The sequence below is a fragment of the Eubalaena glacialis genome, chromosome 3 (assembly GCF_028564815.1).
Source record: "Eubalaena glacialis isolate mEubGla1 chromosome 3, mEubGla1.1.hap2.+ XY, whole genome shotgun sequence".
Classification (NCBI taxonomy): Eukaryota; Metazoa; Chordata; class Mammalia; order Artiodactyla; family Balaenidae; genus Eubalaena; species Eubalaena glacialis.
Window position 1 is genome coordinate 139,025,718 of NC_083718.1, and position 442,604 is coordinate 139,468,321.

Sequence of the window (442,604 nt, forward strand, 5' to 3'; positions counted from 1 at the left end):
CTCAAATTATATTCTTCTGTATCTTCTTTAATATCACCAATAAATTTTTTTCTTTACTGTTAGATGGGCACCAGGCTTTAGGGCATCCTCTCTAGAAACAGGCCCTGGCCCTCTGGAGGCAGATAAAGTCTAGCTGGGGGCAACTGGGCAGACGATTTACCTCCATTTTGAGACCTGACTGGCCTCTTCCATCTTGGGTTCAATATGGGACTGAGAGGAAGAACTGAATCACTTTTTAAGATATATCCGGTGGAATTTAAAACCAAAAGTGAGTTTGTATCCACATTATCTATTTTTAAAAATACATGAACAGGTCTATAATGGCTAGAAGTTTTGCTTTATTCCCTTCTGCTCTTGGACTCATATCTCTTTTTCACTTCTCCCTCAATATTGTATTCTATTGTGATTTATTTTATGCATGAAAGTCATTTGTTGATCACCCTTGCACATAGGTCTTTTAAAAATGCGTATTGAGGGCTTCCTTGGTGTCACAGTGGTTAAGAATCTGCCTGCCAATGCAGGGGACTCGGGTTCAAGCCCTGGTCCGGGAAGATCCCACATGCTGTGGAGCAACTAAGCCTGTGTGCCACAACTACTGAGCCTGTGCTCCAGAGCCCGCATGCCACAACTACTGAAGCCCACGCGCCTAGAGCCCATGCTCCGCAACAGGAGAAGCCACCGCAATGAGAAGCCTGCGCACCGCAACAAAGAGTAGCCCCCGCTCACGGCAACTAGTGAAAGCTCACGCGCAGCAACAGAGACTCAATGCAGCCTAAATAAATAAATAAATAAATAAAATTAAAAAAAATTTTTTAATGCATATTGAAATTTTGATAAATAATTATTACATATTAAAAGCAAATTGTATTGGAAATCCATCTTTCAATGAGCTGGTTGTGTTTTTGTTTTTTCAATTAGTTCATGAATCCATGGATTAATATAAACTATTGCTAGAATAGAGAAGACTGTATTCCAATTTCATTCCTATTTTTTGATTTTATGGATATAAGAGCTGAGAAAGCTGTTCATAAAATATAGATGGGAATGGATGTCACTGAGCATGTCACTGAGCTCTTTGAACTCTTGAGTTGTATATCTGTTACCGAACTCAGGTTCAGCTACTTACCACTCCAAAGCCAATGCTCGAGAGCCAAGTGTTGGTTGGAAAGGAAAGGCTGCTTTATTCAGGAGGCTGACAACCTGGGGATAAGGCAGACTCATGTCCAAAAACCAACTCCAGGGACTTCCCTGGTGGCTCAGTGGTTAAGATTCCACACTCCCAGTGCTGGGGGCCCGGGTTTGATCCCTGACCAGGGAACTAGATCCCACATGCATGCCGCAACTAAGAGTTCACATACCACAGCTAAGGAGTTGGTGAGCTGCAACTAAGGAGCCCACGTGCCACAACTAAGGAGCCTGTGAACCGTAACTAAAGAGCCTGCCTGCCACAACTAAGACACAGAGCAACCTAATTAATTAAAACAAAAACAAAACCAACTCCAAATATTCTGCTTGACCATGAAAGTTTTTAAAGGAAAAATCATTTGAGGAGGGGTTCAGAGTCTTTGTTATCTTCCACTGTGTGCAGACTTTCTTCTGATTGGTTGGTAGTGAGGTAACAGGGTGGCATTCCAGAAATCTTGTACTCAGCCTGAAGTCACCATGCTCCACCTGGGTGGGGGCTTTAGTTTCTGCAGAACTCAAAGATATATTATTATGTGTATCCATCCCTAGAGGAGGAATTGGACTCTTGCTTTATCACTGCACTATTGTTTGCCTTTTCTCTGTTCCTACATTCCTTTGTTTCCTTAAGATCTTTGATTACTGAGACCCGTTCAAGAGCAAGCATTATGGGGACTTCCCTGGTGGTGCAGTAGTTAAGACTCTGAGGGGCTTCCCTGGTGGTGCAGTGGTTAGGAATCCATCTGCCAATGCAGGGGACATGGGTTCGAGCCCTGGTCCAGGAAGATCACACATGCCGCAGAGCAACTAAGCCCGTGCGCCACAACTACTGAAGCCCACACACCTAGAGCCTGTGCTCCACAACAGGAGAGGCCACCGCAATGAGAAGCCCGCGCACTGCAGCGAGGAGTAGCCCCTGCTCACCGCAACTAGAGAAAGCCTGCGCGCAGCAACAAAGACCCAACGCAGCCACAAATAAATAAATAAATAAATAAAATTTTAAAAAGACTCCGAGCTAGCAATGTGGGGGGCCTTGGTTCGACCCCTGGTCAGGGAACTAGATCCCACATGCATGCTGCAGATAAGAGTTCACATCCCACAACTAAGGAGACCGCAAGCCACAACTAAGGATCCCTCCTACCACAACTAAGACCCAGTGCAACCAAATTAATTAATTAATTAATTATTTTTTTTAAAAAGCAAGCTTTATGGCCAGGCTTAGATCACAAAATGTCTTAGGCCAAAATGGGTTCTCTCACATCAAGAAAGCCATCGCTGGTTCTCTTTCTCTGGGGACCCCCGAACCTATCTGTTTACACTGGTAAACTTCTATTCCATAAACTTAATCTTACCAGCTTCTTGTCACTGCCCATCCTCCTGGCTATTTCTGTGTTAGGTACTTCTCTGTGTTCTGTGATGCTTTCATACTTGCACCCATTCCCTTATAATTTTAAGCCTACTGATTTTTCTTCCCCTTATTTGTGAGCTCTTTGAGGCCAGGGTCAGTGTCTTTCCTCTTTGTCCCCAAAGCGTAGGTTGGGGTCTAGCCCACAGGAAGCATTCAATAAGTGCACTTTTGAAGGGTCAAGGGAGGAAGAAAGAAATAACCAAACACAGTTGTTAAGGAGAAATGCAGAAACTGGAAAAAGACGAGTCCAGATACATTGGGAAGAGCAGAGCAGATGACATAAGGCCCCTTCCAGCCTTGAGCTCTGATGTGTCTGGGATGAGAAAACTGAAAAATAATAATAAAAGAGGACTTTTATTGTGATTCATCTCATTCTTCTCACTCCCTCTCTCCTCTGGTCTGCAAAGAGAAGAAAGATATGTTCAGACCCTGAAGGAGGAATAAGGCAATGGTTTTGCAGGTGCCATCATTAACTATTTGCCTATTAAAGCCCAGCAATGCACAATCTTTCCCTGCCTCCTCTTTCTTATTATCTGCCTTTTCATGAAGAAAAAAGGAACAAAAGACTTACTAGAGGAGTATGCAGTTGTTTAATTTGGGTTTCTCTTGTATCCTCTAATAGCCCAGCAAACTGGTGTTCTTATTCCTTGCTGAATTACAAAGGATATATTATCCCTGCTCATTTTACTGCAGGAGAATAATGGTGTGGGGAAGGAAGAGAAAGGGACATTATTTTTCTAGGCCTCTTTCCCAACAAAGAGGAAAAAGCTGTTGCCAAAGGACTATGTGTTTTGCTAGGCATTGAATCCTTCCCTCTGGTAATATCTAAAATCTTCAGGTGAACCCAGAAATTTGAAATCTCTTCTACTAAACTAAAAGTATGAATAAATAAGAAGACAGATACACAAATATTTTATGCAAAATGTTATTTGAAGTGGCAAGAGACAAAAACACTAGAAACCACTTGGGCATTTATTATAGGGGAATATATAAATAAAATATGGTATATCCAAACTATGGATATTATGCATAAAAATAATGTTCAATCTATATGTACTTACCTGGAGGGGTTTGAATGAAATATAGGTGGAAAAAGCAAGTGATTTTTATGAGTTTATAAGTCCCGTTTTAAAAGAGTATGACAAAAATCTCTAAATAGGTGAATATATATTCATATACAGACATACATATGTACAGTGTATGTATGTGTGTATTCATATATATATATATATATATGATATGCATAGATAAGGATGTGAAAAGATAGGTACCAAAATGTTCACATTTGTTATGATGGGAGGTGGGAGACAGGCAGATTAAGTAGAAGGGGATATTGCTGACTCTTTTATACAGTGGTATTGTTTGATTTGTTGCCTCAAGCTGTCATTATTTTTGCACTTCAAAATGAAAACCTAAAATTTCCAAGCACACACACATACACACACTTTAAAGTCCTCAACTGGTGCTTTAAACCTAAAAAACAGTTTAACAAGCAGGATCCCTTTGACTTCTCCTAAAGTCTCCCTGGTTAGCTTGTTATAATAGTACACCTGGACAAGAAAGAAAAAAGAGGCTAAAACCCTCTGGCTGGGCTGCATAAGTCTTTTTTTAAATTGACCAGCCTGCTGAGTGAGGGCACTGAGGACTGTGGAAGCCCAAGCTCTGGAATGGCCCATCAAACCCTGTGTTCTAGGGAAGGAGAAAAGCAGAAAAAGGCAGCCCGATTGCTTCTTGGCTCTTTGCCAAAGAAGTTGCTAGTGGTGGGAGTGGAATTTTTCCATGGCAGAGGAAGAGGAAAAATCAGATCACATTTCCTACAGGGAGAGCCCTATTTATTCAGGAAGATCTTGGGGCCCTTGCTGTTCACAACAGGAGCATGTTCATTGGGTTATGCCTTGATTTTCACCATTAGAAATCTTCTCTTCTTTTCTTTTCTCTTTCCTTCTTTCTCTTCTCTTTTTTGCCTTCAAGTTTGAAGGTGTTTCTCCCTAAAATGCAAATGACCTAGAGAAGTGCCACAAGTGACCATTGTTAGATAAAGTGCAAAAGAAAGAAGGCAAAAGAACTATTGGTTCAGCAAGGAAACTTACATCCTCCCAAAGAACTAGACCTTTCTCTCTGTTACCTCACTAAATGAACTGGATGAGCAGCTTTTGGGGGACTTGAGAGCCCACAAGCAGAGGCTCCTGCCCCTTACTTTTTCTACCACTCTCTCCCAGCCAGGGTACTTGAACAGGAATCATGGACCTTCAGAAATCATTTTTGTAAAATTTCACTTGGGAGCATATTCTACGGTAAACATGGAACCACAGAATCAGTACACTTGGAAGGCACTTAATGGCCATCTACTTGCACCTCTACTGATATACTTACTACTACTACTACTTGACACCATTTTCTGAGGGCTTATTATCAGCTATGTGCTCTTCATTTGATATAATCCCCACAACATCCCTAGGAGGAAGGGGCTTCATTTTCCCAGCTTACAGATGTAGAAACAGGCTAAGGAAATTTCCGAAGTCACACTGCCAATAAATTTTTATGACCAGGCTATCAACCTCCAGATTCTATGCTCTTTGTCCCAGATACACTGCCTCTCTTTATGATGTCACTGAAATGTGATCACAATCTCTGCTTGGACACCTCCAGTAATGGGAGGCTCACTATTTTTAGAGGCAGTCCATTGCTAATTATGGGGACATTCTTTTTTTTTTTTTTTTTAAATGCTGGCTGTCCTCTGTTAACGCTGGTCATGTTTATCTCTTCAAGCGCTGCTCAGAATATATCTAATCTCTACTTCTTCTCTGTTATCTCTTCTTAGTTCTTTCAGCTGTTCCTTCCTGTTTCTCACTATCCTGGTTTTTACACTCTCTTGCTTGTCAGCTTCCCAATTTAATTGTCATGGCCAGAACTGAAAAAAAACAAAAAAACAATCTACCCAGTTGTGAACTCCAGATGGCAGAGGATGTATCTGTCTTGCTCACCAAATAGAGCAAGACTCTCATCTCACACTGGATGCTGTCAAAGTTGGCTAATGCCCTCTAGCTCACTGCTAGCTTTATGGCAGTCGCCCCAGGCCCAACACTGACAACTTACCCGGAGTTCACTGTCCCTCAAATCACTGAGGATTTCTGAAAAAATTCCTGGCATGGACTCCCTTGGCGGTCCAGTCCAGTGGTTAAGACTCCACTCTTCCACTGCAGAGGGCGCAGGTTCGGGGAAGATGATCCCGCATGCTGCGCGGCACGGCAAAAAAAAAAAGTAAAAAAGTACTGACGGGACTTCCCTGGTGGCGCAGTGGTTAAGAATCCGCCTGCCAATTCAGGGGACACGGGTTCGAGCCCTGGCCTGGGAAGATCCCACATGCCGCGGAGCAAGTAAGCCCGTGCGCCACAACTACTGAACCTGTGCTCTAGAGCCCACGTGCCACAACTACTGAGCCCACGTGCCACAACTACTGAAGCCCGTGCGCCTAGAGCCCGTGCTCCACAACAAGAGAAGCCACAGCAATGAGAAGCCCGCACACTGCAACGAAGAGAGTAGACCCCGCTCACCGCAACTAGAGAAAGCCCACGCGCAGCAACGAAGACCCAACACAGCCAATAAATAAATAAATAAATAAAAAAGCACTAGCACATAGCCAGGCAGGTCTTCCCCAAACACTTTTGTGAAATAGGTTTTAATTTTTTGCCTGTAGAGACAATATGCTATCATGAAAAGAACATAATTTTTGGCCACAAACATATCTGAGCTTTACCATTTACTGGCTGCATAATCTTGGTTCCATCAGTTAGCCCTTTGGAACGTCCCTTTTTTTTTTTTTTTTTTTCTATTTTTTGACTGGGCCATGCAGCATGCGGTATCTTAGTTCCCCGACCAGGGATGAACCCGTGCCCCCCGCAGCAGAGGCGCAGAGTCTTAACCACTGGGCACCAGGGAAGTCCCTGGAACCTCCATTTTCAACATCTGTAGAATGAGGATAGTAACACCTTATCCATAGAAATTTTCTGAGGATTAAATGAGATAATGGATGCAAGGTACCTAACACATAAGAAATGCCTGATAGATTGTTAATTTACTCAAAATAAATTTCTATCTTAAGTTCTTACATTACATATGCAACTTAATCACTCAAGGACACGGCATTTAGTCTGAAAAACAGAGACCAAGAAGAATATATGAAACTCCTGGTGCTTCTATGAAGAAAACAAGACCTAAGAACTAAAACACCTGGAAAGATAGAAGATCAAGACTGCTTTGCAGACCAGCTATCAATGAGATACCTCCTGGCATAGGGCCAGGCCCAGAACAAACAACACACAGCTGCAGTCATGAAACACTGATGGCACAGAGAGCCATCGGGTAAGGCAGGTGACATCCAGATACCTCCAGGCTTCCACGGTCTCAGAAAGATAAATCCAAGGCAACAAATCACGAGTAGTCAGGAAAGAATTAGGGTGGGTTTTCTGGGATTTAATCCATTCACTTACTCAATAAATGTTATAGAGCATTTCATATAAGCCGGGTGCTACACTCAGTGCTGTCCACACGGAAATGAGAAAGACATAGTAGCTGCCCGCCAGCAGCTTGAAGTCTGGTATATTCGCAGGACAATGGCGTAAGTGCACCAATGGTATTTGCAAAGTCTGGAAGAGCCACAAAGGACAGCAGAGGACATCACAGAAATGACCCAACTGTTTCTAAAATCTTAACGGTGAGCAATGGGCAAGATGCTATACTTAAAAAGCAGTAAGCTGACGCTCAGAAGACAGGAATTCTAATCCTTTCCTGCTACTCTTTGGCTTTGCACAAATATTTTTACCTCTTTGGGTCTTCGTGTCTCAGTTGAATGATTTACATGTTTCTTAAGGTTCAAGCAGTGACCTAAGCTCTCTGTATGTCTGAATTTCCTCATCTGTAAAATGGGGATAGTAATAATACCTGTCTCATAGGTCTCAATGGCTTCATATTTGTAAAAGCACTCAGAACAATGCCTGATTCATAATAAGCACTGTACACCTATTAAATAAAATAAATATAACTATCTTAATTGTTTGTCACCAGGTCCCTACTTTCAACCTCTGAGTGAAAGGAATTAAAGGACCTTTCAGGAACCCTACAAGCCCCAGCAGTGAATCTCACATCATCAGACCACACTGCCCAACGCCCTCCCGGTTGCAGACATCTACCAACCCTAGGTCCCTGACTTAGCTCCTGATTCTCTGTGACTCTCCCCAACACTGTTCCCATCATTATTCTTGCGATTTCTTTATCCACGTAGATGATTCTTCCGGTGTCCCGGTCTCTTCATCACTGACTTCTCATGTTCTCTATCCTACTTGGGGGGGCTCATGTGTATTGGTCACACTCTAAACACTGTCATTTTGACTTTTGACGAATGCTGTTTATCTTTATGTTTACCTAGGAAGTTCCTACTTATTCCTAATTTGTACAGAGCTATGTATAAAATATTGATTTCTGAATATATCTTCAGTTTTTTCTGATAAAGGGACTAAATGAGTCATAACATAGTGAGTTGGAATAACAGAGCTCATTACAAACGAAGTGAACTAATTTCATTCCTAAATAAACATATTTTAGACGTTTCTTAGTTGAAAGTTGCCAGAGATTAGATGGGTAGTGTCTATTTAACATTAATGAATGGGCGTGGGTGGAGAGAGCCTTTGCATTGTGCAGCTGGAAAAGAATCTATGTATGTCTCAAGAAGGTTATGATTTTTTTATGACAAGAGACAGGAACATTGTTAAAAGTTAAGTAAGGCTCTTCCTTCCCTTCTAGATTCTCCCATCCTTGTGTTTACTGAGTTAGTAAAATATTCCTCACTCCCTCTCCCTTGTCTTCACCAGACCTCCTCACTCTCCATGGCTGCTACTTCTCCTGGGAGTTTCACCATGGAATCCTCTAGCCATCCGGACAGAAGCGGCTCCTCTAACTTCAGCCCTTGCTTTGCTGGAGTCAGGGAATCTGTAATTGGGCTGCTCCCTCAATCTGCTAAGAGCCCTGGGCTCCTGCCCTCGCCCACCCTCACATCCCAGCCTTTCGGACTCCTGGTCTACTGACCTGGCCTCTACCACTGCATGAGGGCTGCAAATTTCTCATTTATACTTGAATTCACTGGGCTGAGAGCTCTTCTCTGAACCTCCGTCTATTTGTTTGGGTCTTCACACCCTACTTAGCCCTTGCTGGAATCCCAACTCTGTCACTAGTTGTAAAACCTGGAACAAGTAACCTAAGCTTTCTGAATCTCCATTTTCTTTTTCTTTTTTTAGTCCAATATATTTTCAAATATTATAATATTTATTTTCAATACTTAAGATTCATGTTTCTCTTTCCCTGTGATCAATAAAATAAATTGAGACAATAAAAAAGGTTTTTCTGTGTGACTTTCAACAGGAATTGAATCTGCCACCTATGCCACAATAAGAGAAGGATGCCGTAGGGAGCTAAACAACTTAAGCACAAAGACCAATAAATAAGACAGAGAGCAAAGAGGGGAGAGAGAGAGAGAAGAGTCAGGGAGAAAGGAAGGAAGGGAGAGAAGGAGGAAGGGAGGAGGGGTAGGAAGGAAGGAATAAAGGAGAGAAGGAAAGAGAGGAAGGAAGGGAGGAAAAGAAACAGTCTCCATTGTCTGCATCTTCTCAGGGCTGTTGTGAGGAAGAAATTAGTTTGACTGATAGATGCAGGTATGGATATAGATCAGGATATAGATAGAGATACAGAGATATTCAAGAAATATTAGTTCCCTTCTCAGCCTGCTTTTCCCTCATCTCAGCTTTGGGTGTTATGTCCGTTGCTTCTGGCCTTCTTGAGTCTCCATGAAAGCATGAATTTCCCATACTGTAAGCAGATAGGTTAGGGGGTCCCTGGAAAAAGAGAACCAGGAATGGCTTTCTTTTTTCTTTTTTTTTTTTTTTAATATTTATTTATTTATTTATTTATTTTGGCTGTGCCGGGTCTTAGTTGCTGCACGTGGGATCTTTGTTGCGGCATGCGGGATCTTCGTTGTGGCATGAATGCAGGAACTAATTCTCCGACCCGGGATCGAACCCAGGCCCCCTGCATTGGGAGCATGGAGTCTTACCCACTGGACCACCAGGGAAGTCCCAGGAATGGCTTTCTTGACATAAGAGAAACCCGTTTTGGCCTAAGCCATTTTGTGATCTATGCCTGGCCACAATGCTTGCCCTTGAACAAGTCTCAGTAATTAATAATCTTAAGGGAAGAGAGGGAATGCAGGAACAAGGGAGGAGCTGTCAAGAAACAATAGTGCAGGCTTGGGGCAGGGTCCTGGATCCTCAAGGGATACACATAATAATATATCTTTGAGTTCTGCAGGAACTAAGGACCCCGCCCAGGTGGAGGACGGAATGATGATGTTGACCCTCCTGACTTCAATCAACTAAAGCATGGAATCTGTCGACTTTTGCCCCAGGTCTATGCTGAATTCTCCTCTGCTCAAGCCCCTTCATGAATATGCTTAAAACTTCTCCAATTTTGCTGTTGGGAGACACCGCTTTGGGAAATATCCACAATGTTCTCCTTACTTGCTGCAAGTAATAACAAATCTTTCCTTCTCTCAATCTTTGGCTGGGTTGTGTTTATTGGCTCAACACCCACCAAGAGGTGAACCCAGTGTTTGGTAACAATACCCTCACAGACAGTCCTGCGTGCCCACCAGTGCCATGCCATCCCCTCTCCCCTATCTTCCTCCCCAGCATGTGCACTGAGGTCCCTGCTTGCACCAGGGCGGAGCCAGCATAGCTCTCAACAGTTGCACCTGTTTGGATCATCTTCCCTTCTTCCTGTCTTCTTTCCTATCCCCAAACTCCTACTTGGTACTCAGAGTTCAGTCGGAGGGCCAGAAGGACCAGTACCACCGGGAGCTTGTCAGGAATGCAGAGTGCGGTACCCCTCTCCCCAGACCTGCTGAATTACTGTATTTTAACAAGATCCCCAGATGACTCATAAATGCACTACAGTTTGAAAAGCACTGCACCAGATTATTCTTTAGGGCTTAACTCAGTCATCACTTCTATCAAAATGTCATTGACCCTCCCATCCAGTTTGTCCACTTACCTCCATGTGGGCGCTGTTACTTACTCATTCCTCCATGCTCCCATCTACCCACCACTCATCCATCCATCCATCCATCCACTCCTCCATCCATCTTGGAATCTGCAAACATTTAATGAGGATTTATCTTAGCAAGACCTCTCCTCATCGATGGAGATAAAAACTAAATCCTACAGGTTCCTTTCTCTCAGAGAGATCACAGTCCTATGGAGAAGATAACTAGTCTATAGGCAATTACCAGATATTGATAAGTGCTATTTATTCAGCAGTCACAAATATATTTGCTGGAATAAGGGTTTGAACCAGAGGCTAAACGGTACAAAAAGGCACACCTCACTCAGCCAATGAGGTCAGGAAGACTAATCAGAGACATTGACATCCAAGCTGAATGTTAGTCCTTTAAGTCTCAGCCTACACATTCCTCCTTCTCCAGGAACCCTAATCTGATGTCCCTCTACTAGGTTAGGGGCTCCTGCTCTATGCTCTATCCCACAGGAATCAGCCTGCCAAAATGCCAAGGAAACACATTCTCGGCCCTGGGAACGACATATGCAAAAGTCTATAGGATAAAAACATCGTGGAGCATGATATATATAGATGATATATATACATCCCCTGCATTGCAATGATCTCTGTTCTTATCTGTCTCCCCTACTCATCTGTGAGCCCCCAAAGGGCAGGACTACGACTTGTTGATCTCTGTATTTCCATCCCCCAGCATAGTGCCTGGCATGTAGTAGGTGTTCAATAAGTAAACAGACAGGACAGCAACAAGAAGATAGGTTTGGAGAGGGGTTTCTTCTGGGTTTAGCTCATTGTCCTTCAAACTGGTATCTTGGATGCCGTTCTAGAGCAGTAGGATAAGGCCACTAGGGAAAACAGTTTTTTTTAATTTAGGAAAAAATTACAGACTATGGCAGGTATATGAGTCCTGTGTAAGCTAAAATTATCATTAAAAAAAATCTCGTTCATTGGAAACAGTCAAAAGGGTGGAGGAAAAAGTTCAGAGGTGGCTGAATAGTAAAGCATGAGAGCATGTTTTTGGTTTCACTGCCTCGCCAGTTTCAGGTCCAAGGGCACATATGTCCTTTTCTGCAGACTCAGGTATGTGACTTAGTTATAGCCCCTGTGTTACATTTCTTCTGCATATAACGCAGAGGTGTGTGCCTCTTTTGCTCATTGCTGAGAAGGGAGCCAGACGTCAGCTGGCTTGTTCTGGTTACAAAAGCTGAAGTTGAGAGAGCCTTAACTCTCACCCCGTTTTTCAAATTCTACTGGGATTATGAGCTTTAGAGTCAAACAGACATTAAAAGTCTTCTAGTCCACCAGTCTCCAACTTTCAGTCCTTGGCTCCATTAGAGTTATTGCAAGAGGTCTGAGAATCTATACTGGCACCTCGTACTGCGTTCTGCCTGAATTATAGTTACACATGTGTACACGTATGTACTATATTTTTCAGATCATAGTATAGTGATTTAGAACACTGACTCTGGAGCCAGACTGTCTGGGTTTGAATCTCAGCTCCACCTTTACAAGCCATGTGCCTTGAGGTAAGACACTTTCTGTGCCTCAGTTTCCCCATCTGTAAAATGGGTATAATAACTATACCTCTCTCACAGGATTACATGAGCTAATATTCATTTAGTGCCTAGCATAGCTTCTGGGACATAACAAGGACTATATAATTGTTGGTTAAACAAAACAAAAAGAAAGCTGGTAGTAGAATTTATTACAACTCTAATAAATAATTATTGTGTGTATATTTAACACTGTCTGTCTCTCCCTAGCTTGTAAGGGCATAGGAAGGCCAAGTTGGCCTCTTTCCTTTTCTTTTTTAAAAAAAATTTTATTGGGGTATATTTGATATACAATGTTGTGTTAGTTTCAGATGTAAAGCAAAGTGAATCGATTATACATGTACATGTATCATGTACATGTATATCATATACATGTACATATATCCACTCTTTTTTAGATTCTTTCCCTATGTAGGCCATTACAGAGTACTGAGTAGAGTTCCCTGTGCTATACAGTAGGTCCTTATTAGTTATCCATTTTATAGTGTGTATATGTCAATCCTGGCCTTTTTCTTAATGATATCTACAATGCTGGCAAAGCAGATGGTAGATAGTGTTTGATAGATACTGTTATGTATGGTAGACTCTTCACTTCTTTCCTCACTCCATCTCCCCTGCTCAAGAACCTACTATGGCTCCCTACTGCTTACTGCACCAAATCTAGTGTCTTTGCCTGAATTTCAAGGCCTAGGAAACCTGGCCACATTTAGTCTCTCTGTCCCACGCATTCTCAGCAAGGGCAATATCGCCCCCAAGGGGGCAAATATTGGTTCTTGGAGGTTGAAAAAAATCTTACTCTTTTTATGTATATAGCATATGAACAGACCTATAGTACATAACAGATATACAAATACCTGTGGTATTAAGATTTCACTGGAGGGGGCAATTAGGAAAAATGTCTACAACAGTTCCTGGGCTATAATGAAGAAGGGTTTAAGAAACATTGATCTAGCCTATTTCTCTCAAGAGGAAGAACACTCAGAGCATAAAGGGCCGAAGAAATCATTTTCTCTTCTTTGGTCCTCAGTTTTCAGGGAACTCAAATGAGGGAGAGCTGCCTGTGACCTCTGAGGCCCTTCTCAGCCCTGACAGTTAAGGACCCCAAGAATCAGGCGCTCACCAAGCCCACATGTATGTACTCGCCCAGAGCCTTTGCCCCTTGCGGAAGTGAATCTCATTCCCACCCACTGGCCTTCGTTTACTCATGTCATTCGCCAACCCCTCCTCCCATCCCCGACAGACTCCCAGAACCTCTGTCTTCTCCCCTTTTTGAGCCCCTACCTCCTTCACATGAAGCCTCTCCGGGTACCACTCCCACCTCCAATCCAGGTAGTGCTGGCCTGGGTGTGTGAGCTAGGATGCGGGTGATGGATGATTCCTCAGAGCCCTAGGAGGTGAGATTTCCAGCTGGCCCCCAGCATGGTGCTTGGCACGAGATCAATGCTTAATAAGTACTTGCTGAGTGAAGAACGCATGAATGAATGAATGATTTGTCTGTATCTCCCTAGCTTGTAAGGGCATAGGAAGGCCATCCCCTTTCACAATGTCCTCCCCATCCCCTTTCACAATGTCCAAAGCAGCAAAAAACTCATTGGACAGGGAGCATGGTCCTCGCTGGGTTTCCCCGGAAACCATGAGACAAGGATCGGAGTGCAAGTGGTCTGTTTGGAAGGTGACTCCTGGAGACACTGGTAGATGAGTGGGGAAGTGAGATAGGAAAGGAACAGACACCAGTAACTGTTGTGATATTAAGCAAGTCACCACTATGGACAACCAGAGCTTCATTCGACTGGAGATCTCTGGGAGTCAGTGTAGTTACCCCACAAGAGAGGAAGGAGCTGGGGTGCTTATCCACCAGATCACATTACACTGTGGTGGAGAGCTGTTCCCAGGAGGCATGAATTCCCTGGAAGTCCCAGCCTGTGGCAGGTGAAGGCACAGTGGTCACCGGCATCTGGAGAATGCCCTCTTCCAAAGAGACCCAGGCACTGGCAGTTGATATTCAGGCCAGAACTATGGAAACAGTTAAACCAAGGGACATGGCGGGTAGGAGAACCTACACCATCTGCTACACGGATGCAGGCAAAGAGTGAGGGAGAAATGACTGCTCAGAACCTTTCCTTCTCCCCTTCCCAGGGTCCTAAACACGATCCATTCCAAACAGATAAGAAGACTCTCTTGCATTTGTAAAACACCTAGCACATTTTTACTGTTCTTTCGCCTTTCTAGCACATCAACCCTAAGGGGATTCCCCTGCCATGTTGCCCAACGTCCATCCCTGGATGGGGTCCCTGGAGTTAAAAATGTCCTGCCTGAGAGGCAGGCAGGGCAGGAGAGCTGGCGGTGTGGGCGCCATTACTCTTGTCTCCATTTGAACTAAAACACCCTTTCATTAGACACAGAGCGAGTGAAAGGATGAGCAGAGGTCGGCGCTCTTGTCTCCACCCTAGGAGGTGGTGTGTTAGGATGCTGTGGAGCTCTACTCCAGCTCCTTCCTCTCTGGTAGGACCCACCAAACCTGGGCTGCTCTGTCCTCAGGCTGCCCTGTGTGCAGCTCTATGAGCAAAGTCAGAGACAAGGAAGCATAAGCTGCGCTTGACGAAGGGCCCTCTGACCTCCGCATCCCACTTGGACTTGGGAAGAAAGAGCCCTGAGCTTTAGATTCGACTCTGCCACTAACTTCCTGTAAAGCTGCAGCCAAGCCATTTAGCCTCTCAACCCTCATTTGCCACGTGTATGAAATGGTTCAATTCTCCTGTTGCCACTGAGAGATAAGGCCTGAGAAAGTGTTTTACAGACTGTAAAGTGCTATAAAGATATAAGATATTATCCTTGTTGTCGTTAATAATGTCTCCTGTCTCTGAACTCCTAGTGTGCTTGTGTCAGGACCACACAATTGCACTCGCATTTTCTCCAATCGTTGCAATTTTTTTTTAATAAATTTATTTATTTATTTATTTATTTATTTATTTTTGGCTGCGTTGGGTCTTCGTTGCTGTGCACAGGCTTTCTCTAGTTGCGGCGCGCAGGCTTCTCATGGCGGTGGCTTCTCTTGTTGCAGAGCACGGGCTCTAGGTGCATGGGCTTCAGTAGTTGTGGCTCAAGGGCTCTAGAGCACAGGCTCAGTAGTTGTGGCGCATGGGCTTCGTTGCTCCGCAGCACGTGGGATCTTCCCGGGCCAGGGCTCGAACCCGTGTCCCCTGCACTGGCAGGCGGATTCTCAACCACTGCACCACCAGGGAAACCCCATCGTTGCGTTTTGAACGACTTGCCATTCCCTGCAGGTACCATGTTCTTTCTTGTCTCCAACGACTCCCTCTACCTCTGCTCACGTTGACTCCTGGTTACCTCCTACTCATCTTTGAGGACTCGGCTGCAGTCATGCTTCTCCCGGCATCATCTCCTGATCCCAGCCCTCTGCAGTCTGAGGAGGAAGTCCCACCTGTGTGTGCCTGTGCCTCCCTGGACACCCCTCTGTGACTTACTGCCTGCTTTGTCTCCCTGAAACTTCTGCAAAGCAGGGAGACTGTATTAGTCTGCTAGGGTGGCTGTAACAAAATACCACACACCGGGTGGCTTAAACAACAGAAGTTAATTTTCTCACCTTTCTGGAGGCCAAGATGAAGGTGTCAGCAGGGTTGGTTTCTTCTTCTTCTTCTTTTTTTTTTTTTAATACTTATTTATTTGGATGTGCCGGGTCTTAGTTGAGGCACGTGGGCTCCTTAGTTGCAGCATGTGGGATCCTTAGTTGTGGCATGCGAACTCTTAGTTGTGGCATGCACGTGGGATCTAGCTCCCTAACCAGGGATCGAACCTGGGCCCCCTGCACTGGGAGCACGAGTCTTAACCACTGCTCCACCAGGGAAGTCCCAGGGTTGGTTTCTTCAGAGGCCTCTCTCCCTGGCTTGCAGTTGGCCATCTTCTTGTGTCTTCATGTGGTCATCTCTCTGTCTGTTGTGTCTGCATCCTAGTCTCTTCTTCGTAGGATGACAGTCATAAGTGTCCCCAAGGGCCCCGTTTTAACATGATCATTTCCTTAAAGATCCTACGTCGGGGGTGGGGGAGGAGGGATAAATTGGGAGACTGGGATTGACATATACACACTACTATACATAAAATAGATAACTAATAAGGACCTACTGTATAGCACAGGGAACTCTACTCAATACTTTGTAATGGCCTCTATGAGAAAAGAATCTAAAAAAGAGTGGATATAGGTATATGTATAACTGATTCACTTTGCTGTACACCTGAAACTAACACAACATTGTAAATCAACTATACTCCAATTAAAAAAAAAAAAAAAGATCCTATGTCCAAACAGTGTTACATTCTAACGTGCTGGGGTTAGGGTTTCAACATACAAATTTGGGAGGGACAAAATCAAGTGTAACAGAGACTTTGCTTTTATATCTCTGAATAGAACTCTGTGCTGACACACTGAAATTGTCCAATAAGTGTTTTTGAGTCAGTGAATGAAGAAATGAACAGATATGTGTTGTACATGTTTTCTCAACCAGAGCATAAAGCTACTTGAGGACAATGAAAGAACACTAGCCTTGGAATCGGGAGACCTGGATTATTCTCCTCTGCTTCATGTCAGTGGAGGAGGAGATCCTTTTAGCAGCAACTTCAAAAGATGCCCCTTTACCTGGACCTAACACGCCTGTTCCACTCCTAAAGCCATTGGAGATTCAGAGCATTTATTCTTCACAATGCCTAGAGCACTTGCCAAATTCCAGGCTCCTACAATTTCAACCCAAGAAAATGCCATCTGTTGCTCAAAAATTGATTGTTGGCCACCTTTTATCTGTTATATTCTCTTCCAGTGAGAAACTGTGTTTCCCTGCAGGGTGAGTGGTTCTTCCATAGCCACTTAGTAATCACTGGGGAATCTATTGTCTTTACTGTTGCAGCTTGATTAGTCATTAGTGTTTATTCAGCCAAAACATTTCAGACACACATGAATTACAGCGTTTTGGCCTTGGAAGGAACCTTAGAAAGCATGGGCCATGAAACTTTAGACCCGAGTATAAACCCTGCTTCCTTGGACAAACTAAGGTTTTCTCATCTGCCAAACATGTGGAGTAATATTTAACAGACTTATTCTGAGTATTGAATAGGATAATGTGTATATAGTGCCTCAGACATAAGAGGACTGAATAACTGTTCATTTTCTTCGTCTCTCCATTTTACAGATGGGCAAATCAAAGCCCAGAGGAGGAAAAAGCCCTTAGCCCTAAGCAAATCAGCAGCTTTTTATTTTTATTTTATTTATTTATTTTGGCCATACTTCGCAGCATGTGGGATCTTAGTTCCCCAGCCAGGGATCGAACCCACGCCCCCTGCATTAGAAGTGCAGAGTCGCAACCACTGGACCGCCAGGGAAGTCCCCCTCAGCAGCCTTTTAAACAAGTCAGAGTTTGAACCCTATTTTCTTAAAAATTTTTAATTTTATTGTGGTAAGAACATTTAACCTGAGATCTAAGTGTACAATACACTATTGCTGACTGTAGGCATGGGGTTGTATAGCACTTATTCTTTAGAACTTATTCATCTTCCTTAAATAAATTTAATATTTGTTGATTAAACTCCTCATTTCCCTCTCTTTCCAGCCCCCGGCAACCACCATTCCATTCTCTGATTCTATGAATTTGACTATTTTAGATACCCCCATATAAGTAGAATCATATAGTATTTGTCTTTCTGCAATCGACTTATTTCACTTAGCATAAGATCCTCATGGTTCATCTGTGTTGTCACATATGGCAGGATTGCCTTCTTTTTAAGTTTGAATAGTATTCCACGGTATGTGTCCCTGGGGTCTTGATTTCAAGTCCAAAATTATTCTTTTGCCTCCATGCTGGATTTGTAAAATCTCTTTACCCACTAAGGAAGTAATTTTTCCTGCGCAACAAGCAGATGTCTGGGTTGACAAGTCACCAAATAAAGAAGAGCAAACATTTGAAAAAGAAATGCACCAGTTTTCTATAAGAGACTGGTGTCCAACACTCAGGGATCTCACAGACAAGCGAAGACAACTTCCCCCAGAATGCTTTGCCACCCAGGCTAGTCTAGCCGGTGATGAAAGTTTAAATTCAGGCCTATGGGTATAACTGTGCAAAATACATTTCCCATCATGAGCTCACTAATGCACCCCTGCTCTCAGCATTACCCTCCAGATATTTCTGAAACTTTAGACAGAGGATGAGCCTCCACTTGAGGTCAACGCCTCTCATTAGATTTCCAGCTTCTATCTAGTCTGGCCTCCTGGTTGACATCAGAATTCTCTTTTTAGAACAGAGATCTGATCTTGTCACTACTCTGCTCAAAAACTCTACATGGTTCCTGATTTCTGCAGGATGAAGTATAGACTTTTAAACACAAAAACAACAAAAGTATGTGTTAAAATGCATGTACACATCTGGCCAGATCATATGTATATCAGTTTTCGAGGGCTGCCAGAGCAGAATGCCATACACTGAGTGACTTAACAGAGATTTATTTCTCATAGTTCTGGAGGCTGGAAGTCCAAGATCAAGGTGTCAGCAGGGTTGGTTTCTCCTGAGGCCTCTCTCGTTGGCCTGCAGATGACTGCCTTCTAGCTGTAATCCCACATGGTCCTTCCTCTGTGTATTCATGCGCCTGTTGTTTCTCTGTGCGTCTAAATTTCCTCTTATTAAAAGGACACAGGGGAGTTCCCTGGTGGCGCAGTGGTTAAGAATCCGCCTGCCAATGCAGGGAACACGGGTTCGAACCCTGCTCTGGGAAGATCCCCCATGCTGCGGAGCAACTAAGCCTGCACGCCACAACTACTGAGCCTGTGTTCCACAACTACTGAAGCCCGTGCCTAGAGCCCGTGCTCCGCAACAAGAGAAGCCACCGCAATGAGAAGCCCGCGCACCGCAATGAAGACTAGCCCCCGCTCACTGCAACTAGAGAAAGCCCGCGTGCAGCAACGAAGACCCAACACAGCCAAAAATAAAATAAATAAAAATTTTAAAAAAGGACACAAAGTCAGATTGGATTAAGGCCCAGTCTAACAGCCTATTTTAACTTAATCATCTCTTTAAAGGCCCTATTTCCAATTCTAGTCTCATTCTGGGGTATTGAGGTTAGAACTTCCCCCAAATATATAAATTTGGGGGGACACAATTCAGCCCATAACAACATATGTGCATTAGATATGTTTTAAAACTGCACATTCTAGAAAGAGTTTGTTTAAAAGGTATTATAAACCAAATTATTTGATTAATTTTTATGTTTCAGATGTAAATTCTCCTGGACGGGAAGACCAAGAATTTGGTATTACTAAAAGTATATCTGGCTTGAGTTGGACTTTGAGAACTGCCATAGTAGAACTCCCGGAATTCTTGAATCTGCTAGGTCTCAATCAATGTTTCCTGGTTCATTCTCAATAATTCTTGAATCTGCTAGGTCTCAATCAATGTTTCCTGGTTCATTCTCAATAACACTTAAAATTCCATCTTATTTAATTTGTATCCTCAGCCCAACACCTAATAAGGATTCAGTCATTATTTTTTTAATTCAGTGAAATTAATCATGCAAAGCCCCATCCTTTTCGTGCCCAGTTTTCGGTCTCACTAAGCATCAGTCTCTTCCCCAAGCATACCTCTCACTCTTGTGTTTTACACATGGTGTTGTCTCACCCTTGACTGCGCCTTTGTCTAGAGAGCCAACACAGCCATGGAGACCTGACACATATGTTGCAGATAAACACTCCCTCCTTTATTCTCTCATTGTATTATGTACCTCTTGCTACTTAGTAGATATCAGAATGTATTTTATTTTATCTATTTTTAAAATAAGTTTATTTATTTATTTATTTATGGCTGCGTTGGGTCTTCATTGAGGTGAGCAGGGGCTACTGTTTGTTGCGGTGCATGGGCTTCTCATTGCGATGGCTTCTCTTGTTGTGGAGCACGGGCTCTAGGCATGCGGGCTCAGTAGTTGTGATGCACGGGCTTAGTTGCTCCGCGGCATGTGGGATCTTCCCGGACCAGAGCTGGAACCCGTGTCCCCTGCATTGGCAGGTGGATTCTTAACCACTGCGCCACCAGGGAAGTCCCAGAATGTATTTTAAAGGTCAGTTTTCCCATCTCCCTCACTATACTTTATACTCCTTCAGGGCAAGAAGAATATTCTATCACACATAGGCACTTAGTAAATGTTAGCTAGATGAGTTGGTCTGCCATTCTGCATGGTGGCATAGGTGGCAGTCATACACCCGCATGGACCCAAAGCATGAGTTTGCCTTAGCCCTGTGTTTTTTCCAGACCCATAAACATCCACAAGCCCAACCTGACCCCAAGACAAAGAGAGGAAAGAAGTCCTTTCATGATGAGGTCCCAGAATCCTCAGTTCTACCCTCAAAGAGTGCCCAAAGCAAAACACAGCTTTGGAAATGACTGCTCCACCTTCCCCAGCCCACCCTCCTTCCTCTAAGCCACTCTGTCATCTGACTTTAGCACTGGGAACTTCTCAGTGCAGTTTCAGGCTATGCTAAAGAACGAACAAGAATTGTCTATCTTTGAGAAATGTACATGACATTTGATAAATGGGGAGAGAGGGGATATTTTGTTATGTATGTAACTGGAAGAGAAAACACAAAATTGCTAATAATTGTCTTTGGGAGGTGATATTATGACAGATTTTTACTTTATTCCCTAGAATAGGTTGCATTGTCTAAATTTTCTACAAAGACCACATTTGACTTTTATAATTGAAAATAAAGATACAATAAAATCCCCTCATAGCATCCTAGTGGGGCCATAAAATTCAATTGTGTAAGATGTGTAGTCTTGGCCCTGTGAGGTTACTGAAACGACCAGGGCAAACCAGGTCAGCCAGCCCGGGGGTTTCGGGGGTCAGCCAGTGCCATCCAAATCTGTCCTTGCCCTGGCTGGGGTTTGGCACTTCCTGCTGGTGGTGGACCACAGTGGTAATTCACAGCCTCTTCCTCTTGGCTGACTGACTCTTATAATGTCAGCCCAATACTGGGGACATCGGGCGCCCTGGCGAAATGGAGCTCTCTGTCTCCCAATACACAGAGGAGAGGATGAGAGAGAGGTCAGAGGAGAGGTGGGGAGACCTCCCTTCAGGAAAGAAGTGGCTGCTTGGCTGCATGGAGCCCTGCTGGCTGACAGCCTCCAGTTATCAGCATCTTCAGCGTCTGCCTCAGGATCAGCTTAGGAGCTGAGGTCATGCTCCTTTTCAGCAACCCCTAGCCAACAGCTAAGCATGGCAGGATACTAGGGCCTGGTAGTTTTTGCCCAATGTGGACATGTTCTGATGGGCAATCTTGTTCCAGAGCTTCCCAGTGGGTCATCCAAGACTCTCTCAGATCATGGTCTCAGGCTTTTCCTACACAGTCCTGCTTCTTCCCCTCTTTTATCTTTTTTTTCCATTTTAACAGTTTTTAATGAAAGTTGTTTACAAGATTACTTCATTCCTGCATCTTCTCAATTGTTTCTTCCTTATATTTGCCCTTTTTCTTTCCTACTTGGTGAGATTTGGCTTCATGTTCAAGGATCTTTTTGCGGTCTTTGTCCAGTTTTAGTCTGGTGATAACCACCTTGCTGGGGTGAATGTCCACATGGACAGTCGTGCCATTAGCCTTCTCCCGCTGCACTCGTTCAGTGTAGATGACATATTTCTTCCTGTAAACCTGGACTACTTTGCCAGTTTGCTGCCCTTTGTAGTGCCCTCCTACAACTTGAACTTCATCATCCTTTCGGATGGGCATGGATCGGACATTGTACTTCTGTCTCAGCTCTTTAGAAAGAGGGGAAGACATAATCTTCCTGCGAATGTGGGAAGGCACATTGAAATGCCTTTTCCGGTTCTTGCTTCGGTCAGAAGTCACAAAGGGATTGAACTTCATTTCGGCCGCTAGCGCTTCAGCGATGGCTGCAAAAGGGAAGAACCCCTCTTTTATCTTATACAGACACTGTCTCCAACAAACCTCTTGCACTCCCAACTCCAGCTTAGTGGACCCTACTGACAGAGTTTTACACACACATACACACACACGTGTAAGGACCCATGAGTCTAACACCTGAGCCCTCCATGACGCACGGAAGGACCTGCTCATTTAGCTAACACATGCTAAGTACCTACTCTGTGCAGGAGCATTGTTCCTGCCCTCAACCAAGCCCTGTCTCATGAGGGACACAGAGAGGAAAATAAATCAGCAAAATACATTGTGATATCTTAGTGTAATACATGCATGCTTCTAATTGTTTAAGTACATGGAAACCTCTAATGAGTTCCCAATGTTCTCATCCTACTGTTTTCTTTGAGTGAACGTTCCTCTTGCAATCTTGTTTATCATTTGGCTTTGCAACGTCTTTTGCTACTGACAAAACAGAGTTAAACTCGAATGCATATCCAATGGGGAAACTCTAATAAATTCTAAATTGGGGACTTGAATTAATGAATCCCTGAATAACAGAGTTGATTATACTGCCCTTTGTATTCCAGTTCCTGGTGTTTTATTGGTTTTGTCTCTGAAATGACTGATGATCAGCAGATCTAATAATGACAGTAATGACTGAAGTCCAAAAATAATAAGACTTAAGCCACAGTCACATTAAAGCCGGTAATAATAATAAGCCTCTACCCATACATTAAAGCCTTAGCTTGCTAATTGTACCTGTAACCTAAGCAAACAACTGCTGAGAGGAGAACCAAGAACACGACAGAGGAGCCAATATTCTGTGGCATCACAAGTTGGACTTTTTCTATTCTAAGAAACTCTGAAAGAATTTGTTGCCGCCCTCAGGGAGTTCACAGAGATGTAGAAGTTGGGTCACATATTAGTTTTCTAGATCACTTATAAAAGGGCCTGATAAACAACAAGGTCCTACTGTATAGCACAGGGAACTATATTCAGTGTCCTGTGATAAACCATAATGGAAAAGAATATGAAAAAGAATGTATATATATGTATAACCGAATCACTTTGCTGTACAGCAGAAATTAACACAACATTGTAAATCAACTATACTTCAATAAAAAAGTTTTTAAAACTTTTAAAAAGGGCCTGAATCGTGTCTTTGACACAGAAGCATCAAAGTACACCAGCCTTCTGGCAAGATATATATATATATATATATATACACACACACACACACACATATATAATATGTATATGTGTATATACATATATATATATACACAGCTACATACATATATACACAGATACATATATACACAGATAACTATATATGTGTATATATATATACACATATATATTTAATCTTGGTCCCTGTTCTCAGGGCTGTGTGGAAGTCCAGCACCTACCCAAGATTTCAGGGGGCTCCTCCTGAGAGGGTGGCTGCAAGTCTCCTTCCATGGCTCACTCAGCCAGCCTGCTACCTGCTTGATTCCTCTTGGCCACCCTGTACACTCTCAAGCCTCCTGAGATTGCTCTCCTCTCTGCCCCTCTGCACCCCTGCACGCCAATATTCTTTCTCCCCTCATTCTCCATAGCGGTACTAACATGGGGCTATTACAAGTTAAAAACTCTTACTGACTGTATAAGAATAATAAAAGCAGGTACAGGGTAGCCCAAACAGGAGTCAACTAAAGAACTCCTCCAAATCAATAATAAAAAGAAAACCCAGTTTTTAAAAATGGAGAAAACACTTGATTTCAAAACAGACGTTTCAGAAGTTATATGAATCACTAGTACACACATAAAGTGGTTTTTACCAGTGTTCGTGAAAATACCATGTAAATTTGTGTGAATACCTCATTATTTATCAGAGAAATGCAAATTAAAACTGTGAGATACAATTTCTTACCCACTAGAATGGCTGCATTTTAAAGGAATGACAAATGTCAAGTGTTAACAGTGACGTGGAGCTCCTAGAACTTGTGTACATTGCTAGTGGGGATTAAGATAGTACAACCATTTTGGTAAACTGTTTGGCAGTTTATTGTAAAGAATATACCCACACTATGACAAGGTATTCCACTTCCAAGCATCTACCCAAGAGAAATGAAAATATATGTACACAAAAATCATATAAGAACGTTCATAGCACCTTTATTCATAATAATGAAACCTGGAAACTAAGCATTTGCCAACAGGAGATAAACAAATTGTGAATTTTTTGTATTTAAAAGCATAGTAATAATAATAAGAAGAATAAGAATAATAAGAAGAAATTATTGATATCCATATTAACATTGATGAATCTCAAAGGTATATTGAGCAAGACACAAACGAGTACATACTGTTTGATTCCATTACAAATTTCGTGTGGAATTAAAAAACAGTCGAAACTAATTTATGGTGATAGAAATCAGAACATGTGTTACTTAGGGTGGGGGTGGGACAGACTGACAGGAAAGGGACATTTCTGGGTAATGGAAAAGATCTCTATCTTAATTAGGGTGGTGGTTAGAAGAGGGTGAACAATGGTCAAAACTCATTGAACTGTACACCTAATATGTGTGCAATTTGTTGTATGTAAACTATACTTTAAAAAAATCCTAATGCCTAGGCCACCCCCTAGTCCAATCAGATCGTAGTCTCTATGGGTAGAATGAGGGTACCAATATATATATATTTTTAATACATTTATTTATTCATTTTTGGCTGTGTTGGGTCTTCGTTTCTGTGCGAGGGCTTTCTCTAGCTGCAGCAAGCGGGGGCCACTCTTCATCGCGGTGCGCAGGCCTTTCACTGTCGCGGCCTCTCTTGTTGCGGAGCACAGGCTCCAGAGGCGCAGGCTCAGTAGCTGTGGCTCACGGGCCCAGTTGCTCCGCAGCATGTGGGATCCTCCCAGACCAGGGCTCGACCCCGTGTCCCCTGAATTAGCAGGCAGACTCTCAACCACTGCACCACCAGGGAAGCCCCGTACCAATATATTTTTTAAAGCTCCTCAGCAGGGGCCTCATCTTCCACAGCTAAAAACTCCGCCATGGGGTTTCCATTAAAAAAAGGAAAAAAAATGAAAGCTTTCTCTTTGTATCTTTTAAAGGAGCCAGCTCAAACCAGAGCCGAGTTAAAAAAATTAGTTTTGTCTCACTTCCTTCGTATTTTTTAATGGATCACCACTGACAATAAAAAAAAAGGAAGGAAGGGAACCAACATTTATTGTGCACCTACCATGTATCATGCACCAGACCTTGAACTTTATACTCATCATCTAATCTTTGGAACAATCCTTTTGGTAATTATTATCTCCATTTTGAAAAATAAATCCTGAGAGTTGAAAAAGACAGGTAATGTGCTCCAAATTTTTAAAAAATGCACAATGGAGAATAAGATCCAAATGTGTTTGACTTGCAAGTTTTCATGTTATGCTCACACAGATACTTTTTAGAAAGTCTGACACAGCAATTTGAAAAAACAACATAAAAAAATCACGCCTTGATTCTTAGTTGCTATAAGGCATGAGCTTTCGAATTGTTTGTTTTGTGGAAATCATACCTTTAAGAGTTGAGGGGCTTCCCTGGTGGCGCAGTGGTTAAGAATCCGCCTGCCAATGCAGAGGACACGGGTTCGAGCCCTGGTCTGGGAAGATCCCACATGCCGCGGAGCAACTAGGTCCGTGAGCCACAACTACTGAGCCTGCGCGTCTGGAGCCTGTGCTCCGCAACAAGAGAGGCCGCGATAATGAGAGGCCCGCGCACCGCGATGAAGAGTGGCCCCCACTTGCCGCAACTAGAGAAAAGCCCTCGCACAGAAACAAAGACCCAACACAGCCAAAAAAATAAATAAATAATTAATTAATAAAAAAAAAAAAAAAAAAAAAGAGTTGAGATTTCTTCCACTACCACACATAAGGAGGGTTGTGATTTGGCAAGCAGTATCTGGCTTTCACCACAGTGAGCCCTAGATTCCGCACCTCAGCTGAGCATTGTGGGGCAGACCATTTTCTCATAGAAACAGCATTATTATTGGAAGTTGTATTCCTGAGCAATATTCTCAGCACCAAATAAGTCAAAGGAAAAAGTAGTGATTAAAAACAAATATATACCTTCATAATTATTTTGAATAATCAAGCTGTACTTCCCAGCCCATGAAATGATCCCAATCTTTCCAAGGGTCTCCAGGGTACTCTTATAACTGTACATACAGCATATATAACATACAAGTCTGGGGTGGATTCACTCATAAAATGAATCCAAGATTAAGAATCTAGCCATAACATGTACAAAAACTAATTGTATGGGACTTCCCTGGTGGCACAGTGGTTAAGAATTTGCCTGCCAATGCAGGGGACACGGGTTTGATCCCTGGTCCGGGAAGATCCCACATGCTGCAGAGCAACTAAGCCCATGAGCCACAACTACTGAGCCTGTGCACCACAACTACTAAAGCCTGCGCGCCTAGAGCCTGTGCTCCGCAGCAAGAGAAACCACCGCAATGAGAAGCACGTGCACCGCAAAGAAGAGTAGCCCCTGCTCACCGCAACTAGAGAAAGCCCGCTTGCAGCAACGAAGATCCAACGCAGCCAAAAATAAATAAATAAAAAATAAATAAATAAGCTAATTGTATTTCTATAAACTATAAACAAACAATTTGAAAATGAATTAATTTTAATTTATAATAGCATCAAGAGAATACAATACTCAGGGATTAATTAAACAACAGAAGTGCAAATCTGTATACTGAAAACTACACAGCATTGCTGAGTGAAGCTCAAGAGGATTTATAAAAATAGGGAGATACACAATGTCCATGGATTGAAAGATTCAATGCTGTTAAGATGGCAATTTCCCCAAATTGATGTACTATAGATTCAACATAATACCTATCAAAATCCCAGTGGGATTTTTTTTTTGGTAGAAACTAACAGCTGTTCCTAAAATTTATACAGAAATGCAAAAAACCTAGAATACCGCAATGATTTTGAAAAAGAAGTGCAAAATCTGAGGACTTTACCTGATTTTAAAACTTACTACCAATCTACAATAATTAAGAAACACTGAGGGACTTCCCTGGTGGTGCAGTGGGTAAGACTCTGGGCTCCTAATGCAGGGGGCCTGGGTTCAATCCATGGTCAGGGAACTAGATCCTGCATGTCACAACAAAGATCCCACGTGCTGCAAATAAGAGTCCACATGCCGCAACTAAAACCCAGCGCAGCCAAAATATATAAATAAATAAATATTTTTTAAAAAAACACTGGACATATATAGATGGATGTAAGAGATTAGAGAGTCCAGTAACAGACCTTGATGATCAATTGGTTTTCAAGGAAGGTGCCAAGTAATTCAATGGGGAGGGAAAGGATAGACCTTTAACAAAAGGTGCTGGGACAGTTGGATAAACACATGCAAAAAGATGAAACTTGACCCTTACCTTACATCATTCATAACAACTTAAAGAAAACATAGGATGAAATCTTTGCAACCTGGGATTAGGCAAAGAGTTCTTATATATAACACAAAGACAAAATCAACACATTGAATTTCATCAAAATTAAAACTTTTGCTCTTTAAAAGACATCATTAAGAAAATGAAAATATTTGCAAAACCTGTATCTGATAAAGGACTTGAATCCAGAATATATAAAGAACTTCTGTAATTCAGCAATAGGAAGACAAACGACCCAATAAGAAATGAGCAAAATATTTTAATAATCACCTCACCAAAGAAGATATATAAATGGCAAATAAGTATATGAAAAGATAACATCATTAGTCACCACAGAAATGCAAATTAATTAAAACCAAGATGAGATACCACTACATACCTACTAGGATGACGAAAACAAAAAAGACTGACCAAGTATTGGTGAAGATATGGAGAAACACATACATTGCTAGTGGGAATGTAAGTTGGGACAACCACTTTGGAAAACTGCCTGGCACTTTTAAAGAAGTTAAACATGCACTAATCATTTGACCTAGCAATTCAACTTCTAGGTATCTACCCCATAAAAATGAAAATGTATGTCCACAAAAACACTTGTATACAAATATTCATAGCAGTAGTATTCATAATAGCCCTCAGACTGGAAACAGTGTTTACCAACCGGCAAATCAGTAAATGAAATGTTGTATATCTATAGAATAGAATATTACACACAATAAAAGCATTATGCTAAATGGAAGGAGGCAGACACAAAAGATTAAATATTGTATGATTCCATTTATATGAAAATTCTAGAAAATGCAAAACTGTAGAGACAGAAAGATCAGTGACTGCCTAGGGCTGGGGGTGTGAGCAGAGATGGTTTGCAAATAGGCGCAAGGGAATTCTTCCTGGTGATGAAAGTGTTCTAAAACTGAATTGTGGTGATGGCTGAATAATGGTATGAACTCACTAAAATTCAACAAAGTTTACACTCAAAATGGGTAAATTTTATGGCATCTAAATTAAACCTCAATAAAACATGTTTTAAACAGAATAAAACAGAAAGCTATTGTGTCTTCAAGGCACCCTTTTTGGCTCACCTCTGAAATACCTGGCGCCTGCATAACCCTGTGGTAAAATTTTCCTTGCGCGTTCCTCTCTACACCCTCAGAAGGCCTCGTAGGAGGCCAGAAGTGGATGGTTTAGCAAGCAGCTCTAACCTTAGTGGGGGTGGGGATCTTCTTTCTCTCGGTAGAAGTTAGGAGAAAACTGACACACAGGAACACATGCAGAAGAGCATGATCAGGATGGTGAAGACCTTAAAATCATATTCTAGTTAGTCACTGTTCTTCTAGCATATACTTTTTGGTCTTTTCTGTGCCAGATAAGTGCTGTGGCTATAAAATAATAAACATTATGGGCAAAGTCCTTGCTCTCATGGGGCTTATATTCTAGTAGTGTGAAACAGACCATAGATAGATGAATGGATACTGAGATAGATAAATAAATGACAGCCAGCTAGATAGAGATATAGATGGGTATAGAGATACAGAGATAGATAATATACAGATACAAAGATAGAAGACAGGTAGATGATAGGCAGATAAAAGAAAGTACAGGCATATCTCGTTTTTTGCACTTTGCAGATACTGCATTTTTTTTTTTTTTTAATTTTTTGGCCCTGCTGCATGAAGGATCTTAGCTGCCCGACCAGGGATGGAATCCGTGCCCACTGCAGTGGAAATGTGGAGTCCTAACCACTGGACCACCAGGGAATTCCCAACACTGCATTTTTTAAAATTGAAGGTTGGGACTTCCCTGATGGCGCAGTGGTTAAGAATCCACTTGCCAATGCAGGGGACACGGGTTCGAGCCCTGGTCTGGGAAGATCCCACATACGGCGGAGCAACTAAGCCCGTGTGCCACAACTACTGAGCCTGCGCTCTAGAGCCCATGAGCCACAACTACTGAGCCCATGCGCTGCACCTACTGAGCCCATGTGCTGCAATTACTGAGCCCATGTGCTGCAACTACTGAGTCCATGTGCTGCAACTACTGAAGCCTGTGCGCCTAGAGCCTGTGCTCCGCAACAAGAGAAGCCACCGCAATGAGAAGCCCGCGCACCGCAATGAAGAGTAGCCTCTGCTTACCACAACAAGAGGAAAGCCAGCGTGCAGCAATGAAGACCCAACGCAGCAATAAATAAATAAATAAATAAATTGAAGGTTTGTGGCAACTCTGTGTCAAGCAAGTCTATCAGCACCATTTTTCCAGTAGAATTTTCTCACTTCAGGTCTCTGTGTCGCATTTCAGTAATTCTTGCAATATTTCAAATTTTGTCATTATTATTATATTTGTTATGGTGATCTGTGATTAGTGATTTTTGATGTTACTATTGTAATTGTTTTGGGGCACCGTGAACTGTGCCTATATAAGATGGTGAACTTAATAAATGTATGTGTTTTGATGGCTCTCCTGACCAGCTGTTCCTTCATTTCTTTTCCTCTCCTTAGGCCTCCCTATGCCCTGGGACACAACAATATTTAAATTAGGCCAATTAATAACCCTAAAGTGGCCTCTAAGTGTTCAAGTAAAAGGAAGAGTCACATTTCTCACTTTAGACCAAAAGCTAGAAATGATTAAGCTTAGTGAGGAAGGCATGTTGAAAGCTGAGAAAGGCTGAAAGCTAGGCCTCTTGCACCAAAGTTAGCCAAGCTGTGAATGCAAAGGAAAGGTTCTTGAAGGAAATTAAAAGTGCTACTCCAATAAACACAGGAATGTAAGAAAGCAGAACAGCCTTACTGATGATACAGAGAAAGTTTTAGCAATTTGAATAGAAGATCAAACCAGCCACAGCATTCCCTTAAGCCAAAGTCTAATCCAGAGCAAAGCCCTAACTCTCTTCAGTTCTATGAAAGTTGAGAGAGGTGAAGAAGCTGCAGAAGAAAAGTTTTAAGCTAGCAGAGGTTGGTTCATGAAGCTGAAGGAAGGAAGCCACCTCCATAATGTAAAAGTGCAAGGGGAAGCAGGAAGTGCTGATGTAGAAGCAGCAGCAAGTTATCCAGAAGATCCAGCTGAGATAATTAACGAAAGTGGCTACACTAAACAATAGATTCTTTTTTTTAATGGGATACTTTGATTACACAAACTATTTATACCACAGGCAGTAAGAGCCACTGATGGTTTTTGAGTGGAGGAATAACAAGATAAGACAGGGTTTTAGCAAAATGAATCTAGCAGCCACAGAGAGAATGGATTGGAGGGGAGAGGGTTTTTTTAAATTATTATTTATTGCTTATTTATTTTATTTTATTATTATTTTTTATTGGAGTATAGTTGCTTTACAATACTGTGTTAGTTTATACTGTACAGCAAAGTGAATCAGCTATACATATACATATATCCCCTCTTTTTTGGATTTCCTTCTCATTTAGTTCACCACAGAGCACTGAGTAGAGTTCCCTGTGCTATACAGTAGGTTCTCATTAGTTATCTATTTTATACATAGTATCAATAATGTATATATGTCAATCCCAATCTCCCAATTCATCCCACACACCCCCATCCCCCTTGGTGTCCATATGTTTGTCCTCTATGTCTGTGTCTCTATTTCTGCTTTGTAAATAAGATCGTCTATACCAATTTTTTCAGATGCCACATATATGTGTTAATATGCAATATTTGTTTTTCTCTTTCTGACTTACTTCACTCTGTATGACAGTCTCTAGGTCCATCCATGTCTCTACAAATGACCCAATTTCATTCCTTTTTATGGCTGAGTAATATTCCATTGTATATATGTGCTACATCTTCTTTATCCTTTCCTCTGTTGATGGACATTTAGGTTGCTCCATGTCCTGGCTATTGTAAATAGAGCTGCAGTGAACATTGTGGTACATGTATCTTTTTGAGTTATGGTTTTCTCCAGGTATAGGCCCAGTAGTGGGATTGCTGGGTCATATGGTAGTTCTATTTTTAGTTTTTAAAGGAATCTCCATACTGTTCTCCATAGCGGTTGTATCAATTTACATTCCCACCAACAATGCATGAGGGTTCCCTTTTCTCCACACCCTCGCCAGCATTTATTGTTTGTAGATTTTTTGATGATGGCCATTCTGACAGGTGTGAGATGATACCTCATTGTAGTTTTGATTTGCATTTCTCTAATAACTAGAAATGTTGAGCATATTTTCATGTGTTTGTTGGCCATCTGTATGTCTTCTTTGGAGAAATGTCTATTTAGGTCTTCCGCCCATTTTTTGATTCGGTTGTTTGTTTTTTTTTGATATTGAACTGCATGGGCTGTTTGTATATTTTGGAGATTAATCCTTTGTCAGCTGCTTCACTGGCAAATATTTTCTCCCATTCCAAGGGTTGTCTTTTCATCTTGTTTATGGTTTTCTTTGCTGTGCAAAAGTTTTTAAGTTTAATTAGGTCCCATTTGTTTATTTCTGTTTTTATTCTCATTACTCTAGGAGGTGAGTCAAAAAAGATCTTGCTGCGATTTATGTCAAAGAGTGTTCTGCCTATGTTTTCCTCTAAGAGTTTTATAGTGTCTGGCCTTACATTGAGGTCTTTAATCCATATGGAGTTTATTTTTGTGTATGGTGTTAGGGAGTGTTCTAATTTCATTCTTTTACGTGCAGCTGTCCAGTTTTCCCAACACCACTTATTGAAGAGGCTACCTTTGATCCACTGTATATTCTGGAGTCCTTTGTCATAGATTAGGTGACCCTCTGTGCATGGGTTCATCTCTGGGCTTTCTACCCTGTTCCATTGATCTATATTTCTGTTTTTGTGCCAGTACCGTACTGTCTTGATTTCTGTAGCTTTGTAGAATAGCCTGAAGTCAGGGAGCTTGATTCCTCTGGCTCAGTTTTTCTTTCTCAGGATTGCTTTTGCTGTCAAGGTCTTTTGTGTTTCCATACAAATTGTAAAATTTTTTGTTCTAGTTCTGTGAAAAATGCCATTGGTAATTTGATAGGGATTGCACTGAATCTGTAGATTGTTTTGGGTAGTACAGTCATTTTCACAATATTGATTCTTCCAATCCAAGAACATGGTATATCTCTCCATCTGTTTGTGTCATCTTTGATTTCTTTCATCAGTATCTTATAGTTTTCTGCGTACAGGTCTTTTGCCTCCTTAGCTAGGTTTATTCCTAGGTATTTTATTCTTTTTGTTGCAGTGGTAAATGGGATTGCTTCTTTAATTTCTCTTTCTGATCTTTCATTGTTAGTGTATAGGAATGCAAGAGATTTCTGTGCATTAATTTTGTATCCTGTGACTTTACTAAATTCATTGATTAGCCCTAGTAGTTTTCTGGTGGCATCTTTAGGATTCTCTATGTATAGTATCCTGTCATCTGCAAACAGTGACAGTTTTATTTCTTCTTTGCCAATTTGGATTCCTTTTATTTCTTTTTCTTCTCTGGTTGCCATGGCTAGGACTTCCAAAACTATGTTAAATAATAGTGCCGAGAGTGGGCATCCTTGTCCTGTTCCTGATTTTAGAGGAAATGCTTTCAGTTTTTCACCATTGAGAATAATGTTTGCTGTGGGTTTGTCATATATGGCCTTTATTATGTTGAGGTAGGTTCCCTCTGTGCCCACTTCCTGGAGCATTTTTATCATAAATGGGTGTTGAATTTTGTCGAAAGATTTTTTTGCATCTATTGAGATGATCATATGGTTTTTATTCTTCAATTTGTTAATATGGTGTATCACATTGATTGATGTGCATACATTGAAGAATTCTTGAATCCCTGGGATAAATCCCACTTGATCATGGTGTATGATCCTTTTAACGTGTTGTTGGATTCGGTTTGCTAGTATTGTGTTGAGGATTTTTGCTTCTGTGTTCATCAGTGATATTGGCCTGTAATTTTCTTTTTTTGTAATATCTTTGTCTGGTTTGGTATCAGGGTGATGGTGGCCTTGTAGAATGAGTTTGGGAGTGTTCTTCCTTCTGTAAATTTTTGGAAGAGCATGAGAAAGATAGGTGTTAGCTCTTCTCTAAATGTTTGATAGAATTCACCTGTGAAGCCATCTGGTCCTGGACTTTTGTTTGTTGGAAGACTTTTAATCACAGTTCGAGCTTCATTACTCGTGATTGGTCTGTTCATATTTTCTATTTCTTCCTGGTTCAATCTTGGAAGTTTGTACTTTTCTAAGAATTTGTCCATTTCTTCTGGGTTGTCCATTTTATTGACATATAGTTGTTTGTAGTAGTCTCTTATGATCCTTTGTATTTCTGTGGTGTCAGTTGTAACTTCTCCTTTTTCATTTCTAATTTTATTGATTTGAGTTCTCTCCCTTTTTTTCTTGATGAGTCTGGATAAAGGTTTATCAGTTTTGTTTATCTTCTCAAAGAACCAGCTTTTACTTTTATTGATCTTTGCTACTGTTTTTTTGTTTGTTTGTTTGTTTCTATTTCATTTATTTCTTCTCTGATCTTTATGATTTCTTTCCTTCTACTAACTTTGGGTTTTGTTTGTTCTCCTTTCTCTAGTTGCTTTAGGTGTAAGGTTAGGTTGTCTATTTGAGATTTTTCTTGTTTTCTGAAGTAAGGTTATATTGCTATAGACTTCCCTCTTAGAACTGCTTTTGCTGCATCCCATAGGTTTTGTGTCATTGTGTTTTCATTGTCATTTGTTTCTAGGTAATTTTTTCTTTCCTCCTTGATATCTTCAGTGATCTCTTGGTTATTTAGTAGCATATTGTTTAGCCTCCATGTATTTTTGTTTTTACAGTTTTTTTCCTGTAATTGATTTCTAATCTCATAGCGTTGTGGTTGGAAAAGGTGGTTGACATGATTTCAATTTTCTTAAATTTACTGAGGCTTGATTTGTGACCCAAGATGTGATCTATCCTGGAGAATGTTCCTTGTGCACTTGAGAAGAAAGTGTATTATGCTACTTTTGGATGGAATGTCCTATAAAGAGCAATTAAGTCTTTTTGGTCTAATGTGTCATTTAAGGCTTGTGTTTCCTTACTAATTTTCTGTCTGGATGATCTATCCGTTGGTGTAAGTGGAGTGTTAAAGTCCCCCACTATTATTGTGTTAATGTTGATTTCCCCTTTTATGGCTGTAAGCATTTGCCTTATGTATTGAGGTTCTCCTATTTGGGTGCATAAATATTTACAATTGTTATATCTTCTTCTTGGATTGATCCCTTGATCATTATGTAGTGTCCTTCCTTGTCTCTTGTAACAGTCTTTATTTTAAAGTCTATTTTGTCCAATATGAGTATTGCTACTCCAGTTCTTTTGATTTCTGTTTGCATGGAATATCTTTTTGCATCCCCTCACTTTCAGTCTGTATGTGTCCCTGGGTCTGAAGTGGGTCTGTTGTAGACAACATATATACAGGTCTTGTTTTTGTATCCATTCAGCCAGTCTGTATCTTTTGGTTGGAGTGTTAAATCCACTTACATTTAAGGTAATTATCGATATGTATGTTCCTATTACCATTTTTCTTAATTGTTTTGGGCTTGTTTTTATAGGTCTTTTTCTTCTCTTGTGTTTCCTGCCTAGAGAAGTTCTGTTTAGAATTTGTTGTAAAGCTGGTCTGATGGTGCTGAATTCTCTTAGCTTTTGCTTGTCTGTAAAGCTTTTGATTTCTCCGTCAAATCTGAATGAGATCCTTGCCGGGTAGAATAATCTTGGTTGTAGGTTTTTCCGTTTCATCACTTTAAATATATCCTGCCACTCCCTTCTGGCCTGCAGAGTTTCTGCTAAAAGATGAGCTGATAACCTTATGGGGATTCCCTTGTATGTTATTTGTTGCTTTTCCCTTGCTGCTTTTAATATTTTTTCTTTGTATTTAATTTTTGTTAGTTTGATTAATATGTGTCTTGGCATGTTTCTCCTTGAGTTTATCCTGTATGGGACTCTCTGTGCTCCCTGGACTTGATTGACTATTTCCGTTCCCATGTTAGGGAAGTTTTTGACTATATTCTCTTCAAATATTTTCTCAGACCCTTTCTCTTTCTCTTCTTCTTCTGGGACCCCTATAATTTGAATGTTGGTGTGTTTAATGTTGTCCCAGAGGTCTCTGAGACTGTCCTTAATTCTTTTCATTCTTTTTTCTTTATTCTACTACATGACAGTTATTTCCACCATTCTATCTTCCAGCTCACTTATCTGTTTTTCTGCCTCAGTTATTCTGCTACTGATTCTTTCTAGTGTATTTTTAATTTTGGTGATCGCATTTTTCATCACTGTTTGTTTGTTCTTTAGTTCTTCTAGGTCTTTGTTAAACATTTCTTGTATTTTTTCCATTCTGTTTCCAAGATTTTGGATCATTTTTACTATCATTACGCTCAATTCTTTTTCAGGTAGCTTGTCTATTTCCTCTTCATTTATTTGGTCTTGTGGGTTTTTATCTTGCTCCTTCATCTGCAACATATTTCTCTGTCTTCTCACTTTGTCTAACTTACTGTGTTTGAGGTCTCCTTTCCACAGGCTTCAGGTTTGCAGTTCCTCTTGCTTCTGGTGTCTGCTCCCAGTGGGCAAGGTTGGTCCAGTGGTTTGTGTAGGCTTCCTGGTGGGAGGGACTGGTGCCTATGTTCTGGTGGGTGGAGCTGGATTTTGTCCCTCCAACGGGCAGGTCCGTGTCAGGTGGTGTGTTTTGGGGTGTCTGTGGGCTTAGTACGACTTTAGGCAGCCTGTTTGCTGATGGGTGGGTTTGTGTTCCTGTCTTGCTTGTTGTTTCCAATAGATTTTTAATGTAGACAAAATAGCCTTCTATTGGGAAAAGATGCTATCCATGATTTTCATAGTTAGCTAGGAGAAGTCAATGCCTCGTTTCAAAGTTTCAAAGACAGGCTGATTCTTTTATTAGGGGCTAATGTAGCTGGTGACTTTAAGTTGAAGTCAGTGCTCATTTACCATTCTGAAAACCCTAGGGTCTTTAAGACTTATGCTAAATCTACTTTTCTTGTGCTCTATCAGTGAAAGAACAAAACCTGGATGACAGCACACTTGTTTACAAAATGGTTTACTGAATATTTTAAGCCCACTGTTGAGACCTACTGCTCAGAAGAAAAGATTCCTTTCAAAATATTACTGTTCACTTACAATGCACCTGATTACCCAAGAGCTCTGATGGAGATGTACAATGAGATTAATGTTTTCATGCCTACTAACACATCCATCCTGCAGCCTATGGATCAAGGAGTAATTCTGACTTTCAAGTTTTATTATTTAAGAAATATGTTTCATAAGGCTATAGCTGCTGTAAATAGTGATTCCTCTGATGAATCTGCGCAAAGTCAATTGAAAACCTTCTGGAAAGGATTCACCATTCTAGATGCTATTAAGAACATTTGTGATTCATGGGAAGAGGTCAAAATACCAACAGTAACAGGAGTTCAGAAGTTGATTCCAACCCTCATGGATGACTTTGAGGAGTTCAAGACTTCAGTGGAGGAAGTAACTGAAAATGTGATGGAAAATGCAAGAGAAACAGAACTGGAAATGGAGCCTGAAGATGTGACTAAATTGCTGTAATCTCAAGATAAAATTTTAGTGGATGAAGAGGTGCTTCTTATGGTTGAGGAAAGAAAGTGATTTCTTCACTCCTGGTGAAGATGATGTGATGGTTGTTGAAATGACAACAAAGGATTTAGAATATTACATAAACTTAGTTGATGAAGCAGTGGCAGGGTTTGACAGAATTGACTCCAGTTTTGTAAGAAGTTCTACTGTGAGTAAAATGCTATCAAACAGCATTTCATGCTACAAAGAAATCTTTTGTGAAAGAAAGAGTCAATCAATTTGGCAAACTTCATTGTTGCCTTATTTTAAGAAATTACCAGAGCCATCCCAACCTTTAGCAACCACCACCCTGTTCAGTCAGCAGCCATCAACATCGAGGTGAGATCCTCCACCAGAAGAAAGATTATGACTCACTGAAGGCTCAGATGATAGTTAGCATTTCTTAACAATAAAGTTTTTAAAAATTAAGGTATGTAGGACTTCCCTGGTGGCACAGTGGTTAAGAATCCACCTGCCAATGCAGGGGACATGGGTTCTATCCCTGGTCCAGGAAGATCCCAAATGCCGCGGAGCAACTAAGCCCATGCACCACAACTACTGAGTCTGTGCACCACAACTACTGAAGCCCACGCACCCTAGAGCCCGCGCACCGCAACTACTGAGCGCAAGTGCCACAACTACTGAAGCCTGTGAGCTCTAGGGTCCACGTGCCACAACTACTGAGCCCACGTGCTGCAACTACTGAAGCCTGCTTGCCTAGGGCCCGTGCTCCACAACAAGAGAAGCCATCGCAATGAGAAGCCCGTGCACTGCAACGAAGAGTAGACCCCGCTCACCACAACTGGAGAAAGCCCGCACGCAGCAACGAAGACCTGACACAGCCAAAAAAAAAGATTAAGGTATGTACATTTTTTTTAGACATAATGCTATTGCACACTTAGTAGATAACATTAAGTGTAAACATAACCTTTATATGCACTGGGAAACCAAAGAATTCGTGTGACTTGCTTTATTGTGATATTCGCTTTTTTTATGTTATTCACTTTATTGAGGTGGTCTGGAACCTAACTTGCAGTGTCTCCAAGGTATGCGTAAAAAGAAAACATGTTAAGTACTCAGAAGAGAGTTAAAAAGGTGACATCAGAGAATGGCTGAATCACAAGAGGGAGTCAGTCATGCAAAGACCAGAGGGAGGAGCATCTTAGGCACCATTTTTTTTTTTTATTGTCCTTTGCCCCTTGTGGTTCTCCATTCCCTCTTTACTCAGCTTAAAATTCAGAGTCAGTAGACATAATCACTCCCTAAACTCCCTTGATCACCTTAATTCTGTCATACTGGTTGGCAAACTCACAACCCTGGTTAAATCCAACTTTCTACCCACACTGGTCTCACTTTAAGCTTGTCACGAGGAACTTAAGAAGGCCCTTACTGTTCCCCAGCTAACATCCTCCATCTCCCTGATCCATTCACTTTCCTGCACTCTACAGTCATACGTTCACTTTCTGCTAATGGACTATTTTACACCTGTGCCTCTCTTTTCCCCCATCTTCACTCTCAGCTGATGACTGTGCTTCTTTCTTGAGAAAACTGAAGAATCAGAAGAGAACTTCCCCTTGCTCCTACCACATCCACATGTCCGTACAGGTGTACATGCTTAGACCCCGTCCTTCCTGCATGCTCCGTGATCCTACGTAAAAGTTTCCACTTATGCATTCTCCCCCTCCCCCAGCGGACTCAAGAACACCAGACCAGCAAATCCTACCTCCATCCTACATCATGAACTTTTCCTCTACTGGATCATTTCCATCAGTATATGAATTTTTTCAAGCACTTTCAAGACAAGCAAACAAAAATCTCGCTTTGACCTGATTTCCCTCATTTGATTCTTACCTTATTTCTCTGTTAGCTTTTGTAGCAAAACAGTTGTCTATACTAGCTGCCTCTAATTCCTCTTCTCCTGTTCTCATCTCCAATCCATCTTTTTTGCCACCACTGATCTGTTTTTTTCAAGGCCAACAAAACCGACAAAAATAAAACCCTACCATAAAGAAAAATGAATGAGGCAGCCCTGAGTAAAAGAAGAGGGTGGGGTAGGCGGGAGAAAATCTTAAATTCTAGCAGCTGGATTGACTCCCTGTATCATAAGAATTCCTTAGGTAAACTGTCTTCTTTCCACTCCTTTTGAAAAATACTTCCTTTCTATACATTTTCTTTATTTTTTCTGGAATCTACTGTTGCCCAGCTTCTGAATATCAGATTAACCTGCTCACCATTTAGGGGAAAGGAGAGTAAAACAAAATCATAGCAGCGAGTGAGAGAGCTTTCATTTACATTTAACTACGAAATCAATGTGGAATCTCAGAAACCTAAAAGACTCTTTTACCCAACCAGGAATGATTTTTTTTTTAAGTTTGAGAAAGAATTAGCCCCCAAACAATATCCCTCTATTCTAAAATGAATGTAGTTGCCATTTGTGATAATTTTGAGCTATCCCTCTTTATAAATGGCCTTGCCAGAAATTTTGTATATTAACCGCAGGCAGGTTAGAAAGTCTGGCTGCAGTACTCTGCTTACTGATGTTATCAAAACGGACAACTGTGACTTACCTCAGTGAGGTGGCCTCAACTCCCTTTGCAGGCAAGGTGGTTCCTATTGGGGACTGCACCGCATGAGGCTGACATTTGACAGCTGTCCTGGTCAGTTGAATAATACAGAAAACATCATGGATTGTGGAGACCAGCGCTTAGCAAAATGCAAGTCACAACCCATTAGTGGGTTATGAAATTAATATCGTGGGTTAACCGATTATTTTAAAATTAATTAATTAATTTTATTTTTGGCTGCATTAGGACTTTGTCGCTGTGTGCAGTCTTTCTCTACTTGCAGCGAGCAGAGGCTACTCCTCGTTGGGGTGCCCGGGCTTCTCATTGCGGTGGCTTCTCTTTTTGCAGAGCGTGGGCTCTAGGCGTGTGGGCTTCAGTAGTTGTGGCTCGCAGGCTCCGTAGTTGTGGTGCACAGGCTTAGTTGTTCCATGGCATGTGGGGTCTTCCCAGACCAGGGATCGAACCCGTGTCTCCTGCATTGGCAGGTGGATTCTTAACCACTGCGCCACCAAGGAAGTCCACCAATTTTTAGAAAATGAAATAGAATAGAAAATATCAGAGTTCAATACACACACTCAGATTATGACATAGTTCACGAGACTTTGGCTTCCATTACGAAGAGGTGCATCCTGGATCATAAAATTAAAATTTTAAAAATTAAAGCCACTAGTCTAGATCCATTCATAATGCAAAAGCCAGAGTGGTTGAATGCGCTAATCAAGATTAGAGGACGTTTGGAAAATTTCCACATCATTTTGAGCATCGTATATCACCAGGCATATATGCCTGACACAGAGGAAATCCAGAGAACTTTAGAGAGAAGCTTTCCTGTATAGAACCAGATGAAGAGCTTGAAATTAGTTTCTAACCTAAATTACCATCATAGAGACTTTATAATTTACAATCCACTTTCACAAATTTCATCTTATTTGAGTCTCTTGTTCAGCCTTTGTAGTAGGCAAGACAGGAAGGTGACAGAATCTGAGACAGGTTTCAATGATCTATTTAGTTTAGTCAGGAGCCCAGCCAGCAGCTGGGAGAAAGGATCTAGCCCCACAGCCCCATGGAGAGAATTGGCAAGGGTGCAAAACCACGTGTGGGTCCCAGCCAAATAAACGGAGGTTCAGGGCAGAACTCCAGTTTCAGGAGGGAGAATGGAAAAGATGAACAGGAACTAGGGCAGAAGCCCAGGTATTAAACAAGGCTCACAGGTGGCCAGGCTCATCCCCAGCACGCTGGATTCTAAGCTCACCCTTGCAGAGTTCCAGATCCCATAACCGGCTTTTGAAGAAGCAGCAGAAGAATATCATGTGGATAAGGGGCAGGGTGGAGAGGCTCTCAAGCACTGATAAAGGCATGAAGAGACCAGTGGGGAATGGCAAGTTAATTAATCTGGCTGGCATGAGTAGTGAGGGCTGCCAGATAAAATACAAGATGCCCCTTTAAATCAGGATTTCAGATAAACAATGAATATTTTAGTATAAGTATGTCTCATGCAATATTGGGGAGACATTTATACCAAAAAATTGTTGTTTATCCAAAACTTACATTAAACTGGGCAGCCGGTATTTTTATTTACTAAATCTGGTACTCCTACATGTGGGTCTTATGGAGGATGCGGCTAGAAGGCTTGGCAGAACAAGACCACGAAGAATCTCGTGTGCCATGCTGGGCAGATAATGGGGAACCATGAAAAATTTTAAGCAGGGGAATAATATAATCGGGTTTGTATTTTAGAATCACCATTATAGTAGCCCTTTGAAGAACAAAATAGTTCAGAAAGACAGGAACTGAGAGACCAGAAAGCTGTTTAAATAGCCCAGACTCGAGGAGAATTGAAAATAACTGCTCACTTCACAATTCTGCCTAACGCTAGTGAGATTCCCAGGTTCATGTGGGCAACAGAGACCAAACTATTCTTTCAAGAGCTGCTCTTTGTTTCAAGGAACAAAAACTTTTGAGGTGGGGCAAGGAATATATATATTTTGTCTTGCCCAAACCCTGTGTCTGTCACATACTTCTTGAGGAAGCTGGAAAGATATGTGTATATATCCATCTCCATGTAGTAAGCTCATGTCTTGTTCACCATCACATCCCCAAAGGTAATCAATAAACACTTGTTGAATGAGTTCCTTAAGGGCAAAGTCTATCTTCACCATCTTTGTTTCCTTAGCATCTGACCCAGGGCTGGGAATAAGTTTCTCAGAAAATAGTTCTTGATTAAAGCGATCTAATTAATTAACAACCAGAAGTGCTTCCTATTAACTACATTTGTCCAACAGTACGTCAAAGGTACAACCTGGCATATTTTTCACAACCTGGCAAAAGAAGCCTGCCTCATCTATGGGACCAGAAAACTTTTCAAAAGCTGCATAACGATGCTGATTAGAGGGAGTTTTAAATGTAATTTTCCTCGTTTGTGTGAAAATGAGTGGGGTTTTTTTTTCTTTTGAGGTGTTTTGTTTGTTTGCTTGTTCGTTTGTTTGGTATTTTCCTAACTGCTTCCACAAGTATTGTCAGTGCCTGGCTATTAATAAATCTAGATCTTAATTAAGTATTCTCAGGTAGATCATCATAAAGTGGTATGAACCAAGTACTTGTCTTCAGTCCTCCAGTATCAGTATAGTTACTGGCATACGTATCTTTTCCAAGGCTGAAGTGTGAACTTGAAGGCAGGACTTTATTCTTATTTATCTTCATAGTCACAGAACTTTTACCAATAGCAGTTTTGTTGAAGGGTCAAGAGTAGGAAGCCAAAAGGGATAGACTAATTCTAAAAACTGCATGGGGTAAATACAAATACAATAACAACATTATTACAGCTACTTGTTATTAAAAATTATGTTCCAAGTACCATGAGGGGTCTTTACATATATTTTATTAAATTTTGATTAAATTTCAGTCCTAAAAACTCCTCTTTGAGGTAGGTGTTATAATCCTCATTTTATGCATAAAGAAACAGAGAATCAGAACTGATGAATAATTTACCCAGGATGACACAGCTAATAGATTTGGCAGAGCTGAGATTAGGACCTGATTCCAAAGTTCATCTCATACACCAAGAATTGTCATTTTGCAAGTGTGTATTCGAGAGATGAAAGAAGAGTTGTTGAGTGTGCCTATAGGAGTTCTCTTTAATCAGCAACTATGTAATACCCCAGAGGACTAAAGTTTGATAAAGAATATAGTGATGTGAGTGCACGGATGTGGAAGACAAGAGATAGAGAGGTATTCCCTATATTTTTGAGCTGTGTTCCTTTTTTCTCTGTTGAGCTTTGTATTTAAGGGAGCACATGACATTACCTATAATTAGGCTTCATCTCCACCTTGCTGGAAGTTGTTATTGTTGCCCTTAAAATTATTATCACACTGTTATTATCTGGGATGAAACATATGAACTTTAGATGTTACGATCAGTAATATCAGCTTGTCTGCCCTATCCAAAGGAATACGTGCAGTTCATACTCAGATATGCAATGGAACCTCATCGATCTGGATGTGTCTGAGTTCACCTGTGACAGTCCAGATCCTTCTCCAAGCTGTAAATATAATTACATATATCAGCTATTCTCCAATCCTTTGAAGTTGCAAATGTGCACTTTTTGTCCAGATGCTGACATCTTTCCAGCAGCCCTCTTCAGCTTGCTCAACTGCCAGCCTCCTCACTTAGTTCACTGGGTTCCAGGAAGAATCCGAGTCTCATAAAGAATGCTGCCTCTGATAATTTAATTCCAGGCTGAGCAGAGTAAAATCAGTTTGAACCTCACCAACCTCTTGGAGTCTATGAAAGCAAAACTCAAAGGGCAAGTGTTGGCATAACTAATTATATGAATTAGATGGAATTTGAAGAGGAACCAAATATGGTAAAAAGAGGGGAGACAGCAGTTGGTTTAAAAAAAAAATTGAGAAAGCAAATTATGTTTTTCTTGGCTCTGTAAATTAGAAGCCAAAAAATGGTCCGCAGAGGTGTAAGAATCAAAAAGCATCTCCAGTGTTCCGCTTTCACCAAAAACATGGAAGAAATTTCCTAGAAATGGTCAGGATAGAATTATGGAAAAAATCCTCTTCAGACCTTCACTGGCTCATTCATTGCCAGGCAGGGTGCTAAACATGGGAGATATAAGATGAACACGGCCATGACCCTCAAAGCTTACCCTATAGTTCAGGGAGGTACATCAACTGTCCTGTACAATGAAGTGTGAAAGGCACCAGGAAATAAACATAAAAGGGACACAGTGGGTGCACAAAGGGGGAGTGGTCATCTCTGTGATTCTAATAAAATTACTTCATAGCAATCATGTAGGGTTGTTCAGTGAGACGGCAAACTCTCGCATGGAAAGGTGAAGGAGAACCTGAATTAACAGATATACTGGAATCAAGGCACAAGGAAGGGGGTTTTGAAGAAGCAATCAGTTCACAACAGTCCTAAGACGTGAATGATCTGGCAAGTGTTCTCCATCTTTAATTTCTAGGATATGAATTTCACAAAGCAGAATTGCTGCTATACGTCGTCGCTAAGTTAACTCCCCCCCTCCTTTCCATCGCCACCCCACTAACAGATGTATCAGGTGAGTAGGGCTCAATTCGAATTAAATGTGTCACCTGGGGCAACTCCTCACTACGCAGGGCCTCAGTTTCTTCGCCTGTAAAGTGAGAAACCCGAACCAACTCTGAAGTCCATTTCTGCTCAGAATTACGAAATAGGACAAGAAACCAGAAAGGAAACTCAAGAGAAACAAAAGTGAAAGTGCCCAAAGGAAATACAGTAGTAAACAAAAGCACAAAATTTTATATCTCACTGAAAAATGTGGCAGAGTTCCCAAATACTTTTTTCAGCAACCCGTGAACACGAGACTTGGGAGAGAATGAAATGCCTATCACGCCCTCTGAATGTGAATGAGATGAGTGTAACAGGAATCCACCTTGCTCCATGCAACTGTCTTCTTAAACAATGACCCTGAACAACCATTTATTAAAATTTTCTTTCTAAATAAGTCAATCCGCGATGAAAGGTCCGTCCCCACGTAACAAACCCCACGGACCACCACACAAGGGTGTGTCCCGCTTTGGGAAGAGAGAGAAAAGGGGGTAGAGAAAGAGAGGAAGGATTCGAACCAATATTAGATTCTACCTAGTGTTGCCACGCGGTTGTCATGCAGCACATCATGGAAGCAAACTATTTTAAAACTTGGGAAATACAGTAGCCTTTAAACTTGATCATTTCCTTCTTCACGGTGTTAGTGAGACTTCTCTGCACGTAACCCAGAACGGTACACCCGCCCGGGAGGGAGAGCGCGAGCTCTGGGGTGGACCGGCAAGTGGAGGCAGCCAGAGGAAGGGATCAAGCTGACAGCTTCGCAGAGTGTTGGCGGCGGGTGTGAGACCGGGACCCGCGACCGCCACGGCTACAGGGCTCGATCTGGACCCTCCGGAGTCACAGGGCTCCCAAGGTGGGAGGATGCTCCCTGCCCACTGCGGCAGCCTCCCTCCTCTGAGCACAGGAGGCAAGGGCGCGCAGTCGCGCGCGCGCGCGCACACATCATTCCCCTGGAGTTGTGTCTTGTCTCTTTTGTTTTTCTCCCTTCCCGGTCATGAGACCCGGAAGTTTTTTTTTTTTTTTTTTTTTTTTTAATCCTGTCTCTCTCTTTTCCAACCCCCACCCCCCCAATCTATCACATGGCAGAGATAGAATAAAAACAGAAAAATGGCGACGGTCACGTTGTGGCGAGCACGTTGTATCCTTGCTGCGTCATTAGATAATCCTCATGCAAATAGCTTGAAGAACAAAGGAAGGGGGGCCCGGGACCCCCGGGGGCGCAGGTGGGTGTGGGGGCGGCGTGCCAGGCGCGGGGGCGGCGGTGCGCGCGCCGAGCCGAGCGCCGGCGGGAGGCGTGCGGCCGCGCGGGGCTCCGTGCGCCGAGTGTCTACGTCCGTGTGCGCGCCCCTGCGGCGCGGTGGAGCGCTGGCCGGGCCGCTCCTGGCCGGGACTCGCGGCACCAGAGCCCGCCACCCGCCCGCCCGGGGGCACGGGAAGCTGGGGGCCGAGGAGAGCCGTTCCGGCGAGGCCGCCCGCGACGCGCGCACACGCACACGCACACGCCGCCGCGGGGCTCGGCCGGCTCGGCGGCCGCGCGGGGGGCGGGCCGAGGGCGGGCCGGGCGGGGGCCGAGGGCGCGCCGCTGTCCGGCGCTGGGCGGCCGCCTGCAGCCGCCGCGGGGGACCGCACGCAGCTCGCCACCTCGGGGTGGGCGGCGGCGGGGCGCCGGGGCGGCGGCACTGGGCGGGCTGGGACCCCGCACTCTCGCACGGACTTGGAGGGTATTGTTGGGCTGGGTCTGTTGTGCTTGGGGTGTGTTTTTTTCCTGCGGGGTGGGGGTGGAGGCGACCTCGCCCATCGGTATTTGCGCGGTTTCCCTCTGGCCCTCGCTGGGGTGTCAGGAGCGACGCAGGTTGGACGAGGGTGCGGGGAGACCCCCGGTGCCCCGCTTCGGCCCCCTGGCGGGCCGGCGGCGCGGAGGGGCGGGGCGGGTATGTGTAAATGTTGCGCACTCGCTTTTCCCCCACCCCCGCCTGCTTCCAGGCAGCTGGCGTGGGTCCCTCGCCGTCCGGCGGCGACTGTAAATAGAGCCTGGATGTTGTTTACATGAAGGATCCGGCGGGAGGAGTCTGCGGGGAGGAGGCGGAGGAGGAGGAGGGAGGGAGGAGAGAGGAAGACCGGAGTCCCGGCGGCGGCGGCGGCGGCGGCAGTCCGGGGTGAGGGTGAGCCCTGCGCGGCGCGGGCACCGGGCGCTACCACGAGGCCGGGACGCTGGACCCTGGGGTAGGAGGGAGAATGGGCGCGGGGCGGGGAGAAGGGGTCTGTCAGAGTGGCATTTTTAGCTTACAACCTGCCACGCAGATTCTCCGGAGCGATAGGGGAGGGGTTTGCGGGGAGGGCGGGGAAGACTCGATTTCTCTGCACGTTCATTCTCCTATCCCCAATCTTTTCCCGCTTCCTCTCGGGGCTCACCTGTTTATTTCCATCAGCCAGAGCTTTCAGTTTTTATTTAGGCATGAGAGGCTGTTTCTTTTTTTAGAAGCGTAATTGGGGAGGGGGGTGCGTGGCTGTAATTTATGCCGGTCCCGGTCGCTTTTCAAGAAGGGGGAGGGGACTTGGCGGAGACCGCCTGCTTCTGGCCGTAGCTAACCCCAGGGTTTCTCCCTGCCTTCCTGCGGCCAAGGAATCTTTTCCCTCACTCAGCTACCCGCAGGCCAGCTGCCACCTTCTTGGAGAAGGACCACACCTGTGTTTATTCCTCGCTTTGGAAGAGAGGTGAGCTGAGAAACCGGGAAATCCTGTGTTCCCCAAAGCTTTTAGCCAACCATCCCATCCCAGAATTGGCCAGAAAGTGCTGCCTTCACCTGCTGATTGCTCTGGGCACGACCATCCCCCCACCCCGGCAAGTTGTGGTCTACAGATGTGTTGGGATTTTCTCTTGCCTCTGGACCTGCACCCCACCACCCGGCAACTAACTGCTGGGTTTAGATTGAGAGAGAAGTGATCCCCTTGGATTTAGTGTGCGTTCTGCATTCCCCAGTGGGTCTTCGAATGGAATTGTCTGGTCTTTCATCACAGCCCCCTTTATTCTTCCGCTAAGAGCTTAGTCCAGAATCTGGCCGAAGCAGCCAGTCTCTGGCTCTCTTTTTCTGGGCTCCACCCTGGCCCCTCTTGGTTCTCCAGAGCCAAACACGCCTCCCAAGCAGAAGGCACACCCTGCCCTAAATCTCTTCCATTCCAAAAGGGAGGGGAAAGCAGTGGAGGAGAAGGGAGCCAGGGGTCTTCCTTCTGTCCTGAGTATCCCCAACAGCATTTCCCTCTTCAAGCTTGCTGGATTTATAATCCCTTTCTTCTTCTTATCAGCTGCTCCCCCCACCCTTTGCCCCTAGTCCTATGATAGATACTTAGGGAGGTGCGGATGGGGGGGTGGATTGTCACCCCTTTTCCTTGGTGCGAGGCATTTTCCTTTTCCTCGGTCTTTTCATTTTTGAGATGCTTAACAAGTAAAATATGTAAATATGTTTGCATGCTTATTTGAACTTGTTTTCTTGTTGGCTAATGAATAGCTGGGACTCAAAAGGGAGGGAGGGGAAAGCTACGAGAGGTGCATATTCCCATATTCCCGCTGGTGTCCCCCACATGAACATCCCCAGAGTTGCTGGAGGAGACCCTTCTGTGAAAGCCAACAGTCTCCCTTCCATGACATCACCACCTAAGCCCTTCCAACTTTAGCTTCAGAACAGGAAGAAGGCTCAAAATAGAACTACCTTAGGAATCCAGCTCCTTTTAGAAGATCAACTTTTAAATCAGCTGCAGGAGGAACACTGAACTTTGACATGGGTAGAGAAAGCTGTAGTGTTTGTAGTAATTGGTTCTTTTGGGGAAGGGTATGGGGATACTTCCCACGTATATTCACGAAATGCTTTTCTCAAGGTAAGTTGGGTACCTAGACCGATGAATGATTAATCGGATGGTTCTAGATTCTTTATTGAATTATTCATGTGTTTCGGTATGTCAGCAGTAACGAGTACTTTTCAGAATAAATTAAAGAGGGGCACCTAGAATGTGCTCTAGAGTCTGCTAGAGATAGAGGAGGTTGTTGGTGGGGAGGGAGCTTTTGAAGGCAAGGAATCTGAGGATGCTGTGACAGCTGTTGTGAGTATGGAAGTTGAGAGGCTTACTATAAACAATGCCTGTAACTTTTACAGGGTGACTAATATCCTGGACAAAGAAGTAATGATGTCAGGATTTTCCACCTTTACCTCGAAAATTAACTCCATATCTTTGAATCATGATGTCTCTATTTTTTTCCCTGAATTCTCTGAGCAGAAAGAGTTGTTCAGTCTTTAGGAAGGGCTGCTTAATAAATGATCATCACTGAAGTATTAACGACAATAAGGATTAGAAGTAAGGCAGAAAATACTTGGCATAATTTGAGTACCTGGTGGGTGCTGTAGAATGACTTAATGGGTGAAGGGTTCCGGTTTGAAAAAAATCCGGATGACAGGACTTTCTCTACCTGCATTAATGCAGTAGCCACTAGCCACGTGTGGCTGTCAAGCACCTGAAATCTGGCTAGGGTGATAAGTTGATTTTTACATTAAAAATTGGTGTTCCATTCAGTTTTTGGAAAACTTCGTTATGTTTGGAAACAAGTTGGGTATGTGCATCTACTTTTTAAGCTGTAACTTTTATGAAATCTAAATACAGATTGAGTATTTCTGATGAAAATTTAGTGTTCGAATTGACATGTGTTATAAGTGAATATGCTCTGGATTTCAAAGACTTAGTACAAAAAAAGAGCAAAATATCTCACTAATTATGTTTATATTGATTACATGTTCCAATGAAAATATTTTGGGTGTATTGTGTTAAGTGAAATTTATTGTTAATGTCACTTTAACCTGTTTATTTTTTAGTTTTTTCAAAATGTGACTACTGGAATATCTAAAATTACATACATAGCTTGCTTTTTACTTTTCTGGGACAGCACTGGCCTGTAGCATCGCTCCTTTTTCTCCCTGGATTAATTTCAAAAGAGGTGACTACATGAAATACAGTTCCTTCATGTTTGTCAACCATTTACTTTCCCCTGCTATTTTCCATTTGGAGATTTGGGGGCCCCAAGAGTTAACTATCGCAGTATATGAGACTAATAGTGACTGCCCTGCAGATTTCTGTGCAGGAGGCGTGCCCTGCTCAGGAAGGTCAATAAAGACGTCCCGGGTACCGGAAGGGCTGATAGGGGTGTCTTGGAAAAATTTAGCGATCCACATATCTGGCCAGAGCTGCTTTTGTAAAAGGTTCCTGGGCATGCCAAAATATATCAGAGAACAGTTCGTGGTACTGTAACAGTAATGACACCTGGTGGCATCTTAGTGATGCCACCCACCTTTGTTTATTTTCTCTTTCTTTGCATTCACTTTCTGCCCTCACTTCGTAGCTCCATTGGTGGTAATTGGGCCCACAAAGTTCCTGACCTTTTTCCTCCAACAAAAAGTATAATGCCGACCTGAATGGAGATGTTGCTATCTTTACCTGAATGGAGATGTTGCTATCTTTGGAGTTTGGTTTTATCTAATGAGATTCAGTAATGGCAGTGGAAGGGACTTGGGCATTTAGTATTCTTTCCTCATTTTGTAGATGACAAACTGTCAAGTACCTTGCCGGTTGACATATAGAGAGAGGAATTAAGCATGTACGTTTGTTGATAAGCTATTTAGAGAATCGCTGGGAAATAAAGAAGTTTGTTAATGAATTAGGCAAGTATTTGTTGAGCTTGCACTCTGTGGAAAGGACTGTGATTAATGTTGTGGAAGGACATGAAGACAGCAGTCTCTGACTTCAGGAACAATACTGTTGATGTGAGGAAATCAGATGTAAACAGTACCAAAGTAAATCACAGTTTAAGATATAGCACTTCATAATGAGTGCAGTACCTCTGTGTTACAAGTAGAAATGTGTTCCTTTTCTATGTGTTACAAGTGAAAATGTGTTCCTTTTCCAGATGTAGGAATAGAAGCTCTGAGAATGGTGGACTCTTCAGAAAAAAGGAGTGTGATTGTGTTTCCGGAGCAGGCCAAGGCTCTAGAAGTAGAGGTCAGTGCACGTCTTTGGTATTGCCCCCTTTAGCTGTCCGTTAAGGGAATTTGAGAAGTAAGACCCAGCATTTCTAAATGGCAGTGCTGCCAGTAATGAGGAAATCATAGATTAGTTGGAGACACCCAGGGTTTTTAGAGACGACTAGCTAGGGGTGGATCATTTTGAAGTCAGGTGGTGTATTTTTGACTGGTTATTCTAAAAGGGTATGATAACAGGTGAGACGGAATAAAACTGACTTGTGAGCAGACTGAAATCCAAAATCTGGGGAAAAATTTAAATCTCGAGCAAAATCCAACAGTGAAATAAGTAGACAGTTGGACTACAAGTGTGTATTCTGAGTACACATGTAAAGGGGAAAGGCCCATAGAATAGAATATTATATTCTATTAAGCGTTAAGTGGGATGGTCCATTTATTTGTAGATTTTTAGTCTCCTGGAGCCTTTTTGGACTAAAATCCCCACCAGTTCGTTCCTCTTTCTGTCTTTGCATTATTGTATAGAAACCTGTGTTAGGTTTTTTCTTCTACATGACCTGCTGAGGTTATGCAGCGTGACTGTTAGAGGCCAGTGCTTGGAATGGGTAAAACAATGTCACCCCCTCTGTAATTACTCCCAGTTAATGCTTCTCTGTGAGAATTGGGGCTGACTTGGCCAAGACAGTCGTCCTTGGCTTTTCCTTGCCATTTTAGCTGATTTATTTCTCCTAAAGAAAGAAAAAAATGTGTAACCCCCTTACTCCTGATTTCCTACTAATCTTGGCACAAGTTAGTTTTCAAACACTATTACCAGCAAAGCTTTGCCATGAAACGTAGGTATGCATTCTCTGTATTTCTGACAAAGCAGTAGTTGACATTTGGCATTTTCTGTTGACAGTACATTTTTATAACATGACGGTTTGGTCAAATTTGCACATTTTATAATGTCACTGAGTTGGATTGTGGTTTTCAAGTTGGGGAAGAAAAAAACATCACACTTTAGTAAAAGACCAGTGGATTTAAATTAACCTATTTAAATTATTTTAGTTTTAAATTATTGTCAGATATTTTGCATGCCAGCAGTTCATTTCATGATACCTCCAGTTACTTAATATATAATCAGGTACTTAAAAGTTCAAAATCACTGTATTTTCACTTTCAGTCTATTGATAAGAGAGATGTGACATGTTTTTTGTGTGTGCATTTGTACTCCACAAGGTTTAAAAGCACATTTTTAGTATACCAGTTTGCCAGTAGTACTTGGTTTTCTAGTTGATAATATTTGGTGCATGCATCACAAAGAAATTGTTCTCAGTTGTATCATTTTCATCATAGAAGAACTGAGTTTAAAATCAGGTTGACCTCTGGAAGAAAGCATTTTACATCATTATTATTTTCTTCCTCTCTTACTGTGCAGTATACTTTCGTACTGTAGCATTAGCACCTGCCATCATTTGTTTTAAAATTAAAATAAGTCAATTTTTGTAAGAAAAATCTACCGAAAAAGAAGTGTTTCTGATAGATTTAGTTTTTTAAATGCGCATTTATAAGAAATAATTTCCATGAAGAAATAAAACATTTTAAGTGTTTACTAGTATTTATAAAATACAGTTCTGAAAACCCACATTTTTTTCTTCCTTGAAACTGCTTTAGAGTTATTCTGAGAAAATATTAATTTAACTCTTCACAGAATAATGGCAGTTTGCTTTTTGTTATTACTTGGCCTCTAGGCTCCCCGCCCTATCCCCCCGTGCCCAGTTTAGGTAGAAAAAGAAATGAGAGAAAAATAAGGAAGTAAAGGAAATACTCATTATTTTTTGTACCAAAAATCTTTAGTTGTCTGATTTTTGGTCATGGCTAACAGTGAATTTCATCTTTGTAGTACATTACAAACATTAAGTTCGTGTTTGTTGACTTCATATTTAGACATTCAGTTGCATTAGTACTCAGTCTTTGCGAAGAACAGTCTAATAACTACTAAGTATATCAGAGTTATATATTTGTCCCCATACTTACCCTCTAGTATCTCAGAGTAAGTATTCATGTTTTCCAAAACTGACAGAACTTGTGGCTGGGAATTGTTCGGTGGTAATCTTTTTATCCTTTTTGATGTATCAGCTATCTAAAATTTCATTCTCAAATAATCACAATATCTTTGTTCATGTAACAGATGTTTATAATTTGGGTGAAAATGTGCGACTATTTCCAGGAACCTTAGGTTAAGGGATCCAATTTTTTTTTTAATCTTCATTGCCCTCTCGTGTTTCAATTCTGTATTACATCAGTTGGCTCAGACCTAGGCGATGACCTCTTTAACTTTTACATATTTTTGCACTTTAGAGAATGTTGTTTTAATTTGTATGTGGGTGGATTGCTTCATTGGATATTCCTTTTCTGAAGATAAGGTCAGTTGCATAGTACATAAAGTTAACAGTTGAGCTAGGCTCACTGTACTCTGCTATTTTCTGACCTATGCTGATCTAAAGAATTGATTGATCTCTCTGACTTATTTGAAGTAGAGAGCTAATATCTAATTTGCATATAATGAGTCTTTGAAGCTGAGCCAATGCCTAATTGAAAACACAATTATTTTTCAAGTATCTGTCAAGTTCCACTCATATTGAAATAACTTGAGAACTTATGACTGACATGGAAAAAAAAAATGAGTGACTCATGGCTTTGATAAGTTGATTATTCTGAAGCCTGAATTCTAGTTTCAGAATTTTTTTGTCCTTTTTATTAAAAGTACATCATCCCCGGGACTTCCCTCGTGGTCCAGTGGTAAAGAATCCGCCTTACAATGCAGGGGACAAGGGTTCGATCCCTGGTTGGGGAACTAAGATCCCACATGCCGCTGGGCAACTAAGCCCGCGCGCACCGCAACTATGGAGCTTGCGCACCTCAACTAGAGCCTGCGTGCTGCAAACTACAGAGCTCATGCACTCTGGAACCCACGCGCCACAACCTGAGAAGAGAAAATCCGCATGCGACAACTAGAGAGAAGCCCGCGCACCACAAGGAGGAGCCTGTGCGCCGCAATGAAAGATCCTGCGTGCCTCAACGAAGATCTGCGTGCCAACTAAGACCCAATGCAGCGAGAGATAAAAATAAATAATAAATCTTTAAAAAAAAAAAGTACATCATCCTTGAAGATGACTTCAGGGTACATCTCAAAAGTACAGATAATTTCAAAGCAAGTAATGTGTACGTGTTGATTTTTTAAAAGGCATTCCAAAGGTTGTTAACGATCCTTCACCCTAACTGTAAAATTGACATAACTATAGTGAAAAACACCTCACAGGTGTGATAAATATGTAATCATCATCAGTGTCATCAATTTGAGTATATTCTTAGCACTCAGAGCAAGAACAATAAAAGTCATTCTTTTTGCTAATATTTCTTAAATCATAAAACTCCCAAAGCTTCTGCTTCATGTTCTGAGATGCTGAGAAAGCTAAAAATTTTAAGCAAAAAGTAGATGTTCTTAGAAACTTTGTTTGCATAAATTGTGTAAACTGAATATCCCCTTGATGGAGTTGAATGGCTAGGTTGGGGTAGAGAAAAAAGCACTAGGTTCAATCGTTTGACATGGATTTGAACTCAGGTTCAATGTAACTTAGTGGTATGATCAGGTAAATCACCTAACCTCTCTTAGGTTTTTATTCTCTTTCTGTAAAATGGGCTACTGATACCTAACGTATTCCAGAATCCTTTTGTGATGAATTAATGAGTAATTCATTGACAACCCCATAGGGGTTCTTGTGAAAACTAAAGCAGAAAGCCATAGAAAATTACTGAATGTTAGGCAGATATGAAGTATTATTGCCATGTTTGATCACGAGCACTTTGAGGATAAATAGGGACCAGGTTTTATTTATCTTCATTTCCTGGACATCTAGAAGAGGTCTTGGAATATAGTAGACCCTAAGTTAATATTTATTGCATGAATGATTGAGGTCAGGGAGATGGAATCAGCAAATCCATGCACCGAAGAGGTAACACTGTGAAACAGAGCTGGAAAGCGTATGTGATGTATTTGTGGTTGCTCATCAATATGTATAAATCATGTGTTCATCTTTTGTCTTAATATAATTCAACCAGGCCTTTTACTATTTCAGCCTCACTAATTGTTGGGCTGTGACCCTACTTTTTCTTCTGCTTCCCCACATCTCGAACCAGAAGGGGATCTTTTAGTCTTCCACTTCCTGGGGAGCCTTCAGAGGGAGTCATGCAGCCACCCGGAAAGGATGCTGCCAGCCGACACAGTGACTGACAGGCTGCCCTGGCTCAGTTATCACAGTGCTGATGCTGTCCATTCTAAAGGTACAGTACTGTGATAACTGAAGGATGGCAGCCATCTTGCCTTCCATCAGAGGAGTTCTGTCGTGCCTGGGAAGGAAGACAGAAGATGAAAGAGGCATGTGAAACAGTGGCAGGGACCCAGAAACCCTCTTACCCTGTTCCTGTATTGTGCTTTCCCTAGAGCACAGGGAATGTTATTCCATCTGTCTTTGCCCTGTTTTGTGACATGAGACTAAAGAGGAGTTGGGTAGTTGTTTGCCTTGTTGTACTGAGCAGACATGTTATTAAGATCTTTTGGGACTTTTAAGAGACTGATTTGGGATAAGTGCGAAGTGTGGATTAGTATCTCTGGAGTGGTATTCAGAGACATTTGTGCCACTTTTATAAACGTAAAAAGTAACCTGATTAAAATAGCTTGATGCTTGTCAATATTAGATGTTCAGAATGAAATTCAACTTAAACGGAGAAAAAAGCCCTACATGTTGAACAGTATTCATATTATTGCACGAATAAAATTAAATCTTTGTGTTTAAGAGTGGATAGAGACATGTCATGTTTCTTTCCGTAACAAAATTTAGAATCTAGTCTAATTCAAAACTTGATGAATTCCCATGTTATTGCTGCTGTCACCTTTACATGAAAGTAAAATGTAAATAATTTTACTTGTATCAAATAATTAAGGACTACTCTGCAGTGACATCTAGAACAAGTTGATTTCAGAGATATGAAGCTATAAAAATACCAGCCCAGCATTGGGTGTGCATAAAAGACCAGGAAATTTAACAGAGCACACATCTTCAGCCTGCATCCTTGAGAGTACTTCTGGGGTTAGGGGTGGGGTTATTATAGAACCCAGGGTTTCCCACATCCTTCCTCCCTCAAGACTCCCGAGGAAGCTATACACATGGAACAGCAGCAAACAAGGGTCAGAATGCATGACCTGATTATGTGTTACATCACAGCGCGTTGCAAAGCTCAGGTAATTTCATGTAGTTCAGCCTCAGTGCCCTAAACAGAGACCTCTTAACCTTTTCCGAGGCTCATGTCTGTACCTGGGAACCTTCCCACCCCATCGATAGGAACTGGTTTAGGAACCCAAAGCCGTGGGCAAAGAGAAAACAGAGCCTGCTGAGGTCAGGACCTGCTACCACAGGGCAAGAAGAGCCAGGGAAGGAAAAATTCCATGTGTGACCCTTTAATGAACAGAGACCTTACTCACTACTCAGCACAGCCCAGTTAAGGCCTTAAGCCCATTTTATTATCAAGTCCTTCACTGGGACAGAGTATGGAAGAAAGGGAACTGGAAGCAAGTAGAGAGGCAAAGTGTCGCCTCCTGTCCAGAGAGCTTTGTTCTCCCCGCTGATCGTGCTCCTTTGTTGGTCTACACAGTCCTCTGACCTCTTCCCTCCCCTTCTCGACCCCAACGGGGCCGTTGCTGGAAGAACCCCTTGAGCCACACCTGGTTGGCCCTGAATTGCTTTCCACATAACATTGACCACGTTATGGCCCAGGACCGTCACATGTCTGCATAACTCAGGATTTCTCCAAACTGCAGGCTGACTGTGGTTTTGATTAGTTACAGGGGGATGGCCCTGCCCAGGTGTGTATTAGATTACCAGTTCTGAAATTCCTTGGAGTTTACTGCTCTCTTAAACAGAAAAGGAATTTCTGACAGAAACCCTGGAAGAACTTCTAAGAAAGGAAAGTTCTGGGTTTGGTGAATTCTCAACTTGATACACTCCTAACTCTTAGTGTTACAGCAGGTAGAAAAAAGTGCTTCAGGGAGTGATGTGTTGTGCAATCATTGGCCTTGGTGAGGATTTCACCACCTACCTTGATCTTCCTGTTTTCCCATTACTAGTTTTATAAAAATTCAGTTTTTATACTTACTGGATCTTGACCCCAAGTCCACACCCGAGCCCATGGGCTATTGCAGAGCTGAGTGTTGGGTGTAGTTTGGAGTCACTCCTGCATTTCTGCAGACAGCCATACTGGGTCCCATTTCTTGTCAACAGGAAAGCCTGGGCTCAGTCTGGGGCCTGCCTAGGCCTGGAGGTCCTTGGCACTTTGGGGCAGTTCATAGATGTAAGGGGTTTCCAGTGGGTTAAGTGAGAAGTGATGCAAGCAAAATCTGATGGGGTTTTTCAACTGCTTTGTTTAAAACACACATACACACGATGTATGTTTGGTTGGTGTATTCATTGTATTCTTCAGTTTAGGTGTGTGAGAATGGGAAGACTGGGATTAAACATAGGAATATCACATGATCCAGCATTTCCACTTCTGGTTATACACCCAAGTGAATGGAGTCAGGTATTTTTGCACCCGTGTTCACAACAGCAGCATTCACGATAGCCAAAAGGTAGAAGCAACCCAGGTGTCCATCGATGAATATGGTTAAAGTGTTTATACATACAACAGAATATTATTCAGCATTATTAAGGGAGAAAATTCTGACACGTGTTACAACATGGATGAACCTTGACGATAGCTAAGTGAAATGAGCCAGGCACAAAGCAGTGTATGAGTTGTCTTATATGAGATTCCTACAGCAGTCAGAGTCATAGAGCCAGAGGAATGGTGGTTGCCCAGCACTGCAGGAAGGGGGAAATGGGAAATTCATGTTTAACAGAGTTACTGGGAAGATGAAAAAATTCTGGAGATGGATGGTGATGGTTGCACAATGTGAATGTACTTAATACTACAGAACTGTACACTTAAAAATGGCTAAAATGGTAAATTTTATGTCTATTTTACCACCACCACAACCAAAAAAAAAAAAAAAAACAAGGTAATAGCACTGTTGCAGGATTGAATTGATTGCTCTCTTCTTTAGACAGTCTTCAGTGTGAAGATAATTGCTGTTTCAAATAAGCAATTAAAATGTAATTCCCATGTCTTTATGCATTTAAAGTTCTCTAATCTGTAGACTGTTAGGCATATGTCCAGGGTTTCTCACATAGCACAGCTTTAAAATTTTGTAAAATATAAAGAAAACTGAGTATAATAATAATGAAAGTACTAAAAGTAGAGTGAAGAAAAGGCCTCAACAGGAAGGCAGATGATGGGGCATCTCGTGCCGGCTTTATGCCTTTCCTGGTGAAATTGGGCAACTCAGTGGACCTTTCCGTGCACTAGTTGCCTCATTTGCCTGCCTCTTTGGAGTAGTGGTAAAGATGAAGTTTTGTGTGTGTGTGTAGTTTGTATCGTATGCATTATATATATGTGTGTATGTGTGTGTATATGTATGTATATGTGTATATATGACCATTTTGATGACCAAAGCAACATTCAAGTGGCATATTATTTCTTTTTCTCAAACTGTAGAAATACAATGTCTGAAAAGATTTTAAAATAATTTTTAATATTTTAAAATAAACTTTTAATAAACATCCTAACTGGACTTGTCACTCAACTATTCCCAGCCTCATTAAAAGGAGTATTCTATAGCTTGCTCTTCATCACGAATGATTTTTTTTCTATTTGTTATTATATGTTTAAATTTGAAAATAAGTAAAAGCATAGAGACTAGAAACAGACAGCAATAACCTTGTCTAAGGGATTGCATGTTTTATTAGCCCTGAGTAGCTTGCTCTTCATCATGAAAGATTTTTTTTTTCTATTTGTTATTATATGTTTAAATTTGAAAATAAGAGAAGTAAAAGCATAGAGACAAAGAGACAGCAATAACCTTCTCTAAGGGATCGCATGTTTTATTAGCCCTGAGTAAAAGGCGTCATTTGTGGATTGTATCTCCTTTATCACAAAGCTCTCACTTGGACTCATGCTCTGGAAATCAGATTTTGGTGGTAGGAATGGCCCCCACCAGATCCCATGCAGTATTCTACCTTGATCATATCACACAGAGTTGGGGCAGAAAGCGAGCTCTGATCCCTGCCGTGCCAGTTTCAAATATTTTGCTATGCCTTGTACGTTCTGAGCTTCCCTGAATAACCAACCAACTATAAATATGCCACGAATTTGTCTGTACCATTATTAAACTGACTTCCAAATCAATTGCTTTCGGAGACAAGAAGATTCTTGTGTTTCTGTGCTTCATGTAGAGGATTTTTTCCCCTAAAAGTGGCTTCCTTAAAACTCTACATTCATATTCACAATTTATCCTCGCCAAACAGTTCATTTTCACCATTACCTGTTAATCTTTTATTACACAAGTTCTTCATTAAGCATGAACAAGAGTAAGGGAAGCACCAAAAGACCACTTTGTTTTTTTCTTCTATATCCAAACCATGATTATGAAGATTCCCATTGGAAGGGAATGCCAGGTACCAGAGGGTGTGCCTGGAATATTCTCAGCTGGAGTTCCTTATATTTAAATTGGTTGAAAGGGTTTTGTGTTGTAATGTGTGCCCCTAATGTAACAGATGTTGAAACAATTCACATAATTGACATGGAGTAAAGTAAGCTGATTATATCTTGCTTTATGCATTTGGACTATTACTATACTTTTATTTTTCATGAGATTATGAGGAGATGGATAGTTCTGTTAGAAAGTGGGAAGACATAGAGGACAGTTCCAATGTAGTGGGAAATTCATTTTCATTTTTTTGCTACTGTCTTTGTAAATGAAATTCCAGACATATTATTCAGACTGCAATTGCTTGATTTTTTTTTTTTTTTTCACTTTGAAAATGAGTATCTTTGGGCCAGGGATATCTTAGGGTCAGTGGGGGTAGCTGCCTAGAGCAATTTGCAGAGAAGACTTTTGAGGCCACATCTGGGTTCCACAGAAAGGAGTGCTATAACCACCTTTCCACGTCTACCTGTGGTCAACTCTCAGTGTCTGTTATTGGCATCAGATTGTGATGCAGGGGTACATTGCTGACCCCTTTCCAGGTACTATAATATTTTTAGTATAGAGCTTTAGAGCCTCTGGGAAGGCAGACATTCTCAAAAGTTATATTGATAGACTAGAATTCTGGGAAGCTATGTCATTGAGAATCTAGACACCCTTTTTTATGGGGAGGGCAGCATGGGCTTCTAATTAAAATGTCTACCAGCATAATGTGTAGAATTATGCCTAGACATAAATCTTCCCGGCTTTATTATCATTCACTGATTTCTGTAAAATTATTCTAATACTATTCTAATACCATAAAATTTGCCACGCTTTAGTAAATGCATTTTGGGCAATCTTGCATAATTTATGTATGTAGAATTTTGTGTACATAATTGGGTCTAGTAGCTAGAAGAGGACTTCCTTCCCCCTCCACCCTTTTTTTTTAAGTTGTCAGGATTATTTGCTTGAGATGAGTTAGTATTTGTTGAGTGCACGTGTACCAAGACTCTTGTTTCATCCTAATTCAAATCTTTGACGAAGAAGCGTTCTCCACATTTCATAACTGAAGAACCTGAGGAAGCTCACAGAGTCTTCAAGACACAGCTAGTAAGTGGTAGAGCAAGGGGAGAAGTCTAGAACAGAAAAAGTATGAGAAATTAAGTTAATGTAAATAATTCTGCTTTGCTTTTTTATTTATTTATTTATTTATTTATTTATTTATTTATGGCTGTGTTGGGTCTTCGTTTCTGTGCGCAGGCTTTCTCTAGTTGCGGCTAGCGGGGGCTACTCTTCATCGCGGTGCGCGGGCTTCTCATTGTTGTGGCTTCTCTTGTTGTGGAGCACAGGCTCTACACGCGCAGGCTCAGTAGTTGTGGCTCAACGGGCTTAGTTGCTCCGCAGCATGTGGGATCTTACCAGACCAGGGCTCGAACCCATGACCTCTGCATTGGCAGGCAGATTCTTAACCACTGCGCCACCAGGGAAGCCTCTGCTTTGCTTTTGAATGTAGATTAGTAGATGAGGCTTTGAAAAGGAATTAGACCCAGCATATGTTACAGTGCTTTGAAACTTACACGGCACCTTCCCCCATCCACCATGGCTGCTTTCTGCCTTCTTGGCTGTACACTATAGTTGCCTTTTAATTTTTTAATTTTTTGTTTTTTTGGCCACACCAAGTGGCTTGTGGCATCTTAGTTCCCTGACCACTGATTGAACCTGGGCCCTCAGCAGTGAAAGTGTGGAGTCCTAACCACTGGATCACCAGGGAATTCCCTATAATTGCCTTTTTAAAATGAAAATCTGATCATGGCACAATTTTGTTTTAAAACCCTCTGATGGCTTCTTTGATCCTCTTGGGATTAAGACTATTGTCCTTAACATGCTCCATGATTGTGAAGATTCCCATTGGAAGGGAATGCCAAGTATGAGAGTGTGTGCCTGGAACATTCTCAGCTGGAGCTCCTTATATTTAAATTGGTTCCCACCCACCTCTCTTGTCCCCATGTCTCGTACCCAGTTGACCGGCCCATCCTTTTCCAGGGAATCAAGCTTCTTTCCACCTCCGGTGCATTTCCTTCTGCCTGAGGCATCCTTACCATTCATTTCTCTTATCCTTCAGTCTCTGATTAAATATTAATTCCTCAGAGAACCCTTTCCTGACAGTCTCAACTGTGTCCAGTCCCATGGCACTCTGTCCTTTTCTTTCAATGTACTTATCACAGCTGAACTACGTAAATGTATGTGTTTGGGGGGTGTGTGTGTTTAATGTCTCGTTAGATTGTGAGTTCCTTGAGGGCAGGAACCATGGCTGTATCCATTGCTATGTTCACAGTGCCTGGCACAGAATCTGCCATGTGGCTCACAGTAGAAATCTAACGTGGTATGAGATGCTGAGTGGAGTCTTTCCTGTTTTCTAAGAACAGGTGAGAAGAGGCCACAGCTAAAAAGGTGTTTAAAATCCCCACTCTCCTGTGCTCAGAGAACTTCAGCTCTGTGGCCAGCATTTTCCTGCAAAGCTTTTTCAAAAGGTGCCATTCAGCAGAACCAACTCTCAGATGACCCTTATCGCTTATACCCATCCTGGTAAAAGAGGGCTGGGAGCGGGAGAGAACCTTCCTCAGAGAGCAGCGTTCCACTTGGAGCTCATCTTTTGTCTGAAACTTGGTGAGCCGCTAGCTATCCCAGAAGGAGCTCCCCACGCCCAGACTCTGCAAAGCTAAGAGAAGGAGTGGGGAGAGGGAGGAAAGGAGAGATGGCGAATTGGGTGGGACCAGGATGTGAGTTTCTTGGACACTATGGTCAATGGAAGTGAATCTATGGAAGATGGCTTCGGACTTAAGCCTTCTGGCTAACGCCTCATGGGAGAGCAGCTGCTACAACCCGTGAGTGGATCCCAGGAGTGAGCCAGGGATGGTATCCCAAAGGACAAGCCTCTGGCCAGCCAGAAAACTCACCCCCACCAAGGTGGGATGGCTCACGTGGGACCCCTCTTTGGAACTGATGAAGAGGGGAGCCCCGTTTGATGTAGAGCTTTTTTGAAAGATGTCATTTCAGCAGAACCAGCTCTCAGACTCACTGTCGGTGGTCATGAAAGGAGCCAACCAAGAAAGTAGTAAGCTCAGGGAGAAGAGGAGAGGCGGGGGTGGGAGAGACCACCTCACTCCTCCACCCCAGCCCCTGGAGCCTCAGGCCTGGCCTCAGCTGGAGAGAAGTACAGAGCTTTGTAATGAAGATGGGATTAAAATCCTCATCAAGGTGAAACGCTTGGCAACTCGACTTGGTTAGAGGTCAATTTGAGGCCCTTACTACTCAAGAGGAAAAGGGAGCACAAAAGTAGAAGCTACTGGACATAAAATAGTTTCATGTTGTACTCTTCACTGAGTTGAAAATCAAAACAGTTAAAATTATTCGTTAAAAGGATGAAAGGACTATAAAACATCCCTTCAGGGGCTTCCCTGGTGACGCAGTGGTTAAGAATCTGCCTGCCAATGCAGGGGACACGGGTTCGAGCCCTGGTCGGGGAAGATCCCACGTGCTGTGGAGCAGCTAAGCCCGTGTGCCACAACTACTGAGCCTGCGCTCTAGAGCCCGCGAGCCACAACTACTGAAGCCTGCGCTCCTAGAGCCCGTGCTCCGCAACAAGAGAAGCCACCGCAAGGAGAAGCCTGCGCACCGCAGCCAAGAGTAGCCCCCGCTCGCCACAACTAGGGAAAGCGCGCGCGCAGCAACGAAGACCCAACGCACCCAAAAATAAATAAATAAAAATAAATAAATTAATTAAAAAAATATGTCCCTTCAGATAGAAGTTTGCATGTCCGTGTGTCTTTCCCTAGTTAAGTTCCCTCACCCGCTGCTTCTAACATGTGAAGGAGTTGAAATGCCAATTCAATCCTAACACTTCCAGCAGCCTGTTACCTCCCACTACTGTCCCCTCTCCCCTGTCCAGAAAGCAGAAGGCAATTTAGTGAGAAAGCAGAAACCAGTAAGGACATTTCCCCGTAACCCAACTCCTAGCACATTTGCCTGAAGGCACCGTGCATGAGGCTAGATGGGAGTTATTCAGTGTTACCTGTATGTAATCATCCAGTGGTTTGAATTCCACATCTTTGACCGTTCTTCTTTGTCACTAATAGACTCATTAAGAATATCTCAATGCAGAACCAGGTGGCTTAAAAAACAAAAACAGAAACTTGTAGATGCGCCTGGCTTTAACCATGTCAGTCCTAAGAACCTGCTGTATATAGCACAGGGAACTCTACTCAATACTCTGTAATGACCTATACGGGAAAAGAACCTTAACAAAAAAAAGAGTGGATATATGTATATGAATAACTGATTCACTTTGCTGTACACCTGAAACTAACACAACATTGTAAATCAACTATACTCCAATAACAATTAAAAACAAAACAAAACAATGTCAGTCCTTACTAGACACCAAATTGTGGATGACTGACAGGGACCTACTTCCTAGTCATTAGCCCCATCAGTATACTATGGAGAATGGGAACCCAAGAGCTCATTTGCTCCAGCATTTTTTACACTGTGGGTTCGAAATCGATTAAATATGTCTTGACCAGCACTTAAAAAAATAAAACAAGATAGAAAATATCAGAGTGCATAGCATGTGGTAAGGTAATATTACTTCATGAAACTTTGCAGTTGCCCCCTTGAGTGTATGTTTGTGAGTGTGTACTGGGACACAAATTTTTTTTTTTTTCACTTTGGGTTTCAGTTCAGTTCATAAGTTATTGATCTAGATCATCTCACTATGTATTGCAAATTTTGGAAACTAAATCCCAGAACAGTGAAGACACGCGTCCACGGTCGGTAGGAAGAGAGTAGGAACTCAGACCTGCATCTCAGTCTCTTGGTTAATGTTTCCCCTTCTTCTCACCAGCCCAGAGAGAATAGCAATAGTAATAGCTAATATTCAGTGAGTAATTACTATGTGCCAGCCACTGCACTAAATACATCATCTTATTTCATAGGAAAAGGGGGTTGTTTGGCTTTGTGTTTTGTTTCAAGTAAATGTTAATGGCTGAACAGTGACTTAGTGCTATAAGCTGTGGCTAGAACAGATACAGAAGCTGTGAGTAAACATTTAAAGTTTTTATAGCAGTTTGACAGAGTAATTTTATGTCTGTTGACTCTAGTAATAAAAACATTGGCTTGCATTTTATGTGTTTAATAAACGCTTTTCTAGCAATTCATTTTCTTTGTATTTTATAAAAGTATCAGTCCATGATGGACTAGAAGTAAGAACAAACTGGTTCTTCTCCACAGATAGTTTGAGAAGCACTGACTTAAACCCAGCAAGGCCAACACCTTTGTCCCTTGAGGCCTCCGTAGTCCTTTTGAAGTGCCAGGTGGTCATAGATACCCCTGGAAGAGGCAGATTGCTGGATGCAAGCCCCCTAACAGCAGAGAAGGGGTTACTGTGTTATCTAGAGCCAATGAGGGACAACTGCCCTTGTCTTGGGAATGACTAGTGGAAAAGGCACTAACGCCAATAAATATTCCAAAGCTTTCATTTACTTCAGAACTTGAGGAAGTGGGACTGATGGGGATGCTTTCCCCCTCTGGGAAAGCAGAAAGAGCTCCTTCTTTGTAAAGTTGCCCCATGAGAAAAAGTTCAACACAGAACAAATTAAATTCTCATTTCCCAAGACTCTCAGTCAGAGGGATGATGCTGCAGAGGTCTTTGGAAAACTAGGGCTCCATTAAAGGGAGCCTGTGGATGTCCTTGACATGCAGGCTCTGTAGAGGGAAGCACACTTCATAAATCCTGCTGGACTGCTTTTTGGCTGAATCCTAAGATTTGTACGAAGAACTGTTTTGAGTGAATCATTGTGTCTTTGTTTGCATCTTCTGGAATTCTGAAGACTGCAGCCAAGGAGTTAGCAAGGCTGAGCACTGGACTGAGCATTTAATCAGTTGAATGCTTCCTTATGTTTTCCTGGTTTGTTCTCATAACAAGTGACCTTCGTCCAACTCCTAGCAACACATGATTGTGGAATGTTCCCTCCTGAGGAATACTGCCTTGTTTTTTCCTTCTGAACACACTGAAAATCTCTGAAAATTCAGATGACTTTGTTTGGACAATGATAATAATGTAAGCTAACTGTACCTGCTGTGTGCCCAGTATTTTACATATGTATTATATTTTCCGTATGTATTTACTTAGTGTTTACATACTAAGTGTCCCAACAGCCCTGGTCAAATGGGGGCACAGGGGAACTAAGGCTTAGAAAAATTAGGTCACTTACCTGATGTAATTTGGTTCAGTCCTCAGCTTCTGCATTTCTATATTTCCTGCAGATTCACATCAACATCCTTGCACAAGTGAGACAATGCCAGAACTCCAAAGTCATGACATTTTCATTGATTCCTTCTACCTGAAAACAGTATCAGGGCCCGCTTCCTTTTGGTTTTGATTTTGAATACACACCACCTATTGAATAATTCAGGAGCGGAATGATGCATATATAATTGTAGGTCCTGCAAACTCAGAAGTCCCCATGGTAATAATAGCTAGCATTGATTGAAGACTTTCTACATAACCTGTCCATGCAGTAATTTTTACCTGCATTCTCTTACTTCATCTCTTCACAGAAACCACCACCTTCTCCTTATCCCTATTTCTGCTTTCTTTTCTTTCTTTTTAAACCTTAACAAAATTTTTATTTTTAAAAAAAATTTTATTTTATATTGGAGTATAGTTAATTAACAATGTTTTTTGTTTTTTTTTAATAACTTTTTTTTTCTTCCCCTGTGCCTCGCTGCTTGCGGGATCTTAATTCCCTGACCAGGGATCGAACCCTGCATTGGAAGCACAGAGTCCTAACCACTGGACTGCCAGGGAAGTCTTTCTGCTTTATTTCTTATAGCACTTTTACATAGTCTGTTCACACTAGCATACTTCAATTTACTTAACTGTATTTATTACTACCTCTCCCCACTAGAATGTAAGCTCCATGAGGGCTGTGCGTCTTTTTAGCTCAATGATAGAAGTCCCCAGCAAGTAGAACCTGGTTTGGTACATAATAGGTGCTCAAATATTTGTTGAATGAATGAATGAACCGTCACTATAGGTAAATATCACTATCATCACAAACTGAGGTTTGTGGTATTAAATAATGTGCTTAAATTGGAAGCAGTTACTCCTTTTTACTTCAAAATCAGTTTTGAAATGTTAGTGATAATAGCTTCCTTTCTCTGCTACATTGCTGGAATGAAAATTTTAACACACAAAAGAAGAGGTTGGTTTGGCACTTTAGATACCCTCCTTAGAGCAGATAAGCAGTGTGTATTTGTTGAATACATATATTGGGCCTCTCATCTGCAGTAGTAACGATAGCAAGTATTAAGGTAAATAAGATATCTTTTTCTTCTATCCTGTTGTGGTGCCCCCAAGTTTTATAACACAGTGGAGGACAAGCTTTATATGAATGACTCGCTAACACAAGATAGCTTCTGTTGAAGCAGTCGTGGGCTTCTCATGAGATAGAATTTCAGAGCTGTGAAGGGCCTGAGAGCTGTCTAGGCCAGCCTCCCCACCTCTCCCCCCAGATGCCAGATTGTGGACTCAGGTCCTCCTTCACGGGACAGCCTATTCCACTGATGTACAGGAGCATTGTTATTGGATGTCTGCGCTGTCAGAAAATTCTTCGTACTGAGCTGAAATGTATCTTCAGGTAACTTCTCCCCATTGGTCTGCGTTCTGCTGTCCAGGGAAGGACAGAATAAATGAAATCATCCTTTCACGGTCAGCCCTTCAGATACAGGTCCATCTGTACTCCTCCTTGGGTTGCTCTTGTCCCAGTTCCTCAGACCTTCCGCCTGGCATCTTTCCAGCCATTTTCCCATCCTGCTGGCTCCTGCTGGCACGCTCTCCAGCTTGTTCACGTACAGTTTGTGTCCTCCAGTGCTCCAAGTGTGCTGTCGGGGTGACATCCATTGTGTTTTGGCAGCTGCACCACCCTGTTGACTCCTTCACACCCACGAAGTCCTTGAGTGTGAACTACTGTCGAACGCAAGGGGGCAGAAAGTATTGCACAGATGGAACCAAGGATTACTGATGATTATGAAAAGTAATGGTGATGTCTGTAGACACTCTGTCCTCCATTTCTTTGGGCACTTCTGCCACACCCAAGACAGTTATGATAAGAACAGCTATTTATTGCATTTGGACTGTGCGTAAGACACTGTCCTAGCCACCTTACATATACTTCCTATTTAACTTTCAAAGCAACCATATTCATAGGTATTATGAAACTCTGTGTTACACTTGAGGAGACAGAGATTAGGAGAGATTAATTAACATGCTTAAGATCACATAGCTTGTCATTAGTAGAGCATGGATAGGAATCTGTTTGACTACAAAGAGGACAGGCTTAGCAATTCAAGGCTCCAAGTCTCATTCTCTCTGAAAAACATGCACAGGAAGATATTTTAAAGGAGTTATGATATCTTCGTCCTGTCCTCTGAAGGAGGAAAGGATCCAAGTTACTGTGTTTCTACTCTCTGCCTGCCGTTCCATATCCGTTTATCTCATTTAGTCCTCAGGACAATTCTATGAGGAGAGCACTGTTGTCATTAACCATTTGACAGGGGAGGAAACCGTGGCTCAGAGAGGATAAAGCTAGGTCACTCACATAGCTCCCTGAGCCCAGAGCCTACATGCCTTCTGCCATACTATGCCACTTCTCAGAGAAGATTTTTAACTCAACCCTAACTGCCTCCCTCCCAGAGGGTCTCTGACTAGACTGCCATCCACCATGACGGTCTCCCCTCTTCTGTGCAGCATTACCAGACTTACTGACTTACCAAATTACCTAAGTGGAAACAAGAGAAAACCCACACGAAATTAGATGAGCGTTCACTCAATGGTAAAGGCTTCCTATATGCATATCTTTGAGCCAAGGATCAGCCTTAGAAGCAAAGTAAGGAGCCAGCTGAAGTTATTAGAGCTCAGCTCAGATGTGGCCCATCATGCTTCCTTCTCCAGTTGTAGGACCCCATACATAAATCTATGGTGAGTGCAATGGCTGCTGTCAAGACCTGATCATTAGTGATGCTCACTTGAGGGCCATGGACCCACCAGTCTTCAGAGTGAATTAACTTACTTGCCAAATCACAGGTCCAGAAATCTAGAGACCACCAGTAAGAATCTTGACAAATCACATTACTAATCTTTGCATTTGCATGGAATGTAAGTGTTCACAAAATGCTTTTTACTTACATTATTCCATTTGTTCCTCCCACCAACCTGGTAACAGAGGCCAGGCAGGGGTTCATTGCTCTGTTTTGCAAATAGGGAATCAGAAACTCCGAGGGACTCAGAGACTGGCTCAGAGCCTCACGGTCTCTAGGGCAGAGCCCGGACACAGTTCATTCAAGCTGTGAATCCTGCCTTCGCACTCTTGCCCCTTCTCCCTTTACTCCTCTCTCACACTGTGCCCCAAACTTCTTGTATGTCTCTGCCCTTGCCATTGGCCCATTAACTAAGAACAGGCACCGGCTCAGAACGAACTTCACTAGACCAAGCAGGGACTGCTCTTTTTCAGGCTTCACATCCCATGCCATCTGGTCACCCTGACTTTCTACAGAACAGATGCGATGGTTTACAGGTTGTCATCAATGTTCGCCATCACTTGGGAAGTCCAGTTGAGTCTGCAGCACTAAGCTGCCATAAATGTTCTTTTTCCCCAGGCAAGTGCCTGTGTATTAATCTTCATGTCACGCTAACCATTTGAAAAACTTACAACTTTACTTGGTTTCTCTAGGGTGGACAGTAAACTGAGAAATTGCCCTGGAAGCCAAGGCTTTCCTGTGGATTGGCTCAGGGAAGATCATCTGACCTAAAACTCACTCTGCGCTTGGCCAATGGGCAGAGGCTGCAATCTCCACACCACCCAGCTCAGAGTTGAAGCCTGCTGACCCCTACCCCGTTCTATCTCTAATCTAGCCTCCCTTCTAAAATGTTGTCATTTCAGATACGTTCTGTGATTAGAATCATATTGTATGTAACCTTTTGGAAATGGCTTTTTTCTACTGAGCATAATTCCCTGGAGATTCATCCAAGTCATGATATAGATTTTTTTTTTTTAACATCTTTATTGGAGTATAGTTGCTTTACAGTGGTGTGTTAGTTTCTGCTTTATAACAAAGTGAATCAGTTATACATATACATATGTTCCCATATCTCTTCACTCTTGCGTCTCCCTCCCTCCCACCCTCCCTATCCCACCCCTCTAGGTGGTCACAAAGCACAGAGCTGATCTCCCCGTGCTATGCGGTTGCTTCCCACTAGCTAGCTATTTTACGTTTGGTAGTGTATATATGTCCATGCCACTCTCTCACTTTGTCACATCTTACCCTTCCCCCTCCCCATATCCTCAAGTCCATTCTCTAGTAGGTCTGTGTCTTTATTCCCGTCTTGCCACTAGGTTCTTCATGACCTTTTTTTTTTTTTCCTTAGATTCCATATATATGTGTTAGCATACTGTATTTGTTTTTCTCTTTCTGACTTACTTCACTCTGTATGACAGACTCTAACTCCATCCACCTCATAAAATAAAATAAATAAATAAATATATTTTAAAAATCTAAGTGAAAATTTTAAAAAATTAATTAAACCTAAACTTAAAAAATTTTTCATTTAATGTATGGACTTTAGATAATAAACCAAAACAAAAATCTGTATCAGGTGCATGATATAGATTTTTGTTTTGGTTTATTATCTAAAGTCCATACATTAAATGAAAAAAATTTTAAGTTTAGGTTTAATTAATTTTTTAAAATTTTCACTTAGATTTTAAAAATTTATTTATTTATTTATTTTATTTTATTTTTGGCTGCGTCGGGTCTTAGTTGCGCCACGCGGGATCTTTCGTTGTGGCGTGCGGGCTCCAGAGCGCTTGGGCTCTGTAGGCTCTGTATTTGTGCTACGTGGGCTCTCTAGTTGTGGCTCGCGTGCTCAGTAGTTGTGGTGCGTGGGCTTAGTTGCCCCGCGGCATGTGGGATCTTAGTTCCCCCACCAGGGATCAAACCCGTGTCCCCTGCATTGGAAGGTGGATTCTTAACCACTGGGCCACCAGGGAAGTGCCTCACTTAGATTTTTGATGGGGGTGTGTGTGCATGTGTTTTTAATTAACTAAAATCTGTAGCCGAAGTTACAGAAGCTAGCTGTGCTACTTCCTAGCCAGGAGCCCTTGTTGATCGCTTGATCTTTTTGAGACTTGGTGTCCTCACTTTTAGAATGAGCATAATAATTAGAACTTTATATTTGACTTTTTAAAGTTTCAAGGAGGAGAAGCATCCATATTCCCCTCACTAATGCAAGCTTATTGTAAAGATGCAGGACAATGTCTTCTTTAGCCACAGGGTAACTCAGTACTTCAAGTATTGGGATAAAGAGCAGGCCTTGTGCATTTTTTATGTGTGACCCCCTGTCATTCATATTATCCAGGAGAAAAGATCTGAATGAGTTGGTTGGCTGATTCCAATATAGAGAACCTGTAATGGGCCCACACCAAACCCCTTGAAGGTGTCCTCTCGAGGCCCTCTTGTCAATGTGCTAGGGGAATCTATTAACGTCTCTGTCTGGCCATCTGTCAGAACCAAGCAAAGATGCCTTGGGAGGTGATGCCCCTTTTGTAGGAGGTATTCAGCCTAAGGCTGATGGCCACATATCAGGTATGGGACACAGCAGAGAGTACAGCTGATCCCTGGCTTTAGTCCTTTGTAGATGAAGGGCAGATATATTTCATTCAGAGTAAAACACAAGAAGTCCCCATTCAGTCAATGTGCTCAGAAGGGTCACTGCATTTGAAAGGTCCTTAAGGCTTAATGGACCCCCAACCAGGACAGCGTTTCACAAGATTTATAAGGAGCAGAATTCAACGGCTAAGAACACCTTTGGCCAACTATAAAGCCCTGTACAAATACTAGTGATTTCACAAAGTCGTCTGATTTAACATGAATTCAGTGTCATCTAAGTAGCATTTTGGTTATGTTCTACTAGAAAGGAAATTTCCGTGTGTGTGTGAGAGAGAGAGAGAGACAGATTTTTTTAAATAAGTGACTCTGGTTTGTCATAGCTATTCAGGTTAAACAGGAAAATGAAAACACACACATACACAGACACACACACTCACACACACATCTGCTTGTGTTTCTGAAAGGAGACAGCAGAGTTCAGTATAGAGCTGGAAACAAAGCCAGCTGGTTCCTCTGAAATGTCAGTGGGCAGGAACATACAGACTCCCATGATAGCTTCCGGATTTCTTCTGATAACAGTTACAAAGTGGCCAGCAGGTAGGAACAAAGGTCAGTCCAGGCACATCCCGGGTCCTGGGCTGTGATACAGTATCTAAAAACAAACATAAATCATTGAAAGCTTAGGAGTTCGGGCTCCTTCCTCAGACTCCACATTTGAGATGCAGAGAGGAACTAAATTACATCTTTGTATATTTAATCTAACAATTTTTTTCCCTTTTCAACTTTCAAAATAAGCCATTTCTTAGATCAGGCTGAGCCTGGGGAAATGAGAGTATCAACCCTCCCCGGGTTGAGCCCATCCCACTTGAAGACTGTAAATAGCTTATTCCACTTGGCAGGGGTCCTCCTCACCCTGGTAATGAGTAATTCCTGCTGGCTGCCACTGACCCCAGGCTGAAGCAAGGCCTTCAGGAGCACAGAAGGAGATCTGTGTGCTCCTTTGCTTCTTGGCTTCTGAACAGCCCAGCCCTGCCTGGAATCACTGGGCACTGACACTTTAGCGATGCCTGAGACCAGATTACAGATCTTCATTTTTCATGATGAATCCTACCGTTTTGATTTTGTGGGTCTTGATAGGAATAGGAGCAGTAAGGTATATCTTTGCATATCCCTCCCCACCTTAGACCCCAAGTCCTGAGTGCCCCTTCACCACCTATGCTCCCTTTTATCCCAGTAATTGCCATATTTTCTTGTGTTTTATGATTTTTCTGTCAGCTTCACTAAAACGTGAGCACCTTCCGGGCAGGGACAGTGTCTTTTTTTCTTCGTCTCTCCTGCCCCTAGCAAAATGCCTAGCACGTAATAGGTGCTCTATAAATGTTTATTGACTGAACCTAGAAGAACCAGAATGCATCCGTAGGAAGGTGAGCAGGATCCATAGGAAGGGGGAGGCCCTGGAATCCAGGTCACACGAGGAACTAGGTGTGTGTGGTGTGTCGGGAGGCTGCAGTGGACAGGATAACGGACGCCCAAAGATGTCCACGTCTTCATCCCCTGAACCTGTGAATATGTTATGTTACGTGGCAAGGGAGAATTACAAATTGCAGGTGGGATTAAGGTTACTAACCTGCTGACCTGAACATCGGGAGATTATTGTAGATTATCCAAGTGCTCAATGTAATCACAGGGTTCTTATAAGAGGGAGGCAGAAGGGTCATGGTCAGAGCAGGGGACATGATGACAGAAGCAGAGATTGGAGTGACGTGGCCACAAGCCAAGGAACGCAGGCAGCCTCTAGAAGATGGACAGGCAAGGAACAGATTCTCCCCTAGAGCCTCTGGAAGAAACGCATCTCTGCCAACACCTTCATCTTAGCCCTGTGAGGCCCATTTCCGACTTCTGACCTCCAGAACTACAGGATAATACATTTATATTGTTTTAAGCCCACTAAGTTTATGATAATTTGTTACAGCAGCAGTTGGAAACTAATACAGAGGCTAATCTTAGTGGAAAGAACCTAACAGAGGGCATGAACCTAGAAAAGGAAATGGCCATGTGGGAATAGCTCAGTTAACATCCAAAGAGGCCTTCCCAGCTGAATCACCATAGATCAAAATTAGTTGACAGTACAATCGGAATTGGTTACTAGCTCAATGTGTGCCACCTCTAGCCACCTAAGTAGTGAGTGTCTCTAATAACTCGGGAGAGGCCCTAGTACAGCTACTGTAAAAGAGTCTGTCAGACCTGGGTTTGAGTTCTTTGCCACCTGTAACTGTATGGTCTTCAGCAAGTTATGTAACCTCTCTAAGCCATAGTCGTCTTATCTGCAAACTGGGCACAAATCTGTCTCTTCATTAGAAGGGTTGATGTGAGGATTACATAAGATAGCACATGTAATGTCCTTAACATAATGCCAGTCACATGGTAAACACTAACTGCTTTCTATTACTACAAATATACATACAATCTTGTTTATAACAACAGTCTTTGAGGTATCACTGTACTCCTCACTGACTAGGTCATGTGTAGAGTCTGTGGTGAGAACAAAAGTTCGAGAAGAACAATCAGGATGGTTAAAAGACCCTAAATCAGGTTCTGTAAAAAGAATGGCCAAATGAATGGGGAGGTTTGACATGAAGCTCTTTGAAATATTTTCAGCACCGGTTACATGATTTGTGGGATCCAATACAAAATGAAAGAGTGGGTTTCCTCATTCAAAAAATTATTGAGAGTTTCAAGATGATGACAACAGAGCATTAAACGAGCACAGGGCCCTGCTGCACAGTTCACACACCCATGAAGTGGCCCTGAGTATCACCACGTAAAAGTGATAGACTCACTCTGTGAGGCGGTGGCGACAGCAGCAAGAAAGTGAACAAGTTCAAGGCCTTGAAAGATGATGACAGTGGGGAACCATGATCAGAATGAAGAAAACAGCACATAGAAAGATGGTGAGAAGGAAGCATAGGAACGGGACAAGAGTCAGAGCAGCAGCAAGAGGAAGGCTGTTGTCCTGCATCTGAGAGCATCCCTTGCAGTACAACTATGCTTTCTGGTCCTTCAGGAGAACCCCAGGCCACCCCACCCGCTCACAGAACTTTGAACAGAATATCAACCAGATTGATACCTTTGATACCTCCCGTCCTGGAGGCTTGACAGCAACATGATAGCTCCCTGCAGTCTGACAGGTCACAGTGACTTCTTCCAAGTAAGAATCCTTCAAAGAAGGAACTAATCCTATCTGGGAGGATGATGCAAATAAAAATAGTGGCAAGTGAATTATTTTCCTGTGGAAGGGTTTGGCATCCTGTTGCTGGCAGAATCTCATCCCCTGGCCATGCTGGGGGAATAGTTCACGGTTGGGGAGGAGATCTGTGGGCATGTGGTCTCTGTGTGGTTTCGGGAAGACATTATTTCGATATAGAATGAGACTGGGAGTGACCTAGTCACCACAGCCTGAATCTGGACACGTGTGTGTTTGTCCGAAATGGGTGGGAGGCGTCCAGCCAGCCCTTCCTTCTGTTCACTGAAGGGACATCCACAAGCCTCACACTCCCCTTTTGCACTCATTCCTGCCCTCCAGCATTGCTGACTTTATAAAGCAGAAGAACGGAAAATGTGACTTTGTAATAGACACACTTTGGTTTTTAATGGGGTTCTGTGGAGGGGAATTCAGCCTTTTTTTTTTTTTTTTCTTTTTTGCTATGTGCTGTCCAGATGCCGCTTGGGCATTCTGTTGTGTTCTTCTCACGCTGTGACATCATGACCACATGTACGAGCCAGCACGGTCACCTGAGGGTTGTCAGTGCTGTGAAGGTCTGTGCATCCAGGAAAAGCTTTCTGTTGGAGTGTCCTGGAATAGCTGTAAATGCTCTCCTCTAGCTCTGCCGTGAAATTATTGGGACGTTTTGTTGATTTCTTTCCCCTCTTCCCCCAAGCCCACCATGTTCTAAAAATGTGTTTCTGATTTTATACAGTCTCTGCTTATGCCCTCCCTTCTTCCCTCCTGTGGTGGTGCTCTCTTTCCTTCTGAGGCACAGCTGCACTTAGCATTCCATCCAGTGGGCTACACTGGTTTCACTCAGGCGGCTTGGAAGGGGTGATGCCTTGGTCAATTAAACTGGAGCAGAATCCAGCTAGATTAGGAGCTAGATTATAATGTGTGTTCTAAGTGCAGGAATTGGAGCTGAAGACAGTGACTGAAATCATCTTCCCAGGTGAGCAGGGCCTGTGTGTCCAGCCTGTTTCTGTGGGCTGTTGCGTGCCCCTTTTTGGGGGAAGGGAAGTGGGAAGCTGGTTGATGGTGGCCTTAATGTTTTATTTGGTAGATTCTGTGATTCTGAAAGTGAGACATCTGAAGAAAAGGCGGCCTTGATGGATGCCGTCATGCGCATGGCTGTGCCTGTCTCTAATGGCTGGAAAAACCTACCTCCAGTCCTCACCACCTGGTAAACCCAGGATTTAAATACCAGGATGATCCAGGATGCCCAGACAGAAACCTCTTAAAGGTTGACACAAGCATGCTCTTAAAACGACCTCTCATCAGAGCACTTAGGATTCGAATAAGTAATGATTAAGAGTCATACAGCAACCTCCAAGTAGCTTATTTGATTCTTGTGAGTGAAGATTGCAGTTCTTTGAATTAAGACTTTCTTTAAAACATATCGTTGAAGGCTAGGAGGATCCTCAGAGAAAGATATGAGAGTGACAGGCATTTCCTTTTTGTGTATAGATTAATTTCTTCTTACTTTCCAACTTCTGAATGCCCTCTAATTACCACTGTTTGGGGATGCTTTTTCCTAAAAAAATAGAGGAGTAAAGGGGCCAAATAGAGGTGCTTCTATTACAAATAAAGTTAGGTTGGATAAGAAGATCAGGCAAAGGTATAAACTCCAGGAACATAAAGAATGAATTCTGGGGTCCAGACAGTCGTGGAGGGCTCAGGCAAATATAGGAGCAATACTGGCTAAAACAGGAAGCAAAGTCTGCTTCCTAAGATTTGTTTAGATCCCAGGGAGGTCTTCACTTTTGCCTACACTCAGATTTACCATGAACATTCCAAAGAGAACAGACATTTGGATTTGCCCTCCTATTATGTGCATGTGGATGGGTGCACATATGTATAATGTGTTCATGAGCGAGGGTCTTGTCAGACCAAGTGGTTAGGTACATTGTCCGTATTTTTGCTTTTTTAGTTTTTGTCTCATTTGTTCAAGATTTTTGAAACTCTTTTTTTTAAATTGAAGTATAGTTGATTTACAATGCTGTGTTAACCTCTGCTGTGCAGCAAAGTGATTCAGTTATACATATATATACATTCTTTTAAAAATTCTTTTCTATTACAGTTTATCACAGGATTTTTTTTAACATCTTTATTGGAGTATAATTGCTTTACAATGTTGTGTTAGTTTCTGCTGTATAACAAAGTGAATCTGCTATACGTATACATATATCCCCATATCTCCTCCCTCTTGCGTCTCCCTCCCACCCTCCCTATCCCACCTCTCTAGGTGGTCACAAAGCACCAAGCTGATCTCCCTGTGCTATGCGGCTGCTTCCCACTAGCTATCTATTTTACATTTGGTAGTATATATATGTCCATGCCACACTCTCACTTAGTCCCAGCTTACCCTTCCCCCTCCCCGTGTCCTCAAGTCCGTTCTCTACGTCTGCGTCTTTATTCCTGTCCTGCCCCTAGGTTCTTCAGAACCTTTTTTTTTTTTTTTTAGATTCCATATATATGTGTTAGCATACGGTATTTGTTTTTCTCTTTCTGACTTACTTCACTCTGTATGACAGACTCTAGGTCCATCCACCTCACTACAAATAATTTCATTCCTTTTTATGGCTGAGTAATATTCCATTGTATATATGTGCCACATCTTCTTTATCCATTCATCTGTCTCTGGACACTTAGGTTGCTTCCGTGTCCTGGCTATTGTAAATAGTGCTGCAATGAACATTGTATCACAGGATATTGAATATAGTTCCCTGTGCTATACCATAGGACCTCATTGTTTATCCATCCTATATGTAATGGTTTGCATCTGCTAACCCCAAACTCCCAATCCATCCCTCCGCCAAGATTTTTGAATCTCTTTATGTTTTCTAGAGCTGCTCCTGTTTCTCCTTTCTCTTTGACATTGAAGTATTTGAAAGTTATCTTTTCCCATCAGAAGCATGCTGACTGTATGCCGGTTAGAACAAGGGGTTATCCCTCTTAGGCAGCATCTTACCATCTTATCTTTTCCCATCAGAAGCATGCTGACTCTATGCCGGTTAGAACAAGGGGTTATCCCTCTTAGGCAGCATCTTACCCACAGTGTTCACCGAGATGGTCTGCCTAACAGCTTTAAATGGGGGGGTGGGGTTGAATAGTCAATGTAATCAAACCACCTATTTTTTCCAAACTAGCTTGAGAGGTTTTTTCCATTTATTTTGACTCCATGGGCCTCTGATATGCTGAGATATGGCACAGCTTTGGGTATGGCATCACCTGTTCTAGAAACCAAGGCAAGAAGGTCTGCTGGGGAACTGGAAGTCAGTCTCCACTTTGGCTGTTTTCCAATGACCGCTTTGCTGGGTTTTCCATTTGCAATTGGCCCCCACTCCCTTCCAGGGCTCTACTCTTTTCATCCTTCTGTTCACATGTATGTGCTTTTTTTCCTGGGACACTGGCAATAATGTTCCACCTGGAGAGAAGCTTGTGTGGTCCACAGTGCTCCAAGAAGGAATTCTCAAGTATTTGTCAGCGAGAGGGAGCAGAGGCTGCTACGAGAGTGATTGTACTTTTAGAGCAATTGTCTACTGCAGCGATAATGGACATTTTGGGGAGAAAAAAAGAAGTGATAGACTTGACCCCCAACAGAGAGAACTAGAACTAAGGGGAAGAAACTGCAGACATAACATACGGGAGAACTTTGTAATCAGCCAACTGAAGAGAGGAGAAACTTTGGCACTTCTGTCCCCAGAGGTGTTCAGGCGGAAGGTGGGCAGCCACTGTCCTGGAGGACGGAGGACTCCTCGTCACTAAAGGTACTCAGAATCTGAAGAAATGAAAAATTATACTAAATGACTGCTAAAATTATTTCTAGTTCTCATACCTGATAATTCTATCAAATATTTTAAGAAAGGGGATTTTAAGAGCCCTCAAGCTTTTCTCGAAAATTTAATGCTGTTTTTGAACAATATAGAACACACATACACACTCACGCACACATACCATTCTTTCCTGCATTCACAGCTTTTCATATATTTTCCCTATTGTAATTATTCCACTTTTTTCTGTTTATGCACTTTCATGATTACATAATATTTCATTGAATGGACATAGTATAATTTATTATTCCCTAGTTATTGGGTGGCTCCATTCTTCCAATGTTCAATTATTATAAAGAGCTATGCTCTAGATATTTTTGCATATGCAACTTCTTTTCCCTCTTGAAATACTTTATTAGAATAATTAGAGCTCATTAGGTTGCAAATTATACAGCTCATTGGAGCAGCCTAAGTAAAAGAGGTTTGTGGATAAGCATATAGAACAATCACAAAGATACAAAGTGCAAGACACACGTAGGAACTGGAAAGGTCTTCAACACACCCCATCTCCCCTCCCTGGGCTCTTGTTTTCTTTAGACTGCCTTTCTTCTTTGCCTGCTCCTAGTTTCCTCTTCCCTTATAACTTTGGGTCACATGAGCCTTTGACTTGCCTTGGAGCCAGAGACCTCAGGTTTTTATCAGAAGAGTCCAGAGCCAACCACTATCTGATCAGAATTTCAGTATCTCTTATACCAGATTCCTGAGTTAAGAGTCTTTTAAGCCAAGCTCCTGAGACTTTGTGACCTGAACTCTCCTCTGATTGGTGGAGGGGGAAGGGATTGGTAGTGGGGACAGGGCTCTGGAGTCTGTCCAGATTCAAACAGAGCTCTACCACTTACTAGCCATGTAACCTTGTGGTAGTTACTTAGCTTTTCTGTGTCGCTGTTTGTTCCTCTGTAAAATGAGGGTACACTGGCACCTACTGCAAGAGGTTATTGCGAGAATGAAATAAAATAATCCTTGTTAATGATTATAAGAAAGGCACTAAGTCCACAATATGTGTTAGTTCTTCTTTTTTTTTAATTTGTTTTGTGGAAAAATATACATAACATAAAATTTACCATTTTAACCATTTTAAAGTGTACAGTTCAATTCAGTGGCATTAAGTACATACACCTTTTTTGTGTGTTTTTTTTTTCTGGCCACACCACACGGCTTGTGGGATCTTAGTTCCCCCACCAGGGATCTAACGGCGGTCACAGCAGTGAAAGCGCGGATCCCTAACCACTGGACCGCCAGGGAATTCCCGAGTACATACACATGTTGTACAACCACTACCACTGTCCATCCCTAGAAGTTATTCATCATTCCAAACTGTAGCTCTTGTTTTTAAATTATCATTGTTATGATTATTCAGATATGACTGCTTGGGTCCACCTTTTGGAAGGGTGTGATGGGAGCGTTCCCCGAAGACAGGAACATAGTGGGTAGGCACCCTCAGTGTCTACTGAAAATATTACACTCTTACAGTTCTTTAAGCCATACAGATCACTTTTACACATTATTTTATGCAATCCTCCCAAGAAAGGACTTCTTAAAGTAGAAAGGGGTTATAATCCTTATGTTACAGGAGACCCACCTGAGGTTTAGGAAATCTGAGTTCCCCAACTTCTCCAGTCTTCTTACTTGTACAGTCAGGACTCAAGGTCAAGTCTTCTCATCCAAGTTCGTGCCTTCTCCATGACATCTCAGAGACGTGATTAGTCAGCCAAGCTTTATACCGTTTGTTTGTAGTTCCTATTACATATGCTATTTCAGCTTATGAGAAGGAAGAGAAGAATTTCAGATTGGAACTTGTGGGTGGGTTTTATCTGGGAGGTACAGGCCTTCAAGAGGTCTGTCGGCTGGTTTAGTTTACCAGTTTTCATCCTAACATATAGGAAAAACAATAATTAACTTTATTGTATAATGTGGTGACTCTGTGAAAGCCAAAGTGTGGAGGGATTGCTTAATGGATCTCTTTTTTTTTTTTTTTTTAATTAATTAATTTATTTATTTATTTTTGGCTGTGTTGGGTCTTCGTTTCTGTGCGAGGGCTTTCTCTAGTTGTGGCAAGCGGGGGCCACTCTTCATTGCGGTGCGCGGGCCTCTCACTGTCGCGGCCTCTCGTTGCGGAGCACAGGCTCCAGACGCGCAGGCTCAGTAGTTGTGGCTCACGGGCCCAGTTGCTCCGCGGCATGTGGGATCCTCCCAGACCAGGGCTCGAACCCGTGTCCCCTGCATCGGCAGGCAGACTCTCAACCACTGCGCCACCAGGGAAGCCCTTAATGGATCTCTTAACTTTTCCTTTGGGGAAGTCCTGAAATACTTGCTGGAAACCAATGGCATTACTAAGTGAGTTTTTTAAAGCGAGATAGTGAAAAAGGCACCGTTAGAATCAAAATGGGTGAGTGTCTGCTGGTGTCTTATGGTTTATACAGAGAAACATACTGTGTGTGATTGGCTTGATTAAATTGAAAAGGTTAAAGTGAAAAACACCTTTGCCAAATACCAAAAGTCTTATAAAAAGTCTTCATTTTATACAAAAACCACAGGAAGGAAGCTTGTGTGGACTCAAGCTACCTCACAGCACCTTTCTAGCAACTAGATTAATGTTTGCTATTAGGCAGTGTTTCCATTAAATTAATGACCACTTCTTTGGGTTAGATACTTGCCTTCCATTTGGCACTTAGGCTCATTTCCTGTCACTTGTTCTAAAACAAAATCACTCAGGATAACTGAGCACCTTAGTGTGATGAGCTTTCATTATGTCTGTTTTGATTATTCTTTTTGTATGAAACTTATGGATTCTCCTGTGCCCTTTCATAGCAAATCACATATCTTCTCTTTGACTTTCAGCCTGATCCCACCCCATCTATGCCACCCTGATCTCACCCTATCTATGCTGCTCTAGTTTGCTTAACTCTACAGTACCAGTTATATTGATTTCCTTGTAACTCTCAAATATGTTGTATTCAGCCAGTCTCTGTGTCTTTACCCATGCCTTTCCTGTACCCATGTGTAATACCTTTCCCCTTTATCCATCCTGAACATTTCAGTCCTTCACTGGCAACAAAATCCAACTTATTCTCTAAGCCTTTCTTTTCATTTTTTATTTTTTATTTATTTATGTTTGGCTGCGTTGGGTCTTCGTTGCCGTGAGCGGGCTTTTTCTCGTTGCGGCGAGAGGGGGCTGCTCTTCGTTGTGGTGCGCGGGCTTCTCATTGCGGTGGCTTCTGTTGTTGTGGAGCACGGGCTCTAGGCACGTGAGCTTCAGTAGTTGTGGCACGCGGGCTCAGTAGTTGTGGCTCACGGGCTCTAGAGCACAGGCTCGGTAGTTGTGGCGCACGGGCTTAGTTGCTCCGTGGCATGTGGGATCTTCCCGGACCAGGGCTCGAACCCGCGTCCCCTGCATTGGCAGGCGGATTCTTAACCACTGCACCACCAGGGAAACCCTCTAAGCCTTTCTTGATCATTTTAACCCATATAGATTTCATCCTGCTGTGAGTTTGTATAGCTTATAAATTACTACCATCATTTATTGAGCACCTATTAAGGGCCAGTCCCATTATCTCTACTCCTCATTACAACTACACAAGGTAATCATTGTCATCCTCGTTTTATAAAAGAGGCAACCGAGGTTTCAGAAAGATTAGGTAATTTTCCCAGAGTCAAACACCCTAAAATGCTAAGCTGAGGATAGAACTGCAGGGATAACTGATTCTAAAGCTCTCCCTCTTTCTACCTATGCTGTCTCCTGACTACATACCACCCAGCTACATGTGTTCTCTAAGTGTTTTATGTGTGCTAGTTTTTTCTCCTCAATTGGCTCTTAAAATCAGGGACTGTATAATTTAAAAATTGTATTCAACTGCTGGTTGCAGAGATCCTTTACTATGGCTTCAATAAGATAGAAGTTGATTTTTCTCTCACTTAAAAGGAGTCCAGAGAAAGCCGGCCAGGACTGATAATGTGGACCCTAAGAGAGCATCATGGTCCAAGCCTCTTTTAGCTCTTCCCTCTGCCATCCCCAGGGTGTGAGCCTTATCCTTGTGTTTACAAGATGGCTTCTGGAAGTCCAGCCATCATTTTTGTGTTCCAGGCAAGGTGGAAGAAAGGATGAAGGGAAAAGAGTAGGCCTCCCAGTTGACTTTTAAAGACCTTTTGTGGAAGCCTCACCTTGCAACTTCTGTTTATATCTCATTGGGCACCACATTTGCAAGGAAATGCAAGGGGAATATTTTTTAGCTGAGTACACTGATTCACTGAACAATGACGGTAGTCTGTTTCCGAGAAAGAAAGATGTTGAACAGACTAGTGGTTTCTGCCACAGAGACCCATGTCACGATCTTCTTTTATATTTGCATAGCACCTAGAAGGTGTTCAATAAACACTGGTGGACAGTCTAATGTAGAGAAATAGAAAGTGGAAAAAGGTAATTTAGAAAGCTGATAAATGAAGAAACTGAAGAGACAGGTAGCCACATGCGATTTCTAAGTATTTTTATAAAAAAAAAAAATACCCACTGTCTTCTCCCTAAACAACCCTGCTGTTATACAAGCTTCCTGTATGGAATGAATGCTTAAAAAATTAACATCAAGATTAAGAAAATGAGGCCAAGTCATTTGAAATTATTTTGACTAGATTCATGGTTGTTTCTTTCAGCCTTTATTCTTTGCATACATTTTATTTCCAACAAAATTGGAATCATAAAATGTTCTGTTTTGCAAAAGGACTCATTACAAACCACCACTTCTGACAAAATGACCAGTACTCAGGAATAGCTGATGAGCACTTAGAGAAAAAGAATAGATTACATTTCCAATAGAAATTAGTGCTATGCATTTCTGCAGCTCTCCTGAGTTTCTTATTTTGACTTGCAAAATAATTTGAACGCTTTAAAGAAGTATCTATGGTAATTACCTGAAGTGTTTCACCAGCCCCCAGATTAACATCCAGAGAGGGTCTTTGTTTGAGATTAAAAGCACATTTTGTAATTTTTAATTTTGTTATATTTTCAAATTTAGAAGAACGAATAATACGTGGAACATCTGTATGCCCTATACACAGCATTACCAATTGTTTACAGTTTGGCCCATTTGCTTTATCATTCTCTCTCTCTCTCCCCACCCCTCCCCCTCTCTTTTTCTATAGTATGTAGGTATGACTTTTTTTCTGAAATTTTGAGAGTAAATTGGCGATATATGTTAGGAGACCCCTAAACACTGCAGAATACTTGCTGAGAAAAAGATATTCTCTTATATAACCACAACAGTGTGATCAAAACAAGAAGTTAACATTGATACAACACTGTTGTCTAATACATGGTCCATAGGCAAATTCCATTAATTGCCCCAGTAATGTCCTTTATAGCTGGTTTATTTTCCCAGGGCAGCATCCAGTCTTAGGTCATGTGTCGCATTTGGTTGTCATGTCTCTTTAATCTGGAACAGTTCCTCAGCCTTTCTTTGATGTTCTCTAACTAGACGTTTTTAAAGAATATGGGATAGTTATTTGATAGAGTGTCCTTCAGCTTGGGTTTGTCTAACTTGCCTCATGATTACATTCAGGTTATACCTTGTTGGCAGGAATTCCACAGAAGTGGTACTCGGTCCTTCTTAGAGCATTATATGAGAAGGCACATGATATTGGTTTGTCTTAATAATACCACTGAAATTGACTTGGATTGCTGGTTAAAGTAGTGTCTGCCAGATTTCTCCACTGTAAAGATACTATTTTTCTTTTGTAATTAATAAATGATGTATAGGAGGTTTTTGGGAACTATGTAAATATTCTGTTCCTTAGCCAATATTCATCTACCAGTTTTAGCTTCCACTGATGATTTGCAAATTCCATCATTCCTTCTATTTTCATTAGTTGTCATTTTACTGTGAGAACAGGTTTCTCTCCTAAGAGAGAGTTTCCGGTGCTGTGTGGCTATATGTTTCTTTTTTTTCCCCTAAGCCATTTCCTTTTTTTTCTTCCATTTTTTATTGAGATATAATTAACATACAGCACTGTGTACATTTAAGGTGTATAGCATGACGATTTTACTTACACACATCATGAAATGATTACCACAATAACTTTAGTGAACCTGCATCATCTCCTATAGATACAAAATTAAAGAAATAGAAAAAAAATTTTTTCCCTTTGTGATGAGGAAAAGGAAAAATTTTTTCCTTTGTGATGAGTCATTTACTCTCTTAATGACTTTCATTTATAATGTACAGCAGTGTTCATTATATTTATCATGCTGTACATGACATCCCTACTACTTATTTATGTTATAACTGGAAGTTTGTACTTTTTGACTACTTTCATCCAATTCCTCCTCCCCCCACCCTCCCACCTCTGGTAACCACAAATCTGATCTCTTCTTCTATGAGTTTTTGGTCTGTTTGTTTTTGAAGTATAATCAATCTATAACACTCTGTAAGTTCCTGGTACACAACATAGTGATTTGATATTTCTATACATTTCAAAATGATCACCATGATAAGTCTAGTTTTCATCTGTCACCATACAACGATATTACATAATTATTGACTATATTCCCCATACTGTACATTTCATACCCATGACTCATTTATTTTATAACTGAAAATTTGTACCTCTTAATCTCCCTCACCTATTTCTCTCCTCCTCCCACCCCTCTGGCAACCACATGTTTGTTCTCTGTATCTAAGAATCTGTTTCTGTTGTGTTATGTTTGTTCATTTGTTTTGTTTTTTAGATTCTGCATGTAAGTGAAATCATACAGTGTCTTTCTCTGTCTGACTTATTTCACTTAGCATAATACCCTCTAGGTCCATCCATGTTGCAAATGGCAAGATTTCATTCTTTTTTATCGTTAAATAATATTCCGTTGCACATGTATGCCACATCTTCTTTATCCATTCATCTATTGATGGGCACTCAGGTTGTTTCCATATCTTAGCTATTGCAAATAATGCTGTAATGAACATAGGGGTGTGCATATAGCTTTTCAAATTAGTGTTTTCATTTTCTTTGCATAAATACCCAGGAGTGGGATTGCTGGATCATATGGTAGTTCTAGTGGCTGTATGTTTCTGAGACTTTGTCTTAGTCTGGTAGGGCTGCTATAACAAGTTACCATAGACTGGGTGGCTTAAACAACAAAAATTTATTTCTCACAGTTCTGAAGGATGAGAAGTCCAAGATCAAGGTGCCAGCCAATTCGGTTACTGATGAGAGCTCATTTTCTGGCTTGGAGACAGCCACCTTCTCGCTGTAGCCTCACATGGTGGAGAGAGTGTACTGATGACTCTCCTTCTTTTTATAAGGCATTAATCCCATCATGGGGTCTCCACCCTCATGATTTCATCTAAAACTAATTACCTTCCAAAGGCCCTAACTCCTAATACCATCACATTGAGGGATTAGGGCTTCAACAAATAAATTTATTCAACAAATAAATTTAGGGGGAACACAAACATTCAGACCATAACAGACTTTATAAAGAAAAAAAATACCCCCCATTGTAAGAAGATGGTGTCTCCCTTGGGCTGGGTAACTGTGATAGTGAGCGTTGCAGCCCATGCATAGTAAAAGTGATTCCTTACTCTGTCCTATGTAACTGGGGTCCCCAACCCCCAGGCCACACAGCAAGCGGTGAGCAGTGGGTGAGCGAGTGAGCGAAGCTTCATCTGCGGCTCCCCATCGCTCGCATTACCGCCTGAACCATCCCCCCGCCCCGTCCATGGAAAAATTGTCTTCCACGAAACAGGTCTCTGGTGCCAAAAAGGTTGGGGGCCGCTGCTCTATAATATAATCCTTTTATTCTATTCTCATTTTTATTATCAAGTGCTTCGGGAATTTGGCCGCTCTCCTCTTGTTTTAGCACAAAAGTCTGTTTCTTATGTGTTGCTATCAGACAAATCTGGATTTAAATTCCATACTTCAGGTTGTGTATGTGACATTGAGTACCTTCTTTGGACTTCAGTCTCTTTGCCTGTAAAATAGGGATGACAAGACCTATTTCAACGTGTTGTTGGGAGTGGGAGGAGTAATGAGATAATGTATGCGAAAGCTTGTAACATGGTATCTGGTATAAGAAAGCAGTTAATAAATACGTTTCCTGTCTTTAATTTAAAATTCCAATTTTTAGTGACCCGGTTTTGCAAGTTTCTTCACTTGCAAGAGGTTATATGCTTGACTTGCATAGAGAAGTTAGATGATCTTCTTAGATGTGAAGTCTGCATCAGAAAGAGAAAGGTTTAGTGGTATCTACCAACTTTTAGATGATTCATGTGGTTATATCAGTTTTATTCCTTCCTTTTTTCCTATCTTCCTCTTTCTTTCCTTTCATTTGACATGTATTTAATGGCATTGGCTATGTGCAGTCACTACTGTAGGCACTAGGGGCAGCAGCAAACATTTCCTGACCTGTCATCAGTTATATTCTAATCAAAGAAGATGGAGGATAAATATAGAAAACCACTTTTTCAATTATGCATGGTAAGTGCTTTGGAAAAAAATAAAGCCAGGAAGGGGAATAAGGATTGTGAGGGGGTTGCTATTTTATTAGATGGTCAGAGAAGAACTCACTGATAAGGGGACATGTGAGCAGAGACATGAAGGAGATGAGAGAGCCAGTCATTAGAGTGACTGAGGCAGAAGCCTTCCAGGCAGAGGAAATCTTTCAAAGAGGAGACATCTAAGGAAGAGAATGACTTACTGAGAGTTGATCCAAGGGAATCATGAAAGAAGCCGAAGCAGTTCTGTGGAGCACAGCAACACGCCAGCTCCCTTCTGTGAGCGTGCATATTGGCAAAGGCAGAACGGCCAGATGGAGGTCAGGGCTTGTGGCAGCTGTAGGGGCTGCAATTCAGCACCGTCTTCAAAAAAGAATGTGCTTTCTTCCCGCAAGCTGCAAGGAGTGGCCTAATAATAATAATAATAATAACAATAATATTTTATCCTGTAGCCACACCTCCTGGTTTAGTTGCTATGATAAAATCACGTCAACTTTCAGTCAGACCATGGTTGGGAAGCACTGTAATGGGCATTTGCTAGTTTTTGACATCTCAACATCCATTTTCCTCTTCTTTTGGTAAACATATTCTAATTTCTCTCTGGTGAACTCCCTCTCCCCTACTTGCAGTCCATGAGCTTTGGGCCGGCTCTAACTCTGGCTTCAGGAATGGAACCTATGACTCCTCTTAAAACTATGAGTGTACCTATTCCCCTGGCCACTGCAACTGGGATTCATCTGCAGTCAGTCAGGACCAACTAGTCTTTTGCCAAAACTGCTGGGAGAAAAGCAAGTGCTCACTTCCAGTTCACCTGAACCTGGGGGAATGTCGCCTGGAGCTGCTGGAGCTATATTGGTGCTATCACTGAAAAGTCTGTCCAGAACTGTGTTACACAGCAAAAGCAGAGCCAGGAGATGAATAGGGAGAAATGGGATCCTGCTGTCATTTTTACCCCACTGGATCAGGACATTCTTAAAGCCAAAACTATCCCAAGAACTTTCAGTTCTGTGATACAACAAATTCCAGTTATACTTAAGCTGGTATAGGCTGTATTTTCTGTTAGTTTCCATTAAAAGAGGTTTCCCTGGTGCAACAGACTTCCTCATTTCATTCAATTCAACCACTGTTAAAAGTCAATTAGGATTCAATAAAAATACAAATAGCCCAATTAAAAATGGGCAACAGATTTGAATAGATGCTACAGACTAAATATTTGTATCCCCTTAAAATTCATTATGTTGAAATCTACTCCTCCATTGTGGTGGTATTAGGAGGTGGGGTCTTTGGGAGGTGATTAGGTCATGAGAGCAGAGCCCTCATGACTGGGATTAGTGCCCTTGTAGAAAAGACCTCAGAGAGCTCCCTTACCCCTTCTGCCATGTAAGAACACATGAAACGACTGCCTTCTCTGAACCAGGAAGCATGCTCTCACCAGACACCGAATCTGCCAGTGCCTTGATCTTGAATTTCCCAGTTTCCTGAATTATGAGAAAGAAACTTCTGTTGTTTATAAACTACACAGTCTGTGGTGTTCTGTTATAGCAGTCTGAATTGACTAAGGCAATAGATATTTCTCCAAAGTAGACATACAAATGGCTAATAAGCTCTTGAAAAGATGCTCAACATCATTAGTCATTAGGGAAATGCAAACCAAAGCCACAATGAGTTACAATTTCGTATCTCCTAGGATGGCTTCAATCAAAAATACAGACAGGGACTTCCCTGGTGGTCCAGTGGTTAAGACTCCGCACTCCCAATGCAGGGGGCCCGGGTTTGATCCCTGATCGGGGAACTAGATCCCACATGCTGCAACTAAAGATCCCACATGCCGCAACTAAAGATCCCACATGCCACAACTAAAGATCGTGCATGACACAACAAAGATCCGGCACGCGGCAATGAAGATCTTGCATGCTGCAGCTAAGACCCAATGCAGCCAAATAAATAAATGTTTTTAAAAAAATACAGACAATAACAAGTTTTGACAAATATATGGAGAAGTTGAAACCTGTGTACATTGCCAGTGGGAGTAAAATGATGCAGCTGCTTTGGAAAACAGTCTGGCAGTTTCTCAAATAATTAAAGTTACCACGTGACCAGCAATTTGGCTCTTCAGTATATACCCCAGAGAAGTGAAAGATATGTCTACAAAAAGCCTTCTATGAAAATGTTCATAGCAGTTGCATTTATAATAGCTTAAAAAATGGAAAACAACTCAAATATCCATCAACAGGAAATGGATAAACACATTGTGACATAATCATACAAATGAATACTACTGAGCAATAAAAGGAATGAGCTAGTGATACATACAAAAACATGAATGAATCTAGAAACACGTTGAATGAAAGAAACCAGACCTAAAATAATATAGTACATGGTATGACTCCATTTATATGAAATCCAAGAACAGGCAAAACTAATCTCTGGTGATAGAAATCAGAAAGTGAGAAGGAAAGGTATTTAATTAGAAAGGAAGTAAAAAAAAAATGCTATCATAAAGGAAAAAAAAGAAGAAAGGAACAAAAGGGTATGGAAACTTTCTGGAACTTCAGGTGCTAATTACATGGGTGTGTACGATTGTAAAACCTATTGAACTGAACCTTAAGATCTGTGCACTTCACTTTTATTTTTATTATTTTTTTTAGATCTGTGCATATATTTATTAACAAAATTTAAACATAACTCAGAAAGCTGCCCAAAACATTATAAAACATTGTAACATTATAAAGCATTATAACATTATTTGTTATAGCAGCCTATGCAGACTAATATGTCCTCTTTCAAATGGTAGAGGACATAATCAGGAAGTAGGAATACAAAGATAAACAGGGCACATTCCCCGCCCTGTGCCAAAATCTCAATCCCTGATTGCAATGTCACTACTTCTCCCAGGAATCTGTCATCACAATCAATCTCTGCTCCACTCTACTTTGGAAACCTATGATGATAGTGGCTCTAACCCAGGGAAATTTCTACTTTTAATGCCTGGCCAATGTGGATTAAGAGAACAGATGATCACTCCTTTAAACCCTTTTACCACTAAGGTAAAATGTGGAATAGCAAATTCAGTGTGGCTAGAGCAAAAGGTATACAAAGAAAAGTAGAGTCATAGAAGCACGTAACACATAAACAAATACAGAGTGTATGTAGTATCAAAGTTTCATGGGACAGTGTGATTAGGGGAAAAAATCTAAAATGGCTCTTTGGAGAAGGGCAATAATGAAAAAAGGTTTGAAAAACACTGATATAGACAGTACTTAAGGCAAGGATAGTGGATGTGATCACCAAGAGAATGAGGGTAGACATCCTGGTTTTCAATGTATAGAGTCAGAGAGTTAATGAGATACCAGCAAAGAAGATCAAGAAGATCAAAATGAATATCATTTTTTAAAATGTAGACTGCTTTTTCATTTCTGATGAAAAAAGCATCCACGAAACTTACGTGATCTGATATGTGTGAAAAGCTCTCCTATCCAAAAACATCTTTCCCCACCAACTTAAGAATGGACTGCATCCCCCCATTATTTTCTCCTTTGATATAGAGCACTGAAGTGCTAAATTAAATGTTATATTAAATTTTCCCCAATGAGTGTTTTAGCACAGGATTAATTTGCAACATTGGTTCTCCTTCTTCTTCTTAGCAAGGCATCTCAACCCACTGTTGACTAAGGTGATCAAGTTACTCAAGGCCTCATCCCTCATCTTAGAATGGAGAACATTTATAAAACATTAATTCCCAACTTCCACTCCTTTTTTACAAAGTTTTGTGGCAAAGTTCAAGACAGCAGGTGATTTCTATCTAAAAATTCAGAAATTAAAAAGATAGTGAAAGCAATAAAATAGTGATTACCATCTTCAAATCACTAAGGTAAAGAGCCACCAACCCTTACAAACTAAGTTTCCACTTTGGGTAACTCATTCGCACTTCTTTATTTCTTTCTTTGCCTCATCCCACCTTCCAGCATTATGCCTCATCACTTACTGCCTACTGATCAGTTTAACTCCAGAAAGACGATGGAAATCCTAAAATGCATAGTCACTTACAAACTTCTGAAATATCTGTTTTGATGGTGTTTTATGGATTAGAAAGAGCCCTATTGCTTCACTTGTATGGACCCTCTGTAACTTAAAAAAAAAAAAGCAATGTGAATTCCTTTGGGGGAGTGGAGAGGAGAGAGTACAAAAGAAAAATGATATTATTTTCCAATACCAAGGAAATTCATTAGGAAACACATTAAAATGCACTTGAGTAGTCATCACACTGAATTGTCTTGGAGAAGGCCCTGCTTTGGAAAAACATAGGGCAAAAACATCTTCAGGGCTGGAGCTTGGCACAGTGAGACAGCAGGATGACAAATGCCTTATTCCCTATGGTGCCTTAATACTTAGAGGACATCTGCTACTATGTGTTTCTCCCTCCCATGAGTCACCTTTATTACAGTCTAACATTATGTTATTGCTATTTTCCATGTCCACCTGTTAGTGATAAGACACAGATGTACTCCTCCAGTGTGTGGGAAACAAATTAATCTCAAGTCAGGAGGCTGAGCTTTTAGCCTCAGCTCTTGTATTAATTACGCAGTCTTAGGCAAATATCTCAAACTCTCTTTGCTTCAGTGTCTTCATATGGAAGATAGGAAGTATAATAGACGTGGTTCTAATGACATGGAAGCTGACTTCCCCCTGCTCTTTAGGGGTTCCTCAGGCCATAGAGCCAATATATAGAGAAGGGCTGATGTATCCTTATTAGCAGTAATTGGCTTGCTGCTACATGGGGATGGCATAGGGAAGGCTCTTTTTAAATTTATTTATTTATTTATTTATTGGCTGTGCCGTGTGGTGTGTGGGATCTTAGTTCCCCGACCAGGGATCGAACCTGTGCCCCCTGCATTGGGGGCACGGAGTCTTAACCACTGGACCACAAGGGAAGTCCCAGGGAGGACTCTTTTTTTGTTTTTAAAGAATTATTTATTATTTATTTATTTATTTAATTTATTTTTGGCTGCGTCAGGTCTTCGTTGAGGCATGCAGGATCTTTAGTTGTGGTGTGCGGGCTCTTCCTTGCTGTGCACAGGCTTCTCTAGTTGTGGTGTGTGGATTTTCTCTTCTCTAGTTGTGGCGCACAGGCTCCAGGGCACGTGGGCTCTGTAGTTTGCAGCACGCAGGCTCTCTAGTTGAGGTGCACGAGCTCAGTAGTTGTGGTGAGCGGGCATAGTTGCCCCGCAGCATGTGGGATCTTAGTTCCCTGACCAGGGATCGAACCCGCTTCCCCTGCATGGTAAGGTGGATTCTTTACCACTGGACCACCAGGGAAGTCCTGGGAAGACTCTTTTTAAAACTCAGGGATGCAGTGCATTCCTGGACATATATCCAGACAAAACTATAATTCAAAAAGATACGTGCACCCCTTTGTTCATAGCAGCACTATTCACAATAGCCAAGACATGGAAACAACCTAAAGGTCTATCAACAGATGAATGGATAAAGAAGATGTGGTACACATATACAATGGAATACTACTCAGCCATAAAAAGGTTGAAATAATGCCATTTGCAGCAACATGGATGCAATTAGAGATTATCATACTAATGGAAGTAAGTCAGAAAGAGAAAGACAAATACCACATGATATCACTTACATGTGGAATCTAAAATATGACAAAAATGAGCTTATCTATGAAACAGAAACAGAATCACGGACATAGAGAACAGACTGGTGGTTGCCAAGGGGGAGGGGTTTGGGGGAGAGATGGGGTAGGAGGTTGGGGTTAGTAGATGTAAGCTTTTATATATGGAATTGATAAGCAACAGGATCCTACTGTATAGCACAGACAACTATATTCAATATCCTATGATAAACCATAATGGAAAAGAATATTTAAAAAAAAGAATGTACCATATATATATAGCTGAATCACTTTGCTGTACTGCAGAAATTAACACAACATTGTAAATCAACTATACTTCAATTTAAAAAACTGACAAAAAAAAAAAAAAGAACTCAGGGATACAGGGGACAACCTCCTAGCATTCTTTGGCCCAGGGGCCAAGTCTGGTCACTGGAAAAGTGCATTCGCCTAATGAAGACAGGACTACCATGCCTCATATCCCATATGTATGAATTTTAGGTCTCTCCAAACATGTTTTAGAAAAGCAGCCAAAAGCATCTTTATTCCTGCAGCCTGGAACAAGGAGATGGGTAAAAAACAAAACAAAAAAATGAACAAAAACATTCAGCCTAAGTGCTGATAGAAAATAACAGGAATAGAAATGGGAGGGGAATTCCTTGGCAGTCCAGTGGTTAGGACTCCGTGCTTTCACTGGCAGTGGCCTGGGTTTGATCCCTGGTTGGGGAACTAAGATCCCACAAGCCCCGCAGCGTGGCCAAAAAATAAAAATAAAAAGAATAGAAATGGGACATAGAAGGTAGCCTTGAGTACCAGCTTAGGCCCTGTGACCTGCTGCAGAAGCAAGGATTATACAAGCTCTGTTTTATGTCACTTAGTCATGTTTCCCTTTCCCCCAGACCACGTGCTTTAAAAGAAAAATAATGGAGGTGGCTAACATTTTAGGTTCAGGTAGACATGTGACCAGCTTCTCATCACTCCAGATCTACTCTCTACTCTTCTTCTTTCTGGTACATTCCCTGGGAGGTTGACCTAAATGCACTGCATCACTTCCTTCTGGTTTCTGGTCCAGTTCATCAACAAGGGAGCACAGAGAGAGGATCAGAGGAAAGAAGGGAAAAGAGTACAGTCAGCGTATTCACGCTCTTTCTATAGTCACTGTACTGCGAGCGGGCTGCATCCTTCCACTAGATGTCCTAGCTCCTGTCAAGCAGCTCTCTTCACACAGCTCTTATTTCCTGGTTCTTATACTGGCTTTCTCTCCTTGCCCCTTCAAGCCTTTGTGTGGTAATGGAACTACTAAGTTATTAATACCAGGGTATTTTATTATGCCTTTTGGGTTCCTTAAATCCTGCCCACACTTTTGTAAAGAGTCCCTTTATTAAACTCTCCTCAAATTACCAAATTTGCACAAATAAATGATTTCTCTTCTGGTGGGGCCCTGACTAATGTAGACAGGTTTTTCACAGGAGCCACAGGTGGTAATTGAAAGATCAAATGACATTTGTTTAAAATGTGTGTGAAATTTCTTTGAAGAATATAAGGACTTTGTAGAAGTTTAAAGGAAGCATACGTAATATATATAGGAAAATGCATAAAATGTATATGTATAGTTTAAAGAATAATTTATAAAATGAACACCTATATAACCAGTACTATGGTCCAGATATAGAATATTGCTGGCTCCCTAGAAACACAAACTCCCCATCCCACCCCCAGTTAAAATCACCTTTATTCTGTGTTTTATGGCAATTATTTCATTGCTTTTCTGCATTTTACCAACTAATGTGTATTTTATCAGCTATGGAAGAACATCCTTTATGTTTTAAAAAATTTTTATTAAAGTATAGTTGATATACAATGTTGTGTTAATTTCTGCTGTATAGCAAAGTGACTCAGTTATACATATATTCTTTTAAATATCCTTTTCTATTATGGTTTATCACAGGATATTGAATATGTTTCCTATGCTATACAGTAGGACCTTGTTGTTTATCCATCCTGATGCAAGCATCCTTTAAATCTAGTTTCATTTTGCCTGTTATAAAACTTATACATATGGAGTCATACTATAGACATTATTTTGTGTCTTGCTTCTTTTGCTCAATATTATGTTAGATTCATCCATGTTGTTGTATACAGCATCCATGTCTTGTACTTTGTTCACTTTCTCTACTGTCTACTGTCCCATAGTAACTATATTCAACCCATAATTTATCTATTCTACTTTTGATAAATGTGAATTGTTTCTAGTTTCAGGCTATTCAGAACAATGCTACTAAGAAAATCTTGTGCTTACCTCTAGGGCACAATGCAGAAGTTTCTCTAGGACAGTGGTTCTTGAACTTTGTGGTTTCAAGACCCCTTTACAGTCTTAAAAATTATTGAGGACCCCATGGAGCTTTTATTTATAAAGTTATATCTATTACTATTTATTGCATTAGAAATTGAAACTGAACATTTTTTATTTTATTAATTTTTTAATTATTTTATTAAAAAATAAACTCATTACATGTTAACATAAATGTGTTTTTTAACATTTATTTATTTATTTATTTATTTATTTATTTTGGCTGCATAGGGTCTTAGTTGCAGCACACGGGATCTTCGTTGCGGCACACAGGCTTCCCTCTGGTTGAGGTGCATGGGCTCAGTAGTTGCAGTGTGTGGGCTTAGTTGCCGCGTGTGGGCTTAGTTGCCCCATGGCAGGTGGGATCTTAGTTCCCCAACCAAGGATCGAACCCGTGTCCCCAGAATTGGAAGGTGGAGTCTTAACCCCTGGACCACCAGGGAAGTACCATAAGTAATGTGTTTTTAATTTAAAAACTAAGTTTTAGGAAGAAAATATGGAATAATTTTTATGACTTTGGAATAGAGAAAGAACTCCTAAATAATACAAAAAGCAAAGCTACAAAAATGGATAAATTAGACAACATTGAAGAACTCTTATTCATGAAATGATACCTAACAGAGTGAAAATTCAAGCCACAGCATAAGAGAAGATATTAGCTACAGATATAACCAACAAAGGACTTGAATCTAAAACATATAAAAACTCATACAAGTCATTATGCAAAAGTCAGGTAACCCAATAGAAAACAGGCAGAAGATTTGAATAGGCACCTCATAAAAGACTGAGTCCACAAAGCCAATATATTTATGACTACTTCCTCCACCTAGCTCCCCTCATTGCAAATGCAGCATAAAATGACAATAAAGTACCAATGTGGTACCAACTGGTAGTGATAATGTGGAGTGGTGGGAAATCTCCTGAGCTGTTGATGAGAATATAAATTAGTACAACTATTTTGGAAAAGGGTGTGGCACTGTCCAGTAAAGATAAAGTTATACATACCATTTTTTTTTTTTTAACTTTGGGATTATTTATTTATTTATTTATTTATTTATGGCTGTGCTGGGTCTTCGTATCTGTGCGAGGGCTTTCTCTAGTTGCGGCAAGCGGGGGCCACTCCTCATCGCGGTGCGCGGGCCCCTCATTATCGTGGCCTCTCTTGTTGCGGAGCACAGGCTCCAGACGCGCAGGCTCAGTAATTGTGGCTCACGGGTCCAGTTGCTCCGCGGCATGTGGGATCCTCACAGACCAGGGCTCGAACCCTGTGCCCTGCGTTGGCAGGCAGATTCCCAACCACTGCGCCACCAGGGAAGCCCTATACATACCTTTTGACAAAGCAGTTTCACTTCTAGGCTTGTATCCTAGAGCAGTGATTCTCAAAGAATGGTCCATGAACATCTCAAGGTCCCTGATATTTTCGGGAGTCTGTGAGGACAAAACTATTTTTATAATAAAACTTATATGTTATTTGCCTTTTTCATTGTGTTAACATCTGCACGGGCAGAGCAAAAGCAATGGTGGGGAAAAACTTCTGGGAGCTTAGCCCAAATCAAGGCAATGGTAGCAAACTGTATTGGTAGTCATTGTATTCTTAAATACCACTTCCCAAAGAAAATGCCAGTTTCACTTAAGAATATCATAAATGGGGGCTTCCGCGGTGGCACAGTGGTTAAGAATCTGCCTGCCAGTGCAGGGGACACGGGTTCGAGCCCTGGTCTGGAAAGATCCCACATGCCGCGGAACAACTAAGCCCGTGCATCACAACTACTGAGCCTGTGTGCCACAACTACTGAGCCTGTGTGCCACAACTACTGAAGCCTGCACGCCTAGAGCCCGTGCTTGACAACAACCGAAGCCACTGCAATGAGAAGCCCACCCACCACAACGAAGGGTAACCCCCGCTCGCAGCAACTAGAGAAAGCCTGCTTGCAGCAACGAAGACCCAACGCAGCCAAAAATAAATAAATAAAAAATAAATGTAAAATTAAAAAAAAAAAACTTCTTTATAGTGAACTGCTTACTCTGAGCACATCTCCCCAGGGTTTCTATCAACTGGAGTCCAGCTGTTTGAAAAAAAAAAAAAAAAGGAATATCATAAATGAAGCAGTAAAAATTAATTTTATTAAATCTCAAGTACATTGTACATTGAATACGTTTTTTCTGATGAGATCAGTGGTGATATTAACAAATGTGAGATTTTTGATATTATATTAGGAAACATGAGCTAACATTTGGAAAATCTGCATAACTCAGTTACTAATATTTTCCAAATGACTGATGTGTGATGTTTAAACACCTTGATTTATGTTAAAAGTTACACTCAAAGTGGGGCTTCCCTGGTGGCACAGTCGCTAAGAATCCACCTGCCAATGCAGGGGACATGGGTTCAAGCCCTGGTCCGGTAACATCCCACATGCCGCGGAGCAACTAAGCCCGTGTGCCACAGCTTCTGAGCCCGCTCGCCACAACTACTGAAGCTCACGTGCCTAGAGCCCATGCTCCGCAAGAAGAGAAGCCACTGCGATGAGAAGCCCACGCACTGCAAGGAAGAGTAGCCCCCGCTCACCGCAACTAGAGAAAGCCCTCACACAGCAGCGAAGTCCCAACACAGCCAAAAATAAAAATAAATAAATAATTAATTAAGAAAAAAGTTACACTCAAAGTAAAAAGAAAGAACAATGGATTTTAATATAACAGAATACATAGTGTGCACTGATATGGTTTCAGATTCTACATTGCAACTAATCTTTAAGAAACTACCAGTGTCATGTCGAATAGAAGAGATGATAGTAGGAATCTTTCCATTTTTCCTTCTTTCAAAGAGAAAGCCTCCAGTATTTCACTAGTATGATGTTTGCTGTAGATTTTCTGTATTAATTGACTTTAATTGACTTTAAAGTTCCCTTGTACTTCAAGTTTGCTGAATTTTAAAATTAAGAATCTATGTTGTTTTTTTTAACCATTTGCTTCTTATAAATAGAGGTGGCCATATGGTTTTTTGCCTTTAATCTAATAATGACAAATTACATCGATTCATTTTCAATGTTAAACCAACTTTGTATTCCTAGGATAAATCCAATTTGGTTTTACATATTATCCTTTTGTATTGCTGGATTCAGTTTGCTAAAGTTTTGTTTCAGATTTTTAAATTAATGTCTGTAAATCAAATTACTCTAAATTATATTTTGTCATATTGTCCATGATAACTTTTAGTATCTTATTATGAAGTTTGGGAGTCTTTTCCTTTTTTATTTTCTGTTTATGTGATATTAGAGTACTTTGTTTCTTAAAAAAATTCACATTAAAGTTTTCTTTGTGGATTTCCTATGAATTATTCAATTTATTTAATGGTTATAAGAATTTTCAAGTTTTTTATATTATTATAGGCTTTGCTAATTTTTCCACTAGGAAATTAGTCCATATAGACTACATTTAGTCATCCTCTTGATCTTTCCAATGTCTGCAACATCTTGAGTAATATGCTCCTTTTCATTCCTGATAGTTGTGTGTGTGTTTCTCTCTCTCCCTCTTTCTCTCTCACCAGACATTTGACACCCTACTTAGTGTTCTCAAAGAACCAACTATTGGCTTTGTTGTTCCTCTCTGCTATGTATTTTTTCTATTTCATGTATTTTTGTTCTTATTTATAATATCTTTTTTACTACTTTCTTTATATTTTACTGTTTTTTTCTCATACCCTGAGGTGGATGACTGGCTTGTTAATTGTTAGCCATTTAAAGTTTTTAATATAACATTTAAGGCTATAATTCAACCCTGTTAGTACTTTTTCGCTGTATCCTACATGTTTTTGATAGGTAAGGTTTCTTTTTTAATCTTGCAATTGAAAAAATTTTTTTAAATTTCCATTATGAGTAATTTGCCAAATATTGTGTCTGTTCTGTTTACCTTTTTATTATTGATGTAGTTTGATCACATTATGATCAGAAAACCTCTTCTGCATTAACTTGGTCCTTTAATAAAATTTATTGAGGCTTGCTTAAATGATCTAGTATGAGTCCATTTTTGAAATGTTCTGTGTGGACTTCAGAGTATTTATTTTGCAGTTGTTGAATGTAATACATATATAAAATCTCAATTAGGTCAGCTTTATTAAGCATCATTGTTTGAATAATCTATCAGTGATTTTTTTTGGTCTTCTTATTCTAACAGATGTATTTTTTTTAGCAGATGTATTTTTAAACTTTCCATATAATTGTGGATTTGTCTATTTCTCCTTATAGTTCTGGTATTCTCTTACATAGTTTGAGGCTATGTTTTTAAATTTATTTATTTATTTTTTTTTTTGTGGCTGTGTTGGGTCTTCGTTGCTGCGCATGGGCTTTCTCTAGTTGTGTTGAGCGGGGGCTACTCTTCGTTGCGGTGCGTGGGCTTCTCATTGCGGTGGCTTCTCTTGTTGCAGAGCATGGGCTCTAGGCGCCTGGGCTTCGGTAGCTGTGGCTCGCGGGATCTAGAGCGCAGGCTCAGTAGTTGTGGCGCCCGGGCTTAGTTGCTCCGTAGCATGTGGGATCTTCCCGGACCAGGGCTCGAACCCATGTCCCCTGTACTGGGAGGCGGATTCTTAACCACTGCGCCACCAGGGAAGCCCGAGGCTATGTTTTTAGGTGCATATAAATTTTATATTTCCCTGATAAATTGAAATTGTATTTTTTTTAAATTTTTTAAAAATTTAGTTTTTATTATTTATGTTTGGCTGCACTGGGTCTTTGTTGCTGTCTCTAGTTGTGGCGAGCGGGGGCTACTCTTCGTTGTGGTGCACGGGCTTCTCATTGCAGTGGCTTCTCGTTGCGGAGCACAGGTTCTAGGCGCGCGGGCTTCAGTAGTTGTGGCATGCGGGCTCAGTAGTTGTGGCTTGCGGGCTCTAGAGCACAGGCTCAGTAGTTGTGGCGCACGGCTTAGTTGCTCTGCAGCATGTGGGACCTTCCCGGACCAGGGCTCGAACCTGTGTCCCCTGCATTGGCAGGCAGATTCTTAACCACTGCACCACCAGGGAAGTCCCTATAGTGTTTTTATCCAGTCTGAAAAACTTTGTCTTTTAACTGATGCATTTAACCTATTGATATTTTATTTAACTAATATTAATAACTAATGTATTTTAAATCCATCACCACATGTGATATTGTTTATTTTTGCCACTTCATTTTTCACTCTCTAGTGGTTTATAGGCTGTATTCTCTGTGTCTGTTCTTTTAGAGGTTAGGTAAAATTTATATATATACATAATCTATCAAGTCAAAAGTTAGTCAATAATGTTATTTTTGTGCTTGATACTACAAAGGCTTTAAACACTAACTTCATGTACTCTCTTCCTAACTTCCATGCTTTTACTTTTGTGTATTTAACTTATTTTTGGATCTGATAAGACATTATTAGTGCTGTGTAATGAACAACAATGCATTGATTAGATTTAATTTTTATTTATTTATTGACCACTTTCTAGGCTCTTCATTTTTTCTTGCATCTCAGAGCTTCCCTCTGAGATCACATTCTTTCTTCCAGAATGACATCCTTCAGGACTCCCTTTTTCAGGGGTCTGGATAGTAGCAAATTCTCTGTGCTTCTATTTTTTTTTTAATGTCTATATTGTGCACTCAGTGTTGAAAGATATTTTCACTAGGAGTAGAATAATAGGTGAACAATTATTTTCTTTCACCTCATGAGGGATATCATTGTACTGTCATCTGGTCTACCTTGCTGTAGAAGTCAGTTGTCAGTCTAACTGTTTTTCCTTTGACAATGATCTTCACCCCACAGCCTACCCCAATATCTTTTTTTTTTTGGTGTTCATTAGTTTTATGATGAATCTAGGGTGAAGTTCACTCATTAGTTAGTTCTTCCCTCCCTCTCTCCCTCCTTTCTTGCTTTCTTGGTTTCTCTTTTCCTATTTAGAATTTGTTAGACTTTTTGAGTGTGTGGATTGATACCATTCATTGGTTCTGCAAAAGTAGAGACCATTATTTCTTCAAATATTATCTCTGTCATATCACGTCTCTCCTCTCTTTCTAGAACTCTAACTAAATGTAGAGTTTAGTTACATTTGAGAGTTCTCACTCTCTCTTCCATGAATCTTAATCTCTCTTTCATATAGTCATTTCTCTGAATCTCTGTGCTGTATTCTGCAAAATCTTGCGACATATACTTCCTGTTCTCTAATTCTCTTTTCATTTATGTCTAATATGCCGTTAAACCACTGGTTTTTGTTTTGTTTTTAATATCAGTAATTGTGATTTTCATTTCTAGAAGTTTTATTTGGTTCTTCTTAAAAACTTCTTGGTCACTTTTTATAATTTCCAGTATCCTGAGAATATTTTCAAGCTTCTTTGTGCCTCGTTGTTTTTTACTGTGTGCTGCTTATTGACCTTGAAAAATTATTTATGTAAATATACTGAGGCACAGGACAAAGGTGACTTTTCAAAATGGATTTGTATTTGTCACTTTCAGTCTCTAAGGGCTTTGCCAGTATGGTACCAATTTAAATTAAGTTTATGGCTTGAACCATTTTGGACCACCAAGTGTTTATAACTGCATAACACCAGCAGTGATTACAAATTTTCAAGGATGAAATTGTTTCCCTATTGAATTGTTCAGTAGTCTCCTGCCTGTGGAGATTTGGGGAAAATGTAGCCTTTGAATTCCCAATATCTACTGGTGGATTTCCTTTTGTACTTTACTCTTTAAGAAGACAGAGGCTCAAATTGGCTGGATTAACAAATACCCTCAGGGCAAAAGTGGCTTCAGTACTCAGTAAATCTTAGATTTTATCCATCTCATTAGTGCTTTGATACTTTTAATATAGTTTTCTTGTTTAATACCTTTAATGTATGATACTTTTAATATTCAATCTAGCATTCTTAATTGTCAGTTTCTGCAGTCAAGTGGCTGGGGTGAGCTACTCGTGGACCGGCTCCTGGACTGGTGTCCACTGAGGTCTCACAGGTGCTCTCTCTGGTTTTCTGCTCTTCTGTGTTGCCCATCTGTAGCTGGTGTATTTCATGGATGGTCATGTTTCTCCACTTGTTCAGGACTTGGTGGTATGCCTCGGCTGACTCAGGCCCACCATCAGTCTCATCAGCACTACAGATTTCTTTGAATCTCCACCACACTCTCTGTTCAGTGTCCTCATCTCCACTTCTGCTGTGGGGCTACTTTGTCCTCCTTATGGCAGAACTACTATCTCTTAACTGAGCCATGTTCTTTGTCCTCTACAAGAGATGTGGGAAGATCTGTGTCCCTTCTTCACCACACAGGGGCTAATGGAAGCTCAGATTGGGCCCTCTTTTGGTTTCTCTTCTACTCTGTTCTCTTTTCTCCTCTCTGCCCACCCCATTGTGCTGCTGGCTCACCTTAAACACTGATTTCCTTCTGGAATCCCAAATGGGAAGTAGAGGAGAATCCCTCTGGCTTTAGCCTTCCCCTTGACCCTTCTAACACACCTTCCCTCTCTGAGACTTATTCCTGGGATCAAGAAAACTTCTCACTGGCTGGCTTTCCAAAATCCAACTCCAACTTCTCCCCACAATCCACTGGAACAGGAAGAAGGCTCAAACATTCCACTTCTTCAACATCGTCTCTTTGCTGTATCCTGGGACAGGAATTCAATGGCCTGGTCATCATAGTTGGACAAAGTTGTTTCCCTATACTATAAGAGAAACTCCATGATCTAGGCTACCAGGTTTAACCCTTGATATGTCAATGGTGGTAAAAGGAATTTGGAGAATACCTTCTCTCTTGCCTCTTTTTTTTGGCTTTCTAAATAACTATTTTGATCAAAAATCTTATTTTTTATGTCAAAAGCTAATTTTTAACCCTTTTAAAAATTAATTCCTGCTTTAACAGTCTTAACCCCACCCTCCACATACCACCCTTAGGCACTGGAGGCTTGAGGCCAACCAAAGGAGAGATCATATTCATGAAAACGCAAAAGAGAAAAGCATATTAATATGTTCCATAAATATCCAAGTTACAGATATATATATGGATATTATTTTTTAATCAAAAGCATTTGTGTTAATTATCTATTGCTGTGTAATAAATTACACCAATCTTTAGTGGCTTAAAACAATGAATACTTAATATTTCACAGTTTCTATAGATCATGAATTTTGGAAGCAGCTTAGCTTGGTGATTCTGGCTCAGGACCTCTCAGGAGGTTACAGACCAGATGAGAGCTGCAGTCATCTGAAGGCTTGACTGAGACAGAGGTCAACTTCCAAGTTCACTTACATAGCTATTAGCAGGAGGCTCCCGCTGCTTGCTGGCTGTTGGCTAGAGGCCTCTGTTTCTCACCACATGGGTCTCTCCTCATGACATGGCAACTGGCTTCCCTCAGAGCAAGTAATCAGAGAGAGAGAGAGCAGGAAGTCATCGTGCCTGTTATGTCTTAGTCTCTGGTCACCACTGCCACTGTTGCTTTATTCTACTCATTGGAAATGAGTCACTAAGTCCAGCTCATACCCAAGGAAAGAGGAATTAGGCTCCACCTCTTAAAGGTAGTGACAAAGAATGTGTGGACATTGTAAACCACCGAAACATTAAAATCATTTATTGCCCACTTCCTATGTTCAGAGTGTAAAAATCAACAACAAAACAGAGATATTTTTCTTACGTAATGGAGCTGAAAGTCTAGTGGGTACGTGAACCTGAAAACAGTCAATTACCATACACTGAGCTGTGGGTCCTAGTTTTCTCCCATGTGACATGGGGGACAATAGGTGCTTGGGGGCACATGAGTCAATACATGTGAAAATGCTTTTGTGTAAGTATAGTTTAGCAAAGTGATCAAGAGCTGAGATTCAAGAGCCAGAAGGTCTACATTCAAATCCCAGCTCTGCCACTTACTGGCCAGTTGACCATGGGCCACTAACTCATCTTCTCTGTGCCTCAGTTTCCTCATCAGTAAGGTGGGAGAGTAACAGTACTCAATTCATAGGATCCTTGTGAGCATTAAATAAGTTAACGTTTGGAAAAGTCTTAAAAGGTGCCTGGAACATAGCAAGATTTAGTTGCCACGGTTGTAAACTGCAGGCTGCTTCAGAAATGAAGGGAATTATTATTCTGATTTCTGAGATAGTTATATATCCTTATGCCTGTCTAACTGAAAATGAAATTAACTTTTTAAAAAAGATTTAATTTGTAATGATATATTTCTACTTTGTTTCTTTTTAAGCATACAATGTGTAGTAAAATGTGAATGTCACTCTTCACCTCCACCCTCACCCACTCATCAATCCCACTTCCTTCCCTAGAGGAAACCACTTTAACAGTTTCATGAACGTTCTTTCAGAATTTTCTATTTAAAAGCTATGTATTTTTAAAATAGTTTAATATAAATGGAATCATACATATCTGGTACTTTACTTGCTTTTTTCTGTTAATAATTTTACTGTTAACAATTTAATAGATCTTTTCATGTTTGTGACTATAGCTTTATATCATTCTTTTTAATGACTATGTTAAATTTTATAGGATAGAATACCATCAATTCTCTAACCATTCTTCTGTTAATGGACATCCGTGTTGTTTCCAACTTTTTACTATTATAAACAGTTGTATAATAAGTATAAACTTTTAAACAGACTTTCTAACCTTCAAAGACTTCATGAATATAAATATTTTTGATTAAGACCTGTTACACTCATTGAACCTGTACAGCTGTGGGTGACCATTGGGTCACCAATGGTCATCCCATAGGGGTGGCTTCCTGGTTTCCGAACCCTGATCACAATTCTTTGGACTGGGAGTTGGCACCAGCCCCAAGTTGTGCTAATCACAATCTCTCCTGTGGGAACTTGGAATTGGGACCAAAAGTGAAGGTGACTCTCTCCAGGCAGCCAGACTTGGGTCACTATGGAGCTATGGGATGGTTATCTTATCCATGAGGGCCAGACGTGCAGCCACAGTTGGCTGGCAGAGACAAAAGAATGAGACAGACCTACAGAGAGGAGATGAGAGACAGAGTCTGGGTATTTTCCCAAGATGGTACCTGGATCTTCTTCCTTTCAGGGACCAAGTTACATTCCTGCCTTGGATTCTGCTAGATACTGGGCTTGCTAGAGCTGGTTTTCCCCTATTTATATTCATAAAAGTGGGTCCCATTGTATCGTCCTTCAAGATTGAGCCCCAGTTACTCTGATATCAGAGGACTTCCTTGACCACCCTAGCCCTAGCCTGAACCTGTAGGCATTGGCCCTTAGGTCCACTCACTTGGAACTTACACCACTTATTTTGGCCAATTTGTTTCAAAATCATGAGTATCTAACATTACTGTGCAAAGAAGAATTCTAGGTAAGGACGATAAAAGTCAATATTTTTCCTTTTTTAAACTTTTAATCATCTTGGATGAATCTTTTTAAGGCAGATGACAAAAATTACCTAGCTTATTAAATTGAGTGCATTACTATTTCATCATTTCTGGATGATTCAATGTAAACACTATAAAGATCAAACATTTTATACACAGGCATAGTTCAGTAAGTCTACATGTTCAACTGACATAATGAGCACCTGCTACTAAAACAGAATAAAAGAAGCCCCCTCTTTGAAAAGGAAAATATGATATCAGATATGAGTCTCTCTTTCAAAATGGAAACTGTTTTAAAGAAAAGCTATAAAGCAAACCACCTAGGCCTAAATATATTTTCAAATTCAGATGCTATACTGTAAAATATTTCAGTCTGTCTGAAATATATCAGACAGATATATCTGTTTATATATCTCTCTTGCTAGAAAGCCCATACTCATTGTTTACCTCTGTGTTAGTATGCACATCAAGGTTGGTGAAATATTTAGTTGTGGGGTGTCCTAAAATGAGTATAGCTGGTGTCCAATCAAGAGAGTTTGTAAATAATATTTACTGTTAAACTTATGATGATCTTATTTTGTTTGTTTTGGTTTAGAGCTAAGCCCCTTGTTTCCACCTACAGAACTTCCAGTGTGATTTTTTTGTTTTATTTTCAATTGAGTAGTTTTAAAAAAAAATAATCATACTCATATGAGAATGTATAAGACGTAAATGTACATTCTGAAGAATAAAATAAAGTGAGCATTCTGTCTGACCTTCCCCAGGTTAAGAAAAGAGCTTTGAGGGACTTCCCTGGTGGCGCAGTGGTTAAGAATCCGCCTTCCAATGCAGGGTACGTGGGTTCGATCCCTGGTCAGGGAACTAGATCCCACATGCATGATGCAACTAAGAGTTTGTATGCCACAACTAAGGAGCCCACTGGCCGCAACCAAGGAGCACATGTGCCGCAACTAAAGAAGCCGGTGAGCCGCAGCTAAGGAGCCCACCTGTCGCAACTAAGACGCAGCACAACCAAAATAAATAAATAAATTTAATTAAATTAAAAAAGGAAAAGAGCTTTGACCTTGTGGAAGAAAACTCCCCTTATGGGCCTCTTCAATTGCTTCTCCCTCCCTACATCACTGGGGTAATACCAAAGTCCTGATTTTTAGGATAATCATCCCCTTGGTTTTCTTTAGTTTCCTTTGTGCATCCCTAAATAAAATAGTATTTAGTTTTGTCTGTTTTGAGCTTAGTATAAATAGAATCATATTGTATGTTTTCTTCTGGGGCTTGCACATTGTGTTTGTGTTATCAGTGTCGATGTGTGTAGCTGTTAGCTCATTGTTTTCATCTCTGTATGGTAGTTCCTTTTATAAATATACAATAATAATTATATATTCCACCCTAGTGGATATTTGGATTGCTTCCAGTTTTTTATCATTATGAACGATGCTGCTATAAACACGCATGTACATGTTTCCTAGTGCTGGAGTTTCTAGACTAGGGTAAATAACTGGGAGCAGAATTGTAGCATCATAGGATTGTACATGTTCAGTCTTATGAGGTAATGCAAAACTCTTTTTCAAAGTGCTTGTACAAATTTATGCTCTTATCTGCAGTGAATAAGAGTTCCCATTGTTCCACAGCATTTCATTTGGAATGGTCAGACTTATTTTTTAATCAATCTGGTGGGTATGGAAAAATATTTCAATGTGATTTTTCTTTTTAATTAATTTATTTTATTTTATTTTTTTTGGCTGCATTCAGCCTTCATTGCTGCGCGTGGGCTTTCTCTAGTTCAGGAGAGCCGGGGCTACTCTTCGTTGCTGTGCATGGGCTTCTCATTGCGGTGGCTTCTCTTGCTGCGGAGCACGGGCTCTAGAGCACAGGCTCAGTAGTTGCGGCACACGGGTTTAATTGCTCTGTGGCATGTGGGATCTTCCCAGACCAGGGCTCGAACCCGTGTCCCCTGCATTGGCAAGCAGATTCTTAACCACTGCGCCACCAGGGAAGTCCCTTCAATGTGCTTTTACTTTGCATTTTCCTCCTTACTTATCAGGTTGCACATCTTTTCATGTGTTTAGTGGCTATTTGAGTTTCCCCTTTCATGAAGTATCTGTTTGATAGTCTTTTGCCCATTCTCCTATTTTGTGTTTGTCTGTTTGTTACTAAATCATAAGGGTACTTCGTATATTTTTTATGCTCTTCTTTTTGTTCCTTTTTTTTATTGAAGTATAGTTGATTTACAATGTTGTGTTAATTTCTGCTGTACAGCAAAGTGATTCAGTTATACGTATATACATTCTTTTTCATAGCCTTTTCCATTATGGTTTACCACAGGATATTGAATATAGTTCCCTGTGCTATACAGTAGGACCTTATTGTTTATTCATTCTGTATGTAATAGGTTGCATCTGCTCGCCCCAAACTCCTACTCCATCCCTCCCCCAACCCCCTCCCCCTTGGGAGCCACAAGTCTGTTCTCTATGTCTGTGAGTCTGTTTCTGTTTCATAGATAAGTTCATTTGTGTTATATTTTAGATTCCACATATGTGATATCATATGGTATTTGTCTTTCTCTTTCTGACTTACTTTGCTTAGTATGATATTATCTAGTTGCATCCATGTTGCTGCAAATGGCATAACTTCAACCTTTTTTTTTTTAATTAATTAATTTATTTATTTATGGCTGTGTTGGGTCTTCGTTTCTGTGCTAGGGCTTTCTCTAGTTGTGGCAAGCGGGGGCCACTCTTCATCGCGGTGCGTGGGCCTCTCACTATTGCAGCCTCTCTTGTTGTGAAGCACAGGCTCCAGACGCGCAGGCTCAGTAATTGTGGCTCACGGGCCCAGTTGCTCCGCGGCATGTGGGATCTTCCCAGACCAGGGCTCGAACCCGTGTCCCCTGCATTGGCAGGCAGATTCTCAACCACCGCGCCACCAGGGAAGCCCAACTTCAACCTTTTTAATGGCTGAGTAGTATTCCATTGTATATGTGTACCACATCTTCTTTATCCATTCATCTGTCGATGGACATTTAGGTTGTTTCCATGTCTTGGCTATCGTAAATAGTGCTGCTAGGAATATAGGGGTGCATGTATCCTTTTGAATTATAGTTTTGTCCAGATATACGCCCAGGAGTGGGATGGCTGTATCATATGGCATCTCCATTTTTAGTTTTTTTGAGGAATCTCCATACTGTTTTCCATAGTGGCTACACTAACTTACATTCCCACCAACAGTGTAGCAGGGTTCCCTTTTCTCCACACCCTCTCCAGCATTTGTTATTTGTAGACTTTTTAATAATGGCCATTCTGACGGGTGTGAGGTGGTACCTCATTGTAGTTTTGATTTTTATGCTACTCTTTTATCACTTAAATGTGTTGCAAATGTTTCTTCTCCCAGTTGATGGTAGGTATTTTATGAAATCTTTTGATGGATAAATGTTCTCAATTTTAATGCAGTCCAATTTACCAATCTTTTCTTTTATGGTTTATATGTTTTATGTCTTAAGAAAACTTTCCCTACCACAGGGTCATGAATATTTTCTCCTATATATTTTTTTAAATGTTTATAGTTTTGCCTTTTACAGATTTTTAATTCACCTAGAAATTGTTTTTTTGTATGGTATGAAGTAAGTGTCCAATTTCATTTTTGTAATGAATACCCAAACATTCCAGCACCATTCACTGAAAGGACTGTCATTTCTCCTTTATTCTGTAGTGCCTCTTTGTCCATATGGATCTAGATCTGGGCTCTCTCTACAAATTCATTGATGTATTCTTCTATCCTTGGACCAATGTCATACTATCTTAATTATTATGACTTTATAAGTTTTAATATCTGGATAGCAAGTCCTCTATCTTATTCTTCTTCGTCAAGAGTGTCTTGGCTATTTTTGGCCTTTTGCACTTCCATATAAATTTTAGAATTAAGTTGTCAAGTTCCACCGAAAAAGTGTCTATTGGGATTTTGATTGGAATTGCAATTGAATCTATAGATCAATTTGGGGAGAATTCACATCCTTAAATGTTAAGTCCTCCAATCCATGAACATAGTATATCTCCATTTACTTACATTCTCTTTAACAACATTCAATAAAGTTTTATAATTTTCTTGCATATATTTTGTTAGATTTATTCCTGGATTTTTAAAATAAATTTGGATGCTACCACAAATGTCATAGATATTATCTTCTTAATTTTCATTTATGAGCTGGTATTTAGAAATCAATGGTTTTATAATTGTATTATTTTCTAAGGCTCCTGTTAAAAATTGCCACAAACTTAGTGGCATAAAACAACAGAATTTTAATATCTTGCATTTCTGTAGTTTAGAAAACAGAAATTGGTCTCACTGGGCTAAAATCAAGGTGTTAGAAAGACTGTGTTCCTTTCTGGAGGCTCTAGGGGAGAATCTATTCCTTGCCCTTTACAGTTTTTTTTTTTTTTTTTTGGCTGCGTTGGGTCTTCGTTGCTGCTCACAGGCATTCTCTAGCTGCAGAGAGTGGGGGCTACTGTTCGTTGTGGTGCGCTGGCTTCTCATTGCGGTGGCTTCTCTTGTTGCGGAGCACCAGCTCTAGGCATGTGGGCTTCAGTAGTTGCGGCATGTGGGCTCAGTAGTTGTGGCTCGTGAGCTGTAGAGCGCAGGCTCAGTAGTTGTGGTGCATGGGCCCAGTCACCCTGCGACATGTGGGATCTTCTGGGACCAGGGATCGAACTCGGGTCCCCCGCACAGGCAGGCAGATTCTTAGCTACTGTGCCACCAGGGAAGTCCCCCTTTCCAGTTTTTAGAGCCGCTTACATGCCTTAGCTTGTGGCCCCCTTTCTGCATCTTCAAAGCCAGCAACAGCAGGTCAAGTTCTTCTTTTTTTTTTTTTAATTAATTAATTAACTTATTTATTTTTGTCTGTTTTGGGTCTCCATTGCTGCGTGAGGGCTTTCTCTAGTTGTGAGCAGGGGCTACTCTTCATTGCGGTGCATGGGCTTCTCATTGCAGTGGCTTCTCTTGTTGCAGACCATGGGCTCTAGGCATGCGGGCTTCAGTAGTTGTGGCACTCAGGCTCAGTAGTTATGGCTTGCGGGCTCTAGAGTGCAGGCTCAGTAGTTGTGGCACATGGGCTTAGTTGCTGTGTGGCATGTGGAATCATCCCGGACCAGGGCATGAACCCGTGTCCCTTGCATTGGCAGGCAGATTCCCAACCACTGCACCACCAGGGAAGTAATGTACTTCTTATAGTACATTACTTTGACTTTTCTGATGCCCTCTTTCACTTTTAAGTACGCTTATGATTGCATTCAAATAATCCAGGATGATCTGCTCATCTCAAATCCCTAATTTAATCATATCTGCAAAGTCACTTTTGCCATGTAAGGCAACATATTCACAAATTTCAGGGATTAATATCTAGACATCTTTGTGGGGGTAGGGGGCATCATTCTGTCTACTATGGTATTATTGATCTTGTATCTTGCAATCTTACTAACATCTCTTATGAATTCTTGTAATTTATCTACAGGTTCTTTTAGATTTTCTACATATACAGTCAAATCATTTGCAGATAATGACACTTTTGTCCTTTCCAATTAGTGTGTGTGTGTGTATTTTTTCCCCCTACCTTTAAGGCCAAGGTACAACAAAAAGAATGGCTGGAAAAATTAAAAAATGGCTAGGACCTCCAGTATAATGTTCAATAGGATGGGTTATATCAGGCAATCCTATATGGTTTCTGCTCTCAGATGGAATACGTTCAGCATTTCACCATTATGCATAATATTTGCTGTAGACTTTTTTCTTCTGAAATTGAGATTATCATATGATTTTCTCCTTTAATGTGTCCACATCATTAATTACATTAATGATTTTCTAATGTTCAATCAACCTCCACTTCTGAGAAAAACCAAACTTAGTCATGCATTTTAGTAGTTATGCTAATGAGGGATATGGGCCTTTTATTTTCCTTTTTTGTATGCATTGTCCTTATTAGGTTATAATACCTAGGTTATAACAGCCTCATAAAATTAGTTACAGAGGGTACCTGCTTTTTCTGTTCTCTCAAATAGTTTGTGTAAGATTAGAACTATTTGTCACTGCAGTGGTTTTAATAAGATTGCTGACATTTTCTAAACCTAAAATGCATTTTGAAGTTTGTACATTCTTCTGAAGTTCTGTGTCAAGTTCATTATCATCTTATTTAATGCATTTAATTATTCAGTCCAGGGAGATTGGAGGCATTTATCTCTCTCTTTTTTTTTTTTTCTGATAGGGAAAATGAAGCTAAACAACTTACAGATAAATCTAAAGATTATATAGCCACTAAATGGCAGACCAGAACTTGCATCAAGACTTCCTGATTTCATATCCATTGTACAGCACCACATTTTCATTGATATTCTCAAGAAGTACTGATAGTTGGCTGTGGTGGTTTTAAATTCTTTTGAAAAAAATTTATGTTGTTTCTGTCTCTTCCTTTGATGTTATTTCTTGCCATCATTTTTTTCCTTTCTTTCTCTTTGCCTCACTATTTATGTTATTTCTAGTATGTTGTGCTCTCAGAGACAAAAATAGATTATTATTTTGTAGCAGTAAATATGCTCTGGGTGTCTGAGGGACATTCCTAGAAGTAACCAGCATGAGTTTTATAACATCCATTTTCGATGCTAAGAAGCTTTGATCATTGTTTCTCTGTGTTACAAAAATTTCAGGTTACTAGACTGTTAATTATCTTTCTATTTATATTTCCTACACTTTGCTACTCAAAGTGTGGTCTGTGAACCAGCAGAATTGGCATCTCCTTGGGGCATATCAGTGGCAAAACAATCTCAGGCCCCATTCCAGAACCAGTGAATCAGAATCTGCATTTTAGCAAGATCCCTGTGTGATTCCTATGGACATTAAAGTTTGAGAAGCATTGGCCTAGATCACCAATTAGATTATAAAAAATCTTTGAGAGCTTCTTATACCTTTTCATATCCGCCGTTTTAAGCACCATGCCTTATACATGGTATGAACCACACACTTATGAAATGAAGGCTATGGTGATGATTTTGTAAAACACATGGCAAATCAGAATGCTCAGTTCTGTTTTTGACTGTGTCAGGAACTCCATATATTGCTTAATTTCAGTAGCCTTCAGTTTCTCATCTGTAAAAAGGAGGAATATAATTGCATTTTCTCTAATGACCCAACCAATTCCAAAATGCTGTACCATAACTGATAAATATCATATAGTTAAACTAATTAATGTTGATAACAATTGAAATTGTTCTGAGATATTTTCTTTGCAAAAAAATTCAACACCAGTTATGTAATGGTATTGAAAGAAATACATAATATATTAAAAAGTATCATTTGCATCCAAAGTTGTTATTGGTAAGATCTGACTTGGAAAAGATGTTTTTTTGTTTGATCAGGTATCTTTTCTCAAGCAGCAAAGCAGGGCAATAATAGGGGCCAACAATTTGTGTTTCTAGAGTTCAGGTTTGATAATCTGGTAAAATGGCAAATCAGAAATTGCTATATGGGAAAAATATAGGAGATGATTTTTTTTTAAGGTTCAACATTTTTATTACTGAAGAATAGAATGGCTTATTAGAATGTTAGGAGATAATGCTTTGATTTCATGAACATTGTGTAGGATTATCAAACCAGAATTAATATATTCTACCTAGCAGTCTAGAATTTCACATTTTTCTAGCAATTTGTATTTGTTCCTACCTTCAAGATATCAGATGTAGAGAAGGGTAGATAAAACAGCAAAGTTACAGAAGAAGATTACCCCATTTCTGAGTGTATCTGGCTGACCTAAAAAATGAGACATTCATAATTTGATCTGCTGTTGTGTCCATCACTGGAAAACCCAGCATTTTCTTGGATAAGAATTTGCACTCAAATTGTATTGCTATAAGGAGATCATAATCATCATTGTGGAAACCATTTTTGACAACCCACAAAAGAATCAAGTTTTACTCATGATTGCCACTTATAGTTTTGATTCCTTTGATCTTCACATCTACTTGTTTGGCAATTCTGGTCCCTAAATTAGACATTTGGTATACTTGGTCAGCCTTGAAACTTCAAAGACAACAAGCTGTCCAGCCATCTGCAAGACTGTCATTGAAGTCCCTTGTGTTCTCACAGATTGCAGCTTGTCTACTCTGAAAGATGAGCAACAAATCTATTCCAAGCCTGAGTAAACCAACTGACCAATCTCAGAGCAACAACGATGGTCACTCATGGGTCTAGCAGTTCCCATTCGAAACACCAAAACACTGTACTTAGAAAAGTAAGGTTAGTGGAAACCTGGTGTCTTCCACACCATCTTGGAGAAGTACTGTTTATTTATTTATTTATTTGGTTGCGCCTGGTCTTAGTTGCGGCTCGCCGGCTCCTTAGGTGTGGCATGTGAACTCTTAGTTGCAGCATGCATGTGGGATCTAGTTCCCTGACCAGGGATGGAACCCAGGGCCCCCTGCATTGGGAGCACAGAGTCTTAACCACTGTGCCACCAGGGAAGTCCCAGAAGCACTGTTTTGTTTGTTTGTTTGTTGGCATATTTTGTGTGATTAAGAAGTGCTCTTAGCTTATGGGAATAAGACAAAAATGCCTCTCACATATGCCTTTGGCATTGTCACATTTAACCTTTTGCATGTATGTATTGAATTTGGAGATTGTTGTTTTGTTTTGTTTTGTTTTGTTTTAGATGGCTGGAGTAAGAGGGCCTGGAGTAAGACTTTGCAGATATTACGGCAGAAGGCATTTTATTTTCATAAAGAAGGAAAAATACATCCATCTCATAATTACAAGCATTGGAGTTGAAACATTGAGACAGTTTCTATTCCTGCCTTCCACCACTAATTGGTAGATGACCTTGGGCAAATCACTTAACCTCTAGATTTCCTCATCTGCAAAATGAAAGCATTGGTTTACAGACAACCATTTAAATCCCTCCTCCAAATATTCATTCATTCTCTAATTTATTCAGGACCTACTATGCGCCACCGGCACTAATTAACACTGTGATTCTTGGAAAGCTCGAGATTGTCTCCAACTCCTTTAAGGATCACTCGCCGTCTCTGCCTTAAAACCAGCTCCTGAATTCTCCCCCAAAGAGATCGAAACACTTTCCCTGTCTGAAAATATCATGGGGAAGTGTCAATTGCCTTCACCCGGCGTCAACCGAGAGCGCGTGCTCCAGCCGGTTAGTGACTTTTTCTTTCTTTGTAAAGGGCAACCTCTGCATTTTAAAGGGCAACCCAGTCACCCGAAAAAATGCAATTGAAAGGGCGCCCGGAGGTCAGGGCGGGACACCCAACCGCTCCTTTTTCGGCCGGGGAAACCTGGGAAACATTTTTTGGGCTCCGTCCGAGTCACGCGGCAATTCCACGGCAGGAATTGCGCAATGCGGCCAGTCGGGCGGGCGTCGGGGGGTGGAAAGAAGTGGGGAAGGCTTCCGCAGTGCCAACTCCCGCCCCCGCTAGGGAACTGCGAGGCACTACGGCGCGGTCAGGCCAGCTGGGCTCCAGGTGGCCCCCAACCCGGGCCAAGAACGCCTCGCTTCGCCGTAGGGGCCGAGGACTGAGAAGCGCGTGGGCGCCGTCCCTCTCTCGCGCTGGGTCCGCCGCCGACGCCCGCGTCCCGGGACTCTGTGAGGAGCCGGAGCGCGAGCTGGAACGGCGCCCCAAGGCGACGCGGGGGGGACGCGGGGGGGACGCGGGGGGGACGCAGCCAAGCCGCATCGATCGCGAATGGGAACTCCGCGCTCGCGCTTTCAGTAAGAGCACCGGGGCTTCCAGCGGCGCCTCGCTCCCGCCCTCGCCGGCCCGGCTGCCCTTTCGGATGGTGACGCAGCCGGCGGGGTACGCAGAAGTCTGCGCGGAAATCTGGAACCTCCCCCGGCCGCTGGCGCCGCCTTCCCGCCCCCGCGCAGCCTTAGCCGCGCCGCGCTCCGCTGAGCCCCGCGCCGGTTGTCCCGCAGGGAGCGAGGACTTGAGCCGCGCTGCAAGGGTTAAACTTCTGAGCGGTCCCTGGGTGCAGGCTCGGTGATGAACGTTTGGTCCCACTCATTACTCACGTCACTATCTTTGTGATGTGCATACTGTTGTTAGCTTCACTTAAAGAGGTGGGGAAACAAGCTCAAAAAAATCAAGTTACTTTCTTGAAGTCGAACAAGGCAGAGCTGCGACTCAAATCCAGGGCTGTCTTGACACAGATATATCCTACTTCTCTTGGATCAGCCGCTTCATGGCTTTCATTCCCGTGAGCCGCGAACAGGTAACAGGTGGGACAGGTAAACAGAACTGGAGCTCCTCTTCCTGGGGTGACGGGAACAGTTTGCTTCTGGTTGGTGCTCACACATTAGCCCAACTGTGCTGTAAAAAAAAAAAAAGAAAAAAAAAAAGTTTTCCCTGTATACCATGAAGTTGAAAAGGTTGGAAAGCGTTTCTCAGCCCTTGTGCCTCTATTTTAAAAGTGTATACTGGGATCCGGGACACCTATCATGTGGGATTGCTGGAGGATTAAATAAAACAGTATTTTACATGTTAATTTTTCCTTCCTTTTGCAGCGCTCCCGGGGACATCGGGGCACTCACCCTCCTCAGCACTGAAGAGGGGACGCAGTCATTCTAGGTCAACCCCTTTTCTGACAGATGAGAGATTTAATCCACGCAACGGAAGATCACTTAACCCCATCGCCATTTAGTGACAGACTCCAAGCTAGGGGGCTCTGTCTCTTGGCCCCTACAAAGGCTCTTTCCATTTCACCCCCTCCCCCCGCTTTTCCTCCAGAAGCTTCAGAACAGCTCTGAGGCCAGAACGTGACTTCCTCCGTGACCGATGGCAGTGAAGTGGGCGGGAACCTCCCGGAAGGCTAGAGGGGGAAGTCGAGTCCTGGGTCTCACAGCCTGCCTGCCCCCCCGGAGAGGGGAACACCCCCTCCCCCCGCCTGGGCCTCTTTGCTGGCCGGGGGACGGGTGGTGGTGCCCCTTGTGGTAACTCGGGGAGTAGCTCCAGACCAGTAAAAAGATAGAAGTCCGTGTGTGTGTGTGTGTGTGTGTGTGTGTGTGTGTGTGTGTATTTCCAGCTGTGGAATGTCCAAGCAAAAGTAGATTAAAGTAAAAAGGAATATGCTAGCTTTAGGATTCTATCCTGGATGGGATAGAGTCCTTCCATGGCAAATCATTTCAATATCAGCACAGAATTTTCAGGGGAGTTTATCTTGAAAAGTGAAACAGGCTAAAGGAAGTTTTCTAACATCATAAAATCTTGGGAATCGTCCACTCTGTTTGCTTGGGTTTCAAAATCACTACTGACTGGAGCAGCTGTTTTTCCCTTCCAAGGGTCCATTTTCTGAAATGAGGCTAAAATATCTGGACAGCCCTTTCCAGTGGGTACCATGGAATGTTGGGAATATGAATGGCCTCCTAGTAGAGTTGGAGCTCCAAAGGGAAGTAGTAGGACCATGAAAGGTCCTTTAAAAACAAAACTCTCCTTTTTAAAAATCATAAAAATAATTAGTACTCATTGTGGAAAAGTTAGATTTTTTTTTTCAGAATCAGAAAGAAGAAAAAGAATTGGAATCCCACACCCAGAAAACTGTTGACAATTTGATGTATAGCATTATATGTAATCAGACTGAACACACTGCTTTTTTCCTTGAACCACCTCTTTTCCTTGAATAAAATATCATGACATGCCACTAAATATTTTCCATACTTGTTTTAAAATATTTAGTATTCCATTGTACATTCATTTAGCCAAAGCCCAATTGAAGGACTTAAAATTGTGCCCAGGATTTTGCTATTGAAACAGCAATGAAGTATGAGCCTTGTAGCTAAATCTTCAAGTACATTCTCAATTATTTACAGAGGTAAATTTCCTACAAGTGGTATTTCTGAGACCGGGGATAAAGATTGCCCTACAGTGACCTTTTCAGATTGACTTTTTCCCCCAGTGTTTTCCTGGACTTTCTATACCATTTGTTCACCAAGAATTTATTGAGCACCCAGTACATGCCAGACATGCCTGGATACAAAGATGAACCCTCCGAAGCACAAAGTGCCATAGTTGTTGTCAGAGAAAGCTTTGGGTAGCCAGATGCCTAGTTTGAAGAGGATCATGAAAGACCAGTAGACTTTCTTGAGACCAACCGATTTTAGGTGAGAGGAGGTAAGTGGGGAGCATTGAAAAGCGATGGGAGGCACAATGAGGTCAAGGGGGAATTTCCTGTACAAAAGCATGGTGGCCTAATAGGCTGGTGGTATGTTTTCATATATTTGGGGAAATTGTGAGTTGTCTTGTGTGTGTATATTAAGAGTCGATCTGGGAAGGAGAGCAGGACAGAAGACAAAGAAATAGCCTCTGTGTCATGCTAAAAAGTTTGGACCTTATTCTCAAAGCAAACAGAAAGGGATTTATGGCACCTCTAAGGTCATGATAAAATTGGATTCCACCACTTAACCCATTGATGGGCACTGTCTTCAATGGGTCCCCCAAATCATTCCTGGGGAGGGAAAACAAAAGATAGAAAAATTTGCAAAGGAAATCTCCCAAAAGAATGTTGAAAACTGCAGAGAATCAACCAAACTCATTGGTAGTTACTACTGTATCCATCACACTTAAGGGCGGGCTGTAGTTAGTAAGTTGGATCATGAGAAAATTTCTCTTCTCTACCTTGAAGAGAGTGACTTTAATACTGGTGCATGCCCAGACATAACTTCAGTTTCCTATCAGAAAAACAAATCCAAGACTTCTAGTAAGTCTAAAAACATGCTGCATAGATGGTGGTTTAAGAAAAACTTTTACTTATAGACAAAAACTCAAGTGCCTGCTGTGACCAGGTAGGTAATGACTTTCAACAATTCAGGAAAGTTCTCAGCTATTATTTCTTTGAATATTTCCTTTCCCTCATTTTTGCTATCTCCTTAGAGAATCTGGTTACATGTGTATTAGACCTTCTTTTGTTTATTTAAGATCCCGCAGCTTGTGGGATCTTAGTTCCCTGACCAGGGATTGAACCAGGGCCCTCGGGCAGTGAAAGCACAGAGTCCTAACCACTGGACCACCAGGGAATTCCCCTAGACCTTCTAATTCTATTGCCCAAGTCTGGCAGTCTCTCTTTCATATTTTGTATCTGCATTTGGATAATTTTTTAGGATCTGATTTCCAGTTTGCTAATTCTTCAGCTTTGTCAAATCTCCCTTTGAACTTGAGTTTTAAATTTCTGTCATTTTTTCATTCCTAGAAGTTTTATTGGACAATTCTATATAGTTTCTTGCTCATTTCTGTTGGCTTTATTTTCTTGAAACAAAGTCAATCTCTCCCCTGACTTCTATACCTCCATCAGCAGGAAGCAAGAGGGATGCCTGTAGTAACCTGTGCTTCAGATAAGGACATTTCTTCCCTAACCCTCACATAAGCATTGTCAAGAGCGAAGAGAGAGGCCTAGCACTCTATATGCTTTTGTGAAGAGCATTCTCCCTCCACAGCAACCATACTCACAGTGGGGTTCCTTACCACTGCCTGCCTTGAAACCATTATAATCTCATTATGCCTCTCTCCCCTGTTAATGTCAGTCGCACAAGAAGCCCAGGACTCTCAAGTCATCCCTCACACCCAGAGCTAATCCCCATGTGGCTCTAAGGACAGTGAGATAGCCTTTACTGTAGTACGCCATATCTCTCCTAGTTTTTTTCTTTTTTCACCACCTGCCAAACTACATATTTTATTAAGTTATTTGTTTGTCTTCTTCTCCTAAAATGTAACCTCCTTGAGAGCCAGGGTATTTATTTTGTTGGCTGCTTTGTCCTTAGAGCTTAGAACATTACATGGAAAATAGAAGGTATTCAAAAAATTTTTGTTGAGTGAATTAATATTAAGCCTTCTTATTTTATATTCTGTGTCTTGACATTCTATAGCTGAGGATTTTGCAGGTCTGATTTGTGTTATCTGCTGCTGCTGCCTTTTACTCTCTGTGCCTCATTTACTTGTGTGTTTTATGGATTTTGACTCTGAACTCGTATTCTTTGGATTTTGTCTGTAGGAATTCTTCAAAATATAGATTGAAGTTACATTCATTCAGAGATCATTTGTGTTTATTCTTATAGTTGCCTGGGGTCACTACTTACCCAGGACCAAATTAGTATCTCTGTTTTTAACTACAAAAGTAGGGTGAACTGGGCTACAAAAATGTGTGTGGGATTATCAGCTTGTGGATGTAAATTATCAAAAGATACACATGTCAAAATATATGTATGTGTATTTATCTTTTGATAATTTATAACCACATTCTCCTTGGTACTTGGCTGTATATATTTTTCCCAAGTGCCAAGGTCCAGACAGGCAAGTTTCCTTGTCCCTTTCTGTGCAGCAGGTTTTATTCTGTTTATCCTTACACTGGAAGTGTAGCCCCCTTTGGGTTTTCCAGCTTTATTAGGTTTCCCCATCTTGGGTGGACTTTAGCTTGAGCTGATTTCTAAAAGTCCAGTCTCCTCAGATCTTCAGATTTCTCAAGAGTAACTTGATTTTTCACATGAAATCAGCAATTTTTAAGTGTTGACAATCAATTCAAATTTATATTTTTAAGTGCTGGACAAAACAATTACCATGGGTCATATTTGAGCTTTAGTCTACCAGTTTACAATCTCTGTCCTAAACAGATTGACCCATGTGTATTGTATATATATGATGCAGGATGCATTTTGTTGGAATACATCTATTAGATACAATAGCCACAGATTTGGAGAGAAAGGTCCAATTTTAGATTTCTGCTGCTTTTTCTCTATAAATATACTTGCCAGATCATGTGTCTAGATTTTTCTGTTCAGGAAATATGATCATTAAATCTACAATATAAGGAAATATAGGGCATAGTCCCTGCCCTCAAGGTTTTACATTCTATGCAAAGTAGAATGTGCAAGATGGATTGAAGTATCATGAGTTTTAAAGAAGGAAGACCATCTAGGAAGTCACTACCTCAGTCTGGGCCTGCATTAAAAGAGCCAGAGTTAGGGCGTGATGGCACTAGAAGGAAAGGGGCAGATACCAGATATTTAAAGGAAGAAGTGATAGGAGTTGATAACTGAATGAATGTGGGCTAAGAATAGGAAAGGAATTATGTTTGTGCTTATGTGATCAGTAAAATTCTAAAATTTCTTTTGGTTTGCTCATTTCTCATAAACCAGACAATGTGAAAGATTTTATAATTTATAAAAGGCTCAACAAATATAATCAGTTTTTATATAATAAGGAGAAAAGGAAAATTCCAACTATTGGGCGAAATATTTTGGCTGATGTATTTATATATATTATCCCCTTCTAGTACCTTCTCAACATTAAAGGACTGCCTTTCTCCTTTAATAAACAAAAATAATGTGCACAGACACATCAAGACTTCAAAACATCTATATGCTTCTCAGGTTGGAAAGCTTCATTGAAATAGACTGTCAGTATTCTCCTAAATCAATGCTATTAGTTCCACTTACGGCATTTCACTGGCATCTGATTGTTTGAAGGGGCTATAGGGAAACTGATGATGTTAAGTAAGATAGATTATGGATCACATTCAACTCTCAGTGGGCCTGGCAGGCATAACTCCCATTATTGCTAATGGGAGTTTTGAGTATAAGCTTTTGTGTACTTAAGAGTTTACCATTAAAAATCTGTCCATCTCTTCATCCTTTCAGTAGGTTGCAAATAGCTTTAACTTTAGGTGTAACTGATTAATTGGTTGGGACAATGGCCTGATTGTAAATGATCAATGCCCAGCAGGTTCCCCCAACTTCTGCCCGTTTTTAGTTCCACCCTAGAATAAAGAAGACAATTTAGAAATTACCAAGCACTTTCACATGCATGGTGTCACACTTGAATCTCTGCAATTCTGTCCTGAAAGTAGGTTAGTGTCTTAGTTCAGGTGGCTATAACTAAGTACCAAAGACTGAGTGGCTTATAAACAATAGAAATTTATTTCTCACAGTTCTGGAGGTGTCTGAGGTCAAGGTGTCAGCATGGTCAGGTTCTGATAAGAACCTTCTTCCTGGTTGCGGACTACCATCTTCTCATTGTCTCCTCCAGTGGTGGAATGAGGACTAGAGAGTTCTTTGGGGTCCTGTTTACAAGGGCACTAAACCCATTCCCAAGGGCTCCACCCTCATGACCTAATTCCCTCCCAAAGGCCCCACCTTCTAATACCATCATATTGAAGGTTAGGATTTCAACGTATGAATTTGGGGGAGACACAAACATTCAGTCCACTGCAGTTGGGCTTACCTACTATTTCAATTTAGAAACTTGACTATCAGGTTGCCTTGAAGTTTCTTGTTCAACATCACAAGGCTTGTGCACGTGAAAACAGGATTAGAACCTAAGTCTCATGGCAACAAGTCCGTTGCTTTTTCCAGGGCTGCAAATTGCTCCTCAGCCATTCAATTTAACAAGTGTTAAATTACATGTGTGGCTTCATCAGGTTCTGAGGGTAGCAAGAGTGCACAATATTGCCACGGCTCCCCAAGGACTTTTAGAGTTTATTTGATCAAGATCTGTGTACATATAAAATGGCTACAGCATGAGAATTGTGTTTTCATGAAGTATTTTAGGAATGTAGTGAAAGGAGAAATCATCATGGCTGTTCACTGGGGAAACTTTCATGGAGGAGGCCTGTGGGTGTTCATAGCTGCTCGGTAGCAAATTAGGTACCAATTTAGGTAACTCATCACGAGGATGAATACCTACTCTGTGTCAGGAACTGTGCTGGGTGCCTCTCTTACCTTCTCTTATTTAAACCTACTCTCCACTTTACTCTCCACTTTACACTCTACTCTCCCTCAACATGCAGGCAGACCTATGGGCTACAACAGAGAGAGGGGGCATCTATTGTGTACATGGTCTCACTTTATAAAAGAAAGTCCTGACCCACAAAAAAATGCCTTGAGATAATTATGAAAAGGCCAAGCCATCAATCAAACATTTTGCCAAACTTAGGAAAACAAAACAAGAGAGAATATAAGTACAGAGGACATTAAAGGATCAGCATCTTTTTTTGTTTTGTTTTGTTTTTGTTTTTATGAGATTATTTTATAAAACTTCCTATGTACAGCACGGTGACTATAGTTAACAATACTGTATTATATATTTGAAAGTTGCTAAGAGAGTAGATCTTAAAAGTTCCCATCACAAGAAAAAAATTGTAACCATGTGTGGTGATGACTAGATGTATTGAGGATCAGCATCGTTTAAACAGACCCAGTCTTTGTGGCCTAATACTTGGGGGACAGTCAGCTTCAGGAGGTCAAGATGCTTTGTTCCCCGAAAGATTGAGGAAGGTGATCCCTAAGGAAGCTCATCTCCCTGGACAAGTTTCTAAAGCTATCAAATATGGTTTACCTGTGTTTTCTAGAACTTTTATTCAATGTATTTTTGTACATACATATTTACAATACATACATACTTTTGTATTCATATTATTTAAAAATTTTTTCCCTAATGCCCTATGTTCCATGACAACAGTTTTGTCAACACTGTAATGGTTGTCCAGCATTGGTGCTGGTTGGTACACCCTTCTCCACAGCTGTCGCCAAGTGTACAACTTGTTGCCAAGGTGCCAAGTTTACAACACAGAGGAGAAAGGCTTCAAGCAATTGCAAGAGAAGGGGTCAGCGTCAAACATTAGGTCACAGGGCTCAAAGGAGGAGGATAAGAAGATGCTGGAAAATTAGGTGGAGAGTTGACAAGAACAGTTCAATTAGGGTATGTTTTTATTGTGGTGAAATTAACATACATAATATGCTATTTTAACCATTTTAAGTGCACAATATAGTGGCATGAATTATTTACACTGTTGTGCTACCACTACCACTATCTATTTCTAAAACTTTTCCATTACCCCAAACAGAAGCTCTGTACCCATCAAGCAAATAACTTCCCATTACTCCTCCCTCCAGCCCCTGAGAAACACTAATCTACTTTCTGTCTCTATGTATTTCCTACAATATTTGTCCTTTTGTGTCTGGCTTATTTCAGGGTTCATCCATGTTGTAATATGTATCAGAACTTCATTCCTTTTACTGGCTGGATATTATTCTATTGTATGTATATACCACATTTTGTTCATTCATCTGTTGATGGACACTTGGATTGTTTCCACCTTATTGGCTATTGTGAATAGTGCTGCAGTGAACATTGGCATACAATACCTCTTTGAGTCCCTCTTTTCAATTCTTTTAAGTGTATACTAGGAGTGGAATTGCTGGTAATTCTGTTTAACTTCTTGCGGAACTGCCAATCTGTTTTCCACAGGGACTGCACCATTTTACATTCCTACCAGCAGTGTATGAGGGTTCCAATTTCTCCACACCCTTGCCAACACTTGTTATTTCTGTTTCTGTTTGTTGTTTGTTTATTTTTTTAATAGTCATCTTCATAGGTATGAAGTAGTTTCTTATTGTGATTCTGTGTTACATTTTCCAATGACTAATGATGTTGAGCATTTTAAAAATTGGGTTGTTTGTCTTTTATTGAGTTGTAGGAGTTCTTATATATTTTGGATATTAAACCCTTACCAGATGTATGACTTGCAAATATTTTCTCCCGTTCTGTGGGTTCTCTTTTCACTTACTTTTTTTTTTTTTGTATTAGCAAAGTTTTACTTCTGGAGGGGATATATGTATACATATAGCTGATTCACTTTGTTTTACAGCAGAAACTAACCCAACATTGTAAAGCAATTATACTTCAATTTAAAAAAAAAAAAAAGGAAAAAAAAGATTTGCTTAGGTTAAAAAAAAAGTTTTACTTCAATATTTTTCCTGCTTATAAATAACTCTGAAAAACTTGATATGCATGAGGCTAACATAGCTGTTATTTAAAGGCAATGTAGGGGCCACTGAAAATGTCTCTCTGACAAGAGACACTGCTCAAAATCTTCCTCATGCTGGGGGTGAAGGCAGGAGGATGGGGTAGAGCTCTGCCATCAATCCCCTGCCCCAGTCCCCCTCCCCATGGTGAATCAGACTCTGCTAAGTTGACAGCTTGGAACTCCTAAGGTTACCTGAATATTTCGGAGTGTTAGGGGAAAATGCCAGGGTTTCAAGATGGCCCATGTGCCAGCCTGATGGGCCCTCAGCCAGCACCTTCTTCCCACTCCAGCCACAAGAAGAGCCAAGCTCCTGGCTGGCTGGGGCCTGCTTGGGCCCTTGGGTGGGAGGTAGCCTTTCACCCCCAGCACCCCTCCCCACTCCCCGCCAGGAATTTTTGGTGTCACCTGTCTCATGTGGTATCAGATGCTGCTGAGGGCTAGTCGTGGCTCTGAGGCAGACAGTGAGGGGTGGCAGGCAAAGGTCCAAGGACCGTGGCTGGGGGCAGTCCCAGCACCTGCAGCTCTGGGCTGCCCCTACTTTTATGTTTATTTCCAGACTGTGGACCCCCGCAGGGAGGGTTGGGTGGGGCATGGTGATGGCAGCCGCATCCCTGTAATAGGAGAAGAGGGCAAGAAGGGAGAGACAAAGAGTCATGAGGACAGGGACAGGGCTGAGTGAGAACCAGCCAGGAACTTGCCCTGAAGTTTGCCAGCTGTGGCCCACCTAAAACAGAGCTCTGCTTCCAAGGGGACCCCTCAGGTCAGCCCAGCTGGGTGACCACCCAGGGCATAGGCAGGCCAGACTGAACCTGGGGCCACAGCATTAAATAACACTGGCAGAGGAGGACTGGTTGAGGACAGGGCATGGTGAGTGTTCAGGGTGTGATGCTGCCAGTGCCCAGCCATCAGAAGGGGAAGCAGCGCTCCTTGAAGTGACCCATGTGGTCCAGGTTGGGCAGGCAGGAGTACCAGAGGCTCCTCCTCCAGGGCGGAATGTGGTCCTGGATCATCTCCTTGTTCACAAAGCCCGAGCTGTAGTCCCAGCCTTCAGGGGCTTTGTCGACCATGTACCAGAGCTTGAAGCAAGTGGAATGTTCGTTTCTCCAGCTCCGGCTGCAGCAAAATGTCCTTCTTGGTCTGATTGGCAAAGAGCAGTTGGCACACGGTGTCATCCAAGTCCCTCATGATGGCATGGATCACCTGTAGCATTCAAGTGATGCTTGTTCCTCCTGTGATCATGTGAACAGACTTCACTTCTTGATGGGGTTGGATTTCTTGTCTGGACAGATGGCAAACTTTCCTTTGCCCTGGTAGACTAGCAGCCAGCTTGGGCCCTGGAACTCAATGATGTCTCCAATCTTCTTGTTTTCCGGGTATGGGGACATCTTTACTTCCAGTGGGAAACTTGGGCTGTCTTTGAAGTAAACCTTGATGACCAGGTCCACTAAAGCCCTTTCATCATGGCTGGAGATGGTGTAGGGCTGAATGGTAAGGTTTTGGTGGATTTGAGCTGAAAAGTAGATGTGATGGCCTATGAGGAGGCCCAAGATGTAATGGGGCCGTAGCAGGTTGAAGTAGAACCACTGGGTGTTATGGCTGATGATCTCCTCATCGATAAGCCACAGTGAGTACTTGATGTCCAGGCTTTCAAAGGTAATGGCTGGGGCCCAGTGCTGGATAGCAGGGCTATAGAGGAACCAGGCTGGGGAGGGCACCATGTGGCCCCGTATGCTCAGCTGGGCCCTGTGGTGGTGGCTGCTGCCCCAGCCAAGAAAGTTGGGCTGCCTCTTTTCACTTTCTTAATAATATCTTTTGATGCACAAAAGTTTTCAATTTTGATGAAACCCAGTTTATCTTTTTTTTTTTTTTTTGGCTCTTTTGGGTCTTTGTTGCTGTCTCTAGTTGCGGCGAGCGGGGGCTACTCTTCATTGCGGTGCGCGGGCTTTTCATTGCAGTGGCTTCTCTTGTTGCGGAGCACGGGCTCTAGGCGCATGGGCTTCATTAGTTGCCGCACGCGGGCTCAGTAGTTGTGGCTCACGGGCTCTAGAGCTCAGGCTCAGTAGTTGTGGCGCAGGGGCTTAGTTGCTCTGTGGCATATGAGAGCTTCCTGGACCAGGGCTCGAACCCGTGTCTGCTGCATTGGCAGGCGGACTCCTAAACACCGTGCCACCAGGGAAGTCCTTATCTATTTTTTTTTTTTAATTGCTCATGCTTTGGTGTCATATCTAAGAAGCCATTGCTAAACCAAATGTCACCAAGATTGACCCCTATGCTTTCTTCCAAGAGTTTTATGGTTCCATTTTGAGCTAATATTTGTATATGACGTGAGATAAGGCTCCAACTTCATTCTTTTGCATGTGGAAATCCAGTTGTGCTAGAACCATTTGTTGAAGAGACTACTCTTTCCCCATTGAATGAAAGTAGCCCTTCTGGAAAATCAATTGGCCATAGATGTATGGGTTTAATTTCTGGACTCTCAATTCTGTTTCATTGGTCTATATGTCTATCCTTATGCCAGTATCACACTGTTTAGATTACTGTAGCTTTGTAGTAAGTTTTGAAATCAGGAGTTGTGAGTCCTCCAACTTTGATCTTCCTTTTTAAGATTATTTTGGCTATTTTGGGCCTCTTGCAATCCCATATGAATTTGAGGATGGGTTCTTTTCATTTCTGAAAAAAAGGTTGTTAGAATATTGATAGAGATTGTGTTGAATCTGTAAATCACTTTGGGTAGTATTGCCATCTTAACAATTTGAAGTCTTCTAATCCATTAACATGGATGTTGTTCCATTTAGTTAGGTTTTCCTCAATTTCTTTCACAGATGTTTTAGAGTTTTCAGTGTACAATATTTCACCTCCTTGGTTAAATTTATTCTTAGGTATTTTATACTTTTTGATGCTATTTGAATACTAGTGGAATTGCTTTCTTTATTTCCTTCTTGAATTGTTCATTGCTGGTGTATTGAAACACAACTGATTTTTGTGTGTTGATTTTGTGACCTGCAACCCTGCTGAATTTTTTTATTAGCTCTAGTAGCTTTCTTGTGGATTCTTTGGAATTGTCTGTATGTAGAATCATGACATCTGTGAATAGAGATATTTTACTTCTTTCTCTCCAGTTTGTTTCCCCTTTATTTATTTTTCTTACCTACTTCCTCTAGCTAGAACTAGTGTTGAATAGCACTATTCAACTAGTGTTAAAAAGCAGTGATGCAAGTAGGCATCCTTGTCTTGTTCCTACTCTTAGGGGGAAAGCTTTCAGTCTTTTACTATTATGACGTTGGCTGTGGGTTTTTCATAAATGACCTTTATCATGTTAGAGAAGTTCCCTTTTATTCCTAGTTTTCTGAATGTTTGTATCATGAAAGGTTGTTGGATGTTGTCAAATGCATTTTCTGTGACAACTGAGATAATTTTTTTTTACACTTGTTCTATTAATGTGGTTTATTACATTGATTAATTTCCTTATGTTGAACCACTCTTGCATTCCTGAGATAAATCCCACCTGATCATGGTGTATAATCCTTTTAATATGCTGTTGGATTTGGTTTGCTACTATTTTGTTCAGGATTTTTGCATCTAGAAAGGATATTGACCTGTAATTTTCTCTTCTTGTGATGTCTTTATTGCCTTTGGTATCAGTGTAATGCTAGCCTTACAGAATGAGTTGGTAAGTGTTCCCTCCATCATGGTTAACTGCATCAACTTTGGAGGCAGATGGTGTCAGTTTTAATCCTGCCTTTGCCACCAAAAAGTTTGTAATAAGTTTTTCATTATTTAACCTCTCTAAACTTCAGTTTCCCATCTATAAAATAGGTGCGTTGGGAGTATTAATTGGGATCATTTATTGTAAAGCCAGTGGTGTGCTGGTAAAGGTTTAAAAATCAGCTCTTAGGGGACTTCCCTGGCAGTCCACTGGTTAAGACTCCACACTCCCAATGCAGGGGGCGCAGGTTCAATCCCTGGTCGGGGAACTAAGATCCCACATGCTGTGCGGTGCGGCCAAAAAAAAAGAATCAGCTCTTAGAGAAGGTGGGAGTGGGAAACCCTGATTTGTAGTGTTTGCCTATTTCCGTGGTGTAAATACTCCTGCCATGGCTGATTTAAAGATACCGTTGTGAAGTCATCTAAGGTGGAGATGAGAAGAAATGCACACAGTATGCTCTCATGAGCCAGTGGGAGCTGACTCCAGTACATCACTTTTTTTAAAAAGTATGAAGTACATAATAAATGGTCAATCATGAAATATTATCACTTCAGTTGCCTTTAACAAAAAGCATAAAATAAAATGAAAATAGAATGATTCCTGAAAAGTCAAGATATAAATCTCCCTTTCTATTGCCTTATGTTCTAAAATAATTTATATTCTAGGTACTTTGAAATGTTATCTTCAGATGGTCTGTCCTCTGTGGGAATCACATTGCATATCCCCTTACTATCTCTAGATCCTGTATCATTGTTTACAGTGAACATAATCACAGGGCAGATGGTCTCTGTCCACAAGTCTGTCTGCCCTGCTGGCAATTGACTGCACCTGGAAAAACTTGTTACTCCTAATTGCTTAACCATGTTAACCTTGAAGGCTGCTGGAAAACTTAGAGGCATCATCCTGCCTTGGCTCCCTGGTAACTAAGGTGTTCTGCCTGATACTGGTCTTGACAGCAGTCACCACCCGCTCATGCTTTCCCTAGAAGGCACACATAGATTGCCCAACCACCTCATCAGGCAAACAATTCTGCCAATGTCATGTCCTCTAGACTTCTGCTCAGACCCAGGCTTAGGAACATTTATAAAGCAAAGACTGTCTTGCCCTGTTCCCTGGGTACCTTGTCCCAATTCTTTTACCAAGTCACTGTTGTCCCATGTTCCTTATCCACCCATCTATCCATCCATCGTCCATCCAACCAAGACTTACAGAGTGCCTAATGGCTGCAAATACAAAGATGGTAATATGGTTTCCATTGTCCATAAACTCACAGCCTGGGATGGGGTAGGGTACAGCGGAGACAGACATGCAAACAAATAGAATATATTGTGATAAGGGAAAGTACAAAAGTATATGCAAAGTACTCTGGGAAACTAAAGGAGGAATTCTGCTTGTCTCTGGAAGTTAAGGAGGTTTTCGCAGAGTGTGTACAGGTAACCATAGTGTAAAGCAGAGGCTTGGGGCCAGATATGGTAGACTTTGTGTGCCTGACTGTGCCATTGAACCTGATCCTTCAGCAACAGGGAGCCTTTCTTTTCTTTCCTCTTTTTTATTGCCCTGCATCTTAGAACTTCAAGGCTATGGTCCCTGTTAATAATAAAAAAATAACCAACTTTTTAAGGGCTTATGATGTGCCAGATATTGTACTAAGTGCTTTAAAATCATCATTTAACTTAATCTTCACAACAGCCTTGGAAAATAGAAATTATTATCATCCCCACTTTACAGATGAGAAAAATGAAATTTAAAACTCTAAGTCACATAACTAGGAATGGGTAGAACTAAAACCCAGCTCTAATTCAGTGCTGAGTCTGTGCTCTTAGAAACACAAGCCAGCTGGACTTGGTATAGTTGAGGGCCTGGGAAGAGTGGTCCCATCTCCCCACACCAGCCTCCCAAAACTTCCTCCCATTTTACAGTGCTCATACGTTAAACCCTCTTACCACCTACCTGGGCCAATAGCAATTATCTGAAAGTACCTTGTTTAGGAGGCAGCGGTAGTTAATGTGGAGAAGGACTTCGAAGGATGTTGACAGCAGTGGGAATTTACTTCCAAGAACTGCGGTTGCTATCGGCTGACATTGAGTTAGTGATTAAATATGCTCTTGTGTGATTCAGCTAATGCCCCTCCCAAATAATGTGTTAACCCAGTGAAAAAAGCACATGTCCAACTAAGCTGAATGTCAGACCTCTGTGTCAACTCCCATTTTACATTCTGTAGAAGGAAAAGCAGTTCCACTTAACACTGCTTACCAGGTATTTTATATATATGTAATTAATTACATTATTAATTATATATAATTAATTACATAGATATAGAATTTAATTTAGTGTTGACATCAACTCCGTGAGATTGTGTGTGTGCAGATAAGTAACCTGAAGCTCAGAAAGGTGAAACCACTTGTTCAAGCTTATGGAATCAACTTCTTTCTACTACTCCAGGACCCTAACTATTGGGGTGGTCTTGTTTAGTTTATAACATAGTGAATAACCGCTCTTCTTTTTAATACAGAAACGTTATTTATTTTTAGAGATGTCTCTAAAGCAGCATTATTATTTTAGAGATGGGGGTAGTGGAAAGAATGGGCACTTTGAAGCTAGGTATTCCTGGGTTAGAATTCTAGTTCCTGCTCTGTAGTGGTGTGACCTTTGGTAAATTCCCTAATCTTACCTCAAAAGATGATTGTGAGAATTGAAGCAGGTGGCTGGTCCCTAGGGGTACTTCAATACACGTTAGTCCTTTTCAGCTGCTGGTTGGTGTAACATGAGTGAGCATCTCCAGACATCTCAAGCAAATTGGTTAAATAATCAATATATTCTTAGAGTTTATTTTAATTAAAGAAAAAAAACCGCCTTTTGGGGGGAAATTTAGGGACGGTAGTGTCAAACGAGGCAAATCATACAGCTCCCACAGGTTGAGACTCAGCAGACCCACCAGTGAGGCCTATTATCCCCATGGGAGTTCTGGGGAGGAATGGGAAAAGCTGCTGTATTGAAGCTGCAAAAAATCTGGTCCGGGAGACAAAACACACAGACAGATAGAAAGAGAAATAACCACAGAAGGCAGCAGAGGGCAAGAGTCCAAGGAGTGATGCAGGCAATCAATACTGCGTGAATTTGGAAGAGAGAGAGAGAGACCGCTTAGAAGGGGCCAAGAAACCCTTCCTGACCTGTCTCCAGCACTCCGTCCTCCTTCTGTCCCTCCATAGTACTTCAGGTTTCTCGTAGAGTCACCAGTGCACTTAGCTCTTTGTAACAAGGTGGAGAACCTTTCACTGTCTCTTAATAGCTGGTGCCAGAATTCCTCTTGGGGATGGAAACATCTAGGTTTGGAAAATTCGGTGTAATGGAATAGGCTGGGGAGTGCTGGAGGCACAAAGCTGAGACCCAAGGACCTGGCTGTTGGAGGAGGGGCAACTTACTGTGTTAAGACAGGGAGAATTTGAGATGCGTGGGGGCAATCTGGGATGGAGTGAGTGAGGAAAAGAGAGGAGGGAGGGCAGAGGGAAAAGGAAGAGAGCAGCCAGCAGCGCAGCAAAGCTGTGATTCCTCCCCACTATTACCTACATCTCCAGCGATTGCTACTAAACCCAGGCAGCTTTGTAGGAGTGCCTTTAATGGGAAAACCAGGAAGAGGCCAAGTTTCGTTTCAACACTGTGCAGAACACATTAGACGTGGGGCGGTGGAATTTACCCAGCTCTTGAAAGGGCTCTATACTTCCACAGGCCAGGTAAAGGCTGGGGGTTCAAACCAAGTTTACCCAGATCTTTGAGAGGCAGACTTCTGAGTTCTCTCTCTAATTCCTTTCTCTTTTCTTCTTTGACTTTTCCTCCCCTCTAGACTCACAGTACCTGACACATAGTAGGCACTCCATAAATATCTGTTGTGCTGAATCAAATAAAAATATGATACCTGGTTTCTGCTGTCATGGTACCTAAAATTGAGTGAGGACAACACAAATGCATTTCACACATAAAAATCTAATCTTAACAATTCTGAGAAGGCTATAGGTACCCATTAAATAGGCCTAACACTTCTCTCTCTGTTTTTCAGTATCCTTCAAGGTTTTGCTCACATTTCATCCTCCAGGAAGCCTACCAGGAGTTTCAGTGATGTGTCCTGTCTCTGAAATCTTATGACATTCCCTACCTGTGTCAGCAAATTTGACACTTGATCACTTATTTTTTGATGGATGTCTTTCCTTTTTCACTACATACTACAGTCCCTGACGGCAGGAAGCGTGGCCGCCCTTGGACAGAGGCGGCCACGCTCAGTGGCCTGAGCGTGAGTACATAGAGTACCTTAATGCACATGGCTGTTCAGTTGATTGTTACTGATCGTATGTGTCCTGCATCATATTCTCAGAAACTTGAGAACTTAGTATGTGCTTGGCAAATATTAGTACTGATTAACTATTTGCTGAATTGAGTTGAATTGTTGGGTAGCATAGACCTCTGAGATTATAAGATTCCTAGATATCATTCTCGTACCAAAGAAGCAGAAAATTAGAAATTAGGAAGGAATCAAATCTAATTCTTGTTAAGCTGTAATTTATCTTCCTATTGCTTTTGGGCATAAATTTAGGCTTTCCACTTCAAATGCAAATCTGATTTCTTGGCCAGTAAATTTTGTATGGCTACTTTGAGGTTAAGAAATAAAGAAGCATAGCATTTTGAGGCTGGCAGGCAGCAGAAGATCATGTGATCTAACCCAGGCGAAATGTGAGTTCAGAGAGGTTAAATAGACTGCCTTATGCTTCTGTAGGCTGTTGTAGAGCTTACTTAGCTTTCAAGTTTCCTGCTTTCTGGTCCAGTGGTCTTTCCAGGGCACTAAGCTTGGTTGTCAGAATAGCATTTCTTCAAAGTGTATTCATTATTAATGCAGTATACTAAGTCCCTGGGGTAGAATAAGCCTCATTATTATAGCTAGTAAGTCAGTCTAAAGCAATCTGATATTCCTGTAAAACTGAATAAATTTTGTAGTAAAGTATCCTTGGGCTCACTGCCTTCTGAGGTGGCCATCATCTCATTTGTCCTATATTAAAAAAAAAAATCCATAAATGAGCCCTTCTGTGTTAACATTCATTGTAACTTAGCTTTATTGATTCTGTTATAGTGCTGTTAATTACAGGAACCACAGAAATCTTCAATTAGGTTAAAGTCATAATAAATAAAGTTAGTAATACTTATTCTGCTCTGTATATTGAGTGTTTTTATGATAAACTGATGTTTATCTTTTCAGACATTACTACATTAACATCTTGTAAAATAATTATATGAGACATTTAAATTTTTTTAGGCAAAAACGTTTGAGTATCTTCTAATAACTAGTGATGTTAACTATCATTATTAATCCTTGTGACAACCCTATGAAGTGGACATTATCGTTATCTTCACTTACAGATGAAGAAATCAAAGCTTATAGAAATTCAGTATCTTGCCCAAGATCCCACAACAGGGGAAGCCAAGATTAAATGAGATGATATATATGTACCTAGCACAGTGCTGAGCGGATAGTGTAGTGAATAAATACAAGTGGAAGAGTCAATGTGAAGTGAAAATAAGTGAAAGAAAAGATGAAGCTGTTGTGAGGATAGTATATAAAGTATGTGTTATAAGTTCCTATATATTATACACATATGACTAAAATTTGATTCTGAGCTTCCTAACAATCGAAGGGAGAAACGTAATCAGTTACATAAGTGATAAGTAACCTTGCTTAAGAGAAGTATATACTCAGCCATAGAAAGGAATGAAATTGTGTCATTTGCAGAGATGTGGATGGACCTAGAGACTGTCATACAGAGTGAAGTAAGTCAGAGAAAAACAAATATCGTATATTAACACACATATATGGAATCTAGAAAAATGGCATAGATGATCTTATTTGCAAAGCAGAAATAGAGACACAGACGTAGAGAACAAACATATGGACACCAAGGGGGGAAAAGGGGATGGGATGAATTGGGAGGTTGGGATTGACATATATACACTACTATGTATAAAACAGATAACTAATGAGAACTTACTGTATAGCACAGGGAACTCTACTCCGTGCTCTGTGGTGACCTAAATGGGAAGGAAATCCAAAAAAGAGGGGTTATATGTATACGTATGGCTGGTTCACTTTGCTGTACAGCAGAAACTGACACAGCAGCGTAAAGCAACTATACTCCAATTTAAAAAAAGAGAAGATAAGTATTTCTGGAGCTCAGACCTAAGGGTCCTTTTTCAAGACAGAGGATTTACTTTAGCAGGGACCTTAGAGGTTGAGACAAAGTCACTATGGGATGCTGTTAGAAGCCTGGAGGAAGTGATGGCCAAGCCTGAGTGAAGCGGAGAAGCCTGAGTTGCCCTGGCAGGAGGCAGAGGAAGGATTAAGAAGTTGGAGGGGCGTACTAGAAGGGCAATGTTATGGAAGACCCACCAGAGCATTATGTTCCATGGGAGGCCTGAAGGACACAACATTCACCTAAACCATTAAGAATGGCTGAGTAATATTTCATTGTATATATATACCACATCTTCTTTATCCATTCATCTGCTGATGGACACTGTTGTACTTGTTTCTTGATGGACCTATACTAATACATGCTCCTCAGCTAGTAACTAGTTAATTAAGTGCCATCCATGCACTGTAATGTGGCTGGAATAGTGAGTTTGTATACACCTTCTTACCTAACCTTCATACTCATTTATTGAGGTAAATGGGCTGGGTAATATTATTCCAATTTTACATGTGAGGAAACTAAGGATTATTTTAGGAACTTGCCTGGGGTACACAGCTAGGAAGTGGCAGAGCTGAGCTGAAGTTCAAACTTAGGTTCACATTTACTCCAAAGTCAAACTTACAACTAGGCCATGGGACAGTTGGGCTGAGGGCAGAGTTATCATCTTATGAGAGTCGAAGTATCTGAGGAAGAAGGATCTCAGGTCTTACAGGAGTGGGCTGAGACAGTTCAAATCAGATCAAGGTTTATCTCAAGCAATAATTTGAGGGCAGAATCAATATTGTATCAAATGTGTGATGCCTCGAGACATCAAAGTTCTATTCTGGACAGTATCCCCTCAGTAATTTTAGTCTGAAAAGGTTTTAAAGTGTGCATTCAAGGACTTCCCTGGTGGTCCAGTGGTTAAGACTCCGCGCTCCTGATGCAGGGGGCCAGGGTTCGATACCTGGTCAGGGAACTAGATCCCACACACCACAACTAAAAAGATCCCGCATCCTGCAACTAAGACACGGGACAGCCAAATAAATAAATGAAGTGCACATTCATAAGCATAAATATGATTCATTTGCTTTCATCTTTTTTCTTTCGTTGAATTATACTTTTAGCAAATATCTATTGATCTTCTACTACATGTCATGCATCGTTCCTTCTAAGTAAAAAATTATATACTTTCCTTTTCCTTCCTGTTACATTTAATCAGACCCTTTTTCTTCCTTTCAGTCTATCCTTATGAGTAAGTATTTTCAGTGGTCTGCTGTATTCATGGTACTAAGCAGTGGAAAAGGATCTCATTCTTGTAAGTGTAATCATTTCCCCACCATAGATGGAGCCTAACTCGTGCATCAGAGATCATATAGAAGAAGATCTGTCCAGTTGCCATCTAAGTTTAGTTTCGAGGTAAAAGATTTAACATTTAATTTTACTTTTCCTTTTTTTGGAGGGTGGGATGAGGGAGAGGGATTGTTAAATGAAGGGCATACATTTATTGAATACTGTATTTTCAACATAAATGACAGTCTTGATTGTAAAAAAAAAAAAAAAGCACTTTAGACACTCAGAGCATCCACTGAAATTTTAGATGGTTTAAATATTGGATATTTAAAATATTTAGCTATATAAAACCTAGAGTAATATAGAATGAACACATGCCATTTCCCTTCACTTTCTATCCGTTAAATCTCTTTTTTTTCTTAGCATGTATCACTACTGACGTTATTTTAATTATTTATTCATTTACTTGTTTTCAGCTATCCTCCCCAACTAGGAACCTTTTCTGTATTATTTCACTGCTGTATTTGCAGGACAGAATAGTGCCTGGTACATAGTGGTACTCACCAAATATTTGTTGTATTCATTTATTTAACCTAAAAAGAGAGGATAATTTCCTAAAGAATCACAGGCAATATCACAATGCGAACAGACAGGAAACAAACCCAAAACCCACAGCAATTCAACATGCTTGACTACAAGAAAATGGAAAACTTTTACAAGCATAGTTTTTTAAAGCGCAAATAGTATGCTGAAAAAATACATATCAAAAGCATGACAGAAAAAATATTGCTATTTTAATTGAAGATCCTATTATTACAAATTGATAGACGATACTATGACCCCAGTAGATAGTGGACGAAGAACAAAAACAGACTGTATTTCCCCTACTCACCCCGGCACACACATTGGTAAATTAAAAGAAACACGAAAAACAGAAACTAGTGAGAAAGCATAGGGAAAATTATTAATCTCTTTAACAATCATGGAAATTCAAAATTAAAGCAACAAGGTATATTTTTAAAACATTAAAGTTATAAACCATTTAAAATGTTAAAAGGTCCATTGTTACAAAACCTAACATTGTGTACATTTTTTAGGGCAGTGTAAATTCATGGAAATTTCTTGGAAAGTGACTTGCCAATATGAATCTATGAATCAAGAACCTAAAACTATGCAGTCCATTTGACTCAATAATTACATTTCTGTGAATCCCTCCTAAGGTATTATCTAAATATTATATATTTAATTATTCTTTAGGTTATTTGCATGGAGAAAGTCATTAGTTATGAAACTTCTGTAGTAGGCATTTATAAGTAAAATGCTTATAAATTAAGTTTAAGGAAACATTTACAAAATTACATGTACACCATGATTATGCTTGTATTAAAAATATCCCTAGTGAAAAAATAACTGCAAGAAAATTAGAGGTGATTTTGCCTCTCTTTTCTAGTTTCCAGAATTTTATGATTTGTACAATGGTATTTTAGTTTAGTTTTGTTCGGTATAACCTTTTAAAGGCAAACCTCAGTGTTTGAATCTAATATATTTTCCCTTTGTAATCTAGGAAACAGCTTTTGCAGAGAAAGACTGGTGAGCAGATGCTCTTTTGATGAAAATTTATGTGTGAAACCTATGTATGTATGATTGCTGGCTGGATGATTTTTTTTTAATAGAATTTCCTAATAAGAGGCTTCTACTTCATTACATTTAGTTTGGTTCAGTTTGGATGAATATTTGTAGCAGATTGTAGGTTTCTTGCTACACATGACATGTTAGAAGGAGATATGTTTATTCCTCCTTTTACACTGTTCTCTCTCTGTCTCTCTCCTGTATATTCCCTATAGAGTAACCTTTAAAAGCTTTTCTATTTTCAAACATAAAATTGAATTCCTCGCCCAATTTAGTTGGTGGCATCCTTGGTCAACTCGTTGACTAATCTAGAGAATTTGGGAATCATGTGCAATTCCTTCCTCTGCCTCAGCACCCAGATCTAAGCAGTCATCACCCACTGTCTATTCTGTCTCCTCAGGTTTTTGACAACTTCTCAGTATCCCTCCCTGGTCCACTGCCTTAGATGTTGGTCTCATCACTTGCAGTTTGAAGCCCTACAATGTTATATGATTAATCTCCTTGCCCTCCAATCCATCTTCCATATTATCCCTTTATTAGTGGTCCTCAAAGGGGATGATTTTTGTCCCCCAAGGCATATTTGGCAATATCTAAAGACATTTTTGGTTGTCATATGTGGACCAGGTGGGCTGGGGAGTTGAGGGGGAAGAGAGTGGAGGAGGAGTGGAGGGTGGCTACTGGCATCTAGTGGTTAGAGGACAGAGATGTTGATGAACATCCTACAGTGCACAGGACAGCAACCCTACCCCCATAACAAAGAATTTTCTGGCCCCAAATATCAGTAGTGCTGAGGTTGAGAAACCCTGCCCTGGAGTGATTCTTCTCAAATAAAAATCTGCTTACATACCTCAGAAACACACTATTTATTTTGGGCAGAAGTTTTTGCATAAGGCCCATCTCTTCTTATTCCCCAGTCACACAGCGTATACTTATTACTGCCTGAATGTGCCACTTTCTCCCTGGTTCCTGTAACTTACCTGCTACTTGTAGCTTCTTCTTTTCTTTTTGATTTCTTCAGGCTGGGTTCATGGTTCTTCTCTTGATCACTTTTAGAAGAGCATGAATCATACTGAATTGCTGCTTATCTATCTCCTCCACTACACCGTGAGCATCCAGAGGTCAGGGAAACCGTGCCCCATAGGGTTAACAGAAACTGGTAACTAACAGAAATTCTTGAGCTTGTCTTCACAGCTTGCTAAAAAACCCCTCTGCTTGTAGCCTGCCTTCACTGAGCAAGCCTTAATTATTTTGTTGCAAATTGCATACCCTCCAAGCTTCCCATAGCCTAAACAATAAGATGTTTGCCCAATTTGTTTTCCAGGAACTTGGGGTCAGCTGAGTTTAGTTTGAGCTCCAGCTGGCTAAGACTGGTTGGGACCACTGACCCTAAAACTGGGTCTGTGCAAGTGTCCCATAAATAACCTTTGGAAGTCAGAGGGCCAACAACTGTACCCTCAGATCATGCCAAGTGCCTCCATTTTTAAACATGCAGGCCATGAAGAAGCATGTAATTCAGATACTCCTGTGCGGGACCTGATCATCTCACCTTTCCCCATGCCTAAGACCACACTGCTTCTTTATTCCTGATATACCCCAAGCTCCTCCCCTTTGGGGAGGCAGATTTGAGATTTATTCTCCCATCTTCTTGCTTGGCTGCCTTGTGAATAAACCCTTTCTCTGCTGCACACCTTGGTGCCTCAGCATTTGGCTTGCTGAGCTTCCGACAAACAAACGTGGTTCAGTAACATCAGGAACTGGGTCTTTTTTTTGGAATCTTCAGGACCCAGTGCAATGCCTGGTATAGTGGAATGGATCTGAACTCAACCAAGGACCTCTGCTCATTCCATTTCATGAGCCCTGCAAAGCAACCAGATTTGTTCTCGGGCTTTTCTTTCTTTTTTCTGTACCCTTTGCCTTACCTGAAATACTGTTCTTTCATGTTTCAGTCTCCACTCATATCACTACCACCTGTTCTTTAAGGCTCAGCTTGATTAAAAAAAAAAAAAATCAAGATAACTTACTAAGCCCACCACTTGTGTCAGGCCTGGTATTATCTTAGTTCACTTTCGGCATAGTCTTTATGAGGAAGGTATTATCCCAATTTAACAGGTGAAGAAAATAATGCAAACAGCCTTGAGTGGCAGGTGAGGCAAGACATTCACTCAAACACCCGCAAGGTAGGCAGCTGGACTGACCTTCCCCACTTGATTCTCTGTTATCTCTGCTGTTTCCTTCCAGAAGACACCCTAGAGATTGTTCAGTCTGCCCCTCAACTCTTTTTTTTTTTTTGCCCCTCAACTCTTATGAGTAAACTGTGAACTGTTTAGGGCAGGGGTCCTCAAACACCCCTCCCCACGCACACACAGCAGGAGGTGAGCCGCGAGTGAGCGAAGCTTCATCTGCGGCTCGCCATCGCTCGCATTACCGCCTGAACCATTCCCCCCTCCCCCGCCAGTGGAAAAATTGTCTTCCACGAAACCGGCCCCTGGTGCCAAAAAGGTTGGGGACCGCTGGTTTAGGGTAACATAGGTGGCTAATGGTGGGAGCCAGACCTAAAACCCAGAATTCCAGATTCGAATGCGCTTTTCACGCACCACGTACCACACCCAGCACTTGCTCCATATGAAGTAAGCTGCCAGTAACTCTCCAAGTCTCCAGGAATCCAGCAGGGTTGGTGGAGTCAGTGCACATGGGGAAGCCTCAGTGAGCAGTGAACCGACCTGCAGAAGTCTGATCATGCATAGCTTAGGCAGATTCTCATCCAAGGATTTCCGGGGAGAAGGCACTGGAGTATTTTAAGCATGGGGGTGAGTGGAACACATTTGAATTTTTAAAAGCTCACTGTGTAGAATTAATTGGAGACTGGATTGAATACAGAGTGACAACTTAAGAGATGTTTGTGGTCCTTCAGATGAGAGATGGTGGCAGCTAGGATCATGTTGTCGGAACACTTAGAGAAACAAATGGACTGGAGGCATATTTAGGAAGTAAAATCACCGTGATTTGGTCGTAGACTGCCTATGAGGTATGAATCTGGCTATAGTGTGACCTTAACTAAGATAATTAAGACTTGACTTGTTTCCTCAAAGGTAAAAGGAAGATAAAACCTACTTTGAGGGATTATTAGTAAAAAATGAAAATCGCTGGGCACACATTAGAGATCAACAAATGTTTTTATTACTATTTATAAGTTTTTAAAAAACTTCTAAGACCTTGAAATACAGAATGGGTTGGACGTGAAGTAACCTGTTAACGTTGGAAGGTTAATTTCTTAAGTTGCTATTACTCTCATGCTTCACAAGCTCACCTCGTGCTCGGTGGCAACAAGGGGCAGAGGACTGTGAGAAATGCATCGCAGTGCACAAAGATGTGGTGAAGGGCACTCCAAATTCGAGACGGGTAAACCTATGGCCAAATCCTGACAATTTCACTTTCTGCGCTCGAAGATTTCTCCTTCTTGTATTGGTGTTTCTAGAATACGTGGTGAAAAGAAGCGAGTGAGGGGCGGGGGAGTGAGCGAAGCCGCATGGGGGCGGGGCGCGAAGGCTAGAGGCGCTGGGTCCTGCGCGGAGGCGGTGTCGCCGCCTCCGCCTTCACCGCGGTCCCGCCCCCCTTTCCGGGGGCAGCCGCGCGTGACGTCACGAGGAGGCGTGACCGGCCGCGGGGTGGTAGGCGGGGCCAGCCGCGGGGTGGTAGGCGGGGCCAGCCGCGGGGCGAGGCGGGAGGCGGGAGGCGGGTAGCGCAGGCCGCGGCGGCCGCGGAGTAGCTAGCAGCCGCAGACTGCAGAGCCCAGCGCCCTAGCCCTGGTAGCCCACCCCGCGCCCCCTCCTCAGCCCCCGGCGCGTGTACGCTGGGGCTCTGGGGGGCTGGCCGCTTAGGGAGCGGGCCGCCCGACCCTGACCCGCGCAGTGACCCGGAGCCCCCCGGCCCAGGCGCACACGGAAGTGGTGAGTGTCACCGAGTGGAGGTAGAGAAGCCTGCGGCGCCCGGAGGCTAGGGGCGCGGAGCCCGGCGCTGGCGGGAGACGCGGCCGCCGCTCTGGGGCCTCGCGCGTCGCGCACCCGGGGCCGCTCCTCGAGCGCGGCTCTGGACCTGGGGGCCGAGCCGGGCCGGGGCAGGGTGGGGGCGAGCGGGGGCGGGCGGGGAAGGCGGGGGATTTCCAGCTGAGCGGAGCCGGCCGGTGCCGGGAGGTCAGGGGCCGGGGGCCCCAGGCCCGAAGGGGAAAGGTTAAGGCTCGCTGCCCCCTCCCCCAGAGCGCACACCAAGTTTTCATAAACAAGCCTGGGACGCGCTGACATCCTGTTTATACCACCCTGAGATACAGGCGCGGGCTTGAGGTTTGACGTCCCTCGCTGTTGCACCGAGAACTTGACCGCCAGCCCTCTGACAGAATTGCCGGGGAGCGGAAGGAGGATTTTTCAGGCCTCAGGACGGATGCTGAGGGTCTTAGCCATTTGACTTCTTTGCCATCTCAGCGAGGGAAAGTTTCTGGGATTTGGGGCCCTGTTTGGGGCAGGGGGGCGTCTGGGGAGTGAGGAGACGCCCCCTTTCCTTTTAGGTTCTGTTGGGACTCTGGCCCCAGGTAGCGGGCGAAAAGTATGAAAGACGCTCACTGGGCGAGATGGCCAAGGAAGAGGAACAGTGAGAGCGAGCCACTCGGGGAATTGCGAGTCCTACTGTAAAGAGACTAGTTAACCGAAACTGGGGCTGGTCTCTGGCTCCATGTGTAATTCCTCAGACCCCATCTGCACGCGGTCGCCAAGCATCACAGGGAGACGTCGCTTTAGCAGGACTAGTAAACACCCCTCTCAAGTCACTCCCCTAGGTTCCAGGGATGTGGGCGCCTTGGATGTGTGTTTACCGAGGAACTTCTCTAGGGGACTAGATAAAGGGTATGATTATTGCCAGGTGTTTGTGCACATTTTTTTTGTTTTTTTGGATTGTATATTCTTTGCGAATTCTTGTGTGTCCATGGGAAAGAGGATCCAGTCCTCCGTGCCACTTCTCTTAATACGTGGCTGTGAGCTGTCTTATGCCCCTGGTTGGATACATGCTGTTGACTTTTTTTTTTTTTTAAGAGTCCAGGGCTGTTTTCTCAGTGGCAGGAGTTTACAGCTGTATAAAATTGTTATTACTTTTTTGGGAGGAGGAAAGCATTAAAAACCTGACATAGTTAACTGATGAGTATAATGCAGAAACAACTAGATATGATCATGGAATGTTTGTTGGCTTTTTTTTTTTTTTTTTAGAAAAAAGATTTGAGTTATGGGCATTTACACAGTGGAAAAAATTTTTAAGATGAACATTTTATATTGATTTTTGTTCCTCGCTTTCCAAAACTCCATTTTGTGTTGTTTCTGGGTTTTGCTTTGGGTGACTGATGTTTTTCTAGACCAGGCAGTCGTTTTTATTGGAGGATCGATGTGTTCTTTTGTACTTTGTGGTGAAGGTTAATGGAGGCTACAAGGGTACCAGACACTTTGGGTACAATATGCATTGTAATATGGAGAAAATGTCTCCTATGTATAGATCCAGATCACATTTAAAGACGCAAGTACATCATACCTGCATGATTGTGGACGTTATGAATAGGAATAGTCACAACCTCTTAACTTTGCATATCATATTAACTAAGCACTTACACCGTATCTTAGTTTCTTTAAATAGCTACAAAAATGTATTTTTTTAATACTAGGATTGCAGTGTGACACTCCATGTTGAATAAAGCCAGTTTGGTTTCCCTATTCCACAGTATACTAATTGCTTATTATTATTGGGAAGTGATGATAGAGGGTGAATAAATTATACATACATAGATAAAATAATTCAAACATTTCCCGAAATATAACTACATTTCAATTTGTTGTAATTTAGTCGTCTTAATATCAATTTGGCTAATGCTCTATATGTACTTGTAATTCTTTCTGATCAATTGGTATCTACCTTTTACAGATGTAAGTTGTTAAGGGGAATTAGCTTGCAAAATGTTTTCAATTCAAGCATTTGCTAAAAAGCTGGTAGAAAGTAAGGAATTTTGAGGGCAAAGTTGCTTTTGCAGGAAAAGAGACTCATTAAATGGCATGAAGAAATTTAAGCTGAGTGCTTTTAAATGGGATAGTGAGGTCTGCTAGTTTAGATTCTGGGTTCACAAACACTAGTGGTTTCAGCTGCAGACCACAGATTCTAATAATGTTTTGAAGTTATCACTCAGTTTCTTCTGAGTAGCTGGAAGTAACACATATATTTGGACAGAAACCCAGCTGAAGCAAGTATTGAGAATGTATCGGTTTATACCCATTTTAATAGAGTGGACACTAAGGTACAACTGCATTAATACGGTTTATTAACAAAGAGCAAGGTCTGTTTTCTGACTCCTCTGTTAAGTGTTTCCTCCCCCCACACACATTATTTTATATATCTTTATTATGTATATACTTATTATGTTCTAATGAGGTCATATGCTTTTAGAAGATTTATCATCTGAGATGTGAGTATTTACAAGGAAGTTTTTCTTGTTCATTTCCACATTTAAAAAAATTGTTTTAAGTGGATAGGGAATTGATTAATTACTGAATCTTGCTGAGCAAGCAGCATCTGATGGTCTGACTTATGGTGGTCCAGTGTTCTGTGGAGCCTTATCATAGAATAAAGATGCCAGAAAGAACCTCGCAGATTCTTTTAGACCAGTGTTCCTCAGCTGGGTATGATTGTGCACCCAAGGAGATATTTGAGGTTTATGGAGACATTTTTGATTGTTAGAACTCTGGGGGTGGGGTGGGGTTGAGAGGAGGCAGTGTTACTGGCATCTAGTGGGTAGAGGCCAAGGATGCTGCTCAACATCCTACAATGCATGGTGCAGCCGCCTACAGCAAAGAATTATTTGGCTCAAAATGTCAGTAGTGCTGGTCTTGAGAAATCCTGTTTTGGAATGCCGGGTGGGTAACAAGAAGATCCTGGCTTCTGTCATGGCAAGCTGCTTCACTTCAGGCCCCTATTTTCTTCATCTGTAAAATGAAAATAAAAATATCTATCTTGGCCGTCTCTCGAAGCTGTTGGGAAAAATTAGCTAAATAATGGATGGAAACTGAAGTGCTATGCAAATTATAACTATTGTGAAGACATTTTTTTTTTTATTGAAGTACAGTTGATCTACAGTGCTGTGCCAATCTCTACTGTGCAGCAGAGTGACTCAGTGATACACATAGAGACATGCTTTTTTATATTCTTTCCCATTATGGATTATCACAGGATATTGAGTATAGTTCCCTGTGCTATACAGTAGGACCTTGTTGTTTATCCATGCTATATATAGTAGTTTACATCTGCTCATTCTAAACTCCCAGTCCTTCCCTCCCCCATCCCCCTCCCCCTTGGCAACCACAAGTCTGTTCTCTGTAAGACATGATTTTTTAAAAATAGATGAATTGTTATATATACTGGTCGTTGAGGAGGAAAGGGGTTGAGGCAGTATGTTGAATGCCAAGATTGGATGGTTTGATGTTACTGAATTCTTTGTTATTCATTTTTTTGGGTAGAGGAATTATGTAATATAGTTATGTTATTATTAGAACATAAATTTTTTAACTGTATTATTTTTTTAAACATAAGGATTATTTTCTCACTTTAATGAGGGAAAACTCGTAAAAAAATTAGAACATAGAGGAAAGTAGAAAGTAGAGGAGAAAAGTCATCCATGGTCTACTCCCTTTTCCATTTAAGGACAATCACGTTCTTAGCAATTTCTTTTCTGTTAGAGTCATTTATATTGGAAGAAGAGTTAACGATGAAAAAAGCGGCAGTAGTGACCAAGGAAGGTGCTGTTTGTTTCTATGCCCTTCATTTTCTCTTTTCTAATAAATATGATGTACGGGCAGTTACATTATAGGAGACATTAGAGGAATTGGTTCACTGTTTTTATACTTTGTGGGCTAACCTCCAAGCCGTGTTCTTGTTTGGCATGTTGTTTCCTCTCTGCTTCTTGCTCTCCCCTGAATTCAGCTAGGTGTGCCACTATTGCTTCCTGTCTCAAAAACCCTATGGTAACATGGGGTTTTAAACAGCTGCCATGTTGAAATGACCGGGTTTCTGGGGCAGGAAACTACTTCCTGTGAGTATTCTTTCCTCTGAAATGCACCAGCTTTTTTGGCAGTTTGAGGCAACAAGAAAGCATAAAACTTTAAGTTCATTTCTGTGGTATATTTACTTCTGAGGTTTTATGATCTGTGATTCTTAACAGCTGGCAGTGGGCACACATTTTTTTCCTTGGTGCTCTGTGAGTAAACTGCCGATCCTGAGGCAAGACCTGCTTTAGAAGCAAAACGAACATTTCTTTAAGTCTACTCTAGGCAGAAGACAGAGCTGGTCTTTGTTCAGATATTTTTAATCTGTGGTAACTGAATTTACTTACCAGTAATATTCACACAGCACTTTGTTCATTCATTTATTCATTCAGTAAATACTTTTTGAGCTCCTGCTATGAGTCTCAGGGAGTGAATAAACAGAACAAAACAGGCAAAAATCCTGCTTTTATAGAATTTACAGTCTAGTGGAAGACCCTTGAGCCTGTTCAGAGTTTCTCAGTTGCAGGTTATACACGGCAGCCACTGTGACTAGAGCAGGGCACTGAGAGGTAGCAGAAGGAGGTAGGGCTGGACGTTCAGGATGGGGCCAGACTGTGAAGACTGCACAAGTCTGTGAGCAGTGTGAGGTCAGGGACTGTGACCTGTGTTGAATGAATGAACAGGGAAGATGGGAAGCCATTCACAGTTTTTGAGCTCAAGAATAACATCATTAGAAAATGAAACAGCTGTGAAGCACTGACAGTTCTATAAAGGGTCAGCTTCATTTGACCATTGTGCAACTCTTCATCCTCCCCAGCACAGAAAATATTCCTTACTTATCCACCACTTATCAACTGTTCAGAAGACTACTAGGAAATAGAAAATGCTTAGAGCCAAAATAGATGTCATGAAGTCTATATATGCTTTCCTTATGGTAGAGTAAAACTTATTTTTGGTTTGCTTTTAATTTATAAAGGATTTGTAGACAATCTACCTAACTGGTTTTCAAGTTAATAGGAGGTTGAATACAAAAAATGCAAGAGATGGGAATTGTTAAGAGGATGAATACAGGAAGGCACATTCTCTGAGGCAGGCAGTGTTAATTTTTATATTGGAAGTGAATGAGGAGAGGTTTATGAAAAACAGAGCCATAACTCAAAAAGTGAAGCACCTTGGGTGGGGCCATTTAGTGGAGGGGCGAATGCCATCGTAAATACCCTAGCGTATTGAAGGTGTCACTTTCACAGTACAGTACAGTACAGTAATTGGTGTTGATAATGACCAGTCCATTAAGAAGAGAAGAGGTCAAGTTGTGGAGCATAATGGAAATGAGGCCAGATAGTTCTGGACTGTAGCAGAAAAGGGCAACCTGAGGGCTTGGGAGGTGTGCAAGTGTTGGGCAGAGGTGGGGGTGGAGTAAGAAGCTGCTGTCAGGATTGCGACAGGACAGGCTTGAAGAAGAGGTTTTCTTCAGCGGGAAAACCCAGTGAGGAGTCTTTGCTTCACAGAAGGAGCTTTCACTCTCCAGGGAAAGTGATTGGCGAGATCTGCAAGAGGAGGCTGCCTCTGCAAAACTTAAAAAGGGGAGCTGTGGCTATCTGCGGAGAAGGGGATAACAGCTGGAACCCACCAGTTGGGGTGGTGCGGGGGACTAAATCAGGTCAACTAAATTATGCCTCTAGATGGTACACAGACTGATTTACTGTATTTTAGTCTTGTTTTTGATAATCTGTGTTTTTGGAAGCTCTGGAGCTGGACTGTTGGTTTGATCCTAGCTGTAAGAACGTGAGCAAGTTATGACTATTTCCTTATCCATAAAATGAAGATAAGATCGTACCTACCTCTAAGATTGTTTTGAGGATTGAGTGACTACACCTAAATACACCTAAAGATTTTGGAATGGTGCCAGGTACATGTTGCGAGCTAAACATTTGTTAACGCGTGCTCTCTCTTTTTTTTTTCCTCCTTCTGATTGGTGAATATGCTTTGTGTTAAAAACAAAGAGCTCAAATTATATTCGGAATGCTTTAAGATGGTAGGGAAGTGTGACCCACTAAATGCAAAACAGAGTAGCTGATACATTCTATATTACAAAGGCTTCAGTTAGAAATGGATAAGTCAAAAACATTTAGGCACCTAAAGAAGGCAGTTTCTCAAATCTAGAAGAGTTTAGTATACAGGCCGCACCAAGGTGGTAGATAAGTTATTTTTAAGAAAAAATGAGAAACAAAGTTGTTTTTAATTTAACTTTAAATGCCATCCAAGGTATATAATTTGGTAGGAATGTACTAGACTTCCCGGGAAAGTCAATATAAAAATACTGTGTTGCTCTCCCTGATTCAGTTTACTTAGCGAGTGGTGAGCTGTTGGCAGAAAGGCACAGGCATACCTGTTTGTAAAATGGTGTCTTCAGAGTTGTGTGGAAATTTAAAATCTTATAAATCAGATAATATGCTATGGAGTTTTGCTGTTTAAGGAATTATAAAAGTGTAAGAGAACTCTTAAATATATGTTGTTTCCCCTGAATGCTGTTTTATTAGTTTCTTTTTCCATGTATGTGCTGCATTTTCCTAAAACAAGATTTACCCCAAATATAAAATTGTACAGAAAGTTGGTCCTTCCTCCTAATCATATTTTGAATATATCTGTAGTTCTTTCTCAGTAATGTTTATGTTGCATTTATTCATATTCTCAAGAACAGTAGTTGTCATGTGGTTGGAAAAGAGCTCTTGATGGTAGTCTCATCGCATGTGCTTTGATACCAAAGACATTAGCTGTCTCTTTTCCTTGTCTTCCTATTTGAGAAGGAAAATAACAGTAGAACTCCCTAATTTTTATTGGGTGGGGGGGGGGTGCAGTAGGTAGGGAAGTCCAGCTCAAATGGTGAACAGGCTGACCTGTAGATATTAAAAGAATAAACTTAGGTCTATTAATTTCAGGTACATTAATTCAGACAAGTTGGAATGTATAAAGTGGAAATAGATAAGAACAATTTGTGATTAATGCAACTCTTGTTTTTAATGGTGTTTTAAAGGGCTTAAGGGTATTAGAACTGACAACAGTTCATTCAGTTAAGCACAATTATATCTGCAGGCTTATTTGCACAGTTAATTAAGCTCAACTGTAGCAAGGCTGTAATTTATAGCAATTTTTTTCTATTAGTAGAATTTAAAATAATCTTTTATGTTATGGTGAGAGAAAAGACAGAAGAAAAATATCAGGGAGAAAACAATCTGCCAAATGTATATTTTCTGAGTGAAAAGTCTTGTTATTAAACTTGTTTAATGGATCACACACAGGGAGGCAGACAGATGTGACTCATACAGTAAAGAAGTGCACTGGATGTTTGGATGTTTTGCCAGGTACACCTGCAAACCCATTTTAGGGCTAATTCACAAAATACAGACTTAAAAAAGGAAGATGCTTAATGCCTAAATTTAATATTCTGAACGATTTTGTTCCGGTAAAGCCATCTGTAAAACTTTAGGCAGGTCTGCTAATCACTGTATATCAGTTACCTAATTGGGAAAATCATTTGATGTTTGGTGTTATCTCCAAAACACCCCATCTTTTTACTTGTTTAGAATGACCTTCACTCAGTTGGTCAGAAGTAGGAAGGGGAGGTCAGAGGAAGCCAGACTGGCCTGAACGTAAATTGTAAGCCTACTTGATGTGGATTTGGGAAGTAGGCCACTTGAGATGCACAAACTGGCTGAGATAAAAATGCTCTCAGGTTTTCATGTTCATTCCATTATGTAACAATTATCTGTAGATTGCATATTATGTGAGAACAAGACGGGCCTGGTTTCTGCCCTCAGAAGCTTCCTTGCTACTGGAAGACATAATAATTCAACAGTTATTCAACTGTTTGTTTTAATTATGCTTAGTACCTGGAGAGATGTCTTAGTTTGGTATAAAGCAGAGGTGGGGGGCAGTAAGAAGAGGGGGTCTTTGTGATACATTTTTTTTTTACGTTGGAATCTGAAGGGTGAAGGAGTTAGCTGGGCTAAGAGAGTGAGGGGCCTGCTAGCGCGGGCTCACAGCGTGCGCAAAGGATCTGAGGTGGAACCAACACTGCAGCTGGAGCAGCGAGGACCGAGAGGGAGGCTGGTGAGGTCAGACTTGAGTCACTGTATGAAAAACAGAAGGATCCCCCCCCCACCACCACCACACCCGGAGCACCTCTGCCCACTCTGCCGCCAAATGCCTTGAAAGCCTTACTTCCTCCCACTCACTCATTCTTCAACCCTTTGCAACCTGACTGCCACCTCCACACACTTGACACTTACTCTTTGAGGTCACCAGTGACTTTTTGCTGTCACACTTAGGCCTTTTTTCTGCGCTTGTTATCTAAAGCATTTGATGCTGCTAAACACCCCCTTCCTGAAAGATGTCCCACACCCCACTGCTGTCTGGCTTCTGAGACACAATACTTCTCTCCTTTCTGTCTGTGTCTTTGCTCTCTTCTCTTTGGTGTCTTCTCTTCCTCTTCTCTCTCGCCTGCCCCCAATACAGACTTTCCTAAAGGTTCTGAGAACGGCAGATCTTATTTATTCCTAGAACTGTGCAGATGACCTGCTTTCACCTGTGCTCCAGTTGTCCCTTTTATTCATATTCCTTCTTCTCCGCTCCCTACCTCCCCAAATACCGGCTGAGCAGCTTTAGGCACTGGCCAAGGCACTGGGGACACAGTGGGGAACAAGAGGCAGGGCCCTGTTCTTAAGGAGCCAACATTCTAAGATGTTAAACATAGCGATAAATAGGTGCCGTTACGTGCGATAAAGAAAATTAAGTACGGTTGTGGGTAGAGAGTGCTTAGGTGGGTGAGAGAGGGGCTACCTCTTAGGAAATGACATTTGGGCTCAGACCTGAAGGATGGATGATGAGCAGGAGCCAGCTCATGCCATGACCTGGAGGAAGAGTACCAGGCAGGGAGCAGCAGGCGCCTAGGCCCCACGGTGGGATGATCTTTCCATTTCATTCTGGGCTCCCTTACCTGCATGTCTTGTTGACACCTCCCATTTAACTGCTCCAGAATTAATATCATCTCTTTTTCTGACCCAGCCAACCCAGTGGATGATTTCTCTGTTCTTCTTAGTACTATCTCTGTTCACCACCCTCAAAACCAGTGGTCAGAAAACTTTTCCTGTAGAGAGGAAGACTAAATATTTTCGGCTTTGAGGATCATGCCACTCTGTGACAACTCCACAGTTTTGCCACTGCAGAACTAAAGCAGACATTGACAACATGTAAACCAACAAGTGTGGCTGTGTTCCAGGAGAACTTTACGTACAGACGTTGACATTCGAGTTTCTACTAGTCACAAAATATTATTTTTTTCCCAACCACTTAAAAATGTAAAAATTTGTACAGCTTCTTGGCTGTACAAAACAGGCAAGAGGCCAGATTTGGCACGTGGGCCCAAGTTTGCTGACCCCTGCCTTAGGTCATCTTGGTTTCTCGCCCTGCTGCGTCCCTCCCGCGCCACCTCCGCCCCCCAATCCAGCAGTCTGCCAGGCCCTCTGAGTGCTTCCTCCCAGTGTGTGGCTTCTTTGTCTTCTCGCCATTCCCTGCCTCTGACCTAGCTTTTCTTTACCTGGGGGATCGCAGTAATCTCCAGCCTAGTCTCCCTGCTTCCAGCCTTTCCCTCCAGTCTGTCCTCCATACAGACGTTGGATAATCTTCCTGCAGCTTGACTCAGGTCACAGAATTTCCCTGACCGCAGCCTTTGGAAGCCCTGCGTTGCCTGCAGAAAACAGTCCAAATTCCACCTCACTGTAGTATTCCAGGCTCCTTGTCATAAGTTTTCAACTTTTCAGCTTATTCTCCCATTTCTCTTCTTCTGTGCCAAAACAGATTGTTCACTATTTTGCATTTGTGCCTCAGACATTCCTCATATTTTTCTGCCTCCTCCTCCTCCTCCACGGACTTTGCCTGTGCCTCATGCTCTCTATCTGTCACAATTCTGTAACTTTCAAGGCCCCTTCAGATGTCCCTGTTCTCTCCGCCCCAACCCCCAACAAGAGGCATGTGTATACTTAGTGCTTCAGTGGTGTGTGGTCCTCTTTTCTAGGGCATTGTGTTCTGCCTTGTGCTTCAGTTCCTTTGTAGAATTCCCTCCACTGTGCAGTCCGAAGGTTCTTGAGGACAGGGACTTATTCATTGTAATATCCCCTTTCACAGAAGATACATGGGTTATTATTGAGTAGATGCTAAATCCTGTGTAGACAATTTGTAGAGGTTCAAAGTGGGAACATTTTTACTAGAAGGAGTTTGGCCAGATTAAATCCTTGATCCTTATATAAAGTAGTACAGTTTTGTGAATGATCACCAAGTATTTTGGAAGACTATGGTGGTATTCTTCATCCTGTCAGTGGCTTAACTAAATAAGTTAAGGCAAATTTTTGATGTTCCCCTTCAGGAATTGATATGTTTCCTTTTATAAAAAAGAAAAAGAGAAAGACTGTTCTGTAAATCATAATGTTTCCTTGCCCGAAAACTCGAGGCCAAGTTATTTGCTTATTTTAGGTTGCTATTCATTTTTCTTACAGTGATCTCCCTGCCTCAGTCTCCCACCAGATCACTTTTCACATGTATTAAGTCCTCCTTTTAATGAATGGTTCTGTTGTGTAAGTCTTGTATATTTATATGAGTAGCCCCAACTTATATTTTGGTGAGAAATAGAAATTTAAATAGTAAATACTAGGCCCTTGGTTTACCCAACCTGAGGTGACACCAAGATGGTAAATATCTTGAAAGAAGCAGGCAAAAAGGCTCTGGGGCAATATGGGAATCATGATGTGGGTTTGGTGGAAAATGAGAAAAGCACTTTCTCAATCTTTTGGTGAACTTGTGCTTGGGGTAGCTCCCAGGTTTGTGGGGTGTGTAGCACATCTTGTCAAATGGGAGGGAGAGGGAGCAAGAGGATGAGACTCAAGATTAGGCAGCTTTTACTACGTCAGTTGTTTACATGCTTTGTATTTGATATTTAATTTAATCTTTTAATAGCCAGAGAGTTGGATCTTAATGGCATCATTTTCCAGATGAGCAAACAAAGCTAATAAATGGCAGAGCTGGAATTCAAATTTGCAGCGCTCTCATTAAAAACAAAACAAAACAAAACAAAAAACTTTCTACTCTTCCACTGTCCCCCAGCTTTACTGAGATCTAATTGGAAAACCCTTCAACTCTTAAAAAAGCCTTCTTTCTATTGTCTTGTTAGTTGTCCCCCCTCCCTTTTATTTCTGACATTGGCATTTAAATGAGAACCCATGGAACGCGTTCCTATCCTGTTTTCCAACCTAATGCTTCTGAAGCAGTTTTAGGCTTTTGGAGAAGTGTCTCCAGCCACCGATGTTGTATTTGGTATTGTTAGGTGCTAGGTAATAAAGAGGATCTGAAAGGAATTTTTTTTTTTTTTTTTGGCAGGGATGAGGGGGTGGGAGGTGAGACGGGTAATTGGGTTAATTTAGCTGTCCTGAAGATAATATAGTATTTTCCTGTGAAATATCTTTGACATTTTAAAATTGAACTTGATTTACTGTTATTTTATATTACCTGGTTATTATGTAACATGTCCCACGATTACCTGTTTGGATCTGAGTATACTAGATGTGTTATGAAAAGCACTCTGGACTTAGAACCAAGAGGAGCCGGTCTTAGGCTTTCCTCTGACACTAGCTCTGTGATTTTGGGCTCATAATTGATCCTCAGTTTTTCTCAACTGTAAAGTGGATTTAATAGAACCTATCACCAAGGTGGTTTTGTGAAGGTTAAATGAGGTAGAACACTGCTTCAGACAGTGCCTGAGATTCAGTAGCATTTAATAAATGTTAGTTACCCACCCCCATCCCAAATATTGAACATTGCCAGAAAGTCTGTAAATGTAATGTTATGTAACATTTATGTGTTTATAAGTGGGGACTTTATAGATACATATTATTCAAGTTATGAACTTCTGATGCAGGAAGCCCACTTATGCAAATAGCTGGGTTCCCACTACTACAAAAGCATCAGTATAAGATAGTGGTTCGGACTCCCAAATCTGGAACCAGCATCTGTGGGTTTGAATCCTGCTTTATTTTACAAGCTGAGTTTATTTTACTAGCAAGTTATTCAACCTCAGTTTTCTCAACTGCAAAATGAGGATAATACCACTACCTTATAGGGTTGTAAGGATTAAATGAGCAAGTGTGTATATTTGTATACCAACATCCTATAAGGGTTGCCACTGTTATTATTTGTTATCCTCCCATCTTCTCATTGTATAGACAGCCAGTAAGTCATCTGGAAAGTCCCTGAGATTACATCTCATATCTTCTCTGATCAGGAGAATCCTCCGTACATCATATACCTGTCTTTTCCCTCTGTCTTCAGTCTCTTCCTGGTTACTGCATTTTAGTTCATGCTACCCTTTTCTCATGTGTAATGCACTTTCATCAGTCCCCTTCTTTGTACATTTCTTGCCTAGACACTTAAAAAAATCTGTTTTTGTTTTATGTGAAACCCCAAACATTTTCTAATAGTGACTGATAATCCCAGCTATATGTTCAGGATACTTTTATTCCAAGGAAGATGAAAGTTGTATAATCTCAAGCAAATGAAAAAAATGTATGTAAAGTATTGTTTATGGAATGCTTATTCTGTGCCAGTCATTCAGATTAATAAACTGAGGCTTAGAATGGTTGAATAACATGTTTAAAGGCACCCAGCTTTTAACTGGGGGAACTTGGATTTGAGTTAGGCCAGGCCTACCTGGCCCTTGGTCTCAAAATCCCTGAGCTTAGTTGCCCTAAAACTACAGGCACCTCCTCGCCACTCCATCTGCACCCCTTATTAACGTACACTTGGCTTTCCCTCAAACTCCAGCTTTCAGATGACAAGATCACTCATGGTTCTCTTTGGCTGCAGTAATATTTTCTGCTCATTTGCTAGGGCAGCTGTATAGTGTTTCAGATACTTTGTGTTAAGTTGGTCTTCTGTGTGTTGGCTTGGAAACCTAACCACATTTATAGTAGTGTGTATTGGGGGAAAATGTGCTCCAGATTTCAAACAACCAACTGGGAATGAATTTTTAAAAAGGCCCAACTGTTTATAAACTCAAGACTACCAGTGTAGTTGTTGGAGTATATTACCTTCGTTGATATACTTTACAGGCTTATGTGTCATGCTTGAACCAGACACATTCTGGAATGGTATACACATTATTGCACTAATTCGCTTAGTTGTCTGTCCTCATCTGTGGCTGACCTTTGTATCACCAACTACTACCATTGTGTTTGCCACATAGTAGGGATCCAGTGAGGAGACCTATTTAGTCCTCTTTAAAAAAATCAATGGTTTTTTATACTTTTCTGTAGCTAGATATATTTCAGTAAGAAAAAAATCAATGGAACGTTAGGCAACATTGAAAGAGGAATATTGCCATGCAGCTACCAATCAGATGAAAATACTGCTTATGCTAGGCCGAATTAAGACATTTACAGGTATTTGGGAGCCAGACACTTATGAGAATATTGCTTTGATTATTGGGAGGCAAGGAAAGCAGTCAAACGAGTTCCTTCTTGGCTTGGAGTCTTGTTTACTTTTCTTAGGTTAGAACTGATAGCTCTAATGGTTTTAAGAGATCATGGAGACAGGTCTGCTATGAAATGCCAGCATATTTAGTTCTAAGTTTATAGACATTATCTAGTAAGTGCTGTTTAAGGGTTTGTAGCTACACAATGACCATAACATCTTATAATAATTTTAAGAGTTTGAAGAAAGCAAAGCCTCCCAGGGACACTTCCTTCCCCAATTTTACAACAGAGAAAACTAAGAGTCAGAGCACTTAGTGACTCACCCAAGACCTCTGTGGGCCACCACTTTAGCATCATGCTCAGTTTGTGATTGAGTCATAAATGATACAGAAGGTAGTCAGATGTAGAACTTAGGTAACTAAATATGTACCCATTTGTTCAAATAGTTCTGAGACGTCTAAGATGTATTTGTGGGTAGGAGATTTGGAAATTGTCTGAGAGAAATTAGGATTATGTAGGGTCCAGTCATTACCTTGGATATTATGAAGGGCAGTATCTCGTGGGAGAAGAGATGGCAAACTGTTGTTTTCGGCCCTTGCCACACTGGAGTTTGCAGAGGTCAGGGACCAAGTCCCTCTTATTTATCCTTCTAGTCCTAGTCAGCTTGTGCCTGCTAGTGAGCAGCTGGTCAGTAATAGAGTAGTATTGATCACATGAGTGCCAGGCACAGACACTAACTGTGAGTTTGTCTTGTGGAAGGCCTATTTGATTGTTTGGCTGGCGTTTCTTTTTTTGTGTTGTTCCTTTTGTCAAGAGAAAAACTACTTGACACAGCACCCCTAATCTAATTAGACCTTAATGGAGGTAACAGTTATATTAAGAACAGCAAAAACAAAGTGTTGAGAGGTCATTACAGATAAAAAGGTGCTCTCTTGTATAACTTTCATTTGAGACTTCAGGCAACTGAGATTCAGCGAGGTGAAGTGATTTTGAGTTAGCCCCAAGCCCTGTACTCGCCCGCTGTGCCCCGTGGCTGCACTGCTCTTGACTGGTTTTGGGGAACTGCACAGCCTGTAATGCCTCCCCTCTGACAGTCTGCTCAAGTCCAGCTGCTCATGGGTGCCTCTGCTGCCACCTGGTTTCACAGAGCCTCCCGGAGGCCTGGTCTTCCGGCCTGCTGCCTCTGGTCACACTCAAGGCCCTGCCCACATACCACATGCCACCTGTCTTTGTCTTGTTCTTGCAGCGGCGCCTGCTCTCAGCACATTCTCACCGTGGGAATGAAGCCTGGGAAGTACTTCGGTCAAGGTATTTATGACTGAAACAGGGTGCCTCAAAGCAGACAATCTGCTAACCCTGACTTGGGCCTCTGAGGAGAGAAAAGTTTTTATTTCTTCTTTTCCTTTTACCTTTTTCTTTAGTCATTAAAAAGCTTCAGGCTGTGAATTAAAACTAATTGTAACTTTTTAATTTTATACAAGAAAGATACATATTTTATGGGATCTCCATTGATCTGTATTATGTTTCCTTTCTGGAGACATTAGGCCCTTGCATTTTTAGTTGCTTCTCTGAAGAGTTATTTTTGAATTAATTTTAGATAATTTATCCAAGCTATGTTCAAAAAGTAGTTTCATATAGAATGCTGTTAGCCATTCTTGCATTTACTTTTAGAGAAGTCAGGATGTCAGCCTAATATTGGCCCTTACGAGGCAGTCATTAGAAATTTGCTATGGCTAATGCTGAATTCTTTAAAAATTTATTTAACATTTTAAAGAAATAACGTATTTGCATTTTATGAAAATGAGAAATAAATAATTCTAAGATGTCACTCATAAACATTTTTGTTAATATTTTAGTGTTTATTGTTTCAGAATTTGTTTCATGCATATATGGAACTATAAGTTAAAAAATTTCCAAGGAGATCATAGAACATAGTGCTGTAATCTGGTTTGTTCACCAAGTGACTTCTCATAATTTTACCCCTATGAGGTAATAACTTTTGGTTAAGGTGACAGCTTTTTATGGTACATGGTGTGGATGAATGAAAGTTTGTTTACCTAACCCTTTAATCTGTTGCATGTATATTATTTGTTTTCCTACTATAAATAATCCTGTTATAGACATCTTTGTGCCTCCATTTTTTTTTTCTTTTTTTGAATTTTCTGATTATTTCCATTAGGAGACTGTAAATGGTATTGTTGTCTGAAAGTTATTCACATTTTAAGATTTTGGGTATTATTTATGCCATGATTTAAAAAGCACACACTGTATTTTAACAGAAATATCATAAATCTGCCCAGTTGGTTTTCTAGGACAGTAAGTTCTGTAGGTTCCTTGACAAATAAATGGTCCTGGGGACTGTGGGATGCCTGAGCAGTGCTTCTAACAGTTAGATCTTCCCCTGAGCACTGTAAACATTCTGGGCTGCCAGATTCTAAGATTTGCTCTGGAGGTATGAGATGGAAGCCACCTTATATAGCTGGAAGATAATCCTGGGGAAGAGACAGGCTTTGTCATTTTTGTGTTTACCAGGTGTGCTGCATTGAACCTTTAAAACCCTTCCAAGTAAAATAGGGTCTTCCCCCCCACCCCCCTTATGATTAAAATGCTGGCTGCTAATCTTTCATTATAAAGAGAGAGCAGTTTCAGAAGATGGATCATTTCCTGATTAGTGGTTGTAAAGATTTCACATGGATGGTATTCCCAGTGTTGTGAAGTTATTTTATTGGTCAGGTCTGCTTCAGTGAAATCAACATGGCTAGCTTATCTTTGCAAAGACTTGTGACAACAAGTTCATAACTACACTCCCTGGGGAGCGCAGTTTACTTTTAAGATTTTGCTTCAGGCATCTCTCTGCAGCCTTATGCTGTGAGTCTTTAAGATTCCAGATATGAAACTGGTTTGACATTAATTCCTAGCATGACAGCTTTTTAGATCTCCTCTTTGCCTAAGTCAGACGAAGTCTGCAGAGCTAGCAGCATTCCTTCTCCCTTTATTTGCTCCTTTCTCCATGTCTCCTGGTTCACAAAAGAGTCATTATACCTAGGCAGTCATAAACATTATTGATTAGATTTGTATTTAATAAAATTAGACCTTGTCAATTATTAGTGAAAACCAAACCAAGGGAACCTATAGTTATGGAGCATTGAGTTGAACAACTTGGAAAGGGCAAAGTTCTTCAAATAAGGCACAGATAAAAGATCTTATCTGTGTATTCTTCTGTTCTTTGACTTAAGTATTAGAATGTTCCTCCAAAGCCTCAGTTTTCAGGGTAATGCTTAGGTGTTCTTTTATGTTATACTTCAGATAATTTAGAAACACTTGTATTTCTAAATTTATTTCTATTTTATGCATTGTATATCTCTCTCTCTGTATAATCTAGTATAGATTTAGATTGATAATTTTTTAAAAATTATTATTGTTTCTTCAGAAATGTAAAAATATTCTGGCCTAACACGATGATGTATTTACCAACTGGAAAGATTGTGTTAAATTTGGAATTGTACTTACTAAATTATGGAACTGTGTACTACTGTTCTAGTACGTGATACTGCAGATAAAATTTCAAAGGAACTATGGAGGGAAAATTCTTATAAAGGGTCGTATTGCTCAGTGAAATTGCTTTTCTTTTGGATGTCCCTATTCTCTTTTGGTGTTTGAGGTGTGGGGGGAGGAGGTTTGCACAGGAAAGGTGTTGGGATTTATTGGCCCAGATAACTGGAGCCTCTAAAGGGTAGGGGAAGAGAATCCGTGAGCTCCAGCGATGTCGAGGCATGATCTCTTTAGGAGTCCTACGTGGTTCTGCTTTTCTTTCATTGGTCTCATTTCTTGCCACAGTGAGGTTTTCTCCAAATGGCTCAAAAGAGAGCAACTGGCCACCCCAAGGTGGTGTTCTTCTGGCTTCCATTTGTCACATCTCTCCAAAGGACTTTTGCTTGGGTCACCCCTTGGTCACGTAGGTGGACAGTGATGAGTCAGACCTGGGTCATCAGCAGGGGTCAGGACAGGACACTGTGATCTGTAGTCCTAGCAGGACCACGTGGGATGAGAGGTTTCTACACAGATAGAGACAGCAAATGTCTAACAACGTCTTGAATTGGCAGTTAAAATTTTTTTCTAATTGTGGTAAAATGCACAACATAAAATTTACCATCTGGATCATTTTTAAGTTACAGTTCAGTAGTGTTAAGTGCATTCACATCATTGTGCAACCTATCTCCAGAACGCTTTTCGTCTTGCAAAACTGAAACTCTCTACCCATTAAACAACACCCCTCCACCCCATCCTCCCCTCCCCCCAGCCCTTCGCAACCACCATTCTACTTTCTGTCTCTATGAATTTGACTACTCTATGTAGCTCATTTAAGTGGAATCATACAGTATTTATCCTTTTGTGATTGACTTATTTCACTTGAGGTAATGTTCTCAAGGTTCATCCACATTGTAGTATATGTCAGAATTTCCTTCCTTTTTAAAACTGAATAATATTCTATTCAGTGTATGTACCACATTTTGTTTATCCGTTCATCGACGGACACTTGGGTTGCTTCCACCTTTTGGCTATTGTGAATAATGCTGCTATGAACATAGACGTACAAATATCTCTTCGAGATGCTGGTTTCAATTGTTTTGTGAACTGGCAGTTTTTTACACAACTCTTAAGTCAAACAGGTGAACTAAGTTCACCTTTTTCCATAAAAAACTGCCCTTTATCTTAACCTCCCTCTCATATCACCTTCACTGGTTACCTAAGCCATATTGTGGGGCTTATTTTGACTCATCTCTCCTGCACTGTTAGTCACCAAGTTTGATAGATTTTTAACTCTTGAATATCCTTTTAGTCCAATAGCTTCCCTGAGTATGGTTTGTCCTCAAGGTGCTCTGTGAGTAAAGAATTTCATGGTCAGATAAGTTTGGGAATCGCTTGATGTTGCTTAGTTTATCCTTTTTTTGGAGAACTAAAATAAGAAACTATTGAATATTACTCAGTCAACTGTTTTCCAGATATATGACCATGGAGCTACCTTTTCACTTAACACATATGAAGTTGAGAAGGAAATACTGTTCTCACTGCTCTTTGCCTTTTCACGCCCACTCCTTACTGCCTTTCTGTAGGTTTCATCTCTGGCTTAGATTGTAGCCCAGTCTCTGAAATCAGGGGGTTTAAATCTTTTTTGTCTTATTGATCCATTTGACAGTCAGTTGAAGCCTCCGTTTCTTGGAATAAAACAACTTACACAATTAAATACGTAAGATTACAAATCATTCACTGATTTTTTAGAGAAGAGCTGTCCTCTTGTTCATTCTCAGTTGTTGCAGCCTGGAAATATTGTATGGTGGGGAGTAGTATGGGCAGTGGAGTTTGGACAGTCTGTGTGGACAGGTTATTTAACTTTCTGTGTCTCAGTTTACTCATCTGTAAAACGAATATAACAATAGTACCTACTTCATAGGGTTTTATGAGAATTAGGTGAGTCCTTATATTCAAAGCACTTAGAACAGTGACTGGTATATATAAGTGCCCAATAAATGTTAGTTGCTATTTCTGTCCTCCCTCCCTCCCTCCGTGGTAGTATCACTTTTTATCATCTTACTGCAAAAGATGATTTACGATTCCTGTGAAGTTCATTATTCAGTGATTTTGCATGCATTTCATAGTTAATCCTCAACGAAGGAAAAAAAATGCATCTGATAATGCTCTCAGTAATTAACTTTTTTGGAGCTCATTAATTTGGAAAATATAGATCATCCTTTTATTAGCGTAGAGCAGGGGTCCCCAGTCCCCAGGCCACGGACCGATATTGGTCCGCAGCCTGTTAGGAACCGGGCCGCGCAGCAGGAGGTGAGCAGCGAGCAAGCGAAGCTTCATCTGCCGCTTCCCATCGCTCGCATTACCCCCTGAACCATCCCCCCCCCCAAGTCCGTAGAAAAATTGTCTTCCACAAAACCGGTCCCTGGTGCCAAAAAGGTTGGGCACCGCTGGTGTAAACAGTTTTAGAGGAAACACTGCAGAAGGAAGTGTGGTTATGAGTGACTGACTGACTTAGAGGATTTTTATTTTTACTGAGACTTAAATATTTTTTCTTTGAGAGTTTCAGCAGGTAAGAGCATGAGTTTCAGTCATAGCCCTGTGACTTTGGACACGTGACCTAATGGCTTGCCATTTACTATGTACCACCATTTACTTATTTGCAGAAATGAGGCTGGTTATACTTAACTAGGGTTAATTTGAATATTAATGAGATAACATATGCAGAAAACTTTCCTGTGGTAGGTGATCTGTAAATGGTTTCACCTCTTCTCTCTTTCCAACGGAGGCAGAAGAGAATTCCTGTGTAATCTGTTGCTCAGCTCTGATGCTTCTCACTCTGTGGTGGCAAATTTGCCTCTTACCAAGGCTTTATTGGTAAGCATTTTTAACTTTTCATTATTATTATTGTTATTGGTGTTGTCGTTGTTGATATTTTGTTTGACATGGGTACTGTATTCACATGCTTCAGAAAGTAAACCAGTATAACTTAGTACAAATTGAAAGGCTTGCTTCTGTTTTTGTCACTGTCAGCTTCCTTCCCTGCCCCCTTAAATAACCTCTTTTATGCATTTCTTGTGTCCAGATACAATTAAACACAAGTATATATTCTTCTGTATTTTTATACAAAATGTAGCATACTCTATATACTATTCTGCACTTTGCTTTTTTCATTTTACAGTATTTCCTCCTCTCTTTCTGTATTAGGACCTGGAATATTTCCTTATTCTTGTGTGTGTGTGTACATGTATGTATGTACGTATTTATTAGAGCGCCAGTGTGTTCTGTACCATGGTTTACTTAACCAGCCTCCATATTCATGGATATATTATTTGTTTCCATGCTATTATCACTGCAAACAGTGCTTCTTTGTATAATCTCATATGTACAAGGTTGGATAAATTCCCAAGGTTGTTGGGTTAAAAGATAAGTGCATTTATAATTTTTTAAAAATAATTTTTATCAAGATTGTAAATTGCTCTCCACTGGGTTCATACCATTTTGCATACATTGGCATGTATTTTTTTGCACTGCAGACAGCTCTCACCCCACCCTGCATACCATTTTTTGAGCTGCTGTCTTGGCAATGTGGAGGGAGTTGTACAAGTGGAGGAGATCCCATCTCATATTTCCTAAGTTGTAGTGGGCTGTTCAAGTCTAGTGTTTTCCAACCTGAGTAGTAGGACACAGAGTTATACTGTGGTGTGAGACTAGGCATTCTGCCCATCCTGATCTACTCTTATTCCTGTCTTGGGATCTGAGGATGGAATGGCTGGTTGTATTGTGTGCCTGATTTACCAAGTAGGTCTGGGGGACAGTCACTTGCTTTGTACATAAAATATTATTGGCTGCTGTCTCCTTTTTTGGAAGTTATTTTTAAGAAGTTATATTCACTGTTTTTTGCAAAAGTTATTCTTATTTATTGAAGATTTAGAATCCAGAGAAAAGAATAAAAGCCACTTGGAATCCCATAACCGTAGTCAGTATTGTGATGAATATCCTCTCAATCTTATGTGCACATGCCCAACATAAATTGTGTTTATACACTGCATGATGTTTTATAACCTTTCCTTTGTTTATTAGTGAATCATGAATATTGTTCCATTTTCCAGTAATTATACATATATATACATATGTATATATATACATAATTACATATATATACGTGTATATATATGTTGTTATTTTTTTCAGTGTACAATTCTGTTAGATGGCTTCACCATGATTCTGTGTTCCTGGATGAATATTTAAGATTATTTTGTTAGTCATTTTAAACAACTTTGTGATGAAGAGCCTTGTAGCTAAATCTTGTATATCATCGTTATTTGCTTAGAATAAGTTGCTAAAAGTAGAAAGAACTTCTGGGTCAAAGGACATTTACAAATTGCTCTGCAGAACTCACGTGCTGTTTATATTTCTAAATGAGAGTACTTGCTTTGTCACATTTAATCAGTTTGTGGATATTATAATTTAAAAAAATTTGCCAGTCTATTAGTAAAAAAATGGTAAATCTCTATTTTACTTCATAGATATTTGTTTATTAGTATATTTAAACTTTTTATTTCATGTTAAGAACTCATGTTTTCTTTGTGGATTGCCTTGTCAAGCCCTTTGTCCATTTTATTTATTTTTTATTTATTTTTATTTTTTTTAAAGGAATTCCTTAATTTTTTTAAATTTTATTTATTTATTTATTTATTTTTGGCTGTGTTGTGTCTTCGTTTCTGTGCGAGGGCTTTCTCTAGTTGTGGCAAGCGGGGGCCACTCTTCATCGCGGTGCGTGGGCCTCTCACTATCGCGGCCTCTCTTGTTGAGGAGCACAGGCTCCAGACGCGCAGGCTCAGTAGTTGTGGTTCACGGGCCCAGTTGCTCCGAGGCACGTGGGATCTTCCCAGACCAGGACTCGAACCCGTGTCCCCTGCATTGGCAGGCAGATTCTCAACCACTGTGCCACCAGGGAAACCCTGTCCATTTTATTATTGGTGTGTTTTTTTCTTTTTTATTTTTTTAAAGCTATATGTTAAGAATATTAACTTTTTGTGGTACATGGTACAAATATTTTTCTTCAGGTTGTTTGCTTATATATTTAGGGTCTTTTGATACAAAAGTTTTATATTTTCATGTATTCAAACCTATCAAACATTTCTTTTTTTTTTTTAATTTATTTATTTTATTTATTTATTTTAGGCTGCGTTGCTTCTTCGCTGCTGCACGCGGGCTTTCTTCAGCTGTGGCGAGTGGGGGCTACTCTTCATTGTGGTGTGCGGGCCTCTCATTGCGGTGGCCTCTCTTGTTGCGGAGCACGGGCTCTAGGCACATGGGCTTCGGTAGTTGTGGCTCGTGGGCTCAGTAGTTGTGGCTCACGGGCTCCAGAGCACAGGCTCAGTAGTTGTGGCACACGGGCTCAGTTGCTCCGTGGCATGTGGGATCCTCCTGGACCAGGGCTCGAACCCATGTCCCCTGCATTGGCAGGCGGATTCTTAACCACTGCGCCACCAGGGAAACCCCAGGGTTTCTACTTCTGATGTCATGTTGGAGAGACCTTTTGACTTCCCTAATTATATAAACATTTATCTCTATTTAGACTTAGTATTAGGTATATTTGATATTTTTAAATGACGGAACACATTTTAGTATGTGGTGTAAGATGAATGCTAGGTTTCTTAATATTTTTTCTAACTGGCTATCCAGTTGTCTCACCACAAAAAAAATTATCATTCTTCCCACTGACTTGAAATCCATGTCTTTAAAAATTGTTCCGTTTTCTTAAACATACTTGAAAATTTATACTAAAACTCTATTAAAAGGACATTAGAGCTCTGGACTGTTTTCAGGCAGTTGGTGCGAGGGTGATATTAAGGAGGTAGCTTAACCCTCTCTTTGACTCGATTTCTTCTGTGAAGTCAGAACTGACCTTCAACCAGAATCGTTAATGAGGATCTGATGAGATAATGGATATAAATCATGAAGTTCTGTATAGAGAATAAGTGTTTATAATACTACTAATTAGGATGGGGCCAGGTATTCCTGAGGCTCTAGAGCCACACTTAAACTAGTAACACAACATAATAAAAGGTTACATTTTGTGTTTGGGGCATATTAGAAAAACCAACAAAAGAGCTTCTCTGGCATTTGAGTAATTTCCCTAATGGGAACAGATAGAACCCAGTCATTGAAATAAAAAAAAATTTTTTTATCTTGATAGGGATTAAATACAGTAGTTAATTTCCTTAATGATTAAACATAGAAAGCAAATGTAATGCTACACTTTTCACATTATGATATTCTTCATTTGGTCTTTTTCTTTTTTTAAAAATTAAGACAGTTACTTTACTTTGAACACGAAAGTGGTATAAGCAACTATATAGGCTCCATGATACGTTCTTCTCCCATTCTGCTCCAACCCCAAGATAAAATATTGGGAGAAAAAATGTATTATATTTGGTTAATTATGTTATCTACTATTACTTGTTCTAAGGCAGGCATGGCATTGACTGATATCTGGCTTATGGTCTAAGAATCATATTCACATAGAGCATGCTAAGTAGTTGCATTTTGGGAAATGAAACTTTCATTTGGGTTACAGTTGAATGTGTGTGCAAATGAAGAGTTACTGAACCACTATTCTTGATTAATTAAAGAAGGTGAATGTGATTTGTCTACATTTTCACAGTTCCTTCCATGTAAACATCAGTTTTGTTGTTCCTTTTACTGAAAAATATTCTGATGAAATAATCTTGCAAAGGAAAGATAATCTAGCTTTGAGTCTACAATAAAAATGCAAAAAGTAAACAGTAGTCAATACTTAATTTTCTGCTCAGTTATGTTTAGGACCTTTACAAGTAGTGTATTAGTCTCTAGAGAGCACCACGGTGCTGCCTGTGCCAAAAATTTCATGTACTCTCCTTGAGCATCAAGATGGTCCACCCTGGTTCTCCAGCGACACAGTGTGAAGCGGTGATAAGTTCCTGCAGGAATTGTTAGCATGTCTTCTTTCCCCATGAAAGTCTGGGTCCACTGTCCTCTTTATCTCTTATACCCAAATATCTGCTTCCCTCTAAGATATATCAAATTTTATTATTCAGATGTTCTTCATAAAACATCTTAATCTTTTCTTCTAGTTTGGTAGTTTATTTGCATATAGTTATTCTGTTCATCCAGGAGTAATTTCTCTCTTTTTGGATTTTGTCTAATTCTGGATCATTCTCATATTTGTTAGCAACCTGTTTCCAGTAAAAGACACCAAGCTGATATAGTGGCTCCAGGCTGACTGGGCTTCAGTTGATTGAGTTTCCACTGGTCCATATACCATATCTCTTCCATCTTCCCTGCCTCACCTGGAGAATTGCCCGCAAATCGTGAGGGATGGGGGTGTGTGTGGAGGGGGCACTGATGAGACACAGCTCTTCATTTGGTCTTTAGATTCAGATATTGCCAATAAACTTATAGAGTCAGGTACATGGATTCATATTGGGGATTTGATAGTCACTGACTTTGAGACCATAGGTAAGTCATTTCATGCCTCTGAGCTTTGGTTTCTTCATCTGTAAAATGAGGCGCCTTTGTAGGAGTTTGAATGTAATATCACAGCTCTGAGGCCTCTTTCCAGCACCAATTTCTTGGAAAGGAGGCCAGTTTTTTTACATTCCAACCAAGGGAAATTTGAAATAACTGTTAACTTACTTTACTTATCTTGTCTCTAAAATACAAGCCAAATGATCTTCATTTTTACCTTTCATGTCTGATTATTAAGAGAGTAATAAGATAAGCCTCAGTGAAGCAGATAAGCCTCAGATAAGTCAAATGAAAGAATTTCCAGTAATGTCATTGTGTTCTGTATTTAAAAATGTTTCAAAGATCAGATCAGAAATAAATGAAAAAGAAATGAAGGAAACAATAGCAAAGATCAGTAAAACTAAAAGCTGGTTCTTTGAGAAGATAAACAAAATTGATAAACCATTAGCCACACTCATCAAGAAAAAAAGGGAGAAGACGCAAATCAATAAAATTAGAAATGAAAAAGGAGAAGTAACAACTGACACTGCAGAAATACAAAGGATCATGAGAGATTACTACAAGCAACTACATGCCAATAAAATGGACAACCTGGAAGAAATGGACAAATTCTTAGAAAAGCACAACCTTCCGAGACTGAACCAGGAAGAAATAGAAAACATAAACAGACCAAACACAAGCACTGAAATTGAGACAGTGATTAAAAATCTTCCAACAAACAGAAGCCCAGGACCAGATGGCTTCACAGGCGAATTCTATCAAACATTTAGAGAAGAGATAACACCTATCCTTCTCAAACTCTTCCAGAATATAGCAGAGAGAGGAACACTCCCAAACTCATTCTGCGAGACCACCATCACCCTGATACCAAAACCAGACAAGGATGTCACAAAGAAAGGAGACTACAGGCCAATATCACTGATGAACATAGATGCAAAAATCCTCGACAAAATACTAGCAAACAGAATCCAACAGCACGTTAAAAGGATCATACACCATGATCAAGTGGGATTTATCCCAGGAATGCCAGCATCCTTCAATATACACAAGTCAATCAATGTGATACACCATGTTAACAAATTGAAGAATAAAAACCATATGATCAACTCAGTGGATGCAGAAAAAGCTTTCAACAAAATTCAACACCCATTTATGATAAAAAACCCTCCAGAAACTAAGCATAGAGGGAACTTTTCTCAACGTAATAAAGGCCATATATGACAAACCCACAGCCAACATTGTCCTCAATGGTGAAAAACTGAAACCATTTCCACTAAGATCAGGAACAAGACAAGGTTGCCCACTCTCACCACTATTATTCAACATAGTTTTGGAAGTGTTAGCCACAGCAATCAGAGAAGAAAAAGAAATAAAAGGAATCCAAATCAGAAAAGAAAAAGTAAAGCTGTCACTGTTTACAGATGATATGATGCTATACATAGAGAATCCTAAAGATGCTACCAGAAAACTACTAGAGCTGATCAATGAATTTGGTAGAGTAGCAGGATACAGAATTAATGCACAGAAATCTCTTGCATTGCTATACACTAATGGTGAAAAATCTGAAAGAGAAATTAAGGAAACACTCCCATTTACCATTGCAACAAAAAGAATAAACCTACCTAAGGAGACAAAAGACCTGTATGCAGAAAATTATAAGACACTGATGAAAGAAATTAAAGATGATACAAACAAATGGAGAGATATACCGTGTTTTTCGATTGGAAGAATCAACATTGTGAAAATGACTATAATACCCAAAGCAATCTATGGATTCAGTGCAATCCCTACCAAATTACCAATGGCATTTTTCACAGAACTAGAGCAAAAAATTTCACAATTTGTATGGAAACACAGAAGACCCAGAATAGCCAAAGCAATCTTGAAAAGACGGAGCTGGAGGAATCAGGCTCCCTGTAGTATAGTCTGACTTCAGACTATACTACAAAGCTACAGCAATCAAGATAGTATGGTACTGGCACAGAAACAGAAATATAGATCAATGGAACAGGATAGAAAGCCCAGAGGTGAACCCATGCACATGTGGTCACCTTATTTTTGATAAAGGAGGCAAGAATATACAGTGGAGAAAAGACAGCCTCTTCAATAAGTGGTGCTGGGAAAACTGGACAGCTACATGTAAAAGAATGAAATTAGAACACTCCCTAACACCATACACAAAAATAAACTCAAAATGGATTAAAGGCCTAAATGTAAGGCCAGACACTATAAAACTCTTAGAGGAAAACATAGGCAGAACATTCTGTGTCATAAATCATAGCAAGATCCTTTTTGACCCACCTTCTAGGGAAAGGGAAATAAAAACAAAAATAAACAAATGGGACCTAATGAAACTTAAAAGCTTTTGCACAGCAAAGGAAACCATAAACAAAACGAAAAGACCACCCTCAGAATGGGAGAAAATATTTGCAAATGAAGCAACTGACAAAGGATTAATCTCCAAAATTTACAAGCAGCTCATGCAGCTCAATATCAAAAAAAGAAACAACCCAATCCAAAAATGGGCAGAAGACCTAAATAGTCATTTCTCCAAAGAAGATATACAGATTGCCAACAAACACATGAAAAGATGCTCAGTGTCACTAATCATTAGAGAAATGCAAATCAAAACTACAGTGAGGTATTACCTCACACCAGCGTGGCCATCATCAAAAGATCTCCAAACAATAAATGCTGGAGAGGGTGTGGAGAAAAGGGAACCCTCTTGCACTGTTGGTGGGAATGTAAATTGATACAGCCAGTATGGAGAACAGTGTGGAGGTTCCTTAAAAAACTAAAAATAGAGCTGTCATATGACCCAGCAATCCCACTACTGGGCATATACCCTGAGAACCATAATTCAAAAAGAGTCATGTACCACAATGTTCACTGTAGCTCTGTTTACAATGGCCAGGACATGGAAGCAACCTAAGTGTCCATCAACAGATGAATGGATAAAGAAGATGTGGCACATATATACAATGGAATATTACTCAGCCATAAAAAGAAACGAAATTGAGTTATTTGTAGTGAGGTGGATGGACCTAGAGTCTGTCATACAGAGTGAAGTAAGTCAGAAAGAGAAAAACAAATACCTTATGCTAACACATATATATGGAATCTAAAAAAAAAAAAAAAAAAGGTTCTGAAGAACCTAGGGGCAGGACGGGGATAAAGACGCAGACCTACTAGAGAATGGACTTGAGGACACAGGGAGGGGGAAGGGTAAGCTGGGACAAAGTGAAAGAGTGGCATGGACATGTATACACTACCAAATGCAAAATCGATAGCTAGTGGGAAGCAGCCACATAGCACAGGGAGATCAGCTCGGTGCTTTGTGACCACCTGGAGGGGTGGGGTAGGGAGGGTGGGAGGGAGGGAGACGCAAGAGGGAGGAGATATGGGGATATATGTATATGTATAGCTGATTCACTTTGTTATAAAGCAGAAACTAACACACCATTGTAAAGCAATTATACTCCAATAAAGATGTTAAAAAATAAAAAATGTTTCCATAGAGTTAAGGAATGATTTTTTTTTTCAAATATGGATACAAGTTACAGTAAATCCTTGACTCTTTTGAACCCTTAGGGATGAATCATTTTGGGATAACCAAGTTTTCCAGATGAGTGAGAATTTATTGTTATAATCACCATATTTTAAAAACTTTAACTACTTTGATGAGAAAGTTTGAAAATGTATTTGCTGTATTCCTTTGCACTGAGTTAACTGAATACAATTTATTTTTCTTTACTAATCAGGTTCAGTTATGAACATAACTTATGCTAAGTTCTGTGCTCGTAGCATGTTTTCAAGTACAAAGCCCTGGGTTTAAATTTAATTTTTATCAATTATTGACTCTGTTGCCTTAGAACAGTAAAATCCCTCTTAACCTCACTTTCCTAATTTTTTAAGAAATTGAGATTGAAAAGCTTGATATAAGATAGATCTTCCCTAAAGTATTATTGTGATAGGGATGTCTTCCAGGGTCTATTGAGTTGTGTATATATACAACACACACAGTGTATTAGTTTCATACTAACTAGCTTTGGACTAGAATTCTTGCTGTGTTTTATAGTTTTTCCGTCACTTTCCCGGTTTTCACTTCTTGAAGCCATCAGGGTGCCTCTAGGACCTCTTCTTATAGGATTTACAGACTTCATTCTTATTTTATACACAACTCTAAGTGAAAAGGCCTGGCAATATGTAATGTTCATGAATATTTGTGTGAAATTTCTGCAGCATTTCTTTTTGTTGAACTCATATTTTATGTGTGTTCCAAAACAATGCAGCTTAGTACCATTAAAACATAAAGAGTATACTTGCATACTGGTCTTTATTTAGAAAGGAATAGTATGGAGCCACCCAGTAGTGAGACACGTAGTCTAAGCTGTTTTTCTTTTAATTCCTGACCCCCTTTTATTGACTTGTGTGGCATGCATACACTAGTGGTATAATACATCTGAGTTTCACAGTACAGATTGAAACCATGTGATTTTCTGTGAGGTGTTTTTGTTATGTTTTTTCTTTTTAATTTTTGAATTTTATTTTATTTTTTTATACAGCAGGTTCTTGTTAGTTATCCATTTTATACATATTAGTGTATATAAGTCAATCCCAATCTCCCAATTCATCACACCACCACCTTGTTTTAAGCCTTGTTTGGAGATTATATCCTTGACCTTGACCTTATAGATTACACATCTACTATGTGCCCAATCATGTGAGTTGGATGGAATTATTCCCAGTTAAAGATGAGGAAACCAAGATTTGGAGAAATTAAGTAACTTTTTCATTTTAAATATGAGTAACTCTTGTCTGACTGCAAAGGTCATGCTTTTACCCATAAACCATGCTATATGTTTGCTCTGAACTAGTGACTCCAAACTTCTGCAAACTGTGAAGCTCTTGTGAACTTGGGGTGAAATTGAGGTGGGGTAGATGTTTGTACTTATTCCCTTCTCCTGTGTAATGAGCAGTAAGCTACCATTTTCTGTGCCCCCCTGCATGGTCACTCTTAGAGGTGTGTGTGGTACTCATATATGTATACATTCATGCAGAGAGCTATTGCTCACAGGATCATCTGACATCCTCCTGCCTCTAGAAAAGAGGGTCCATGGCAGCCAGAGCAGTGAGCTGTGGAACAACGATATCTTTAGGGCAAAATATGTTATCACCTTTCAGATAGTGATCTAAACACATGTGAGCCAACAGAGTCCCTATGAAAAGAATGCTGACTGGATCTTCAGCTTAGTTCAATTAATTTAATTATTAAATAAATATTCAGTTCATTATAACATTAAATAAGAATGCCAGGGGAGGGCAAGTGTCCATGATTCTGTTCTGGAGTGCTAGGAAGGATGTCCTGAGATAGTATAGTCCTGCCATCTACTTCTGCCCCATCACATCCTTGTGTAGACATAAAATATTATGAAGAGAGACTCCATGAGGAAGTGTTAGTTTTTCAGTTTCTTTTGCAACGAACTCTTAATTTTAGCTGAGAAACATGAAAGTATATGGTCTGGGTTGAGAAAGAGTTTACTTACTAGTTTCATTTAGAGCTAATACTGCTTTGGGCTTTATAAATGGTTCTGGTGTTGAGAGAAGTAGAAAAGATAAATAGTTCTGGTGTTGAGGGAAGTAGAGCAATAAAATCAGGCTGGAACATGGCCATTAAGCCCAAACTAATCAGAACATCTGTGTGCCTTCATGTAAGGCTGATTGATGATCTTGGTCCAAGCCTTCACTTAGTTCATGTAATAACATGGAATCAAGGGTTCAAACATGTACAAGTGCTTCTGGATAATTTTTTCTAACTAGGCTTAGTGTATAGGCCGGAGAAGATTATGCTGCTATCCCATTATTAGTGACTGGGCCAATAGTTGAAAAGTGCCTTTCTGTTATTAATGAAAAAACAGACATAAAATCACACAGTGCATCTAAAAATTTTGATTAAAGTTGTTCTTTACTAAAGGGCCATTTCTATGTCTTTGTATAATTGAACTTAATTTTTTAAAAATTTTGAAATAATTATAGATTGGCAGGAAGTTGCAAATTTAGTACAGAGAGAGCCTGTGTTTAGTTGAACTTTAACATAAGTGATGTGCTTTTCTCTTTAATTTTTAAAGGTTTTAGACTTACGGAGAAACTTTCTAAGATGAAAGACACTCAGTGTTGGGTCTCTGAAACTTGTGAACTAGTTTTCTGAATAACTTCAGGCACAATGAGAATAATGGCTGAAATCCAGATGGCTATGGTCACAACTGTGTCTGTGTCAGAAACATGAAGTGGTTCCCTGGAAGCCAGAAGCACCATTAGCAGGAGGAAAATGCTGTGGAGTTCTCTGGTCACTCCAACGTGAGCCTCTTGAGCTTTTAAGCTTCCTGGAAGTGCTTGGGGTTTTGCAAATAGTACTAGTAGTTCTGGAGCTACAGTTGTCAAAGTAACAGGTGATGGCTGGAAGCCAGCTTGGCAGCCAGTCAGCTCCCCAAATAGCCGAGGTTGCTCAACCTTCACAAGGTCCTGCAGACCAAACTGGGTGGGGAGGATCAGCCCCACACAGGTATTTGATTACCCCCCTCCCCCCAACCTTTTTTTAAAAACAGTCATTTGAAGGATTTTCTAGAAAAGGCCTGAGCTGCTTCAGGCACTCAGGATGAGTTAAAAATGCACGGCTTTATGTTCTTATTCATACCTATTTGATTTAACCATATGAAATTGCCATTCTTATAGGTTTAAAAAAAAAAAAGTCAGATGTTGGAGGTTTTATACAGGTAAACCTAATGTTTTGTGCTGTCACACTGAAAATTCTTACGGTTGTGGAATAACATGTTTCCAGGGAACACATTGTCTCTACCTCCTTATTTATGGAGGAAATACAGCATTTACTGTTTGTAAGATTAACTAACTTAATCCTCTTAACAATCATGAGGTAGGTCCTAGTATTTTCCCTGCTTTTAAGATCACTGCTAGTGAGTAGTGGAGCTGGGTTCATACCCAGGCAGTCTAGTCATGAAGCTGTACTGCTTCTCAGCACTTCTATTTGGCTCCACCTCCCCAGACATACTTGTGAAAGTCCTGGGTGTCTGGGCAGCTGATGGGCAAGTACATAGGTGCCTCTTTTTGACTTCATGGGAAAAAAGAACTCAATTTTCCCCTAAAAATGAAATAAGTCTTCTACAGTACAAGAGTTTTTGAGACTTAACAAGGATACTTTTGCAGTCTTTAGGCCTCTGGAGTTGAGGGTAGGGGTAGAGACTTGTTGGCCCTAATAATGAAAGTATAGATGATTATTGTCTTGGGAGAGGAGGGCTAATGTTTGTTTGGTAGAATCCATTCTAGGCTTGAAATCCTGTAGTTCTCTAATAAACCCCTGCCTCTCCTCTGTGTTGCTTAATGTCTTTGATCTTAGACATGGAAGGAAAAGAAGTGACTCAGCTGCAAGGGAGTTTAATTTAGGAATTGCTCATTGGCCTCTTGCTTGCCGTGTCCCGTATTGATATTGGTGGAGCAAGGCTTGGGGCTAGGAGATTAGGCCCCATGGGAGCTGTGTGAAGTGGGGAGGGGAGGGGTGTGTCCTTGGACCACCTGCTTCTGGGGCGGCTGTCCTAGGTGTTGAGACACACACCTATTCTGTTAGATCTGTTCTAGGATGGTCCTACTGGATTCTATCTAGTCACACTCCAGCCTTCCCTGATTTATTTGTACACCAGTTATGATTCTGACGTCTACTGAATAAAATTGTAAAGGCTCATACAGTGGTTTTCCAGGGACTTTCCCTCTTTTTCTCCCTTAGCATTAGAGATGAGCCATTGTGGTTCTAGGCTGTTCTGTCATCAGCGTTTCAGGTATTCTGTCATAGCGGGAAAGGCTGGACAAGCAGCAAGTGGCTGCCAGGGGCCCGATGACTTCCCATTCAGACTGAGTAGGAGGGAGGCACCTGTTGTTGGAGACTTGGTTTAAAATGAACTATGATCAGTCTTCCTTGTTTCATCCTCTGATGAACAGAGGAAGGAAAAGGTTAGAAATCTATTTTGTAAGTATTTTTAAGGTATTTTGCAACACCTTCCAAGTTTGGTGTTTTAGTTTGGTCACAGTGGTTATGAGATTGAAAACTAGTTTAATTTGTTTGGTGGTGTCCTCCCCCAAGATGTCAGCTGCATGTGCATTCTCATTCCCATTTCTAGAGGGCAATCAAGGGAGAAGCTCCCTCAATCCTGTTTTAGAGGGAATAAGGGAGAGGTGTATATCCCCATGGCTAGGATCTGATTGGTCTTCAAGTTGGTTTTCATAAGTTGATCATGACTCTTCCTGCAAACTGCTATGGCCCTGGGGACTCTGGATGGTCCTGCTTGTGTCATTCATTCGTCTACTGAGTGCCTACTATGTTCTAAGAGCTGACTGTGAGAAATAAGAATGAATAAACACAGCCTCAGCCTCTAGTTATAGTGTGGTGGGTGATATTTACACGCAAAAAAGCAAGCTAAGGTTGTAATTAACATGTTTACCGGAATACTATGGGAGCACAGAGAAGAGAGCGACTCTGGAGGACTTCACAGGAAAAGGAGGCATTTGAACTGGACTTTTAGAGAATGAACCAGAATTCTTCAGGTCCAGTTGATGGGAAAGCTCTCAGAAAAACCTCAGGAGGACAGAGCGTTAGGAACAGTCAGGGTTGAGGGGGCACTTTGGGGATCCATGACCCAAGGTCTGTACCCCTCTTGTTTTGTAACTGGAATGCCAAGCTATCCCTTTACTGTTTTTTCTTTATTGTTCTATGAATTCATCTTCATGAGTCACTGCAACTTCTGTTTGCAATGACGCCAGGTACCGCCAATGAGAAAACCTAGTTCTTTACTGCCTGGTTCCCCTGCTTGTGGCTGCCCCCACCCTTTGCTCTCCCCTTGTCAAAACAGCATCATATGTTGTGCCTTTGTGCCATTTATTGAGCAAGGACCAGACTGCAGGGCATTTGAGCAATGCCTCTTCAGAGCCCACTGAAACCCTTCCTCACTGATCTCAATTGGTGACCAGGAACAGAGGCTGCTTTTGGTCCTTTCCCATTTCTCCATATGTTTTCTGGCTTCCTAAGATACTCTGTCCTTCCTGGATTTTGGTCAGTGTTTTTCTTTCCTCCTGTTTAGGATTCCTAATAGTGTCTGAGTCACTTTCTTCCAGTTCCCCAGTTTCAAAGGTGGACCTGAGTTAGGCCCTTCGCTTTGTCTTGTTGGTGTGTTTGTATTACTGGAGAGTATCCATGTTTATATAGTAATTGTACAGTCTGTATTGCCCAAAAATCCTAAAGACCAGATTTGAATGATTCAAAGTTAGTCACTTCAGTATGAAACAATGAGTCTAAAGGCAAACCAAGGATTCTTTGAAAGCAAAAACTTTAACTTGGAGCAGCATGTTTCGTGAAGCAAATAGTTTGGTTTTGTGGTACCAGAAATACACTGTTCTCTTTTTATACTCTCCATCCTACCGGGTTGTCAGAGACCTGAGGATACTTTGAAGTGAATTCTGGCACCATAATTTTGTGGAGAGTCGCTGTGATAGAGCAGCATGAGAAGGAAGGGTGTCTGTCCAGTGTGTCCTTTGAATTTTTATTGAAGAGTGAGCATCAATCAGCATGTTGCCTTAGTGGATCATGAGGGGAGGGTGCAGGTGGGAGGTGGGTGATGGCCTGGGTCATCGTGAAAGCGCATGTGAAAGGCCTTCTGGAATCCTGCTTTTAGGACGTGTTGTGCAAGTCCCTCAGAAGTTTCTTTACTTCCCCTGGAAACGTGCAAGAGAGGGATACATCACTCTTTTAGAAAGATTACTCAGGGGCTGACAAATGTACTTGCCAGTAGTTTTGCTGAGCTGGAGATTGGTCAGATTTGATGTCTGGATGGTGGCCATTGTTATTTAAAACAGCTTCTTGAGTCCAAGAATCTAGGAATTTAGATGTTCAAAGCACAAGGTGAGAGCCCTGTGTTCTCTCTCTTCCCAGACAAGGGAAGTGTTTTTACTGGCTGCGGAACTCTCAGTAAAATTGAACTTCTTTGCACCTGGGTTTACTCATCTGTAAAATGGGGATAATAATGTTACCCACCTTACAGGTAAAAGGCTTGGCATGGTTCCTGTATATATAGCTAACACTGATGTAGTGTTTGCTTATATTTATTTATTTTCCTCATTGATATTCTTTCTTATCTGAGATTTCCCTGAGGTTCTGTACTCATTTAGAAAACAACTCTTTCTATGGCTTTAGGCTCCATTGGCAGTGGCTTAAGAATTCTTACTGGGAGGAAGAAACTTTTGTTAGGGTAGTTTTTTTCTTAATTTCGTTCCCTTGCCCTTGGAGAGTGGTGCAGGGGAGAGGGCAGTGCAGAGTCAGAAATCAGTGGGGAACAGAGATGTGTAGGCAGAGGCACCAGCCAGAGCTACTTACTGCCTGGCACATTGTTGGGCCCTTGGGATTATTCGATGACACAATCAATGATTATTCCATTTTGCCAGTTTAAAAAATGCCATAGTGTTAGTATTAGGAGAAGTTGAACAAAGGCACGTGAGAACTCTTTGTACTGTCCTTGCAGGTCTTCTGTAAATCTAAAATTATTTCAAAGTAAGTTTTTAGAAATCAGGGGAAATAGAGAGTTGTTCAATGGTTATAGAATTTTAGTCTTGCAAGATGAAAATAGTAATGTACATTTAGTTAACAGAACTGTAATGTACACTTAGTAATTGTTAAGAGGGTAAATTTATGTGCTTTTATTACAATAGAAAGAAAAAGAAAAAAGGCAAAAAAGAAAAAGTTAAAAAAAGCACCAGCAACAAAACTGGCACGTAGCACCATGCCTGGCACACAATAGGTACTTAATACATGCTTGTTGGATGCAAGAGTGATAGTATTGATAGTCTCTTGTTTGGATATCCCTGTTTTTTTAACCATTATCCTTTTTTTTTTTTTTTTTTGGTACATTAAGGTTGCTTTCAGTTTTTTGCTTTTATGAACAACTTCTTGATTTAGCCTTATAGCTAAATTTCTGTGTGCATACATTATGTTTTCTTAGGATATATTTCTGGGAGTCACATGGTTCCTATTTTTTAGGTCTTTTATTCCATTACCAGATTGCCTCCAGATAGTTTGTAACAATCTGCCATTCCCCACAGCAGTGCAGAGAACAGATTCTTGATAGGCATAAATGGGAGTTTGGGGTGCCAGGGGAGTAGCCCCTACACAAAAGAGGTGCCCTTTTCACACTAATGTTAAAGTTTGAGGGCCCCCTCTGAATGATGGCCTGAACTCCCAGAGCGTCATTCCCCAGGGCACAAGCAGTCAGTCTTGGGCCAAATAGCTAGTGCCCTACTGCCATGGTTAGGGTGGGCTGGATCGCTTTTACCCTGTGGTTGGGGACAGGGACTCAGATGACTGGCAGCCAAGGTAGACAGCTGACAGCTGCCCCAGGTGTACAGAACCTTACTGTTGACAGATAGGGGAACAGAAAGGGAATACTTTTGCTTAGGCCCTCCTTCCCCTGGGAGCTGCAGTCTGCGGGAGTGGGGGAGAGTGGGGTGGGCAGGTAATACAGACCTAATTAGAAATTGCCTTCCTCCATGAATATTAGAGCTTGACAAAGACTTTGAGGGTATCTGGTACAGTAGATTTTGACTCCTTGGAAGTCAGGAAACCCTATTTCAAATCCAATCCCACATGGAACCTCAATGTACTAAAGAGATTAATTTTATAAATTCAGACTTGTAATATAACTTACAAGTATCACAACGTTGACTTATGATAAAGGCAAGAGAACAGTGAAGCTGATTTCATGAACACTGAGTTTTGAGTTGGGTTCAGAGTGGCAGTCTCCATCATCTGCCAGTTTTACTACCCTGTTTACTTCTGAATTTAGTTTTGGTTGCAGTATGTAAAAATCTGATTCGTGTGGATAAATAATTGCAGGTAGTTTACTACTAACTTATCTTATAGTTTCTGGATACTCTTCAATTAATTAAATTGACCCAGAAGCCTGAAAGAATAGAGGGAACTTTTATCACAAGGTAGAATCACAGTATTTTACAAATGCTTTCATTCTCTATGGCACAGAGCAGGACAGATCCTAGTGCAACCTGTTAGGGATTCATTTGTTATGGCGTAACTGACTATTCCCTTGTGATTAGAGTATGATCCCAGAAGAGGTACCTGAGATTTGCCTGGCAATTAATTGAGCATGCTGCAAGTGTGCTTAGTAGTATACTTGCTTGAGCAATTTTAAGAGGGCAGACAAGTATAGGCCTGAATTTTAAAAATAGAGTTCCAGCTTCCTTCAGAATCAATGACATATTGATAAAATGTTCAAGTATAAGCTCAGAATTGATGAAAAAATATTTATTCTGAGGTCTGCAGAAAGAGAATATGAATTCATTGGTAATCTTCAGTGGGTTAAAATTTGCTATAAAATTTGAATTTGTGGGGGTTTATTATAATTTCAAAAATTGTGCAAATATATCTTAAAAATGAAATCTGAATACATTTTTTTCCTCAGTATATATAGCACGCAGAACCTTTTGGTTCCTTAGAACATAACTTGAAAATCCTTATCTGTTACATATTACAGCGTCACTTATTCTACAAATGATGAAATTGAGTCCTTCCTAGAGAGAGGAGGTGACTCTCCAAAGGTCACTCTGCAAGTTACTGGAAAGCTGAGAAGAGGAATTGCTTGGGTCTCTTTATGCTTCTTTCTCTGTGCTGTTTTCTCTGCTGAACAGTTGGGACTCCCTGAGGGGTCAGAAGCAGGGAGATGTAAGTGGCCGCCTTCTCCAGTTTTGTGTGCATGTGTGTAGGCACATGAAAGCATTCCTGTGCACTGACTCACACCAGATACCATGAGAGGTGGTAGCTTCAGGTAAGAGGGTGAAGTGTATGAAGTTTCGGGTCCACAGACTGAGCTTGCCTTTCCTGGCCGTAGTCCTTTTTCTGACTCTTTCTCACCACCTTTTGCTGCATGAAAATGGAATCTTTTCAGAACTCTACTTTCAGGCATCTCTGCTCTGACAAGTGATAGTAGCTAATCTGATAAACTAGTCTGAGTTAAAGGTGGGAGTGAGCTGACTGGCTCCTCCTCCCTGTTTTGTATTATCATAAGCATCTCATGGAATAGAATGCTTTTTCCCCCAAGTGGCTGTTCCAGGGACATGGGAGGGTGGGCAGATGTTCTTGATAGTCATTGTCTTTCGTGCCCTTAAAATTCCATGATATAGAGACCCAACCTTGAGAAGTAGGACTTCCCCTCCTCTGGGCTGCTACTGATCTATATGTTGCCTTTGTGAGAATGAGAAAACAGTGCCTTGTCTGGGTGGGGCAGTCCTGCGCTGGGGACTGTGGCCTGGCTAGTAGAAGGCAGGCGGGATTTCAGCCATCACTCCCTCACCTCACTTGGGTGCTCTTGGCAGTGCACAACCTGCCCAGCCATACACTCTAATCCTGATCCCGCCTATTATCTTCCAGCCAAATACAGTGACTTTATTGTTTTGCACTGTACAGAGGACATACAGATTTGCTCATTGTGGGTGCTTAATAGATGTTTGGTTGACTGATAAATCAGAGTTGACCAGATACAGAAAATGGTACATTGCAGGGTGATACCTGTCCTCATAGCAGCAATGCCCATCCACACATGAACTTAAGAATTCTATAGTTCACTCATTTATTAATTCACCAGATATTTCTTGAGCACTTACTGTGTAGAAGAAGGCAGGGTTGCAACAAATGTTTATTTAGCATTGATTCTGTGCCAGGCCCTGGGCTGGGTGCACAAGGTACAGTGATGAGAAAGACAGAGGTGGTTCTTTCTCTCATCTCCTGTGAAAGGAGATGGACCCCAAACAAATACACAGACCAATAAGTAACGGTATTCTAGGTTGTGATAAGTACTCTAAGGAAAATAAACAAGGGTGTGGTAAGGTGCATATAGGAGTTGTGAGCAGGGGGAGAGAGCACTAGAGACCGGGCCTGGATGACAAGGATCTTCTTGAAGAGGGTTGTCAGGGAATGTCCTTCTGAGACAAGCACACAATCAGACCCAGAGAATGGTAAGGAGCTGGTGGCAAAGAGCAGTCAAGGCAGCTTGGACAAAGGTGGGAAATACTTTGATTTATTTGAAGACCTCAAAATATGGACGTGGAGCATAATGTGAGACAAGGTTGGAGGCAGCACTGACAGTAACAATAGCAACCACTTCTTTAGTCCGTAGTATGTGCCAGACACTGTGCTGAGTGCCTCCCCATATATTAGCTCTGTTAATGCTGATAACAGTCCTATGAAGTATATATTATTATCCTCATTTTACAGATGAGGAAACTGAGGCACAGAGGGCTAAATAACTTACCCAGGATTTCACAGCTGGTAAATGGTAAGAGCAGGGATTCAAACATGAGCAGTCTGATTCTAGACTGTGCTCGGATTCACGATGTTATAGTGTCAATGGAGGCTGGATCATGTCAGGCCTCAGTTTCTTCATCAGTGAAATGGAACTAATACGTGGATGAAATGAGATAACGTGTATAGAGTGGCCTATCAGGAGGTATTCATTAAGTGGACCTTATATCTAGTGGTGGTGGTGGTGTGGTGATAGTGGTAGTTAGTATTGTGAGAGGATACAGGAGTAAATAAGGGACTAAAGCTCTAGGGAAGGGACATGCATACTGATTACTGTGATGCAAGGAGGAGTGGGGTAAGGGCCCTGAAGAAAGTGCTATGAAGGGGACTTCCCTGGTGGCGCAGTTGTTGAGAGTTCACCTGCTAATGCAGGGGACACGGGTTCGATCCCTGGTCTGGGGAGATCCCACGTGCCGCGGAGCAACTAAGCCCGTGCGCCACAGCTGCTGAGCCTGTGCTGTAGAGCCCGCGAGCCACAACTACTGAGCCCGCGTGCCACAACTACTGAAGCCTGCATGCCTAGAGCCCGTGCTCCACAGCAAGAGAAGCCACCACAGTGAGAAGCCCGTGCACTGCAACGAAGAGTAGCCCCCGTTCGCTGCAACTAGAGAAAGCCTGTGCGCAGCAGCGAAGACCCAACACAGCCAAAAATATATAAATAAATTTATTTAAAAAAAAAAAAGTGCTGTGAAGGCTCTGAAGTGGGGTCAGTCCCTTCCAGCTGGAGAATGAGGAGAGGCTTGGGGGTGGGGGAAGAGGACCTTACTGTAGACCTTGAAAGATGGGCAGGACTGAAATATACAGAGCAGGTAAGAGGGACATTTCCTCTAAGCCACTGGATGAGCAAAGATCTAGTATTTGCTCAGAGGCTGGAAGTCAGGGTCTGGGGGCAGCACACTGGCCATTCCAAGGAGAGAAGCAGGAACCAGGCATAGGCAGAGTGATGATGGATTGGACTCGTTCTAGTCAGCTGAAGCTCTGGGTCTTTAATGCATCAGCGAATGTGGAGGCCTAGTGTCCGAAGCTTGGTTTAAAGATCTAATTTGGGACTACTCCAAATTGGAGTAGTCCAGGAGTCTCAGATTGGCTTCTGGCTGAGTCAGTAAGAGAGGAATTTTTTGTTTTGGCTTTTATTTAGCATGCTGTCTGGCTGTCCACCTAGAGATGGACCTCCTGTGTCCACACAGATAAGTGCCACTCTAGTAGGGAGCTTTATTACCTGACTCTTCCAGACAGGTTGTTTTATAGGTGGTTGCAGACAAATAACTAGCACAGACTTTGGAGCTAGGTAGAGCTGGACTGGAATTCAGGTTCTGTTACCAGCTTTTGACCTTGGGCCTTGTGTTTGGGCCTCAGTTAGCTTCCTGTGAAGTAGAGGTTTATAGCACCTCATATTGTTGTGTAGGGGTCAAATAAGCATTTAGCACTACATGCCTGAAGCACACAGTAAGTGTTCAGATGATCGTAGTGGGAGTTACTAGATTGCGTGGTGTGGAAGGCTCTCAGTACCCACAGGAAGTCTGTTTGAGCCTACTAATTGCCTTCTCCCATATTTCTGAGGTTAGGAAGCCTAAACAGTTGGCAGGACTCATTGGAGCCATGTTGAGATGGATTTTAAAGCCATTCCCACACTCGGGTCGTCATGCCATTATGTGTATTTGCTGTCCTAGTGTTAGACTGTCATTATGGGGCAGGAACAATAGCATCCTTTAAAGCATTTACGATTGTGAGTGGAATGTCAGCAGTTTACATTCCAGTCCAGTAGATGCCATCTTCCTATTGACTGAAAATATTGACTGCTTTTCTGCTATCTAAGAAGGAATAGAGAAGTTTTAGAAGAACTACCACAGTTCCTCAGACTTACTGAACACCTACTTAGGAGCTAAGCATAATTTTAAGGTCAGTACATGAAACACGAAGACAGTAAGACTCCACTTGGCCTCAACAGCAGCACACAGCTGGCTCAGTGCTTTCTGTGGAGCTTTGCAGGTTGATGGTGGGGTGGGCACCTTTGGCACTTAAAGGGCGTGGCCAGGAATACTAAGAATCCTATCATGTTCATAGGGACAATACTATGCAAAAAAGAATTTTTCTGTAGCTTACATGACCTCTATCCAGATATTCTTGAAGGGGAAAAAAACCTGTTTATAACTTTATGAGCCTAGAACCTGATTTCATTTTACATAGGGTACCTTATGCATCATTTTGGTATACCCTGAGTTTTCTAGGAATGCAACTATTATACAAATTGATATACTACACTATATAAATAGTATACTATTTTATTTTGTTTGGTACTTCATCAGCAGCTATTCACCATTTTTAAAAATCATGTTACCAGTGTTGGTGTGCTCGTATTTGTGTCGCCAAGAACACTCCAGTGTCTGTCTGCATTTGTAGTTATTATATTCATGGTTCTTCTACTGCTGCAAGTATTAGACTACTTGATTATATCTGCTAGTGTACTTATGACAGAGCAATTACATATTGAAATACAGATTCTTATAAATTTCTTTAAATCCTCCTTCATGTGTAATTTGGATATTATATTGATTACTTTGAAATTTTGCATGTAAATAGTTTATATATTTTTTGATTTTCATTTCAGGGTAGTAAAGGGAACAATATAAAATATATGTTTAAAAAAGGGGGAGGAGAATGTTGAGCATCATTAGTCTAGTGCATTGGTTTCATATCAATTACACCTGGCAAAGTGCAGAGAAGTTTGTAGGGAGAGTTTAAACTCTGCTCTAAGTCATGGTATGTGTAGCCTTGATTCTTCTTCTTCCTTTTTTTTTCTTTTTTTTCTGTGTTGCGTGGCTTGCAGGACTCAGTTCCCTGACCAGGGATTGAACTCAGACCACGGCAGTGAAAGTCCGGAATCCTAACAACTAGGCCACAAGGGAACTCCTGTGGAGCCTTGATTCTAAACTCATTTTAACAAAGAGTTGTTTTTAGCTGACGGTTTGAAGTTCTAGAAAATGGGTGTATCTGAATGGATGTGAAGTGGTTGTAGTGGTTTAGTCCACAGTACCCTGCACCTGAGAATCTCAGCCCAAGGGACTCTAATTCTTGTCATATTCACCACAGGCAACCAATGGGAGTGGCCCCCTGTGATCTGAACCAAAGCGGTTTCAGAGCAGAGCGTGTCAGAATGTTCTTTTAAAATGTTAAAGTTATCTGTTACTGTTCAAGAGTGAGTTTTGCATTTTCAAGCTTCCGCAATTCTAATTAAACGGTGTTGTGCAATCGCTTATGGTCTCTGTAGTTTATAATCAGCCAGGGTAATGAAGGGGTAATGAGAGTGGAAGTTAGAGAAGCAGAGCTCTTCCCCTAAGGCCTTACACAAATAGGTGTTAAGACCAGCTGAGTAATGATCCTGGAAACATAATAAAATGTTTAATAAAGTGCTAATTATATTAGGTGTCAGTCATTGTAGGCTGGAGTTGATGGAAATAGCTGGTGGAGGAGGAGGTTAGGTTGGGGTGGACCTCAAAGAGAGGAGAGTAGTATATAAAAAAGCTGTTAAGTATTTCTTACCCTGAAATTCCATGCTGCTATTACCCAAGCAGTCACCTTGGCTTGTAGTTTGAATTTACATTCATAGTAATTAATAGATACCTTTAATTTACTACCTTATGTATGATTTCCTCTGTGCCTGGTTCTTGGTAACAGTTAGATGAAAGGGAAGTGGCATTACAGCTGCAGAAACTTGAGCTTAGAAACTCAAGTGCCCAGGGCCACACAGCTCAGAAGTGGCAGGGCCAAGATTTGAGAGATGCCAAAACCACTCCTTAATGCCTTTCCATATCTTCATTCTGGAGATGGTGATCATGATTAAATTGTTTACTCACCATTTTTTCTACCCAGATTATAAAACACATCTCCTTTGGCCCAAGACTTGGAGATTTAAGTTTTTGATATGTAATCTATGATTGTATTTAAATGAGGTATGGTTAGAAGGTTCCAGCCCAGTTAGTAATTTAGCAACTTAAAGCATTTGACAAGCATGGTTAACCAAAAACCTAAATCATACTAAATGTTTGAAGTGGTGAAGGGTAGGGGAGATTTTTATATTGTTACTAGTCTGCTTTAAAAAATGTGTTTGTAAACTGAGAAGCCTAGGTGAGTATATTTTTACTACTGATGTTAGTCTGGCTTTGGAAATTCCCTCATTGTGACTTCTTGTAAGCTTGGCTGGATAAACTGACAGGGGATTCCAGCCCTTATTGTATAATTAAAGGTGAGGATACAAAGTGAATTTGCATGCCCACAGCTATTGTGAAGTTAGTTGTAGCTGCCAATGAAACTGTCAGGTCAATGAAAAAAATCTTGTTTTTAAAACGGGATGGTCTGGCTAGCTGTTCTAAAGTAGCTAACTGGGGAGGACATTTAATAGTTTTTTTTTCTTCTTAAAAATAGTCAAATAAGGAACTCAACAACACCTTTGGATGCTGAGGGAATTTTTGTCACTGAAGGGACTACTGAAATCTCTTTCTCAGGAAGGCTTACCAAATGTCTAAACATTTACGTGTAGAGAGAGGGTTGCAGGTCCCAGGCTGCACCATATTATCTATGCAACTCTGTGATTTGAGGCCAGTTTCTTAGTCTCACTTTGACTCCATTAACTCCAGCCATTGGTAACTAGCAATTTCTGTTCTGAGGGCACATGTCAACAATTGTCTCCTTTAGTTGGGAATGGAAGAGGCAGCACATCTGGGGTCAAGCCCAAAAAATGTAGGCTGTCTCAGTTTCCATCCTAGTGGCCCTTCTCCCCACCCCTGGGATTTCTATCCTGCCCTTCTCTTCCCCTGCCTGTCCAGGCTTCCGAGGTTCCCCTGACCCACTTTGTGAGGGACAAGAAAGAAAGGTGAGGGGAGCAGACTGGATTGGATTTAGCCATAGAACTGTCACTGGGCCTGGTTCTGATTTTGGCTCCATCACTTCTTATTCTTTTTGGAAATAGAAGGATCCACTCATTAGCGCTGTTGGGGATAGGGACAAGTGACAAGTAATAGCTTTTATTATATTCTGGCTTTCTTTAGCTGACACTTTCACAGGTGGAAGTGATAACTCCAGCAATCCACAGTACAAAGGAGATAAATAAGAAAGGGAGAAGGAAGTTTAAGAATCATTTTTCTCATCTGCATTGTTTACAAAAGATTGAACTACTCCCATAAGTAAAATCACAAGAGTTTCCAAGAGATTTTATTTCATTTGCTTGTTTTCTTATCCCCAGATCACACAGTAGTTTGGTGAGAAGAGTGCAGGTTTGCAAGCCCTAGCTTTACCACTTGCTAGCTGGATACCCTTGGGCAAGTCACTTAAATTCTCTGAACCCTTGTTTCTTCATCTGTGAAATGGGTACAGTGGTGTCTGCCTTAAGGACTGTAGTGGATCACTGGGAATCAGCTAAGTTAACTGATGTGAAAGTGCTTTGTAAACTTCAAAGCAGTTTGAAGCCAGAAGTGATATATAAGCCAGAAGGATACATAAGCCAGAAGGATAATTGTTGTTATGGTTTCAGGTATCAGACGTCTAGGTGGCTGTACATGGACAGGTGAGAGGAGTCATATTTTGGGCAACTGACTGGATGTTCTACAATCCAAAGCCCAGAAATCCTCACTGGGTTTTTTCCCCTAGTGCTCCAGTTGTGGGTTTTGGAGTGTGGCCAGAAGCACATGCTACACTTATAAAGGGCTTTGGCACTCTGTAATGTGGGATTACTGGCACCGGAAGACGAAATGATAAAGGAACATCTCATTATAGTCACTCTATATGTATTAGATGTGTGAGTTATGCACATTTATGAGTTACTTTAAAAAATGGAATCATTATAGAAATGAGCATGGGTTCAGCTTATTTTTTTCAGCTTTAGCAGTTTTCAGATTAAAAGTCACTGCATTTAACTGTCTTTAAAGCATAGCATTTATAAAAGGCTTTTAGAACTTAAACCCTGTGTGAAAGCACCTGAATTTGAAACTCTGTCTTTTAATTTTCCTTCCAGTAGGACATTAGAGGCAGTTTTGCATTGGATGTGTCCCCGAGTACTGCTCTGACTTACTCAGTGAATCAGAAGGCAGAAACATAGGCCTACAACCCTGTTGACCTTCAGGGAGCCTCTTGGTCATTTATTCTGCCCATTTGTTTTACAGTGGGGAAAACTGATGTCAGGAGCTAGATTATGGCCAAGGCAGGATTAGAATTCACCCAGTCTATGTCACAGTGATGACAGGGAGATAGACTCCACCAAGATTTGGTCACTGCGTTGGCTAAGAGGGCCCCCTCCTCCACCACCAATTCATTCCATTTAAAATCACAGTTCATTTAGTTTAAGCCACTGTCCTCTGGTTTAGTCCTTTTCAGACTTGGAAATAATTTTCAAGGATTATCCTTAATACCACACCACCTCTTTATGCTTAAAAATTGTGCTTGATTTTATTCAACTAGTTATGATCACAATGAGTTTTACCTTTCTATATGGGGCTACTTTTTATTAATCAGTTTAGTCAAATTTGTCACTCTTCTTAGAACTTACATCTTTTGATTTAATTTACTGTTCATCAGCAAACATTTGAGTTCTTAATCTGTGCCAGGCCTTGTGCTAGGTAGGTGCTGGGAATAGGAAGGCATTCAGTGACGGAAGAACCTTGTATAAGAACTTGACTTTCTCTTGAGAGAATCTAGAGTGCCACTCAGGCCCCATCCCACCCCTATTTGTGTTTTTTTTTTTTTTTTTTTAAACATCTTTATTGGAGCATAATTGATTTACATTGTTGTGTTAGTTTCTGTTGTATATAAAGTGAATATTTGTGTTTTATAGTAGATAATGGACAGCCAAAAGAAGGAAACAATCATTAGGAAAAATAATGATTTTTTGAAAAAAAAAAGGGTCTGTTCTCACCTAGCTAAGGAGACATAATTACCAGTAAATAGCGACACAAACTGGTAAATAAAAGTCAAGGGGATTACTGTATAGTCACGGCTTCAGAACGTTGCTACCACTTGAGATGGTCTTTAGAGAAGCACAGGATTCGAATAACTGGAGAGGATAAGGTAATTGATAATTAATGAATATCTAATAAGAACCTCATTGTATTAGAGGCTTTAAATATATTAGCTCATTTAATCTTTTTGGGAGGGAACTTTTAAAATTGAAAAGTGTATCAAACATGTGGAAGAGTACATAATGTGTGTAGTTAGAGAAAAATACCCATGTAGTCACCATTCAGGTTAAGAACTAGAGCATTACCAGTATTTTAGAAGTCTCCTGGTGCCCCTCCCCACTGCACTTCCCTCAGAGGTAACAACCATCCTGACTCTTGTATTAATCATTCCCTTCTTTCCAATGTAGATGTCCCTAAAGCAATCACAAACCTAGGTATATAAGGAAAGGGCATTGTTGCCATCACTCTTCTCAGGAGAAAGGGCTTCATGGCCCTAGTTTGAATTCAGTACTCCTGGATCTGAACGGAAGCTCTGGGTCAAGTCTGGATTTGGAGTTGAGAGGCTGTAGGACCCTTTTGGTAAAGTCAGTGGAAAAGGTCATGAGAAAGTTATGGGAAATGGGGCTCCTCACAGTTGGGGTTGTGTGGGAGACTGCAGTGGGTCCACCTTCTGGGAGCCTGAAATAGTATAATCAAGGGGAAGTGGCTGGTCTATATTTAATTTTTGCTTCTCAGCTCACTCTGGCTTATGTTTAGCCCTCAGGTGTAGACCAAAGCAGAATGTGAACTTTGTGGGGTGAAATGGTCTTTTACTGATTGAGGCATCAGGATATGGGATGAAGAACAAGAAGGAACTTTATCAGTGTATGATTTTAAAAAGCCAAATTCGGTTAGGAATCTGGCATTCTGCCCCTTGATGCAGTCTGTGGGTATCTTGTTGATGACAGCCCTAAATATCTCTACTAGCTTCTTGAGGGTACCTAGCAGGTAAATTTTTTGAGATCTTGAATGTCTAAATATGCCTTTATTCCTTCTTCATGCTTTATTCATAATTTGGCTGGTTGTAGACTTCTAGGTTAGAAATTGTTTCCCTTCAGAATTTTGAAGGCACTGGCTGATTGTCTCTTTGCTTCATGCAACTGTTAGAAAGCCTCTCAGTTCTGGAAGAAAGGAAGAAAGCCAGCCAGCCTGAAACATTCTCAGTTCTTGATCTTTTGAAGGTGGCTTCTTTTATTCTCTTTTGGAAGCTTTACAGACTTTTATTTCCAGTGGTCCCAGTAATACCCAGAGCAGGTCTCTTTATCTTTTCTGTTTTTGGGCCTTTCCAATCTGGCAACTGGTCGCCTTCAGTTCTGGAAAATCTTTCTTAAATGATTTTGCTGATGATTTTTTTTTTCTCCATCTTCTCTTTCTTTTCTGTAGGTACGTCTTTTACTCCGAAGTGTGACTTTCTGATCTTAATTTTCTTATGTTTTCTCTCTTATTTTCAAACTATTCTTTGCTGAGCAATTTCCCAAACTTTATCCTCAAACCCTTCTATTGAAACTTTTAAAATAAAGGTATAATTTGCATACGGTAAAGTGCACTAATCTTCTTTATTTCACCTAGTTTTTACAATTGCATACACTCATGCAACCACCACCCAAAGCAAAATATAGGACATTTCTGTCAACCTAGAAAGTTCCGTACAGCCCTTCTCTAGTCCTGTTTCATTTCTGTTACCATCTTTTTAATATTCAAGAGCTCCTTCCTCTCTGAAATGTTACTTAAAAAATGTCTTAGTCTTGCTTCATAGATCAAATATATTCCTTTATCTCTCCGAAGACAAAGTTTTTTTTCTGTGTGTCAACTAGCTTTGTTTATGCTGAGTTGTCTCTGTGTTAGAGGCTCTCCTCAGACATTTGTTTACCTTGGCCGTTCATGATTAAACATGAGGGGAAAGCTGAGCATGTGCATGGGGCTTGTGAACTTTGAACTTCACTGAAGGGTGACTTGAATGGGCCATTAATTGGGGAACCCCCAGTGTCAGTATCTTTAGGTTTGTTCTCATTCCTCTGAAAAGAATATTTCAGTCTCTTGCCTGGAGGGTCAAGGGACTGGCTGCCAGCATTTCTGGAGCCATGTGGGTAAGAGGGTGGAGGTTGCAGCATCCAAGCCCTCAGCATTCTGTGTGCGTGTGTGTGCAGACACAGTCGCCCTGTGTGCCATAATGTCTCCATTGCCTGGCATCTCCAGTCCCAGGATCCCATGTTTTATCCTTTCCAGAATATAAGCCTCTAGGCCTGTACTGCCCTAAAATGCAATAGCCACTAGCTGCATGTAGCCATTTAAATTAAATTAATAAACATTAAATAAAATTAAGACACCAATTCCTCATTTGCCCTAGTCACATTTTAAGCTCTCAGTAGCTTCATGTGACTAGTGGCTACAATACCAGGCAGAGCAGATAGAGAATATTTCCATTATTATGGAAAATTTTAATTGGACAGTACTAGTCTCGACTTTTGCTAGGGTGGAGGAGTGGGCAAAGGAATTCTGTTCCTCAGACACCTCTCCCCAGTCCTCCTCTTTTACCCCAGTTTCGGGGTGCTTTCAACTCCTGTAACCTTTGAGCCTTCTGGGGTATACATTTATTTCGTTTTCAGCTTTTGCCACTGTCAGCTTGGGATTCAGTTTTCATGGGTCATCAAAGTCACTTTTCTATACATCTATCTAATTGCCAGTTTCCAAAAGTTAGTTGCAGTTTTCTCTTCGCCTGTTCCTCCCCCCACCCCATTTTGTAGTTTCAGTCTTAAAACAAAAATGTCTTACTATATTTATTATTTTATACACATACACACATACATAATTTAGTGGGGTTTCAAGAGGGAATGAAATTGGACACCTGTGTTCAGTCTGCTGTTTTAACCAGGTATCCAGATTCATTTACTCTGCACAATTCTATGAGATATAAGGTATAAGTGTGGCTATTTTCCTTTTACAATGAAGAGAGGCAGGTGAAATAATTGGCTTAAGGTCACGTAGCCAGTAATTGGGATTTGAACTTGGGTCAGGCTTAAAAATATGATGTCTTTTTCGTTGAATAGTATTACGCTTCACCTTGTACCCAGGAAAAACTCCCCCATCACACATACCTCAAGTTGCAATACTTTAATTATAGTTATGTTTTAAATTTATCAGCCCAGATATTTCTCAGTTATCCTTAAACACACATAAGAGGTCAACCTTGAATAATTGTCTCAGAAAGGTTTTTTCTTCCCAGCTGTTCATTTCTACTTTGTTCCAGGACTTCATGACTTCTGAACTTTGTGTTAGCATTCCCTTCAGCAGTTCTTGAAGGGTTTAGAGTCAAAAACTTTCTGTTGTTTCAGCCTTTTATTCAAACTATCTGTGGTCATTCTCTCATATGAAAATTGTCCCTGTATCTTTCTCTTCAGTTGAACCCCACTTTCTATACAGCAGCAAGTAATCCTGTTTATCTTTGAACCCCTAGTGCCCAGCCCCTTGTCTGGGGTAGGGATTCATAGCTGTTTGTCATGCTTCAGTTGGATATCATTTCTTCTTTGGTCCATTGCATTGCTTCCTAGCTGCTGGTTTCTCTGCCTTATATCTCTGCTTGCCCAAGATGACCAATACAGATTGGTCCTTCTCAAATGCAGTCTTCATTGGCTTCCTCTAACCTTCGCTCTAAACTCCTGGCTCCTCAGCCTGGCCACCCACTGCTGCAGGTACTGCACAACCCTGCATTTTATGGAAGGGTCTCTGCATGCTCTTGAATCTGTGCCCTTTACGCATGCTTTTATTTCTGTGTAAAATGTGCTGTCTTCATTCTCACCTGTTTCTCCCATTTAATATCCACTATTTTTCACAAATCGCAGCCCCAGGATACTCTTCCCTGTGAAACCTTGCCTGATCCACCCTTATATAGAATTAAAGGAGTCTGCTTTCTGCTCCCACAGCACTGCATTTCAGTATTCATCCATCCATCTGTCCATCCGTCCATCCGTCCGTCCATTCATCCATCCATCCATCCATCCATCCATCCATCCATCCACCCACCCACCCACCCACCCAAATGGGATCCTACCATACATGTTATTCTGCAGTTGGCTTTTCAACTCAGTGAGTCCATGGTAATTGATTTTTCCTTTGTTGTCTCTGAATTCTGCCATTCATAGTGTACCATAAATTCCACTTATTTCTATTTTTTCAGCATAATTATGAAAGACACCCCACTTTCACTTTTTAAAGTCTCCCAGTTTGGACAATAAACTATATGGCCACCCACCAATCAAACACATCCAGGTGGAGGCCCATTTTTCTTTATCCAGTGGAGCAACTGAAGAGGAAGAAATACTTGGGTATGAGATTGCATTTGAAACAGTGAATCCTGTTTGTCTCCAGCCACGTAGAGAGGAAAGTCCCAAATTGCACATTGTAAGAGTCACCTTTGATGTACCTTCAAAGTCTAAATGTTTCATTTTCCAGAAGGATTGCTGATTTTTTCTAGAAGTACTTTTATAAGAAGCAGTTTATAATTCAGAAATGCACTTTTGCTTCCCTTTCCTGATGCTAACGTTTAGATTTCAGTTTCAGTCTAATAGAAAATCTAAGAGCTTCTTTGATTCTTTTTCCATCGAGACTTCATTGGGGTCCTGGGCTGTGGTGTGCAGCTTGAAGGCAAAGCGGAGTCAGAATAGCTTCAGGTTGGTTGGTGGGTATATTGAGAAGAGCTTACCTCTTCTGTAATGAGAAATGGAGATGAGAAGAGTTCCCTCTTCACGGTTAAGGTGGAGATTGAGGTCATGCATGCAAAGCGATTAGCACAGCCAGAGGCATGGTAGTAAGTGCTTAGCAAAGAGCAGCTTTTATCTTTGGATGTAGGCTCCTTCAGAAGATGTTTATGAGGGTGGTGGGGGAAGAGTGAATAGGATCTGCTGCACAGCTTTCTCTTTGCAATGTGCAGGTCCTCAGCCGCCTGTCATCGCTGCATTGCAGAGTGGAAAGAAAGAAAATTAATAGAAAAAAGTCATATGGGTTGTAGAGGAGAGATTAGAATGATGTAACAGGTTGATGGGGGTGTCTAGTGTTACCTGCATCTACCTTGGAAGTCTTGGGTTGGCCAAATTTGGATTGGGATTAGAAGGGCTGGGCCTCAGAATCACCTGAAGAATTTAAAAAATATTCTTCTCTGAGTTCCTGATTCAGGAACTCAGAGGTCCAGGGGGTATTGTATGGAATAGTATATTTTTTCAAAGCTCCCAGGTGATTCTGATGTACAGCTGGGTTTGAGAATTACTAGATTAAGTGACTATTACCCAGTAATTCTACAAAACATTTTCTAATAATTTGCTGCTTGTTGTAGGGCAGGTGATGGCATAGTAATACTCATTTTAGGGTCAGAAAACAGAGACAGATTACTGTTAATGTATTAAAATGGAGAGCCTGAAGTTAACTGAGTTAAACTGAAGTAAATTTTATGAGAGTTTTGAATTTAAGCCTGTCATGCATCTGTGATGTTTTTATCCAGGATCCTTGCCTATATTTGGGTTATTGGAAATGAAGAAACAAAACTGAAGTCAGGAACAAGAAAAAAATCCTGTTATAAGTGTAAAATACTCAACACATAATAAACCGAGGTTTGCATTTAAAACATAAAGGAAGATATTTTCTCCCTATATTTGAAAATATCTTCAACTTTTGTCACTGTTATTGACAAGAGAAGAACTTAGGTCCACATCAGTAATATTTGTCTGATTCGGGTCATGGCTTAGATATTTAGCGGAAGGGTTTTGGGTTAGGAGTTGATAGACCTGGGTGGAGTCTCTGCTGTGATATTCCTCTTTGCAAACTTGAGTTACTTAACTAATCTCTTTGGCCTGTGCTTTCTTTATCTGTAAAATGGGGTAATATTATTGGCCTTCTCTGTCCTACATGATGTTGTTGGGGGTATAATGAAGTAGTATATTTGATAGGGATGTAAAGTCACGATGAGCTCACAGAATGACCATATGTTCCTGTTTGACTGGGAGGGCCCTGGTCGACACCTGTGGTTGGGTGTAATTATTAGTAGCACCCTCTTTAACTCTCAGGTGTACCAGTTTGGGTGATAAATTATTTGGTCACCCTGTATTCATAACACCCGTCTATTGTTTACTTTTAATCTGCCGCAGTAGGAAGGTTTTCTGGCCTCATTCTTGCAACCCCAAATCCCTCCAAATCCCAAATAATTTAGCATTTCTTAGATGCTTTCTGGTAATTTTCTTCAGTTTTATGTCAGTCTCATCTCTCTAACTAGATTGATCAGTCGTTAAGAATGTTTTTTTGTTTCTCCACTCCTGAATAATTTTCTAGATTTGTCATGGTTTTAGCATTTTATACACTTTAATTGCCCATTTTGACTGATGTGTCCTAAGGAAGTACATTTTTTTTTTAACATCTTTATTGGAGTATAATTGCTTTACAATGGTGTGTTAGTTTCTGCTTTATAACAAAGTGAATCAGTTATACATAAACATATGTCCCCATATCTCTTCCCTCTTGCATCTCCCTCCCTCCCACCCTCCCCATCCCACCCCTCTAGGTGGTCACAAAGCACCGAGCTGATCTCCCTGTGCTATGCGGCTGCTTCCCACTAGCTATCTGTTTTACGTTTGGTAGTGTATATGGAAGTACATTTTAAGTGCCAAGGAGAAGACAGGAATCATAGAGGGGAAGTGGCTTTGTGGAAAAATACTAAAAAGAAAAGAGAGAAATTCAGTTTTTAGGCTGGTGGCCTGACTTTATTTTTTGGAATATAAATGCCCTATGTTGATATTCGCAAGTGCAGCATAAATCTCTGAGTAATTGGGAGAACTACAGAAGCTTCGGGAGAACTGCAGAAGCTTCAGGAGATCAAATTTCAAATGCTTCATCCCACCTCATGAGAAATTTGTTTTAGAAATAAGGCCAGATTTGTTCCTTTTTATGGCTGAGTATTATTCCATTGTGTATATGTGCCACATCTTCTTTATCCATTCATCTGTTGATGGACACTTAGGTTGCTTCCATGTCCTGGCTATTGTAAAAAGAGCTGCGATGAACATTGTGGTACATGACTCTTTTTGAATTATGGTTTTCTCAGGGTATATGCCCAGTAGTGGGATTGCTGGGTCGTATGGTAGTTCTGTTTTTAGCTTTTTAAGGAACCTCCATACTGTTCTCCATAGTGGCTGTATCAATTTACATTCCCACCAACAGTGCAAGAGGGTTCCCTTTTCTCCACATCCTCCCCAGCATTTATTGTTTGTGGATTTTTTGATGATGGCCATTCTGACCGGTGTGAGATGATATCTGAGTTATTTGTAGTGAGGTGGATGGACCTAGAGACTGTCATACAGAGTGAAGTAAGTCAGAAAGAGATAAACAAATACCGTATGCTAACACATATATATGGAATCTAAAAAAAAAAAAAAAAAAAAAGAAGAACCTAGGGGCAAGATGGGAATAAAGATGCAGACCTACTAGAGAACAGACTTGAGGTTACGGGGAGGGGGAAGGGTAAGCTGGGACAAAGTGAGACAGTGACATGGACATATATATGCTACCAAACGTAGATGTTAAAAAAAAAAAGAAATAAGGCCAGAAAAAAATTCCATTTCTTAAAGAACAGGTGCATTTTCTTTGTTCCTTTTGACAATGAAAGTAATGTATTTGGTCATATTTCCCTTGTCTTTTTGACACCTAGGAGACTCAGAGTTTGTGGCTCATCTGTTTAGAAAGCTGTAGCTTGCAAATAATTTTCCCCTTGTTTCAACTTTTTGTCCTGTGTTATAATTTCCTTGGTCCTGGATTCTTGTTTTATTTTTTAATATATTTCTGTTTTATTAAATATATTCTTAAAAACTGCCTTAGAATCTTGTGGGTTAAGTCAGAGAGTAAATAAGTAACAAATGTAAAGATAACATTATAGTTTTGACATTATTTTCATGGAACTGTTTGGAATTTAAAAGGCAAAAGCTTTTGTGGCAAAGAGATCTATATTACCTAAGAATACTAATGAGTATACATTGATGTACCATCCCACTGAAGAAGTCACCTCCCCAGAAGAATAAGGGCTAAATAAAACAAATTAGCTCACCATGTTGCCTGTTAAAGTTCTTGAACAAAGAATCAGTAAAACTGTTGTGCTGAAGCATTACCATGAAGATAAGGACTGAAACTTCAAAAGTTCGACCTGGATGAGAACATCCGTTTTCTTTTTTATAAATGCTTCTCATGATACTGTCTCTCTTTGTCTCTTCATCATATCTTTTTCTTTCTCTCAGTTTTCTCAACTTCACTGTTCCTGTCTACCTTTTCTTCCTGGCCTTATCCTTTCCTTCCCTTCCAGCCTAAAACCTTTGTATTTCATCACCAGCCAGTTTCCCTTTCATATCATCTTCTCTGCTCTATTAAACACCACTTCACCCCCACCTGATTTCAACCACTTCTGCCCCTGACCCTAACCCTCTCTTGCTAATCACCTCAGACCTTGTGCCAGCTTGCTTGTCAGCAGCTCCTGTGTGAAGCAACCAATGCTAACCAGCTACCCTCAAACCAGGAAAAGAAATACATCATTAAATACCAAGTTGTAATTTGGAAAAAACCCAAAACACATCAGATTTGATTGGAATGCCTTTTATTACATTCTAATAGGTTAATGATAGGAATGAGAAATAAAAACATGGCAGTAGCTAGCATGTTAGACAGCAGTAACAGTAGAAGCTAAGTTCTTGTGTCCTTTGTTCATTCATTCATTCACTCAGCAGCCACTTATTCTGTGTTTGTTATATTGCCACTAATGTTTCAGTGGTCTGGGCTTTTTTTTTTTTTTTTAATTATTTTTTCGGCTGCGTTGGGTCTTCGTTGAGGCATGCGGGATATTTTGTTGTGGCGCAGGCTCCTCTCTGGTTGTGACGTGTAGGCTCCAGAGTGCGTGGGCTCTGTAGTTTGCGGCACGCAGGCTTTCTCGTTGAGGCGCACGAGCTCAGTAGTTGTGGCGTGCGGGCTTAGTTGCCCCGCGGCATGAGGGATCTTAGGTCCCTGACCAGGGATTGAACCTGTGTCCCCTGCATTGGAAGGTGGATTCTTTACCGCTGGACCACCAGGGAAGTCCCCAGTGGTCTCGGCTTTTGATGAATAGAGCTTGGTGAAGCCTGTGACCTTGTCTGGGAATTTAATACTTGCTTGATTTTTTGAGCTGGAGAAAGGCCACCTCTACTGACACAACTTCACCTACGCATAGAAGTTTGTCTTATTCCACTTGGACTGCTATAACAAAATAGCAGAGACTGGCTATCTTACAGAGAACAGAAATTTTTTTATTTCTCACAGTTCTGAAGGCAGGAAGTCCAAGATCAGAGTGCCAACGTGGTTGGGTAAGGGCCTTCTTCTGGGTCACAGACTTCTTGTTGTAACCTCACATTGTAGAAGGGGCTGGAGAGCTCTGTGGGGTCTGTTACAAGAGCACTAATACCTGAGGGCTCCACCCTCTTGGCCTAATCACCTCCCAAAGGCTCCACATCACACTGGGTGTTAGGATTCCAACATGTGAATTTTGGGGAGACACAAAAATTCAGACCTAACAAGGTTATATTTACTAACACAGTGTACACTGAAGGTGTGTGTGTATGTATGCCATGAACATACAATATATTATTTTCTAAAGACTATGAGCGTATGTTTCCATTTTAGCAAGCTTGGAATGAAATGCAGCAATTTGAATGTCTCATTAGGATTATTCAAATGGCATTTTGTGAGTAAAAGGAGTAAAAACATGAAGACTGGAAAAGATAGGAGCCTTAGCCATCTGCTTCTGCTCTGGGGTCTTTGGGACCTTCTCCCAAATGCACTAATTCAAGCAAAACATAATTAATTTAAAAAATCTGCATAGTGAAACTTTTACTAATTGGAAACAAATGGGAAAGAAGACTTGCCTGAAAGCTTGAACAGTGGAATACATAAAAAGGAATAAAGAATACCTGGATCAGTGCTCATGGAACATTCTCCAGGATAGATCGTATCTTGGGTCACAAATCAAGCCTTGGTAAATTTAAGAAAATTGAAATCGTATCAAATATCTTTTCCAACCACAACGCTATGAGACTAGATATCAATTACAGGAAAAAAAATCTGTAAAAAATACAAATACATGGAGGCTAAACAATACACTACTTAATAACCTAGAGATCACTGAAGAAATCAAAGAGGAAATCAAAAAATACATAGAAACAAATGACAGTGAAAACACGACGACCCAAAACCTATGGGATGCAACAAAAGCAGTTCTAAGAGGGAAGTTTACAGCAATACAATCCTACCTCAAGAAACAAGAAACATCTCAAATAAACAACCTAACCTTACACCTAAAGCAATTAGAGAAAGAAGAACAAAAGAACTCCAAAGTTAGCAGAAGGAAAGAAATAATAAAGATTAGATCAGAAATAAATGAAAAAGAAACAAAGGAAATGATAGCAAAGATCAATAAAACTAAAGGTTGGTTCTTTGAGAAGATTAACAAAATTGGTAAACTATTAGCCAGACTCATTAAGAAAAGGAGAAGACTCAAATCAATAGAATTAGAAATGAAATTAATTCAACAACTGACACTGCAGAAATACAAAGGATCATGAGCGATTACTACAAGCAACTATATGCCAATAAAATGGACAACCTGGAAGAAACGGACAAATTCTTAGAAAAGCACAACCTTCCGAGACTGAACCAGGAAGAAGTAGAAAACATAAACAGACCAATCACAAGCACTGAAATTGAGACTGTGATTAAAAATCTTCCAGCAAACAAAAGCTCAGGACCAGATGGCTTCACAGGCGAATTCTATCAAACATTTAGCGAAGAGATAACACCTATCCTTCTCAAACTCTTCCAGAATATAGCAGAGAGAGGAACACTCCCAAACTCATTCTGCGAGACCACCATCACCCTGATACCAAAACCAGACAAGGATGTCACAAAGAAAGGAGACTACAGGCCAATATCACTGATGAACATAGATGCAAAAATCCTCGACAAAATACTAGCAAACAGAATCCAACAGCACGTTAAAAGGATCATACACCATGATCAAGTGGGGTTTATCCCAGGAATGCAAGGATTCTTCAATATACGTAAATCAATCAATGTGATACACCATATTAACAAACTGAAGAATAAAAACCATATGATCATTTCAATAGATGCAGAAAAAACCTTTCGACAAAGTTCAACAGCCATTTATGATAAAAAACCCTTCAGAAAGTAGGCATAGAGGGAGCTTACCTCAACATAATAAAGGCCATATATGACAAACCCACAGCCAACATTGTTCTCAATGGTGAAAAACTGAAACCATTTCCACTAAGATCAGGACAAGACAAGGTTGCCCACTGTCACCACTGTTATTCAACATAGTTTTGGAAGTTTTAGCCACAGCGATGAGAGAAGAAAAAGAAATAAAAGGAATCCAAATTGGAAAAGAAGAAGTAAAGCTGTCACTGTTTGCAGATGACATGATACTATACATAGAGAATCCTAAAGATGCTAGCAGAAAACTACTAGAGCTAATCAATGAATTCGGTAAAGTAGCAGGATACAAAATCAATGCACAGAAATCTCTTGCATTCCTATACACTAATGATGAAAAATCTGAAAGAGAAATTAAGGAAACACTCCCATTTACCATTGCAACAAAAAGAATAAAATACCTAGGAATAAACTTACCTAAGGAGACAAAAGACCTGTATGCAGAAAACTATAAGACACTGATGAAAGAAATTAGAGATGATACAAACAGATGGAGAGATATACCATGTTCTTGGATTGGAAGAATCAACATTGTGAAAATGACTATAATACCCAAGGCAATCTACGGATTCAGTGCAATCCCTATCAAACTACCAATGGCATTTTTCACAGAACTAGAGCAAAAAATTTCACAATTTGTGTGGAAACACAAAAGACCCAGAATAGCCAAAGCAATCTTGAGAAAGAAGAACGGAGCTGGAGGAATCAGGCTCCCTGTAGTATAGTCTGACTTCAGACTATACTACAAAGCTACAGTAATCAAGACAGTATGGTACTGGCACAGAAACAGAAATATAGATCAGTGGAACAGGATAGAAAGCCCAGAGGTGAACCCATGCACATGTGGTCACCGTCACCTTATTTTTGATAAAGGAGGCAAGAATATACAGTGGAGAAAAGACAGCCTCTTCAATAAGTGGTGCTGGGAAAACTGGACAGCTACATGTAAAAGAATGAAATTAGAACACTCCCTAACACCATACACAAAAATAAACTCAAAATGGATTAAAGACCTAAATGTAAGGCCAGACACTATAAAACTCTTAGAGGAAAACATAGAACACTCTGTGACATAAATCATAGCAAGAACCTTTTTGACCCACCTCCTAGAGAAATGGAAATAAAGCCAAAAATAAACAAATGGGACCTAATGAAACTTAAAAGCTTTTACACAGCAAAGGAAACCATAAACAACATGAAAAGACAACCCTCAGAATGGGAGAAAATATTTGGAAATGAAGCAGCTGACAAAGGATTAATCTCCAAAATTTACAAGCAGCTCATGCAGCTCAATATCAAAAAAGCAAACAACCCAATCCATAAGTGGGCAGAAGACCTAAATAGACATTTCTCCAAAGAAGATATACAGATTGCCAACAAACACATGAAAGGATGCTCAACATCACTAATCATTAGAGAAATGCAAATCAAAACTACAGTGAGGTATCACCTCACACCAGTCAGAATGGCCATCATCAAAAAATCTACAAACAATAAATGCCGGAGAGGGTGTGGAGAAAAGGGAACCCTCTTGCCCTGTTGGTGGGAATGTAAATTGATACAGCCACTATGGAGAACAGTATGGAGGTTCCTTAAAAAGCTAAAAACAGAACTACCATACGACCCAGCAATCCCACTACTGGGCATATACCCTGAGAAAACCATAATTCAAAAAGAGTCATGTACCACAACGTTCATCGCAGCTCTTTTTACAATAGCCAGGACATGGAAGCAACCTAAGTGTCCATCAACAGATGAATGGATAAAGAAGATGTGGCACATATATACAATGGAATATTACTCAGCCATAAAAAGAAACGAGATTGAGTTATTTGTAGTGGGGTGGATGGACCTAGAGTCTGTCATACAGAGTTAAGTAAGTCAGAAAGAGAAAAACAAATACCGTATGCTTACACATATATATGGAATCTAAAAAAAAAAAAAAAAAAAAAGGCTATGAAGAACCCTGGGGTAGCACAGGAATAAAGACGCAGATGTAGAGAATGGACTTGAGGACACAGGGAGGGGGAAGGGTAAGCTGGGACGAAGTGAGAGAGTGACATGGACATATATACACTACCAAATGTAAAATAGATAGCTAGTGGGAAGCAGCCACATAGCACAGAGAGATCAGCTCTGTGCTTTGTGACCACTTAAAGGGGTGGGATAGGGAGGGTGGGAGGGAGATGCAAGAGGGAGGAGATACGGGGATATGTGTATATGTATAGCTGATTCACTTTGTTATAAAGCAGAAACTAACACACCATTGTAAAGCAATTATACTCCAATAAAGATGTTTAAAAAAAAAAAAGAATATCTGGATCCTGTGGTAGTTCTGGGCATATACCTTGAGAAAACCATAATTCAAAAAGAGGCATGTACCACAGTGTTCATTGCAGCACTATGTACAATAGCCAGGACATGGAACCAACCTAAATGTCCATCGACAGATGAATGGATAAAGAAGATGTGGCACATATATACAGTGAAATATTATTCAGCCATAAAGAGAAACAAAATTGAGTTATTTGTAGTGAGGTGGATGGACCTAGAGTCTGTCATGCAGAGTGAGGTAAGTCAGAAGGAGAAAAACAAATACTGTATTCTAACACATATATATGGAATCTAAAAAAAAAAAATGGTACTGATGAACCTAGTTGCAGGGCAGGAATAAAGATGTAGACATAGAGAATGGACTTGTGGACACGGGGTGGGAGGGGGAAGCTGGGGCGAAGTGAGAGTAGTATCGACATACGTACACTACCGAATGTAAAATAGTTAGCTAGTGGGAAGCAGCAGCATAGCACAGGGAGATCAGCTTGGTGCTTTGTGATGACCTAGAGGGGTGGGATAGGGAGGATGGGAGGGAGGCTCAAGAGGGAGGGGATATGGGAACATATGTATGCATATGGCTGATTCACTTTGATGTACAACAGAAACTGACACAGTATTGTCAAGCAATTATACTCCAATAAAGATCTATTAAGAAAAAAAAGACATCAATCCTCCCTAAATTGATTTATAGATGCAGTGTATTGCCAATTCAGATTCTAACAGGGGTTCTATGGAACTTGACAGGTAGACTCTAAAATGTACGTGGAAGTGTGAAAGACCAAAAATGATGGTAAAAATGAACACGAGAATGGAGGGCCCACACCACAGCTATCAACACTTGCCATAAAGCAGCCCCAAGTTAGGCAAGGTGATATTGCCAAGGGAGGTGATAAATTGGCTGGACATAAAGTACAAAGTTTAGAATTAGACCCACACATAATAAAAAGTTACGACAGTGCAGAGTAAGAGTAATGGGAGAGGAGGAACTTTGCAATAAATAGTATTGGTTCAGTTGGTTATCCATATCTTTAAAAAGTGAACTAGGTTGTCCATCTCATGTTATACAAAAAAATTTAAATAAATTTAAACTTAAAAGAAAAAAGAATAGCTGGAAATGGTAGCTCAGTAGCAAGAGCTCTATCATGTTAAAATTAATAAGGATACAGCTCAATGTGTATGTTGTTTTGAGAGGATTACCACCATGAGAATAAGGACCAAAAAGCTAGCCTTATATGGCTTTTTATATAGCTTAATATGGTTTTAGGTTTTACGTTTAAGGATGTGATAAAAATTATTTGTGATTACAGTGCATAATATTTTAACCTGAGCAGTACTGACTTGACTTCACTTTACATCACCAATTCTATTTAGAGATAAATGGACATTTTAAAAGTGTCTGAAATGTTCTGTCTGTTAAGGAGATCAGTAGTATCCTTTACTTTGTCATTATTCTTTTCCTTAATAGTTTCGGACAGATGGTACAATGCTAAACACTTTTGAACATGTCTCAAGTTACAAACTGGGAAAAAATCTGATTTAGAAGGATTTAGGCTAACGCGAATAGCAGAGTAAAGGTCTTAATTATATTCCAGTCAGTGGGTAGTTTTGGTGTGAGCTGAGTCTTCTAGCTTTTTTGTAGTCTTTACTCCTTGTAGTCTTTACTCCTGCGTTTCACTAGTATGTTTTATTGCACTCAGAGGTAGCTCCTGTATCTTCTCAGGAGCCCAGTTCCTTAAAATTAGGGGAATCCTGGCATGTCAGGGCTGAGCACACACTTCTAACACATCTTATTTGTAGGCTTTCATTGTACCTAGGAACCTGAGGCTCAGAAAGGTGGAGATTTATTGTGGCAGACTCTGTTGTGGGCCTGGCACACTTTATAAATTCCACTTTGCTGCAGGTCTGAGAAGGGCCCAAAGAGGTTTATTATGCTAGAAAAGTGTTATTCTTTCCTTCAGAACCCATCTTTTTCATTTTCTAATAGTTATTCCTTAAGGACACCAGTAGGAATGTATTGGGTTGGCCAAAAAGTTCGTTTGGGTTTTCCCATAAGATGTTACAGAAAAGCCTGAATGAACTTTCTGGCCAACCCAATATAAGTGCACTTAGATAAACTGTATGCATATATTGCTTTACTTATAGAAGCAACCCCACGCCCAACCCTGTGTCCTGATATTTTCAGTTCAGAATTGACATTAGGCTGTGGAAGCATCTGAACTGGTCCCCTCTCCCATCATCCTTATTAACCTTTAAAACATTTTATACCGTTTTACCAAAACAGGCCAAAGGTATTACTGAAAAGTTGACTGTACATTGGATCCATGAACATTTCTCTCCCTTGTATGCATTTCCTCACTGCTTAGAGTAGAAGTTTATTGGAAAAGAAGTTTTGAGTATGTGCATTTGAGAGAGAAGGGTAAAGGAAAAAGAAAAACAAGTACAAGCATGGAAGGTAGTAGTATTTAGGCCCCCCTCTTCCTTTTCCTTTAAAGCTTCAAAAGGTAGTATGGACTTCCCCATGTATTTGGAGATTTGGGTTCAAGACCTGGCTTTTGTCATTATCTTACTCTGTGGGTCCTTACTCTTTGAGCCAATATTCATTTATTTGTTCCCTATTTATTGAGCATTTATTGTGTCAGACATTGCAGATACAATAGAGAATAAAACTGACACAGCCCTGCCTTCTTGGTGCTTATGTTAAGAAGAAAATGGTGACCGAGAATGGGGTGGTGAGAAATTGTTGGATGTGTGACTTTTTGAAGCTAAGCTGATAAGAATTGGTGACGGTTTGGATATGGGATGTGAGAAAAAGAGAGATGTCAAGACTGACCTTTGAATTTTTTGCTCAAACAATGTGGTGAATAGTGGCGACATTTACTGAGATGTCAAACTCAGGGTAGGAGGGAGGTGGTGTGTGGTGGTGTTGCAGGAATCAAGTGTTGTTTTTTATATTGGCTTTAGACGCTTATTAACTCCCAAGTGGAGGTGTTGAAGAAGTAATTGGGTATTTGCGATGGGAGTTCTGAGCTATGTTTGGAAATTGTTAGCATGTAAGTGCCATTTCAATCATGCAGCTCATTGTGATTGCTTTGGTAGTGAGTGTGGATAGAGGAAAGGTGAAGATCCAGGCCTGAGTCCCAGGGCTCACCAGTGTTTGGAGATTGGGAAGTGGAGGAGGCTCTAGCCTCTGAAAATGAGGATGCTAGAACCTGACCCCCCCCCACACAATTGTTATAGGGGTTGTGTAAGATATTACACTTGAACACACACTGAAAATCATTAAGTGCTAAACTGCATGAATAAATATAGAAGTAGGGGAAGTTATTTAGGGAAATTCACTTTTCCCGCTTGATTTTTCTTCTGAAAATCTGTTTGTATGGGATTGGATGAGGTGTGTCTGAATTTGGTATGTCGCGGAGGTTCCCATTGTGTAGGTTGTATAACTGGCGGGGAGAGGGGATGGGGATGGGGAGGATGTTTGGGAAATTTTACAAGAGGCCTACCACACGATGTATGCTTTAAATATACTTTTATTTCTGTTTTTTTGTTTTAATCAGTCCAAGAAAATATACAGCAGAGGGATCATGAGCTATTACTATTAACAGGGTTCTCATATTAAAATTTAACACTGATATTTGACATACTTTATATGCATGTATACATCTCTATGTATGTGTACTAAGTATGAATTGGGTACAGTTGGATTCTGTTTTTGTGAACAGGTATCTGCTTGAGTTCCCAAATTTTAGTGAGCTGTTTGAACTTGCCATATCTCAATCTCTGCCCCCTCTCTTTTCTATTGTCTTCCCTTAACTGGGAATGAGGCAAGGTTTCCTGAAAAGTGGGCTGTCTTCTGGGAAGACTCTCTGGCCAGCTGCCGGTGTGTCATATAACTTATCCAATCACATGGTGAAAAGAGAAGACTTGCAAAAAGATCAGGGATGAAAACAGGAAAATCAAGTGGGTTGAAGGGGAAAGAAGCGAGAAGGCCGAGGCAACTAAAGGCAGAGGATCATTTGGGACAGAGTTGGGGAAAGGTGCCTCCACTCTGTCCCAGTGACTGCTCCCCTCTCTCTCTTTGGGTTTTCTTTGTGACCAGATGCTATTCTCAGAATTGCAAGGACTTTCCCCAGGTGTTTGGGTTATTGGGTAATAGGGAAATGTAACTTTTCCCAGGCATTACCTTCCAGAACACCTGCTTGAGGTGACATTACAAAAATACCCTGTTCTCCCCCACTCTTTTATGAGTACCTTTTTAGTTGATCTGATTAAACTGAAATTTTAGATTTTATTTCTGTGCTTGTGTCTGTCCAATTTGAGGACATGTGTGTGCGTGTGAGGGGGAGAGAGAGAGAGAATATGAATATACGTGATTGAATGAACGGCTGGATGAATAATGAATGAATACCTTTTCTGAAGAATCTGTTATATTAAACTAGATAGTTTAAAGCCCCAGGAATGAAGGCTTTCTGAGACTGATACTCTTAGGTAAATTTATAGAATTTGAGAAGTGAAAGAGAACATAGAGATCATATGACTCAGACTTTTCCAAATATATATTTCATTAAAAAAGAAGTCCCTAGGTCAAATAATTTTGCAAAAGTTGGAGACTCACTACACTTATTACCAAATTAAAGGCTGAGTTTCTTTAAACTAGTGGTTACCAGTGGGGAGAGAGCAATATAGGGTTAGGGGCTTAAGAGGTATATAAACTATTAGGTATAAAATAAGCTACAAGGATATTTTGAACAACATGGAGAATATAGCCAATATTTTATAATTATATGTGGAATATAACCTTTAAAAATTGTGAAATCACTGTATTGTACACCTGTAATTTACGTGATACTATACAGCAGCTATATGTCAATAAAACATTTTTTTAAAAAGGCTGAGCGTTCTTGTTTAAAATACTGTTTAACTAGTGTTTCCCCAATTTATTTCACTACGGACCTCCTTTTTCCTTCTCCCTGTTTTCTGAGCTATATGTGTATAGAACAATTACCATTGCATAGAAATACAAGGTTCCAGAAAACATGGTTTGGGAATGCTGATTTAATCTAATCCTTGTATTTATTTTGGACTTGCCACTTAACTTCTCTTGGTCTTTGTTTTTTTTTAAAATTTTTATTGGAGTAGAGTTGCTTTACAATGTTGTTAGTTTCTACTGTACAGCAAAGTGAATCGGCTCTATGTATACATATATCCTCTCTTTTTTGGATTTCCTTCCCATTTAGGTCACCACAGAGCATTGAGTAGAGTTCCCTGTGCTATACAGTAGGTTCTCATTAGTTATCTGTTTTATACATAGTATCAGCAGTATATATATGTCAATCCCAATCTCCCAATTCATCCCACCCCACCTTCCCCCTTGGTGTCCATACATTTGTTCTCTACATCTGTGTCTCTATTTCTGCTTTGTAAATAATATTGTCTATACCAGTTTTTTCAGATTCCACATATATGTGTTAATATACGATACTTGTTTTTCTCTTTTTGACTTGGTCTTTGTCCACGTTTATAATGAGTAGGTTGAATGAATTAATCACTAATGTCACTCCTGGCTGTGACATTTTCTGGTTCAGATTCATTAACCTAACCAACATTTTAAAAGTTATATCTGTTTCTGTATTAAAGAATCTTGTTTTTCTTGTTTCTCATTATAACCATAGCCCCTAGTACAGTGCCTGGCACATAGTAGTATCTAAGTGTTGTTGAACAAATATATATATACCTATTAATTTCAGAGCACTGTGCCAACTATGCCTTGAAGCCTCAAGAGAAGACTTGAGAAGAAAAGATCTTGTTCTTGCCCTCTAGGAACTTACAGTCAAGTTGGTGACTTTCCCAAGCGCATGGGATGTGCCAGGGAGAAAACCCAAGTTAGATTTTGATTGTAGGATAATCTGTAGGATGATAATTTATTGGGCATGATTTCTGACCCTGAGTCAGATGTGTGGGCTAGAACACAGGTGGGTTGTGTCATCATAACTTTCATGAGAAAAGGTGTCATTTAGAGTTTATGGTCAAGGTAGCGACCATGTAGTTCTTTGTTTGTTTATTTATTTATTTATGGCTGTGTTGGATCTTGGTTGCTGCGCGTGGGCTTTCTCTAGTTGCGGCGAGCGGGGGCTGCTCTTCTTTGCGGTGCGCGGGCTTCTCATTGTGGTGGCTTCTCTTGTTGCAGAACACGGGCTCTAGGCACACAGGCTTCAGTAGTTGTGGCACGCAGGCTTCAGTAGTTGTGGCTCGCGGGCTCTAGAGCGCAGGTTCAGTAGTTGGGGTGCCGGGTTTAGTTGCTCCACGGCATGTGGGATCTTCCTGGACCAGGGCTTGAACCCGTGTCCCCTGAATTGGCAGGCGGATTCTTAACCACTGTGCCACCAGGAAAGCCCCCGCCATGTAGTTCTTTTATCCCTGGCAAGGACTTTATATTACCATCATCTGGTATTAGTCAAATTTTTTTTTTTAATTCTTACAAACTTTTATTCTTTTCTTTTCACATTTAAAAAATACATTTCTAATATGTTGTTTACTTTAGACCTTCTAGTTTCAGTCAGGTCAATACAGATCATTCATTCATTCATTCATTTAGATATAATTGACATATAACATTATTAATTTTAGGTATACAACATAATTTGATATACGTTTATACTTGGAAATGATTACCACGGTAAATTTAATGTCTACCACCACACATAGTTACCATTTTTTTTCTTACAATGAGAACTTTTAAGATTTACTCTTTCAGTAACTTAAAAATATACACTACAGTATTGATAACTGTAGTCACTGTGCTGTACATTACATCATCAGGACTTATTTATCTTATAACTGGAAGTTTGTACCTTTTCACCCCCTTCATCCGTTTCACCTACCCTTCTACTCCCACCTCTGGCAACCACCAATCTATTCTCAGTATCTGTGAGTTTGGTTTTTGTTTTTGTTTTTTTAAGATTCCACATGTAAGTGAGATCATGCAGTATGTCTTGCTCTGACTTATTCCACTTAGCATAGTGCCTTCAAGGTCCATTCATGTTGTCACAAATGGCAGAGTTTCCTTCTTTTTTGTGGCTGAATAATATTCCATTGTGTATATATTAATTTTCTATATCAATCATTCTTTGATAGACACTTAAGTTGTTTCTGTGTCTTGGCTATTGTAAGTAATGCTGCAATTAAACATAGGGGGTGCAGATATCTTTTCGAGTTAGTGTTTTCATTTCCTTCAGATAAATACCTGAATCATATGGTAGTTCTATTTTAATATTTTGAGGAACCTCCATACTCTATTTCATAGTGGCTGCACCAGTTTACATTCCCACCAACAGTGCACAAGAGTTCTCTTTTCTCCATATCCTCGTCAACACTTGTTATTCTTTGTTTTTTTGATAATAGCTATTCTAACAGATGTGAGGTGATATCTCATTGTGGTTTTGGTTTGCATTTCTCTCATGATTAGTGACGTTGAGTGCTTTTTAATATACCTGTTGGCCATCTGTATGTTTTCTTTGGAAAAACATCTATTCAGATCCTCTGACCATTTTTTAATTGGATTGTTTGTGGAATTTTGTTTTGTTCTGTTTTTGCTGTTGAGTTATGAGTTCCTTATATATTTTGGATATTAACCCCTTATCAGATATATGATTTGAAAATATTTTCTCCCATTCAGTAGGTTGCCTTTTCATTCTGTTGATAGTTTCCTTTGCTGTGCAGAAGCATTTTAGTTTGATGTAATACCCCATGTTTGTTTTTGTTTTGTTGCCTTTGCTTTTGGTGTCAAATTGAAAAAAATCATCACCAAGACTGAAATCAAGACATCAAGGAACTTACTGCCTGTGTTTTCTTCTAGGAGTTTTGTGGTTTCAGGTCTTATGTTTAAGTCTATAATCCATTTTGAGTTGATTTTTGTGTATGGCATAAGATAGTGGCCCAGTTTCATTTTTTTTTTTTTATAGACAGGTTTGTAGGCAGTTTAATATAATTTGCTTCAATACAATTTAATCAATTTAATACAATTTAAACAACAAATATTGTTGCATGAATGAATGAATAATGTTAATATGCAGTATTTCCACTTAGTTGATGACAGTTTTTATAATTGTCTACAGTAGCCTTAGATGTGAAATTATAAATATTTTAGGTGGTAAATGGCAGGATCCAGCTTCATCGTTTTGCATGTGGCTGTTCAGTTTTCCAAACACCATTTACTGAAGCCCATTTTATAAAGAAATCGAGGCATAGAGATTTAGGAACATGGATGAACCTTGAAAAAATTATTATGTTAGGTGCAATAAGCTGGACACAAAAGGCCACATAATGTATGATTCCGTTTATATGAAATGTCCAGAATAGGCAAATAAATTAATGACTGTCAGGGGATGTAGAGGGGAGAATGGAGAGTGACTACTAATGGGCATGAACATGAAAATGTTCTAGAATTAGATAGTGGTAATGGTTGTACAACTTTATGAATATACTAAAAGTTGCTGAATTGTATACTTTAAAAATAAATTTAAAAAATTTAAATGCCTTGCAATATAATTGTAAGTAAGAGAATATTTTAAAACTACCTGTAAATTTGGTTCACAATTTATCATTGATTCTTCTGTAACAGAAATCAACATTTGGTCCGTAATTATTATAAACTTGGGTTTTTTTTCCCACTTGCTGGCCCAATTGAATTGATTTGATGTACAGTATTAGACTTTCTTTATCATTTCACCTAGGCAGCTCCCAACACGTTGCAAAATCTCAGGTGGGGGAAGATACAAAAAAATACGAAGTTAAGTAATTTTGCACAATTCAGTAAGGCCTATAACTACACATTTACTCTTATAAAACAGCTTCTTAAATGCAAACTGGTATATAATATTGACATGGATTAGGTGAGTACTTCTAGAGGGAAGTGGGGATGGTCAGGGGAGGCATCCTGGAAAAGGAAATGTTTAAGCATCTGTTCCTTCCACAAGCATTTATTGAATATCTGCTGTACCCTAGGCACTGTTGTTGGGTGCTGTGTATAGCCAGATAATAGCTACAGTCCCTGCCCTCATGGGGCTCAAAGACAGTGGAGAAGACACAATTCTACAGATGGTCACAGAGCAGGATTATAAGTGCTGCTGTAAAGGTAAACACAGGTTGCTCTGGATGCCTCAACTTGGCAGGTGGGTCAAGTCAGGGAAGCCTGGATGATGGATATGATTTCTGAGCTGGGAACTGAAGAATGAATGGGGGTGGCAAAGGCTTGGAGGACAAGGGTGTACTGGATTCCAGGAACTGCAAATAGTACATTGGAGTTTTGGGTACAAACAGTGATAAGCCATGGGAGGTTAGATCACAAGTAGCTATGAAGGCCATCTTAAGAGAGTAGAAAATAAAGGAGTTTAAGAGAAAGCATAAGATTTTCAGATTTGCAGTTTAGAAATAGGCTGCATTGTGGAGACTGGAATAGAGGCATATGGGAAGGAAAGCAGAAACTTTTCAGGACAATGTTGCCCTAATTGGAGAGAGGAATGATGGGATGATGGAGAGAAGTGGATGGAGACAAAGGAGTTAGAATGATTGGGGCTTATTCACCAGTTGGATGTGTAAGCAATCTGTGACTCTCCACTCCTCCATCATCTCTTCCATCTCAGTCTGACCCCAGCGTACCTTTCTCGGTCTTATTTCCTGCTTCTCTTCATGAATATGCTTAAGTCTGCTTACTGTCCACCAAATAGGCTTGCTGGTTTTCTTCCTGCTGCCTTTGATCACACCTTTATCTTCATCTGGAATGGAGCATGCTTTTTCTCTTTACCTTTCTAAATCTGACTTATGAAGCCTTTGGAATTGTTCTGTGCACCAGTGACCTCTTTCTCCTCTGAAGTCATAGCACTTCATACCTCTATCACTTATTAACCAATAATTACATCTCTTAATTGCTTTGGGTTGTTGGTAACTGTTGAACTGTTTTAAAATTACAGCAGGCAGAGTGGGATATATTGATAGGATGGCTTAAATAGTGGACTAGGAATCATCTCTCCTAAACCCCCGATCCCAGCCCTAACTCCTTGTGTAACTTGGGCGAATTACTTTTCCCCCCTGAATGGAATAACACATAGGTGTGGTAGAATACTTGAAAAGTCTTAAAGAGTGTACAAAATGAAGTAATCACTAACCCCACAGACACCTAAGATAATCACTGTTAAATGGGTAATTTTTCCTGCAATGTCCTCCCCATCTTCCATCTTTTTTCTCTCTCTAGGATTATTTGTGTGTGTCTATGCAACATAGCTAGGCTCATCCTCTGCATGCTGTTTTGTAACCTGCTTTTTTCATTAAGGTATTGTGGGGTTACTGAATCAGAATGTGAGGGGTTTTAAGTCCAAACTGATATATGAGGCCAAATTGTCCTCAAGAAAGGTTGCACCAAAAAACTGAGTAGTGATTATCTCTGGGAAGTAGGGAGAGGAACTTCAGCTTTTCAGTGATATGTTTCTATATTATTGAATGTATATTTTTATTATCCTGAGTCTAAATAACTTTTATAGTTTGAAGATGACAGTAATTTATACTTCTAACTAATCCAGGATTGTATCTATGTTTAAAAACAGCTACACCACCTTTACTGATTAGATAGATAAAAAATAGCATCCTGTTATTTTAATTTGACTGTTAGTGAAATATGACCTTTTCACCATGATCATCTGTCATTTTTTCTTTAGTTGTTTCCATTTCCTTTGCCTCCTGATAACTTGGATTTGAGTCCCAGTTAATAAATACATATGACCTTTTACAAGTCACTTAAGTATCTCTAGGCCTTAGTTTACTTATGATTAAAATAAGAGAAATGGTACTTAAAATTATTGTGAGGATTAATGGAGATCATATATTGAAAGTGCTTTGTAAGCTGTAAAAATATTGACTGTTTATTGATTTTGTATTGATTTTGATTAGTTAACGTTTATGTATAGTTACGCCAACTTTGCTTTTTTGTATTCGTTTGGAGAAAGGCTAAAAAGACAGAGAGAGGTTCCTTCATTAATATTTATTTTAGTACAGTGTGAGATCCATGAAATGTGGCATCTGAGGATCAGTTTTGTGCTGCATTTCTGCTACTTATTAGCTGTGTGTACAGGTGTAATGCACTGGACAAACACAGTTCTTGGCCAAGACAGAAATGTTCAGGTACCACCTGGCTGGACACACATCAGAGAGCTGCATGGGTTGATAAAACGTTCATGTAAACTAACGGAGACTGTTTATTCTTTTATTTTTATTTTTTAAAGTTAATTTTTATTGGAGTATAATTGATTTACAGTGTTGTGTTTCTGCTGTACAGCAAATGAATCAATTATACATATACATATATCCACTCTTTTTTTTAGATTCTTTTCCATATAGGTCGTTACAGAGTATTGAGTAGAGTTCCTGTGCTATACAGTAGGTTTTTATTAGTTATCTATTTTATATACATTAGTGTGTATATGTCAATCCCAGTCTCCCAATTTATCCCTCCTCCCCACTTTCCTCCTTGGTAACCATAAGTTTGTTTTCTACATCTGTGACTCTATTACTGTTTTGTAAATAAGTTCATTTGTACCATTTTTTTAGATTCCACATGTAAACTATATCATATATTTGTCTTTGTCTGACTTATTTCACTCAGTATGACAGTCTCTAGGTCCATCCTTGTCTCTGCAAATGGCATTTTCGTTCTTTTTTTATGGCCATGGAGACTGTTGAAATGAATGTTAGTACAAGGGAACTTGTTCGTGCAAATTTCACTAACCAGATTCCCTCCCCGCCCCCCAGTTCCACCCCTTAGAGTTCTGTGAAATGAAAATTGGTCATAATCATGATTCTAAGGCCTGAGAAGGTCTGATATGCTCTGCTGAATCATCAAAGGCAGAGAAATTTCCATTGAACATGATTTTTGTGAATTCTGCCATATTTAGATCCCTGGAAATGTGTGTGCCTTATATCTATCAATTATCCAGGACATTGACTCTGGATAAGAGGGAAACAAGGCTGTGTAAACAACTCTGCTGAGTAATAGGTGACCTCCTAACCTCCTATTTCTGACTCTGTGTTTCCTTTTATCCAAGGACAAGATGTTACAAAAATAATTCAGAGTGACTCCCAAGGGTAGCCCCATGAACAACTCTGTGAGGCTGCACCGCAGAGGATGATTAATCAGCAGCAGCAGAATATTCGTTCCCCCAGTGCTGTTAGGAAATGTCCCAGCCAGGCTGGCTCTTCAGCCATGAAGACAAAAGCTTTGGGAAAGTTTTTTCTGACTCATTCACAGTGTAATTTGCAGAAGAAAACCTCTAGCTTCTTATTTTATTATTTTTTTTAAAAAGTTGTTCTTTGTGGGAGTTATGTGTGTGTAGTAAGGTGGGGTTAGAGTATGGATCCCCCCCATGAATATTCAAATGAGCTCTTACCAGTGGCAATATTTGGGGCTGTTTGCTCAGTTAACTTTTATTGTCCTGGGATGTTCACACTGAGGGAAAGGGGAGGTGGGGAATCTTAGTGTACAGTGCCTGTTTATCCATCAAGGACTAGTTGATTCATTTAAAATATTTTAAAAGAGGATATTATTTTCTGCAGATGAATTTAAAGTGTCCCCATGCTTTTCCCTGTCATCTCCTTGTGTCTGAGTTCCCCCCATCTCTACATAGCACATATTCACATACTGGGGGACTTTTCTTGTTTCTGAGGAATTCATGTGAGTCTGGGGATTTGAGTTCTTCTCTGGGGTTGTCTCCTCAAAGGAAAGTCCATACTCCTGAGTTGGGCGTTTATGGTCTGCTGTAAACTGGTCTCAGCTTTCTCCTTTTTCTCATTTCTTTCTATTCTACACAAACCTTCTGGTCAGTCTCCAAAGGGTTTTACACTGCCCCTTTCCTTCTTTTGTTATTTCTTCATGTTTCCATTATTTGGAATGTTCCCCTCAGTCGGCTGCTGTTCTCTTCCTATTTGTATCTTCCCCATTCCTAAAGGCCCAGTTCAAATCCCACCTGCTCCATAATGGTCATACTATTATATGCCTAATCTGGGCCAGGCGTTCTACTAGACCTATATATATTTCTTCTCTCAGAGTGTAAAACAATCCTGTAAAAGAATTACTGTTATCTTTATTTGCAAATGAGAAAATAATCACTGAAAGTTAAAAAGTAACCTGATCCCAGCGACTGAGTGTCAGGGCCAGTGTTCTAGCTCAGTTCTTCTTGACCAGAATGGTTAACTCCACCATGCTGGGTTTTCCTGAATTCTTCTGGATTGGGTTAACTACCTCAACCCCCCACTCACACCTTCTCTGAACATACTCTTTGCCTTGGTTGGATGTGTCTTGTGTTTGGCAATCAATCATGTATCAATATTATTACTTTTTCACGTTCTTGGGTTGCTAACTCTTCTTTGATGATACATCTTTTCTTGCATTCTTTTATTCCCACCAAAGTGTGCTTCACAGGCTTTTCATAATGAGCTTTTGTTTGGTTGGTTATTTTACTTAATGAAGATGTCCAGGAGCGAGGGAGTTATTCCTTCTAGTTGTTATTATGTTTATGTTTTTAGTCTAATTTGTCATTAACATCCTACCATAATATTTACCTCCACAGTGCTCTTAGAAAATTATCCTCCCTTTCTCTCTTTCTACATTTTTTTCCTCTTAAAAGGAGAGGCCAAAGAAGCTCCATGGCTGAAGTCTGCACCATTCCCCTCCTTCCCCCAAAAAATTAAACAGGAAAATTGAATGAATGAAGACCAGGCATTGCCACTGAATATTTTGGTGCCACGAGATGGATGCCTGTTGTCTGTTAGACAGGAGCCCTTTGATAAAAGAATTATGGCTGTAGTCATGTTCTGGCCCTGCTTGGGCCCTCGCTTTAAGGATACAAAAAAGTGTCTCATTGAGGTTCTGCCTTCTTATGAGCAGAGTATAAAGTAAGCATTTATCTTGAGAAAGAATAGCTGTATTTGCTCACCTTTTTCAGTTCATTGGTAGAAAAACATAATTAAAGTTGCTGCAGAAGACTCCTAGCCAAATTCATCATAATATACCATCTATTTAAACCTTCAAAACTTGGGAAGCTTTCCCCTCCCTAGAAATATCCATTGATGACCATACGCTGAATTCTTCTCTCCATTTACAATGGTTATTTCCATAAAATACATTGAAAAATTTGCACAGATGTGAAGTAAACAGAAAGGATTTTGAATTGTTTAGTTTCCTGCAAAGCATCACTAGGAGATGTGATTCTAAGGTTAGAAACTGGGGACTATGGGAATAAATCATGGGTAATGGCAGAATTTAAAATCTGAATCTTCCATGCTTTGTGGATATTGTTTCTACATTTTCTTGATCTCTGGTAGCATTATATGGATTTAGGAGGTAAACAGCCCAAGAGCTTTCTGGGAGAAGAACCTGTATTGTGAAATGAAGACTGTGAGTGTGGCAGTGTTCAGTGGATCTCAGTGCAGCTGTTTGTGTTAAAACATCCTAGGCTGCATGGTTTGGGAAAAGAGGGATGATCTTCTCATAGTCAAAGGAATTCCAGATGAAATGCAGTTCACTATTTTATGTTCAGCTGACTATAAACAGTGATTATAAAGTAAATTCTGTTTTGGTAATCTTGTTCAGTCCTTTAAACCAGTGTTTCTCAAACGGTGGTTTATTATTCATTAGTGGACTGTGAAATCGATTTTGTGGGTATTATTTAGCATTTAAAATCTATTATTAAAGAGAAGAAAATAGTATAGAATAGAAAATATCAGAGTGAATTACATGTAGTAAGGATATTTTTCTGTGAAACTCATTTTTTGTCATACACACATGGTGTCATACACACATTTCTTACTGTAGATCATGGTAAAAAAGGTTTGAAAAGCTGTCAGCATGGGTTCCTAGGATGTCAGATAGTGGTGTGTAACCGTTACTGGACTCTTGGCTGATGCCAGAGACAATTGGGGCAGATGGGGAGGAGAGAGAGGAGGCTCCGTGCTGTGGAGGAGCAGTGTTGACCTGGTGATCAAGTCTGCTGTCTTGGTGAAGACCGAGTGGATTACTCACTATGCAAATACGGTTCACGAAGAGCTCTGCCTTAGTGCAGCACTGGAGACTGTTGGTAGGCTATTTGAAGTCTAAACATGAAAACTGATTACAGTTTCTTGGTTGAGGAGAGGTGCAGGAGAACATGTAGGGAAACACTTTCCTTGAGATTTCCTTTTATTTCTCTCCCCAACATCACTTTATATTTTGAGGCAATAGCTGAGCTCCTTTGGGGTATAGACTGGCGTGGACATTGCCATTTGATAGCAATTAACATGCATTGACATTGTCCAGCTTCTGAACCCCCTTCATTTCTGGAGTGATCATCCGTTGTTGCTGTGGAAGCTGAAGGAGGTACAGACACATGACTAGCGGTGAACCAAGTCCAGCCTCTTGGATTCCTCTGTCCCAAGACTTAGCTTCTGGAAGGAGTGGTACAAATACATAGGGGTGGCTTGAGATCATTCGTGGAAGCAGCAGAATCAGGAGTCCAGTTGTGGTGATGGCTGGTGACCAGTGGTGGCCGTGCTAGAACGATGTCCTTATCAGACTGTTCCTGTGTTCTTATATCTTCCCCTTAATTTATTTTCATCCTAAGGTAAACAGAACTGGTTTCTGTTGTTTGCATCCCGGAACCCTAAGTGGTTAAAGAATTACAGGAAACACATTAGATGGATTTCTGCCCCCAAAGAGCTTAGTACATAACAGAGAGAGGGAGTAGGTAAATATGCAGTAGACACACAAATAAATTAGTAAAAGTTAGCAAGGGGTGGAGGGGGATTCAGGGTTGCTTCCTCTATATTCCTTTAAATTATAGTTACCTTGAAGTTTCGCCAGATGGCATATCTGCAAGAGGTTCTATGTCTTTGTATCACGACACTTTGGAAATACAAGTTAATGAGGAATTAGTTTTGTTAGGGTGCAGCATAATATTATTTCAAACATTTGTAAGATAGGGTTTGTTTGCTTTGTTACTTTTTTTTTTTTAATCTAAACATTTTTAAAAGCCTTGAGTATACTCACAGAAAACTGATTAACTAATGAACTGTGAGCTTTTTGAGTGTGAGCCAGTAAAAAGTTACTTTAGAGGAAGAGATTTAGAGAAATCTTGAATCTTCACAACAGCCCTGTAGATACTTTATTAATCCCAGAGAAAACAGAAACGTGTAGAGGTTGAAAAACGCAGCTAAGATCACACAGACATTAGAGCTGGGGTCTGAACCCAGGTTAGGGTGACTCTAGGCCCAGGCTTCTAACTGCTTCTGTTCTGTAAAGAACTGTAGAGGTCATCTAATACTTTCCTTGTTACACAGGATTTGTGTTCAGAGAGCTTTAGAGACTTTTTCAATACCAGGCAGTTTCTCTTATTGCTTACAGACAGAAGCTGGTGCCCACATGTGCGTGTACACACTCTCTCTCCCTCTCCCTCTCTCTCTCTCTCTCTCTTTCTCTCTTTCTCCCTACCCCCCTCTCCTCAGTCCGACCCTGCCTCACCTTTTCACTCTGTCTACTTCTTTACTGCCTGATCCCTCCTGGTCTGCATAGTCCTTCCTGCAGCTCCACCCTCTCGATTTTCCTTCCTCCAGCCCTTTTCCAGGACACCTGCACCCCTCCTTTCTTTTTAGATTGTCTGTATTCCTCAAGGCTGGGAACAGAGTCCACTCTACCTGGTCACTTCACAGCCCTCTCTTCTTGACTCCTGTAGTTCTTAATGCTTGCCAACTATTAATAATAGACTGGAGGGTTTTGGTGGGCTTAGATTTTAAGCGTGGTTCTTCTTTAGATTCCCCCAAAGCCCGCGCCTTGCCTAAGGAAATGTGGCAAACTGAAAGGGCAGTGAAGCTGGAGGCTGAGAAATGTGTCTGAGCCTGGTCTCGCCACTCACTGGCCACTTGACCGTGGGAATGTCTGAAACTGAGTCTTCTCATCTGTGAAAGGAGCTGTGAGACTCGAATGTGGTTATAGATGTGAAAGCTCTTTTTAAGCTATAAAGTACGATATAAATGCAAGGTTTTATTGTGATGGTACAAGTGCTTAATAAGTATTTTAGTGATGAACGATTGGAAAGCACAGAAGGTGAAGACAAGCCATTTTCCCCACCTTTGGAGTGTCCACTTCTGTCACCATATTTTGACCACTGTATTCTGTGCTCTTTAATAACATTATAGATGTATTAGTGGTAAAAGAAATAAAAGGGAGGGAATAGCAAAGCGTATTGATACAGTGTGGCTTTTAGGAAAACACATTTTGACTTAATTTAGTTTGATCAGAAGCAGTCTCTCAGGGAAAGCAGGCTCACTGGGAGCAGTGCAGAGAGCCCTGGATCATCGAGTTGGCATTGATTGTTTGATCATCCCTAGAAGTTTATTGTAAATGGAGCAGCACTTACGGTTCTGGGGTATTCCTGGAATTGCTGCTATAGTTAGAAGTGAGTTATTCTGTGTGGCCGGAGTAGCATATAGAAAAGCCATAATTCTGACTTGCTGACGGGAAAAAATAACAGATTTTGTTTTTATGTCATCTTTTTGGCTGGAATCCATTAGCTTTGCATAGCATCTTGTGATGCCTTCCTCAGAACAGTTATCTGGGCCTCAGTAAAACAGGGGACACCGGGAGCAACAGACACAGTAATTGACAAGTCTCCGGTGGGTGCGAAGCCCCGGGCGATGAGACTCAGAGGAAAGAAAGACGCTTTCGTTCGTGTGTGTGTGTGTGTGTGTGTGTGTGTGTGTGTGTGTGTGTTAGGCCTTTAGGAGGTTCCGTGCCTACGGGGTGGGCCTCTGCCAGGGCCACCAGAACTTCCTCCCCACATATCCACCCCTACCCTCGTGGTGCCAGAGCAGTGTGATAGTTGTGGGAACGCAGGCAGGGCCCGGGGCACTTTCATGATTTGTTGAACGACAGTTCTTTCAGTCTCTGGAGGGAGGGGCCCGGAATGAGACCAGTCTCCTAGGTGGATGCTAGACTACGGAAAGTACTACGAAGCCAGAGAAGACAGTGGTGTTGGTGATGGGGGGCACTTTAAAGCAGTTTTTACGCCCCTGTGGAAAAAGCCTGGTCCTTGGAGTCAGTCGCGTGTTTGACATCTGGCACCCCCACTAATTGGCCTGAAACTTCTGTTTTTTATGAGAATTAAGTGCAAGCGCCTAGCTCCGTGCATGAGATGTTGCAGACGCTCGGTGTTTGCTGGAGCTCCCTTTCCTTGACTGGAACTGTGTTCCATCAAGCTGTAATCAGTTTAACAGAAATTGCGACCAAAATAGGAATGCTTACTGCCTGCTACACTCTGTGTTAGGTACTTTATATGCATTAACTAATTTAACTCTTAACAGCTTTAGGAGATAGAGGCTATTTTTTATCCCCCCACTTACAGCTGAGAACATTGAGGTTTAGAGAGGGTAAGTAAGTTGCCTAAGATTACAATCGCTAGTCAGTGGGGAAGGCAGGATTCAAACCCAGGTCCTTATGACTCCAGCTCAGGCTCTTAACTGCTCTGCTGTGTCATCTGAGACTTATGAAATGGGACTTTGATTTATGACCAGGCTTTTGCTCAGAATCCCTATTTATTCTTTGTTCTTCTAAGCAAGTTGGCCACCCACTTCAGTCCTCTGCCATAAAGCCTACATTATATTGCTTTAGCACTAACATCTTTCACATCTACAGCCTCATTTGAAAAAGGCATGTAGGAGCTTAAGGAAGACTTTTTGAGAGATTTTTTTTGATCCGTTGGGCAAGATGCTTCCTCTCAGGTTCACGGATGGGCTCAGATTTAAATGACTTGCTCAAGGTCCACTTGCTAGTTGTGTATAGAGGCAATAAAATCACACACCCTGCATTACGGTGATATTTCCATCGGGTGATGTTGCTTGCTTTGTTACCTTCATCTTTCATTTAACCATTTAGCTACTTACTGATCACCTAATACAGTAAAGCATGGAACAAAAGTGACAGGAGTCCCTGCCCTCTTGGAGCTTGTATTGTTGCATCAGGTTTCCTCACCATCCTTAAGACTGGTGCCTGCTGAAATGGTTTTTAAGGTTTAAGATCTTCAGTCTTAACATTTCTTAAGGTATTAAGCAGCTGATTTCAGGACATTTTCTAAATTACATGTTTTTCTTTTCAATTTTTCTGGGTTCATACCTTAATTCATCAACATTTTATTTGTGTTTTCTACTTCAGGAATCAAAAGCTTTGATTCCTTTAAGGCATCCATTAAGTAATTCACTGTAGGTGTGATGGTTTCTCTAGTAAAAATCAGATATCCAAAGTATTTTATTTTGAGTCTTGTCATTGATTTAAAATTTTTTTTTAATTTTACTTTCATTTATTCCTTCTTTAATGATAGTCCTTTTTAAAAATTTTTATTTTATATTGGAGTATAGTTGATTAACAATGTTGTGTTAGTTTCAGGTGTATAGCAAAGTGATTCAGTTATACATATATATTTGTCATTGATTTTAACCATCATCCAGTCTATTTTTATCATATACATCTGGCCATGGCCTTTGGCCCAAAGCACTCATATTCTGATCATCATATTTGTGAATATTAATATGATCTATCTTTATGTCTGTCATCTCCACTATTCAAAATTTAATTTTATGTTCTTCCTTTAATAGATACCTGTATTTCAAAAGATATCCTTGAAAATTTAGCAGGCTTTCCATATCTGCAGACACTGATTTCTGGAATTTTGCATCTTAAAAATAGTTGTGCTACCCCGTTTATTGCAGTTAGTCCTGTTCAGACTCACAGAATCTCATTTTGTTTCTGTTACTTTTCCGTCATTCACAAAGTATTAGATATACATATCTCTATAAGACTTTTATAAACTAAAAAATTCAGAATTTACAAAATTTCCCTGATTTTTTTTTTTTTTCTCATGTAAAGTAGCATCTGCAAGATTGAGCCACTAAAGTAATGGCTAAAGCCACTAAAGCCACTTTCTTCACTGGAAGAAAGGCATTTTCTTTCAAATCCTTGAAAATTTATAAGGAGGTTAGGGTAGAAGAATTCACTGCTATCATCAAAAAGCTTTTGATTTCTCACTTTTATCCTTACTATTTTCTGAGCTTCTTTGTATTCATTTGAGTTGGGAATGGAACCCAGTGAATCATGTTATTTTTAAAGGGTGTTGTGTTGAGTGATTCCTACTGGTCAGTTTTTCTAGCATTAAAGATTTTCTTTTTGTATCTTGTAGCAAGAAGCTTGAATTGATTTCTTGGAATTATCCAAAGTATTTATAAGCTGATCTTGCTCTTTTCCTACTTGTTCTAAAAATAAGTAGTTAGAGCATGTTGTTTAGTTTATTCGGAAAGAAATGTTACTTGAATGAAGCCGTTGCACAAATGCTGTAGCACAAAAAACACTTGTCATCCTGAATGAGTCGTCATTTCATATAAAGTGGGTCACCAGTCTTAGGTTTAAATGTTTAGCGTACCTTTTTTTTTTTTTTTAATTTATTTATTTTTGGCTGTGTCAGGTCTTCATTGCTGCACGCGGGCTTTCTCTATTTGGCGGCGAGCGGGGGCTACTCTTTGTTGCGGTGCGCGGGCTTCTCATCCCGGTGGCTTCTCTTGTTGCCGGAGCTCGGGCTCTAGGCACGCGGACTCAGCAGCTGTGGCTCGCGGGCTCTAGAGCGCAGGCTCAGTACTTGTGGTGCACGGGCTTCGTTGCTCCGCGGCATGTGGGATCTTTCTGGTCCAGGGCTCGAACCCGTGTCCCCTGCATTGGCAGGCAGATTCGTAACCACTGCGCCACCAGGGAAGCCCTAGCATGCCTTTTAAGTGCTATATGGGTGTGTTTAATTTTTTATCATTGGAATGTCAATTTTCTGAGAACAGGGATTTTTGTTGTTATTGAATCAGCCTATAAAAACATCATAGTAAATGCATATTGTCAAGAAATTCTGTTGCTGATCTTGATTTCTCAGAGTTTAATCTCTACGCTAAGCATCACAAATTGATACCATTTTATTGTCCTGTCCAGTAATACTGGAAGTCAGTTTGAAAATTATTAGGTACAGTGTGACTTCAATACAGTGTTGCTTGTAATAGAGAATGAATAATGGAAAAACCAAACTCTTCTTGATTACGGGTTTTGATAGAACCCTGGTGATTGTAGTCTGATCCTCAATCCCCATGACTCCTGTGTTCAAGTAACATGTGATCTGATGGTGCATATTAAAATGCTTTTGTGAGTTTAAAAAGATTTATGCAGTAGCCCTTCTTAAAGAGACTGATGGAACTTCAGGTCTCTTCCTGCTCTAAAAGGTTCTGAGTGTGCGTCCCTCTTCTGGTTTGGGGCACTAAAGCATGGAGGCCATCTGGTTGATTTCCTTTCGTCCTTGGCAGCGTGCTGCCGGAAACATGGGGTAGCAAGGCCCCAGGCGTGCTGTTAGCAAGTATGAATGTGCTAGTGCTGTTCTTTACCCACGCCTAAAAAGGCGTGTTGGAGGGATTTCCCCATTTATGCATCTGGAGAGACCGGACTGGCTTCTTCCCTCTACAGGGCCTTTGCATATGCTCATCCTTTACCCAAACTGCTTTCTCCCCACCTCCCATGATAGCCGTTCCATCTCAGCTCAGTGTTACTTCCCTCTTGAGTCCCATGCTGAATCACATTCCTTATTATATGCTCTCTTTTTCCTTCATGGCATTTTAAGTTCTTTATGATTACTTCTTTCTGTGCATCTTTGTTTGATTCTTTTAGTCCTGTGGACTGTAAGCTCCACATGAGCAGTGACCATATTGCTCTTGTTCTTCATTGCGGCTTCCTGGTATAGCTCAGCTTTTGGCACGAAGAACTGCTCGAAAATAATTGTCGAATGAGTCTCCTAAATGTGGGATTTGAACACCTGCTTCTGAGCCAAAGCAGGGTATTAGATGTAGCTAATTTCAGATTGTTGTTTTGCTGCAGGGCAGGGTATCTATTTATGTAATTAAAACAATTGGTTATATTAAATTTTTAAAGCTGAAAGTATAATGATTTGTTCTTTGAATCTTTTAAAAACTGTCATGACAAAATAGCCAAGTCAAAGTCATCACATCAAAATTCATACTTATATCTCCTGCCTGGCCTCCTATCATTAGTTTTGCCTTATCCACTGCAGAAAACCTCCCCAAACCAGCCCTCTCCAGTGTCAGTCACTGGAGTTAGCAAGGGGCATAAAGATGACATCATGCCACACCCACTCTACTGATTTTAGATTGCTTTTGTGTTTTGTGCCATCTCCCACTTCGACTGTAATGTCCTGTGGGAATGCTGGCCTTGCAGCCTTAGAGGTAACTCATCTCCCTTTCCCCAGGCACCCCTCCACTTCTGCCTCGTCATGCATGGGACTGTGCTCTTTCTAAAGCTGGATTCTGATAAAATGTGTGGAATGACCAACAGAAAACTGAGACAATAATCTGTATTGATTTGGCAACCATTTTCAAATCACTAAGAGTGGTTACTCCTTATTTGCAAAACATAGTTTGATTTTACTCTTAAAAAGAGTTTGTGAGAAGCACCAAGGAAAGCTGTTAAAACAATGCAGAGCTGTGTAGGTGGTGGTGGCGGTGGTGTTGGTGTTGGTGGTAAGAATGGGACCAGGTACTTTAATTTTACAGAACCAAGCTGGTATTCTTGTTTAGTATGAATAAGGCTTTGAGGTGAGGTTGGGAAGTTGGGAAGACCTTTATTTGCTGCCTAAGTTTTCAGATAAGAATGACTCAAAAAATATTTGGTGAACTGAAAGCATCATTGGTCAGATTTGTTCCCAGGCCCTCCTCCGTTCACCATACCATCTGCTGTTTCACCATTAAAATGAAGCCATGGGTAGACTGGATTGGGAAGAGGGTAATTCTAAAGGAAGTGGAAATGGGAAATAGAAGTGCACATCTTTGGGCCCCTAAACTATTGTTCACAGCCTCAAGAGAGAGGTTGTTGACGGAAAAGGCACACAGTCCTCATTCACACTGAACAGGGCACTCTACACCAAGAAGCAAAAGTCCCTGGCTTCCTTTCTTAAAGCAGTGAAAATAATATCTTCTTTGATGTTTACACCCTAAGATGTCTCTCTGTCCTCTCAGTGTCCTCATCAATGTCCCCCCCCAATACCCCCCCCCCGCCTTCTTCCTCCCAAATGCTTTTTCCTGCCTGCTTATGGTTTGGGCTGCTTCCTTAATGAAAGTGTCCTCTTATTTTCTGATGCAGTTACCTCTGTAGCTGATTTATTTATTTATCTTTGTCTTTAGCTCAGCTCTGAATGGGTTTTGGAAAGTAGAGAAGAAAATCCAGTCTGCTTTTTGGGGGGCATTGGACAGCTGGATAAATGCAGGTATGTACATTTGCATTATTTAAAAGAAAGACAAAGGAAAATAGCTTCTATAAAGAATAATGAAACTGATCTTAAACTTATAGGACTATCTGTGCTATATCCATTTATTTTTCAATACCGTTATTTTAATTTTTGTTCATTCCAAATGTTGCATGTGCTACTTTGGAGGTTTTTTTTTTAACTACAAAAGTATGGCAAGTACAGTCTAAGTTCCCTTGTAATCTCTCCTAGATATTCACCACTGTTAACAATTTATTGTCTGTTTTTCCATATTGTACAAATGCATAACCAGAAGGATCATAATATACATGTTTTGCTTTTTTCATTTTGCAGTGTGTCATATACATCTTTCAGTGTTGGGTCAAATAGTTTTATGTCACCTTAACAGCTGCATAGTATTCCTTTATGTTGATATTCTTTTTTTTTTTTTTTTTTAATAAATTTATTTTATTTATTTTTGGCTGCGTTGGGTCTTCATTGGTGCACACGGGCTTTCTCTAGTTGTGGCGAGCAGGGGCTACTCTTCGTTGTGGTGCAAGGGCTTCTCATTGAAGGGGTTTCTCTTGTTGCAGAGCATGGGCTCTAGGCACAGAGGCTTCAGTAGTTGTGGCGCACGGGCTCAGTAGTTGTGGCCTGCGGGCTCTAGAGCGCAGGCTCAGTAGTTATGGCGCACGGGCCTTAGCCGCTCCGCAGCATGTGGGATCTTCCCAGACCAGGGCTCAAACCCGTGTCCCCTGCATTGGCAGGTGGATTCTCAACCACTGCGCCACCAGGGAAGCCCTTATGTTGATATTCTTAATTTTGTTTACTGAGTGTTCTCCTGTTGTACGTTGTATTTTTGTTTTCTATTTCAAATGGTGCCACATCTTGTACATATATAATTATGTATATTTGCCTGATTATTTCTGTAGGGTGAAAGTGTATAACACCATCTTTGAATTCTTCCCCTGCCATGTCTATTTAGACTCTTAAGGACAAAGGTTTTTTCTTACGTTATAAAGCAGACTTTAACTACTTTGTTTTCTATCTCTGTTTTTCATTGTTGGGATATAGTTGGAGGCTCAGTGTTGGGTTTTAAAACTTTCTTGCTTGATAGTTGATCTGAACCTTAAGGTAAGTTATGAGCTAATCTTTCAGCCTGGTCTCTGGAAAATTTTGATCTTCAGATTTATTTTGGAGATTAAACAAGTAAAACCAAATGCCTCTTGGTTTGTAGCATTGAGGCATATCTGGTTCGTGTCCTTCCTGTAAATATCTCACCTCACCAGGGCAGCTAACGGACCAAGCACATGAATTTGGTGAAGAGAACTGTGACTGCGGCCCTCCCTCCGTGACTTGTTTTGGGTCATTCTGCAAGCTCTGTGCTAGGCACTGGTGATACAAATATGAATGACACAGTCCCTGTCCTTAAGGAACTCAGCACGTGGGAGTGAGAGAGGGACAGACAGGTGAATAAGAGGGTCGTAATTCAGTGTGGTGAGTGCATTGTGGTGAGTTTGAGAGAGGACATCTAACTCAGGAGGTGGGATGGAGGTTCAGAGGTGGCTTCCTGGAGGAGGTAATGTCCGAGCTGAGTTCTAAAGGCAATTGAAGTTTGCCATGAAAGGGATGAGGTGGGAAGGCACTCCTGGTAGAGGAATCAGCATGAGCAAAGGCAGGAAAATGAGATAAACAGCTTGGGGGGGGGGGGTGGGTAACAAGAAGATGGCAGCTTTGTGAGTTTCAAGCCTGGAGTAAGAGGCCGAGAGTGATATAACATGAGATGAGGCCAGTGTGGCCAGCTGGCCAGGTGATGGAGGGCCTCTGTTAGGAGCTTAGGATTGGTCTCTAGATTAATGGGGAGCCTTTAGAGGATCTGAGATGTGCTAGGGGGACATTACTTTGGGGGCTAAGTGAAGGTTGGCTTGGTAGGCAGGAGGAAAGTAGGAACCTGGGGTCAGGGAAATTGGTTTGAGGCCATTGGTGCTGGGGTGAGGGGGAGAAAGAACATGCAGGACTTTACCTAGTTCCCCTCTCTTTTCTCACCGTGCCCAAAGCTCAGTTGCTGAAGTTGGCTCTTTGATCCTAGTTGCTCTCCCCATTGAGGGGGCTCAGGTGAGTAACTTATTTGCAAGCTTCTCACCAGTGGGTTCTGACCTTTTCAAAGCAAGGCTTCTTGCTCACATTCTGGTGCCACAAAGTGCTGCCCATCGTCCTGCCTCTCCGTGGGGTGAAGGGACCTGGCTCCACTCATTAATTCTCATGACCCATTCATGTGGCTTATGAACATGAATTGGTAGTCCTTTTGTGTGTACTGTCTCAGAGCCAGCCTGGGCTAGGCTCTAGGGGCATGAAAATAGGTAAGGATGGTTAATGCCCTCCCTGAGCTTGCTGTTTACTGGGAGGTAGACATAAAAGTAAAAGACAGTGTAATTTGTGCCAGTAGGTCTATTCAAAAGTTAAATGATTCCGGTAGAGGTAACAGGAATATTAGTAATGTTAACATCAGTGGTTCCAGAATGAGGCACATTTTTCAGCTACAACTTGTGTGCAAATAGAGAAAATAAATTCAGGTCATGTCTAAAATTACTCTGATTTTTGACAATATGGTCTTAACCATAATTCATGAGCGTGCATAATTGATTACTTCCCAAGGTTGCACCTGCTGTGAGCTCTGATACATTTGATTTTCAGGGAGGGAAGGGGCAGGGGGAGGTACTTATCCAATACCATATCTTTCTGCTTGCTTACCTTCAAAACACTCTTTCACCACTTAGTGCTTTTAGCACATAGAATGACCGCATAGTCTCATTTTCCTTCTACTACAGTATCTAAATATAAAAGAGGACTGCAATGCCATGGCTTTCTGTGCTAAAATGAGGAGCTCCAAGAAGACTGACGTGAATCTGGAGGCCCCTGAGCCAGGGGTGGAAGTGCTCTTCTATCTGTCGGATAGGGAGCCCCTCCAGTTGGGCGGCGGAGAGTACACAGCGGAGGAGCTGTGCATCAGGGCGGCGCAGGAATGCTGTGAGTACCGACAGCTGCCCAGGGCCCAGCAGGTCCCGGTGTCTCTGCCCCTGCACCTCCACTGAGTGGAGAGAGGTGTGGGCTCTGGGAGTCATTCGTTCTGCCCTGCCTCTGCCACTGACTTGCATTTGACCTTAGGCCAGTGAATTTAATTCTGAGACTGTCACTTTTCACTTTCTTCACTGCAAAGTGGCTTATTCCTGCTCTGTCAGTAATGAGCTGCGGGGATACCAGGGAATGATGCTCAGTTTTCTGATTTCCCCTATATCTATGAAATTGGAATAATATCAGCACTAAAAGAGTGAAGCACCTGGCACAAAGTTACAAGCTCAGAAGTGCCATCTCTCAATATATTAATTGTTTAAAACTTCTGAAAAGTGTGGTCTATCCTTATGCTGCCATGACCTGCCTTCTTATTGCCTGGCACCCCCCCTCCCTGCCCCCTGCCCCTGCAACGTGACGCTAAGTTGAAGTGAGAAGTGAAGTGTCACTTTGTGGCTTGGTCAGATTGCCAAGTTGTGAAAAGGAAGGACAGTGAGCCTGTGAACAAGACGATCGTTTTTTCTTTTTCTTTCTTTCTTTCTTTTTTTTTTTTTTTAAAGTGAGCCTTGTCTTACTAAAGTTAGCCTATTGCCCTCAGAAGGCAGGAAACCAAACTGACTAACAAAATAAAGCCCTTCATTATCCTTTAAACTTGGAGTCATTGGCAATTTTTGCCTACCTGCTTTTAAATGACAGGTAAAGTTAATTCATAGAAACTGAAGATCTAATCCACTTAGATCGTGGTGGTGGTTATACAACTCTGTAAATATACTAAAATTCATTGAACTGTACACTTAAAATGGGTGAACTTTATGGTATGTAAATTACATCTCAGTAAAGCTGTTTTTAAAAAATCAACTCATTTCATGATGATAAATTAACTAGCCATGATGGCAGATAGTCTGATCCATGCTTTACTTATATCATCTTTAGTCCTCAGAACAACTCTGTGGGGATAGTATGGTTGTTTCAAGAGTCAGCTACCTTGTTTGTAATACAGCTTGTCTAGAAAACCCATTTTCTTCCTGATATGTCTTTCTTCTTAAAATGCTTTAAATACAAGAGTTCCACTAAAAGGGGAGAGGTTGGTGCTATAGGGAAGAATGTAGTAGATCCTTACTGACTAAACATAACACCAGATAAAATTGGCTGAGTTACAGATTATTATGGGGAAAATGCATTAATATTTTAGAGTTACTTTGACTAGATAGCAGAGTATGTAAGGAACCAGCTTTGGACAGCAGCTTTAAAAGTATTTGTAATTAGCAAAACAACTAGATGTAAATTGGTGTTTCTAAGGCATTTTTTCCCCTTTACCTTGAGATTTGGTTTATAGTGTTTATTCTCTTAGCCAAGCTTCTTGCCATCAGCATAGCAAGTATAAACCTTAGTTTGTTAGCAAGGATCATTTGTACAGAATTGTTGGGCTGCAGTTAGTGAGAGATAGAGGAATTGCTGCTAAAGGAGATGAGAGGGGAGAGCCTGTGAATCTGAAGACAGACACAGCCCCTGTATCCTGTTACTCTGGGCTCAGGGTCAATTTGGGGCATCAGTTTTTAAGCCCAGTCTGTAGAGAATGAGTATTACCTTTTGTAACCAACTCAGGGGATTGTTGCAAAAATTAATAAATTTAAAAAATAGATGAATACAGAATACCACAGATTCTTGTAGCTATTATTATTATTATTATAGTACATGATGCTTTGGGGTCTGTATACTTCCTCATTTTTCACCAATATATGGTAAATTTTTGTTCTTTTAGCTCTCATTATTTACCCCCTCAGTACCTCTATCTAGGTTTGAATGCCAGCCCTGGATTTTACTAGTTGAGTAACCCTGAATCAGACTAAATCTCAGAGTTTCTTTACCTGTAACATGGCAAAAATAATACTTAACCACATTAAGTGTTAGGAGAATTAAAAGGTAATAGATGTGTGTTAGCCTGATGCCCGATACTAAGCCCTCAGTAAATGTTAGTATTGTTACTATTTTTCAGTACTTTTATATAAAAGGTATCTTTCATCTTCCTATTTTTAAGTAGTAATATTGTTTGAATCAGACCTGTGGTAGAATTATAGACCTATCCATGATTATAGATAAATTATTCTTCAAATATGTATGTTTCACGTTCAAATATGGATATGTATAAAGAAAAGCTAGATTTCTAGGCTAGTCCACAGAAGCCAATTTATGAACAAAACCTATTGTTTACGTGAAACATAGTCCTGATAATACTGGATCCAAAAGCCATTTGCCATTTTTCCCAAGGGAAAATGCTCTTTGAAATTTAGCTCCATCTTCTCTGTTACATGGAGGAGTGTAACTCTGAAGGGGTAACTCCCGAATATCTTGAGAAGCAGGAGTTGAGGAATTCAGCAGAGGCATGGAGATGCCAAGAAAGCTGTAACTTCTTAACTTAGTGTGTGCATTGGAGAGAGTCCCTGCCTAGGTGGGCAGGGCCAGTGGGGGTCCCAGTCAGTGTCAGTCTCACTTCAGATGTCTGAGTTGGGAAACAAGTGCCAGCTACCTCATGTTCTCCCACGTTTTTTTGCTTTTAAGTTCATTGTATCTTAGTTTGAGGCCTGACCACACATGAAAATATCAGCAATGATTGATTACTTGCGATCGTTCTCCTATCTCCCCGACACTTTTAGATTACAGGTCTGTGTAATTTTAATCATGGGCTCAGAAGTGAGTGGAAAGGTACTTTCCTGGCTTCATCATCTCACTTACCTTTTCGAACATTCTTGTATCAAAGGAGGCGGTTAGTCAGGTAGGGAGGCAAGGGAGCACTGTTGGACCACCTTTTGTAAGCATATATGTTCTTGCTAGTTGGCTACCACTAAAAAATATTTTTGATAACCATACAGAGTACTTAAGAAGTATATTGTTATTAATGGCAATAGATTTTAATCACTGATAGAAATCACTTTGGTTATTTATTCTAACACACATTTCATGTGCTACTGCCAGGAACTTGTTCGCATGTTTAATGTGTAATCACAGTGTGTTAGAACTGTTTAAACATTTTCTGTAGGAGACAGATTAGGGATTTCTCAAACTCTAAGAATGTTTCTCACTGTGATTAACAAGGTGAGCATCAGGTGGTATCTGGGAACCTCTCAGATGGCCTTTTTTTCTTTGAAGCAGGATTTGGTAAGACTCTGTCATAGACACTGTAATGAGAAATATTATTAGACTTTTATTTTTAAATGGTTTTAACCTGGTTTGCCAGGAGCTATAGTATATATTCCTGGGGAGCCATAATTTTTTATTATTTTGTTTAAAACTGCCTGATGGAACATGGTTGGAAGTTGTATTTGGTATTTGGCCCTAAGAGGATGCGAATATGACCTAGATTCTTTTTGGATAAGAGAATTTCTGGTCTTTGCGTATGTTGTGCTTTGGAAACAGATGGCCAGATTTATCTATCTTTAATTTTCTGATGTGTTCTTTACTTTTCCCCAGGTATATCTCCTCTGTGTCACAACCTCTTTGCCCTGTATGATGAGAACACCAAGCTCTGGTATGCTCCGAATCGCACCATCACCGTCGACAACAAGATGTCACTCCGGCTCCACTACCGGATGAGGTATGGGTGCCTGCTGGGCTCCCTCATGCAGGGACGGGCGACGGTTAGCCTGGAGCCCTGAGTCACTTACCAAGAAGTATTGTAGTCATTTTTATAATTTGTAAGTTTTGTATTTGCTTGGTATGAGAAAGGCCTTCTTCAGTATTTGGAAAACAGTTCAAGGTGAGTTTGACCACCTTCTCTGCCACATTTTAGAAAAGAAATCATTATGATGCAGAGGGTATTTTGAATAGAATTAATATCCTGCAGCAGAGTTTTTCATTCAGTGAATCATGGATATGAGTTTAATTTAGTGAGTTATGACCAGGATTTTTTTTTAAAGAGAGAAATAGATGAGGATAGATAATATCGGTATATATACATATCCTAAGAATATTGTTTTTTAGAACTTCAGTTTGAGATATATAATCTGTCTGTATGTACTAGGTCATGATATAATAAAATATGTTTCTTACTAAAAGTTGCAACTAGAGAGCTTGAGAAACACTGCCTGAAGTGGAAACCTAGAAATCCTAGCTTGGTCTTGTTCTAAAGAGGTGAATGTTTTGATCCACTGCCTGAGGATTTTTGTCTAGTGGGGCTGTAATTTTTCTTCTGGTGGGTACTTACTTGCCTTTTCTCCCATATTATAGACTTTGTTAAATGTCACGTAGTCTCCCAAGGTGGCACAGGCAGTCAGTACTTCACTGCTGTAGTCTCTTGAGTTTATAAGTGTGTTTGTTCTGTACCTAGAATTGAAAGTATGTTTGTTAGATACTAGTTAAGCATACTTTCACACGTGTATTTAGCAGAGGAGCTTATAAATAGGGTGAATCCTATCTGAAAAGAATCTTAACGTACATAGATGTGATTAAGTCAGTGGGTTAGCTCAGATGCTAATGGAATGCCGGCTCATGCTGGAAAAGCCCTGGAGATCTCAGAGGCCCTCAGTATCTTAGCTGCTATTTACTCTGGGGAGTCAGTAGAGTTGTTACCATTCCACAATGGCCCGGGTGTTTTTCTCAGCGGAAGCTGAACCAGATCTACGTTCTTTGATAATCATCCTGGGGCTGACTTTCCTCTTCTCTCTGTACTCACCCACAGTCTCACCTTAAGAGGAGAGGTGTGTGTCATGTGAGATTTCACGCCCCAGATTTAGGGAAACGTTCACCCCACCCAGCTGAGCCTTCCGACTATATTTGGATTTGTTTTTCAGAGTGTAATCTAGCTTTCTGTGGCCTGGGGGTTGGCTATGTGACCCAGCATTGAAACATGTATTTGCAGCTCGAAGTCTAGGAAGTGAGGCATGTCATTGAGTTCTAGTTCTTTCCCTCTAGGGTTTTCCACTTGGCTCGGAATCTAGAATGGTAGAATCTGGGACTTGGAAGAGACCTGAGTTTGCCTGATTCAATTCTTCCAATTTTTTAGGGGGAAACTGATGTCCAAAAAAGAGAAGTGAGTTACTCACAGTTACACACATAGTGAATCGTCTTGTTAGCATTAGAACCCTCTTTGAGGCCTTAGTCTTTGCTGGTCCTGTGACTGCCTCATGATTAAAAGCTGTCTTTGCCAGCTCCCTGTTTATGTTAGCTGCCAGGAAGTGCATGGCTGCCTCATTTTTGGCACCTTGACTTTGTACCTGACATTGGGCTTCAACAGGATATTGCTTTGTTACCACAAGCTCTTTGAACTTGGAAAAAAAGATCCCACCCTAAGCTAAAGCATTTGCATTACAACCAACTACATAATTTTGAAACCTCATCATCTCCCCACTGAAGAAGGTGTAATATGAAAATAGATGTTGGTGACTGTTTCAGCGGAATCCCAGCTCTATGTTCTTGTACTTTAATTATAGTTTTATGCCTTTAGGTAATTTTGATAGCTATTGTTTTGTAATGTATCTTAATATAAGACAAGCATATTCTTTATTCCTTTTTAAATAAAAAACATTTTCTTGCTTTTTCATCTAAATGAATTTTACTATCCATTAGTAAAGTTCTATAGAAACCTAAAGAGAATTCGTTGTATATAATAGCTGTACATAAACTTAGAATATGTAATCATCTGTAATATAATTTTCTCAAAAACTTGCAAGGAAGGCATATCTCTTATTGGCAGGTCTGTCTATCCCGCCAATAAGGGGGATAATCTCTCCCTCCCTCCTTCCTTCCTTCCTGCAGTGTTCTTCCACATCATTCTGCAAAGGAATATCAGCAGCTATCATACTACATTTATTTAGATCATTCTTAATTTTTTTCCTTTAGCATGTTGTAATATCAGGAATTGGCCCAAGTTTAATAATTAATTTTGAAAGGAGCGCACAATTTCTGTCTTCAGTGTACTTACTAGTTTTGACTTATTAGCGATTAGGAAGATGTTGATTTTTTTTTTTTCCTTGAAATATTCCCTGTTGTTACATTTATTTATTTATTTTTCTTGAAGTATAGTGGATTTACAATATTAGTTTCATATGTACAACATAGTGATTCAATATTTTTGTAGGTTTTACTCCATTTAAAGTTATTACAATATAATGGCTATATTTCCCTGTGCTATACAATATATCCTTGTTGCTTATGGAAGATGTTGATTTTGGCAGTTAACTGATCTAAAGGTTTTTTCTTTTTATTGTCTTATTAAATAGAGAGCTGTCAGCCTTTGACTATAGGCAATTTCCAGAGATCCAGCCTTGTTTTAGGCTCCCTTCAGCCTTTCTGTAGTGGAGAAGCTGCACATTGCCTTATCTTGTCTGAACATCTTAACCAAAAAGCTTCCAAGGCAAGGCTGGTCTCGCAGGGCTCAGACAGCAACCTCAGAAAATGTCCTCGTTCAGCCCCGAGGGAGTATGCTGGGCCCTTGGCTCTTTATCATAGAGACTCAGCGGGGTGTGGGAGATCCATGGCTCCAACTGGTTCAGGGAAAATCTGTCTTCAGTGTTGCTCTTTCAGACAACTTCCTCCATCCTTGAATCCTTTCCCCCCTCATCCCAGTTAAGCTTCCATACCATACATAGTTCTCATTCTCTCATTACCACCTTCCTCCACTCTCAAACAGAATTTACCTGTCCTGCGTGCCCCTCTGTCAGAGCCTCACTTTGAACCTTTGTATATGGAGTGCCTGGCACACGATTAGCACTCAGAAGCTCTTAGCTACTCTCTTAATTGTCCCATTTAGACCCTCTCACCTGTCTCCTCCCAGGAAGACCCCCTGGAACTTATAGTAGATCACTAGATTATTGTATGAATGAAGAGAACTCTCCATTTTGGATTTCCCTCAGCAGTCAGAGGAGTTGGCCACGGCCTTGTCCATCTTTTTCTGCCCCAGTGTCAGATTTCCTGTATCTGCTCAGCTGGTAGGGCTGGTTCACCTCTTACTTTCTGCCTGCCCAGGGCAGCCGATCCTGGAGGAGTCCTCCCCGCCTTGCTCTGTTCTGCCCTTGAAGAGCAGGCACCTCAGCCTGGGGGCAGCATGAATGCTGGCCTCTTTGTCAGCTGAGAGCCTCAGGCTTCTACTCTCCCATGGGAAGGTACGGGGACAGTCCTGCAGCTGTGGTTTATGCTGCATGTGGACTCTGTGGATGCGTGGCTCTTTCTGTCTGAGAGAGAGATGCCAAAGGCCACAGTCAAATTATCAGTCATTTCCGTGAGTTATGTGGAAGATGGGCTGTATAGAATCACTTGAAAGTTGTAAAATGTTGATTTTTACCTTTAAAGTAACTTCTTATCCATCGTTTCCATTTTAATTGCTACTTCTTGAGTTAGGTCATTCATTTGCTGTTTCTGCATCCAGCAAGCGTGTATTAAGCACCTGTTATATGCCAGGCGCTGGGGATTTAGCGATGAGCAAGGCACTGAGGCCTCTGCCCCCACAAACCTCACGGCATTGCCCAGGCTGCTGCCTTAGGCGCCTGCTTGTCTCTTGGCCTCTCTCATTTTAGTCCATTTTCTGTGGGGCTCTCTTCTAGTGGGATCCTGCCTCACATCAGTTTGTTTCAGTCTTTCCTTTGCCTTCTGTGTATGGTCCAGACTCCATAGCCTGGTATTTATTTATCCTAGTCCCAACTCCCTTCCCCAACCCTTTACCCTTCCCTGCCACATCCCCTGGCAGAGGCAACAACTTCTTCCTCCTTGGTACTCCTTTGGCACCTTATCTGAGACACTCATGTTCAAGAAAAACTTATCTATGAGGCACAATGCCTTGGGCTTATGATGTTATTAGGGGTCCACAGAAGTGTTTTAATTTTATTAAAATCAGGAAAAAAAATAATCCAGCCTGGATTACATTCATCTTTATACCAACATAGTTGTAAAATATAACTTTAATATTTTTTTTTTATGGAGGAAAGGAAAACTGTGTGGGGTCCATGAAAGTCACAGTGTAGCCCTGTTTATGAGATGTGCCCCCTGGATTTAACTGATTGCCTATAGACAGGGAATTCACAGCAGGCGGGGACTGTGCCTGAGAACCCCTTGTGTTCCAGAGCCTGGCCCAGGACCTGGCATGCCCTAGGCTCTGCAAATATAGCTCACTGACATATCTGAGTTTAACGGCAGCTCCTTTTTGGGAGGTTTTATATGTTCCTTCTCCATGCCGTGGTGGTTTTTCATCAGCACGTGGGCATGTCAAGGGAGAGAGGCCCAGGTACCCTCTGAGTCTGTAGCCTAGAGCTGGCCTGGATCAGCTTGGCTCAGTCACTTTCACGCATTCCAGAACTCATTGTGTTTCTCTTACAGGTGGCAGAGGAAAGTAGTAGTGGAGAGAACAGGCTTGTGGTCTTAGGTGACCTAGCTTCTCGGAACCTCAGTTTTCCTTATCTATAAAATGGAAACAATGAAACATACCTTGTACAGTTGCTGTAAGCATTAAATAGCATAATGTATATAAAGCATTTATTAGTTCAGGGCACTGCAGCTGATGCTTGTAGTAGTGTTTGTATATTTCTTCTGTTTTAAAACTTTGTTCATTGTAAGATTAAAAAGTGTCAGTAACAGCCATCTGAGAATTAGGAAACACTGCTACATTAACTGTATGTCTTGACTGTATGATGAAACTAGATTTCAGAAATGTTAAACTGTGAAATAGGTCTTGGATTCAGGGCAGGCTGGCGTTACTAACGGTGGAGGGAGTTGCTGGACTAGCATCTAGTTCTAGACAGCAGTGTTTTGCTATCTAGGAAGATGGAGTGGAAATTCCTTTGTGATTTTAAGGAAGTCACTTTATCTCCCTGAGTCATAGATGAGGTTCTGGCAGTATGCTCTTCACAGAGTGCTTGTAAGAATGAAAAGAAAAGGACCTTATAGACAGTGAAGCATTACACAGATGAAAGGTCTGTCTGTTTACTTCTCAGGGAAGTTTAACCTCTGGCACTGATCGCTCTGGGTAGAACCAGGACACCTCTCCCATGCATGCCAAGGTCCCCTTTCCCACAGTTAACATTCATCTTCCTGCCTTCCAGGTTCTATTTCACCAACTGGCACGGGACCAATGATAACGAGCAGTCAGTATGGCGACATTCTCCAAAGAAGCAGAAGAACAGCTACGAGAAAAAAAAAGTTCCAGATGCAACCCCTCTCCTTGACGCCAGCTCACTGGAGTATCTGTTTGCTCAGGTAAGATGTTGGGCCCAGGAGAGCCTGGAGTTTGTGGGGTGGGTAAGACATGGTAGGGGTCAGATTCCTTGGCGCAGCCGACCATGGTGGCAGCTAAGATGCTTTATGGCCTGTTCCATGGGTAGTTCTCACCAACCCTGGACTTGCCCCAGGTGAGGAGGGGGAAGGCAGTTCAGCATCCAACAGGCTGGTTATCCCACTTGTGGGCTTTTTGGGCTTTACTTCTTCCCCATTCCTTTCTTTTTCCCCCCTCCTACCATTTCAGTTCGTGTCTACAGTGCCTCCTGTGCAGAGAGCAGAGGGGAGCTATAAGTGAGGGAAGGTGTAGTTCAGCAAGGCTAATCACGAAGGTACTTCTCAGCAGTCACAGAGAGGAAGGAGGTGGCCACTCTGAGTCACAGTGGTGGCAGGGTAGAATGATAAGACACTAGAAAAAAGCCAGAAAGAGAAGTTAAAGTCACCTAAATTACATTACCCTGAGATAACTAACATTTTTGTTTATGTGCTTCCTGATTTTATCATGCAAATATGTATTATGCACTGTGTAGTTTTTGAAAATATCTTATTCTGAGTGTCTGTGTACTTTTTGCTAAGGTGCTACAGAAACTGTGGTGAACAAGACAGACATGGTCTCTGCAAGCACCAGACATATAGTCGAGTTGGACGAACAAAACAAGCAGATAAAATGATACATAGATAATACACAAGAAATTGTGAAAAGTGCTATGAAGAAAAAGGCCTTTGTCATAGAGAATATGGGGAGGGAGGTTTGAATGGGGAGACCTAATTTAAATAGTGTGATCAGAGAAGATCCCTCTAAAGAGGTGGCATTTATACTGAACTTTGGAGAATAAAAAAGTGCAATTCTAAGGGAGGAGTGGGGAAAGTATTTCTTCAGAGTAGAGCAAAGCTTTTCAAAAGCAGCACTACTGACATTTTGGGCTGGTTAATTCTTTGTTGTAAGGGATTGTGGAATATTTATCCACACCCCTGGCCTCCTCTCCTTAGATGCCAGTAGCACCAGTGTAGTGGCAGTAGAGTTGGAGAAAAATGGGTGGATCTGCGATTAATTTTGGAGATGGATTTGATGTGATTTGCTTATGAGTTGGATGTGGAAAGTGAGGATATTTGAAGAATCGAAGAGAATTTTGAGATTTATTTTGGGCAGCGTTTGATAGATAATGGAGTGATTCCCTGCATAGGGAAGACTGGGAGCAGCAGGTTGGAGAAGGGGTGGAAATTAGGAGCTCTCTTCTGAAGATACCTGTGAGATACACAAGTGGAGATTTCGGGTAGGAAATCGAGTGTGAGACTGGAATCCAGAGGAAAAGTCAGCCTTTATTTAACTAATCCTTGTTTCTGAACAGTTTTGGTTTTTCTTGATTTTTTTCCCCTGTTACGCTATCACTGTTACAAAACAGCCTCATACATACGTCTAAATATGTGTTCTGTTTATTATTTCCTTAGGATATACTTTTACACGTGTGGGTTATGTGTCACAGTTGTATTCTCTCGTACAGCTTTAGTTGTGATTGCACACTGTCCACGTTCCATAATATACCTGAGGACTGGGCTCAGAGACAGTAGAGAAATGGGACAGGGCACAGCCCTGGGCAGATACTGTGTGGAAAAAATAAGTGAACTGGCCATTTTCAGATTGGTCTTTTTGAATTCAGCCTCCCAGTTTTACGTATATTCATTTCTGAGATTGATTCTTTTACTTTTTTGGGAGAGGAAGTGTAAAAAAAGAGGGCACCATACTTCAAGAGTAAGTATTGTATTAGAACCTGACTTTTCAGAGCTTCAGGAATGAGTTACTTGAGGTAGTTGTACAGTGATGTTGACAGAAAATCACAGCCAGACAAAATAGTTTCAGATTTTTTTCTCCTCTTCACACATTGCTGGTGGAGATGATTGTTGTTGGTCCTTGGTAGTTTGTAGAAGTGGTCAGTGTCCTTTTCTTACTGAGAGAAACAAGAAGTCCTATCTTGGGGAAAAGGGGGAACTGCAGCAGTGAGAACCCTCCGTCCAAAACCCACTAAACTAAAGTTGCTTCAGGGATAGTGAGTGTCTTCCTTATGTAGGAACACCACCCCCATACTTCATGTCTGCCTCTTTTCAAGCTGGAGAAAGGCTAATGAGGTCCCAATCCTAAGAGCTCTGTACACTTCCAGTCGGTGAGTAAAGACTGAGTGTGACTGTAGCACAGTGTTGCAGAGCCGTAGCCCTGCAGTCACATCTGGTCTGACCCTCTACCCCACCACTCACTAGGTCCCCAGCTCCCACAGTGTTCTGTCTTTCTACTTGACTTTGGTTTTGGTAACTACTTGAGGTTATATATTTCTGTTTGTTTGTTCTTCTTTCTTTCCTGAAAACCTCCGTAGAGTCCGCGATGTGGTTTGGTTTACTGCTGTATCCCTAGCACCTAGAATAACATCTGGCCCGTAATTGGTTCTTGTTAATCAATGATTACCAAGTGAGTGAATGAAGTTATTTAACCTTTTGGTGCCTTAGATTTCTCAGCTGTTAGGCAGAGATGATGATGTTAGCATCCCCCTCATAGGGCTGTTGTAAAGATTAAGTGAAATAGTAAATGAGAGGAACCTCGCACAGTGCCTAGCACTCAGGTTAGGGCTTAATAAAGGGGACCTAGCAGCCTTCATTGGCTCGTGGAATGTGGCGTGCCTCAATGAGCGAGGGGGTGTATTTTGGTGATACATTTCACTACCGGAAACTTGAACAGCAGATGTTGAAAAAACTTACGTGTGGTAATGATGCAGTGTAGAATCTGGATTCCTTCTCCTTTCTGTCAATCTACATCAGAAGGGTGTGTGCTGCTCTGTCATTTATACACCGGTTCGTTGTGGAGTTAACAAATAATCAAACCCCAGACAGCTGTCACGTCCCATGCCCTGGTGCAGCCCAAGCCTAGTACATGCTGCTTTTCATCATCACTTACATGGGAAGCCCCACAGAGGGGCTTCATGTGTTCATACTGTTCACCAGCACCCAGCATAGTGCTCAGTGAGTATTTATTAAACGAGTGAATTAACCTGGGGAGACCTTTCCCAAGCCCCTTCATGCCCAGCTGTTGAGAAAGAGCTTTGGTGCCAGAGAAACTCTAAATCTCGTTAGTCTCATTGCGGTACTGCTTATTGGGTAGCACCTCCCTGTATGGGGAACCTTCCTCTCAAGATCAGAAACATGGGTGGACTCTTTGAAACTTAAGTGGTGGTTCCTTTCTTCTCACCTCTGCTCCAAAGGGACAGTATGATTTGGTCAAATGCCTGGCTCCCATTCGAGACGCCAAGACGGAGCAGGATGGGCATGATATTGAGAACGAGTGTCTGGGAATGGCCGTCCTGGCCATCTCCCACTATGCCATGATGAAGAAGATGCAGTTGCCAGAACTTCCCAAGGACATCAGGTAAACCTTCCTGCTGGCTAAAGAATTGATTGTGGGGATGGTGTTATTTTTGTACGTTTTCATACATCTCAGGTTAACTACTGCCAGCTCTTGGCTGACTACTGCTCTCTGCAGAGCGCAGCTCTTTTTTAGAATATTTATGAAAGGTAACACAGTTATAACTGTGTCCTGATTTTGAATGTTGGCTGATGACCTCAGAAATTTGTACTAGGGTGACAGTTCTGAGCTGGGGTGCCAGTCAAATTAGTGGCCTGCATGCCCTCCCCCTTCCTCTCTGCCCATGCTGGGCATTGCCATCTATCACTGAACTTTTTCCTTTTGTGCTGGATCTGTCCTAAAATCCTTCTGAGTATAGCTCTACAGGCAGCTGCTATCGTTCCCAGCCAGAACTCGTTCACTAGAGAGCCGTTAATTCTGATGTGAAGCACGATCAACTGTTACCTTAAGAAAACTGTATTTACTTAAAATTATCATTTGTGATCAAGTCTTTGTGAAGGAATATTGAATCTGCGTAACTCCCACTCATCTATGAAATATGATTTTTATTTTTATTTTTTTTTGGCCGCACTGTGCAGCATGCGGGATCTTAGTTCCCCGACCAGGGATCAAACCTGTGCCCCCTGCAGTGGAAGTGCAGACTCTTAACCACTGGACCACCAGGGAAGTCTGGAAATATAATTTTTAAATCAGTGAGCTATTGTGATTGTCATAAGACAGTCTCATTTTGAAGAGGGAATTATTTATAGCGGTGTTATTTGTGATAGGTGGCATGTATCTTCTCATAAGGTTACTTCTTGTATCTCCTTGCCCTTGACCAGAGTCTGGAGCAGATCACAAGTTGCTCCTCAGAAATGCAGGGACTGATTAGACATATGCTGTTCTGCTACTTTCTCTGTTTTCTGTGGCTTTTGCTCTGGGCACCTCCTCTTTATTTTTTCATGAGGCTAAAGTAAAAAATGATAACTCTCCTCAGATTTTCCTCTCTATTACATTAATCTAAAAAAATTACAATATTTGTTGGGGATAAATTTCAAACTCCACAGTTTTCCATGGTTGTGAAAGCATCTGTGCAGCAGGGATTTCCCTGTGCCAGGTGTTTTTTCAGGCCTGGGAGTAACAGGCTGACGGGTCTCCCCACTTTGACCCCCAGTGGACTTGTTCTCTTTTTCTTTGGTGTTCATACTCTTCATAAAGCTGGCTCCTGTTCTAGCAGTATATCCGTTTGCGGAGATTCTGTTAGTCATAGATACTCTCTCATTAGCACCTGGATGGGTAACTAATCTTTCAGTTTACTTGTTGATCCATTTAATATATCTGAGACATGTGCACATGGCAAACACTAAGTCTTTTGTATTTAATTAGCTTTTATGGGTTTTTTCCCATTTCTTATAAAAATAGTTTTTGATCTTTATAGAAAAACTGTAAAATAGATAGGCAAGTAGAACATACAAAACATCTTCCGTTACTCTTGACACCTTCCAGACGGCTTTCTAACTGATGCTGAATCTTAGTAACAGTGTGTTTATGTGAACACCAGTGTGCACAGGAACAGTGACACTAGCAAACAAAAACACAGATAAGTGCATTTTGCTGCCTGCCTTTGTGACCCAGAAAATCTGATGATTCCTGTAGGAATTCCCATTTCAGTAAAATCTGTGGAGCATGTACTTTTCTCTTTTCTTTCAGTCCCTGTTCACCTCGATCTCCTTACGATTTATCATCCTCAGAGTTTTACTCCATCTAAGACCCTCTGGGAGTAGACCCTTCTTTCTCATTTGGCAACACAGGGAAGGAAGATTTATAGACTTAGGTTTGTTTCTGCACTATTCGGCTAACCTATACATGAAAAAGAGACATTTTTTTTTTTTTTACGTTCTTTCAGCTACAAGCGATATATTCCAGAAACATTGAATAAGTCCATCAGACAGAGGAACCTTCTCACCAGGATGCGGATAAATAATGTTTTCAAGGATTTCCTAAAGGAGTTTAACAACAAGACCATTTGTGACAGCAGTGTGTCCACACACGACCTGAAGGTGAAATACCTGGCTACCTTGGAAACTTTGACAAAACATTATGGTGCTGAAATATTTGAGACTTCCATGCTACTGATTTCATCAGAAAATGAGATGAATCGGTTCCATCCGAATGATAATGGAAACATTCTCTGCTATGAAGTGATGGTGACCGGAAATCTTGGAATCCAGTGGAGGCAGAAACCAAATGTAAGTGCTGATAGGTGGCTGATCAGAACAGAACATCCTGTGTCACATGGTGTGTTCCATGTATTCTGTTGGGATTATCTCTTTGCATGTTCATCACCCCTGTCAGCTGAGTTTATTTCATGGGCTAGAGACCATGTATCATTCATCTTTTATTGTATCCATGTAGCAGTAGATCTAAAATAAATATTTATTGAGTTCTGTAGGGAAACAGGCATATAATAACAACATATACAATATGTAATAATATAGTAATAACAGCAGACATGTACCAAGTGCTCACCATGTACCAAGTACTTTTCTAAGCATTTTACGTGTATTAACTCATTTATTCCTTAAAACAAATCTATGAGAGATACTACCATTTTCCCTATTTTGTAGATGAACACAGAGGCACAGACAAGTTAAGAAGCTTGCCCAAGGTCATAACTAACTAATAGTGATTATGCCAAGAATTGAATTTAGCCCTCTGGTTCCGTGAAATAGAGTAATTTTTCTTGCAATTTGGAGCTTCTTTTTGAAGTGTTTGTTGGATGAGGCAATAGAGCAGAGTGGTTTAAAAGCATGGGTTTTAAATCTAAATAGACGTGGTTCAAATCCTAGCTCCACTGTTTATACTCACATGGCCTTGGGAGGGTTACTTCACATATATCAGCCACATATCATTCATCTATAAAATGGCGATACTTAGTGTATTACCTCATAGTGTTGAGAGAACTGAATGTCATTTAGCACAGAGCTTGGCATATGATAAATGTTCAATACATTATTATAACTGCTATTGTCATCATCATCATTATTATTGTAAATAATAATAATATTGAAGTAAAGGTGAGATTTACTTTCTACTCCTATTTTATTCTCATGCTAAAATAACAATGCCAAACACTTATCAAGTGTTTTCTGTGTAGTGTGGGTACTGTATTAATAAGAACTTACCTACTGCTCAAAGAACCTTGTGAAGATGTAAGATCTCTGATTATGGATGAGGAAGTGGAGGCGCAAAGAGATGACCTAACGAAGTAACTGGCAGAGGCAGGATCTTATCCCAGATCTCTAGTCTCCAAGACTTCTGCTACACAAAATACGTACGCTTGTGCAGACATGTATGACTCCCTAGGTTATCCAAGCATGGGATTCATACCTTCTCTTGAAAATTCCAACTTGAATATGGCTGTAAAGTCAAGACAATCAGTGATAGATTCTAAAAGGAGAAAGCTTATGTTCAAATGGGGGGACCTGATTGTAGATGCGTGTCTAGTGAGCAGTTATTTCCGTTCCTGAGTTTGCTTGCACATTATAGATTATGTAAAGCGTTTAGTCAGTGTGTTCATTAAGATCTGTTCCAGGTGTAGGATCCCAGGCATCCCTGATGGGACCAAATAGGCCCATGGGGACCCAAATAGGCTCATGGGTGCTAACTCTCCCAGTTCCTCTGTCAATCCAGGCACAGTGGCTTTCTCCTGCTCGGCTGCAGGCCTTCTGTTGGTTTGCCAGGAGAAAATGAGAAATACCAATAGAAAATGAGAAAGCTGACTTCACTCTGTCACTTTTATGTATCTTATCAGATTGTTCCTGTTGAAAAGGAAAAAAATAAACTGAAACGGAAAAAACTGGAAAATAAACACAAGAAGGATGAGGAGAAAAACAAAATCCGGGAAGAGTGGAACAATTTTTCTTACTTCCCTGAGATCACTCACATTGTAATCAAGGAGTCTGCGGTCAGCATTAATAAGCAGGACAACAAAAAAATGGTAAGTTTGCTTCAGAAGTGATTCGGCCTGGGTCTGGTGTTGGGAGGGAGACTTTGCTGAGGACAGTTACGCAGCATGTGCTCTTCAGGGTTCCTGTCCCAAAGAGAAAATCTTATGATCGTCTTACTTCAGCCAGAAAGTCCCTATTGCTGACATTGACATTATCAATGTCTGTTTTTAAGTTACACGGGTACATTCTAGTGCCTTTCTTTGGCCTTCAAATGTGTATCTGCTTCAGGATTTGCTGTCTTCCCAAAGATATTTCAGCATCAATATTTAGTTCACAAAAGTTAGTGGATTTGAAGATAAACATCACTGAGTGAGTGTCAGCATTTTCTCCCAAGGGCTCCTGCACAGCCTCTCTGCTGAGTTGGGTGGGTCATCTGGAATGAGGTCGGTGGGAAGCCCCACTTTGCACTTGAGCAGACTGTCCAGCCGGTGGCTCTGGCCACAGTGACAGTCCTCATCATGGTGTCAAGCACACCCAAGTGACTCTCGGACAGAGGAAGGGGTGTTCAACCTCTCTTCCTCTTTTTTTGGTATCACTTGAGGACGTGATCTAGACAGGCAGGCCAGTTTGGCAGGAGAAGTGGGAGTCCTGCCAGAATAAACATGTTTGTGTTGGGGAAGTCACGGCTGACCGCACATGGGGAGGGCAGGTGGGTGAGTCACGGTGCTGCATGCAATGAAGGTAGTCATCTAGGGAAATACCAAGTTTTGCCTAAAAATTGCAAATACTTTGTCAAAATCATAACACTCAGTACTGGGAAGGAATCTGGTGATATGGTTTAGGACAGATGGTCATTCTTTTACATCTAGAGTAACTAGTCTTTTTGATATACCGTTTGGGAAAGCAATTTGGTAAACATGTGTTAAAAGCCTTGAAAGTATCTATATATCCCTCCATACAGGAAATGAGGACCTGTCTTCTAGAAACAATGAGAGATGCAGGCAGTGGTCTATGAATGAGAATGTTTATCCCAGCAGTATTTACAGTGTCAAAATACTGAAACTAACCTGCATATATGATAATAGGAAAACGAGAGAATAAAACACAACTCATCTGAGTAGTAGAATATTATGTAAACAAATTGCCGAATTAAAAAGAAATCCGGAAAAATGCTTCATAAATGGAAGAAAGAAGAATATAAAACTATTGGTAGAATGGAACCAATTTTGTTAAAAAAAATTATGCACATACATACACATGCTCTTAGAAAAATAATCAAATATTAACAACTATTTGTTTATGATGGGATTATGAGTGATTTTAATTTTTAATTCTCCCCATCCTCCCCATTTTTTTAAACAATAAAGATACATTGATTTCGTTAGAAAACTGTAGTAAAAACGTGAAGGAAGTAGAAGAGCCCAGATAGATGTTAGTGGAGAGATGGAAAATGGTGGGAGGGAGAAAATAAAAATAAATGCTATTTATTCAGCATATTATAGATCTTAAGTCATGTTATATGATGTGTCTGCAGTATCTTATTTAGTCCTTACAAAGACCTTAAGATATCAGGATTTTGGCTCCACTTCCAGGGGGGTATCTGAAACTTAGGGAGAGGTGTAGAAGCTTGCACAGGGGCAGCTCCAGCCTGCACTGCTTTGGTTTCCACGGTGTTCTCTTCCCCAGGGACTCTGTAGTGAGGGAGAGGTTGGCCCATTTGTGGTCTGGCTGTCCAACATGGCCAAACCCTGGAGACGCGTGGCAGAGGAGGAGGAACTGCAGCCAGCTGATGCAAGCTTTGTGAGCCTGCCCTATCTGTCCTGGCTGACAGAGTCAAGTCTGGCACCCAGATGGTGCACCTGTCGTCTAAGTCAGGGCTCACCCTGGCCACAGGGGCTGGCAGCTCTGTGCCCAACTACAGTGCTGTGCAGAGAGCAGGGGGAAGGCAAGAAGAAATCGATACCTGATCTCCTCGTTACCTTGTTTTCCTTTACAAATACTAGCCCTGCTGTGTGCCAGGTATTTCCTATCTTAAAGGCTTTACGAATACCAACTCTTTTCATTTTCATATCGACCCTATGAGGTGGGTATATTGTTATCCCCATTTTACAGAGGAGGAAACTGAGGCACAAAGAAGTTAAGTAACTTGTCCAAGGTCATACAGCTATTACATTAAATTATTTGAAATTGCCAATATTTGACGATTTTTGACGAATAAAAATGATGATTATATATGCTTAAATGTAATAGCAAGTAGAGATACGGAGATTTGAACCCAGATAAGCTGGCTCCTGAACCTGTGGGTTAACACTATGCGATGCTTTTTCTTATTTATCTCACTCCTCCATCCCTTCCCAGCCATGGCATTTCCAAGCAGTACTTTGGTTGCTGGTCTTTCAGGAGAGCATGATGCTGCCATGTTATCAGATCATATCTTGATTTATCTCTTCTCTCTGCATCTTCTTGACATCTCCCCTTTCTAGTCAGACTTCCGCTTTCAGAGAACTTAAGTGCTTACGTACTTTCGTTTGTATGTGACTGGGTGAAGGGCTGCCCAAGCCATACCGTCTTGAATTTGCTCTTTGGGGCTCTGCAGGGAGATGCCAGGTCACACCCAAAAGGAAGCACACTTAGCACAGAGCCTCCTTCCTGAATCGCCATCCCTATGGTAGCCCTCCCTGCCCTCTTTTGGCCTCCTTGGCTCACAACCCCAAAGCACCCTTCCTTTGGCATCATAGCTAACTCTCATTATAAGCCCCTTACCTCCATTCTGTCTGGTTGCATATATACACCCCTCCCCCCTTCACTGGTCTTCTTGTCTCTGTCTGCTTTTCTCTGCCACCAGCCTCTTCTTTCTCCAGTGCTAAGGAAAGAGTCGTATACTCAAGTGTCATTTTACCCTTCTCTGAAGGCTCAGGTGTTTGTTAATATTTTTGTGAGACAAAGCTCTCAATCATGGCTTTACAAACCTTCCTTCATCAGATGTTCCTGGTTGACCCAGCAGCTCCTCTCACATGGTCATCTCTGCTCAGGGTTATAAGATCAAGACAAAACCCCACCTGTCTTCACCTCCAAATGTTTTTCTTCCTTCCGTGGAAACTCCCTCCCTCCTCCTCTTCTCTTTTGCCTTTGCCTCTCCCACTTTGAGTAAGACTCTCTGCCTCCTCCAGACCCTCAGAGGTTCCTGGATTTAATCTAGAAACCTCATCATTGTGTCTGGGACCATTGCTGGACTAAAATCCAGGAGTTTCACCTTCTAGACCAACTCTGGATGAGATGAAACACCTGTGCCTCTGTTTCTTTTTCTATAATTAGGAATAATGTGTAGTGCCAGGACCAGGGTGCCATCTGTACACTATGCTCCCCCCACCTCTACTTTTATACCTCTGCCACCTTGATTCAGGCTTCCTCTTCCATCTGGACCGGGTGGCAGCTTCTCCTCAGTCTCCTGCCTGCCACAGCTGCCCGCGTGCCCCCCCCACACTGTTCCTCAATCTGATAAAAGTTTTGAGGAAAGAGATGAAAGAGTGTGGTGAACAGAGTTATATGTAACTGCAAGGGGTGCAGTTACTATCGACAAAAAGAGCTTCCCTTTGGGGTCGTGCATTCTTCATTGTGTTAAATATCTTCTCACTGTGTACCTCCCCAGAGAGTCAGCTGCTTAAGATGGTAGGCACGTGATGTAACCATGGGCATTTCTACTCTCTCGCCAGGAACTGAAGCTCTCTTCCCATGAGGAGGCCTTGTCCTTTGTGTCCCTCGTGGACGGCTACTTCCGGCTCACAGCAGATGCCCATCATTACCTCTGCACCGACGTGGCTCCCCCGTTGATCGTCCACAACATACAGAATGGCTGTCACGGTCCAATCTGGTTGGTTCGAAAACATTTTCAGTTGCCTTTGGTGTGAAAAGAACCCACGTGTTAGTGATGGGGAGCGTGTCCTTCTCAGGCATGGGCGTCATCAGGTGTTGATGCTTAATACTTACTTGGTGCCCTTTTCCATCCCTGCTGTCCTGGTCAGGCCTTCCTGTCATTTCTTACCTTGGTCCTTGCAGCAGCCCCTCACCTCTTCTCCCTTCCTTGGGTGTCCTCATAGTTGAACCCCTCACCTCTCCACAGCTGACCAAGAAGTGCTACACTTCCTAGCCCCTTACTGTGCCAAACGCTCTGGGCAATTCAAGAAAGACAGGGCACAGGTCTCGACAGCAGACGGTGTAGGAAGTAACAGAATCCCAAGTCAGCGTGTCCTCCAGTGCCAGACGGCCCAGTGAAGGTGACCAGGCCTTAGAGCCGGGAGGGGCTTTGCTGGGTATCTCGTCCCACCTGCATCTCAAACACCTCCGGTGATGGGGTACTTAGTGCTTCACTTGGCAGCAAATAGCTTATAGCTCTGACAGTTACAGACATGCGCGCCTTCCTCATAGGGAGTTGAAGTCTGCCTCCCTGTAACTCTGTCTGCTCATCTGAGTTCCGCCTTTTGAAGCAACAGGGATTCAGTTTGCTTCCTCTTGCGTGTGACCATCCTTCAGGCAAAGGAAAACAGCTGCTGTGTTTCTTCTGAGTCTCTCTTCCATACCGAAATATATCTGTGGAAGCATCTCGTCAGCCACCTTTCACATGAAGCGGTTCCCACCTTCTTCCCGATCCCAGTTGCCTTGTGGACAGTCAGTGTGTCAGTGGTGTGGTCCCTGGCCTGAAGAGGCTCACAGACTCACGGGGAGACAGACACACCAAGACTGCAGAGCAAGGGTTGAGCTTTATACTAAAGCATGTCCCTCAAATATGCCAACTGTAGGTAGGCTTCAGGGCCTTGGCACTTGCTTTTCTCCTTGGTCTGGAAAACCCTCCCTCCAGAATCTCAGCAGTCACCGCTTCCTTCAGGTGTCACTCAGGTATCACCTAATTGGTGAAGTCCTCCCCGAGCACCTTATGTAAAACAATGACACCTCTTCCCCTCTGCTCCCCACACTCCCTGAGCCCTTCACTCTGCTCTGTTTGTCTTCAGCGGCATTGATTACCTACCTCCTCACATATTAAGTTTATGTACATGTCCGTTTGTTTCTTTCTGCCTACCCTCACCGCCCAGCGACCAGGGAGTCATTGGTCTCCGCCTTTCTCTAACACATGCTGACCACACAGCCCTCTTTTACCAACACTCAGTGAGTAGAACTCACTGGGTGTAGTAACCTCATATGTGGGTTTATTTAGCAGCTGTTTGCTCATTGCCCTCTGTGTGCTGGACTTGTTAGTCCTGGGGACACGGGAGTGTAGGATAGGCATGCGCTCTCCTCACAGCTTTCTGATCCTCCTTGATTTCTTTATTCAGTGTTGATTACTCAATTATTCACTTCTTTATTGAAAATTGTGAGCCAGGTGTGCTCTGCTTATTGGGGATGCAGCAATAAACAGAACAGCTCCAAGTCCATGCTGTCCTGAGGCTCCTGTTCTAGCTGTGCTGCCTGGGGTGGAGGGAGAGACCCCTAGCGCTGCATCACGGGCAGCTCTGCATCCTCAGCCTTGCGGGGGCTCTTCTGGCTAGAGTGGAAGCGGCATGTGTGGGGAAGTCAGGGACAAGCGGGCTCAGTGCCCGGGATAGCAGGCTGAGCCCCCTTCTCGACTTTGGAGACCTGATCTGTTTTGAGGCTCCTCAGCATCTCCGCCTGCCTCATGTCTCATATCGGAGAGGACGCTAGGACCCAGGACAGGTACTGTGAGCGGCCGTCAGACTTGAGGCAGCCCAAGGAAGTGGACATCCCATGGGGTTTAGAGTGCTTCTGTTTGGGGTGAGCTTTCTCTCTTTGCCTCTCTCCCTGTAGCACAGAATATGCCATCAATAAGTTGCGGCAAGAAGGAAGCGAGGAGGGAATGTACGTGCTGCGGTGGAGCTGCACCGACTTCGACAACATCCTCATGACCGTCACTTGCTTTGAAAAGTCTGAGGTCAGTCAAGACACTGGCTGGGGCCAGCCCATGTGGCCACAGGGTGTCAGTGCAGCCTCTCATCCAGGAGGACCACCCTTGGGGGATGGGGGTAGAAAAGCCTGGGGCTCTGAGAAAAGCCCCAGCAGTTCTGACAGGGACAGCCTGCGCCTCAAAAGGAGCCCCTTCCCAGGCAGCCAGACCCCCTACCCTTTCGTCCTTATGGCCCTTTCTTCCTTCCTGCAAGGGACCCATGGCAGGGGTCCCTGTGCTCTGGAAGGTGGAACATGACCAGAAAACCAGCTCACACAAAACACTCGGTGGTTTAGAGTGGTTTATTTTACACTCGGTGCCAAGACCATCACAGACCCAGAGCTGTGTCTGGGCATTCACTGGTACAAACTAGCACCAATGAGGCCTATTGGCAACCTGGCCTAATACAGTTGTCCCCAGATGGTAGCTGCGGACATTTTAACAGACAAATTATTGACATGTGTTTTGACAAGATGTCTGTTAGTGACTCAGGTGTGGTTGGAAGCTGGGAATGATGTGAGAGAAATCCTGAAGCCAAATTGCTAACTTGACCTCACTAGACCACAGTGCTTTGTTATTCATGTAATTTTTTAAAACACAAGAAATGGACTGTTTTTTTAAATTAATCTATTTATTTATTTATTTATTTTGGCTGCGTTGGGTCTTCGCTGCTGCTTGCGGACCCTCTCCAGTTGTGGTGAGCGGGGGCTGCTCTTCGCTGTGGTGCACGGGCTTCTTGTTGCGGTGGCTTCTCTTGTTGTGGAGCACGGGCTCTAGGCATGTGGGCTTCAGTAGTTTTGGCACGCGGACTCAGTAGTTGTGGCTCACGGGCTCTAGAGCACAGGCTCAGTAGTTGTGGCACACGGGCCTAGTTGCTCTGCGGCATGTGGGATCCTCCCAGACCAGGGATCGAACTTGTGTCACCTGCATTGGCAGGTGGGTTCCTAACCACTGGGCCACCAGGGAAGTCCTGGACTATTTTAAAAGACAGAGTTTTACAGAATTAGTCCAAATAAATACAGTAGTGTTGTGTGGGTTCACCATGAACTGGGAGAATTGGGGCAGGGGAGGGGCTGCAAGATGAGAGTCAGCACGTTAGCATATTGCAGACCTCAGATACCGGAAGGAAAAGTACTAGAGAATCCCTGGGGCTGGACTCAGTCAAGAGTGGAAGAGGAAATGGCAGAAGGAGCCCAGTGCTGCCAAGACTCATGGGTGAAGTCTCTAGGGGCCACTGCTCGCCTGGGGTGCTCCTGTACAGCTCAGCCTCGTGGCTGATACGGGTGCAGTGGCTCAGCACTTGGCAGGCCTGTTGCCTTGACAGGATCCCTTTCTTCTGCATTCCATCAGTCTTTGGAGGAAATTTAATATTTTTATCACAGATGTGAGCATGAGACGGCCCAACCACCTTTTGAGGTGGAATTGACCTGTGCTGTACCGAGAATGTCAGTGATTCAGTAACATAGTCTACCTGGTGTCAGATTACCTGGGGAAAACAGGAACCATAGATAGGATTACTCCTACTATTTATTTTAGCTCACCAGACACTGTGCTAAGCTCTTCTCCTGTATATTCTCATTTAAGCCTTACACTAGCCCCATGAGATGAGGTTGTATTATCCCCATTGAACAGATGAAGAAACTGAGGCATTAAGATTTTAAATATCTTGTCCTAGTTTACAGCATAAGTAGATCTTTCTGGACCTCATTCTTAACCACTAAAATAATTCCCTTTGTACAGAAGTTGTCATGAAGGAAAACTTCTGCTTATACTTCCTCTATGGGGCACCATACAACTCGGAAGCCAGACCAGACAGCTGTCTGCCACCTCCCAGGAGGTTCTTGGAAGAGCTCAGTTTGAGGGAGTTCCTGGATAAATTTTGCTATAGTACTTATTATTTCATGCATAATATGTGCTAACCTTTATAAAAGTGCTTACTAACTTTTTTACACGCGCCCTGCCATATAATCTTAGCAGTTAGTGAGTTCTATGAGGTTGGTGTTTTCATGAAGTTCATCTTAAGTGCCAAAATGAAGTGATTCTCTTGTAGAAATCACTGCTGTTAGGTTGTCTCCTTGGTGTTAACTCCCTTTTATCAGTGCCTTCTCCTGGATCTCCTTTATTAGTTATTATTTCATTTACTTATAATAAGCTTTTTTATTAGTGAATAATTTTAGTTTTACAGAAACATTACAGAGATAGTACAGAGTTTCTGTATGCCCTCTACCCAGCTTCTCCTGTTGTTAACATCATACATACCCATGAGAGATTTGCTTGAGCCCTTTTTAAAACAAATCCTTTCTGATTATTTTCTTGAATGGCAGTTGCTGGGTGTCCAGAAGCAGTTCAAGAACTTTCAGATTGAGGTGCAGAAGGGCCGCTACAGCCTGCATGGCTCGGACCGCAGCTTCCCCAGCCTTGGAGACCTCATGAGCCACCTAAAGAAGCAGATCCTGCGCACGGACAACATCAGCTTTGTGCTGAAGCGCTGCTGCCAGCCCAAGCCCCGAGGTAAGTCTCTTCAAGCCAGAGCCAGGCTGCATCCCCTCGTGATGCTCTGAGACCCAGATCAAACAGAAGATGCTGGGTGCTTTGAAGAAAGTGGTCTTTCCCCCATAGTTTCTAGGTGTTTTTCATTAAGTTTTGTTACAAGTCTGTCTCTGACTCACATCCCACTCCTCAGGTGTCAGCATTTTCTATAGAAAAGACATACACCTTTTCTCAGTATCTCAATTAAGCTGCCGAAAGAGGCATGTTTAGGATTAGTAAGCAGAAATTTACTTCTTTCTTCCTTTTGATAAAATGTCTTAAGTTCCCCTGTCAGTGGTTTATCTGTCTGAGAGATGATCCTGGCACATCTTCTGTGGGCCAAGAACTATGTTAGATGCATAGAGTCAGAAATGCATGAGACTCAGTCCCTGCGCCCCGAGGGTTTCCAGCCTAATACAGAAAATGTTACAGGTAAATGAGACCACTGTAGCGTGTGATGGGTGTTTAAATCAACATACACACACACACACATATTAGACCCTGGGGTTGCAGAGAAGGAGATGGTCAAGATCCCTGAGTCACATAGCGTGGAAGGCTACACAGAGGAGGTGGATATTGAGCCAAGTGTTGGACAGTGAACAGGAGGTTGCCAGTTAGATAAGGGCATTCCCAGCACGCATGTGCAGGGCAAAGCAGCAGGCCAAAGCAGGGGCTGCAGAAAGGTTCTAGAGGACTAATGTGTTCAGTGAAGTCAGAAAGAAGGGAGAGGGGAGACTGAGAGGGCAGAGATTTGGGATCATGGGAGGCCTTGGATGCCATGCCAAGGAGCTGGGACTTTATCGTGCAGGCAGTGGGGAGCCATGGGTGGATCACAGAGTAAATTGGATAGGAGAGGTGAGGAACTTGGCTGCTCTTTTTTTTTTTTTTTAAATTGAAATATAGTTGATTTACGGTGTTGTGTTAGTTTCTGGTGTACAGCAAAGTTATTCTCATATATATATATATACACACACACATACATATATATATTTTCAGATTCTTTTCCATTATAGTTTATTACAAGATATTGAGTATAGTTCCCTGTGATATACAGTAGGACCTTGTTGTTTATCTATTTTGTATGTAGTAGTTTGTATTTGCTAATTCCAAACTTTTAATTTATCCCTCCCTGCACTCCCTTTCCTTTTTGGTAACCATAAGTTTGTTTTCTACGTCTATGAGTCTGTTTCTGTTTTGTAAATAAGTTCATTTGTATCATTTTTTTAGATTCTGTATATAAGTGGTATCATATGATTTTTCTCTTTCTCTGTCTGACTTCACTTAGTATGATAATCTCTAAGTTCATCCACATTGCTGCAAATGGCATTATTTTTTTCTTTGTTTATGGCTGAGTAATATTCCATTGTGTATGTGTGTGTATGTATTGTGTGTGTGTACATATCACATCTTCTTTATCTATTCCCCTGTCAATGGACATTTAGGTTGCTTCCATTTCTTGGCTACTGTAAATAGTGCTGCTATGAACATTCGGGGTGCATGTATCTTTTCAAATTAGAGTTCTCTCCGGATATGTGCCAGGAGTGGGATTGCTGGATCATATGATAACTCTGTTTTTAGATTTTTAAGGAATCTTCATACTGTTTTCCATAGTGGCTGCAACATTTACATTCCCACCAACAGTGTAGGAGGGTTCCCTTTTTTTCACACTTTCTCCAGCATTTATTATTTGTATTATTACTTTTTTTTTTTTTTTTTTTTTTAACTCTCTAGGAGTTAAGCCAGCATTTTATTTATTTATTTATTTTTGGCTGTGTTGGGTCTTCATTTCTGTGCGAGGGCTGTCTCTAGTTGCGGCAAGTGGGGCCACTCTTCATCGCAGTGAGCGGGCCTTTCACCGTCGCAGCCTCTCTTGTTGCGGGGCACAGGCTCCAGTCGCGCAGGCTCAGTAGCTGTGGCTCACTGGTCCAGTTGCTCTGCGGCATGTGGGATCCTCCCAGACCAGGGCGCGAACCCGCGTCCTCTGCATTGGCAGGCACACTCTCAACCACTGCGCCACCAGGGAAGCCCTGTATTATTACTTTTTGATGATAGCCATTCTGACTGGTGTGAGGTGATACCTCATTGTAGTTTGATTTGCATTTCTCTAATAATTAACGATGTTGAGCATCTCTTAATGTGCCTATTGACCACCTGTGTGTCTTCTTTGGAGAAATGTCTATTTCGGTCTTCTGCCTATTTTTTGATTGGGTTTTTTGTTGTTGTTACTGAGTGGTAAGAGCTGTTTATATATATTTTGGAAATCAAGCCCTTGTTGGTTGCATCATTTGCAAATGTCTTCTCCCAGTCTGTAGGTTGTCTTTTCGTTTTGTTTATGGTTTCCTTTGCTGTACAAAAGCTTACAGGTTTGATTAGGTCCTATTTGTTTATTTTCATGTTTATTTCTATTGCCTTGGTTGACTGACCTAAGAAAACATTGGTATGATTTATGTCAGAGAATGTTTTGCCTATGTTCTCTTCTAGGAGTTTTATGGTGTCGTGTCTTATATTTAAGTCTTTAAGCCATTTTGAGTTTATTTTTATGTATGGTGTGAGGGAGTGTTTTAACTTCATTGATTTTTATGTGGCTGTCCAGCTTTCCCAACACCACTTTGCTGAAGAGACTGTCTTTTCCCCATTGTATATTCTTGCCTCCTTTGTCAGAGATTAATTGTCCATAGGTGTCTGGGTTTACATCTGGGTTGTTTATTCTGTTCCATTGATCCATATGTCTGTTTTTGTGCCAGTACTGTGCTGTTTTGATTACTGTAGCTTTGTAGTATTGTCTGAAGTATGAGAGGGTTATGCCTCCACCTTCTTCTTTTTCCTCAGGATTGCTTTGGCAATTCTGGGTCTTTTGTGGTTCCATATAAATTTTAGGATTATTTGTTCTAGTTCTGTGAAAAATGTCATGGGTAATTTGATAGGGATTGCATTAAATCTGTAGATTGTTTTGGGTAGTATGGCCATTTTAGCAATATTAATTCTTCCAATCCAAGAGCATGGGATATCTTTCCATTTTTTTGAATCATCTTCAGTTTCCTTTGTCAATGTTTTATAGTTCTCAGCGTGTAAATCTTTCACCTCCTTGGTCAGGTTTATTCCTAAGTATTTTTTTAATGTGATTTTAAAAGGGATTGTTTTTTAACTTTCCCTTTCTGATATTTCATTGTTAGTGTAAAGAAGTGCAACCAATTTCTGTATGTTTATCTTGTATACTGCTACCTTGCTGAATTTGTTTATCAGTTCTAGTAGTTTTTGTGTGGAGTCTTTCAGGTTTTCTGCATATAATGACAGTTTTACCTCTTACCTTCCAAGTTGGATACCTTTTATTTCTTTTTATTGTCTGATTGCTGTGGTTAGGACTTCCAATACCATGTTGAATAGAAGTGATGAGAGTGGGCATCCTTGTCTTTTTCCAGATTTTAGCAGGAAGGCTTTCAGCTTTTCACCGTTGAGTATTATATTGGCTGTGGGTCTGTCATAAGTAGCTTTTATTATGCTGAGATATGTTCCCTCTGTACCCATTTTGGTAAGAGTTTTTATCATGAATGGAGATTGAATTTTATCAAATGCTTTTTCTGCATCTGTTGAGATGATCATGTGGTTTTTGTCTTTTCTTTTGTTGATGTGGTGTATCACATAGATTGATTTGTGTTTGTTGAACCATTCTTGTCACCCTGGGATGAGTCCAACTTGATCATGGGGTGTGATCCTTTTTATGTGTTGCTGGATTACATTTGCTAATATTTTGTTGAGGATTTTTGCATCTATATTCATCAAAGATAATGGCCTGTAATCTCTTTTTTGGTGGTGTCTTTGTCTGGTTTTGTTATCAGGGTGGTGGTGGCGTCATAGAATGACTTTGGGAGTGTTCCCTCCTCTTCAGTCTTTCGGAAGAGTTTGAGAAGGATCGGCATAAGTTCTTCTTTGTATGTTTGGTAGAATTCCCCAGTGATTAGCTGCTCTTTTTTAAGCCCCACCAACAGTGTCATTGATGTCCTGCAGGTGGATTCATAACCTCTTAGAATGTGAGAACTGGAAGGACACGTAGGGGTCACCTGATCAAGAGTCCCATCTTATAGAAGAGAAAACTGAGGCGTGGAGAAGTGAAGTGGGCCTCATTGAAGGCCAAGGTCAAAGGGGTTTGAGTGCCAGGTCTTCCCCCAGTGTCAGATCCCGTGAATACTGGTGGGGTTTTTTGATGTTTCTCTGCCACAAGGTACTGCCCTCCACATGTCAGATCCTTCCCTTAGAAGAAGTCAGGCCTCAAGGAAAGGGCAGCACAGTTGCTCCTGAGGCCCTAGCAAGTGTGGTCGAAGATACTCTGAGGAGACTGTCTTATTATAACAGAATGCATCTGTGAGTCTTTATGACAGGGGTGGGCAGAAGAAGCAACACCAGCACAAAAAGGGGCCTGGGTTCTTGATGTTTGAATCACTTTTTGGTCTCCCAGTAAGACACTGTCACTGAACTTGGTGAAAGAGGAAAGACTTTGTGTTCTTGTTGCTCAGATAGGGTTTCCTGCCAGCCTTGGGGAGTAACTGCAGCCTTTGTTTTTGTGCTTGAAGATATTCTGCAAAGGTAAAAACACATCTGCCACTTGGCTGTGAGACCTCAGAGTGCACTATAACCTTAGAGCCCAACAGCCCCATTTACTCACATCATCTCTCCTTCCAGATATTAGAGGCGGTTTTCACTTTCCTAGGGATTAGTGGGCTCTGGGTGAAGCTTAGGAAATGGAGAACAGCAGCCACAGGAAGCGGGAAGGTAGCAGCAGTTCGGAGACGGGGATGTGATTTCTGTGCTGGGATTAGCTGGGGAGGTTTCTGGTGTAGATGCCACCCCTGCTGGCCCAGAGCTGGAAACCAGTGGCTGTGGTGGGAGAAGCACAGGAACAGAATTGAACCCTTCTCACGGCTTCTGTTGAGGTTCCTGGAACTCTGCACTGAATGTGTTCAGTGTTTGTCTCTCCACTTGATTATAAACTCTTAAGACAGGATCTGGGTCTCACCACGATGATTCATGGGAAGTGCAGTGCCCAGCACAGAATGGGTGTTCACTAATGTCTGTTGAGTGAATAATTACAGCAGTAGCTACCATATTGGTGGGTACCTGCTAGTCCCAAGCAGTTTATGTGCATATTTGCATTAAAAAAAATCTGCACAATAGCTCTTTGTAGCTATTATAAAAATGAGGAAACTGAGGATCAGAGATGTTCACTGACTTGCTCAAAACCACACAGATGGTAGTATCACTAGTAGTTACAGTAAAAGTAGCAGTAAAAAAAAAAACAAAAAGAAAAAGAAAAAAAAAAGAGTAGCAGTAACTAATAATGATGATCATGATGGCTACTATCATGTGAGTAATTCTTAAATTTGCCAGGCACTGTTTGAGGTTCTTTCATGTTTTAAGTTATTTAATCCTCAGAACAATCCAGAGTATGTTGTTATCCATTATACTTATCCAAGATCACTTAGGTAGTTAGAGGAAGCATGGGGATTTGAACTCATGTCTTCTGACCCCAACTCTTTCCCCTACATAACACTCTGCAAAGTTACAGGTGCAGTCATCAGCCCAAGACTCCGGGGTGAGGGTCAGTTCTCCTGACCCTGGGGATAAGGGTGCTGTGGATGGGAGAGCAAGACTAAGCCCTGTGTGTGCGGCTTTTTCACATAGGCCCTCAGAAGCCCTCTGTCTTCCCTCACCTGCAAATCAGAGAAGTGGTGAAATCATGAAAACTAAAGGGAATGCCATTTTGGGTTCCTCAGTGCCTCGGCCCTTCTGAGCACAGGCTTCTGATGGCCGGACCTCAACCTGGGTTTCACACTTGAAAATGCAACCAAGAAACTCCTCATGGAATAAATAAAAAGGAGGTGGCCACTCAGAGTGGGTGTGACAGTCAAGAAAGTCCACATCTCTTGTGCATTGCCCAGCCCCACTGCCGTTCTCCAGATCTGAGGGTGACCATGTTAAGAAGGAGATAGAGGCCCACAGGACCTACTGACCAGTTGCCACTGATCCTCTCATGTCCTCATTCATGGAGTCAAGCTTGGAGCTTGATTTCTACACCGTCCAGCTCTGACACTGAGGACTGCTGTAGATTATTGCCAAGGCTTCAGGAACCAGCTGGTACAGCAAGGATGACGGTGCTAACAGATGTAACACTGGTCATAGTCACAGTGGCTGCTGGTTATGGGGCAGTCACCTCACACCAGGGACTGAAGTAAGCCCTTCATGTGCGTCATCTCGTTTATCCCTCACAGCAACCCAACAAGGGGCATGACTGTGTCCCCCATTTTTCTAGTGAGGAAACAGATTTCATGGAGGTTTAACAGCTTTCCCCGCTCACACAGTTGACCCTAGTGCCATGTTTCCTGAAGTGGCCATGCAAATAATCAGCCCATAAATGGTCCCTGTTCCCATCCTCCTGATTTCCTCGATGGCTCTATTGCCCAGACCCTTCCCTGGGGGCACCATTCAAGTGACCCTTTCTTGATGTCTTCTCCATCAGGGCAGTCCTGAGTTGCCTGTTTGAACCTGATTTTACCCAGGTAACAGGGTGGAGTCAGGATAACAGAATGAAAGAGAGGAGACTCTGAAAAAGGGAGTACCAGGATATGATAACAAGGGAATCTGTATCGGAACCAGTTTTTGGCTCCCAGATTTGTACTCCCCCCTAGGGCCAGGCATGCTGTCTGTGGAGGTAAGAGACTGGAGCTAGCCCTAAATGCAGCATGAATCCTAAGCCTGACTGTGGGCAAATGGTTTAATGACTCTGAATCTGTTTTTCTGATCTATAAAAGGGGATAAGTATACGATATATCTCATAGGATTGTCATAAGGACAAAGGAGCTAATGCGTATAAAGCTCTTTAGGACAGTGCCTGGCACAGAGAAAGCAGTCAGAAAATATGAGCTGAAAAAAACAAAAGAAAAACCCTGCCTTGCAGGGTAGTGAGGATTTGAGTCACTTGGCTCACTGTAGGGACCTCGTACTCGCAGCTAGTGAATGAACACATAAGAACCTTCAGGGGCTCCTAGAATACTCGCACTACTAGTTCGAATCTGGAAGGTGCTTTCTTCCCTCATGATAACCTTGGAGCTTGCAGTGGCTCCATGGTGGGAAGGCAGCTTCCGTGGATTATAAATTCCCAGTTAGCCACCTGTGCTGACTCTGCTCGGCAGATTTTGTAATGGGTTTGGTTTGCTGTTTGAATCAGTAGAATCTGGGGGATGGTCTGCTCAAAATCTGTACATTCAGCCAGGATTTAGTAAGTGCCTCCTTGTTGTCAGGTGCTGCTGGGAGCCCAGAGAGGCTCAGGCGTGACCTTCTTTTGGGGTCACCCGCCCTGTTCCTCACAAAACCTGTGTTTTTCACCCCCCAGTTTTGGTTCCCGTCACTCCCAAAGTGCTTCCTCCATCCTTAGCTCTCATCCTTCAGCCCACACCCTGATTATTCATTTACACATTTAACAAGTATTTATTGAGTGCCTACTGTGTACCAGGCTGTGGAGGTAGAGCAGGAAATAAGATGGACACAGGGCCTACATTCTTGGAGTTTCCGTTCTCAGTTTTTAACATTTCATTTCCTCCCCTGACCTCTTTTACTGGGACAGATCCTGCTGTGTCAACCCTGGAGTGCCTGTACCTGCCCTTTAAGAGTAGCTGCACAGATTTTGATTGGTTGATTATTTGTTTCGTATTGGCTCTGTTATTAGCCTGTGAGCTCCTGGAGGGTGGGAATCAAGTACTTAGTAAATATTTGTTGAATGACTGAACCAACAAATGCACAAGTATGTATTCAGCAAGCCCATGGCCCAGCAGATGTTGGCCGACTGGGACCTTAGACCTTCGCTGCTCTGCTCAGACTTCTCCTCTCTCTTCCATAGAAATCTCCAATCTGCTGGTGGCCACCAAGAAAGCCCAGGAGTGGCAGCCTGTCTACCCCATGAGCCAGCTGAGTTTTGATCGGATCCTCAAGAAAGATATTATGCAGGTGAGTCACTGCTGCAGATCCAGCCCTGGTCCTGCCTTCCCACAGCAGAAAAGCCTGGGGAATGTGGGGAGGATGAAGTCGGGTTTGGGGAGACCCTGGTGGAAAAAGAACAAGACTTCCCCTTCATAGGTAAAGCTGGTCAGCCAGTTCCCTGCTGTCCATCCCGGCCTTGCTGATGCGCCCTGGAGGCTTTCTCCTTGAAAGAGCTGGGTTAGTCAAGTTTTGTAGGGTTATCTAGGGTAATAGGGACCTTCCATGCCTGGTCTTCTGCAGGTAGAAGTAGTTGGAGAACTTGGTGGGAATGCTGACAGGTCTCCACGGGGGAGTATGGGCTGATGACCCTCATTGTCCCAAAACATGCTGTGTGAAAAAGCACTTCTGAATTTCAGTCCTGGGCTTTCTTTTTTTTTTTTTTTTTTTAATTTTTATTTATTTATTTATTTTATTTATGGCTGTGTTGGGTCTTCGTTTCTGTGCGAGGGCTTTCTCTAGTTGTGGCAAGCGGGGGCCAATCTTCATCGCGGTGCGCGGGTCTCTCACTATCGCGGCCTCTCGTTGCGGAGCACAGGCTCCAGACGCGCAGGCTCAGTAATTGTGGCTCACGGGCCCAGCTGCTCTGCGGCATGTGGGATCTTCCCAGACCAGGGCTCGAACCCGTGTCCCCTGCATTGGCAGGCAGATTCTCAACCACTGCGCCACCATGGAAGCCCCAGTCCTGGGCTTTCTGATGACGTTTCCAGAAGGAGCAAAGCTGGGGGCACACAGAGCACAGTGAGGGAGCAGGAGATGCACCCTGGAGGAGAACTGTCTTGAGAATCAGATCCCTCAGACCAGTGTCCCGGCCTTTGCCTAGAGTCTGCAGCCTTAGGCAGGCCCAGTTTCCCTCGTAGCTGCCCTTGGGCCTTGCTAGGGTGTGAGGCCCAGGGAACCCCCACTTTCCGTTCTGCACCCACCTCCCCAGCCCCTTACACAGAGCCACACGCGGGGCGGGGAGGCTAAGGAGGCGGCATGCCAGCAGCCTGGGAGGGAAGGAAGCCACATAGGCCGCTTACTGCCCGGCAGGGGCTGCGCCACCTTGGAGGTGTTGGAGGGGAAATCGTGGGCTCACTGTCATTGAGGAGCCTGGCGGAGGGTGGCAAGCGTGGGGTTGCCTTGTTCATTTACTTTTTGAAGCCGATCCCTGAAATTGTTGGGGAGGTTTTGAGGGAGTGGAAGTCCACAGCTGCAAGTGCCTCGCTTCACTTACGTAAATGCTTCACTGAGGGCCTGAGGGCCAGATCTTACTGTTCTGTCCCTTGGGTGGTTTTGAGAGCTGTGTCCAGAAATCTCTGGATTTCTGCAGATCAGCAGTACCCCAGCCTCTTTTCTGCCTGGAACTTGACATGTACTTGGGGTCTTCCTTCTGTCCTTGCCCTTGAGTCTCTGGGTAGATTACCACCCTCTGCACCTCCAGCGTTCATTTAGCCAACAGTGATTGAGCAGTTGCCCATGCCAGGCATGACTGCCACCCTCGGCAGGCACACAGTCCGGTGGGCGAGGCAGACTCTCGTCTATCTTAAGCAGATAATTATACCACTGGGAGACAAGCCCTAAGTAGGGAAGTATGGCAGGATGTGGGACTGTCAGATGGTCATCCTACCTAGTCTTGGGGGGACAGCAGTGGCTTCCTGGGGGAAGTGGCATCAAAGCAGAGGATGAACAAGCGCTAGACAAAGGCAGAAGGAGCAGCATGGAGGGAGGCTGAGGTGGTACACGCAGGGGCCTCTGGGTTGCTGTGGAATCCTGACAGCACAGTGCCATCCATGACTTGGCCCTGGAATAAACACCCCTTCTGAGGAAGAGTAATTATTCTGAAAGCATATGGCTTTTGTGGGATGTTCTGGGAACGCAACTTCCCATAATCTTGATGTATCGCTTCATGACACATGCAGCTTTAATGAATAGTCACAGGACCTTGCCAGGATATAGTAGACAGGGCAGATGTATCACCATTCTGCTATGACAGATGACAAATGGTGGTGTTTGTGCAAATTAATATACCCAATTAACGATTGTGTACATTCTTGAGGGAGACAAATCAGCTGAGGGAGTCAGCCAGTGCATTTTCTGCATTTATAGGCGGTCCTAGGATGATAGAATAATAGAACTCCAAATAATAAGTTTTGTGGGGTTAATGTCAATAGCTTGACAATGCCTGAGTTTCATGAATCACATTTTGATTTTCAAATATTAAGAGTATTTAAGCCATAGTTATTAAAGCTTAAGCTGGAAGGGCCTTAGAGACAGATCATTATATGTTCGGGGCCTTGAGCAGATGATCTCTTTTAGTTCTTATGCTGCTCATTTGGTTTTATTATCTCTTTTCATATGTGGGGAAACTGAGGCCTGTCCCTCCAGCCTCTGCCTCTGTCTTCACATCACCTTCCTCTGGGGATTGCTAGGGCATATGCATGTATAAATTGTATCACTGATTTGAAAGCATGCACATGTGCCCCCATGCATCAGGTAGATGGATAGAAAATGAATAGTTTAGGTGTGAGAGGGCGATCAGACAAAACGCACTGGCCCAGTGGATTGGCTTCTACCCACTGTGCTCCAGGAGCTCTTCTACCTAGTTCCTCATTTGATTCTTACACCAACCCTATGAGGCAGGTACATTGTTAACCCATTTACAGAAAGTGGGTGCCGATTGAGTGTGATGAAAGGAGGTCTCTAAGTTAAAAGGCCAGCAAGCAGTAGGGCTCACAAGCCTGTTCTCTTTGTATCCCAGCCTGTGAGTGGAGGAGCCTCCTGGGGGAGGGGGGAGGGAGGTCCTCTCTGAGACTGTTCTGGAGGCCTAGGGGGGGCTGATGTTGGTGGCTTTTGATGGCACTGTTGGAAGTTTTGTGAAAGGTCAGGGTTATGTTTCGGCCCCAGGCTGTTCTTGGAGGTAGATAGCGGGTTGCTGTTCAGAGAATATGAGGATTGTTTCCTGGGGCCCAGGGAGTGCCACAGCTGTGTTTGGCCAAGTAGCTTTTTGTTTCCTCTGGAGGCCTGACAGGACCAGGCACTGGAGAGGCTTGAGCTCCTGGGGCCCCTTTGCCGTTGCCCCATCCCTGCTGATGTGCGTTCCCACTGAGGACTCCGTCCCAGACTCTGGCACCACTGAAGCCCCGGGGGGTGGTCACCCTAACCTCCTGCCTCCTCCTTCAGGGCGAGCACCTTGGGAGAGGCACGCGGACACACATCTACTCTGGGACCCTCACGGATTACAAGGATGACGAAGGAACTTCCGAAGAGAAGAGAATAAAAGTGATCCTCAAAGTCTTAGACCCCAGCCACAGGGACATTTCTCTGGCAAGTGTCTTCCTCATAACCCCGCCCTCTCCCCTCCCTCATTTCTGGAGCCAGTAGAGCACAGTGGGCTAAGAAGAGCCTTTGCCCTGATTTTGGGCCTGTCCCTCCCTGTCCGTCCCACTCTCTCCCGTTTCCTTCCTAGAGGTCCATGTGGCGATGCCGTGGAGCCCCAGACTCTAGCTGAATGGTCTCAAAGTGCCTGATGCAGTCCAGGCTGTCACTTCAGAGTCTGGGAAAGTAAAGCCCAGAGCAGTAAAATGACTTACCTCGGATCCCACAAACTGTTAGGGAGTGATAAAGCCAAGTCTTGACAGACATCTGCCTTGGTTTTCCTTTTATTCTAATATAGTGTCAAACGTTGTTATTTCCCAAAGTTTGAAGGAAGAGGAAGCGGTGGACATGCGTATCGAACGGGGACGTTGTCAGCCAGCCTCTTCCGCCAGCCTGGCTCTGCATCCTATTAGGTTTTCTAAATGAGTCCTATGTCCCAGCTAGATGGCCCTCACAGTTGAGGCTTGGCAGTGCCTCTGGGTAGTTGAGGCCAGGGGAGTAGTTTCAGGGCTTGGGATGAGGACAGTGGTGACCTTTCCTGGGATCCACTGACTTTCCCCTCAGCTGAGCTCCTTTAGGATCAGACCAGTGGAGGCTGGCCCTTGACATTTCTTTGTCCTTTTCTCCCACAGGCCTTCTTTGAGGCAGCCAGCATGATGAGACAGGTCTCCCATAAACACATCGTGTACCTCTACGGCGTTTGTGTACGAGATGTGGAGAGTAAGTGTATTCTCTTTGGAAGGGGAAGTCGGCCCTGGCCAGGGAGCGTGGTTGCTGTGAAGATGAGTGGGAGCTGATACCCTCCTCATGTCGCCCAGGCTTCTTGCTTTCCTTTTTGCAATCAAGGAACTCAAAGTACTGAGCAGGTCGCTTGCTTGAGTTAATAGTGGACATGGAACTAGATCCCATCTGTTTTTCACGAATTTCTTGAGTGTTTACTTCTTGCCAGCTCTGGGCCCCACGTTGTGCTAGACTCGGGAGGTGGGGAGTGAGTGAGCTGAGTTCTTTGCCCAGAGAGTCAGAGTAGAAGGAGCTCCAGGCAGGGCTTGAACCCAGGCCTGTCCGACTCTGAAGCACTCTACCATTGGCACCCCCAGGCGGAGTACCAGCCATTAAAGTGAGCTCTCGCAAGGGGATGAGGGACGGTGCTGTCCCAGATGGACAGAAGGTTGCAGGTGTGGCTGTTTTTGTGTTTGTAGATATCATGGTGGAAGAGTTTGTGGAGGGGGGGCCCCTGGATCTCTTCATGCACCGGAAAAGTGATGTCCTCACCACACCCTGGAAGTTCAAAGTTGCCAAACAGCTGGCCAGCGCCCTGAGTTACTTGGTAAGTATGTTCTGATGTCTGTGGTGGTCCCCGTCAGGAACCAGAATGTGGGGAGGCAGGAAGGAGGTACCAGCCAAGCAGGCTGGAGGGCCCGGGCTCTGCACCTAAACACAGGTGTGCCTGGTGCTTAGTGAAAGCCATCGTCGTGGGCTGTTCTGTGTGCTTACGTATGAATCGTGCTTAGAGGGAAATTTTTATCACTTCAGAGGACTGACTTCCATACTGCGGTGTATGATAAGAGTTGAAATATTACAGTACTTGTTGAATGAGTGAATGAAACTATTAGCATCAATAGTAGCTCACATTTATTGAGTGCTTACCATGGTTCAGCTGTTCAGGTGTTTTTCAGGCTCTGATAATCACTTTAATTCTCACAAAAGCCCTATGAGGCATGCTCCATTGTTATCCCTGGTTCACTGATGAGGGAACTGGAGCAAAGGGACGTTATATGATGTGCCTGAGTCACACAGAATCATCGTCGGGAGAGCTAAGCTGCCCGGGTCTGGCTGGGGCTGGGGAATGTGGATTGTGACCTGTGGGAAACAGGAGAGACCGTGGGAAGGAGGGCAGCTCCATGGGCAACTTTGCTGAGCCCTGCCTTTTCACTCTGCAGGAGGATAAAGATCTGGTCCACGGGAACGTGTGCACTAAAAACCTCCTCCTGGCCCGCGAGGGCACTGACAGCGAGTGCGGCCCCTTCATCAAGCTCAGTGACCCCGGCATCCCCGTCACTGTGCTGTCCAGGCAAGGTGTGTCCTCCCTCCCTCCCGTCTCCTGCCCCACCCATCCCCTTCCCCCCACCCTGATGCAGGGCCAGGCCAGCAGGGAAGGGGGCTGGGCTGGGGTTCTGCCTCCTTTTAGAAAGCACACTTCTGCAAAAGGCGTCTGTGCTCCTGCCCAGCCCTGGGGGCAGGGGAGATGTCAGGCGTGGGAGGGTTGGTCCCTGCCCTCAAGGAGCTGACTGTGCAGTAGGAGAAACACAACTCAGCTGGGGCAGGTCTGGTCTTGCGATGAAGGAGCTGTGTTTAAGGTGCCGTGGCAGCACCTTGTTCAAGGGGAGGTCGAGGGTCTGGGGTGGTCAGAGATGTGTCAGGAGGAGTGGGACCTGGGTCCTACCTGTGTTTGTGTTGAAATCCACTGTAAGCAACTATACTCCAATAAAAATTAAAAACAAAACAAAACAAGAAATCCACTGTAGTTAGTGAGCAGTTTGGGGAGGCACCTTAGCAATTGCTGTGGTCTTGCAGCTTCTCTTTGAATGAGGTCATCATGAGTTGAGGACTCCAAAGGAGAGGGCAGACCTGGGAGCTGAGACACTGTAAGCAGTGCCGCACAGGTCATACTCTACCTGTAGGTCATACGTGGGATACCAGTGCACCCCTGGGCCCTTGCAGGGTGATATGCAGAGCATGGGGGTAAGCCCATGCCCGCTCTGCATCTGTCGGCCTCTTCTCCCCAGCCTTCTCTTTCTTAAGCCTTTGTCCATGTGCCCCCCTGTTCTCCCTCCCCAGGGTGTTGGCTTCCACCCTGGGGTGCTTTGCTGTTTCTGAGGCCAAAGCTTCAAAGACTGACTCACACGACCTTCTTGGGGAGTTTGTGTTAAACAGACACAGCTGCAGGCCCTGACTCAGACAGATGCATTGGAAGGGCCAGGGCTGAGGGACCTGGAAAACCGCCCCTTTAACAAACTCCCTGCAGGACCAGGGCAACCATGGTCCATGTTTGGAAAACACTACTTGAAAGAGTTTCTTTGTTAACTCCCAGTTCTTGCTGCAATGGCAGTGATATACTCCCCAGGTGATTGCAGAAACTGATCTGTAAATGTTTCTTGTCTTTTGCAGAGTGCATAGAACGAATCCCATGGATCGCTCCTGAGTGTGTTGAAGACTCCAAGAACCTGAGTGTGGCCGCTGACAAGTGGAGCTTTGGAACCACACTCTGGGAAATCTGCTACAATGGCGAGATCCCCTTGAAAGACAAGACACTGATTGAGGTGAGTTGCTTTCCAGGGTGTGAGCTGAGTGAGGACCCCTTGGACACTCATGGGTGTCTCAGGAGTTATCAGGAAGCCTCATATTGTGGGAGGAGACGGGCAAGGGTTTGACTCTCCTCCACAAGCTTACTGCCTGTGTGACCTCGCAAATGTTACTTAATTTCCTTGGGCCTTGGTTTCATCATCTGTAAAATGGGAGTAAATAATACCTCCTTTGCACGGTTGTTGTGAAGATTAAGTAAATAATGTGTGTAGAGTCCCAGGTACACAATGTGTGCTCAATAGATCACTATAGCATTGCAAAATTAACACCCAGATATTTATTGAGTTCCTTCTGTGTACCAGGCATTGTCCTAAGTTAAAGCTGGGGGTTCACAATGAAACAGACACAGGCCTTTCCTACCCTTGAGGACCTTAGGGTGTAGTAGGAGAGTTGGGCTAAAACAGCGATAAGGATTCCACACATAATATCTGAAATCATCACCTTAAGAGCCCTGCATGTTGGGTAGGGCAGTGTCATTACCCTTGTTTTACAGGTCAGGAAACAGATGCAGGCGGCCCAAGGCCCGGGTTCCTTAGCTAGAAAGCAAAATTTCGAGGCTGACCCTTTCTCATGTTCACTTGCAGAAAGCTAGTGGAGGCTCTAACTCCAAAGGGATAAAGTAGTGAAAGTTACAGTGAAGGACCACTGATCCCAACTCACTGATTTGATTATTGGGATGTGTCTTGTGTGTTTAGAGAGGCAGGCATCACTTTTAGCTGGGAGGGAATGATCAAAGTCCAAGGGAGGGTGGCATTTCAGTTGTCTACAGGGAGCAGTGAGTGGTTTCATTTGCCTGGAGTGTGGAGAGGAATGACAGGTAAAAAGGTGGGAAGGGTCCTTTGAGGTCGGATTGTGTAGAGACCCTGAATGCCAGGCTTCAGAGTTTTACTGGGGTGATGTGGGACACTGAAGGGTTTGGGTGGGGGAGCCAGGTGCTCGGAGGCCAGACTGGGCGCAGTTCATCTGGATGGTGGTTGGATGGACAGGCTGAGTGAGGAGAGGCCTCTTGCTCTGAGGCTCTCAGTGGCGACAGCCTGAACCAGGAAGTGGCAGTGAGGATCCAGAGTGGAGGGTGCACGTGGAGGAGATACCGAAGAGGCAAAAAGAACCTTTAACCTGTTAGCCTTTTGCCAGGTAAACATGGTGCATGACTTGGGAAAGAGGAGTTAAGCTAAAACCAACAGAGAAACCGTCACATCCATAGATCTGTATTTAGGATTTTCAGCTGGGGCTTTTGGGAGTCATTTTATTTTTAACTTCCTTGGAAACAAAACAGCATACCCTTTGCTGTCAGTCATTATTTATTGAGCACCTTCTGTGTACCCAGGCCTGAGCAGAATACAGAGATGGTTGTAAGGAAAGGTCTGTGCCTTTGATAAAGGAGGGTCTGTCTCTTCTCCCAGGTACCCTTGGGTGAGTTGGGCGACCTTTCCCCCTGGCTCTGCTGGAGCCTGGAAGAGTGAGAGACACTCCAAGGCAGAGGGAGCTCTCAGCTCCTTAATTCCAACCCATCTTCCTCCTCTCCTCTGGGGCCTGCCTCCACCCCACCCTAGGACCCACAGGGACCAGAAGAGAAACTAGTACCCTTGAGAGTCAGCTACAGACCAGAGCCTAAAGTAGCAAATTCACTTAATTTTTTTAAAAGGGCATCAATTATTCATTTCAGAATTTTAAAGTATTAACCCCGTTGATGAGAATTTAGAAAACAGAGAAAACTATTTTTAAAAACGAAATTATTAATCACTATATTCTGGTCACCCCTAACTAATATTTAACACTTTGGCATATTGTCTTCCAGTCTGTTTATATCTCTCTTTTTTAAACAAACTTGGGACCATGCTAGATACAGTTATTTTTTCATTTAATGTTGTATATTTTTTCATTTAATGTTGTGAGTACTTTGCTATACGATTAAATAAGTCTTACAGTTTTTACTAATTTGATGTAAGAGTTCATTGTTTCATTAAACTCTGATTTATTTAACTAATTTTATGTTTGGCATTGAGGTTGTTTTCAAATTTGTAATGCTCTGTCTAATTCTGCAGGGAATATCTTTAAACATAAATCTTTGTTTCTATCTGACTTATTTCTGAGTCGTTCAATAATTGCAATTAATGAGAGTCTGAAGAATCTGAAGATTGCTACACATGTTGCCAAATCATATTCCAGAAGGTTGCATGACTTCGCTGGAATACAGCTTATTTGGGACTGGGTGGGATATACTGCCTGTTTTCCTTGAATTCGGATTATTTTAGTATCCAGGACTAAGATTTCCCACAGCTAGAGAAAGGCAGCATTAGCACCCACGTTTATGACGTCTCCTTTTAAGCAAAGCTGTTGGGAATTAAATTAGGGATTGTTAGGTAACTCCTTCTGACCTGGGGCTAAAAGGTTTGTGGGCGGTTCCTTTGGTTTCTTTCATGTGGTCCTCTTCTTTGCAGAAAGAGAGGTTCTATGAAAGCCGGTGCAGGCCAGTGACCCCGTCTTGTAAGGAGCTAGCTGACCTCATGACCCGCTGCATGAACTACGACCCCAACCAGAGACCCTTCTTCCGAGCCATCATGAGAGACATCAATAAGCTGGAGGAGCAGAGTAAGACTCTGCCTTGAGCTGTTTAACCAGGACCAGCCAATGCCTGGGGGAGGGAGGGATAACAAGGAGCCTGTGAGGGGCAGTCACTCCTTTTTAACATGTTTTCTTTTCTCTTCTGTTAGATCCAGACATCGTATCAGAAAAAAAGCCAGCAACTGAAGTGGATCCCACACATTTTGAAAAGCGGTTCTTAAAGAGGATCCGTGACTTGGGAGAGGCAAGTTATACTCGAGTCCCTGCTGACCACTTCACCTCTATGGATATCTAAAGCTGCTCTCCATTCTCTCTCATTTTGGGTCAAAGTTTATAAGAGAAAGCATCTTACTGTGTTTTCTTTAGGATTGTGTGTTTTTCCATTTGACACACGGTGGCAGCCTGTCCACGCACACAGGACATTGATCAGCTCCCTCGGGAGACTTGGTCTCTAAGGGACAAAGAGAATGAAAAGGGGGGGATCCATCCATGGGGGATGGATATAGATATAGTGGAAATAGAAACGTCCCTACCTCTCACTTTTCTGGGAATACATATCCTGTGAGGCTGCTTAAATGAGGGATGGATTTATTTCACAGAACACCAAAATAGAATTTTAGCTTTTCCTCTGGACCTTGAATGGCAGTTTCCTGACAGTAAATGTGACTAGAGAAGCTACTGGAATTTGCATCTTTATACAGATTTTCTGTAGTTAATAAAGGCTGTGCCACCTTGAGTACCCGCCATGTGCCAAGGCCGAGTGCTGGGCATTCTGCAGGCACAGTGTTCCTGCTTCCTCACAGCATCCCCAAGGGGTTATTACCACTGTATACATTGAGCACCTCTGGAGCCAGCTTCGAAGATTGGGTGACCAGGCTGCAATCACTAGCAGGTGGCTTAGCTGGGATCTAATCCACGTCTTCTAAAGACTCCTTATGCCTTGCTCTTTGTAGCCACATTGTGGTACCTCCTGTAGCATGGACCCAGGGCTGTCAAAGAATGCCAAGGTTGTCCTGCATGTCCAGAAATAACCTCCATTTCCTTTTGGGTTACACTTTCGTGGAAATTGGGATTGATGTGTTGGTTCACCAGTCACTTGATCCTTTTCTTGTCTTAGCTCAGTAATAGAAGAAGGGATGGCATGTAAGCCAAGTGGGGAAGAAGAGCCCAGGTAGGAGCTTGCTACCTGCAAGGTCAGACTGTGCATGCACCCCCGCCTTCGGGGAACAGCACAAGGAGCAAGGCTCATCTTTGAAGTGTGTCCTGCTGGCCCAGGCCGGGGCTTCTCTGATCAAGCATGTGCATCTTTCCCTCCAGGGCCACTTTGGGAAGGTTGAACTCTGCAGGTATGACCCTGAGGGGGACAATACAGGGGAGCAGGTGGCCGTCAAATCCCTGAAGCCTGAGAGCGGAGGGAACCACATAGCTGATCTGAAGAAGGAAATTGAAATCTTAAGAAACCTTTATCATGAGAACATTGTGAAGTATAAAGGCATCTGCACAGAAGACGGTATGTTGTGCAAAGTGGGGTTGGTTTAAAGACTGAGTGACTTTCTGGGGTCATGAAGGCCAGTGCTGAGCAGGCAGTGCCCTGGGCCTCATCTGGGCTGCCTGAGTGCTAACTGATGGCCCCCGGAGCTCGAGGGCTTTGAAGCAGTGTGCACTGTCGGAACCCTCAGCAGCTGCAGAGCTGCCGGGAAAGCTGCCCAGCCTCCCCCCAGGCGGGGGGTGATTCCAGCATTGTCTCTCTTGGCTCTTCCTACACCCACACTGGGGATTGGACTTCCCCTGGTCCTGATATTTGCACACGAGGGCACAGAGACCAGATGAAACTGATGCCCACTCCTCCCCTTTCCCTGTTCTTTTGATCCAACACTAAGCAGGGTACTTCATTTTCTAGTTTTCTAAGTCAAGGTGGCAAGTAGTGTTCACTAATAAGTGTATCTTTTTTACAAGCCAGTGCAGTACTCATGTATTATATTTTAAAATTGGTAGTGAGATGATGTGGCTCATAATTTTGGAAAATCATCATTTGCCTAGTGGTTCGCAGAACACTGTGTTGTCTCAGTGAGCGCTGATGAGCCTAGGGTAGGCACCCTGTTCACTGCCGAGGATCCCAAGACTCTGAAACCTACGAGGTTAAGCAACGTGCCTGCGATTCAGGTCCTCTGTCTCCAGATCCTGTGCCCTTTACTCTCCCACAGTTCCTTCCTTTGGCAACCTTGTACTGATGGTTTGTTTGTTTTTTCGTTTCTTTTTTCTAAACAGGAGGAAATGGTATTAAGCTCATCATGGAATTTCTGCCTTCGGGAAGTCTTAAGGAGTATCTTCCAAAGAATAAGAACAAAATTAACCTCAAACAGCAGTTAAAATATGCCGTTCAGATTTGTAAGGTAAAAAGAAAAAAAAAAAAAGAGCCTGGTAAAAATTTAAAAATCGGGCACTCTGTCCTGGGTAATTAGGCTGCAAGTGGAAAACTTTCGAGTAATTGTACTGAGTTTATTTTGTTCTGCATGATTTGGATTGAAAGTTAGCCTCTGCTAAGAAAGTGAACTGATTTGTTAATATGGTTTCTTTAATGTGTATTTCTTGGAATCAGGTTGGTCTATTTTTGCAAAGAAGTAAAAACAAAAAAAAGTGATATGTGAGTGAAATGACATTTATATATTTTTTTTGTTATGAAGTGGTGATAGATACAAAATCCAATCTGAACTGACCTTCAGCAATGTGCTCTGCCTTTTCTTCTCTCCCTCAGGGGATGGACTATTTGGGTTCTCGGCAATACGTTCACCGTGACTTAGCAGCAAGAAATGTCCTTGTTGAGAGTGAACACCAAGTGAAAATTGGGGACTTTGGTCTAACCAAAGCCATTGAAACTGATAAGGAGTACTACACAGTCAAGGACGATCGGGACAGCCCTGTGTTTTGGTAACTGAATCAAACAGATTTCATCAGTGCTTCATAGGGTTTCCACTGTTCTGATAGGTCCTTTCTAGCTATGTTTATGTCTCTTATTAGTCCAGATTAGAAAAAGACTTAGATCATTTGGAATTGACTGATTTTTGCCTTCAAGAAACATCTTTTAAGCTGTTTTACTGAAAGCAACCCGCAGAAATGCCTGAGCTTCATAGGACATCATCTTCCAAGGAAGAAATCACACAACGCTCAGCATCTCCATCTTGCCTGGAGAAGGCATTCCTCTGACACAGTTCTTAAAACTGTTAGCAGCTGGAGTAATCACATCCATGCAGAGGAAGCCTGGAGGGCAGGTAGGAGGAGGGGGCAGGAAGGTGACAGGAAGGAGGTGACGAGTAGGCATTGGCAGATTCAGGTAGAGCCTGGACATAACAGAGCAAAAATCCATAAGAAGCTTGGCCATCTTCTCATGAATCACCAGAGTATCCTGGTTGGTGGGCCACACCCTGACTTTGACCCCTCTCAGCCTGGAACACTATCCAAGGGGGAAGCTGCTAAAGTCTCCACTCTGCGCTGTCCTGTAGAACTGACTGGCACCACGAGGTACATCCTGTATGGACACGACATGGGTCTCTCCCACCCACGGAGGCCAAACCTCCATTTATTCATTAAAGAAATATGTATCAAGGCCCTGCTTTGTGCCAGGTACTAGAGATACAAGGGTGAACAAGCCAACCAAGTTTAGAATTTAATGGGTGAGGCAGCAAATTTCATGGTACCATAACCATAAAAGGGTTCAGGCTTGGTTTTCTGGAAGTTCTGTTAAAATAAGGCCTTAAAAGATTCCTGGGGGTTTGTTAAGATGGTTAGAAGACGGCATGTATGATGGCAAGAGTGAGACAGAGCAGTGGCTATCCTAGGAACTGGAATCAGCCCCGTGTGGCTGGATCATGAAGGGAGGTCTCGGCGGTTGCTAAGGCAATGCCCTGGACGCTGAGTTATGGAGCTGGGACTCCATCCTAAGAGCTTTGGGTTGCTGTTGGGGGGATTAAGGACAGGGACTTCTGTTTAAAAAGATCACTGTGGGAAGGAGAGGAGCAAGACTGGAGCCAGGGAGTCTAATTTGGCCAGAGCCAGTGATGGTGTGAATAGGACAGTGATTTGGACAGCGATGGTGGGGTTTAGGAGAAGTGAGTAGGTTTGAGAAGTATTTCTGAGACTGCATATGGGGATGCCTCAATTTCTGGCTCAGGCAATTGGGTATCATTCACCAAAACAGCTGACACTGGAAGAGGACTGGGCAGTAATTCACCGCTGACTCAATCTGAGCTTGCAGGCACATGAAGCCCGGGCCTGTCGTCATCACCTCCTCCCCCCATCCCCTCCCCATGGAGAGCCTATGGTCTGTGAAATGAGGAGCACAGACTTGTCTGACTGATGTTTGGGAGCAAATGTGTAATGAGAGCCCATAGGGGTACTGTCCACATATCAGATGTGCACCACAGCAGCATATGTGTGACTGATGCATAATACACACTTAAATGTCTTAGAATATTAAATTCTAAGAAAAACCAGAGCGCTGATTTCTCTGAGTTACTCTAATGCTTTTTGGAATATCCTTCCCAGGAAATGAAGTTTCAAGTTCTGCTTTCTTTCAGGTATGCTCCAGAATGTTTAATTCAGTGTAAGTTTTATATCGCCTCCGATGTCTGGTCTTTTGGAGTAACTCTGCATGAGCTGCTTACTTACTGTGATTCAGATTCCAGTCCCATGGCGGTAAGTCTTACTTGTCCTTCGTTTGAATCTAGCACCCAATTAAAATGTGTCCATCCTTCTGCTTTGTAAGTTTCATTCTTAAATGGAATCCAATCAGTGTGTTATAATGGAAAGGAAAATTGTCTTGGACTTTCATTTTTAAAGCCTTTTTATTGTTTTAATTTCCAATTCTAGAAATTTTACCTTAATCTCTCTGGTGTTTATATAAATATGTACAAAGTAAAATATTTTGTTTGGTTTTATTTTACATAGTTGTTCCTGAAAATGATAGGCCCAACTCATGGCCAGATGACAGTAACAAGACTTGTGAATACATTAAAAGAAGGAAAACGTTTGCCTTGTCCACCTAACTGTCCAGAAGAGGTATTTATGGGCCATTTCACAGTAATAAAACTCAGTTTTTACTGTTTTCACTGCTTGAATTATCCAGCATGGGATTGGAGTGGGGGAGCAGGAATGAGTAGAAAACTCTTTTAAAATAGTTTTCTGAAGCTGAATTTCAGATAAGATATCTGAGAAAATCATCTTTGGGGCAGATGACAGCCACAAGTTTTGTTCAAAACAAGGGATTCCCTTCAGAAGTAGGCTCACCTCGGTGAGCACCCTAAAGGAGCATATGCTGGTGTAGCCTTCCTGTGACAAATACATATAATTGCATTTTTGTGTGTAAGTTTATCCCACTTATCAACAGCATTTGTGACATTCAGTTTTCTGTATTTCTAACTGAACTGAGCCTTTAAGACTACCTCTGTAGACTATTTAAGATGTACTGAATAGTATGTTGAAGCCAAAGAATGAAGCAGCCGGTAAGGAAATTTGGAGTCTAAACTGAGCTATAACTTCACCCTTAAACTGGTTTATAGTAATTAATGACCTGGATTTTTTGCAAGGTCAGTTAAGTCATGAGCTTCTCAAATGTTAAAATGTTATTTATGAACTATAGATGTGTCACATTTTCTGTATTTTAAGTTATTCAAATAGTCTTGTTTTCTAGTATTACTTAAGGGAAGTCATTCACATTTTCAAAATTATGTTCTTGATGTTTCTATAATTTTTAAAAAAAGCTCCTAAACATTTTTACTGTTGTTATTTTTTTCTTTTTACAGGTTTATCAACTTATGAGAAAATGCTGGGAATTCCAACCATCCAATCGGACAACCTTTCAGAACCTTATTGAGGGATTTGAAGCTCTTCTAAAATAAGAAGCATGAATAACATTTAAATTCTACTGTGTATCAAGTCCTCCTACCCCCAGCCAATACCCAAGCCATTTAAAAAAAAAAAATGTGTTCTAACTGGAAAAAGTTTGTATTCTGTCTAAAAAGATACTGGGGTACGTATCCACGTATAAAGCACACTGTGTGGTGCTTAATATGTATAAGTACTTCCTCTTTAAATTTGGCACCAGTAACATAGTGACAAATAATGACAACCAAAATATTAGAAAGCACTTAAGCACTCCTCCTTTTGGAAAGAATATACCACTGTTTCGTCTGGTTAGTTTACTATCACAATTGAGTACCAGAATGGGATTTTTCAAAACAAACAAGAGGAGCTGACCAAAGTCAAGTCTCAAGATGATTGCTTTTTCTTACCTGCCAGTTGATGTGAAATGTTTTTCTGGCACATAAATCAAAGATAAAGATTGATGGACTTGGCCGATACTCTATAATATGCCCTCAAATTTCAATATCTAAACAGTGATAGATGAAACATTCTTGAAATATTAGATACCAGTTAGTATACTGTTGTTGCTATACAAAGATGAGTGAGTGTATCCCTGTCAACAGTAGGACATAAACTTTGAGTTGTTTCTGCAGTGGCTTAGCTCCTGTCCCCTTGGGTGACCAGCGGTACCCATTTTTGAGAAAACTGGTCATACCCAGGGGGGCAGCTGTGGAATAGATACTTTGCTGCATGATGTTGATTCTTGAGAACTAAACCTGTGCCAGTGCTTCCCTAAACAGTATACCTTTAATCAGAATTGATTCCAAGAACCTGGATGCTGTTATGCCTGCTTTTCAGAAATGTCAATGTGTATCCTTTTATAACTCTACCACTTCGGGGCAAGCTGTGCCAGCATTGGTTTTGGATGCTGAATGCATATATACCATGTACATTGCACTGTTCTTAGTGTTTCAGTATTTACCGTCCATCTACAAGAGTCGATCACTATTTTGACCATCATCACCCTATGGCGCAAAACTTGAAAGACCCAGCTAGAAGCACTATGGAGTTCAGGATCCACTAGGCAGTTTTCAGTTTGCTTGGAGGTAGCTGGGTAATCAAAAATGTCAAAGCTCTGATTCAATGTGAACCATAAGATCTTTTTGACCAGGAGTCTGAAAAACTTTTTGTTGATGCTGTCTAGCATTTGTTTGATACCATTACTTTTCACCTTTGAGCCTGAAAAAGAGTTGGGTATTGATTCAATGGCAACAGCCATTCAAATTTGTTCAGTAACCCTATATCAATCACCAAGGTCTGTGTCAAACCTGTGGCCACGCTACATGCACTTTGGTTACTCTTTATACAAATAAATATACTAGAGAGAGACTTCACATGCATGTGCCTTTTAATATTAAGAGTTCATTTTCAAAGCATTTCAAACAATTTGTTTACATAGAAAAATAACAGTATAGGCTGGGGGTGGGGAGAGCATTGGTAATGGTCCTTATTACTAACACCACTTGATTTGTACTTATCTGTTTGTTTGTTGTGTCCCAACAATAATGGGGCACAGGCCAGTACAGATGGCAGACCCACACTTGCTAACCCAAAATACCTTTTAGTTCTTTAAACCTCTTCCTGCTTACATTTTTAAAATTCACCATCTTCCCTTTCTTCTGTTTGTACTGTCAGTCACAGAGGTGTGACAAAGCACTGAAGAAGCTTAATGCAACAGGAAAATGGGAAGAAGTGCAGAGCATGGAGAACCCATTATTCATCTGCTGAGTCAGAATTGAGCAATGCCTATCCTGATCAGTTATTTATAGGTAGTATACTTATTAGAAATTATCTAATAATTTAACTTTCTAGCTGTCATTTGCCAATAGAAGTTAATATAGGCAATACATTAGACCAAGTAAAATTCTTTACAAATCATACAACATGTGTACCAATTTTAAACTTCAGAATTAAAACAGAGATACCTTCTATCATAGTCAATAAGTCCCCTAAATATAAGATATTTAATGATCTTATTTCAAAAAGACTAGGATCACTGAGACCCCTAAACTCCACATCATCAATGTCTCATAACAAAGAACTTAGAAATTTCTAGATAGCAAAAGGGTTTCTCATGCATTTAATACCAAGGTCTTCAGGAAATGGTGATTCAAAAGTTATATGCAATAAACACAATTCTTTCTAAAGTAAATTGGGTTAAATAGCTGATAATTTTTCAGCCTAACACACTGCAAAAGAATAATAGACAAAGCAGAGAGTGAGGTATAGCTTATTATCTCAAAATGGTTATAAATACTGTTACTCCACAACACTCCTTCAGAAAGGGCAGAATTGACTGCTTTACTATATTGTGGAAATAGGGCATCTGATGACCAAAATGTGCCCTGTTATAGTAAATGAATCATCACTATGCTATGAAATTAAGACACAGAAACCTATGTTCCTTGCCACTTACTTACAACAAATCTGTTGTAAAGTTAAAGGTCTTTTTGTAGGTGTGAAGTAAAAGGATTAGGGAATTAATGGTATTAGATCAGGAGTCTGCGAACTTTATTAAGGGCCAGATAGTAAATATTTTAGGCTTTGCAGCCACTCAGCTCTGCCACTGTAGCACAGAAGTTAGCCATACATGATATGTAAGTGAATGAGCATGGTTGTGTTCCAATAAAATTTTATGTATGGGCACTGAAATTTGAATTTCAAGTCATACATTTTTTTCCTCCAAACATTTAAAAATGTAAACATCATTCTTACTTTGCAGGCAGTACAAAAACAGCTGGAGGACTGTTTTTTGACTGCAGGGAGTAGTTTGCCAGCCCCTGAAATTAGATCAGCAAAGCTACTTCAAAGAAAAAAAGAAAACCTTGTGTTTTTCACAAGTGGTATAAATGGTAAATAACATTAAGAGTAAAGCATCTGTAGTAGTGTATACCTTGGATGTCACTGTCACTCTGTGTTTGAGTTTTATACTGTATGACTGGTGTGGGGGTAATAATTAAGTTTGTATGTAGAGCATCTTTATAACTACCAATCACTGCATTGTGTACTTGCATTCTTGTAATTCTAGGAAAAATTCTAAAAATCTGAAATGAGATTACTTCTAGGGAAAGTATCGATAAACTGGAATGCACACTGGCTTATAAGAAATTTATTCTAAGGCCCAGGAAACAAGAATGTTTCCCATTTATTGCTTCAAACTTTTATATGTGGTGTCAAAATTATTCCCAGTCCTAAACAAGGAATATTGGAACATATGTTATTTCTCCAGTGAACTGTAAGTTAATATCATGTTGATTAAGATGCATCTAATTCTAGCGGAATATGTCCTCAATTGATGTCTCTTCTTATTGCTACTTATTTTTTTAATTTGGCAATTCTGCCTGCTGCACAACACAGTTCCTTCTGGGAAATTAGAAACCCGTATTTAAAGGATATGGCTAGTTTGAATGTAGTTAAGGCAGCGATGAACAGCAGAGATACTGCAAAGAACCTTATGAGTTTATAAGGAGAGAACTTAACTCAGTATACTCGCTTCTTTTTTAAGTAGGTTTCCACGTAATATGCTCCTGTGCCCTGAGAATGCTGGTCAACAAATTCCACTGAACCACCTTCTGGGGCAGAGACGAGATATGATGAGCCTCGCTTTTCATTTCTTAAAGATGATACCTATTAGAAAAAGAAACCATAACTAATGCTAAAATCTAAATTAAAATTGGTTTGTTAAAGATATTTATAAGAAAAGCAATTCTACTGTGGTTTGGTGTAAAAACAGAATAGCAGGATAAATAACAAAGTTATCAAAAAAACTGCACAAAAAATTTCTATATCAAAATCACTTGTGGAACTTTTGAAAAATACAAACCAGCTTCTTAATGCCCTCTCTCCCCTACTCCCCACATTTTCACGAAAGAAAAAGTGACACTATAGTTGCTTCTGCTGTTTGTACATAGTTAAACCCCAGTGAATCAGAATACCAGTACTGGATACCAGTATTCCTCTGAGGAAGGAGCATGGCTAAGGAATTGAACTGCATATCAACTTAGATGTTAAGTTCATCTAGTAATAAAAGATGTGGCAAAAGAATAAACCAGTAGGTACAAAAACTAGTAAATGATGTCAACAAAATAGCTAGTGAAACGTTCTAGAGAGCAATATGAACTCAAACTTTAGTCCACAGAATAATCACCTGGAAAAGTTGTTAAAATGCAGATTTCCGGGTTCCATCTCAGATATTCTAATCCAGAAGTGTTCATGATAAGAAGGGCCAAAATGTTCCTCACAAGTAGTCACAGTAATCAATACATTAAATCAGATTATGTAGCACAACCCTATGACCACCTAATTAATTCCTCTCAGTTTTAGCTTTTATAAATACTGTGTGTGACAAACTTACTGAAGAATTATGTAACTAACCTACTATACAAGAATGTAGAAATGACTCATAAGGAAAGCTTCTAGCAATGCAGAAGAGCCTTCTCACATTACAATTAAAATTACAATAGTATTTGAACCAACAATGGCCACAATTTTTAAAACTGGGTTCAACTTCAGAGGGGACAGGTGATGAGTCTCTCTGCCCTTGTAGATAAAGCAGTTCTCAGTCATCCATGTTAAGAAGAGGGATAAGGTAGAGATGACCAAGAAGGCTCCAGAGCTCCCCTCTTTCCATGGATGTGCCAGATGTACAGCTACACATGGAACAGTTTCCTCTAAAAGAGATCCAGAAACTAGCTGGGCAGCTCCTACATAGTAAACAAATGAGAAAATAAATACCCACACCAAAATGGGTAGGAAAGGTCAATATACAGTCTTACCATACAACCCAACCCTGGCACAGCACTGTGCATCAGGAGAGAATTCCCAATTCTTAGCTTCTCCCTGAGGAGTGAAGGGTTTGGATTCCACATCTAGCCCTCCAACTTTTAAGACTCCCAGTGGAGGTATGGGTTCCCAAAATACCTAGCTCTGAAAGCCAGCAGGGCTTGTGTTCATGAGATCCACAAGGCTATAGATAATAAAGAAGCATTCTTAATGGGCACACAGCACTCACTGTGACTGTCCCCTCAGGGCCAGATGCAGAGGGAGCAGGCAGAATTGCCCATCTCCCAGTCCTCCCCTGAAAGAAGTTTATCTGCACATTTTAAAAGCTACTGCCTAAGGCCGGGCTCCTAATCTAGCAGGTGCTAGGAGCAGCGGCAGTCTTCCCCAGAGACTGGGGAAGCTGAAGGACACCTCTCCCACCTTCTCCTTCCAGCTCACTCCAGTCACTAGTATCTCCCTGCAAGGAGCTTGTACATGTCTGTAGCCTGGCTTTTATGTCTGACACCCAAGGAATAGTCCATGGGTCATCTGGCTCTGATAGCCAATGGGGCTTGCATTCATGAATTCCACTGGACTGTAGCAAACAAAAATACAATTCTTAATGGGTGCAGGAGCTCCCTTCCCACCATGCCCTGGTGATTGTACACCTGTGCTCAGCACAAAGGGAACAGGGGGGAAAAAAAAAAAAGCCCATTTCCTTTTCTCCTGGGACTGCAGTACCCTGCCTTTGGATACACAGACAGGTCTTAGCATACCCTCTAAAAAAGCCACTAAAAGCAAAGAAGGAGGCTCAGACAGTCACAAAAGGTTGAGAGACAACTAAGAGCTCAGGCTGGGCTGAACAACGAGGTCCATCTCCTACAAGAGACCATTCAAGACTGGAAGAGGTGGCTGTTTTATATAATGCATAGGCACCAATAAAGGAAGAAATGAAGATATAATGTTCCAAACAAAAGGCCACGATAAATATCCAAAGATCTTGATAAAACAAAGTGACTTACCTGAGAGAGTTCAAAATAATGGTTGTAAAGATGCTCACCCAGGTCGAGAGCAATGAATGAACAAAGAATTTGAATAGAGATAGAAAATATTTAAAACTACCAAATAGAAATCACAAAATTGTTGAATGTAACTGAACTGAAAAGTTCAATAGAGGGATTCAGCATCAGACTAGATCAATCACAGGAAAGGATCAGCAAACTTGAAGACAGGTTAGTGGAATTCATCCCATCAGAGTTGCAAAAAGGAAAAATAATTATAAAAGTTAAGATAGCTTAAGGGACTTATGGGAAACCATCAAATGGACCAATATATGCATTATAGAGGTCCCAGAAGGAAAAGAGAGAAAGGGGCAGAAAGCTTTTTCAAAGAATTAATGGCTGAAAACTTCCCTAATCTGGGGAAACACACATCCAGATCCAGAAAGCCTAGAGAGTAACAAACAAGATGGCTCCGAAGAGACCCACAATGAGACACATAAATTATATTCAACGTGCTAGAAGAAAAAAACTGCCAACCAAGAATACCTGGCTAAGTTGTCCTTCAGAGTTGAAAACGAGTTTTCCAGACAAAAGCTGAAGGAGTTCAACACCACTAGACCAGCCTTACATGAAACGTTAAAGGGAGTTCTTCAAACTGACATGGAAGGAGGCTTAGTTTTCTTTAGTAACAGGAAAACATATGAAAGTATAAAACCACTGGTAAAGATAAATATATACTTAAATTCAGAAAACTCTGACAAAAAAAATAAAAACTATACAAACGTGTCAATGGATACACAATGTAAAAAGGTACAAATTGTGACATCAAATAAGTGTGGGGGGTGGCAGAGCTGTATTCATTTGAAGTTATCAGCTTAAAATAGACTATTTTATATATATATATATATATATATATATATATATATATAAAAGACATTTTATTTAAGCCTCATGGTAACCACAAAACAAAAGCCTATAGTAGGGATGTAAAAGAGAAAAGAAAGCATACACTTATAGAGAAATAGCAAATCACAGAGACAGCAAGGGAGGAAGAAAGGAACAGAGGAATCACAAAACAACCAGAAAACAATTAACAAAATGGCAACAGTAAATCCACAACTACATTACTTTAACCCACACACCTACAGTCAACTAATCTACAACAAAGGAGGCAGGAATCTACAATGGAGAAAAGACAGTCTGTTCAACAAGTGTTGCTGGGAAAACTGGACAGCCACATGTAAACCAATGAGATTAGAACATTCTCTCATACCATATACAAAATAAACTCAAAAATGGATTAAAGACCTAAACATAAGAATGGAAATCATAAAATTCCTAAAAGAGAACATACGCAGAACACTCTGATAAATCATAGCAGTATTTTCGTGAATCAGTTTCCTAAGGCCAAAAAACAAAAACAAAAACAAAAACAAAAAAAAGCAAAAACAAATGGGACCTAATTAAAAGCTTTTGCACAGCAAAAGAAACCATTAACAAAATGAAAAGACAGCCTACAGAATGGGAGGGAAAATTTGTGAATGATGTGACCGACAGGGGGTTAATATCCAAAATACACAAACAGCTCATACAACTCAATAGCAAAAAAACAACCCAATCAAAATAATGGGCAGAAGACCTGAAAAAACATTTTTCTGAAGAAGACATACGGATGGCTAACAGGCACATGAAAAGATGCTCAACATTGCTAATTATTAGAGAAATGCAAAATCAAAACAATGAGATAGGGTTTCCCTGGTGGCACAGTGGTTAAGAATCTGCCTGCCAGTGTAGGGGACACAGGTTCGATCCCTGGCTCGGGAAGATCCCACATGCCACGGAGCAACTAAGCCCGTGCACCACAACTACTGAGCCTGTGCTCTAGAGCCTGCAAGCCACAACTACTGAGCCCGCACACCTAGAGCCTGTGCTCCGCAACAAGAGAAGCCACAATGAGAAGCCTGTGCACCGCAACAAAGAGTAGCCCCCACTCGCTGCAACTCGAGAAAGCCCACGCACAGCAACAAAGACCCAACACAGCCAAAAACGAAAAAAAAAGAGATACCATCTCACACTTGTCAGAATGGTTACCATCAAAAAGTCTACAAATAACATGTCAGAGAGGATGCAGAAAAAAGGGAACCCTCATACACTGTTGGTGAGAATGTAAGTTGGTGCAGCCACCATGGAAAACAGCATGGAGGTTCCTCAAAAAACTAAAAATGAACTACCATACGATCCAGCAATTCTACTCCCTGGGTATATACTGGAGAAAAATGAAAATGCCTATTCAAGAAGTTACATACACCCCAATGTTCATAGCAGCAACAATAAATCATTTGGCCAGAAAAATAAAAAGAGCCAAGACATGGGAGTAACTCAAGTGCCCATCAATAGATGATTAGATTAAAAAGATGTGATTATATATATATACGTATGTATGTATGTATGTACGTACGTACAATGGAATATCACTCAGCCATAAAAAAGAATAAAATACTGCCATTTGCAGCAATGTGGATGGTCCTAGGGAATATTATGGTTAGTGAAATAAGTCAGAGAAAGACAAATACTACTGATATATAATATAAATGGAATCTAAAAAATAATACAGATGAATGTATATGCAAAACAGAAACAGACTAACAGATATAGAAAAACTATGGTTACCAAAGGGTAGAGGGAAGGGAGGAGGGATAAGTTAGGGGTACGGGATTAACAGATACAAACTACTATGTATAAAATAGATAAGCTGGGCTTCCCTGGTGGTGCAGTGGTTAAGAATCCTCCTGCCAATGCAGGGGACACGGGTTCAAGCCCTGGTCCAGGAAGATCCCACATGCTGCAGAGCAACTAAGCCTGTGTGCCACAACTACTAAGCCTGTGCTCCAGAGCCCGCGAGCTACAGCTCCTGAAGCCCAGTGCCTAGAGCCCATGCTCCACAAGAGAAGCCACTGCAGTGAGAAGCCCGTGCACCACAACGAAAAGTAGCCCCCGCTGACCGCAACTAGAAAAAGCCCGTACACAGCAACAAAGACCCAATGCAGCCAAAAATAAATAAAATAAATAATAATAAAATTAAAAAAATAAAGATAAGCAACAAGGATATACTGTAAAGCATAGGGAATTATAGCTGTTATCTTATAATAACCTATAATGGAGTATAATCTGCAAAAATACTGACTCACAATGCTATACACCTGAAACTAACAATATTGTAAATCAACTACAATAAAAATTTTTTTTAAACGTTAAATGTAAATGGATTAAATTCTCTAATCAAAAGACAGAGTGGCTGAATGGATAAAAATCAAAACCAACTATATGTTGACTAAAAGAGTCTCACCTAGCTTAAAGGACACACACAGACTGAAGGTGAAGGGATGCAAAAAGATATTCTTTGCAAATGAAAACCAAAAGAAAGCAAAGGTAGCTGTACTATATCAGACAAAATAAACTTCAAGTTAAAAAATGTAGCAAGAGCTGGGCTCTTTGGTGGGGCTAATGGTGGACTCTGGGAGGGCTCATGCCAAGGAGTAGTTCCTGGAACTTCTGCTGCCAGTGTCCTTGTCCCCATGGTGAGCCACAGCCACTCCCTGCCTCTGTAGGAGACCCTCCAACACTAGCAGGAATTCCTTCTCCCGTTGCCGTACCCCCAGATTGGGAAGCCTGACGTGGGGCTCAGAACCTTCACGCCAGTTGGTGGACTTCCGTGGTATAAGAGTTCTCCAGTCTAAGTAAAAATCTACTTTCATGTGTTGAAGTTTTCTCATTTTTGAAGATAGTCAAAACAATAGACTGCTGTCCCTGAAGGCTTGAACAGAAGAGCTGGAAACTCTTTTAAGAAACTGCTGCAGCTTTATTGAAGCTTCTAACTTCCCAAGAGCAGAAGCAAGAAAAACTACAATCCTGCAGCCTGTGGAACAAAAACCACATTTACAGAAAGATAGACAAGATGAAAAGGCAGAGGGCTATATACCAGATGAAGGAACAAGAAAAAACCCCAGAAAAACAACTAAATGAAGTGGAGATAGGCAACCTTCCAGAAAAAGAATTCAGAATAATGATAGTGAAGATGATCCAGGACCTCAGAATAAGAATGGAGGCAAAGATTGAGAAGATGCAAGAAATGATTAACAAAGACCTAGAAGAATTAAAGAACAAACAAACAGAGATGACCAATACAATAACTGAAATGAAAACTACACTACAAGGAATCAATAGCAGAATAACTGAGGCAGAAGAACAGATAAGTGACCTGGAAGACAGAATGGTGGAATTCACAGCTGCGGAACAGACTAAAGAAAAAAGAATGAAAAGAAATGAAGACAGCCTAAGAGACCTCTGGGACAATATTAAACGCAACAACATTCACATTATAGGGGTCCCAGAAGGAGGAGAGAGAGAAAGGACCAGAGAAAATATTTGAAGAGATTATAGTCGAAAACTTCCCTAACATGGGAAAGGAAATAGCCACCCAAGTCCAGGAAGCGCAGAGAGTCCCATACTGGATAAACCCAAGGAGAAACACGCCGAGACACATAGTAATCAAAGTGGCAAAAATTAAAGACAAAGAAAAATTATTGAAAGCAGCAAGGGAAAAACGACAAATAACATACAAGGGAACTCCCATAAGGTTAACAGCTGGTTTCTCAGCAGAAACTCTACAAGCCAAAAGGGAGTGGCATGATATACTTAAAGTGATGAAAGGGAAGAACCTACAACCAAGATTACTCTACCCAGCAAGGATCTCATTTAGATTTGATGGAGAAATCAAAAGCTTTACAGACAAGCAAAACCTAAGAGAATTCAGCACCACCAAACCAGCTCTACAACAAATGCTAAAGGAACTTCTCTAAGTGGGAAACACAAGAGAAGAAAAGGACCTACAAAAACAAACCCAAAACAATTAAGAAAATTGTCATAGGAACATACATATCAATAATTATCTTAAACGTGAATGGATTAAATGCTCCAACCAAAAGACACAGGCTTGCTGAATGGATACAAAAACAAGACCCATATATATGCTGTCTACAAGAGACCCACTTTAGACCTAGGGACACATCCAGACTGAAAGTGAGGGGATGGAAAAAGATACTCCATGCAAATGGAAATCAAAAGAAAGCTGGAGTAGCTATACTCATATCAGATAAAATAGACTTTAAAATAAAGAATGTTACAAGAGACAAGGAAGGACACTACACAATGATCAAAGGATCCAAGAAGAAGATATAACAATTATAAATATATATGCACCCAACATAGGAGCACCTCAATACATAAGGCAACTGCTAACAGCTATAAAAGAGGAAACTGACAGTAACACAATAATAGTGGGGGACTTTAACACCTCACTTACACCAATGGACAGATCATCCAAAATGAAAATAAATAAGGAAACAGAAGCTTTAAATGACACAATAGACCAGATAGATTTAATTGATATTTATAGGACATTCCATCCAAAAACAGCAGATTACACGTTCTTCTCAAGTGCGCACGGAACATTCTCCAGGATAGATCACATCTTGGGTCACAAATCAAGCCTCAGTAAATTTAAGAAAATTGAAATCATATCAAGCATCTTTTCTGACCACAACGCTATGAGATTAGAAATGAATTACAGGGAAAAAAATGTAAAAAACACAAACACATGGAGGCTAAACAATACGTTACTAAATAACCAAGAGATCACTGAAGAAATCAAAGAGGAAATCAAAAAATACCTAGAGACAAATGACAATGAAAACACGACGACCCAAAACCTATGGGATGCAGCAAAAGCAGTTCTAAGAGGGAAGTTTACAAGCCTACCTAATGAAACAAGAAAAATCTCAAGTAAACAGTCTAACCTTACACCTAAAGAAACTAGAGAAAGAAGAACAAACAAAACCCAAAGTTAGCAGAAGGAAAGAAATCATAAAGATCAGAGCAGAAATAAATGAAATAGAAACAAAGAAAACAATAGCAAAGATCAATAAAACTAAAAGCTGGTTCTTTGAGAAGATAAACAAAATTGATAAGCCATTAGCCAGACTCATCAAGAAAAAGAGGGAGAGGACTCAAATCAATAAAATTAGAAATGAAAAAGGAGAAGTTACAACAGACACTGCAGAAATACAAAGCATCCTAAGAGACTACTACAAGCAACTTTATGCCAATAAAATGGACAACCTGGAAGAAATGGACAAATTCTTAGAAAGGTATAACCTTCCAAGACTGAACCAGGAAGAAACAGAAAATATGAACAGACCAATCACAAGTAATGAAATTGAAACTGTGATTAAAAATCTTCCAACAAACAGAAGTCCAGGACCAGATGGCTTCACAGGTGAATTCTGTGAAACATTTAGAGAAGAGCTAACACCTATCCTTCTCAAACTCTTCCAAAAAATTGCAGAGGAAGGAACACTCCCAAACTCATTCTATGAGGCCACCATCACCCTGATACCAAAACCAGACAAAGACACTACAAAAAAAGAAAATTACAGACCAATATAACTGATGAATATAGATGCAAAAATCCTCAACAAAATACTAGCAAACAGAATCCAACAACACATTAAAAGGATCATACACCACGATCAAGTGGGATTTATCCCAGGGATGCAAGGATTCTTCAATATATGCAAATCAATCAATGTGATACACCATATTAACAAACTGAAGAATAAAAACCATATGATCATCTCAATAGATGCAGAAAAAGCTTTTGACAAAATTCAACACCCATTTATGATAAAAACTCTCCAGAAAGTGGGCATAGAGGGAACCTACCTCAACATAATAAAGGCCATATATGACAAACCCACAGCAAACATCATTCTCAATGGTGAAAAACTGAAAGCATTTCCTCTAAGATCAGGAACGAGACAAGGATGTCCACTCTCGCCACTATTATTCAACATAGTTTTGGAAGTCCTAGCCATGGCAATCAGAGAAGAAAAAGAAATAAAAGGAATACAAATTGGAAAAGAAGAAATAAAACTGTCACTGTTTGCAGATGACATGATACTATACATAGAGAATCCTAAAACTGCCACCAGAAAACTGCTAGAGCTAATTAATGAATTTGGTAAAGTTGCAGGATACAAAATTAATGCACAGAAATCTCTTGCATTCCTATACACTAATGATGAAAAATCTGAAAGAGAAATTATGGAAACAGTCCCATTTACCATTGCAACAAAAAGAATGAAATACCTAGGAATAAACCTACCTAGGGAGACAAAAGACCTGTATGCAGAAAACTATAAGACACTGATGAAAGAAATTAAAGATGATACCAACAGATGGAGAGATATACCATGTTCTTGGATTGGAAGAATCAACATTGTGAAAATGACTATACTACCCAAAGCAATCTACAGATTCAATGCAATCCCTATCAAATTACTAATGGCATTTTTTACGGAGCTAGAACAAATCATCTTAAAATTTGTATGGAGACACAAAAGACCCCGAATAGCCAAAGCATTCTTGAGGGAAAAAAACGGAGCTAGAGGAATCAGACTCCCTGACTTCAGACTATACTACAAAGCTACAGTAATCAGGACAATATGGTACTGGCACAAAAACAGAAACATAGATCAATGGAACAAGATAGAAAGCCCAGAGATAAACCCACGCACCTATGGTCAACTAATCTATGACAAAGGAGGCAAAGATATACAATGGAGAAAAGACAGTCTCTTCAATAAATGGTGCTGGGAAAACTGGACAGCTACATGTAAAAGAACGAAATTAGAGCACTCCCTAACACCATACACAAAAATAAACTCAAAATGGATTTGAGACCTAAATGTAAGACCGGACACTATAAAACTCTTAGAGGAAACATAGGAAGAACACTCTTTGACATAAATCACAGCAAGATCTTTTTTGATCCACCTCCTAGAGTAATGGAAATAAAAACAAAAATAAACAAATGGGACCTAATGAAACTTCAAAGCTTTTGCACAGCAAAGGAAACCATAAACAAGACGAAAAGACAACCCTCAGAATGGGAGAAAATATTTGCAAACGAATCAACGGACAAAGGATTAATCTCCAAAATATATAAACAGCTCACTCAGCTCAATATTAAAGAAACAAACACCCCAATCCAAAAATGGGCAGAAGACCTAAATAGACATTTCTCCAAAGAAGACATACAGACGGCCACGAAGCACATGAAAAGATGCTCAACATCACTAATTAATAGAGAAATGCAAATCAAAACTACAATGAGGTATCACTTCACACCAGTTAGAATGGGCATCATCAGAAAATCTACAAACAACAAATGCTGGAGAGGGTGTGGAGAAAAGGGAACCCTCTTGCACTGTTGGTGGGAATGTAAATTGATACAGCCACTATGGAGAACAATATGGAGGTTCCTTAAAGAACTAAAAATAGAATTACCATATGACCCAGCAATCCCACTACTGGGCATATACCCAGAGAAAACCGTAATTCAAAAAGACACATGCACCCCAATGTTCATTGCAGCACTATTTACAATAGCCAGGTCATGGAAGCAACCTAAATGCCCATCAACAGACGAATGGATAAAGAAGTTGTGGTACATATATACAATGGAATATTACTCAGCCATAAAAAGGAACGAAATTGAGTCATTTGTTGAGACGTGGATGGATCTAGAGACTGTCATACAGAGTGAAGTAAGTCAGAAAGAGAAAAACAAATATTGTATATTAACGCATGTATGTGGAACCTAGAAAAATGGTACAGATGAGCCGGTTTGCAGGGCAGAAGTTGAGACACAGATGTAGAGAACAGACATATGGACACCAAGGGGGGAAAACTGCGGTGGGGTGGGGATGGTGGTGTGCTGAATTGGGCGATTGGGATTGACATGTATACACTGATGTGTATAAAATTGATGACTAATAAGAACCTGCAGTATAAAACAAACAAACAAACAAAACAACTAATACTAAACTTTCATTGGGTTATTTGTATGGAAATATGTGAATATAAATGTTTCAGACATTAAAAAAAAAAAATGTAGCAAGAGACAACGAAGGTCATTATCAAAGATAGGTCAATTCGGTCAGAATGGCCATCATCAAAAAATCTACAAACAATAAATGCTGGAGAGGGTGTGGCGAAAAGGGAACCCTCTTGCACTGTTGGTGGGAATGTAAATTGATACAGCCACTATGGAGAACAATATGGAAGTTCCTTAAAAAACTAAAAATAGAACTACCATACGACCCTGCAATCCCACTACTGGGCATATACCCTGAGAAAACCATAATTCAAAAAGAGTCATGTACCAAAATGTTCATTGCAGCTCTATTTACAATAGCCAGGACATGGAAGCAACCTAAGTGTCCATCAACAGATGAATGGATAAAGAAGATGTGGCACGTATATACAATGGAATATTACTCAGCCATAAAAAGAAACGAAATTGAGTTATTTGTAGTGAAGTGGATGGACCTAGAGTCTGTCATACAGAGTGAAGTAAGTCAGAAAGAGAAAAACAAATACCGTATGCTAACACATATATATGGAATCTAAAAAAAAAAAAAAAAAAAATGGTCATGAAGAACCTAGAGGCAAGATGGGAATAAAGACACAGACCTACTAGAGAATGGACTTGAGGATACGGGGAGGGGGAAGGGTAAGCTGGGACAAAGTGAGAGAGTGGCATGGGCTACCAAACGTATAAAATAGATAGCTAGTGGGAAGCAGCCGCATAGCACAAGAAGACCAGCTCGGTGCTTTGTGACCACCTAGAGGGGTGGGATAGGGAGGGTGGGAGGGAGGGAGACACAAGAGGGAAGAGATATGGGGACATATATATATGTATAACTGATTCACTTTGTTATAAAGCAGAAACTAACACACCATTGTAAAGCAATTATACTCCAATAAAGATGTTTAAAAAAAAAAAGGTCAATTAATCAAAAGGATGTAACAATTGTAAATATAAGCCCAAAACAGAAGCACCTAAGTATATATAAAGCAAATATTGTGAAGGGAGAAAAAAATAGCAATACAATATCAGGGGACTTGAATACACCACTTTCAACAATGAATCATTTGGCCAGAAAAATCAGCAAGGAAACATTGGACTTAAACTACATGTTAGACATGATGAACCTAAAGGACATAACACAACATTCCATCCAACAGCAACTGAATACACATTCTTCTCAGATGCACATGGAATTTTCTTTAGGATAGATCATATGTTAGACCACAAGTCTTAATAAATTTTAAAAAATTGAAACCCTATCTAGCATCTCTTCCAACCATGATTGTATCAAAGTAGAAATCAATTGCAAGACAAAAACTGGAAAGTTCACAAATATGTGGAGAGTAAACAACATGTTCCTAAATAACCAATGGATCAAAGAAGAAATCAAAAAAATACTTTGAGACAAAAGAAAATGGAAACAAAACATAGCAAAACTTATGAAATGCAGCAAAAGTAGTTCTAAAAGGGAAGTTTATAGTGATAAACAACTACATGAAGAAAAAAAATCTTGAACAGCTATCTTTACACCTGGAAGAATTAGAAAGAGAGCAACAAACTAAGCTCAAAGCTAGCAAAAGGAAGGAAGTAACAAAGATAAGAGTGGAAATAAATGAAATAGAGACTAAAAAGACAACAGAAAAGATTAGTGAAACTAAGAGCTGGTTTTTAAAAGAAATAAACTAGACAAACTTTTAACTAGACTTACCAAGAAAAAAAGAGAACTGACATAAAGGTATAAATGAAAAAGGAGATATTACAACTGATACCACAGAAATACGAAAGATCATAAAGACCACTATGAATACTTATATGCCAACAAGTTGGATAACTTAGAAGAAATGGACTAATTCCTAGAAACAACCTACCAAGACTGAATCATGAGGAAACAGAAAATTTGAACAAACTACTAGTAAGGATATTGAACCAGTAATCAAAAACCTCCCAACAAAAAAAGTTCAGAGGGCTTCCCTGGTGGTGCAGTGGTTGAGAGTCTGCCTGCCAATGCAGGGGACACGGGTTCGAGCCCTGGTCTGGGAAGATCCCACATGCCGCAGAGCAGCTGGGCCCGTGAGCCACAGTTACTGAGCCTGCGCGTCTGGAGCCTGTGGTCCGCAACAAGTGAAGCCGCGGCCTGTGCACCGCGATGAAGAGTGGCCCCCGCCTGCCACAACTAGAGAAAGCCCTCACACAGAAATGAGGACCCAACACAGCCATAAATAAATAAATAAAATAAATTAAAAAAAAAAAAAAGTTCAGAGACAGATGCCTTCACTGGTGAATTCCACAAAACATTTAAATACAAATTAATACCAATCCATCTCAATATCTTCCAAAACACAGAAAAGGAAAGAACACTTCCAAATTCATTTTACAAAGCCAGCTTTACCTTGATACCAAAGGCAGACAAAGACATTACAAGAAAAAAAATTACAGGCCCATATTCCTGATGAACACAGATGCAAAAATCCCCACAAAATATTAGCAAACTGAATTCAACAATAGTTTAAAAGGATCATACACCATGATCAAATTGGATTTATTCCAGTAGTACATGGATGGTTCAACACCCACAAATCAATAAACGTGATATACACCACATTAACAAAATAAAGGATAAAAATCATATCATCATCTCAATAGATACAGAGAGAGCATTTGACAAAATTCAACATCCATTCATGATAAAAACTCTCAACAAACTGGGTGTTGAGGGACTGTACCTCAACATAATAAAGGCCATATATGTCAAACCCACAGATGACAACATACTCAATGATGAAATGCTGAAAGCTTTTCCTCTAAGATCAAGAACAAGACAAGCATATCTACTGTCATCACTTTTATTCAACATAGTACTGGAAATCCTAGCCAGAGCAGTGAGGCAAGAAGAAGAAATAAGAGGCATCCAAATTAGAAAGGGAGAAGTAAAATTGTCACTGTTAGCAGATGACATATTATATTTAGAAAACCCTAAAGAATCCACCAAAAAACTGTTAGAAATAATAAACAATTTCAGTAAAGTTGCAGGATACAAAATCAATATACAAAAATCAATTGCTTCTCTATACACTAACAATGAGCTATCCAAAAAAGAAATTAGGAGTACTTAGGAATAAATTTTACCAAGGTTAGAAACTGTACACTGAAAACTGTAGGAAAGATGGCACAAATAAATGAAAAGATATTCTTTGTTCATGGATTAGAGGAATTAATATTATTGAAATGTCCATACTATCCAAAGCAATCTACAGATTCAATGCAATCCCTATGAAAATTCCAATGGCATTTTTCATAGAAATAAATAATCCTAAAAATTGGAACCTGAAAAAACCCTAAGTAGCAAAAGCAATCTTGAGAAAGAAGAACAAAGCTAGAGGCATCATTCGTCCTGATTTCAAACTATATTGCAAAGCTACAGTAATCAAAACAGTATGATACAGTCATAAAAACAGACACACAGATCTTGGAACAGAATAGAGACCCCAGAAATAAAACTCATGCTATATGGTCAATTAATTTATGACAAAGGGGCCAAGAACATACAATGGGGAAAGGATACCTCTTCAAGAAAAGGTGTTTGGAAAATTGGATAGCCACATGAAAAAGAATGAAACAGGACCACTTTTACAAAATACTCAAAAGTCAACTCAAAATGGATTAAAGACTTGAAATGTAAGACCTGAAACCATAAAACTCCTATAAGAAAACATAGCAGGTAATAAGCTGCTTGACATTGGTCTTTGCAATGATTTTTTGGATTTAACAGCAAAAGCAAAGGTGACAAAAGCAAAAATAAACAAGTGTGATTACATCAAACTAAAAAGATTCTGCACAGCAAAAGAAACCATCAACAAAATGAAAATTCAACCTATGGAATAGGAGAATATATTTGCAAACCACATATCTGTTAAGGGATTAATAGCCAAAATATTCTTGGAACATACACAACTCAATAGCCAAAAAAAGCCCCAATTTAAAAGTGGGCAAAAGACCTAAATAGACATTATTCCAAAAACAAATACAGCTGGCCAACAGATACATAAAAAATACTCAGTCTCACTAATCACCAGGGAGATGCAAATCAAAACCACCTCACACCTGTTAGGAAGTCTACTATAAAAAAGACAAGAGATAACAAATGCTGGCAAATATGTGGAGAAAAGGGAACCCTGTGCACTGTTTGTTGGAATGTAAACTTGTACAGCCACTATGGAAAACAGTATGGAGATTAAAAATTGAACTACCGTATGATCCAGCAGTCCCACTTCGGAGCATATTCTGACTTCCTTTGGAAACAGAATCATTAACTTGAAGAGATATTTGTACTCTTAATTTGCATTTCTCTGTGTATATATACATACATGCATGCATGCAATGGAATATTATTTAGCTTTAAAGAAGGAAATCTTGTTATTTGTGACAATATGGATGAAACTGGAGGGCATTATGCTAAATGAAATTTTTTTAAAAACAAAAAAAGAGAAAGTCAACCTCATGGAAACAGTAGAAAAGTGATTGCCAGTGGCTAGAGGGTGGGGGAAATAGTACAAGGCTAGTAGAATAGCACAAACTTTCAGTTATAAGATGAATAAGGTCTGAAAATCTAATTTATAACATGGTGACTGTAGTTGTTAACACTGTGTTGTACAATTAAAACTTGCTGAGAGTGAAACTTACATGTTTTCATGAATAGAGTTAATGGATGCATTAATTTAGTCAGTGAGGAGACCACTTTCACAATGTACATGTATATCAGTATATTGCTGTATACTTTCAATAACTTACAATTTTATTTGTCAGTTATACCTCAGTAAAGCTGGAGAAAATAATGAAATTTAAAAAAACCCAAAAGGATGACAGAAGACTGAAAATCACAAATCCATCTATCTTGGTACTTTATTTCAATGTGGTCTACTATTGTGACAATCCAGTAAAATCCTTCTTCACATAACATTTAAAGGAATGCTTCACAAAGTGAAACAGATTAGCAAAGAATTTGGTTTTAACTCTGTGTCAAAATTTTTCCTGGTAATAAAGTATATAAATATATCTGATGTTTGCTCTGAAATAATGAGAAAGGGCATAGGTGGGAGTGAGGATGAAAGGAGCCTGGCTGTGAGGTGATAAATCGTTAAAACTGGGTTGATGGGTGCAAGAAACTCCACCCAGTTCCAGTTCAAGATGGTGATGCGGGTGGATCCTGAACTCATCTCCACCCACAGACACACCGAATCTATAGCTACATATGGAGCAATTTCCTCTGAAAGAAACCAAAAACCTAGATAAGTGACTCCTACACAGTGAGCAAATGAGAAAAAAAAACACATCAAAATGGGTAGGAGAGGCTGAGATACTATCTCACCATAAACCCCACCCTCAGAGCAGCAACCCACGATTGGGAGGGAATTCACAACCCTGAGCATCTCCCTGAGAAGTGAAAGGTTTGAACCCCAATCTGGCACTTCAACATTTTTTAATTTATTTTTTATTGGAGTATAGTTGATTTACAATACTGTGTTAGTTTCTGGTATACAGCAAAGTGATTCACTTATTACATATAATATATATATGTGTGTATATATATACTCTTTTTCATATTCTTTTCCATTAAGGTTTATTACAGGATATTGAATACAGTCCCCTGTGCTATACACTAGGACCTTGTTGCTTATCCATTCTGTATATAATAGTTTGCATTTGCTACTCCCAAACTCCCAATCCATCCCTCCCCCACCCCTCTTCCCCCTTGGCAACCACAAGTCTATTCTCTATGTCTCTGAGTCTCTGTTTCATAGATCGATTCATTTGTGTCATATATTTTTTTAAAATTTTATTTATTTATTTATTTATGGCTGTGTTGGGTCTTCGTTGCTGTGTGCGGGCTTTCTCTAGCTGCGGTGAGCGGGGGCTACTCTTTGTTGTGGTGCGTGGGCTTCTCACTGCAGTGGCTTCTCTTGTGGAGCACGGGCTCTAGGCACGTGGGCTTCAGTAGTTGTGGCATGTAGGCTCAGTAGTTGTGGCTCACAGGCTGTACAGCACAGGCTCAGTAGTTGTGGCGCACAGGCTTAGTTGCTCTGGGGCATGTGGGATCTTCCCAGACCAGGGCTTGAACCCATGTCCCCCTGCATTGGCAGGCAGATTCTTAACCACTGCACCACCAGGGAAGTCCTGTGTCATATTTTAGATTCCACATATAAGTGATATCATATGGTACATGTCTTTCTCTGTCTAACTTACTTCACTTAGTATGATAATCTCTAGGTCCATTCATTCTTTTTTATAGTTGAGTAGTATTCCATTGTACATATGTACCACATCTTCTTTATCCATTCATCTGTGGATGGACATTTAGGTTGCTTCCATGTCTTGGCTATTGTAAATAGTGCTGCTATGAACATTGGTTGGCACTTCAACTCATAAGACCTATGTCTGAGAGACAAGCCCCCAAAATATCCAGCTTAGAAATCCAATGGGGCTTGTATCCACAAGATCCACAAGGCTATAGCAATCTGAGAAACAGTTCTTAAAGGGCTCCACAGACTCACCCACCCCAGGGCCTAGTGCAGAGGCAGTCAACTGAAGAGCATCCAATGTTTCTGTGAAAGAGACCTATTTCCTTATCTTAAACTTTAACCTGAGGGGCAGACATCTAATTTAACACACATCTAGGGGCCTCCTGAAATAGTCTCCAAAGTGGAGGTTGTCAGGTGCCACCTTCATATTCTCCTCTGCCTCCCTTGAGGTCACCAGTGTCTCTGAGAAAGGGCACATACCTGGTACCCCGGGTTTTGTGGCTGCTGCCCAGGGGATACCCCTTGATTGCCTGGCTCTGGTGGCCAGCAGGGCTTGTGTTCATAGGTTCAATGGGATGGTAGCAAACAAAGAAACAGTTCTTAACTGGCTATCACCACAGGGCTCACTGCAGAGGGAGCAGACGAATGCCCATCTCCTAGTCTTCCCCTGAAATAGGCATATTTGCATATTTTAAAAACTGCTGCCTGAAGGTCTGGCTTCCAATCAGCCTGAATCTAGGTGCTGACTGAGATTCCCCCTTGGGGACACTGACAGGTCTTGGCACACTCTCAACTTCTGGGGCCACTAAGAATAAAGTAGGCTGCTTGGACAATCATAGGTTCAAAAGACAACCAAGAGCTAGGGCAGGATTGAATGATAAAGTTCATCACCTGCAAGAGGTTGCTCCTTCAAGACTGAGAGAGGTGTATATTTTATCTAATGCATAGAAACCAACACAGAGAATCAAGGAAAATAAAGAAACAGAGGAATATGTTCCAAATGAAAGAACAAGATAAAACCCCAGAAAAAGACCTTAATGAAACTGAGGTAAGGGATTTACTGTATAAAAAGTTCAAAATAACGGTTGTAAAGATGCTCGCTAAACTCAGGAGAACAATGGATGAACAAAGTGAGAATTTCAACAGAGATAGAATACATAAAAAAGTACCAAACAGAAACCACAGACCTGAAGAATACAGGAATTAAACTGAAAAATACAATAGAGGAGCTCAACATCTGACTACGTGAAGCAGAAGAAAGGATCAGTGAACTCAAACAGGGCAGTGGAACTCATCCAATCAGAGCAGCAAAAAGAAAAAAGAATTTTAAAAAGTGAAGATAGCTTAAGGGACTTATAGGACACCAACATGGGTCCCAAAAGGAGAAGAGAGAGAAAGAGGCAGAAAAGTTATTTGAAAAAATGATGGTTGAAAATTTCCCTAACCTGGGGAAGGAAATAGACACCCAGATCCAGGAATCCCAGAGAGTTCCAAATAAGACAAAACCAAAGAGACTCACACCAAGACATATGATAATTAAAAAGTCAAATGTTAAAGACAAGAAGAGAATCTTAAAAGCAGCAAGAAAAAAAAAAAAAACTTGTTACATACAAGGGAGCCCCCATAAGACTATCAACAGAAACTTTTCAGACCAGAACAGTGGCATGATATATTCAAAGTGCTGAAAGAAAAAAAACAAAAACCTGCCAACCAAGAATACTCTATCTGGCAAAGTTGTCTTTCAGAACTGAAGGAGGGATGAAGAGTTTTCTAGACAAGCAAAAACTAAAGGATTTCATCACCATGAAACCAGCCTTACAAAAAATGTTAAAGGGACTTCTTTAAGCTGAAATGAAATGGTACCATTTAGTAACAGAAAAACATATGAAAGTATAAATCTCATTGGTAATGGTAAATATATGGTAAATTCAGAGTAATCTAATGTTGTAAAGATAGTGAAGTAGTCATTTACAAAGCTAGCATGAAGGTTAAAAAACAAAAGTTGTAAAAATAACTACAGTGATTTGTAATGGACACATAAGAGAAAGAGATGTAAACTGTGACATCAAAAACAAAACATGAGTGACATCAGCATCGTGCTGGAGTGAGACATTCTCTTTGTCTCTCCCCTTCAATCTATAACCTGTAAAACATACACAACTCAAAAACGGTGCCTCTGCCCAGTACACCAGGATGCTGGAGAACTCCACCCATCTATGCATCTAACGGTGGGTGGATTGGAATACAAAGAGGAGGTGAGACTAGGGGAACCTGCCATCCTGCCTTCCCCCAGCCACAGCAGCTGAGCCTGCAGGCCCAGGGAACCCAGTAGCAGCAGGGGAGGCAGCATACGAGACTCCAACCTCCCAGCCACAGTGCTGTTCACAGCCCCAGGTAACCTGGCGGCAGTGGCAATGGGGGCTGTGTCCTGTCCCTTCAGCCACAGAGGCACCCACAACTCCAGCAGCCAGCCCCCCACCCCTTCCCACAGCGGTGGCACCTGGAAACCCAATAACCCCTGACATGGTAGAGGTGCCTGTGACCCCAGTTCTCCACTCACCTCCCCTGCAGTAGCAGAGCCTGCAACTCAGGTCTGGGACATGGCAGAAATGTCCACCATCCCAGTGCCTCAGGAGGTGACACTAGCAGCAGCAAGGCACCAAGACCCTAGAGGCTCAGCAGTGACAAGGAGGGCACTGGGCGAGCGACACCTCTGACAGACAGATAGAGTGCTGACTCTCACATATAACCAGAAGCAGCTCAGGTAAGAAAATGAAAAACTTGTGCTATAGTGCCACCTACCGGAAAACAAAGGAGAGCCCTCTAATTTCTAAACTGCTGAATCATTAAAATCAAGCAAAAAAAAAAAAAAAAAAGTTTTACCTAAAGAAGAAAGGTGTTCATTACTTCAAATGCTCCAGCAGAGGAACAACTCACCAAGCACCGTGAAAACCCACAGTAACACTGTATTCAAAAAAGAAAATGACAATTCTCTATAAACCAAGCAAAGTCATGGAATACTGTGATCTAACTGATAAAGAATTCAAAATAGCTCTCATGAAGAAATTCAAGAAAGTTCAATGAGCTCAGGAATAAATTAAGGAACAGAAGGAATACTTTACTAAAGAGACAAAATCTAAAAAAGAGCCAAACAAATTCTGGAGCTGAAGAACTCAATAAACGAGATGAAAAATGCATTAGAAAGCATTGGAAATAGAGCAGACCTTACGGAAGAGAGAATCATCAAGCTTGAAGACAGAAATCTAGAAATGATACAGGTAGAAGAAAAAAGAGAATTAAGATCTAGAGAAAAATGAGGAAATCTATGAGGACTATCCAACTCTTTTAGGAAGGGCCACATTAGGATAATGGGTATCCAAGAAGAAGAGAGGGAGAAGGCTGCAGAGAGTTTATTTAAAGAAATAATAGGTGAGCACTTCCCAGACCTGGGGAAGGAACTGGATATACAAGTCATGTAGCTAAGAGAACACCTGATTACCTCAACGCAAAAAAGACCTTCCCTAAGTCACATTATATTAAAACTGTCAAAAGTCAATGACAAATAATTTTAAAGGCAGCCAAGGAAAAAAGGATGGTAACCCACAAAGGAACCCCCATTAGAATACCAGCAGATTTCTTGGCAGAAACTCTACAGGCCAAGAGGAGAGTGGATATTCTCAAAATACTAAAAGATAAAAACTGTCAGCTAAGAATACTCTATCCAGCAAAGTTATCATTCAGATATGGTGAAGTAAAGGCTTTCCCAGATAAACAAAAGCTGAGGGAGTTCATCAACAATGGACCTACCTTACAAGAAATGTTGAAAGGAGCTCTTCTGCCAGAAACAAAAAGGCAAAAGTACACAAAACTTTGAGTAGGGTGATAGAATCAGAAAATTGCAACTCTATATCAGAATGGGTTTTAAAATACTTTATTATAGCATAAAGGTTAAAGGGGGGAAAAGCAGTAAAAAATAACTGTAACTACTTCAATTTGTTAAACTCACAACATAAAGAGGGATAATTTGAGACAACAAAAACATAAAAGGGGAAGAGAAAAAGGACAAAACCTGTATAGGCAAGTGAAGATAAGATGCTATCAGCATGAGATCAGACTGTTTTTCCTATGAGACGATTTATACAAACCTTATGGTAACCACAAAACAAATCTAGAGCAGAGACAAGAAACATAAAAAAGATGAAACTGAGAAAAACATAGAAAACCACTAAACCAAAATAGCAGACAGAAACACACAGACACTTCTCCAAAGAGGACATACAGATGGTCATCAGGCGCATGAAAAGATGTTCAACATCACTAATTACTAGGGAAATGCAAATCAAAACCACAATGAGATATCACCTCACTCCTGTTAGAATGGCTATTATCAAAAAGGCAAGAAATAACAAGTGTTGGCAAGGATAAGGATAACAGGGAACCTTCATACACTGCTGGTGGGAATATAAATTGGTGTAGCCACTATGAACAACACTATGCAGAGTCCTCAAAAAATTAAAAATAGAACTACCTTTTGATCCAGCGATACCACTTCTGGGTATTTATCCAAAGGAAACAAAAAAACTGACTTGAAAAGATATCTGTCTGTGTTCATTGCAGCATCATTTACAATAACCAAGACATGGAAGTAACCTAAATGTTCATCAATGGATGAATGGATAAAGAAAATGTGGAATACACACACACACACACACACACACACCACATAGGAATATTATTCAGCCACAGAAAAGGAAATCTTGCCATTCGTGACAGTGTATGGACCTTGAGGGCATTTTGCTAAGTGAAGTAAGTCAGAGAAAGACAAATACTGTATGCCCTCACTTACCTGTGAAATCTAAAAGCCAAACAAACAAAAAAACAAAACAGAGCAAACCTAACTCATGGATACAGAGGACAGATTGGTGGTTGCCAGAGGTGCAGGGCTGGGGGATTGGCAAGATGGGTGATAGTGGTCAAATGGTACAAACTTCCAGTTACAAAATAAGTAAGACCTGGGAATGTAATGTATAGCACGGCGACTGTAATTAATAATACTCTATTGCATATTTGAAAGTTGCTAAGAGATGAAACCTTAAAAATTCTCATCACGAGAAAAAAATTGTAACTGCAGTGATGGATGTTAACTAGACTTATTGTGGTGATTATTTCACAAAATATACAAATGTCAAATCATCATGTTGTCATGTGAAACTAATACATTATATGTCAATATAGCTCAACAAAAAATAGAAATTCCACCCTAGATAAGGGCTGCCTGCAACAAAATTGCATGCTTACCTACTTAGCTGGAGTCTCTCCCCTCTGAGTCCTCTCTCCCCACTATCATGCCACTTCATTATTCTCTTCAGCTGCCTTCTCCATTGTAGTCCCTTTGTTGGTCTGGTGATCTTACTGCATTTTGGACCACAGCCCCTTCGCTTCAGGTATAATGAACTTTTTTTTCTCATTAGCTTTCTTCCTCTAATAAATGATCAGTCCATTAAGTTAGTTTAATTTTGAAAAACTACCTGTTTTATAACCCAATTCATTTTTCAAAAATAAGAGGGAGAAAAACGACCTTATTCTGAGATCTGGAAATCTCACACTCTCAACGCTCTTCCCTGATTCTTCCTGCTATGTAGTAATCCATGTTTCATGTCTTAGTATAAAGCAAAACAACCACCTGGGTTTTCCTCTCTTTCTATACCATACTAATTCTCAGAATCCAGTTAGGAAATTTATTAGATACTTTCATTCAAAAGATTTCCTAGTTGTGCTATACCATTCACAGAAAGAACCAACTGGGATGCACGAGGTCGGCAAAAAACTTCACCAAGCAGCATGGGAAACTGTAAGTAAGAAAAGGAGGGACTTCCCTGGTGGCACAGTGGTTAAGAATCCACCTGCCAATGCCGGGGACACAGGTTCGAGCCCTGGTCCGGGAAGATCCCACATGCCGCGAAGCAACTAAGCCCGTTCACCACAACTACTGAGCCTGTGCTCTAGAGCCCACGAGCCACAGCTACTGAGCCCTCATGCCACAACTACTGAAGCCTGTGCACTTGGAGCCCGTGCTCCGCAACAAAGAGAAGCCACCGCAATGAGAAGCCCGCACACCGCAGTGAAGAGTAGCCCCCGCTCGCCGCAGCCCGGGAGCAGCAATGAAGACCCAACGCAGCCAAAAATAAATAAATAAAATTAATTAATTAAAAAGAAAAGGAAATGAAAATGAATGTCATTGTAGCCCACATGATACTGGGAGAAAGATAATTCTTCTAATACACTCTATCAAAGATATCTAACTTTTAGTGCAAGGACTGTTGGATTAAATGGGGAATGATAGTTGATTAAGATTTTTGTTGTTGTTGATTAAGATTTTTGAAACAAAGTTCAGTGTTCTGGGAGAAATAAATTGGTATCAAAGAAACATCAAAAAGGAGAAAATAAAACCACAGAAGTGGGAAAGGTATAAAGCAAGCAAGTACTTTTCCTTCTATTTCATATTTGCAGGATATAAATATCTATTCCTTCACAGACTAACTATTGAGGGCACTGGGCTCTGCTATGGGGTTACTTAGATGAATGAAACTTGCACTGTGCCCTCCAAGTTCTCACAGCCCAGGAGGGGAAGTAAGAAAAGCACAAAACAGCATTCTAAAGGACAATGCCACCGTATAAAAGAGAAATAGAGGTGAAATGCTAAAGCTTTTTCAGAGAAGGGAAAATGGGAGTGGAGGATTTGAGAGATATAGGAAAAGGTTTCATGGATGACATGGCACCTGAGTTAAGATTTGGAGGTGAGGGCTTCCCTGGTGGCGCAGTGGTTGAGAATCCGCCTGCCAATGCAGGGGACACGGGTTCGAGCCCTGGTCTGGGAAGATCCCACATGCCGCGGAGCAACTGGGCCCGTGAGCCACAACTACTGCGCCTGCGCGTCTGGAGCCTGTGCTCCGCAACAAGAGAGGCTGCGATAGTGAGAGGCCCGCGCACCGCGATGAAGAGTGGCCCCCGCTTGCCGCAACTAGAGAAAGCCCTCACACAGAAACGAAGACCCAACACAGCCAAAAAAATTAATTAATTAATTAATTAATTAAAAAAAAAAAAGATTTGGAGGTGAGGTCAGATATGGACAGGAGAAGACATGGAATGACCCTTTTAGGAGAAAGTAAATGCCTGACAAAGGCAGATGGCAGGAAATCATGGGCCTGTGATGGGACACCATGGCTGGTCCATGGAAGAGAATAGTGGCAAATGAGGTTGGAAAGGCAAGCTGGCCTCAATCGTGTAGGGGCTGGAATGCCAGGCTAATACCTGATTAATTACAAACAGGGAATGATATGTTTGATCTTGGAATTTGTAGACTAGTAAGCAGCTTCATAAAAATGTGGCAACAAAGGAGATAGGCATTAGAAGGTCTCTCCAGGAGGCCACTGAACTTGTCCATGCTGTTAGATATATGCATGTGGGCAAACACACAGATTATATATATGTGATTCAAAATTTGGGTTAAAATTTATAAGGAATTTACAGATGAGAAAGAACAGAGTGGTATACTTTGAAAATCTGAAAAAAACAATTACAACGGGCACTTAACGCTTTGAAGAGAATAAAGAAAGGAAAGACACTGAGAGAAGCTGTAATACCCTAGTTTTGCATGTCTAGTATTCAGGTAGAAATCAGATCAACCAAATAGCCAAACCATAGTACATCTGGAGAGGTAAGAATTGATAACATGTAATTTGATGATGTCCTACACTGTATCATTGACCTGTGCAGTAGGCAGGGAAGGAATTATTACCTCCATTGAAGAGATGAGAAAACAAAAGCTCAGAAAACTTATGTGACTTGGCTAAAACCACAGGCTATGCAATAGTAGGGCTATGAATCCAACCCAATTTTTCTCACTTTAGTATTCTTGTCATTATTCTAATCTGCCTTATTTTTCTTTTTAATTTTTAAAAATAAATTTATTTATTTCATTTTTGTCTGCGTTGGGTCTTCGGTGCTGCGTGTGGGCTTTTTCTCTGGTTGCAGTGAGTGGGGGCTACTCTTCGTTGCAGTGCGCAGGCTCAGTAGTTGTGGCTTGCGGGCTCTAGAGCGCAGGCTCAGTAGTTATGGCGCACGGGCTTAGCTGCTCCGCGGCATGTGGGATCTTCCCGGACCAGGGCTCAAACGCGTGTCCCCTGCATTGGTAGGCGGATTCTTAACCACTGCACCACCAGGGAAGCCCTGCCTTATTTTTCAAAATCCAAAATTTGCACATATTTACTATGAAACCCATTCTGTAACTATGCACCTGCTATTTTATTTTTGGATTAAAAAAGAAATCCCATTTTCTTCCTTTTATTAAAGCACATCTTTTTATCTTCATGTAAATGTAGACTAACTTTTATTTCCATGTGATGGCCAAAGTTTAATACTTACAATGTATCTTAAGCTCAATTTTTAAGCTCACTTCAATAACTGAATTGAAGGCTTATTTTAAAAGTGCTCATAAGAATTTGAGAAAATGGAATCTTGAATATTCCTCAGGGAGATTCCTTTGGGATATGTTAATGTTGAGTGTGAATTTGATTAGGCTCATCTACTACCAGTGCTAATTAAAGATATTCCTTCACCATTAATGCGCTTCTTAAAGAAATGTCACCACTTGGCATGTAACTTCCTAAATACAAAATCAAATTGGTTTTCAGAAAATTCTGCCTCTATGTAGGACTCCTCAGTGTCACCTTCACCTTTAGCCCCACTTTATCTTTTCTAAGTCTTGTCTCGAGTGGAGTTAGATGGGATGGAAAATCTGAAATGACCAACTGCACTAGTTCATCTAAAATCTGAATCAAACCCCTAATATTCCTTTTTATAGTTTCAAATCTAGCTTTCAGACTTCATACCTAAAGAAATAAGAATTAATTTATCTTTTCTGCATTAAACACAGTTCATTTCTAAAATTTTATTTAAAGAATACAATTCTTCTTTTTTTCCCCAGTTGTTAAAAAAATGTTTTAAAACCAACATGCTTCATTTTGTGACATTAATAATACAACTAACAATAAAATGTCTTTCTTTTATATATATGCATAGATGTTTTCAATTTTCATGTTAATTTTTGCCTCTCAGCTACTTGCCTTTCTTCATATGAGTAATTTTAAGTCTTAACTTTCAATTTAAAGACTGATCCTCCAAAAGGTATTGTACTACATTTTAAAAAAGTAAAATTTGATCATCACCTAACCAGTTTGAGTATATCAAGTTGTACAAATTATATATCTTAGATTTAAGTATGTTTAATAATCATTTTTAAAAAATCAAAACAACATTAAAATCCCTTGAAACATTAAACATGTCAGAATAGCAATTCAAAACTCTCTTCAGATTTATTCATACTGTATACTATTCTTTTGTAGATTTTTTCAAACACTTAAAAGACTGATTTGGCTTCTAAACAAAGATTTTAAAGTAATGATGCTAACTTTAAATACATTTCAACAATTTGCTTTCCTTAATTCTAGTTTTTAGCAAAAATCATTTTTTAATGTACTTCCCAAGTTACTGTCTAGAGCTAATATAATCTGTGGTTCCATAGTTACTGGTTAAAGTAGTTCGGGTTTTAAAAAATATTTCATATAACTAGTGCTTGTCACAAGATTCTGATCTATCACAGACCACACAAAACTCTTTTTGGCAAGTCTCTCTGCATTATTTGCCCATTAGGTGGCAGCATCAGGCGCTATATGAAAGGACTAAGCATTGCCAGGCCTTTTTGTTCATTTTTTTGTTTTTGTTTCCTCTTCCCTCATCATACCATCTCATCATACATTTTGTGGTAGATTCCCTGGAACAGGTAGTCAGCTTCCTGGCAGGAAAGATCCCTGTAACCAAGGGCAACAGAAGAGTACAACATGCAAGTAGACAGTGCCATCCCTAATGCAGGGCATACCAGCTACCCATTAATGGCAAGTGTCAAATGAAAACCCAAAACCACGACTTAAAAAGATATGAAATAGCTAAAATAGTTCTCACATTATTCTTTATGTTATTAGAACTAATGTCTATGTCAAACAAAAGTTACTTAAGGGAAATTTTACCTATTTTACCTACATTACTAATAGGGAGGAATGTCTTGTTTTTCATAGATTATAGTTAGATGTTAGATTTAGGTGTTTAATAAATATTTAATAAACTGGCTCAAAGGCTTCTCCCTTAAGGTGGGCTTCTTCCAACTGTATTACACAGATGTACCTATTTATCTCCAACTCAGAACCTGACTTTTCAAACTCCACTTGTACTTTCAAACTAACAGGATTATCTATGCTATTATCACTGTGAAGAGTGTGCACAACAAAATTTTAAACAGCTACATCTATTTCTGATTTAACTTTTCTCAATAACAGTCCAAACATTTGAGAAATGCAGTTGTTGAGAAAATAAATAACTGCAGCTCAATGGCAATTCTCACTAATTACTATAATCAACCAGAGAAATGGGAGGAGTAGCCCATTTGAAACTGGTTTCTAACTAGAACTAGATCTGGGGACTTCCCTGGCAGTTCAGTGGTTAGGGCTCTGTGCTTCCACTGCAGAGGGCATGGGTTCCATCCCTGGCCAGGGAACTAAGATCCCACAGCTGCGCAGTGCGGCTAACAAAAAAAATTTTAAAAAAAAGAACTAGATCTGGAATAATTGATTTAACTTGCTTGTTTATCACTAGATAATTTTAAGATCTCTAAAACAACGACTGGAAATGCTACCCTCTATTTAGTACAGTTAAGGCTTATGTTTTTAAATTAGAGTTCAATATTTGTTGATATTCATAGGGTTGTGCAACCATCACCACGATCTAATTCCAGAGTATTTTCATCACTCCAGAAGACACCCCCCAACTCCCACTTCTCCTGGCCCCTATAGTAACCAGTATCTGTTTACTTTCTCTAAGGATGTTCCTATTCTGGATATTTCATATAAATGGCATCATATGTGACCTTTTGTATCTGGCTTATTTCATGCAGCATAATGCTTTCAAGGCTCATCCATGTTGTGACAAAGGTCAGTACTCCATTCCTTTTATGGATGAGTAATACTCCACTGTACGGATATACCACACTTTGTTTATTCATTCACCAACTGATGGACATTTGGGTTGTTTCTCTTTTTGGCTGTTATAAATATGCTGTTATGAAGATTCATGTACAGTACTGGTTTATATGTAGACATATATGTCCGTTCTCTAAGGTTTATGCCCTAGGTCATATGGTAACTCTGTGCTTAACATTTTGAGGAACTGCCAAAGTGTTTTCCAAAGCAGCTGCACCATTGCACACTCCCCTCACCCCTAGCAATGCATGAGGGTACTAATTTCTCTCCATCCTCCTCAACACTTGTTATGGTTCACTTTTCTTCATTCTTTCTATTCTTCAGACTGGATAATCTCAACTGACCTATCTTCCAAATCTGTTGGTTATTTCTTCCACCTATTCAAATCTGCTACTCTGCCCTAGTGAATTTTTCATTTCAATTATTATGCTTTTCAAATCCAGAATTTCTATTTGGTCCTTTTTTATAAGTCCTGTTGCCATATTGATATTTTCTATTTGGTGAGACACTGTTCTCACATTCTTTTAGTTCTTTAGATGCGGTTTTCTTCCATTCTTTGAACATATTTACAATAGGTGATTGAAATCTTTGTCTAATAGGTACAATGTTTGGGCTTCCTTAGAAACAGTTCCTATTGGTTGCTTTCCCACTGTTTATGAGCCATACTTTCTTATTTATTTGCATGTCTCATGATTTTTTGTTGAAGACTGATATAATGTGGCAACTCTGGAAATCAGTTTGTACTCCCCCTTCAAAATTTGTTATTGCTGGTTGTTTAGTGACTTTTCTGAAGTAATTATGTAAAGGGTGTATCCTTTGTTGTGAGTGGTAACTGAAGACTACTCCATTAGCTTAGTGGTCACCTAATGATTCACCTAACACCTGGAAGCAATAAGTCTCCGAGACTTTGCCATGTGTGTGTTGGGCCAAGCCTTCAACACTCAGCCAGGCAGCCGACAACTCTGCCTTAGCCTTCACTTCTGCAAGTGACAGCTTAGGGCCTTCTTGGGTTCTTCCCAAGCACGTGCACAATCCTACATGTGTGCATGGCCTTGTAAGATTCCCAGGATACGTCAGAGCTTTTCAAAGGCCCTGTGGATATCTCATACCCCAACGTTTCCTTTAACGCTTTTTGGTTAGCCTATTTTTTGCCCCAAATATTATCGAGCACCTCAGGCAGCCATAAAGTTAAACAATTTCCTCTAAATGTTTTCAACAAACTCCCCTGAGGGCAAGCTCTGAGTCAGGTCAAATGAAAATAGCCTTGCAAGTGGGGTCCTTCCTGGGAACCAGCAGAGAGGTCAAATAATAGTTCTCTGGGAAAGAGGCTTTGTGGAGCTCCAACCCTTTCTTGCCCACGCTGGTGGATACCAGCTTCCTGGTTTTTTACTATGATTATGGGCTGTTGGAAAGAGACAGGAAAACAGGAATTGGATTGGCTAAAAGACCACAAAGCTAGCTGTTTTTACCAATATTCAGACATTTTTCTTGACTAAATACTCCCCTGGTTGCTTCATGCCCTTAGGTAATATCCAGAGTTCTGTAAAAGTTTATTCTGATCATTCCTGCCTGCATTACTGATGCCTTTATGGAGGAGACACTGTTTGAAGGTTCTTATGCCATTTTGGTTGATGTTATCTATGACTTGGATTTTCCATGTAGGCCTATGGCACATTGCAAATTAAATTTAGAGTGTGAGGCAAGAGTCAGGGTTCATGTTTTCCAATATTGATAATCAGTTGTTCTAACAATATTTGTATTTTTTACCTATTGGACTGTTTTGAAATTTGCATCCAAAATCAATTTACCATTTAAGTATGGGTCTATTTTATTCTACTGATCCATTTGCCTATCATTATGCCAACACCACACTGTCTTGATTACTATGACTTTATAATAAATCTTGAAGTCATGTAGAAGAAGTCCTCCAATTTTGTTCTTTTATGTAAAGATTGTTTTGGGTAGAGTAATTCCGCTGCATTTCAATATAAATTTTAAAAATCAGCTTTTCAATTTCTATTTTAGAAAAAGGCTGCTGAGAAATTCGTTGAGATTGCACTGAATCTATAGATCAATTTGAGGAGAAGAACTGACATCATACCAATACTAAGTCTTCCAATTCATGAGCATGGTATAGCACTCCATTCATAGGCATCTTCTTTAATTTCTCTCAGCATTGTTTTATAGTTATCATTGTAGAGTTTTTACAAATCTTCTCTTAATTTATCACTATGTATTTCATGTTTGGTGCTACTATAAATGGAAATTCTTTTTAAACTTTATTTTCCAACTGTTGCTGCTAGTACGTAGAAATACAATTCATTTTTGTATATTGCCCTTCTATCTTGTGACCTAGCAAAGTTTACTTATTATATTTAGTGGTTGCTTTTTAGATTCTTAAGGCTTTTTCATGTAAACAGGTATGTCATAATGCAAAGAGAGACATTTTTACTTTTCCTTTCCTATTTCATACCTTTTTTTAAACCTTGTTTCATTGACTAAAACCTCCAAGTTTATGTTGTTGAATAGAAGTGGTAGAAGTATACATTCTTGCCTGCTCTGACAATCTCTTTGTTTTAATTGGAGGATGTAGTAAATTTTCACTTAACTATCATTATCATTCAATCAAGGTTTACCACTTATCTATTTGTTTTCTATTCATCCTAATTAGTGTTTTTCCTTTCCTGACATTTTTTTTTTTTTGGTTTAATCAAATGTCCTTAGAATTCCATTGTAATTAAACTGTTGACATTTTAGCTATAATTTTTGAATTTTTTAATGATTGCTCTATGGATTACAATATACATTCCATAACTTATCACAGTCTACTCAAGAGTTAATATTTTTCTACTTCAGGTAAAATGTAATTACCCCACAAACAATTTCATTCACCTCATACTGTCCTTTGTACTATTGTTGTCAAATGTGTTATATCTACACACATTACAAGCCGCACCATGCAATGTTACAATTTTGTTTTTAATTAACTTTAATAAATAAATTAAGAAAAGAGAAAATATATAGTCTTTATTTACCCACATAGTTACCAGTTGTTGAATCACAATTATACTCAGTGAGGGGCAACCTAGTGGGTGCAGGACAAGGACGTTGCTAAACATCCTACAACGTAGAGCACAGCCCCACTGAAACAAAGCATTACCCAGCCCCGAATGTCCACAGTGCCAAAGTTGAGAAACTGGCTTGAGATAAGATGCATTATTTTTATCTGATGGCTTTCAAGATAATTTCTTTATAACTTTGGTTTTCAGCATATTAACTGGTGTGCCAACATAATATTTTGTTTTTATTTATCCTGCTTTGCAGGGGAGTTCTCTGACTCTGTTCAATCTGTAAGGTTTTTAAAGCAAACATGGGAAATGTTTTATCGTTATTTTTTCAAATATTTTATGCCCAATTATCTTTCTCCTCTCCTTCTGGGACTCAATTACACTTATTTTAGGCTGCTTTATATTGTCCCGTAGGTCCCTGAGGATCTGTTTATTGGTTTTCAACCTCTTTCTCTCTGTTCTTCAGACTGAATTATTTCTTTTGATTTGTCTTTATATTAATTGAACCTTTTTTCCTGCTTTCTCCAAATTTCTACAAAGCCCATCCAGTGTATTTTTTTTGGTGGATACTGTATTTTTTAGTTCTAGAGTTTCTATTCTTTGTTAAGTTTATATTTCTTCCTGAAATTCCCCATCCGTTCATTTTTACTTTATTTCCTTTAAGTCCTATTTATAATAGTTGTTTATAATAGTTGTTTTAAGTCTTTGTCTACTAATACCAACATCTGGTTCATCTTGGGGTCAGTTTCTATTAATTGCTTATCCCCTTAATTGTGGGTCACATTTTCTTGTTTTTTCAACTTTCTAATTATTTTTGTTTACTGAACATTGTGGATGATATATTCATAGATACTATGGATTGTATAACCTTCCTCTGAAGGCTGTTGATCTTTGCTGAGAAGGAGTCAACTTTTATGAACTCAAACTCCAAACTACCTCCTCTGTGCTGGAAAGGAATTGAATCTCTTCATGGTTCTTTAGCCTTCCATCTGGTGTTTGCCACCAGGTCCCTTGGAGTCTCCCTCACACAAAGTTCAAAAGTCAGTCAAGTGTATTTGGGCTGAGTTTACACAGAGATTTTTCTGAGATTTCCGCCTTACTTTCCAGCCTTGCTAACAGTCCTGAGCTCTGTCCTCTGACTCCATCAGCTGGTAAGACTGCATCTTTCTGCATAGACTGGCAGTGGGGTGGGATGGTGTTAGGCAAAAAGCCACAGAAACATAAATCTCATCCAATGAAGTTTTCCTCTTTCAAGGACTGGCTCCCCTTCAGTTTCTGCCTGCTTTTGGTCATTCTTCAGGGCCTTCAAATGTTTTTGTTTCATATTTGATACAATTTTAATAACCGTTATCTGCAGGAGGGATAATCTGATACAAGTAGCTTCACCAATACTAGAATGCCAATTAGGATTTTTAAATGTGATAGTTTTATTGGAAATAAAGAGTATTATATCTATCTATATTTTGACACAGCCATCTCTCCTAATTCTCATGCACAGTTGCTAGTACAAAGCAAACAACCAAACAGTTTCTATAAGACACTACTTTCATGCCTGAAGAAATTTCTCCATGGTATAATGAAAATAATGTGGACTTTGGAATCAGAGAAATCCTTTACTAACTGCATAAACTTGAAAGATTATTTACCCCTTTATGTTTTTCCACTTGTATCATGGAAGTGGTCATTTAGATATCACAAGATTGTTACAAAGATCAAATGTTTATATTACAAAGCATATAGTAAATGTTGAAAACAAACCTTGGTTTCTTTTCCTTGGACATTTTCCTGCATTCTAACAGTGGAAATAGAAGGAATTCCTAAAGCATGACCAACTTTTACTAGTTATTCAATTGGTAAAATTTAATTAAGTTTAGGTTATAAGGATGAAAGAACACAAGGAGAGAAAACAAATCTCACTTTATGAACAAGCATGAGGAAACAGCAGGGAATGTCCAAGGAGACACTGAATCAAGGGAGGATGCACACCTCCACAATTTCTCTGGTTAAGCAAGTGCAGAGGCAGGAGGAAGGCTGGCAATGCAAAGGCATCTTTATCACAGAATTTCTCCATGAGTAAATGGGAAAGGTCTTTCTATGGATATAAGTATATAGTAAAACACAGTAATCTAACAAGCAAAACTGCTAGTGAGAAAAGCAACACAAATTTCAAAAATGAAAAAGTATAAAAATAACTTTTAAAGCTTAAATCACACATTTAACTGTTTTTAAAAATTTATTGTGCTTCCTCGTGTTTATGAAAGTAAATTTTGTTCTGTGTAAAAAAAAAAAACCAAAAAATTAGAATTGCACAGGACTATATTTTATAAATTTTTAAGATTAAAAATAGATTATGAAAATTTACCATATGTTTACACATTGTTTTACATGATTTTTAATATCTGCATTATATTTCCTGATAAACATATGACATAATTTGTTTATTCAGTCTTATAGATTGTTGGAAATTTAGGTTGTTTCTAATTTTCACAACTATAAATTATTTATAAATGATTTTACACATCTCTGATAATTTCTTTGCCTTTTGTCACTTGTAAATATAATCAGCATATAACTAATGTTCTCATCTAAGTCATTACTTAAAATGTTAACAAATAAGGGAACAAAGATGGAGTTTTATGAAACATAGAAGAAAATGCCTTCCAAATTGCATCAATTCATGATTACTGTTCCTTAAATATAGGTATGTTGCTTTCTAATTGCATCATCTTCCAATTCATATTTCTCCATCTTTTCCACAGGTACATAAGAGACTTCATTATATCCAGCTTTACCATTTCTACAGAATCCATTTGACCTGTGTTTCTAGTATCCTATCATAAAAGCATAATCAGGCATCAATTGTTCTAAGTGAATTTGCATAGGTTTTCTTTTCTAAGTTTATTAGAGACAGGTGAAGCCAACACAGCTGCTCTAAGAAAAGCAAAGTGGAGGTATTGCTCCCCCAGACAGGAAAGAGCTGAGAAGGTGACTGCTCTGAGAAATAAGAAAGAATCAGAATTGTTAATTATAAGACTCTCATGATTACATAATCATATACTACTAACACGATATACACTCTTAGCTTAAGCCACCAAGAATAAGCTGAAGGAGAAAAGGCCAAAGCGAAATGGACATATTTAAGTAATGACAAAGTGTGTCTTTTGAATGTAATACTTTTAATGTTATTGATTGACTGTTTTAAGAGTTAGCATAATAGTGCTAGTTATGATCATGTCTCTACATACACAAGCGGTGGGGAAGAACAGAGGCATTTCCTTGGGTTTCTTAGTCAGGTCTACACTGGTGTAAAGCAGAGGTCAGCAGAGTTTTTCTGTAAAGAGCCAGAGAGTAAATATCTGATCCTGTGGGCCACACAGTACCTGTTGTAACTACTCAACTCTGCTGTTGTAGCACAACGCACCATAGACAACGTGCAAATAAATGGATGTGGCCGTATCCCAGTAAAACTTTATTTACAAAACACGTTGTGGGCTGGATTTGGTCTGTCATTTGCTCACCACTGGTGTAAACAATGCAATGTAAATATCTAGGCAAAATCATACTTAGCAATCTTCTGAACATGTCCTAAAATTCCAAATGGTGAGCAAGAAATACTGTATAGATCAGTGCAATTTTAATTCCTTCTGATATTACAAGAATCACATTTTCATATCCAGTGAACTCAGTATATAGTTGAAGCAATTTTTCTATATATCATCAAAACCTGAGAATCATGTACCTGTGCATAATCACCAAAAGGTTGAGAATAAGCAATGCACTTCTCCAACGTGTGTTGCGATTCATTTCCCTGAGAGATTGCATCCAGAATGTTGCTTGCAATTCCAGTCTTCTGTAGAGTGATTTTACTTGCAGGGGCTTAAGGCAAAATCAATACATATATTTCAGTTAGGTTGTTTTATTATAAATTACAGAGTACAAAACCCGTTAATTCAGCATATTCTCGAATAGAACACAAATTTTAGTTTGCCAGTAAATATCTACATTTATTACTCCTGAGGGAAAAATATATAGTATGTGATATTGTCTCGTTTGTTTAAAACAACGAAAATGGAAGCCTGCCCTATGGGTAAATGATCTTGATGGAAACATTTAAAAAGTATATGTCTAATCTCTGAAATAAGGCATACGAAATGTAAATTAACCATTCTTATTAATGCAATAGTTGTAACCATCAATTTTTAGGTCAGATAAAAATACAGTAGGCATACCAAAAGCAAATTAAATATTTTTCTGGCTTTAAAAAAATTTTTAATTTTTAATTACAAATTAATTAATTAATTACAAATTAATGTTTTGGTTCAAGAGGATACTTCATAAAATACAAAGAATGTATATTAAAAACAAAATTTATCTTTCACCTCTTTTCATTCAATTCTATTCTTTTTCCCAGAGGCAACAGTTTAGAACTAATTTTCTCAGATTTACTTTATGCATTTACACATTCAAATACATGCATATAAGAATACATAGCTTTAAATAAACATAAATGGAATCATTCTATGCACACATTTGCTTCTTCCACTTAACCATTTGCTTTAGAGATCATTTCCTATTAGTACATGTAGCACTCCCTCAATTATATATTCCATTTTATGACAAACTATTTAACCATTCCCCTATTGATGACCATTAAGGCACTTTCCAATGTTTCACTATTGAAAACCAATGTTGTAGTGAATATCTTAGTGCCTAGAGCACACCACACTTGTGATTTTCTCTTAAAACTATATTTGAATTAATAGTTTTAATTTACTAATTGAAGGCCTGAGGAGGGCCTCTAAAAGAGTAAATGAGAATTCCACTTCTGCCGATTATTAGTAACTAACATATTGGGGGGTATTTGGCAAATACTCTGGCTACATTAGATTACACAGAGGTTTAAACTTCATATTTTAGAAATATGATTCTACATATATTGTAAAGAATTATAGTATTGCCAAATAATTCCTTAATCCAATTATTTTCAATCATGATTCCATAATAATTCAATAAATTGATTATATGCTTAATAACATATTATAAAAGATGTTTTCCTTAAATAAAATAGAATGTATTTTAAAAGCTTTAATTTAGTTATTCTTTCAATTTATGGACTAGGGTCATAACTTGGGCTTTAATTGGTTAATAGGCATTATTTGCCTCCATTAAGTTAAAAATTAAAGTAAAACTCATTATGAAAATTATTCAATAAAACTCCAAAATACTAATACTGAGCTCTTACTTACATGATAAGCACACACTGGGCAACACACTTGCTAAGTTCAAGTATGGATTTTTACTGAGCCGAATTTCTTTCGGTGGTTCTCCCAAGAGTGAAGTCTGATTCTTAGAGGCAGCCTATTTATCAAAAACAAGAGAGTGGGTGCTTAATAAGAGGTACAAGAAAATAAAAATGCAGGAAGAGTAGAGAAATACTTTTTCTTCAATAAATCTGGTCTAGTATGATAAAAATTTGTGAAACCTAATGTTTGAAGCTATAAATTTGTTAAATATTTCTGGATACTGATTAAAATGATCACATTTCACCTGCTACTATTCTTCCAATTAGTTTTAAAAAGCTATTCTAGAACCACAGAACTTTAGAACTGAAAGAGAACTAAAGGCCGTCTTGTACAACCTTCTCATTTGAACCAGGAGAGAATTCATGTTCACGAGAAGAAACAAATCCCATACCTTATTTTCAGAAATACTATCATCAACATTTACTTATTAAGATATTTACTTAGTATTTGGCCACAGCCATATGACAAAGGCAAAGCTTATTTATCTCTGGTATTAAAAATAATACCAAATAAAATAAATGGATTTAATAAAATCCAATTCAACATTTAGATGATAACCCTAGAAATTCATATATATTGAAAATATATGATATCAGTATATATATATTTAAAATAAACTTATTTATTTATTTATTTTTGGCTGCATTGGGTCTTCGTTGCTGTGCGCAGGCTTCCTCTAGTTGTGGTGAGCTGGAGCTACTCTTAGTTGTGGTGCACGGGCTTCTCATTGCAGTGGCTTCTCTAGTTGCGGAGCACGGGCTCTACGGCGCACAGGCTTCAGTAGTTGTGGCTCGCAGGCTCAGTAGTTGTGGCACACTGGCTTAGTTGCTCCGCGGCATGTGGGATCTCCCCGGACCAGGGCTCGAACCCATGTCTCCTGCACTGGCAGGCGGATTCTTAACCACTGCACCACCAGGGAAGTCCCGATATCAGTATATTTTTATATAACTAGGTGTAAGGGTTCTAGTATTTCTTTAACAGAAAAATAAGGAGACAAAATCATGGGCTGATTCCTCAGTATATTTCATATTATTCTGCCAGAATTTTTACTTTTCTAGGATGGTAAAGATTTTAAAATAAGACACAATTCAGGTTGGTTAATGCTAGTAGCTATGTTTTCTTTTAAATTAATTTTTATTTTGTTCCCTGAACAGAATGAAGAAAGCATAATCTCAAGAGCTTCTTTCTATACTTGAGAGCCAAAGCTCCTTACATTTGTTCCTTATCTGGCCAATATTATTGTATTTAGACAGAGGAAGCTGTCTTGTACATCTTCATAAGCCCCCCAAAAGTCCACATTTGCTTGTGACATGTAAATCACAGATGAAGATGTATTCATTCATTCATATGTGTATACTGAATACTTACTATGCTCTAGGCACTGTGGTAAGCATTGGTAATACTAAAATGAGTAAGACAGGGGTACTATCCTTAAGAAATTCAGTCTAGTAGGTAAGATAGTTCAAGAGAAGTCTAAGATGGAACCATAAGGTTACAAATGGGAGCTAAAACCATTAGATATATGCCAAAGGAAAGCATATAGCATGAGAAGGGACAGAACCCTAGAGAAAATCCCGTGATTGAGTAAAGGAGAGGTAGCCAGCAAAGAAGTTTCTGATTTTGTTTCTAAAGTACTCAAATTGCTAAAGTAATCAGATTATATCCATAGCAGGGATTCTCAGCTCTAGCTATGCATGAGAATCACTTTAAAAACTCAAAAATTAAATAAATAAATAAATACAGAGTCTCTCAACAAAGAAAAGCCATGGACCAAATGGCTTCACTGGAGAATTCTACCAAGTTCTACAAGCAATTAACATCAACACTTCTCAAACTCTTCCACAAAATTAAAGAAGAGAGAACGCCTCCTAACTCATTCTATGAGACCAGTATTACACTGGTACCAAAGCCAGAAAGACACTACAAGAAAACTACAAAACAATATCCCTTATGAATATTGATGCAAAAATCATCAAAAAAATACTAGCAAACCAAATTTGGCACATTATTAAAAAGATTATACACCATAACCAAGTGGTATTTCTTCCTAGAATGCAAGAATGACTCAACATACAAAAATCATTCAATGTAATATACCCCACTAACAGATTGAAGGAAGAAATGCATGATCATCTCAATTAATGCAAAAAAAGCATTTGACAAAATTCAACACACTTTCATGATTAAAATTAAACACTTTCAACAAACAATTAATAGAAGGAAACTACCCTAACATAACAAAAAGCCAACATTATACTCAATGGTGATCTTCTTCTAAGATCAAGAAAAAGACAAATATACCTGCTTTCACAACATCTGTTCAATATAGTATTGGAAGTTCCAGCCAGAGCAATTAGGCAGCAAAAAGAAAAATAAAAAGCTTTCAAACTGAAAAGGAGGAAGTAAAATTAGTTCTCTTTGCAGGTGACATGAAAATCCTAAAGATTACATACACACACACGCACAAAATGTTAGAACTAATAAAAGAATTTAGCAAAGTCGCAGGACATAAAATCAACATGCAAAAATCAGTTGTGTTTCTATACACTAATAATGAACAATCCAAAAGGAAAATTTTTTTAAATTTCCACTTACAATAGCATCAAAAAGAATAAAGTAATTAGGAATTAACTGAACCAAGGAGGAGAAATACTTGTACACTTAAACCTACAAAACATTGTTGAAAGAAAGTAAAGACATAAATAAATGAAAAGACATCCCATGTTCATGTATTGGAAGATTTAATATTGTTAAAATGTCAATACTAACCAAAGTGATCTACAAATTCAATATAATCCCTATCAAAATTCTAACTTTTTTGGGCAGAAATAGAAAACTCCATCCTAAAATTGATATGACACATCAAGGAACCCCAAACAGTCAAAACAATATTGAAAAAGATGAACAATAATGGAAGGCTCATACTTTCTAATTTTCAAGCTTACTACACAGCTACAGTAGTCTCAACAGTATGGTACTGGCATAAAGACAAACATAAAGACCAACATAATAGGATAGAGAGCCCAGAAACAAATTATTGCATATATAGTTAAATGATTTTCAGTAAGTGTCAAAACTGTACAATGGGGATAGGCAGTTTTTTCAACAAAAATGATTGGAATTCTGGACATCCACGTAAAAGAATGAAGTGGATCCTTACCTAACACCATATACAAAAATGAACTCAAAATGGATCAAAGTCTTAATTGTAAGAGCTAAAACTATAAAAGTCTTAAAAGAAAAGCTCAGGTGAAAAGCTTCATAACATTGGATTTGGCAATCATTTCTTAGAGATGACATCAAAAACAGAAGCAAAAAAAAAAAAAAAAGTTCATATGTAGGGCCACAAAACAAGTCTTAACAAATTTAAGAGTACTGAAATCATATCAAGGATTGTTCTGACTATAATGGTATGAAACCAGGAATCAATACTACAAGGAATATTGGAAAATTCACAGATATGTAGAAATTAAATAACACACTCTTGAACAACAAAGAAGTCAAAGAAGAAATCAAAAGAGACATCAGAAAGTATCTTGAGACAAATGAAAATGGAAACACAACATACCAAAACTTATGGGCTGCAGAAAAAGCAGCTTAAAAGGGAAGTTTATAGCAATAAATGTCTACATGAAGAAAAAAGAAAGATCTCAAAGAAACAATCTAACTTTACACCTCAAGTTACTAGCAAAAGAAGAACAAACCAAGCCCAAAATTAGCAGAAGAAAGGAAATAATAAAGATTAGAGCAGAAATAAACGAAATAGCACTAAAAACACAGATCAGTGAAATTAAGTGTTAGGTGTTTTGAAAAGATAAACAAAATAGACAAATTTAGCTACAATAACCAAGAGAAAAAGAGAAGACTCAAGTAAATAAAATTGACCCCTGAACAACAAGAGTTTGAACTGTGCAGGTTCACTTATATGTGGATTTTAAAAAATAAACATAGTATGTGTATTTTCTTTTTACATATCTTTGAATTAACTAAGTGTGGGGAAAAGTTTGTGTTCAATTAGTGATCACAATATGTGTACTCAAAAAGGGTCCTGATTCTATCCAAACTGTTTCAGCTTCCTGTCCTTGAGTGAGTCATTTATCAATGCCTTTGTTTTTGAGGCAGAGATATCAGTACGTGGATTTCTGACTGCACGGCAGGTCAGTGCCCCTAACCCCTTTGTTGTTTAAGGGTCAACTGCAGTTATAAATGGAAGAGGAGACATTACAACTACAGATACCACAGGAATACAAAGAATCATAAGTGATTATTATCAACAAATATATGCCAACAAATTGGGTAATCTATGAAAAAATGGATAAATTGCTAGAAACATACAAGCTACCAAGACTGAATCAAGAAGAAATAGAAAATATGAATGGACCAATAATGAGTAAGGAGTAATCAAATACCTGACAACAATGAAAAGCCCAGGACCAGGTGGTTTCTGCTGAATTCTACCAAACATTTAAAGAAGAATTAACACCAATCCTTCTGAAACTCTTCCCAAAAATTGAAGAAGAAGGAATACCTCCTAACCTGTTTTATGAGGCCAGCATTGCCCTCATACCAAAGCCAGACAAAAACATTACAAGAAAAGAAAACTACAGGCCAATATCCCTGATGAAAAAATCCTTAACACAATACTAGCAACCCTAAATGAAATACTAGCAACCTGAATTTGACAACACATTAAAAGGATTGTACTCTGTGATCAAGTGGGATTTATCCCTGGGATGCAAGGATGGTTCAACACAGGCAAATCAATAAATGTGATACACCACATTAACAGAATAAAGGATAAAAACCATATGACTGTCTCAATAGATGCAAAAAACACCTTGGACAAAATTCAACATCATTTCATGATCAAAACTCTCAACAAATTGGGCATAGAGGAAATCTACATACCTCAACATAATAAAAGCCATATATAAAGGACATACCCACAGCTAACATCATAGCTTTTCCTCTAAGATCAGGAAAAGGACAAGGATGCCCACTCTCACCACTTTTATTCAACATAGTATCGGAAGTCCTAGCCAGAGCAATTTGGCAAGAAAAAAGAAATAAAAGGCATCTAAATCAAAAAGGAACAAATTGAACCATCTCTGTTTGCATCTGTTGCATTTCTATATACTAACAATGAACTATTCAAAAAGAAATTAAGAAAACAATCCCAGTTATAATACCACCAAAAAGAGTAAAATACTTAGGAATAACTTTAGCCAAGGAGGTGACAGATCTGTATACTGAAAACTATATGACATTGATAAAAGAAATTGAAAATTACACAAATAATTGGAAAGATATCCTGGGTTCATGGATTAGAAGAACTAATATTGTTAAAATGTCCACACTGCCCAAAGCGATCTACAGATTCAATGTAATCCCTTTCAAGATTTCAATGGCACTTTTCACAGAAATAGAATGAACAATCCTAAAATTTATGTGGAACCACAAAAGATCCTGAATAGCTAAAGCAATCTTGAGAAAAAGTTCAAAGCAGAGGCATCACACTTCCTGGTTCCAAACTATATTACAAAGCCATAGTCATCAAAACAGTATGGTACTTGCATAAAAACAGACACACTGACCTATGAAAAGAATAGAGCCCTGAAATAAAGCCATATATATGTGGTCAACTAATATTTGAAAAGGGTGCCAAGAATACATAATGGGTAAAGGACACTCTCTTTAATAAACGGGTGTTGGGAAAACTGTATGTCCATATGGAAAAAAATGAGACTGGATCCTGATCTTACATCACACACAAATATTTACTCAAACTGGATTAAAGACTTAAATATAAGACCCGAAACCATAAAACTAGAAGAAAATATAGGGGAAAAGCTACTTGACATTGGTCTTAGCAATCATTTTTTGGATATGACACCAAAAGCATAGACAACAAAAGCAAAAATAAGCAAGTGCTAAAAAGCTAAACTAAACTAAAGAGCTTCTCTACAGCAAAGGAAACAATCAACAAAATTAAAAGGCAACTTATGGAATGGGAAAACATATTTGCAAACCATATATCTGAGAAGGGGTTAATATCCAAAACATATTTAGGAACTCATATGACTCAATAGCAAAGAAAACAAATAACCCAATTAAAAAATAGCAAAGAATCTGAATAGACATTTTTGCAAAGAAGATATACAGGTGACCAATAGGCATATGAAGAGGTGCTTAACATCACTAATCATTGGGGAAATGCAAATCCAAAACCACAATGAGACACGATGTTGGTGAGGATGTGGAGAAATTGGAACCCTCGTGCTTTGCTGGTGGAAATGAAAAATGGTACAGCTGCTGTGGAAAATAGAACGGCAGTTCCTCAAAAAATAAGATATAGATGTACCATATGATTCAGCTATTCCACTTCTGGGTAAATACCCCAAAGAATTGAAAACAGGGACTCAAACAGATATTTGTACATAGCAGCATTTTTCACAAGAGCCCAAAGATGGAAACAACCCAAATGTCCATCAATGGATGAATGGATAAAGAAAATGTAGTCTAGGGACTTCCCTGGTGGCGCAGTGGTTAAGAATCCACTTGCCAATGCAGGGGACACAGGTTTGAGCCCTGGTCCGGGAAGATCCCACATGCCGCAGAGCAACTAAGCCAGTGAGCCACAACTACTGAGCCCGTGTGCCACAACAACTGAAGCCCGTGCATCTAGAGCCCATGCTCCGCAACAAGAGAAGCCACTGCAATGAGAAGCCCGCACACCGCAACGAAGAGTAGCCACCACTCGCCGCAACTAGAGAAAGCCTGTGGGCAGCAACGAAGACCCAACAGAGCCAAAAATAAATAAATAAATAAAATTTTTTAATGTAGTCTATAAATACAATAGAATATTAAAAAAGCCTTTAAAAAAAGGAAATTCCAATACATGCTATAACATGGATGACCCTTGAAGACACTGTTGTGATGGAAATAAGTCAAACACAAAGGACAAAAATTTTATCATTCCACTTACTTTGGGTACCTAGAATAGTCAAATTCTAAGACAGAAAGTAAACAGTGTTTACTGGAGGCTGGGGAGAAGGGAAAATGCAGAGTTGCTGAATGGGTACAGAGCTGCAATATGGGATGATGAAAAAGTTCTGGAGATGGATAGTACTGATAGTTGCAAAACAATGTGAATGTACTTAATGCCACTGAGTTGTACACTTAAAATTCAGATCTCACCCCTATATCTCTGAATCAGATTCTCAGGGCTGAGGAAGTTAGAGTCCAACCCTCTCCATCTTTTTTTTTTTTTTTTTTTTTTTTTAAACTCCAGTGGTGATTCTGACAAAAAAGACAGAATCAAGAATCACTGGTCAACATAATATTAAAGATGCAGGTCGAAAAATCTACAGCCGAGTTTAACCAACTGTTTAACAAAGTCCAAAATCTTGCTACATACTTGGAAAACATACTTGAGGTTACCTGGTCCAAGCCCCTATTGTCAGGAAAGAAGAATCACTTCTACAACAATCTGTACAGATGTTCACCTGGGGTCTGCATAATCATTTTCAGTGATATGACATTCACATCTTTGTGAACGTGTCAAACTTTTTCTTTGTTTGAAAACTTCAACTATTCTTTGTTATATTAAGCCTAAATCTGCTTTATTGTATGTCATACTTATTGGACTAATTCTGCCCACTAGAGAAACATAAAATACCATGTGACTAGACCAGTCTGTAAATTTTTTTTTTTTTTATGTCAAATTAAATGTCAGCTGGTCAACCCTTGCCAAGTTCCATGTATCTATTTCCTTCAATTCTTCTTCACGGGACTTGTTTTCCAGGCCCTGCCCCACTTCACCTGTCTTCTTCCAGATACACTCTCATTTGTCCACCATGTGAATCACCTCAAGTCCAGTTTTTCTAAAGACCCTAGTGCTTTCAATGAATTAAAAAGTCTGTGCAAAAACATACAGACTATTGATATATGAGTTTTATTTAACTTCCCTCAATAACTTAAGCAATTAATCCTGCAGATAAATCTTTAAAATTCATTCTATGAAGAACCACCTTAGCTTCCTCAATGTATAATTATAGGCAGTCTATCCATACCTCCTGCCATGACTAGGTGACACCAAAACCTCTTACAAAGTCAATATTATTATTTTGACATTTGAATATAGCCAACTACAAGAACTGTTTCCTCACATGCCACTTCTAATCCAAAGGGTATTTTAGGGTACAAGTAAAAAAAATTAAATGTACTTTATTCTACCTACCAATTATAACATTTACAAATATCAGTGGTTTATAAAACAATAAAATTTTGGGTAAAAACCTCCAGAATTAAAACCAAGATTAGATTCTTTTGAACAGCCCAGAGATTAATAACTGGCTTTGAAATTTTTCAGATAAAATAGAATTTATTCTACCTTTAAATATTAAAATAATACTTAATTAGCTACAGAATATACATTTTAGAAAAAATTAGTATATTTTAAAGAACAGCATTATTATTTACTAAGAAATCCTTATAAATAATATCATTATATAATTGGATAAGTATTAATGGTACTACTACACTTTTCCAAACTACAAAATTTTGAACTTATATTCCTTTATATTTGAAAACTATGCATATCTCAAAGTTTTTAGAAAAGCAAATGTTTATAGGAATAAAGAATTCATATTTAAATATTTTATAATAACAGATTTTAAAAACATTTTATAAAAATTAAATTATTTTATTTACAGACAAACTGGCAAGTAATTAAGCAGAATCCCAAACATCATTTGGCATAACTTATCAAAGGATGGATTTTTGTTTGCTTATAATGACAGGCTTTGTTTTTTTTTTTAGAGTCCAATATTTTCTTCTCTTTTGAGAAGTAAATGTACAGTATGAAAAAGCCTTCATGTCATTGACATATTATAGGAATTATCTAGTTTATAATCCATATTTATATACTTTAAGTATATTATCAACTTCCTTTGAAATTCAAAAATAGTTAAGATTGCTTGATACTTCATAAATTATACCACCTGTAAAATAACCAAAAATTAGATTACTCTCGAATTAGAATAATTTACGATATAGTTTAAAAGGAATATATATATATTCCTTTGTAGTATATACATACATGTAGTATACACATATATACTTCATGTATATACATGTATGCATTTATATGTATGTGTATGCATGCATGCACACTCTCACTCTCACACACACACACACACACACACACACACACACACACAGTTTTCTTACCCCTGAACTTATCTCCAGGCCTTTTGGCTGACTTTGTTGTTGTTTATGATGTCCCGTGAGCAAGCCTCCAGCAGTAAGGTTTGGAAAGCTCTGAAGATAAGCCTGTGACCCTGAGAAATTTCCTTCTGCCATCCCCACCAAGGCTGGCTGTTTCTCCTGAGTGTTCCCATGCCCTGGCCCAGCTTGTCCAGCAATGTGCTGATTTGGAAGGAATGGTAACATGCCCATGCCAGCTGTTATAGTTGTTTGAGTTGGAATCAAATTAGATGCTGTAGTGAACCACAAATGCAAAAAGTTTTTGGTTAGATGAGGCTTATTCACAATAGTCCTTTCGATTTTGTCAAGTTATGGGCAAAATGTGCAGAAACCTATTTTTTTTACCTATTAGAGAATAGTTAAAATACAAAAGGTGAGGTTAAAGGTTATAAATTAGCAGCCTCCTGTATGGAAAAACAAAAACCTCTAATAGTAATCATGCTTTTCCTATTTTCAACAACTTCCAGGATAATCTCAAGGATATTATATTTTTTAGTTCCAAGTTTTAATTGTACATTTTAGAAGGTGAGAGCAAAATTTATATACTTTTTGGCATTTAAGTTATATCAGTGCCTTTTTTTTAATGCCCAGTCATTGTAATTTGCCTGCTTTCATATTTGAAGGGAATAATTAACTAAGCCTTCAGTTTAAAAGAAGTCTCTGACACTCAAAAATTAATAAAGTTACATTAAACCCAACAATACATTTAGTCAGCCGGCTTGTACCAGCTCATAAGAGTCAACTGTGCTATCTCTTCCCAGCTCTTGAGCTCAACGTCTTTGCATGAGTAACCTGAAATCAGCCATGGTTGGACTGTTTACACACAGAAATCCACAAATGCTACAAATCAAGACTTTTTTTTTAACCCAGAGAGCTGGTTTTTAAACACCAGCACACCACTGGTTTAAAAAAACATCAATATTTATGAATAGCTAAGCATCAAATGAAAGTTTAACACATTAAAGTTTTACATTTTTATTTACAGGGAATAACAAGAAATTCTGGAAGAAATAAAATTTTAATAGGAAAATTCTGAACCATTCCATTTTTTAAAACTCTATAGGTCAAAACTAAATGAAAAGAGCTAGTTTTGACAACTATCTTAATTAAATCAAAGTTATATTTTACAAATTCACTACACAAATTTCTTAAATTATTTTTAGTACTAACTATTTAGAGACAGAGTCTCAGTTCTATCTTTTAGCAATATATTTATTTGGACACTTTGAATTTTCAGTGTTCTTAAAGCAGCAGTGCTAAAGCAAATGGCTAATTATTTAATCCAACACAAATTATAAATATCTGTATAAGCTTTCAGGCATACAATATTTAATTTTTAGGACAGACTCCATCACACCCTAAAAATGTCTGTACCTGTCTGTGTACTGGTTTAACTTTTGCCCAATTCCAATAGTCTGAATTGATTATTTGACCATTTGACTTGGTTTCATGTACAAGAGGCTAAATATGCCTCTTGTACATGACTTATTTAACTGACTTGGTTTTTTTTCTTTTTTATCACTGGTGGACTTTCTCTTTTTTTTCCCCCTCAGCATGCTCACTTCGAACAAATTTCAATTAAACTTCATATTTAACTGACTTGGTTTTTTTTCTTTTTTATCACTGGTGGACTTTCTCTTTTTTTTTCCCCCTCAGCATGCTCACTTCAAACAAATTTCAATTAAACTTCAAGTTGAAAGTGCCTTTCAAAATCACATAAGACATCTTGGTATACTACCATGCTATTATTCCGAAAAGAAAAATAATTGTTCTGTTTAAATTTGTTATATTTTAGAAGCACATAATACACATTTTTTTTTTTTTACTACTAATTTGGAGCTCACATTTTAGAAATGATACAAATAAACAATCAAACTTTAAATTTACAATTACCAGATATTTCTTAATAAAAGCTAAGGGTTTCTTATCCAGGCAAAAGTTAAATGGATCCCTATGTAATGTGCTGTCAGCCCAGTGGGCAGCATGTCAGTCTCAAATAGATCTATGTCTTTGCCTCATGCTGCTGTGAACCTTCATCAAATATTAAAGCATATCCAACAGAGAAAGTCTTATCTCGGCATAGAAGCAAGTCCATCAATAAATAACTATCAATAGTATTCTAATATTAAAAATAGAAAAGCCAAGAGGGCTCTTGAAATTCTAAATGATTGAATAAAACTCAAATCTGACCTTCCTGTAAATAAAAGTAGAATACAGGTACACTATCTTTAAATCTCAAATCTGACTGTTTACTGACGTCTCAGCAAATACACATCATTTACTTTTATGTGCTTCTCCAAGATGGCCCAACTCTGTTTTCAATGGAAGCGGTGACCCTATCCCTACTGCAGCTTGAAGTACCACAGCTGGGGGTTCTCCAAGTAAGCCTGGTTTCTGCAAAAGAAGAGAAGAAAAGACTTTTGCTCATGGCAGCAAGACATAACCTAATAAAAAAGCTACACATGTGAAAATTCATTAACAATCTGACCAACAGCCTGATTATAGAAAAGGAATGAACTCATTTCAAATGAAAAAAATAATTCCATACTTACATTATTAGTATGAATATTCTCAAACTTCATTAATTGTTGCTGTGCCAGAGGTACATGAGAAAGATTCTGAAGAAATAAATTAGAAGTATTACCCATAAGTGAGCTCTGTGAAAATGATAAAACATTAAGTAAGCTTAATTTTGAAGAGCTACTTGTTGTGTAATTCATTTTAAAGTTCAATTCCTGAGTTGATTTGAGCAAAAGCAACAGCTTCTTAATATTCTGCTTTCTAATTACGGGCAACACTAATTAATTCTTTCAATAATAGACAAGATGTGACCATACAGTCATGAAACTAATTCCATATCCCTTCCTTCTTTTCTTTCATCCTTCCTCCCCTCCCCTCACCCCTTTCTGGCTTTGATGTCAGTATCATTCAAGCATTTATTTATTCATTTAATCATTCAACAAAGATTTATTGAGCACTTCTATGTGCCAGGCACTGTGCTACAATATGATCTGCCCTCATGGATCTTATGGTCCCCTGAGGAGGGGAGACATTAATTAATTATAAAAACATACAATTAAAAATGGCAATGAGTGTATGAAGGAAAAATACAAGGAGCTATGGGAACAAACAGTGGTGGAACTTGATTTAGATTGGTAAATTCAAGGAAGGTTTCCCTGAGGAACTAACTCTTGCACAGAGATCTGAAGGCTGTGGAGAAATAACTAGGTGAAGTCTGGGGGAACAAGGTGGTGCTGCGGTGGGAAGTATTCCAGGCAGAAGGAACAGCAGGAGCAAAGACCTAAGGAGAAGAGAAGAAAGCCCTTCAAGGACCAAAAGCAGTTCACCAGAGCTGGGACAGTGACACCTAAGGCATATGAGAGGCAGGAGAGGCAGGAGAGGCAGGAGAGGCAGGAGAGGCAGGAGAGGCCAGCTTAGACAGGCCCTCAAGGCAAAATTAAGCAGTTGGTCTTTATTTTAAAGCAAAGGGAATATTGTCAATACTCTGGTCTCCTCTCCCATATCACTTTAAACCTTATTGTAATTAACTGCTTAATGCTTGTTTTCTCTATTTGTTGAAATTCTACAAGGATAAGGACTGTGAATATTCTGTTCACTGCTATAGCCTCAATGACTAGCAGAGTGTCTAGTACATGTTAGATTTTCAATAAAATATGTTGAGTAAATGAATGAACCATGTACAGGTCATATGTTAGATTCTAAGAATGAAAAATAAACAAACAATAAGCCTTTTCCTTAAAAAGCTGCGTTTAGGAACAGACATTCATTCATTCAACCTATAACAACCCATTTATTATGTGTTAGGTTTGATTTGTAATTAGGCTTCTATATAGATGTAGCCTTAAACAGTACCTGAAATTAGTTGGTAATACTTATCTCTAATATTATGGATATTTATGTACACAAACATAGTTTAAAATACTTATCTGAAAAAGGTAAGAAAAAAATTTTTTACTCTCATAAATATATAAATTATTTCTATAACCTTGATTAAATTTTAAGAATTAAGAGTTATTGTTCATTTATTTTTCTTTCTGTAAATACTTTTTTGAGTTAAGACCACATAAGACTTGTTTTGAGTTACTGAGTTATTTCTAGAAAAATATACCTCTTCCCTTCTTAATGCCCTACAAATAGGAATCAATAAATATATAAACTATGATGCTTTGATTACCTTAATTTGATCTGATTTCCTTATTAAGTTCTGTTTTTATGTAGGTACACTTATTACTAAGAATTTTATTTAAAAACAAAATACTCATTTAACTCCTTTAGAACTTTAAGTGTAAAGAACAAACAAAATATTCACTCCAAATTTTTGATGCTTCAGTACTCAATGCTATTTATATACCTGATGTGCTTTATTCAAATGTAAAAATGCAGGGGAGATGGATGGATTCATCAGATGTGGCAAGCTGTGAGGTGTTCCAAGAACTGCTTTAAGAAAATAAAAGTAAAAATTTAACTTTATGATATATATGGAATTAAAAAATAAAACAAACTCCAAAAAGGGTAAATGAATATTTCTTTAAACTTTTAACATATTTAGTGGAAGTTCAATGATATACTGACCTTGTCATTGTACAAAAAGTGACAGGTTCCTTTCCTTGTGATTCAACTCTAGAATTTGATTTAAAATTCCAACACCTTCTGTCTTAATGGTAAAACACCAAACCTAGCCTTTCTCTTCTCTGGCACTTAGTGCAAGAAAACTAATTCCACCTTTTAATAAGTATAATACTAATTGAACCCATGTTATTTGCTCAGTATTTTTGTTAGGTTTTTTTGGGTATTCTGGCAGCAGGTCATGTGGGAGGGGAAGGACAATATACAATCCTTGTCCTTAAAGCTTATAATCCAATTGAGAAGAGAATATGTACATTTAAAAATATTTCATAAAAAAACCTAAAGAAACAACAATATTGTACATAGTTGATAAAAGGAATAAATGATAACCATACTCTTTATCAAGTTTGTCTAAGAGTACAAATACCAGAGTACATATCAGAAGAGATATTTTAAGAACAGACAATATACAGACAAAAAGAACCACGAGATAGAAAATATATGAAGCAATTCATCTAATTATTAGATGTAAATTGTCATAATATACAGCTAATTAGAATCATAGAAGGTCAGGCTTAGAAAGTACTTCAAAAAGCACGTAATCCAATGATCAAACATATTTGAAATTTATACATAACACTGCTACAAGTTCATTCATGCTTTAAAAACTTTGTTTCAAATTTTTGTTACTTGCAGAGGCAGTCCATTACATCTTTGGAAAACTGACCATTAGAAAGCACTTTCTTTAGAATGAACCAGTTTCAATGATAGGTGATGGGAAGATTAGATCATTAGGATAAGTTGCTTATAAAGGAAAATACTGTTTATTAGGAAAGAGGGGTAAAGATCGTCATTTCATAATGATTAAGGGGTCAATTCATCAATTAGGATGCAACAATCTTAAATGTCTGTGGACCAAATAACAAAGCTTCAAAATATACGAAGCAAAAATTTCTAGAACTGAAAGGAAAAGTAGACAAATCTACAATTATGGTTAGAGATTTCAATACTACTTCCTCTCATTTTTCAGACAGTCACTGTATTTTGTTATAAAACATTAAAATATTTTTTCACAGCTTTTAGTGAATATAGTATTTCCCAGTTTAAAACAACAACAACCAGAATTAAAACATTCTGAAAATATCCACAGTCTCACATCTAACTGCCCTTACCCTTAGATCTTGGCTAGGTCTCCCATTGAGCCTCTTGCTCCCCTCAATAATTGATAGCATAAGTTGACTGAAAACCAGTAAGGATATAGGAGACTTGAACAACACTATCAACCTAAAATTTATATACAAAGGATTATAAAGCTGAGACGAAGTGACAGAGTGGCATGGACTTATATATACTACCAAATGTAAAATAGATAGCTAGTGGGAAGCAGCCGCATAGCACAGGGAGATCAGCTTAGTGCTTTGTGACCACCTAGAGGGGCGGGATAGGGAGGGTGGGAGGGAGACGCAAGAGGGAGGGGATATGGGGATGTATGTATATGTATAGCTGATTCACTTTGTTGTAAAGCAGAAACTAACACACCTTTGTAAAGCAATTATACTCCAGTAAAGATGTTAAAAAAAAAAAACTGATTTGCAAGGCAGAAATAGAGACACAGACGTAGAGAACAAACGTATGGACACCAAGGGGGGAAAGCGGGGCAGTGGGGGTAGTGGAGGTGGTGGTGAGATGAATTGGGAGATTGGCATTGGCATATATACACTAATATGTATAAAATAGATAACTCATAACAATCTGCTGTATAAGAAAATAGTCTTAAAAAAAAAAGAAAAGAAAACTGATATTCAGGGTCAAAAAAAAAAGGATTATAGTAAGTCATGACCAGGTGTGGCTTACCGTAGGAGTGAAAGATTGGTTTAACATTCAAAAATCAATCAATATAATTCATCATGATAACAGACCAGAAATAAAAAAGCCACATTGATGATATCAATAAATGGAGAAAAGCATTATATAAATCCCAGCAATTATCATGATAAAATATCTCAGCAATATAAAAATAGAAGAAAAATTTCCCAGCTTGAAAAAGGAAATCTGTGAATAAAAAACTATAGCTAACATAATGCTTAATAATAAAAGAAAGAATGCTTTCTCTGTAAGATCAGGAATAAGGCAAGGATGTCCACTCTCATCAGTTCAATGCACAAATTTTTCAGGAATTTCTATCAACTGCAATAAAGCAAGAAAAAAAATAAAAGGTATACATATTGTAAAGGAAGAAGTAAAACTGTGTTTATCTGTAGATGACATGATTGTCTATACAGAAAATCCTAAGGGCAATACCTACTATTGATAGAAATGGAAAGCAAGACTGCAAGATACAACATAAATAGACAAAATCAATTGTACTTGTATATGCTAGCAACAAGCAATAGGAAATTGAAATTTAAAAAGTAATACTATTTAAAATAGTATCAAGAATATATAAAGAACTCAGCAACAGAAATACACACAACCCTGTTTAAAAATGGGCAAAGAACTTGATTAAGCATTTCTCCAAAAGAAGACATAAAAACAGACAACAAGCACAAGAAAAGATGCTCAACATAATTAGTCATTAGGGAAATTCAAATCAAAACCATGATGAGTTGCCAGTTGATTCCTATTTGGGTGGCTAAAATAATAATAGTAATTTAAAAAACCCAGAAAGTAACAAGAGTCTATAAAGTTATGGAGAAATTGGAACCCTCATACATTGCTTTGGGAATGTAAAATGGTGCAGCCACTGTGTAAAACAGCTTGGCAGTTCCTTAACAAGTTAAACATAGAATAACCATATGACCCACCAATTCTAGTTCTAGGAATATAACCCCAAAAGAACTGAAAACAAATGTTAAAATGCTTGTACATGAATATTCATAGCAACACTCTTCACAACAGTCGAAAAGTGAAAACAACTCAAATGTCCATCAATGCTATGTGCATACAATGGAATATTATTCAGCCACAAAAAGGAATGAAGTACTGATACATATTACAGTACTCAAAAACATCATGCTAAGTGAAAGAAGCCAGACACCAAAAGTCACATAGCGACTTCTGTTTATATGAAACATCCAGAATAAGCAAAAGTGTAAAGACAGAAAGCAGATTGGTTGTTGCCAGGGCCTGGACAGAGGAGGAAATGGGAAGTAACTGTTTCATGGGTCCAGATTTTATTTTGAGGTAATGAAAATGTTTGAAAGTAGGCAGAGTTGGTGATTACACAACATTGTGAATGTACCAAATGCCACTGAATTACTGACTCTGAATTCTGCCTCAGAAAATCACTGCAATAAAAAAATAGTATCAAGGAACATGAAATGCTATGGATAAATCTGAAAAAACATGTGTAAGATTTATACCCTGAAAACTACAAAATATTGCTGAGAGAAATTAAAGAAGACCTAAATAAATGGAGAGATATACTGCACTTATGGCAAATTGTTGTCAATTCTGCACAGATTAGCATACAGATTCAACACAATTCCAATCAAATTTCCAGAAGATGTTTTTCATAGAAATTGACAGCTGATTCTAAAATTTATAGGCAAATACAAAGGACCTAGGATAGGCAAAACAAAGAGAAAAAGAACAGAGTTGAAGGACTTACACTAACTGATTTCAGGACTTATTATAAAACTGTATATAATCAAGACAATGTAGTATTGATATAAAGACAGATATTTAGATCAATGGAATAGAAACAGAGAGTCCAGAGATAGAGCCATATACATATGGTCAATTGATTTTTGAAAAAAGTGTCAAGAAATTCAATGAAAAAGGATAATCTTTTTTAACAAATGATGTTGGAACAACTGTAAAAAAAAAATTAACCTGGACCTTTACCTCATATCATAAACAACAATTAACTTGAAATCATTCATCAACCTAAATTTAAGAGGTAAAATTATAAAACTTCTTGAAGAAAACATATAAGAACATCTTGGCAAAGATATCTTAAATATGACACAAGAAGTATGAATTATAAAACAAAAATTAATAAACTGGACATTGTCAAAATAAAAAATTTTGCTCTTCAAAAGATATTGTTAAGAAAATAAAAGGACAACCTACAGAGTGGTTGCAAACCCATATATCCAATAAAGGACTTCTATCTAGGATAAAAAACCCTAACAACTTAATAAGAAGATAAACAACCTAATTTTAAAATGTACAAAATATCTTAAAAGATATATTAACAAAGAAGGTATAAAGATGGCAAATTAGTACATTAAAAGATGTTCAAAATCATTTGTCAAAAAGGATATTCAAATTAAAACCACAATGAGATAGCACTATAAACCAAATAGAAAGACTAAAATTAAAGGATCAACATATCAAATGTTGGTGAGGATACTGAACGAACTAGAGCCCTGGACACTGATGGTGTGAATGTAAAATGGTTCAACCACATAGAAAACAGTTGGAAGAGTGTCTTACAACTTCAACATACACCTACCATATGGCCCAGCCATTCCACAACTATGTCTTTATCCAAGAGAAATGAAAGCATAAGTCTACATAAAGATTAGAAGCAAATGTTCACAGCAATTTTATCTGTAATGACCCCAAACAGGAAATAACCCAATGTTCAACAAATCAATGAAAATGGAAATTGTAGAATGCAATACTACTCAGCATTAAAAATGAAAAAAAACTATTGATACATGCAGCAACATGGATGAATCTCAAAATAATAAGCCGAGGGAAAGAAGCTATACGGTACATACTGTGCGACTCCATTTATATAAATTTCTAGAAAATACAAACTATAGTGACAGAAAGCAAATTAGTAGTTTCCGGGGGATGGGGGGAGGGGTTACAAAGAGGCAAAAGGAAAGTTTTGAGAGTAATGAATATGTTCATTATTTGGATTATGGCGATAGTTTCATGGGTTATACATATGTTAAAGCTTACCAATTTGTACAATTTAAATATGTGCAGATGAATGTGCCTCAGTTATACCTCAAGAAAGCTGTTAAAAATACAATTTAGATTCTAAGTAATTATATACTAGTTAAACTTTAAGACAGACACACACACAAGGACAGAGAGAGAGAAATCTACAATATTTACACTATACTGTATTTTTTTAAGGTAGTTAGAAGGTCTGGATTGAAAAGAAAAGATCAGTACGGTTCAAGAAACATAAAGTAGGTGTAGGAGGAAAATCGACCTGACGGTCGAGCACACATTAGATCAGAAAGAAAAGAAGGCAGACCAGAAAAGTAGTTAAAAGTTTACAGACTAGATCATATATAACAAGGTATTTATAAATTGTGCAACAGAGAGGTTAAGGAAGGAGTTTAATCAATAAACAGTATTTAAGTACTTTTCACTATAAATAGCAGTTCTGTCCTAGGTGCCTGAGATGAACAAAACAGATAAATCTTTGCCATTATGGAGCCTCCTCTAGTCTAGTGGAAGAGAAGGCAATAAACAAGTAGATATGTGTCAGTTACTTGAAAAAATGATACAGTGAGAAAGAAGTTTGGACAAGGGTTTAAATACAAATATATCACACAGGCATACTTCAGGTTTGGTTCCAGGCCACTCCAATAAAGTGATTATCGCAATAAAGCAAGTCACACAATTTTTTTGGTTTCCTGGTGCATATAAATGTTATGTTTATGTTATACGGTAGTTTATTAAGTGTGCAATAGCATTATGTCTAAAAAACAATGTATATACCTCAATTTAAAATGCTAAAAATGCTAACCATCATCTGACAAAAGCAGTGTTGCCACAAACCTTCAATTTGTAAAAAAACATAGCATCTGTGAAGCACAGTAAAATATGGCACACTTGTGTGTATATATATCATATAATACAAACAAATTACAGAGAATTATGATTCTTTGTAATTATTTTAGTTTGTTCAGAGCCCTCTGTGAAGAGCTCAGGATATAGTAAGGGATATAGTTAAGATATAGTAAAAAACATAGTAAAGGAAAAACGAATGAAATTTATTGATTAACAAGATAGCTTGTCTTTCCTGAACACCAAGAAACTTTCCATACACTCTCTCTTTGCATGTGTTCAAGTAAGGTATTTAACCCTCTTCCCTGGCCATTCCAAACAAAGAAAAAGCTATCAGTGTAATAATGAAACATCTTTCTTAAAATTGTAAAAGTAGCACTAAAATAAAAAAGCCTAATCTCATATGGTCATACACCAACCTGAGTAGAAAAGCAGAGTGGAGAATACATATCTTAGATGAAAACATGAGACAAAAATAATTTGGGGGAGAAGTTACTAAAGATAGTCCAGGTGTGAACTATACTTTCTAAGAGACCCAAGAGTGTAATATACTTCTTTAAACTGATACAATCTTGGACTGCATTAATAGAAATATAATGATCATAGGAAGGAAATCCCACTGCATTCTGTGCTGATTAGAACCCATCTATAGGATAAATTCATGTCTGTGTACACCATATTTCAGGGGAACCCAGACAACCTAGGTATCTCTACAAGAGGACAACTTGGTGGGGGCAGGGTGCTCTAGAGAGCATATCCTATGACATGTTATGTAAAGTCAAATACAGAGCTATAGTTTACAAAGAGAATAGAAGAGGTGTATAAAGAGAACCATACTCAATATTTTGTCAAAACACATGAGGGAAAAGAATCTGAAAAAGAAAAAAAAAAAAAAATATATATATATATATATATGAATCACTTTGCTGTACACCTGAAACTAACACACTGTAAATCAATTATACTTCAATAAAAAAATAAAATAAATACAATTGTTAAAAAAGAGAACTGTTATTTATATTTACTTTCATCTTAAAATATAAAAATATTAAGCTTTATCATTTCTTAATATATGGATTGACAAAGGTGCATTCATGTAATTGACATATAAGTGATACATATACTGTATATATCGGGGCTCTACTAAAAATATACTTTACTGATAGAGTTGCATAATCAAAAAATAAATAAATAAAATGAGACCACTGGTCTGGAGAACAGAAGACAAAGAAAATCAAAGATGACTAAGGTTTCATGATAGCTGTCTTCAACATTAGAAGGCTTTTCTTATGGAAGAAGGAATAGATTTATTCTGTGTTTCCTCATAGGAAGAACTAGAATAAGTGGCTAAAAGTCATAGAAATCACCATCTAATATAATGGAAAACCTAGTAATTAAATTTGTCAAACCAGGGAATAGCAGCTTTGGAAAATAATGAGCTGCTCTATACTTTGAGTAGTCAAGACATACAAAGGATATCTCTATACCATTAAAATTGTAGAAGGGATATCCGACTGCATAGTAGGCTCAGCTGGACACCTCTAAAGCTACTTCTTACACAGAGATAATTGATGATTATATGAAGTACTTAATATGAACATTGTTGGTATAATAAAGAATTTAACTGGTCTTTGTCTTTGGTTACTGGAAGGAAAACTCTAAATCCTTGGAATTTCCCCAGTGATAGGAGTGTCTTTGTTATGCTAATGAGGTGACTCAGTGTGGGCCCCTAGATGGCTTCAGGATGGGGGCTGGTCATACCAGAAAGACATACCATGTGATTAGAGGACTGGGGCTTTGAGCCATATGATATCAGCCTAACCTCCTGACTTCCAGGGAGCGGAGGGGGACTGGAGACAGAGTTCAATAACATGGCCAGTCATGCCTACATAGCAAAACCCCAATAAAAACTCTAGACACTGAAGTTAGTGCAGTAGGGAGATCTGGCTAATTAATACACATGTGTGCTGCAAGGCAGATGTGCTCTGATTCCATGGGGAAAGAGCATAAAAGCTCTGCAGTCAGGACCTTCCGGTCTGGAAGCCCTAAGTCTCTTGATTAGGCTATTTCTGAGTTACATCTTTTATAACAAAACTGTAATCATAAGTACAGTAAGTTCCCTACATACGAACCTTCAAGTTGCAAACTTTTAAAGATGCAGACGTGTGTTCACATGTCCAATCACGTAAATTAGTTTACATGCCTGGCGTACCTTGTCACGTGTGTGCATCCTCTACAAGTGGTTGTGCTTTTGTGTACTTTACTGTACAGTATTGTATAGAGTACAGTAGTACAGTATCTTTATTTCAAGCCCAGGATGTCCGGAAGCAAGTGTAAAAGCAGCGGTGATATAGCTGGTACTGCTAAGAAGTGCCAGGAATTGGAGGCCCAGAGAAAGGATGAAGAGAGGCAAGAGGAAGAAGAAGTAACTAAAGAACCGAAGAGATTCACGACGCAGGAAATGGCAAGGGGATTTTCTTTATTTGAGGAGGCACTGTTAGTTTTGAGGCACAGGACCCGAACGTAGAATGGTACATGAAGGTTGCAGCAGCCGTTCAGAGTGCAATCCAGTGCTACTGTGTCATCTATGATGAGAAAAGAAGGCCTATTACCCAGACATCACTGGATCATTTTTTCAAGAGGGTAGGTAGAATTGAATCCAGCAAGGAACCAGAACCTGTGCCATCAACGTCAGGCGTGAGTGAAATTGCAGCTTGCCCTCCGTCTCCTATGGCTGACGATCCTTCAGCTCTACCATCTCCCACCTCCTCTCCCTCCTCCAGTCAGTAACTCTTCTTGCCTGTTCACTCGATGCCAGCCCCTGGATGCCAGCTGTTGAACTGTACTACTGTACTTTTCAAGGTACTATACTGTAAGATTTAAAATGTTTTATTTTTGTTTGTTTGTTTTTTACGTATTATTTGTGTGAAAAGCATTATAAACCTATTAGAGTACAGTACTATATAGTCCACTATGTTAGTTGGGTACCTAGGCTAACTTTGTTGGACTTAAAAACAAATCGGACTTACAAACGTGCTCTTGGAATGGAACTCGTTCGTATGGGGCAGGGGGGGACTTACTGTATAGAGCTTTCCTAAGTTCTGTGAGTCTAACAAATTATTGAATCTGAGGAGGTCACAGGAACCCCCAAATTTGAAGCGAGTTAGTCAGAAGTATAGGTGACCAGGGGACCTCTGAAGTTGTGCCTGCTGTCTGAAGTAGGGGCAGACCTGTTGGGGACAAAGCCATTACTTGAAGGATCTGTGCTAACTCTAGTAGTTGATCAGGTAGTTGGTGCTAGAACTGAACTGCAATATACTAGTTGGTGTTAGACCAGTTGGAGCTGAAACAGAATAAGTATATTTAATCTAAACATTTGTAATCTAAAGCTTAGTATTGAATATAGGCATTCATTTCCTCATAATGATAAAACATACATTTTGTGTATGTACAGTTGTGAATTTCAAAAGGTAAACTCTTCTCCATGAATACTAAATAGATATTTAATGTATGCCAATATTATAAAAATTTCATAATACTTAGAAAATAATGATGTTCTCATTTTCTACAAAGTGAAACAATTTCACAATGAAAAAGAAAGAGCAGAGAGGAAACAGACCTTTAGCACTTTCCAACAAAGTAATTCTGCCAAAAATATTACGTAGAAAAGTATCATATCCTTTGTTAATATAGGCTGTAACAATGTAGTATATTAAATATTACCTTATTAAGCCATGTGTTACCTGGTTTACAAATTCATGTCAACCAGTAACTAAACTGAAGGTTTAATATTTAATACTTATTAATAGTTAAAAAAAAATCAGGAAACCCATAAGCAGTTTGTCCCTATCAAAAACAGTCAAAACATATTTTCACCTCAGATCATTAATTAAAATAAATTATATTTTATATACTCACTGATAAATTCTAGAAAAAATAAATATTTTTGGACTAATTTAAGTGTGTTTTTCATGTAAAACAGCACAATTAACTTCATGCCAACATTCTACGTTTAATCAGCACACATGAAGTTTACCTGGTTTAACAGTTCGCCCGCAGAGCTGGGGTTGTAGAAGAACTTGTAACATGGCAGGGTTGTTTAAACTTTTCATAATTTGCACTGGATTTGGCTCTGGAAGTAAGCCCTTTTGATTACTGTGCATCTTCGATGAATACAGAAATAGAAAACATTAGAACAAGGATAAGCACAAAGATGAAACTCTAAAGGCTTTTTTCCAGAAATTCTCATTCATCTGAAAAGATCTATTTTATGATAACCACAATTTGCTTTATATTATATACTTGTTGTATACATTCTACCACAATTCCTAATTATAATAATATATTCTACCACACAACATACACTGAAATCCTCATAGAATGTTTCAGTTAAGTAGAAATTGGCTTTAAGAGGACTAATGATTTAGTCAGATAAATCTCTTCATACAAGTAGAACGATATCAGGGGAATCTGAATTTATTAACAGGGAGGTAACTTGTTGACACAGGATGAATACTTTGATACTGTAGAAGAACCTTACTACAATGTTGATCTAAAGTTTAATAACGTGGGATGCCTTACAAAGCAACATTTTTCTTACAATAACGGTCTTTATTTCATTAACTTAATCCTCTAATATGAGACAAAGAGGAACTTGCCTTACATACATGTAATTGGGTAGCTTCCTAAATATATGAAATTGTTCTCAGATTTTAAAAGCCAGCCTGATAGATGAGAATATTAACATAATGATGTAAAAGGAAAACTATAAACTTCCAGCCAGGAGAAAATGGAGAACCGACAAGGACAACTGGATTCCCTCTCTCATCCCAAGCTGTGACAATAAGAGGGAGAGGGTGATGGATTGAGAACCTGACACTAAACCCGTGAGAAATTTCTGGACAGACACAAGGTAGTGCCTCAAGAGTGTGAGAGAGGCTGGATCCACAGACAGGATAGCTTGGGGAAGGGACTTTTAGTTGTGTAACTGTTTCTTCCTCCACATCACCCCCTAGGGATCATGGCTAGGAAAAAGCAGGAAAACAGCAGCATCAGTCCAGTGACTGCCTAGGAGCAGTGAATTAACAGCAGGGTGTCGTGCAAACTCAAGAGACAGTGGGGACCATGTAACACTAGGTAGAGGCACCGAAAACTTCCTTCCCACATCCTCCAACCTTCTCTACTTCCTTCCTCCCACTGGGCAGGGTGGAAGAGTTATAACTGAGGAAGGCAGAACTTGGAAAAGAGCAGGGTTGAGAGAAGAGATTAAGAGGCTCTAAGGGGCAGGGTTGCCTGGCTGGGGTGGGAAAGGGCTGTGGTCAAGGCCAGATGGTCAAGGCAGAGGTTCTCAGCCCTAGGTTCCTGCCTGCCTTGCTTAAACCCTAGCTGAGACTAGCCTTCAGCACTCCTCCTCCATCTCCAGCCCCTCAACCTCTAAACACTCACATACAAAGAAGCCAATCACCATACCCCCCTACCAAAGGAGATATGTATCCACAGAACAAAATAACTAGGCATCGGGAGAATGTAGCCACAAAAACTAAAGGCAACAAACTGAAGCACCTATAAGTGACAAAGCAGAATTAAAGGATAGGAAATAATAAGAATGTTAACTAAACATAACAGACATGCTAAAAAAAGATAATATATTTTTACTGGTAACATGAAACAAGGACAAGCAGTTATAAAGAACAACCAATTAGAAATATGAAGTATGGGGGGCTTCCCTGGTGGTGCAGTGGTTAAGAATCGCCTGCCAATGCAGGGGACACGGGTTCGAGCCCTGGTCTGGGAAGATCCCTCATGCCGCGGAGCAACTAGGCCCGTGAGCCACAACTACTGAGCCTGCACGTCTGGAGCTTGTGCTCCGCAACAAGAGAGGCCGCGATAGTGAGAGGCCCACGTACCGTGATGAAGAGTGGCCCCCGCTTGCCGCAACTAGAGAAAGCCCTTGCACAGAAACGAAGATCCAACACAGCCAAAAATAAATAAATTTTTAAAAATAAATAAATAAATAAAAATAAAAAATAAAGGAATTCCTTTAAAAAAAAATATGAAGTATGAAAAACACAACTGTTGGAGAAAAATAATAGCAGCCATCACTTACTATATATACTTGGCATTGTTCTAAGCATGTTACATGGATTAGATCACTTAATGCCCCAAAACAACTCTATAGGGTTCGTGTTATTACCCCCATTCTATAGGTGAGGAAACTGGAGAAACTCATAAAGCATTATTCTTAACCTCTACTCTGTGCTTTAACAGATAAGTTAAACAGTAGAATATATGCGACTGAAAAACAAAATAGTGATCTGAAAGGTCAGGTCAAATAAACTTCCCAGAATACATAAGCAAAGGATAAAGAGGGAAATACAAAGTAAAACATGATAATGAAAAATGCAAACAAAACAAAAGAGAAAACCAAGGTAATGAAGAGACTAGAAGTCTTAACATCTATATAATAGGAGTCCCTGAAGGATTAGGAAAAAAAGGGAATCTTTGAAGAAGTAATGGCTGAGAATTTCCCAGTATTAAAGAAAAATTAAAGACCGCAAAATGAAAGGGTTCTAAATATATGGAAAAACACACACCTGGTTACATTTTTTTGGTGTGAAATTTAAGAACATCAAACACCCCCCCCACCATACTAAAAACTTCCAGTGAGGAAGAACATAGCTCAAAAAAAAAAAAAGCAGATTAATATCATCTTCACTCTCAAAGCGTCAACCCTGGATTTAAGAAGGCAACAAATTAATATTTTCAAAGTGCTGCAGAAAACAAACTTTGAATCTAGATTTTTATATTCAGCTATTACTTAAATATGGAAAAGAAATAAAAAATATTCCCAGCCATACACAGTCTAAAAAGTTTTTACTACATGAAACACTTCCTGAAAATGAGAAATGAGAATAAATGCATGATGATATTACACAATACATGGAAATTAGGGTTTGTAATATCACAGTTAATTTTAATCTTGTATATAAAAGTCAGGACCATAAAAACAAAAACATTAAGGTTGGGAATTCCCTGGTGGTCCAGTGGTTAGTACTTGGTGCTTTCACTGCCGTGGCCTGGGTTCAATCCCTGGTTGGGGAACTAAGATCCAGCAAGCCGTGCAGTGCGGCCAAAAAAAAAACATTAAGGCAATCTTAAAGTAAAAATGTACTTTATGTACTCCCAAATGGGGGTAGGTGGGGTAGAAGGAAGAAGCAGGATGGAGTTTAGAATGAACTAAGTGGGAAGAAAGAGATACTGATCAACCTAGGGGTGTTAATAAGTTAGGAACAATCACCAGTAGGATAAAATAGAACATGTCACTCTTGAAGCAGAAGAAGAAAATTCTAATTTATCCAATAGTAGATGGGAAATGAAAATAAAGGAAAAAAGTATAGTTAAAAAAAACATGACAAGTGTTGGTAAACAGTACAGAGGTTCCTCATAAAATTAAAAATAGAACTACCATATGACCCAGCAATTCAACTTCTGGGTATTTATCCAAAGAAAACAAAAAACACTAACTCGAAAAGATATATGGACCCCATGTTCATTGCAGCATTATTTACAATAGCTAAGATATGAAAACAACCTAAGTTTCCAAAAATGGATGAACAGATAAAGAAAATGTGGTGTGTATATATATATACAGACAATGGAATATTATTCAGCCATAAAAAAGAATGAAATTTTGCCATTTGTAGTCACATGGATGGACCTTGAGGGTATTATGCTAAGTGAAATAAGTCAGGCAGAGAAAGATGGATACTGTATGATCTCACTTATATGTGGAATCTAAAAACAAAACCAAAACCAAAACCATAGATACAGAGAACAGACTGATGTTTTCCAGATGGAGGGGGTGGAGGGTGAGTGAAATGGTAACAGGGGTCAAAAAGTACAAACTTCCAGTTATAAGATAAATAAGTCATGAGAATGTAATGTACTGCACAGTGACTATGACTACAGTTCATGATACTCTACTGCATATTTGAAGGTTGCCAAGAGAGTAGTTCTTAAAAGTGCTCATCACAAGAAAAAAAAATTTTGTGATTATGTGTGGCGATAGATGTTAACCAGACTTACTGTGATCATTTCACAATATATACAAATACTGAATCATTAGTTGTACACTTGAAATCTAATATAATGTTGTATATCAATTATATCTCAATTAAAAGAAATCTATATCAGAAGAATAGCTTTTAAAAATTCCTAGGTTGCTATAAACTGGAAAAAAAACTAATAATTAAGCTAAAAGGAAATCATAACAAAAATTTGAAACATTCATAATATAAAATTTATGACACATAGGTATAGCATTAGTTATAGAAGTAAGCTTACTTTAACTATGTTCATCAGAAAACAATCTAGGTTGAAAACAGAGGAGCTAACCACTGATAACATTAAAGATGGGCGGGGGTGGGGGAGGGGGGAGGCGGGTAGAGTAAATCCAAAGAAGAAAGAAGCAAGGAGATTATAAAGATAGGGCAAGAATAAGCAAAAGGTAGAAAAAAGAGAAATAATGAACAAAACAAAAGCTGTTTCTTGGAAAGCAAAATAAATAGTTTGCAAGACTGATCAAGGGGAAAAAAAAGGAAATGCAAATAAATAAAATAAAAAGAGGAGACTAGACATGACAAATTTTAAATAAAATTTTATAAATAGCTATGTGCCAATAAATTTAAAAACTTAGACAAAGTGGATAAATTTGTAGAATATAATCAAATGCCACATATAGCACACAGAGAAAAATAAAACTAATAAACCTAATATCCACAGAAGAAACTTAAGTGGTAATCAATGATTTCCTTCTGGAAGAGGCTCAAGGAGTAGGTCTACATGGTTTCATAGATGAGATCTCTCAAACTTTCAAAGAACAGATGACCTCTATTTTATGCAAATTGATCCATGAAATGGAAAGAAAAGGAGAAGGGAGAGAAAAATATGTAAATCATTAATGAGGTCAATGTTCTCGATTCCAAAATTAAGTTAAAATGGTACCCCAAAATTTAAGCATTTTCACTTATGAGCACATTTGCACATATACCAAATAAAATATTATCCAATAAAATCAAACAATGCGGGCTTCCCTGGTGGTGCAGTGGTTAAGAATCGCCTGCCAATGCAGGGGACACGGGTTCGAGCCCTGGTCTGGGAAGATCCCACATGCCGCGGAGCAACTGGGCCCGTGAGCCACAACTACTGAGCCTGCGCGTCTGGAGCCTGTGCTCCGCAACAAGAGAGGCCGCGATAGTGAGAGGCCCACGCACCGCGATGAAGAGTGGCCCCCACTTGCCGCAACTAGAGAAAGCCCTCGCACAGAAACGAAGACCCAACACAGCCAAAAATAAATAAATAAATAAATAAATTTATATTAAAAAAAAATCAAACAATGCATAGGAAAAAAATCATTATCAATTAGGATTTACAACACAAGGATAGTGTAACATTAGAAAAACCTATCAATTGGATTCAGCACATTAATGAACTTAGGGAGAAATCACATAAAATTATCGCAATAGTTGTAGAAATACTCTGATAAACATCAATACCTACTTACAATTTGTTTTAAAATCAAAAAACTTGATAAAGGATATGTACCAAGAACCTATAGAAAAAAAATCAATGCAGCACATTACTTTTAAGACCGAGAAAAATTTAAGATTCCTCACTGTTAACTAATATCTAATCACGAAGGGCCCTGTATGCCATGGTAAGGAATTGAACTTATGCAAGCATTAAAGAATATTAAGCAAGAGAATGACATAATCTGGTTTGAGGATGAGAAAGATCACTCTTGTGGCACTGTGGAAGATGGATTAGAATGGGGAAGACTAACGACATGGCAACCACATAGTAGGTTATTCGAACCATCAAGGTGAGAAGAATGAGATCCTGAGTAAAGTAACAAAGATGCTGACAAGTCTCAAGGATTTAATAGATACCAGGAGGTGGAAGTGAAAGGATTTGCTAATATTCTCGACATCTTGATCTAGGGAGTAGGTGAAGACCAATCATGATTAACTGAGTTTTTAATTCAGACAGTTCTAGTTTGAATGAACTGATGCCATACATTGATATTACAGACACAGAAAAGCAGGTCCCAGAGAAAAATAGTTTTCTTTTGGAAATGTTGAAATTGAACTATTTATATAACATAAAAAGGGACTGTTTAAATATCATTTGGAAATACAGATTTAGTGCTTAGAGCAATTGGGTCCAAAAATATATGCTTGGAAATCATCACTGATAGGCAATAACTAAAACCACTGGAGTGCTGAAGAGGAAGAAAGTGAGGAGGCCAAATACAGAAGTCTACTGATAGCAGCCCTTCGGGAAAAAGAAGAAAGGGGTGGGATGGTTAGACAGGCAGGAAAAAAATGGTAGGCAGAATTCAAGGTAATAGGCGGTTGGTTTTATTTTATTTTTTTAAAAATATTTATTTTATTTATTTTCCTTATTTTTAATTTTTTTTTAGCTGCGTTGGGTCTTAGTTGCGGCACACGGAATCTTCGTTGAGGCATGCAGGATCTTTCACTACTTTTCTCTCTAGTTGTGGCACGCGGGCTCCAGGGCGCGTGGGCTCTGTAGTTTGTGGCACGCGGGCTCGCTCGTCGAGGCGCGTGAGCTCAGTAGTTGTGGTGCGTGGGCTTAGTTGCCCTGCGGCATATGGGATCTTAGTTCCCAGACCAGGGATCGAAGCCACGGCCCCTGCATTGGAAGGTGGATTCTTTACTACTGGAACACCAGGGAAGTCCCAGGCGGTTGGTTTTAAATGTTGCAAAGAAACCAGGCAAAGAAAGACTGAAAAGTACCTTTTCGACTGAATATTAAGAAATTCCTGTTAATCTTAAAGAGAACAGATTCACTTGAATAGTGGCGGCAGAAACTGTATTGCATTGGGCTGAGAGGGAAATGAGAAAAGAAGAAAAGGTGACTAGCGGGACCTAATTGTTCAAGAAGCTCCAGCTGTGAGGAAAAAGTATTACAAAGGCTCGTATTTAGAGAGGATTTTTAAAGGAAAAGATTTGAGCGTATTTATAAGCAGATGGGACAGAGCTAGTGAACAACAAGTGAAAATAAGTAGAAAGGTGAGGATGAAGATCCTTGAGGATAGGGGACATGGGCATGAGTCCCTGCTTTGGCAGGAGGAAGCACAGCCCTCCCTCCGAGAGAACAGGGATCTTTGTTTTGTTCACTGATGAATCCTAAACATCTCTAACATACCTAGCATGCAGAGGGTACCCAAAAAGTATTTAAGGAATGAATGCTATTTAAGAGAAAAAACGGGGGCACTTTTGCTGGGGGAGTGTGAGAAAAGTTGAATAAATGAGTCCAGCACATGGCCTTTATATTTCTATAAAGTGGGAGCCACGATCATCGGATAGAAAGAACGACAAAGACAGGAAAAGAGTGAAGATTTGAGAGAGTCACTGTAGAAAATGGAAAAGAGTGGCTGATGGGAGATAGCTAGTTTTGCTGGGGGATCAGCTATAAACAAATGCCAGACATTTGTAAGGCCACCAAGCCACCTAGTTGTTTCTTTTTCTCCAAGAGGACAGAGTGTGCCGCCTGCAAAAGTGGGTGACTAGATGTATTCAGAATTGGAAACTCAGCAACTGTGCCATGTGCACAAAAATGAGGCGCCACCTCCCACTACTTCTACTATGGATACTTACGAACACTGAAAAAGGGGGCACCTTGCACTCAAAACCTACAGAACAGGAACTCAAACATTTACTGAATAAATGAAATTTCCTCAAAATTTTTTCTTGAGATGAATACACGTTATGAAACAGTTTCTTTTTTTTCTTTTTCTTTTTTTTATTAGCCAGTTTCTTCTTTTGTATTGACTCCTGGCTTGATTTGGCAGAGGTACCATTTAGCCAGTCAAAAAAAAAAAAAAGAAGGGTATCTTTACATAATAAAAATATAATGAAGGTCCAATCAATGATTGACTAGTTTGGATAGATTAAAATACTACTTGAATTTTTTTATATCCTACAAAAAGAACAAACTTACCACGCGTTGAGCTGCTATCAATGCTGCTAATGTACTTCGCCCTGGTGCTCCCGGGGCACAGAAGGAAACTTGAACTTTGCTTCCGTTGATGGTCATACCATCAGCTGCTTGTTGAACCTCTTCAGCGTGCTCTGCAGTGCTATATTCAACCACCGCAAAGCCACCAACATAACTACCTTCATCCTCTGCAAGCTGATGTGATACATTTATTAAAAAGGGAATTCTAATATTTAGCTAGAAATACTTATTTACAAGTATATCATCTACAAATTCAAGGACAAATGTCTCAGAGCACGATACTGGTGAAAATAATGTATTCTTTCCTTCTGAAAATAAAAGTTTACTAGTTGGGTAGATGCAGTCCTTCTGGAAGATGGGAAAAGTAAGATTCTGTCAGGTTTCTTTTTACTTCTTTGAATCTCTGATTTATTTTAAAAGTCAATGTTCGAATGATAATAGTCCCTCTATATTAAGATATATATATAACTGATAATTTATAGAAACATATGGAACACAATAATTAAAACTTTCTTTAAAATAAATTCACCAGATACGCAGACGATGAAACATGCTGAACAATTACTGGAGAATATATATCTATGCAAAATAACATTTGCATTATCAAGAGTAGAAAGGTAGAAGGAACCACATTCAAAGTTTATTTCAATATTTTAGGCAGATCCCAGGAATTTGGTCAAGTATACCAAAGCAAACCTTATTTAGGAAAACTGTGCCCCAGGTTTGTTTAAAATACCATATGCAGGACACAACCTTTTTCTGAATGTGCCCTAAATAAACTCCTGCAATGCAGAACTCAATTTATTTCCAGTCACCCACCTGTAAGAGTGTAAAAGAAGATACTAAAGTCCTGGATCTGTAAAGACTGGTACAAAGAGCAAAAGTAAGAACAAAATAAGACACTGAAAAGCTTCTAAGTGTTGAACATGTCTGAATCATCTCAAACACACTGATGCTATAAAGTGATAAATGTGAAAAAATTCAGCTTGGTATGTCTTTGAGAAGACACATCTACAATACTTCTATTTGAATTTGGCATCCCATAAATTGATACTACCATTAAATCATTTTCCAGTCCTTTTTAGTTTCTTTTCTTATTTTTGAAGCTTTTTGTGTAGTAGACCGAATTTCTATTTTTTCTTCACATTCTTCCTTCCTTTTAAAACTGTCCTCAAATATTTTTTTCCTCCACAAAACTTCTTCCATTCACATGGGAGAAAGGAAAAATATCTACCTCTTCCAAACATTTCTCCTACAACCTCATTCCTTTTAACCAAACCAAATCTTAAAATCAGATTTGTAAAAGCCGTTAGTCCCTCTGGTCCCTTCTGACCACGAGGTAAGAAGACTGTGTCTTCCATATAGTCTATGTCAACCTACCAAGCGAGACAGCCTGAGTTTAACAGATCTACTGATAAAGGCATTGTAAAGTGGCTTTATTAACCTTTTGAAAACTTCTAAAATATTTTTATTATTCCTGGTTCATTATAACCTTCATGCCAAATAAATTACACTATCATTTTAAGTCTTTCAAAAGACAGTCATTTTAATTACATAGGGCCAGCAGTTTTAAAGAAGAATATTTCCATTCAGTATGAGAGCCATTTAAATATGTAATGGCCTGACTCGTGATCTAGTGAATTTTCCATTATTTTGAAATATTTTAACAGAAGCTAAATGATCACTCACAATTATTGTAACTTTTTTTTTTTTAACCAGATGGAAAGCTAGACTAGATAACCTCTCAGTCGTATACAGTATATATTTTTGCCTATTTAGTAGAATATATTTAATTTTACTCAAAGTGCTTGAAAATTCTTACCAGTGTTGTCAGTTTTCAGGATCTTCTCTAAATGTCTCACTTACCATGACCCCATTAAGATAAAATAATGCATTCTTTTTACACCTCATAACACTTTTCTATTTTCCATCGTATCACTCTTCATACAGGATTTACAATTATTTACTTACTTGTCAGTCTCTTTCACAAACTTGTGCGGTATTAAGAGAGTATCTTTCTATCTCTATATTTCTGACATTTAGCAATATAGTGTCTGGCACTGAGAAGGTGATAAACAAAATGTGGGTGGATAAAGGGATCAATGCATGAATGGTTCAAGAATGGATGGAATGAGAAGGTGGATGTGTTAAGTGATGGGTTTGCTAAGACATACTTAATTATATAAAGACAATATAGTTTGGCCCATCAACAAAGGGATTGATTTAAAATTTACCATCATATGAATTGGGAGATTGGGATTGACATATAGACACTAATATGTATAAAATGGATAACTAATAAGAACCTGCTGTATAAAAAAATAAATAAAATTCAAAAATTCAAAAAAAATACAAAAATAAATAAATAAAAATAAGATTTACCATCATATTAAAGTGTTCATTACAGGCTCAATTAGAATTAGATTATCCACTGTGGTATTTACATAGGTAAAATAAATACATGAGTGCATGCAGATACATACGCAGATATTTTAAAATATTTCAAATGATGCCTTAAAAATACATACCTGGCAAAACACAGGTTTATGGATACTGGAAAAAAACTGCAGCAGCTCCTCTGAATCCCTGTAGTCACTAGGGAGTTTATCTATACAAAGGCACTTAGAATGAATGAGCTCTGTGGCCAAGAGATTAACATCCATCCACTGTGCAAAGAGAGCTGATGCTCCCAACTGTTTACCCAATAGCTCCAATCTAGCCTTTGCAGCAAAGTCCTTTTTCATGTATTCCACAAATCCATAGCCTTTGGAATGGCCAGTAACTTCACTGTAGACCAGAAAGCATCTCTCGACATTTCCATAAGCACGAACAAGTTCTTCAAACTCTTCTAACGTAAAAGAAGCGGGCAAGTTGGTAATACATAGCAAAGCATCTGTTGGCTGGAGCTGGACTATTAAGTCTTTTCCTCGAAATGAATATTGATGAAACATCTGAATTGCATTCTGGGCTTGTTCTCCATTCAATAAGGTAACAAAAGCTGGAAGAAGATAAAATGAACGAGAGTTATCTGAGCCAGTGTTTTCAAGCTTTTCTGACCACGACCCACAGTAAGGAAATACATTTTATACCTGTGCCTCAGTACATACATACATATATATATTTCCAAAACAAAAGTATCAGGAGGTAATACTCCTATCATGTGCAATGCACTCTGATATTTTCTATTCTATTTCATTATTTTTAAATGCTGATACCCTCACTTAACTAATTTCATGACCAGTAACTCAAAAAGTATACAAATTATATTAGGAGCTCCACTCTAAGACACCACAATATTCTGGGGGGGGCGGTGGTGGTAATCTTTTCAAACTACATACAGACTTGGTATTTTTCCTCAGTTAACACGTGATGCAAAATTTTATGAACTTTTGTTTCTTCTCAGAGAGTTCTAAAAGACCCTATTTGATAACAAGAACCTAAAAAACAAAGGCATAGCAAAAAGACACCAAAATGCCCAGCGGAAGCCAATTCTCCAATTCATGTATATGTTTCCTTAAAATAAAATTAATTACATTGGAACAACACACACACACACACACAATTTGGTATGCTTTTTGGATGAACAATATGGTATGAAAAGATCACAGGATTATTATGATACTGACAAATAGCTTAACTTTGAATCTTTGGTAAAACAAACCCCCCAGAAATTAAAAAATCTGTCCTGTCCACCTAATGAAGTTGTTCCAGCATTAAGCAACAAATACACATGACAATTTGCAAAATCTAAAACATGATACAAATATAAAGTTCTAAATCAATGAAATATCACACAGACATGCGTATCTGATAAGATTTTTGAGCAATATTATAAGAAAAATTTAACACCCCAAATAAAAGAAACAACACGGGGTAAACCACAAACTACAAACACACTGCTCTCTCAACCTTCCTACCTCTCCCTCTTCTCTCCCTCTCTGGGACACACAGTGGAGCAGCTCCATACGAGCATCTAACTTACCCAAATTCAATGATAACAACACGGCAAATATGTACAAAGCAAGAGAGAACGAAGAATTTAAACAGTGTGGACAATCCTGCCTGTCATTTCACTCAAACTGCTCTTCCCTCAGCTGGTCTTAGTGCCCACCCAGCTCTCAGCCTGAGCATCTCACCACACTTTAACATTAAAGAAACACATTTTTCATTTAACATGATCTCCACATACAAGGAAACTACTTACAAAGGAATAGCTAACTCTTCCAACACTAGGGGGGGAAAATGGCTTTGCTGCACTTACTGAGAGAATATCTCTTGGTTTCCAATAACCCCTTTTAAAGAACTTGAGTTATTTTGATTTTATGCCTTTCTTCCTTTATGCTGACACAGAATACCATTTAACGATAGTTTGCTAAAACCAGCAAACAAGCCAACAACAATTTGTAAATACTGGTTATGTTCCTATACCAGCTCATAAGCTCATCAGTTCATATTTGATTTGAATTCTCTGGGTATTTGAAACTGTTAACCATTCCCTTCCTTAACTTCCTTGATAAAGTCCTTCCTGATTTTCTTCATAGCTGTCCAAGCGCTCCTTCTTCCATTTCCTTTGCTAGATTTTTCTCCACTCACACCACTCACACCTGTAAGGTGGTAATCCTTTTTTTTATTTTTTATTGGGGTATAGTTGTTTTACAATGTTGTGTTAGTTTCTACTGTACAGCGAAGTGGAGTTCCCTGTGCTATACAGCAGGTTCTTATTAGTTATCTATTTTATACATATTAGTGTATATATGTCAATCCCAATCTCCCAATTCATCCCACCTTACCCCCCCCCCACTTCCCCCCCTTGGTGTCCATACATTTGTCCTCTACATCTGTGTCTCTATTTCTGCCCTGCAAACCGGTTGATCTGTACCATTTTTCTAGATTCCACATATATGCATTAATATACGATACTTGTTTTTCTCTTTCTGACTTACTTCACTCTGTATGACAGTCTCTAGGTCCATCCACGTCTCTACAAATGACCCAGTTTCATTCCTTTTTATGGCTGAGTACTATTCCATTGTATACATGTATGTAAGGTGGTAATCCTTAAGGTTGCTTCTTGGCAGAGTCACACACAGTGACAGCCATATGACTGTACCCAGCAGCCCTGAGCCATCAACCTCTCTTCTCTATGCCCTCTTCCCCTGGGCACTCATGTCCATGCCCATTTATTCAGTCTCATGTACCAGGTACTGTGTTGGGCACTGGAAAGGAGTTGGTGAACAAAACAAATAAGATCCCTTTCAACAAGGACCTCACAATCCAATAGAGGATGATAGAGATTTGACAGAGAGTTACAAGTGTAATGTTATCAAAGAGGAAGTATGAGGGCTATGGAAGCAATTAAACAGAGCAAAATGGCTAGTCTGGGGGCTCGTAGAAAGCCTCCTATACCCTGTTAACTCTTAAATCTATGTTTCTAGTCCTCAGTTCCACATAATATCCACGTACTGATTCACACATGACCAAACATAACTCACGATCTTCATCCTCTCCCTGCCATTCCCCTAAAATCCCAACATTGTTCAGCTTCCTTTATTCTCTATTTCAGTTGCTAGCATCACAACTCACAAATCAGAAACCTGGGAGTTACCCTAGACCCTATCTCCTTTAACTCCCACATAAAAGGAATCCTCAAATTCTACCCTCCAAATAGGTCTTGAATCCATCCTCTTTTCTTCATTCTTCTAGCTTTTCTTCTTTTTCCACAATGACAATAAAGCGATCTCTCAAAAACAAAAGTTTAACTGTGTCTGTTTACTGCCTAAAATGCAATCATTTGGTATCACTGATAAAGCCAAGCCTCAGCGCAGTTATCATGTCCTACCAGGCCACTTTTTTTTTTTTTTACCATGATCAAGTTTGGTTTATTTCAGGAATGCAAAATTAGTTTTATTTTAAAATAGCAATCAAGGGTATATGGGGACACGTACGCACACACAGCCGATTCACCCTGTCACACAGCAGAAACCAACACAACACTGCAAAGCAACCACACTCCAACAACGATGTAAAAATAAATAAATGAATAAATAAAATAGCAATCAATATAAGTTGCCACATTACCAGCACAGAAAAGAAAAATCACAGAGTATCTTAGTAGATGCAAGAAAAGATATCTGATAAAATTCAAAGTCCATGCAGGATAAAAATTCTTGGCAATCAGTGGAAAAGAAGGAAACATCCTTTGTCTATTAAAGAATGTCTATATGGAACCTACATCAAAATTAACGGTGAAAGCCAAAACCATTTACTTTGAGATAGGGAATAAGGTAAGGGTTCTTGTCTCACTAGTTTTATTAACATGGAATGAAGGTCTTTGCCAGTGCAGTAGGACAAATGCAAGAAGTAAAAGACACAAGGGTTAAGAGGAGAGAAATAAAGCCTGTGTGAAAGATACGTTTGAGTGTGTAAAAAATTCAAACGAACCCACCAACAAAGAATTAGAATATGTAAGTTTACCCAGGTTGCCTACCAGGCCCTTTTGATCTGACGCCAGCCTCATTAACTGCCATACTTCCCTTCCCCACCACATTTCTTTATTCTCCAACGACACTGAGTTGTTTGTAGCTCCCTAGACAGCAATTTGTTTCAAGCATCTATATGTTACACATGTAATTCCCCTGCCTACGAGATCTCTCCCAATATCTTCAGCCACTCAAACCTTTTAGTTGGCTTTCAAATCCAGCCCAGGGGTTAATGCACCAGGATCTCCACGAAGCATTCCCTGATGTTCTCTTCCAGTTAGTTAACCCTTGTTTTATTATACCTCTGTATTTTGAACATTGAGTGGATTATTGCACACATCACACTTTATTATAATCTATTTGTTTCGATGTCTGCTATCCTATCAACTGTGAGCTCCCTAAATTGCTAATGAATATATCTCCATCAGCTACCATAGTGTCAGGCACACAGTAGAGGATCTGTAAGTGTCAACTGAATGGATGAATGTATACATGCATAGATTACCAAGTACATTTTAAAACTGACAACTTCTTATTTTCCTTCCCTTAGGTATCTGCATTTGCTCAACCCAAATAAGACATTTGATGGTAGAATTTAGATAACATAATGAAGCAAATTTAAAAGTCCAGGCAGTAGGAAAAAGAGGTCATTGATTCTCTTCTATAGCTTCTTCCATTTCTTTCCAAGGCCATAAATTCTCTCTAAAAAAAAAAAGTCCAATTTTCTCACATTGACTCTGTGGAAGTGAAAGATGTCACTCTACAGAGAAAAGGCTATAAGGGATTTGGAGATTAGTTCTGTTTCCATTTTCCTACCAAAATTTTAATATTCGACGATTGGTCCCAATCCTTTCACAAGTCACAGTTTTATTTATCCTTTTGCCATTGCTTGCTCCACTAGTTAATTTATTATTGGGACAAATTTGATGGCAAGCATGCAAAAACTTTTTTCCCTAATGTATCCTATTTTAATACAATTATTTCTTCTTATCTATAACAGAGAGCTCTGGTTTTAAGGTCACAGTTTATAACTGTAGCCATCCTTTATTAATCTATTTATTATCATCTGTTTCTTCAAACACCACCATAGCTCCTGAAATCCAAGGCAATGTCATTTAATACAATTACTGAGTTTCTTCGTTGTATTATTCTAGTGGGTGATTTTGGCTTTGTAGTATACATCTTTAACTTAACAGTTACCATGGAGTGATACTGGTCTCTTTGTGTATAATCTAAAAACTTTACAACAGTATACTTCCATTCCTCCCCTCCCAACCTTTGTATTGTTGCCATGCATTTTATTCCTACATGTGTTATAACCTCTACAATATAGTGTTATTATTTTCACTTTAAACAATTATCTTTTAAAGAGATCTGAATATTAATAAAACAGTCTTTACACACATAAAGACAACATCTGGTATTCTTCATTTTTTTGTGTAGATCCAGATTCCCATCCAGCATCATTTTCTCCATGCTTTATTAAAGGACTTCTTTAAATACTTCTTATAATGCAGGTCTGATGGTGATGAATTCTTTCAGCTTTTAAATGATTGAAAAACACCTTTCTTCACGCTCATTTTTAAAGGATATTTTTGGTGGGTAAATAATTCTGTGGGATTTTTTGAGGTATAAATGACATATAACATTATATTAGTTTCAGGCGTACAATTAATAATCCAATATTTGTATATACTGTGAAATAATCACCACAATAATTCTAGTTAACATCCATCACCATACATAGTTACAAAAATTTGTGGGGGGTGGGGGCGGATAAGAACTTTTAAGATCTACTTTCTTCACAACTTTCAAATACGCATTATAGTATTATTAACTATAGCAACCACGCTGGGAACTTCCCTGGTGGTCCAGTGGATAAGACTCTGTGCTCCCAATGCAGGGGGACCAGATTTGATCCCTGGTCAGGGAACTAGATCCCGCATGCATGCCGCAACTAAGAGCCCACATGCTGCAACTAAGAGCCCGCATGCCGGAACTAAGAGCCCGCATGCCGCAACTAAAGATCCCGCATGCGGCAATGAAGATCCCGTGTGCCGCAACTAAGACCCGGTACGGTCAAATCAAACAAACAAACTATAGTAACCATGCTATACATTACATCCCCATGACTTAATTATTTTATATGGAAATTTATACCTTATGACTCCCTTCACCCATTTCGTCAACCCCTATCCCTAGCCTCTGGCAACCACCAATTGTTCTCTGTATCTATGAGCTCGTGTTCTTTGTTTTTTGGTTTTTTTAGATTTCACCTATAAGTGAGGTCCTACAGTATTTGTCTTTCTCTGTCTGACTTATTTCACTTAGCATAATGCTCTCAAGGCCCATTCATCTTGTCACAAATGGCAAGATTTCATTCTTTTTTAAGGCTAAATAATATTCCATTGTCTATATACACCACATCTTCCTTATCCATTCATCCATCAGTAATCACTTAGGTTGTTTCCATGTCTTGACTATGGTAAATAATACTGCAATGAGCATGGGGGTGCATATATCTTTTTGAGTTACTATTTTCGTTTTCTTCAGGTTAATAGCCCAAAGTGGAATTGCTGGACAAATGGTAGTTACATTTTTAATTTTCTGAGGGATCTCCATACTATTTTCCAGTGGTTGTACCAATTTCCATTCCCACTAACAATGCACAAGAGTTTCCTTTTCTCCACATCCTCTCCAGCACTAAGTTCTTGTTGTCTTGATAATAGCTATTCTAACAGGTGTGAGGTGATATATAATTGTGGTTTTGATTTGCATTTCCCTGATGATTAGTGATACTGAACACCTCTCCATGTATCTGTTGGCCATCTATATGCCTAATCTGGAAAAATGTCTATTCAGATCCTCTGCCAGGTTTTTAATCAGATTGTTTGTTTTTTTGCTATTGAGTTGTATGAGTTCTTTATATATTATAGATATTAGCCCCTTATCAGATATATGATTTGCAAATATTTTCTCCTATTAAGTAGGTTACCTTTTCATTTTAATGGTTTTCTTTGCTGTGCAGAAGCTTTTTAGTTTGATGTAGTCCCACCTGTATATTTTTACTTTTGTCGCCTTTGCTTTAGTGTCAAATCAAAAAATCATCACCAAGACTGATATGAAGAAGCTTACTGCCTATGTTTTCTTCTGGGAGTTTTATGATTTCAGGTCTTACATTCAAGTCTTTAATCCATTCTGGGTTTATTTTTGTATATGGTGTAAGATAGTGGTCCAATTTCATTCCTTTGCCTGTGGCTGTCCAATTTTTCCAACATCATTATTGAAGAGACTATCCTTTTCCCATTGTGTATTCTTGGCTCCTTTGTCCTAAACTAATTGACCATATATGTGGCGGTTTATTTCTGGGCTCTCTATTCTTTTCCATTGGTCTATGTGTCTGTTTTCATGCCAATACCATACTGATTACTATAGCTTTATATTACAGTCTGAAATCAGGGAGTGTGATGCCCCCAGTTTTGTTCTTCTTTCTCAAGACTGCTTGGGTTATTCAGGGTATTTTGTGGTTTCATACAAATTTAAGGATTATTCTATTTCTGTGAAAAATGCCAATGGAATGTTTGATGGGATTGCACTGAATCTGTAGATTGCTTTCAGTAGTGTGGACATTTTAATAATAGTAATTCTTCCAACCCATGACCATGGAATACCTTCTGTTTGTCTTCAGTTCCTTTCATTAATGTCTTAATAATTTTATGGTGATCTTTTTTTCCTTTCAGCAAAGAAAGAAAAGGTGTTGCCCCATGGTCTTCTCATTTGCATTGTTTCCAATAAATATGCATCATCGTTATCTTTTTCTGACTAAATAATATGCCCTTTTTTGGGGGGCACTGTTTTTAAGATTTTTCTCTTTATTACTAATTGCAAGCAATTTGATTACAAATGTACCTTATTGTAGTTTTTGTCATGTTTTTGTGCTTGAGGTTGGTTAAACTTTGGGGATCTCTGGGTTTAGAGTTTTCATCAAATTTGGAAAAATTTCAGCCATTAATTCTTTAAATATTTTTACTGTACTACTTGCTCTCTCTTACAGAGACTCCATTACTCCAACATTAGGACTCTTGAAGTTGGCCCAAAGTTGACTGATACTCTGTTCATGTTTTATAGTCTTTTTTTCCTCTGCTTCATTTTGGTTGTTTCCATGTATTCACATTCACTAATCCTCTGTTCCTCTAATTCACTGTTCCTCTACAATGTCTACTCTGCTAGTTAATCCTATCCACCCATCCCATTTTTCATCCTGGACATTGTAGTTTTCACCTCTAAAAGTGTGAGTTAAGTATATTTTAATATCTTCCATCCTCTATTTAATATGTTCAATTTTTACTATAAATTCTTGTATATATGAAACACAGTTATAAAAACTGTTTTAATGTCCATTTTCATTAATTCTTCTGCTTCAATTCCAGGTCAGTTTTGATTGGTTGGTTTTTCTCCTCACTATGGGTTGTATTTTCCTGCTTCTTTGCTATATCTGGTAATTTTTAATTGGATACCAGACATTGTAAATTTTTACCTTGCTGGGTACTGGATTTTTTTTGTATTCATATAAATATCCTTGAGTTTTGTTCTAGGTTGTGGTTATCAGGAACGAGCTTGATCCTTTCTGGTCTTGTTTTTAAATTTTTAGCATCATTAATCTAAAGTCAATTTTCTCCACTCTTGAGACAAAACACTTCTGAATACTCCTTCTAATCAACCACCAATTATGCTGTCTATCATCCTCACTGATAGGAACAGCACCATTCCCAGCTGTAAAGCCTTTGTCAATATTTATAACATTGAAGTTGTACATAACCTACAAACCCAGTAATTCACTTGCGGAGAAACAGTTGCAATGTATACTAGAAGACAAGTAAAAGCATATTCATTGCAGCATTATTTAAAATGCTGGAAAAGTTAAAGCTTCCTAAATGCCTATCAGTAATGAATAGATTTATCAATGGTAATAAATTGACAGGACAGAATGATATGTAGTAGTTTAAATCAATGAATTAGAGCTATATGTATCAATGTGGAAAGATCCAAAAAACAAAATAGAGGTTAAAAAAAAAAAAGCAAGTTGCTAAATGAAAAATACAGTAGAATACCATATACATTTAGTTTTTAAAAACACCAACTACAACACTGTTAACTTTACATATAGTAAAATTTCAGGCATTAGATGGGATGCCTTGGCAAGAAACAGCTTCACAATTTCAATGGCTTAACAAAAGGGTTTTATTTTTCCTTGTTGCTTTTCATGCTGCATATCCCATGCTGAAAGGAAGGAAGGAAGGAAGAAAGGAAGGAGGCTTTGCTCATTATAGTCACTCTGGGACTATGTTTAAAGAGGTTCTACAACCTTCCTCAATCACTTTAGCAAGTGGAGGGGTAAGCAGTGAATCACATGCTAGCTCTGAAATCTTCCACCTGGAGGGGATACATGCCATTTCCACTGCACTTCATTCATCGAAAAGCAAATCACATGTCCATTGGTAACTTCAAGGAGGCACAAGGAAGCACTATCTTACCTCATGACCAGAAGAAAAAGAAAAAGAATCTGTGAACAGCTCTAATGATTACCACAATTAATCATTAGAGGGAGGGAGGGAATGGAATCAGAGAGGGGTAGGAACTTGATTTCATCTTTAACTATAATGTCTTTTTTACAATTTTTTTATAAGTCAGAAAAAATAAATGCAGAATTCCTGACCATACTATCAGAGGTATTCATTCAGTAGTACTACATTAGCGCTCTAGCATCTATATAATATCTTTAAAGACAAAAAAATACTTTAAAAAAACTTTTTAAATTGAAGTATAATTGACGTATAACATTATATTAGTTTCAAGTGTACAACGTAATGATTTTTTTTTGTTGGCCAAGCCACGTGACATGTGGGATCTTAGTTCCCCGAACAGGGATTGAACCCACAACCCCTGCAGTGGAAGCACAGAGTCTTAACCACTGCACTGCTGGGGAAGTCTCCCATAATGATTTGATATTTTTATATATTGTGAAATAGTCACCACAGTAATTCTAGTTAACATCTGTCACCATACATAGTTAAAACTTTTTTTCTTGGGATGAGAACTTTCAAGATCTACTCTCTCAGCAACTTTCAAATATGCAACACAGTATTATTAACTGTGACAAAGAGTCACCATCCTTATATATTACATCCCCAGTACTTCTTTATTTTATAACTGGAAGTTTTTACTTTTTGACTTCCTTCACCCATTTCATCCACCCCTTACAAAAAACATTTTAAAAGCATAAAATACTTCAATAAAATATTTGCTAATTTGGGAGTCGGTATATATATAATGGTTATATCATCCTCCATACATTTCCTTATTTTTTTTAGCATCTCAAAGAGATGTTTTTAAACATTTACATATCATATGTACACAAAGAAAATAATCTAGTTTAGGCTTTTAATCCCACAGATATAAAACTAATGTGCAGAAAAATTAAACGATTTTCCCAATTTGTATAACTAAAGGTCAAATCACATAATTTACTAAGTCCAGTAATATATTATTAAAACTGAAGGATACTTAACATATAAAAAACACTCATTAAAATGTTACAACATATAACATTAGAACATTCTTTATAAAAATTCATAAAGCTGTAGTAATATTATATTATTTATTTATATTTTAAAAAAACTATGCAAATTCATTTTTTTGCCTAATTGTTTATTGAGGTATAGTAGATTTACAATATTATATTAGTTTCAGGTATACATCATAGTGATTCAAATGTTTATAGATTATAAACAGGTCTATCCGTGTGTTGCAAAAGGCAAAATTTCATTCTTTTTTTTATGGCTGAGTGGTATTCCATTGTGTATATATATACCACTTCTTCTTTATCCATTCATCTGTTGATGGACACTTAGGTTGCTTCTATATCTTGGCTATTGTAAATAGCTGCTATGAACATTGGGGTGTGCATGTATCTTTTTGAATTAGTGTTTTCACTTTCTTTAGATATTTACTCGGGAATGGAGTGGAGTTGCTGATCATATGGTAGTTCTATTTTTAGTTTTATGAGGAACCTCCGTACTATTTTCCATAGTTGCTGCACCAATTTACATTCTCATCAATAGTGCACAAGAGTCCCTTTCTCCACATTCTTGACAACATTTGTTATTTGTGCTCTTTTTGATAATAGTCATACTGACAAGTGTGAGGTGATATTTCATTGTGGGTTTGATTTGTAGTTCTCTGATGATTAGTGATGTTGAGCATCTTTTCACAGGGCTTGATGGCCACCTGTATGTCTCCCTCATAAAAATGTCTATTCAGGTCTTCTGCCCATTTCAGTTGAGTTGTTTAGTTTTTTGACATTGAGCTGTATGAGCTGTTCATATATTTTGAATATTAATCACTTACCAGTCATATCCTTTGCAAATATTTTCTCCCATTCAGTAGGTTGTCTTTTCATTTTGTCAGTGGTTTCCTCCTCTATGCAAAAGCTTTTAAGTTTAATTAGGTCCCATTTGTTTATTTTTGCTTTTGTTTCCTTTGCTTTAGGAGGGATATCCAAAAAAATATTGCTACAATTTATGTCAAAGAGTGTTCTGCCTATGTTTTCTGCTAGGATTTTATGGTTTGCTGTCTTACATTTAGGTGTTTAATCCATTTTGAGTTTAGTTTTGTGTATGGTATGAGAAAATGTTCTAATTTCATTCTTTTACAAGAGCTGTCCAGTTTTCTCAGCATCATTTCTTGAACAGACTGTCTTTCCCCCATTGCATATTCTTGCCTCCTTTGTCTTGGATTAATTGACCATAAATGTCTGGGCTTACTTCTGAGCTTTCTATTCTGTTCCACTGATCTATGTGTCTGTTTTTGTGCCAGTACCATACTGTTTTGATTACTGTAGCTTTGTAGTATAGTCTGAAGTCAGGGAGCATGATACCTCCAGATCTGTTCTTCTTTCTCAAGATTGCTTTGGCTATTTGGGGTCTTTTGAGTTTTCATACAAATTTTAGAATTATTTGTTCTACTTTGGTGACTAATCCTATTGGTACTTCGATATGATGGCATTAGATATGTAGATTGCCTTGGGTAGTATGGTCATTTTAGCAATATTACTTCTTCCAATTCATGAACACTGTATATCTTTCCATCTATTTGCGTCATCTTCAATTTCTTTCATCAGTGTCTTAGAGTTTTCCGAGTACAGAGTAAATCTCCTTAGATTTATTCCTAGGTTTGGTTTTTTTGTTTGTTTTTGGTTTTTTGATGTTATGGTAAATGGACCGTTTTCTTAATTTCTGATAGTTCATTTTTAGTGTATAGAAATGTAACATATTTCAGCATATTAATGTTGTATTTTGCAACTGTACTGAATTCATTGATGAATTTTTGGTGGCATCTTTAGAATTTTCTATGTGTACTGTGTGTCACCTGCAAACAGTGACAGTTTTACTTCTCCCTTTCCAATTTGGATTTCTTTTATTTCTTTTTATTGTATGACTGCTGTGGCTAGGACATTCAGTACTATGTTGGACAAAAGTGGCAAGAGTGGGCATCCTTGTCTTGGTCCTATTCTTAGAGGAAATGTTTTCACCATTGAGTATGATGTTAGCTATGGGCTTATCATATGGCCTTTATTATTTTGAGGTTTGTTCCCTCTGTACCTACTTTGTTGAGAATTTTAATCATAAATCGATGTTGAATTTTGTCAAAAGCTTTTTCTGTATATATTGAGATGGTCATGATTTTTATTCTTCAATTTGTTAATATAGTTTATCATATTGATTGATTTGCAGATATTGAACTATCCTTGCATCCCTGGGATAAGCCCTGCTTGATCATGGTTTATTATCCTTTCAATGTATTGTTGGTTTCAGTTTGCTGATATTTTGTTGAGGATTTTTGCATCTATGTTCATCAGTGATATTGTCCTGTACTTTTCTTTTTTTGTGGTGTGTTTGGTTTTGTTATCAGGGTGATGCTGGCCTTGTAGAATGAGTTCAGAAGTATTCCTCCCTGTGCAACTTTTTACAATAGTTTGAGAAGGATAGGTGTTAACTCTTCTCTAAATGTTTAGTAGAATTCACCTGTGAACACATCTAGTGCTGGACTTTTGTTTGCTGGGAGTTTTTTGTTACTGACTCAATTTCAATGCTCTGGTAATTGGTCTGTTCATATTTTCTATTTCTTCCTGGTTCAAACTTGGGAGACTGCATTTTTAGGAATTTGTCCATTTCTTCTGGGTTGTCCATTCTATTGGCATATAGTTGTTCACAGTAATCTCTTATGATCCTTTGTTATTTCTGTGGTGTTAGTTGTAACTTCTTTGCCATTTCTGATTTTATTGATCTGGGCCCTCTCTCTTTTTTTCTTGATGAATCTGGCTAAAGGTTTATCAATTTTGTTTACCTTTTCAAAGAAACAGCTCTTAGTTTCATTGATCATTTCTATTGTTTTCCTAGTCTCTCTACTTCATTTATGTCTGTTCTGATCTTTATGATTTCTCTCCTTGTGCTAACTCCAGGTTTTGTTTGTTCTTCTTTTTCTAGTTCATTTAGGTGTAAGGTTAGGTTGTTCAAGAGTTTTCTTGTTCCCTGAGGTAGGCTTGCATCTCAGTAAACTTTCCTCTTAGAATTGCTCTTGCTGCATCCCATAGATTTGGATCATTGTGTTTTCATTTGTTTTCAGGAGTTTTTAAATTTCTTTTTTGATTTCTTCAATGATACAATGGTTGTTTGGCAGCATTTTGTTTAGCCTCCACATGTGTGTTTATGTTTTTTTCAATTTTTTTCTTGCAGTTGATTTCTAGTCTCATAGTGTTGTGGTTGGAAAAGATGCTTGATATGATTTCAGTTTTCTTAAATTTACTGAGACTTATTTTTTGCCTAGCATGTGATCTGTCCTGGAGCATGTTCCATGTGCACTTGAAAAGAATGTGTATTTTCCTGTTTGGGGATGGAATGTTCTATATATATCTACTAAGTCCATTTTGTCTAAAGTGTTGTTTAAGACCAGTGTTTCCTTATTGATTTTCTGTCTGGATGATCTGTCCAATGATGTAAGTGAGGGGTTAAAGTCCCCTAGTACTATTGTGTTACTGTCAATTTCTCCCTTTATGTCTGTTAATATTTGCTTTATTACTGCTATATTTTCTTCTTGGATTGATCTCTTGATCATTATGTAATGTCCTTCTTTGTCTCTTGTTACAGTCTTTGACTTAAAGTCTACTTTGCCTGATATAAGTATTGTTACTCCAGCTGTTTTTTGATTTCCATTTACATGGAATACCTTTTTCCATCCCCTCACTTTAAGTCTGTATGTGTCTTTAGAACTGAAGTGAGTCTCTTGTAGGCAGCATATGTATAGTTCTTGCTTTTGTATCCATTCACAAGTTCTATGTCTTTTGATTGGAACATTTAGTCCATTTACATTTAAAGTAATTATTGATAGGTATGTACTTATTGCCATTTTGTTAATTGTTTGGGGATTGTTTTTGTAGTTACTTTTTTGTTCCTCTCTTCTTTTGTTCTCTTCCCTTGTGATTTGATGACTATCTTTAGTGTTATGTTTAGGTTTCTTTCTCTTTCTTTTGTGTATATCTGTTACAGAATATCGGTTTGTGGCTACCATGAGGTTTTTATGTATAAATCTCTCTCTCTATTATTATTTTAATTTGCTGTTTTCTTAATTTCAAACGCATTTTAAAAACCCTGCATTTTACCCCCCCCCCAACTTACTGTTATTGACATCATATTTTACATCTTTTGGTTTTGTGTGTCCCTTAACTACACATTTCAGATATAAATGATTTTACTACTTTTGTCTTTTAACCTTCCTATTAGCTTTGTACGTGACTGATTTACTATCTTTACTGTATATTTGCGTTTACCAATGAGTTTTTCCTTTTGCAATTTTCATGTTTCTAGTTGTGCCTTTTCTTTTTTGCTTTATTAAAGAAGTCCCTTTAACATTTCTTGTAAAACCGATTCGGTGGTACTGAGCTCTTTTAGCTTTTGTTTGTGTGTAAAACTTTCGATCTCTCCATCAAATCTGAATGAAAGCCTTACTGAGTATTCTTGGTTGTAGGTTTTTCACCACTTTAAATATATCATGCCACTCCCTTCTTGCCTTCAGAGTTTCTGCTGAAAAGTCAGCTGAAAGCTTTATGGGGGTTCCCTTCTAAATAACTTGTTGCTTTTCCCTTGCTGCTTTTTATATTCTCTTTAACTTTTGCCATTTTAATTACAAAGTGTCTTGGCGTAGTCCTCTTTGAGTTGATCCTGTTTGGGACTGTCTGTGCTTCCTGTACCTGGATGTTTGTTTCCTTCCCCAAGTTAGGGAAGTTTTTCAGCTATTGTGTCTTCAAATATGTTCTCTGCCCCTTTCTCTCTTCTCCTTCTGGGATCCCTAAAATGCGAATGTTAGTATGCATGATGTTGTCTCGGAGGTCTTTTAAACTGTTCTCATTTCTTTTTATTCTTTTTTCTGTTAAGCTTCAGTACTTTCTCCTACTCTGTCTTCCAGCTCACTGATTCATTCCTCTGTATCATTTAATCTATTTTTGATTCCTTCTGGTGTATTTTTCATTTCAGTTATTGTATTCTTCATCTCTGTTTGGTCCTTCTTTATACTTTCTCTTTGTTAAAAACATCTAACTTCTCACTCTGTTTATCCTTTCTTCTCCTGAGTTCTTTGATCATCTTTACAATCACTACCTTGACTATTTCTCAGGTAGATTGCCTATCTCCTCTTCACTTCTTCTGGAATTTTATCTGTTCCTTCGTTTGGAACATGTTCTTTGGTCACCTCACTTTGCCTAATTTGCTGTTTCTTTTTCTATGTATCTGGTAGGTTGGTTACATTTCCTGGCCTTGAAGAAGTGGCCTTTTGTAGGAGATGTCCTATGCATGCCAGCAGTGCACTCCTTTCTGGTCACCAGAGCTATATGCTCTAGGGATGCCCCCTTTGTGGGCTGCATGGGTCCTTCTGTTGTGGTGGGCTGACTACTGTGGGAAGTCTGGGAGGCGTGGCTACCTGGTCCAGTTGGTTGCCAGGCCCTGCCTTGTGAGGAGGTTGCTGACGGTTGGTTAGTGGGACCATGTCACAAGCTGAGGAGCTGGCTCTCTCATGGGCAGAGATGAGTTCTGGGAGGGGGTGGTCACAGGACCAGGGTTCCTGATCTAGTTTTGGTCTGCTGGTGGATGGGGCTGCTTCCTGACATGGCTCTCTGTGGGTTATGGGTGTAAGGCTGGGGCCCAGGGTGTCCCAGGGCTAGTACCAGCTCACTAGTAGGCAAAGCTAGGCCCCAGGTTTTCCAGCTGCAGGGCCCTGGGGGGTCCCAAAGCTGGTGTCAGCCCACTGGTGGGTGGTGCTGGATCCTGGGTGCTGAGGGGCCCAAGGTGTCCCAGACCTGGTGTTGGCCTGCTGGTGGGCAGGACCAGGGCCTGAGGGCACCTGGGGCTGGTATTGTCCTGCTGTTGTGTTGGTTAGATTCTGACAGGGCAGGCTGCAGTGCTGTGGTGGTCCTGAGGCTGGTGTCTGCCCACTGGTGGGAAGGGTTGGGGTCCCGGGGATCCCAGGGCTAGTACCCGCCCACCAGGAGGTAAAGCTGGGTTCTGGGGCTTGGCTGGCTAACTGGTAGGCAGAGTTGTGTCCTGGGGTCTCTGGCTGCAGGGCCCGGGGTCCCAGAGCAGGTGTCCGACTGCTGGTGGGTGGGGCTGGGTACCAGGATCTCCAACTGCAAGGCCCTGGGTGTCCTTGAGCTGGTTTTAGCCCACTGGTATGTGGGGCCGGTTCCTGACACAGTTGGCTGCAGAGTCCTAGGTGTCCTAAAGCTTGTGAGATTTCCTGGTAGGTGGGGCTGGTTTCTGGGGAAGCTGGCTGAGGGGCCCAAGATGTCTCAGAGCTGGTGCCGGCCTGCTGGTGAGTGGGTTGGGTCCTGCCATGGCAGGCTGCGGGGCTGTGATGGTCTTGGGGCTTGGGTCTGCCCACTGGTGTATATGGCTGGAGCCCAGGATGTCCTGGGGCTGGTGCCTGCCCACTGGTGTGTGAGGCTGGTTGAGAGGCTAGAGCCAGCTTGCTGGTGGGCAGGGCCAGAGCCCAGGGGGGCCCTGGGGCTGGTACCTGCCCACTGGTGGCTGGAGCTGGGAACTGTGGTCTCCGGATGCAGGGCCCTGGGGGTCCCAGGGCTAGTGCCTATGCAGTGGTATGTGGAACTGGGTCCTGGCCCCTCTGGTTGCTATGGGCCCAAGGGGTCTTAAGGCAGCCTGGCCGCTGGTGAGTGGGGCTGTGTCCCCACCCTGTTAGTTGCTTGGCCTGATGCATCCCAGCACTGACCCAGCAGGGCCAGGTCAGGCACTAATAACCTAGAGGGAGGATTCCAAATGGTGCTTACCAGCACCAGCGTCCATGTGGTAGAATTAGCTCCCCAAAATGGCTGCCACCAATATTATATTAATTTATGTGATTAAAATTTAGAATAATATTACCTTCAGAAAATAAATTGAGGAGGGAGGGGCAAGGAGGAGGGAGGGGCAAGATGGCGGAAGAGTAAGACGCGGAGATCACCTTCCTCCCCACAGATACATGAGAAATACATCTACACGTGGAACTGCTCCTACAGAACACCCACTGAACGCTGGCAGAAGACGTCAGACCTCCCAAAAGGCAAGAAAATCCCCACGTACTTGGGTAGGGCAAAAGAAAAAAGAAATAACAGAGACAAAAGAATAGGGACGGGACCTGCACCAGTGGGAGGGAGCTGTGAAGGAGGAAAGGTTTCCACACACTAGGAAGCCCCTTCGTGGGCAGAGACTGCGGGTAGCAGAGGGGGGAAGCTTCGGAGCCACGGAGGAGAGCGCAGCCACATTGGTGCGGAGGGCAAAGCGGAGATTCCCGCACAGAGGAGCGGTGCCGACCAGCACTCACCAGCCCGAGAGGCTTGTCTGCTCAGCCGCCGGGGCGGGCGGGGCCTGGGAGCTGGGGCTCGGGCTTCGGTGCTAGCCGGGAGGGAGTCCGGGAAAAAGACTGCGGCTGCCAAAGAGGCAAGAGAATTTTTCTTGCCTCTTTGTTTCGCGGCGCGCAAGGAGAGGGGATTCAGAGCGCCGCCTAAACGAGCTCCAGAGACGGGCGCGAGCCGCGGCTATCAGCGCGGATCCCACAGCAACAGGGACGCAGAGGGAAAAACGGAGAGATTCCCGCACAGAGGCTCGGCGCCGAGCAGCACTCACCAGCCCGAGAGGCTTGTCTGCTCAGCCGCCGGGGCGGGCGGGGACTGGGAGCTGAGGCGCGGGCTTCGGTCGGATCCCAGGGAGAGGACTGGGGTTGGCTGCGTGAACACAGCCTGAAGGGTCTAGCGCACCACAACTAGCCGGGAGGGTGCACGAGAAAAAGTCTGCAGCTGCCGAAGAGGCAGGAGACTTTTTCTTGCCTCTTTGTTTCGCGGCGTGCAAGGAGAGGGGATTCAGAGCGCCACTTAAACGAACTCCAGAGACGGGCGCGAGCCGCGGCTATCAGCGCGGACCCCAGAGACGGGCATGAGATGCTAAGGCTGCTGCTGCCGCCACCAAACAGCCTGTGGGCGAGCACAGGTCATTCTCCACACCGCCCCTCCCGGGAGCCTGTGCAGCCCGCCACCGCCAGGCTCCCGTAATCCAGGGACAACTTCCCCGGGAGAGCGCACGGCGCGCCTCAGGCTGCTGCAACGTCACGCCGCTGGCTTCTGCCGCCGCAGGCTCGCCCCGCCTCCTCCGTACCGCTCCCTCCCCCCGGCCTGACTGAGCCAGAGCCCCCGAATCAGCTGCTCCTTTAACCCCGTTCTGTCTGGGCGGGGAACAGACGCCCTCAGGGGACCTACATGCAGAGGCGGGTCCAAATCCAAAGCTGAACCCCGGGAGCTGTAGGAACAAAGAAGAGAAAGGGAAATCTCTCCCAGCAGCCTCAGAAGCAGCGGATTAAAGCTCCACAAACAACTTGATGTGCCTGCATCTGTTGAATACCTGAATAGACAACGAATCATCCTAAATTTAGGAGATGGACTTTGGGAGCAGGATATATTAACTTTTCCCCTTTTCCTTTTTTTTGTGAGTGTAGATGTGTATGCTTCTGGGTGAGATTTTGTCTGTATAGCTTTGCTCTCACCGTTAGTCCTAGGGTTAGGTCCGTCCGTTTTTTTTTTTTTTTTTTTTTTTTGGCTTAAAAATTTTTTTTTCCCTAATAAATGTTTTCTTAATAATTTTTTCCTTATTTTCTATTTTTAAAAAAAAATTTTTAATAAGTTTTTTCATATTTTTTATTTTAAAAAATTAAAAAATTTTTTTTCTTAATAAATTTTTTCTAAATAATTTTTTTCTTATTTTTAGTATAAAAAATTAATAAATCTATTTTTAAAAATTAAAAAAAATTTTTTTTTCTTAATAAATTTACTCTTAATAATTTTTTTCTTATTTTTTATTATAATTGCTTTATTTTATTTTATTTTATCCTCTTTCTTTCTTTCTTTCCATTTTTTTCTCCCTTTTATTCTGAGCCGTGTGGATGAAAGGCTCTTGGTGCTCCAGCCAGGCATCAGGGCTGTGCCTCTGAGGTGGGAGAGCCAACTTCAGGACACTGGTCCACAAGAGACCTCCCAGCTCCACGTAATACCAAACGGCGAAAATCTCTCACAGATCTCCATCTCAACATCAAGACCCAGCTTCACTCAACGACCAGCAAGCTACAGTGCTGGACACCCTATGCCAAACAACTAGCAAGAGAGGAACACAGCCCCATCCATTAACAGAGAGGCTGCCTAAAATCATAATAAGGCCACAGACACCCCAAAACACACCACCAGACGTGGACGAACCCACCAGAAAGACAACATCCAGCCTCATCCACCAGAACACAGGCACTAGTTCCCTCCACCAGGAAACCTACACAACCCACTGAACCAACCTTAGCCACTGGGGACAGATACCAAAAACAACGGGAACTACGAACCTGCAGCCTGTGAAAAGGAGACCCCAAACACAGTAAGATAAGCAAAATGAGAAGACAGAAAAACACACAGCAGATGAAGGAGCAGGGTCAAAACACACCAGACCTAACAAATGAAGAGGAAATAGGTAGTCTACCTGAAAAAGAATTCAGAATAATGATAGTAAGGATGATCCAAAGTCTTGGAAATAGAATAGACAAAATGCAAGAAACATTTAACAAGGACGTAGAAGAACTAAAGAGGAACCAAGAAACGATGACAAGCACAATAAATGAAATTAAAAATACTCTAGATGGGATCAATAGCAGAATAACTGAGGCAGAAGAACGGATAAGTGACCTGGAAGATAAAATGGTGGAAATAACTACTGCAGAGCAGAATAAAGAAAAAAGAATGAAAAGAACTGAGGACAGTCTCAGAGACCTCTGGGACAACATTAAACGCACCAACATTCGAATTATAGGGGTCCCAGAAGAAGAAGAGAAAAAGAAAGGGACTGAGAAAATATTTGAAGAGATTATAGTTGAAAACTTCCCTAATATGGGAAAGGAAATAGTTAATCAAGTCCTGGAAGCACAGAGAGTCCCATACAGGATAAATCCAAGGAGAAACACACCAAGACACATATTAATCAAACTATCAAAAATTAAATATAAAGAAAACATATTAAAAGCAGCAAGGGAAAAACAACAGATAACACACAAGGGCATCCCCATAAGGTTAACAGCTGATCTTTCAGCAGAAACGCTGCAAGCCAGAAGGGAGTGGCAGGATATACTTAAAGTGATGAAGGAGAAAAACCTACAACCAAGATTACTCTACCCAGCAAGGATCTCATTCAGATTTGATGGAGAAATTAAAACCTTTACAGACAAGCAAAAGCTGAGAGAGTTCAGCACCACCAAACCAGCTTTACAACAAATGCTAAAGGAACTTCTCTAGGCAAGAAACACAAGAGAAGGAAAACACCTACAATAACAAACCCAAAACATTTAAGAAAATGGGAATAGGAACATACATATCGATAATTACCTTAAATGTAAATGGATTAAATGCTCCCACCAAAAGACACAGATTGGCTGAATGGATACAAAAACAAGACCCATATATATGCTGTCTACAAGAGACCCACTTCAGACCTAGAGACACATACAGACTGAAAGTGAGGGGATGGAAAAAGATATTCCATGCAAATGGAAATCAAAAGAAAGCTGGAGTAGCAATTCTCATATCAGACAAAATAGACTTTAAAATAAAGACAATTACAAGAGACAAAGACGGACACTATATAATGATCAAGGGATCGATCCAAGAGGAAGGTATAACAATTGTAAATATTTATGCACCCAACATAGGAGCACCTCAATACATAAGGCAAATACTAACAGCCATAAAAGGGGAAATCGACAGTAACACAATCATAGTAGGGGACTTTAACACCCCACTTTCACCAATGGACAGATCATCCAAAATGAAAATAAATAAGGAAACACAAACTTTAAATGATACATTAAACAAGATGGACTTAATTGATATTTATAGGACATTCCACCCAAAAACAACAGAATACACATTTTTCTCAAGTGCTCATGGAACATTCTCCAGGATAGATCATATCTTGGGTCACAAATCAAGCCTTGGTAAATTTAAAAAAATTGAAATCGTATCAAGTATCTTTTCCGACCACAACGCTATGAGACTAGATATCAATTACAGGAAAAGATCTGTAAAAAATACAAACACATGGAGGCTACACAATACACTACTTAATAACGAAGTGATCACTGAAGAAATCAAAGGGGAAATCAAAAAATACCTAGAAACAAATGACAATGGAGACACGACGATCCAAAACCTATGGGATGCAGCAAAAGCAGTTCTAAGAGGGAAGTTTATAGCAATACAAGCCTACATCAAGAAACAGGAAACATCTCGAATAAACAACCTAACCTTGCACCTAAAGCAATTAGAGAAAGAAGAACAAAAAAACCCCAAAGCTAGCAGAAGGAAAGAAATCATAAAGATCAGATCAGAAATAAATGAAAAAGAAATGAAGGAAACAATAGCAAAAATCAATGAAACTAAAAGCTGGTTCTTTGAGAAGATAAACAAAATTGATAAACCATTAGCCAGACTCATCAAGAGAAAAAAGGAGAAGACTCAAATTAATAGAATTAGAAATGAAAAAGGAGAAGTAACCACTGACACTGCAGAAATACAAACGATCATAAGAGATTACTACAAGCAACTCTATGCTAATAAAATGGACAACCTGGAAGAAATGGACAGATTCTTAGAAATGCACAACCTGCCGAGACTGAACCAGGAAGAAATAGAAAATATGAACAGACCAATCACAAGCACTGAAATTGAAACTGTGATTAAAAATCTTCCAACACACAAAAGCCCAGGACCAGATGGCTTCACAGGTGAATTCTATCAAACATTTAGAGAAGAGCTAACACCTATCCTTCTCAAACTCTTCCAAAATATTGCAGAGGGAGGAACGCTCCCCAACTCATTCTACGAGGCCACCATCACCCTGATACCAAAACCAGGCAAAGATGTCACAAAGAAAGAAAACTACAGGCCAATATCACTGATGAACATAGATGCAAAAATCCTCAACAAAATACTAGCAAACAGAATCCAACAGCACATTAAAAGGATCATACACCATGATCAAGTGGGGTTTATTCCAGGAATGCAAGGATTCTTCAATATACGCAAATCAATCAACGTGATACATCATATTAACAAATTGAAGGAGAAAAACCATATGATCATCTCAATAGATGCAGAGAAAGCTTTCGACAAAATTCAACACCCATTTATGATAAAAGCCCTGCAGAAAGTAGGCATAGAGGGAACTTTCCTCAACATAATAAAGGCCGTATATGACAAACCCACAGCCAACATTGTCCTCAATGGTGAAAAACTGAAACCATTTCCACTAAGATCAGGAACAAGACAAGGTTGCCCACTCTCACCACTATTATTCAACATAGTTTTGGAAGTGTTAGCCACAGCAATCAGAGAAGAAAAAGAAATAAAAGGAATCCAAATCGGAAAAGAAGAAGTAAAGCTGTCACTGTTTGCAGATGACATGATACTATACATAGAGAATCCAAAAGATGCTACCAGAAAACTACTAGAGCTAATCAATGAATTTGGTAAAGTAGCAGGATACAAAATTAATGCACAGAAATCTCTTGCATTCCTGTATACTAATGATGAAAAATCTGAAAGTGAAATTAAGAAAACACTCCCGTTTACCATTGCAACAAAAAGAATAAAATACCTAGGAATAAACCTACCTAAGGAGACAAAAGACCTGTATGCAGAAAATTATAGGACACTGATGAAAGAAATTAAAGATGATACAAATAGATGGAGAGATATACCATGTTCTTGGATTGGAAGAATAAACATTGTGAAAATGACTCTGCTACCCAAAGCAATCTACAGATTCAATGCAATCCCTATCAAACTACCACTGGCATTTTTCACAGAACTAGAACAAAAAATTTCACAATTTGTATGGAAACACAAAAGACCCCGAATAGCCAAAGCAATCTTGAGAACGAAAAATGGAGCTGGAGGAATCAGGCTCCCTGACTTCAGACTATATTACAAAGCTACAGTAATCAAGACAGTTTGGTACTGGCACAAAAACAGAAATATAGATCAATGGAACAGGATAGAAAGCCCAGAGATAAGCCCACGCACATATGGTCACCTTATCTTTGATAAAGGAGGCAAGCATATACAGTGGAGAAAAGACAGCCTCTTCAATAAGTGGTGCTGGGAAAATTGGACAGGTACATGTAAAAGTATGAAATTAGAACACTCCCTAACACCATACACAAAAATAAACTCAAAATGGATTAAAGACCTAAGTGTAAGGCCAGACACTATCAAACTCTTAGAGGAAAACATAGGCAGAACACTGTATGACATAAGTCACAGCAAGATCCTTTTTGACCCAGGTCCTAGAGAAATGGAAATAAAAACACAAATAAACAAATGGGACCTAATGAAACTTAAAAGCTTTTGCACAGCAAAGGAAACCATAAACAAGACCAAAAGACAACCCTCAGAATGGGAGAAAATATTTGCAAATGAAGCAACGGACAAAGGATTAATCTCCAAGATTTACAAGCAGCTCATGCAGCTCAATAACAAAAAAACAAACAACCCAATCCAAAAATGGGCAGAAGACCTAAATAGACATTTCTCCAAAGAAGAGATACAGATTGCCAACAGACACATGAAAGAATGCTCAACATCATTAATCATTAGAGAAATGCAAATCAAAACTACAATGAGGTATCATCTCACACCGGTCAGAATGGCCATCATCAAAAAATCTAGAAACAATAAATGCTGGAGAGGGTGTGGAGAAAAGGGAACACTCTTGCACTGTTGGTGGGAATGTAAATTGATACAGCCACTATGGAGAACAGTATGGAGGTTCCTTAAAAAACTAAAAATAGAACTACCATATGACCCAGCAATCCCACTACTGGGCATATACCCTGAGAAAACCATAATTCAGAAAGAGTCATGTACCAAAATATTCATTGCAGCTCTGTTTACAATAGCCAGGACATGGAAGCAACCTAGGTGTCCATCATCGGATGAATGGATAAAGAAGATGTGGCACATATATACAATGGAATATTACTCAGCCATAAAAAGAAATGAAATGGAGGTGTTTGTAATGAGGTGGATGGAGTTAGAGTCTGTCATACAGAGTGAAGTAAGTCAGAAAGAGAAAAACAAATACAGTATGCTAACACATATATATGGAATCTAAGGGAAAAAAAAAAAAAAAAAAGAGATCATGAAGAACCTAGTGGCAAGATGGGAATAAAGACACAGACCTACTAGAGAATGGACTTGAGGATATGGGGAGGGGGAGGGGTGAGATGTGACAGGGTGAGAGAGTGTCATGGACATATATACACTACCAAATGTAAAATAGATAACTAGTGGGAAGCAGCCGCATAGCACAGGGAGATCAGCTCGGTGCTTTGTGACCACCTAGAGGGGTGGGATAGGGAGGGTGGGAGGGAGGGAGATGCAAGAGGGAAGAGATATGGCAACATATGTATATGTGTAACTGATTCACTTTGTTGTAAAGCAGAAGCTAGCACACCATTGTAAAGCAATTATACTTCAATAAAGATGTTTAAAAAAAAAAAAAAAGAAAAGAAAATAAATTAAGTAACATGTATATAATTTAATGCTTAAGAATTTCAGAGATTAGCTTAAGAATAAAAAGACACTTAGCTTTTTTGCTCTATAACGACAACCTGCAGAATTAAAATCAGACGTTTAGAACAGAAATCTTACCTGTTCGCTTATTTCTGTCCACATAACAATACTTTAACTCATAGTCTTGTAATAAATCATGAACTTCCTGAAAGAGACAAAACATGAACTCAATAAACACACGAATGCAGTTAGTGGATGATCCAGCTGTAGCAGCTGACCACTATTACCATCACCATCCCCCATGTAAAAAAATCTTCCATGGATCTCCATCACTTATTTAAATTAAAGGCATTCAGGCCCACCAGATATGGCACCAACCTACCTCTGCAAATACATCTCCCAATATGTCCCTACACATGCCCATATTCCTGCTCAGATGAACACTCATTCTCTCATGAGTATACCATGCACAATCCTCATTCTGAATTACGCTGATACCTTGATCTAGCATGGGGCAAACATACCACTACAGCTCCCAAACTTCATCTAGAATCACATGCTTCCTTTGAAATCCCAGCTCAAATGTTCTTCCATGAAGATTTTTCCAATTCTTTTCCACAGAACATCACCTCTCCCACCTCTATGCTAACAATGGTCATACTTTATTTATGCCTCTCTTATAGAAATAATATTAAACGTTTCTACTTGTGTACTACATACTGAGTTTTTAACAAGTATTACACCTGTAGATGGTAATACCAGCATGTAGAAGAAATAAATATAAATTAAAACCTAATTTAGAGATCCCTGGGTATGAAAACAAGTAATAACCACCAAGGTATGGTATGTAGTCCAATTTATTTCCCCTTGGCTCCCCAAGATGTTTAAACTGGCTTTCTTGTTTGTTCAGTTTCTATTACTAATCCAGTCTGAACTTTTAAATTGTGATATCATAACTTCCATCCACCTGGGAAAACACAGTATATTTCCTCTGTATTTCTCCAATCCTTTCTGTTAAACTGATAATACTTGAGTACAAGAACTATATTTTATTTATCTGTATATTATATATATTGCTTTGATTATACTAGGCACTCACATAAACATTAAAGTGAATATAATTTATTTTGTCATTGACTTGATATTAAGCCTTGAAAACTTTACTCATAATATACAACAGATGTAGTTATTATTTTTTAAAGGAATTGAACTATCACGTAAGTGGACATTTGGACCCCAGATTAGAGAGTGGTACAGCCAACCTGTTCTATATTACAAATGAATACACTAAACAGACATAAGTGCTAGGATGTTAAGTTTGCAACCTAAACTAATTAATTCAGTAATATAATAATAATTCTTATTACTGCTATTTTTATAGTTAACATTCATTTAGTTTTTACTAGGTACCAGAACACTGAACTTACTCCTTTCATTAAAAAATCAGGAAACCAGAGCAGAGCAAATTCAAGTAACTTGCCAAAGCTTACACTCAGTAATTTGCTGAGTGTAGATTCACCAACTGGCTTGGTTCTAGGGACAACACTCTTAACGTCTATGCTATACTGCCTTATTTCTTCCAGGATTAACTGAAATAGTATACTACCACAGTTAGTTATAAAACCAACACCACAATGTCCGAATAAGTGATCATATGGAAATGGAAAATAAGTAAGAGGACAGTTACAAGTTGAGAAACATTTTCTCTTTCAATCCAACGTAAGGGAGTGGGGGAGACTGATATAATACGCAAAGTATAAAAATAGTGCTGGGTGAGAAAAAGACAATCATCTTTGATATAAGAAAGATAAGAAAGGTAAAGGTGATAAGTTAGTATTCTTTATCAGTAAGTCAATATTAGAAATGTTTTAAAATATACATACTTATCAATTGTGTAAAATATTGTTTGATGGGGCTTTCCTGGTGGCGCAGTGGTTGAGAATCTGCCTGCCAATGCAGGGGACACGGGTTCGAGCCCTGGTCTGGGAAGATCCCAGATGCCGCGGAGCAACTAGGCCCGTGAGTTACAACTACTGAGCGTGTGCGTCTGGAACCTGTGCTCCGCAACAAGAGAGGCTGCGATAGTGAGAGGCCCGCGCACCGCGATGAAGAGTGGCCCCCGCTTGCCGCAACTAGAGAAAGCCCTCGCACAGAAATGAAGACCCAACACAGCCAAAAATAAATAAATAAATTAATTAATTAAAAAATATATATATTATTTGATGAATTACATAGTAATATGATCAACATACAGATTAGTTTATATATTACTGCTATGGTAATTTTTTGTCTTGTAAGCTTCAATATTTTCTTGAACTTAAACAACAGACAGCGTATTGCTCATTAAGTAAACATAACTCTCTCAGCAGCATACCATATACATTTTGCCAATCAGCTAATTTAATATTATACTTTATATAGAAGGTGACACAGTTTTGTTTGAAAGGATCCAGTGTGTGCTTTTAGTCGCACAAACTTTAATCTCTCATTTCACTAGTTAATAGCTGTCAAATGCCAGATAAAGAAAACATGATACTGCTCTTCACTTGATCAAGTCTCCGTAAACAATTGACATGTTATATTACTCATTTAGCTAACAGAACCACCTAAGTTTTCAAAGATGTATTTTGCAAGTTGGAAATTTTATTTTTAAAACACCCATATTTCTAATCATAGCTTTCCTATGTATCAGACGTGGAATACAGATTTTGCCAACTGGGAAACTTTACAAAGCTTCCTGCAAAGAAAAAAACAATTATTTTTCTCCATGCCCTGGTTGCCTTGACCCAGGCAAAAGTGGGTCACCCCTCAACTTGAGCCTCGGCAAGTTGGCCAAATTAAAAACTTAAAACCTGAAAGAGAGTCCTAAGAAACATTTGCCAACATTCTACTGTGCTCCACACCACACAAAACCGAAAGGACTAAAATTATGTCTCCCTGTTCTAATCTAGTTTTATGACACTTCTATTAACTTACAAGCTAACTTTAAGGAACGAAGTTCCACCTTTGATGCAAATACTTTGTCCTCTGACTAGCAATATCAGTTACACATTTCTTACAGTAAGATGAGCTCATCGAAATTGGTAATTGTTAGATAGCTTTAGTAACCTATTTCCAGACCCGATTCACCATCACTCCCTGGAATTAAATGAAAAGTTTTCCACATATGAAATGTTTTCTGGGGAGAGGTTTAATAGCTTTCAACTCAAAGCAGTCTGTTAATAACCCCCCAAAAGTCAAACAACCATTGTTCTAGCTGGTGTGGACTTCTTCCTGAATGAAACCCAGCCTTAGTTTTGAACTTGAATCACATTGTCTTCTAAGCCCTTTGCAGACTTATGTTCTAAAAAGGGCTTTCATAGATTAAAGCACTTTGCTTTTAAATTCCACTTTTTTGGAATGAAAAAAATATTTTTATTTATGTTCTTTTAAAATTTTAAGTGATTTGATAATACAAAAGGATTATCTGTAACATATATTATGAGGCATAATAATGAAATAAGCACCCAGGAGCTCAACACCAAACTTAAAGACTAGGACATTGGCAACACTGTTCCATCCAACTATGCCTTCCTGCACTAGCCCATCCCCCATAGCTGGAGTCCTCAGGCAGGTTTGTATCCCCAAACAATACGTTGCTTTGGTTTGTTTCTGAGCTTTATAAAAATGGTATTATGCTATTTTTAATCTTCTTTGCCTTGCTTTTTATACTCAATATTGTTTCTAAAATTCACTCATGATCCACATGGCTACTGTTCATTTATTCACTGCAGTTTAATATTCCATTCTGTGATTTTAGTATGGTTTACGTATCTATTTTTCTATCAATGAATATTTGATTTGTTTCCAGGTTGTTGCTATTTTGCTACTGTTTGCTATTAAACTACTGTCACCTTCTTGTAAATTTTACATATCTCCCGGTGTTCATGTGCAAAAGTTTCTGAAAGAGGGAAATTCCTGGGCTATACGCATGCAAATGATCATCTTTACAAGAAAGTGCCAGCTTCTTTACCAGAAAGATTGTTACAGTTTACATTCCCATCGATGGTATATGAGAGTCCTTACAATGCTTGGTCTTATCAGACACTTAAATTTTGTCAATTTAGTGGATATAAAATCATACCTCCTTGTGCTCTTGATTTGCATTCCCTTGATTAATAAGGCAGGGCACTGTGATGGTTAGTTTTGTGTGTGAACTTGGCTACAGAATCCAGTTATTAAATAATCTACGTGTTGCTGCAAAGGTATTTTATAGATATGGTTAATATCTACAATCGGTTTTCTCTAAGTGAAGGAGATCACCTTGGATAATGCAGGTGGGCCCCATCTAATCAGTTGAAGAGCTTAAGAGAAAAACTGAGGTATTCTGGAGAAGAAATCCTGCCTCAAGACTGTAGCATCAACACCTGCCTGAGTTTCTAGCCTGCTGGTATACCTCACAGATTTTAGACTAGCCAGCCCTCACAATCCATCAATCAATTTCTCTATGTATGTATATAGTATGAATACATATTAATATAAATTTTATATATAATCTGTTTCTCAGAAGAACTCTGATACAGGTATTTTTCATATTTGTTTACCATTTGTTTATCTCCTCTTCTGATAAACATTTACTTATCTTTATTGCCCATTTTTCTATTGTGTTTATATTTTCTTTTATTGACATGTAGAATTTTTTTTTAATATTTTGGATACTAATTCCTTGTTGGGAAGCATATTATATATGTATTCCCCTAGTAAGCGGTCTGTCATTTTATTTGTGGGTACTTTTGGTAAAGAGAAGTTTTTCATTTAATGAAGCCAAATGTATCAGCTTTTTCCTTTAGAATTTCTGTTTTTTGTGTCTTAAGAAATCCTTTCCTGCCCAAGGTCATAACGATAGTTTGTCTTCCAAAAGTTTTTAAATTTTTTCTTTCACTTATCAGTTTTTAGTCAGGTGGAGTTAGCCATATTATTCTAGCCATAATTTCCAGTACAATCTTGAATAGAAGTGATTCTGGTATTGCTCCTAATCTCAAAGGGAAATTTTTCAATATTTCACCATTGAACATGATTGCTTTTGGTTTCTCTAGATAATCTTTAAGTTCGAGGAATTTGTATACTATTCCTGTTTGCTATGAGTTTTTATTATGAATGGGTGTTAAATGTTATCAAATGCTTTTTCTGCATCTACTGAGATGACTTAAGTCCCATCTTCATGCCAGTGATCTCCAAATTTTTATCTCCACCTCAAATTTCTCTCCCGGGCTCCACACCTATACAAGCTATTGCTTGCTCAGAACTGCATTTGAATGTTACACACCAGATAATACTGTTTTGGGCCCAACACAAGGCCCATCATATGATACATTTCGTGGTACTGGCTGAGTAAATGCGGTGTCAATTTTAACTTGGCTAAATTTTTAACAGCTTTCAATGCAGCTGTTTTGCTGGAAAGTTCTTTTGAATACCTACTCTTTGCCAGGGGAACATTTTGACTTGGCTTAAAAAAAATTAGTAAACTTTCAGCTTTTTTATTAGCAGTATAATAATTTATTGAATGTTTACTTTATCTCAGGCCCTTTATTGAAATAACCTTGTTTAACCCTAACAAACCCATGATATGGATTTTAAAGTTGGATGTTATTATTGATTTTAAAGCCGAGGATATTGAGGCCTAGAGAAGGGACTTGTATAGACAGTATGTAACGAATCTGGGATTCAAACCCAGGTTGACAGACCTTAGAGCAAACACAATGAATACTATATCTTAAGTATCATCAATACAAAAATAAAACCTATGAACTATTCATTTCCATCGCATTCCTAATGCTTACTGCATCACTGACCTCCTAACCTTAGGACAGAGATCAGGGTAAGAACAAAGTTTGGGAGATAAAAACAAAAACAACATAATTTTACTTTTTGACAGCTAGAAATCTGAAAGCATCACTCCCTTGTTTATATATTTCAGTGGATCCTCATTTCCCTTAAAATAAAATCCAAACTTCCTTAAATGTCTTACAATCATCTGGTCCTACTTAATGTACTAGCCTTATATTGAATCACTACCCCTCTCAAACTCTACGCCTTAGCCACAATGCCCTAACTCTTGGCCATGCTTTTTTTCTTTAGGACTTGATATATCTTGTTACTATCACTACGAATATTCCTCACATCTCCCTTTCTCTCCCTTCCCCTAGTTAATTTTAATTTCTCTCTCCCTGGTTTTCAGCTTAAATGAGTTTCTCTAAGAAGCCTTTCTGAATCTCTCAGGTGTGGAGTAGGTATCTTTCTTTTGTGCTCCCATAGCATTTTTTACTTTTTCCATCGCAACACTTATAGCACCTATCATCCGTATTTTAACTGCTTATATATCTGTGTCTTCATTAGATTGTAGGCTTATTAATAGCAAATAGCACATTTCTGGCCTTGTTCATAAAAAAGTCTCCAACATTTGGCAAAAAGCAGACCTTGAATATTTGTTAAGTGCATGAATATTTGTTTCTACATATTACCTTTATCAACTCCAATACAGTATTTTTTTCTAAGATTATTTTACAATCTGAACATAAACCAATATGTTTAAAGTGCTCAAAAAGAAAAAACAATTACTCTCTTTACACTAACCTAATACATAACTCACTTCTTCTTTAAAAGAAAATATTTACATACCTCAAATTAATGAATATTATATATCTAGCAGTAAGAGGTTCTCCTTGAGCAGTTCTTGCTTATAGATATCCCCAGGAGATAGATTTACATAACCATGTCTCCCAAAGAATAATCGTACAGAAATCACAATCTCCTTTTCTCTGACACAAATGTTTTTTCTTTCAAATATCACCCGGATGTAATACTGTATTCGTTTTCCATTGCTGTGCAACAAATTATCACAAATTAAATTGCTTAAAACAATCCCCATTTATTATCTCTCAGTTCTGTAGGTCAAAAGTTCTGGCAGGCTCAAACGCATTCTCTGCTTAGGGTCTCTCAAGGCCCAAAATCAAGGGCTTAGCCAGGCTGGGCTCTTATCTGGAGGCTCTAAGAAAGAATGCACTTCCACTCATTAAGGCAGTTAGCAGAATTCAGTTTCTTGCAATTGTAGAACTGAAGTCCCCATTTTCTCGCTGGCTGTCAGCTGGGGACCACACTCAGCATCTAGAGACTGCTCTAAAATCCTTGCATGTGGCCCCCCTGCATCTTCAGACCCAGCAACAGTGCATCAAATCCTTCTTGTGCTTCAGATCATCTGACTTCTCCCTCTGCTACTAGCTGGAGAAAACGCTCTGCTTTTAAAGAGCTAGTATGATGAGATATGGCTCACCGGGATAATCTCCCTTTTGATACCCCTAAGTCAACTGAGTAGTAACCTTAATTATATCTGCAAACATCCCCTTTTGTCATGTAATGTAACAATCACACATGTGATACCTTGTCACATTCTCAGTTCCATGGATTAGAAATCTTGGGGGGCCATTTCTAAATTCTGCCTGCCACGACACCACTAACAATAGATATCACTTACTGTACCCTTACACATATTTTACACAAAATATCTTATTTCATACCTCAGGCTTCAGAGCTCAAGCAAGGTGAGGAGGACATCTGCCCAGAAGGAAAACCCAGCACAGAGAGTCAGAACTCAGGCAAGGTGAGGAAGCCTTCTGGCCAGTGGAACAGCCCAGTACACAAGGATGGAGCTTATATTGGATGAGGTGGGTGTCTGCATGGGGGAGGGCACAGTCATGTGCAGTGGTGATGGGAGATTGATTACTTAAAGGAGGATTGTTCAAATAAGTAAATATATTAAGGACAATGAACACCAGGTTTCTCACTGTCAGGAAAAAAAAAAAAGTAACAAACATGGAATGGGAGAAAACTAGAAAGAACTCTACGGAGTTAGACTGCAATTTGATATATCAGTGTGAACTCATTCCTTTCAATAGACAGACAGATATAGGTGTAAATATATGTGTGTACACACATACATACTCATATATTCTCTAGCTCTGCCTACTAAGAGGAACTGACAGCAGTGACATCTCAATAGCAATGAGTACATCTAGCTCCCAGATCTTGGCTTCTTAATAGTATTTTCCCCTAAAAGAAACTAGGCTTTATAAAAGTCATCTAGGGCTGCCATAACAAAATATCATAGACAACAGAAACTTAATTTTCTCACAATTCTGGAAGTTAGAATTCCAAGATCAAGGTTCTAGTTGACTTGGTTTCTGCTGAGATCTCTCCTCCTGGCTTGTAGATGGCCACCTTCTCCCTGTGCCCTCACATGGCCTTTCCTTGGTGCTTGCACACATTGGGGTTGGGCTGGGGGTGAGGCACACAGCAGAAAGAGAGCTCTCTGGTGTCTTTTCTTCAATGGCAATAATCCTATCAGATCAGGGCCCCACCCTGATGACTTCCTTTAAATTTAATTACTTCCATAGAGACCCCAGCCACACTGGGGGTTAGGGCTTCAACATATGAATTTGGGGGAACACAAGCATTCAGTCTCTCATGAAATGGATGATTCAAGAGCTAAAGCACAGAAAGTAAAATATAAGCTGCAACAGCTTATTGTGTCAAAAGCAAAGGAAGTGCTCAGTGAATGACGGGGACATGTCAAAAGTACATAGGACCAGTAGACAAAATATAGAAGCAACCTAAGTGTCCATCAAAAGATGAATGGATAAAAAAGATGTGGTGTGTATATATATACAATGGAATATTAGCCATAAAAAATAATGAAATTTTGCCACTTGCAACAACATGGTTGGACCTGAAGGGTATTATGCTGAGTGACATAAGTCAGTGAAAGACCAATACTGTATGTTATCACTTACATGTGGAATCTAAAAAGTACAACAAAATATGAATATAACAAAACAGAAACAGACTCACTGATATAGAGAACAAACTAGAGATTACCAGTGGGGAGAGGGACAGGGGAAAGGGCACAATAGGGGTAGGGGATGAAGAGGTACAAAGTACTATGGAAAAAATATATAAGGATGTAATATATGACACAGGGAATATAGCCAATATTTTATAATAACTTTAAATGGAGTATAATCTATAAAAATATTGAATCACTATGTTGTACACTTGAAACTAATATAACATTGTAAATCAACTATACTTTAATTTAAAAAAAAAAAGGACCTTTCCCTTAAGTGTGTGCTAGAATTAGTGACTTGTTTCCAAAGAACAGTGAATGGGAAAAATAGCATCTTTACAGAGGAGTGATGTGGCAGACATCATCTTAAGGAAATGATCAAGGTTAACATCACCAGTGAAAGTCATATTGATGTCACGTACCCCATGAAATGACATGATCAGAAGTGGACTTTGCCTCTGTGGAATTCTTCCCAAAATTCCATAACCCTAATCTCCCATGAGAAAAACATCATACAAACCCGAGGGGTGTTCTAAAAAGTTTCTGAGCAAACTATCAAGATCATGAAAAACAAGAAAAGACTGAGAAACTGGTGTAGAATGGAAATTAAGGAGATGAGATGTGGTAACTAAATGCAATGTGGTACCCTGGACTGGATCCTGAAACAGGAAAAGGACATTAGTGAAAAAAACAAATCAAATCCAAAGTCTACAGTTCAGTTAATAATAATGTACCAATGTTAATTTCTTAGTCTTGACTAGTGTACCTTGGCTACAAGATGTAACATTAGGGGAAACTGGGTAAAGAATATATAGGAACTCTATGTACTCTCTTTGTAACTTCTTTTGTAAATCTAAAATTATTCCAAAACAAAAAGTTTATTTAAAAAGAGGACTTAGGAGCCAGCTTAAAGAAGTTCCCACTGTCCAAACGTAAAACAATTAAAGCATCAAGGTAAGTAATGATAGTAATGGAGTATAAACCGTTGAACAACATAGGAAACCAAGAGTTTACTTTTGATATAAAATAATAAATTAGTAAATTGAACACTAGAAAGGGAATACAGGCATACCTCAGAGACATTGTGGGTTTGGTTCCAGGCCACTGCAATAAAGTGAATATCAAAATAAACTGAGTCACACGAATTTTTTGGTTTCCCAGTGCATATGAAAGTTATGCTTATACTATACTGTAGTATATTAAGTGTGCAGTAGCATTATGTCTAAAAAAAGTACTTAATTAAAAAATACTTTATTGCTAAAAAATTGCTATCCATCATCTGAGCCGTCAGCACATCATACTCTTTTTGCAATAGTAACAAAGATCACTGATCACAGATCACCATAACAAATATAATAATAATGAACAAGTTGGAAATATTGTGAGAATTACCAAAATGTGACACAGAGACATGAGGAGAGCAAATGCTGTTGGAAAAGTGCTGCCGACAGACTTGTTTGATGCAGGGTTGCCACAAACCTTCAATTTGTAAAAAATGCAATATCTGTGACAAGCAAATAAAGAAAAGCACACTAAAATGAGGTATGCCTGTAGAATATTTATACAGTCTTAAAGTATCTCCTCTCAAAAATCCTTATTAATTACAAAGGGAAAAACTTTGCTTATAGAAGCCCGGCAGATACCACTTTAATAAAAGTCAATCAGAGGGATCAAAGTTAACTTTATCAGCAATGGGACAAATCTAAAACGTGCATCACCCTGTGATATTCCTGCCAAGGTTACGTAACTTGAGTCTAATTATGCAGAACTAATCTAATTACATAGAATGTCCAAATTGTAGGACACTCTATAAAGTAACTGGCCTGTAATCTTCAAAAGGGTCAAGGTTGGAAAAGACAAGTTATTCCAGACTGAAGACTAAAAAGACACAACAACGAAGTGCAATATATGATTCTGAACTGGATCCTTTCACTATAAAAGATATTAATGGGAAAACTGGCAAAACGTAAACGCGATCTGTAGATTTGATGGCAGTATTCTGAGTTTGATGGTAGTGATGTGTTTATGCTGGAGAACGTCCATATGTGTAGAAAACACACAGTAAAGTACTCAGGTTGATAGAGAGTAGGTCAGTGCTCACTCTCAGGTCAGGGAAAAAAAGTTCTTTGTACTGTACTTACGACCTTTCTGTAAGTTTGTGATTATTTCAAAATTTAAAATTTCCCAGATTCACATGATCTTGTTTATTGCCATTACTTCTACTCTAGATCAGGATGCAAAAAACTAACAAGGTATAAACTCAGAGAGGAGACTAATCTGAAGTCAAAAGCCAGCAGCTGAACTTGAGGGTAATAGAAGATCCAAAGTTCAAGAAACATAGGCAAGCTGGGAACTAGAAGCAGATAATCACTCTAGTGGGTTAAGGAAAGATATAAAAACTGATTAGCTGGGGCAAAGCGGATAGGGTGGGGCGGGCTGGAGCTGGGTGAAAGGGGATGGCAGGAAAAGAGGCAAAGAATATGCATGCAAATATGGGCTTAAACAAATGCAATGAATTCTAATGCTATTTTGGCATTCAGGTGGTAACAAAAGTTTAACAGAAACCTTCAAACTCACAAAGAAAATGTACAAGCATAAGGACGAAGGAAATCTAAAGATAATGAGAGTAAATAAGCACAAAATTAAGCGTCAAATGCCTAGAAAACAAGTTTAGAGACTCACAATAAGTTAGAGACTCAGAAATTGAACAAAAAAGGGAAACTTTTAATAGCAATAAATACTTATTGTGAATAGTCTTGATATGTTTTAAAGTGACATTCTTTATATCAACCTCACACGTTAAGTGAGAAATATTACACTGTAATATCTTGGACTCTAAGAAAAAAAATTCTGTACATCCACTCTGTGTCAGGCACAATAGGTAAAGTGTTGGTAATACTGGGTGACCAGAGAACAATGAGCTTTTACATCAAACGTAAAGTGACATAGGTGACTTTCTTAGAAAAAAAATTAAGAAGTCTGATTTATTTTCTTGCCCAGAGAGAGGATCATCCCACATATGCATAAATGTGGCCCACAGAAGTTTCTGCTGAAAACTCTTCTCAAGAAGCAGATTTGGACCTGTTCAAATGGTCCATACTCAGGTGAAGTCCCAAACACATAATCAAAATTACACTGGCGTGGAAAGGCGCTTCTCAGTTTAGGTCTAAAATCTCCCAGAGTGAGATCAGGGGTAAATTACAAGAGATCCACAACCCCTTGAAATTACATGCAAATTTTTGTGTGCCTATGAACATTAGAACTTTTCTGGAGAGAGGGTTTATAGCTTTCAACTTACTCACATGCAATAAACAGTTGACTGATAGAATAATTATATGTGAATGGAGTTCACTGCCTAAAAAGCTAACACAGTCTTAGAATGCAAAATCTGTTCATCTTACAAACTAATCCTGAAAGCCTGCCATGTGTCAGACACATTAACAGAAGTATAGCATTTTAGAACAAATAGGTGGGTCATCTCCTTCTGTTTTAAACTTCCCTTGGAACAATGTGTCAGGTTCTAGGTTAAACACTGGTGACACAAAGGTAAATATTACATAATCCCTGTCCTTTGAAACACAATATAGAGTGTATGCAGGGGAATTACAATCATAATACAGTGTGGGATAAGAATATAAACTTCGGAATAAAAAAGACGTTAGCTTTTCTCCACTCTACTACTAATAAGCTGAATGACTTTGGGCAAATTGCTTGACATTAATTTTGCATCTGTGTTTCCCTATCAATAAAACGAGAATAAAAAAATCTGATCTCACAGCCTTGAAAAAAGGATTAAATATAATGTAAATGAAGCTCAGTGCCTGGCAACAGTAGGCATCTAATAAACAAAGGTTATTATTGTTATTATAGAAATCCAGAGAAAAGAGAATTTGCTCTGGCTGAGGGATTACAAGGAGATCTCAACTAGACTACCATACTCGATTTGGGGCACCACATTTTAAGAGATGCAATGACAAAATGATAGTGGTATGCGTTCAGAGAAAAATAAACAAGATGGTGAGGAAACTCAGACTCATGTCCTAAATCTAGTGGTTTGAAGGAGGTGAAGTTATAAGTTAAAAAAGAGAATACCATAATTTCTCTATGCTACTAGAGGGGAGAAGTTGGATCAAGAAATCAAAATTTCAGGGAAATAAATTTTACATATTTAATATAAATAAGACATTTATAACAAAAGCTGTCTGAAGATGGAGTAGGATACCTTACAAAACAGTTATTTCTTTGAAACTAAAGGTGTTAAAAATGTGCTAGAAACCATGTGTTTAGTACTCTGTAAATTGTATTCATGTATTAAGCAAAAGGGTTGGATAAAATGTCTTCTACCATCCTTTTCAACAATAAGATTTCATGTTTTTTTAATTAAAATTCTGTATTATTTAGGAGAGTACTGGTTGGTAATAACATAAGACCCAACTTGAAATAAATGAAAAATAAAGGGAAGTTAGGGTCTTGCATAACTAAGAAATGCAAAGGTAGGTCAAGCTTCAGATATAGTTTGATCAGGGCTCTAGCTCAGCCTCTATTTTTCTTTTCTTTCTTTCTTCCTTCCTTCCTTCCTTCCTTTCTTCCTTCCCTTCTTCCTTTCTTTTCAGGTCAATCCTCCTTTGGATGTCTGCTCTGTCCTCAGAATGTCAGCTACAATCTGAGCAATGTGTCTCTGCATTCATATCCCATGGGAAGAAAGAATTACCTCAACAACCAAAGTCCTAAGCTTCTTTATTATACTAGGCTGAAATAATCACTATGGCCAAGGAAGGGACTACCATGTGCTGACTGGCTTACACCCAGGTTATTGCCCATCCTTTAACCAATTCCAATGGCAAAAGAGAAGAATTCTGTTTGTTGGTTTATGTCACTTCTACAGATAGGGACAGAAGGCAAACCCACTCAAACCATGCAGTCCCTAAATAATGGAGGGTAGGTCCCCAAAGGAAAATCTGGGTGCTACTAGGAAAGACAAGAGGAAGAACGGAGACTGAGTAGGCAACAGCATCAGGGTCTCAGCAAGAAACAGATGGCACACTCAAAGACTAAGTAATTGGAGAGAATTTTTTAAAGAGACTATCTACAAAAGTTTACAGAAAGCCCACGGTTAGCAACAGTCAGTCCCCTACAACCCCTAGGCCTAATAAGGCAAGGGGAATGATTACAACAACCCAGAGAGCTTAGTTGCATGGAGGGTTCCATTGGAAAGAAACTGTGACCTTTGAAAGAGGAAACAGCCAAGCCACAGTAACCTCATAGAGATGGAGCTGGGTGAATAAATGCCCCAATCTCTCTCTCCTCTGCCCTTTGATCTCCCACCAGTGGCTCTGGCCAAATGCAATCAGAAACCAGAGAATAAGAGAGCACTGTCAGTGCTTTTCACAGTACAGTCAGCCTCCGAGGACACAAAGCAGGTAAGAAGGGTGGAGAAAGGTCTGGAGGAACAAATGGAAGATATTCAGTATAGCAACCAAAGACAATCCTCTGCAGATAATCGTGAGCCAAAACAGCTAATACAGACAAGTGTTCTAGGTGGTCTGATGTCCCCACTTCTCACTCAGTACCCCTCAGTGCACACTATCACCTTAGACTGAGGCGACTGCCTCTTAAGCAAACAAAGTAAAAACAGAGCCAGGGTTTCTAATAAGCAATTATAGATATTTAAATTTATAGGTGATTTTGTTTTCTTTATTTATGTTTTAACATTCTTTCATCAGCCTGTTTCAGCTGGGCTAAGCAGAGCTAAGCATAAAGCTTTTTAAGCCCACAGATGGGAGATGAGCCCTGGAGACCCTAAGGGCCACTGGCTATAAGGTAGGGAGACGTCTTTGGACTGCTTAACACTCAGCATTGTGATGCAAACCACAAAATACTCCTCTTCTCAAATGTGTTTTCAGAGCAAGAACAAGCATTGCTGAAACACTTTTTTAAGAATTTCTGCCAAGACTAGAAATTCACTGAGCCAGTGGTGTCCCAGAAATGTAGAAATATATTGCTTTAGCAGCTTTCAGTGTTCTTGTTACACTGGGAATAGGATAATAAAATACACAGAAAAGACATAGAACCCGTAAGTCAATTCTGATTAACTACACTAAAAAAGAAAACATAATAGATAACTTTTAAGTAGTACAAACTACTACACTAAGAAAAGTAACTTTTGGAAGTAAGCAAAATGACATTCTCAATAAGAAAAAGAATGATTTCATAATGCAAAGACATCCCAGTACTGTCAGTTTAAAAAGAGGCAATAATTACTGAATATACTGTTAGAGAAAACAAATCATGTATATTTTTAAATCCCACAGTTAAAGAACACAAAGCATGTGAGAAAATTCTATTGGTTTTTGAATAACATAAAAGAAAAATGGGAATAAACAGATTTTAAAAAGAAAATCAACCAGAGTTTCCTACATTTGGTGGTTTGTTATTCTAAAAAGTGCTATGCTTTCAAATGGGCCTCTATGAATTAACCATCAAGCTTCTCAACTAACTACCCTAATAGAGTACTTTGAAATGAAAGTTAATAATACCCAAAGTGAGACAATAGAATGTCTCTTCTATTTAGCCCTAAGCACTTCACATTTTCTTCTAATTACACAATAAAATCTCTTTCAGATTTTAAAATAAATACAACAAAAACAAAATACAGGTACATGCATACGATATGTAAGAAAACAACTGAGTGAACTCAAACAATATAGTAAATAAATGCCACTATTTCTCCATTTTGAAACCCCAGTAACCATGCTACTGAAACAGAATCAGGTTAACCATAAAATATAAACAATTTATAGAAATACAATTAAAAACCACATATTAGTGCATTACCTTAACTAATCAAAATTCTAAAGACAGAGTTGCAAAAGACTATTCACACATATAGACACACACATATACACAATGGCTACACTGAATAAGAACCAGTGTTCACAGCGTTGTTATTATTCACTATAAATAATTCTAATAATTATTATAACTATTATTCATGATAAATTAATCACTATAATAACATTCCAAAACACTAACAAAGACATAAATACCAAATCACAGTGGCACGAAGTACTCAGGGATGGAGGTAGCTTTAAAAAATGAGAGTAGAATCCAATGTAGAACCAATAAAAAATGAGACTAGAAATGTAGGCAGGGGCCAAGTCACAAAAAGCCTAGAGTCTTAGAATTCTATTCTAGTATGTCATGCTTCTCAAGTGAGGTCTGAGTACTCCACGGTAACACAGGAGTATGGAAAATCATAGGATAATTGTGGTGCATCTTCCATAAGTGTCAAGTTTATGTAAAAAATTTGGAGGGAAGTTAAATGAGTTTGCCACTGTTTTTATATTAAATCCAATTTTCCTAGAACATAAAATTAATGTGAATTTTTCAGACAGAACATGAAGCTTCAAAGCAATTTCACTCTTGCCGTAGGCTAATTCAGGTTCACTATTCCTTACAATCTGAGAAGAGACAAATGAGGGAGAATTTGAGGGAAAGTTTGAGAAACAGTGCTGGGAATGTGGAGCCAAAGATTTTTGTTGTTGTTGTTTTGTCTTGTTTTGAATAGGGGAGTGATATCAGATTTGTGCTTTGGGAAGCTCTCTCAGGGAAACAGTAAGCAGGATGGGCTAAAAAATAAGAGACAGCACAATAATGAGGGTAAGTGACAAGCAGAAAGGTTGTAACTGTGCAAGAGATGAAAAGGATATGAACCAGAGTTGAAGCTATGAGAACACAGAGGGCTGGGAGGACTCCAGAAAGCATACGATGATCACCTGACAGCGTCTGACTGACGGCACGTAACTATTCTTTTGAGAACTTATTAGTATAAAGGCGTTCATTTTTTTAGAGTTAGTATTTCTACTACTGTAAGGTATTTGACATTTGAACCCTTAAAAGCTCCCACTTAAAAATAATACCTTCATGAGAGAGTGGCATGGACATATATACACCATCAAATGTAAAATAGATAGCTGGTGGGAAGCAGCCACATAGCACAGGGAGATCAGCTAAGGTGCTTTGTGACCACCTAGAGGGGTGGGATAGGGAGGGTAGGAGGGAGACGCAAGAGGGAGGAGATATGGGGATATATGTATATGTTTAGCTGATTCATTTTGTTATACAGCAGAAACTAACACACCACTGTAAAGCAATTCTACTCCAATAAAGATGTTAAAAAAAAAATAATAATACCTTTCATGTGCCTTCTAATCATAGGAAGTGTAAAGTTGTGGGATGCTATTTGGTATATGCTGTTATACCAAAAATTAAACAAAATATGAGTAAGACTTATGAAAACTATGTTTAATAAAGAAAATACCCATGTTTTAAAAATGTTAAGAAAAAATTATTGGGCTCCTAATGATCAATCATCAACATAGCTTTTCTAGAAACATAACTATACAGTTTGAGAACCAGAGTTAGGAATGACTTTGATCCTTAATGTGATATTCCAGAATAAATGAATGAACACAGACTCTTCTAGAAAAGAACAAGAACTTGGGTATTTAAAATATCTGATTACTTAGAAACTGAACAAAAAGTAGTAACTTTTTTTTTTTTTTTACCATGTTAGTCATTTCGTAAGGAGGAAATAAGAGTTTATCCAGCTGATACTGGCTAAAAGATACAAAATAAGATTAAACTTAATTCTTCACTAGTAAGTTGACAGTAAAATGCAGCCACTAGGTAAAAACAGAATTATAACTGTTAAGGTAAATAAAAGATAAAACAAACAAAAAATCCTAGCAGAACATATTCAAGAAAATATTACAACTTGAGAAGTAGATCAAGTAAATGTTAATTTTATTGGACTAATAAAAATAGCAACTCTTAGTTTAAATAATCTGAAGAAAAGAGTGTCTTTTAATTGCTTTTAGAAATTAGCTTCGGTCTATTCTACTTATTTGTGTAACACAGACCATTGATATTTATAATATGATTGTGATCAGAAAACTTAGGAAAGGTACAAGCACTCAAGACAATAGAAGAAAGAAAAACACTACTCAAACAAATGTTATCTGTAATCAAACACTGATCTGTTTAAATTTTAAAACTACATTATCAGAAATATTTAAAATAATATTTTGTTATGGAAATCATCATAGAAAAAAACAAAGGCTAGGACAAGTCTGGAAACTAGTCTCTAGGTCCTAACAACTTTTATTTATTTTTTGCATATAGATGAAACTCTTCAGCTCTCAAAAAGCATGGCATAAAAATTTAAGATACTCTACTTGGCAGTAAAAGACTCATCTAGACATAAAGATCTTAAACCAATTTTATTTGATAGTTTATGCTTGCTACCTTACAGAAAAATCCTAAAATTTAGGCGAAACATAAATTCATAACAGAGAAAGAAATCTCAAAAATACAAATCAGTGTAATTCTCATAAAAACTCTCTCCATCACTAACAACAGGTAATTAACTGTTCCTTTTATTAGACTCTTTAATATATTTTTTCAAGTCTCTTGAGAAGGGAGATGAGAAAGATACCAACACCAAAGGAAGAACAGACAGAACTATCTAAATTTTTTGGTCCAAATATTTTGAAAATTAATGCAAAGAAATGTGATAACAAAAATAGTTGACATTCTACAAAGGAAATTAGGACACTTCTCCACCTCTCTTCCAGATGATCTACACACATAGTTGCTATTTCTTCAATTTTTTTTTTTAATTCCATCTGCCTTTTCCAAGCCTCCCTCTTTCTGTGCTCACTTGCTGTCCTATACTTGCGTGGGCACGGGAAAGTTGCTTCTATGAAATCAGTCCATTGCAGGTGTCCTTATAGCATTACAAAACATCCCCTGCCTGAGGGGAAGTGGACAACCATGGAAAGAGTTGAAAGAGGGATGAGATGTACAAACACTGACAGAGACTTTTTTACATTGCTTTTGAAACAAAATGGCCCTTCATGCATATGGGTTATAAGGTTACATGCTCACATTTATTGTGAGTGACTATGTAAGGTCTAATTACATAGTAATGAGGCATTGGTCTCAATACTTAACGGATCTAATGGAAGAACCGCTGCAGTTATCAACAGGCAGCTCCCCTGCAATTCCATGCATCCCACTACAGAAGGAACTACACGAAGTGCCCCAAATCTGCAACCACCAGGACAGATCACCCTCCCCATCCCCACAAAATATAGAAATTCCAATTAAATGTGAAAGATACGTGAACATCTAGACAAGAAACCCTTAATAGTCAAAGAAATTCGATTTTTTTTTTTTTTTGGTAAAATACATACGCACAGGAAAAGATAATACTCCACGTTAACCGTGGTTATCTTTAAGTATCAAAACTACAGGTGATTTCTATTCCTCCCTTTGCGCTTCTTTGTGTTTTCTAGCTTTCCTACAATGAGCACGTAACTTTGGTAATCGAGGAGAAAAAAAAAAAAAAAAGTCAAATAGATGCAGAGCTTAAAGCAACAGTTAATCTGGATCAAAGACACAGCGTAGCCTATCTTTAAGCCTCCTCGGAGTCACTGAGGGACAAATCCTCCAGTACTCGGCAGGGGGAAGACGGCTGCAAGGCTCCCCAAACCGCAGCGATAACCTCTCTATTCCAGGGTCTTAGCAAACTGAGGGGACAGAGTTGTTTCATACAAACTTGGTCAAGTGCTCCTGCAACAGCAAAACTCACTCCCAGCTCTCCCGTGACCCCGCCCCCCAGGGCACACCCAAGTCGCAAGGACCCCAGCGGGACCCTGCGCCAGTCTCAGGGTGCTCCCGAAGACGTCCCCCACCCCCAAGCTGTGCTCCGCAGCTCACCTCCGCTCTCCTTCACTTACTTCCCCGACCCCTTCCCCCAGTACACCACCCTGGGCCATCAGGGGAAGGAAGGAACCAGCCGGACTTAGAGACAGCGCTCCAGATTCCCGTGACCTTGGACAAGCCCATTCGCCTCTCCGAGCCTCAGTTTCCTAATGTGCCTCCTTCGCGGGGTGACCGCGAACTCACAAACCCGGGGGGCTCTGCAAAAGCCAAGGACCGTTCTCGTAACTCTGCACGACCCCCTCCTCCCCCAGACCGCCCCCAGGCGCCGGGCACCAGCCTGGACACCGGGGTGGGGGGACGTGGGCAGCTTCCCTCTAAAGCTCCTGACCCGTAGCCCCCGGGACGCGTCGCCTCGCAGCCCGTCCCCACACCTGGCAGTTGCTGTCCTGGGGCAGGTTTTTCACCAGGATTTTCCTGCGGTTGCTCAGCTCCCGGCGCATCCGCTGCAGCCGCGCGGCGACCTCCTCCGGGTGCACGGCGGCGGGCGCCGGGCCCCGGGCGTCTTTGCGCGCCTCGGCGGAGGGGTCCGGCCCGCGCGGCCCCGACCCCGGCTCGGGCCCCGCCACGTCGCCCAGGCCCGCGCCCCCCTCGCCGCCGGCTCCCGCCGCCGCCGCCGCCATCTTCCCGGGCGCCCCGCGGCTGCGGGCTCCTCGGAGGCTCGAGGGGAAGGGAGAGAGAGAGCCGGAGGAGGCCCGGGCGGGGGCGAGGCGGGCCGAGGCCGCGGAGGGGGTAGGGGGAGGGGGAGGGAGGCGGCGCCGCAGCCAGCAGCCGGCGGGCGGGAAGAGGAAACCTGAGCGCCGAGGAGGAGCCCAGAACCACCTCGCGGGAGCCTCCCCCTCGGGCCCCCGGGCCCCACACACCGGCGAGCCCGCCCCGCCCCCGGAGGCCTCGGCGCCGCCACCCGGACACCTGTGCCGGCGCGGGCGGGCGGGCTAGCTCCCCTCCCTGCAAGGCCCTAGCGAAAGCCCAGGTTTGGGCTCTGGGGATGCGGCCCTTTGGCACCGGCTTCCCTGGGGGCACTCGGGCCCCAGGCGTCGGTCCCCGCGCGGCCTCCCCACGTGACACCGCAGCTGTCCCCGAGCTCCCCTCGAAACTCCCGCGCTGGGGCGGCTCCGGGACTGCAGACGCGAATTCAGCCTCCCCAAACCCGGGGAAGCCCCTGCCCGCTCCGGACGGTGACCCTTCTTCTCTGCTCAAGATGTGCTCGTCTGGCAGAGAAGTTTGAGTTTAACATGAAAAATAAAATTTGAGGTTTTCTAGGGAGTACAAAAAGGCAAGAATTCTGGAGGCAATTTTATATATTTGAAAAAACCTGATCGCAAAGTATTTTCCTAGCTGTGTCTACGAGAAAGCCTGTGCCCTTAACCCGTCCCTCCGTTTCTTTTGTACGTTTCGTAAAATGTAAAACCTTGATGCTTTCATATGCAGCATATAAAGGGGTGCCGAAACAAAGACTAAAATGGAAGAGGAACTGTGGCAGAGGGTTGGCGAAAACGCTACTTGGAACATTATTTTAATGTTGGAGGGAGAGTTACACTGTAGAGCTAAGTCACAGTGATGTTATCAGATCAAACAATTGGGCAGCCTTTGACTGGCACCAGCCCAAATGACTATGAGTAAAGAGAAACATGCATCTTAAGTGTGTAGCATGCAAATACACTCTCCAAAAAAAAAAAAAAAAAAAAGCCTGTTTAACATGTTATTCCGTTGGGGGAAAATATTTTCAGTAAATGTCACCAAAAAGTAAAAACAAAGATTTTTTAAAAACATACTATGTATTCAGTACCTACCTTGTGCCCCCATGTACTTCTAAGTACTTTACAAATGTTTCATTTACTCTTCACAGTAATTCAATTAGGTAGTTTTTATTTTCTTCACTTTACAAGTGAAGAAATAGAGGCAGGTTGCTTAATTCTAAAGCCCAACGCTCTTCATAACGTAAAAAGACTCATCTGTCATCTCTCCATCACAAAATAATGACTGCTGATATTCCTGCATTTATTCTCTGCCAACAGATACTTGTATCATTAAAATGATTCTGCACTGCACCCATGTTCATAGGAGCACTATTGTCAATAGCCAAAGGGTAGAAACCACCTGAAAGGTCCGTCTACCAATGAATAAACTATAGTATACGCATACAATGGAATATTGTTCAGCTATATAAAAAAAAAAATCAAGTACTGATACAAGGTGGATAAATCTCCAAAACATTATGCTGAATGAAAGAAATCAGACACAAAAGGTCACGTGTTACATGATTCCATTTACATGAAATATTCCCAAATAAGTAAATCCATAGAGACAGAACATAGGCTGGTAGTTACCAGGGATTGGGGGAGGGGGGGAATGGGAAGCAACTGCTTAATGGATACAGGTTTCGTTTTGGGGTGATGAAAATGTTTTAGAATTGGACAGAGGTGGCAGTTGCCCAATATTGTGAAAGTACTAAGTAGACACTGAACAGTTCAGTGTAAAATGGTTAATTATGTCATATGAGTTTCATCTCATAGAAAAATGTAAATGATATTCTACAGTGCACAGCTTTATTGCTTTTTACAGCAAATTTTCAGAGCCTCTTTCTATGCCAAGATAATTGAACATCACTATTTTTCATGGCTGCATATTATTCTATTGTAATAATTACCGTAATTTACATAACTAATTGCCTAGTATTAGACATCTTTATTGTACACCACACTGAGATTAATATCCTTGTGTCCATATTTGCGTATTTGTAATTCTTCCATAGAGTAAAGAACTAGAAGCAAAATGTCTTCACAAGAAAAAGTATATATGAAGATTTTTGATGTGTATTTCCAAACTACCTTCCTCAGTTTTCCCCATCACAAACATTGCTTGTTTCCCTGCTTGCATCCATCATAATTTGATATCAAAATAATATCTTTAAAAAAAAATTTTTTTTTTTTTTTTTGGCTGCGTTGGGTCTCTGTTGCTGTGCGCAGGCTTCTCATTGCGGTGGCTTCTCTTGTTGAGGAGCACGGGCTCTAGGCTCGAGGGCTTCAGTAGTCGTGGCACGCAGGCTCAGTAGTTGTGGCTCACGGGCTTAGTTGCTCCGCAGCATGTGGGATCTTCCCAGACCAGGGATTGAACCCGTGTCCCCTGCATTGGGAAGTGGATTCTCAACCACTGCGCCACCAGGGAAGTCCCAAAGTAATGTCTCATTTTGGTTTTAAATTTTGTTCCTTGTGGGACCTTAGTTCCCCCACCAGGGATTGTTGAACCCAGTCCCTTGGCAGTGAGAGTGCAGAGTCCTAACCACTGGATGGCCGGGGAATTCCTAAATTTTATTCCTTTGATTAAAAGTTATGAGTTGTAAGCTCCAATCAAGCGCTGTTCTGTAGAGCTGAGAGACTTTAGAAGTATATTCTTTAAAGTGGGCAAGAAGCATGAATAGGCTTAGCATATGCTCTGACCTTGAGTCAGTCATTAAGTCTGAGAACATATATTTACCTAAATGAGTACCGTTTTCTTGACAAACGTTTTTAAATGTCTCTTGTGTGCTGGACAATATATATAAAGGCACTAAGAATACAGCAATAATAAAATAAAGTTTCTGTATGATAGGAGCTCAGTCTTGTTGGGAAAAATTATACAAGAATTATAATTAAATGTGATAAATATGCAAACAAACATCAGGAGCAGCCCTGGAAAACAGTGATCTGGGTCTAATTTTAGTGATTTTGCTTTTGCTGAAAATATTTCTCAAATTGCTTTTTTGGTATTGACTTCAGAAGTTATGGCAAATTCTTCTGCATAGTTTCTGTGGTAATGAATGTTCACCTCTTAGAGATGGGTTTGATTTTTTTGAACTACTTAAAATTATTTGAAGCCAAGTCTGGTGAATGAATCAGGTGTTGATGATGTTCTTGCGATTATAATTATGTAATTTTTTTTTTTTGTCCCAAGTGGGATATGATTTCAATGTTATCATGTTATTAAACCAATTTTATTAAGTGGCTACTTGGAATTGATCCCACTCCTTGAACGATATTGCTGTGTCCTGTAGGGTGGTGGCTTTAAAACTTTTTTGACCCAAACCAGTGGGAAATATATACCATAGTGGGAAATATATTTTATATTACAAGCCAGTAAACATACATACATACAACTGAAACAGAGATTTCACAGAACAATATACCCTTCCATGATGCAGCATACTGTAGTATTTTTTTTTAATTGTATTCTATTCCATTTTTTAAAAAATTGCTGGGGTGGGGGGCAGGTGACACTAAATTGATTTCATGTGCCATTAATGAGTCCTAATTGATATTTTGATAAACACTGCTCCAGGTTTCAAATCAACTATCTTTCCTCATTACTTTGACTCAATTGTTTTCCAGGAATTCAGGGAAATAATAGAATCTGTTGATTTTAAATTATTTAACTGAATTGATTATTATTGCCACATAAAAGAAACAGATGGAAATTGCAAAGATTTGGAAATGCTGCTATAATTCCAAAGAGTTCCTCTCATTCCAGGTTTTAGCCTGACTCTTTAAATAGCACCTTCTGTGGTAAATTTAAGGAACATTCTAATCTGAACCTGCAGTGGAATACAATTATCAAGCTGCAACGTATTTACCAATGCCCACAGGTAATTATCATGAGCTACATAATTACCTTGTTCTTAAAACAGGAGCTATGTGCTCACTTTTGCCTTTATTTTCAAAATTATTGGTGGTTATTTCTGTCTATTTTTAAATCTGATTTCAGGTCACTGCTTTAGTATGGCATAAAAGGCAATCCCATGTAGAAGAGGAGTATCAGAGGCTCTTAAGCAGGGAAATTACATGATCAGACTTAGCTTTTTAAAAAATAATTCTGACAATAATGGAGAGAATGAATTTAGCAGGTCTTATGTCGGGGAGACCAACTGGAAATCTTCTGAGACAAAGTGAAAACATTTGAGGGCTTATATTGGAGAATAATAATAACAATAACAAGTGGATTAAGCTTTCCATAGGTTACCTAAGTAACCTATGTGTATTAAGTGTATAGAGCTTTACATGGGTTACCTAAGCTTTTATTCTTTTTTTCCTTTGTATTTTTTAATTTTAAAACCTATAATCAACTTGTGATATAGGTAGTACATACCTATTAATCAATGAGGAATGAAAGGCAGAGAGGGTAACCTGTCCAAAGTCACACAGTAGGCAGGGACCCCCCAGGATTCCAATGCAAATCCATCTGCTTTGGAGCCCAGGCATGTAAACTGGTGTAACTGTAGCTGGAGGAGGGGCTGGATTTATAAGACTTTTCTGAGAGAAACACAGTGGATCAAAGTAGAAGCAGGATCCAGTGATGGAGAGAGCAGGATCTGGAGTTAAAATACCTGGATTCAATTCTGTGTAACTAGAGTGAGCTATTTAAAGCATGAGAGAATAATTCAAATATACCAAGCCTCAGACCCTTCATCTCTAAAACAGAGATAATAACAGCCCCCCATAAGGCTATTCTTTTTTTTTTATAAATTTATTTATTTATTTATTTATTTATTTTTGGCTGTGTTGGGTCTTCGTTTCTGTGCGAGGGCTTTCTCCAGTTGTGGCGAAAGGGGGCCACTCTTCATCACGGTGCGCGGGCCTCTCACTGTCGCGGCCTCTCCCATTCCGGAGCACAGGCTCCAGACGCGCAGGCTCAGTAGTTGTGGCTCACGGGCCTAGCCGCTCCGCGGCATGTGGGATCTTCCCGGACCGGAGCACGAACCCGTGTCCCCTGCATTGGCAGGTGGATTCCCAACCACTGTGCCACCAGGGAAGCCCCATAAGGCTATTCTTAAAGGCCATCACGAGGATTAGATGAGGTAATATATATAAAGGGCTTAGTACAGTGCTTAACTCAAGGGCTAGATAAAAAGGCAGCCATAATAATAATAAATAATTATTAATTATTTTTTAAAATCTTGGTGTCTCATTGGATGTTGGCAAAGAGAAAGAAGTTAAGAATAGCATGCTTTCTAATATGAGAAATTAGATGGGGGTGATACTGCAGCTGAAAGAGGGAACAGTTTAGGAAGTAAAGCCCGATTTAGACATATAGATAAAAAGCCAGTCGACAGACTAAAACTTGTAAGAGAACTAGGTAGTTTAAAACTGAGGCTGGTTGAGATCACTCAGGCTGAGTGTGCAGACTGAAAGAGAAGTCCAAGAAATAGGACCTCAGGGAACAACATTCAAAGGCCAGAAGGAAAAAAAGTGGAAGGTACTTGGTAGTCCTGTTAGACTCTGCTTATATTACTTATGTGCCCAGCCCAAGAAAAGAGAGCCAGGTAAAAATGAAAAAGGTATCAGGCAAAAATAGTTGGATTACATTAGGTATAGCGCCCTGTATTCCTATCTCCAGTTACCTTAGGCCATTCTTTAGCTCCTGAATCATTCTCTAGCACCAGCTCTCCCTTATAGCTTCTACCACACCCCCTCCTTGGCTCCTTGTCTTCACAGTATTGACCTTGGTTGTTTTTTTACTTCCTTCTTGGATCACAAGCTGAACCTGCTCACAACTCACTGCTTTCTGCTACTGACCTTGCATTCCATGACACACCAGCTGTAGAAGAAACCCCAAATCAGAAAGAAGAAACAAAACAGATTGAAAATGAACTCTAGAGAGGCTTCAGGGAAGCGGAGAAATCAAAATGTTTCAAAAAGGAGAATGGTCAACATGTCAATGCAGCAGAGAGGACAAATAGAATGAAGACTGAAAGGAGGGAACTGGATTTCACATTTGGGAATCTCCTGGTGTCCCTGAATGAGAGCAACTTCAAGAAAGCAGTAGGGACAAGAGACAAATCTATGAAAAAGAATTGGTGAGATAAACTTTATACCCTCTAATTTTCTCCATGAAGCAGAAAGGAGATCATCCTCTGATAGTGAGAAGATTTTAAGGTTAAAATTTATAGTCCACACAGGTGATTTACATATGTTTAATTCTCACAGCCACTGTTTGGAGTGGGTATTATTGTCCCTGTGTCATACAATAGGCAACTGACATAGTGAATTTAAGTCATACAGCTGATATTAGGCAAATTTAGAACTCACCCCAGATCTGTCTCCAAATTCTGTGCTTTTCTTACTGCATTCAGATTTAGAGTAGCCACTGAGAGGAACATGAAAGTGTTGAGACAGTAATAATAGTGGTAGTATTACAAATACTATTACTCATATATAAATATGTAATAATGGTAATAGCAATGAGTAAAATGGATCAGATGATGGTAGTGCTGATGATAACAGAGAAATTAATGCTTCTACTCCAAATTTAACTGCAAGTAATAGCCTCATATCTAACTTTATGCCATAAAACACAGTGGCAGGACTTCCCTGGTGGCGCAGTGGTTAAAAATCCACCTGCCAATGCAGGGGACACGGGTTCGAGCCCTGGTCCAGGAAGATTCCACGTGCCGCGGAGCAACTAAGCCCGTGAGCCACAATTACTGAGCCTGCGCTCTAGAGCCCACGAGCCACAACTACTGAGCCCGCGCACTTAGAGCCCATGCTCCGCAACAAGAGAAGTCACTGCAATGAGAAGCCCGCGCACCGCAACGAAGAGTAGACCTTGCTCGCCGCAACTAGAGAAAGCCTGCACGCAGCAACAAAGACCCAATGAAGCCAAAAATAAATAAATAAGTAAATAAATTTATTTAAAAATAATAAATTTTAAAAAATAAATTAAAGAATAAAAACAGTGCCTATGAGTACCTACAGCTAAATGATGTTACTTAATACAAATTACTTTTCTTAGTTTTAATATAGCCACAAAATATCATTTATAAACTTTCCTTTTGTTATATCTAAACATATCTTTAAAATATTTATAAACTCTTACTATAATTTAGATTTATTTTTATTTCAAAATTATGAAAGATAATTTGAAAGTTGTTAGTATGTAAACTACAAACATTTCTCTTGAACCTTGAATTGTATTAAATAATACAAAAAGAATTGTATTCTTTGCCATTGAAGTTAAGATTCTTTTGGCACTCTGCTTGCTGAATTATGGAAGCCTAAGGAAGTAGTATACTTTCTGTCAAAAATGTAATTTTAAAAAATGGTTGCTATAAAATTATACAAAAAGCCATGAAACAGGTAGCATGAATATTTGAAAGATAATATATATAAAGTATAACCCAGCTATCTGGCGGGGAAATAAATCTTTTAAAATTATTATTAAGTTTTTGTGTAGAATGGAGGAACTTACCATTTAAGTAAGTGACATTTAAAAATTCATTTTGTTGACAATCTTATTAAAGTGCATGTGTACGTATTAAAGGAGTACGTATTTACTTCATAAAACAGATGGTATTCAACATGAATTATCCTTTTTGTGATGATTTGAATAATAGAGTGATTGCCCTCTAGGCATACTGAAGATTATAGGATGATTTCCTCCTATATTAAATGGTCCTATAAAGCTACACCTTCTTAATTTTTATGTCTGCTTTTCATAGATTTTTTTGTCTCCTTCCTTGTCAATGCTCATTTCCCATGGCAGCCTGTATACTTGCATGGACTCATTCATGCCTGTGGTGACATTAACCAGCCCACCAAACCCATATACATGTAAACAAAGGTAACTTTGCACATGCCCATGCTTATCCACAAAGCTCCTTGGTAGGCTCCCATTCTATTTTCCATGCGGCCTCCTGGCCTTGGCTTCTTTTCTTCCTGCTCCTGCCACTTAGACTTGATTGTGGAGGTGTGCCACTCAGCTCTCCCTTCAATTAGTGTGTGAACTGTAGTTGGCTGACAACTTCCAGCTAGCCACTGCACCTCCAGGTCTGCAGCATTCACACTGAGGCCATTTTCCTCCCCAGAAGTCTCCCAGCCAATGACTAAACGCAGTGGGGTACTGTAGCCAGGCCATTTCTGCTTCCTACAGATTCCTCTAGTGGGTAGTCTTTGCCCCGGATGCCCCAATCACCTGGCCAAGACTTTCTCAGAGCTGTACAGTGGCAGCCTGGGGCTCTTCCTACCCAATCTTCTCTCCTTCCCTCTCGCCTTTCACAAGTGTCTGACCTGCTTTGTGGTTTACAGTCTCTCCCTACCTACTCTTGTTACCCTCCCCTTTATGCCTCGCAGATGTTGCCCCAATACATCTTCTGCACATCTAATTTTGGCTTGGTGTCTGCTATGCAGGAAACCTGACACAGTCAGTAAAACATGGCCCAAGAAAGCAGGCAGTAAAATTAGGTTTGAGGACTGTTTACTCATACTTGGCCTGCAAGTAGGACCTCATCCTGGGTGCAGTGTGGGGAATGGGTAGTCCTTGGCAAAAGGCTGCCCCACAATTGCTGAAGATGTCACTGGTGATGACCTGGGAGTGTGTCCTGGGATAGGGGAACAGCTTTGCTAGTTTGAAGATGTAGGCATTTGAAAGATATGGGGAGAATAATGCCTACAAGTGTAGTGGTGTTGGCTGGTTATTCCAAAGTTCTACTGATGCCTACGGAGCGTTAATGAGAAACTGAGAAGTAATGACACAGTAACAGGCACAGTGTGAGAGACAGAGCACCTGTTTGACTTGGAACATTTTCTTGAAAATGGGATTTGACACCATTACAAGGAACCTCCTCTGCCCATGGGATGGGACAAACTCACTGTAGGGAAGTCTGGCTCTTAGAAGCCCAGAAAAGGTGGTGGCCATGCTGACGTGGAAATGCCTGAGTTGCCATGGCAGATAGTAGAGGAAGGAATAAAAAGGCTGTGGGAAGGGGTGAATCATAATGGATTCATAGCGTGAGACCAGAGGCCCCATCAGAAGATTATGTTTCCACAGCAGATCCCAGAGAACACATCGTTCTCCAAGGCCATCAGGAATGCACTGGTGAGAGAGACACCAGCATCATTAAAAGTGCAGTGGTGGCTCTCCATACAGACCAGGGATGAAGCTGCCACAAATTTGAGCTTGTTAATAGCAACAGGGATGATCGCATCCAAAATAACAGAAACCACATAACCAGGCCAATAGAAGCCAGGGGGCAAGCATTATTATAACTACCAGCAAGACTGGAATAGCTGGTGGTTAAGGGGGCCTGACCAACAGGAAGGTACAGAAATGGCTAACAGAATCTGGCATCCCTAAGGGCAAAATAGAAGGGCAAGCAATGAGAGTGCCATTTAACATCTATAATCAGAAACAGGCAAGAACAGAAAAACAGGATAAGGGTAGTTGCCCCAATAAAAATTCATGATTCATTACTCAGTTTCTGGACCTGAGACAATTTTCAGACCCAGAACGCAGTGACTGAGATATGGTTGTGTCTCAAGGAGGAAGAAGCCTGCAAGACCATGACAAGTATTAACTATAAGGATTTCCCCAGTCCCACCCTAAAGGGACCTACAGCCACATACGTGGATGACTACGCACTTGAAAAAGGAAAACCACACATATTGAGGACTTTGAACATATTTTCAAAGCTGACATTGATACCAGAAAACCTAAAGTGTCCTCAGGATCCCCTGTTAGAGTTGGGACCCAGTAACATAAGCAGTCTGGCTGAAGTCCAGCTTACGGTGGGTCCACTGGGTCCATGAACTCAGTTGAGGATCATTTCACCCATCTTGGGGAAAAATTAAGGTTCACATTCATGGCAGTTTTACTCACTTAGGAACTTGGCTAGCCGGGTGAGAACCATTATATTGGGGAAAGCCAAAAGAAAGCCTCTGAAAATACCACTTTCCCAAGCCAAGGATAGTGAATCAAAAATAATATTGCATTCCAGAAACGGAGGCAGAGATTAGTACCACTGAGATGGTTAGCTTTATGTGTCAAGTTGGCTGGGCTGTGGTGCCTGGATATTTGGTCAAACATTCTAGATATTTCTGTCAGGGTATTTTTGGATAAGATTTCGATTTAAATCAGTAGACTTAAGTAGAGGTGATTGCCCTCCATAATGTGGATGGGCTTCATCCAATCAGTTGAAAACTGATGATAGAACAAAAAGCTGATCTCCCCTGAGCAAGAGGGAATTATGCCGGTAGACTGCCTTTGGACTTCCTCTGCAACATCTACTCTTCTTGGTTTGTCAGCTGACTGCCTTTGGACTAGAACTTGGTCTAGTTTTGGTCCTGAGTCTTCAGCCTGCTGAGCTCCTCCATCAGATTTTGGATTTCCAAGGCTCCACAATCACATGAGCCAAAGAAATCTCTTTAAATTTTTTTTAAAAATTAATTTAAAAATGTATTTATTAAAATATATTTATTAAAAATAAGTCTATCATCTATCTATCTATCTATCTATCTATCTATCTATCTATCTATCTATCATCTATCATCATCTATCGATATTCTCTTGGTTCTGTTACTCTGGAGAACCCTGACTAATACAATCACCATTAAAGATTTAAAGGCTGCATGGTGGGAGTCCATATCCTATCTCTATTTAATTCACCAGTCTGACACCTACAGAAACCACATGGATCCTGGAGAATGACTACAGATTTCCATAATCTCAACCAAGTAGTAGCTTCATTGCAGTTGCTGTGCCAGACTTGTTGATGGTAAAGCTGATCGTGAAGCCCTCAATTGTGTCATATGCAGCTATTGATCTGATGATTGCATTCTTTTCTATACCAATCAGTAAAAAAGGATCAGAAATAGTTCACTTTGACATGGAATGGACAACAAGATTCACTTATGGTTTTGCGTCAGGGCTGTGTTAACTCTCCGGACACTGTCATAACATAGTTCAAAGAGTCTATATCATCACATTGATCCAAAGCATTAGTGGTATGATGCTGATCTGGCAGGACAAGCAGAAGTTAGGTTTTGTGCTGGAGGCCTTGGTAAGGTACGTGAGCATCAGAAGGTGGGAGATAAAAACTCATATAGCTTCAGGGACCTGCCACTTCAGGAAAGTTTTTGAGTTCCTTGACCAGGGGCAAGCCAGGACATCTCCTCTAAAGTAAAAGACAAATGCTGCACCTTATATCTCCTGGGGCAAACAAGGAAGCACAACGCCTGGTGGATTTCTTTGGGTTCAGGAGGCAATCTGATCTACACCTAATACTGGAAGTGTATTAATTATATTCCAGCCTGTAGACCTCGTGACATGGAAGGCTGTCAGCTTTGAGGAGAAACTGGAGCATAAAGTGTAGCCTGTGTAGCAGCAAGTGTAGCCTGTAGCTCAAACATTCCTACTCCTGGAATTTGAGAGATGAGGTCTGCAGTGGAAACATGTGGACAAACATATGGGAATAGACATGAAGTGTGAAGATTTTTGTATTACAATACTCAGCAGAGAGCATCTACCTTGGAAAAGGCACTGAAGAACCAACTAGTTAAAATTACTTGACTAGTCAATGTTAGCCAGCTTTCATCATTGGCCATCCCAGAAGTGACACAATGGGCACATGAATAAAATTGCTATGGTATCAAAGATGGTGTCTATGTAGGGGCCCACACAGCATGAATATCTACTTACTAAGGTCAATCTAACTACTGCTGCTTCAGAATATCCAGCCTATCAGCAACAGAGGACAACACTGAGTCTTGATCTGGCACTAGTCCTCAGGGAGACCAACAGCCACTTGGTGTCATTGAGCTCATCTGTTCAGGAAGTGCCAGCAGTTCATCCTCGCAGCAATCGATACCTATTCTAGGTCTGGGTTTGTCTTTTCTGCCTGAAGAGCCTCACTATCCAAGAACGTACACAATGCTTGATTCATGGGCATGAATTTCCTCACTGCATAGCATGTGGCCAGGGAAACCACTTCATAGTGAAGGAGCTGCAAGACTGGGCCCTTGACCATGGAATCCAGTGATCCCTCATCATCATTAAGTAGCCAGCCTGACAGAATGTTGGAACAGCTGACTAAAGCACAGCTGAAGTACAATCTCAAAGGCAATACTCTGCAAGGGTAGGTAACATCATTCAGGATACAGTATATACATTAAATCAGAGACCCCTATGTGCCACTGGGTCTCCAAATGAAAGAATATACAGGCCAGGAATCCAAGGGTAGAGGCAGTTGTGGTCCACTTATCATTACTCTCTAGGACACTGGAGGACATTTTGCTTCCTATCCCTACAACTCTGACCTCGGAGGGGGTGAGGTTCTCTTCCCCCAAAGGAGCATACTCTTGCCAGGGGGACAGCCATGGTTCGACTTAATTACAGGCTATGGCTGCTGCCTGAGCATTTGGACTCCTTGTATCCAGTAACCAGCAGGCAAGAAGAGAAGTCACCATCTTCACCATGGTAGCAGACTCAGAACCACCGGAGGAAGTAGGCTGCATTTCAACAAGGTGATCCATTTCGATGCCTGTTGATAAATTTCTTGACCATTAGAACGGTGAATGGACGTGTGTAGCAATGTTGGCCTGAGAAGGTATGATTTCCACAGAATCAGTTCCCTCAGGAATGAAGGTTTGGGTCATACCATCAGATAAGCCACCAGGAACAACAGAGATGAGTTGAGGGTGAGGGGAATTCAGAGGGAGTGGGGAGACTGTGAACACCAGTTCCAGCTGAAACCAGCTACAGCATCTTGGGGTATAGTTTATCCCCCTAATCTCCCTCTTGAAAGTTTCCTGGCAGGAAGAGAGGCTCACAGGAGCCGTGGAAGAGCTCTTCCCCAAACATGTGGAAAAGTGTAGCTGGGAGGCGTGAGGGGTGGGCCAGAGCAGCCGTGCGTGTCCGCCATTCAGATCTCCCTTCCAAACAACCTGCTGTAAGGAGTGTGGTCGGCTGACCATCTCTAGCTGCTGCATTTTGTGAATGGGCACAGCATTCACGCTCAAGCCGGGCTCCCCGCAGGCTGCTCCCAGCTAATGCCTGAGCACAGCGGCACTACTAGAGCTGGGCCCTTTCTCCCCAGCACATGACTGCTCCGATGGGCAACCTTGGCTGGGGCGCTTGCCATCCGACGTGCTGCGCTGCAGTCTGGGGCTCCTTCTACAAGACCCTCCTTCCTTTCCTCTGTCCTTCCACAGGGAGCCCACCCCAAGTACTCCTGCTCCCTTCCTCCTTCACAAGCATTTTCCCTCAATACATTTCCTTCCCATCTCATTCTATTTTGGGGTCTTGCTTCTTGGAGGACCCAAACTGAGACAAATTGTTCAATTTTGATGTTTAGAACTCCCTACAAACTTTGATATATGTTCATCCTTCTGTTTTATTCTTCTGCCATCTTGTTTAATTCACTTCAGTTTTATTCCTTTAGTCCCCTGCCCCTGGCACATTTCCGTGCTATGTTTGTCAATCTATACTGGAATTTGGCATTCAAACACACTTTTAAGACCGTATCTAATTAGCTCAGTTCTGACAACAGTCTTTATCACTGATTAGTAATGGATTACAGTCCTTGGACAATTATTGCTTTTGAAGCCAAGCTAACAAGTGCTTCACATCGTCAATGCATAAATTATCTGGTCTCATTTAGCAGACAGCTTTTAAAAAAACATATTAAACTTTCCTTCACAGATTCTACGTTTCCACCTCCCCTCTGAGCCAACTGAGGTGCGGTTTTCAAGTTAGTTCTCCCCATACCTTCCCAAATATATTGCTGGATCTAAATACCTACTTTTCTCTAGTCAAAGCCTGGATTTTTATCAGAATCATTAGCATTTGAGCTACCCACTCAAAGGAGTTTTTCTACAACTGCCTCTGTTTTCAGCTAATTTTATATCCCTCCATTTTGCTGTATTCCAGTTCTCTTGCCAGCTCTTCCATTTCTTTTTTGGTTGTAATATTTCATTACCCCTTCTGCTTTTGCACTCAATTGTCCATTTATGGGCAGCATTTTGCTTTTCTTCATCCAGTAAGAGAAACCCAACCTTTGAAGTTGTACGATTCTAGAATAGTTTTCACATGAGCACAGACCTTTTTCCTAATATACTTTTCAGCTGGCGAACTCATTTCTTTCACAGAAAAAGATTCCAAGATAAGGCGTGACAAAGAAAACCTCAGTAAAGTAGGTTAGTGCTAATTCCATACATACTGTTGAAGAGGTTCCCAGGTGCTCATACTTACAGGAACCTACATCTTTGATGCAAATGCATACTTAATGCAACTGTAAATATTTCTTATGGAATGTCCATTCACAAAGCTCACCCAAGTTTTCACTGAATTGAGTCTAACACAGCACAAGCATATCTATAGCTGCCTCATAATGACCACCTTAGAGAGCCGAACGCCTGAAGGAGTTTTAGGAAATCAGCTGTGCTGTATTCTCCTGCCTTCGGGCAGAATTGTACATAAACACCCAGAGAGGAAAAAGCTTCCCAAGAAAGAGTCAACAACCTCACTCTAGCGTTTAACAATGAGCACAGCCAGGAATTTCTTCTTTGAATATACAAATCCCTCTGCTACAGCTTAAATCAATTTTTTTTATAAGTCTGATACAAAGGTTAAAAATTCTTGTGGTTTTTTTTTTTTAAATAAATTTATTTATTTATTTATTTATTTATTGGCTGCATTGGGTCTTCGTTGCTGTGCGTGGGCTTTCTCTAGTTGCATTGAGCGGGGGCTACTCTTTGTTGCGGTGCGCTGGCTTCTCATTGCAGTGGCTTCTCTTGTTGTGGAGCACAGGCTCTAGGCGTGCAGGCTTCAGTAGTTGTGGCACGTGGGCTCAGTAGTTGTGGCTTGCAGGCTCTAGAGTGCAGGCTCAGTAGTTGTGGCACACGGGCTTAGTTGCTCCGCGGCATGTGGGATCTTCCCGGACCAGGGCTCGAACCCGTGTCCCCTGCATTGGCAGGCGGATTCTTAACCACTGCGCCACCAGGGAAGTCCCCTCTTGTGTTTTTTTTAATACAACGAGTAAACACATTCTCTAAGTTGCAACTGCTTATTTTTATGTTAATGACCATTTTCTATTTTAATCAAAATACAACTCATTCATTCGTTCAATAAATAAATATTTTTAAAATCTCAAACCATCCTTTTAGCAGATTTTTAAAAATCACTTCTACCTTTTGAAAATTACCATGGACTCATGTCTCCTTTGACAGACTCAGTACCTTCCAATTACTGTGGTCATTTTTTATGCCAAATTTATCACCTTTTGCCCAGTGACTAATCTCTCCTGTCTGTACTATTGTTAACATTTATTTAGGTATTAACAAAAAAAATCTTCAGTTTTTGTCAACAAGATGTATTTGACTCTTCTTGCTCTTTCCTCCTCTGAGATCTGGTATCAGATACCTTCCGAGGAGCCCTAATTCCCTTACTTAAAAATTTTGTAAGGTGACAAATTATGGTTAATGTGAACTATGGTTCACATTATATCTTTTTCCCGTGACTAATGAAAGTAGTTTTCACTAAGACCTACCGAATAAATATGAGTTAGCCAGGTGAAGTAGAAGGGCAAGTGTGTTTTAGGAGGGGGGTAGGTGAGGACAAGATCTAAGAAGGCAAGAAGACAATTTATCTTATTTTATTATTTTCTTTTAAGATGACAATTAAACAAGAAGTAAAATAATATGTTCAGTTGCCCCCCTTATCCATGGAGGTTACATTCCAAGACCCCCCAGTGGATGTTGAAACTGTGGATAGAACCAAACCTTTTATATACTGTTTTTTCCTATAAATACATACCTATGATAAAGCTTAATTTCTAAGTTAGGCACAGTAAGAGATTAATGACAATAACTAATAATAAAATAGAACAATTTTAACAATACACTGTAGTAAAAGTTATGTGAATGTAGTCTTTCTCTCTCTCTCAAAACACCTTATTGTACAAATTTAATGCCTTTTCCATCTTAACTAAGCTCTTATCAGGCACTGTGGCTGCAACTTTTGCTGTGTGAGGTACAACAGCAAAACTAGCATGAATTTCTTTTTCTACTTCACAATTTCATGGAGAGAAGATTTGCTCCTGTCATAGATCTTAGCAACCTCAGCATATACTTTTTTTCTTTCCTCATTATGTCGAGAACTTTCACCTTTCCGCTTAATGGAAGAACCTTATGGCTACTCTTTAGTACATCCAAACAGCCGGCTGTACTACTCTTGTGCTTTGGGGCCAAGATTAAGTAAAATAAGTGTTACTTGAAAATAATTGCTGAGGGCCCGCAAACAGTTGATCTGATACCTGAGATGGCTACTGAAGGATTAACAGGCAGCATCTGCTAGACAAAGGGATGATGCACGTCCTAGATGTGATGGAGCAGGATGGCTGGAGATCTCATCCACACTATGCAGAATGGCACACAATTGAAAATTTATGGATTATTTATTTCTGGAATCTTCCATTTAATATTTTCAGACCATGGGTGACCTAAACTGTGGAAAGTGAAACTGTGGATAAGGGGGGACTACTGTTGATAATGTCAGAGGATGTAAAAGTACTATGGAAACATATCAAAGCAACATCTTACCTGGAAACTGGTGAATGTTGGTAAGAAAAGCCTTTCTGAACAAAGTGACTGTGGGCTTAGGTAGAAGACTCCCTAATGCTTACCAAAATCCACTACTGCTTTCCTACCTGAGTATATGAAAGGCTTTGCTTCCTGGATCCCCTTTAAATAATCTAGGCTGTATAACTAGTAGAAGCTAATGCAGGGTGAACAAGGGGGCCAACAACATTCTAGATGGTAGAACCTCCACCACCTGGGGCCTTGGTTGACTATGTAAAACAGAGCATGTCTTTGTCTGCTTTACAACAGGCTCAGTGTGAATAACAAATATGTGTATTTGTTATTGTATGCGCTGAGCCACTAAAATTTGGAGGTTGTTGGTTGCTGTAGCAAACCTAGTCTATTATGATATCTTCCTTACTCCCCTTGGGGAAGCTTGACACTTCTTGGGTTGGCGCCAGCTGTGAAGGCAATGAGGCATCAAGATATCAATTTGCAACCCAAGCTTACTAACACCATACACAAAAATAAACTCAAAATGGATTAAAGGCCTAAATGTAAGGCCAGACACTGTGAAACTCTTAGAGGAAAACATAGGCAGAACACTCTATGACATAAGTCACAGCAAGATCCTTTTTGACCCACCTCCTAGAGAAATGGAAATAAAAACAAAAAAAACAAATGGGACCTAATGAAACTTAAAAGCTTTTGTACGGCGAAGGAATCCATAAACAAGACAAAAAGACAACCCTCAGAATGGGAGAAAATATTTGCAAATGAAGCAACTGACAAAGGATTAATCTCCAAAATATACAAGCAGCTCGTGCAGCTCAGTATCAAAATAAACAAACAACCCAATCCAAAAATGGGCGGAAAACCTAAATAGACATTTCTCCAAAGAAGACATACAGGAGGCCAACAAACACATGAAAAGATGTTCAACATCACTAATCATTAGAGAAATGCAAATCAAAACCACAATGAGGTATCACCTCACACCGGTCAGAATGGCCATCATCAAAAAATCTAGAAACAATAAATGCTAGAGAGGGTGTGGAGAAAAGGGAACCCTGCTGCACTGTTGGTGGGAATGTAAATTGATACAGCTACTATGGAGAACAGTATGGAGGTTCCTTAAAAAACTAAAAATAGAACTACCATATGACCCAGCAATCCCACTACTGGGCATATAACCTGAGAAAACCGTAATTCAAAAAGATACATGTACCACAATGTTCATTGCAGCACTATTTACAATAGCCAGGACATGGAAACAACCTAAACGTCCATCAACAGATGAATGGATAAAGATGTGGCACATATATACAATGGAATATTATTCAGCCATAAAAAGGAACGAAATTGAGTTATTTGTAGTGAGGTGGATGGACCTAGAGTCTGTCGTAAAGAGTGAAGTAAGTCAGAAAGAGAAAAACAAATACTATATGCTAACACATACATATGGAATCTAGAAAAATGGTACTGATGAACCTATTGGTAAGGCAGGAATAAAGATGCAGATGTTGAGAACGGACTTGAGGACACGGCGGGGAAAGGGAGGCTGGGATGAAGTGAGAGAGTAACACTGACATATAAACACTACTAAATGTAAAATAGATAGCTAGTGGGAAGCTGCTGCATAGCACAGGGAGATCAGCTCAGTGCTTTGTGACCACCTAGAGGGGTGCGATAGGGAGGGTAGGAGGGAGGCTCAAGAGGGAGGGGATATGGGGATATATATATATATGGATATATATATATATATATATATATATATGTATACATATATCTGATTCACTTTGTTGTACAGCAGAAACTAACACAACATTGTAAAGCAATTATACTCCAATAAAGATGTACAAAAAAAAAAGTAGGGTGGAAGATGAGAAAAAAAAAAAACTAATGGGGAAATGAATGTTAATAAATACCTGCTATGTTTTCAGAAAAAAAAAAAAAACTAATGGGGAAATGAATGTTAATAAATACCTGCTATGTTTTCAGAAAAAAAAAAAAAGCTATCAGGATAGTAAGCTTTTCTGTCTTCTAATCAAAGGTTCCTTCTGGGAAGTGATGCTACCAGGCAGAACAGTAGATTTAAAAAGACCTAGTCTATTTACACTAGATATGATCAAATCTGTGGGAGATATAACAGGTCTTCAATCCCTAGAAATTCTGGAGATAACTCCACCCTAATTATAGGTTAGTTCACTTGCATGTGGTTCTTCTCACTAAGCTATCATTAATTAATATGAGATGGGCTTCCCTGGTGGCGCAGTGGTTGAGAGTCTGCCTGCCAATGCAGGGGACACAGGTTCCATTCCTGGTCCGGGAGGATCCCACATGCCGCGGAGCAACTAAGCTACAACTACTGAGCCTGCGCTCTGGAGCCCACGAGCCACAACTACTGAGCCCATGTGCCGCAACTACTGAGCCCGCGTGCCTGGGGTCCATGCTCTGCAACAAGAGAAGCCACCGCAATGAAGAGTGGCCCCTGCTTGCCGCAGCTGGAGGGAGCCTGTGTGCAGTGGCGAAGACCCAATGCAGCCAAAAGAACAAAAAAAATTATGGGAGGGGTGAGGGGGATACAAGGCCTGTAACAGAGGCAACTGGGAATTGTCCCTATGCAACTGAGCCTGAGCAGGACCTCCTGCTCCGTGCTGTCAAATTCCTACTCTGAGTTTATCTCAATTATGTGATTGTAAAAACGTAAACAATTTATAGTCTATTTATCTTGTATCTTTTCTTATTGGCCCAACAAATTCTCCTAAACCCACTAAATTAATATGTTGTATTTCTCTTAATATAACACACACATAATATGCAGAAAAGTTCCAAGTGTACTTGACTACAAAATTACAGCTTTCAAAATCCTTTGTTGAAGACTGTTATAGGTAATTGTGTTCAATACTACCTTCTTCCCATTAGAATGTAAACTCCATGAAGACAAGGACTCTGTCTGTTTTGTGCTCTGCTTCTATCCCCAGAACTTAGAAAAGGTCCTGGTGCACAACAGGCGTGCAATACGTATTTGCTGGACAAATAATTCATTTTACAAGGATCACTTGTAGTTGCAATGAAAATAATAGATTGGAATTCAGTGACACTAGAAGCAGAGAGTCCAGATGGAGACCACTGCAGTTCTTCCTATGAGAGATGGAAGATGATTCAGACCAGTGTAGTTACAGGGGCGATGGAGAGAAGTGAACAGATTTGAGATATATTTAGGAGGCAGAGCAGAAAGGACTTGGTGATTGATTGGATGTTAGGCGATCTGCAGGGGCAGAGTTAAGGGCAAAGTTAAGAGTTCCACCTTGGGCACTGAAATCAGAAAGGGATCACTGAGGAGAAGTGGTTTAAGAGGGCACAAGGCGGATGTTAATGAGTCCAGTTGGTATGCATTCCCAAGATCTATTCGAATGCCAGTGCCCAGCAAGAAATCGTGTCTATCAATTCTGTAACTCAGGAGAGTGGTCTGTGCTTGAAAAACAGGTTTGGGAAAAAGCATAGCCATGTAAATTTTCAGCCATGTAAATATATGAAAGTAGTGTGTGAGAAGGGGGCCTAAGATAAAACCCTGAAGATTATCCACATTTAAGATTTTTTTTGAGGAATCAGAACTTGTTTATTGAATTGGTTGAACTTGGTAGGATATACTCAGAAAATAGCTTCATTCTTCTTCCATCAATGTCTTCAAACCATTTCACCCTGGACAATATCTTGAGCATATTCCATTAATTTTTTTCAACTTCTCTGTACTCAAATAGTCCTATTTTCATATACTAAAATGTCCAGACCAATTTAAATTAAAACTCCCATCTAAAAGCTTCCATCCAGAGAAACTGCCTGGTGGTCCAGTGGTCAGGGCTTGGTGATTTCACTGCCATGGCCCAGGTTTGATCCCTGGTCAGGGAACTAATATCTCGCAAGCCGCAAGGCACGGCCAGAAAAAAAAGAAGCTTCCATCCAATTAGGAATTTGGAATTAATGTATACACACTACTATATATAAAATAGATAACCAAAAACACCTACTGTATAGCACAGGAAACTATACTTAGTACCTTGTAATAACTTATAATGGAAAATAATCTGAAAAAAATAATGTATATCTCTCTGAATCACTTTGCTGTACACCTGAACCTAACACAACATTGTAAATCAACTACACTTCAATTAGCTCCCCCGTCCCCCCAAAAAAGATAAAAGCTTCATACAGTCCAAGCTTTCTTCCTCTAGCTCCAGCCTGACAGTTTCTTAGTCATGGAGTAGAGAAAGGGTGTGGTCTGTTCTTTCACTCTTTTTGCACCATACTTCCCCCATCCCCTCTCCGGCTCTTTGTTCCTTCCAGGTTAATGTAGGAAGGTGGGATAAAAGAAAACATAACAAAAGTATTTCTTTTGTAGTTGTCTGTCAACTGCCCTTTCCCATGACAGATGTTAAAATGGCCTTCCTCCCGTGGGGACTTTGTAAGCTCTCTAAAGACACTTATCCCTCATCTTCCCCCAAACACCTGGGAATATCTACAGTGTGTTCTTCCTTAACTCAGAAAATCCATTATCCAAATTACCTCTCACAACTCCCCTCAACCGCCATCTTTTTTTCTGCTGGGTAACCAAGTCCCACACAGCCCCCTTCCTGAGTTGGATTCTTGCAAGTTTGTGCCGCTTTCCTGTATTAGTCAAGATAGGTCAGGTTATGTTACAACAGCCCCTAAATCAGTAGAAATTTACTCTCACTCATCTAGGTGCCCATTGTGGGTTAGCAGGGGGCTCTATTTATTGTAGTCATACAGGAACCCAGGAGGATAGAGTCTCCCTCTTGACTCACGCTTCTGTGATCACCACGTCAGGTGGAAAAAAACATGGCAAACCCTGTGCTGACTCTTCAAGCTTCTACCCAGGAAGTGACACATATCTTCTGCTCACATTTCATGGGCTAAAGCTAGGTATCTATCCAACTCTAACTTGAAGGAGAGTGAGGAAGTATCATCCACATGCCCTGATAAAGAGAAGAATGGGAAAATTTTCAAACAGCCCTAATGACTGACACATCCCCATTTGGTCCAGTTGGACTGAGGAAATATTCCAAACCCTGGTAACATGGGCTGCCCCCACTATCACTCTCCATCCTCCCTGCCCCCTCCGCTGACAGAGCCTTTCCAGGCAGTTTCTGTCTCTGTCACATAGACTTTTAAACTCTTTGAAGCCCATGTCAGGCTCTCCATAAAACTGGGCTTGGCTCTAGTATGATCCTAGAAGTAAAACAAGAAGTTTTTGCATTTCAGCTGGGAGTAACAGGCCAGTGTTCATTTCTGGAAAGGACTCAGCCTAAATTTCTCTGAGTGTTCACTTACTGCCTCTCTCACTTGGCTTGAGATGAGGTAGCCTGCCCCTTACCCCTCTATGGAAGGAGAGAAAAAGTGCTGCTGCACTCCCAATTTGGCCAGCCACTCTCTTCCAAAAAATCCTCTTCCTCTAGCGATTCTCTAGATGAGCTGAGCACAGGATAAGATCTGTCCACTCTTAGCAAGTTATAATATCAACACTTCTGTTCTGAATTTGGAGGTACATGTTGTTTGTTTCTAGCCTTGGGTTTCAGCTTAAATTTGAGACACCAGGGCAAGTCCCATTTAGCATTTTATTCCATCTGTAAGTGTGCTGGAGACAAACTACGAAAGAGGTAGGAAGAAAACCAGGAGAATATATGGTCTTGAGAGCCAAGGAGTATTTCAAAAAGAAAGAAGTATTGTGGAATGTAAAAAAATGATACAAATGAACTTATTTACAAAACAGAAACAGACTCACAGACTTCAGAAACAAACTTACGGTTACCAAAGGGGACAGGTGCGGGGGAGGGATGAAGTAGGAGTTTGGGATTAACAGATATATACCACTATATGTAAAATAAATAATCAACAAGGACCTACTGTATAGGACAGGGAACTCTACTCAGTATTCTGTAATAACCCATACAGGAAAAGAATCTGAACAAAGGATATGTGTATATGTATAACTGAATCACTTTGCTGTACATCTGAAACTAACACAACATTGTAAATCAACTATAATCCAACATAAAATAAAATTAAATAAAAAGAAGAAAGAAGTGTTCAACTGTTTTTGAGTCTGTTGAGAGACCAAGAAAAATAAGGCCATAAAACTGTCCATTGGATTTTGGGGAAAGTGTGATGAGCTCTCCAAGGATAGTTTGAGCAGAAGAGTGGGGAAGGAGTCATGGAACGGTGCTGAGAGTGCGAGGGAGGTGAGGAGGCGGGGCCAGCCATCACAGCAAGCACACATCAGACTTGTGGCTGTGAAGGGCAGAGAGGAGGAAGGTGGTGCTCGAGGGAAACATGGGGTTAAGAGGAAGGATCATTTTTCTTTAAATGAGAGACTTGATCATGTTTAAGTGCTAATAAAAAAGGAACTCATTGAGAATGAGAGATTAAGTGTCTGATGAAAAGGTTTTCAATCAGTACGTTTTCATTTCTGAAAGAAAACAAAGCCACGTAATAGGTGTTTAATTCCCTGAAAAGATGCTGGTAGGGAGTGGGATACTCGTCACTGGATTGGTGGTGGTCGTGGAGAACAAAAAGAAGAATTGGAACACTGTCTCCGATGAATGCTAATGGTGCTTGTGTGAACCTTTTGATTTCTACACATTTTAAATTATTTAACTTGGGATGATTTTTTTAAAGCAACTTCCTGCGGTATGTGTAAAAAAGATGTGTTCCCACAACTCCATTTCAAACTTGTTTCCAAATTTAGTTGTGTGGATTGCTAAGTTTGATCTCAAGATGTTCAGAGATCATAATTAAAAACCAGGCCATTGTTTTCATCTCAGCTCCCCAACTTCCCTCCACCGCCACCATCTAATACTGTGCCTAGAAACAGTAGGAGGAATATATGAAAGAACAAAGTAGTATTGTATGTGCAGCAGATAATAGAGAATGTCTCACTCAACTCCATTCCAACCCCCTTGTCAAGTGCTTTACTGAGCAATCGAGGCTGGAAAGCTCAAAGCTACAGGTTTTAGACTTCCTTAGAGCTCATTTTCCATATATGACCTCACTTCCACCAAGTAGATACAGCAAAGTAAAAACTGGAAGATGGAAGTGACCACTGTGAGACGGAAAGCATGCATCTGCCAGTTCTCTCTGGAGGCTTTTGACTTTCCTGCAGCAGTGGTAGCTGAGGTTCTAGTATCTGGTCCTTAACTGTGAGGGTATTTGGAAGTTAATGATGCACCTTAAAAGCCTAGCAGAGTGTTTCAGAAACAGGGTGGCTAAGGCAGTGTGGTCCTACGGTTAGCTGCCATGGCTGCAGCTTCCCAGTCATGTCAGAGGCGGCAGCACCCTTAATTTGTCAGTTCTGCAGTCTTGTTCTGAGAGTCATTTGTGGAAGCTCAAACTAGAGCCCCTCCTCCACATCCTTCCAATGATTGGGTTCTGGAAAGTGGTTGCTCCAATAGCTTGGAATGATGATGCCACAGAATGGAATCCCCAGTCAACCCATGATGTTCACGTACCATGAGTGAGAAATGAACCTTGGTTGTTTTATAAAAATGAGGTTTGAGGGCTGTTGGTTACTGCAGGACATCCCAGGCCATCCTGTGGATCCAGTAAGTCATCTCTTTTTCCTTAAACTGTGTTGAGTGAATCCTATTGTCTGTGATTGAGCCCCGAGCAATTATTTCCAGGAATATGACACTGACATACAGCTTAAAAACTAAACACTGTTAAGCTCATGACATCACTGTTGCTCCTCAAATGAGGGGAGGCATCTTCTACTTCTTTTATTTCTCCATAGCGTATGAAGCCTAGCAGTAGAGCCACCACATTGCACACCCCCAGGGGGCACTATTCACACTGCAGTGGTACCCTGAGGAGACTACACTGTGAATGATACACCTAGATTTTGGCAATACCCGGCCCAGCCAAGTGCTAGAGGCACAGCAGGAAATTGATCTTATTTGGTTTGTCTCATAAGAAGGAAGTTAGGAAGGAAACAAAACCAATAAGTATAACATAATGTTTCACTAAATTATTCACTAAGTTAATATAGTTATAATGACAATAAGACCCTGAGACGAAGGGCTGAATCTCTTTGGAACCATCCAAATTTTTATTAAAATGCTCAATATAATTCTGATTTTTTAGTCTGAGTTTATCTCAAATCTATCATACAAGAGAAGACAGATGGTGTACTTGCTAGGATTAGGTCCAGCTATCTGTAGCAGAAAAATCCCAAATAACATTGACTTATGCAAGAGATAAGTATTTTTCTCTGTTACACAGAAGTTCAATAGGAGACAGTCCAGGGTAGAGCAGCTTTAGGAAGTTGTCAGGGACCCAGGCTCTTACCCTGAACATGTGTCATTACGTTATAGTCTAAAGTGGCTGCTCAATTCATCATGTCTACATTCAAAGAAGCAAGAAGGAGAAAGGGGGAAGACAAGCAAGTTCCTTCCCTTTAAGGGTTCACACTGCACTTCTAATTACATCTTACTGGACAGAACTTAGTCACATGATCATACTTTTAGCTGTGAGGTTACGAATGGAGTCTTTATTCTGGACACCTCTGTATCTAACTAGAAATTAAGGTTTATATTACTAAGAAAGGAAGAACAGATTTGGGGAATATTTAGCAATCTATAGCATAGATGTTTAGTGCAGTGGGTTGGATAGTGCCCCTCCAAAGTTTATGTCCACACTGAACCTCAGAATTATAATTGCAGATATAATTAGTTTCACTTCAGGACGAAATCATGACTGGTATTCTTACTGGCAAAGGAAAGGACATAGAGGAAAAATGCCATGTGAAGATGGAAGCAGAGACTGGAGTGATGCCGCCACAAGCCAAGGAGCACCAGGAACCACCAGAGGCTGGAAAAGGCAAGGAAGGATCCTTCCCTAGAGTTTGCAGAGGGTGGGTGGCTCTACCACCACCTTAAATTCAGACTCCTGGCCTCCAGAACTGTGGAAGAGTAAATTTCTGTTGTTTCAAGACACGGAGTTTGGGGTAATTTGTTGCAGCAGCCCTAGGAAATGAATACCGTTAAATTCTGTGTATAGCTATTACTGAAATTGAGGGCTAACACAGCATAGCTATAATAGTCATGTTACTATATCATTTTGATTACAATCCTATAGTAATCCAGAGGCAGGTTAGCTTTTGATTTGGTAGGGTACCCCTGGTTCAGAATCTGTTCTCTCACTATCCTCATCATAGAACCATGATGTTCAGCTCTGCACAAAAGAAAATGGAGATATAATATAGGCAATTTACATTTATTTAGCACGTTCTGTGTAGCAAGCACCTAACATACATTTTCTCACCTAATCCTTACAACTGTCCTACGGTATGGTTAGTATTATACCCATTTAACAGATTAGGACACAGGATGATAGAGGTTAAATGTATGGTATACTTGTCATTAAGGGCAGAATCAATGCTTATACACAGGTCTGTCTGACTCTCAAATACAGGCTCCTTCCCGAAGGGGTGATTGGGCTGGGGAATAACTGACTCATCTACCTAACAGGACACTTTGTGCCAAAGGCCAATTAACTTGCAGAGGGGATAAAGCTTTCCAGTGACTATGTGTTCACTTCCAGGCACGATTTCCCATGTCAAAGCAATTCAACTCAAATAAACTCAACAAATCTTGGGTGCTGGACACTGAAGGGGATGTAATGATAGGTAAGACAATCCTTCTCCTCAAGTTGCTTACCACCTTAGCGGTGGCTAGGGACTGGAGGTCTATAATGGGACTATATGAGTGTCTTTGAACACTGGCTCTTATTCATGGTTATACATTAGAATCAGTTGGACATGCTTTTAGAAATCCAGATTCCTAGGCTCCACCCTAGCCTATGGAATCAGAATATTTGAGAGTGGGCCCCAGGACTCTGCATTTTTAAAAAAACTCTCTGGGTGATTCTTATCTAGCCAGCCCTACTCCCATTTTAGGAATATTTTCCTTATACCATACCTTAAATGTTAGTGATTTAAAACACTAGCTATATATGATGATATAATTTTTCTTAGTATTAATTGTACATTACTTATATATCTGAGGAGCTTTAATACCAGAGCACGATTTTGATAATTCCTAAATATCAATACATTTATAGGGCCTCTCTCAAGAAGGAACAGCATTTTTTATTCCTCTGAGAAATATGAAAATAGATTACAAAGAGGCCATAAAAACTTATTTACATGCCATCAAAACCATCCAGCAATAGCCTAGCTCTATGATATCTAGATATTTCACATGGACCAAGTGTTGAGGTAATGGAGTTTTTCACTCTCAAGCAGCTCATGGTGAATCCAGAGTTTGGAGAGGCAGAAAAATAGGTACATCAACTGCTATCATAGTTGGATTCGCCACAGCTAAAGGAGTTCGAATCACACTATAAATGTATTTAGGAAGTTATAACTAGAATTAAAATTCTTCCCTATTACAATAATACCTATTTACAATGTATCTTAACTTTCACTTGAATCGTGTGTAACCTCTTCACTCCCCAGGAAGTTAGGTTAGTTTTCTTTAAAATTCTTTCCACTTAGCAGTGAATGGAATGCTCTAAAGATGCACTCTATTTAATAGGTACGACAGCTGCCAAACAGGGCTACTGGCAAACTTACTTAAATTTTTAATCATCACGGCAGATGAACACAGAAGGAAAGAACTATATAAATCCTCCCACTAGTGTAGTTATAAAAATATCCAAACAGTACTGGAAAGACCAGTTTCCATTTTGTGGAAATAAGTTTTGCTGGGTACATTGTACCACTTTTTTCTCAGAGTCAAAAAATGGTTCTAAGTCATATGTGTTCAATTATATTACAGGATATATATTCAATTTACTATTACTATTAACACAAACATCAGCTTTCCCTTAAAAATCATTTTCCCATTAATGCAAAAAGTATTAAACAAAAGCAAGAATTTGATTTGGGAAAATTATTTACTGAATGAAATAAATGAACAATAGAGAAGTGTGGGGAAAAATAGTGTTTTCCTCTACTGAGAAAAAAGCAAAGAAGTGTTAGAATATTGAAATAAATCTTTAGTAACTTGATCTTTTAAAATTCCATGAATGAAAAAAATTCTGATTAATTTTTTAATATTTGGGGGATGATGCCAAGAGGATGTCATTTCCTTCAGCAAATATTGTTCATGCTACATCCAGCATCTAGAATCATGTAGGGGCTTTATTCCCTGAATACATGTGCGTCTGAGAGGTGTATAGAAAGTAGTCACAAAGACCACAGACTCTGGCTCTACATTGTTTGGGTTTAAATGCTAGTTCTGCCTTTCTGAGGCTGTGTGACACTGGACATCACCCTTAACCTCTCTGTGCCTCAGCTTCCTCCTCTGTGATGAGGACAATGATAGCACCCACCCCATAGGCTTATTAAGAGAATTAAGTAATCTGCTACATGTGATGCCCTTAGAACAGTGTCTGGCCCACAGTGGGCACTTAGCTGTTATTATTATCCTAACTTATTTGAGGGTTATTATCTCTTTTCTAGTGTACCAGAATCACAGGGGTCAATAGGTAATTGATGGGCTGCTAAGGGACCTGTATAAAATGCACCCTGTAGTAATAGGGTAATTCAACCATCAATATTTACTATAAGCTGACACTGTCCTAGGCATACAGAATATGTCAGTGACCAACAGTAAAAATCTCTGCCCTTGTGGAGCTTACATTCTAGTAGGGGCAGATAGAAAATACATAATAAACAATAAGTAAATTGTATCATATGTTAGAAGATAATAAATATTTGATGAAAAAAGAGAGCAGGATACAGGGAATTTAGAGTTCAGCTGGAGGGGACTGGCTGCACTTAGAAGGTGACATTTGAGCAAAGACATGAAAGGGATAAGAGGAGTCGACATTGCCGGGACCAGCAATGCCAAGACCCTAAGACAGAGCACTGTGCATGCCTGGCGTGTTCAAGCAACTGCAAGGCCAGCACGCTGGAGTAGAGCGAGTGAGATGGGGAGAAACGGCTGTGAATGACATCAAAGACTTAACTGGGAGTAGGGTGGGAGTTTGTGAGCAGGGAAGCAGATTGTGTGGGACCACACAGACCACTGCAGACTCTGACTTTCACTGACTGTGATGGGAGCTACTGCAGGGTTTGAAGCTGAGAAGTGCCATCATCTGAGCTAAGTTTTACATACTCTGGCTGCTGTGTGGAAGCAATAGGGGATCAAGGAGGAAACAGGGACAACGGTGACTAGTTTCTTCAAGTAATCCAGAGAGGAAATGATGATGACTGGGACCAGAGAGCAGCAGAACTGATGAGAAGTGATCAGATCTGGATATATTCTGAAAATAGACCCAAGAGAGTGTCTTGACGGATTGGATGGAATGTGAAAGAAACAGGGAAATGAAGGGTGACTCCCAGATTTTTGGCCTGAAGTACTAGAAGAATGGAGTGGTCATCAATGGCCATGGGGAAAGACTTCACGGGGCCTAGGTTTCAGGTTGGGGATGATTAGCAGCTCTGCATAATTAGTTCGTAGTTTTGGTGGGGCAAGATTTTTTTTTTTTTGGCCGTGTCGCATGGCGTGAGGAATCTTAGCTCTCGACCTGGGGTCAAACCCATGCCCCTTGCATTGGAAGCACAGCGTCTTAACCACTGGACAGCCAGGGGAGTCCCATGGGGCAAGATTTGGCACCAATATTTCACTTCAAGAGAAAGACATATGTTTCATGTTATTAAAAATCCACTATTATTGAATTACTGACAGAGTGTCCATAAACATACTAAATTAACCCATAGGTACTTTACTGAAAAAAATTGTTAAAGAAAAAATATGATTGTTATGGAAAAGTGATATTTTTATTACTTCTGAAAATGAAAATAAGTTTTTTTTAAAAAGTCCTCCCTGATTACGAATATAATGCATATTCACTGAAAAAAATGTTGAAAATACAGTAAGTTAGAAAGTAGGGGGAAGTAACCTGTAGTTTTACCACCCAGGGAAAAATAATGTTAACAATCTTGTATGTCTTTCCTCTCTTTCTCATAAATTCATATATATGCCTATCCATATATCCATATCTATATCTACACACACATTACAATGATGTGTCATATTTAGATAAAATTTTGTATATTGCTTTGTTCCCATGGCAATAAATATTTTTCTATATTCTGTGAGCTCTAAACATTTTTAATGGCTTCTTCCTATCTCTTCACATCGATAAGCATAATTTCCTTCTATTGATGACTTAATTTTCATCACGGATGAAGATTCTTCTCCCCAGGGCCGAGTCCTTGGTCATCTCTTCCCCATCTCTGGTCACTCTCAACCAGTCTTGCAACTGTAAACATCTATATGCTGACAACTCCCCAATTTACATCCTCCACGTGGACCTCGCTCTCCTCTCCAGACTTGAACCCCCAGTTGTCTCTTCATCACAATCTGTTTCATCTTGGTTGCTGGCAAGTCCATCCTTCCAGTTGCTCAGCCAAAACCTTGAGATCACCCTTGACTCTTCCCTTTCAAACTTCACATCCACTTTGCCAGGAAATTCTCTTGACTTGACCTTCAAAATACATCCAAACTCTGATCACTCCTCTCCATCTTCACTGCTACCAGTGCAGTCTGAATGCCCATCATCTCTCGCCTGAATTATTACCGTAGTTGTCCCAATGGGCTCCCTTCTTCCTCCCCGGCACTCTGTTGTATATTCTCAACATGGGACCCAGGGTTATCGTCTAAAAACCTAAGATCATGTCACTCCAAACCCTCTGATGACTCTCCATCTCACTCAGAGTAAAAGCTTAAGTCCTTAAAATGGGGCACAAGGCCTGACACGATCTGCCATTCCCCCACCTCCTACTTCCTGCTTTTCTATCCTTGTCACTCCTCTAACCTGGTCAGTCTTCCCCCCTCATTCACTTTGCTCCAGCCACAGTGTTCTAGCCTTGCTGTTTCTTGAACAGCCACACCTGACCCCATCTTAGGGCCTTTCATTGGCTGTACCCTCAGATACCTGCATGACCCTCATCTCTTTCAAGTCTCTGATCAAATCTCACCTCCTCAATTGAGGCCCACCCTAATCATCACATTCTTGAAATTTTTTTCCCTTAGCACTCAACATGTTTTTATAGCTACCTATTTTATGGTTAATTTTTTTTTTTCTCCCTTCCTCACTAGAATACAAGGTCCACAGAACTGAGATCTTTGTTTTGTTCACTATTGTATCCAAGTACCCGGCACAGTGCCTGGCACATAGTGTGTTCAACAAATACACATTGATTGAATGAATGCCAGTCTCTCTGCTTTGTATGGCATTTTTATCGGAGATATTTTCCAGTTTTTCATTCAAAATATTTTTAGTAGTGTATGTACTAATATTTCTTTTGTCAGTATTTATTCTGATACTGTTTTTATTTTCTTTTAGTTTTGGTTATTCCATGACAATGTGCGAGTTACTGCTTTAAAATGCACCAGGGATTTTGTTTTTATTTAGATATGGTGAGGCCAGCAGATCAAGAGATGGTTACCAATTCAGAGACAGTTTGATGGTTGTTAACTAAACTTACTGTGGAAATCATTTTGCAGTCTGTGCATATATCAAATCATCATGTTGTACACCTAAAGCTAATACAATGTTATGTGTCAGTTACATCTCAATAAGACAGGGGAAAAAAAAGATACAGTTACTTACAGTTCCCAAGAAAAGGGGCATGCCATGCCATGCAAGGCCACTTGGGGAAACGCCAGGGTTGGTCAGGAGGCAGAAGGGATATGGGGAAGATACAGCCATGAGTGTTTATCGTGGTTTCTGTGGGAAATGCAAGACAAGGCAGGGTAAGCAGATTTAGGATTAGCCAGTTTGAATAATTTCAGTGGGCTCTGGGCTATAGAGGTGGTCCCTAGTTGTCCCTGGTTCTGGGATGATTTAGAACAGGGGGACAGTATCCTGGACTGCAGGAGCCTGATAAAACAAGGTAGGTGGAGGCATGGACTCAGGATTGGTTGGTTTGCATATTAAAGACAAGCTTGCACTCTCTAGAAATCAGCTAACCCTGAGAGAGGCAGTCCCTCCCCTGGTCCCCAAGATGTCAAAGCACCATAAAATACAGAAAATAAAAAAATATGATTAATACAGGTACCTACATGTATGTAAAACTATAACTCAAGGCGCTTTCTGTTTCATTCAGGCCTTCTAGTATGCTCTTTCCTTGCCTGGAACTCCTTCCCTTTCCTTGTTTGCATGACTATTATTCATCCTTCAGATCCCAACTTGAAGGTCATTTATCAGGTTGCCATGTGAGAGCAGAGCTTGTCCTTTTCATTCATCACTGTATCCCCAGTTCTCAGCCTGCATCTTCATGATTCTAGAGAGGAAATTTAACAGAGATATTAACCCTCAACTCATAAGTCTCTGTTTGAGTGAAAATTACAGGTCTATTTCCCAAAGAGTCAAAGCTGATGCATTTAAAATATTTGGATACCTGTGATTCACAGTTTACTTTTTCTTGCTACTGGCCCTACCATCGTCTTCCTTTAGGGTTATATAAGCCATACATGTGGTAGAAGAGTTTTCAATTAGCAATTGAATCTAACAGTTGACAGCCTGACATTGCAATTTGTACATTATACAATTTCCAGAACGTTTTAAACCTCCTATTTAAATTTAGTAGGTCAGAAAACTTAAAGACTTTGCACTGTTAACAACATTCGGTAATGCTGTTCATGCCACTGGTTTCGCAGCTTTGAAACATATGTTCCTATCTCCAAAGTGAGATTTTGGAGTTATAGAAAACTTTGGAAATTTGATGTGGTTTCATCATTTCAAAAAACCCCAAACTTTTACAAGTTACCCTATTTATATACCATACATATTTTGCCCTATTGCCTTGGAGAAAAGGCTCCATTCAAACGATTCTGCACTTTCTCTAACTCACCATGATGTTTAAAACAGAGAATGACTTGGCAACACGTTACACCCTGTGGCTGCTCTTGACTGTCTGACAGACGAATAATAAATTGTAGAAAGTGCCTTCTGATTACATTTATATGCCAATTTGTATTCTTTTGCTTTGATAAGAAACTTTCTGTATTTTCCAAATGAAGCCTTTTGTCCGTTAGCAATGAAAGAGATGTTTTCAGCTATGCCTAACCTTTAATTACAAGTGAATTTGAGTGCTGATGAAATTATTGTGGAATTGAACAAAAGATGATATTTCCCAGGCCACATATATTGAGCACTTCTCCTATAAGAAGAAGGGAAGGGCGCTAGGAAATGTCCTTTCACTACCCCTGATACACTCTAATTATTAAGTAGCAATGTAGACCAAGTAGGGTAAAGGCAGAGCAATACAACATTCATTCTTGCAGGCTATCACTCAGTGAGCTTGTGTCAGGCACCAGCCCTGTGCCTGACATTGGGTCAGATGATGGGAACCCCAGCTGAGAAATGCAGTCCTTGGCCTCACAGAGTAGCAGTGTCATTTTGAAGCTCTCTTAGGGAGCTTGGCTTCTCTCCTTATGCTACCAGAGATATTTGTATTAGATAGATCCCTAGGTTTCAAGAAATAAAAGCCAAATCAATTCAGATTAAGTAAAAAAGGGAAATTTCTTGTAAGGCATAGAGCTGTCTCATGGAATTTAAGGGTAGCACTGAGGGCCTCAGGAAGGACGAGAGGTAGGGTCACATGTCATGGGAATCTGACCCCTCCTGGTTGCTATCTCTCCCTTCCTTCTCTCTGCACGTTGGCAACATTCTTTCCTCCTCTGGGGACTACTTTTCTCTACTCCTTAGTTTACAAAGAGAAAAAATGGTCACCCTCCAGCTCTCGTTTTTATCTTTTCCTTTCTAAAGGACACCTGATTTGCGAATCATTTTCATCTCCAAATTTTCAGTAAATGTAATCTGACTGGCCTAGCTTGGGTCAGATGCCTGCCTGTGGACCAACTGACTGTAGCCAAGGGGGCAGGGTTTTTTTTTTTACGCTCTTGGGTCTTAGGAGTCACCTCCATGACTTTGTGGCTTTAGAGTGAAAGTTTGGGGACACTTCCCAGACAAGTCGTCTGGCTGGACGGATAACCCAATATGCATCCAAAATAACATTGCAAGCTAATTTTTTTTAAACCAAGAAAATAATAGTCATTGTTGAAAGTTTGAAAAATAAAGAAATACAGAGGGGAAAACATAACTATCTGTAATTACAACAATAAAAAATCTACTGTTAATATTTTAGAATATTTACTTTAACTCTTTTTTTATGCAAACTTCTCTCCATATATACATTTTAACTGATAGTAAACATATAATTTTGTATTCTTTTCAAGACTTAATATTACATCTTATGCATTTCCCCATGTAATTATTTATTCTTTAAAAACAATTTTAAATAACTGCAAGGTAGTTCATTTCATAATAACTTCTTTAATAAATTTTCTATGATTTTTCTCATTTCTGATTTTTTACTATTGAAAAAAATGAGATGACAGTAAATATCCTTGTGCATACATCTTGACATACTTGTCTAATTATTACATTTAGTCATTAAAAAGGGAACAAAAACATAAAGTTTTAGAGATATCTGTATTCTCAGGGAAGTAGAGTAAAAGGTTAATTAAACAACTAATCTTACCATACCTCATGAACAACACTCCTAATATAGACAAGAGAAATGTCAAATTTTAGAGTAATAATAACCATCCACCCAACCACCTATTCTTTTTCACTCTCCATTTGCAGCCTGTCACTGGTAAACTGTTCCTCATTTTTTCTAGCTCTTCCACCTTTCCCCTGGGTCCCTCAAACACTCCCTACCCATGCATTTCCTTTACACTTGCACTGGGCACCATCTTTCCAAAAAGTTACAACATCGTCTTATAGTTGTTTATGAGAGCTTGTGAGTTCCTGGTGGGCAAAGGCTGTGTATTCCTCTTCTTCGTATATCCAATATCTAGCACAGTGCCTGGTATACAATATGTGATCTATGAATTCGTGAATCAGTAAATCAATGAATAAGTAAATAAATGACTTCATTGGTCGATTTCCTAACTTCCCATTAAACACAAGAATCTTTTCTAAAGGCTTTTCTTGAACACCTCCAGTGTCCTAGCCTGAGGAGGAAATGTGATGGAGTGAATTCGTGATGCTTATTCACTTATCCAATAAACATCTGTCCAGTATCTATTACATGCTACTGGGGACTCATATTTCTCTGATGGTTCTTACACAGCACACCTGGATTTCTGAAGGTACAGAAGTCTGAATAATGACTATGGCCTCCAAACACCAATAGTGTTTAATAGTAAGACATTTTACATACAAATCTAAATTTTTGGCTTTTCTTTTAAAAACTGGAAATCTATATGGCAATAATGTTACAGTTGGCTGTCCTCATTTAGATAGGGGGATTTATTAACCCCTTCAGGTTGTCAGATATAGTAATTCAGTTATCCAAGAAACATCTATTGAATGTCTGTCTTGTGCCTGTAGGCTTTGGTGGGCATTTGGCATTATGACCTCTGCATGACTAATTAATCTGAATGACTGAAAATAGTCGAAGCAGAATAGAGTGTATGGCAGAAAGAACTCCCCGGGGACTGAGCTCTTGATTAAGAATCAAGAATTCTGGATTGAGTTCCAGCTCTGCTATCACCTAGCTTTTTGACCTTGAATAAAACCTTTATGAGTATCAATTTCTTTATCTGTATAAATGAGGTGATTGACGATAGCCTCCAAGGTCCTTCAGCTCTAGTATTCAATGATGGAATTATCATTTTGTAAGTCAGGGGAGGTAAAAGGTACTCCCACATTGGGGTGATGAAAAGTTTTGGAAGTAGTGGTGATCGTTGTACAACATTGCTGATGTAATTAATGCCACTGAATTGTACACTTAAGAATGGTTAAGATGGCAAATTTTATGTTACATGTATTTTATCATAATAAAAATCTGTCTATTAAAAAAGAAAAGTATCCCATGCACCTCTGTGTGCATAGCAGCACTATTCACAATAGTCAAGACATGGAAACAACCTAAATGTCCATCGACAGGTGAATGGATAAAGAAGATGTGATATACATATATATATGTATATATGTATATATATACATATATATATATATGTATCAGCCATAAGAAAGATTACTTACCCATAAAAAAGAATGAAATAGTGCCATTTGTAGCTACATGGATGGACCTAGAGATTATCATTCTAAGCAAAGTAAGTCAGAAAGAGAAAGACAAATACCATATGATATCACTTATATGTGGAATCTAAAACATGACCCAAATGAACTTATTTACGAAACAGAAACAGACTCACAGACATACAGGTCAGACTTGTGATTGCCAAGGGGAAGAGGAGTGGGGGAGGGAAGGATTGGAAGTTTCAGACTAGCAGATCCAAACTATTATATATAGAATGGATAAACAACAAGGTCCTACTGTATAGCACAGTGAACTACGTTCAGTATCCTGTGATAAACCATAGTGGAAAAGAATATGAAAAAGAATATATATATAAAACTGAATATATATAAAGCTGTACACTAGAAACTAACACAACACTGTAAATCAATTATACTTCAATTTAAAAAAAGAAAGGAAAGTATCCGCATAGATTTGGACCCAGTCTTCTTATACCAGGGGTCAGCCAGCCAGTCTATAATGAATGAGACAGTGAGGAGAGGGGAGAAGAGCCTACAACTTGGATGGCTTTGATGCAAAGGTGCTCTGGTCTCCATGCTTCCCTTAGCCTTCTTGCCTCGATGCTGTTTCACTGTCTGTCTCAGCCTCCCTCATGTCAGAGACTGACTGGGTCTCCAGACTGCTTACACCCTTCATCTCTAAACTACCTCATCTCCTATCAATCTGGACCAAGTTGTAAAAATGTTTTCTCTCTCTGTCTTTTCTTCCAACTAAGATAGGTTGGAGTTTTTAAAACTAAAATTAACTAAGAAATGTTTGAACAAAGCAAAAATAATCTCAATCTCAGTTTGCTTGGGCTGCTGCTACTACTTCTAGATAATGTTTATGACTGCCATTGAATGCCAGGAATTTTTCCTAATGCAAAGGTTCGTTTAACCCTCATAACAACTCCCAAGTATTTTACGTTTTAAATCTTATCATTAATTTGGTTGAAAGTTCGTATCCTTTGTTAGGAATTCCAGTCATCAGCCTGCGAGAAGGGTATTTGCCCAGTCTGTCTTCCCACCCCAAAGCATAGGTCCCTTCTTTGCTGAAATTCCACATTTACATCCTGCTCTTGTAAGATATGAAGAAAGGACCTAATCTGAAAAGGCTGTGGCCCTTTGAAGGTCAACAGAGAACTGTTCTAAGGTGGCATCTTTTTCTCTCCAGAGCACACGCCCATCTGCTTTGTGTCTCTGCCCTTTCCAACTTTTCCATAATTAAAAGGCTGAACTGGTATCTTCCTATTCATCTATTCTGCTTCCCATCTCTGTAAACTGATTCCTGAACACGAAACACATGCTGATTAATTAGCACAGGAAATGACTCACAGCTCCTGCCCTGGGTCTCCTTCAAGGCGCTGGCCATGCAGCACACAACACACATTCTCCACAAATAAAACACCTGCCCACCACATCCATTCAACACATGGAACACACCCTTCTTTTCCTCAAACCATCGCTGCTGGGGGTGCCCACAGTTGCCCGGTCCTTCTTGTCTGGAGTCTGGGCTGAGCTTGGGTGACCAGTGATCAATGAGAGGATGGCAGAGATGGGAAACAGGATGGGCATGTTTGAGGAAGGGCTGATCTCATTTGGGGCAAAATGAAAAAATTTAAACACGGTATCATGACAGACACAAAACCATGCATAGTTTTGTTCATTTAATTTTCTTTTACACACGCAAAAACGCACCGATCACAACGGCCCAATTTTAACAAACGGATTCATTCACATGACCCACATCTTTCCATCCCTCAGTGCCCCTCACCAGTCTCCCCCACTCTCAGAAGAAACCATAGCTTTGACTTTCGTTTCCCATAGAGACTAGTTCTCCCTGTTCTGGAACTTCATCTCAATGGCTTTGCTCAGAATGCACTCTTTGCATCGGTCTTCTTTTGCTTAGCTACCGCCTGTGACATTCACCCATGATGTGTGTGTCCCAGCGGTTCATTTTTTTTCCATTGCTCAGTAGTGTCTTGACGTTATGCACTTAATTTTAAATTATTTTAATAATACAAACAACATATGGTTTTTTTCTTGCAAAAATTTGAAACATTATAGGTAAGAAGTCTAATATCCTTTGGCCACTGCCACCCCTTCTTCCCACCTGGAGATAATTACTGGGATCTGTTGGAGCAGGTCCTTGTAGTCTTTCCCCCTCTGTGCAGTCACATGCATGTATATGTCCCAGTAGAAAACACTGTAAGTAAGATTGTTTCTTGTGATTTTCAAAACAGTAGGTACCACATTATACGTAACTCTCTGCAACTTGCTTTTCTTACCCAACAAGATGTTTGTAGATATAACTGTGTTTGTGCAGAGATCCACCTTATTTTAAAAACTGCTGCATAGTATTTCATGATATAGATATTCCACATTTTATTTAGTCATAACTGAGATTGCTTCCAGTTCTTTCCATTCCAACAAATGCTCAAAGGCTTTGGTAAACATATTTGTCAAGTTTCCTCACACTCGAGTTAGTGTTTCTGTCAGACAGATGTGGAGAAGTAGAATTTCTGAGGTAGGGTGTATTTAAATTTTAATATTTACCAAAGTATCTATACCAATTTACATTCGAGTGTTATACAACTTTGAAATTTTTGCCAATCTATAAGTGAAAAAAATCTTACCTCATTTCAATTTGTATTTCATTAATTCTAGAAGGGTCGAACACTTCTCTATATGATTACTTACTACTTATGTTTTCTTTTCACTGAAGAGGAACTCCTGGCCTGGTTTTTCCATTAGGTAACTTCTCCTTTGCTTACTAGTTTTATTAGGTTATTATTACGAATAGGTTAGTTTTAATACATATTATTCTTCTCAGTGCCAAGCCTTTGTCTGTTCTATTTTTTGCAACTATAATTCTTTTCTGTTACTTTTGTAGCATAGAAATTTTAAATTAAACCAATCTTTGAGTTATGACCTCTGCTTTTTCAGGCCCTGGTTAAGAAAGTCTTCTTTTCATCAAGGTCAGAAGCACAGCGTTTTAGTTCTTTTTGATATTTTTATAGTTGCCAGGTTGATTTTGATGTGCTTGTGAAACATTCTGATAAGCCAATTCCAATCTCTTCCAATCTTTTAGCAAATAAACTTAGATTCCTATCATGTTAGCCATCTTCCATTTTCAACTGTGTCTTTCACTCTATTTCCGGTTCGGGGGGGTGTCTAAATAAAAAATAAGAAATGATCCCATTTTAGTATCTTTTGTTTCTTTTTTAAACCACCTTAAATTCTGGTCAGAAAAAAAGTTTATTCACTCAACAAATATCTTTAGGTGCCTGCTTGAGATGGGCACCAGGATGCAGCACGAAGAAAGAAAGTTACCCAGGACTGAGCAGCGCTCAGTCTGGTGGGGAAGGCAGACATAAACAAGAGTGTGATGAGAGCGAAGGAGACATCTCGCAGACGGTGCCGCGGTACCCAGATGTCAGCTGAGGTCACACTATGCTTGGAGACTTAAGTAAAATTGGCTTGGAGCTTTTATCCCAGGTCCTGTAAGAAGTCCAGTGACTGTCCCAAGATTTCTGTGAATTCCTCAGGGCTCTTGTTGCCTCTGGCTCTGAGTTTTTTTGCTTCAGTCAGTTGTTTTGCTTGTCTCTTGCGCCTGCAACTGTCCTCTTCTCTCTGCTCTGTCCTGGCCGCTGGGAACTTGGTTCATTCTCACTCAGGGCTTGTGTTTATGAAACTCTGGTGAAGCTGTGGGGAGATGGGTGTGTATGCGTGACAGACAAATTGAAACCCAACACTCCTTTAGCCTCCTGGCCACGAGGTGCCTAGTGCATCTTTCAGTGGTCACCTTTCTCTGTGGGTCCCAGAGCCTTTATGTTTGGTGTCCTCTTTCTGCCTCAAGACTCCCTATACATCTCCCACCTTCTTGTTTTCCAATCCCTTCAGAAGCTCCGTTTACCCCAGTTTACTACACAGATCAATTTCACACAATAGAGTCTCATCATTTTGCAGCACAGAAAAAACTGGCAGAGGATTCAGAGTTTCAGCCTCTTTTTTCCCCTCTGTAAGTGGAAGGGGCCAGTATAAAGATTGATTTTTCCCATTGATAAGGATTATGCTACCCTCTCTGTTAGCAGGCAGAAGCAGCCATTGTCAGTTTGGGGTTTAAATCACCTTTTTCCCCCCAACAGAGTAATGTAACAGTGTAAGCTAATGCCACATGGGCAGTCACTGAGAAAGTGGCATTGAGGCTGAGATCTGAAGGAGGGGCAGTGGTTATCCAGATGAGGGATGGGGCTGGGAGAGGTGGGCTTGGAGAGGAAGTGTCTCAGGCAGTGTGAGTAGCACGTGCAAAGGCCCTGAGGTAGACTAGAGCAAGGCTTATTCAAGAAGTTAAGAGACGACACCAGGAATAAAGGGGGCCAAATGGTGTTAGGGTGAATTCATCCTAAGGGCAGAAAGGGAGTGGTGGTAAGGGCAAAAAATAAAACATGTTAAGCAAGTAAGTATAGGTTTTAATTTTACATTTTAAAAAAGATTGTTCTCCCACAATGAGCTAGTACTTTGCATTCACTAGGATGGCTATAATGAAAAAGAAAAAAGGAAAAGAAATGTTGGCAAGGAAGTAGAGAGATTGGAACTCTCGCACATTGCTGGTGGGGATGTAAAATGATGCCACTCTAGAAAACAGTCTGGCAGTTTCTCAGAATGTCAAACATAAAATTACCATATGACTAAGCGATTCAACTCCTACACATCTACCCAAAGGAAGTGAAAACCGGTATTCAAACAAATACTTGTACACAAATGCTCAAAGCAGTACTATCCACAATTGTCAAAAGATGGAAACAACCCGAAGGTCCATCATATGTGAATGGATAAACAAGATATGGTATATCCATACAATGGAATCGATGTTATTCAGCTGCAAAAAGGAATCGAGTACTGATACACGCTACTATACACGCTATATGGGTGAACCTCACAAACATGATATTAAGTGAAAAAAGCCCAAAAGGTCACCTTGTATTTAGATGAAAAGTTCAGACTAGGTAAATTCAGAGACTGAAAGACTGGTGGTTTCTAGGGGATAGGGAAAAGGGGGAAATGAGAGTGACTGCTTGATGGGTGCAGAGTTTCCCTCTGGGGGGTGCAAAAATGTTTTGGGACTAGATGGAGGTGATGATTGTATGACATTTTGAACGTACTAAATGCCACTGAATTGTATACTTCAAAATGGTTACTTTTATGGTACATGAAATTTAACTCAATAAAAGTAAGATTACTCAGACCTCCACGTAGAGAATGAAGTGGAGGGGGCAAGAATGGAGATGAGAGAATGGCAGGGAAGCTGCTGCAGGGGTCCAGGTGAGAAAGGATAGCAACTTGGAGTAGGGTGCTGGAATGGCTTGGGAAACATCCACGTGGCGAATCACAGGCAAATGGACAGGGGGTCAGGATTTCAGGAAGAGAGGGAACACCGAGGCTGGGGGCCCAGACCTGGGAGGAGGGTGTGTCTACACCTTCTAGCTGAAGTCACAGCAAAGGATGAGCTCACTGGGGGAGGGGAGGCAGCAAGGAGAGAGCATGGAGGCCTGGGTGAGGTCTTGAGTAAATACTACAATTTTGAAATATTGGTCCAGACAGACAGAGGACCACCTAAGAGTAACCTGAGGGGAAAGCAAGGTTAAGGACGGTTTGTATTTGTAGGCTACGCGACCACTGACTGGGGAAGGGGAACTGAGGATGTACATGTCTGATGCAACTGGTTGAAGAGCATAAGGGTTGGCTCTGGGAAGGAGCAGGAACATTTCTTCCTCTGAGAACCAATAAAGAGAATGAGGTCTGAAAGCCATTTTGATATAAAGATGTAAGAGTTGTAGGGCTTCTATTGAAACCTGAGGGTAGAACATATGGCAGCTGCAGAGGGCTGTGGTAGGCCCGGGCACAGGGCTGGAGACAGTGGAAACATTTTGGAGTGGGTTTTCAGGAGAGCGCACTGCAGAGTAAACTGGGACTGGATAAAGGATTGCCAAGGAGCCCTGAAAGTCAAGAACATACCTTTGTCCGGGAGCCAAGCTTCTGTTACGTAATTTTTTTTTTTCCCAAAAGCGCTAGGGCCAAAGGAAGAGCTAAGGCAGTAATCCTGGTGGGTATAGTGTTACATAAATCACTTTAATCAAGTAGCACCCAGAAATAGAATGGGAAGAGTGTGAAAGAAATACAAGAAGTCTTATGAGAAAGATTTAAAAATCTTCCATATGTAAGCTCTTTCTTAAAGAAATGCTATTTAAAACCATATTGCATATTAGATAAGTAACTGTACATATAAATTAGCCAACAGGAATTATTTTTGCTTTTAGATATGTACTGATGTCAAAAATTATTATTATAATATATAGGTAGCCTTTTATAGGGCGATATATTGATGCTAAATGAAATAAGTCAGACAGAGAAAGACAGATGCAGCATGGTATCACTTACATGTGAAATAGTTTTTAAAAAGTCCAACTCATAGAAATAGAGAGTAGAAAAATGGTTGCCATGGGCTGGAGGTGGGTAAAAGGATACAGACTTTCAGCTGTAAGGTGAATAATGTCTGAGGATCTAATGGATAATATGGTGACTATACTTGACCACAACAACTGAAATTTACTAAGAGAGTAGAATTTAGATGTTCTCACCTTCACCCCCCACCTCCCCCAAAAGACAAATACGTGAGATGATGGATGTTAGCTAAGGGGAAATCCTTTCACAATGAATACATGTATCAAATCACCACGATGTTCCCTTTGAATATCTTACAATTTTATATATCAATTATACCTCAGTGAAGCAGAAAACAATAAACTACAAACCACATACACACACACAAAGCATAAACAAAGACATACATTACATCAAGAAAGTCAGGTGTTTGGCCAGGAGACCAGTTGGCTGGAACACAGCAGAGGTACACAAGGGGTAAGCAGGATGAAGTTCTGAACTTAAGCAGGATATAAACTGTGGAGCATGCCACTAAGAGGATTAGGTAGAGAGGTAAGGCTGAAAGCTCTTATATGGTGCTGACTGATCAGAGCTAAATCATATGAAATGAGTTAGCACATGAGAACACCTTACCGCAGTGCCTGTCACAGAGCAAATGCTCCATGTGAGTCAGTCATCAGTAACTATTGGGTGGGAGTATGCAGGATGAACTTGACATCTCTAGCTATCTCACACCCAGCATATAGAACATTCCTTACTCCTTTTGAAACTGTTCCTGCTCTCTAGTACAGAAAGTGATGCCACCATTGGTGTAATTGTCCAAGTCAGGAACCCCTGTCTCATTACTCTCCATAACCAAGCAAGCCCACCACCCCACCCCCCCATTTCTGCTTCCAAAACATATTTTCCACCACTTTGTTTTCCTCCATCTTTACTGCTATCATCCTGCATTTCTCATCTACACTTCTGCAATGATTTCCTGTCCATATTTTCATTTTTGCTACCTACTCCACAATAATTTTCAACTCAAAATGGTCTTTCTTAAATATAGACTAGATAGCCTCACCCTCTCCTTAAAAGATCCTACTGGCTTCCCACTTATCTCACTATTTTTCTTCCATGGCCTGCAGGACCCTGTTTTCCTACCTCTTCATTCTCATCACATTCCACTTTCCCTTTGCTAGCCAATGCTCTAGATGCGATCCTTTTTCTTATCTTAAGCCCTCTGCATGTTCTATTCCCTCAGCTGGAAATGTCAGCCTACCGCTGTCCCCCTGCCCTGCTGTCTGGCTCTTTCCCATTCTTCAGTAGCAGCTTCATCATCACTCTCTTAAAGGCTCTCCTTGAGCATCTAATCTAAAGTAGGTTTTCTCCCTGCCCACACTCTCCCCCATGGGTTACTTTGTCCACCACCCTTCCTTTGCCTTTACAGCAAATAGCCATATTTGAAATTATACTTATATTTTTGTATTTGCTTGTTTAATGCCGATATTGGATGCTTTCAGGTGCAGGTATTAAAGTCAACTCAAATGGTCTTACACAAAGAAGGATCCAGAGGGAGGGTGGGATTCAGATTAGATCACATCTTCCCTTGTGCTGGAGGAATGCCTTATGTTGGTTGCCTTAAGTCTAAGCTTATGACTAAATACGTAGGATGAGTTTATTATGATTGCAGTGGGATTAACAGGAAACCCAATGCTATGATTTAGGTCAGTTCTTGGAGTCACATTCACTGCTTCATAATGGAGGAAGAGTGGGATAAACACCGGCGCCAGCTCCATTGTCCACTGACATCTCCACATGCAGTGTGAGAAGGGATCGCTCTGTTTAATTCCTTCCTGTATACTTGCTCCTAGGGCAGTGCCAGATGTGTGGTAGGAGCCCAGGGAATACTTGTTGAATGAATGAAAAATTGGAGAAGAGAGTCTAGGAGCCAGTTAGAGGCTACCGATTCAGTGGAGATATATAGATGGCTTACAAATCAGTCACAAAAAAGGAAAGGGATGGATGAAGGTGAGTGATATTGTTTGCTCAAAGACTTTGGACTTGGCGATTGACCAGATGTGAAATGAGAGGGAGATGAGGAAGTCCAAGACAGTTCTGAGCTTGGGATCAGAGTCCCAGGCCCCCTTGCTTTCACTTCAATGCTCTACCTTCCCAAGAAGTACTGAAAAGGGGGCTGAGGACAGAACTTTAAGGCACACATTCTCAAATGGGGTAGATACTGCCCACGAAGTGGTGAAAGCTGATTCTCGGGGGAGGAAAAGAAATCAGATATTACAATAGTTTGTAGCTCTCCAAAGCCATGACAAATCTTACCCTCTAGTGTTTAATTTCTCTTGTTAGGGTGAATTTTAATTAAATCAGAATTTTCTTTTTAGGAGGGGGACAATAATGAATTTTTAAAAAGTTAAGAAACACTGAATTAAGGGATGAAGAGGCTTAATGAGCAGTTTAGTACTGAAGAGGGAGGTTGGAGGAAAACCAGGAAAATCTCAGATGTCTATATATCTACATATTTTGATATACACCCACCTTGGCTATTAAACAAAGCTTCTTATACAGTTATAAGTAACAGTCACAGAAATGTATCTTTCAACTTCTTTACTGAAAAATTCAAAAAAATTCTGAATATGGCCTTGGATTTCAGCCAGGAAAATTACCACTCCTCTGTTCACAGAGGACACAGATGCCTCTAGGATGCTGTGTTTGATTATTCTAGCAGATATACATTCTAAAAAATGTAATCACTACAGCAGGCCATTGCCACAGAGAAATGAGCTTAAGTGACCTTCCAGGACTTCTTTCCACATACCAGTCACTCTAACAGGCAAAATAAGCCTGTCTGAGTAAACTGGACAAAGTCTTTCAAATAAAAATATTAATGAAGTTTAGTTGAACATTCAAATTCAATCAAGAAGTAGAGGAAGAAAAACTACCACACATTTTCCAAAATTTCTAAAATAAATGTATCCAAAAATCAGATGAATGTCTGCCACAAGAACTAGTGTGAGTCTGAACCCTGTTTTGTTGGGGCCACAAATAGGAAATTTCCTTGTCTAGCTGTATAAAGTGACCTGGAACACCCTTAGCTCTTGGTACTTGTCCGCATTGATAAGCAAGGTTGGCTACAGGTGGTAAGAGGCCTTAGTGAGTGAAAGGCATTGATGGGACCCCCCTCCAGGATGTCAGAAGAGACTTGTTTAACAAGCAATGTAACAACACATAGAATGGGAGAGAATATTTGCAAACGAAGCGACCAACAAGCAATTGGTCTTCAAAATATACAAATGGCTCATGCAGCTCAATATCAAAAAAACAAACAACCCAATCAAAAAATGGGCGAAAGATCTAAATAGACATTTCTCCAAAGAAGACATACAGATAGGGACTTCCCTGGTGGTCCAGTGGTTAAGATTCCGTGCTTCCACTGCAGGCGGCACAGCTTTGATCCCTGTTTGGGGAACTAAGATCCCGCCTGCTGCATGGAGTGGCTAAAATAAATAAATAAAAATCTTAAAAAAAAAAAAAAGACATACAGATGGCCAAGAGGCACATGAAAACATGCTCAACATCACTAATTATTAGAGAAATACAAATCAAACTACAATGAGGTATCACCTCACACCGGTCAGAATGGCCATCATCAAAAAATCTACAAACAATAAATGCTGGAGAGGGTGTGGAGAAAAGGGAACCCTCTTGCCCTGTTGGTGGGAATGTAAATTGATACAACCGCTATGGAGAACAGTATGGAGGTTCCTTAAAAAACTAAAAATAGAACTACCATACCACCCAGCAATCCCTCTACTGGGCATATACCTAGAGAAAATCATAATTCAAAAAGAGTCATGTACCATAATGTTCATTGCAGCACTATTTACAATAGCCAGGACCCGGAAGCAACCTAAGTGTCCATCGACAGACAAATGGATAAAGAAGATGTGGCACATATATACAATGGAATATTACTCAGCCATAAAAAGAAACAAAACTGAGTTATTTGTAGTGAGGTGGATGGACCTAGAGTCTGTCATACAGAGTGAAGTAAGTCAGAAAGAGAAAAACAAGTACCATATGCTAACACATATATATGGAATCTAAAAAAAAAAAAAAGGTTCTGAAGAACCTAGGGGCAGGACAGGAATAAAGACGCAGACGTAGAGAATGGACTTGAGGACACGGGGAGGGGGAAGGGTAAGCTGGGACGAAGTGAGACAGTGGCATGGACATATATACACTACCAAATGTAAAATAGCTAGTGGGAAGCAGCTGCATAGCACAGGGAGATCAGCGTGGTGCTTTGTGACCACCTCGAGGGGTAGGATAGGGAGGGTGGGAGGGAGACGCAAGCTGTCTGATTCACTTTGTATAAAGCAGAAACTAACATACCATTGTAAAGCAATTAAGATGTTAAAAAAAATAAAGATTAAAACAATGCTAAAAATAAAGATAAAATAGCTTTAATTTACCTAAAAAAAAAAACCAAAAAACTACAATGAGGTATCACCTCACACTGGTCAGAATGGCCATCATCAAAAAACCTACAATAAATGCTGGAGAGGGTGTGGAGAAAAGGGAATCCTCTTGCACTGCTGGTGGGAATGTAAATTGGTATAGTCACTATGGAGAACAGTATGGAGATTCCTTAAAATACTAAAAGTAGAGCTACCATATGATCCAGCAATCCCACTCCTGGGCATATATCTGGAGAAAAACTTGGTTTGAAAGGATACAGGCACCCCAATGTTCATTGCAGCACTATTTACAATAGCCAAGACATGGAAGCGACCTAAATGTCCATCGACGGAAGAATGAATAAAGAAGATGAGGTACATATACACAATGGAATATTACTCAGCCATAAAAAACAAAGAAATAATGCCATTTGCAGCGACATGGATGGACCTAGAGATTGTCATACTGAGTGAAGTCAGACAAAGACAAATATCATATGATATCGCCTATATGTGGAATCTAAAAAAAATGGTACAAATGAACCTATTTACAAAACAGAAATAGAGTCACAGATGTAGAAAACAAACTTATGGCTACCAAGGGGGAAAGGGGGAGGAGGGATAAATTGGGAGATTGGGATTGACATATACACACTACTATATGTAAAATAGATAACTAATAAGAAACTACTGTATAGCACGGGGAACTCTACTCAATACTCTGTAATGACCTATATGGGAATAGAATCTAAAAAAGAGTGTATAGGGGGCTTCCCTGGTGGCACAGTGATTGGGAATCTGCCTGCCAATGCAGGGGACACGGGTTCGAGCCCTGGTCTGGGAAGATCCCACATGCCGCGGAGCAGCTGGGCCCGTGAGCCACAATTATTGAGCCTGCGCGTCTGGAGCCTGTGCTCCGCAGCAAGAGAGGCCGCGATAGTGAGAGGCCCACGCACTGCGATGAAGAGTGGTCCCCACTTGCCACAACTAGAGAAAGCCCTCGCACAGAAACCAAGACCCAACACAGCCATAAATAAATAAAAACAAAAAAACAAAAAAACAAAAGGTTGCCAGTAATCTTTAAAAAAAAAAAGTGTATATATGTATATTATAACTGATTCACTCTGCTGTACAGCAGAAACTCACACAAAATTGTAAATCAACTATACAGCAATAAAAATTACTTAAAAAAACAGAAGAAAACAAACAA

At 40.1% G+C, this 442,604-nt stretch overlaps 3 protein-coding genes and 1 pseudogene across 5 annotated transcripts; 2 read left to right on the top strand and 2 right to left on the bottom strand.

Annotated features, from left to right (window-relative positions):
• Window positions 1-21,727: 21,727 nt before the first annotated feature.
• LOC133088516 (large ribosomal subunit protein uL24-like) lies at window positions 21,728-22,184 on the bottom strand. Its single transcript, XM_061186482.1, has one exon. The coding sequence runs from the start codon at window positions 22,163-22,165 to the stop codon at window positions 21,728-21,730; it is 438 nt and encodes a 145-aa protein (XP_061042465.1). The 5' UTR covers window positions 22,166-22,184.
• Window positions 22,185-61,962: 39,778 nt separating this feature from the next.
• Window positions 61,963-74,104, top strand: LOC133087167 (eukaryotic translation initiation factor 4E type 2-like; annotated as a pseudogene).
• A 65,802-nt stretch (window positions 74,105-139,906) lies between these two features.
• On the top strand, window positions 139,907-275,819 carry JAK1 (Janus kinase 1). Of its 2 annotated transcripts, XM_061184073.1 has the most exons (25): window positions 139,907-140,131; window positions 223,111-223,193; window positions 226,001-226,199; window positions 229,710-229,833; window positions 235,268-235,421; window positions 238,685-238,848; window positions 240,731-241,073; window positions 242,639-242,824; window positions 246,488-246,645; window positions 248,592-248,715; window positions 251,052-251,238; window positions 259,145-259,251; window positions 262,444-262,587; window positions 263,271-263,358; window positions 263,838-263,965; window positions 264,579-264,714; window positions 265,807-265,958; window positions 268,443-268,593; window positions 268,716-268,810; window positions 269,884-270,076; window positions 270,835-270,959; window positions 271,322-271,494; window positions 273,141-273,258; window positions 273,511-273,621; window positions 274,365-275,819. In XM_061184073.1, exons 2-25 carry the CDS (start codon window positions 223,188-223,190, stop codon window positions 274,458-274,460), a joined length of 3,462 nt encoding a protein of 1,153 aa, XP_061040056.1. In that variant the 5' UTR covers window positions 139,907-140,131; window positions 223,111-223,187; the 3' UTR covers window positions 274,461-275,819. The 2 variants fall into 2 exon arrangements, with proteins under 2 accessions (XP_061040056.1, XP_061040057.1); XM_061184074.1 differs by lacking the exon at window positions 226,001-226,199.
• Window positions 275,820-277,641: 1,822 nt separating this feature from the next.
• On the bottom strand, window positions 277,642-394,610 carry RAVER2 (ribonucleoprotein, PTB binding 2). Of its 2 annotated transcripts, none has more exons than XM_061184077.1 (12): window positions 394,362-394,610; window positions 374,463-374,529; window positions 349,181-349,650; window positions 346,635-346,826; window positions 338,647-338,773; window positions 328,636-328,721; window positions 326,816-326,881; window positions 326,546-326,657; window positions 324,228-324,496; window positions 314,940-315,051; window positions 313,433-313,569; window positions 277,642-278,112 (listed from the first exon to the last, which is right to left on the bottom strand). In XM_061184077.1, the coding sequence occupies exons 1-12, from the start codon at window positions 394,608-394,610 to the stop codon at window positions 277,966-277,968; spliced, it is 2,034 nt and encodes a 677-aa protein (XP_061040060.1). In that variant the 3' UTR covers window positions 277,642-277,965. The 2 variants fall into 2 exon arrangements, with proteins under 2 accessions (XP_061040060.1, XP_061040059.1); XM_061184076.1 differs by having other exon boundaries at window positions 326,816-326,920.
• Between the last annotated feature and the right edge of the window lie 47,994 nt (window positions 394,611-442,604).

Coding starts and splice junctions, on each gene's coding strand:
- RAVER2 (XM_061184076.1), bottom strand. CDS start 394,610: ATGGCGGCGGCGGCGGCGGGAGCCGGCGGCGAGGGGGGCGCGGGCCTG. Junction 313,570..314,939: donor GCCCAGTGTGTGCTTATCAT/GTAAGTAAGAGC, acceptor TTTTGCCTTAAG/CCCCTGCAAGTAAAATCACT. Junction 278,113..313,432: donor CTTTTGGTGATTATGCACAG/GTACATGATTCT, acceptor TTTTTCTAATAG/GTATCATCTTTAAGAAATGA.
- LOC133088516 (XM_061186482.1), bottom strand. CDS start 22,165: ATGAAGTTCAATCCCTTTGTGACTTCTGACCGAAGCAAGAACCGGAAA.
- JAK1 (XM_061184073.1), top strand. Junction 241,074..242,638: donor AGTGGAGGCAGAAACCAAAT/GTAAGTGCTGAT, acceptor GTATCTTATCAG/ATTGTTCCTGTTGAAAAGGA. Junction 242,825..246,487: donor AGCAGGACAACAAAAAAATG/GTAAGTTTGCTT, acceptor CTCTCTCGCCAG/GAACTGAAGCTCTCTTCCCA.